General features: G+C 42.1%; 6 protein-coding genes across 6 annotated transcripts in view; 2 read left to right on the forward strand and 4 right to left on the reverse strand.

Annotated features, from left to right (window-relative positions):
• Positions 1 to 17040: 17040 nt before the first annotated feature.
• Positions 17041 to 338682, forward strand: Cpne4 (copine 4). The gene is made up of 15 exons (XM_035444565.1): positions 17041 to 17220; positions 179857 to 180036; positions 204106 to 204177; positions 205215 to 205289; positions 219794 to 219877; positions 224746 to 224835; positions 291127 to 291225; positions 294232 to 294318; positions 297072 to 297131; positions 311912 to 312045; positions 322456 to 322510; positions 323734 to 323785; positions 324678 to 324811; positions 331790 to 332026; positions 338548 to 338682. The coding sequence occupies exons 1-15, from the start codon at positions 17041 to 17043 to the stop codon at positions 338680 to 338682; spliced, it is 1674 nt and encodes a 557-aa protein (XP_035300456.1).
• Positions 338683 to 355427: 16745 nt separating this feature from the next.
• On the forward strand, positions 355428 to 378917 carry Mrpl3 (mitochondrial ribosomal protein L3). Its single transcript, XM_027414357.2, has 10 exons — positions 355428 to 355671; positions 356362 to 356546; positions 357624 to 357715; positions 358169 to 358267; positions 363580 to 363679; positions 365553 to 365613; positions 372956 to 373064; positions 374566 to 374643; positions 376373 to 376450; positions 378435 to 378917. The coding sequence occupies exons 1-10, from the start codon at positions 355580 to 355582 to the stop codon at positions 378585 to 378587; spliced, it is 1047 nt and encodes a 348-aa protein (XP_027270158.1). The 5' UTR covers positions 355428 to 355579; the 3' UTR covers positions 378588 to 378917.
• A 34370-nt stretch (positions 378918 to 413287) lies between these two features.
• LOC100764225 (PEST proteolytic signal-containing nuclear protein) lies at positions 413288 to 413798 on the reverse strand. Its single transcript, XM_027414761.2, has one exon. It carries the CDS (start codon positions 413777 to 413779, stop codon positions 413288 to 413290), a length of 492 nt encoding a protein of 163 aa, XP_027270562.1. The 5' UTR covers positions 413780 to 413798.
• A 5220-nt stretch (positions 413799 to 419018) lies between these two features.
• Positions 419019 to 420463, reverse strand: Nudt16 (nudix hydrolase 16). Its single transcript, XM_027414762.2, has 3 exons — positions 420326 to 420463; positions 419976 to 420245; positions 419019 to 419198 (listed from the first exon to the last, which is right to left on the reverse strand). Exons 1-3 carry the CDS (start codon positions 420461 to 420463, stop codon positions 419019 to 419021), a joined length of 588 nt encoding a protein of 195 aa, XP_027270563.1.
• A 14274-nt stretch (positions 420464 to 434737) lies between these two features.
• On the reverse strand, positions 434738 to 436223 carry LOC100769259 (U8 snoRNA-decapping enzyme). Its single transcript, XM_027414241.1, has 3 exons — positions 436083 to 436223; positions 435722 to 435991; positions 434738 to 434947 (listed from the first exon to the last, which is right to left on the reverse strand). The coding sequence occupies exons 1-3, from the start codon at positions 436221 to 436223 to the stop codon at positions 434738 to 434740; spliced, it is 621 nt and encodes a 206-aa protein (XP_027270042.1).
• Positions 436224 to 441662: 5439 nt separating this feature from the next.
• The window catches only part of Nek11 (NIMA related kinase 11), a 219897-nt gene continuing 84843 nt past the window's right edge, over positions 441663 to 576716 (reverse strand). Inside the window, 8 exon segments of the mRNA XM_035443911.1 lie at positions 441663 to 442161; positions 442163 to 442396; positions 474595 to 474691; positions 490390 to 490450; positions 506707 to 506867; positions 568276 to 568390; positions 574354 to 574447; positions 576059 to 576178. Of these exon segments, the coding sequence (XP_035299802.1) occupies positions 442131 to 442161; positions 442163 to 442396; positions 474595 to 474691; positions 490390 to 490450; positions 506707 to 506867; positions 568276 to 568390; positions 574354 to 574447; positions 576059 to 576178 (913 nt within the window). The 3' untranslated portion in view covers positions 441663 to 442130.

Below are 576716 nucleotides of genomic sequence, written 5' to 3' on the forward strand. Positions count from 1 at the left end.
CAAAATTAATATAATGTGATGCAATGGACATAATTGCTTTCTAGAAAAATCTCATCTGTATGACTCACTGCTAGAGCCAAAATTATAAGCCCAGAGTTTCCTGAGAGTATCAATACATCAGATTCCTTCTGCACATTTCCCCAAGAGTGCTGTTTTACAGGAAGTGGAATCTGCCTTTCTCTTTGGTCTCTGTTGCTTCTCACTAGAAAGTTCAGGAAATGGCTGAAAAAAATAATTTTCTCTACTTGAATCTTGTAGGCATAGGATATTTCGAAAAAAATTATACATGCACATTGCCAGTTTTGAATGCCCATAACAATTTTCATACTGTCAATTTGTGTACACATGCTCTCATGTTATCTATTGAAACCATATCCCTGTGTTAGTCACATGGCTTGTATGTCCCCGTTTCTTGAGTCTTGCAGCTTCTCCACTTGTGAGTTATCAAGTGCTTAGGATTTGGGATAATTGCAGCAGGAACACCAGATTTTCAGAGCACTTGATTTGTTGGAGTTACACTTCAAGTGGGATTGGATGATGACTTGAGCTGCTTTGAGACTGAATGGATAGAAGAAAAATGAATTTAAAATTTTAAATTCATTTTTATGCATATGGGTGTTTTGCCTGCATGTATATTTGTGTATTGTGTGCATTCAGTACCAGCAGAGGCTGGAAGAGGGCAGTGGATCCTCTGGAACTGGAGTTACTGACATTTGTTGGCTGCCACATACTTGCTGGGAATCAAACACAGGTCCTCTACAAGAGCAGCAGGTGAATGCTCCTAACCTGAGAAAAATACATTTTTAAGGACTGCTAGAACACAATGTCAGTCGTGCACATGTCACACCCTAAATATTTGCTAATACATAAATATGTCAATATAACAGCATCCTTTTATGACATAGAAAGAAATTGTTAGAAAAATGATTAGTCATTTTATGTAAAATTATTTTAAAAACACTGCAGGGTCCAGGGTCCACACTAGGCATGAGCTTAATTCATGGCTCTGGCAGGTGCCAGCTATGGTGATGGACTGGGAGTGAACCAATCATTGGTGACCCATTATTCACATCTGTAAAATAAGTTTGACAGCACCTATCTCAAAGGAGTGTGTCAATGACAAAATGAGATGATACTTACGTGGTTTATTACTGTTATCATTTATTATCAGCATAGTATATCATTTATGATTTATATAGTTAATAGTAGTAGTTAGAAAAACAAGATTTTTTCCCTTTAAGATAATTTATCATTGTATTTCAATGGAAAAATACTGGGTTTCATTCACACAGGCACATAGAGTCCTTTGATCTATCCCGCTTATCATCATCTCTTATTCCCCCAGGCTCCCTGTGACCCCTTCCTCTTTCACAGCTGTCTCTATTCTATCTACTTTACCTCTGACACTGAATCCCGCCTATGAGAGAAAACACCATGGTTTTCCTTCAAACTCTTTCTGAGTCTGGCTTATTTGACTTAATGTGACCGTGTCTAGTTCTTTGTGCCTAAATAATACTCAATTGTGTGTATAAACCACATCTTCTTTTATCTTTTGATAAACATCTAGGTTGGTCTCATAGCTTGGCTATGAGGAGCAGTTGTCACAATAAAATGGATATGCAGATATCTTTATTGTATGCTGACTTTGGGTTTGTACCAAGGGTGATATAGCTGCTGTATCTGTGGTTCTAATTTTAGCTTTCTTCCTTCCTTTCTTCTTTCCTTCCTTCATTTCTTCTTTCATTCGTTCATCCCTCCCTCCCTCCCTCCCTCCTTTCCTCCCTCCCTCCCTCACTTCCTCCCTCCCTCCCTTCCTTCCTTCCTTCCTTCCTTCCTTCCTTCCTTCCTTCCTTCCTTCCTTCCTTTTTCATCTCTCTTACTTTCAAAGCCTTCAAATTGATTTCCATAGTGGTTGTACTAATTTACATTCATACCAACAGTGTGTAAGCCTTCTTCCCCTACTTTCCTCTCCATGATAGCAACTGCAGTGAACCAGAATACCCATGTATTTCTGATTTGTATTTCCATGATGCCTTAATGTGTTGAACTTGTTTCCATGAATGTACTAGTTATTTGTTCTTGTTTTGAGAAGCAGTTGCTCAATTCCTTTTCCATTTGTTAATTGTATTACCTGTTTCTGTGCACTACATGCATGCCTGGTGCTGACAGAAGCTAGAAGAGGGTGTTCCATCGCTTGGAACTGGAGTTATGGATGGTTGTGAGCTGCCATGTGCCTACTGGGAATTGAACCCGAGTCCTCCAGGAAAGCAGCCAGTGCTCTTATCCCCGACCCTCAGCTCCAGATTATTAATTTTGACATATTTTGAAAGTTCTTTACACATTTTTTACATGAATACCCTGTCAGATGCTGTGTTTCTCCCATTTTGTAGGCTTTTTCTCCAATGTTATTTCCTTTCCTACACAGAGTATTTCAGTTGGATGCAACTCCATCTGTCAACTATTTCTGTTGCTTGCTAAATTCTTGGAGTTCTATTCAGGAAGTTATTGCCCCCTTCTGAATCCTGAAGTGATTCCCTTTAGTTATCTATAAGTTTCAGTGTTAACATACCTTTGGTCCATTTTTGAGTTGATTTCTGTATAAGGTAAGAATAAGGGTCTTAGACTTCCTAGGGGAGGCCTTACCATCTCTGTGGAGCAGATGGTAGGAGGGGATGTGTTGTGGGGAGGGAGGAGAGGAGGGAGGAGGAACTGGAATTGGAATTTTTACATTAAATTAATAAAAAAATTAAAAAAATAAGGGTCCCATTGCAGTCTTCTGTGTGCTGGTATCTAGAGTCTCTGCTTTTTCCAACATGTACATTTGGTATTTATGTCAAGAATTAAATGTTCGTAGTTTCTTGGGTTTGTTCCTTGGTTCACTCCACTTTCTCTTTCCATGTATGTCTGCTTTCAAACTACCAATTTCAATAGTTGGAATTCAATATTGTGGTGTCTCTAGCTTCTCTCTTTTTGCTCAGAAGTGTTTTAACTATTTGGTATCATTCCTGCTTTCGTGTAAATTTTAGGACTAACTTTTAGTTTTGTAAGGAAGGCCCTTGGTGTTTTGATAGGGATTAGATTGACTCTGTATATCACTTTGGCAAGCTGGTCATTTTAGCAATACTAACTCTGCAATCTGTGAGCATGGCAACTCTTTCTGGCAAATAGAGAAGCCTGCAATTTCTTTCCTTAGTGTTTTATATTTTCACCATGTAGCTCTTTCATGACCTTGGGTAGGTTTGTTCCTCAGCATTGATTCTTTTGGGGGTATTTATGAATGTGATTTAGTTACTGATTTCTTTCTCAGCAGGTTCATTATTGGTAAATAAAAAAGGTACTGGTTTTCATCTGCTGAGTTTGTATCTTGCTACTTGGCTGAAAATGTTTATCAAATCAAATCTAAAACTCTCTCTAAGTCTTTGGGGATTTAACCATAGGATCATGCCATGTGCAAATAGAAATGATTGGACTTTTTCCTTTGTCTGTATCACCTCTCTCTCTGCCTCCTTCTTCCCTTCCTTCCACCTTATCACCTGGCTACAAGTTTTATCAAGCATTATAAAGAATAAATGTGAACAGAATAAACATTCTCCATCTGCTGATTTTACAGGGAATTTTTAAGATTTTCCCCATCGAGTGTAATTTTGTCTATGAGTCTGGCATCTATACATTTTACTATGATAAAGTGTGATTCTTTTATAACAAGCTTCCTTGGGAATTTTATCAGGAAGTGATGTTGATTGTGACAAAGCTGTTTTCTTAATCTGTTAGATAATTCAGTGATTTTTTTTGTTCTTGAGTCTATTTACCTGGTATATTGTGGTTTTCATCTGTATATTTTGAACCCACACTTACATTCATAGAATGAAGCTAATGTGATGATGGTGCATCCATATTTCTTTGTGGTGTATCCTTATCTAGTCTTGGTATCAGAGTAATATTGATTCTGTAGCCTGGGTGTGTATGTGTTCCATGCCTTCTGTCTTTAATGGACTTGTTTGAGGAACAACAATGTTAGCTTGCCTCTAAGACCCTGGTAAAGTTCGTGAATGAACTGATTAGGTCCTTGGCTCTTCTTTTAGGAAGACTTTTTGTTCCTACAACAGTCTTACTACTTGCTATCCATCTCTTTATTTCAGTAGACTATGTATGTCTAGAAATTTATTTATTTGTTGTGGGGTGAAAGTTTTAAAAATAATTCCTATTTATCCTCTGGAATTAAGAGTATCTGTTATCACATTCCCCTTGTCACCTTCACCTCTTCAACTTGGGTTCTACTCTTTCCTTTGATTAGTTCTGTTTTTCAGTCTTGCTAATCATTTCAAAGAACCAACTTTGTTTAGTTGATCCATGGTGTTGTCTTTTAGGTGCTATTTTATTGATTTCAGTCTGGATATTTTTTATTTCTTTCCATGTATAATTTTTTTATTTGGATTATCACTGTCATTATAATACCTTGGATAGCTCTTTTTCCATTCTCTGATTTAAATATGTTTTTCAAGACAGGGTTTTTCTGTATATTTTGGAGCCTGTCCTGGAACTCGCTCTGTAGACCAGGCTGACCTCGAACTCACAGAGATCTGCCTGGATCTGTCTCCTGAGTGCTGGGATTAAGGCATGTGCCACCTTTAAAAGATTTATTTTTTATTTTATGTATGTGAGCATTTTTGCTTACATGTATGCCTGTATACCGTGTAAATACAGTGTCTAAAGAAGAAAGAAGAGGGCATTGGATCCCCTTACCTGGAGTTACAGACTATTGTGAGCTGTCATGAAGGTGTTAGGAATTGAACCTGGGTCCTCTGGAAAGGCAGCAAGTACTCTTAACTGCCATGCCATCTTCCTCAACCCTAAGTTTCTGATTTTTTAAGTTAGGCACCCACAGTTCTGCCTTAGAACTTCCTTTGATGTACCCCATAGATCTTCGATGTGTCATTTTTCCAAGAATTTGAAATTCTCCTCCATTTCTTTGATGATCTCCTGATCACTCAAACTATCTTGTTTAGTCTCCATGTGTTTCTAAAGTTTCTCTTGAAAATAATGACTTTAAGTTTTATTCCATCATGATCTGGTAGAAACCAAACAAACTATTTAAAATTTTCTGGTCTTGCTAAGACTGACTTTGTGGCCTAAAATTAATTTTTGAGAATGTTCTATGAATTACTAGCAAATGTGAATATTCTAAAGTTGTTGGTTTGAATAATTGGTATATCTCTATTAAGTCCATTTAGTGTGTATAATAATTTAATTTTTAATTTTTCACTGATTGATATTCATCTGGATAACCTATCTGTTTTTGAGGATAGGGTATTAAACTTATTGAATTCTATGGTATTTGGGCCCAGTGATTATTTATATTCAGTAATATCTGTTTTAAGAAATTGGGTATGATAATACTCAGTACATTTATATTTGTAGTTGTTATAGGTCGTTGATGTGCTTGCTAATATATAGTGACCTTATTAATCTCTTCAAGCTAATTTTGGTCTTCGTTGTAAAATATGACTACACCTACCCCTGCTTGTTTCAGTATTCTGTTTGCAATGGTATCATTTCCATCCTTTCTCTTTTTATCTGTGTATATCTGTGTTGTCTGAATATCTTCCAGAAGGCAAACAAGTAGATATTGTCTCTATTCTAGCAAGTTCTTTCCTATATTTAATTTAAAGACTTGAGACTATTTTATTCAAGGTTATAAATGAAAGAGTGATATAATGTCTGTCCTTTTATATATTTCTAATGTTTGATTCCTTCCTAAATTATCCTTTGTTCATCCAATGCTCCCCTGGGATCTTCGATTTCTTTCTCTCTTGTGGTTGTTTTGCCTCCCCCTCTATGGGTGTTACTCCTGCAATGTTGACTTAGTTGTCAAGGGTTGCTTTAGTTTATCCTCATCTTTGAAGATCTTTAATTTTTCCTCAATTTAAAAGAATAGTTTAGTTGGATATTGTAATTTGAACCTCATCATTCCATTGACCAAAGCCCTATGCCTTTGACCCATGCCTTAATGCCTTCTCCAGTACCCGTGGTATGCAAATTAGCCTTTTAATAATATTTCAGAGGTCTTTGCATGATAATCACATGTTTTATTTTCTTTATTAATGCACAAATTTTCTAATTTATCAACATTGTCTTCAATCCCCAGAAGTCTCTTTGATTGTATCTGATACATATATACATATGTATGTATACATATATACATACATTTAAAAACTGGAAGAGAAAGCATATATATCTATATATAATATATATGTATGTATATGTGCCATTTTATCACTTCTAACCTTTGGCATCAGTTGCTGGAGAATTGAGACTTTTGAGAGGCATCATAGTGTTGACAAGTTTATCATGTTTGCTGTGGTTCCATGGTGAGATTTACATGTCTGTTGGGTTCAGTGTTGATTATGCTTTTATGAAAGAACTTATTAGAGAGATAGTCTTTCCTTGACAGTGTATCCTAGGAAAGAAGATTGTTTTGAAGTTTAAGCACATCATCAGTTAAATGTTGTTGAGTATTCTTGCTTTTTTGGTGATCAGTGTATTTTGTCATAGTGCATATCATGATCTGAGGATCCACTGGTGTCACTAGACTGGGGTACCTTTCCTAGATCAAACAGATGTGTTGTGAACAGTGGACTACATGGGGTCCACCTTTTGTGACTTCTCCCCTAGCTGAAGCAATATATAGCCTGAAAGGGTTACTTAAAAGCTACTTAAAGTGTTTATTCTTTCCAACAGGAATGATGGGGGCAGAGGATATATAAAATAAAAAATGTTTTAAAAGATGATAAATGAAGAAAGAAATCAGGATGCAAAAACAAAATCTAGATTGTTAGAAACATAATTTAAAGTGAGTGAGAGGCAAGGCTGGGGATGTGTCTCTGTGGGTAAGACCACTTTCTTTCTAGGAATGAGGACCAGAGGACCTGAGTTCAAATCCCCAGCACCCAGCATTGGAGCCAGAGACAGGCACATCCTGACAACTATCTGGGTAGCAAGTGTAGCTAACCAGGTAAACTTCTGCTCCAGTGGAGACTGTCTTAAGGCAGTCATGTGGGGAACAATAAAGTAAGACAACTGATCTCTTTCTCTGGCCTCCACATGCATGCATACTGGCGCGCACACATGCACTCATGTGAATGCCCCACATAAAAACACAGAAGAGAGATGATAAAAGAGTTTGACTATTAGAATAAAAGAAAGAGTAATGACAGTATATATGTGTATGTGCACATATATATATTTATAAGAGGACTCTCTCTCTCTCTCTCTCTCTCCAACCAGAAAAAAACCAAAAGGAAAAGTTTTGTTTTAAAAAATTGTCTGCTTGGGGGTGATCATTTAGGCAAGTGTAGATATTCATTATTTCTGGCAATTTCCTTTTTTCCAGGGTCCTTTTTGAGCTTTGAAGAGAGCAAAGCTTAATGAGTATCTGCTCCTTGCTTTTTATTGTTACAGGACAGTTGATCAGAGAGAATGGCTGGTTGAATAGCTTTGTTTCTTTGCCTCTTCTATGGAACCATCACTCACTTAGCTGGAGTTTACTCTGGGCAGATTAGCTCCACATACTCCCAGGGTCCTATTGGCACCAAGATATAGAAGTATATGGGAAGCAGAGAGAAGAGACAGAGAGAGAAGAGGGGTAGATGACATATGACATTCGGGGACACTAAGTGAGTCAAGAATTTTGTGAGGTGTGTGATTTGAGTCTCCACTTATTTTTTGAAGAACCCTAAACAGTTAACCCCCCGAGAGGCCATAGAACCTGGGTTGAAGACCCAGACTCTGGCCCTGAACAGTTGCTGGGTTTATGTCTGTTTGATCTTGTTGCTTTGTGGCCAGGTAGCTGTGTGCAGGGTTTATCCTTTTCTAAACTGCATTGTCTTCCCTGGGCAATGGGCCTCCTACACAGAAAACCACTGCAGCATTATCCTGATGATCTGATGACTTAATTGCTAAATACTTGGCAAATATGTAAGGGTTTGATAAATGTTACATGGGCTTAGTGGTGTGATTAAAATCAACAGTAATCCTATTAAATATTAAAATATTCCCTATGGCCCAGGTACTCTGCTGAGAACTCTATGTGAATCCATTCATTAAATCCTGAAAACTACAAAGTGGAATTGCTATTACCTTCATCTAAAAGATGGCAAATCGGAGGCCCAGCTTCAAGTTAATTGCTCAGGGTCACACAGCCAGTGAACTATCTATCAAGCAGGGATTCAAACACTCATTCTCTAATGTTAGATCCGTGCTCACACCTGTGCGTGTGTGTGCCTCTTATGAGAGCATTGTATCTGAGGAGAAGCAACACTGGGGCACTTTGCTTTGTTGAATAGATGCATTGTTTGGAGAGAAGGAGATGGAATTAGTGGAGAAGAGAGAGAGGAGAAAGAAGAGAGGGAAAGGGAGACAAAGACATAAACAGAGAGAGAGAGGGAGAGAAACAGGGACAGAGATTTGTATGTGTGTGTGTGTGTGTGTGTGTGTGTGTGTGTGTGTGTGTGTGTGTTGACAAGTGCCTTCCTCAGTTTCTCTCCACCTTATTTTTTGAGACAAGGTTTCTCAATGAACCTGGAGTTTGCTGATAAAATTTCATTGGCTGGCCAGCAAACTCTAAGGATCCTCTTCTGTCCAGTTACTTTCTGCATGAGTTCTGTGGGATCACCTGAGGTTGTCATGCACTCACAGCAAACATTTTACTGAAAGAGCTATTGTCCAAACCCTTCAATTAAATATATATGTTTTGTTAAGTGTATATTTATTAAGTATATAATACACACATTATATATATATATATAATGTGTGTGTGTGTGTGTGTGTGTGTGTGTGTTTGTGTGTGTGTGTGTGTACAGTGTGTGTACATTAGCATGGGTGTGGGAACTCTGGGATTTGGAATTCTGTTCTCTCCTTCCATCATGTAGGGTTGGAGATCAAACTCCAATCAACAGGCATAGAGGCAATCACCTTTACCCACTGATGATCAGGTTAGGTCTAAGAATCATTGTTCAGAATGGAACCTTCAGACAGATGGACTGTTTTATCTTTTCTCCACCCCTTCCTCCTCCAGTGTCCTACAAGGTGCTTGCTTCTTACAGTTGAGAATAAATATATTATTGACTTGGCTGATCTCTGGGTAACTGCCCAGATGTTCCCAGTCTCCACTACCATCCATCATGACATCAGGCACCTAGAAGATGCTTCATAAGTTTCTTGAGTTGAAATTGAAAGGTTGCCTGGTGGAGACATCCAGCACTCCTGCCTTCCTTGGATTTGCTGAGATATTTAACAGGCTGAATAATGCCATGGCAAGCAGAACAGTGATTATGCACTTATTTTTAATGGTCTTGGGACAAGCTCTGCTCAATTGGTTCCCCTGTGAACTCAGCTGATTTCCTTCCCTCTTGAGCTCTCTATTGTCTTGGTGTTGTTTGCAACTCATTCAGAAACTAATTAAGTTTCAGGATCAGTCTGTCCTATAACAGAGTGTGGATATGCTGAAGTGGTATTTTTTTTATACCTTATATTATCTGAGTGAAAGGACAATTATAATTTACTTCTAAAATTGGCCAAAAGTCAGCTGTCATCAAAATAATTCTCAGAAGACATTAGTCTCTGTAAAACCTGGGTGTTGTATGAAAGGCAACAAAGAGGATTTAAATAGGCCATGGAAAATGTATTGATAATCTGGCCATATTAATCCCAGGCTCTAACAGAGTGTGAAATTACTTGTTTATTCCACTTATCCAGGGCCATAGGGGAAGCTGATCACTCGTTGACAGAGCTACACTTTGTGATCACCTTTCAGCCCTGAGCTTCAGTTGGGTCGAGGCCAAACAATCTGACTTTCCTGTATATGTCTCATCTCCAGAGTCAAGGTCATGGTTGCTGTTCCTTCTGAGCAGGCTTGGGTACTTGTGTATTCATGTGATCTGTTATATCTGCTCAAGGCTCTTATTTGAGCACACGCAGATAGATAAATCAGAGACTAAGTAGAACTATGAAAAGTTGGGACCTTTACCTTTAATATCCCCACATTTCTATCTTGCACCAGATATCCCAGGAAGAAGGTGAGGTAGAACACTACTAGGGATGCTGTAACTCCAAAAACTTTTGTGCACACTGTGTGTACATGCATATATACACGCATGAACATCCCAGAGGGCTTCACTAATATGTTCATATTTGTTGCTGCATAACAATATTACCAGAAACAGAGAGGGGTTATTGCTGAACACAGATAAGAGCCCTAGTCAGTTTGTAAAGGAAGCTGACACAATTCTCTTCAATGAGGTTTAGTAGAATGGGAAAGCTTCAAGGACACAACTGAAGAGGAGCTTCACTAAGAGTGTAAGTCAGGGATAGGGAGGTAGCCACCATATGTGGGATGACTGGGGAGGCCTGAGTAGCCTCACGCAGTCTGTATGAGGAATCGTGGACCAATCCCTAGGATAAAGGACCAGCCTGACTACATGTAACCTTTTAGAGTAGTATGAAATTTAATACTATGTGATTTAGTTCAGCATAGCATGTGTGACTAATAGCAGGGAGCATGGGGGAGCCAAGTACCATATATTGAGAGATGTCAAGTCACAGAACAGAATGCTTTTTAACTCTGTCCCAGAGAGAATTTGCAGTGTGTAGTGGCCTGATTCAGGCTGTGGGATCAGGCTTAATGGTACAAACTCATGTTCTAATAGTTATTGCTCTGACTGTCTACGGCTTAGGCCTATGGTCATGAGTGAGTTATAGTCACTGTTTCAGAGTCTCAGGAGACTACACCCGGGAAATCATCCAGGGCTACTGTCACATCTGAAATCTGATTTGTAATTGCTATGCTTTAATGCTCAGATTTTTTTTTTTTGCAAACTGCATGTCCTTGAGCCTATGTGACTCAGTTTCTTGTTGGCTGTCAGCTGAGGGCTACTTTTGGTTCTTTGTCTTCCTAACATGGCCACTTCCTCAATGCCAGTGAGGGATCAAAACTCTTAGTTATCAAGATGGTGTCACTAATGTAGAAAAATCATTAAACAGTTGTGCCGTTTACCTTGCCATATTTTAAAGGTGAAAAGCAAGCCATAGGTCCTACCCACACTCAAGGAGAGAAGGTGATGCAGTAAGCAAGTATCAGGAAGTGGGCATCTTAGCTTCTACTGTAATGATGAGAACAAGAGATAAAGATTAATCAGGTAGGGTAGTGGCAGTTCTGAGAACATCCTTGAAGACCAAGAATGCCAGAAGAGAATTCTGATCCTGTGTCTTTGTTATCTCCTAAACGGCACCTCCAGCAAAATGCTGAATGATAGTGACTGACTTGAGAGGTGGCATCTAGGCACTTTGTTTGGCTAACTGGTTGGCCAGCTCATCCTCCTCTCTATACCTCAAGCCAGATTTTGTTACAAGTCCTTTAAAAGTCTCTAGATCAGCATAGCTTCATCCCCCCTCCCCCCCTCTCTCTCATACACACACACACACTCCCACTTATGACTATAATCAACTTTTCTCTAAAACTCTGGAGGGGAAGAAAAGCTTAGTGGTTAAGAATTCATAATGCTCTTGTAGAGGACAGGAGTTAGATTTCTAGCACTTATATCAGATGGCTCACAACTACCTGTAATTCCAGCTCCAGGGAATCTGACACACCTCTGGTCTCTGCAGGCACATACACAGAATGCATGTACATACATACATAATAATAATAAAATAAATATTAAAACTTAACTCTCTGTGGCCCAAGAATTTCATGCTTTGTATATTTGTAATGTAAGAACTTGAAAACTTGGTTGGTTTTGGTTACTTTCAAGTTTCTGGTGACCTTCAATCTTCCCAAGAAAGATTCTGTAGTTCTCAAAGATACCTCAATATTTCCTTCCTTGTCAATATCATGCCTGTTTTTTTCCAGGTCTACTGCTTTAATGTAGTTCTTGTCTAAGAAGGAAATGGAACCATCTCTGTTTTAAGAGCTTTTACTGCAAAGAACATTTACAATGAGATGGCTAGAGTCAAGGGAACCAAATGGCAGGCCACCAGAGACCCACCTCTGTGGTGAAATAGACTCTGTGGATACTGTGCTTGAATCTCTTTGTCCAGTTAGTATACCCAGCCCCTGAAGTACTAAATGTTGCTTCTAGTGGCTCATAACTTCCCTTATTCTGGAAAATGCTTACTCTCTCTTCTCTGCTTGATTTACCAAGTGCACATGCATTTCTGTTCCCTATCGTGTTTCTATTGATTCAGACCTTAAGATTGATAAGAAACCATTCCTAACTCATGAACCTAAAAGAGCAAAGGGAATAATGACAGTGAGAGCCAAGGCCTTGGAGAGTTGCCTGATAGGAACTGTGTTCCTTAGTTTGAACTAAATTTCTACTATGGTTGCATGAAGTTTGAACTTAGTTTGCAGTGTTAGCAACAAGTCAGTCTTTTAGGACCCTGAGCATAAGGAAGGGGGATAACATGGTCTTTCTCTTCTACAGTACAGCCATCATTGGTCCCAGACTGATCTTTGGGGTATAAATCCTGCCATCTACTGCCTAGTTCCACATCATCCAGATAATTTCTGTTGCTGAAAAATGTGATCCATGAAACTCTGATTTAGATATTAATAAAAAAAATCTTCAGCCATGTACAATCAGGTTTATTCATTTAAAACTGCTTAAATTCACTATTGTTGGGCTTGGGGTTGTAGCTAAATTGATGAAGTGTTTTCATAGCGTTCATGGAGCCCTGGGTTCCATTCATGGTGGTAAACACAGCACTTTGGTAGAAGCAGGAGGATATAAGGAGTTCAGTGTCATCCATGGCTAAATAGAGAGTTCGAGGCCAGATTGGCCTGCATGAGACACCACTTAAATGAAATGATTAATAAACTCTTAAGATATACCATGTTGTATAACATTACCTGGGGAAATGCAACACATAAGTCTTATCCCAGGTAGGGAGCCCAATAGAGACCAAAGTCCAAGTTGGTGGATCAATGAGTTTTATAGGGGTTACTTATAGGAACATGGATAAGGGATTACTTATAGGAGCAGACGTGATTCAAAGTCAGCTGTCTTACCAAGGCCCACTCTAGCATGGTAACAGCTTACAAAACCTGGGAACCAGAGCACAGCCTGCAGACAGCTCAATGTGTTGGAGAGTATCATTTCCAGGTGGCTCAGTTGGCGTGAGCCTCTTCCAGGCAATTCAAATAGTATTTGTTTCTTTGAGGCAGTTTTGCTTCCTTTTCAGTTTGTCTTATCTGAGAGTGACTTGCAGCAATATTTTCTATCTATTTATTATTGGGAGGGAGGAGCCTAGTGAATTTCATCTGTTTTAGGGACTTCCTGAAGCTATTTTTGGCTGTTTCTTTCCTGTCTGAATGAACTTTTCTGGAAGATGGAAGGTATCAATTTTGGAGAAACTATTACACAATCACCATTAATTATCTTGAAGAAACCGTGATAATTTTCAGTTATTTTGGACAACTTTTGGCACATATGACTAGGTTGCTACTATTTTAGAATAGGTGATAAGACTGATGGGAACTTCATACCAGGATCAGGGATGTGTGTCACCTCTGACAACCCATGTGGTTTCTTATCTGCCTGACTGTATCACAATCAGAGGTTTCTTTTGCATTTATGGAGATTGGGTTGTTGAAACTATATGTTACCACTTGAAGCCCATTGGACAAGGTCCATATGGGAAAAAAAAACAGTATGGTAATATGCAAATAGGAAAATTTTGGAAGGTGAGACCTTGGGGCCATATGCACTGTAGAACTCAGACAGTTCCCACCAGATCCCTCATTCAGCATACAGGGCACATAGCCATCTGTCATAAGGACCAAGAGATGTCTTGTATTGAGCATGAGATGCCCAGGGAGCCAGATGCTGCTATAGAAAGAACACTGATGGAAGGATAAACAGCCCATCCTGAGAGGCTGAGGATGCAGCTCCACAAAATTAGCAGAGCAGACAACACTGTTTTCTCCCTGCTTTGGGAACCTGTGAGAAGTAACAGCTCATGCATGTGGCTTCCCTGGTGTACTGCTGGTTTGAGAAGTGGCTGCAAGCATTTAGAAGAAGTGGGCTTTAAAGGCAGAAGGACTTGACAGGAGTGAGTTTGAACTTTGCTTTTAAAGTAATATGGAGAAATCCCAGAGGTGTCTAGCTGGCAGTAGAATGATTTTTATCTTGCGATAAGCCAGACAATGGGAATAATAGCCACCAGTGTGATAGCATTTACTTATGTGCTTAACATTGTACAAACCACTTGACACACATTATTTCGTATATTCTTCTCAGCAGCTTTTTGTGGTGGGTGCTACTATCAGTCAGTTTGGGGGCCCTATTCAATGTTTCATAGTGAGTGGAGGAGCTAGGATTTAAGAAGTCACACCTAGAAGTACTTTTCTCTCTGACAGAGACTCTTGTGTTATGCATCACCATTAAGACAGGCATTAGAGGATATAGAAGGATGACCCCAGGGTTTAAGAGCATTTGCTGCTCTTTCAGAGGACCCGAGTTTGGTTCCTAGCACCTACATGGCAACTCACATCTGTCCCTAACTCTAGTTCCAGGAGACCTAGAGCTTCTTTTGGTCCCCATGAGCACTAGGCATACAGAGAGTTACATGAATGCAGGCAAAAGACTCATACCCATAAAATAAACACAAATAAATCTTAAATAAGAGACTGGCATTGGAAAAGATGCTCCACTCTCTAGGAAAGGATTGCTATTCTTTATGTAGACTGTGTATCTGGAAAAGGATGCATGTGAGCCTATGAAGAGACAGTGGGGCTGGCTCCCAGAGAGAGGAGAGGCTACCAGAATGACAGAAGAACACTGTGATTCCAAGAACCTATGAGTATCATCAGACGACACTGACTTATTAAAAGCAAAGTCCACTTCACACTCCCTAGCCTGTCTCTCCACATGCCACCTTCATCCTAGTCAATTCTCTCCTTCCTGTGCTTTGGCAGGGACTTCATTTCAGGCATACTTTGTCTCTTACATTGCTCACAACTTGCACAAATACAGGGACTGTAATCTATTAAGCCATGGATTTACAACCTTCTTGTTTCCTATATTTTAATAACAATTATTGTGGAGGCTGACACAAGTCGAGAATATTGGTCATTCCCACCATGCCTTGGTAGATTTGGGTGTTTCTACACTGAAGATTTTGCATGTTGTGGTCTGGGAGAGAGAAAGCCAGCAACGAAGCTTCAGCGCTGCCATTAGAATAATTATGTGACCTGGGAAAGCAGCCAATCCTCTCTGAGCTTAAATTTTCTAATATGTAAAAAACAAATACCCCCCAACTCTATTAATATTCAGTTGGTAGAAAGCAGCATCGCTCTCATTCTTGAACTAATTCCATAACACTTTTGTAAAAAAATAGGATGGTAGTTCTCCTCAATCACTAGTGCACCTTAACCTGACATTTTAGAGAGGAGTTGGCACATATTTACTGACTACATAGTAAATATTTCAGGCTTTGTTGGCTCTGCAATCTCTGTGCTGGCTACTCAGTTCAGCCACTGGGGAAAGACCAACCACAGATAATAATTAAATGCATATGTGTATGGGTCTGCATCTCATTCAAACTTTACTGGTGTGGATTTGTGTGCCCATGTCTCGGCATCAGTGTCTTTGTGTGCACACACATGTGTGTTTAAGGCCAAGGTACAGCCACCACCCTGCGGAAGGTGGCGCGTTGTGTTCATTTGAACTAGTATGGTGACAGCAATTGGGTGAAACTAAATACTTGTGGAAGGGAAAGAGACAGAGAAGAATTGCCCCCATTTTACAGGAGAGATTTTGCTGTCAGACAGAAAATCCACATGAAGATTATGGAGCCGTTGCTGGTCTCCCTGTTGAATCCAGAAGCATAGAGCATGCTGGGAGGATTATAATCCTGAGATCATCTTCCAGCATCTTCATAGGCTTGCCTGACTCAGAGGAGGAGCATGTGGGTAACCCCTGCCTGAGCAACGCTTGGGTAGCACGTGTATTAGCTATGCACAATTTTACTGTGAAAGGCATCAAGTTGAAATGGGCTGGGACCTGTTGTGCAGACCCATGTCTGATGTTTCCAGGAGTTCACAATCAGGAGTTTGTGGGGTTTTTTATTTTATTTTATTTGTCTCCTCATTTTCTCATTTTAATTTTAAGCTCCGATGTAACAACTGGGAGTGTAGAAGGCAGGGAGAGAGTGGACTTAGACACTTGATATAGAATAGCCCATACTGAGGTTTCCTTGGATGCTGGCTTGCCAAGGGCATCTTGGGAAATGGAGCCAGAGTTTAGAGGTAAGAAATTGGATTACTTTCAGAGACAAGACAATAGACTTATATGCTTCATTACATAGGAGGAGAGTTGGAGTTTTAGGAAATTATTAAAAAAATGGGGGGACCATCGAGATGGCTCAGTGGGTAATGTTTTTGCTGTGTAAGCCTGCTAATCTGTATTCTATTCCTGGAACCTATATAGATAGGAGAGAATCAGCTCCACAAAGTTGTTCTCTGCCCTCTACACATGGTGCATGGTGAACATGAACCTGTACTCACAGACGCACATAACTCATTAGGATAATAAATAAAAATAATAAATTAGACATGATAAAATCGATGAACCAAGAGATCAGTAAAAAAAAAAAAAAACAACATAAAGCTTATACTTACTATAAATCTGGATTGCAGTTTGCAGTCTATTTCACTAATTTCACAAAATAATAAAAATTTTATCTCATGGATTAAAATTTTTGCTGTACAAATCAAATGGGAAAATGGTGATCATAGCCAAGTGTGTCAGCATCTGTTTGGGAAGCTTTATTTTGGTGCAGGTGGGAGGGGCTGTTTGTTAACTGCTTCACTGAAACTGCTAGTCAGTTGGACAGTGAGATAATGAAGACTTTAAGCATTCCAGTCTGTGTGCTAAACAGTTTCCCAAATGGAGATCTGTTGTGGGGAGAGGATGGCTTCCACCTTTGAAAAATATTGCAATGAATGGCCCGTCACATTTTTTCTTTTCATTTCCCTAACGCAGAATGAAGAAGATGAGTAACATCTATGAGTCAGCGGCCAACACGCTGGGGATCTTTAACAGTCCCTGTTTGACCAAAGTTGAGCTTCGTGTGGCATGCAAAGGCATTTCTGACAGAGATGCTCTGTCCAAGCCGGACCCCTGCGTCATCCTCAAGATGCAGTCTCATGGGCAGTGGTTTGAGGTAGGCTTGCCCACAGAGACTGACAGAAACCTGGCTGGGTTGTCTGTTCAGTTTAAAAACAAAACCAAAACATTTCCTATTTGAGCTGGTTTATTCCAAAAAGATAGAAAGTTCCAGAAAATTTTAAATAGAATCATGTTTCTGTTTATCTCATGATGTTTTAATATGGCTGTTTTGATACTGTGATATTTTGACAATTTGTGAGCTTGAAATTTTCAGGATGTTTATGATAATTACTGGGAGATAACTATAACACACCCTGTCCTATACCAAATTATGGAGAAAATGTTAACAGGTCAGAAACACACCTGCATCCAGGACCCAGGCTGGGCTGGGGCAATAAGATGGATGCTGGAAAAACTGGTTCCAAAGAGCCAAGGCATAATCCATTAATTATTATATAACCATAAATGTTAGTAACTATACTCCTAGGAGTGATAGGAGGGAGGCTCCTTGTTCTGAGGGAACAAGTTTGGGAAGTTGAGAGAGAAGTAACCACTCAGATGGGTTTGGAACAGGGCATAAGGATTTTCTAGATTGAGAGAGGAGTTCAGGGTGACTGGCATGAGCAAACTAGTCCTGTGAAATCTCTGGACCCTGGCCCACAGTTTAAGTGCAAGCTCTGAACCTGAGAGCTGGGCTGGGGTCCAGGAATGTTGGTTATAATGAGCTACTAGTAGAGGCCAGTCTTCTGAAGAAGCTGTGAACAGGATGGCAAGAGAGAGGCTGACCTGGGTCACATCACAGGGAAGGATGGCACAGATTGTAAGGGGTGCTGTGGATCTCAGAACCAGGTGTCTGAGAGCCATGTGGCAACACACTGACAGTGATAGAATCCAGCCTCAAGGCCCAGAGCAATCATTACAAGTCTGTGGCACTGGGGTGCTATTTTGGATTATATAACCTTAATCTGAGTTGTCAGGGACTAGGGAAAGAGAAGCCCCCCCCCCCTCTCTGTGTAAATCCCGAGAAGATCTGGAAGTGGAGAGAGTCACTGGGATAGTGGATGTTGGGGGAAGAAGGAAGGAGCTGTGGGCTATTGTGTTCTTTAAGTTATGTTGGAAGGAAGTGAGCCATGAAAAACCCTAATAGAGTCCAGTGGCTCCTTGGGTAGTGGTGTGAATGAAATGGTATTGCTATAAATTAGTCTTTAAGAGTGGTGATTTCCAATTTGCCAAGAGATGACTTACTATTTTGTTGTTTGAGTTTCTTTCGAGCCTAGTTCCACAGCCACATTGCCCCAAATAAACACACAGATGCTATTTTAATTATAAAACTTTTGTCTGATGGCTAGGACTTCTTACTGGCTACTTCTCTCTTAATTATTAACCCATAACTATTAATCTATGTATTTTCACGTGGTCTTGGCTTACCAGAGAATGCCAGGACCTGTTAACTCCTTTGGTGGCTACATGGTGTTTCTTTTTGGCCTCTCTCTGCCTTCCTTCCCCAGAATTCTCCTCTTCTCATAGCCTCACCTATATTTCCTGTCTGGCTATTGGCCAATCAGTGTTTTATTCATCAACCAATAAGAGAGGCATATATACAGAAGAACATCTCCCATAAGTTTTTTTTATTTAATTTATCTGGGGGAAGGATTTAATCTTTTTGTTTATTTGTCCACTATTCTCTAGCCCATCAGTGACCCAAAGAAGAACAGCTGTGAGGGAATGTGGTGGCGTGGGGGGATCTTTGTATCCCCTGGATTGGCTTGGCTAGAAGCTATGCTGATAAATGTTCAGGTTGACATGATGTTACTTGGGGAAGAGCACAGATGACTGTCATATAGGCGTGCATCATACGATATATGTGGTTTTGAGCGAGACTTAAAATAATGTGAGTTACATTTTATCAGTGACTTATCAAAGGCTGTAAGTGACATGTAGTAATTCCAGGTTCAGAATGAAAAACAAAACAAAACAAAATTGACAGAAGGAGTATGTCTTTGTTAAATCTTGTTCTGCTTGTATATGCAAAAGACAAAATTTAAGCCCAGGCAGCTCCACAGCCCGAAGTTTTTATTGCTGTTTCAAACTTACTGAAAGAACTGGTATAGTCTTTGGTGTTTTGTTTGGAAATATTGCAGGTCAAATTCTACAGATGGTGGTTTGTTTTTTTTTGCTGTTGTTGCTTATTTATAAATCAAAATATTGCATCTAAGCACCTGTTTTAAGTAAGGATTTTTTCTTTATTGTTTTACTATTTTTTCAGTTAATGATAACAATAAGGGTGTCATTATGGCATTATATATATATATGTGTCTTGGTCAGGGTTCTATTGCTGTGAAGTGATGCCATGACTGTGGCATTTAAGTGGGGGCTTGCTTACATTTGGACGTTTAGTCCATTATTATCATGGTGGAAAGCATGTCAGCACTCAGGCAGACTTGGTGCTAGAGAAGTAGAGTAGACTTCTACATCCTCATTGGCAGGCAGCAGGAAGAGAGAAACACTGAGCCTGGCTTGAAACACTGGCCCCCAAACCTACCCCCAGTGACACATTCCTCCAATAAGGCGACACCTATTTCAACAAGGCCACACCTTCTAATCATTGTCAAGTAATGACTTTTCCTAATGACCAACCACTCGAATATATGAGTCTATGGGGGCTGTTCTTATTCAAACCACCACAACTTGTATTGTAGCTTGCCCTTATTAGTGCCCCACAAGGTTCTCTCCATTTCCTCTTCCTAAATTCTTATGGTTCCTTTCCTCCCCTAAATAGCTCTGAGTGGAGTGTGTGTGTGTGTGTGTGTGTGTGTGTGTGTGTGTGTGTGTGTGTGTGCATGCATGCGTGTTCAAGTATAATTTTGCACAAGAATAAAAACCATGCTGTACAAGTCAGGGTTCTCTAGAGAAACCAACAGGATGATTATATATTAAAAAGAGATTTTAGATTGGCTTACATGATATGTGTAATCTGGGCCATCCAACAATGGCTGTCTTCACATTGGAGGAAGGCTGAGAATCCAGGAGCTGTTTGACAGCCTCAGTTTTGGCAGTCACAATCTGATGCCAAAAGCCTGATTTTGGAGAGTCACTGGCCTTCTGTTCTCACGGGAAGACCAATGAGTCTGGGTTCTGGTGTCAGGGGAAGATGACAGCCACAGCAATAAAGCAGTGGCCCCAGGAGCAAGGTAAGCAGATTAAAAAAAAAAAAAAAAAAAAAAAAAACCTCCAAAAAACCCAGCCCCCTTTCCCCTCAGATCTCTTTCTTATATGGGCTGTTTTTAAAGGATGCTGCAGACCCTGTGGGAGGGACTTTCTCCCTTCCTCAGTTAATCCTTGTAGGAGATGCCTGCCCTGCACTGTGTGTCTTAGTCAATTCCAAATCAACCCATCTGCAATCTCTTAGGATCATCCTTGCATCCCCTCTCACCTGTTTAGGAGTAGGTAGGAGTGTCTGCAGTGGACAGTCTTCCCCTCCATGGTAAAAAGAAATAGCCGAAGATTGGAGAAGCAATATATTTACTCCTGTAAGCCTATGATGGCAACCACTTCTCTGAAAGGGAGTTTTGATGGCTGTTCATGAGCAGATGGGATTCAGCTGAGGCGAAGCATGCATGGAGAATGGATGCCAGTCAGATTGGAATCGTAGAAAGTCTTACATTGTGAATGTGAAACCTTCATTCAGCAAAGATCTTGTAGACCTTGTTGGTGAGGCAAAAAAACCAACAAACCAAAAACCCCCTTAACTAACTAAACTAAGTTAAATAGAATGAGTACAGTAGGGAAAGGTCACTTTTTGAAAATTAGAGATAAATTATTATCTAAAACACCCTTTATGCTATTTAACTATTGTCAACATATATATTGCTTTGAATTACATGACAATCCCAGTTCCCTTCTCCCTCCCTTCCTCCCCTACCACCCCCCAACTAAAACCCTACCTATCACATATCCTTTCTTCTAATCTACACCTGACTCAACCTTTCTGCTTCCTCATGACCTCTGCATCCTTCCTCTTCTTCCCTTCTCATTCTCGTAGCTCCCTCCCCACTCTTCCCATGCTCTCAATTTGCTCAGGGGATCATGAACCTTTCCCCTTCTCCAGGGGACAATGTTTGTCTCTTTTAGGGTCCTCCTTGTTTACTAGTTTCTCTGGCAGTGTGGATTGTAGGCTGGTAATCCTTTACTCTATGTCTAAAATCCACATATGAGTGAGTACATATCACGTTTGTCTTTTGTGATTAGATTACCTTGCTCAGAATGATTTCTTCTAGTTCCATCCATTTTCCTGCAAATTTCAAGATTCCATTGTTTTTTTTCTGCTGAGTAGTACTCCATTGTGTAAATGTACCACATTTTCTCTATCCATTCTTCGGTTGAGGGGCATCTAGGCTGTTTCCAGTTTCTGGCCATTACAAATAGTGCTGCTATGAATATCGTTGAACAGATGTCCTTGTTGTATGAATGCTGGCACATATATTTTAAAGCCTTTTTAAAAGTTTCATTTTTAATCTTTGTTTACTTAGTGTGTGTTGAGGATGAGAGCATATTTGTGCCACAGAACATGTGTGAGGGTCACAGGACAACTTGCAGAGATTGATTCTCACCTTGTACCTTGTGGGATCTTGTTATAAAAGTCAAGTTGTCCAGCGTGGTGACAAGTGCGTTTACCCTCTGGGCCATCTCACAGGCTCTATGTTGTTGTGATTCTTAGGCAGGTAAAATGTTCTTTTATGATTTTATTGCCTAGAAGTGTATGCCTTTTCCACATTACTACAGCTTTGATAAATGTAATTTTCAAGTTGCATAAAAACCTACCAAATAGATTTACTTAAACTGCTGTCCTATTTCTTAACTTTGAAACCGCCTTTTAAAATGCCTTCCTTTAAATAATGCCAGGCTGAACACCATTGTGCACAAACGTTTTCACTTATTTTTGGATGGGTTCCTAGAAGAGGTGCTGTCAAAATAGAACTGGTGGGATGGAGGCTAGGACGGTTTATTTTGTTTTAGTTTTCGAGAACTTCACAAATGGGTACTGCATTTGCATCACTCCTGCTCCTCCCATGTCTTCCCCTCCCTCCCCAATTCATAGCCTCTTCTTTATTGTTGTGTGTGTGTGTGTGTGTGTGTGTGTGTGTGTGTGTGTGTGTGTGTGTGTGCGTGTGTGTGTGTGTGTACAACCTACCTAGTCCATATAGCATTGCTCATATGTACATGTGTCCGGAGCTGGCCACCTGGGATTAGACAAACTATGACCAAGCTTGTTCCTGGCAGCAACTGATCCATCTTTTCTCAGCAATTATTGGCACCTGAATCTCTTCATCTAGGGGTAGGACCTTGTGGAATTTCCCCTCTTTCTGTTGACATGTTAACTGGTATTGTTCTTATGCTAGTCTAGTTCAGACAACCATATTGTTGCGATATTATGAGTGCATCTTTACCTCTCATGTTTAGGGGACACTATCTAGCAGGAGGCATCCTGGTCCTCTGGCTCTTTACTTTTATGCTCCCTCTTCCATTTTTTTCCTTGAAGCATAGGTGAACGGGTTGTGTCGTAGAAGTGTCCATTATGGTTGGGCACGCTCTAGTCACTTATTCTCCTCATTTTTGCCAGTTGTGATTTCTGTAACAGTCTCCATCTGTTGCAAAGATAAAAAGAGGCTTCTTTGATCAGGGATAAGAGCTACAATTAGTTGTGGGTATAAGGAAAATTAGCATACAGTCACAAATCACATTAATTTAAGAAAGTGGCAGTAGTAGGTACTTGTCTAGGGTTTGTGACCTCTCTGGCCACAGGTAGTTGGCTGGCTTTACAGTACCAGGTATGACTTCACTCCCATTGAGATGACTAAGAAAACAAACCCCATGCCAAGAAGCTGTCAGAAAGAATTTACTTTGAATGACTATGGATGAAGGAGTTGAAACTAAATAAAGGATGTGGAGTAACTCTGATCTGAGAACCAGGAAACTGGTACTTTGTTTAGGGCTGGAAAAGTTGAGTTTTAGGACAATCTTGCAAAGTTGGCTGAGATCCAGTTGTCAAATACTCAGAAACTGTTTGGGTCAATGTGTATTCATTGCATCAACAAAACCAAGACTCACTTACTAAAAAATGTGCCCTCCTACCGCTGGACAAGAGGAACAAAAGGAAGAGTTAAGAATTAAAGACCAACAGGTGCATCGCCTAGGAGAAGTTGGATCCATGGAGATGGGGTTAGGGAAGGACCTGCCTGCCTGAAGCTGGAGAGATAATGAAACAGAAAGGGCTGGAGTTAAAGTCAGTAGGGGAAACTTGTCATTTCCGTTTTTGTTGCTCTCCCGTCTCCCAGCAGTTTCTTCTATTTGACAAACTTGGCTGAAAGACTGCTAGCAAAGTTTGCAGGAAGAGAACATAAAATGTATTTTAGACCAAAGAAACAAGTAGACGACACATAGACCTTCCAACCACCCACTTGGAGAATCATTTGCAGTTACCAAGTGGTGAGCATTTATTTAGTGACACCACCTACTTTCTGATGCAAGTTCCAAAAGTGACTTTTGCATCCTCACATCTATGCTAGAAGAGAGGAGTGACGTGTTTAGTGAAGGCAAACAAGCATGAGCCATACTCAGTTGGGAGAGGTATTGAAGAGTGAACTTTTCTGTAGCCATCTCCAGGAGAGGACCTTGGTGGCCAGAGCGATTCCTATATACAGAATCACAGAATTGGGGGAAGGACTTCTACCCAAGGTTTAACACTGTTTAAGTTTCTTGGTATCTTCATCATGGGAAATCTGAGATGCTAAATATTGAAGAGATTGTTGAGGAGTTTGGGGGCAAGACTCAGAAAAACAAAGTAAACTTACTAACCTTTCTGTGAGAGCATTGGAGATTGGCAAATAAAGGGCTTCCTCATGAGTGTCCAACCTTTTGACATTTCAACACGAGGCTATGGTCTCCATATGTGTGGGATTACACCCATTGCTATCTGGGAACACAATTGGCCTGTGGGCTGCAGGTTGGACTTGCCCACTGGCATGCCGGGCAAAATTCCTGGCCAAGAGTGACATGGCATAGACCTGCTCTGTCCAGTGAGTGGCAACTGAACTCAGACTGTGGCTAACATAACTAAGAATTAACTTCTGGATTACTTAATTTTAACGAATGTTTCAAGTCATTGTAATTGTGATAAGCTAGTTCGTGGTATAAACATTCCTGGTGGGGAGGAGAGGAGCCTGAAGTAGAGTGTGAGTGATGAAATTAAAATATGTAAAATATGACCTTTTTTTTTTTACTGCTTCTGATTATTGTGGGTTATATATATATATATACATATATATATATATATGTATATATATATATATATGTGTGTGTGTGTGTGTGTGTGTGTGTGTGTGTGTGTGTGTGTGTCTGTTTTGCCAGCATGTAATGTATTATCTATGAACTTCATATATCTGGTGCCCAAGGAGGCCAAAAGAGGCCATAGGATCCCTTCTAGAACTGGAGTGAGATAGTTGTGAGCTGACATATGGGTACCAGGAGTCAAACTTGGATACTCCGGAAGAGCAGCTGTAGCTCTTAACCACAAAGTCATCTCTCCAGACTCTATTTTAAAGTGGAATCCCAACAGAGAAAACGTCCTGAGACACCGCAGTAAACACCTCAGGTTATTGCTATATCAGATCTAATTACTTTCAGTTTAGCTTTCCACATAAAGGGTGCACACTTAATGTTTTCATTGCCCTATTAGCAACGGAAGAGAACATTTGACCGTAATGGGGATTATAAAAGCCTAATGTTTAATCTCAAACAGACCTACACTCTGATCTTCTGTGCTGTTGAGTGTATTGGTGGTCAATGACAATGCGCCAAGGTGTCTTTGAAATATTGGGAATCAATTGTTCTGAAATGTACCATACTTGGCTGCTCTTGGTAGATCTGCCATGTTTGAGGTATTTGTCTAAGGGGTAAAAATCAGAAGCAATGCTGTTTCCCTTCTGAACACATGTACATGTGTGTGCACACCTGTGAATGTGTGTATGTGAGTGTGTGTAATCCTTCAATAAGTCTTTTATAGTGCCCATGTACTTTGCTGACATGACTTTACTGAAGGAACAGAAAACTTGCACCTTGGATGTACTTTCCAAACAGCAAGTTTCAGACTGCACTTCAATCCTTAATTTTGGTTCATACCTGTTATTAGAGTCTCTCATGAACTCTCTATTAACCACACCAAGATGAAAGTATATGGTCAATGAAAATGTAGGGTTTCTCAGCTTCTGATGAGGTGTGGGAATAATTCCTTCTTGTGTCTTGTGAGTGCTGATGCATTCATTAACTCCTGGAACTAGACATTTTAACCAGGTGTGATAAATGAAAGCTTCCCAGAGAACAGAGAGACAGACACTCGCGACCCACAGGCTTTCCCCCTGTTCACTGGAACATGGGCTCTCTTAGGCAGTGTTGGATGTTTTCCATGGAGCAGGGCCAAGCTGATGATTGTGTGGCTTTGGGCCCAGATCCTATGAATGGCAAGAACTTGTCCTCATGGGGAAACCCAAATTGCATTGCATACTTCGAAGATGTTGCTCCAATCACTGCTAATCCCACTTTTATACTTAATTCTAAGATGTGCTGAGCAACTCAGGACTAATCACCCTTGCGTGGATTCCATATGAAAATATGTTTCAGTGAATCTTGGGCTTTGACATCAGCCAGGAGTTGCAGTTAGTAATAATTAGCATTATTATATTTAACACATCATCAGTGAACTCTGATATAAGGTTATTATTAATGATGATATATGCATTGAGCCCTTTATATTCACGATCTCTGCTTACAGTATTTAACTTGCTTGTTGTACAAGCCTAATGGAAAGGCATAGACATTAAAATTACTCACAGTGTGTATTGAGCACCGTGAGGGAAGCTGGACTTGTCCAGCGGTACTCACTCTGTCTTAGAGACAGGGCTGGAGACTCAGACAGATCTTGAGAAAGAGTTCAAATAGTGATTGATTTAGATTTACTCTTATTCCTGAATGTGCAGTGGGCACGGCAGGGTGATACTACAAATTGACCAGAATCCTCCTGCTCTTTCAGATGAAGCAGGGATATAGACACATCGATAGGCACAGTCCTCTGACACAGCATTGGGAGTTGTTGTTCTTCAGAGACTTCTAAGGAAGCGATCCCGGGATTCTTGGCTTCAGCACAGAGAAGAATTTCAGGATGAGCCAGTATAACACACAGTTGGGAGTTTATTAAAAGGTATACACACAAGGGTTAAGAGAGAAGAAATGCTGGGAGAGGGGTAAGACACACCTAAATGAATGGCTGCAAGCTTCTCAAAGAAGAGTGATGCTTTGTTACCTTTATAGTAGCCATGTGTACAATTTCAATGGCTATTGAAGTTATTACCATCAAAGGCTAGTCAAGAAACCTAAACGAGAGCACAGGGTGGTTTGTGATGCACCCCTGACAGGACTATGATGGAAAAGGTCAAACTCTAGGGCACAGAGATCCAGGGCAGTAGTATATCATCACTGTAAGCAATGCTAATAGTCTTATTTGTGAGAATCCCAGAGAATATCTGGGAGAGGGAAAAAAGAACACTGTCTGTCTTGGCAACTTTCACAGCCTGTGTTAGTTAGGCTGCAATTCCTGATTCTCAGATGGTGAATCGCCTCAACCATACTCCTGGGGGAAGGGTTCGTGTCTCTCCCCATATCCATGTAATGTTTCCTGTCTTTTGAGCCTTCTTCCGCTCCACTATTTTCCATTTTTCTTTTCTCCCTGCATATTCCAACCTATCCGGATGCAGGCTCTGATCCCCTAATGCTGTAGCTTCCCTATAACTGACACAGAAGGGGGCATATGTGTCCATGTGTATCCCAGAGAAGTGGCTGATGAACACTTTAGCCATCTCTTCTTGGTTAGTTTGTGTAAAAAAGAACTCTGGAACATGGCTCTTACATGCTTAAATGATTATTAACTGTGGCCATTTTGTGATAGAGCTATGATGACAGATCCCAGAAGAGTAGCTTTGAGACCTAACTGGTTACAATCAACTTTAGTGAGACAATTTGCATATAAAATGCATCCCTTTTCAATGTTTTCCTGGATGAGTTTTGACAAATGTGTACACTCATGAAAATATTATCCCAACTAACATACAGAATATTTCCCAAGATATATCTTAATACATACAATGTTAATAAGTCAGACTTAATTTTCATTTTCAACTTTATTAAGGTCTAATTATTATATAAAACTGCATATACTCAATGTATATACTTTGATAAGTTTAGGCACACATGCTAATATCCCCATAATCCAGCTAATAAATATATCCATCACCTTGTTATGCTTCTATATGGTACTTTGGTTTTGTTTGCTGTTCATGATGGTTAAGACAATTAATGTGGGCTTAGAGGGTAAGAGCCCTGCCTGCTCTTCCAGCTGTCCTGAATTCAATTCCCAGCAACCACATAGTGGCTCACAACCATTTGTAATGAGATCTGGTGCCCTCTTCTGGTGTGTAGGCATACATGCAGGCAGAACACTATATAGGTAATAAATAAATCTTAAAAAATATATACTTAATGTGAGATTCATTTTCTTAACAATGTTTTATAGACACTATAACCACAGGCACTATGTTCTAGTGCTCACCTTTAGAACTTAATTTACTTTATACAGCTGTTACTTTACACAAACAAAAATCCATTGTATCTTCTCTGTGTCCCCTAGCAATAAGCATATTAATGTCCTTTTCTATACCTTTGACTACATTAGACCCTAGCATAAGAGGAAACATGCAGCGTTTGTTCTGTTACTGACTAATTTCATGTAGCCCAGGGCTGTCCAGGTCCATGTTGTCTGAGTCACAAATGGAAAAAATGCCTTTCCTTCTAAAGTTCAGTGACATTTCATTGTATTATGATATACTTTATATTTATTCATCTGTGAAAGTTTATATAGATGTTTCCATGCCTTGTATCATGAACAGACTGGAGTTAGCACAGGACTATAGATCTTTCCTGTGTCATCTGGTAGTTCTGTTTTGGGGTATACATATTCTTTTCTTCACTGACTGTTGCATTTTGCATCCCTAACAATAGCATAGAAAGACTCCACTTCTCTCCAACCTTAACAGCACCTTAATTTTTAAAAAACTAATAGCCACCCATCCAGGTATGATGTGATTGCTCACTGCAGTGCTGATCTGCATCCCCTCGTGATTATTAATATTGAATACCTTGTCACCTGTCCATTGACCATCTTTATATCTGTTTCCGAGAACTGTCAATTTCATGTACATTGTTTATTTTTAAAATCAGGTTATTTGTTTTCTGTTGTTGTTGTTTTTATTTAGCCACTAAATTTAGGAATCCCTAATATACCCTGGAAATTAATTCCTTGTCAGGTAAGTGGCATGACAATGTTTTTTCCCATTCTGTAAGTTGCCTTTCAACTCTTCTGACTGCTTCCTCTGCTGTATAGACACATTTTAGTTTGGTATAGTACCACTCATTTCATTTGCTTATGTGACTTGAGAAAGCCAAAACAAATCCTTGTCCAGGTTAATTTAAAAATGTTTCCTCCTAAATTTCTTCTAGAAACTTAGAATTTGGTGTCGTAATAGCTTATGAGTTGACTTTTGTTGTGGTGTGAGATAAGGATCCAATTTCGTTCTCCTGCTCTAGATGTCCAGTTTTCCCAACACCATTTGTTGACAGGGCTATTATTTCCCATTGTGTGTGGCTGGCCCCTTATCAAAGATGAGCTCACTAACACAAATGCTTGAATTTCACCATATTTGAAGCCACTGACTCTTAGATTGTGTGCCCATTAGGGCATTATAGTTAAATTATAGGAATTCTAGATTATTATTGCTAAAATATGTTGAATTATTAAGTGTAATGGGGTTTATAGAAAGTTTGGTTTAAAGGGAAGAGATACGGTTCCATTCTGAAATAGCATTAGAGAACTCCAGAAAGAACACCAGAGGAAAAAACCTAAACTCAGAGCTTATCTGTCTCACAAATTCAACTATTTATGGTGTGGGCCACCAGACTTCAACTCAATCTGTGTTATCTTTTTGGACAATTCAGAGAATTCTAGAAGCCTTGCTTGATCTGAGGGTAGTATGAAATGAGCAGAAATCCGCCACTGATTCATCATGTGACCATGGAAAAGTCCCCATCATCCCCGAGCTTCTTATGTGACCATATCTCTAAAAGGTTGTAACGAATGGGCTGGCAAGATAATGAAGTGATTGAAGATGCAGAGTCTGAATCAGATTGCTTCAGTTTTCCCTATGAGCTTATACACATTCACCAATTTCCCAGGACCTGCGTTTTTTTTTAATCATCCACACAATGATAAAATGGTACTATGAAGATGAAAGTTATAATACTTAAAAATTGCTTAATATACTACTTGGTGCACACTGAGTACTTAATAAATATCAGGTACTCCTCTGTTTAATGGAGATGATTCATGAAGACTGATACCACATGAAAATGTGGTAAAACTAATATCACAGATCAGTTGGCACTCAGTATGTATGTACGTTTGTATGTATGTAGGTGTATACTAATGTGTATGCATCTATATCTGTACAGATATATGAAAATACTTATCTTATAATGCTCACATCTTGATGTGTTTAAAGCCAGAGACAAGGTTTTGGTCTGTACCCAGCCCAAGAATTCTTGGTCCTATTGTGTCTCTGCAGTAAGAGACCTTTCTATAAGAAGATGTAACAGTTCTGTAAGTTTCCACCACATGTCTGAAAAAGCACCTGATTGATGCGTTTCCGCTCCCTGGTGGGGAATTATCTGACCCTCCTTATCCCCTCCACTTTCTGTACTCTAAGATGAATAGGCGTAGAGAGGGTTCATTCTGAGACTCTGTCTTCTCTAAGTCACAAGCTTGGATCTCAGGGAGGCCATGCTGATAACCTCCCTTCTCATTTCTGCTTCTTTGCCAACATGGGCCTCCACTGTCTGGCAGACTTACAAGTGACAAGAAAATTTCTTGCCTTCTGGAAGCTCCAGATGTTTTTGGGGTCAGTTTATAGGCTAATTAAATATTTTATCTTGACTGAAGCTTGAAAATCTTCAACTCCCTATCTTGGATCCTATTTTCAAATACTTGATTTTTTGAGAGCTCCCTCTCATCTGAGGACGTAGTAGTCCCAAATCTTTTCCTCCCTCTCATCTGAGGATGTAGTCCCAAATCGTTTCCTCTTGAGTACATAGGCAAGTTCTTGGTGAAAGATCACACCTTAGAACTGTGTATCAAAGGAGGATCGAACACCTTTTCCCCCATTTCGCTCAGCGTTAGCTTTTTCTAAACAATCTCTAAGCAAGGAGGTTATGGTGTATGGAATTTATTTTAGCCTTTATCTACTGAAGATTTCCTTCCTTAAGTTTCTTCCAGTTACTACCATTGTGCAGCAAGTACCCAGAATTGAAGCAGCTTAAATTGACTCATCGTTTCTCTGGGAGGAGGTCAGACAGAGCACAGTGTTATGGGTTTCTCCTGTTCCACAGTGTCTAGAACTGTGTCAGGGAAGACATGAAGGACTAGGCATGATTTAATGGCCAGTGTTTCAAATTAACTAAAGGTGCCTTCACCCACACCACAGACTAGCACTAATAGGTGGGAGCACTTACATGTGTACTTCCGTTCATGGCAGTCCCAAGATAAGGGTATGGACCCTATTTTTAATGGGAAATGCTAACTTTTCCCTCATAACGAAGCCCTGGAACATACCTGGTTGCATCAGCTGACTGAGGAATTCCTCTTATTACCATACGAAACACGATTGCTTTGAAGTGTGTGGGTATGAGGACTGTAGTTATACTTATGATCTCAATTCCTGTTGAGAGAACTCTCTGGGAACCTTGAATGAGACAGTATAGGGTTTGTGAAAGGAAGCACTTTCTACCCTGAATATTCAACTTAGACAATGAATAGCTTCAAGGAGTGTGAGAGGAAGGAAGTATGGATTACAGTCTCTTTCCTGCTTTTAAGAATATATGCACATATATTACCACGACTGCATAGAAGAAAAATGAAGTGATAAAACCAGTTCCTGGGTACCTCTTTCACATTCGTTTTGTTTCTCATCAATTCTGACCCATCAAGGCTAGTAATACAATTCCAGTTACTTTTTGTTTGTTTGTTTAACTTGGTAAACATTTATTGAGTTCCTGCTTTGCCCATGCACTTTTCTCAGGGATAGTGTATATACAATAGGAAACAGCATGGTCTCAGATTTTTTTTTTGGGAAAATAGAAGATATATAATAGATGTCCAATCTATTGTCAGAAAATGGGAAATGCTCTGATGAAAAGCTAAAGCAAGGAAGTGGATGGAGAAGGATCTGAAACTGATTTTAACACTGTAGCCAGGGAGGATTTCTTTGAAGAAGTAATTATCATACAGAAGCCTGGGGGACAAGGAGTCAGCGTTGTAGATACCAGGAATGATATTCTGATGGAAGTAAGGTCAGGGACCCCGTCACAGGCTGTCTGACTGTGTAAAGGGTGAATCTGAGGTTATGTCAGGTAGATCCACTGTGCACAACATAGAACTATGTACACCATATGTCCACTGTGCAACATTATGTCTAGAGTTAACATTACTGTCCTATGTACTTAAAAGTCAATTAAGAGGTCAGGCCTGAGGCCCGTTCTTCTCCTCACCTTCATCATTCTCATCCTCACCATTGCCAAACAATAAGGAGGCAAGGTGGCTGGAGGTCAATGAGATGAGAAAAATGACAGGAAATGGTCTTGGACTTGGCAACCATCAGATCATAGCAAACCTTGTAGACAATTTAAGAGATTTTGGAGAGTTTTATTCAGTATATAATGAGCAGCCATGTGCTATATGATTGCTTTTTCCTTGGGAAGACATGAACAAATATCTTTTCACCTCAGACAGGGCCACAGTGTGACAGGTCAAATAAAAACCTTCTGTCCAAGTCTTGTTTCATGAACCAGTGAGTGTATTGGATTTACCTATTGGAGGTAAGGTGATTCACAGGCAGAAGCACTATTGAAATGCCCACGCTAGGGAGTGTGCATTTATCTATTATCTATTATCTATTATCAACTTATCTATTGCTGTGAAGAGACACCACCACCGAAGCAACTTATAAGGGACAATGGGTGTTGGTCTCCCAATTTCAGAGGGTTAGAGCTCATAATTATATCAGGGCAGAGAACATTACAGCAGGCAGGCAGACATGGTGCTGGAGCAATAAGCTGATAGCTTATATCCTGTTCCACAGGCACGAGGCAGAAAGATGGAAAGAGATACTGGGAATGGCAGGAGTTTTTAAAATCCCAAAGCTCATCCCCAGTATCATACCTCCTTCACCAAGGCCACACCTCCAAAGTATTTCCATACAGTTCTATAAAGTGAGGACCAAGTATTCAAACATATGAGCCTATGGGGGCCATTCTCATCCAAACCATTACAATGGGTGGCAACTAACCAAAGCTACATCCCTGTAGGTCTCCACATGACTTGCAGACAGCCAATTGGCTGTACTGTCTCTTCTCCCAGCAATTGTTGCTGCTTGTACATCCTTGGACAGGGACCTTGTGAATCCTGTAAATTTCTTGTAACTTTCAGAAAGTAACTGTAGAGAAGTGGAGAGTAGCTGACAGTGAGCTTCATTTTAAAAACAACCCTTGTACTTTAAAGGATTGGATAAGAAAAGCTTAAGGGCTAATAGAGATTCTAGGGCTGTGGGGTTGAGTGAGTGAGAGAAACACTGGGTGGAGGAATGGGTCACTTCTGGGTTGGAGATGCATAAAAAAACTCTGCAGTGAATGTATTTTTAATGTTAGAAAAAATACAGCATACCAGTACAGTTCCACTCTGGCAGAGATGGTCTGTGTTTGAGCTCTAGAGCTATTATTTATTGCCTATGAGATCTTGTATAAATAAGTTACCTGCATTTCCTCATTCATAAATGGAGATAGTAAAATGACCTGTATCATATAGTTATGAATTGACTTACTATTATTAATACTTATGAGACTACATGATTCTTTGTGAAAAGTCATGTCAAAGTATATACTCATTTTTTAAACTTTAAAAATAATCAAAGTCCCTTTCTGAAGTGATTATAACAATATATGCCTGTCAGCAAAACTAGATGAAGGAGGGTAATTTAAAGAATACTTAAAGTATTTCCAGGGTAGCAGATACTTTTGCCCCAGACACAGTGTTTTTAATAACTTTTAAATTGCTGTGATCACATATCAATAGAAACATCAATGTGAGGGAAGAATTGTTGACTTTGGCTCATAGCTTCAGAAGGTACAGTCCACAATCATTGTCCTCCATGTCTCTGACCCCATTTGTGAAACAAAGCATCATGGTAGCAGGTGCTTATGGTGGAGGAACTTTTCCATGGCCAACTGCCAGCAGACAAAGGGGGGAAGTACAGGGAGGCGCCAGGGGAGATGAAGACCCAAGGACACACAGAGGGCGACCAAATTCCTCTATATAGGCCCCACTTTCTTTTACTATTTCCCAACACCAACACATTATGAATCTGTCAAGGGATTAATCTATTGTGTAAGTCAGGACTCTCATGATCTGCCTGTCTCTAAGCAGTGGCTCAGAAACACCTAGAGGTATGCTTTACTAACATAAAGGTGTTGTTCAGTTCAGTCAAGTTGACAGTTGAGATTAACTGTCACATTTTGTTTGGCATGATTTGAGCTCACTTTAGTGATTCTAACCAATTTCTGCCCCTTTTCTAAAATTGATTTTATGTCAAGAAGTATGCTAATTATTAATATAATATAATATGGCTGGTATTATAGTAAAATTCTTATATAATTAAAACCCAACTAATCCATTCACTGGTAATATACAATGTGTATGAGCTGACACGAACAGTGTGGGCTGGATATATGTGCGTGTTGGAGCTCAATGATGAATCCAAACATTTCTAAGTTGTCATCTTTAATTCTGAAGGATTGCTGTGCTTGATGCTGTGTGTTATTTAAAGAGAGGAAGAGAAATTGATTTAATAACCTGTCACATTATACAACACAAGAAGAAATTGAAAAGAAAAAGCACTCTGGTACTCTTAGTGGAAAGAAAAATATTGTGACAGCTCTACAGAGAAATCCTTGTGTAGGAACTGGTGGAAATCACGGTGATGCATGAGGATGGGGGGGGGATGTGTTGCTTCCATGGAATTCGTGGACATGGACCACTACGAGACAGAGCTCCACAAGCAAGAAGCTGCTTCTCTCTTGTGCAAGGAGAGTGAGGAAGTGGAAAGTTCAATTGTTCCAGAGTAAGGAAATGGAAAGTTCAATTGTTCCTTAAAATAATTTATTCTTTTTTTGTGTTGGCCAACCACTCCTGGCTATGGGTCCTGCCATGGAATGTGGTTGATATACCCCAGTAGCCCTCCATTGGGAAAAAAAAAAAAAACTATTTTCCCTCTTCCAGCAGGCAGGCCTTGGTTGCAAATAGGTTCTTGGTTAGGATTTTGGAGGAGTTGGGAAAGGAGAAAGAATATGATCAAAATACTTGGTATGAAAATAAGCTTTTAAATAACAACTACTACTAATAATTTTTCCATCATCATTTCTTCTGGGAATTTTTGTGGTACTCCATTGTTAGCTGAAGTGGGGCAGAAACATGACAAAATTATGCTAATACCTTTTCCAGTATTTCTTTCAAAGAATCTAATACCTATAGTATAAATTTTGGCTTTTAGTGCAATCTGTTTTCTCCCTGATTGAATGAAGTTGTTAAAGAATCCCCCCGATAGCATCCAGTGAACAACTATAAAATGTAATCCATTGTGGAATAAGTTGGATTTGTTGCTTGTTGGAAACTCAAGGTTTCTTAATAAGATAGTACAAAAGAGCTTACTGAATTATCAATGGGCACTTGGAAGAGGACTTCCATCGGGATAGCTGTATTCTAGATGGACTCTCAGAAAGGCAGGATAATTTTGAGAGTGCTCCTTAATAAATATTATCAAAGTAGGGAGAATAGATTATGGATGAAGGTAAAAAATAGATTTCACTCATCTTGTTAAGGTAAAGGAGATGTTGGATATGTTTGTGGGTTGGACAATGTTTGTGCTTTTGCTATAGGCATGGTTATGAAACCCTCACTTTTGCCCCATCATAAGCACAGAGTGACATTGTCTTATGTTAGTGTTTTGTGAAAATCTTTGTTTGATAGGAGAACATAGATGCTCATTTGTGGGTGCCAGGTCAGCTCCAGGCTCCTCCTGGCCAGGTAGGCAGAGCCATGTCAGGGCCTAGATATCAGAGGCCACCTTTCTCTCAGCCAGAATGAAGCTCAGATGTTACACAGCTACACTTCTAACATAACATTACCATGGACCAAATGTTAGCTAAGCATAAAAAGAGGAGGGGAATCAATCATAACAAGTGTTGTGTCCAAAGTGACCTTTTATTCCCAGCTTCTTTGTCATTAAAAGAATGGTTATGATGCTTAGAGCAATTATCATCTGTATGTTAATCTTTTATTTAATATCAGTCTTTTCCTCTGTTCTTTACTTTCCTGATAATACAAAAGGAAGATTCTCACAAATTCTTTAGAAGATGCTCAGGTCTCTTTTTATGTTTATTTTAGCTCTTTAAACTTAATTCTACCCTGCAAATGTAAAGAATACAGTCTAATTTTATATGTGGGGATGAGAAGGTAACTATGATGCGAGTTAATTAACACATCTCTGACATTACAGTTACCCCCTGCTTTTTTTGGTTTTGGCGATAAGAGTGTTAAAGTCTACATATTTCACACAAATTCCAAATACAGTATAATTTCACCACCTAAATTCCTTGCACTGTACTTTAATTAGAATTTTAGACTTATTTGTCCCATGTATTCATTCACTATTTTATATTCTTTGACCTAAAGAAAAAAAAAAGATAAGAGTGTGTACTTTTGCCAGGGATCTGGCAAGAATGGCTCACTTTTCCTTTGGGTGGGATAGATGGCTTCATTTCTGTCTCAGTTCTTAAGCTAGGTTCTGTTATTTGTGTTTTTTGTAAATGATCTCACTCTCATTTTAAAGTCTCAGCTGGTCACTGACGGTTACTGAACACCTCCCATATGCTGTGTACCCTCGTTGTCACTTTGTGTGAGAATGAACAGTTAGTTATGTCCCTCAGGAGACAGGGATGTCTGAACCAAAATGTTCTTTGTGAGCTTGAATGGGGGAGTGAGATAAAGGGACATCCTACGGTAGAGTAGAAAGATGAGCCAAGGAAGGCTTCATAGAGAAGATGTGACCCGAGCTTGAGCTTAAGTGGTGACCCAGGATGGAATAAAGTGCAGAAAATGACCCTGCTTTCAAAGGAAAACTGATGCTTCCTGAAAACATCTGACCCTGAGAGAGGGGGAACCCTAGTCGATAAGGTTTGTAACTCAATGATGAAGAGTTCTGACAAAACCTTATGCAGGGAGCAGCATCCTCTTGGCTAGGGCCTTAACCCCCAGAAAAGATGTCTTTTGCTATTTTTAAAGACTGAATGAGAAGAGGCCTGGGCATTCTAGGGCCCCTGCTGCTCTCGAGTCACCGTCCCTTCAGCACAGATGGTTTGCAGAAGCGCTCAGCTGGGGAGAGGAAGGGACTTCCCAGGAGGTTTTGCTGCTTTTGAGGGCTAAGTCCTTTGAATAGAGAATTGCCCTGATGTGCTTTCCAGCTTGTGTGAATTCACTCAGATGGAGTCCTTTCCTGTGAACCTAGCAAGAAGACAAGGTGTGGGCATGTCAGATATGGCAGCTGACTACTGCTCCATCTCCAGGTCTTGAGAAAGAGCGAGATATCTAGCAAGTTCTCAATGAAATCCACTTAGGTTAAAACAAATAAGTGATTCAGCATGTCACACATGACCTCACCTACATATCTGCAATACCTCCCATTGCACTCTACACTCATTTCATGAATGGCTTTGAATCCCACTTTGTCTTAGATGATCTCACACACACTGCAGACACCACTCCTGAAAAACTATAGCAAACACCCCATCTGCCTCCCCTTTTTCACACAACACACACACACACACACACACACACACACACACACACACATGCACACACGCATGCATGTGAGCACATACATGCATGCTTAATACATTGTTACATTTAGTACAGAGCTAACTTTTGGGGCTTATCAGATAAAAATCAACCCTCAAAGTCAAAGCTAGAACAAACTGTTTCAGTTATAATTTTGGTGGATTTTTCTAGAATAAACAAACCCATTTCTAAACTATTGTGAATTCAGGCAATAAGGACAGAGTACAGTAAACCCAAGGTTTACAATTTTGTTGTCCCTTCATCTTTTTTTTATCATTTTTTAAAATTTGAATTAGAAACAAGATTGTTTTACATAACAATCCCAGTTCCCTTCTCCCTCCTGTCCTCCCTTAACTCCCCTCCCAATTAAAACCCTACCTATCACATATCCTTTCTTCTATTCTTTACCTGACTCAACCTTTCTGCTCCCTCATGACCTCTGCATCCTTCCTCCCCTTCATCTGCTGATGGGTATCTAAGCTGGCTCCATTCGAATCATGGATGCACATCTATAATTAATGGAACATCTTATTTCTTAATGGCAAGGTGTGGCTTCTCATTGGGTCATCCAATCAACAAGACATTTTACCCAAATCTTCCTTTGGAGCAATGTTTTCTGATGAATATTTTTAGAGTCACTTTGTCTCATCTATCTTTACTAGGTAGCTAAATCCACTTTAAGGGAACACAACTGTAACACCAGTACCCAACCATGAAACATATCAACAGCTCCTCAGACATCACTCTTGGATCTTCCTTTAGCTTATTGCCCTCTGTCTGAGTGGAGTAACTGTCGTGTAGACTTCTAACAGTGTAGGTGGTTTGGATTGCATTTCACTTTTACATGGACATTTTTCATATACAATTCCATGTTTAGCTTGTGGTCTCTTTCAGTTAACATCTTTGTGCATTTACAGTACCTTATGGAGTCTAGTTGATTCATCCCTGTCTCTGCATACTGCTGTGTTGTGTGGCTATGATGCTCAGATTCATTCTATTGCTAATGAGCATTTGGATTATGGCTGGTTTAGAGCTACCAGGGATACTGTTGCTTGTGGACACTCCTACAGATAGACCATTTTCATAAATATATGGATTCAGTTCTTTATGTTACAGATATTTAGAAGTATGATGGCTGAATCATAGAATAAGAATATGCTACACTGTCATAGATACTTTGAAATAGTTTCCAGAAATATTTATACCAATATATACTCCTACCAGTAATGTGTGATAGGTATCATCATTCCTCCTGTTCCCCAACATTTGGTGTTGCCTCTTCTTTTCCTTATGTCTTTCTGTAGTGGCACTTCACTGGAGACCAAACCCAGGCCCTCATGCATGCTAGACAAGCTCTCTCCCATGAAACTGCATTCAGAGCCTCCTCTTACAAGAGGAATCTTAACATACATGTTCTTTAAGAATAAGAAGATAGATCGTGAATGGGTGATAGTGGCACACACTTTTAATCCTAGCACTCAGGAGACAGAGGCAAGCAAATCTCTGTGAGTTCAAGGTCAGCCTGGTTTACAGAATGAGTTCCAGGACAGCCACAGTGGTTACACAGAAAAACCCTGTCTTGAAACAAACAAACAAACCAATCAACAAAGAAACAAAAGATGGATCATCTCATACATCTATTGGACAATCGACTACATTAGTTTTGTTATTGATTTGTTTTTCATTTTTCTCAGACAGATAATTTATATCTGTGGCTGGCCTGGAGTCTTCAGTCTTGCCTTAGCCTTCTGAGTGTTGGGATTGCAAGCATGTACCAACATGCCTGAATATTCTATTTTTGATCTATATCTTTAAGATAAACATTTTACTTAAAGTTGCTTTTCAGTTGTATCCCAGTCTAAGTATATATATGTCCCTAACCCTAATTATTGTTCTCTTTCAAAAACTACTTCATCCATAAACCATTATCAGACTAATTATTCAGTGGATGTTTAAGTTTTTACTATTGTATTAATTTCCACTGCCATTCTCGTGTTGTGGAAATTTATACTATTGTATTTATTTTCTTTCCATTCAACTGTAAAATCAGTATGTTATTCTTGACACATATATATATTGTGATCATTTTCCATGTTGTATTATAGGTTTCATTGGAACCAAAGCTAAATCCATGTACCATTCAAAACACAAATGCAGTAGGAAAATGGGTTAGACAGTCATAAATAAGATTATGTTTTCTCATATAAAGAGACATTCTGGTATTTGCCCAGAGCCTCCCTTTTACTACAGAAATCCACATTGTTTTTCCTGTATTATTTTTACCATATTCTTAGAAAGCTAAGTCCTTCTCGTATCCATAGTTGTTCCCTGAAGACAAGATGGGGTTGAACTGCCAGATATCTTGTCTACATTCTAAACAGAAAAAAAAGTAAGTGAGCAAAAGGTTATAGCAATTCTGTTTGGGATTTCATCCCTGCTACTCTATCAGCTGCTTATATCTCTGGCTTTAATTTTTTATTATTTTTAAATAAATAATTTAATTTACATATCTATAAATAATAATCAATTATAATATAATAAATATGTATAATAAATGCATACAATTATATATAAACATATATTTGTTTTGTAAAATAAATACATGCTTTTGTAAGCATATGCTTCACATGTGTGAGTAACCATGGAGGCAAACAAGAGCATCAGATGCCTGAAGCAGGAGTTACAGGAGGTTGTGAGAGGCCAGGGGTGAGTCCTGGGAACAGGACTCAGGTTTCCTGCAAGAGCTGCAAGTTCTCTTGAAGGTTGAGCCATCTTTCTAGCCTGTTAGGTCTCCTTCTTGACCACTGAGCAATTGATTAGTACTGGCTTCTGGGGAGGCTGGGAAATTAGTGGTTGACTTTGAAACTCCTAAAGCACAAGAGAGAAGATGTTCGTTTTCTGTCAAGGCAGAATTAAAAATGACATCTGGTGTAAATACTGGAGAAAGACACCCCAAACAACAGGGCTTAGTCAACACCTCTTTAGTTCTGGCAACGAGGTCACTGGAATTGACTGCGCCCTCTGCTGGTACAGGTGCACCTTTGGCTTAGGGTGTACTCTCTGTGCCTTCTCAGGCTGTTCCTTCTGAGGGGTGAAGCTGTGCTCATGCCTCATTAGACTCAGCCACCTTTTCTTCCCTTACCACCGACTGACCTTTAGTAAAATAGATGATAACACACACCACTGCCCACACACTCGGTGGGAAATGGGTCGGTAATGCTTCACAATAAACAGCCCTCCTTCCTAATAAATGGCATGCCTTCCACTTGGTTAGGCTTGGAATTCTGTGTAAAACAGATAAATATTTGCTTTTGTTTTCTATTGTTAACAGGGAACCTTTTTTTCCCTCTGGCAAGGTAGCCATATCTATGTTTTAACTTGACTAACAAATAAATAAAATAAAAATACCAACCAAGAAGAAGCTAAGAGCAGCTTCACAAACCCAGTGAGATTTCTCATGGCAAAAGGCAGCTAGCAGACTAAAGGTGGGAAAGATAAGGGGGAAACCCAGACCTGAGCAATCACTAGGCAAGTCTGCTGCTTAGCGTCCCTGCCTCCCGTTTGTTTACATAATAAGGATAATGTCTAACTCATTGGTTTCCTGTGACAGGGAAGAGGTATCATATTTTCATGTCTCTTTAGTGAATGCCAAATAGCGAAGGCTTTCATGTCAGTTTAAAGATGATACAGTCATTATGCAGAGGGTTCAGGTTCAGCAATGGGTGTGAGAAATAGTCAACAATTCTAAACATGCAATCCCTGTCCCTCTTTCGGGTAAATTTGACTTTAAGTCAAATTCTTTCCAACTCTTCCATTGTAACAGGGAACACCAGATGTGAATTTTTAAATCGAATTATTTAACATAAAGTAGTCATTCAATCACTTCAGTGAAAAGGCTTTGCAGATTAAATGGGCACATTAAGGCTAACAAGGGAAATGAAGTAGGTCGTTCTCCTTTAAACTCATCCAATTTGCACGCCCTTCTTTCCTGAGCACAGCCATTCAATGTGCACAACAATCTTGCCACATTGGGATGTCCACCTTCATCTGCATTTGAAGACACCAGAGCTCAGAGACCTTGTGATTTGCCAAGGTTACACAAGCAACAAAAGGGGTCTTGGCGCCCCGGCTCTGATCAGAGCAGCCAGTTTGCAGGAGGAAAGCAAAGGGTGTATAGTGTTTTTTTTTTTTTTTTTTTTTCTTTTTTGGTTTGTTTGTTTGTTTGTTGGTTGGTTTTTAATATCCACTTATAAAAGCATCGTAGCATCGTAAGGGCTGAGACCTTTTCTCATTCCCCATTTTAGTTCCAGTGTTTGACCCAATGCCTAGTGGTAGCAGCTTAATATGCATTTGTCAAGTAAACACTAAATAGCTGGATAAGTGAGTCCTAAATCATAAGCCATTGAAGTGGTTTTCAGTCAAGATCAACTGGTCAGAGAGGACTTTCCACAGGACACAACCACCGTGCTACTGATTCCAGAACCTCAAGAGGCAGAGATGACTGAGAAGTGGGAGGAAGGTACTGTTATCTTCCTTGTCCACCATCTGTCTGATGGGCTTGCCTTTCCTTCAAGAGTGGACTGATGGATGAGAAGCAGACAGTGCAAAGGAAAGCTGAGGACCCAGGGAGAAGGCATCCAAGATTACCACCCCTTCAAACCACCCCCAGGGCCCACTGTGTCCCTTGCTGGGTTAGTTGAGATGATCTGTTTGTGAATCAATTGCTCTTTTTCTTTTTGAAAAATGATTGATTCTTGGCATGCATGATCGGATCACGTCATTACTAAATTCCTGCCATTTAGCCCCAGAGTCAGTGTTGCATAGATATTTGTGGACACGGGTGGAGACACTAGTGGGTTAGAAGAAATGTTTCCCATGCAGAGGTCTGACCTCTGCTAGTGAAGTGTCAGGAACAGCAAGTGCCTTGATGTGACCTCAAGTTCTTACTACAGAGCCAATAAGGCATAGCTTGATGTAAGAAGGTAAACACAGGCAGATAGATGTCCGTTCTAAGAAAGGAAGAAAGACTAAGGCACCCTGAAGATTCATTCATTACTCTACCTAAAGCGAGAACTGGGCTTTGCCAGAATAATCATTTCCATCTCTACCATATCAGCCAGCGTCTGGTCAGAAGACAGAAACTATACATTATCTTGAAAGGGAAAATCTCATCTGAAAAATTGATAAGTAGGAACTAAAGATGTGAGGTCAACAGGGAGTCAAAAAGACAGTAGCTGCAGGCAGGCAGCAGCTCTACCCACCTGCTGGGGCTGGGAGTAAAAGTAACAAAGTGTGGTGCTGTTAGCAAAACCCAGACTTCTGTCAATAAAGAGATGGTGTGTGGTTGGTATGGGGTGTTATCTTGCTGGGACTATGGAGTCACCTGGGAGATGTACCTTTGAACATGTCTGTGAGGGCTTTTCTAGGGGGGCTTAACTGAGCAAGGAAGACCTCCACTGAATGTAAATAGCATCATGGACAGAGCTTAGAGGAGAAGATGAACTGAGCATTGAATTCTCCTTTCAGTATTTGCTGGTTGGTACCATGGTCCAATTTATTCCCACTGCCATGCCTTCCCTCTCATGATGGACAAGCATTTCAATGAACTGTGAGCTACAACAAAATAAACCTTTCTTTCCTTAGCCTTTTTCTCGAGCACAGGAAGGTAACTAAACATGGCTCATTAAGGCTGGTCTCATGAGGGTTGGGAAACTGAAAAGCAAACTTAACAACTGCTAGGGAAAGAAAGTATAATCCGCAGACGAGGATCTATGTGTGGTTGGGGAAGGTTTCTAATGCTCAGGAAGAAAAAACAAGGTGGATGAGAGCTAGCCTCCATTTCTTGCTTCTCCAGCTTTGCAGTTCAAGCTTAATAACTACCACACCCCTCTATTGTCCCCAGATGGTCTGACAGCCACAGGCATGAGCTCTCTGTACTTATTCTACAAGTTGGCTAAACACCCCTGTTGACTATGACTGGCATTTAAGAAATTTAATGTTATCTGCATACTTCCAACTGTCCTAGATCAAGGAGGATAGGTTTCCCATTCCTGCCTGTCCTCTCTCAGGTGTCAGTCTGTGCTCTCTAATAAACTGAAAAGTATTGAACATGGGCTTTTTAACAGGCTCTGAGGTTTGAACCTTACCTTAAATGTTTAAGTATGTGTGTGTGTGTGTGGGGGGGGGGGTGTTACTTGAATGTGTGTGCGCATGTGTACATGTATGTGGAGGCCAGAGGTCAATGTCAGTGTCTTCCCCAGTCACTCTCCATCTTATTGTTTGATGCAAGGTCTCTCACTGACTCTGGAACTCACAGATTTATCTAGACCTGCTCGACCACTGAGCACCAGGAATCCACAGGGCTTGCTTTGTCAGCACTGGGGTTACAGCTCATGTTGTCATGCCTGGCTTTTTAAGTGGGTTTGAGATCTGAACTCAAGACCTCATATTTGTGTGGCAAACACTTTACCCAGCCAGTTATCTCCCTAACAGTCTTTGCCTTGACTATCCAGGCAACCGTCTACTGATCTCCTTCAATTTTATCAGTAAAAGGACCACCCTATACAAGTGGAGATGGTATGGACTCAAAATAAATTGATGCACAGTATAAGTAGAAGCTCACTAAATAGTAATTCTTATTAATCTATTGATTTCTTTCTTAGTGTGTGTGTGGGAAGGGATTCAGAGACCATGTAACCTCATGTAGCCCAGTCTGGCCTGGAACTTACTATGTAGCCATTGCTGACCTTGAACTTTTTTATATCTAAACACTACATCTTCTATTTTAAAAAATGTATAATATTCCCTTTGCCCTTCCCCACTCTAGATTTTGGAACATTCACCCTAGACTACTGAAATGACATAGTAATCGGTATATCTATCTAATGGCTGTCCCCATTCCTTCTACACTAAACATCAGAAGGACCTCTTCACAGAGGGCTGTGAACAATTGGCCCCCATGCTTCTCTAGCATGGCATTGATTGATGTCTCTTACTTGGAGTCAAGTGATTCCTAAATAGAAACCTTCTGGTATTACCATCATTAATTAGCATCCTTTCTCAGAACATCTAAAAGAAGCTTTTTGGGAGAACAATGTGCTCCCCACAAAGCTAATGAAGTCGAGAAGTTAGATGGTTTTAAAGAAAGAAAACATGGCATGCAGTGCCTGCTGCTTAATTTTTCACTCTTCTCTTCTTTTTGAATTCCTTTGACTATCCCTCTATCCTCATTTATTGCTGCCTTGTCCTTTCCTCTCAGGATTACTGTTGCTTGTAATTTATTGGTCACACTGTGTGCCATTTATGTCTTTTTATTGAGGCTGGAGGCAAGGACTGCCTTTACTCAAAAGACTAGTTGCTCACTGAAGGTCGTTATTGTGTCCTTTTCACACTTGAGTTCAACAGTTCTAGAATACATAGAGTAAGTGCTCAGAAAGTGTATCCTGGGTGAATGCATGAACAGATTATTACTAAGTGGTGGTGGCTTGTCTGTTTGGGGGTAAGGCAGCCGTGTGGACCTGCCTGAGATGGTATTCTGAAAGAAAATCACTGGAGTACTTAGGAAGAGTTGTCCATCCTGTTTCCTCTTTCCATCTTCATCAGGATAGCTCCTGCTCGTTATAGGTATCATTTCCTTGAGAAACCCCCTTTTAAGCCCTTTCTCCATGCTTTATTATCCCTTCCTTCCTACTGAGATAGAGAGACCATACCTGCTCTCTAACACCCCTTACATCACAGGAGGTGACATACCTTATGGTAGGTTCTGAATTATAGTCACTTTCAGGACACCAGCCTGTGAAAGAAAGGTGCTTCTTGATTTCACTGTACTTCAGATGTTGAACAGACTCCCTGGGCTGCTGCCGCTCTTGGGCAATACAAACAAAAGTATGTATGAGTAATTAATAAAAGCCAAATCCTTTCTTATGCATCTCAGAATAATCTTTTCCTTCTTCTCCCAAGATGCAAGAATAATTATGTATGTGGTTACGATGGTACCATAAAAAGATAAAGTCACAATAAAATACAGGATATATAATGTACTGTTCAAACACCCAGGAATATCTTTTATTTATGCCTTTGTCTAAAAATATTCCATTACTATGAAATATGCAGAAGTGGAGGATACATGACCGGCAGTTTTCCTCACATTATGAAAAGCTGAGTTAACTAATGGGTTCCCGTTGCCTCTGCTGTTCATTTTGAATGGGCTGTCCAAGCTATTTTGAGAGTTATCAGTGGTATTCATCTACTTCTTGGAGGAGACCATCATTATTGTGAGAAATATGGAAGAATTTTATCTAAAACTGACAAAAGAAATTAATAGTTCTAATATAACCCATTTCTGGAATAATATTCTCTGTTCTTTGTATTTCAGCTGTGATGAGCTTCAGAAAGCTGTATGGCAAGACCTACTGACAATGTGAAAGTTCTGGGTTCACTAAACACAATGAGAAACAATGCCAGCCTCACCCACCTTCCACCCTTTGTGGAAATTATACAATTTATCCTATCCAGATGTCTGTTTTTAAGGTTGGTGCTAGAAAAGAGGGGCTGAGGGAATGGGATTTTCTAAAATACCTTTGAGTCCTTGGTTTACATTACATTAGCCTTTAGAATGCATTTGTCATATGTGTGGGCTTTTCTGTCAATATCTGAGGCTATTTGTCATAGGAATATTTCTCCATGTGGAGGCAACCCCAGATGCTCTTGAGATGTGCCAGTCCTGTATTAGAAGATTATCTTTCATTTGACATGCACTAATGGTTGCTCTTATTTATTTATAGATAACCGGGAGATATGATGGTCCTAGTTGTTGAAATTGTTCAAATGCTAACCCTAAGGAAATTTCCAGCAATATTTTCTTAACATGAAATCAGTAATCCTTGTGTTTTTATGTGTTAGCATTCATTTAGGCTGGGCTGTGAGTTAAGCATGGAAAGTCCCCCATAGACTGAGGGTTTTGAACACTTGGTCCTGTTGTGGTAAAAGTTGTGAAAACTTTAGGAGAAAGGGTCTCACTAGAGAAAGTGAGTCACAGGAACAGGTCTTGGGGGTTTATAGCCTTGCCCAACTTCCTGTCCTTTTAGATTGTGAGAATGAAGAAAGAGGAAAGCAGTGTATGGCTAATTCTCTTCAAGGACACTGCTTCTTCCACAGGTTGGTTGTTGCCATACCTAACTGCAGTGTGAAGGTGGAAAGGAATGCTTCTACTCACATAGGCATGGAGGAAGACTGAAATTAGGAACTATTCCTCTGAAGACAAGAGGAGGTGTCTTTCTGGGAGATGCTTTGTGGGACTATATTTTGCTTACTTAAGTTTTTTCTCCTTGGCAGATTTGATTACTAAAATATTATCAGTAGTATTTTTATTAGTAGGGATCCAGAGGAAAAATAAAGGATAAAGGAATTGGGGTTGCCTACTTCTCAAAGGGCAATTATTAGGTAATGTTTTGTTCTGGAGAAGTACTGTTGAGATATATTTCATGAAGGAGTATTAGAAGGAAAACATATCCTTCATTATCCATTTACATGGAGGATGAGGGAGCCAAGAGACAGATGGTCTAGCTCTTTCATTGAGCAGATGAGGAAATGAGGTCTGGCAAATGAATGCTATTTTTCTGAAGTCTTCGAGCTGGTTAGTGGCAGAGCCAGAATTAAACTCGGGATCCCTGCCAGGACAGTCAGTGTCTTGTCCATGCAGAGGCCCTACCTCCCTCAAATAGAAATCAATTATAAAGTGAGGGGATGGATCTGAAACTTTCAAAGGAAGTTGTGGTCAAGAAGTTGCTAGAATTTTCTGAAAATGAGCAGAGCCACCATTTGCACAGAGGGCTGCATTAGTTGGAGTATATACGTGGTCCTAACCACCAGTATTCTTCGATGCTGTTAGTGAAAATTCACAATGACTCACTCAATATTTCTCTGTATCCTTTCTTTCCCAGCTGTAGAAATAACCGTGGCCATCTCACTGCCCTCTGACTCCATTCTCACTAACATTTTGCTTCTTCTTCATTGCTGCAGCATTATGACTTCAGAACTCTTACTTTATCAGTTCTTGGTGACTTTTTTAAAAATGGTACCTGCTCTTGTAACAGCTGTGCCAGGGAAGTGGTTGGTGGTAGGAGGGACTCGTTTCCTCTTCAGTATCACAGCTCTCTTTGCAGCTCCATCGTCACATCAAGGCAACCTATTTCTATCTTCAGAATGTGACCTTTAACTTCTTTTATGAACACTGGCAACTAGTTCCAAGCACATTCCCAGCATCACCAGCTGTCTTTCTGACTTCTCGCTTGAAGTTCTAAGGAGACTGGCATTCTAGTTGCTGACACCGTCATGCCTTGTGCTCCATGTTTGTTTTATTTTAATGTTAGGTGGTATCTTGTTCCTGTTTTGCCTTTTTCTTCACTAGTCGCTTCTTTGCCTCCTTGAGATGACTTTGACTCTTTGTCCTGACAATCTGTTTTTGCTGTGTTAGGCTCTTTTTCCATCTGTCTCTTCTAGTAGGTCTTGTTAATTCGTATAATTTTGTTTTGCTAAGTGGGAAAGAGTCACTTTACAAAATGATTATTTCATGTACCTGTAATTTCATTAGCTGTCACTTGTTATTCTTCCAACCTGGATTCCTAATTCTGCATTCGTGTGGCATAAATTTCTACTTCCTATATAATATTAATATTTCTTTTTCACAAACAGGGTTCTGCTCTGGGGACACTGCCTTGGGGAATGGCAGTTTACCCAGCTGTAGAAATCACAGCTTCCAACCTTCCTTGTATCTGGAGCCCTTGCCATGAGATAGTGTTCTCATCAGTAAAGTTTAGGGGGTTCTGGAAAAGTTTGGTTTTCTATGGCTGCCAGCACTGTCTTTGGTCTTTTCTCATTCTAGCTCCTGAGAGTCTGAATTCAGGGACTGAGGTTTCTATGACCACGAGAGTAAAGCCCAGAGAGCAGAGAGGCCTCAATCCTGGAGTTTAGACATTAAATAAATGCCAGCAATCGGCAGTTCCAGAATCCTTGTTAAAAGAAACGGGCCACTCATGAGTTCACACCAGTGTGATTGGGGGTGTTCCATTTTCTGATAACTGCAATCCCTAAGTCCATCTATTGCATTCATAACAATGTGAACCCAGCCGTGTGTGTTTGTGTGTGTGTGTGTGTGTGTGTGTGTGTGTGTGTGTGTTGTACTCAGCCACTTGATTCTGTGAAAGGAAAAGGTTGCTGGCACAATATTATCAAGTGAGCCTGGCACTCAGCACCTTCAGTGATCTCAGCTTCAAAAAGCCTGATCATACAAGATCATTCCCTTTCCTAGTGTCCCTCACTCAAGAAAGGATTTAGGAGCCTCATGTTGTGTTGTAAAATTTTCCTGGGGAGATACGAAACACACACACACACACACACACACACACACACACACACACACACACACACACACACTCACCCCAGATAGGGAGCCCTGGCAGATCAAAGAAGGGATACCACTAAAGCCCAACTTGGTGAAGCATGAGTTTTACTGGGGTTATTTACAGGAATATGAGCAAGGGGTTACTAACATGAGAAATGACTCAGGGACAGGTGCATCACCAAGGCCCACCCCAGCACGTGTGACAGTTGACAGAAGCTGGGAACTTGGAAGACCCTGCACAGTCTGCAGGCAGCTCAACAGCTTGAAGTGTCCTTTCTAAGTGACCGTGATGTAAACCTCCTCTCCCAGGCAGGCAAAAGCAAGACAAAGTCTTGAACATGAGGATTGAGAGGAGTCTTAACAGACATGACAGTGTTTAACATACAAAGTAGGAAAAAGGGGACAAAGAGGCATTTTAAACAGAAATTGAATGGATTTCTTTTTTAAGTGTGAGAACTTGAAAGGGCACAGGAAGATTGAAAGGGACAAATGATCTTCTGTCAGGAGAACTGAAAGCAGATGACAGGAGTTGTTAGATCTTTTGGAAGTCATTAGTCCCTTCTTTTTGGGATTAGAACTAAAGTTGTCTGAGCACTCTGAAGTTGCTGAAGTTACTTAAAATTACATTGGATAAACAGAGAGCCTATGTGGGTTCTAAAACCATGGAAGAACCCAGTGGGGACTATTGACAGAGACAAGATGTGATAGATTTAAGAAATTTGATAGGAAAGCTAATAGTCCCAGAGTCTAGCTTGGCATGTATAGTAAGAAAGAAGCAAGAGTTGAAGATGACTGAGAATTTTATCTGGGGAGATAGAATCTGCCTATTATCAAGAGTCAGACAAAGATATTGAGAGATGTGAGCTATCAAGGATGTCAGGAAAGCCCCAACTAGAATGCAGGCATCTCTGGGCCCCCTGTGCAGGTTTATAATGTACTGAAATGCTTCTTTGCTTGGAGCTCTATGCTTGTGTCCTGCTTTTCAAAGACAAGAATATAAACTACAAAAAATGCAAATCAAAGAATCCATGGGAAACGTCTGTGCCAAGTAAGACTTGAATAAATGCTGCCTAATCCTGTGTGGCACAATGATGCTGAAATATTAATGTCCTGACTTCTCTTCACTAGTGTGTGCTAAAACTTCCTTTGTTTCTGGTTCTAGCTTTATGGTTTATCTTTCTTCTGCTAGCCTAAACTCACCCATTTTCTGTGCCTGTGAATCTCCTTGATACTGCCTTTAAAAAGATGTTTCGGCAGGCTTGTTTTCAGATCCAATAACTCCAACTTAGTTTTCCTTTTCACAAGGTAGGATGTCTCAGACTGAGCCAGAAGATGAAGGGCTTGTGTAAAAAGCTGGAGTCATTTTGCAACACAAATCTTAAATTCTTGAAAAGGGATAATCTTCTACTGGAGGATAAGACTTAGTCTTTTATTTGTGGTTGAAATTCTGAAACAACAGCTTTTGGGCTGAAGGACAAATTGCAAGTGACCTTGAATTGAGCTTAATCAAACAGAACTGAACCATGTCCCTATAAATGTGTTCAGTAAATACCTGACAAAGAAACTTCAAAGAGTAATTTAGTTTAACTTATGGCTTCAGAGATTCACCCACAGTTCTTGGCTTCATTGATTCTGAGCCCATAGTGAGGCAAGATATAGTAAAGTCTCTTGGAAGAGGAAGCTGTTCACCTAGTGTCAGACAGGAAGCAGAGATGAAGGAAGGGACCAGGGATTGGATATGACCTTTAGGGGCATGCTGCCAGTGATCTACTTCTCCAGTTAGGCCCCACTCCAAAAGTTCCTAGCACCTTCCAAAATGCCACCATCAACTAGGGAGCAAGCATTTGACACATGGGCCTGGGGAGACATTACACAGTCAAACCATATTTTGTATATAATAAAGTCAAATGTGAGTATATTCGTGTTACAATAAGATTGAAATCCACAAATGTATCTGCATGTGAGTACAGTATACCATGTAGAAAAGAGAACAAGAAGAGTCTACATTCCAGGGGATGAAGAAGACTGGTCCAGGTAATAGACATGAGTTAGGAAAGAGGATATAAAACTAATTGTTTTTCTCATTTCTTGGTGGTGGATAAGTGTATAAAATTACATCTCATAGTGAAAGTGTAAAATCCAATGTGAACCATCATGGCTTCAGAATGGCTATTCTAGCTGCACAGAAGTTCTTTGAGATAGGTGGTCTGTCTAAACTACTTCCCTTCTTATATCCAATATTTATTTTATGTGTTTCATAAGAATAATAAAAATGGGCTCAAGGAAGATATGAGGTTATTGTTGCCTTGCCCCTCTTTTTCTTGGCTTCTACAGAACAGTAATTTTCAGTATCTAACCTATTTCTGGTACTTTATTGTAAGTTAGTGACATGTTGGCTTTTGTAGACTGTACAGTCTTAGGAGCTGTAGGCTCTGGTGTGTGGGTCTTCCTTGTGACCATCATTCTCGCGCAGGTGTACCTTCTGAGGCAGTAGCTGCTATGCTTGGCTGTGTGACACACCAGCATGGCTTTACAGGCTAACTTTAAAGGCTAACTGATGGTGAATAGGCAAAGATACAGGTGCCTTGGTATGTTGAAATAATGAACTTCTCATAGTTCTGTGCCAAGAGCAGCCAGATAGAAACTGGGAGAAGTATATTTGAGATCAGAGAAGAGGAATTGGGAGGCTGACTGAGAGAAAGTGTGGCATGGTGGAGCTGTTCTGCAAATAGATTTACATTGACCTTCTTTATCCTACTCATTTTTCATTTTATTCATTCTTGGCAACATTGTAATCTCTTTATGCTGATCAGTGTCTCCCTCTGCGTGTTTCTTCCGCTACATAGTCCCTTCCAGAATTTGATTCTTGAGAAATAAACAAGTCTAGGCACCAGCATATGCTTTGGCTGAATTCAGGTACCCTTGTAATCCAAATCAGTGATGCTTAATGGGATCTCCTGGATAATGCTGTTTCACAGTCTTGGATAAACATTCAAATTACTTAGAGACTCTTAAGATGCTGATGTGAGTCTTCTGCCCTGAGGGATTCTACTTTTATTAGCCTGGCCTGTGCCCTGACAGTTAGGTGTTAGGCTCAACCTCTACCCCCCTCAGCCTGTGTGTCTTTCTCTCTCCCTCTCTCTTTCCCTCTCTCCTTCTCTGTCTCTCTCTGTGTTTGTCTCTCTCCTGTATGTATGTGTAAGTACCTGTGCACCACACTTAAGTGTGGAGGCACAAAATGTCTTCTTCAATTGCTTCCCATTTTTTTGAGATAGGCTCTCTTACTGAAGAGGGCCATGAAATGGACCATATTGGCTATGCTGGCTGGTCAAGCAAGCCCTAGGAATCTTTCTCTGCATCCCTAGCACTGGGGTTACAGGTGCATGCCTGTAACCACACACAGTTTGTCACATGGCTGCTAGGAGTTTGAGCTCAGATTCTCATGGTTGTGTGGCATGCACTTTACTGTCAGAGTCATCTACTCAGCCCTCATAATTTAGTTTGAGCTGCACAGCAGAATCATTTGGAGAATTTTTTTTTTAAAGCCAAACACATCTGTTCATCCCCAAGAGATTCTGGCTTCTGCAGGTTGATTCCAGTTATAGCGATTCTCTTGAAACTTTCTAAGTGATGTTAATTTGCTACTCTGGTTGAGAATTGCTCCTTAAGGAGTGGGGGATATTTGCATTCCTTTTGTGGAGAGTTAATGATTGACCAATGACTGCATTATCAGATGATTCTGGTGGTTTGTAGGATGAGACCTATTGCTTCTGAGCCATAAGTTTTAGAAGTAATTTATCATCAAAACAGTGACCCATACATGATGGTTTAGGGACTCATGGTCTTTATATTGCCATCGCCCTGGGAAGAATTTGACAGTGGTGGTTTCTAAATGCTGTGATGGCATCCAAAAGAGAACATTTAACACAACTTTTAGTGTACTGTGACAGGGCTGCGGATGCCTCCTAGGCTCACTTGAAAAAGAGGCTCCAAGTGAAGGAAGTGTCCTACTTATGTGTTGCCACACACTGCCTCTTGGTGAGCATAACTACCCTCCCTGATCCAAGTTCTGTGTATAGCCCGGTTTCCCTAGTTGCATTTTCTCTTCATGGAGCTGCTTTTCTGTTAAGCAGTAGTTCACTGGCATCCATCAGAAAAAATCAAATAGACATGAGTAGAAATCCAGCTAAGAAGGCTGGGGGGTTGGCTCAGTGGTTAGAAGCACATGCTACTGTTTCAGAGGACGTGAGTTTGATTCCCATCACCCATGGTTGGCAGCTTACAATGACTTGCCATCCAGCACCAGGGGATCTGGTACTCTCTCCTGGCTTTTGTGATCATCTGGACGCATGTGGCTTACAGATAGCCAAAGACATACTCAGACATGTGTTGGGATATATTGTATATGAACTAATAAAGCTTGCCTGGAGAACAGAATGCAAAGCTAGCCAAAGCCATAGAGGCCAGGCAGTGGTGGCACATGCCTATAATCCCAGGACTCAGGAGACAGAGGCAGATGGGTCTCTGTGAGTCCAAAGCCACACAGGGCTACCTGAGAGGGAATCAGCCTAAAGGCGAAATAGAGCTCATGCTTTTAATCCCAGAACTTTGGAGGTATATAAGATAGGAGCAGAGTCTGGGATTCTGGCATACATTCTCCAGCCATGTTGAGGACAGGAAAACAATTTGTCTCTAGCCACATTGAGGACAGGAGCTCCCCAGCCTTGACAGTGGTAAGAGCCCTCTGGTGGCTTGGTTGCTTTGCTTTTCTGAACTTCAGTTTATACCCCAATATCTGTGTCTGGGTTTTTAATTATTCATTTTACACGCATAAATAAAAATAATAGTAGAAAGAAACCCAACTTACCTTTGCATTAATGGACCTGGTGATAGAGAGGGAGGAGAGAAGAGTATGAGGTTGGGTTTGAGGTTTGAACACATACTTTCATGGCTGAAGTGATAAAGGCATTTTGTTTTCCTAAATAACATCTTATATGGTCTAAGAACAAATAACCATAGTTAATCCTGCAATTTTCTTGACTTGGTGAGTTTGAAGGAAATTTGAAGTCACAAATGACCTCAGAAACCAAAATTATTGAAGATTTAAATTTAATAAAACATCCCTGAAGAAATGTGTTTCACTGTTCAGAAAAGTTGAGGTGTCAAGAAAAAAGAGACATATTTGCATAATTAGGAGAACTCACCACCACCCCCAACACCTGTGTGGTAGTATTTATATGGGCTACATCTGGGTAGGTTTTTTTTTTTTTCTGTTTTAATGTTTTTAACCACCTAACACCTGCTGGAAATTGCCATGCTGTAAGGAGAAATGAGGGTGGGATTCAGTTTCTCAGTGGATGCCACAGCATAATTAGCCCAGAAGTACTGATTGAACAGCAGAACACTGGGGAGGCATGGGTTTCCCTCTGCCTGACCTCAGAGTGTTTCTTTCAATGACCTTCCTCTGACACTGGGGGCCAGAAAGAAAAGAACATTTGGTTCTGAGGCCAGCTAGCAGTAGTTCTATAGAATAATAGGATGCAATAGCTGAGAACTTAGAGAATATCTGGACTTCCAAACCTTTTTCTAAAACGAAGATACTAAGACTCAGGGAGACTAAAAATGTTTCCCAAATCAAGTTAATCCAACTTACTGTTCCTTCACAGCACCCTAAAGTTCAGACAGACAGCTACCAATTTTAGCATTTCACTGACTTGTCTGCAAAATTTTGCAAATGAGGAAGCCTTTCCCACCTCCCATCTGCCATCCAGGGATTAAATGGTTGCTGGAGGACCAGCTCTCTTTTGCCCAATTCATATTGCAGGGTTCCTACTGAAATTTATAGCATGGAAGCACATGCCTTGGCTTTGCTACTAAAAATGTGTGATGCCTGTTAGCCTACAGGTCAAGTTCCTTCGGTGTGGTCTTGTGACCTTAGGGATCTATTACTGGGGTCAGCATGAGGGATGTTTCAGTGAGTTTTTGTTTAGATTGTATGTGAAGGAACAGGTGACTTTTTTATCTTTGTTCCTTTTATTCATCTGTCCTTGAGGCAGACAGTTGACATGTGATTGAAGGTGGTAGGTACATCTAGTCTACATCACAGGAAGCTGATATTTGTTATGTGAAACATCATGCTGGAAACAAATAATGAATAAGATTCCTACTCCTACTGAATGAACGCAGTCATAGGTCAGCTTGGAGAAGAACAAGGGTTCTTCACCCTGGCTGGGTTCAAATCTCAGGCTTGTCCTTAATGCTGGCACCAGGTGAGTTTTCAGTGCTTTGCCTTGTTCATGTGTAAAATGGAGACAGTAACAACCAACTGCTTTGTGGAGAGGACAGCTGCTTTAAGCACACAAACATTTGCTTTTATTCTATCTATTGTCTTAGGGTCTCACTTCTGGACACAATGACTACAACAACTCTTATAAAGAAAAACATTTAACTGGAGCAGGCTTCAGCTCAGAGGTTTAGTCTGTTACCATCATGCTACTGGCGGGAAGCATGGTAGAATGCAGGCAGACATAGTACTGGAGAGGTAGCTGAGAATTCTACATCCAGATCCGCAGACCGAAGTAAGATAGAAAGACACTGGGCTTGGCTTGAGCTTCTGAAGTCTCAAAGCTTCCCCTAGTGATAAACTTTATCCAACAAGGCCACATCTCCTAATAGGGCCACTCCCCATGAGCCTATGCCATTTTAATTCAAAGCACTCTATCTATCTATCTATCTATCTATCTATCTATCTATCTATCTATCTATCTATCTATCTGTGTTTATTTGTATATGTGTGTGTGTGGACATGCTGCAGCACAAACGTGGAGGTCAGAGGACAAATTGTAGGAGTTAGTTCTCTCCTTCTATCTTGTGGGTGTTTGGAATCAATCTCAAGTCATCAGATTTGGTGACAAGTGTCTTAATCTGCTGAGCCACCTCACTGGCCCCAAACCAGTTGATTTTAAATTTTCCTGTTTGGAAAGTTGTTTCATGGACAGACTTTCCAAGAATCATTACTTGGTATGCTTTGCTTTCTATCACCCAGGTTTTCCATCTACATGTATCTTCTTGCCTGCTTCCCTTAATCTTAGTGCAGAAATGGAATGTCACATCCCATCTTATAGACAAAGCACAGATTCATCAGGCTCTGTACGGGTACAGAGTGTTATGTTTTACACCCTAGTTTCCTGGCTCATTCACAGACATATTTTGGAAACACATTTTTCATGAAACTTATAAATTTTGAAAAAGTGAATATATGATCATTGTAAAGGAGATAGTTGTATAGGAATCACGCAGAGGAAACTGTGTTTCCTCCAGGCTCTACACAGTGGGTGTTCCACAAATGTACAATGACTTGAATGAACCTTCCAAACCAAGTTTCATGATGGTCATTTTCCTTTTAGCCCTGTCAGATAATAAAATAAAATGTTTCTGGCCTGTCTAGGAAGAATGCACAGTATTCCAGCAAATAGAATAACTACTCTAAGCATTAGTTTTCATCTCAAATACAGTTAGTGTTTTGTGGCTGTTCATCCAGGGAAGGACTCATAAAGGCAGATATATGAAACTGAGTGCAGGAAGAAACATATAACATACTTAATTTTATATGAACTCAGTATCTGTTTATTAGAGTTGGGCTTGATGGCAATAATAGTGATTGCAGATACAGCCAGATAAAAATTTACAGGTCTAGTTAAGTCCAGTCTGAAAATGGAGGTCTTTATAAGTGATTCTTCAAGTTGAAACAATTGAATTTCATAATATACACACACATTGCATGGACCCCCACACCTACATATTCAATCTCAAGGCACAACTAAGAGGACAGTTGAGAACTCAGATAAAAACAGAAACCAAGCCGGGAGTTGGTGGCACACACCTTTAATCCCAGCACTCGGGAGTCAGAGGCAGGCGGATCTCTGTGAGTTTGAGACCAGCCTGGTCTACAAGAGCTAGTTCCAGGACAGCCTCCAAAGCCACAGAGAAACTCTGTCTCGAAAAAGAAAGAAAGAAAGAAAGAAAGAAAGAAAGAAAGAAAGAAAGAAAGAAAGAAAGAAAGGAAAGGAAATTAACAATGGAAATGATTTTTTTAAACCAATCCAAGTTGTGAAATAGAGGGTGGAGTTACACAGTAGAGTGGACCTATTCAAGAGGAGCATCCTGTCTGAAACCTGACAGACACCCCTTTATGATCAGAATGCTGTGAATGATGGGGTAATTACTGAAAAGTAACAAGCCAAAGATATCTGCTTGTGCCCAGAAACTGTAGCTGAGCAGCCTCATAAATCTGTCCTCTGTGTGCTAACCTTAGTGGGCCCAAGCCATTGCTGCTGCCACAGTGAGGAACAAGTGTTGACCAAATCTACATTCCTCATCATAGGTCGGTCTTTGTCCAACCGGAACTTGTCAGTCATCAGAATTGTCTGGCCATGGAGGAGTGTGTATCTTGGGGTCCAGGAGAGGAAAATCCAATAACTTCAAGATGTATCAGTGAAGGTCAGGCCTACACCAGGCTTTATAGAATATTGACAGATCAAACTCAGAAAAGGGCTCATAAGAATCACACTAATAAAACATAGAAGTTGGTCTTTTCTCTTGACTCTGTTCTTTCATTCCTTTCACTAGACTCCTGTTTGAAGGCACCCTGTCTTGGTTGGCTCATGTTGGCAATGGGAAGAGATTTGATAGACATGTATTAGGCTGTGTATTACACTGTGGGCACACACAGTTTTAATTACTGAATCACATGAAAATGAATTCTCTTATATAACTTGTCCCAATTTTCTATGCATCCACAAAAGAAAGGAAGGGGAAATAAGGCAAAAGGTGGAGGCATGGAGAGAAGACACTGGGAGAGACAAAGGGAGGGAGAAAGAACTAATAGAAGAAACCAACAGATCTTTCTCTAATAATGTTGACTAGTTTTCATTTCAGTAATAGAATGGGAAAGTGTACATAGTTCATATAGGCTTGCACTGCAAAGTAGCATTCTGCAGCCCATTGTTATTGATAACATAGCTAGTTATCTTTCCTCAGCGGGGTTTGGTGAAGCATTATTCAGCCTATTTTAAAAAATATGTATGTCTTTTTATGACAGAGTTCTTGTGTAGCCAAGCCTGACTTTGACCTACTATGTAGCTGAGAATGGTCTCAAACTCCTGATCCTCCTGCTTCTGCCGTCCAAGAGCTACCACTCCTGGCTTCCTTTTACCCATTAAAACACATTCCCTGAGCACAGATCTATTTAGTCTGATAGCCAATGCATACTGTTTTCACACTTGTGTATACTTAGCAAAAATCATGTATAGACTAGATTCAGCTACCAGAAAGTGCTTCGGTGCCCTTTCCCTCTTCCAAGGTCATCCTCTCCAAGAAAACAGTCTACATTTAGAGTCCAGTCTTGCATGTATATTTTTTTAAATGTATAAACATGTTCTTTAAACTAGTTACTTCCTCTCTCAACATGATGTTGTAGAGATGTCTCTGGATTGTCTCGAGTGTTTATAGTTTATCCTAACTGTCCTTCATTTGAATATGAACTATTTTTACTTCTTCATCTGTTTTGGACATTTGTGCTTTACCACTTTTCAGCTATTAGAAATATTCTTACACAAGTATTTTAGCACATGGACATTTTTGATTCTCTTGTGCCAGTACATGAGCATGAAATTTCTAGGTTAAGTGGTAAATGTATGTTTAGCTTTCTATGAAAGTTTAAGTAGTCTTCCTAAGTGGTTATGTCATTTGTACTCTCAGTAGGAGTGAATGAGATTCCCCATTTGTTTTGTATCTATGCCAACATTTGATATTGTCAAACTTATTAATTTCAATATTTATTTATGTTAATATTTCAATATTGTGTTATATAGCCTGTCTTTTTGTTTCTTATCATGCTTCTAATAGGAAAAAACAAAATTTGATTAAATCTAAATATTTCATTGTCTATTGAAAATTAATCCTATCTAAGAAATCATTATCTTTGACAAAATTATTCCCTTCTAAAACTTACTATGAAAGTATAAATTGCATAGTCCTGGGTATCTTTATAAAAATGACCATATTTTAGAAATGGCATGGGAAGGACTTCATCTTTAGCAGTATTGCTTTACTTCCTTAGGTGGCTGGGAAAAGCTTATGGGTAGTTCTGTTATTACTGGTGCTATAATTATATAGAGATATCTATTTTTACATCAGAATAAAAAGACTATAGAGGTGATTGACACCATGTAACAAAGAGAATGCTGAAGCCCAGAGATGCTCAGGGACCTGTTTCTTCTTGCTGTGAGAAGAAGGAGTCTCTGCTCTGGGACAGATGTTTGTAACCTGCTGAATTTTGCTGACTCATACCTTCCAAATAAAATTGGATAAGAAAATTTTTTTAAAAAATCACCTTCTGTTTTCTCATAGATGGTTTAGATTTCTAGCTTTTACTTAAGCCTGTGATCCATGTCAAATTTATTTTTATTTTTAGAATGAGATAAGATTTGGGATTTTTTTAAAAAAAAATACACAGATGTCCATTTGTTCCAGTGGTATTTTTTTTTTCTTTCTAGAACTAAGAATAGGAATGAGGGCTTCACAAAGACTAGGCAAGTACTTCATATTCCTCAACCCTGCCATAGTTATTAAAATGTTTTAAACATTTTTTCCTCATGAATTTCTGTGATTCCTTTGTTGAAACTCACTTTAAAGTGCTTTGCAATATTAATTCTAGACTCCCTAGACCACATCCTCTTGGATTTGCCCATTTTCTTGTGTTTACATCAGTATCACCTTCTAAAATTATTATTATATTTTTAGGATAAATATTAAATTCATATCATCTAAGTCAGCCAACATTCTCATTTTTCAGGGTTACTTTTACTCTTTTACATCATGTAAATTTTTCTAGAAATTGTAAGTTCCGGAGAACAAGTTCTTTAGAAAATTCTACTGGCATTTTCATTGAGGTTTCTCTATCAACTTAGTGGAAATTGATATAGCAACTATACAGCTTAACATGATAAAGCTGAATCCAAAAACACTGTGAAATGAATGGAGAATGGTGCTGGTGAGATTGCTCAGTGGCTAAGACCACTAGCTGCTCTTGCGGAGAACCCCACTTTGGTTCCTAGCATCCACATGGTGGCTCACAACAGTCGGTAAGGCCAGTTACAGGGGATCGGATGCCTTCTTCTGACCTTCTGACCCAGGTACTCAGGTAGTGCACAGACATACAGGCAGGCAAAACATCCACACACATAAAAATTAAAAAGACTAAACATTGTTTTAAATATGCAGAAAGCAATAGAAGGGGACACTCAACACCTTCTGTGGCCTCTACAGACATACAAAGCTGCAACTTCCTTCACATACACAAATGTACACATATACCTGTTGTTGGTTGTTTTGTTTGTAACTCTTACTCTTTGGCATTCCACCACCCAGTTCCTGTATAAAACACACAGAGGCTTATTCTTTTTTATGAATGCCAGGCCTTAGCTTGGCTTGTTTCTTGACAGCTTTTCTTTTTTTATTATTTGTTTTTTATCTTATTTTTCTCCATTTTTAATTTAAATTAGAAACAATATTGTTTTACATGTCAATCCCAGTTCCCTTTCCCTCCTCTCCTCCCCTACCCACCACCCCCATCTAACAGCCTACCTATCCCATACCCTTTCTGCTCCCCAGGGAGGGTGAGGCCTCCCATAGAGAGGCCATCAGAGTCTGTGGTATCCTTTGGATAGGGTCTCCCCATTCCCCCCGTGTGTCTAGGCTCAGGGAGTATCCCTCTATGTGGAATGGGCTCCCAAAGTCTATTCCTTAAGTTGTAGGTACTGATCTATTACAAGAGGCCCCATTATCCCATCTACCTTTTCCCTCTGGGCTTTTATCTTTATTCTATATACCTTTCTTTACTCTGTGGCTTGCCGTGTAGCTGGGTGGCTGGTTCCAGGAGTCCTCTCCCCTTCTCTAACTCCTCAATCCTCATTCTTCCCAGATTTCTCCTCATATTTTATTTATTCTCTCAACTTATCAGCCTAGCCTATGTATTGACCACTCGGCTCTTTATTAGACCATCAGGTGTTATAGACAGGCAACGTGACACAGCTTCACAGAGTTAAACAAATGTAACATAAAAGAATGCAACACATCTTTGCATCATTAAATATTCCACAGCATAAACAAATGTAACACAACTTAAAATAATATTCCACAACATACACCACACACATGAGCCTCTCTCTCTCTCTCTCTCTCTCTCTCTCTCTCTCTCTCTCTCTCTCACACACACACACACACACACACACACATACACACACACACACACACACATCCTCACTCACAAATTGTAAAATGTATTTTTAACAAGTACTTTTAGAATTTTCACTATATAGGTTATACCAGTTTTGCTAAATTTATTCCTAAGCATCTTATTTCATGCTATCTTAAGTTGTTTTATTTTTGAGTTATTTATTATGTAAAATACAGTAATTTATATATTTGCATTGTATTATGTAACTTTTCTGATTCATTCAATTAGTCTGACATCTTTGTTTTTAAAATTACCTCTGATTTTCTGAGCCCTCAGTAATATTGTATCAGAAGTCTTGTGGATCTAAAGTTTTTTGTTTTGTTTTTTTCCTAGTGAGCTGTTGAGCAGATAATAGTGAGAATAGACATTTGCTTTATTCCTGATCTTGGGGAAAGGTGTTTAGTATTTCACCATTAAATATGGCACCAGCCCCAGGACAGTGGAAGATTTGCTCAGGAAGTTTCCATTTCCAGTGTTCTGAGAGCTTTTGGCATAAACAGGCTCTTAAATGTTGTCACATGGCTTTTCTGCATCTCTTGCTGCTAAGGACTTTTGCTCACTTGTTTGCTTGCTTGTTTTTTTTTTCCCTTAGTCATCTTGTTCTGAGAGGAGGAGACCTGGATAAATGCTTTAAGACTTAGCTGCATCTGTAGCCTGCTGTCTCTTATTTTTTCATGTTATGCATTAGATGGATTCCTGGTTGGATGTTATCCAGCCCCACATTCAGGGCTGAGCTCCACTTAGTCACAACTATATCTTCCTTTGTACAGTTTACTGGATATGGTTTTTGCCCTGGCCCATTTGATAATATTGCAAGAGCACACATCCCTCATTTGATTGAGCTCCTGAGAAGGGAATTTTTTTCTCATGTCAAAAAACCACCTTTCACTGAAACATATTCATAATGCCCAGCAAATGTGTAGAAAAGTTATTTTAAGGATAAAAGAATTCATGAACTAGCAGGCTAACAGGTATGAGTCTCTTCTCTGCTATCGCTTCTAGGAGTAGGTTTTGCTTGAAGGTTTTTCCCTTATGTAAGTATAAGCGCCCCGTACAGGTGCAGAGTGGACTGGTGCACTCTGGTTCTGTTTTCACGAAGAAATTGAGGCAATCCCATCAGAAATGCAGAGGACAGGAAAAGGCTAGGATCACAGCTTGGGATTTCCTGCTAGCAAGAGACTTCAGGCACCCACATCTCCTGCCCACAGCTGTATTTGCTCCTCTTTGTAAGAGCAAAGGTGGTAGTCTGCATGTTGCCTGTGGTGCATAGAATTCCATGCATGTGGTGCAGAGATTGGACTGTGGGAAAGCTTGGGGTGTGTTGAAAGCAGTTCAGGCCAAGCTGACTGTGTCTCCCACAAGATTGCTCTGTCGTCTGCTTTCCCACTCTTTCCTTCTGGTTGTTTAGAGGATCCTTGAAATCATTCCACACAGGGCTAACCATTCTTCTGTTCTTTTCTATCTCATGTAAGAGAGAGCATCTCGTAAAGATGCTGTAATGTGAGATCAGGAGACAAACCTTTATGTACTGAAACTTCCCAACTACTGCACAGTGGGTGGCAAGCTCAGAGAGTATCCTGTAAATCAAGTTTTTGAGTTTCTCACTGGATGTTTTGTTAGGAAAAACCTAGAAATATGAATTGCAATTGAGTGATAATATACAAATACAGTCTCATCTTTAGAGCTTTAAACATCATTGATAATGTCTAAATTCTTCTGAACCACAAATCTCCCACCCTGGACACCTTCTACATCATTTCCAGCTTTGGGGCTTTTTCTTATTCATTTGCAAATATACATACATGTACCTAAGGTGTCTAAACTATTATCCTAAGTAATAGCAAGTACGTGTGTTTCAATGCATTTCCTTGCTACTCTCTTTCTGTTGATCAGTATCACAAATTGCATATTATCTTGTACACAGGAGCAACTGAGCGACGGATGGTTAGAGCTGCTGCATCATAAAGCAGGCTCACATTGAAGTTAGCAGATAGTAGTGTAACAGGGGGCTGAGGGAAGGGGACTCTGATGCTGTACCACCCAAGTTTGAGTTCCTGCCTTGTTACTTATAGATGTGCAATTTGGGTCTTCTTTATGGTGCTACAGGATCACATAGACTGTTAAGAGGATTAAATATGTTTAGCACGAGTTAAACACTTAGAATATTAGTGCCCAGGGTGTCCTACACTTTAAGCTCACTGAAGCTCGGGTTTACTGTTGTGTATCAGTCAGCTGTTGCTTCCATGATGCTGGAGAACAAATACCCACAAAAGCTGCCACATAGGAATACAAGTGTCCTTTAAGGTGTCTGTGATGGGCTGGCAGCCAGATGGCTCGGGCTGGGCTCCTTTTTATTCCGTTTGGTGGAGAGCTCCTGTTGAGCTGATTTCTCATTTTCTTTTTGGGTTAGAGGATCATCCCATCCATATTTTATTTGTGGTGACAGCAAGAGTCCTAGGGAGAAAATCACACAGGCTTTTTACACCTGGGCTCAGTCCCGGCACACTGTCCCTTCTGTCTGTTCACAAAGGCAATGTGTGGGTAAATTCACAGTGCACTTCTGGTGAGGGAATCTCCATAGTTATTTGTCAGACAGTATGAATCTAGTGGGGGTGAAAATCGGGGCTGATACTGCGACCCAGACTGACTCTGGTCAGGATGCCCCTGTGACTTGCGCGCGCTCCTCTCATCTTGTTGACCAGGTAACACAATGAAGAGGAGGTGGGTGGTGTCTCTGTTGTCCTATACCAGCCTGCCCCCTTGGTACATTTGGAATCACCACTGTCATTCCACTAGTGAGGCTGTGACAGAAAATGCCTCCTCCAATCCTTCCTCTCCGATGGGCACATCAAGTGAAGAGTAATTTAAAACGAGCAAAGAGCAGACTACATGTAGGTTTTCCAGAACACCTGCATCTTATTTTAGCAGCAGTTGATGCTCTTGGCCTGGGTAGTGCTTGGGCAATTTGGAGTGATTAAAGAATTTTGCATTTCACAAGTGTTTCTATGTTCAAATGAGCCAAATAGGAGTTGGGCACAAATCTTCAGGGCCTTTTTTTAAAAATGCACTTTTAATTACTAATTGCCTAAAAAACATGGCAAAGATGTGAAGTTCCCAGTGTCCCAGTTTGAATTCACAGCAGAACAGATTTAGAAGCCTCCCTGGCAAGACTCATCAGCTTGGTACTTTCCCTTGTTTCCTTCCTCATATTTAACAACAAAAACTCCACGCCTCTGTGCTTGTCACTTTTGCTCACATGGTGTAGGCTTGAAGGAAGTCAGCTCAAAACCAATGTTCCCTTAAGTAACAATTATTCCTCATTGACGTGATGAAATGAAAGAGTGGGAAATGGAGGAGTAAGGCACCGAGGAAATGCACAATGAAGATATATCTGTCGTGACCCAGCATGTCTCAGCCTTAATCCATGAAATCCATGAGGTTCTACCTGAGTGTGGGTGTGTGGACCCGGAAACTCCTAGCAACCCAGGAGGCATATTACCCTGAGGCCATGGTAAACAATAGTAGCCTTACTGGCCTTAACAATACAATGGTGGGCCAGAGCTTTCCAGTGTTCCTGTTTAGTGAAACCCAAGGCTGGATCTCAAAATATTCCATAGCAGAATTATTTTGGTTCCCCACATATATCAGAATATATTAATATATTTTCTGTGTTTTCATTGGCTTGTGACCTCAATATTCTGGAAGGAGAGACCTTTGCCTTAAGGGAGATTGGGATTATTAAAGCCACAGACCAAGAAGAGAGTGTGCTTAATGGCCTTAAATGAAAGATCTTGAGATGCTAGTTCTACACTTCAAAGCAGGGGTTTTCAACCTGTGTGTCTCGACCCTCACAGGGGTTGAATATCAGCTATCCTGCACATCAGAGCTTTACATTATGATTCATAACAGTAGCAAAATTACAGTTATGAAGAAGCAATGAAATGGTTTTGTGGTTGGGGGTCACTGTAATATGAAGAACTGTATTAGAGGTTTGCAGCATGAGGAAGGTCAAGAACCACTGCTTCCAAGCAATACTCAAGCCTGATGGTGACCATAGAAACATTGCCTTAGATACCCAGACCATGAACACAAGGGAGATGCTGGCAAGGAACGGACTTGGATATCTTTTTTTTAAGGCAATAAAGGATAGTGTAGAAGTCTAAGGCACCACAAGTGATAATTATAGACTAAATATACAAGATGCTTGCTGCTAGCTGCCTGATCCTGAGGCAAATGAGCTTCCACAGCCTCGAGTTTTTCAGGAACCACAAAGAAACAAGACACAGGGACAGGTATCCCAACCCTGCTCTCAAGAGCATGTGAGCATTCCCTCTTCTCAGATACACTTACAGCAAAGTGGGAAATGGTTGGGGGGATGACCCAGTGGATAAAGTACCAGCTGTGTGAGCATGAGGACTGGAGTTTGGCTTCCCAGAACATGCATAAAAGCTGGGCTGGCACGGTGGCCTGTCTGTAATCTCAGCACTAGGAGGCAGAGACAGAGGAGTCTCAGAGAAAGCTGGCTAGATGAGCTGGGATTGGTCAGTGAGAGATGCTGCATCGATAAATGAAGCAGAGAACTATGAAGGAATATACCCAGCATCAACTTTGGGCATCTGCATTCACATACACACACATACATGCACACCTGCACACACACACATCATAGGAACCTGAACATGTATACCAAAGGGAGAGAGAGAGAGAGAGAGAGAGAGAGAGAGAGAGAGAGAGACAGAGAGAGAGACAGAGACAGAGACAGAGAAAATTTAAGATAATATAAAGAAATAACGGGGTACAGTGGCACCCCAGTAGTCCCAGCTATTTGGGGGCTGAAGTGGGAGGGGCATGCGAGTCTAGAAGTTTGAGATCAGCCTAGGTCAATTTGTGAAACCTTGTCATGTTTTTGTAATCTGATTTGAATGAATTCTCTTTCTGGCCTGTTCCCCTCAGCAGTCATGAATGCTCACATGTTTCCAAAAACTCTTAAAATGTGGAGGAATCTTGAGCAGTCCATAGTGTACAGAATTGGAGCCCCTGAACCTACGGGGCAGCCATAACCCAGCTAATATGTGAGTGACACTAGGAAGAAGGTATTTGAATAACTTTGAAGTGGCAGCTATTGTATTGGCATCTAATATATTATTTAAAATAACCTTTACTGAAAATCCTGTGAGTTAGGTGGTGGTATTTCAGTGTTCAGATGCAAAACCAGAGACACAGCAAAGCTTGCTTAGTGCAAAATGGCTAGTGAGTGACCCCACTGCCCTTCTAAGCCAGACTGAGCTCCGAAGTTAACACATTTTCATATTCCATAGTTGATACTCTCCCCAAATGCCTGTTTGCCTATCAAGAGTGAAACAGTATGCATTTCCCTTCCTTATTTCCTTTCTCTTCTAGGTCCCGTGTTTTTGCTGAGCCTTGCTTTGCTTCTCTGTCCAGAGTTATGTGGTTATTTGTCTGTACCTATCAGTGAATCTGCCCATGGATATCACAGGTCTTGTGCAGGGCTGATTCCTGTGGTTGACAGGCATTTGTCAGTCATTTTCATCCTTGGCAGGGGAGAGGCCTGTGGGTCCCACTGCTCACATGTGTCACCTCCAGAGATATGTAATGTTGCCTGCCACTTTTGACTGTTACCAGCACCTTGGCCACCCCTGTACCTCTGAAAAGTGGCAACTATGACATTTCCAGGATGCTACCATCAAGTTAGATGATCTGGACTTTGGTAATGCATAGCCTTTTAGCCACATTATCCCTAAGAACCATGAAACCTAAATCCCTTCTGGACTTTGGTGACTGTATTTACAGTCATTGTAGCCAGACAGATTCTACTGTTGGGAGCTAAGGAACTGTTTCTATTGATGCATCCCTCATCTAAGCATATTTTCTCCTGACTGTCTTGTTTCTCTATCCTGGAAGCTTATGTGGTAGGAAAATGTGAGAATTTGATGGTTAAAGAAAGTAGCTCTATAGTGTGATGCTTAAGTCTCAGCTGTCAAATTGATGAGATCTAGGACCATCTGGGAGATAAGCAGGCCTAGGGGATTATCTTTGCTAGGGTACCTGAAGTGGGAAGACTCGGTCACTGTATGTGGTACCATCCCCTGGGCCAGGTTCCTGGACTGTGTAAACAAAAGAAAGACAATTCCAGTCATCTGCTTTCATGTTGTTAGCTTTGGTGTATTCTCCCCTATTCACTGGCTTTATTTAATTGTCACATTATTTTTTATTTATTAGCTTTCTTCTGTGTTTGTGGTAGTGTGATTGTTTTCCCAAACATTTTTCTTCTGAAAACATTCAACAATTTAAACATATTGAAGAAGGATCATGGTGAACAGCTATGTATTTGTCACCAGGCTTTGTCACCAAGTTCCCATGACACTTGACTATGATGTTGATCTATTTACATATTTGAAAGTATGAAAAATAAATTACAGATGTAGTAACATAAGTTGTGGTGGTGGTGGTGGTGGTGGTGGTGGTGGTGTGTGTGTGTGTGTGTGTGTGTGTGTGTGTGTGTGTGTGTGTGTACAAGGAGATGTATGTATATGTTTATGTGTTGATATGCTTACCTGTAATAAGCTAAAAAATAGGTGTGGAGGTACATTCTTACAGTCTCAGTGCTGGGTAATGGGAAACAGTTAGATCCCTGGGGCTCACTGACCAACCAAGTTTTACAGAATCAGTGAGTTCTAGACTAATGAAAGACCCTGCCTCAGAAAACAAAGTGGGCATTCTGAAGAATGACACTGAGATTTTCCTCTGGCTACCCCACACATACATGCACACACATGCGTGTGTGCACGTACACACACACACACACACTGAAACACACACACACACACACACACACACACACACACACACAGACACATACATATAGAAGCACAGAAAGAGAGAGAGACAGACAGACAGACACATGCATACAGAAATACACACACAGTGGAATATGTAAGTCCCATTCATGTACTGTAGGGGAATCCAGGTGAGCTTATCTTAGGGTGATTCTACACATGCCCTGATCATCTCTGATTTTTTTCTCATTTTTTAATTTAAATTCTTTAATTACTACTCATATTTACACATCCATCCCCTCATTCCCTCCCCCTCTTATCCTCCCAAGCTCCCCACTAACCCCCCCAACCCATCCCCCAACTCGCCCCCAGGGAAAATGAGGTCCTCCACCAGGGACCTTCAAAGTCTGTCATATCATTTGGGGGAGGGCCTAGGCCCTCCTTGCTCTATCTGGGCTGCAATAGTATCCCTCCATAGGGAATGGGCTCCCAAAGTCCATTTGTGCTCTAGGGTTAAAGACTGGCTCCACTGTTAGAGGTCCCATAGACAGTCTTGGCCTCCTAGCTGGCACCCACATTCAGAGGGCTTGGTTCGGTCCAATGCTGTTTCCCCAGTTTTATGACTAGGGTCTCCATGCTCTCACAGTCAGGTCAACTGTTTCTGTGGGTTTCTACAGCAGTGTCTTGGCTCCTTTGCTCATCCCTTCTCCCTCTCTACAACTGGATTCCAGGAGTATGGTTCAGTGCTTAGATGTGGGTGCCTGTTTCTTGACTTACCACTGTGGTTAAACCAAGGGTGAAGACCAGAGACCCCTGGCAGACATTTCATGTGTTCTTCCGCTGCCCAGCCTCCCCTGGCCTCTTTCCATTGGAAAATCTGTAAAAGTTTTGGGGAGGAGACCATGGCCTCTTCTTTCCCATTAGTCTCAGGTTCCACAGATCTGTCAGGCCAGCACTAGATTTGGGGGCTAAATGAAACAGAGTGGACACAGAACTCTTTCTCTCTTGTGGCAGCTGCCACCAGGGCTGCAATTTCTTCACCAGAATTGGTTGAAAGGGGAGTCATTAGTCATTTTTCCTAGTTGTTTAGTTCTAAGGTTGGTTTCCAAGCCTCCTCAAAGATACAGTTGGTCTACTTAAAAAGATTTCAACAGCTACTTTTCTTTACATCCCCTCCTTCTTTCCCTTCTTGCCCACCCCTCTTTCCTTGTACAATTCAGAAATCCATGCTTCAAATATTATCATACCCTGCAAATGGATACAGATGCAAAAGATATGGATTCCACAGGCAATTTAAGCAGGCATCTAAATGCTTTATTAACACATAGAAGCGTTTGCTATATTCATAAGCAAGTAATTATTAATTTTGAAGGCATAAATTTTCAATTATCATAATTGCTTGGGATTTTTTAAAATTATAATATCCAGTATTGTTGAGAATGCCGGGAGGGATGCCCCTAGCTCTGATGACTGCCAGTGGAAAGAGGAACTCAGGAATGTGAACCTTATGTTTAGAGGCTGGAGCCTCACAATGCTATTTGTGATGGTGAACATATGAAAACAGTTGTCACAGACAACAATAGGGAAGTGGTTATATAAATTCTGTTCATATAACTCAATAGTATTCAACTGTTTACAATGAGCTTTGCAAGCAGGATTTAATCACACAGATCATGGGATAATGCTATTTAAAGAGAAAGATATGGGCATGAAGATAGGGCAGGGAGATCACTCAGGAAAGTGCTTGAAGATCTGAGTTCAATCCCCAGAAGTCACGGGGCAAGCTGGATGTGTTGGTGCATGCCAGCAATCCTTGTTGGGAAGGTGGAGGCAAGAGAATCCATGGAGCATTCTGGCTGCCTAGTCTATTGGAATCAGTGAGCTCTGAGTTTGGTGAGAGAGCCTGTCTCCAAAGCTAAGGTGAAGAATATAGGGGAGGATACATGAGGTCAGCCTCTGGTTTCTGTATGGCAGGCACATACCCTACACACACACATCTGCGTAAAAACATGAACATGTACACACGCACATGCCATGCAAACACACATATGCAAACAGCAGTAAAGAGGAAGATATTTAATTTTGGGAGTAATGTGATTTCATCTCAGTCAAAATTGTGCAGAGTACACACAGAACTACCTAGGGAAAAAATGTATGCCCTGTTGCCTCTGAGTCATGGACAAACAGGGATCTTTAATTTTCTTCTTTTTTTTCTAGCCAGTATGTTGCAAATTGCCTTAATAATCAAGACAGATTGCATGTTTAAGACAGTGGCGATCGCATTCTTCCTCACGACATGTCTTCTAACAGCTTGTCTCTTGCAGGAAACAGCTGTTTTTCACAGTCCATTGGATTCCTTTTGTACTCGCTTGAAAGTGACAGCCTTAAAATGAGGGAGTCTCTGAGGTGGACATGTAGCACACATGTTCTGTGCTGGCTCTTAACACACATTGTACCAACCCAAACAGATCCAGGCTATGTGGAGTTGGGACTCATATTGATGTGACACCTGATCAGCCACAGCCCTGGACTCTACTACGTCCCATCACCCACCCCATGCTTTCTTTCCAGCTCTGCCCCTAGTCGTGAAAGAAACAGATTTGCTCTAATATGCGGGGCTTTGCTCAATCACTTATGCCTGGAGATGCAGGAAGATACATTATTGAAAACATGGGTCTCTGGAACTAGTTATACCAATTATGACTCGATGTATTGAAATGAGGGGAGCTTGCTTAATTCTGGAGGAGTGATGAGGAGATGGGGTTGTGGGGGTAGGTTAAATTTAGACAAAGGCAATTGACAAAGATGAGCAAAACTAAGCAGAGGTGGGAAACTGGACTCAGGGCACAGCCACGGAGGACAACCGGAACCAACCTTAGGATTCCAGCATCCAGAAGGGGACTGGTGAAAATGCATGCTTGAGGAACCAAACATACAGATATTGTGTCTAGGAGGGATCATTAGACCAGTCTGGTGGAACCTATGGGCAAGGTGATGGGTTGTAAGAACACCCCTCTACTCGGATCTGCTCTGGCCGTATGACTTGACACTTTACTTTTCAAAGGTGTGGGGCTGGGGTAGGCTATGACTCATTCAATGAGGCACTTGGTAATCTCTCTCGAAAGAAATACAATCTTGCGGGTCGGTGGTGGCTCATGTCTTTAATCCCAGCACTCAGAAGGCAGAGGTAGGTGGATCTCTGTGAGTTTGAGACCAGCCTGGTCTACAAGAGCTAGTTCCATGACAGCCTCCAAAGCCACAGAGAAACCCTGTCTCAAAAAACAAAAAGAAGAAAGAAAAAAAGGAAATACAATCTCTAGGAGCTAGTGAAGACAGCTCCATTGGTAGAGTGTGTGCCTTGAAAGCATAAGGAACTGAGTTTGGGGGCTGGGGAGATGGCTCAGAGGTTCAGAGAACTGGATCCTTTTATAGATGACCTGGGTTTGATTCCCAGAACCTACACAGTGACTCACAATTGTCTGTAACTCTATTTCCAGAGAATCCAACACCATTTTCTGGCCTCTGTGAACACCAAGGATGCATATGGTGCATACAGATATATGCAGACAAACCACTTAAACACATATAAACAAACAGAAAAATGAAAAAGAACAAATATTTTTAAAGAACTGAGTTTGACCCCCAGAATCCACATGAACACATCCTGGCGTGGAGGCATGAACTTGTAATCCCAGCTCTTGTGAGGCAGGGATTCCTGGAATTCACTGGCCAGCCAGCCAGGCCTACTTGGAAAATTTCAGACTAACTAAAGACTGCTTAAAAAAAAGAAAGGTGAATAATGCCTGGGGAGCAAAACCATGATTGTCCTGTGGTTTCCACACACATTAATCACATCTGTATACCTCTGTATACACAGGAATACACACACACACACACACACACACACACACACACGAGGAGGAGAGAGAGAGAGAGGTACACTCCACATACGGAATGATAGCCTCTGACTGGGTTTGGGGGAATTCAGCCGCCATCCTGTGCAGGAGTCCTGTGGCCACATGGACAAACACAGAGAAGTCCTGCATCAGTTCAGTTTGAAGAAAAAAAAAAGCAGCCTGCCCCCTAAATCCATTTACTAGGGTGAAAAACTCAGGAAATGTTTTCCTGAGTCTAGCTCCCCAAACTGAGCATTCATCTCTTTTATGGTGTGAGTATTATTCATGAAGCAGCTAGTGTATTCTGTCTTTGTATAAACATCTCTAATAAGTGACCACCTATCTGGCTCCTAACCTTCTCTACCCCGATCAAAGCCCTTGCCTTAGCACCTCCCTGAATCTACTGAGATAACTCCCCATCAATGCACAAAGAGTGAGTGTACAGAGGAATCAGCTGTGCTGGGGAGTCTGGGCTGATACAGTAGGCTTTATTGATGCACTTTCTGATGATAGCATGTGGTGATAAAGGGGACAAGAAGAATCCATGTAGTTACCTATGCTGGACATCTGCTGTCTATTCCGTCAGAAGCATGGTGTGGGAGTTTAGTCAGTAGGGTGGGATGAAGAAAGCAACCCATTCCAGAGCATTGTGTAACACTAATAATGCCTCTCAGATCCTTGGTGTCACACTAGATATTCTTAAGGAATATATCCTTACCAAGTGCCAGAGAGGTTTCTAAGTTATTTACATGCTTTCTACCTTGTTAAATGATCTTCATGAACCAAGTATATAATTGTTACCATTTTACATATAAGAAGCAGGTTAATTATCTTGCCCCCAATTGCATAGATTATAGACATTAGAATTGAAGCAGTTTGGGCTGGGTATGGTGGTATATGCTTGTAACCCAGCCTTTAGAGGCTGAGGTAGGAGGATCTCAATTTCACAACTTGGTCTACAGAGTGAGTCTTAGACAAGTCTACAATTCACAGACAGTGTCTCATAAGACACACAAAAGAATCAAAGCAGTTTGACTTCCATCCCTCTGTTATTAGCCTAATGAGATCAGATTTGTGTACCTACTTTAATTCCAGTTAACTGGGTTCTTCATTAATTGGCATATATTTATTGTACAGCTGATACATTCCATAAAGACATCTTTCTCTAAGTGTATCATCAAAATGTGTACTTTGACTCCATTCACCCCAACTTCCCTTTCCTCCAATTATTCCCATTCATCTTCACGTACTACGTACATACACAATTTTATGTGTCTATAAAGTCTAGGACCCACAGATTAGAGAAAATGTGGTATTTATCTACTTGAGCCTCAATTATTTTGTTTAATGCAGTGGACTCCAGATGCATCATTTCCTTATGACCAACATAATTGTGTTCTCCACTATGGTTGAATACAACTCTATTGTGTGAATGTGCCTCATTGTCCTTTTCTGTCATTTACTGACAGGCACCTAGGTTGAGTTCATAACTTGAAACACAAATGTGTTAGGGTGATTTAGATTCCTCTGGAAATGTGCTCAGGAGCCTTGTGGCTGGGTCACATGGTACTTCTATTTTTAGTTTTGGAGAACATTCATTAATTTTCACAGTGGCTGAGCCAGTTTATATCCCCATCATCACTATGTAAAGGTTTATTTACCTTGTATCTTAGTCAACATTTGTTATTTGTTTTCTTACTGGTAGCCATTCTATCTGAGGTACCCAGTTAACTACTTAAAACTGAGAACAAAAAATGCAAACTGGAATGGTTTATCTTATTTCAGTAACAAAATAAAATAGATGCAAATAGAGTCCATGATTTATTGTAACCAAATTTTTACCACATTGCAAGGCATTAAGTAGCCTGGAGTTTAATGTCCTGAGACCAAAGTCAAGCTAGTGTACAGTTTGTGTTGTGTTCAATGCTACAGGTTAAACGAACAGCATTCACAGGGCCTCCGAGGGCAGAAAGGGTCTGAATATAGGCCAATGGTTTTAGTCCTGGTTAAATTGCTGTGTCACTGATTGTCCATTCATTCATTAATTCTTTCAATTAATTAGTCAATTACTCAACCTCACTGAATACCTATTATATTAAAAGTATACACAGAATCAGCAGAAATATATGCTTAGATACTTTTTGACTGTCTTGGGCCACATTTCATGTCTGTGCCTCTTGACTGTAGAATGTCAAAGGTATTCCGTGTTCCTCTAGTGGAGTGTCAGTGGGTCAGTGTATTAGAGTGGGTCAGAGTATTAGAACACTGTACTATAATTAAATGGACGAGCTGTGTAAATTTTGAAGTGTAGAGTTCTGTGGAACAGAACAGAAACTCTGGTTTCAGGTGGAACCAAGTTTGAGTCAAGGGTCTACTGCTCATATGTAACCTTGAGTGAAAGAATCATGTACTTGAAGCTTTTTCTCACTGTGGAGTGTTAATAATACTTCATAGAATTAGTGAGATAATATATTTAAATGGTTGGTCATGATACCTGTCATAGGACAGATATCTATTTCAAGTTCCCAAGGGTAAAATTGATGGTACAGTCCTATACAGTTTTCAGTCAATTTAATACAATTTTTAGTGACCCCCAATGCCTGGTGAATATACATAAATAGAACTAAAACTCTGAGTTTGTTTTCTTGTTCTTGGAGGTGCTTCCCCAAATCATCATTTTATTTCCCCTGATATTCAAATGTGGTGAGAGCAAACTAGGAAGGGAAGTGATTACCTACAGAGAAGGTACAAGCTGACAGCAGCAAACGAGATAAAACTCACAGTTCACAGGACCATGATTATTCAAGAGAGTGACTGGGGAGCATATAGACTATGCCTTAACTTCATGTGGGAACCAGTGCTGGGGAATAGTGGAAGAGAAAGAAAGCTGGAGATGATGGAAAAGATGCAAAATGGTTATGTAGGTTAGGTATTATGCTGGTCAGCTTTCTATCACTGTTGCAAAATACTGGAGGAAATCAATTTATACTATTTGACTCTATTTTTAGACATTTCGATTACTTAACCCAGTTTCTTTAGGGCCTAGGGTGAGTCAGAACACCGTGGCAAGAATGTGTAGTAGAGTCAGCTATTCACCACATAATATTCAGGAAAGAGGGGTGGCGGGAGGGATGGAGACTGGTGACTCACAGTCCCTATTAAGGGCACAACCCTCATGTCCCATAAGGCTCCATGTCCTAAACGTCTCTGTGACCTCCCAGTGCCCATCCAAAGACCAAGTACAAGGCATGTAGGGGACAGGACCAAGTACACGGGCATATCAGTGGATGTTCAAGATCAGGACTATGGTATTCAGCAAAAACATACTTTCCAATTTGAAATTAATTCACCAGAATGAACTGAGTATAAACTCAATGCCTGGTGTCACAAGGGACTCTGATGTAGAAAGAGCCAAAAAAACACAGTTCCTAAAAGCTCAGAGTCCCGGCCCAATGCTCTGTATTCAAACACTACTCTCTCCCTCGGAATCCCTGTGTATTCTTCAATGCCTGTATCTTTTGTGAGCCTCCATTAGCTACTGATAGCAATACCTAGGCCAGGAGCTGCAGTGATTTTTTTGTGAGTTGATATCCATTAAAACTGTCTGGGACTGAGAATAAAAACACTTGCTGTCAAGGCTGACAACCTGAGTTTGAACCCTGAGACATACCTAGTGGAAGGAGAGAACTAATTCTAGCAAGTACACACACACACACACACACACACACACACACACACTCACACACACACCCTGGGGCTGATAAATATAATTTTTTTTAAAAAAAACCTGTTTTGTGTAGATTAATGAAATAATATGTTGACAAGTTCTAATCTGATTTCAGGGAGGTCATGATGGTATATTTGATAAACGTGAAGTAAGCAATGACAACATGGCACACAGAGAACTTTCACAGATTCTTGGATTCATTGATAAAGAAAGGAGTTGCAGTTTTGTTGCTCTTCTAGCACTGGGTTTGAACTTAGGGTTTGCATACACTAGGCATATACTCTACCACAGAGCAGTGTTCTGAGCCCCTTTTATATTCTGTATGTTTCTCATGAGTCCTATTATGTTGCCTATGCCAGCCTTGGACTTGTTCTGTGAGCCAACAGTTCTATTTAAGTGACATTCCCTGGTACATGTTGAGGCCCCTGTTCAGAATCTGGTTAGTAGTGGAAACATTGCTATTTTAAAAGCTTCATGGAAAAATGTCCTTGGTTTCTTCCAGCAATACAAACCTGGAGCGACCAACAGAGGATCGATCACCTTTGACCAGGGGAGAGAAGTCAAAGACTGCACTGTGCCAACACCACCCTACAATAGCTTTATTTTTGTCAGTGTCTTATGTAGGGGACACTGTAGCCACACCTGCAGGGGCGTGGTCAAGGTGAGGTAGGGTTTGGCTTGCTGTACTTACTGCTGCCCCGCCGGCTGGCTAGGTCGCTCTGTAAGTAAGGCTTTTCCCTAATAAATTCCCCTGTAGTTTTACCTGGCTCCATATTGGTAATTCCCACAATAGTCTTATTATCCTTATAGCGCTTCTGAAGCAGAGTCTTGGCCTTCCCACATTACACATGAGAAAACTGACGTTCAAAAAGAGCAACTGCTGGAACTAATATTGAATTCTAAAACACAGGGTAGCCTGCAGAACATCTAGGACAGGGGCGTGGAGAATCGCTTCTGTTCACCATGGACGCAGCTTCGGCTTTTAAATGTGTATCTAAAATCTGTTGAATTGATTAATAACTACGCATACTTTTGGTGTAAACATTCCTTGTTTTTTCTGCATGCACCCTATCCCTCTGCCCTCTGTTTGAGCAGTGTACCCTGCAGTGTGTAAATAAGAGATGATGACTCCTAGAATGTGTGTGTGTGTGGGTGGAATGGGTTTGATAAAACAGAAGCATGCATAATTCAAATAACAAGCCCTGTCCCACTCCATTTTTGCATAAATAATTTGCAGACTCTTTGGGTCTCTGCCAGCAGCATACCCACCCCTCCCACCGCTGCCTTCCAGAAATCTCCCAGAGTCATGTCAGGCATGGTGTACCACTCTGAAGGTGCAAGAGATGAAGTTATTGTTTTCATTTAACATTTAAAAAATGCTTCATGAAGAATATGGTTGGGTTTTCACTTATGTTTCCCTGCAGGCAAGTGTAGATGCAGAGAGAGTTAAAGGGGGTTCAAGGTGCTGTTGTGGATCAGTGGCAGGAATGAAGTTGGGCCTGAGCCATACCTAGGTGACAGTCAGCCTCTGACTTGGTGTTTTCTTCAAACACACTTAATTTTCAATCCCCCCACCCCTGGTAAATGTTATTCTTGTCTCTGTTTCTTCCTATTATGGGACTTTTTGTTGATGGGTGTCTATTAGGGTTCATTGTTTCCTTTTAACTACATGTACATAGCTTCAATGCTTTGGTGACAACCTATATGTCAAAAGTGGGACCTGGTTTTTCTACCCAGGACCAAAACTTGCTTCCAGGTCATATTTGTAGTCGGTGGATGGTGATGGAGACACAAATTTGCCTGCTGGAAGACCCTAATTTGTCATCTCTGGTTTGCTGCAACCTCATCAAGATTTATACACTCATTCTGGTACAAATTGAGCATTTAAAAAAGGCATTTCATTTAAAATGCAGTTGTCTTACCCTTGTGGTCTCTCCCTTCAAGATGGCTCCTTTCCCCTCCTCTTTCCAATATGTCGTATAACCACATAACATTGGGAGGCATCCTTATTGCTACACCCACCAGATCCCTGTTGGTCGCCTCTGAATGGATGTCTGTGCCCAGGATTAAGTTCCTTTGTAAACTAAACCTCCTGGTCTGGAGTGGAGCTCTAAGATCTGTTAATGGCCATGTTCCCTGTCTTGTACCCTTGGTTCCAAATACAAGTTTCCTTTCCCTTATTGGCATGTTAGAAATCTCTGACAAACAGTCAGCCATTATAAACTGAGGGTGCTTCCTCAAGAAGATGGTCCCCTACTATGTGAGTTCTCCAGTCATAGGTGAATTGGTCCATCTGTTCTAGAAAAGTCAGGAGCACAAGCCCATTGAGGGTTTCTATCCCCTCTCTTCCAAAAGAAGGAGGCTGGAGTCTGGGCTCATGTCCCACACCCATTGTTCTTCATTCTTCACCGTGCTGCAGAACTTCTCAATTACTTCAAATATGGCTGAAAGCCACCTTCAATTTCCCATTGTGGTAGTACCTCCTTTTACTGGGTTGCTGCCCCAGGAGGCTGTCTGCTGACTGTGCCTCCATCTGCTCTGGGCGGTGAGCATGAAGGAAGCTCTGGGTGCTCATTTCTGTCTTTAGTAGCTCCGTGATTTTCCTCTAAGCATTGAGCTCTGGGATGCAGTTGTTTCATCCACTAAAAAGGGCATCATTTCTCCTTCTCAAGAAGGAGTGCTAGGTTGAGGAAAAACTGTGATAAGGAGAAATATGTGTGGGTGCAGTTAGGATCAATAGAGCAGAGAGATGTAAAGGTTAACAGAAACAACTCCACTCTTGGAGAAGGTTCCCCAAAGGTAACGTAGCAGGCAGCCCCATGGTCAGATGGCCCAACTCAAGACCCTGCTGAGATGTAGCAAATGTCTAAGTGTAAATGGAGGTCATTATTATCCAAAGCAGCTCCAAGTTCATTTTCTACTGAGTTTAGATTATGAAAAAGCCATAATTTTTGTTCTAGGAGCCCAGTAGGGAACTGGGGTGATGCAAAAGCAAGCAAGTAAATACCTCAAGAGACTTCCATAGTGGTGGCCAGTGACTGAAGGGGGCTTCTGAAGGTGTTCAGGAGCCCTGCCATCTGAAGTCAGCAATGGCAGCATCCATGCAAATGTTTGTCTTGCTGCTTCGACAGTTCTGATTAGAAACCCAGAGTTTGCCAGCTTGATATACCCCACACTCTGCTAAGTAGAAATTTAAATCAAACTGGAGAATTCAAATCCTGTTGATAAATATTTTGGCTGGCTGTTTCCTACTTGAGGCCGGCATTTAGCCAACATATTTGTTAACTGAGCTGCGATTTGTTCTTTTGGATTCCAATTCACCCGTTCCACGTTACCCTCTCACTGTTGACAGGGCTCAGCATAGAGCATAGAGGGAAGTGAAATAGAAACCAATAAGGATCCAAACAACTAATGGGGTAAGATGGGAAACCAATTGAGAAAATTATAGAGGAGAAAACGGAGAGCAACCAGGAGTGGGAGAGGTGAGGCTGGTAACACAAACTCTTTCATGGAAATGTTGCCATTAACCCCTAGATGTGAAGCCTCCCTTTGTAGGCCCAGCTCTTCATGGCACTCCCCTGTTCTCCCATGTGCCAAGGGAATTTATAATAATACTTGGTGATTTGTTCCTGACTAAGGGCCCTGAGATTAGGCTGCCTTAATCACCTTATGATTCATTGTACAGAGCCTCATACATGCGAGGTGCCTGCAGTGTATAATTAGAGTTAGGAAGCAACCATGGAGAAGACATGACCCCAGCCTCCATCCACTAGTGACAGAGTAGAAGTCATGGAGCAGAGGTAACACAGATGCCACAGGCCATGTCTCCAAGGTCTAAGCAAGTCTTTTGCTGATTATATTGTCATTGTAATAAAACTCATTCCACCTGGGACGACAGTATGCAGTAGAAAATTGTTGTTAGGGCTGGTGAGTGGCCCACAGAGTAAGGATACATGTCACAATGCCCTAAGACCTGAGCTTAATCCCCCAGACCCACATAATGGAAGTAAAAGGACTGATTTGTGCAGGTTAGTCTCTGTAGTCTGACTTTCACTCATCCCCATGGCATGCCTCTCCCACAAACAAATGTTTAAAAATCAAATATACTTGATCCAAGCATTGGTGGTCCATGCCTTTAATTCCAGCACTCAGGGGGCAGAGGCAGGTGGATCTCTGTGAGTTCAAGGCCAGCCTCGTCTACAGAGCATGTACCAGGAAGGCTCCAAAGCAATACAGAAAAGCCTCTGTGGATTAAAGGTGTCCACCACCACCACCACCATTACCAGGCTATCCCACTCAATGTTTATGTGGGCTCTGGGCACCAGACTCAGGTCCTCATGCTTACAAGGTAAGCACTTCACTAACCAAGACATCTCCCAACCCGATGCTTACAGTTTCCAGAATTTACGGCAGATCTTGCGTCATCATGCCTTGTCATCTTACTTGAGTTTGTTTGGGTTTTGTTCTGTGGAATTTTTATAATGCCTTTTGTTCCATTCGCATTGGCAGTGAGCCTGAGCCTCCAATGGCCAAGTCACCTCTCCCTCCCAGTGTTGTTTTCTCTGTGTCATAATTTTCTTCTAAAGCTCTTAAGAAACAAGTTACAACATTAATCCATATGATTATTGCTGTAATTCAATCTGACAGTGACATTTATTTATGTGTGCATTTGTATGTGTATAGGCATAGGCAGGGCAAAGCATACACATGAAGGTCATAGGAAAATCTGTGGTGGTTGGATCTCTCCTACCACAATGTGGGTCCCTAGGATTGAAATCAAGTCAACAAACTTTCTGGCAAGTGCCTTTACCTATTGAGCTGCTTCACTAGCCTTTAATTTGAATTTTAAATGCTATCTTAACTAGCTGCCTAATTTTCAAAATTCAAAAAGAGTTATCTTGATTACATTTGTTATTGTTATTATTATATGGGAGGGAAAACATGGCATAGTGAGCCTGTAAAGGTTAGCGGACAATTTATCCAGTCAATTCCTTCTTCCACCATGTACAGTCAAGAGATCAAATTCAGGTCCTCAGACCAAGTTGGCTTTGTTGGACTTTCAGGAATTATTGCTACTTCCTTTTAAAATATATTTTTCTTTATTATTTGAGAATTTCATAAATGTGATTTGATCATATTTACACCAAACTCCTTCCATATCCACTGTTTCCACTCTTACTTCCCTACTCACCCAACTTTGAGTTTTCTTCTCCCCAGTCCTCCGCATTGACATCACTTTATGTTACCCGATTGCTATTGGGTATGGTGCCTGCCTTGACCTGTGGTCTACCTTCCAGGGATCACTGTCTCTCTCCTTCCTAGCAACTATCAACTGCCAATAGTTGCTGAGCTAATGGTGGAATTGCATGCCCACTTCCTCCACCTCCATGCTGGGATTTTTGTCTGTCTTGAGCTTGCTTGGGGCTTGTTCAACATATCACAGTCACTGTGAGTTCGTATGTGCAGCTACCCCATTGTGCCCAGAAAATAGTTTCCACTGGCTCACAATCTCTCCACACCTTCTTCCTCAAGACTACAGAGCCTTGTGGGGAGTGTGTAATTCCTATGTACTCTACAGTCTCTCATTCTCTGAAGGCTGAGAGTCTCTGTGTTAATTGCCATCTATTGTAAGGGAAAGCTTCTCTAATTAGGGTTAAGAGATGCACTGATTTATGGATAAGGCAATAACATCATTAAGAATATTTTTAGAGCCAGGCGGTGGTGGCACATCCTTTAATCCCAGCACTCGGGAGGCAGAGGCAGGTGGATCTCTGTGAGTTTGAGACCAGCCTGATCTACAAGAGCTAGTTCCAGGACAGCCTCCAAAGCCACAGGGAAACCCTGTCTCGGAAAAAAAAAAGAAAAAAAAAAAAGAAAAAGAGAGAGAGAATATTTCAGTACTCACTCTGTAGACCAGGCTGTTCTCAAACTCAGAGAACCACCTGTCTCTATCTCCTAAGTTCTGGGATTAAAGGCATGCACCGCCACCTCCTGGTTTTATTAATTTAATTAAAAATAAAATTAATGTGATATTAATTTAATATGTTAAGAATATTCTTAATCCATTTAAGAGAATAATAGTATTAGGTTGTCTCCTAGTGCCTACATGACCTGTCTAGCTATAGACTCTTAGCCCTGATAACAGTGCCAGATGAGGGTTATATCTCATGGAGCAAACCCCAGATCCAACAAGAATGTGGTAGTTTACTTCCACAACATTAATAACGCTATTACATCAGTGGGCATAACTTGTCAGACCCACCATTATTGTAGCTTGCAGGGTTCACAGGTGAATAATATTGACTCCTAGATACCACACACTAGCAAATGAAAAATGACAGTACCAGGAATGAGTTAACCTCTTTTTGAGTTGTTGGCCAATGGGGTCCTAGAAATTCCCCCAAGTATTACAGGCTAATGCTTTGGATAGTGTTTCTTTGTCCCACCAATTATTTACCAATTAACCACATAGAGACTTTTTATTAATTATGAGAGCTCAGCTGATATCACAGGCTTGTTTCTAACTAGCTTTTATAACTTAAATTAACCCATTTCTATTAATTTACTTTCTTCCTGTGGCTTCGCATTTCCATAATGCCCATACTGCTCACTCTTGGTATGCCTGGAGACTCTACCCTTCTTCCCAGCATCTCTCTTCCCCCAAAATCCTGCCTAGCCTATTGGCCATTTAGCTTTTTGAGTGACACATCTTCACAGTATACAAAAAGGTTATTCCACAACACTTCCCCCTTTTGTCTACGTAAAAAGGAAAGATTTCAACTCTAACATAGTAAAACCATATAAAATATGAACAATTATTAGGTTTTGCCTAAATAGAAAGGAGAGCTATTAATTCTAACAAATGAAACTATACACAATAAGAACATAATCAAGCAAGAATCACATTCACAATGTCTGATCCATCTGTATTTGGCATATTTGGAGAAAATACTCCATTATCTATCATATATTGATGAATTCAAAGTTTTAGACCTCTTTTATCATAACTGAGGAAAACTATAACTATCTAGTCCTCAATTCCATCAGACCCCAGAAGTATATAATATTACCTGAGTAGACAGGAAATGCAGTACAAAGCCACTTCCAAAACTAAGAAATGCCAGAGACATATGGCTGCTTGGACAATCACCCCCCAAGTTTCCTCTGCAATGTTGGGACATTCTTTTTCATCTACATGCATAGAATATCTGACAGACTTTTCTGTAAAGCAGAAATTTTAAAAGACTCTCCCACCTTGTTTTGGAAAAGGTCAGCAATCATTTTTTTGTGTGTCCTACAGAATGTCTGGCAGACTTTTCTATGAAGCAGAAGTTTGAAGGACTGTCCTGTCTTGTCTTGGCAAAGTTCAGCAGTCACTTTAAATTTATAAAATAAATAATTTTATTTGCTGAAAAATTATTTACAAATGCTATCAATATATCTTTTTGATCAATTGTTCCTTTCACTTATAGGAAATGGCCTTCTTCACTTTTTATTATTAGAAAGAATATTATTTTACATGTCAATCCCAGGTCCTTCTCCCTCCCCTTATCTCCTGCCCTCCACCCCAAGCTAATGCCCTACTCATCCCATACCCTTTCTTCTCCTCATATGCCATCGTATAGCCTTCATCCAGAATCTGGTGGAAGTAGAAGCAGACACCCACAGCTAAACCTTGAACTGAACTGAAATCTAGATGCAGAGAAGGAGGACTGATGAGCAAAGGGGTCCATGCCAGGCTGGTGAAACCCACAGAAACATCTGACCTGAACAAGAGAAAACTCTTGGTCCCCAGACTGATAGCTGGGAAACCAGCATGGGACTGATCCAGAGCCCCTGAATGTGGGTGTCAGTGAGGAGACCTTGGAAATCTATGGGCCCTCTTGTAGTGGATCAGTACTTATTGGTACCATAGGAATGGACTTTAGGAGCCCATCCCACATGGAGAGATACTCCCTGAGCCAAGATACAAGGGTTGGCTTATCCCAAAGAATATGACAGACTTTTAAGACTCCCTAAGGAAGGCCTCACCCTCCCTGGGGAGCAATCTACCCTTTTATCCCATCATTTTTCTATTGTATCTCCATTTTCCCTTCAGAAAGAGATCCCTGAATCTATCTTCTTTGATCAGTTTCTTTTCTGACCATGCCCAATAAAAATTTTGTAGCCAATGCCCCAAAACAATCTATAGCATGCCGAATACCTCTTGTGAATGTGGTGTTGTGTTTTCTAGACCGATTCCTTCTGCCTGGGAGTGCTTGAATCTTTGGGGACCCTGATAAAATTCAGGTAATGGTCATGTCCTGGCTAGAATAGTCTGTCTGTAATACTGGACCATCTCAGGCAGCAGCCTTGAAGCTGTTCTGGGTACAGAACTCTGAGGAAACTGCAACAGAAGCACTCTGAGAGGCTGGATCACCAGGGCCACCCGTTTTCATTAGTGTCTGGTCCCCTTGCTCTGAAAATATATAAACATTCAAAGGTAATGTACGTATCTGCATTAATACAAGTACAGACTGTGAGTTGTATGCAAGCCAAACAAAGATGGGTTTTTTTATTTTATGTTTGAGCAGGTAAAATATATGTCACATGTCTTGTAGTTTTTCTAGGTTTATTTCTTTATATCTGTAGCCAGGATTTTCAGAGGGTCCCCCCCAATCAAACCTGATCCTTTTTAAACTTGAATGAATCCACAGCCTTTCATTTTCTGTTGAAACAAAAGCATAACCTCTTCTCCAATGCAACATATTTTTTGAATTCCCTTTTGAAGTGAAAACATTTTAAAAATATATAGGTTCATTTAATTTAGCACTTACCATAATCAATTGTCTCTCATTTGTTCATCAGCAACCAAAAACCTCAAAGATAACACAATAACGTACAGGATCTAGACTCCCTATGTATTTCTCATCACTACATGGCTTATTCTTTATTATTACTTTGTTCTTTCTTTAAAGACTTTACTATTTATTTATTTATTTAATCATTTATTTTTATGACTGTCTATGCTCCTTTTCTTTTCCTGAGTATATGCATGTTGTTGAACACACTGTAACCTGTTTAGAGGCTTTTCCCATCTGAATCTACTTTACTGTGTATATGTAACATTTTCTGTATGTATGAGCAAAATCTTAAACTGCCTTGCAGCTTAGCTCACAGTGTGCTGGTAGCTCAAGCCAGAAGACCGCAATGGGAAGACTCATCTCTGTATCATGAACAGCATGAGAGACTTCAGGACTAGGAAGCCATGTTTGGCTCTGTTTTTATGTGTTTGGAACACTTTTTAGAAGCTTTTTTCAGGCCTTATGTGGATATATGTGGCTAGACGTTAGTCACCATTTGTAGTGAGTCTTTGTCTGTCTGGCCAGCCAGCTCCCAAATTATGACACAGAGACTTCTTGTTAATTACAAAAACTCTACTGATAGCTTAGGCTTGTTTCCAACTAGCTCTCATAACTTAAATTAACCCATTTCTATTAATTTGCATTCTGCCTAGTAGCTTTATTACCTCATCTCCATAGTTCCTATACTGCTTGCTCTCTGTCTTTCTGGCATCTCTGCCCTTCTTCTTCCAAGCATCCTCTCTGCCCTGAAAATCCTGCCTAGCTATTGGCAATTCAGTTTTTTTTTTCTAAATCAGTCTGAGTGATATACCTCCATTGTGTACAAAAATATTGTCTCATAACATATTGCCAATACTTTTTTGACCCTCTGGATCTTGATGATAAGACCCTATTTACCAAGATGCTACATATTTACCTAACAGAACAGGAAGAAACAAAGTCGATCATCACTTGGAAGCATAACCTCTTCTACAGGTTAGCTTTTCATAGCACAGGAATCATTTTTTAAACACAATGTGTCATCTTCAGAAATGTTTCTTAATTCTGTCCTATACATTATTTAGTTCTTATTGGTCTCCTTGGGGTGGCTTTTTTCTTCTGCACTAAATTACTCTTGGATGATCTGTCCTGTTTCTAAGCACCAACCAACAAAAATATATTCTGGATTTCACCAATTGTGTTTTTTTCTTATGTAGGATGTAGTTGTGTCTTTAAAATATTCACATGCCTGGAGAGAGTCACCATGAATATTTGAAAACTTGTTAAATTTCTTAGTAAAATTAATTTTTAGGTCATACATTTAAACTTTTTATCTTTATAACACTTACATTGAAATAATTTCACACTAATGTGGAACTTGTGGTATGGAAAATTGGAAGTTGCATAACCATAGAGAATTTTTTTAAAAGCTGAAGGCTGAGCCTGAAGTTAGGAATGTGTAGGGTGCTACAAAGGAGCAGAGGTCTCTTCTGGAAGCCACAGAAGTGTTCAAAATGGTGGTGATGATTTTACTGTCTCTATACATTTGCTAAGACCATAAGTTGTATGCTTACAACGGATGCATTTATTATGTGTCTGTGTTACCTCAATAAACCACGTGTAAAAACCAGGATTTGTTTCACAGCATTGAGGGAGAAGAGGGACTTAAAAGTGTGACCCAGAGGATCCCTGTGTATAATTCTTCTTCCCCCATCACACACACCCTTTTCTCATTGATTTTCTTAAATACTTCACATGGTTTTTCAAGTTCTGGTTTCTGACAGTAATGCACATTTGTGGTTTTCTTCCACTGACTTTTATTTCTTTGTTTTTACATTTTTATTTTGAAAGTTTTGTATAATATATATACATATATACATATATATATATATATATATAATGTTGAGCATATTTTCCCCATAACTCACTCCTTCTCTTTATCTTCCTCCTCCTCCTGTTAATCTCTTTAGTCCCCACTGAATGTTTTAGCATGCATTAATTGCACAGAATAGTAGGTTTCAGTGTGGTATTTTCAATCATTAATATTTCCTTCTCTTCCCGAGGATGATATCATATGCAAATAACCTTAACGAAATTATCAAGGCTGAAATTTGACTTTCTATAAACATTGGTACCATAAGTATTTGGATTTCACTAAGTTGCCCATGTACTTTCCTCCTTGTTGTCTCTAAATTTCCTTTTCTTTTTTTGGTGTGAGAAGCAGTGTATAGTTTTATGAGCTTTATTACCTGAGTAGACCTGAACATCCAGCACTACAATCAGGACAGAGAGCTGTTCTGTCACTACCTGATCCAAAATAAAGTCCTCTCTTCCCTTTGCTATCCTGTAACAGTTATTTTCTCCTATACCACAACTCTGGCAACCAATAACCCATTCTCCATTTCTATAGCTTCCTCATTTGACCGTTATAAAGAGAGTGAAGTGAAATCAGTATGTAACCAGTTGAGACAGGTTTCTACCCCCCCCCCACACACACATACACACACCACAAAATAATTTGTCTCTCTTGAGAGCTATTCAAGTCATTGTGTATCAGAGTTTTATGTTCTTTTATTGCCATAAGATAATTTATGACTAGATGTCCAACAATTTATTCACCTTGTATGGAGGATTTTGGTTTGTTTTGTATTTGGCACTAGGAGCATTTGCATATACTGATCTTTTTATAAATGTTAAGTTTCCATTTCTCCAGCATGGACTCCTGCTCAGCAGTAAAGTGTTTTGGTTTACAAGAAATTACCACTTTGTATTCCAGAATGGCAGAGCCATTTTCCACTCCCATCAGCAGCAGGTGGGAGAACCCAGTGCTCAGCGGTCTCCCGGGTGCTTGTTATCAGTCAGTGTTAATGTTTTTTTTTTTTTTTTGCCTTTCTAGCAAGTGTGTGGTGTGTCTCCCTGTGGCTTTGATTCATGTGTCTCTAATGTCTAGTGATGCTGACTGTATCTAGTGACATTGACAATCTTTCCTTGTGCATCTTTCATGTCTGTATATCTTTGCTTAAGCATATATTTAAGTATTTTACTCATCTGAAATTGAGCAGCTCGGCTGTTTACTGTTGAGTTTGGAGACTTCTTTATACATTTTGGAAGCACGTACCTTGTTGGACACGTTGTTTACACACATTTCTTGCTGATCTTTTCATTCTGCTAACAGTGCCCTTAGCAAAGCAGGCATATTTCATTTCAACTAAACCCGAATCATCAATTCAACTTTTTTTCTATTGTGAATTGTGCTTTTGATGCCATGGCTACACTCTGATCATGATTCCCCCCCACACCCCCATTTTCTGAACTGCATTTCTTTTTTGTTTCAGTGTTGCATTGCTAGAACATACAGCTTCATAGACAAGGAGTACTCTTGCTTTGGCACTTAGTCTGTCACCATTGCCTGTGTTATTAATTATTGGTGATTCTATCAGTGTTCTTTATCACACTGAGGAAGTCCTCTTCTGCTGCTCCTTTGCTGAGAATATTTAGTCTGAATGGTGCTAAATTTTGTCGAAGGCTTTTCTATCTCAATGAACATGATCATGTGGGCTTCTTCCCTTTAGACTATTATGTATGAGACATTGGATTGATTTTCTGTGTGTGTCCTATGTGTATAGTATATGTATGTGTTCATCTGGTATGTGCATATGGGCACATGTGTGTGTGTTTCTGTCTGTGAGTGTCTGTGTTATGTGTATAGCATATGTATGTGTTCCTCGTGTGTGTGTGTGTGTGTGTGTGTGTGTGTGTGTGTGTGTGTGTGTGTGCAAGTGTTTACAGATATGTGGAGAACAGATTTCAGCACTGAGTATCTTCCTCTGCGTTCTCTCTCCACTTTTATTTTTTCATACAGGGTCTCTACTTGTGTCTGGAATTCAGCTAATTTGGTGAGACTAGCTGGCCTGTGGGCTTTTTGTTTTAGTTTCTCCAACATCGGGGTGCCCATCTTTTATGTGGGTTCTGGGGACCTTATCATGTTTGCACAGCAAGAACTCTACTGAGTGAGTGACCCTTCCCCTAGACTCACATTAATTTGTTTTTAACAATTAAACCAGCTTTGTATCCTAAGTTAAACCTCACTTGGTTATGGTATATTATTCTAGTTATGTATTGTGATAAATTTTTGTGTCTGTGAACATAAGGTATATGGCTCAAACATTACTTTGTTTTTAAATCCCTTAGAGTGCTCTTCTGCTCTTCTGGTATGCCCAACTTGTGTGCTGGGGCCTACCTCACACCTGGGTGGTATTTTATACTGTATTCAGGCTCTCACAGATCCCACTATTGTGGTGATGCTCAGATTCCAGCATGGGTCACATCAGGGTGAGTCTAGGACTTCATCTGCTGGTTGATCAAAGGCACCCTTCCTCCTGCTTCCTCTTCACTGGGTCCTCTCCCTACTCTTCCAGATTGAGGACAGAGAAGTAGAGAGATGCTGTCCATGTTTATATTGGGTTAATGAAGAACTAATTAGTCCCATACTGTTACACTCTACTGAATCTCCATAAAGTCAGCCCAACATAGGCACAGAGTAACCCATTTCCACTGTCACCTGCCCCAGCAGGAGAGAATGAGTTGACAATGATCCTTTGCATGAACTCTGTAGAGGAAAATCGCATTGAAGTGATGGAAAGTAACAGCATCACAGCACTATTTCACATAACACAGCTCTTTGGATGACAATTGAGAGAGACACCATTTCCTTTGGATGGTAATAGGGTAGGAATGGTGTGAAGGACCCTTCATGCAGAGCCTCCCTGTCTCTGTCCTCGGTAGAGGGAACTTGCTCTTCCTGGATCTTTTTCCTCATCTTTATCTCTAGCAGTAACTTAGAAACCACTTCTACTAAAATGCTATCACTCCTTACTTGGGCCAAGAGGTCCCTAAAGAAGGTTAAAAACAAAACAAAATAACAAACAAAAAACCCTGATGCCTCTACTTTCACTTTGTATCCATCTCCTTTACTTTGTGTCTTGTCTTTTACTCTGTTTGTTGACTGCTCAGCGAATGCCTGCTGAACAAGTATGGTAGCTGACCTAGTCACCTTTCTTCATGGCACAAGACACCAAGAGTAGCCGAGGCATCTTACTGTCCCTTTTTACAACGCCTTATTACAGACCATCCCAAAGTCAGTTTGAACTTCAGGAGTAACAGAGCTTTGCAGATCTCTCTCCCCATGATAAGCTCAGCATCTCAAGGGGACTGGCTTGCCATGAAAGTGATGACAGTGGTAACTTTGGAACCACCTTGGAAACCATTCCTGAGACACCGCTCAACCACCATGGCCGGGGACCAATGCTGCTTAGTTACATGCAGCTCTACCTCCTGCTCAATTTTCCCTCTGTGTAGACCTAATGCTCATGTTACTGCCTTGAAGATTGACTTAGGGGTCATTGAACCCCTTCATCTATTCTTCCCCAGTGTGCCATATTGACTTCTCCTCTCTCTGTTTCTCACCATTAAAATTTTCTTTAATGGGTGATTTGGGGTGGGTGGCTGAACCTAGCCTGATGCATTTTCAGAGCTAGGCTTTTGTTCTTCAATTCCTGCAACTTTCCCTTTAATGGTTCTGAGTTATAGTCTGCTCTGGCACCCAGATCAAGCTGAATGTGAGTCAAAAATATGGATGGGACTTACCCAGTCCTTCATCAAAGACTCAACTACCTTCTTTTTAAAAATTAATTAGCTAATTTCTCTATCTATCTATCTATCTATCTATCTATCTATCTATCTAATCTATCTATATTTATTCATTTATTTTGGTCTTTCAACAAATGGTTTCTCTGTGTAGTTCTAACTATCCTGGAATTTACTTTGTAGATCTTCCTGCCTCTGCCTCCCAAATACTGGGAGGTGTGAAATACCATTAAAAGTGGCTCAGAAAGTATATGTTTTAATTGAAGTAGAATTACATTGATTTTTCCCGTTTCCCTTCAGCCCTTCCTATGTCCCACCAGCCCCTCCTACACCCCCAACTCGCAAGTTGGTAGCATCATTTTCTTTGGATTATTAGTGGTATATATGTATGTATGTGTGTCGAGTCCCTTTTTGTTTATGTGTATATGGTTTCAGGCCTGACCACCCGGCATTGGACAACCAGTAAGGGAGCTTGTCCCTGGGGGAGACTAATTCTCCTTCTCCCTGCAGTTATATAGGCAAGACTAGAATAATAGCAACACCAATGAGCATGCTAGCATGGGAGGGGACAATTTCACAGTTGCCAACTTCTTAATCCCATCTTTCAGAAACATCTGCCATTGCCTTAGGTGGACCCAGGGTATTAGTTTGAATTGACAGAAGTCTGGGACATACTTGTGTCATCTCCAGGAATCACTTATGCTTTCATAATTTTTATTTCTTTTTTAACTTTGTTTTCACTGTTGGGCAAAATTCAAATGAGTTCTAAATGTTAATTAAGGTGAATATTTTCTATATTTCTGCATAGCTTGTCAAATGATTTCACTTGCCTTTCATTTTACAAATCTATAGGATCCCCCCTACTTTATATATCCTTAGATGAGATAAAGTTATTTCTTCCTCCACTTTGGTTTAAATTTAAATCATTGTCCACTTTGAATTTATTCCTATTTCATGGTGAGAAGTGGTCTGACTTTATTTTCTCCTCCAAATAATTGTCTCAGCAGCCTGTTTTAGGTGCTGAGCCCCCCCTCTCCTAACAAATATAATTACTGAAAGAATAACCCTTCTCTGTTCAAAGGATTTCTTTGCCACCCACACCCTTAAGCCTAGCAAACAAACTCTCTCTGAATTTAAATAAGAAAATAGAAATCTGACTTCTCCCATGAAAGGTGACATCACATTGCCTTGTCTTCCCTCATCTAATCCTCCTTCGTCAGTCCACATGCAAGAGAATAAATGAGCAAATGAAGCAAGCAAGGGAAGGAGGAGCCCGTGTAAAGGGAGATAATTAAGTCTGCCCATCCCATGATGCTCATAAAGGCAGAAAATGCAGGAGATGAGGATTATTATAAAATCAAAAGATAATTTAAACCTCAGGCTTTCATTGTAGTTTGCAGCTTTGTGTTTTTCTTCCTAGCTTTGAGAGAGAGGGAGGGAGGAGGGGGGAAGTTGTGAATATTTATTGTCTTTTCAAAATGTGGAATTAAATTTGATGTTTCATGAATAAGTGAAGTAACTGCATCTCTTTTGGTTGGCAGAGATTCCTTGTTTATCTGGTGAATTCTTTAAATTATTGAGATAGTTTTAACTGACTTCTTTAGTCGTTACTTGAGGACATATATTAATTAGCCTTCAGTTCTGCCCCAGCTTCTGTGAAGATGGGGAAATATATTCCCACATGTCAGTTTCCTCTCGCTGAAAAATATATGTCTCTCTCTGTAGAAGTAGAAACTATTGAAACTCAGAGCTGTGGGAACTAGTTGGAAACGTTGGTATTCTTGAGTTAGTGGAAACCTTCACTAAGTTCCAGGTCTGAACAAAGTTCCTGGTCTTGACAATTGAACCCAGCCAAGCAGCACACCTTGGTGCCTTTCCCCAGTCCTCCTCTGACACAGATGGGACTTTATAACTCAGCACCTAGCATTTACCATTACCCTCCATTTGAAACCACCCCTGGGGTTTTATGTGCAGTTAATGGTTGCTAAGGGAAGGGGAGATGGTTTCTTTGATGGTCTAGTTACTGGCAAACTCTTATCCATGCTTCTGTAAGAACCCCTAGTGAAAGTCATTGGATCATAAGAGAAAGAAAGAAAGAAAGAAAGAAAGAAAGGAAGAAAGAAAGAAAGGAAGAAAGGAAGAAAGAAGAGGGGTGACTGGTTGGAAAGAGGAAAAGGATCAGAGAAACTGGGTGGGGGACAAAGATGGTAATGAGAGGTGAATATGAACAAAATACATACATAAAATGTTACCCACTGGGTAGCAATGGCACATACCTTTGATTACAGCACTTGGGAGGCAGAGGCAGGCAGATCTCTGTGATTTCAAGGCCAGCCTGGCCTGCAGAACTAGTTCCAGCGCACTCAGGGCTATACAGAAAAACCCTGTCTCAAAACAAAACAAAACAAAACAAAACAAAACAAAACAAAACAGAAAACAACAGCAGCAACAAAAATCAAAGTCATAATAAACCCATTATGTATATAAATATATTTTCATAAAAGAAATCTTAAGAAACTGCCTAGGTTGTTGCCATAATCGGCACAGGGTGGTATAACAACAACAATAACAAAAATAACTAAATAAATGTTAGTTTATACACAAGAGAAATTTATTTCCCATAGCCAGGGAAATGGGAAGACAGAGGTCATGGCTTCACACTTCCACATGGGAGGAGCCACTCCCTGGCTTATGATAGCACCTGGCTGCTGTGTCTTCCCTTGGGTGAAGGAGGACAGAAGCCCTAGGGTTTCTTTCATGAGTCATTGACCTTACTCCTTACTGTCCCTTTCACTAATTACCCCCCAAAGGTTCCAGTTCCTAATTTCATCATCTTCTGGGGTTATGATGTCAACATATGCAGATGGAGAGGCCACAAACATCTAACCTCTTTCATTTTGTTCCTTCTCATCTCCACAAACTCACCTCCTTCTCCCAGGCACCGTACCATCATATGTCCTCGGAAGCCTTCACTCTTCCCTACTCCAAATCTAAGGGGGAGGAGTCTCACAATACAGTTCACCCTGACAGAAGTTTTACTCCAGTTCTGATTTTGTTAAATGCAAACAAAAACATGCACTTTTAAGATATGGTCAAGGGGCAGAACTAGAAAGGACAGAACTAGAAAAATAGTAATAAACCAAAAGTCGGGTCAAAGTACAAAGTGAAGTCCATGTGACCTAAGGTATTAGAATGGCCGTGTTGTATGATGAGTCTGCACTAATAACTATATGGCTCTAGTACACTCGGATGACTTCAAGAGACATCCAGACACACCGAGAATCACAGTGAGGCATTATCTCCTTAAACTTTGGATCCTGGTGACATTAAATGTGTGTTTGAGTTGTATTTTTTGCTCTCTCTTTTTGGTTATTTTATACATGATGTTGTGATTGTCACATCTCTCTGTGGTATGTCTGCTTGTGTCATAGACAAAGGAAGATAAACATTCTTAACATTTATGTTCTCTATTTTCCATAAGATGAGCCTCATACTCAGAGCATAGGGGGGCATCAGTATCTCACTGGAATTTAAGAATTTTAAAATTTATCCTGACATGCCATGTTAGTTTTCTCTACTCTGTATGGAAACAGACACAAGAGTTTTCCTTAGTAGTGATTCAAAGCTTAAGTGTTTAGATAGTTTCATCTTGTCAATTTAAAGAAAAAGTCACATCTTCATGCAAGCACTGGTAGATTGGGAAGATGGATGTGTGGGAAATACTTTGTTTTAGACTGGCAGCGATGGGAGAAGTTCCTGGAATGGGGTGAGGGTTTAGGAGCATGATGTGATTCATCTCCCTGGGTCTCTCAGCATCCACCCTGTGCCATAAACCACTGCTTCTGAGAAAGTGGTACCGTTGTAAGGCTCAGAATAGCTTATTTTTCCCAATTTCGAGTGATTTCTAACAATATTATATATTATTTGAACTATCTATGGTAACAGTCAATTTTCTTTCTTTAAAAGTCTTATTCTGCCACCTGCAGTGATGCTTGTCTGCAGTCCCAGCCACTGTGATGTGAAGGCATGATAATCTTGAGGCGTTCAACTCATCCTCAGCTACATGGTAATTCAAGGCTAGTCTAGGTCACATGAAATCCAGTCATGAGGGAAAAAAGACTACAATATAAAAATAACTACAAAAGCCAAAAGCTTTCTTCTACTTGCATGTGAGATGACTTTTACCTGGAGGGCTACATAGAATTCAACAACAGACCTGGTACAATAGTATCAACATCAGTGTTCAGTGTGTAGCCTCAATGTTCCATCCTGAAGCTGACTTCAAAGAAGACCTTCATTGCCAGAAACTTCTAATGCAAGGTTTTTCCTTTATTCAGCAAGCATTCATGCCTACTCTATGCTGAGAATTGGACATTTGGGAAAGATCAGTAAAACACACACACACACACACACACACACACACACACACACACACTTACAAATTTTGCCTTGGCAAAGCTAGTTGGAAAAGAGACCCAATAAAAATATCCAATCAAAGCTAGTGAGATGGCTCAATGGGGAAAGGTACTTGCCACCAAGCTTGATGACCTATGTTCTATTCCCAGAAGCCATATTGTGGAAATAGACAGTTTGTCCCCAGACTTTCATATACATACTATCGAATGTGTATACATGTACATAAGGAAATATGTGATAAAAGTATATATGTATGTAAGGAGAAGCCAGAAAATACTAGGAAGAATGAGGCCGATGCTTTGAGAGAGGAAGCAGTGAACTTCATGCTTTGTCACCAATGGTCAGAGCAGGCTTCTTGAGGAGTTGAACAAAGGTTCACAGAAGGGACATCTAGGACCGTCCCCAGGGGGCACTGTCCTGGTACATTCAGGAAGAGCAGGGAGACTGGAGTAGAGAATGTAAAGAAGTAGGGTGGTGGGATGCGGAGGAAAATAGAGCAACAATGATCTCTCTTTTCTCTTAAAAGAATCACCCTGTCAGCTGGGTTGAGAGCTGGATGAGAAGAATCTGGATGGCAGATAGACCTGCATTCTAAACACACACACACACACACACACACACACACACACACACACACACACACACACACACACACATGAGAAGATAGCCCGGGGCAGAGGGGGGCATGAGTGACGGTGTTCTAGACAATTTCTAGACAGGTTGCATACAGACCATGACTGTAATGGATTGTAAAATAGACCATGACTGTAATGGATTGTAATATAGACCATGACTGTAATGGAGTGTATATAGGTGATGGCAGAATTTATAAACAAGGGGAGAGTACACCGGAACAACATAGATTGGAATTTTTCCATTATATCTAGAATGTATGGAAAATACACAAAAAGTAGGAAGAGTACTACAGGCAAAAGGGAGGGATGGAGAGGGAAGAGGAACAATACAAGCTAAGTTTATCATATGCATGTCTGAGGGGGACACAATAGAATGGCTACTTCGGACAATCGGCACATGGGAATTAAAAGAAAAAAAGGTTAGTGCAGGATCAAACACTTAGGAAAGAATCACTGTAAAAAGCCATAAATCTGCTGTTGGTCTCTGGCCACAAGGCAGCTTCATTTTAATGAATTCTAAGCTCCAGACATACAATTAATTCAAGAGAAAAAAAAAACCTTGAAAAAACTTAGTTCATCTCTAGATAGTCAAGCAGACCTAATTGATGCCCATCTCTGCCTTTGAGAGTCTGGATAGCACTGGCAGGTGTGTGTGTGTGTGTGTGTGTGTGTGTGTGTGTGTGTGTGTGTGTGTGTGAGTGAGTGAGTGAGTGTTGGGGGATCTTGTTAATTCTCAGTCTGAAAAATTTTAAGTCATTGGCCTGATTGAAATGCACCCCATATTCTGTGGGTAAACAGCCCTGATGGCAAGGATATGAGTGAAGTTATTTCAACAACAGATGACGCGTAAATCCAGCTGATCGCTCCACATTTACTTGTAAAAAGTGTCACTTTGGATTTATTCCAACTTATTATCATCAACATTTGTCAAACCAAGTCACATTAGGCCCTTTACTCCTTGATTTGTTGGTAATTTTTAAGTGTTAGTACCATCTCACTTATAGGGCTGTATAGTTAATATTCTAGACATTTTCCCCTTGTATTTACTGTCTCACCCGGTCTACTTTGGAGCTGAATGTCAAAATCTGGACTGTTGTAATTTTACATCTTGTGCTGATGACATGGGGTTGTGGTTATCAGTGGGTACCTAAACAGTGAGATGTCAGTTTGATGTTCTGGCAACATTCATCTCAGGATCTGGCCATGTACCAGGCACAGGGTCTTCCACTGGAATGATGCCTACTTCTGTTTTAGAACCGCGGCATTGACAATGGATAAAGGGGGTGCATTTTAAAACTATATTATCTGTTTACATTAAAATAAAGATACTCTGTGTATATTCTCAAGAAGTGCACAATTTCTCAAGAAACACACTGTTAAGTTGAACATGATGGCTCATGCCTATAATTCCTATAATTCTAATATACAAGATGCTGAGGCAGGAGAATTACCATGAGTTCAAAGCCAGCCTAGTCCACATAGTCAGTTACAGCCAACCTGGGCCACAAAATTAGATTTTGTCTCCAGAAAATGATACTTGTGTGTCCATGCACATGTACCCATGGGTGGGTGTGTATGAAGACCGGAATTTAGACAGGAATTTAAGAATACAATGTGCAAATGCAGTATCCTTTCCTTCAAATTCATTGAAGAGAAAGAAATTTATCCACACAAGTTCTTCTAGAAGGAAGCTGGTTAACAGCTTTGTAAAAACCAAACTGGAAACAAGCCACATGGCTTTCAACTTGAGAATGAATTAACAAATAGCATTTTCATACAATGAAACAGTTCTTGGAGACCAAGAGAACAAGCTATAATAATGCATATAAATAAGATGGATATAGCTCATGGACATTTTTGATTAAAGGAAGTTAAATGCTAAAAAGTATATACTTTAAAGGACATTAAGTTGGGCGGAAAGGAGGGGGATAGATAGATTTTGGAGTAGTTGGAAACGGAGGTGAATGTGATCAAAACACATTGTTGAAAGCTCTTAAAGAATTTATTTTAGAAAAGTGCATACCTTTTATTCCATTTACATTAACCTGAAATGGACAAAATTAATTAAAGTGATAAAGGTTAGTAAGGAAATAAATTGGACTGGATGATGGAAATGCTCAAGTTTTGATTCTGTCTGCTGCCCTCTAATTGAGGAAATAAAACATCTTTCATTTCTCTAATAAGAATTCACTGTGATCTTCCTGGGTACCAAAGTTTGAAATGAGCTATAAAAAAATACTTACAGAGCCCTAAACTTGCCTTCTAGTTACAGTTTCATTATCACAGCAATATGCTTGCTTCTTTCCTCATTTTCATTTGTTTTATTTTATATAAATGTATGTATGTACGCACACACAGGTGCATGCATGTGCGTGTGATTGTAGCCATGTGAGGATACCATGATGTATGTGTGGTCAGAGGACAACTCTGAGCAGTCACTCAGCTCTCTCCTGCTGTTTTGTAGGATCCAAGGATCCAACTCAGGTTGTCAGGCTTGTGCCAAGTGCCTCTACCCACTGAGACATTTCACCAACGCTCTTTTAATTTAAACAAAAGAAGAAGTAATCTGGCTGTTTTTGCTCGATACCAGATTAGAAACAATAAAGAGTTTTGATACTTTTTAACTCTGAAACATGTGCTCATATTCAGACATGATTGCACTGTGACTGATGAAGGTCAGCTGCTCCTCCTGCTTAACCTTTCATGAGAGTGTGGTTGCCATATGATTTTTTTAACTTCAGAAAGTTTTGCATCTATTAAAACATCAGTGGTCATCGGAAGCTTCTCCTTTATCATTTGTCAATCCCAACCACAGTTCAGGTTCTGTTGGTACTGATGTAACACTCCCCAAAAGGCCAATTTCCAGTTTATAGCTTTGCCAAGCTTGCAGCTCGATAACTGGCCCTAGTGGAAGGCTGAGGGCACTGGGGTCAATGCAAAGCACAGCTCTGCTGCATGAAAGATGTGAGACTCCAGGCAGGTTATGACCCTCCAAACAGTTCAGAGAAAACAACCCAGTGTCCTCTGTCATCACTGGTGTGGCATCCTTTAAAAGTGCAATAAGGATAGAGAACTATAGAAAAGAACCAGCCAATGCAAGGGACAGAGTAGGCTTTCTTCTTCCCCTCTTTCCTAAATAAAAAGCTTGTGAGATGTATAAATAGAGTAATTATTTTGGAAATCCTTGTCTAAATGAAATATTATCTTACCTTCACCATTTGAAATGGGGGATGTTTTCAAAATGATGTCAGGTAGACGGATTTTTCCAGGACTTTGGGTGTAAGGCTGTGACCTGGGTTTGTGTTATAGCTCTGCAGCCTAAATGCCTGCTAACACTGAAATTGTGTTGGGGGAGGATTCGGTTCACTGTGTGGGGGCCCAAAGTCAGCCAACTCCCAAGAAGACAAGGACATTGGTTTTGATAACAGTAAATTTAGAAGCAAGATCTTTCTTCCTTACTAAATCAATGAATTCTGAGTCACATGGATATTTTGATGGGGTGGAGTTTTAGAGAGAGAACTGATAATTTTCTAAGCCCTTTCAAACCATCACTTTAGAAATCTATCTATTACTGCCATCCCTCTGGGCTGTTCTAAGGACCAGGGACACCAGCCTGAGGGACACACACACTCACAAACCCTCTTTGAGAGGTTTATAAAGAGCCAAATTCTGAATTCTACAGTGATGTTCAGATACAAATACTATAGAATGTACACCAGTACCTTTGCTATAGTCTGGCTAATGTCTAAAAATCTAAGGAATTTACTTTAGAAACTGAAAATAGTATCATTCTACATAACTCATCCAGGCACAGACCTGCTGACTTTTTAACTCTTTGTTGTAAATTGAGATTCTTCAGGTTGACTGAAATTGGGAATTAATTTGCTTCCCCCTGGTTACTAGGAATACATGTAAAATGCCAATTTCCTTATTATATTGGATTTGTACCTAGTCCTATTTCCTCTCTGGAAATAGTAGTTCAGACTGTGCCACTATTGGTGATGTGAACCAGACACCCTCTTCCTTCCCAGAGGGGCCTATCAGTGGGAAAAGTAAGGCCTCAGGGCTAGGGTAGAAGTCTGATAAATAGCACCCTGAAAGAATTGGGCAAACTATAGTTCGGAATCTTTTAAGGGGAGAAAACGTCCATTTGTTTCCATCTACAGTAGAAACCAAAGGATTCTGCTCTGTATCTTCCCTCTGGAACAGCCATGGGGAAACCTGATACAACTCTCCTCCAGACCATCTATCAGAAGGGGAAAAGGTGGACAAGACACATTTGTGAGTTACTTACTGCTCCAGATGCATCAACAAAACAGACAAAATAAATCTAAGCTTCTCCTGGTAAGAGGATTGCTGCCTTTTTGCTTGCTAGTCCTCTAGGGCAGTGGTTCTCAACCTTCCAAATGCTGTGTCCATTTAATACAGTTCCTCATGTTTAGTGCCTCCCCCACCCCCAACCATATAATTATTTTCATTGCTACTTTGCAGCTGTAATTTTGTTACTGCTTTGAATCTTAATGTGAAGATCCCTATTTTCTGATAGTCTTAGCTCATCCCCGTGAAAGGTTGGTGACCAGACACCAACTACTCTGGGGCCGGGTGGTCCTGCTAATTTCCAAGTCTAGCCACCTGGCCTTTTGTGGACTTCCTCAATTTACAACATTGTAAGTTAGCCAAATCTGGGTCCTATGCTTGCAACCCCAAATCTCTAAACATTATAGACTTTTTATCTAAGCTTGTCTCAAAATACAAAACCCCCATCAGTTACTATGGAGGATACTGGTAGAGGACCCTGGGGATGAAATGGATTCCGGGGGTCCTATAATCTAACCTCCCTAGTCTGAAGTTCTCTGTGGAGAAAGGGAGATGAGACAATTTAATTACATTTGGAACTGTGAGACTGTTAAAGCATAAAGATGAACGGAGTCACCTTTGTCAGCAGAAGGAAGGGAAGGGAGCAGTTCCCATGAGAGCACTGGTGTTTGGGGATGGATCAAGTTGATGAGACAAAGAGGCATGAGGTGACAAGTTGGAGCTTGCCAAGTAGGCTAGGCTAGCTGGCCAGTGAGTCTCAGGGCTCTGCCTGTCTCTATTCCCCCAAGTCTAGGATTGAACTCGGGTCCTCATACTTGTAAGGCAAATGCTTTACTGGCTGCACAATCTCCTCAGCCCTCAATGCTGCTTTAAAGAATAGAAATGGTTGTGCTTCTCATCATAATGGGCTATTTCTAGAAGCTAGAATCTCTACTAGTTGGACACGTTTGCAATGATTACGTATTTGAAGCAAAGAAAGCAAACACTATCCACATAGTATAAAATGAATACAGATAGATAGATAGTCAGCACTCAGACTCTTCCCCACCTCACCTTCCGAGGACCTTCATGGGCCAGCTGCAGAGAAAGCTGGCAGCTGGCAGCCCTTGCAAAGACTTTCTCCACTGCAGGTCCCTTCACCCAAGAGTCTGTCCTCCATGGAGAAGCTACACCTACTGAGTGGCTGGTTGTGGGATGAGAAACATTCTTAGCATTTTGTTCCATGCTTGGTCAGCTCTCTCGGGCTACATTAGCTCCAGAGATCCCCATGAGATCATCCCAGGCTATGGAGGGGACTTGGTCATGAACAACCTCTTCTGACCTGTCTTTCTTCTTTCTTTCCATTCAATTTTTGAGCTGTTTGGCTTTCAGGACATCCTGGCTCTTAAACTCAGAATGTGCTTTCAGAGGTACACAACCAACCACACTACACTTGGCATTCTGCATCAGGCAATTTTAAGAATATTACAAGTCACCTGACACCCCCCCACCCATTTTTTACAGGTAAGAGAATTGAGGCTCACAGAGGTAAGAACATTGCCTAAGTAAGACATTAAGTGACGGATCTGGGAGCAAACCCTAGTTCAGACGGGCTGCAGAGATGCAGTCTCTTGGGAAATTATTAACATCCCTCCTTCTGTCTTGAGCAATGACCTCACCCAGAGTGAGCAGCTGGTCTCTGTGCTTTGGTCCAGGTCAGATTTGCATGGTCCACATTGCCATTTGGGCTGGTTCACATCAGATTTTCTTCCCTTTTTCTTTACTTCCTGAGTGTCCATCTCTACTCCTGGAGGCACTGCCTATTGTTTTAACCTAAAAATAGAAGGCATCAGCTTTTACACATTTTCAAAAATTTCAATGTAATTATTTTTAAAATAGGCTCCGAAATTTTGTTTTCTCTCTATTGGCAACCGCGGTTGCCATGGAGTTCAAGTAATAGATTGTGATGTTTAACACTGAATTAATTACTACTTCTCACTCCTAGGGAACATCTAATTATACATATTCATGCCAGGCAGGATTTGATTTTAAGGAGAGAGAGAGAGAGAGAGAGAGAGAGAGAGAGAGAGAGAGAGAGAGAGAGAGAGAGCTTTTCCTGTATGAGACATGCAGGGGAAGGGAGTATAGACTTCAGAAGATGCACTTCCCATAATTCCCCCCTGTCATTATTTCTCCTGGATCTACATATGTGAAACCACGTTGTCTTTTATCATGAACGGACCCCCCCATCTGATAGTGATTCCTTTCTGTTGTTTTGAACAGTGAAAGGAGACTAAGTACAGTTATGTCCTGTAGGTCCTCCCTCAGCCTTGCCCTGGGGTCACATGTGTCATTAGGCTGTAAGGTATTACTAGAAATACCATCTACTTTATAGAATCAACTCCTGAGTGCGAATCCTGGCAAGTCAAGTCAGAATTAAGCCTCAACCACAGAATCAATAAATTGGAATAATGTTATCTATATGTAGAATTGACCCAAAGATCACATTAGGTGTCCTTGTAGGGGGGTTGCATGCACCTTAGTGTTCAGATGTGTTTGCCCAACCCCCAAATTCAGTGGTCAGAGGAGGATGCCTGGTGTCCTCTATCATTCTCTGCCTTATTACCTTGACACGGGGTTTCTCACTGAACCAGAAATGTGCCCTTTTGCCTAAGCTGATGGCCAGCAAACTCTGTCTCCAACCCCTACTTCTGGGGTTACAGGTTATGTAGCCACGCCTGACTTTTTATGTGAGCACTTAGAGTTTGAACTCAGTCCTCAGGTTTACAGAGCAAGCACTTTTATACAGTGAGCGGTCTCCTCAGATCCCATTAGGCTTGAAGTAAACTTGGTTGGCATTGTGCTTCTTTCTTATTCTTAGTGTAGAATATGGAGGTCTAATGAAAATAGAGATTCTAATTCAACTAGGTAGGGGCAGACACTCCCTCCCTCCTCAAATTAGGAATTAACTGACAACCTCTCAACTCAAGCAATTCTGCTGGTCTGTGGAATAATGAGAATTTAGAGAGAGAGAGAGAGAGAGAGAGAGAGAGAGAGAGAGAGAGAGAGAGAGAGAGAATGCGATGCATGTGAAGCTGTTAGTATCAGTCCGTAACTACACCTTACAGTGTACCCTGTGGACAGAATAGCACAAAACTTCACAACCATTAGCCATATAAGGAAACCGAGGCCCAGGAGAGCAGGCCCTGTGACAGGCCCCAGATGACTCTGCTGGGTTTCTCTGCTCCTAATGTAGACTCACCCAGTGAAGCTTCTGTTGTCTTCCTGTGTGGGCTGTTACAGTCCCCGCTGTTACTAATGGGAGTTACCCAAGCATGTGTTGGGGGAAAAGAACATAAATCCTGTAGTGTTTTTATAGACTCAACTAATAAAACAATTTCACGTTTTGCTGAAAAGCAGCTCCTTCTTGACAAGGACAGCATGACATGGAGAAATGTATGCTTTTTGATGCACTTATCAGATGACTACACTTTAAAAATTGAATTGGGCTTGTTCATTTGAAAAGGGAGCTGTGGCTCAGACACTTAGGAGACCTGAGTGGTTGAAAGTGTATAAAGGGACATGGTGCATTTTAAGATCAGGAGGTAGCCCCTAGCTGAAAAGAGCTAAGATTCTTACAAAACAGAAGCTGGCAACATTTCAGAGTGGGTAGGCGGTGTGTGTTTTATTTATACTCTTTTCATTTAGAGGTGGTGGGGAAATGCTTTCTATTGGAGAAAGGATGTTCCTGTATCCCTCGTGGATCAAGAAGAGTGCTTCTCTCTGCTGACTTCTGCATTAACAGCAGCAGCAGCACCATTTACCATCTTCCAAGCTTCCTGGCTTCTTTTCTGAAACGTCTAGGTTCTTCTGGCCTGCCCTTTCTAATTTCTTCCTTCTTTGCTGGTCTTTGGGCTCTATTGTTTTGGATCTTGGGCTAAGACTAGTATGTACTTGCCATTATTTCCTTAGCTGTTGACTTCTCTGGCTCTGGGCTCTGTTACTTGCACACCTCCCTGTGACATGCCAGAGAAACAATGTTAGTTCAGTCTTCCAATTATGCCCTGGCTCAAAACAGCTCTGCTGTCTTACAGCCCTTCTACTATCCCTCCCTCACTGATGGCACAGCTGTCACCAGGACCTTGCTGTGGCCTCTCTTTAAATGGATGGTCATTATGGTCTCTTTGTTAAAGAGTAAATTGGGATAACCTCAAGGGATGAGTGTGGACAATGGCCAAAGGGCTCATTGCAGATCCCAGAACTCTCATAGGATGGAGGTGGGCAGTGGCCAGAGAAACCTTTGTGCTGGTTTACAATTTTGTTAGGGTTTATACTGTTTTTTAAGCCTCTGGAACAGACAGCTTTCCTAAAAAGGGTTGTGTGTCCAGGTGATTGACACTTCCATTTGGATCTACTCTTTACGAGAGGGTAAAGAAGGTGACGGTAAGTCTTTGTTCTTTCTCTAAGAGGAAGATGTCTGTGAGACAAGAACCCCATAAAGTGTAGAGCTCTTGGAGCCAGGTATAGATGGTTATCAATTAATAACCTGCCTGAACGTTCAAGATGGCTTCTGAGGCCAGGGGTGTAACTTGGGTCCTATTCCTGTAGAATCTTGAGTTCCAGATGTTGGCTTTACAGGGCTGTCTTATACAAGGGAGGGGGTTGAGCCCTAAGTCCATCAAAGCTGGAAAACCTCTTGCTCTGAAGTGAAGTAGCCCTTGTTTCACCTCTGTATTGAGACAGGAATTAGAATCTGTTAATTCTGAAAACACACAGCTTTTCAGATTAAAGGGAAAAAAAAAAAACACCTTATGTATTCTTCTTGGAAAACATGCTAGGACCAAGTAAATGATAGAACACATCTCATGTTAATAAGTTTCGGAACATAAAAATAAAATATTTATTCCAGAGGCTTGTCATCTCCATGCTAGGATATCTAAGTTAACTTCTCTGTGGGTTCCTAGTCACTAGATTTTTTCCTCCTCCATAGTCTCAAGTATAAAGTAGCCCAGAGCGCTTTTCTGTCTTTCACTTTGTCCGCATGCTGTCAGTTTGTCCAGCTTTAGGATACCACAGGCCCCTTCTCCATAGCTCTCTCTGGATTGCCCAGTGATGCTTTCTGATTTTCATGCTAAATAAGTCTTCCTTCTGATCTTTCTATCTCTTGGATATTTTTAGATTGCAAGTGTGTCCACCTCCACCACCCACTGTGGCTCCCTACTGGGCCTGCTCAGACAAACTATGCATATTTAATTCTTCTAATCTTACTTTATCCGCCAGCCACACCAGTTTCTTAAAATTGTGTTGTTGTTCTTTAGACCTCCTCTTGATTGTTGATGCCCTGTGCTCCCACAGATAGAATTTCTGAAATGGCATCTGAAGGCATAGCCTGAGTCTCACCTCTGCGTTTTGTGCCTCAATTAAAGACAAGCAATGCAGAAGGATGGATGTCTATAGTAGTCACGACTGGTGTTTGCTACCCATTTCCAGTTCTGTCCTCTGGACATGGAGTATGACTGCATCCCCCAGGCCCTTATAGTTGATAGGGCTTCCATTGTGACTAATCCCAGCAAGTGAACAATGATTTAATGGGTCGCCTTTAAACTAGTGAAAGACTCTGGGGTGTCGGTTTTCTCTCTGGAACAGCAGCTGCTAATGTTTAAGGTAGTGGCTTCTGTGTATGTCTGAACCCTGAATGATGAACAGAAGAGGCCCTACCCAATCTGTGCTGCCCTTGTAGCCAGAGGGAGTATACCCTTAGGAGTCCACCCTTCTAAAAGTTGAGATTGGAACTCTATTTGTCATTGTAAAATAGATAATGTGTCAACAGAAGAGGATACTACTATACCTATACCTTAATATGAAAGGTAGATGTACCAGCTTCTGGACCGGTCTGTCCTGACACCCTGAGCCATTTTTGAAGCAGTAGCCTTCTCTAGCTATTGAGCACTCTGGTTTGTTTCCATTGGCCTCTGCACTATGGGGTAAGAACAGTGTGTTGCCCTGCCACCGATGTTGCTGGCAAAACTCAGACCCAAGCAAGTCACTCACAACCAAAATGTGTTTCGGAACAGAATGAATAAAAGATGGCACATGCTTTCAGGCGTCCACAGTCCCACAAGATATTTGCTATTTATTTTCAGGCCTGTGGGTCCCCAGGCAAAGCTCAGAGAAGCTTGAATTCTTTTGTTTTTATTTGAAGATGTAGAAAGTGTGCTTTGGGCTAATCAACAAAACAGCAGGCTTCTCTGCTTTTGGTTTTGCCCTTGAGGCTGGATCTCTGCTTTGATTGGATATTCACCTTGCTTTGCATCACATAAATACATACTGAATATTTATCTTTGACTTTCCCCCTTCCCTAGCATTTGTTTTACTCTGCCCCTTCCCTCTGGAAGTTAAATGTCTTTGCTATGCTTTCATCTCAATATCTCTAATTGTATATATTCTTTGGCTAGAACTGAACTTTCCAGGCTCCATGTTTTCCCTTCAGTTTGGCTATCTTAAATTTCATCTCCTTTATTTCCCCTTGGGAACCACAAACACCAGATCCTAATTGCAGTCCTTGGTGATTTAGACTCTAAGTTATGGCACAGGGATAAAAGTCTTTAATTTGTTCTTTATTGACTGGAAGACACCCAGGCAGGCAGCAAGCTGAAATTCCTAGGGAGTACAATTGATTTCCAAGCCATCCTTTATGGGCCTCTCACTCTCTCCCTCATATTTGAGTAGGAAGCAGTACCCTTCAACACTGTCTTTCTGAAAGTCATGTTCCTTCCTCGGTCAGTCAATAGCAATGTAACCTTGGGCAAGATGCTCAATCTCTTTGCGACTCCACCTTTTGGTGGACCTGCTTATAGCTATCACTGAGGTTGAATGCGATGATGCACTTAACATTTAAATGTTTTAGCCAGAAACAGACAGGGTACTGTTTCTTCTGGAGAAATAGCTGTGCTCTTTATATTTGAGCATGTGCATCTTGAAATTCACTATAATAATTGTTAGCGTGGGAAAAATCTACATGACAACATCCCTCTGGGACACTCAGGGGCATAAGAAATTTACATGGGGACTAATTTGAATAGCATTCTCGCAGAAAGGGTGAGAGTCAGGATTGGGACAGAAGGGAAACAGGAAAGATGGACCCTATAAAGGGAGCTTTGGATATAGCAAAAAGCTGAGCTTGTGCTAGGACATTCTCCTTCTGGGTGTGAAGCCATGGGCTGGCTTTTATTTCTCTTTCTATGTCCTAACCCAATATATTTATTTAGATTATTTCTAGGAATTAATATATGTATGCATGTACTTTTTGAAACACCACACACACACACAAATGCATGTGTTCAATGTATATCACTTGATAAATTAGGGGTAAACTATACAACCCAAGAGACCACCAGTCTCAAGGTCATTTGTATATACATTGCCCACCAAAGTATCCTTTATTCACCTTTATTGTTACTATGAAATTATGTGTATGTAGTAAGAACAGTGAGCATAAAATCTGCCTTTGAAGCCAACTGTAATTGTACACTATGGTATCATTGTCCAGAGGCCCTGTGCTGTCTGTCTAGCTGATACCTATACTTTATGATTTGTATAACTGCGATTTTATACCTTTATAGACCATCTATCACCTCTCCTCTGGCTCCCCCTCCTAACCCTGGCCACCAGCATTTTCTTCTTTCCTTTATTTCCCCTTAGGAACCACATTCTGGATTCCATGTGTGCAATCACACAGTTTTGTCTTTCTAGGTCTAGATGATTTCAGTTGACACAATGTGAATAACCCTGCACTAAATTCAGAGATACTGATTTTCCTGGAAGGTCCTGGTTTCAATTCTTTTGCAGAAGTTAACTTACTGAGTCAAAGACTTGATCCAGTTTTAAAAACTGTTTTGTGAAAACTCCATAGTTTTTCCATAACCAGGTTGTACATTCCCACCAACTGTGAATGTAGACCCCTTTCCTCTTTGCCCCCATGGGGACTTGTTATCTCTTGGAGTTTTGTTTTGCTTGTTTGTTTTCTTTTGCTAACAGCCATCCTCATAGGCGATGTCTCATGATTTCCTAAAAACTTATTTTTCTTTTTAAAGAAGTGTGTGTATATGTCTGGCTTTGTGCACAGGGGTGCAATGCCTATGGAGACCAGAAGAGGGCATCGGGTCCCGTGGAGCTAGTGTTACAGGCTATTATGGGCCACCAGATGTGGGTCCTCTGTAACAGCAACAGAAGCTCTCAACAGCCTAGCCATCTCTCCTGCCTACTTGTTTTGTCTTTGGTGTGTGTTTTCATAATGATTTGGTGAGCATATGTTCATAGGACTTTTGGCCTTTTTGTTTTGTTTTGTTTTGTTTTTTTGTTTTTTGAGACAGGGTTTCTCTGTGTAGCTTTGGAGCCTATCCTGGCACTCACTCTGGAGACCAGGCTGGCCTCAAACTCACAGAGATCCACCTGCCTCTGCCTCCTGAGTGCTGGGATTAAAGGCGTGCGCCACCAACACCCAGCTGTTTTTATATGTTCTTTAGAGATATGCTTTTTTGCCTGAGTTTTAATCAGATTTCATTCTTGTTTTTGTTTTGCTATTGAGTTACATGAGTTTAGTTACTTGTATATTTGAATAACTAACCTCTTTCTGTGTGTGTGTGTGGGGGGTGTGCACGCCACCTACAAATGTTTTCTCCCATGTTACCTTTTTTAAGTTCCTGACTCTCTGGTTTGCTGTGGTCTCCATTTGTTTCCCTTTTTTTGTCACTGCCTATGCTTTTAGTTTCCTATCCAAAGCAGCACGGTCAAGTTTGGTTTCCAGGAGCTCATCCTTCCTCTGGTCCGCCACACCCAGGAATTTATAATTTTACCCCTTACTTTTGACCCCCTTGTACACTGGTCTTCATCTCTTTCTCCTCCTCCCCCCTTCATTCCGCTGCCTTTTGCTTCTCCCCCCCCCGTCTTCCTTTGCTGCTCTACTTCTTCATTCTTCTCTGCTTTGACTCCTTTGCAATGTGTATGTGTGAGCGTGTGCGTGAGTGTGTGTGCATGTGTGTGAGCTGTGTGAGCATGTGTGAGTTGTGTGAGCACATGTGAGTGTGTGTGTGTGTGTGTGTGTGTGTGTGTGTGTGTGTGTGTGTGTGCATGTGTAAAGATTTTCGAAGCAAGCAAATGAAATCTAAAATACCAACTACCCTGCTCGAGCTAATCTGTTTGATGACTTCATAGCATAGTCCAGTTGAAGCTGTATTTCTGTATTAAAGTTCACAAATATCTATAATTTCTGCTGCATGACTGTGACCTGTTCTCACTTGCTCAAGTAAACACTGCCCGGTATTTGTCTGCTTTCAATTTCTTACTAGCACATGTTCTATTGGGTTTTCATTAACCCTGGTGTATTTTCATTTCAATCTTATTCAATTTCTGTGACCACACAGTTGTGGTGTGACCCTTTCTCTTCTGATATCTTTCTTGTCTCTAAGTATTTGTTGAAGTTTTGTAGATAAGGGGAGAGGTCATATTCATTTTATATTGCTATTTTATCAAATTATCACTAATTCAGTGGGCTTGTAACTATAGAAAACACCCCTTTGCCCTGAACAGCATGTTCACAGAATTCAGGACTTTATAAGGTTTCAGTGTTTTGTTGGGACAGAGAAACTTGCTCAATGTGTCTACCTCCTCCTACCTACACTTGCCATAGATATCTGCTCCCTAGTGATTTCCTGTGCGCCAGCTTCCTAGGGCACTGACATCATGGACACTAGTTCCTGACCTCTGAGATCTCCCAGGCCTCTGAATTTACCAGGAAGGCAGGTCTGATGCTTTGGTGGTATGCACACTTTTCTTTTTTGTCTTATCTCTTCTTTAAAATCTTGGAAAACCTCTAGTGTAGGCAAGAAGACCCTATATTCCATGCCTACAGCCTCTGTTTTGTGTGCAATGAATTTTGATAACCGTAAACTTTCTCATCCCCAGTCCATTCCCCTGAGTAGACATTACGGTTTGCGAGGTAAACTCAAGAAGACTCGCCTGCCATTCTTTCTCCCCTACCAGACCCTACTTCAGAGGGAAAGGGCATGGCTTAAACTATCTGCTGGACATCAGAGCAGGAAAATCACTGAAAAGCTCTGTAGTTTTATGACTTCTTGATTGCCTATGAGATTTAATTTTTTCCCTTCACCTGAGTCTTAATACCAGCTGATGAAGTTGACTGTGTTTTCATGCCTCAGGCTTACAACCATAAAATTACTGTGTTCTGATTAATATCTCAAGGTGAAGTTCATACTCTAAATTAAATGTCATTTAGTTGTATGTGGAAGGATGGCATCGGGCCAACAGAAAGGTTCTCATTAACTTCCAAGACGCTTTTAGAAGACCCAGATGAAATTTCAAGTATCTAATTATATTTGAGGCCTGCTTGGTTACTGCCACAGAATATTCAATGCCTAAGTTACCAGTTAGCATGATTCAAGATGCAAGTCCATAAAAGTGAAATTACTCTCAGTTTTATGACTTCCCATGATTTACTTGTACATCTGTCAGATTTTACTTTTCATAGCAGGCTATGATAATACCTTCTGCTCCATGTGTTCTTCTTAAAGCATGACCTTTCTGCATTGGTACATGTGAATGCTGGAGTCTTGTCCTCTTGTCTTGCATGTAGCCATCACTTTTGTGGGAACACCTCACTCAGTGCAGTGCAGGACTTCTGAAACAAAGAAAGGAAAGCAGCTTCTGTCTATCTCTTAGAACATGTGTTCTTGGTGCCAATTTATCACATAATGGTAAGTTCTGGGCCACGTGAAGACAACCAATTGTAGGTGTTCTGGCTGCTAGCCAGCAGCAAGCACCAGACACAGGAGTGAGGAAGGATTTAACAGGATGCTTACTGGCTACAACTTCAGGAGAGGCCCAAGTAAGAATCATCTAACCGAACCTCCCCCATGCCCAGAACTGCACTGCATTGGCTGATGGTTCTCTTTCCAATGGTGAGGATTGGAACCATGGCCTTGCACATGCTAGACAGGCACTCCCCTACTGAGATACATCCCCAACTAAATGATGGTTCTTTTTTTTTTAATGATGGTTCTTATACCATCATATTTGGAATGATACTTTTAGAGGAGAAGATGTGAAAAATTGGAAGAGCATATTGGTTCAGGGACAGAATCAACCTTGAACTAGAAGGTGTAAAATTTGTTAGAGTCCCTGCTCGTAGTTTTGCTGATGCTGATTTCTCTCACCTGTCTCTCTATCGTGCCAGGGCATTTTCACACATGCGTATTACTACACGCATCTACACGATATTTTCCTTCAAATTAGTTAATCACAATAATGTCTCTCCCCAGGGCACCAAGAAAAGCAAGCTGTGGACTTTCTAGATTGCACATTTCTCAGTTTTGCATGGTTCATCCCATTCATATGGGCATGAGGATAGAAAACTCACAGAATGGGTAACAAGAATTCTCCTGGATTATCCTCAAGGCAGATGAACATGAAAAGTCGTCAGGATTATGCTTGTTTGGAATCCAGACTGCTTGTAGATATCTTACTTCAATAGTACACCATCTAAAACACACTGGCTTAAATAGCTATTTTTATATCTCACTGATGGGGGATTCCTCTGTATGCTGTGACTATGTGTTCTCTTATTGATTGATGAATAATGCTGTTTCAGCCAATGGACAGGCAGATGTAGGTAGGCAGGAATTCCAAACAAAGAGGCAGGGAAAAGAAAGACAAGGACAGAAGCCATGTACCTGCCGGTGAGTCAAGAGACCTGGTCATCACCAGTAAGCTAAGGCCATGTGGTGATACATGGATTAATAGTAATGGATTAATAATTAAGTGAGAGATAACCAGTAAAAAGACTAAGCCAATGGTCAAACAATTATAAATATATATTAAGTCTCTGAGTGGTTATTTCATAAGCAGCTGTGGGGACAGGTGGGCACTGAGAAACCAGTCCGGTGGGACTGAGATAGATGGAGAAAGTCCACAATTACATCTCAATGTTTTGTGGGCCAACAGTTCATATTGTGCCCAGATGGGTTGTTCTTCTGGTCTCTTGTGGAATTTATCATGTATTGATGCTTAGTTGCAGGTAAAGCCTGGAAGATGACTGGAGAAGTGGGGATGACTAAGCCACATGCTTCTTAAACTTCATTGGATTAGCTTGGCCTTGATCATACAGGACTATAGTTAGGTATTTCTTTGGAGAATCTTCTTTTCTGTTTGGTTTTTGAGACAGAGTCTTGCTATGTAACACTGGCTGTCCTAGAACTCACTATGTATAATAAGTTGGCCTTAAACTCATAGAGATCTGCCTTCTGAGTGCTTGGATTTAAGATGTATACCACCAATGACATGAGTTGAAGGTCACATTGTGGAAGATCCTACACACAGAGAGTATTGAACAGTTCCTATTACATTCATTTATCTTTGGTCTTGATTGATCATGGTGTTAGTGTCTGTAGGTCAGATAAACATAGTGGGATGCTAGACATTTATCACAAGGCTGAAATCATCCTTAAGAGAGATATAACTATGTTTATGAGCACTTTCCAAACCACATATTTCATGGATATTTACAACTTGAATTGTTATGCTATGTCTCTATCCATTGTCATTAAAATCTCTCCTCCAATGCCCCAATGCCCCCATTATGTTTGGAATCTGTTGTTAGCAGCCAATTGAGTTTTATAAAGTATAAATTCTGCTAATAATAAAACTGAATTTGAGTGGATAGAGAAGTTATATGATTATTGGGACTTCTACTTGCTGACAGAAATCAAAAGTCATAAATCTCTAGTGCTGGCAGGGGACTTCAACTATCACTTCTAGGATGGGATAGACTGGTCAGTGTGTTAGAACTGGGGCAGAGACCTATGCTAGGCCAGTGGTCCTCAGCATTCCTAGTATTGTGACCCTTTAATACAGTTTCTCAAGTTGTGGTGACCCACAACTATAAAATTATTTTCATTGCTACTTCATAACTATAATTTTGCTACTGTTATGAATAATAATATAGACATCTGGTTTCTGATGGTCTTAGGCAACCTTTGTGAAAGAGTCCTTTGGCCACCAAAGGGGTCAAAACCCACAGGTAGAGAACCACTGCTATAAGCAGTGTGAGACATAGAAAGGATAAGAGGTAAAGTAAAAGAATTAAGATGTATTATGTCAAGAGTCAGATCTTATAAACTCAAGTTCTTAGAGGTGAAGAATTAGTACTTCAACTGCTTTAGTTTTGAAGGTACTGTGTAAATGTTCTGTCAGGAACCTGTGCTGCCTGTTTAAGAACAGATTCTTATTTATGTTGTCCATTCTCTTCATAGCCATCATCTTGGTATCTATATAATGACCCAGAAACTACAGGTACATGCCTAACTAACATTTTTTCTTGTTCAATACTGATGCTATGTGTCTTATTTCTTCTAACTAGAAACAGCACTTCAGTCAACATTTCCAAGCATAGTGTTGGGTTCTTACTACCTGTGTAGCTTCTAGAGGACAGCAAGTTATCTACCTATGTGTCTCCCATGCCAAGAATAGTGGCTGGCACAGAATAGGTGCCTAACTAGGTTTTGGTTTCTTAGTGGGGTTTTTGTTTGTTTTGTTTTGGCCTGGTAGAATGTTCTCATACTTCAAATTATTTACTAAAAAGAAATTGCCAGGCAGCCATTCTCTTATTCAAATAGAATATATAGCTTAGAAAATGTACCAACATATATAACCATTGTATCTTATTAGTGAATTTTTCCCTTTATTAATAAGTATTGCTCTCCATTATCCCTTCTGGCTAATTTTTGGTTTTAACTCTAATTTAGTAGATATAAGAATGGTTGTACCAGCTTTTTTCAGCACCTCCTTGCTTGATATATTGATTTCTTTTCTTTGGTTTTCAGTCTGTGGGTTCCTTTGCCAGTGGGATTCATTTCTTAAAGATAATAGATACTATGTCATGTTTTTCAACCCAGTCAGCTAGTCTACATCTCTATAGTGGTGAGTTGAGGCTATCTGCATTTAAGGTTATTATTGAGAGGGGCTTACTAATTCCGATAATTTTGTTGCTTGCTTTTCAAGTTGTCTGTATCACTGTTTGTCCACTTCTGACTTTCTTATTAGTATCATTAGTTCATCAATTTACCGTGTCAGACATGATTTGAGTTCTCATATTTTTCATCTTTTCTTCTCATGAGTTTATTCTTTCTTGTTCTGTCATGATTGAGATTGTCTTTCTCCTCCCTCCTTTGTCTATAATTCCTTAAATGTTTTCTATAGTGCCAGCTCAGTGTTGCAATGCTGTAGTTTCTGCCTGACCTGAAATGTTAAGATTAAATGTCATAATATCTTATCATCCACTCAATACCTGAATTGAGTAGATAGTTCTAAAAATAAGAAATACAAGTGCCCAATAAATATTTGAAAAAGCATTCAACATCCTTAGCTATCAGGGAAAAATGCACATTCAGTTTACACTGAGATTCTATTTCACACCAGTCAGCATGGCTATCATCAAGAATATCAATGACAACAAAGACTGCTGAGGGTGTGGGGAAGGAGAGATCATTGTATGCTGCTGAGAGGAATTCCGAAACTAACAGAACCAGCATGGGAATCAATGGAGAATTCCCTCAAAAAACTAGAATTACCATATGACCTGACTATATTACTTCTGGATATGTACCTGAAGAGCTGCAAGTCAGCATAGTATAGAGATATTATTATTATAAATGTTGGAAATCCCTACATTGGGTACCACATGGTACTGGGGAAACTAGGTCCCTTTCAGGGTTCTTAGTCTTATTAAATAAATGAATTTAAGAATGACCACAAAAGAAAGCTTGAAGACAATTTTACTACCATTTAAAAGAATAAAACCCACAGCAGGCAGCTGCACATTTCAGCAGCTGTCCAGAGGGGGAAAATGGAGAAGAGGAAGAAAGAGCCCCATCAGAGAAGCAGAGAAGAAGCCCAGAGTGCTGGGGGTGGGCATGCCCAGCTCAGGCATCCTTGGGTGTTGGAAAGGAAGAGGTAGAATAAAAGAAAAGGGGAAAGTTACACCTTTCTGTCTGAGGACTTGGAAAGGCAAGTTGAACAGAGCTTCATAGTGATCCCTTAGGAGCTATACTAGGAGTGGGTGTTCTGGAAAGAATAATAGTGCATTATTTCATTAAAGGAACAATCATTCCTCCCATCCTTTTAGCACGGCTTATGGTGAACCAGTCTTCAGAGGCCGGGCAATGGACTGATCCAACTGAACTAAGACTTCTTGAAACAATCATAGTTTATGTAGAACAACACATTTTCACATTAAATAACACCATCATAAAATTTGATATAATTTTAAATAGAAGGACAAAGAGAAATGTTTCAGGTTACAGAACCCCTCCTCTGACAACAATTTTGGGAAAAAGTCATTTTTCCCCTAAATGTGTCAGTTGGACAAATCATGTCTAATTGCTGGTCAATGGAATGAAAAGAAACCCTGACTTTCACAATCACTGGTTTTTGCTACTTCAATACCCAGCAAGTTGCTGGATTGACTTTTAGGGAGAGAACAATGGTGTCTCCACTCAGAGGTAGATCCCACTTTTCCACTTCCCAGCCAACCGCCCTTCCTCCCCTCTTGACTGGGAGGAAAGAGTTTTTCTTAAAGGGCCTTAGCAGAGCCCTAACCTTTATGGCACACAACCTTTATTGTAACAATACTTTGCTATCCATTTTTACTGCTGCACTATTCAAAATAGGTAAGATATGTAACCAGCCTAGATATCAATCTACAGTTGAATGGGTAAGGAAAAGAGAGAGTAATGGATACATCTCCGTGATAACTGGAGGTAGAACTATCTGTGAGGGGAGAAAGGGTGTAAGAGAAGGAAAGGGGATAGGAAATAAATTGGGATAAATTGTAATGACATATACATATGAAGATTCTGTCATGAAATCTTGTATGCTGTTCTGATTTGGTTGCAGTTGCTGTAATAAACACTATGACTAAAAGCAACTTGGGAAGGGAAAGGTTTATTTTAGATTATAGGTTACAGTCCATCATCAAGAGAAGCCAAGACAGGGGCTAGAAGTAGAAACCAACAGAGAGACACTACTTACTGGCTTGCTTCCAGCTTTCATGCTCAGCCAGCTTTCTTATATCAGCCAGGCCCATTTGTAAAGGGATGACACTGTTCAAAGTAGACTGGGCATGCCCACATTGATTATCAATAAAACCACAAAATGGCATAGATGTTCCACAGACATTTGCTGTACTAAGGTTTCCTCCACCCAGGTAACTCGTTTGAGCTGTTGACAATAAAAACTAACAAGTATATATACTAAGAAAAAAATTATAGTTCTGTATGCATCCACTCTAAAAAAAAATACTAAACCCAGGGCAGCTGCTTGAAGTTCATATCCAGAATGGTGGTCTCTAGGCTGCTGACCCTCGAGAGTTGTGTAGGCTTTGTGTTATCATGACCTGGTGGTCTTTATGGTTGTTAGCAAGCAGCATCTTCCTCATGTCCATCACATATCAGTGTGATTCAGTTCTGAACCTCAGACACCTTAAGAGCTTTGGGGGAGGTTCCAGGATTGCCCTTGGGTGAACAATTTGTGCCTTCCTGATGCTGCTAATGAGCGCAATTTAGATGTCTGCTCATGATGTCATTCACAGTCTTGCTGGGAGAAGCTCAGTATGTTGTGACTTAGGCCTTGACATTTAATAGCATCTGTCAGCATACTCTGGGGCTTCTCAGCAGAGTACAGCCCAGAGCCAGACTCTGATGGCCACCTCCCCACACTTCCATTTGGGATTGTAGAAAAAACAGCTGGGCAGATTGTCAACAATTTTTTTCTTTGCTAAACAGAAAAGTTTGTAATCATCTAAAGTTCTACACCCCAAACTAGAGATTGTGGACATTTGCATGGTAATTCCATTCTTCTTGACTATTCCTATCTTGATCACCCAGCATTTCTTTGCAATATTGTGCTATGGTAAAGGAAGCCTGCCTTGTTCATCACTTTGACCAACTGGTCAGAAATGGATTCTCACCAAAATCCTGCCGGGTTATTTTCTGTACGATTCTTTGTCTCTCTTATGTTGTATGCATCTATATTCTGATTTGAATTCAAACTGGTCTTCTTCCTGTTCTCCTCTAACCTCTCATCCTATTTTCTTGACATATTATTATTGCCATCTCATCTGTGCATCTTACTGACGCTCCCCTCTCTTGCTTGTCCTCTTTCCATTCTCAGTGACTTTTGAATTAGTTCTTTCAGATGTCTAGTACAGATTGGTGACGGTGTCACTAATAAATGTACCCAGGCTAAACATTAACCTGGAGCATTTCATGTATTTTTATCAGCCTTCAAAACCCAATAGAATGCCAGTTAGGTTTGCCATAGTTTGGCTGTGGAGTGTTCTACACTGTGATGCCCTGCATTGGAAAGAGCTAACTTGTGACTCAGTGGTCATCTTTGATGAGAGCAGAGAACCCAGAGCTCTTCAGGGTCCTAGCTTGGCCTCTGTTGATCCACGACTTTAGTGAAGACCTGTTGAGACACCAGAGTTTGATTCCATTTCTGTTTCTGTTTAGGGTCAAAAGGCAACTTTATTTAACCTTGATTTTATAGTTTCAGCTCTTCAGCAGTGGTATATGAGGTCTGCAGGAATTGGACAGGGATTCATTGGAAAATGAAGCTAAGTGCAAAAATAAACCTGACCCCATTTCAATCATGAAAGCAGCACGAGTTTTTTACAAAATCCCAGGCACTGCCTGGGTCCAGATTGATTGGCCTGCTGTGGCCATTACCAATAGAAACATTTCTCCAAGGCCCTTGGAACAAATGATGGAGGCTGTGTGCAATACGCATACCACTAGGGGAATTACATTCATGTAGCACAATTGAGTTCAGGGATCTGGATACTTATCTACTTGACTTAAGGCCCTGCTAGTATACTGAACTCTGACCCTTTCCCCATGTCTGTTTTCTTCTTTACAACTAAAGTGGGAACTCTCTGAGAACCTTTTTGGATGATTCTATACTATGAAGATCTGATAAGTACACTCTCCTACAAGAGCTCTCGAACCTACGTTCTTTCCTCTTTCCACTCTTACTGAAACTTCCATTCTTCTCATGGAAATTTATGTAGTTGCCTAGTAGGCAAGACTGCTTTTGGCCTGCTACCAGAGTACCTCCTCAATGTCCAGTCACACCAATGACTTCCTCACAGAATGTAAAATCTCCATGATGAGCCAGCTATGGTACCACATGCCCATAATCCCAGGAACTGGGAAGCAGATGTAGAGGATTTCTGTGAGCTTTAGGCCAGCTTTGGCCTTTCAGTAAGTTCCAGACCACCCTGAACTACATAGTGAAATCCCACCTTTAAAAGAATCTTAATTAATTAATTAATTAATTAATTAATTAATTAAAAGTTATAAAATTAATACCATATACTTGGGATAACATTCAAAGCATCATAAACCCAATGCACCCCTTTACTTTTGTCACATCCAGGGTTCCCAAACTTCCCAAACGTGGAGAATATCAGTGGGAAATACAGCAAGAAACCCTCACCCAGGCTGAGAGTGTCACAGAACATAGTGCCCTAAGTAGAACTGAAAACCAGCCCTATTTTCTCACTAGGCAATGGTATAAGCATTAGCTCAGATTCTTCCTAGCCATGATATTCTAGGCATCTATGGAATAAATATGTTGATATATTTAAGATCAGAATTCTGAATATTGATTCCTGTTTACTGGTAGCAACTTGATAGAATGTGCCTGAATAACCAGAGTCATCAGACTTACTTATACAAAGCAGGTTTTTTGTTCCCTACCATATTCCTTGTTAGTCTTCAATTCCACAATTGACACAAATTCTATCATTTATCCATCCTTCCAGTTATCTTTGAACAACCACTATGTGCTAGGTCTTTGCAAGGAACTGAAAAAGCTTGCTGTATAATGGAGCTAGAAATCTCTAAATAGACTGGCAACTGTTGGGTGTTATGAGAGCTGCAGGAACCATCATAATGGTTACATTGGGGTCATAAATTCTGGGAAAGTTTCTAGACAGAGTAAATTAATAAATATACACAGGAGCCAACAAGAGGTAGCACCTGTGTTGACTCACATCCAACACGGAAGGTTCTTAAATTCTAAACCTGCTCCGTCTCTAGCCTTTGCTTGAAGGTAGGGAAGAAGCAGGAACCTTAGCTGCTGGCACCAGTCACTTCTTACTAAGTCTTGGTAATCTGCATATGCCAATGGAGCTAGGCTACCATTGGAAATAGTGATTGTAGTAAGGAATGCTGAGAGTAGGAGAAACAGTCTTCCCCAGCGTAGAGCACCCCAGCTGGCTATCACCAACTGGCTAGCACATAACAAATGGTCAGCCTTCAAAGCATACGTACAAGGAGCATTATGAAGACTGAGCAGGTTGCACATAAGTGTAAGTGCATGTGTGAGCCCAATTAACTGTAGAGGATCCGTCTTGAGAACTGACTGAGGGACACGAGAGTTCATTGCTGAAGATGATTCAGGATGGTTTCATAATGAAAATCAGAGACTGAGAAGGAATGAGAAAACTTTATAAACAAAATTAAAACTAAAACCAAAACAGGATGCTAGAAATTATAGAATCTTTTCTAGCACAAAGCATGATTTTTTGTTGTTGTTGTTGTTTTTTGAGACAGGTTTCTCTTTGTAGCTTTGGCTTATCCTGGCACTCGTTCTGGAGACCAGGCTGACCTTGAACTGACAGAGATCCACCTGCCTCTGCCTCCTGAGTGCTGGGATTAAAGGCGTGTGCCACCACCGCCCGGACCGTGTTCTTACTTTTAAGCCCCAATTTTTTTTTTCTGTGTTCAGGTGGCCAAATCAACTACAGGACACTAGAGTTCACTTTTTTTGTTTGTTTGTTTGTTTGTTTGTTTGTTTTTCGAGACAGGGTTTCTCTGTGTAGCTTTCGAGCCTATCCTGGCAGTTGCTCTGGAGACCAGGCTGGCCTCGAACTCACAGAGATCCGCTTGCCTCTGCCTCCCGAGTGCTGGGATTAAAGGTGTGCGCCACCAACACCCGGCACAAAGCAAGATTTTTGTGGACAAGCCTTCACTAAAGGACAGGCTCAGTGAGACATAAAAGAATGTACTCTGACAAAATATGTGTGGGAATTCTATGTACAACCCAACTTTAGGGGGTGGGGGGTCACACATCCAATGTATTGCTATCATGGCCCACTTAGAATTACAGCTCTGTATTTTGTGTTGGCTCAAACACAGCATTAACTGTACATGAGTTTATCTTGACTTTGGGGAGAAGTCTTGTCTAGCCCTCTGCTTCTTTTCTAACTCAGTTTTATCCAGTCTTTCTCTTGAGAGAGAAGTGAAAAACACACCCATAGTAACATTCATGACATTTGCTCCTTGAGCAGCCAGTTTTCAAAACTCCACAAAGTGAGTAAGCACTTCTGAAGATCTCTCCACATGCCTTGACGGTAGAGCTCGGAGAAAAGTATCTTTAATTGACTGTGGGGCACACAAGTTCAATTTAAATCCTAAAGTGGAATTGAGTTAAACCTTGCACAATTCCACCTTATTGATTTTCTTTTGGATTTTGGCTTTAAAAATTAAAGAGCAGAAATGTTAACTACAAACAATGACATTGCTTTATGAAATCTGAGATGCAGTGCTTTCCTATTAATGTCTCATGACCAAATGTCACTGGTTTCCCACAATTCAGTGTTCATTGACATGTTTCAGATTCAGCTAATGACTTGATGAGGTTGAGGAGAGGATCAGAACTATCCTTTTGCTTTCAAACAGATGCCTCCTTTGCAATTGCCAGGTTCTCCATAAACTACCATATTAGATTCAACCAAAAGACAACATCTGCCTGGTATTATTCTCGCCAGCCCCATATGCCAGATCATATGATAGTCCTACTTGTGAATTTCACAACATCCCATACACATCGCTTACATTAGACCTGCACCGTGTGTGTGTGTGTGTGTGTGTGTGTGTGTGTGTGTGTGTGTGTGTGTGTTTGCAACCACCTGGTTTTATGTCTGTCTAGCTTTCATATGACATGCTTTGGGGTTGACAGCATGTCTAACTTATCTTTCCCTTGTCTAGAATAACCAGGCCATGAGTCAGTGTACGGTGGTCCTGGTGGTGACTGAACCAATGCTGTCCGCCTCTATGTAGCTACATCTTTGTTGGCACACTGTACAGTTCATACTTTTGAAATGTATCCATGACATAATTGCAGAAGTCCAGGGACAGAACAGCTAAGGTCGTATTTTCTGTAATTTTCCATTTACTGGGCATTGTGAGTCAACTGTCTATGTCTCCCCAAATTCATACATGGAAACCCTTAACTCAAATATGACTATGTTGGAAGATCATGTCTGTAGGTAGGTAGGTCATAAGACCAAACTCTTGATGTCATAATGTCCTTTCACTGGTGCCCTTGCAAGAGGAAAAGACAGTGTCTTAGGACCAAGTCCTTACAAGGAGCTGAATTACCTGATTGATGCCTTGTTGGAACTTCCAGGTACTAGAGCGTGAGAAAGTTTGCTTCTGATGCTGAAACCACCAAGTATGGTATTTTGTTTTAGCATCTGGAGCTGACTAGTGCTCTAAGCAATTTCATTTGCTTAGTGCACATGCAGTGGGTTTTGATGATAGAGGCATCATTGTGTCGCAGATGAACAGGATAATTACCTATCAAAAAACATCTATTCTAGCATTAATAAACAATGATCCTTCATTTCACTATTGGCAGCCAGGGTGCAATAATTAGTCTAGCTTCTTTACCTATTGATTCTGAGGGCTCCAGTAAAGTTTGCAACTAGAATCTCCCCATTGCTATGTTCCTTTCCTGTAGCACCAGATAAAACATGTAATAGGTGGACTTCATGGGTTCAGAAACTACTGAGACATACAGAAATACACATGGCAGACTTGCAAATGAATTAAAACTTTTCTAGCAGACTCTCTGGTGAACACTGTTGGATACACTCTGGGAGGTATGTCTCTGTGACAGAATGAACTACCAGGCTGGATTAGCCAGTGGCATGAAGCTAGGTTCATTCATGTTCAAGAGATCATGGGCTGGTCCTTAGAAAACCAGAGATATCCTGTCCTGCCTGACCTAGATGCCCTGTTTATTTATCTGAATTGGGGAGCCCTTGCTCAGGACATACAGAGTTAAATATAAACATTAAAAATTTTAGAAGCCCCCAAGCACTGCAGACGATGAAGACTGTAAGAGTCTGACTCTCAGTTTGTTTTTTCTTGGGAATGACATGCATGGGAATTAGGCTTGGTGGGGCTAGAATTTAGGTTCCGAATTCAGATTTCCATGAGTTAAGAATACTAAACCTACAGAGTTTAAGTTTTCGATGTGGAATGAAGTTGAGGTAAGACATGTCTAGAAGCTAAAGGTGATTGGCTCAAAAGGGAATTTGAAAGGGAACTTTCTTTCCAAAGAGAGCACAATCTTATGGTCAGAGGGGTAAGAGTTGTTACCTTTGCAAAGAAAGTTAGATTTACCCAGAATCATTAGATGAAAAGAACATATGTGTATTATTCTAACAAGAAAGGAATGGCATCCTGAGGAAGGCTCCTGTGGGCTGCTTCAGTGAGTCGCAGTGGCATGGATGCTCTTTGAGTGGGAGGTTTCTGTTCATTTGCAAATGCGATGACATTTTCAGCTTTTTGTACCATGTAACAGAAGCACCTTAGGAAGCCCAGGTTGAATGCCTTCTCCATAGAGAGCAGCAAATGAGGTTAATCCATTTATTGATGGAGGGTCTGGGCGTAGAGATAGGAGGATGCTGTGGGAAGGGGCTGAGTTCTGTGGCCATGACTAATGATTGACACAAAAATGTTTGCATTTGTGTCCTTCCTCCAACGTGATTATTCGCTCCACACACAAGAGACATAAGGCTTAGAGAACATACCCTCCCCTCTTTGTAGAAGGCTATGGGGTACTTGTGTCCTCTTGACCTGAGGGAGCAGGAACAGAATCAATGAATGTGCTTGTAACTAAACCCCTGGGGATAGAACATTTGACTTCAAGTTAGGGATTCAATTCAATGGAAAGTCTGATAAAGAAGGAAGTCACTGTGGTCAAATCACCCCCTTGTATAGTTGGTGAAGCTGAAGGGGATTCCAGAATACTTTAATGTGGCTGAAGTTGCCTCACAGAATGGCTTTTCTTCACATAACACTAGACAGCTGTGATGAGAGGAAAGGAAATTTTTTCTTACGAAGCCTCCAGCCTTTTCTCAAGCTAAGGAAACGGTTAATCCTGAGATTTGCAAGAGAAAGACCAATTCCACAATTCTGAGCCAAATTTGAAACAAGCTTTAATTAAATACTGGCCAGAATAATGGACAATGTCTAGGTCCACTCCTGGGTTCCCAAGAAATGGCCACAAGTCACATTTTGCAGAGGTTTAAAAGGCAAAACCACCCAGCCACCATCTTTCCTATCAGGTCCAATCAGGGCCAAGCATATATCTTGACTTATTTCCTACTAATGTACCTCCTGCCCATATCCACTCAAGCACATCTGGTGCAAACAAACTTGTTTGGGGACTGAAAATATGTGGCTTGTTATTTCCCAAGAACTACAACCCCCAACATTCCAGGAAGTTTTCTGTCTTTGGGCAAGTGGGGTTAGAGGTTGACTTTGGCTCTTAGAAAACTGGTGCTGAATCCCTGTGTGGGTCGACCAGCTCCCTGGCTTGGAACAGGGACTGGATTTCACTCCTCAAACTTACATTCCTTGTACACTCTTATAGCACATAAACTATAAATTCAAATAAAGGGACCTGGTGCCAGCCTTAATCACCCACAGAGTTAAGGAAGACCATAAAGAAGGACATCTAAGTAAGAAGAAGAAGTGGCTCAGTGGTTAAGAATACTTTGCTGCTGCTCTTCTAGGGATCTGAGTTCAATTTTTAGCACTCATATCAGATGACCAACAATAACTTGTAACTCCAGCTCCAGGGGATCAGAGGACCTATATTCATACACCCATCCACCCCCCACACACATATAAAAATAAGTCTTTTTGAAAAGGGTAGCTATTTGTAGGTGTATCCTTTGTCCATGCCAGTGGATATTAGAAATGATGGACCACAGAGAGATTCCTTTAGAGGAAATTTGTGTTGGAGCATCAGAGTGCAAGCTCCTTCTACCCAGTTTCACTTTTTAAGCCTTGTCAACTCTATTCCTAAAGGAATAGTGAATGGGATTTTCACTGAGCATGTTCTAGAGGAAAAGTAACTGAAGGATGATTTGAAGGGTCTATGTGTCAGGGCTTACCCAGGAGGAATGTCATTCCTCAGAGGCCATCAGAAGCAGTCTCTGCTTGTTGAGACTCTGATAATCCTAGTGCTTGTGGGGACAGATGCACACGGCCAGGAGATAGAATAGCAACTTGAGGGCAATAAACTCAACAATGGGACTGCAAATATTTGAGTGGCTAGTGAACTCCGGGCTTGAGGGTTCTTATCTCATGTGTGTAGATACGAAGACTGACAAATCTGTTGTCCTTCCCACAGCTCTCTTTGAAGATGTGGTATTTGAATTGAGTTCTGAAAGGCAACAGTGGCCAGCAATGTGGGCAGAAGCATCCCAGGAAAAAGAAATGGCTATTTCACAGGTCCTGGGCAGCCACAAGATTTTAACACACTCAAAAATCAACAAGAAACAAAATAAGTAAATCCGCATGTGTGGATTTTAATGACTGATATAGTAAATGCAAAAACAGGGCGGCGGTCGGAGGTCCGGACAGTGACGGGCAATTTCCATTGCATATAGAAATCCTCATGCAGCTAGCCTGAGGATGGAGCCTGCTTACTAATGGCTTGGGGTTTGTTGCTGTTGCTACTGCTCTCTCACTGTTATTTTAAGTTCTCCAGGTGATTCTAATTACAGATTAAAAATCACTGATGCAGTCCTATGAGCTAGGGAAGAACTTTGGGTTTTATTTTTAAGAACATTGGAAAACTAGCTGAATGTGGCTACTCACCCCTGTAATCCCAGCACTTGGGAATTAGGAACAAAAAAATCAGAAGTTTAAGGTCAACCTTAGCTACCTAGCAAGTTCAAGGCCAGGCTAGGCTACGTGAGACTCCCAAAATAGAAGGGGCAAGACTGAAAAGAACAGTAAGAAAGCACAAAGAATTCCAAAGAGGTTATGTGACTTGGCATCTGTGATTAAAATATCATACAGAATGGACGGAAAGATCAAGGAAGTCAAGGATGAGGGAAGCTACCTGCTGGCCATGGCAAGCATCCATGGAGTTATCTGGTGGACAGAAGTGGGAAAATACATAAAACAGTGTGAAGTTGTAGCCCCCCACCTAATCCCCACTGTTCACTAGCTGATCGTTTGGATTTGAGGATATGGTAAAAGATGGATGACTAATGGTGTTTTGATTGGAATAATTCTGAATATTGTGACAATTGTGGAAACTGAGGCTCTTAAGAAGTCAAGTATTTTTGTATGAGGAGGAGGAAATAAAAAATTCTGTTTTTTGCATGTTGTTTTTGAAATATGAGTGAGGTTTTAATGGGGGTGATAGAAGTTATCTTTGGGGCTGTAGAGTTCCTTCTCTGACACAAACAGAGAAGCAAACAACCAGGAAAGACAGAAGACCAAGCCACATGGAACTGGAAAGTAGCAGGTTTACATTTTCAATGTGGGTGAACCCTAAGCTAGCTTAAGCACTTACTTATAGGGTCCCTGGTTCCTCCCTTTTGCTTTATTGGTCCTGTTTAGATACCCTCCCCTTTGACTCCCTGCCTTTTCTCCTTGCAATGGTTTCTGAGAGCAAGAAGCTGCCCTATCAGGAAGCACACCTTTGCTTTAGTTGTCTATATATGTTATTTTTAACTCTGCTTCAAGATTTCCAACTTTAATAATCTGATCATCACATATACACTCACCTTGGGAATTTAGGAAATAGATCAAAACTATGCAGAAAATTTGTGAGTTTGGTATTTCAAGCCATGGACTGGGATTTCCTTAAGACCAAAAATGGACATATTTTGGGGGGTGGGGGACTGTTACCCTCTAGGAGATCCCAGACATACAGGTGTTTTTGAAAGAATTAAAATTGAGAATGGTGGCTCAATGTAGAACATCCTAGTATCAAAATACCTCTCATGAATTAAAAAAATAATCTGAAACAGGAGGAAATTGAACGAAATTTGTTGTATATAAACTGTAGTCAACTTATTTTCCTTTTAAGAAAGAAAAGGGATAGAAACAGATATGAGGTGTGCGGATAGGTAGGGGGCAAGAATAAAGACTTCAATAATGACCCCCCAGGATCTGTTTATGTTATGACAGTCAAAAGTAAACCTACCAGATAAGTCATTAGAATCAATTCCTGCCCCATGTCTCTTTTCAGGCCCGTCTCCTGCCCCCCAACCCCCATACACACACTGGAAATTCTTAGGTACTTTTGGTTCTTTGATGATTATCCCCCTAAGAAATTGCAAATTCAGTTACTGAATAATTACATTTCAATATTCTAAATATCAAAGAGCTATCTCTATCCGTGAAAATGATCCCTGTTGTTAGAGAAGTCATAGCCAAAATAAGGGGGAAAGCAAGGCCTGCCTGATGTTGATGCATGGGACATGAGATCTTCAGCAGCATGGCCACAGGGCACATGTGACACAGGAAAAAGCCTCTCCAGAGACTTTTCAATGAGCTTCTTCTACATTGCAAAAACGTATCAGTAATTTATGTCTCCAGTGGCCCATGAATTGGTTGACTTCAGGTAGCCATCTCGAGTCTTAGGAAAAGAATCCTGGGAAACTTGAAGATTCCCAAAGAATAAATGCAGGCTTGATTTGAAGACTGTCAAATTTCATCTGAACTAAAATCAGAATTTAAAATTCAAACTTCCTAAAATTGATCTGTCCAACAAAGTTCAGTTCTCCACTTTGTTTAAAAGGAAAATTTGTCAGACGTGGGATGCTGTCTATGGTACAATATCCCATGGTTAATAAACATCTTCCAAGTATTGAACAATGAGCCATTTAAGGTACTGTGGGTGTTGAGAAAGTAGATAACTCTTCCATCTCACTAATCAACAAATCTTTCTCCAAGTCATGGTCTCTAGTTGTTTTCTTTCCTCAAAACTTGAGGTGGACATAATTAATTTGTCACTTGCTTGATCGGTAAAAATAGCTTTGATGATAAATCACAATGAGGTCGTACACCATAATGTACAACTTGGAGGGAGTACAAAAGTTTGAGTGACACATTATTATGAAATTTTTTATGTCTATTTAGTCACAAGAAAAATGTGAGGGTAAATTTCATTTATTCTTGCAGTTGCTCCTGTTCATACACAAATACATGAAGCAATCATGAGAGGCAGTACCATTTATCTCATTAAGAGACATTTTGAACTAATAATGATTCATCAATTTTTTGTAATCTATTGTTTTGACCACTTTTGTACTCATAATGATTGCTCAGTCCAAATGATATGTTTCATACTTAGGCCGACAAAACTGTGCTTCAAAAGATTTGTATTTACAAATATGTTTGTTTCAGAGATATGAAAGACCAATCAATAAAACATTTTATGGTGTAAGATCATGCTTTTTCATTTGACTTCAATTTCATGAATAAAATAAAATGGAAATACAATTTGAAGGGGAAAATAAAGATTGCAAAAGTCATAAAAGAAGAGCTCATCTATGGTTTTTGTTTTCAGTCAAGGATAGCATAAAATCACTGTGGTGTAAATGGCCAATCTTTAAGCTTAAGTAGAAAACAGACAAGAGAGTAGAAATCAAATATGCTAAATATTATATTATTTGCAGCTGAAGAGACATGAGATGGACTGTTTTTGATGACAGCTTTGAAGTATTTGAACGACTCAGTGGCTTTATGGAATTCCCTAATGGAAATATAATTAAGAAAGCTAGAAGATGTCTCTTAGAGCATTTCACGGATACTCTGAATTGACCTTGCACTTCCTCTTCAGCCAAGGACACAACTCTGTATTCTAAACAAGTACTCTTGGGCCACTGAGCAATGGTATCCACAGATGGTGCTGGACACATGAAGTCTTTCAGCAACATGGCCCCAGGAAATAGTCCTGAGTAAGAGTAATTTGAAAATGACTACAAGGAATTAATATTTCATGTGTGTGTATTGCATATATGTAGAAAAGTGTATAACATCCCATCTTAGCCCTTTTACAGTGCACAGTTTGATTGCATTAAGAGCCTTCACCCTGTTGGACACCTACTGCTAACATGTAAATAAATATGTTTAAAATTATGTACGGCCACCAAAATTACCCTTGGTAAGTTTCATTTATTGATAATTTATTTTTTAGAGCAATCTAGGCAAAGAAAACCTGTCCCTTGTTTTCTATGTATCTCTGAGAGCTTTGTTTATTGTGTACTGCCCAATGGGATCCCATGTGAAAATATCCCTGGCATTCAAGTCCTAGAATTTGATTTTGAAAATGTAATTAGGGATTGGGCTTTTGGTGTTATTTTTAAGCTTGTAATAACTGTGTTACTTACCCAGTAAAATATAAGATGAGAAAGTACATTTTGACACATTTTCTCCATTAAGCAGTGAGCCATGAGCATTCTCAGCTTCCAGTCACTGAGGATCAATCTTTCACACATTAGAGACACAGGATTGTGACTGCTGCAAAGATAGTTTTACCCTAGAATGGCATCTGTTACTCTTACATTAACTCATCTATTTGGCCTATCTGAGAACTTCAGTTTTTCATTCACATATTCATCAAACATTGATTAAACACCAACTGTATACGAGGTCATCAGCATACTGGTGCTGGGCTACAGACAAATGGCATGATAACCACATTGAGGACCCCTGGCCTACTTGGCAAAGTTGACTTCCCTTGAGTGGTGTATGTGCAGATGAAAACTGAGCCAGGGAGAAAATTGAGGGCAAGTTTCAGAGAAGAGTTGTTCAGCATGTCATAGAAGACCAGTAGCAATCAGATAAAGAAGAATGGTATTTGTAGAAAGGGAAGCACCCCTCCACAAAGCACTCTCAATCCTGTTGAGAAACTTGAACTTTAAATTGGGTACCACTGAGAGGGTTAAGCCAGGGGTCAGTGACAACTGAATCTAGATGTATTGGGGTAAGGTGCAGTTGTCTTCTGAGACTTTAGAAAAGAGAGGAATCTTTGAGGTAAATGAGCTTTGCCTGGTGTTCCGATGTCTAGGTGTCCCTAAAACTTTGTGACAGCAAGACTTGGGTATTTACTTCTCTATGGGCATGGGGTGAACAGAGCTTCTCATGAAAGGGCAGAACATCTCAGGGAGAGAAGAACAGAATTCCCATGTCTGGGAGGCAGTAACTAAGAAAGGACATTGAACTTAAAAGTGTGTATGTGTGGATGCACGGTAGTGTGGTTATGCCAGGTTGCCTAAGATAGAAGGGAGAAACCAGAATTGGGAAGAAAAACACACTGGCCCCTTCCTCTCAGTTTTTTCCTGTTATTTCTTGTTGCTCTGTCACCACTTAAGTGATTGGTGAGCGCTGGTTAAAAGGAGAAGGGAATAGAGGAAGAGGGGTAGCTACTGCTATGCGAAGCAGGTTCCTACCAGGCTTATCTCCTTAGAACTGTGCTAGATGACAGCTTGCTTTTAGATCTGTGCAGAATGGCAACTTGATTTCCTCCATCCTTCTCAAATTGTTTTTCCATATGTGCATGCCTCCCCATCAAGACCAAGACTTTAGCAAAGGTGGAGGCCTTTCTGATATCCTGGACCTCTAACAGAGCTTGGCACGTAGCTGTCCTCGAGAGCTTGATTAACTGAATTGTCTGTCTATGACAAGTTTTGCACCAAGTGCCTCAACTGCATAATCACAGCAAATGCTAGCACAGCGTGCAGCTGGTCCTGGGATGGCTCTGAGTGCTTGTTAATCTTCAAAATGCTTTCAAAACCTGGCAAAGCGGGTGTTGTCATTATCTCTTACTCCATGACTCATCAGTCACAGAAAGGTTAAAAACTCGGCCATAATTCCAATTCTACAGTCAGTAGTAGAAAAGATAGGATTTCAAACAAGGCAGTCTGGTCCTGGATCTATGTGTTCCTATGTAAAGACAACTTGGTGGATGCTCATAACTTCATTTTACAAAGAGGAGGGTGAGTCTCAGAGTTCAAGGGTATAGCTGTTTAATCTGGGAGCTGGAATTAAGCATGGAAGTTTCCAGATCTGTACTCATTATACTGTAGAACGATTTGTACCTTCTCAGCACAGAAACAGTTAAGTATTTTGACTGAGAAAAATGAGAGGATTAGGGCATCCTTTAGTCAAGGATGTGGGATAAATAGCTTGAGATCAATGACCAGAGCAGGGGACAGAACTGTGATAAAGTTTCATCTATTCTTGGTGTCTTGTTCAAAAGCCTTGGGGGCTAGGAGGGAGAAGTTGGGGAGGAGAGAAGGTTTGGCTGATTTATCTTAATGCCAAAATAATATTTACAGAATATGAATATCTTGAAGTAAGAAAGAAATACAGAAAAGAATAATTATCATTCTGATATAGTGATTTAATTTCTATTCATCTAGGATGTGCAGATAAATATATTCGTAAATATGCTTTAATTTGCCTTGTTTATATTTGACTTTCTTCAACTTAATAGTATAACTTGATTTCAATCAATATTCTTCAACAGGGTGAATTTTAATATCTGCATAGTAAATGAATAAACTTATTTCCCTCTGATTCTTTCATTGCAAGGTATTTATCATTGTTTATATCTCGGATGACTTTTTTAGGAAAACTAATCAGAAGTAGCATAGTTGGCTCAAAAGCTTTTTATTAGTGTGACCAAAATGTCCTCAAGAAAATTGTTGAAATTGATTCCACCACCAAATCTCTATTAGATATAAATTCCATCTCCCTAACCTCTGCCAGTGGTATTATGCTCTCAAGATCTGCCACTTAGATACACGAGACTCTTTCTCTCCAGTTTTAACATTGAAACCCATTGGTTAGCAAAGGGGTTAACCCTTTCTTGTACCCATTACTCATTTGCTTCCTTTTTAAAGCTGTGCATCCATATCATGCCCCCTTTGTTCTCCATTAGGGGATTTTTTATTAGTCCAACCAATGTGTTTAAATTCTTCATGGGCTAATAAGCCTTCATCTGTTACAAATATTTTCCCAGCGGTTCACTTTTTTTTTAGTTTTTAAATGTTTTCTAAATTACGAAAATTTTCACAAGATAGAAACATTCTCAATAGACTTCTCCTTTGCTTCTAACATCCAAATACCTCAAAAATCAGAGTCATACCAATGTCTTCTGGGATTTATGATTTCAACTTTATATTTGTAATTTTAATATATCTGCTATGTGTGGGTACCAGTGAATAATGTTGCTTTTTCTCAGCTAAGTAATCATTTACAGTTGATACAAGGGGGCACCATTTTCCCTTCAAAATTTATAATAATTCCACTTCATTTTGTTTAATAAACATCTACTCTATCTTCATGATCCAAAGGATGCTGTGCTGTGTATTGTGGGGTCTATAGATACATAATTCCTAGCCCTCCAGGAAGTCATAAACAGGGTGGGGGGGTTGTTTACCAAAGTGACCAGAATACAGAGAACTCTTGAGGCAGAATACAAAGAGAAGGATACCAGCATCGTGAAGATCCTACCACTTCTGTTGGACTGATGAACTCACATGTGCACCACCTCCGTCACCAGAGCTCAATTAGACCCCTTCATGGAAGACTGACGCCCAGCTACAGGGAGAATGATGACCACATCATCATCCCGTGCCTGCACTGCCAGATGCCGCCCATGTGCACGTCTTCTCTGTGCCATCCGATAACTGAGAAATGTAAAGTGTAAAAGCCTCACCATGGGCGTCTAAGGCAGAGCAGCTCTGATCATATTTGCCCCAGATCCAAAAGCAGACTGGTTAAGAGTTTATTCTCCCTGCTCTTTTCTGGATCCTGCTCTGGCTCTCCTCTCACGGGCAACGATCCCCTCCCGCCCACCCCCAAAATACATCAGGATTCCCAAGTCCACTTCAACATCTGCTTCTACAGAGCCCATCTGCGACAGCTATTTCCTTCCTCCCCATGTAATGGTCTGGAACACAGTGGAAAAATCAGCTCTTCCTGGGTGTCTTCAGAGCAGTAATTACAAAGAGCTGTGGTATACTAAGGAGTGAGTAGGGGCGTGATGGGTGAATCAATTAGCAAGTCACTTGCATTTAAAATGTGTGAAGATACAAATAGAGAGGCAGAAGTTCGAGTCAGTAATAACTGATGTGCTCACAGAAGGTGTGCAGGGATGCTCCTGGCAGCCAGAGAGTGCAGGGACTCATGCACAGTGCTCAGAACTCAGAACTTAAAGACAGAGTGAGGCATCATCTCTTCATGTCCAAAGAGAGGGTTTTCTATTTTCCCTGAACAAAACAAGTGTGATTTCTACATGGGTGTTACATAATACCACCTAACAACTACAGGGTATCATCCAGCTACTTCCTAAATATACTGTATGGTAGTTTGAAAGAAAATAGCCCTCAAAGGCAGTGGCACTATTAGGAGGTGCAGCCTTGCTGGAGTCGGTGTGGTCTTGTTGGAGGAAGTGTGTCACTATGGAGGCAGGCTTTGAGGTCTCATATATGCTCAAGCCATGCCCAGTGAGACAGACCACTTCCTGTTGCCTGCAAGTCAAGGTATAGGACACTAAGCTCCCTCTACAGCACTATGTCTGCCTACATGCCACCATGTCACACCGTGACGATAATGGGATAAACCTCTGAACTGCACGCCATTCCCAGTTAAATGTTTTCTTTTATTAGAGTGGCTGTGGTCATGGAGACTCTTCACAGCAATAGAAAGCCTAACTAAGACATACTGTCATATTGAAAAAGATTAATTTTCACAATGCGCATTAGGGTTATGGAGCACTATTCTCTAGGTGCCTTGGCAACCAACCAGCTAAGTGGCTGAAGAAAGTTACTCTGACTTCAGTTTCTTCTTCTCTAAAATGGGCATACTAGTGTAAACATAATCCTTGCCTCTGTGCTTAAATTAAGTAATATGATATACAGCCCCTAAGATGTATTGGCCATAAAGTAAACTGTCTATTAATGTCAACTGCCCATATCACTATCTGTTGACACTGGTTGTTTCTTAGGATAGTAAAAGATAATTACTCTGGACAGTGGGATCCAGTTGCCTGGGAGATGCTCTGCAGAACTGTGTGGGATCCACTTCAGTATTTTTTTCCCAAAGACTGGTAGGCTGGAAGATTCACTCAGCAATTCCTGACTCACTGGTTAAGTGATCCCTTTAGGAACTGTAAACCACCCTGCTGGCCACTTTTATGTCAACCTGGCAGAAGCTGGAGTCATTTGAGAAGAAGGTCCCTCAACTGAGAAAATGATCGCACCAGACTGGCCTGTGAACAAGCCCGTGGGACATTAACTTGATTGAGGATTGATGTGGAAAGCCCAACTCACTGTGGGTTGTGACACCTTTGGGTTGGTGATATAAGATGGTAGAAAGAGGTTGAGCAAACCATGGGGAGCAAGCAGTAAATAGCAGTGATCTCTTTCCCCATCTCTATGTTTCTGCACCAAGTTCCTGTCCTGACTTCCGTGGATAATGGATTACAAACTGTAAGTTGAAACAAACCCTTTCCTCCCCAAGGAATGGACACCCACCTGCTATTAGATTGTCTTCTATGTGGATTTCTCTAATCCCAGAGAAAATTGAGAGGCCAAAAAGCAGCAGAATTAATCAGGGGCTTGATCTATGCACTACAATTATAATGGGAGTTGGAGGTGACAGGTCCAAGGGATGGAGGTGGTATTAGAAACCATTGTATCAAAAACATTTAGAATTAATTATAATCATTCAATTTTATATAAAACATCAGTGCTGAAACCAATGAGAAAGTACTGTGTGGGTATCTATATTAAATTAATAAAAATAAGGCTTGATTGGCAATAAGAATGAATAGAAAATGGAGCAAGTGGTTTATAAAGTAATATGCTTCCAACATAAAAAAATACTAGGCAGTAGACTCTTAGGATCTCAATAATGGTCAGGTGAATTACTTTGAAGGCCATTCCAGTCCTGAGAGTCTGTGTCCTTAAGTATTTCTTCAATCCACATTGCTTGTACTGAGATGTCAGCATTGATTTTGAAACTTAAAAACAACAAGACATTCTTGGATAGAAAATTTTCTCTGAGAAGTTTTGTTACTTTCTTGTGGTGTTGGTCAGCCTGAAGGAAACAGCCCTGTTTCCCCCCCCCCCTTGATTTATGAATGAGATAGGAGTGTTCTTGTCCTTTGGCTGGAATGGCTAGGAAACGAGTGGGAACCGAGAGGCAGTTCAGGGCTCCTAGAGCATAAGAATGAGAGTAGACAACCAGGGCTTTTCAGAAAGCATTGGTCCCCAGGAACAGACCTGATACTGAAGTTCAGATTTGAATCCTGACTCCAGAGTGGAGAGGAAGAACAAGCCAGCTCCCCTGTGCCAATGGTTTTTGAAGAATCACTGAGAATCAAGCTTCGGTCTTGCATAGAGGGCTTGGTTTGACAACAAGGTCAGACTCCCATGGGTCCACATGGGTTTGTTTGCTGAAGATAGAGCTTTGGGTTTCCCTCAAAGCACCATCAATCAGTGCCATCAGTACACTGATAACTGCAATAGAGGACAGCATTCCCTCCCAGAATGCTCAAGAAGAGCTTCCAGACGATTCCTTTCATCTTAACCCAGAACAGATGCCAAGTGCTTGCCATCTGTCTGTGTCCAAGGGCCAGCCTCTATCTCCAAGGTCTTAAAAGACTTCCAGCAATGTTGTTCTCTAGGTCTTGCTGCAAAGGGCAGGACAAATAGGACTCCATCATCTTGGTAGTAGATAGGAAGCCCCTGGACCACTAATGGTGATACATCTTCCCCTCAGAGGGAAGTTGCATATCTTCTGAGAATTACACATATGCAAAGTCTTCCCTTGGGGTCTCTGTTCTTACGTCTCCAGCTCCTGCAGCAGCACAACTCTTAACTAGCCCCTGCAAAGGTTATCTCTCCATTGTCCTACTTATAAAAAGCTTTATTTTTAACGTTCAAAATTCCTGGGCTATTTGACCTCAACTATGTAACTAACTATATATTAACTAACCAGCTAAGACAGTTACTTTTTCTGACTGCTGTGATAAAACACTAGTGACCAAGAAAACCTTTTTTATATAATTTTTAAAAGCATTTAGTTTGAGCTGAGCTATCTCTCCAGTCTTAGTGTATGTATTTTAGAATGCATGCTGATGGTGGCTATGCTGGTAAAGGTACTTCCCATGGAACCTGGCAACTTGAGTTCAAACTCCAGTATCCATTTGGTGGCAAGAACCAATTCCCAAAAGTTGTCCTGTGATCTCTATTCATGTGCATACACACTAAATAAATACAAACGCAATTGAAAACTGCATGTTGAATGAGGCAAAGTCTCCAGGCTTTGGAGAAAAACCAATGGCTGAATTTCTGAGGACAAGAGAAACATGCATTTCTAACCAAAAAAGATGAAAACATAGAAGCTTGTAGCCAGCTCTTCTGAGCTCCTAGGCGGTTGGAGTAGCTGATAGAAAACTCAAGTCATTATCCAGGCACTCCCTAACTCTAGACACGTATCTCAATATGTTTATTAACATGTACCAGGTCTTTCTAGATACCTGTATGGCAGGTGGAGGATGAAGATGGGGAGATATTTTCTCCATGTAGCAAGGCCTTTAATCAGCTGTCACTTCCTGATGAACAAGTCATTGTCGAACAAGATGCAATAGATGTGTTGTGTTACACGAGACAGTTCCATTTCCAATGGTTTTTCTAAACAGCTCTGGCTTTCAGAAACGCTGATTGCTTCTAGTCAAAGCATTTTTTGTTTGGGGGCCTTTCCCAAACTGGCATCTGCTTTATCTCCAGGGGAAGTTCTCTTGGCTTGGCTTTACTTCATCAATTTAAAGCTGACTGAAATGGTTTTTTGTCTGAAATGAAGTTCCCATTATCACAATCTCTTCCTATCTATTGTGGGTGGTGATAGGAAGCCGAAATAAATGTTCAATAAAGATGCTATCTGCCTCCTTCCTCTCTGCTTGCAGGGTCTGGGATCTTAGAGCCTGACAGCAGGACTTTGACAGTTCCTGGGGCCATAAAAGTAACACAGGTGGCTGGGTCCCCTATTGGAATACCAGTCTGCCCCTTGTTGCTTAAGGTTCTCAAGTCTTATGAAAAGAAAGACAAGGTCATCATAGGTTTGGGATACCATATCCCTGCGAAATACATTAGGAGACAATCAAATGAGATGTAGTGGCACAAAGAATCAGACATTCAAGGTCATCCTTGGTTACATAGCAAATTTAAAGTCAACCCAGAATACATGAGATCCTGTCTGGAAAGGAAAACAAGAAAAAACATGCAATCACCATCACCTGAGTAGAATGATTTATTGGTTTGGAAATTGTTTTCAGTGATAAGTAAGAATAAGGTGTTGAGCGTATCCGAGACCCTCCAGGGCAACCAGGGAGAAGAAATGCTTGTACATTATCCATTAATTGATTTCATTCATGCATGAGGCTTGAGGAAAGCCAACATACCATTTAGACTAGTGCTTGCTTGTGTTGTGGTGTGTGTGTGTGTGTGTGTGTGTGTGTGTGTGTGTGTGTGTGATGTGCATAGTCCACCAAGGCGCTCTTTCCTAGCACATTCTGGTCTAGATATAGAAAAGCCATCACATTGCATATCTTTCTTCCCCTTTTAGTTCTGAGACCTGAGATTGCAGGTTGAGGCAAATGGAGGAAAGAGGGGAAATGGAGAGCCCTGCATTTTCTTTGACTTTCAGGTAGAACATTTCTTAATTTTTCTGACTCATTCTGTATACCTGTGCATGTGGTCAGCAGCAAGCCTAACCCTCAGAAAACATGAAGATCAGATTTCTGCTACTGTTCCCAGCTGGACCTCTCTCTCTCTCTCTCTCTCTCTCTCTCTCTCTCTCTCTCTCGCTCTCGCTCTCGCTCTCGCTTTGCTGCATTCCAGCTGTAATTTAGAGAAGTCACGTTAAATTCTACCACACTTCCATATAAGAATGAATCTTTTGTGTGATGACTAACCTTGACTGTCAACTTGATTAGCTTGAGAAAGGTCTAGAGCAATGATTCTCAACCCATGGGTCTCAACCCATTCAGGGGTCAGATGACCCTTTCACAGGGGCAACCTAAGACCGTCGACTTGTCAGATATTTACATTATAATTCATAACAGTATGAAAATTACAGTTATGAGGTATCGATGAAATTAATTTTATGGGTGGGGGTTCGCCACAACATGATGAGGAACTGTATTAAGGGGTCAAAACATTAGGAAGGTTGAGAACCACTGGTTTAAAGAATTAGAAAAGTACACCTTGGAAAATGGATGTGAAGGACTTCAGAAACATAACTTTTGCTCTAACCTCATGGATGCTTTAGTTTGCTAATGGGGTCAAATTTTCGGTAGACTATTGGCCAGTGATAGAAGTGCATTTAGTAGACTCTACTTAGAGGAAGGATACCCAGGGCATGCCTGTAGGATCCGTAGCTTGTGCTGGCTCCTCCTTACTACCATTCCACTCTGCTTTCTGTCTGCCAAGACAAGAACAGCTATAGTCCACAGGGTACTCGCTGTCCAAATACATTGGCAGCCCTGAATCCATAAGCAAAATAATCCTTCCAGCCTGAAATTGATTATGTTTTGTCCTAACAATGAGATGCCTAAGAATGAACAATAGCACTTAAACTGATCAAAAGAGTGGTTACAATACTCCCTTCAATCTCTACCTCCTTTCTCCTTATCTCCCTAGTCTCATTCTCAACCACCTTCAAATGTTTACCATGTATAAACTGCTGGAGACACTTATTTTTTGTTTACTTGCTTTTGGAAAAACAACAAAAACTATCCTCAAATCCCGATACAAGAAGATTTGAAGGCCCAAAGGTCTAGTATTTTATTGGCCCGCCTCAAGGTCCTCACTCTCTTCCCTCCTCTGTAGGACCAAGGCCATTCCACTCTTCATCAGGGCTTTCCCTAGACATTAAAAACAATAAAGTAAAAGGCAAACACACACACACACACACACACACACACACACACACAAAACCCAATGATGGAAATGAACTGATTTAGCTATTTATTTTATGGCATCTAGGTAATAAAAAATAAAGACTAGGACAAGTAGCAATCAATAGCTGACCTGTCTCTGGGTTTCACCTTTCCCAACCCCCTATCAGCCAAAATAATTTCATGAACATTAGACTGAACCTTTAAAGACCTTAAGTAAAAGACACCTTTGGAGTTGGTCTTTAATACAAAGGTCTTCTAGATACAACAGGACCAATGTACATATGAACTCATGGAGACTGAGGCAGCAGGCACGGGTCTGTGCCAGATAGAGTTTTAGAGCTGAAAGGAGAAGTAGCCACATGTCCCCATCCCTGATCCAGAAGCTGTTTCTAATTGATGACTACTTGCAAATGAAAATATAGTTTTTTCCTAGGAAGTCTCGCCAGGGAAACAAACTATTCTTAATGGTAGGTTGCATGTCTAGCTGTAAATGGCCAACAGAAAATTAACTCAATGATACTTTTGGCGGTTCCTTGTCTCATAGTGTCATATCGGGGCTTTTTCTTTCTTATTTTTTAAATTTTGTCTGTTACTTCCTTTTACTTTTATACATTTTTCCCCTACAGATCCTTTGCATTTATATCATGGCTTCCCGTTTTGCATGTTTATAGGATTCCTGGGTGTGTGAATCAGTGGGTCTCTGAATCTCATCTTTTTCTTGTGCCTTTTCTTGGGCTCTTTTTCTTCTGTTTGTTTTGTCTGATTCAATTGTTTGTCTTTGTTTCATCTGACTATATTTGTATTAGGATCCTTGAGAAGTCCATTTATTTTCTAATGAGAGACAGAAAGTGGTTGTATCTGGAAGGAGGGGATATGAGGAGGAGCTAGGAGGAAGGGAAACCATAATCATAATAATTTATAATATATAATATATTGAAAAATCTATTTTCAATAAAAAACCACAAGTTTTTAAAAAGAGCAGTTTGTGGTTTTCTATTATTTTTAACCGGAAGTACTTGAAGAGTAGTCTCTAATCCTGAACCTCTGTGAGCAAAGGGAGGTATAGTAGGGTGTGGGCAAAGGGCTCTCTTCAGCCTACCTTCTCTTACTCTGTTTTTCAAAAGTTTTTTATTAATTCTTTGAGAATTTTATTCAATGTATTCCAATCTCATTCACCCCATCTCTTCCCCTTGACTCTTCCAATATCTGAATCCACCTTCCTACTATCCCCAAATCTATGTCCTTTTTTTTTAAAGCTAATAACCCATCCACTCTAACTTGTGCTGTCCATATACCCATGATTGTGGGGCTATCCACTGGAGTGAGGCCCACCTACCTGGAGCCACACCCTTAAAGAAAACTGACTCTCCCCAGAAGCCATCAAACATCCATTCCAAATATAGGATCATCTCTGAATCAATCACTGGCTGTAGAAAATGATATTATTTTGGGCTTTAGCCAATCACAATTCACTTCCACACAGGGTCTAACTTTTGTGATGTTAGAGCTAGAGATTTTTAGCCATCTCCACCCATAGCATCTCAGGTGGGGGAGGGGTTCCTGAGCTCTTCCCTGCTCCATGCTAAAGCGTTAACTGGCTTGATCTTGTGCAGATCTGTAAACAACCACAGCTATTGAGTTCATGAGTGCAGCAGTCCCATTACGTCCAGAACACACTGTTTTGTTCCTGTCTTTCCCCAGTGCTAGTTCTCATGATCTTTCTGTGCCCTCTTCAGTAGCAGTCCCTGAGCCTTGGGAAGGGGTTGTGTGACACAGCTGTCCCATTTGTGGCTGAGGCTGAGCACTCCACTGATACTTCCTTTCTGAGTCTTGAACAGTTGGGAGTTTCTACATTAACCACCATCTATAGCACAAGCATAAGATCTGATGGCATTCTCTCAAGCAGCACCTAAGAAGGGGGTCCTAGGGGACCACCAAACCACATTGCCTCGCTAATTTCATGGATCTAGTGGTCAGTCAGACTTGGGTTTAAATCTCATTTTGGTCATTGCACAAGATGAAATGCTTTTGACTGCAAGTAATAGAATATTCAACTCCTCATTAATTATTAATGTCCCTGTGAACAGGGGTGCTTTCATCCTTCCCCATCCAAAGCTTCCTGGCTTTCACATTGAGGCTGGTTCCACATTGAAATAAGATGGCAGCCAGAGCATGCAACATTTTGTTCGACTCTCCCTTGCCTGGTAGAAGAAGTGAAGCCTTTCTATTTGTTTTTCTCTTTAATGTTCAGGGCAGGAAATGCATTGCAGAATCTCTTCAACAGACTGCTCACCCCACTGTATTTTTCCTGGGACTTGATGAAGGCTGACCTCTGAGTCAGTCAGTGCCTGAAGAGAATGATATTACCAATTTGGATTTTAACCAATCATAATTCACTTTTTTTTTACATGATCAATGAATAATACTTCTATGGCCACTTTTTAAACCATGTGTTATTGAAAATGAAGAATCTTTTTGAAAATTTATGTTCCTCTCTACAGAGATAAACCATGACTTGTTCTTCTTTGCTACACCACCTCTTTTGGCAGGTTGTGAAAGCATGAATTGATAGTCCAGGATGTTTGCCTACATTGTATCCTATGGCAGTCAGTATTGCCCAGAGTTGTGTCTAAATATTCTGTCCATACATGATGCAGCTCTTACTTAGTTACCTAAGAAACTAAGGAGGTTTGAATTAGATTTTACATAAGGGAAAACTGGTTGGTCCTTAAGGGGGTATTGTCTCCAGTGGTTGTCTGTTAATGGAGTAGTTAGGAATGCCTGAGTCCAGGTTCATCTCCACTTTTAGTGAACAGCTCATGGGTCCCTCTGACTCTCGATTTCCTCATGCATATTGGTGATGTAGCCTGCAAATCACAAGTCCTGGGAAGGAACAAAATGCCAACAGGAGCACAAATGGGAGAAATGTGCTAATGCATTACACACAGTAAGATCTGGGATAAACATCCCTCCCCATGGCGTTCATTCTTTTCGACTGATGGGGCGATACCCAGCCATCTGTGATTCCCAAATGTGAGGAGAAAGACCAGGTGACATCACATCAATAATTTCAATCTCTTGAAGGAAATTATTGCGTTTGTGGCTATCTGAGGAGCCCATGACAGGAGGAGATGCAACCCATGGTTCTGATGCTGTCAAGTGAATTTCTTTGACCATGACTAATATGGAGATGTCACCTCATAGCTCACATGCTGTGGACCTCGACTGAATGAAGTTCTACAAATACATTTATTATGGCAAGACTGCTTTTAATTCCAGTCAATAAAATACATGTCATCCATCCATTTGTGTAACATACATTTGTTAAACTCTTACCACATGCTAGGTAGGAACTTAGTGGTGTGATGCATATATGGGCCAAATTGCCTGTTTGTTTTTTGTAAATTCTTCCTCTCAATAGAATTAAAGACAGTTCAGTCAATGCCTTGTGATGTTACCGTCTGCTGGGGCCCAACTTTTTTGGTAGAACAAGAAACTTGTTCTGAAAGATAAGAGCCCTGATAAAACTTCCCATGGCTTCTCTCTAGGAACTTGTACTCCACCTCTTTCCTGGTCATTTATGTATTGATGATGGAGAGTACTGGGAGAGGCTCAGAAAGGGATCCCAACTTTCTAAAAATAAATAGAAATCAAGGCCGAGGAAATGGTTCAATGATACACAAGTAGGAATACCTGAGTTCTGATCCCCAGAACCCACATAAAAAGCTGTGGGGCATGACTGTGCACATCTGTATACCTGTAATTCCAGTGCTGAGGCTAGAAGGTAGAAAATGGTTTTTCAGGCTTGGTGGCTACTGGCCTAGTCCAAAAATGGTAGGCTAAAGTTTAGTGAGAGACCCTTGTAGGGAGAGATCTGAGGTACCTGTGGTGCTGACCATGCCTGTTTGGGCATGGTCACAGGTGCATATGTGGTGTGTGGGGTAAAGTCCTGAGGAGAGCGGTGCTCATCCTATCACCAGGTTCTGGTTGGGTCTTGGAGAGCAGCTGAGACTGGATACTCTGAGTGATAACCTGGGTTATCAGTTTCACATGTGATTTCCCTTCAATAAATTAACCAATAATATCCATATCCCGTGTATGGTTATTTTCCTCTACAGACCCTGTTTCAAAGGAGAAAAACATAGAGAAACAGAGAATACCCAGAACCCCAACTCTGGCTTCCTCATGCATGCACCCATGTGTATGTATGTGTATATACCACATGGGTATACATAAACAATCAAAAGTATCAACCAAACTTAGTGTGGGTTCAAGAAGGGTCACATCCGAGAATGTGTATGCTGGGATGGAGACAAAGAAAAGAAAAGGCTAATTGTAATCTCCAAATAGGATCATCCTAGAAGCAGAATAGAATTTTTAAAAGTCAGTTAGAGGTCTGGAGAGATTGCTCAGCAGTTACTGATCTTAAAGAGATCACAAATTTGGTTCCCTGTATCCACATGGCAATTCACAACTATCCAGTACTAAGAGATCAATAACCTCTTCCGGATTTCCATGGGTACTGCACACATGCATACACAGAGGCAAAACACCCATACATGTAAACAATAATAATAATAATAATAATAATAATAATAATAATAATAATAAATCAATTAGATCCCATATACAAATTTCTTCATCCTTGTCAATAAATAAATATATCCACATGTCTTATAGTATGCACACATCCATTTGTAAAATTTTAAAGATCTATTTTATTTTCTAATGAGCATTTTATGTGTTCATTGGACACTGGGAATTGAGCCTAATGATAAAGAAATCAAACATACTTCTAGTTTTTGTAGAGTTTAAAACTTGGAGGGAGTAAAATATGAACAAAATGATACATAAGTAAGGAATTATAATAAAGGTAAAGGCTTTCTGGATCAGACATTACCTGAAGGTGGAGTTTAAATGAGTCTACCAGACCCAAGATAAATGATAAATAGGTATTTATTAGGGAAGCGCTTACACAGATGAGAGTAAATAACATGTGTGGTCTTTCTGCTCCAGAAGATGCAGTCTCTGCCCTTCTGATGCTCTCTGAAGCCCAAGAGAGCGCAAGCCAGGCCCTTCTCTACCTTATAATGGGTTATGTCTGCACCTAAAACCACACCCAAATGGTGTGGCCACTGCTACAAGTTCACTGGTAAGACATGATGACACTACAATTACCTTCATGTTTATAAATAGGTTTTTTATGTGTTCTGGTTTGGTTGATAAAATGAAATACCCACTTCTGAAAAGATACTCAATGCCTCTGTGCTTTTTTTCTTTACAATATGGGCAATTTATATGCACAGACAAGATGGCTAAGACATATGGACTGTTAGATTGAACACACCAGGGTAGACCCTCATTGACAGATGGCCACGTCTCACTGTTTGTCAGAAGTTAACTTGAGGTTTTTCATATCTTCCACAATCTTCCAGAACACCCACCAGCACTATCTCTGCATTTACACTTATATATTAAGTTCCTTTTAGAGTTTGCTATCCGATGACCTCACCCACTACTTGAGAATCTGCAAGCACTGGAAGGTTCCATAGGCAGCAGAGTGTGTGTTTGTGCCTGTGTGTGTGTGTGTGTGTGTGTGTGTGTGTGTGTGTGTGTGTGTGTGTGTATCTGATAACACCAATAGATGAACACAGCTAGGATGTGATCAATGCTTCCAATACTAAATGGAAATCCACTCCCTCAAGCCATGGTTTGAATATTATATTATGTTTATAATAATTTGTTCTTCCCTAGTCATCAGCAATATGAAATATTTGAAACCCCTCTTTCTATCAAGGAAAATGAGCTTAGCATTTTTCTCAAATTAGAAAATTGCTTTGAGAGTTTTGAAGGGTGACTTTCTCTTGAACTATTGCCTAGTTTGGAGCTTAAGTTCCATTCTGGGGTCTCATTCAGAATTCATGTTCAATCTGGTCACACCACAGGGAAGTTCGACATTGGATATCTAGAGCAAAGGATAAAAACAGCTATCCACAGTGGCAGAAGGAATCAATTCTATTTTCCAAACCTTTGGACAGTTGATCAGAGGGAGCCAATCCTGCCTTGCTTGGGATGAAGCTATTTAGTTGGCATCCCTCTGTACTTTCTGATAAATGCAGTTTTTGCATAGTTGTCCCAATTATGGACAGTTCAGGTATTTTAAGCCCCGTGGTTTTTTAAAATTGAGAGATTCCATTGGATAGCCCAATAGCATTGGATGGGAAGAAAAGATCAGCAAGAATGCCATTTACCCAAAGGAGGATTCCCGAGTCAACTCCACTCTGATGGTTGGAGTCCTTCTGGGCTCGGGATTTTACATTTATGATAGGATATTTGTCACATCTCCAGTTTGTCCCATTTAGAATGTCCAGGAGTCTGTTTTCACTTCTATCCCCTTACAAATGGAAAAGATCAAAATTCTTGGCCTCAGACAGAATCTATTTGTCTGGGCTTTCTTTATGATGTACGCCAGGTACCAGGAGTCTGACTGGCGCTGGACAGGGTACCACCTAAAATCAGCCCTTAGCATTCTGTAGGAATTGTGGGGGTAGGGAAACATTGAGACTTCTGGTATATGAACACTGGAGAAGCTTGATTACAACCACATACCTCATCCTTGTCTTCTACTAAATGTTGGATCTCTGATCCCGCAGCATTGGCTACATCAGAGGGGTTGGTTTTGTCTTATTTGTTTTTAATCTCTATGTTTGTCTTAACTATACTTGAATGAAAAAATGAGGTGTTGGAAAGGGTTGAGGGAGGAGAACTGTGATCAGAATATATTTTATGAAAAAATTATTCTCAGTAAAAATAAAATAAATCCTTTTAAATATTCCAAAAGTAAGTTTAGACATCACAATGAAAAACCCCTCTAAAACAAACAAGCAAAATGCCCGAGACCCCAGTGGTCTGAAAACTGGAATCCTGGGTTCTAGCTTGATTAGGATATAGGCTGTGTTTGCTGGAAGTTCTTGACTTTATGCATAAAACATCCAAAACCTGTTTGTCCTGAGGCACTTGCATATGTACACATGCATACACACAACCAACACATGAAATCTGAAGGTGAATATTGAGGGAGAAGGGATTCAGAGAAGTGGAAAGAAATCTCAGTAGCCCCAAGCTATCTTCTGGGTGACAGATTGGGACTGAAGCTGTTGTTTTGAAGAAATAGTTCACTGAGGTAACAGAGACAAAAATGTGGCTATGAATCTTTTCCTTTCAAGTTTGACAAAGCTTGAATGATGCCATTCTCCTTACCCAGTAGGGCAGTGGGGGAGGCACAGCTAGTCTCAGTCTCCTGCTTTGGTGCTCCAGTCAGCCTGAGGGGACCAACTGAGCTGCTGATAAAGAAATACCATTTTGAGGAGTTCACAGAGCCCAGCCATTTCTGCCAAACCCTTCTTGGTGTTTTGTTTTTTGCTTTTTCAATCTAAACTAGTTTTTCTTCAATCTTTTTTCTTAAAGGCACATCTCTAAATAAATGTTACAATGGTTTAACACACACACACATACCACACACACACACTTAAGATCTTCTGCTCTATTGACCTTACTACCACATAGTCAGAAAGTCACAGATAGATTATAGACCAAAGACTGAACAAACAAACAAACAAACAAACAAACAGATACATGAATGAATGAATGAATGAATGAATGAATGAATAAATAAATAAATAAATAAGGCTTTCTTTCCTTTCACATATGCCACAGTGCTCAGGTTTGGGTTCTAATTTCATGTTCTGATTTTGCTTTGTGATGCAGGCAGCCCTAACACTCTCATCACATGAGAGGGAAGTCCACAGACAGTCCTGACAACACGCAAACTGTTTTCTCTCTTCTCTGCTGCTTCACTCTCCCCTCGCCAAGGTCGGCACCATTTCATCTGCCATTCAGCCTTAGTTTGGGGACAGCACTGCTTGTGATGAACATCAATGATCAACAAAAGCTGAGAACAAAAAATGAAATGTGACATCAAGTCCAGCAGTCACTGTATCACCCATATTGAAATTAGCAAACCCCCGAGGACTGTGTTAGAATGGAGGGAACATATGACTTCTCATCTCATCATAGATTGGATTACTTGTTTTATCAGCATCACATAAGGCTGCGTTTAGGGTTGTTGTTGTTTTGAAATAAGGCCTCACCATACAGCCCTGTCTGTACTAGAACTCCCTCTGTGGACCCAGCTGACCTCAAACTCACAGTGATCCCCCTGCCTCTGCCTCCCAACTGCTGAGATTAAAGGTGTGTGTGTCCCCCAAATTTTGTGCTTATGGTTCTAATGTTTATTGCATCACATTGCATTATCAAGGGCCACCCTACTGACATTCACTTTACAAATATTTAAGAATCTTTCTGGTGATGCACGTGCCAGCTAGTACCAGCTCTTTCAAGTGAAGTATGCATATCTCTTTCCTCTCTGTGTGCAATCATTTCTGCATATCTCTTTCCTCTCTGTGTGCAGTCATTTCACAATGGAGAAGATATTTATGCCAGAAAAGTCAGCCAAAGTTATGAATTTTATTTATTTTAGAAATAAGCACACTTGCTTATTTTCCAAAATTTTGCTGTTATAGTAAATCCGAATTGCCAACTAGACTAGATGTAGATAATGATGGAAACATCTCTGGGTCTGTTGTTGAGAGTATTCCTGGAAAGGTCTGACTGAGGAGGGAATTCTATGGTTGAATGTGAGTGGCAGCGGGGCATGGGCTGGTACCTCAGACTGAATAAGAAGGAGACAAGCTGAGCACCAACCTTCATCCCCATTTGCTTCCTCACTGGGACACAATGTGGCCAGCTGCCTCGCCCTCCATCTCTGTCATGATGGAGACTCTATATTGTATATTACACTAGAATTTATACAGAATATTTACAAGAAGGTATAGAACCCTTCCTTCTTTATGTTGCTTCTTGTCAGGTATTTGGTCTCAATAATCAGGAAAACAACCAATATAACTATGATGAGTAACTTTGCCCAGGCCTCCCATTTTCCTCTTTTTCAGTACCTGGCAGGATCCCACCATAAGAAGGATAACAGTAAGTCATGACAGAATAGCACTGAAGCAAACACTCTGCAAAGGTACCTCATGATAGATCTGCTGGTATTGCAAATGAGTTATTATTTGTATTCATTTTACAGATAAGAATGGCTTTTGTGCCTGCCCAAAGTCTGGTGAGGTTTGCCCCAAGCCACACAGCCGATCACAGCAGAGCCAGGGTCTGAAGGCTGGGAGAGTCACCCCAGAGACTCTCCTTTGAGCCATAGTCCAGCCAGTAGCAATTCTAGAGCTTTAATTATGAGCCTCAGTTAATGGACTCCTGGGAGCCCGGGGCTATCAGGACCCACTCTTTCTTGTTCTAAGTCCAACAAGTCAAGTAGTTTTGACAAAACTGCCAATTCCCTTCTCGATGTTAGTTTTTCCATTACCACATTGGATACCTGAAGCAAGCTAACTTAGTAAAGAAAAGAGTTGTACTTAGCTGACAGGTTTGGAGCCTGCCTAATTACTTTCAGGGAAGTAAACACAAAATTCTACACCAAACATCAACCAACTAAATCTAATAAATATGAAAATACATATTTGATGATGTGGAAGGCATTATGACTACACTTACTTTAATGATGAAAGGGTGTTTAACATTTTCAGTGTTGTTTACAATATGACAATCGCTTGAAAGAGGAAAACAAATAACATGTACAACGGCTTTAAAAATAAGCATGAAAACTTGAGGCTGTGGTTCAGGCTCAGTGGTAGAGTGCCTGCCTAGCATGCATGAAGACATGTGTTCAATCCTCAACACCACATGGAAAGGCAGACATGCTTGTGATCCTAGCAGTTGGAAGAGTTGGAAGGGAGAGGCAAGAGAACCATGAAACTCATGGTCACCTTCTGCTACATAGTGAGTTTAAGCCCAATCTAAGCTACATGCTACTTTGTTTTCTTCCTTCTTTTCCTTCGTTCCTTCGTTCCTTCGTTCCTTCGTTTGTTCTTTCCTTCCTTCCTTCCTTCCTTCCTTCCTTCCTTCCTTCCTTCCTTCTTTCCTTCCAAGTACGGATACCCAACCTGTAAATGTCCAACATCATCTCCTACCCCTTCATGGAGGAGCCACCCTTCTAACACATGAGCCTTTGTGGTGGGTACCTTGTCTATACCACAGCCATGAGTGAGCTAGGAAGTTTCTCTGTCCCCAGCACTCCTCCTTCATAGTTCTATTGCTGTGCTAGCAATGGTGTGGCCATCCTTCCAGGCTGCTAGGTTTATCTCATCCTCAGCGATATCTCTGCCACCATTCTTTCTTAGTTTCTTCTTCCATTCCTTAGTCCAGGAAGGAACAAACTGTTGCCTCTCCAAAGACACCCAGGAAATCCAGCGATCAAACTTACTGACATGAGGCAGAATGTCTCTTGGCAGAGTCCTGGAGTGCTATCTTTAGGGTCTGGGATTTGTCATTTGTAGTCAGCCTGTGAGGACGGGGACTGCCTGGGATAGGAGAGAGTTCAAGATTCACATCCCTTTGGTTGGGTACAGTTGTTGATTCTTAACACGCAAGTCATTAGTCTTCATAAGTAAGCTGCTGTGCTTGTTCAGGATCACATCTTCCAATAAAAGTGTTCTAGAGTTGTTCAATGCCTTTTCTTTGCTCCAAAAGGAAAAAAAGAACAAGTGATTCTTGCTCCCACTATCATTTATCAAGATGGAAAAGCCTGGTATTTTTAGTTCTCTACTGAAGGGGCTTTCTCCACTAATTTTCATTGGCTCCCAAAGAGGAAATGCACAGTGGTTTCTCACAGTGTTCCTCATGTTACAACGCTTGGATTTGTAGCCTTTCCACCTCCTACAGATTGCATATTAGAAACGTCTATGCTAAGACCTTGACAGAAACAGCACAAGTCATCAAATTTAGGAGCTCTGCCTCTCACAAACCACTGGCATCCTGGGTTTAGATCTACTCTATGGTTTTCTAGGGCATCTCCTGGGATACCCAGCACATTGTCACAAGACCTTTGCTGAGCAGTCTTAGGGCTCTTGAATAAGTCTATTGGTCTTTCCTCATGGGTTTATTGGGGGGGCTATCCAAATCCTGGTAGCCAGTTCTCGGTGTTCTTCCAAGGCATGTAGTAATGGATTATTTTGTGTTGTGTTTCTTACTAAGAGCATGTGGCAATTCCTTCTTCTGAATTTTGATCACAGGCTCATTTCCAGCAGTAGAACTACAGGGTAACAGAAAAATGAACGTTTTCTTGGCTCTTGATTCATATTAACAGATAACTCCTTGTCAGGGAAGGGTTGAAAATATTTACCCTGCCAAGATTAACCCAGAAATATATCATTTCTACCAAAACATGACTAGCTTTAGATTTTAGATGTATACCAGTATGTGTATGTGCATACATACACATATGCAAATATGAATAACATAATTATATAATATATTTCTCCTATTAACGTTTCTACTATGACATTTGTGGTAGTTTGAAATAAAACACATAGTCCTTACAAAAATAATGAGAATGAAGACATTAGCATAAAGAAATTGAAGTACCAAAAATCCTACTGAAAATACCAGTTACTAGTTTGATATATCTGTTTATATACTGATATATTTCAATAGACTTATATTTTCCCTCAATAAGTTTATTTTATCCATAAATATAAGGGTGTACTGTTCAACCTATTTTATAACATACTTTTATTTTTTTACTACTCCTCTACATGTTTTAAACCTATTTCCACATCTCAGTGTGTCATGCCTTTGGTCAGACATCCTTGGCATTAATCCATTGGTTATGGCATTGAGACAGCAGAAACAGTGAAAGATCACTGACTGAAATCAAACTGTTGTCTTCACACCTGGTCAACCACCAGGTCAGCTACAGAGTGGCTGTGTGACTTGGGGTAGCTTATTAGATCTTCATGACTCATTTAACCATCTGTGAATCATAACAGCATTGCTCCTGAGGTTGTGTGTAGAATAAATAAATGGAAATATGAAATTCTTAGAGAGGCTTTCACATAGGACACACCTGGAAATACTTGCTACAGACAATAGTAGATCTACTACAATAATTTAAACAGGCCTGTGTTATTGGACTTTACTGTTCTTCCCTTTCCCCTCAATTATAGAAATGTTCTGAACATTCTAAGATAAATTTCTTAATATTAAGCTGAAGAACATATGATAGTTGAGGTTTCTATCACATGCTTCCTTCCAAAGAGAATATCCTGTGCTTGGTGTGGAATAGTGCTATTCTTTCCATGAGCTACAGCTCATTTCCTTCAGCCCCTTGATGCTTTAAAGATGTGAAGCCTGGGAAGTAAATATGATCTGATCACAGAGCCAGGGGCACAATTTCCTGTGGCCTCTTTGTCCTCATCATCATCATCTCCTCATTAGCTGGTCCAGGATGTCATCTACAATAGGGGACATTAGCCACTTAGACACTACTATGAAGGGAGAAAGCATAACGGGTAATATTGCATTTAGGGATGTCTCAGAGAGAGATGGAAGATCTGGAGAAAAAATAATCTAATTTATTAAAAGTAAACACAGGCAGGGTGATCCCAGGGCATGTTTATCAGAGCATGTACTTATGGATGTGTTTGTTACCCAGGTAATCATACAAGGCTGTGTGAATATGGCAATTGCAGTTCCTGATACCTCTGGAGAAACTCATTGTACAGTTGAATCAAATGACAACTGTTCTGTCATAAGCAAAGACACATGCAACAATCCAGAAACTTCTGGGTGAATCCATGTTAGTCTTTCTGAAGGCAATTCTAATTGGCGACATTGTGTATAGAAGCCTGTATTGCTTTCCAGAGGACACCACATATATGATCCCTCTTGTCTTTTCTCCTGTCCCATAGAAATCTCAGGGGATTGGCCAGGACTTTTCCCCCTCTCTTGACATGTATACGTTCTTTATTGTAATAATAAGATGGCCATAATGAACCTTTGACCTCACTGTAACTTGGTTGAGGGAAAAATAATGTGTAGTAGAAAGACATTTGATTTTCTTTTGTATTATCACCCTAACTTCCCTGCAAAGAGAATGAAATTGTACTTATCAAATCTTTTTTATTTGAAAGAAGGGTTCTCTGGTTCTGGCTTGATATTATTTAGAGGTCAGCTCTCTGCTATTCCAATTAACCCCTTTCAGGTCAGGTGCCCCTGAATTCCAAAGGGGAAAGAATATTGGAACATGGACCTCATCACACTGCCCTTTTAAGTTGCCTGAAAAGAAAAAACATTTTAAGAGAGAGAGTGGAGTTCTTGGCTCATAGGAGATCATTGCTTTCTTCTGTCCCTGATACGCTATCTCCCGAATGACACAGACAAGGACACACATGGAGACACAAAGAAGCAGTTGCAGTTGTACAGTAAACTTGCTTGCCATTTGTAATGTTCAAAGCTTGGGTTATGCATCTTTTTTATTATTCAAGAAACAAAGCTCTGGAACACTGCACTGAGTAAGGTCAGCAAGAGCAAGCATGAAACACAATGCTGGCACTCACTCACCTGCTGAGTGCCAACTACAGATGAGCCAATACAATTGAGCTACATGATAAATGATATATTTGGTATATATCAATGATTAATGAGTATGTGGTGAATCATTTAACCTCGACTCACAGCAGTGAGATAAGTATACATTCTGCAAGATTATTAATTATATCTTTGAGGGCTCAGAGTTGTTTTCCCGATAAGCCATCTCCAAGAGTATCACAGGACTCATTTGAGTCTTTAATTTGTTTATCCATGTTGCAGATATTCTAAAAGTGAATATAATACATGTAACTTACAGTCTACTTAGTGTTGCTTTCCCTCAAACACACACATCCACACAGACATACTTTAAACTGAATATTTGGTCTGATAATGTTTAAAACCTATGGATCCAGAATACCCAGGACTGATTTGAATATGAAATGTTGTGGTATTTAACAATAATGCCCCCCCAAGTGGTAAAAATGTTTGAATTCTGATGCATAAATATTTTTCTCTTTGGTTTCTACATAGACGTGCACATGCCCCCACACACTCACATTTTAATTCTTAAGTTGAAATAATTAGTTCCTAAATAAAACATTCACATACTACACCTTTGCTAGGAGAGGTGGCATCATGGGGAGTTGGTCCATATCTGGTTTACTCAGTGATTAAAGGTTCAGTCGTCAGTTGTGGCTGGCAGCCTGACTTGTGCCCTGGCTCTGCCATTTAGCTTTGAGTCTCTAGACATTTAATGATGTCACTGTGCATGTTGGCTTTACTCAACAGTGTATACTCTCTGCTGCCTTACAGGTTCTTTAGGTATAGGGGGAAGTATCTGTGATACCAGATCATTCCCTGAGTTTAATTTCCCCATGGTCATCAGTCATCTGACATTTTATATGCTAGTCCTTAGGATGTTTTGCAAGATCATGCATGAGGTTGCATGCATGGTTTATATGCCTGCTTTATATTTCTGAGTCTGTCACATACTGAGTCCCTTCACTGACTCCGGCCTATCCACAGTGGCCTCCTTGCCATTTGCTGAAGGCTTATAGTGCATTCCAGATCTCTAGGGAGGCTATTTCTTCTGCCTAGAATGCTTTGCTTAAAAGAGCTCACTCCCAACCAGGCACAGTGGAGTGTGCCTGTAGTTCTAGCTCCTCGAGAGAATCTCTTGAGCTTGAGTCCAGCTAGAGCAACAAAAGAGGCATCATAAATGTGGCTCACTCTTTATTCCTGTAGTATTACTCAAAGCTACCTCTGTTCCGAGGATCTGACACTGTGTAGTGACCTGCATCAAAAATCAGTGGTTTAGAGCTGGCAAAATGCTCAATGGATAAACATGCTTGCTGCCAAAGCTAACAACCTGAGTTTGATATACAGGACCCAGATGGTAGAAGGAAAGAAACAGCCCAAGCCAAATTGCCCTCAGATCTTCATATATGTGTGAGCTATATAGACTACCCCAACACTAAATGAATAAAAACCTTTTCAATCAGGATTTAATCAACGTATAACTCCACCTATGATCCAATGGACATTTCCAATTCAATGGGCATACAAACGGTCATGGTTAAACTAAATGGGTACAAAAAATGTCATGGACCTGGGAAAGGGACTTGTAGAAATGGGAGTAGTTGACAGAGTTGGGAGAGAGGGATGACTTTGAATATACTCTATGCATTGTGAATTGTCAGATAGCCAAATTAATCTACTGAAAATTTTCTGAAAAATTAATGATTTAAATATCAAGAAGTTATTATGATTATAGCTTATGATTCTGGGACAAAATGTCAGGCAAAGCACAGAGGGGATATGTTTCTTTCTCTCTCACTTTACAGAGGCCTTCTGGTGTTTAGCATTGACCTCATCACAGTGTTACTTCAGAGCTTCAAGACACAAAAATGGAAGTTTCTAGTCATCTTAAAGATAACACCAACAAACTTCAGAGCACAGCTTCCTGTCAAATGAAGACATCACCCCAAATTCAATGGGTGTAAATAGCCCCATCCTTTTGATGGGAGTTCCCAGAAAGTTGAAAGATGTTTTTCCTGCCATATGCCTTTCATATCCATATTATTGTCTTTCCTATCTATTGATTAACAATTATCCCATCCCTAATATTTCCCATCTCCTGATCATTTTTGTATATAAGGTAATACTTACTGTACTTTATATCTTACCTATTTATTTATTTCATATATTATATTTTATCTCATGTTTTGATCTCCAAGTACATGTAAATGCCACAAATCTAGGGACTTTGGATTTTCTTTACACTGTTGTCTTCTTAACAACAAGGATGATGGGTGGTACAATAGGCACCTGATAAATAGTTACTAGAAAGAATGTGAAAAAGGGATGAGGATAAGTTCATCATAATGACCTCCACTTCTTGTCAGAAAAATAAGAACAAAACCTTCCACTCTAGAGCTCTTGAGACTGAATGAATTTCAGAAAAGTCATAACGTAGTCATAGGCATGGTACCTCGTGCCTGTAATCCTCACACTTGGGGTTAGAAGGAAATGGATTCTATGTTAAAGCCATCATTATCCACATAGTGAGTTTGAAGCCTGTATGGACTGTGTGAGCCCCTGTCTCACAAACAAATGAACAAAACCATAAGGTTTCTATAGATGCTATCATTTGGGGCATAGTGTGATGTATGGCGGAAAGGGGCAACTGGGGCTTTTTACTTACGGTAACTGAACTTTACCGGAGGCCGAGGGAAAAAGAAGTGTAGGAATCATTTATCATTAAACTGAGTTTCCTTTTATTGTGGAGTTGGTAGAAAGACACTTATAGAGTCGGACGGATCACTGTTTGTATTTTACTATCACGGTATCCCTCTTCTAACTGCTCTCATGTTTATTTACTAATTGACTAGAAATAGCATCCAGACATTTGTTTCTACACAGAAGACATCCTAATGTGTTTGACTGAGCAGTGCAAGTATAGAGTTTTATTTCCCCTCAGCTGGCGAACCACCAGGCATCCTACCTGCTTCCATTTCTACCCTCTTCTCGGGCTTCTTTTTCTTCATGGTGTTTGTTGTTGAGAGTGAACCTAAAATTTCCTGGGAAAAATTCTAGCGATGTGAATCTAATGGGCCCAGACCAGCAAGGACACAGGGTCACAATGGCATTCCCTCAGGGTCTCCTTAGACATGGTTCACACCACTGGGAGCCTGTGGGAGCCTAGAGCTGTCCCTGCTCTCTGCCAAGTGACTCCATCCTTAGAAGGACACCTTCTGCAGCTTTGTCCCTGTGACCTCAATCTCTCTCCTGTATTAGCAGTGTCTGCATTTCCAGGCAACATACTAAGACCTATCATAAGAAAAACATTTCATTTTCTCTCTTATTTTGTAGCTTTGTTAACAAATTGACAATTGGGTGAGAAGTGTGCGAGAATCCTCTTCTAGTTCCACAAGCTATGCTCTGTTCTCCCATTTCCCCCACCTGGCTGTCCTTCATCCCCACCCCACCCTCCTTCTTAAGAAAGAAATAAACCTTACCTCAAGTTTCAGGGTAAATAGTTCCACCCTAATTCAATCTACAAAGCCTAGCCAGAGAGAAATTACCCAGAATTCTCTCATAAAGGACCCGTTTCTTCCTTCAGAGTAATCGATCCATCAACCAAGAAAATTAAATCGTCCAATTCTCCCTATCAGGAATTCACCAGTCACCTTGTGAAGACCCACACCATCTCTTCAGAGCAGAGGACGAAGGTCTTAGTAGACTTACCATATAGGGTTCTTATTTGGGAGAACAAAGCAATTAAGCCTCTCCCTTTCTTTCTTTCTTTCTTTCTTTCTTTCTTTCTTTCTTTCTTTCTTTCTTTCTTCTTCTTCCTTCCTTCCTTCCTTCCTTTCTTTCTTAAGAAAGAAATTTAAATTGTCTTATTAAGTCTCTTGTCTTTGCTTTAACCAATTACACACCCAAATCTTATTTGCTCCTCTTTTGACACAGTCACCATCCCAGAACATGAGGTTAGGGTGAAATGCATGTCTCCTTTTGTGAAAAGGGGCTACTGTTTTGTAACTTAAGAAACAAGCTGTCACATATTTAAGCTTTCTTTGGAATGATATATCTGGCTCTTCAGAATATAAGTGATAATGTCAAAAGCTTTGCTCATCAAAATTTCCTTGGAGGCAAAGTGATACATTTACCTCTTCCCATGAAATATGTATGTGGATATGTAGAGGGTAAATCAAGTGATTTGGGGAAACAAAAGGCATAAAGACCAGGATTTCTGCTGCATCTAATGCCCAGAGGGCTACCTCAACTGTAGCATAGGAGCTAACCTCACATTGGAGATGGGGTTAATGACAGTGACTGAGGAACTAGCATTGTGTTGCTTATTGGTTGGTCAATCTGTTGTTTTTGCAAACTACTTAGTGAAAAGGGGTCAGAATCTTAACACCCAATCTGCTGTTTGGTGGTCATGCAACCTTCAGTCAGTTCTAAACTCTTGTTGAGTTTCTTTCCTCACCCTAGAAGATCAGAGTGAGGATGCCCATTTCACATAGGTAATATGAAGGTGGTGAATATAAGTACATAATAAGGTCTCAACAAAAACCTTTGCATCATTCAGACAAGTCCATCATCATAACTGAGGTGGGGCTGATAGGCATGCATTTCCATTTTCAATAAAGTTGTTCTTAATAGCAACAGAGACAGTTCCACTATTGATGGAGCTGACCCTCATTTAAGAAATCTACACTGTTTGCACTTTGACAAAATGTATCAAAGACACCAGTAAGATTATTAGATAAGTGGGTATCATGGTACATCTTACTTCCCAGGGCACTTTTCTTATAACAAAGCACTATTTCAAAAGTGACAAAGCCATTTGGAGTTGGTTCTATAAAATGAGTGCTTGGTGATGTCATAATATTAATGACCTCCTGATCTTCATAGCACTTAAGGAACATTAAAGTGATGCCTTTTGGATGCCCTGTGGGGAGCCTACAGATTTATTTACATTTTCCAGAGAAATGGTCCTGAATTTTTTTCATTTCTCATTAATATTAATCATTTCTTCAGAACTTCCCTACAAGTATGCCATTTTGAAGCACTTCTAAACTTTTTAAAAGTAGTTATACAATCTTCTATTCATTATCCCATCAATAATGAAGCAGTTGGAATAGCTTGATAAATACAACAACCAAGACTGAATTGAGTACACAATTTCTACCCCATTGGACCTTTTCCTCCCCTTATATCTTCTTAGGTAGACAATCCATCATTTTTCTTGCTTGAGTTTCATACTGGGGACAGCTAAGATTTCTCAGTGGTTAACATTACTTTCTGCTCTTTCAGAAGACTGGACATTGGTTCTGGTACCCACATCAGGTGGTCCGTAACCACCTGTAATTTCCACCTCCAGGGGATTTGGCACCTTCTTCTAGCCTCCAAAGCCACCTTCATGAACACACATATACAAACACCCACATAAAAGTAATTAAAAAAAAACAAGAGTCTGGGATTGGAGCCCAGCAGAATCCTCATCAAAGATACAAGAGAGACTTCATCCAGCAACTGATGGATGCAGAGACCCACAGCCAAACATTGGGCAAAGCTCAGGGAATCCAGCAGAGGAGGGGGAAGAAGGAACAGAAGAACCAGAGGGATCTGGGACACCAAGAGCACATGGCCCACAGAATCAATTGTCTGGGACTCATGGGGGCTCGCAGAGACCAGGGAGCCTGTAGGGGTCTGACCTAGGTTCTCTGAATATATGTTATGGCTGAGTGCCTTGATGTTCTTGTGGGATTCCCAACAGTGGGAGCAGAGGCAGTTGCTGACTCTTTTACCTACTTGTGGGACCCTTTTCCTTCTACTGAGGTGCATCATCCAGTTTTGATTTGATAGTATGTGGCTGGTCTTATAGTAGCATATTTTGCTGTGTTTGGTTGATGTTCCTGGGAGGCCTGTTCTTTTCTGAGGCAAGACAGAGGTAGGGAGGATCTGGGGGAAAGAGGAGGTGCGGGGAGGAGATTGGGGGAAGAGGGGAAACTACAGTGGGGATGTACTATATGAGAGAATAAAAAAAAGAAGCAGCAACAAAAAATAGTAACTAAGAGTTCCATGCTTGCCCACTGGTCTAAGTGGCAAGGCAGGGATGGTTGGCTCTCTAGTTGGATGGATATTAAAATTCTACTTTATAAACTAGGAGTTGAGATTTGGTAGAGGAGAAGAAAATGATGCCTTGGTTTGGCTGTAGGAACTAAGAGGATGGAAGGTGCTCTCAAGGACTTACGACTCTTATGAGACCTATCTGTGGAGACTGGCCAACTTGCAAAGGGTTAGTGGCTATCAGGTCTACTCAGACATACAAGTTACCTAACAGTGGCTTCCAAACCAGCAGACCATCTTCAGGCTCCACCAAGCTTTTAGCATCCATCCAACTTATTCTCTGTTGCCCAGTGACTTGTGTTAAGACAATCAGTCCTGATTTATTTCTTCCTTCTTATTGGGCCTCTCCTACTTCTTGGCATTCCATTCTTATGACCAGAACTGACCAAATTCCAATTGGTAGCCAACACTATCCACTACCTCTTTGAGTTACGCATGTTTCAGTGGTTAACTCTGTGCCTCACACTCAGGACTTGCTAAACTTCTAAGAAGAATTACCAATAATCTAGAGGCAGATGGGATCCACTAAGGGTGACCCTTTTCACTGAGATGACCTTCTTTTGCCGTCTCCTATCCCAAACTGTCCAATGAGGCTGGCCAGCTGCCTTGTGTCATTTGCCTTTTCCACCCTAAGGCAGGGGATGGATGGATAATAGTGAAACTCACATTTCTAGGTGGAGGCATCTTTGTATGACGTGGTGCCACTGTGGTGGCAACGAAGAGAGGGCAGCACAGTGTTTTGGTAACCCTGGCAGATTCTGGTTCTACAGCGTGAGGTTTCCTTCTGAGCAGAGTGCTTCATGGAGATGCTGAACACTAAGGCTTTAAAATTCATGAAATAAAAATGAGAATCTCAACCCTGAATAAGATGGCACATGCCTGAACTCACAATACCTGGAACATGAAAGCAGGAGGATTATGAGTTCAAGGTCAACCTCAGCTACATATTGATTTTAAGGCATGCCCAAGCTACATAAGAACATGATGTGTGATCCTAATTTGTCATATCAATAAACCTGGAGACATATATAAGGGAGTGAAAGCTGAAAAATTAGAGAAGCAGAGCAGCCAGCCACTAGAGTTCTTACCTGTACAAAACCTCAGACCAAAAGGGTCAAGATCCTGTCTACGTTCTGTCTTTTCACTTCCTGTTTCCTGTCTGTACAGACCTCCAGATCTCTATGGTTAACTAGTGGCTAGCTCCACCCTCTGGTCTCCAGGCAAGCTTTATTTGTCAGAACACAAACAAACTATTTCAACAGAACCTGTCTCAAAAAAAAAAATAAAGAAATGAAAAAACTGAAGGAAAGGGGAGGGAAGAGGGAAGGGGAAGACAAGGACAAGGATCTTGAGCTAAAAACAAATGTCTTCAGGAAAACACAAGCTTTTCTCAGCCTAGGGTATAGGAACAGTGAGCAGGCGAAGCCTGGGCTATTAATGCTTTGAGTTCATTGAAGCCTAATAACCAAGACTCTATCAATACTCCTTGAGTTTGGCACTCAAGAGACCTAGTGTTTTGAATATCACAGCTTTTTGTCACTTTCTACCTCATCTATAGCTACCCATAATAGCTTGGCATAACACTTGGCAGACTGCACTGCCCTTGGGTGCCTGACTGGCAGTGAGATAATTGGATCAGGAAGATCTGGATGAGCACATTGGCACCTCTAAGAAGGGATGGAGGATCCACACAAGTGCAACATCCAGAATCACTCTTGACTGATGCAGGGAAGCTTTACATTTTGAAATTGGTTCAAGGGAATCTCCGTGAAAGATGCTTGAAAACCCTAGCAAACCTGCCAGTCTCTGTCCTGAGAATGACTAATACAATGGGACAGATGATCCTAATGAGACTAATTTAATGATAATATAATAAGATACCACAGGTGGCCTTTGTATGTGACTATCCCCATTACAAAACACACAAAGGAAGTAATCAACTCTAGAATGTGCAAATTCTGACAAGATCTGATGTCTGGCTTCTGAATATTAAGAAACTTGTCAAACTTACTGTGTCTCCTGGCAAAGCTGCTCTCAGATTTATGGCTCTGGAAAACCCCAGTGTAACAGTAATTGATTTGTAATTGTTTTGTTGTCTTTAATCCCTGCAGGTTATCATGGAGGCAGTGGATGGAATACCAATTACCTACTTGCAGCAAATAGGAATAAAGGTGTCAGTGGTACCTGTAGAACTTTAATTTTATTTTACGCGTAAAAGGGGGAGAGATTATTTCACTGTACCAAAGGCCACTGGGGCAGACCCATAGCTGTTTTCATAGTAGTTATAGCCATTGTCTCCTTTCCCGTGGGAGTCTGCATGGCTCTTTTACCCCTAAGTCACTTGCTCAGTTTGTGGCATTTTTTAGCAAATGACACTCTTGGCTCTCTTAGTTGCTCAGTGACTTTTCTCGTAAGAGCCTAGACTAAAAGAAATATCTAACTACTCCATTTATTAAGTAGTTGATAATAAATGGTCCTAAGTGCTGGCCAAGTCATTTATAAAATTTATACACAAAAATTTAAAGAAAATTTCATTTTACCCCTTCATAATTATATTCATTTAATATTTGAAAGTATGTGCTTGTGGGTCACTGTAGAACCTCTGCAACCCTGAAGTCAATCCTGAACCCGCCCCTAGCAGCCTCATTTCCTGTCCCACACTGAAGCAGGTACCAAATCTAATCCCACAGTGGTAGCATGCCAGTGAAATGAGTAGGGGGGATTTCAATGTACAAAAGTTCAAGGCCAGCCAGAGCTCTAATTCTGTTTATAGCCATACAGCCAAACAAGCCCAGTCTTATCTGAAAAATCTACCTTACTTCAAGCTAGCAGTTACCAGAGCATCATTAGACACCAAATTGTTGTCTTTTCTCTTCAAAATTTCTGCTGCTTCCCCAGGGTTCATTGTGAAAACCTGGAGTAGCTTCATGTCCATGTTGGGAGCCATGACACACAGGAGCAACTCACTTGGGAGAGCTTGCCTACCCACTTGCTGCTTCGAGCTGCTTTTGTCTCCAGTCACAGACTTATACGCACCATGGGCTCTAAGTGTCTAGAAAGTCATTTAGTTTTGCCTCCATATGAAGAATCAGAGTGGGAGAAGTTGGCGTTTTGGAGTTTGAGTGTGTTTGTATTTTGTGGTGACTTAAGATATGTATTTAATTTTTAGATTCCATTGTTTTTTTCCCAGCTGAGTAGTACTCTATTGTGTAAATGTACCACATTTTCTCTATCTATTCTTCAGTTGAGGGACATCTAGGTTGCTTCCAGGTTCTGGCTATTACAAATAATGCTGCTATGGACATAGTTGAACAGATGTCCTTGTTGTATGAATGTGCTTCTTTTGGGTATATGCCTAAGAGTGGAATTGCTGGATCTTGTGGTAGACTCATTCTCATTTTCCTGAGGAACCACCATATTGATTTCCAAAGTGGCTGTACAAGTCGGCACTCCCACCAGCAGTGGAGGAGTGTTCCTCTTTCTCCACAACCTCTCCAGCATAAACTATCATTGGTGTTTTTGATTTTAGACATTCTGACAGGAGTAAGATGGTATCTCAGAGTTGTTTTGATATGCCCTGATGGCTCAGGAAGTTGAGCACTTTCTTAAGTGTCTTTCAACCAGTTTAAATTCCTCCATTGGTAATTCTCTATTTAATTGTGTACCCCAGTTTTTAATTGGATTATTTGGTATTTTGGTGACTAGCTTCTTGAGTTCTTTATATATTTTGGAAATCAGCCCTCTATCTGATGTGGGGTTGGTGAATATCTTTTCCCATTCTGTGGGCTGCCGTTTTGTTTTGTTAACTGTGTACAACACATGCACGTGTGCGCGCGCGCGCGCACACACACACACACACACACACACACACACACACACACACACACACACACTGTGTGTACAAATATGTGAGTGACCCTATCCTCATGTATGTTAGGAACGCCCCCCACACACACACTTAATTAACTTGGTTCTATCTTGATCTTCTTGTCCCTCTCGATTCATATCCTCATTCCATAATGTAACCTAGAATATAACATTCCATATTTGTTCCATGTTCACATAAACCCATACAGATGTTGATATGCACAATATGAACATTGGTCAGTGATTCACATGACAAAGACACATACGTCATTCTGCAATTCAAGCGATGCATCTCTAACTCATTTCAAATGGTGGTATAGCAATGTGCTAAAACATGGCTTGGGCGAACACAGCCCATCCTCCTGTTGAACACCCTTGGTAATGGGCATCATGATACTTCTAGCTTATCTGGTACTGAAAATAATGGTGCTATTAGTACCAATACTTTCTTACATGCCAGTGGAATTTTTTTTTTTTTACCAGAGAGACACCCCCATATACAAAATCATAGGCTTCAGGGATATATTTACATGTAAATTTTTGTTGTTATTTTAAATTCTGTGTATGAATGTGTTGATGTGGAGGGGTGTGCACATAAGTACAGATGTTTTTGGAGGCCAGAGGTAGTTATCTTCTGTAGCTAGAGCTACAAGCCATTGCGGGCTGCCTGATGTGAGTGCCAGGAACTGAACTTTGATCCTCTGCAAAAGTTGTATGTTCTCTGAATCACGGAGCCATCTGTACAGCCACCATTTAAACTGTCTTAAATCGCTGCCATCGAAAATCATATCGCACCTACTTTCCTGACCAATACTGTGCATGTGTTTTTGGTCCCACATCTCAAATGAAGAGGTAATATCACTCTAAAATTGTAATGGATCTAGTGAAAATCAAATGATTTTGTTGTTGGTTGTGGTGGTTCAGTTCCTAGTTATCAAGCCCTAGTGGATTTGAGAATTCTTAAGTATGTTGAACATCAATTTTCATTCCTCTGAGTTACGTTCTTATTCCCATTATCCAATTTTCTGCAGGGTTAATTGCTTTCAACAATTTTCAAGTTTCCATTATGTTGCTGGCATTAACTTTTGCCATCTGAATCATGTGGCAACTAACTTTTCTAAATCTATTATTTGTTTATTGATTTTGGTTTTGTTATATGATTCTTTAAATATTGTATAATCGGGCTGGAGAGATTACTCAGCAGTTAAGTACAACTGATCTTTTAAAGAAGCCAAGTTCAGAATCCAACACCCATATTGGAGGGTTCACATTCACCTATAGCTTCAATTCTGGGGTATCTAACACCTCTGGTCTCTTATGGGTATCTGCACATATGCCCACATATACACATGCAATTTACAAATAACATAAATTGTTTAAAATATTTTGTACCATCAAATATGTATACTTGAAAGAAAGGATTGTTTTATTTTTAATTAGGGATACATGTCTGTGTGAGGGAGTGTGCATGTGACTGCATGTGCAGTAGAGACCAGAAAAAGACTTTGGATCCTCTGACCCTGAAGTTAAGGGCCATTGTGAACAGCAGGTCATGCGTGCTGAGGACTGAACTCAGGTACTCTGTAAGTGCAATATGTATGGACTCTTGCCTGTCACTGATCCATCTTCCTGCTCTAATATGCATATTTTTATACCATTAACTTTAATACAGTTTATTTTAATAGTATTTTGTCTTTTAAAATTGTAATATAATTCTATCATTTCTCCCCTTTTCCTCCCTTCAATCCCTCCCAATCGCCCACCTGCTCTCTCTCAAATTCATGACTTCTCTGAATTTAACTGTTGTTATACATACATACGTGTGTGTGTGTGTGTGTGTGTGTGTGTGTGTGTGTGTGTGTGTGTATGTAATGCATGTATTTGTAAGTACATAAGTACAATCTGTTCAGCCCAGGTCTTGTTTAGATAACCATGTTGCTGAGGCTCTGGGTATAGCTTCTGACATTTCTAGGAGACACAATCTAACAACAAACTTGTACCTCTGGCTCTCAGTTTTTCTACCCCTTTTTCACACAACAGTACCTGTGTACGATTCTTTAAACCTCTGTGTTTATACACTTAACTAAGAATGACTTTTTTCTACTAACTGAGACATGTGTATTTGCATTGACTTTCTTGCAGTAATCTTTTATTTTTTTTTATTATAGCTAGGTATTTAAATGTCTACAGGCATGCTTTTAAATTTTCATATAAAACTAGACAGGCTCCTTAAGTTATTAGACAGCTGAGAGTTTGAAACATAATACATTTCTCTCTACTGAAGTGGATTTTATCATGTGCAAATTCTTAATTTGAAAATTTTACTGACACCTTAATGATGTTATGTTAATCTATTTGCTAATTCCCACACTGAGACCTTGTTTGTTTGATCAATATGTTTCATTGTCTGGCAAAGAAATTTATCTCCTCACTGGTGTTTTGTATTCATGTTTTTCTTACATTGACCCAGGAATGACATAAAAATTTCTTATCCAAAAACTATAAATTCGCACAGTGGTGTGGACAAACCTTGCTCTTCTGATTAGGATCTACCATTTCCTTCATTGACACATTGCATTTTTTGTGTTCAAATTAGTTGGAAAAAAGCACTTCCACTCTAAAGATGGAACTAATGTACTTTGTCTTGTTTTTCCTCTAATTAAATAAAAAAGAAACCCTGAACTGTAAATATTAAGCAAACATAAAAAGACTTTAAAATTGGAAAGAATAAAACAATAAACAACATGACAAAATCCTATGACCTAGAAACAGTAAACAGTACAGATAAAGAGTAGTCAACAAAACCTACTCAGAGGACAAGGAGAGAGGCAGCAGGAAAATGTTTAAACCAAACATGCTAGATAAAATGTGGCTTTTATGCCAGACACCCCCTGTAGGCTGGTGTCAGAGAAGTCTAACTGGGGAACTGGAGTCTGCCCCTCCCTCTCCCCTTAACTGATACTAGCTTTCCAATCTGCTGTGGGATTGGAGACCACATGATAAATTCAGGTTTCCCCACTGCAGAGCAGGAAGCCTGTAGGCATCCATCCCCTTCCCACAGGATTTTATTGGAGGAAGCCTAGTTTCAGAGCTGTAACCATTGTCCACTGGACAATGAAGACGGGTGGAGATCCACAATGCCATTCCTGGACAGGAATCACAAGGAACCCCCTACAGAGCATTTACAGAAGCCAGTGGAAAACCTAGACTTCAGCTTCCACCCAGTAACAATGAGGCCATGATCCCTGTCTACGTAACAGAGCAATATCAGGGGGGAAAAGAAACAAAACCAAAAACCTGACTAAAACAAAGATTTTAAGCAAGATCTGGAGTCTTGTAACATAAAAATGCCTAAATTTGTCTTCCCCAAACCTGGAAAAACCTCAAACCAATTTTTTTTTTTAAAAAGGTAATTAATGGATGTCAACATTAAGATGACAGTGATGTTAAATTTATCTGACAAAGATTTAAAACAGCTGTAATTAAAATGCTTGAAAAAGCAATTATTCTTAAATGGAAAAACTGAAAGCCTAGGCAGAGAAAGAGGAGATATAATGAGGAACAAAATGGGAACTGCAGAGCTGGAAGACTTGATGGGAGAGATTTAAAAAACTCACCAGCAGGATGGGAGCCTGGGTGAAAGACTCAGCAAATGGGAAGGTGTAATAGAAATTTAATCAATCTGATCAATAAATAGGAAAACAGACTGGAAAAATAATGAATAGTGCTTCAGGAACACACGGATGTCTAACAGAGGTGTCACCATGATGTTACCAGTAAAAGGGGAGGAATCATTGGCAGAATTGAAAAATACATCTGACAATGTGACAGGAAGTTTTCAAAGTTTGGAGTGCTTGAAAACTACAAATTCTGAAGTTAGTAAATTCTAAACTCAGTAAACCACGAGAAAGCAGTGCCAAGAGACACAATTTATCTCTGGAAAGCAAGGAAAAAGAGAAAACAAATCTGACAACAGCTGAGGGGAAGGAGCTCTTTCCCAAAACCAATGTGAATGACAACAAACTTCCCATCAAATGTCATACAAGAGAGAATGAAATGACAATGGCGTTCAACTTCTAAAAGAAAAGACCTGCCAGCCTAGAATTCTATCCTTGGTTAAAAACAAGCGTCCTTCACACAAGAAGGGGGAATAAAGACACTCCCAGCTGAGGCAAAAGTCAAGACAGCATTGCCTGCAGAGTTATGCCAAGAGAAGAGATAAATATAGTTCTTAGATAGAAAGGTCATTACATTTTTTAATGTTTTAATTTATTTTCAAGAATTTCATGCCCATACAATGAAATATGATCATAGCTGAATCCCGTGTCCCCTCCAATTGCACTCAAGCACCTGCCCAGCACGACCCACTCTCAACTTCATATCTGTATTTTATAATCCACTAAGTCCAGCTACTGCTGCCCACATATGCATGGGTGGGGGGCCACTCACTAGAATATGGGATGCCTATGAGTCACCATATCCCCCCCAAAATGATTCTCCCTCCCCCAGTCGCTCTCTATGACCAATAGCTCCTTAGTAAGGGCTGGGACCTGGAGATCGTTGTCTGCCCCATCTGTGCTGGCCATTTGGCTGGCTTGATCTTGTATAGATCTTGTGCATATAACCACACTGCTATGAATCCACAGTTGCATTATCAATACTAGGTCCAGAAGACAGCATTTCACAGCACTCCTCTCATCCTCTGGTTCTTACATTCCTTCCATCCCCTCTTCCACAGTGTTTCTGGAGTCTTGGTGGTGGTGGTAGTGGTGGTGGTGGTGGTGGTGGTGGTGGTGGTGGTGGTGGTGGTGGTGGTGTGTGTGTGTGTGTGTGTGTGTGTGTATGTGTGTGTGTGTGTGTGCATGAGGGGGTGTTGTTAATATACATGTCCTGCTCAGGGCTGAGCACTGCGTCTCTTGTCAGTACTTTGACCAGTAATGCATGTCTCCAATGACTGCTACACACTGCCAAAAGAAGCTTTCCTGACCAAGGTTGACAGATGCTCAGGTATAAGGGTGTAAGTAAAAATACTTAGAAGGCACTTTGACACCATAACCATTTGGCAAAATAACAGTAATATGTTCTATCCCAGGACCTATAACCTCCAAAGCCATGGGCTTTGGACCAGGTTTACAATACCAAGCATGAAATTCCCTTCTGTGGAACAGATCTCAAATCTCCAATAAGAAAGTGCTTGTTTTCCCCATAACAGTCTGCAACTTTCATACCAGCAGGTTCATCTTGCCTGGTGTATTGCAACCTGTGGGGTCTTTTCCCAAGCAGCATGCATAGTACTTTTCAGGACTAAGATAGCTACCAAGCAGGGAGAAACTATCCTGCTTGTTATAAAACTGATTTTGATATATCCTGTAGGCACCGTGTGTAGAGTCTCCCCATGTTGTTATGGGGACTCGGTGACTAACCGAGTGGAAGGGCCATAGAGAAAGCAAGCTGGGTGTAGAAACTTACATATTTGTTCTCTCTCTACTCTTGACTATTGATATAATAGCTGCTGCAAATTCCTGCCTTGACTTCCCCACAGTGACAGGCTGTATTCTGGAATTGCTTGCCAGAGAACCCTTTTCTCCATTAAAGTTGCTACTGTGTAATTTTGTCACAGCATCAGAAATGAATGTAGAAAAGTGCATGTAGGAAACCTTTCCAATTAGCAAAAAGAAAGTATTACATAAAAAAAGTGCTATGCCAGAACCAAAGAAGATTTATTTCAGAGATGCAAGATTGGTTAAAAATGGAAAAAAAAATCCAATCAAACCATGACATGATATATTAGCATATTAAATGGCAAAGGAAGAAAAATCACAGGATCCCCAATTGCAACACCTATCCTGACTGGCCTGTCCCCCAAATCAGGAAAATCAAGATAGGAACTTGATGAAGAGCATGTCAGAAGTACTATAGCTAACATGGTGCTGTGTGGTGGGAGGCTGAGAACTTTCCCCAAAGATAAAAGCAGAGCAAAGCTGTCCATTCCCGCAGCCCGTATACGTCATGTGCTGAAGATCTGGCCAGGACAGCAAGGCAGGGGAATGACCAAAGTGATGAAGGAGGAAGTAAAGGTGTCCTATTTATAGAGAACAAGAATGTGTAAACGGTCGCAAGGAATCTGCAAAGAAATTCCTATAATTAAAGTGAGTTCATCAAAGCCTCAATGCTCAGTTGCATCTAACGGCAAATGTGTGGAAAGCAAAGCTCTGAGGGCAATATTAATTATGGTTCCTTAAAGAAGAAAAAATGCCAAGGCTGGAGAGAAATGGCTCAGTGGTTAGGAGCACTGGATGCTCTTCCAGAGGACCTGGGTTTTATTTCTCGAGCCCACATGGTGGCTCACAACTCCAGTCCCAAAGACCTGATGCCTATGACTTCCACAGGTACCAGACTCCCATGTGATGTATAGACACACATGTAGGCAAAACATCCATACATGGGAAAACAATTTTTAATTAAAATTTCAAAGCTCAATAGTAAACAGCAATCCAGCTAGAAAATGAGAAAACATGAAACATTTCACCAAAGATGTACAGATGGGAATTAAGCACATGAAAAAGTGTTGGCAATTAGGGAAATTGAAATAAAAAAGCACAAGGATATTGCTATCAGAATGGCTGAGCTGTGAAAACAAATTACGTAGGGGATTAGGGAAAAACTGGATCATGCAGACACTGCTGCTGGAAATACAAAGTGGGACAGACATTCTCAAAAACAATTTGTCAGTTTCTGCAAAAATTATCATGCAGCTACACATGACTCAGCAATTGCACTCCTGGGCATTTATCCCAGAGAAATTAAGATTTGCGCTCAAATGAAAACCTGCATACGAGAGTTTATAGCACATTATCCCTAATAGCTCCAAACTGAAAACAGATGTTCCTCAACAGGTGAATGGTTAAACTCTGCTATGTACATAGTGCTGTTCCTCACAACAAAGGACAAATTGCCAATAGGGACAACAGCCTGAGTATCTCTAGAGAATTGTGTGGTGTGAAGAAAGGCAGTCCCCAAAACTTCCACACTCTATGAGTCCATTTAAATAACATTTCTAATGGACAAAATTAAATAAGTGGCAAACAAACGAGTGGATGCCAGCAATTATAAAGAGGGTGAATGGGAGGGAGATACAGCCCATAAGGTGTTTGTCTTACAAGCATGAGGGTATGAGTTTGTTCCTCAGAACCTGTGTTTAAAGAGCCCGGTGCAGTGCAATGGGTTTTGCCATCCCAGTGGCTAAGGAGGTAGAGAGAGAAGGAACTCAGAGGCTTGATGGCCAGACAGCTTAGCCTAGTTGTTAAGGTGCAAGCTGGTGAAAGATACTGTCACAGGAAATAAGGTGGATGGTGCCCGAGGAAGAATGACACCCAAGTGTACGCACACAAACACCCACACCCACACCCCCCCATACACACACACACACACATGCATGCACACAGGCACACACGAGCTTGCAAGGTGGAGGTATGAAAAGAGTGGAAGTTGTTAGGGTCAATGAGAAGTCCCACAAAAAGACCACTAGGCCCGTATGCAATCAGCAAGAGCATTTATTTTTCGAGAACATCCATGCATGCAAGGGGTTAACCATTCAGCAAATGAGCAAGTGGCAACCCCCAGTGAAGCTCGCAGGCTCCTTCCTTTTAAGCAGGGTTAGGGGAATTCCAGGGCAGGCAAGTTAGTCTTTAAAATGATTTAAGGAGTGCTCCCAGGGATTCGGATTGGCTGCTGGTTTTAGTGGTTAGGGGCTTTCCAGCTGCAGGGTGGGAAGCAACTATCTTTAGTTTTCTTAAGCTTCTCAAGTCTGTAGGGCACCCCTGATTGTTTATCCCTGGATTGCTGCTTTCCCAAGAACTGCCCGCTCAGCTTGTTCATTTCCAGAGAACTAAAACTGAGGCCTGGTCTCTGGCACGGCCACTGGGATCCTGTCATGGCGTTAGTTTGGCTCTCAGAAGTGATTATAAAATGGCAATTGGAAGGCTTAGCAGTATTGAGTATCAAGCCATTACACTTTTTATGACAGTATACTATGATTTTACAGGGAGTTACTGTTGGGAGAAACTGGGTAAAGGGGATGGGATTTATTTTTTTATTCTTGCAATTTTTGAATTCAAATTTAATGTTAAATTTAAATTTAAAATATATTTTGAAATGAAAATTTTTTGATGTTAATAAATATGCTAGTATTCCCATGTCCATTTCTGGGGCCTTGCCAAACACTTTAATGGATCCTGACAGACTTATTGAGTATCTTGGCTCTTAATAGATGTACAGTCCTATAATCAGTAACAAGGAATCATTTCATCTCTATTTTTATAAGGGTCTCCCTATCTTAAAATTTTCTTGTCATACTGCTTTCAAATTATGGTCTAGACAGTAATAAGAATAATAATGAATGTTCCTACTAATTGTTTATTTGAATTGTAATAGTTGCATTGCTTTGATTATTTTGATGTGATTTGCCTCTGGTTATTTTATTTTAAGTGGTTTCCAGCCTGCCATATTTCACTCAGCATCATTTTCACAGCTATAGATATGGTTATTATAGATGGAACCACAGTTTCCCTTATTGGAACCCAGTTCCCTTTTACCACAGTTTTGCATAAATGTTCCCAATGGGACCGAGATATACTGAAAATAATTTCCTATTTTCTCCTGTTCTTTATCAAGTTTTGCTATTAAATTTTTGCTTGTGCCATGAAGTTAATTGGTGAGCTGCCTGGATTTCTCTCTGGCTCAGAACTGTTGGAGTAACATCATAATTACCCATCCCGTAAAGGTTAGATAAATCTCAGCTGTGAACCCATCTGGTCCTGGTGCCCTTTTCTGCAGTGGATCGAGTCACCTTCACAGGCTCATCTGTAGCTGCTGGTCTACTCAAGTTTTCTGCTTCCTCTTAGATACATTGAGGTAGTTTATATTTTGTTTAAAAAAGTCATTTCTCTGGGAAATGATTTATACATAATATTCTTTTTCATCTTTGAGGCATCTGTCACTGTTCTTTCTCTTTTATCTGTAATCAGACTGTGGAGTGTTGATCTAATTCATTTTGTTTTTCAAAGGACTTCCCTTGGGTTTCTTCTCTGTGTGAGGGTTGTATTTGTGTGTGTGATGCATGTGTATTTGTATATATGGTGTGTGTGTGTGTTTATAGTATGTGATGTGTGTGTGTGTGTGTGTGTGTGAGAGAGAGAGAGAGAGAGAGAGAGAGAGAGAGAGAGAGAGAGAGAGAGAGAGAGAGCGCTCGCACAAGCACTTGTGGTGTGGGGGGCATGTGTGTGCACTCACCTTGTGTATTCACAGGTTGAGGTCAGAAGTAAATTTTAGAATATTAGACATTTTCCTCTTTCACAGTCATCTTTATTTAAGACTAGATTTCTCTTGAATCTGGAGCTCACCAGTTGGCTGAACTGCTGACTGTCAAGAATTCATCAGTCACTCTCCCTGGTGCTAGATTTTCAGATACACACTGGCCCAGCTTCCTATTACATGGGCTCAAGAGATTTGAACTCAGGTCCTCATTATTGTATACCAAGAGCTCTTTATCCACCATACTATCACCCAAGATCTCTTTCTGGGTTTTTATATTTTCTTTGTTGTTTATTGTGTGTGGGTTTTGTTTGCAAATATTTTTAATAGAGTAATTCTGTGTAGCCTTGACTAATCTAGAATTTACTATGTAGCCCAGGCTCTTCTTGAACTTGTAGTGATCCTCATTCTCCTGAGTGCTGGGATTACAGGCATGCACTGCCACACCTGCCATTTCTTATTCTTTCTGTTTTTCTTCTCTTTTAAAAAGCTATGTCTTTATCTTTACTAAAATGTCCCCATCCTCTTTTGACTTGTTTACTGATCTAGTTCCTTACAGTGACCATTGTTTCTGAATTTTTAGTTTTTATTTTTCTGCATACATATATGTAAGGCTACTAAAATATAGCTGTTTTGAGTTCTGTGATTTTTATTAGATACATTCTTTCATTTGATTCCTAGACTCGTTGAGATTTTTGTTTTCATTTCTCTGTACCACAAGAATTATCAAGGAATTCTGTGTTGAGCTATTCTTAACTATTTACTTCTATTTTATTGAATTGTCTATAGAGCATGTACACTCTAGATTTTCCATTGTTTAACTTTATTAAGGTTTACCTATGTATAACTATTTTAACTAAGTTACATAAATATAGACATAAAGGAAAAAGAAAAGATGCCTCTTTAGTGAAGCTAAGATACATACATCTATACATGATTTGTGTGCTCTGTATATACACATACATGTCTTGGTACCTCTTGGACCAGAAGTAAAACAGAAAATTAACTATCACATCCCTTATGGTTGCAAGAGGATGGTTTCACCTTCAAACATAACATCCTCGTACAACAAAGGCAACATTCAAAGGAAGTAACTGAAAAATAATCTCTATTCATATGCATTTTTATCAAGGGACAGAATATACATTCTGAGAATCCCCCAATGGCTAACTTCTCCAATCCTGCTAGTCTGCGCAGGACAGGATTATAAAACCTGCTGGTCTGTTCAGGACAGGATTATAAAGCAGGATAGTATGTGGAGAATCTGACATTCTCACTCTTGGCAGTGGGAGGTAGGATCAACAGTAAAAAAGATGACAAGAAAGTAACTATTGGGTCTACAACAAAGAGTGTCTGCCAAACTTCAATCCTACTTTCTTAGTTAGGGTGTCTATTGCTGTGAGGAGACATCATGACCAGAGCAACTCTTATAAAGGAAAAATTTAATTGGGCCTGGCTTAGAGTTTCAGAAGTTCAGTCCATTATCCTCTTGGTGGGACATGGTGGGGTGCAGGCAGACACGGTGCTGGAAAAAGAGCTGAGAGTCCTTCATCTATATCTACAGGAAGCAGTCTGTCCTACTGGCCATGGCTTGAGCATATATCAGACCTCAAAGTCTGCCTTTACAGTGACACACTTCCTCCAACAAGGCCACACCTACTCCAATAAGGCTACACCTCCTAATAGTGCCACTCCCTTTGGCCAAACATTTAAATACATAAGTCTATAGGGGCCATACCTATTCATGGCACTACATTCTACTCCCTGGGCCCCATAGGCTTATAGCCATAGCATAGTGCAAAAATGCATTCTGTCTGACTTTAAAATCCCCTTAGTCTATAACAGTCTCAACCCTCTTTAACAGTCTAAAGTTCAAAATCTCTGCAGAGACTCATGGCAAACTCTGAACTGTTACTCCCTGTAAAATCAAAGTTAAAAAACAGATAACATGTTTCCAACATACAATGGCATTACCATTCCAAAAGGGAAGAAAGGGAGCATAGTGAGGAAACACTGGGCCAAAGCAAGACCAAAAAAACCAACTGAGCAAACTCTAAACTCTGCACCTCTTTGCCTGATGTCAAAGCACTCTTCAGATGTCATCTTTCAACTTTGTTGACTCTAAGAAAATTCTCTCTCTTAGGCTTGTTCTACTCCATGTTAATAGCTTTCCTTGGCTGGTGTCCCATTACTCCGGCATCTCTAACATCTTGAGTTTTCCAATTAAATACAGGTTTCACACAATGGCTTCACTGGGCCTCCATGCAGGGACACTCCAGACACATGCCTGGCCTCAGAGGTTTAGTCCGTTAGTCATAGTGGGAAGCATGGCAGTACACAGACAGGCATGGTGCTAGAGATATAGCTGAGCGTTCTATATCCATATCTGTGGACATCAGGAAGAGCAAAGTATGGGGCCCGGTTTGAGCATTTAAAATCTCAAAGTGATATCTTCCTCTAACAAGGCCACACTGCCTATAACAAGGTCATGCCTCCTAATAATGCCACTTTGTATGGCCAAGCACTCAAAAACATGAGTCAATGGGTGCCACACCTATTCAAACCATCACACCCCCCTTTCTACTCAGGCACACATCTCTATTATTTGATAAATTACAATTATCTTCTCATGCCAATATACCCTTCAGGTCACCTATTTCCTTAATAAGATTTTCTGAGAACATTCATTTATACTCTTCTTATTCACATGAAAATTGTGCAATAGTTTCCACCGCACTATCAGCATTTTCTATTAACTAATAGCTTTTTCTGCTATTATATTTGGTCTACTTCTTGTTGGATAGTTTTACTCTTTGCTCTTTGGGGGCCGGCCACCCAGCTCCCAAATAAACACACAGAGTCTTCTTCTTACTTATGAATGCCCAGCCTTAGCTTAAGAAGTTTCTCTCAGTGTGGCATGGAGCACAGGGGAGGTGAAGGAAGTGTTGTTATTCTTGAAATTCTGCCAGAATGGCAGCTAACAGGGCTTTAAATGTCATGGGGTGAGGGACAAATTTACTACATGGAGAGAGGAGGGAGCAAGCAAAATCTACCAGCCTGACTATTTCATTCGCTTCCAAAATTGTTGGACTGTCTTAGTGTAAAAAGTGTGGTACACACAGTAGGTCAAACACACACACACACACACACACACACACACACGCACGCACGCACGCACGCACGCACGCATGCACGCACGCACACACACGCACACACACACAGACACACGCACGCACGCACACACACACACACACACACACACACACACACACACACACACACGGCTTGTTTTGTACTCTCCACTTTGGAGCTTCCTCAACACAGCTGATAATAAGTTACTGGTTCTAAAACTTAACTACACATTGGAATCATCTAGGTAGATTTATGAACTGCTGGTGACTACATTTCACCCCTAGAGAATCTTAATTTAATTGGTCTAGAAATCCCCCCAAGTGGCTTTAAGATATAGCAAAGCTTGAGAATTACTGCCCTATATTGAAATCAGCTGGGAGTCGCCAGCCTCATTATGTGAGTGCATGCATATCGTACAGGCTTTCATTAAGCCACAGGGAGACAGAGCTGACACAAGCCAGAATGGAGCTGTCCACCCAGGAGTATTTAAATCTCAAATAATTACGTTCAGGTAAGTTTTAAAAATTAGCTCCTGTGTCCCACTGGCCACATTTCGAGTTTAAAAAGATGCATGTGGCTAGTTGCTGCCGTTTGAACCATATTGGAACATCCTGGAAAGTTCCATCTAGCAACTCTCAGACAGAGTGGCAGGACCTGGAAGATACCTGAGTAGAGGTGCAAGGCAATAAGGCTCAGAATATCAGTCAGAAAACTTGAGCCTCACAACTGAGCATCCATGAGGGGGGAGAAGATAACTGCAGAGGGCAGAGGTGTTGAGCAACTAAAGACATGGTTGAGGCCACATCATATGCCAGCCTACATGCACGGCTGGATGTTCCAAATGTATAGAGCCAGTAGCCTACAGGTCTGGTAAGAGAGGAAGTGGAAACCCGAGGCCCACTGCTGACACTGTAGACTTCTCTGAAGGCACCAGCCAAGTGACACTCATGTCACTGATTCTGAACCACACTTCCAGGCAAAGTGGTGCAATTCTGCTGGCTGCTTCTGATATCAGAGCCCCAGGGCATGTCCATTGTGACAGAAATGTCCAGCTCTGTGTTCAACAGCAGGTTGATTTCAGGGCCCTAAAACAGAACACCTCTAGTGCTCTAATTAATATTCAGAGCCGATGGAGTGCTCCACAGAGGACAGGATGGGAGGGCTCAATGAACTGCTAGTGGCAGGAAGCCCCTCAGCATCCTGCTCAGCCTGCACTACAGGGCTGGGAGGGTTTACCACATGGTAGATGAAGAGTGCCAGTTTGGAAAGGAATCTCTGAGAGGCACCTACCTGGATGTTTCTAGAAAGAAGGGTGCATTTGTTTTGTCAGGATGGCTTTCAGTAAGTGCCACTATGTGGGTGGCTTAAAGGAGACATGAATTCTCAAAGGTGCTGGGTGACAGCTGAGGTTCAGAGACAGAGCAGTGCTTTATCTGCTAGCCCAGCCATCTGTTTTATTATCAGAAGTTTATGTGGTTTAATATACCCTCTTGGAAGTTAATATGGTTTGAAAAATTGCCTGTAATAAATCCTTCCTTTCTTGCACATAAGCTTATCCTGTTCTTCATTCAGAGAAAATTAGTTTCTCTCCATCCACCCTAAATAAATATGGAAAAAAGAACTTAAAGAATATCAGTCGGAGGGAGTATCTACTTTTGAGCCTGCCCAGGGGCCCTGGTCAAGTCCTCTGGTCTATGATGTCATTCTTCACCAGTGTCTATTGGGAACATATTCTCCTGGAAACTCGAGAGTATTTTGACTGGCCTCAGTGGCAGGTGCCCACCTTTATCTCCTCCCCACTCATACTAGTGAATTTTTAAATTTATGTTTATTTATTTATTAGGGAGCACACATCACAGTGGGCATGCAGAGGCCAAAGGATAGCCTGGAAGTATCAGTTCTCTCCTTCTCCCATGTAGGTCCTAGGTCTAGAACTCAGGTCCTGAGGCTTGGTGGGATGACATTTATGAAGAAAAGCTTCAGGTTTGCAAGAGCAGTGGTTAACACAAACAAGGTTAAAAACACAAACTCCAGAGCTCAACTGCCTGGATTCACAACCACCTTTGTTTGTTTTACGCTTTGTATAAACAGGAACAGTTTTGGCTTTTTTTTTCTTCTATTGAGTATGGTTGTGGTATCATAAGGATGAATAGCCAAGTAACAGTTTGCCAAAGATTTAAATGGTTACTTCCAAGGTGGGTATTCAGATGGCAAATCACTTACGAAACAATTGCAAGCATCACTGGTTTAGGGAAAATGCAAATGAGACCCATACTAAAAGCATTGGCCACCTACTCAAACTTGAAAAGTTAAATACATCTCTTCCTCTCCTAGGCAGTTATCTACAAGAAAAACTGTATGTCCATGCAAAGGTTTGCACATAAAAGGACTTGCATGTTTATGTGTAATAATCAAAAACTGGAAACGCTCCACATGACCAATAGTGGAATACTACCCAGCAATAAAAAGATGAACCTATTTGTGTGATACATGTTTGTGGGTGTGTGCACCTGTATGATGATGCACATGCATGCATGTAAAGGCCAGAAGTCAGCCTTGTGCATTGCTCCCCAGGAGCCATTCTCCTTGTTTTTGAGACAGGATCTCTGATTGGACTGGAGGTTGTCTATTAGGCTAGGCTGGCCAGCAAGCCCAAGGAGCTGCCTGTTTCCACCTTCCCCACAGCACTTGCTTGCAAATGCATGTCCCCACACCCAGCTTTCTATGTGGGTTCTACGTAGCAAATTCAGCTCCTGATGCTTGAACAGTGAGAATTTTCCACCTGAGCCATCTTCAAGTCCCAGATGAACAATCTATATGACAACAATGGACAAAATTCAGAATAAATATGCTGGCTGAAAGAAAAAAAGATATGTGGTATGCACATGGTGATATGCATGTTATATATCATTTGTGTAATGGCCCAGGGGTTACAAACACTCTCCATAGAGAAAGCAAATGCCAGATTCTTAGGAATGGGGTAGGGAGCCGAGAGGAGAACACTTGGAGAAATGGGAATACTTCCATGGCCTTGACCATGGTCATAGTTTTACAGCATAAACATATATAAACACATTGAATTGCACACTTTTTAAAAAGGTGAATTCTTGGGGCTGGAGAGCTGGCTCAGTGGTTAAGAGCATTTGTCGTTCGTATAGAGGACTTGGGTTTGGTTCCCAGCACTCATAACCCCTGTAACTTCAGTTCTAGGCAGGGGCTCTTGCACCTTCTTTGGCTTCCCTAGGTACTGGCTGCATATAGTATACATACTCGAACACACACATAAAATAAACTTTATAAAAAATAGTACTGGCAGTGTTGGAATGAGTGTCTATGGTATAGAACACCTTCTGAAAGTATTATTCCAAAGTCATTGTATTAAAAAAAAACATTTGAGATGAACTATTTTCAAAGAGCATTGTATTAGCTGTGGTTATTCGAGGCTGGGTTCTCTCCCCATCTCCCCATTACCTAGTTATGCTTGCCTTTCCATAATGGATGTGCATAAACATGAAATAAGGGCCAGGTGATGCAGTCAGTCAGCAGGTTGAGTTCAAGATCCTACACTATCATCTAGCACCTTGCACATATGTCCAGGAATTGTCTCAGTGGAAAAGAGTTTAACACTATCCCACATGATTGCTGCATAAGTCAAAATTAACAGATGGATGTGAGTGAGGGCTGGGGAGGTGGCTCACTGGCCAAAGGCACCTGCTGCCAAGTTCAGTTCCCCCAATCCACATGATAGGAGGAGAGAACTGACTCCTGCAAAGTGTTCTCTGATCTCTGCACAAGTGCCCTCATGTGTAGGCACACGCACAAAAACAAATGACTGTGATAAATTATTTAAACGAATTTGAGCATGCCTTGAGAATTCTAAAGCAATATGAATAAATATACCAGTCATGATGACAGTGGAAGAGGGGGGCTAGATAAGCATTGATGTCTTTGCAAACTGCGTGACAGAGAGCAAATGAGGCTAAACCACATTTTAACAACACTGAGAACCTCATCTCATGGGGGATCAGCTTGTTTCACAAAGACTGGCAGGCCCACAGCACACTTGCCAAGGACATACAGAGAGGACATGCAAAGCGTAGTGGCACATACCTGCAAGCCCAACCCTCAGGAGGTATAGCACTACCTGGGATAGTTTTTAAGACTCTGGATTGCTGGGTAGTACCCTCTACTCATCCAATCAGAATCAGGCGCCGGGGTTTTAAGGAACATTCTTTCATGGGAGATGGAAGTAGCAGTTTCTTTAGAGACACTTGCCTTGAACTTGACAACCCTCATTGAGGAGCATATGCTGCTCAAGGCAATTGCTCTGGGGAACCTTGTCTTCAACATCCAGAAGAGATGATGCATCTCTCATAATGACTGGAGATGCAGATAACTTAAAACCATCACGAGAACTCTCCTCACTGCCTTCCATCTGCAACTGAACCCTGATGTTCTTGGGGTTCCAAGTGGCTGCGGATTGTTCTTGCAGATCGTAATCTTCATAAAGTAAATATGTATTACTTCATTTCTTTTCATTTTCTCATTTCCAGGGGATAGGGTTGCATATCGGTGGCTCATTTTGGATAGCTTCTCTGAGATGTGTAGCTTAATGACAATATGAACCATATTTCAATGTGTAAATTATACTTGAAAACTAAAAAGGTGACCCATTTGTGTCAACTGAATTGTCGAACACAACTAACAAAGACCAGAGTCTCCATCTCCTTTCTCCTATCATTTGAGCCTGTCCAAGATACTCTTTGTTCAGTCACAGGGAGAGAATATATTTATTCTCTGCCCTGAAGATGTCAAATGTACCTGTAGCCAATTTCTCTATCAAAAGATATCAAGCAAATATACTTAATCCTCTTGTGTTGCAATTCATTATTGTATGCATTTGGACCAGACATTAAACTAAAACAGGTTTCTCTGGGTCAAATGGAGCAATTCCATGTGGGGGAAGGGCCTGGAAGGACACATGCAGCCTGTGGAGTGGCTGCCCTCTCTTAGTGTGGAAGTCCCTGGCCATGCAGGAATGCAGGAAGGTTCGCTGCTCCAATTTCTATTTCCAAATGGAGAATAGAAATAGTCCTTTTCACATTGGAGATAAAGGGAAAAACACACTGAGTGAAGGAAAAGAACTATCTCCATGTCATCTTTAACTGGTGATCCACAAGCTTGTAACCGAAGACTTACACCTTTACTCGAAACAAGAAAAAAATCAGTCAAAAATTATGCCAGTAAGTTCTTGTACTGGCACAGTCAGTGTTAGAATCAGCCCTGCCCCCCAAATGAGTTTGTGTGTGTGTGTGTGTGTGTGTGTGTGTGTGTGTGTATACAAAATATATATATATATATATATATATATATATATATATATATATGCAAAATTCAGCTCAAATAGGAGCTGAATCTTCATGGGGTTTCAGAATAGTCAAAGAACTACCAATGTGAGCAACAACTTGTAACATTAAGCACTGTGGCTTTCTGATGCACAGCAACATGACAAGGTCTAAGTCTTCATTTTCCTTGAAACCTGGATTGTTCACTCACCTATGCACTCCAGGAGGTGTCCCTCACATAGAGTCCAGTATGAGAAGTCAGATGGCTAGAGCCAGGACCAAGGCATTGCACCAAGTGTTTAAGGGCAGACTGTACTCTGTTTGTGGAGCAACATGGCCATGGATGACAGAGTAGAGGACTTTTTCCTCTGGAAGGATATGACTTTTCCTCACCTATGCCAGAGCTTGGGGAGTGAGGGTATAATTTGTGCTAAGAACCAGTGCTTGAGGGGCAGTCAGCAGACTGTGTCTCTACTTGAGAGCCAATGTGCTGTATGAACAGCAGACTTCTACTGACTTGTGGAGTATAAAGAATCACTTCCTCCCATTGAAAGGTGCTGTATGGTCTGGAAGATTTTTTCAGTTTTCCAAGAATATAAATGTCTCATGGCATGTGAAACAGTAAATGCCCTTCATCTCCTACTCTTCTAATTGGCATTTTACTGATGAGAAAACTTGGGGCTATGGATTATGGTGAATGCCTACCTAATAAAGAACATACTCAACAACAAAAGCAGCTTGGTCTTCATTCTCATGACCTTCCTCTTCATTGTCCTGGGAATCTTATGTTGGAAACTCCTACTAGAGTAGACTTGACTAAAATGAGACAGCTAACCTATCATTTTCCATCACTGTGCTCAGCAGACATCACTAATTGATCACAGATGTCTTTCCTACTGAGCCCAGATGTTCTCTGGGACTCTGCTGCACTAAGGATGATCTCATCTTATTCTATCACCCAATCTCTATAACATGATTGAAAACTCCAAATGCAGGACCTCGGACTGTTTGTTATGTCAAGTAAAATTGTCTGCACCAATGCTTAGTTAATTCTCTGGAGTAACTGATAGGGTTTTAATCTGCCAGCCCTAGTGACTTCCAGGAGGGTATTTATAGTTTGGAACAAGGGGATGTACCACAAGATTAACTTGCTTGAAGGTTAATAATAAAAGTCCTAATCCTTGTGGGGTTTCTCTTTTTCCTTTCAGGTGGACAGGACAGAGGTGATCCGTACCTGCATAAACCCAGTATACTCGAAACTGTTTACAGTGGACTTTTACTTTGAAGAGGTTCAGCGTCTCCGGTTTGAGGTCCATGACATCAGCAGCAACCACAATGGGCTGAAGGAGGCTGATTTCCTGGGTGGCATGGAGTGCACACTTGGCCAGGTAGGCAGGAGATGTGCCTTGTACCTTCCCACCTGCAGGCCTTCCTTCCCTCATCTGACCTTTGCTCTTTTCCTACTTTAGTTTTCTTTAAAAACCAAACAAACTACTGTATTTTCCAGCATTTTCTAGCTACTGTTGTATCAATTATATTTACAAAAGGATGTTCATACAAATACGTGAAGTTACTTATTTTGCGGAGTTAATCGTCTTCCTTTCTGAATGTCCTTTATACAACACCTGTGTATTAGACACAGTACAGGGTGGGTGCCATGCTCTATTCTTGTATCTGTGAGAGCTGTTGTATCCTGTCCCTTTACAGTTTTCCCATTTCTCAACTGAACTGTAAGACTCACACACACAGTGTTCCTCATTCAAATTTATTCAAAGTCTCTGAAGACAAAAAAATAAAATAACCCAAGAAAAGAACTAAATGTTTGGTGATTAAACAGATACATTAATGTAATCCCAGTGGGAATGTGAAATAAACATCCTCATTATGTTCTTTTGATCAAACAAAAATCAGACTCAGATTGGTTAAGTGACCTGCTAGTGTTTCTCAACCTGTTGGTCATGACCCCTCTGGAGTCGCATATCAGATATCCTGCATGTCAGATATTTACATTACAATTCAAAACCAGAAAAATGATAGTTATGAAGTAGCAACAAGCTTTTAGGGTTGGCGGTCCCCACAAGATGAAGAACCGTGTTAAAGGGTCACAGCATCAGGAAGGTTGAGAACTACTGTGTTAAGGGCTCACCCTTGTAAGAGGCAGAGACAGCACTGGCTCCAAGCTCATCACCTTGCTTCTCCTGGCATCTCTTTGTATCTCCCTCCTTCTGCTGTACCCAGAGTATAGTGGAGTGTTCATAAGAAATAAATCAGTGGGGAAAAATTAAATAGACTCAGTTCAACCTCAAAATGCCAAGAGTTGACTTTTATCGGTCTAAGAGATTAGTGTCTGCAAACCTTGGGGCTTGGTACTAGTAATGGAGGATGCAGGAAAATGAGCCAGCTGTGCAGGGTCTGAAAATCAAGTGTGGCAGGGGGGGAGGGATGGGGAGGGCTTGGCTTCTCCTAGCTTTTCTGGATCAAACAATTTTTTTTTTCTGAAACTGCAGAGTGGGACATTAAGTCAGGATGTCTGATTTTGTGACCTCAAGGTCCCAGTGCATATGATGGGGGTTGGCTGATTTTGAGAATTTCATGGTGGCAGGTTTCTCAAAGCCTTGGGTCTGTTTGATGGCCCTGGTTTAGGGGTACAAGGTTTCCTTTAGTGCTGAGGAATCGAGGTGCAAAACCAGTTCTGACCCCCCAATAAAATGAGCAACATAAGTAGAGAAAATGTGATCCATGTACTCATATTTTGGACCCCTTTCCCAGTGCTGTGGGCCTCCACAATGAAAGGAAGGCCTTTGTACAAGAAAAGAATTAAAGAAGATTCTGTAGGACCAAACTCTGTGAGAAAACAAAAACAAAAAAACATGGTAAAGGGCTGACAAAAGAGGGAGGGAGACTCTTCCAGTAAGAAAGGTGTGTAAATAAGTCATGAAGGTCACATGAATGGTGAATGTACCAAGAGTATGGGGTATGAGGAGCCTGGTGTCAGATTTCGACTTTCTGTAAACTAGTAAAGATTAAACATCAGAGTCCTTTGCAGCTGGGGCCTCCTGCCAAGGCTGTGTGGTACACCATCATTTGTAGAGCTGCAGTTTTTCACAAAGGGACTTCAAATTCCAGTAGCCTAATGCCCCAGAAAACCTGCATTCATTCCCTGCCTCAGGAGAAGGCAAGTGTGTGTGTGTGTGTGTGTGTGTGTGTGTGTGTGTGTGTGTGTGTGTGCCCTTCTGCATGACACTTATCAGAAGAAATTTCTCCCAGGGGAGGAGAAGGCAACAAAGAATGTTCCCATTAGCCTTTTCCAGGAGTAGAGTGCTGGCCTTCACTGGGACATACCTATTCTCTTAAAGAAAACCAAAGAACCAAAGGCCAGATGAAGATGTTTGCCTAAGGGAGGCAGAGAGATAAACTGAGGACACAGAATATCCTCTTCCATTGATAGAATCACTCTCCTGACTTCTCAAGAGAGTCAATGAGGGTATTGCTGGGATATAGCAATGAATGACTTATAGGTTTAGTGTGGTGGTGTGGAAAATATTTAACTATGTAAAGATGCGTTACATTTGTTTGTGTTGCAGAATAATTGTTTGACTATGTAAAGATGTGTTGCTTTTGTTTTACCTTGCCTGCCTAAGGCACATGATTGGTCTAATAAAAAGCTGAAGGGCCAGTAGCTAGGCAGTAGAGGGCAGAGAGAATAAGTATGGAGGAATCTGGGCTCAAGAGAAAGTGAGGGAGAAAGAAAGGGAGACCAGATGCCACCAGCCAACCAGCTGACATAGTGCATAAGTGGAGCTTAATTCTATTAGGAACATTCTGGAAGCCAGTGCATAGCAAACATCAGAGTATGTTCCCTAGGGATGGAAAAACAAAATGGTGTCTAGACACTGTGGCTAACAACACTCTAGCCAGCCATTGGCTGAGGTCTGTTCATAGGCTGGGAACATCAGGTTCCCAGCATTCCTAGCTGACTTCCTGGGTAGCAAAGAAGGCTTTAAGGATTGGCAGAAGCTTCAAGTAAAGAAGTTCAGGGGCTGGTGGTTAGATATCCATAATGTGTGCTCATTGATTGAAGCAGGATGCTGACATGCTTGTTCTTTGTTTGCTCGTTGAGTGCCCAGTCACAATTCTCTTAGCAGTCATACCTTGATCACTTTAGCATCATTATTTTTTGCATGTGGTCATGTAAAAAACAATTCCATCCTAACTCAGAAGGGAATCCCGAATAAGCTCAGCCACATATCTCACCCCTCCACTTGCTAGAGTTTGGCTTAGGGCTATGCCTGTGGCCAGTACCAGCTAGTAAATCCTGAGAGTGTTATGTGAAAGCTCCTATAGAGATGCAGAGATCATTTACCTTTGCCTGAGATTCCTGAAACACTGTAGTGGTTTTGCAGCAAGGCTAGGAGTATGAATAATAACCCCACAGGGGGACAGAAGCTAAAGATAGTCATGGAGGCAAAGGCTTGACCTCTGCCTCTGAAGCCCAACTCCAGGTGACATGCTGGCCTCTGTCATTGATAATCACCTCATTCTGTTGGCCATGTAATTGGTAGGATTGGCTTTCCTCACACATTAGCATTCAATACTGCTTGGCTTCAGTCAATCAAAATGTTCCATTTTTTTAGGGCTAGAGTGATTGGTTTGCAGAAGGCAGTATTACATTCATTCATTTATTTGGTCATTCAACAAACATTTACCAGGTTCCCTGGTTATGCCAAATACCATGCTTGGTGCTAGTGATATAAAGACGAAGAAGATAGGGACTGTACCCCAGAAAAGCTGTAATTGGCTGGGTGACATCGACCTGTAGGTAAACAGTAAGTGCATGTAGTTAAATGCTACAATGGAAATGTGTTCCAGGAGTGGTAGGATCAAGGCTTACCTGCCCAAAGGGAATCGGAGAACTCATAGGAAAGATGACTCTGAACCTGGAACTTTAAGTTAATAGCAGTTCACCTGCTCAGAAAAACAAAAATGAAACTTCCCAAACAAAATGACCAGAACATACAAAGACACAGCGAGACAGTGTGTCTAGATGATGGCAGAGGGATCTGAAGAGACTGAACATAGCTGGATAGTCAAAGGAGGATGGGGAGAGGATAAAGATGCTGACATGAGAGGAAGAGCCAGGCCATGCAGCTTTAAGTGTTTTTTTTTTCTCTAAAACTGACAGAACTTAGTTTCAACACACCAAGGCCTTGGTAAACATGGAAGGACAATATTGGGTGCATTTATTAGAAAGGGCACTTTGGCTTGCTCACGAAGGATGCCCAGGAGCAGACAGGTGTGCAGGCAAGGAAAGCACTTAGGAGATTAGTGCAGTAGCAAAGGAGCAAGGGGGACCAGAGTGGAGGGGATCCAGAGGAGGATGCCCAGGGGAGAGCCTGCAGTCAGCAAGCCTGGGAGACTGGGAGAGAGGTGGGTCTGTCAGGTAACTAGAAAGTGCTTTGACAGTCCCTGAAGGTAATCATTCAAGGGAGGGGTGAGGAATTGAGTGTGATACCTACCTGCAATTAAGATCAGGATGTCTGCAAAACAAACAAAAGCAACAGAGAAGTTGCAGCCAGTGGCTGCTGCCCATGCCAGTATGGAATGGATGATGTAGCTTTAGGAAATAGTCCTGAAAAATGGTATTAGGTAGCATGGGAGGAAGTGGTTAGCAAGCGGGATGATGCATGTTTTCATTTGTGGAAGAAATCCATTGAACATGTCACATTTGAATGAATCAACTGATTCTTTAAAAGTTCACTGAATATTAAGACCATCTTTCTTCATTGTCTTTCAGATAAAGAGTGTGAACTTGATGTCTTAAAATTAACAACAGCCTTTCTTTGTTGAGGGTCCTCTGCATATAGAGAAACAATCCAGACAGGTGCATTTGTTCTGAGAGTTGTGGAGGGCAGGGGAATACCTTTACCCTTCACAGCTTAGAAATCGAAACACTAACATGAAGGGAAACTTTCCCTTTTTGTTTTGTCTTTTCTTGTTAGTTTTTTCTTTTTTTGCCGTTTTTCAAAATTGCTGCTCTGTGTTCCTTCTTGACACCTGCAGTGGTAAAAAGGATTTTTGTCTTGTGTAGCTAAGGCAGGCAAAGAATGGCTAGATGTCAACCCTGGGAGTGGCCCGTCCAGTGTCCCAGTTGTGGCTTCTGAAGGCTCAAGTATAAACTCTGTACTGTTTAATAACTTATTAATGTTCTCAGACAGATTCTAGCTCAGTGCTCCCAGCTTGTTGGTCAAAAGACAAATTCTTCACACTATTGAAGCCTCAGTTCTTCATTTACCAAGAGAGACACCATAGTGACACTACTTGGGGATACTGTGAGGACCAGGCAGGGAAGAGATAGCTCAGTCTATGCAAGCATGATGACCCGAGTTTGGGAGTATGGTCCTCAGAACCAATGAAGGAAAAGAATTTGAGTGTGAGGACATGAACTTGTAATTCTAGCCCTGGGGAACTGGAGGTCACTAGCCTGCCAACCTAGCCTAACTGGTGAGTTTCAGACCAATGAGAGACACTTTCTACAAGAAACAAAGGGACAGATGCCTGAGAAAATGGCATAGATGGCATATAATGTTGTCTGCTGGTCTCCATATCCATATGCATGGGCACACACACACACACACACACACACACACACACACACACACACACACACACACACACACTCTTGTACACATGAGCATGAATGTGAGTACCTATGCATGCACCTGCACACACAAACATCCACCTGTAGACATATATGCTCACACATGATTTCTTACACAATGAGTGAGACAATGTTTATAAAATGCTGGGCAGGGTCCCTGGCATAGAGAAAGCACTTGGGGTGTTGTTGGAAGCTGTGTGAGAGTCATTTTCATGTAGTGAGAATCTAGGGAAGGATGAGAAGGATTAGTATTGTCGGGGGAAGGAAGAACTATAAAGGATGAGTTGCAGTTGCAGTTGCAATATGGTGGGCAGCCACCATTATTGAGTGTATAATTTCATCTCGTTTCTATCTCATTCAGTCCAAAAATTTAAGGCACACACATGTGAATGCATGCCCTAGCATTTATTCTTCTAGGAATAGTTTATGTAAAAGAAAATTGTTTTAAGAGAGAATGTTAGAAAAATCTGGGCAGGTATTTCAACACTTGTCTTGCTACAACTAAGGCCTACCAACAGAGATTAAGTGAATTCACCAAGACACAGGGAGTCACATGTGTGGAGCCTGTCATCTCAGGCTCCCATGAGTACTTGGGGAGGTTGCTGAGTTTGCCACTTGCCTACTCTGCCGTGAGTAGCCTGACTTTTGGTTTAGGGAAGAAGAGCAGCAGTCCTCAGCAGGTTAGAAACTGGCATTGACTGTGCAGTTGGGTCCAAGCACAGCAAGTGACTCTGAGCAAACATGCCAAGGGAAGCAAAGGAAGGTTCTTGTCCTCAGAGCGGACACCAGACAGAGCTGTACATTCTCAGCAGATGGGAGACGGGGGCAAGTCATGAGGACACAGAGAGATCAGAGAGCTCTGCTTTCATTCTGAGGCGGCTTAGAAACCATCCTGCCCAACTAGACACACAGCTAAGCCTGTCTTCCACTCCACCTACAGGGGCTTCATCCGGAAAAACAGAATCTGTAACCACCTGGAAGAGCCAGCTGCTCTGTCCTTTGGCACTCTTTTCCTCTTCCATTGCTTATTAGCTCGTCCACCCATCCTTATGTGCCCATCTTTCTTCATTTACCAAAGACAATGGTCATAAGCAACAACAATGACTTCCCCAAGTTGCTGGGCTAGAGAGGTGCTACACTACACTTCACTTACTATCCCAGCACCCACCAGAGAGAGATGCTACCCACTACTGTCATTGTCTTTAAACAGTTGAGAAAACTAAGACCAGGTAACGCAGGTGTGTTGTCTAATGTCACATGGCTCTTCAGGGTTCTTTCCATTTATTCTAGTAGCTAGTTCATCTCTAACTAGTACAAATTAGTAAGCAGTATTAGTGCAAAGCCAAGTTGGAGTTGGCCTTGGAAGTGTTTGGTGGAATACTTTTTCCAGTTAAAATTGTTTTGTGATTTATACAGAAATAACACTTTTGCAAAAGCATGACATTCCATTATCATCCCTCAAGAAGGACATTTGCTTTAGAATTATAATACAGGGGCTGGAGACTCAGCAAGTAAGAGCACTAGCTGCTCTTGTAGAGGACCTGAGTTCATTTCCCAGCACTCATGGCGGCATCTCACAACCTCCTGTAACTCCATTTCCAGGGGCTCCAACATCCTGTTCTGTTATCCATGGGTACCTGAACCCAGTGGCACAGATATACACACATATACATAATTAAAAACAAAATAAATCTTAAAATTGAAAGACTGCAACCTGACTTCTTGAAAAGTGTTGGTGTGACTCCCAGTCTCCTAAAGCCAGAATCTTACAAAATCATCATCCCAGAGCATCCCCACCTGACCAGAATTCCTTCCTTGCCTAGCCGTGTTGAACACACTCATTGCCTAAGTTCTTGAAGGCATTTTCTCTTCTCCATGCTTCAGCAACATTTACGGCCATACCAATCCCTCTTCTTATTGCCATGCAGCTGCTCCTCAGTGTATTTTCCTCTCCAAAATAACTGAGAATTCTATGGGTAAGCCATTGAAGGGCATTGGACTTGGTGTCACAGGGCTCTTTGGCTTCTGTTATAACAGATGGATAGCAAACCACCTTCCCTGTATGTCTGTGCAACACATGAATGCCTGGTGCTTGTGCAGATCAGAAAGGGGCATCTGATCCCCAAGAACTGAAGTTACAGAGGGTTATGAGTCACCATGTGAGTGCTGGGAATCAAACCCCAGTCTTCTATAGGAATAGCCAGTGCTCTTAACCACTGCTCCATTTCTCTAGCCCTGAAACTTAGGAAAATGCAGACAGCTGGGCCTATCTCAGAGCACCCAGTTCAGAGGATCTAGTGTGGGGTCCCATAAGGAGAATTTCCAAGTTCCCCCAGTGATGTCCATTGTGATGGACCAGAGACTACACTCCAAGAACCCTGCACCTGCTAAAGGGCCAGACTCTGTCACTAGCTTTAGTGATGAAAGAAGCCAGTGATATAAGAAATTATCTAGAGAAAGTAATGACCAAGAAGCAAGGACAACAGTTCATCATAAAGTTTACATTTCTACAGCATGGCTCATGGGTTATGTTCTTGATAGGGGGAGAGAGAGAGAGAGAGAGAGAGAGAGAGAGAGAGAGAGAGAGAGAGAGAGGGAGGGAGAGAGAGAGAGAGAGAGATTGTATACAGGTGCATGCTGTGTACATGTGTGAATGTAGAGGGTAATCTCAGATATCATTCCTAGGGCACGATCTATCTTACTTTTTGAGATAACCTCCCTATTGCCCTGAAACTCATCAAGTTGGCCAGGTTGTCTTGCTAGTGAGTCAACCCCTGTTTTCTTTTCCTGGATTTAGGTTTACAAATGCAGGCTGTCTTTTCTTCCCCCATCTTTCTTTCATTTGTCATGTGTATATGTTTCTTTGCATGTGTATATAGGGGTATGGGCACCTTCATGCTCCTACATGTAGAGGCCCAGACAGTGATGTCAGAAGGCATCTTTACTGGCTCTTCCACCATATTCACTGAGTCAGAGTCTCTCAATAAAACGTGGAGCTCACCTATTTGGCTATTCTCCCAAGCCAGCTTGCTCATGGGTTGCCCTGTCTCTGCCTTCTAAAACTATAATTACAGGGTAGGGTGTCATGACCACCCCATATTTCCCTGGTTTTCTTATGATCTAAATTCTGGTGCATATGCTTGCATGTCGAGCTATTTAACCACTGAGCTATCTCTCAGTCCATCACTGCCTTTTAAAAATGTGGGTCCTAGGGTTGAACTAAGATCCTCAGGCTTGCAAGGCAAGCACTTTACCAACTGCACTGTCTATCCCATCAGCTCTTGATAGAGATCTTGGCTTCCACTGGTTTTTTTTTTCTGCTATCCATTAAATACAGTCAAATGGACCTATTATCCAGACAGTGGGTTTCCTTCCTGACACAGATAGATGTCCAGATTATATCAGCTCAATGACCCTCGAAAAGACCAATAGACCTCAAGTTGCCATGATCTATGGGAATTTGGTTTAGGGTCAGAATGGCCCCATTTGTGGATACCAAATGTGTCATCCAAACTCACTGTAATGCCCAGAGCAAGATTCCAAGGTCATCATTTTGTTCTATAATATCTAGTGCACAAAAATTCCTTAAAATTGATGCCTGGGGAGGTAAAATTTACATATACAAAACAACTTATTCCCCCTTTATTTCTCAGAGGAAAAGCATTTCCCCAATTTTGTAGAATCAGTGCAGCGGCACCTGCATAAGTGATGAATGATGTCACAGGTAAACAGTGTTATTTTAGCTCCCCAGACCAGCTCTGGAACCCCATAAAACAGTACTGCTCCCTACTGCTGACACTCTGCTCACAGACAGGCAGGACTCAGGGTGCCTGTGGGCAAGCAAGTCCCCATGTCTCCAAGGAAAAGAAAATCCTTTCTTGTTCTTTGCTAGTTCTTTCAGGCTAGTAACCTTCAATTCAGGCCCTAGGAAAGTCTCTGCTTACTCTGGAAGTCTGCTGTCACAGCTTTGCACCTCCTTTAGAGGGTCCACAATTGTAGTCAGGCATTCTAACTGGGGACTGCCATCAAGTCCCCATGGGACCTCTGACGAGTTGCTTAACATCTCTGTGTCATATGGGTCATAGACTTCATCTATCTTTATAGAAGGTTCTGGGTCGATTCCTTTCTAAGTTCCTTCACATTCCGAGTCAATGGCTGTCAATCATTTCTTACCTTTCATCTCTCAGAAATTAAGCATTCTTTTCTGTACTCATTCATTTAAAGAATGGTCTCCCAAGTCCCCACCACCTAGCCCACACACACGCCCTTCCTTCCATCTGTGACACACATTTCCCAGTTGCTGAGTATTAGATGCCATTGAGTAACAGATGGCATTGTTCTACCTTAGCAACCCCCCTTCCCCAGAGAAAGCAATCCTGTGCCCATTCAATTTCAAAGATACTATTAATTTAATAGTGGCAATTTAAATGGACTTGTGTTTATGGGTCCTATTTCACATCTATTCAGCTATTTGATATCTGTCTTAGCCTTATCTGATGCAGAGGAGGAGGTTAGGACAGCTGGGCCTGAATGACAATTTGCAGACCTCCACCTCTGTGTTAAAGACAGCTCTAGGCATTTGACCTGGTCATAGCCCTTTAATCCAGGCTAGCACAAGGCACTCAGCTCCCAGACCAGCATACCCAGACAAGGAGCCCCATGGTATACCTGAGACCTCCTCAGCTTCTGCTTTCTCATTCCTAGCCAGCTTTCCTTAGATTCTCAAATCTACCCAGCTCAGAAGTGGCAATCCATGCAGCCTGGCCCTGTCACCATGACACTTAGTGTATTCTTCCTTCCACCTGCCACTTTCCTTTCCTCTGAAAAGATAAGATTATCCTGTCCTTGTCCCGGCATGGAGCCACCTGACACTATATCACCATGAACGGAATCATCAATATGCCAAATTACTGATTGCCTGAACCTCAGATAGCAAAAAGTTAGTATCCTCTCAAACCATACTCAACAAAATCTTTCTACGTATTAAAATTAAATGTTTCACCCTATAAAGTTTAATACATTTATCTTAAAACTTGTGAATAGTTCTGATTTCCTTTTGAAACTATGTATGAAATTTAGTGTTGATGATGAACTTTTCTGAATATCAAACATAGTCGTAAGAGGACTAAATAGCCTCCCGTGTTTTCTTCCAAAGTGGGAAGAGAATACGATGAGAATCATTATGCTTTGCATTTCTTCAAAAGACAAAGACTTGGGAGGAGACATGTTTAAGTGCTAACAGTGATGGTGTCTAGGTTGTGGGATTATGGTCAATTTGTAGTGTCACAGCTGTATTTTCCTACAATGAATGTATATCATAATTACAATAAAATACAACCAAGGAACTCAGGACTCAGTATAGTGTTTGACACACAAGCATAAGGACTGGAATTGTGGTTCCTTGCACATACATAAAATCCAGGTTAACATACATAAAATCCAGGTATAGACTAAACAGACCTCTGAAGCTCACTGGTGGGCAAGCCCAACCCTACAGAGATCTCCAGGTTCTGGGAGAGACCCTGTCTCAAAAAAAGGTATAATGGGGACAAATTGAAGACACCTGACATCAACCTCTGGTTTCTACATACATGGGCACACACAGACATGCACCTGTATACACACATAAACACCCCCCCCCCATATACCGCACATATTCACACATACAAAGAAATGATGTGTATTAGTAGAAACATCATCATAAACACTCACAAATAAGCAAAGGGGAAGTAACATACATAATAAAGATTCTTAAACCCACCCCCCACAGGAATGTCCACATAAATGCAAACACACATGCAACACCACCACCACCACACACACACACACACTCACACACACACACACACACACACACACACACACACACACACACACACACACACGACTCTCAAACCACTGATGAACATTTACAGGATATGAAGGATTTCAGCCCAGGATGTCAGCAGGAAAAAGCCTTTGAATGAGGTATTTGTAAGATTTCTGAGAATTCATCATCAGATGCTTTTGAGGAAACCTTGGTCCCCAACCTTCTGCCCATGGGAAGCAGAAGTGGCCTGGCTAATCTGATTCTGATCTTTTCTAATATTACTTTTGGTTACTGAAGAGACCTGGAAGGGCCTGGGGCACTCATAACAAATAAGTTAAGGAACTGCCATTGGATCTGCAAAGAGATTGTGAGATTTTCCCGGAGTCGATTCAAGCCAAATTTGAGAAGCATAATATTTGTATTTTGAATTAATCCAATAAAATTTAGGGGGAGGAAAAAAATACCTGCTTGGTTTACAAAGTCACTTCCAAGAGTCTTAGATTCAGATCCAAGGACAAAATGAGGCCAGGTATGAATTAATTAGCTTTGTTTTGCATGGAGCATAGGCCTCTGGGGCTTCTCCATACACCAGTGCAGGTTAGCCAAGGTGCACACTCCTGAGTCCCAGCTCCCAGAGGACCAGAGTAAGCTGACTACAGCCCCATCTTCTGCTTCTGAAGCATCTGCCCACCTGGATGCTCAGGGCAGTGCTATTGACCTCACTAGTCAGAGGAACAAAGGAGCAGAAACCCTGCCAACTTCTATCCCCTCTATTAAAATTCAAAGCGAGAAATCTACTGTTACAGTGAATTTGCTGACAGGGCCCCAGTGGAATGAGACAGCTGAGAACTGAGGAGACAAAGCAGGGCTGGATTTAGTTCCAAAACAAAGCAGGCTTTCTCCTGCCCTGGTGTTCCTGGCCTCTCACTAACACTTCCGTGGAGGGAGACTGTACCCTTTCTCATGAGATATCCACATGCTGAGAGTGCAGACTGTGGTCCCATGTGCCCAGGCCATTCTGACTTAAACAATATTATTTTGTTTTAATTAATCACATCTCCTGAATTTCAAAAAATACCCCAATTTGCACAATTTTGTGGTCACTTCATAATAATAAATCACTTTCATAACTAGCCATTTCAAAGAGTTGATCTTAGGTGTGGCTGGCATTTATGAGCTTGGTGCTATGGATGATAGCATCATCACCATCTTCATCACCATCATCTTTATCACCATCACCACCATTAGTTATCATTATCATAATCACATCAGTGCCGTCACTGACATCAATAATTATCATTGCCATCACTTCGTTATCACCCCATCCCCGCTACCACAGCTACCACCGCCATTCATCATCATCACCACCAGTACCATAGTTGTCATCATTGACACCACTGCCATCATCACCATAAAGATCATACCATCATCGCTCCCTCCGCTACCTCCATAAACATCCTCATCACCATCGTCATTACTTGGGAAGGAATGAAAGCCTCCAAATTGGTACAGCAAAAAGTTAACATCAGACATTTGGATCCACAGAATTCTAAGCTGCTTCTCTCCTGCCCCTAAGCTGTATGACCTCTAGCCTCTTGTTTCACATCCTTAATAAGAAATTTAAAAATAAAAAAAATGCTTTAAAATTTTCTGGGTCTTCTCACTAGCTTCCTCTTAAGTGGTAAGTTGAAGAAAAAAAAAAAAGACCGATTTTCACGAATCCTTATTCTATCACAAAGTATTGAGTTAAATGAGAGCACCGTTGTCTCTAATTGATAAAGAGTCAGCCCCAGGAGCTTAGCTCCTTCACACAAGATCACACTGAAAGCAATTTGCATAGCTCCAGTCCAAAACTAAGCCAAGCTGATCACCACATGAGCCTTCAATCACACCACATCGCTTACCAAATGGAATGCAACTTCTACAACCATTTGGAAATATCCTTAGGTTTATTTATTTTAATTTATGTGTGTGATTGTTCTGTCTGCATGCATGTGTTTGCAGCAGGTGAATGCCTGTTGGAGCCTGTGGAACTGCAGTTCCAGATGCTTTTGAGTCTTCCAGTGGGTGCTGAGAATTGAACCTGGATCCTCTGAAGAGCATCAAGTGTTCTTAGCTGCTGAGTCAGCTCTCCAACCCAACCCTTTGTAAATTGGAAGCATAATATGCAGTTCTTCCTGAATACTGCCACTGTGGAAACTGGTCACAGAGGTCAAGCATGGGACATTCTTCACCACAAGTTGATAAACTGACTCCTGTGTCTGAAAAATGCCTTTCTCCCAGCTCAGTGAGCTCTTCGGCACTCCGTTTATGAGTATTTATCAGCAATACTCCAGGACCAGGGAATTTAAGCAACTTAGAGTATTTTTGCCCTATTTTGCCCATGGCAAGGATCTATTATTCTCATTCACTCATTTCATATTGGATAATACCCTGACTGAATTCTAAAGATAAATACTGAGAGGTGATACTGCTACTAGACTCTACGCTGAAATATTTGCACCAGTTACTTCATTAATCCCCGTAAGACTGCAGAAGACACCATTACTTCCCCATCTGTCTGCTACACACTGGTACCCCGAAGTAACTTGCTGTGCAAGTGCTGGGGCCGTGATTTTAGCCCAGGTTTTCTGACTCTTAGAGCAGATCTGTGTCTCAACCAAAGAGCAGTGCTGCATCTGACACAGAACATGTAAATTCCTGGGCAGCACTTTTAGTACAATCTCTAGAGATGAGCTGATCCCCAAGAAAGAACATCCACAAAGCCTATACAGCGTCTGTGGGTCCACAGGACAAGGTCATGAAATCTCCAGGTCCTTGAATGCATGGGACAGTGGACTATGACAATTTCTGAATCCTTTGTTCCCCAGGTCCATCCTCAGCTCTCTGTAAGGTTTGCAAGGGCTGATCCCCAGGCTCTTTCTACAAACACCCACGCTCTTCCAAGTGACATCTATGCAAGTCAAGAAAGACTACCTGTCTCTCAACTGCATTATTTGTAGAAAATGGATTTATTGTTTTACTGCATGTAAGGAATTACCTGCTCAAAACTCACCCTTCTTTTTACTACTGAGAGATAGTTCAAGTACTCTGATATACATTACAGATTTCCTTCCATGATGCAGGCACACACAATTCTTTTTCAAAATAAATACTTGGTCACTTACGAGTGCTTCTTATTCCTGTGTCTTCTTTTGTTTTATTGCTGTGTTTTGTTTCATTTTTATGGTTCTGGTTCTTTTTAATGGGGACTCATGTGACCCTGGCCAGCCCCAAACTCTCTATTCTGCAGATGATCCTGAACTTTGTAATGCTGAGGATTGAAACCTCTGTCACCTGAGACACATCCCTAGACTTCTTGCTTGACTTTTTGTGACAAATATACATCAAACATGTCAGTGTGAATGTGAATGCTTTTGCTTCATTTATTTTAAGAGATACATGACACAATTGATATAGCATGTTCTCTGTTATAGACATTAAACCTGCTTCCAGCCCTTTGTCATTCTGTAAGCATTTGGATGAACATCATATTCTATGGACTTTCAGCCCCCCCAGATACTCCTTTTCCTCTAGAACAAGTTGGCAGGGATGTTTGGGCACATATTTTAAGGCCATTGACACAAATTGCTGATGATCCACACAGAAACTGTGCAGCAACTTATACATACCCCTTCTTGGTGCACAAAGATTCCCTCTACTGCATCCTCAGTAACATCTCCAACTTATTTTTGGGTGAGTCTCTCTTCCAAGCTTTTATCACCACACAAATGAGAAGACAGCCCCTACCCTGAATCAAATGCTTCCCCTGCACACAGAGAGCCTTCTGCAGCCCCAGATGAGCAGGGAGAACAGAGGGCTGAATGCTACCCCTCAGCTACCCTTCAGTCACCCCATGGCCCTGGAGGTTAATTCCCCACTGATGGGTTTGTTTCAAGGTATTATGGCATAATCATTTTGTACACGATGAATGGGTGTCCCACCAAGGCACCTCTGATTGGTTTAATAAAGAGTTGAACGGCCAATAGTTAGGCAGGAGAGGATAGGCAGGGCTTCAGGGAAGAGATAGGAACTCTGGGAAGAAGAGAGATGTGGTTGACCAGCGAGACACACAGGAAATGGTATGCACAGTTCTAAGCAGAGGCAATGGAGCCATGTGGCCCAATGTGGATTAATACAAATGGGTTAATTTAAGTTCTAAGAGCTACTTGGGAAGAATCCTAAACTAAGGCCAAGGTTTCATAATTAATAAGTGTCTGTGTCATTACTTGGGAGCTGGCAGTCCAAAGAAAGTCCACCTACACAAGGGTTGAAAGTGTAGTGAATTATGGTGACATTGCTAAGGGCTCAGTCTAGAAGGCTGCCTCACTCATAGCCTGGTCTTATTTTTCTTTCATATACTCTCTATCTGCCCTGTCTTTTCCATTTGTTATTCACGCCAGGCAAGGACACCTCCTCAGATATCCAACAATAAAGATAATAACTGCACAGATGGCTCATAGACATCTGGAATTCAACAACTCAATCCAAACTCACTGTCTCCCCTTGCATTCTCCAGAGGCCCTTCCATCAATCTTTCCTTTAGAGAGGTCCAGGCAGTGAATGGTACCTTTATCCTCCCGGATGCTGGAGGAATGAAACCTAGCAGCCTTCCCTACCGCTCACCACCTACCTATCATTTGATCATGAGGCCTGATCAATCCAGTGTCCTCAGTGTTTCTATCAGCCTTCCTCCTCCAGGCCCCAGTCCAAGCCAATAGATGCTGTAATTATTTCTAGGTGGAGATTGATTGGATAGGACAGAAGGGAAGAAAAGAATTACGTTTTCTACGTACCTATTTCCTGGTTCTGGAATCTTGTTAATAGTCACTATGCACACAAGAAATCCATACCATAGATAATGTTATCACCAGTTTACAGATCAGGAAACTGAGGCACAACTGATGAAGCTGCCTAAGGCCCGACACCTGGACTGGCATCCAGAGACTTCTGTGTGATTCTTGGTATAGACTGTGTAGCGATACCATGTGGTCCTTAAAGGAGACATCTAAAGAGTGGGGCACAATCCACACCCAAAACCTGTTCTCACAGAGAGGGCCTTTCTCTTTTAAGCAGGAAAGAAAAGTTAAAGTGACTGCACTCTGACCCAGGCAGAAACAGCAGCAAATGACCTGGCAGGTGTAATTTTTAAGAAGAGAAAAAGGGGAGGTCTGTGCTAGAATGGGTTAGGGTTTGGTGGTACATTTTGATTGGACATGCTAATTAGGTGAACCACAGGGGAATTTTGATTGCTGAACTTTAATACTTTGGAAGCTGGACCTTGGTAGTCAGTCTCAGGAGGAGGAAGTGGCCAGATAAGGAAATAGACTTTGGTGGCTAGCTTTGGGAATGCAAGCTAAAGGGTATTTTTGTTTTGTTTGGCTTTTGCTTTTGTTTTTGCTTTTAGCAAGGCAGAGGGGATGGGGGAAAGAGCAAGGCCTGCCAGATCCATTCTTGCCACACTTGAGATGGCCAGAGTCCCTTTAGTCCTGCCTCTGTCATTCCTGGGAGTTTTAACAAACTACAGGAATGAACTCTGTAACTAAACTGTCTGGATTCAGATCCCAGATTACTTACTGGCTTCAAAACTCTGAGTGGGTTACCTTGTTGGCCTGGACTAAATGATAGCCCTCAAAAATTGTCCCCAAGTCCTCTGATCATGACCCCAATTAGCAAAAGCCTCTATAGTTGGAAGTGAACAAACTCAAGATGAGGCGGTCTTGGGTGAGCCAGGTGAGTTACATGTCCATTAACAAGTGCCCTGGTGAGAGAGACACAGAAGAGGGAAGGGCCATCTACAAGGAGACAGAGTGAAGCAGCCACAAGCAGAGGAACAGGGCAGCCACCAGAAGCTGAAGGATAAGATTCAAAATAGGCCCTGATTGTCTGAGGAATCACAGCCCTGCCAATCCCTTGGATTTTCAGAATTCTGCCCTCTGGAGCCCCAAGAGAGTAATTGTTTTTGCTTTAAGCTGCAAGTGTGCAGTTCTTTGTTCTCTTAGTCTTAGCAAACCACGGGCTCTCCACACGGTAGTTTTCTCCTCTGTTTGTGAGCATGTAGGAGTGCTTCATCGGCTGCTGGGAGAATCAAGCCCATCTGTACCCAGAGGCCCTCTATAGTAGCTGCTACCTCACAGAGCCTTCTGGGTTGTATTTATGATGACTCTTAGTGACCTTTAACTGGTAACAATAAGGACACTTAGTTTACCCCAAAGCTGGGTAATGTCTTTCATTTAAAAATGCAAAGGCCATAGAGTTTGGCTCTATGGACCACTGATGTTTGATTACCAGCCATGGGACAGACAAGCTACAACCTGCCAAAGGCAGCGGTTGCAAAGCTGTTGTGTGCCCTTGACCTGATAGAATGTTCTGGCCCAGGACACTGAGCTGGGCCAACAGCCCTTCGTTCTTTCTCCTGATTGCCTATGGTGTGGCAGGCAGGGCTGGCTGGGATGAGGGAGTAAGTGGCTGCTGAGTAGTTACTAAACTGAATCATTTGTGATGGCAATGTGGCCTTTACACAAGTGACAAGGCAAAGGTGAGTAATTAGTGCACAGAAGGACGTAAACCTTAAATCCCTCTCCAGCTATGAAACTCTCTCTCCTCTCCAGCTCTTACTAATGAAGTCAGAGAAAGGGTAAAAGCCTGTAATTACACTGAAGTAATTAGAATCCTACTTAATAAAAAGCTTAAGGCAGGAAGCCCAAGCCAATAGATCACCCATCGGGTCTACCACCTTCTCTACCCTTCTGAGTCGTTCTCCCCAGGATGGACCTTGGGTGGGCTCCACTTAACGGCTGGGACTGTACTTACTCTGTGTAAAATGTAAGCTCACGGGCACACTGCCACCCTGTCTCCTAAATTGCTCACAAAGCTTCAGAAGTGTGTCTGTCTAGCTTGGCCTTAGTGGTTCCAGCCTCTAATTACAATGCTTCTCAACCTTGGGGGTCAAACAACTCTTTCACAGGGGTCGTCTAAGATCATCAGAAAAAACAGATCTTTACATTATGATTAATAATAGCAGAAAAATTACAGTTATGAAGTAGCAACAAAATAATTTTATGGTTGGGGACCACCACAACTTGACAGACTGTATTAAAGGGTGGCAGCATTAGGAAGGTTGAGAAACACTGCTCTAATCCCAGCTACTCAGGAAACTGAGGCAAGAGATTCTCAAGTCCAAAGCCTGCTTGAGCTACAGAGTGAGTTCTAGGCCAAAATGGGTCGCTTACTGAGAACTTGTCCAAGATAAAAAGCTAAAATGGGGTAGAGAGATATAACTCAGTGATAAAGGCTTAGCTTTAATCCCCAGGACCTAAGATAGGGGAGGCAGGTTGAGCCTTTCTTAACTACTACAACTTTTTCTCCTTGGTGAACCTCCACCAGGACAAATTAATTTAAAACCCCCTTTACTTACATCTATAAAACCTGATCACTTTGTGCACTGAAGGTATTTGTTTGCCTGTGTTTTCACTTTCTACCTCACAGAAAGGGGGCTTCAGTGCTTATATACCAAAGTCCATCAATCCTTGGTTGATGGCTGCTCCCTAAAACTATTAGTTCTTCCCACTTGCTGTTTCCTGTGTCTGTGGATAGGAGGTGTGAGTACCACTCAAAGCATAGAGATGACCAATGTGGCTGGAGGAAGGTTGACCAGATCTCCAAGAGGAAAGTCCATGAGGTTCTTGGCAGGTTCCCTGTCTGCTTCAGGAAACTGTCAGGTGCTTTGTTTTGGTTGTGTTCTGTAGAAATTGTAGTAGCAAACATGTAAGAAGGTGACAAGCCGAACTAACAAATGACAGTGCCCAGTGATGGAGCCATAATTCAGTTGATGAAGTATTTCCTGCACAAACATGAGGCCCTGAATTCTACTGCTAGCACCCATATACTCAAAGCTGGGCACAGAACCACATGCCAGAAATCCCAGTGCTAGGGAGGCAGAGGAAAGTGGGTCCTTGGAGCAGACCAGCAAGCTAGTCTAGTGGAACCAATAAGCTCTGGCTTCAGTGAAGGATCCTGTCCCCCCCAAATGAGGTGAAGAGTGATGAAAGGAGACACCCAACACGGATCTCCCCCTCATCCCCCCAGAAATATGCACTGCTCCCCAGTATCCATGCTCTTTCCTCCTTGAACCTGTGTAGTGCTTTACAAGCAAAACAACATACATGCACATCCTCAATGACTCACAACTAACGCTCTGAGGTTTCCTGAGATTGACATGTTAAACCTGCTTTAGTTGGTGATTTCCAGTTGTATTTCACAAGTGTATTTACTATGCACTCACCTTTAAATAATGACAAGTTTTATGATACATGCCTTAGAGATTAATAGTCAGGCTAATAGGGAAGTGATTAAAAATATTATAAATATTTCCCCCTTCCATGTTCTGGTCTTGTTTGTGCAGCCATTTCTGGGAGAGACTGTTTCAAAGCAGACTTCTGCTATTCTGGCTCTTACAGTCTTTCCCTCTTTTCTGAGGTCTCCCCTGAGCCAGATGCAGGAGCTGCGATTCAGATGATTCCGATGGAGCTGGGATCCACACAACCTTGATCTCTGCCTTGTGAGCAGTTGTGGTTTTCTGTGACTGGTGTAAAGAGAAGCCTATCTGATGAGGGGTGGTAGCCACACTTACCTGTGGTATAAGGATGAGATTTAGGATGTGGTAAGGAATGATGCTGTTCTAGTCAAGTGTTGATCATAGATTCTAAGTTCCATGACCCTAGTTGCCCCAGTAATCTGGCTAGGTTTCCAGTACCAGACATGATTTCCCTCCTGGGAATAGATCTTGAGTTCAATTAGACAGCTGTTGATTGACGCTTACATGTGAGTACCACTTATTGTACCTTTATGTATATGGTGCTGGGCAAACTACAGTCAACTGATGACTGATGAGAGAAGGAGAATTATTTTCTCCCAGGGATGATCCCACTTAGTGGTTGTCCAATGCAGAGTGGTCAACCTTGCTTCCATATACACAAAAACTGAGTCAGCAGATTGTGTGTGTGTGTGTGTGTGTGTGTGTGTGTGTGTGTGATGTATATGTATATCTATATATACATGCATACAGTTTGCTGAGTATGTATATGTATATATATATGTATATATATACATACACATATATGGGTGTATACATATATACATATGCATATGCATATATACATACATACAAATATCAACACTATAACAATAATCAAATTAAAAAGAAAAGCTATCAACTTGAGTAGAGGACATAAGGGGAATTTGAGGGATGGTAGCTGGGAGGGGCTAGAGGAGAGAAAAAGTGTTCTATTTAAATTAAAATATCATAAATGTATTTTAGATGATTTCTCTACACTCTTGTAGCCTATGAGCCAATGTTTGACATGTAGAAGATATTCAATAAATATTTGCTACTGTTGCCATTTATAAAAAGAATCCTGAAACTATTTTCACTAAAAACAGCCTCATGACAAATGTGTGTCTAGTCACCAAATGACTGCTTTTGAAATATAACTGATAATACTCTTGCTACAATGTGGGCTTAAATGTTTATTTTCCTGGCCTTGTTCCTATTTGTTTAAATGAAACCCTGGGCTTTACTGAAAATGGAGATGTATACTGTTAGACAATGCTGCTGTCATCCTCACTAGAGGAGTCTGCTCTCCCCCTTGACCCAGGTGTGGATGCGGACAGATTCCTAGCGGTGCAAATGTCCCTCTGGTCCAGCTTTGCTAAGGGAGGTGGGGGGATGTCAGCTTCCATCTTCTCTCCATACTGCACCCTTTTGTTGTATGCTAAGGTCTGCAGCTGCGACCCTGCCACAGGGTGAAAAGAATCAAATTAGTGGACTTCTGGCAGGTACACCCCCTTTAGCCTTGAAGCCATGCAAACCTTATTATTTGTTGGCCTCAAATGTCAGCTGCAGCCAGGGCTAGTCCTTGTCATTCTGACTTCCTCATTCCAAAGCCTGACCTAAGGTGTCCTCCAGCCTGGTGCAGTTGTTTCAAAAGCAACAGAGCATGTGTGATAAGTGGGGTTTGCAGTGAACAGGACTCTCTGTAGATCGACACCCCAACTGGGCATCCCTACTATTTTTGCTCGAGAATGGCAACATCTGTGACAGCCTATTGCATGCCTATCATTGTTGCCATGAGAGCTTTGAAACTTTAATTATTACCCATTCTTTGAAGTCAAGTTGGAGGCCTGGAGACTATAAAGTAGGTTATTATTGCCTGTTTGGTTAGCTGCTTGCAACCCAAATGCCCACTTCCTACCTGAAGGCAGAAGTTACCACATAGTAACGGGCTATCCACACCCTGAACATGAAATGCTGGTATGTCTAGATAAGAGTGAAGATGACAAATGGGGCTGGAGAAAAGACAAACATGAGGATCTATGTTTTATCTCCAGAACCCATGTTAAGAAGATAAATGAATAAAAGCCAGGAATGGTAGTGTCCACTAATAATCCCAGTGCTGGAAAAAGAGAGACAGGCAGATCTCTAGGACTCACTGGCCAGTCAGCCCAGCTAAACTGGTATCCCAGGTGTAATGATAAATCTTTATGCCCAAGCCACCCAAGCCCTGCCACCTCATGGGCACTTTCTGCCAGGCCACCCGAGTTCCACCCACCACCACATTAATGTCCCAAGTAACACACAGAGACTGCTTGGCCAATGACTAGGATGACTTGGCCATCTACTAACTCAGTCTTAATCATCAACCATAATCATGAGACTTATCTTAAGCAGGATGCCGACAGAAGGCGTCCTGTCTTCCTGGGCTCACATGGCGGCTCCACAGAGAGGAGGAGGAAGAGCAAGAGAAAAAGAATGATGTCCTGTTTGTCTCTGCTTATATATGAGTCTGCCTGCAATGTCACTTCCTGCCTGGATCACAACACTTCTTTACTATATTTCCCAGAATCCTCCTCGACTCCTAGTCCCACCTACCTTGCTTCTTCATTGGCCAACAGTACTTTATTTAACAACCAATAAGAAGATAAACATACACAGAAGGACATTCCCCATCAACCAGGTCTGTGAGAAACCCTGTCTTAGAAACTGTCAGCCTAAGGTTGTTGGGGTCAACTGGAACCAAGGGTAGGTAACCAAGTCGATGGAGCACGGGGCAAATAGACAAAAACACCTCTTGATAACCAATTAACTTGGACAATGGAAAATGTTTTCAGTCAGATGCTGCCCCAGTTGCTGCGCACAGATCATAACTCCTCACCATCTTATTCATAATGTCATCCCCACTCTCTTGCTTCAAGATTCCTAGGAAGAAACGGTATGCGTTGTGAGGTCAGGTGTGACATCTATTTTTGTGTCTGTGTCTATTCACAAAGTCTCAAATGTATTGGGGACTGGCTAAATGTCTGCAGAGTTAAGGCATTGAACACAGTGATGTGCTCCTTAAATGGGAGAACTTCGTTGCAGCTGTCATTGAGATTGTCACAGTTACCATTGGTGTTACCAGCATCATCAGTGTGACCATCAGGTGGTTTTCTGTTGGGAATCCTCTCTCTGCTCTTCAGACCCCGGTGAGATGAACACCACAAGCATATATGGTCCTGATGGGTCTGTCACTCTTCTCAGCCTGGGAATGTCTCCTAGACTTCTTCCATCTCACCAGAATACTCTGTATTTTCACTACTCTAACCAAGAGACAGAAAACACTCAGTATGAGAAGTTCAGAGAATAGGTTTGTCTCCCCTGCCTCTTCACAGAGACTTCCTCTCCTGTCTTTCTGTGATTAGCAAAAAGAAAGCAATTCCCCCCAAATGTGGTAGCTTTAAAAACATAAAGGCATTTATTGCCTCACCACTTCTTGTTTCCAGAAGCAGGGCATGGCTTTTCTAGGTCTTCTAGACAAAAGTCCATCAAAAGTGTATTCAGGGTCCCTGGGCTCAGCTTGGGGGGAGGGTAGGGGTTATCTCCCAGACTCATGAGCACAGCAGTCAAAAAGGAGCCATCAGCTCTTTTCCATGTGAGGCTTTGTACAGGCCTAACTGACAATGTGGCTGTTTGCTGTCCCCCAGAATAACAAGAGAGATGGAAGTTCACAGGTACACATTAGAAACAGTCACTGTACCACCCCATACTCAAGAGAGGGGGTTAAACAATAGCACCACACCAGGAAGCTAGCATCACTGGGGATCATATTAGACAGAAGCTGCCCACCAAAAAGAGAGATGCCGTTTTCCTTAAATACAGGCACAGGATCACCTTGATTTTCTTCATTCTATCCCCCTCTGTGGTAGCCATCCCACCCACAATGCCTCACCAAGCTTACCAGTAACAATTTAAAAAAGGATGGGGAATCAGAGGCACAAGCAAGTTCTAAGAATAACTTCCAATATGATGATATAGCTGTCTCTGTGTGTACACACTGACACTGGGTCATGAAAAGCACCTCAGCTACCCCATGGGCTTGTCTGAGCAGTAGTTTCCTGATGAGACATATAGCTCCCCAACGAATATATTAAAAAAAAAAAGAATTCCAAAGGTTATGGACCCAGAAGTTACAGATTTACATGTTCCCGTTCCTGTGCCTACGTTGCAAAGATTTGATGCTAATTTCAGAAGATCTTGAAGCCTGCTTTCTGTTAGCTTGATGTACACATTCAACACTGCCCTCCTGATTCTGATATAAATGTCTCAGCAACAGTTACACTACCTCGCAAATGAGTTATCTAAACTCCTCACCTCCTTTCTTACAGCACACACGGAAGGAGGAAATGGGGGCCTAATTTGTATTCAGAGAGGCCCAGGGACAAAACTGACTCATGGACACACAAACACACACACACACACACACACACACACACACACACACACACACACACACACACACACACGTATATTTTTTTTTCAGGTGGAGCTGTCAATGAAGCTTTTTGGGGAGGAGAATGTTTTAAAATAGGTCTGTAGTTGCATACATAACATTTTCCTTTTGTTTCCTTTTGCAGATTGTATCCCAGAGAAAGCTTTCCAAGTCCTTGCTGAAGCATGGGAACACAGCTGGGAAATCCTCCATCACGGTAAGCTGACCCTGTGGTGGCAACAGTTATTAGACCCCTTGCACTCACTGATCCAAAAGAGATGCTAGGATGGTGAACTCTGCCTGTTGGGAGCTGGCTGAACTACCAGAGGCATCTCTGTCTCCCCACCCCCCATTTTTCTTTCTTGTTAAAACCATTTTGATCCTTCAACCCTTAGGGAAAATGGGAGGAAAGTAGATTTGGCAGTGGGGCCGCTCACTTCTGCAGAGAACTTATGCAATCACAGGAGAAATCACAAATAGAGTATGAAAAAGAAGATTGACTTCGTTGGATGAAGTAAGAATACAGAATTAGCTGGAGTTTTGGGGTTGGCAAAGTGCAGCCTCCCCTATCCCTAAATAAATTTGTTTTAAAAGCATTTAGCTCAAAGTTTGGATTGCTTTCCAAGGAGAGACCAACTTTAATACTCTTCATCGAGTAACAGATTAGAACTCTGATGCTTGGTTCCATAGACAATAGTTATTTAAGCAAATTTATTCTTTATTAAAAATGAAAAGGATGCCAAAATTCAGTTCCTTTGTGACATTAGCAATGAATTAATTGCTCAATAGTTAATGAGTCTAGAGACTTGTTAAAGAAAAGGCAGGTGCTTTAAAAAATATTTTTTGAGACAGGGTCTCCCTATGTAGCCCTGGCTGGCCTGGAACTTGTTATGTAGACCATGCTAGCCTCAAACTCACAGAGATTAGGTGACTTCTGCCTCCTAAATTCTGGGATTTAAAGTAGGTATCTCCACACCCAGAAAGGAAGCTTTTCTTAGTTGTTGCTCCTGATGCCTCTGCCTCCAGCCTGGGTCCCAGCACGTAAAAGCTAGTCAGTCACCCACTGCTGTGTATTCTAGTGAGCTCCCTTCCAGGGCTGAAAATGGTGCACCATCTGCATAAGGAGTATGGGGAGACTTCTTGCCCAATGTCTGCGTTTGTTCATTTTGAGGCCAAAACTACCCAAATGTGCTGCTAGGCTCCTGCACAGAGGGGCCCACCCTTCTCAGCAGCTGATGTGTGCTTTTCCCTTAGGTGATTGCTGAAGAATTATCAGGCAATGATGACTATGTGGAGCTTGCATTCAATGCACGGAAATTGGACGATAAGGTAAAACGTTTCTCGTTGACCTCATTGAAGGAAGTAATAAAGCTAAGACGAACAGTTTAATCAGATTCCTCCTCAAAGCTATTTTTCCCTTTCAACCCACATTATTAAACACATCAAAGACTTCAGAGAGGTCTGGAAGGCGAGGGGTTTTTCTTTCCCAAATGGAGAAGCATTTGGTAAGACAATTCGGTAATACTAAGTCATCATTTGTTTCCAAATGCCAGAGGTTGGCTGTGCCCAGGAATATATGCCATTCTGTCATCATTAGGGTCATTCTAAAGGAAAAGAGAAGCCATGAAGGGGAATGTCATGACACATCAGTAAGCGTCTGTGTTTGCCCAGTTCAGGGCTAAGAGCTTTGCATACACTCATTTGTCCAATTCCCATGTGGTAGGTAGTATTAATGCAGGTGAAGAAGGAGAATAAAAGATGCAATAGCTAGTTCAAGCTTCCTCCATGTCACAGTTTGCAGCTACTGAGTAACAGACACTAAGGCAGAATCAAAGACACAAGAAATGTGTCTACAGAAATGCCTGTGGGTTGCATAAGGGGAAAGCAGGGAGATTAGCAGGTAATGAGGAAATTCTGACTCCAAATGACAAGAGATGAATGTGTATGGGTAGAAGTCCCCTAGAATGCTACCCAGACCAAGAGAGGTTCAGCAAAAGCATTGGAAAGTTCCAGAGTCAAAGTCAGCCACTGAGAACTGTATCTCTCAGCCAAGAGCCTGCCTCAATGTCCCTTCTGTACTTAGTTACTAGACAGAGCAGTCCAAGGCAGTCTGGTCACAATGTAAATACATGGATGGACATCAGAGCTCAGAAGGTATAGCCCTTGCTCAGTTCCATTCCCTAGAGAAAGGGCGTGCAAGGTGTGTTTCCATGGCCACCACATCCTGATATTAAATGATAAAACTTAAGATCCAACCCCGTGTCAGTCTACCTTCCATCATGCTCTTTCCATGGTAACATCCTCCCAATCACCTAATTAGTCCTGAGTGTATGTGTGTGCGTGCATGCAAGCATGTGTGTGTATACGCATGTGTGTAGGCCCTACACATGACAAAGCTTAGACCCCAATTTCACCATATCATACCTATCATTTTCCTTCAAATACGTCCTTAAATCAAAAACCATGTCATGTTAGTAATTATTTACACTGGATTCCAACTTCCTGGAGTAAGAATCAATTTTTATGCCAACTCTCTTATTTGTTAATTTATTCCTTAATTCATCACTCATTTGGCAAACTGTGTTGGGTGTTTGTCAGCAACAAAGCACTAGGAAGAAGGCACACCACCCTCACACCACAGCCTGGACTTCGTCATCTAAATTAGATGTAAATCAAAAAGCCACATGGCATATAACAGAATAGTGATGTGCAGGGTATGATCATTGGTGTAGGAATAAGAGTGTCTGGGAAGGATGGCTGCTCATTCTGCCTGGCAATATCCAGGGAGACTTTAACCCTGATAAACTAAATGCGCGCGCGCGCGCGTGTGTGTGTGTGTGTGTGTGTGTGTGTGTGTGTCTTTCTGTGTCTGTCTGTCTGTCTGTCTGTCTGTCTGTCTCTCTCTCTCTCTCTCTCTCGTGTGTGTGTGTTTATGTGTCTGTCTGTCTGTCTGTCTGTCTGTCTGTCTCTCTCTCTCTCTGTGTGTGTGTGTGTGTGTGTTTCTGTGTCTGTCTGTCTGTCTCTCTTTCTGTGTGTGTGTTTCTCTCTCTCTCTCTCCCTCTCTCTCTCTCTCTGTGTGTGTCTTTCTGTGTCTGTCTGTCTGTCTGTCTCTCTCTCTCTCTCTGTGTGTGTGTGTGTGTGTGTGTCTTTCTGTGTCTGTCTGTCTGTCTGTCTATCTGTCTCTCTCTCTCTGTGTGTGTGTGTGTTTATGTGTCTGTCTGTCTGTCTGTCTGTCTCTCTCTCTCTCTCTCTCTCTCTCTCTCTGTGTGTGTTTCTGTGTCTGTCTGTCTGTCTGTCTGTCTGTCTCTCTTTCTGTGTGTGTGTGTTTCTGTCTCTCTCTCTCTCTCCCTCTCTCTCTCTCTCTCTCTTTCTCTCTCTCTTTCTCTCTGTGTGTGTGTGTGTGTGTGTGTCTTTCTGTGTCTGTCTGTCTGTCTGTCTGTCTCTCTCTCTCTCTCTCTCTCTCTCTCTCTCTCTCTCTCTCTCTCTCTCTGTGTGTGTGTGTGTGTGTGTGTATTTGAATATTGTTCCTCAGGAGCCATCCATCTTCTTTTTAAAAACAGGGTCTCTCACTGGGACTTAGAACATAGCAATTATGTTGAATTGGTTCGCCAGCAAACCCCAGGGATCTACACATTTCTGTGTCCCCAGTGTGGAGACTACAAACCTGTATTACCAAATATAGACACTTTGCTCCTATTTATTCTTTGAAAGTTTTGCACTAGTGTATCTTGATCATATCCCTTTGGGGCCCTAGCCAACACATTTCCCTCCCAACTTCATGGTTTTTTTTTAATTAAAAAATTATAACCCACTGAGTCCAATTAATGTTGCCTATATGCACACAGGTGTGGAGCTATCCACTGGGGCATGGACACTTATCAGTAACCAACCCCACACCTGCAAAATTGACACTTCCCCAAGAAGCTATCAATTGCCAACACTTCAGCTAGGAGTGAGGCCTGGGGACCCCTCCTCACCATAGAAAGTGGCATTTTTAACTGGCTTGATTTTGTGCGGGTCTTGGGAAGGTAACCACAGCCTCTGTAAGTTCACATGTACAACAACCATGTCATGTCCACAGGACAGAATTTCACAGTGTTCCTCCCCACCCTCCAGTTCCTACATTCTTTCTGTCTCACCGTCTACAAATTCTCTGAACACTGCAGGAAGGGTTGATCAAGATATCTCATCTATAGCTGGGCACACTCAGTCACTTATTCCCAACACTGACCAGTTTTGAGTCTCTGCATTACCCATCATGCACTGAAATAAGATGTTTCTGGTCAGGGCTGAGAGCAACACGAATCTACGGTTATAAGCACGAATGCTTACAAGGCAGTTTGACACCCATTTGGCAAAATAACATTGAGAGTTTTTCTCTTGGGGTTTTAACTTCAGTAGCCATGTGTATTAACCATATTTATAAAACCAGACATGAATTCTCTTTTGTGGAACAGCCCTCAGATCCAATCAAGAGAGCAGTTGGTTATCCCATAAGTAACTTTGCCACTGTTACATAAGTGGACCCATCTTGTCTAATAGACTGGTTTTGGAGCATTGAGGGTCCAATGCTAGATAAGACCATCCATGTCCTTCCCCCGCATCCAGTGGCCTGCACAGCACCTGTCAGCACTATGAAAAGTAGCTGTTGAGTAGAGAATTTTCTGGTCTGTTCATGACTGGAGTCAAAATAGGTGGTGTCTTCAGCAGTAGAATCTTTCCCTCTTGTTATCACACCTGGCTTTTTATACATGAATCTATAGACTGAACACAGTCTTCACACTTAGTAAGCCCTTTATCAACTGACCTAGCTCTTCAGCCCCACAAACTAAGTACCACTCAGTGTTTGTTGTTGTTTTGTTTTATGTCTTAAGTGGCTAATGTGAAACATTTACCAAAGGGTCTCTTGTTGGTGTTCAGAGCTGAGTGCAGGGTTTGCAGTTGCACCCAGTGGACTGGGGTATGGACTTGAAATCCTCGCCCTCTCACCAATATTAAGCTCCTCCTTTTCCAATGTCTTCCCCAGTCTCAGAAGAGTTTACAAAAATGCTTTGCAGTCTCTTTGCAGCAAGTGTAATAATTGGGGGTTGCTTGTTTAATAGCTTACAATGGTTTCTCTTCAGTCATTATCCTCTAAGTGCCTCTAGTTTGTTCTGCCAGTAACTAATGTAACAGTCCAGAGGCAGGGAGGCTTGAGGTTTGTTAGTGGCCCTGTTTTCTCTAAAGAACTTGAACAGTCGCTTTTGTCATCTGGACACTTGTGCATATGAAAGAGCCTCTGTCACATTTCACATGGTTCTGAAAGGTTGCTCATGCCTGGCACTTGGGCTGGCCAGACCCTGGGCTCAGCCAGGATAGTCAACAGAGTACCTACATAACAGATATCCTATAGCATACCTGGCTTCTCCCAGAAAGGCAATCTCAATAAGCAGGTAGGAACTTCAAACAATTTGCTGACTCAACATTTGAAGTCATTCACCAGACATAGGAGAGAGGAATCAAATCAGACTCCAGGTCTATAGGAAAATGGTAAAACCATGTTATAGAAAATATATGTACCCCAAATATTGTGGCAGCCATCTTTAGAAAATGTGAACTTCCATATTTTTTGCTAGATAAGAATAACACAACACAATTATTTTCTTTCACAAGTAGAAAAAAGTAGTTTCTGGAAATCCTCAAGAATATTCCTTTCCAGCTTTTTAGCTTTAAATAATTTTGTGACCACTTATGTAGTCAGCAGATACAGACACTGGCTAGAAATAAAAGAGTAAACGCTATTTTGATACAAATACGTTCTTGGGTTTTATTATATTAGTGAGTGATATTAAAGTGACTGATTTCTAAAAAAATTGCAGCATGAATATATGGGGGAAATGGACTGTATCCAATTCATACCTGTCACAAACATCTGATTCCCCAATCTCCTGGTTAGTATGATAACCTCCAAGTATTTAAATACCACAGGTTAAAAAAGAAAAATCATGGCTCTATCCATCGGCCTTCTTTTCTAGATGGCAAATTGAGATCCTGAGATGTGAAATGATTTACCTAAAGCCACATGTATACGCTCAAAACAGAAAACAAGAATCAGGTACAGAGAGTGACCCAGTGAGTCTCCTGACTCCCAGCCAAAGCTTGAATTGCTTCAGAGGAACAGGAAGTCAGGAGAGGGAAGGTGAGGGTATGCTGGAGGTCAGCAGTTGTCCAAAAGAGGTCTAGTATCTGAGAACCCTTCCATGGAAATCCCTAAAGTTAAACCTGTTTCCATAGCAACATCAAGACATCTTTTCTCTTTTGATTTTCATTCTCTCACTCATGAACAATGAAGTTTTCTCAAGGGTGAATAAACCCCACTGAGTACAGAAGCAAATATGAGAACCCAACTTTCTCTTCTTCCTGTTGAGGTCACTAAACTGTTGTGTACAAATGCCAAATAAAACTCTACTCACTGCCTTCTGGAATTTGGAAAATACATTTATTTTCCTGATGAAATGCTGTTTTATTATGGTGTAGGTTTTGTCACTTAAAAACTAACATACAAAATGAATGTTTTTAAATGTATAAGTTTTATGATGCATTAACTAACACAATCCACATAAAAAGTTTGGGAGGGTCCCCAACAATTTTTAAAAATGTAAAGGAATATTAAAACCAAAAGTCTAAGAACCATTGTTGTGGAACTCACCAGAGAGTGTTAAGTTCTTTTGCAAATCACGGTGATAAATAAATGTCTCCACTCTTCTTGGCAGGAAGTCACTGTTTTTTTTTGTTTTTGTTTTTGTTTTTGTTTTTTTGCTTGCTTTATCCTCTTCAGCAGACTAGCAGCCATCAACCCAAGGTGAACATCTTTGAAACCTGAAAAGCATTTGTCATTAAGAGCCAGAATATAAAATAAATTACATTTGTGAAGAGTAACTTATTTATCTAATGTTAATGCAACTCACTTAATGGAGAGAGCCTTTATAACTTCTTTTGTTATATTAGCATGCATTTATTATGTTAGTAGGCAGTTGGCAATTATCTCAACAGGTAGGCACACAGTAGTAACATGCGTGTAGTAACCACTTAGGAACATGAAAGCTAATAGAATGTTCCTTTTCCTCCCTTCCCTGAGAAAGGGTCCGTGCTGGTGTAGAGAAACTACTACTTCCCTTGTCCTCCATATCTGTAAAGGATGTCATTACAGACTGCATTTTAACAGCCCCATGAAGCTAGCTTGATGGAGTGACAGATGACTAAGCAGATCTGTCTCTAAAATAGAGGTTGTCAAACTTTTCCTGCGAGAGGCCAGATGGTAAGTATTGTAGGCATTGCAAGCCATATGGTCTTTGTTCCTATCACTCAGCTGTGTCTTGAGGCATGAAGACAGCCAGAAATGAAACAGAAATGAATGGGTGTGGCAGTGGTCCAATAAAACTTTATTCATAAAAACAATGGCCAAATTTGTCTCTCATGTTGCAGTTGACTGAATCCTGCTTTAAAGTGATATGAAACGTTACTCACTGTCCTGTGTTTCACTGTGTTTGTGTATGACTGTCTGGGAACTGTGGGCCAGTCTGCATGAATGATGGAAAAGTTATAGTTACTAAGCAGCCCCAAAGTCACAAAGCGAACTCACCATGGAGTCTGGATATGGCAGCCTCTTGCTTCTCTTTCCTCTACAAATCAGGGTTCCAGTTCAAAGACTGCCACGGGGGATATGCACTGCTCATTTTTCTCTTGGTTTCTTCATAGAAACTATACTTTAAATTTTTGTTTACTAAAGAACAAGTTTCCACGTGATTTTTTCATGCACGTTTGGTTTTGGCTGATTCTCCTCCCTCATGAGCACACAGTTTCCTACACCCCCTTTCTCCTCTGTGCCTTTTTAATCCCCACTGTCCCCCATCACACTTTGTTCTATTATCTTCCCCATGCCCTCCCATTTTCCATGGACTGTTTCTAGTTTCCTGGCCTTTATCCATGTTTATTCCCACCAAAATACACACATCTAACAGTCAAAGCTAAGAATTGGGTATGGAAGAGAATAGGTGGTATTTATCTATCTGAGCCGGGGTTGTTTGGGTTAATACGCTGCTTTCAGTTCCATCCAGTTTCCAGCACATTCCACAGCTTCACGTTTGTTCGTGGCTGAACGGAACTCCATTGTATAACTGTGCCTCATTTTCATTATCCTTCCAGTTGATACATCGGGGCTGATTTGATTTCCTAGCTATTGTGAAAAGAACAATAGAAATTCGATCGTTATATATCTCTGTTAAAGGATGTGGAGCATCTTGTTTTATTTTTAAAAGACAAATAACGGTATGCTAATCTGATATACATACTCAATGTGCAATGAGAGTATTATGGAAATTAGCATTTTCAACTCCTCAAACATTTGTTATTGTTATTTGTTAGGAACTCTTTCAATCTTCCTTTATAGCTCTTGAAAATACCTTAAACTTCCTAGTCACCCCGCATTGCTCTAGAACACCAGAGCTGGCCTTTTCTTATCGCTACCTCGTTCTGCATTTTCTTCTCGCTACCTCTTTCTACTCCCTCCTTCCCAGTCTTTAGTGGCCATTATTCTGCCCTCGCACTTAAACAAATGTCTTTCATACTGGATTACAGACCAAAGTAATGTGGCCTAAGGGATTTTAAGTAATTCACTGTAGCAGAACTTGAATAAAAGGCCTGATCCATTCACCTTATCCCAGCGAACTGTCCCAAAGGCTGCTTCAGTGAAAAGAAAGCTGAAGAGGCTAGATTAAGGTGACCAAGCAACTGTGCCCAGGGTTGTGATTTTGAAGAGAACGATTATCTACAGGGATACGTTTGAAATTGTTTTCAGTGGTTTTGTCTCCAGGAATCAAATGATGGTCATCATCTCCATGATTGGACAGTTCTTCACAGTGTCTGTGTAACCTCTCTCCCTCTGCTAAGTCCCAGAAGCTAGCATTCATGAGCGTAGCAGGTGACAGACACCAGATTCATGTGGACAGCTCTTCTACTTTCCCCACAACGCTATAGACCAAGAGTGATGCTCTCCTCACTGTGGATGGGACACTGAGACCATGAGACATTAAACCTGTTCCCAGGGTTATCCAGAGCCCATGTGGGAGAGTTTAGATTTGAGAGTAAAGCTAAAGCCACACATAGCATATTAGAACTTCACAATCATGAAGCTGGGGACTGCTTATAACTTCCTTTCACCCGCTGGTACCCTCACAGCATCTTTGTGCTAACCATTGTCAATTAAAGAAACAGTTCCCATATCATAGGGATGAAGGAGATGGTTGGTTTATTCTGGAGCCAAATATGAGGGACCATGACCTGGAACATGGATTTTGGTTTTCACACTAATACCATGCTTCAATGGGGGAGCCATTTCATCAACTTTTTATAGCAACAGAATTTAAATAGGCACGAAAGAAAAAAAAAAAAAAACTCTTCAACTCCGATGACAAGTACGTCAGGTAGGCAGTTATAGTAAAGCAAGGGAAACTCTGTCTCTGGCTTCCAATGCTGTCAGCAGTCTTAGCCCTTTGGTTGGTATAATCAGGTGTTCATACATTCCAAAGGCTTTACTTAATGCTCACAAAGGATGTTAGGTCATGTACAGAGAGAATGCTAAGCAGCTACTAAAGGATCAAAAGTTACCTCTAGGATAATTTGGCTCTGGTTTGCAAAATTCTAACCTTTCCACATCATTGAAGTTCTAATTAGTCAATCAGCCTTGGCAGACATAGCTTCCTTCCAGGAATTCTCATTCATAGCCTGAACAGTGTTTTTAAACAATGTCAAATCAGGGGCTGGAGAGATGGCTCAGCAGTTAAAGACATTGGCTACTCTCCCAGAGTCCTGAGTTCAATTCCAAGCAACACATATTGGCTCACAATCATCTATAGTGGAATCTGATACCTTCTTCTGGCATATATGCAGATAGAGCACTCATATACATAAAATAAATAAGCATTTTTTAAAATGTGAAATAAAATAGAACTTCTTAGCATGTGACCAAATGAAAAGTAAGAGAATACCGAGATGTACATGGAGTATATGTAGATTTACTAAAATACTGTTGATATTATGGAAAATTATAATATATTCATTTCAATAGAAAATGTCCAGAGCTCTTAAATTGGTTATTATCTTTTTATTCACTTTCTCCCTCTCCTCTTCTACCTCTCTCTGTGTACATAACTTTCAGGAGTCTGTTATCTCCTATATATTTTGGGTCCTAGAAACCGAGAAGTATTTAACTTGGTGACAGGCATTTCACCCACTGAGATACCTCACCTGTCCTTTAGTTCATTATTTTGAAGGAGGGGAATGGTGATGCAAGGAGAAGTTGTGGTTTTAGTTTTTGCCTCCCCTCTCAATCCTTCTCCTAATCTTACAAGGCTCCATCCTTTTCACAAAGCATCTCTTCTAAGACCCCTAATCCCCAGTGCCCCCACCTCTCTTCTATCACATAAACTGACTTACTGAAGAGTAATGTGTTTCTCTGAAAAGAAAATGCAGACACAGCCCCATGAGATCAAGCCGTGAATGACTTCCAAGAAGAGAAGTCCTCTAAAGCAAAGGGCCTGTCCTCAATCCAGTGAATCCCACCCATTGTCTCAGTGGAACCCTTCTATGTCCCCTAAGACCTTTATACCCTGTGTTGTGAGACACTGTTCCTCACACCATGTTGTGAGACATGGTGAAGCATCTGCTCATCTCAGATAAGGAACCATTACAAACCAAAGTCAGAATAAGACCAAAGTCTGACTTGGTGGACCAATGATTTTTGTCAGGGTTACTTAGAGGAATAGAGGGAAGGGTTATTTACAAGAAAAGAAATGACTCAAAGATATCTGCATCACCAAAGTCCACCCCAGCATCAGTGACAGCTCACAAAAGTTGGAAACCTGGAGGGCACATACTGTGCAAGCTGCAGGACGTTCAACAGGTTGGTTGGGTGTCCTTTCCAAGTGGATCCATTGGTCTGACTCTCGTCTAGACAGCTCTGCTAGTCTCTTCTTCTTCCAGACTGCTTTTCAGGCTTGAGCTTCTTCTCAGCATCTCAGTTTTCTGGGACTGTCTTTCAGCAAACATTAATACTTGTAAGTGCTCCTGGGAAGCGAGGGGCCTAGTGAATCTGGTCAGTTTCAGGAACTTCCTGAAGCAATTACAATTGTTTACTTCCGGATCTTAACAAACTTCCCTGAAAGATGAAATATTTCACCTCCCTTCAAACGCCTCTCGTTCCACCTCCCTGTAAACATCTTGTCTTAAAATATCCCACTGTTTCACCTCCCCTTTAACATCCAGTGTCATGTTGAGATTCCCTCCAAGATGGAAGGTTGTAATCCGGGAAGAAACATCTTTACAACACCTGGTACCACTGAGATAGATTTGAAACTCTGAAGTCTTGAATAAACCTGTTGCCTTCCACCAATTTGCTTTTTGTAATGTAATGCTTTTATTACTTCTAGGAGAATTTCACTCATGTATACAATGTATTTTTATCATGTTTACCCTCTAATTTCTCCTAGATCTACCCATCCCAATCCCTCCCAACTGTCTGTCTTTCTCTGTCTCTGTCTCTCTGTCTCTATTTCTCTCTTAAGTAATAACTGAGTCCAAATTGTGGGGCCATTTACTGGAACATGGGACCATACCCTTAAAGAAAACTGAATCTCTGCCCCCTGCTTCCTCAAGCCATCAACTGTCAATAGATCCTCAGCTCAGCATGAGAGCCCATAAGCACCATGCTGGAATGTTGACTGGTTTGAAGCTATGCAGGCTTTGTGTAGGCAACCACAGCTTCTGTGAGTTCTTGAGTGCAGAGGTCCTGCTGTGTCCAGACAATGTTTTTCACTCTGGTCTTCCCTGACCTCCAGTTCTTACCACCTTCCCTTCCACAATGGGCCCTGAGCCTTGTGGACAAGAGTAGGATACAGATGCCCCATTGATGGATGAGCACTCCACAACATTTATTCCCTGTACTCTGGCTAGTTAGGAATTCTGTATTAACCACCACCCACTGCAAAAAGAAACTTCTCTGACAATGTCTGAGAGCTACATAGTTCTATGAGGCAATCAACCAACTTCTGTCTTCTTGGTTTTCAGGAGAGAAATGAATAATACAAACTTCATATTCCAATCGCTAAATTATAGATGGGGGTTGTGCTTTTTTTCTCCATATTTCTATTTTTATCTTGTTTCTGTTCTACATTTTCCATTTTTACATAAAAATGATGATAAGAAAAGTTTTGGATTTTCAATAAAGAGGAAAAAGGAAAATAATTGATAGAGTTTTTCCACTGTGGTCAGCAATTTTTAAGTATAACTCATAAACATCCCCTGAGGGGCTAGTAATCTATTTATGGACACACAGGAAGAAGCTAATGTGGTCCATATCCATAAAGGAAGAGGGAAGAAAGGGTAACAACAATATTATTAGATGTATATAGAAACAGAAATAGGCTGAGATGCAAATGTCTTGACAGGTATATGCAAATCAGCTATGGTGTGTCTGAAAGACAAATGGGCCATTTGGGGATGAGGCAAGGTTTGGGGTTAGATTAATGAAGAAAGTAGACACTGGGTTTCTTGGTAAGAGGGAGGCCGTGGTACTCTCAAACATTCAGATATTGAATGAAAGGGCCAGTGTTTGAGTCTCAGGTTGAATAGGGAGGGATGCAGCAGAGAAGGGAGTTCCCCCACTGCCCATCTCTTCTCTTTCTAGGTTATTCTAGAAAGTTTCTAGGCTAATAGTCTTTTAAAAATATTTGTATTTAAATAATTTTTTCATAAAATGCATTTTGATCATTTTTTCATGCTCCTACTCTTCCCATATCCTTTCTACCTCTAAACCCACTAAAATTCATGTGTTTTTCTTTCTCAAAATAAATAAAACAAAACAAACATTGAAAATGAAAAATAAGACAAATCAAAAAGGTCAACATATGCTTAGACAAGATGAAATTATACATTTACACAAACACACACAACAACAACTATTTCATTTGTGTTGGACAACAACTCCTAGGCAACTAGTAGTCTGCCCCAGAATTTAGTTGGTCAGTATACCCAATGGCACTCCATTGGGAAAAAACTGATTGATTCTTCCATTTGCCAACAGGTATCAATTGCAAATGGCTTCTTGGTTGGGTGTGGGACCCTGTGTCTACTTGTCCCACTCAGTGTTGGGACCCCACCTGACTTGAACCTGTGTAGGTGTGGTGTATGCTTCCATAATCTCTATGTGTTTGTCTTACTTAGGGTTTCTACTGCTGTGAAGAGACACTATAACCATGACAACTCTTATGGAGGAAAACACTTAATTGGGTCTGGCTTACAGTTTTAGAGGCTTAGTGTAAGGATAAATCTTTCCACCACTGCCAAACATATACACAGAAGGACCTCCCCCATCAGCTTAGTCCATTATCATCATGGTAAGAAGCATGGCAACATGCAGGCAGACATGGTTCTGGAGAAGGAGCCAAGAGTTCCACATCTTGATCCACAGACAAGGAAATGAACTGTGTCCCATACTGGGTGCAGAGAGACATCAAAGCCTGCCTCCACAATGGCACACTTCCTCCAACAAGGCCACACCTACTCCAACAAATGGCAGGCCTCCTAATAGTGCCACTCCCTGTAGGCCAAGCATTCAAACACAGGAGTCTCTGGGGGCCATACCTACTCAAACCACCACAGTGTTCATATGTGCATCAGTCATTTAGACTGATATTCATGACAGATAATTGTGCTGTTTTCCTGCTCACTGTCCCTTGGTAGCTCTGTGCTTTCTTTCCAGGATAGCAAAGACCCAATGAGCATTGGTGGCCTTTACTATGGAGCCAACTTTGCCAGAGTTGTCTTCACCCACCAGTCCCATACACAGTTAAATTAAAATGCTTTCCCTGCTGCTCTCATGTTTATTCTTTCATAGTATTCCTGCTCTAGAAATAGAGCCTCTTCACAGTCCCTTTCTGCAGTCACACAGATCATATCCCTCCCCTCTAAAGACCCCCTGCATACTTATGCCTCCATTCTTTAGCGTAAGTCACATCAAGTCTCACATTTCTCACCAAACTTGATCATATTTAGAGAGTCCAACAAGGTACTAGTGTTCCTTTCATCAAAATATTAGCACAAAGGTATTATGGCCTTCACACACCCTGAAACCCCTTCACTGAGCTCAAAGTGAGGAAGAGTGCTAATGACATTGATAGAGAAGAGAATTTTGCAAGTAGAAGCCAATGGGAAATAAAATAATGTCAGATGACAGCTTGTTAACTTGATGACTGTTAGGGCTAATCTGGATTTAATTTTGTTTTGTTACAGAGTGTGTTAGTAAGGCTGTGGAATAGATGGCTTTCTATTCTATACCAAGAGATGTTCATTCATTCATTCAGTCATTCATTCATTTCTATATTCATTCATGCATTCATTTCTATATTCATTCATGCATATGCCCCTTCAATAAACACTAGGTACTACTAAAGTATATACACAGTAAAATACTGAGAAAGTGAACAGTAAACATTTAAGTGGAAACAAGGTTCCTCCTTTCTGAGAATTTGCCACCTACTGTATAAAAAAACACAAGGAGGATGTAATGTAAATTGTGTAGTTTCTAATGCCAGTAATGAAACACCTATTTGTATTGCCTCCTACTGGGGGCATCCATAAACATTAGAAAAGATAAAAGGAACATCTGTCTGTGGGGTCTCATACAGAGAAGGGACCTAGATGAAGGTGAAGGGATCCAGAACTGAGCAGAGAAGAAAGCCAGCAAGTTAATTCAGATATCCTGTGGAGTTTCCCAGGCAAGGGTGGTTCCTTAAATACATGGCTATAGAGACAACGAAAACTACCAGGAAGTATCTAGAAAAAAAAAACTGAGCACAGCTTTAATGGACTTATGTGATAGGGAAAGAAAAGCTGGAAGCTCAGGGTCACTAGAGAACAGGAATGCTTCAGAGGAGCACAGCAACGGGCTTTACCTCTCAAGGCCTTCACTAAAAACCTAACAAATAGAGAAAGTGAACACAAACCTAAAGCCCAAAATGGATAGTGACTAACACAGGCACAGGGAACCTTGAGTCCTCACTGAGAAGAACCTGCTCCATAAACACTCTGGCTTTCAGCGATATCACTCCAAGGACGGCACCCAAAGAGGGAAGGACTCAGAAATAGATGGATTGTTTTTATTAAAGACTTCTGAAGAAACCCAACCTTTGAATGGCTTAACCCTGATTAGATTCAAGGCACTGGCCTCATTCTAGCTCCTTTAGAGATACTGAGGATGAATCTAAAACCTTTGTAATCTTCCTCATGTGGTGGTGATTTCCTCAAAATTAACAAACATACAGAACCAAGAAACAGATAATGGAGACAGATGTATAAGTGATCCAGACATCCCAGCAGTCAGATACTGATTCTGCAATAATCATGATCTACATATTTGAGACAACAGATATGTCACTTCTCAGCACACTGGCATTTGAAGCCATCTATGAGGTGTCCTGCAGTGTCCAGCCTAGCAAACACTTTACAAAGAACTTGGAGTTCAGATGCAGCTAATTCCAGCCCAGGGAATGGATTAGAGGGACAAGAACACAGCAAGGATGGGTGGTGCCCACTGCCTGGGGGCAAGTGGGAGAAAGTAGTGATTTTGAGGCTGACCTTCCGAAAAGAAATCGCAAGCTGGCCTCCACTCCACAGGAAGTCAGAGGGTAGGTTATGATAATTAAGTCTACCAGTGCTCAGCACTAGATCAAGTTCAGAACTGAAAGAAAAGAAAAAAAAAAAAGAAAGTAAGAAACCCTAATTCTGTATGTCTATTTTAGGATTTCTTCAGTAAATCAGACCCATTTCTGGAAATTTTCAGAATGAATGATGACGCAACTCAGCAGCTTGTGCACCGGACAGAGGTAAGAAAGAAGCCTGTGGTCCACAGTCAGCCGAGAGATGCATCCATAGTCCTTTTCCTTTGTGTAAATACTTTTTAATTGTTTGACATGAAAATATAATTATACCACTTTCCCCTTCACTGGCCTCTCTCCAATGGCTCCCATGTACCCCTTTGCTCTCTCTCTCAAATTTATGACCTTTTTTCTTTAATTGGAGTTTGTGTGTGTGTATGTTTCTATATTATTCCTAAATATAAAAATACAGCCTGCTTAGTCCATAAAATGTTGCTTGTATGATTTCAGAGCTGACCACTTGGGATTGGAAAACCAATTGAGAGGCTCTTTTCTGGGAAAGACTATTTCTCCTGCTCTCACCATTCCCTTGTTGTCTATAGTTCTTTGTCTAGGGTTGGGGCCATAACATTTCCCCTTCCGTGTTCGCTTACTACCTGAAGACAAAGACCTGGGACCTCTCTTTCCTCAAGATGATCCTCTGCATTTTAGGGTTGGGCTTTTACTAAATGTTTTAATTTGTAAATTTTATAAGTTTGAAGGAAAGACCTCCCACCACCACCTTCTAGATCCATTTTCATGTAATTGACTTTCAACACAGCCAACCAACAGTTTATTTATAATAAATTAGGAATGCTAGGACCAGTGAGGTGGCTCAGTCTGGAGTCCTGAGTTTGAGCCCTAGAACCTACGTGTGAAAGGAAAAACCTGACCCCTGAAGATTTGTTTTCTGACCTTGGTCCATGCACTGCAATGGGTAGACAACCACACGTTCACATGCCTGTGTGCACGCACACACACACAAAGCATATGTAGAAGACATTAACTATGATATGAGATGACATTTAATGAGACACCTGGGAACGAAGCATCATCTGAAATGATTTTCATGCAGTATTTTATTTCTTATTCTTTGGTAGAAATACTGTTATCCCACTTTCCAGTTGAAGGAACTGGGCTTTGGGGCAGTTACACCATTTCCCATGTTTCACAGTTGGCAAAGCATGGGGCTGAGATTAACACAGAAGTTGTTTGAGTCAGCTTCACTTATTTTATAAGGAAATACGTTTTCACAGGGAAAGTACTTAGCCTGGGGCTGTCATGTGAGCTGCTGGCCTGCTACCACAGGGTCAAGCTGTGCTCCTTCTCACTCATTTTCTCTCCTCACAGTCCCCTGTCCACTGCTTTTATTATCACTGTGCCCAAATACCCGGCAGGAGCAGCATCAAGGCTAAGAGCTTTGTTTTTGCTCTTGCTGTCAAGGAATACAACCTACTGTGGGAGGGGAGGCCCAGTAGCTAAGGTGGCCCTTGTCCAAGGCACAGAAGCTGGCAATGGGGTTTAACTATGTCTTGGAGGATGAGGAAGCAGAGACAGGACCAGAAACAGGACCCTTCCTTGTGGTCAGTATCTCCCAGCTAGGCAGTATTTCCCAAAGTTTCCCCAGGCATCCAAAAGATGCCACCAACTAGGAACAAGTGTTCAAATATGTGTCTGCAGGAGACATTTCAGAGCCACAGTATAACAGGTCCTAACCCTTATCCTTTCTTACCCTAACCCCCTGATATGACTATCTCATATATATAAAACCAGTCCCTATGGTGGTTAACTTCCATTGTCAACTTGATAGGATTTAGCATCCTCTAGAGAAAACAACAACAACAACAAACAAACACCTATGGGGGTTGTCTTAGTTAGAGTTTCTAGTTCTGTTAAGAGACACCATGACCATGGCAACTTTTTATACAGGAAAACATTTAATTGAGGTGTCAGCTTACACTTTCAGAGGTTTAGTCCATTATCATCACGGCAGGGAGCCTGGTAGCATGTAGGCAGACATGGTGCTGGCTACATCGTTATCAGAAGGCAACAGGTGACAATCTGTGACACTGGGAAGTAACTTGAGCATAAGAGACCTCAAAGCCCGCCCTCACAGTGACACACTTCCTCCAACAAGGCCACACCTACTCCAACAAAGTCATACCTCCTAATAACGCCACTCCCTCTGGGGGCCATTTTCTTTCAGACCATCACAGAGGTATATGAGGGTGCTTCCAGGGAGGAAGAGTCATAGTGGATGTGAGCAGCACAGTCCTGTGGGCTGGAGCCTCAGAATGAGTAAAAAGGAGAAAGCAAGCAGAGTGCCAGTATTCTTCTCTCTCTGCTGTCTGCCTGTTCATACAGTGTGGCCTCACAGCCCTACTGCTATGTTCTCCCTGTTACAATGACAAAATAGACCCTTCCTATGTTAGTTGCTTTGGTCAGGCATAAGTAATTAATACAGAAACAGACTCTAATCTCTTATTTTACTAGTTGCAAGCTAGAGCATGCAGAATTCTCTAAGAAGGAAATATAATAGTTGTGCTGAATGACCTGGCACTCGGAGAAGAACCTGTATGTGTCAATGGCAAAGGAAAGGGAGCGAGGACACCCATGATTTTTATGAGGTGACAGTGGGGGCACCATATTCCTACCAAGTCACTTTGTCAATCTAATTCTATTTTCATGACACAGTAAAGGGGAGTTCTGTCCTTCTTAAGGTTGACAAGAATTAAGTAGTCTCAAATGAGCCAATAGTAGATAGATATGATCTGGCACCACAATATGTTCTTAATTAAAGTGTATAGAGTTGGCTATATAAACGGAATATGCTGAGGAGCAATGTGACTGGACTCCAGTTCCTGGAAAGTTGACTAACAGGTAGAAAGAACAGGCTCCTTGACTGCTCCCCTCTCATCATCACCAAATACTTTGCTGATATAAAGATTCCTATGGTCAAATCAACTTTGGGGAAGACAGAGTAGTGGTGTCCATTTATGCTTTGCTGTAGGCAGTGAACTGAAAAGGGAAGAGATAAAAAACAGTATATGGTTAGTTTCTTCTCTTCTGAGATCTTTTCCATGGTTCCTGTCAGGTGTTCTGCAACTGTTGATACTGGTAAATTTTTTTCTGTTTCCAAGAAACTATGCAATTTATGTCCCCTGTCCCAGTGCTGGGGAAATCTTGGAATCTCATAATATTATTGATTACAAAGTTTCCTAACAGATCAAACAACATAGCATCAATGGTTTCTCTTGCTTACTCAGTAGTTTCAAAATAAACACATGGTGTTATTCTCTTGGGGTACACACACACACACAAACACACACACACTCATGCATGCATAAATATTTAAACTTTTAGTTGAAATTTGATTTACTATTGAATTTTCTCCAAAATCTTCACTCTGACATTTTTATAAAAATGTTGTTAGTAAATGTGAGAAAATAAAATGAACACAGGCCATATTATCCAATTCTATCCTTCTCACAATAATTGATGATGTCCAAGATAATCAGGAGACAGGACAAAGTCAAAAAGGAACATTGCTTCTGTATTTTAACATGTTAAAATAAATTTAATAATGAATCTGTGATTTGATAAATAGTTCATAGTTATAGTAAGGAATTCAGTAGAAGTGGGAATTGTTTATAAAACAATTACATTATTTGGAGACAGAATTATTCTTTTAAAAAATCCACAGACATCTATCCACAAAGACATCTACCTAAAAATTTCATATGAAGAAAGAATAACATGGCAGAGTTAAATTTAACAAGTTAACTTTATTTCTATGTTCCCAAACCCAATAATTCTTAGGTTTCATTCATTGGATAACCTGGGAGACCTCCCTGAAAAGTATCTGTGTACAGGACTGGGTAGAATCCAGAATTTATGTTTGCATGAAGTCTCCAGTAGCATAGCACCTGCTAGTCCAGGAACCACAGTTTCATAGCCCCTGCCCTGGAATGTGCACCTGGTACTTATTCGCACTGAACCAGGCTGAATGGTTGGATCCATCAAAAGACAGGATAAGTATTATGGACCCTTGGGCAATATTCAGCCAAGGTCATGATCTGTACACTAGTTTTAAACAGATTTTACTGTATTACTGATTTAGTTTATAATCTAAAGAATTGCCATGTTATGTCTTGATAAATATTCTAATTTAGATGTGATCAGCTAATGTAAAACTACTGTTAGTATTCTTCAGCTAGACAATTCTTTGACTCGCCATCTGACATGACTCAAGGTCACAGATTACCAAATCCCTCCCATATATTTGTGTGTGTGTGTGTGTGTGTGTGTGTGTGTGTGTGTGTGTGTGTGTGACACATACATGTATATAGTGTATTTTAGTCATTTGTCACCCTTTACCTTCTCTTAATCTTCTTTCATCCCTAATCCATGCCTTCTGATCAACACATTTGCCTCCTACTTTGATGTCTTTTTCTGTGTTTGTGTGACCCACTGAGTTTAACCAGAACTGCTTTCATGAGCATCATTGTGGGGTTATTTACTGGGGCATGGACAACTCACCAAGGGCTATACCACAAGATTCAAAGACTCCCTGGCCACAGCAATCATGAACCACTCATAGCTCCTCAGCTAGAGGTGCTGATTGTATAACAGTTCCTCTCCACCCTGACCAAATACCTCTCCTCTGCTGACTCCAAGGGGAAAGAATTCATGCCATAAGATTGATGGTCCTATGGGGCTGGGAAATCCTTCATCAGTGGCCACAGGTAGCTTTGCCTCAACACCAGGCCTTTTGCCATAGAAGAGGTCATCTCCCATACCCATATGGAAGGCAATGTCACTGTCGATATTCATAAAACAACATCTGGGCCAGTCACCACAGGAGTTCTTCCCATAATGACATACTTTGTGGCCACTCTTAAAATACTCACTACTCTCAAGTTTGCATCAAGCTACATGCTTCAGACACTTGTCCTTTTCATAAGCACTGCTGTGGCTTCTCGAGTAGTTTTTATGTTGAAGTATGAAATGTCAAGCCTTCCCTCTTCAAGTCACTATTCATGCATTTCTCTTCCCAGGTTGTGATGAATAACTTGAGCCCAGCCTGGAAGTCGTTCAAAGTCTCGGTGAATTCTCTGTGCAGTGGAGATCCAGACCGCCGGCTGAAGGTTAGTTAGATCCATATTCGAGAGATGTAAATTTGAAAGCGCTCTGAATCCTCCCTCTTCTTTTCACATGAATGTTGGCACACAGGATTTCCTGTGTTGCTCTTTCCAACCCTCTCACTCTCTAGAATCTTAATGGAAGGAAGGCGGCTTTTTCTTCTGGCAGAGCTATCGATGCTCATACAACAGTCCAAAATAAATCCTAATGTATTACGTCAAAAGATAGAGCCTGGGGCTTCTCAGAAACAAAATGTGGTATTAACTTCAGAGTATAATTGGAAGTTTCTGGAAGGAAAGTATTTCTGCCTTAAGTATCTATGGTTATATAATGTGTTACTTCCCCCACACACCCACAGGCCACTGTGGTAGTTTGACATAGTAAACACGTTTAGCTTATAACTTTGTGCATTGGCAAACTGGGTTGGGCCAGTCTAGGTGGTTCTTAGACTGGGGTCTCTGTTAGGCATGTGTGTTCTGCTGCCCATGAACAGGTAATAACTTCTAGAGGTTGGCAGCCTGTCATACGCAGTGGGGAGGGGGAATGGAGGTTGAACCTTAGCCCTTATCATCATACACGCTATCTTACACCTTTATGTATAGTAAAAGAGGCCCAAATAGAAGCTGCAAGGCCTCTAAGTACAAAGCTAAGAACCCAATTGCTTCCTCCACAGCCTAGAAGCCAAAATATATAACATACCTACTCTGAATTCAAACACGACAGATTCTACCTCTCCATGGGAAGAATTGCAAAGTATTAGGACCATTTTTAAAATCTGTCACAAATGAGCTGGGCATTAGTGGCACAAGCCTTTAATCCCAGCACTCGGGAGGCAGAGGCAGGCGGATCTCAGTAGACCAGCCTGGCCTGCAAGAGCTAGTTCCAGGACAGGATCCAAAGCCACAGAAAAACCCTGTCTCGAAAAGCCAAAAAAAAAAATAGAAGAAGAAGAAGAAGAAGAAGAAGAAGAAGAAGAAGAAGAAGAAGAAGAAGAAGAAGAAGAAGAAGGAAAGAAAGAAAGAAAGAAAGAAAGAAAGAAAGAAAGAAAGAAAGAAAGAAGCATACACTATCACACCCTGGCTGTCTTAATGTGGGCACTAGGGATCAAATTCAAGTCCTCATATCTGATAAGCAAGCTCTTTGCAGCATGTGCTCTCACCAATTCTCAGTCTTCTGCAGTTGTCTGAAAGTATCTCTGTTTCCCCAGCTGATGTTGCTTTCCTACATAGAAACTATTTGTTCTCTGTACATCCAGAAACCTAGCACATCCAGGGCTTGCCTGGAGTTCATATGCAGTAACTGTTTCTGGCATTGACCTGTGAAAGAGTGAAGATGGCACAGAGAGGTTGGTGAGAAATGCCTGAGCCACATTTTGAGGAGCCCAACTCCCACTGACTTGCTGGCCCTCCAATGGCACTCACCGACTCATCCTAAAATAGGCTCTTCTAAAAGGCAGGATGGATTCTGAGCAGCCTTTTATTTATATTTAATGGTCATTTTGCTTCAAGAGAGGCTATGCCACTCTAACATGGCCTTCTCCAAAGATAGCAGTGCCATGCTGCTAGACAGGAGCTCTGATCATATGGGAGTTGTTCTCCCAACCAACCAAAATGAAAAGTAAATTTCTTAAACCACCTGTCAGGTTAGATTTTAAATCCTAGATTAATAATTAAGATTTTTGTCTCAATACATCATTTAAAGGCCTTTCTTATTTATGCAACATCATCAACATGAATATCAACTTTAAGTAACTGGCTTGTTTATCTGTTTGTTTGTTTATACGTTGGTTTATTTGGAACTCCTACCCATGACTAAAGGCAAAATAGTGACTAAATGACTTTTTCAAAACTTATTTATTTAATATTAAAGTATTTAAATGCACAGGCAGTTTTAAAAGTGCTGTGGCAACCCCCTCCTCATACCATCATACAGGTTCAGCAGTCATTGATCACAGCCAACTTTGTGTCATCCTCTCCCTGAAGTTCCCTGTACCCTGCATACCTCTGGGTCATTTAGGGACAAATCAAGCCCAGGGTCAATGCCTGTGAAGCCCAGTGAGTGCTCTTAGGGACACCTCACCCCCAATGTCTCTTATTTCTTTTTAAATTACCACAGAAAAGAATATTTCAAACTGCAGAAAATATTTATGTGTTTTACTACGTCATAAAATGATGATATTCTAAAGGTCCATGGGGATCTACTATGGAAAGCCATAAAGGAAAAGAGCCCAAGGCCAGGCAATACCATGCCACGGTCCTATCTCAGCCACCATATTTCCTGACCTAAAAATACTCCAGGATGTACTACTGAAGGATAGAGTTCCTTCCAATAAATACAACCACGAAACCATCTCCTGCCCAAGAATATTATCTGGAGGTATTTGATTCTATCAGATATCCTGTCACCTATGCATATCTGCCTCTCTCCTACTGATTTGCTAACTTATTGAATGAACAGTTGGATTTTCTGGGTTTTTTTGTGTGTGTGCATGTGTATGCATGCATGTTTTTGGTATGTTCGCATGTGTGTATGTACATATACCTCTGGGACTAGAGGAGAATGTGTGGGTGGATACCCTACTTTTGCACTTTCCACCTTGTTCCCTTGAGACAAAGTCTATAAATCTGGAGCTAGGCTGAAAGCCAGCAAGCCCCACTAATCCTTTCTCTGCTCCACCCACACAAATGCTGGGGTGATCAGAGTATACACATGAGGCCACACAGCTTTTTACATGAGTGCTGGGGATTTGAACTTATGCCTATGTAGCAAGCTCTCTTATCCACTGAGACATCTCACCAGCTCATTTTTCTGGTTTTATATTATACTTTAAACAAGACCCAGGATGCAGATGAGGCTCTTTTAATGAGCTAGTTTTTGTTCCCTCTTTGTATTTTTAGTTTTTTTCTCTGTGCAGTTTTCTTAAAGAAAACCCCAGGTTTCTCCTAAAGTGTTTCCTGCATTCTCTGTTGCCTATAAATGGGTCACTGGAGCCTGATCACACTCAAGTTCTGTTTCCAGATGAGAATGCCTTTGATATTATTAAGAATTCATGGATTTTCATATGAATGTTTCAGTCTATTTCAGCTATTATTAATCCTTTAGCATATTGTATCATTCCATTTATAAGCAAAGAAAATTTCTTTGAGTTGCCCCCCTTGAGTTCAACTAACACAAATCTCATACTTTGGTGCTTAACAGTTTCCTTGCTTTCTAGACCAAAGCATTGAAATCATGAATTTTAAGGTCTTATAATTTCTTTTTTCCTGATATATCTTTATGTGAATATCAAGTTGTTGAATATCTCTTGAACCCTTTCCTCCTGTATTTGATTTATTAAAAAATAATCACCACAATAAGCATACTTTTGGACTCAAACAAAATGCTTCATTTTCTGTTACTGTAACATTTTACAAGAAAAATGTCTACATGTGAGCTATTTTATGAGGTCTGAGACCCTGAATCACTTAACGTTCCATTAAGGGAAAAATACTCCCCGAAAAACAATTCAACGAAATGTAATATTCATCATCTCCTTTGATGTGACCAACACACTGCTCCTACACAAGTCCTAATTTTTTAGAGCCAGTGTGGTGTTCACCAAAGATTCTTCCAGATGGGGGACTCTTAGAGAAACACAGGGTTGGGAACCACCATCAGCAATCATTTAGTGACATAATAATGGTATTGAGAGCAATACCACATCAGAGCAATCTTGGCAAACTTCACAGCTCACACTGAGAGCTCTGAATCACCCACACTAAAGGCAGATTCTATCTGCTTTTCTAACATCCCAGTCACAAAGGCGGCTTGGAGACCCCCCTCTATAGAGTAAGTGTTGGTGGCATCTAGCCGCATTGAAGAGGGACTGAGAGGAGGAACTGTTGACTCCAGCTCCCATGCCTTAAGCAGGTAGGAGGCCCAGGTTGATAACTGAGGTCATGGTGAGGTGGACACAGACAAAACATAGGTAATTGGAGTATCAGAAAGGAAGACGTCAAAGCTAAAGCAGAAGCCAGATGAGGGAAAGGAAGCCCCAAACACAGATCAGAATCCACCCCCAAATGACACCTGTTGCCACCACCTATTTTGTTCTTCTTTCCGCTCTTCCTTTATGGCTGCCATGCTGATTGGCTGTAAGTAGTTATATTTGCAAGTTGCTACCTGACACTCCCAAAGTTGAACTTCTGCATGTTAGTTAGAGTGCTCTGTTAGGTCAAAATCCCAGATCAGAAAGGCTGGAGTCTTCCTTTTTAAAAATGTATACATCCTACTGGACCCAGCCGTTTGTGAAGCATGCACTAAAAGATACCACCTCCTTTCCACTGCCTCTGCAGCCTAGCTAACTTCCTGCTGGCCCCTCCCTTCCTCAGCACTCCAGCTGTTTTTCTGCCATCTTAACACAAAGCTAAATGTACATTTCTGTGTGTGTTCTGTTCTTGCCTCCCCATGGAGTCTTTTGCAGTTGTTCCTTTACTAATCCAGCTGTCTGTGTCTTCCCTTCCAGGTATGACTAAGCTGTCTTTAACAGAAACTGTTATTTTCTCCATAGTACATTATTTTGCTTTGAACTCTCTTGGCCTTGTACCTTTGCTTTTTAACCCCAGCCTCACATGGTTTTTAACATCTGGATCTCTGTACACCCATTATCTTTTATCTGTCTCCATCCTTTATACACACTTGTCTTCCTTATTGCTGACTTTGTCTAACAAACCCAATTTTACTATGTGGGAAGAATGATACCCCCAAGATCTCAGTCCTTGGGAGTGGCCCCCATTCAATTTCATAAAAGTCCAAATCTATAGCAAGAAGCTTCATCACTATACTCCCCATGGGCTATTTCAACATTTTCTGGGTTTGTTTGTTTGGCTTGTGTTTGTTTGTTTTGTTTTGGTACATGCAAACCACAGACAACTGGAATTGAAGAGGCCATTTCTATGCTTAAAATAATTGGGAATTGTAATTTAGAGCCTGGCATTATTGGGCAATTGAAAGCAACTTTACTTCCCTCTCTACTGTTTTGTAATTCTATGTGTTTATGTTGGGGGGGGGGCACTTGGATGTCCATAGTCCTATTACATTTTCTTTCCTTTCTTTTATTTAAATTAGAAACAAGCTTGTTTGACATATCAATCCAGTTCCCTCCTTCCCTCCTCCCCTCCTCCCCTGCCTCCAACAACCCCCTATCCCATCTCCTTTCTGCTCCCCAGGGAGGGTGTGGCCTTCCATGGGGGATCTTCAAAGTCTGTCATATCACTTGGAGCAGGCCCTAGACCCTCCCCCATGTGTCTAGGCTGAGAGAGTATCTCTCTATGTGGAATGGGCTCCCAAAGTCCATTTATCCATTTACTATGGATAAATACTGATCCACTACCAGAGGCCCCATAAATTGCCCAGACCTCCTAACTGACACCCATATTCAGGGGGTCTGGATCAGTCCTATGCTGGTTTTCCAGCTATCAGTCTGGGGTCCATGTGCTCCCCCTTGTTCATTTAGGTCAGCTGTTTCTGTGGGTTTTACCAGCCTGGTCTTGCCCTTTGCTCATCACCCCTCCCTCTCTGCAACTGGATTCCAGGAGTTTGGTTCAGTGTTTAGCTGTGGGTGTCTGCTTTTGCCTCCATCAGCTACTATATGAAGGCTCTAAATGACATATAAGGTAGTCATCCATCTCATTATTGGGGAAGGGCATTTAAATTCAAGTACTTTCCTCACCATGGCCTTCTGAGCTCAGGACTGCTGGTCTTGTGCCTGTTACTAATTCATTCTGACTAAATGTTCAGAAGTTTAAAGGAGGATTGAAGACTCATCCAAATCTCTCTTGATACAATTATCTGTGGTGTTTGAATTCTTGACTCCACTTGAGTAAATGGCACCCTGATCCCTGATCCCTGATCCTACCTGCGATCTACAATCAATACCACGATGTGGAAAGCAGTGTTAAATAATTCAGGAATCAGCTAGGCTGCTGAACCGAGATGGGGTCATGGCTTCTTCATCTTAATATTACTTCCTATTCATTAATATTGTCTTACTTCACAAATGAAGAATTAGAGATTCTGCTTTGTAGAAAATCATTTCAGATTACACAGCTAAATAAGCATAGTCTTAGCTTAAACCTGCATCTCTAATGCCCATTGTCTCTGCTAAAGAACAGATGTATTTATGGAATGCTTGCCAGGCTCCAAGAACTGTGCTAGGCACTTGGCTTACATTTTTCTCACTAAACTCTGTAATTATCTTAGCTTAAACAATCCAGCAGGGGCCTGGGGAGATGCCTCTGTGGAAAAGGTGCTTGCTGTGCAAATATGAGGGCCTGAGTTGGGGTCCCTAGCACCCATTAAAAGGCAGACACAACTGAATGCATGTGCAATCCCAACCCCATGGGCTACTACAGGAGAGACAATTATCCCCCAGCCCACTGGCTGGTTAGTCCAGCTGAATCAGCAGTGAGCTCCAGGCTCAGAGATAAACATTGTCTCAAAACATTAAGGAGAGAGCGATTCAAGACCACACTGGAATCTTCCACCAGTCTACACACACATGCACATACACAAGAAATAAAAAAGCAATCCTATATAACAGAGAGCCGCCAAGCAACTCAAGTTTATGTCTTGCTCATATCACAGGCACAGATAAAACATTCAAAACAATGCCTGCTTCTCCATGATCCAAGAACTCAGGCTTCTGCTGGATATGGTGGTGCATGCCTTTAATCCCATGACAAGGGAAGGTGGAGCTCTATGAGTCCGAGGCCAGCCTGGTCTACATAGCAAGTGCCAGACTAGCATAGGCTATATAATCATGCCCTGGAGAGAAGCCTGGGGGCTGGTGCTCGGATTCCTTCACTCTACCACTCATTTGCATCCAGGAAGCAGAAAAAAGAAATTTTGTGTCTCCACAGACATTTTAGCTGAAACCAATTACTAGAACTGAGTACATCCAACTGAGTAACTTACAGGTGTTCTGAAAGGAGGCAGTTTCCTCATATTGAAGCTAGTTCTATGTTGGGAAGTGACAGGTGACCAGCCTTGGGGGCGAAATCAGAAGAGAAATGACCCTGTTTAATTATGAAAGGAAACCATGATGTAATTTGAATCTAAAAAGCCCTCCACAGACTCATATTTGGGTAGCCGGGTTCCCCACTTGGAGTGCTAATTTGGAAGCTCTGGAGTCTTCCTTTGTGGGGTCAGGGCTTATCTGGTGTGTTTAGTTCACTGGAGGAAGGTTATTATATAGCCAGTTCTGATTCCAGTGTGTTTCCTGGTCAGCCAGTAGGTGAGGAGTCCCTACCACATACTCTCATACCATCACCTCCACAGACATAGCCCCCTGAAGCCATCAGCCCAGGCAAGCCTGCACTCTCTCAAGTTGTTTCTGCCAGGTGATTTATTATAGGTATGTGAAAAGTAGCTAGCGCAGAAGAGAATAGTCAGAGTAGGAACTCGGGAAATCCCTTGATACAGTTTTAGGATAATTCTAACTGGTGAGACTCGCTGTTCAGTTTAAATGATGCTGAGTGCTGGCCACAGTGCTTGCTCATTCCTAAGTTTATTTGTTAGTTGGGGGTTGGCTTCCTTGCTTGCTAATCTAAGCCACTGGCTCCATCCTTTATTGTACTACTCTGTTAACACTGAAACTGGAAAAGTTGCTTCCAAAGACTTTGGCATTTGTTTCTGCACGGTTGGAAATGTTTTAACCTGGCCTTGTCAACAGGAAGGTCAAAACGGGAGTTGACTTCCTGAGAGGCCTTTGCTCTGAGTCAGCTCTTCAGGCTAGGCTTGCAGCTCCACTCCCACAGCTTAAATGTTAAATAGCAATGTGGCAGGGGGCAGGGAATCACAGATTGCGGATATTCTATGAGGTTTTTCTCCAGAAAATATTTTCAATAGAATCTTCAAATAAACACTAAGAGAGTTGTCTCTAAGGAAGAGAGTCCCTGATGCCCAGGGAAGTGATTCCCATTCACTGGTATGCTCTAGCAGAACAATCCCAGTGGCCTCCTCCCCAGCTGGAGGAGGTAGCAGCTTCTCCTCACAGGACAGTGTTCCAAGATCTCACCTGCCTACAACAGGTTCGGTCATCAGAGTATCAGAGCAGGGCTGTAGAACATCAAGGCTATGCCATTTATGTGAACATGAAACAAATTCCTTAAACTGCATGTCAAGGAAGAAAACAAGAACTTTCTTACTAACCTTGCAAAGTAAGAAACTAATTATTTGCTCTCTGAGAACAAGGGGATTGCCTTCTTTTATGACTTTTTTTTTAATATCTAGAAAGGAACACAAATACTTTCTGACTATCCCAATAAAGAGAAGAAACAGATAAAATCGGGCACATTCAGGGTGGTACTAGCGGGATGGTGGCGCCATAAGCCTTTAATCCCAGTACTCCGGAGGCAGACCTCTGTGAGCTTGAGGCCAGACTAGTCTACAGAGCCAGTTTCAGGACAGCCAGAGCTATACAGAGAAACCCTGTCTCAAAAAAAAAACAAAACAAAACAAAATAAAAACAAAAACAAAAAACAAACAAACAAAAAACAGGGGCAGTATAAGAAAGAGACAGAGAGTACATTGGTCAGCCACACCTTTGCCTCATGCAGTTAGAAATAAATGAGGATGAAATGGAGAGATGCCTCCTCACATTGCCAAAGAGCTTCTCATGTCTGAAATTTCCAGCCAGACCCTGATGTAGACCCCATCTTCTTCAGTGAAAGGAATCTGAATTTTTCCAAATACTTGACAGGACCTGGAAGAATTGACTCACACAGAGGCAAATACGTAAGTCCAGAGGCCAAAATGCTAATTGATAAGAAATTAATAAAATTTTAATAATTGATTTGACAAAGCTATATTCCTCACACTCCATATAGACAGGGAACTTCTCTGGCATCTGAACACTGGTAACTGGAGGACCTGGCCTCGCAGGCTCTCTTTATGAAAGCTGGTGCTCTTTCTCAGGGATAACTGTCCTCCTGCCTTAGGTGATGATTCTGTTGCAGATGCTTTCCAGAGAGAAATGCCCAGGCTAGCCATAGATGGCGATTCCCCTCCTCCTCAGTAAAAACACATGCCTGTGCAGTGCTTATGTTGTAGGAGAGAGGCTGCCCACCTATTCATACCTTACAATGCCTCCTCTCAGGAAGCCAAGTCCACCTCTGAAGACCTTCCTATTGACAAGGTTAAGTTAAAAACATGTCTAACTGTGCAGAAATAAACACGACTTCTCTCAAGGCGAATTTCCAGACCTCTGACTCGGACTGCACTGCGATGACACTTTCTCCAACTGCAGTGTTGATAAAGTAAGAAAACGATATTCTCACTGGACTTCCAAATGAACATGTTCGCTACATTGTAGCCAGCTCATCAATTAACGAGAAACCAAAGAGATGTCAAGACTGAGGAATTCGGTTTACAGTGTCCTTTCCTCTGAGCAGGGCTAAGACTCAGAGTCCTCTTTCTCTCTTTGTTTATCCCATTTGTTTTTGGTATTGATTTCTGAGAATTGCATGGAAGCATGCAATGCATTCTTCTTACTCTCACCTCCCATCCACTTATCCTTTTCCCGCTTCTGCCTTCTCCCTTTCCCACAACCATGCATTTTTGCCTATTGATTTTAATTAGGACCATTTGTGCGATGATAGGTTTGGAATTGTCCATTGGAGCTTCCAGGGTGCCTTGGTGAATATATTCCCTCCTCCAGAATCCATCAATAGCCAGTAGTTCAGCAGAGAGAAGTAAGGTCCATGAGCCCCTCTCCAGTCTCCATCTGAGTGCTCACAGTGCAGGCAACCACAGATGCTATGAGGTCATGTGTCCCATAGCTGTGTCGGGCCCTGAAGAAAGTCTTTCGCAATCTCCCTCCCTATCTTCTCCCTCTCACATTCTTTCTGTTCCCTCTTCTGTGTTGCTCCCTATGTTTTAGATACTGTAGTATAAACGTTCCATTTAAAGCTGACAACTCCCACTCAGTTGTCACTTATTCTCAGCACCTTGAGCAGCCATGAGTCTCTGCGTTCACCACCACTCACAGCGAGGAGAAGCTTCTCTGTTTAAGACTGGGAGTAGCATTTGTCTTTGGGTATAACCATAAATATTAAAGGGAGTTTAGTGCCATGTCAGTTCCATCAATAGTAAGCCCCCCCCATCCCAGACTGAAATCTCCTCAGCAGTGGGTTTTTACTGGGGATATGGGGTGAGCCTCAAAGCTAATCCAAGAGTGGTTTGTTATCACCAACTATTGTGCCACTGTCCCGCCAATTGCGAGCTTTTGTGGCGTGTTGGCATTGTGATTCATAAGGATCACATCTGGATAAGCCCCATGATTCTTTTTCATCTCTAGCAGCAGCCATCGTGTCTTCAGGTATTCTGAAAACCAGCCAGCAGGAGGAAGCCTCTGGCTCAGGTCCAGATCCATTTCTCTATATCCCGACAACCAATGCATATGGTGTCTTCAGTAACAGAACCTCGTCATTTAGTGTGGGTAGGCAACCAAGTGAGATAGGCAAGAGCCTATCTCGTTTGGAGGTTCCCTGGGGCCTCCCTGACCAGTTACTCATAAGGAGCTAGCCCATACGTGATACTGGAATTTTTTAATACTTGGTAGCTTTTAGGAGTAACATTCTCCAGTCATACAGGAAACTACTCTCTGACTCATTTTATAAGCCCTCATTTTTAATTGGCTTGCAAAGTAGCAGGAATCCATACAGTTTTTCATACACCTTTCATTTGGTTAGCCCTCTCTCCCTGCCCCCTTGTCTCTCCTGTGCTCCACCCCTGCCACCTGTGTCCCACCCCATTCCTGCTTAAACCTTTCTGCCACCATCTATCCCCTCTTTGCTTCCATATCACCTATGAAGAACTAAGATTTCTACATAGAAATGAGTTAATGTCATTCAGGGAAACTGCCTAAAATGTCAGGGTTATCTTTGCTATTAGACACAGCTCATGACATCATACACTGCAATTACACACATGCATGCATACAATGGTACACACATGAATACAGTTTAACTTGTATTTACAGGGTCTGAGCCCTTAAAAGATAGTGGTAAGTAATGAAATCAAACAATGGCATGTTCTTGGAGGGAAATAAATTACCCTTGGAAGGGCCTGATAAACAAAGCTTACCTGTGACATTGAAAGGACATGTAGCTACATCTATGGCCTTAAGTCCATATTGTGCATAATATTCTTAACATATTCAAATAGGCCCTGTAAGTTCACGTTTATAAAGCCAGATATAAACCTGAAATCCTTATCTGTCCCTTACACACTTTTTAAAGTCCCTGTCTTTGAGTGGCTGGTGAATTCTTAACCTTCATGCATCAGTTTAGAATTCAACTACTCAGATGTAATCACACCTGACATCCATATTCCATTTGCCCCAATCTCCTCATCCTATTCATCTCCTTCAAGGCAGGTACCACCATCTGTAATCATCTTGCTCACTTATGTATGTGTTTATGGTTTGTCTTCTCTACTGAAACATAAGTGGCAAGGTCCAAGGGAAAGAAACTGGCTTCATCCATCTAAGCAGTGCTTGGCATGTATGTCATATAATCTTCATTAAGTATCTGCTTTATAGATGGAATGGTGGCCGGAAGGATGGACAGATGTCAAAGCCCATAGTTACATTTAGATAGAGTCTTTGAAAGATATCCCTGATAGGTTTTACTATTTGGTCTGCCCTTTTAAAATATCCCAGGAAAAAAGAAATACCCTTACCCTTGCATATATATTGATTCACTCATTACAAATATGTCCATTTTTTACTTTGGACCTGGGTCACATCCTATCACTTATGGCAGGTCTAAATTCAATATGGAAATGTGTGTGTGTGTGTGTGTGTGTGTGTGTGTGTGTGTGTGTGAGTGTGTGTGTATGTGTGTGTCTGTGTGTGTATGTGTGTGAGTGTGTCTGTGTGTCTGTGTGTGTCTGTGTGTGTGAGTGTGTGTGTGTGTGTGTGTGTGTATGTGTGAGTGTGTATGTGTGTCTGTGTGTGTATGTGTGTGTGTGTGTGTGTGAGTGTGTGTGTGTGTGTGTGTGTGTGTGTGTGTGTGTGTGTGTGTGTGTGTGTGTGTGTGTGTGTGTGTGTGTGTGTGTGTGTGTGTGTGTGTGTGTGTGTGAATAGCTTCCACTGAAGTATGCTACTACCATATTCTCTTCTAAGAGTTTCTATATTATCAGTTATTTCCCTCCACCAGCCCCAGGTTACAGAAAGGGAGGGGTCTGGATGGGAAGGCAGGCAAAGGGGAAGCATACCTTCAGGAATGAGGGGCTACAGGGAGAGTCCCACACAAAGAAGAAAGGTATTGTGGCCAGAGCTGGATCTCAGAGCACAGCTTTTGGAGGATATGGAGACTAAATTCTTCTCAGAAAAGAAGTGGGAACGAAAGCAACTTTGTGGATTTTCCAAATGTCAGGTCCCTTTCGTTTCAAAGCCATGTCTCATAGGTTAGTGCTTTGCTTCCTTTGAACAGTCTTGGAAATGGCATGAACCAAGTCTAGAGCTAAGAATGATAAATCCTGGCTTACCTTTAAGCCATGAGATTGTCAGTGGAATAAATTAGGAGGGGTGGGGTGGGTGAGACAAACCCAATTCAGTTAAAAGTCTTGAGGAGATGGAGAGAAGAAAGAGCCGTCCTCCGTGTGTTGATCCTCAGAACTTTTCTCTCACCCGCCCCTTTTCTTTCCCTTAGCAATGGCATCGTGATTGTTCCTACCCAGCATGCCTGATTGCACTGGCATTTAAAACACATTATGGCAGACATCCCATGAAAGAATAAAGTCACTAAATGGACTTGTCAGGAGGCATTACCTCCAGCTCATCTCCCCTGGAGACCAGCTAGCCCTTTTCATAAACTCCCTTTCAGCTCCCTCACCCCTGCTAATTCCGATAATGAAACCGACTCTTGACAGCCCATGATACACCAGAGTACAACAAACCTTCAGGTGGGGGTAGCCTGGGATCCCAAACAGTGCTGCCGATTCTAAGCAGTCTCAGAATCACCCAGAGCTTGTTAAAACACAGATTCCCGAGTTTCTGATGCAGCAGGGCTTGGGGCCTGAGCATGTGCATGGCAAATAGGCTCCCGGTGCTGCTGGTATTGCTGGCCGTTGACATTTAGAGAATTCATAATATAGAAGGAATGAGCCGCAACCATAATAATATATTCCCATCAAGTCCCCCCTTCCTACTCCCAAATTCTTTATGTCCACATCTTCCCAAAGCAGCCTTCATCAGCCCATTTTATTCCAGTTGTCCTCATAAGACTCTTCCCCCAGCCAAGAACTGACACAAGTATTCGAACACTAGAAGGAGGCGTTGGGGTTCTCTGTCAATCAGGACCTCTCAGCCTCCCCATGACCCACATCTTGGGCCACATAATTGTTTTGTGCATCTTAAGACATTAACTAACACCTTACCTTGCTCAGTAATTTACTGTGTAAGATAAGATTGTGACGTGTCTCTACTCAGTTGCTGAGGCTTCCCTCCAACCACTGCCAGATGCTCCCCAGGGCAGTGAGGACTGTCCCTGTTTGAGAACTATTATTCCAGTCCTTGTATATTTAATCTCTTCCTCTTTGTGGGGCAGATTTAAGACTGAAAATTCATTTCACCCCCCATATTGAATTTGGTCCAATTGAAAACTAAAGTTGTAACTCAGAAATGTGGCAATCAAAATGTCATTTTATTGTTGCTACAGATGGTCCCTGATGCCCAGGTAGGAAAGTCTCCTGGGGGACTTTGGGTTATGATTAACTGAGACACATACATAAGTAATCCCAGCTCTTCAGAGTTGGAAGCAGGAAGATGAGACATTCGAGGCTATCCTCTTGATACATGAGACCCTGTCTTGAAAAGAAAAACATAAGATCAGCAAATGAGAAAAGCCATGGTTAACTTTAGGATGGGAAGACAAGAGCTACATAAATGCCAAGTCCTCCCTTTGTGCATGGGTGTCCAGTAGCCTTCATAGTATAAATCAACCTTGGAAACGTATTATGATTACCTGGACAACTTAGAGAAAACATTGATTCCCGGGACCCCACATCAGAACAATTAAATGAAATTTCTGGGCAAAGAGCCAAGGTGTCAGAACTTCTTAGATGCTGCCAAAGCAAATCTAACATGCACAGTGAGGGTCCACTGCTTAAGTGAATAGGCTGAGAAATGTTCATCCCCTTTTGGGTTTATTTCACTGCTGAGGGCTGAACCCAGGGCTTCAAGCATGCACTCTATCAATGAGCTATGCCCACAGCCCTTTTAGTTTTCTTAGATTGAGTCCCACTATGTTGTATAGACTGGGCTCAAAACCACAGTCCTTCTGCCTCAGCCTCTTGGCAGTACAACAGGCTTATGCCACCATGCCTGACTTTTTTGCTCAGGGGGTGGGGGGAAGCTTTTTCTTAAAGTCAATGAGGAAAGCAACCACCCAGAGTCATACACATTGTCCAGAAAGCTTTCTGAGAGTGTTCCAGCCAATGAGTCATCGGGTGCTGCTGCGGAGTAAGTTACAAAGTAACTGGCAAGAACAACAGTGCTGTCTGTTTGCTCCAAAGGCTTCAGGGTTTCCTGGGAAAATGCAGCATCTATGGTTCTGTGTCCCAAAGGCCTAGGAGTTTGTAATGAAGAGGCTGGAGGCTATATTGGTTTAGTATGTTGCCAGAGGCCCCGAGAACAGTTAGGAAATTGCAAAGTTAGTAAATTAAACACAGCCCCGTGTTTCAGCTTAAGACATTTCAGATTTTATCCCAGGAAAGGAGAGGCAGTGGTTCTGTGTTGACTGGTGGGAAAATGCTGTTAGGAGTTCTTGAGTGGGAACTTAGAAGGAGAAAGGATAAGGTTGAGTGAGGTAGGTGGTCCAGTTAAAAGTCATGGCAATAGGAGATGATCAGAACTCAGCCACCAACTGCATGCTGGGTATAGGGAGAAGACAAGGAGAAACACTAACATTGGTCTCTGATTCCCCACATGCTCATGTGTGTGGAGAAGGGACCAAACTTCAATAAGAGACACCGGAAGAACAGGTTTGGGATGGGAAATAAGAGCTCAGGTTTGTAGTTGCTGAGTTTGAGGTGTCTCTGAGACTTTCCATAGACAGCCCAGAATCCTCCCAGTTTATCACTAGTAGTTACTAGGGTAGGAAGCCACAAAGTTACATTGTGCAGGAAGCAAACGGTCCTGAACAAACCAGGACAGCTGTGCATGACAGTTGGCTAAATGAATTTGACTCACAGAGAAAAGATCTAAGCTGGGGCATACACCTAAGGCCCAGTAAACACACACGCATGTGCTCATATATGTGTGTATGACTAGAAGAGAACACACCAAAAATGATAACTCTATATTTTGCAGTAGCTAAATTACAAAAAAGTAGGGTTTCTTTTTAATTTTCTACCTTAAAATGTGTTACATTTGCAGTAAGAAAAAGGAAAACACTTGTTTAAAATCTCCACACGTTTTTAATATACATGCCAACTTGTTATATTTACTTAGACCTTTTAAGTTCCTATTTAAAAATTCAAAATTGAAGTGACTATTTTTAAAGTCCCAGTGGGTTTTCCTGATGATGAGCAAATGCATCCTATTTTTGTATAGTGACATTATGCAAAGTTATCCAATTTTCCCTAATCTCCACTTAAAGTCAGTGACTGTAGAGACCCAAAGTAACATGCCAGTAAAATGACCAATACTGATATGAATGCAAGCAAGCAAAGGCTTCCATTTTTCAAAGTTTTGTTTGTTTCCAAAAATAAATTTGTTGTGTCGCACATTTCAGTCCTGATCATTGTGTAGCCACAACCAATACAGCTCAGTGATCAATAATCTGGGGGTCCTGGCTAAGCAATCAATAGTGCTTATTACTCTAGCAGAGGACCAGAATGTGGTCACCGGCACCCATGTCAGGTGACCCACACATGTACATACAAACACACATACACACACATACACAAATAAGAAATAAAGATCTTTTCAATCTACTTGGGGCTATAGCTTCTTTTCATAGCATGTGGCCATTGATGTCATTGACTATTCTTTAAAACAAGTGAATCAGAAATGGTAACACCAATCTTTACTGGAGAAAGCAGACAAAGTGTCCTCCCAGGTGGTTCTGAGAGGTGAAGTTTTAGATTCTGTAAATAAGCAGTAGGAGCCTTAAGATACCCCAACCATTGTATTATCCCAACAGCAAAAACCTTGAGAGTCTAGAAAAGAGCAATGGTTTGCAGTGAGCCATGTGGCTTACTACAAGAACAAACAAGACTTTAATATGCATTTATAGATGAAAAGGGCATTAATCCATTATGTGCTCTTGCTGCATGGCAGAAATGATGCTGGCACTTTCCCACATGCCATCAGTTTAATCCATACAACAAGCCTGCAGGGTTAACAAAGAAAGAAACTGGGCCTAGAGGGTGGAAACAAATCACAAACCTCTTAAAGCAGAACCTGAAGCCCAGGTTGGTTCATTCCCAAGTTCATTCTTTATCCTCTAAAGTGTCCCAAGACTTGGTAGTCCTTCTGTTTGGCCACACTGCCTTCCTCAGAGCTACCATTCTGATGCTAGGGTTAAACAGGGGAAGTGGGCGTGGGCGCATGCTCAATGTCTATCCTTAGGTAAGAGGGGGAAAGTGTCATATTTATGCATCAGTTGTGCTGAATGGTTGAAGGATGAGGGAGAGAAGTGACAGCCACCTTGCTGTAATTTGATGTCACCCGCCACAATTCAGGTGAAGGGTCCTTAGCAGCAAACAACCAGGAAACAGGAGCCTTAAGGGCTGCTCTAAGCTTTTTGTAAAACCCAAGGAGTCTGTGTGCGTGGGGGGCATTATGTAAGGAAGGCAGAGAGGAGGGGGTACCTTCAACATTCTTGTTTTTCTAAGATTCAAGAGCAAGAGCACTTCTCTCTGCTTATGTTGCACTAACTGTACCTACCTCTTTTCTAAGACTTCCCAGTATTTTCTCTTCAATGTGTCAGTTAATAGGTAGCTAGAAGAATTAAGATGCTCATTTTACAGGTGCAAAATAGGAAGACATGTTTGATTATTTGTACAAAATATCATGGACGATTATCCAAGATGGGAAGAGACTATGAGGGAGGAATCTGTTTACTAATTACACATCTCTGTTACTATGTGTGAATACTGTTATTGTGTGAATATTTTGTTAATTTCATCCAATAAGAGAATTTTTATGAAATAGAAAATATTATCATAGGTTCGAAGGCTAATATTTAATATTGTCTTTACCATGATCATGCTACGCATCCTCTAGGATTGTCATCACGATTCCTGTCTTCTGGCATCCATATCTATGCATAATCTCTTCCTCTTAAATGTGAACAGAGTCTGTTGCTTTCTAACCAATAGCTGTGACAATGATGAAATGCTATCCTTGTAGTCATGTCACATTATATGGCAAAGACGAAGGTAGCTAAGATCTCAAACAGTTGACTTTGACTTAATAAAAGAGGCTGGAGAGGTGGCTCAGTGGTTAAGAGCACTGCCTGATCTTCCAAAGGTCCTGAGTTCAATTCCCAGCAACCACATGGTGGCTCACAGCCATCTATAGTGAAATCTGGTGCCCTCTTCTGGCCTGCAGTCATACATGCAGTGAGAACACTGTGTACATAATAAATAAAAAATAAATAAATAAAAGAGCTGATTATGGAAGCCCTTTCAAAGAGAGCTCAGGTAATCCCAGATGCCATAAACTCCAAGCAAACAGAGTCTGCCTCTCCGTTGGTGGCTTCTAGAAAACCAGGAGCAATGAATATACAAAAATTCTGCCAACAGCCCCAGGGAAGCTAAAAAAGTGACACTTACCCAGTCAATCATCTAGGTGAAGATGCAGCCAGGCTAGTACCTACACCCCCAGCCTTGTTCAGGCCATGAATTGTGGAAGCAAATAAGATGAGTGGACTCTGGCACACAAAATTGTGAGGTAACAAAAGAGTATTCTTTTGTTGGAAATCATTACCCAACAGTACACAGTTAATGTTATACTATAAATGGTTGCCTGTTGTCTTTGATTAAGGAAGGTGACATTCAAGATAGATGGTTCAACATTCTGACACAATCTCCTGTAAGTAAGTCATTGACCCTAGGACTTTACATATTCTAGGAAGGTATTCCACCATAGAGTGACATTTTCAGCCTCATTTTATTTTATTTTTTGAGATAGGGTCTTACTTACTGTATTGTCCAGGCTAGTCTTGAATTCACTCTATAGACCAAGCATGTCTTCAACTTGAAACCCTACCTTCAGCCTGCCATGTAGCTGGAATGGAATGCCTCTGCCACCACACTCAGCTTGTATGCTTTATTTTCTAATGTAGGAATTTGATGATCTACAGTGAGTGGAGCACTCCCTCCAATCCTAGAAGGCTTGGTAGTTTTGTTCCTCTTTTGAGACTGAATAGCAATTGTTTCAAGGCCTCTCAGATGGACCTGAAAGGGAAGGGCTGTTGAACTCCAGTCTGGACCTGAGAATATAGTCAGTTCTATCTTTATTTTCTTTACAGTCAACTGGTCATGCAATATACCAGGACATAAAAGTAATCTCAACACACTTCCCTTCCTGTTAGTGACTCCTAACGTGGGACCAAACCTTTCTGTGAGTTTCAACTGGTGTCTTTCATATCCACACACTGATGCTGTCCCAAGACAGGTATATTTGAGGGCATCTCTTCAGGGATAGCAGTAGATTCTAGATGCAGTTGTTACACATGAGAAGGAGTCCATATAAGAACCACCTCTCAGCCAGTTGGTGGTGGTGCACGCCTTTAATCCCAGAACTAGAGAGGCAGAGACAGGAGGATCTCTGGGATCAAAGCCAGCCTGGTCTACAGAGTGAGTTCCAGAACAGCCAAGACTACTAAGACTACTAAGAGTTCCAACAGGGGAATGGCCCCATATGAACCAGCCAGCAGGGTGGTTTAATAATAGATTTCCCTTCACTCCACTGCAGCACAGTGTGCCAAAAGCTGCTGCCTTCTGCAAATCAACTTTTCATCCAGTTACAGTTATCTTAGCAGCTGTTTTCCACCTGTTTCGGTGTTTCCAGACTTGTTAGCCCATCTCTAATCAGACCCAGCAATATATTCAAAAGGGAAAATGCTGTGTTTCCTTTTTGGGTGGACTAGCTGTTGTATTGCTGCCATGAAAGGGATTTTAGAATTGTCTTCTGACTCAGCCACCTCCTGACAGGCAGATGGACCAACACACTGTACCATGCACCTTAAGCTTCAACTTATGCTTTAATCAGACAGAGACGCCAGTGTCTGCCCCTGTTTCTTAGGGCTGATTCACCCTTGATTCCACCAAACTTAAACTGCCTGCTGTATCCTGAGACAATTGATGATGTACTTGAAAGGATGGTGATCAAAGAGCAAAGGCAGAGTTTCACTTCCATCTCAGTTTCAAGTATTTAAACCATTTTTTTCAGAGCCAGTGAGATGGCTCAGCAGGCAAAAGTCCTTGCTGCCATACCTGATGACCTGAGGTGCACATGATAGAAGGGGAAAGACAACTCCCCCAAGTTGCCCTTGGGCTTACAGATGAATGTGTGTGTGTGTGTACCTGTGCTTGAGTGAGTGTGTGTGTGTGTGTGTGTGTGTGTGTGTGTGTGTGTGTGTGTGTGTGTACATGCATGTGTATGTATGGACATAAATAAAAATTAAAATGTTTGCAAAGTATTCATTCCCTAAAAATAATGATAATTCACAGAATATCTTTGAAACACAACCCTATGTCTTTTGAATTCATAAACATTCATTTAGCCCCATATAAAGCTCCACTGAAGACCTGCTCTCTGTGAAGCACTAGGCTGGGTTCTGGGTTTACAAAGATGATTGTCTCTTTATCAGAACAATTTAAATATTGTGAGGAAACATAATGCCCATTTATATGCAGATGTGTGATTTTAAGCTCAGAAATACACAGTGAGTGTATAGGAGCTATCTTGCTCTCGTTGTTCCCTATGAAGCTGTGCAACAATTTTAAGGCAGCTGTGAGTGGTGTAGAAAGCCCTCCTCCCCTGTCTTCTCTCTAAGACTCTGCTCCCCATATCTGGGAACTGATGGCTTTCATATCAGAAAAGTACCACCTGTGAACTACAGTTCTGCTTTAATGGTTTCCAAGGTAGCAAAGATGATCTCTGACTGTCCAGCCCATTCCTCATCCTGATACACCTATGCATGTGGTTTCCTTCAATGTATCTATTTAGTTTTTGCTCTAAGCTACTAAAATGTATTTGAGAGAGTAGTAATGGCCCCATATTGAGATGAGAACCTGATGCTGCAGCCTTTGGCTGCCTTGAAGAATATTTTCTTTCTGAACTTGTCCATAGCACCATGGAGACATGGGAGAGATTACAGTGAAGGTTCCTCAGGACAGAATTGGACCTTGTGAGCTTTGTGGAGACACTATATATGGTACTATACAGGAAAAAATAAATTTCCTGGTTTGGTAGCATATATCGATTTCAAAGAAAGTTATCACAAAAAAAGAAAACTCTGTTTTCCTAGTTGCTTCACTCTACAATAAGAAATACATTGATGCGAAGTGTGAAAAAACACTTTGGCCTGACTCTTGATACTTGGGGCATTGTGTGTTTTCAAAACAAGTATAAACAAAAGCCTTTAGTACTCTGGACTGATAAACTGAAGATTCCCTGTTTGTTTCCTTTGTTGTTTGTCACCTTCCTGCACAGACTTTGTGTCCTAAGGGAGTCATAAGTCAGGAAATTTGAAAGACTTTCTGCCCAAAGTAACCCTTGCATCAGAAACTGGACACCTTGGAGCTGTTAAAAAGAAATGCCTTTCCTGGGCAGGTTTCTGTTCAGGATGTGAGTTCTGCTCACAATTCAGAAACTCCTCTCTGAGCATCTCCTTCCTGTGCTTAAACAGCATGAATAAAACCGGGGATGCCTGCCCCTGCCCACTTGACATTATGTCAGCCAGTGATCGAGACTAAAAAGTACTTTGGATTTGTCCAAGGAAGCTACCAGTTTCAAAATACCTTCGTAGCAGTCAGAAATCCATAGGACAACTAGGCAGGTACAACACTGAGACCTCAAAGAATGAAAACCTGGCTCATTGGTAGCTTTACAAAGACGGTATACTTGAGATTTTGGATGCTTCTTAAATCTTGCTGAATCTAGTTAAAATATGTCTCTGTATCTCCATCATTAATAAAGTGAAAATATGATAATTCTTACACCTGCCTCATGGAGGTATAAAATTAACAGAGAAAAACCAGAAGCATAGGTGGTCAGGAAGTATGTGCTGATACTCATATTCCACATTGTGATGGATCTTTCACCAAGACTCTTTGTGGCCAGACATCAAATAAGCAAGTTCTCTAATTGACTATAGGGATGCCTGATGTACCAAACCATTATTGGTATCAGGATTGGGGGTGCTAACTCTAAAAGATTAAAAAGATATTCTCAAAAACTAGCAAGCAAGAGGTCTTCTGACTTGTCGGTCCCTGCACTGTTCTGAAGTCTAGTCTTTTTTAACCTGGGGTGATGTCCACTTGGACAACACAGATGAATAATGGCAATAGCACAAACATAATCTAATATATCATTGGTCCTTCCATTGTGGAGAACGTCTCTCCAGAATGATTTTACTCTTGTTTTCCTTTTCCTCCTTGAGGCAGCCATGGTTTGGGGCATCCAGAATCTCTCTTTGTAACCAATTTCCAGCCCTAGCTCCTCAGAGGTGTTTTGTTAGTGTGGCATTACTCTTGCTCTCTTCTTCCTCACCTGAAAACCAGTTTTTATTGAGCTGTAGTTGGATTATCTGAAAAGGTTGTGTGTCCTGTCTTTACTTCTACCCATTACTGTAAAGACACCATGGTAGCTTTGGATTGTACCCAGCCTTCCTTCACACTTCCTTGGCCGTGTCCTCTTACAAACCTGTCACTTTTCTCTGGCATCCACAGTACCCTTAGCCTTCTATATTCTTCTAGGCCCAGAAGACCTTCTATATTCTTCTAGGCCCAGAAGATGACACTGACTCCAGGATCTTTCATTTCCAGCCCACACAGTCCTTTCTCTCCAAAGGACAAATGTGGTTTACATCTAACCTGTGAACACAGGAAATGACCTAAGCTAAAAAGAATTGACAGTAATGACAAGAACTAGTGTTTCTCAAGGTGCAATCCTTTTACTAGCAAGCAGTATTGGTATCACCTTGAAGCATAGAAGAAATGTCCTATCTCAGGCTCTGCCCATATCTACCAATGCAGAAACTTAAGCCTGTTCAGTGATCCTGGAACATGTGTGCATTTGAGAATGGATGCTGCCTACTGTATTGTTCTGTAATGTCCTGTTCCACAGTGACAGCCGCCTTCCTAAATGCCACATTACCTTGTATACCATTGTTGTCTTTCTGGCTTCAGAAGAGTTTTGAGATTTTTTTCCTATCCGAAATGCCATTTAGTCTTCATGAAGTATGTTAGATACACCCTGGGTAAATGGGTCAATAGAATGTTTTATAATGTTTACAAACGTTCAGGGAATGTTCAGTAGTGATGCTGTAGGGTAAGTCTGAAACTGGTGTTGTTTAGTCCTAATGCAGCCAGTGGCAAGAAGAGAATAGTTTAAATTTCATTTAATTTTAATGAGTCTACATTTAAGTGGTGTTGGGCACATTTAGTGGTTGATATGTTCAACTAATATCTTACACCATCATTTATCAAATGGAAAGGTGATTGTTCATTTTTGAAGGGTACTTAGAAATCCTACACGTTTATAGTCTAGAATAGGCTATTTATGAAAACATTGATAGGATATAAAAGTGGAAGGGAAGGTGAGGAAGGAAAAGAAAGAGTAATGAGAGGGAAAATATGATCAAAGTACACTGTATATTATGTGGAGATAGACGTGTTACGATAAGTCTTTCTGCCACAGCCACCAGAATTCCTCCTGCCGCCACATTAAGGTCCCAAGTAACAGACAGAGACCTATATTAGGCACCAATGCTGCTTGGCCAATGACTAGGATTTCTCATCTGCTAGCTCAGTCTTAATTATCAGCCATAATCATAAGACTTATCTTATGGAGGACACAGGCGGAATGTGTCCTGTCTTCCTGGCCGTCACATGGCCACAGCAGAGCAGAGAGCAGGATGAAGAGCAAGAGAAAAAGGATGACTTCCTGTTTGTCCCTGCTTGTATATGAGTCTGCCTGCTATGTCACTTCCTGCCTGTATCACAAGACTCCTTTGTACTACATTCCACAGAATCTTCCTCAAGTCCTAGTCCCGCCTAACTTGCTGCCTCATTGGCCAAACAGTACTTTATTCAACAAGATAAACATACACAGAAGGAGATTCCCCATCAGAGATGTCATAATGAAGCCCCTTGTACAATTAACATAGGTTGATTAAATGCCAAAACACTTGAGCTGGAATGGTGAATCACAGAGTAAATTACTTGCTGAGCAAGCATGAAGATCTGAGTTCAATTCACTAGAGCCCACAGAGGAGCTGTGACAGGGTGCAGCTGTAACCACAGCACTGGAAGATGAAGATAAGTGGATCTAGAGGGCTTGCTAGCAGCCAGCTTACCCAATGGAAAGCTCTCTAGGTTTAATGAGACCTCATGTCAAAAAAAAAAAAAGATGAAGTGTTAAGGAAGCCATCCCAACATCAACCTTTGACCTCCTTAAGTGTCTATATAAGGTTGCATTTGTGCACTCACACACACAAAATTAAAATACTTAATGAGGTACCTTTGGATCCCATTAAAAGTGTTTATGTCTAAATCCAAAACTAGAGTGGTTTGGCAAAATTAAGAGCCTTCCATCCATAATGGGTAACAATTCATCCTAGGATTAGTAGGTTTTCTGTGACTTTTCATGACATCAGCTCTTGGATAATCTATCTGAAATGGGAAAAGGTCACTGAATACAAATTGGGAAATAATGGAATCTGCAAACAACAGTTCTTTAGCAGAGTCACAGAAATCAAAATTCACTTTTGATCTTTGTGACTGAGCAATGAGTCACCCACTAAAGAATCATCTTAAGCGAGTGTTTCAAAAGGATAAATTTACTGGGAAAGAATATGAGCCTTAAAAGCTCATATGTAACTGTGCTGATGAGCACCCTGTGTGTTGTGTCCAGCCACTCTCTAAGACAGGAAAAAGGAAACCAGTGTCACCTGTGTTTCACTCAGGATGATTTCAGGTGTGTGTGTGTGTGTGTGTGTGTGTGTGTGTGTGTGTGTGTGTGTTGTGTGTGTGTGTGTGTGTGTGTGTGTGTGTGTGTGTGTGTGTCTGTGTGTGTGTGTGTGTTTGCCTGTGTGTGTGTGTGTGTGTGTCTGTGTGTGTGTTTGCCTGTGTTTGCCTGTGTGTGTGTGTGTGTGTGTGTGTGTGTGTACCTGTGCATGTGTATATGAATACATACGTGTTTATGCATGTGTATCTGTATATGCAATGGACATAAGTGTTCAAGAAACTATTTATGTTTGTGCAAGTAGACATACACATGTGTGTACATGTATATGGGGACGAGTGATCAGCCTTGGATATCATTCCTCAGATGCTGTCCCCATTGTATTTTGAGACATATTCTATCATTGGCCTAGAATTTACTGATTAGGCTAGACTGGATGGCCAGTTAGCTGGCCTCAGAGATCTCTCTGCCTCTACTCCCCCCAAACTGGTATTGCAAGCATGTGCCACCAAGTCTGGCTCTTTCACCTAGGTTCTGGGGATTGAACTCAGGTCTTCATACTTGCCCAGCCTGAGCTTTACCCAATGAGCCATTTCCTCAGCTGTGCTTTCAGCTTTTGATGTAATAACACAAAACTGGACCATAGTCTCTCCTAAACCATGGTTCAAGACTCTTTAAGCTCAACAGTTTCTCATGGGGAATTAGAAAGAGCACTGATCCACCTTTGCCTTCTGATTGCTTCCCTCTCCAGTTAAAGTATATTATTAGGATCAAGATGAACATTATTGTAGGCTAAATACTTAACACAGAAGTGATCACATTTACTCAATCTAAAACACTACCTCAAGAATGGAGATAAGCAAATAAGAAGTGACTATGAGATTTTTGGATATTACTGGCCCCTTAACTGGAGACCCAGGCTTAAGCATCCTTAGGATTGTTTTACTGGCCAGAAGTCTGAAAAGGTGGATTGTAATATAAGACAGTTTGATTACTTACTTTCTTCATTGATTCTGACAGCTACACCTGGGGAAATGATTCCAAATAAAGAAGTCCTTCCCCCTAGATTTCATATTGCTCAAGCTTTGACAAATTGTTTTGCCACTCTTGGTATCCCTAGATTCTAAGCTCAGTCAGTTAATGAGTGCTCAGAGTATGAAACGTTCACATTATTAAATCAGTTCCAGTATCTGAGAGGTGAGTATGTGAATCAGTCATGAGGATACGTTGGTATACCACACACAGGGCAAGATCAGGAACAAGGGCAGGTGTAGCCATAACTTCAGCATGCAGCTAAATAAGTGTGGCTACATGTCCCAGTCCCCAAGCAGAGTAAAGGCCTGAAGCATGGGGGCACTCTGGGTCTCGTAATTCTATTTTTAATTTTTTCATGAGATTAATTGTGGACTTAACAGTTAGAAATGCCTGGCATGGGTGAATAGTAACTTCAACAGTGGAAATATAGCCAATATGATCTTTAAATATAATGATCTTGATGGACAAATGGAAGAGAAAGACCCAAACTCACCCTCTTTTTTTCTGCTAGTCTACATTTTGGGGGATTATTCTTTTTAAAATCAATTTGAATATTTGTCATCAGCTTTACTCTTTGTTACTAATATAAACATTTAAGACATATTTAACTGAAGGATTATTTAAACAATATCATGTAAATTCTAGTATTTGTACCTTTTATTTCCAAGCAGATCCAAATGGTTTTTAGTATTCATTATTATCTCCCTTTTATATACGCCTGTTTTAATCTATAAATTCAAAGATTGTGGACTTTATAAGAAAATATTTAGAGAAACAGAGATGGCTCAGTGGGTAAGGGTATCCACCACCAAGCCCTGCAGTCTGAGTATGGTTCCCAGGAACCACGTGGTGGAAGGAGAGAACCAACTCTTGCAAGTTGTCCTTTGGCATACACATACATGCTGTGGTATGCGAACACCAAACCACAATAAAAAATACAGATAGTCTATTAAAGAGAAGGAAGTGGTCGACCTCCTCAAATGTCTCAGAGAGACAAACCAGATAAGGTCTGAAAACTTCCCACAGGACTTTTCATCACTGAGTCATTGGTAAGAACATCATCACTGTGACAAGAGCAATTCCAGAAAGTGGTGTTGGATGACCCATTGCTTGCTGAAGACTGACTTTTGGCAAGATACTTACTTAGCCTCTGTGGGGTTTAAAAGATAAAAATATACTTCACAAAGTTGCTCAGGAGAATCTGAACAATTAATGCAAAGCCTCTAACACAGAATTGGTGCATAGCCAGTATTCAATAATTACCTAAGGTCTCCATCCACACCTCTGCCACTTCCTGCCTCCTGAAAACCCATCCCACCTCAACCCCCCCAAAAACTGCTGTTTCAATATTTTGTCCCCTTCTAGCAATTATTTATCGTTACATGAGGTGATTCTTTCATTAAAATTCACTTCATGATAGTACCATTCTCAAATTACTCCTTGTTATGAACCAAAGCAAAAAAAAGTGTTAGTAATTTTCATTTTCTGCATAGATGATTAAAAATATATAGTCACCCAGTAATTTCTTATGAAGTTAAATATTCCATTATTAAATTGAACTATGTATTAAGTCTTTTCACAGTTTTAAAACCATGTTTAAGTCAAACCTGGGCCATATCTAGGCCTAGTGTAGCTCCATATAGTGTAGCTCCATATAATTCCCTACAGAAAACTGCTATATTCCAAAATCTCAATCATAAAAAATCATCTGAGATACATGTCAAAGAATGAGGCTGGGTGAGAACAAGGCATACAGAAAATTGCCTTTAAAACACTTTGCTTTGGAATCTCCTGTTGGTTCTGTATTCTGTTGGGACTCGGAAAATGATTTCATTACTCTAATGATTACACAGTAATGTTATAAAAATGAATTTAATTTCAAAAGGTTAAAGGTAGCCACATTGTGGGGAGAAAGATATCCAAAAATGTGTCATTCTACATTCAGTTCTAATTTCCACAGAACAAGGGGCCTAGAAGGTCATCCGGGTAATGAGATTTCTGTGCTAATTCCCCAGTTAGTCACACACAGTATATTCAGCCCATGTGGCTCCTGACAGCTCTGGTCTCTCTCAGAAGGCTCTCAGAGGAAGAATTCATGGCTCAGAGCCTGTGCATGCCTCCACTCAGATCTAAGAAACTCTCCCGCCTGATTCTCACACCTGATTCTCACGCCTGATTCTCACACCTGATTCTCACGCCTGATTCTCACGCCTGCTGCATCCCCGGGCATTATTGTCTCTTCACTTAACATCCGCTGCTCCACTGAGTCTAAGGCACATGCATTGTTTGCACTTTTGAATCTCAAAGATAAAGCAATATATTGTAGTCAATATGACCATTGCTGTTGGTGGTGACATTCAAAAGGACAATTTCTGATGTTCGTCTTTTTTAAAATTGTGATTTTATTTATTATTTGAAAATTGCATACATATACATACAATATATCCTGATCATATCCACCCCTCACTGCCTCCTTCCAAATCCCCCCTGCACCCATCCACCCATCTCACTTCCAATTCCATGTTCTTGTTTTAAATTATTATCATTAACAACTCCCTGAAAACCTATCCGTTTTGACCATATGCTCATGGGTATGAGACTCCACAGGGGCATGGGCAACCTACCAATAGCCACATTCCCCAGTGAAAAGTGATTCTGCCTCCCTCAGGAGCCATCGTCAGCCAATAATTCCTCCAGAATGTATGGGGCCTCAGAGCCCTTCACCCATCCATGGTGGAATTTTTAACTGGCTAGGTATTGTGTGGGCAATTACACCTGCTGTGAGTTGATGTGCAGTTTTAAGGGTATCTCTAGGATTAAAGGGAATATTTGATATCAGCTTTATGCATGATAATAGATGTATTCTGCTATCACCCCACTGTTGGAAAGCTATTTAAGGGGATGCTTGAATAAACCATGTCATGTTTAAAGCATGGAATTTCACAGATCTTCTTAACCTCTGCCTCTTACATGCTTTCTGGTCCCTCTTCCATGACATTCCCTGAGCCTTGGGTTGGGAGGGTTGATATAGATGACCTTTAGATGACCAGCTGGGTACTCTCAGTCACTTAATCTCAGCACTTTGACCAGCTAGGAGTCTCTGCATTAACCACCACCCAGAGAAGGAAGCTTCTCTGACTAAGGCTGAGGATAGCACAAATCTATAGGTATAAACATAAATAATTGGATGGTAATTTGATGAATGACCATTTAGTAAAACACCTCTCTGGGGCCTATGATTTCTCCAGTCATGGACTTTTGACCAGGTTTACAGCACCAGAACTGATTTTCAAAAAGTTCTTCTCTGACTTCTACGTACATATCATAAAGCATGCATGTCTGCACACATGCATGGAGACACATACACAATAACTAAAGAAACAAAATCATTCATTTTTTATGGTAGAGGAGAAATCTTTTGAACTCACCATGTACATGCTTTTATTTTCATATTGAAACCCCAAATCACAGAGCTTCCTTTAGTCAATAATGATGCGAATACGGTTGTCTGTCTTATCTATGGGAATTACTACTATGATGAAACACCACAACAAAAATTAATTGGCAGGGGAGGCTTATTTTTACTTTCACTTCTAGATGAGTCCATCACTGCAGGAAGTCAGGACAGGAACGCAAGCAGGGGCAAGGACCTGGAGGAAGAAACTGACACAGGACCATGGAGGAGTGCTGCTTACTGGCTTGCTCCTCATGGTTTGCTTGGCCTGTTTTCTTATAAAACCCAAGACTACCAGCCCAGAGGTGGCCCCACCTACAGTGACCTGTGCTCTCACCCATCAATCACTAACTTAGGAAATGCCCTGCAGACCTGCCTGCAGCCCACTTTTATGGAGGCATTTTCCCAATTGAGGTTCCCCATCTCTGATGGCATAAAAACTGGCCAACACAATGGAGATATGGTTTCTGCTACATAATAGAAGTTTGATAAACATTTTAGTGAAAGCATGAGAAGAGAGTGAAGGGCTCTAGTGTTTGAGGGCTCTAGGTGCATTGTTAACTTCTGCTTGACTGGAAGAAACAAAGGATTAATAGAATATATATGTATGTAGGTATGTAGGTAGGTAGGTATGTATATGATCATGGGAAGAAAGATAAAAAGTACAGGTAATTGCAGCAGGCTTCCTTTTGGGCCAACAACCAACTCCCAAATCAAGACATGGAAACTTATTACTAGTTATGACTGCTCAGCCTTGACTTATGCTTGTCTCACTAGCTCTTTTAACTTAATTTAACATGTTTCTTTTCATCTACATTTTGTCTTGGGGCCTTGCTACCTTTCTTTCCTTCTGTATGTCCTACTTTTCTGCATCTCCTGGATGGATGGATGGCAGCTGGTTGGCTGGTTGGCTGGCCCCCAGAAATCTCCCTCTCTTTTTCCCTCATTCTTTCTTCTCATGTTCGCTCGAGCCTAGATTCCTCCTGCTACTTATTCTCTCTGATTGCCAGCCCTGCCTATCTCTCTACTACCTAGCTATTGGCCATTCAACTTTTTATTAGACCAATTAGGTGCCTTAGACAGGCAAGGTAAAACAGTAACACATCTTTACATAGTTAAACAAATGCAGCATAAACAAATGTAATATACTTTCACATAGTTAAAATAATATTCCACAACATAAACAAATATGACACATCTTTATGTAGTTAACGCAATACTCCATAATAGGTAATTAAAGCAGAATCTTGACTGGAATAGAGATATGTTGGTATAGAGTATAGACTATAAGGACCTATTTTGAGTGTGGTTCTAGAGTCCTGGTAACAAGGACACACTACTGAAATGTCACAGAATCTATCTATCTATCTATCTACCTGTCTGCCTATCTGTCTGCCTGCATGTGTCTGTCTGTCTGCCTGCCTGCCTGCCTGTCTGCATGTGTCTGTCTGTCTATCTATCTATCATCTATATTTCTGTGTATATGTATATGCAACATGTTCACACATGTATGCAGGTATCTCTGTCCATATGCGCACAAATGTGTAGAGAAAAGGAGGGATGTCAGATATATAGAACTGGGATTGGAATGGAAAATATGTTTGTTTTTAATTTTTAAAATGTAAAATATAAAAAATACTCCACAGGAAGATATATAGTTTCTACTGTAATTTCTTAACTTTATTTAAACCTGCTTAGAGTTGGGAATCCATTAAATGTATAGCAAGTTCTGTGAGTGATTAAGACAATAGGGGGAATAAGGGATGTTAGCAGCCTTTCTAGAAAAACAGCTTTTTGTTCCCCTAATTGAAATTCATTGCTATTCAACTAAAAAAAGGAGCTGAGGAGATGGCTGCATCAGTGACATGCCTGGAGCACAAGCATGAAGACCTTAGTTCAGATGCTTAGCACCCACTAGATGTGGCCATGTCTGCAATCCCATTGCTGGGGAGGCTGAGACAGGAGAATGCCTGGCATAGTCAAATCAGTGAGTGCCAGGTTCAGTGAAATATTCTGACTTAAAGAATAAAGTAGGGGTAACTGAAGAAGACACTGTCATCAGTCACTTGCCTCCATACGCACAAACATATGTAGCACACACACAAGGAGAGAGAGAGAGAGAGAGAGAGAGAGAGAGAGAGAGAGAGAGAGAGAGTTAAGTTGGAAATGTGCAGAAACAAACTGAGGAAGGAGCTGTTCTGTGTGGTAAGAAAGAGACGTATTGTTTTCTTCAAGGTCAGATTATTTCTCCCCAGGGAATGACTTTGGCAGTTGCTAGAAGTCACAATTTGCTGAAACCTTGGTAGCAGCCAGGACCAGAAATGCTCTCTCCTTTCTAACACCAGAAAGGTGTGCTCTGAGGGAGGTGAGGAGCACCTGAGCCTCAGGGAGGAGAAGCCAGCACCTGAGCAGCCTCTACGGTGAGCTGTGAAGCAACAACAATGGTCAGGAACATTCTGAAACTATATGATTCATAGAAGAACCAAAAGGGAGGAATATCTGAAATAACAGGCAAAACTCAGAAAGATGTGTGATGAAGCAAAGCCGGGTACCCTAAGTTAAGAAAAGTAATGAGGAAGGGGAGGTTTGACAGAGTGAAAGAGTAAAATGAGTTGGTAGATGCATACCATGACAAAAAGAAAATTATCTAAACCAGCTTTGTCTTTTATTCATATGGCTGGGGACAGAGCCACTGCAAGGGAGATGATTAATGCTTATTTCTAAATGAACAGGGCCAGCAAACACATCTAGGATACTTAAAATGAGCCTCCAGTTCGGCCAACAGCTTAATGCATTGCTTCTCAATGTACATGCACATTATTGGGGAAGGACCTCTTTTAATGAAAATCTGGTCCCATAGGATAGGCCTGGGGTGGGGACTGAGCTCAAATTTCTGACTTCCTTGTGATGACAGTGCTATTAATCTGTGGTCACACCGGTCCACACCACCCTCTAAGCATCCATGGCCTTGACCCAGCATACTGTACTACTTATGAAAAGGCAATAATCTATTTCAGAGAGAACACTGAAGGGAGAACTTCAGGTGTTCTAAAGAACTCAGAGAGCTATAAAACGTCCCAGAGAAAGAATGCAAGCTCTCAAGAGGCACAATTGGAGAAATTTTCTCTATTGACAGTCCCGAGCCCAGCAAGGGGAGATTTGGTAACTGAAACCACACACGCAATTTGGAAATGGGGAGAAGATTTTGTTACATTGCTATTCACCACAGCCCTCACAACTTTTCACTTTTGTGTTTTTAATTTTGTTTAGTGTCTTTGTGTGTGGTATGTGTGTCAGGTGTGCTCTTCAGTTGTCACCCAGCTAAGCTGGCTTGCCCAATGGTCTGCTGTCCCAGGCTTCCAAGTACTGGGGTTGCAGTCAGGCTGCCATACCTTCCTGGCTTTTGTGTAGGTGCCGGATATTCAAACTCAGGTCCTCAAGCTTACACAAAAGGCACTTTACCCACTGAGCCACATACCAAACCTGCCGTCACAACTCTTCATAACCTGAGTGAAAACCATCACCCAGGGATGAGTTTCTTCTCTGCACACCCCATCTTGTTGAATATAAGGAAGTTCAGGTTTGCCTTTTTTTTGAAGTATATCACTACAGTAGATTTTAGTGACATAAAAAGGTGGTTTAAAAATAGAGTTGATTATGTGGCAAAAGTGTAGAAATAGGAATTCTATAGACACTGCAGAAAAAAAAATTAACTGTGTTAACTCTTTATAGTCATCCATTAAATACCTGGCTCTATCTTTGTACCTATTGACCTCTGTGAAGGTCAGAAAGTGATCTAGACTTAAGAAAAATTTAGAATATATCCCAGTCTTCTCTATACATCTTTCAGTGTGGCTACCAACCAAAACACCAAGCAGTGGTAGCCTAAGGTGGGATTGTGTGAGCTGGAACACTTCAGCACCAAGGACAGAAGCTCACCTCTGTGAAGACAGATCCATTGTTCCAAAGTAGGCTGCACTCCAGAGGTTACTGAGCAGGGGACAGTCATTTATGACATATTGTGTAAGGTGCCCACCCTCTCTAGACAAAGAAATCTCTCTTGGTTGTGTTACATAACCATTCCCTGCTGTGATTATGTATACAAACCAACATGCTTCCCATGGGCCAGAATCGCCATTTTGTTGTTGTTGCTGTTTTTAGAATTAAAGATCTATGTATGAAAGAAGTTATGAAGGATGTATCTCCACTTTTTAGACTTTTGCACTGGTCAACCTCCCTGACATGGTACCTCCATCTTAGCTATTGTCTATCAGCTCATGTCTGTAGGTCTAGGAATTAGCTTCCATGGCTTTCAAATGAGTTTCACTTTTGGGCTTGATGCATGATAGGCTACTTCATGGAAGTGCAATCATTAGAGCATGTGCCGGTGGTCAGTGCTCTCATTCATTTACCAACTGAGCAAACTCCCGAGCTGCCACTCTTCCTGGTGTGGAGCACAAGTAAATTGCCTTCATGGTCGTACGCTGACTATACTCTCTAAAGCAAAAACTGAGGAAAGAAATAAGGTTAAAGGAGACTTTAGTAATGGAACCAAAACAGAAACTATAACCAGACCAATGCCTACACATGTACGATTTGCCTCTCTGAGGTGCAGAGAGTCACAAGGCATGCACCTCAGCATAGGAAGCCATTTGGTTGTCATCTGAAAAGCACAGTTGGCATATGAGCCACAGACACATGCCACTAATTTGTGCTGATTTTCCATAAGATCCACAAGCTAGAGCAATCGGTGATGAAGTGTCTCTGAAGCTCACCATGAAAGTGCTATTTGCTAGACATGATAGCTTAAAAGACACTCGGGGTGCTACCCTTGAGATAAGTACAGACAAGGCCACAGGAGAGACAGTGAGATGTACCTTTGTTGTCTGTTATTGTAAGAAACACAAACTACAGCTCTCACACTCCAGGGAAGAACTTAGCATACATGCTCTCAGTGTTCATCCTAAGTGATGATTGCTGCCATCAAACCTGACCCTGGATCCCACTGGATCATGAACGCCCTCCTTCTTAGAATATGAATAACACAGAAGCCATGGGTGATGGGATATTGTTTTCCTATTGCTTCTGTAGCAAATTACGCGAAGTTGGTTCTTCAAAACAACACAATGTTCTGTCTTGCAGCTCTGCTGGTAAGAATCCAAACTGAGTCTAGGCTAAAGTAAGTGCCTGTACAGTTTCTTTCCATGTGGTAGCTGTGGGAGAACCAGCTGATTTCCAGGCTGGGGGAATTGTCCTTGTTTTCTGACTACCCCATCTATCATTCACATCAGTTGACCTCAGTTTCTCCATCTCTGGTTCTATCCCACCTTCCTCCACCTAAAGGATTCTTTTGGTTACATTGGGCTCACTTAAATAATCCAGATAATCTTCCTATCCAAGAACATCAGCCATGTAAGGCAACAAATCACATGTTGCAATTCCAGGGATTAGGATGTGAGTATATTTAAGGAGCTACACCATAGGTGGTATCTTCACTGAAGATTTAAAGAAAGAAGAAGGGGGAAGCACACATCTGCCCTAGAAGAGGCAAGTAGCTGAGAGCCTAAAGAGCTCAGGAAAAGTAACTCACTGTGCAAAGAGAAACCAGATTGATCCTACTACAATTTTGTCAATTTGAGGCCTTTAAAAACTCTGACATAATTTCTTATTCCGAGAAGCTCTCATAAAATCATATCCATCATCATCATTATTATGTTTTAATCAGCTAAACAATTACAGTAATTTCTGTGTTCTCAAAACAGGGACATGCTAGTTGGCTGCTCTCCCGGGAACCCTTCTGCATTTCTTTTCACCTATGAATATGAGGAAAAATCGTCTTCTACAAATTATGTAACCAGAGCAGAACAACTACATGCAGCTGGGCCCTAGCAAAAGCTCTCTCAGGTTCTCAAACCCAAGGGAACATGGCATAGTGGCCATTCACCGCTTTCGCCTACAAGAGAACTTTGCTGTGAGGCTGTAGTTTACAACCTACAGAAGTTTAGACAGAAACACTACTATGAAACTAAAAGCTACCTCCCCCATAACCACAGATTTCAAGTCCACTTCCTCAATCTCTGCATCCCTCCTACCTGTTTCTCCATCTCCTGCTACCCTTCAAGACAATGGTGTGTATTTCGTGGTCCCCCAAAATGAACAAAGAAGAGTCACCTTGAGTGTGTATTCAGCAGGCAGGTCCTCAGGCTCCTCACTTGGAAGCGCTAATTTCCTCAGTCTTGGCAGGGATCTTGTTATCTACTTGACTAACAAAACACTTAATGATTCTTATTATCAGACAAGGATGAGTAAGACTGGCAGGTGAAACAAGAAGGGTTTAGAGAGTCTTGGAAATGAGGCACATCTTTGAATACATTTCAAGTTGATGGGGGCTGACAAGTTGCTCAGGTACTCTGAGCCTAGACAATGAAAATGTATAGGTTGTTGGAGAACTGAATAAGACAATGTATACATTGGCTGTATATAAAGGATCCACAGTTTATCATTTTTAATTTTCAGTGTTCACTCTCCCTCTCCACCTCCCTCCCTCCGTGTCTCTTCCTATGATACCTGCCATGTTGTGACTTTCACAGCAAAGGATGTCTACTGACTCTGTAAATGTCACACAATGACAACCAGCAACATGCAGTTCATTCTTCTGCCAGGCCCTTTCCCATCCTCTGGTTGTCAACTTCATCATTGAAATACATGGCCCCTCAGCCTTCGCTTTTCCACATAGCTCCCTTGTATTCAAAGGAATTGTTCACAAAGGTTCTCCTTTTGTAGAGGCCCCAGCTGCACAAAGAAAGCTAATCTTCTGGCACAGCTGTGGCAGCCATTGTTTCAGGAAGTGTCCAGCCACTGATTGCCTTTTATTCTGTAGTGGAAAAAAAAGCAAGCCAGGTTTGTTTCCCAACCAGGTTAGGTTACAAATAGATTTTGGAGTCCCTGTCACCACATGCAAGGTCTTGTGTCTACCAGCAGCAGGCTCACCACAGGAATCATGTGATATATTCAATCTCGATTTGCATTTTGCATTTGCTGGGACACTGGAGAGATTTTTAAAGACCACTTTCCTAGGCCTTTTGGAAGCTTTAGGCTTGACAAGAATTAGAAAGTCATTCTGTTCTTAGTAACTACAAAGAACCTTGAGACCTTGAGAGTATTTCACGTGTGTGTGTGTGTGTGTGTGTGTGTGTGTGTGTGTGTGTGTGTGTGTGTCCTCTTCTTAAAGTGGCAGGTTCACAGTGACTCTCTCCTCTCTCTTCCTCCATTCCTGACATTATAGGTAAGTGTCATATGTTCTCCCCAGACCACCAGAAGGACCTAAAGAATTGTAAGAAATGCAGAGCCCAGGGCCAGTCTCAGACATACTGAATCAGAAATTCTAGGAATGAACTTATTTAAGGAAGTGTGTGTGGTTTGGGAGGGCAGAGGCAACATTGATCACCATGAAGATGCATGAGTTATTTTCTAAAACTTGTTTCTAATTGAAAAATAATAATTGTATATATTCACAAGATACAATGTGAGAGATGATCTACATATTCATTGTAGAAAGAGTCAATCTGAATAATTAGCATATTCACCATCTTATGCATAAGAGTTTTTTGTGTTGAGAATTAAGAAAAGAATCTTTTCTTCCTACGATATAAAATATTCTGTGTATTATTACTAGTCACTAATTTCCTTGCTTATTACAACATTTCCTTTAGAAAACTATTGGTCCTCCAATTGTTCACCTATGTGCTCTACCATGTCTGGGGTTTCTAAGAGCATTTCCAAGATTTTCTTGGCAAGATGGTGTAGTTGGGATAGTAGGGATATTCCTGTGAAACTTATGGCTAGGCAGCAGTACTCTAGGCTAGCAGCACATTGTGAGTTTACTTTTAGGAGATGGCTAATAGACTGGGGATGGCTATAGTGCAGAAGATCTCAAACCAATACGTGTCTGGATATTTTAAAGCTTTTAGAGATTATTTCTTTTATTTCTTGAGTTTATAATAGAAATCATCATCACTCTTCCTTTTCCTCTATCAAAATCCTCCCACCTACTTCGCCTTGCTTTCTTTCAAATTCATGACCTCTTTTTTCATTAATCATTGGTGTGTGTGTGTGTGTGTGTGTGTGTGTGTGTGTGTGTGTGTGTGTGTATGCCAATGAGTAAGTGAATGACTTCATGGTTATGCGCAAATGCTGACATCAAAGAGAAACCTTTGGACTTTGTGTGGTGGTCCATGCCATTTATCCCAGCACTTGGGAGGCAGAGGCAGAGGCAGGTGAATCTCTGTGAGTTTGACCCTAGTTCAATCTTCATAATGAGCTGTAGAACTCCTACCTCCTTGTCTCTAAAAAAAAAAAAGGAGGTAGTTCTACCACCAGTATCTGCTTCCAGAGCTGTTCTAAATATTTGGAGTGGGAATGCCATCACTGTTTAATTCCCAAGACAGAACTTGTTAGTGAGTTTGTCCACCACCTGGTCCTCATATGCTGATCTGTGCCTCAGAGAAAACAAGGGACATCTAGGACATGAATACCAGTGATGTAGGGACATCAAGGGCACAAATACCCCTTGATGTATGGACAGAGCACTGCTATCTTGAAGTTATGTTACTTTCTATAATCAGTACCATGTATTCAGATTGATGGAGCTTTCTCTAGTTGTGAAACTTAGATCTGTGCAGGTATAGGACCTTGAATACATAGGACCTTGAATACATAGGATCTCGAATACTGAGCTCCCTTTTCAGACTAGGGTCAGCACTGTTTATAACAACTTGCTCCTATATCTTGCAGATTCTAGACCTTTTGTAGAGTCTAGACTTCCTGGCTGTGGATTTCAGTACAGTTTCCTTTAAATTTGCTCTCAATTTGTCTTTTCATTTCTCTCACTGCATTTGTGATAATGGGGCAGAACTTCCTTTCCCAAAATTAGAGAGTTGGTTAAAAATACCAGCAACCTGCAAGGAAGGGAATATTTTGATGGTGAGAGAGAACTTAGAGACCTTCTGGAGGCAGCAACAGCTCTTGGAATCGTTCAGAATTCCATTCAAATCCCCCTTTCACTAAGCACAATCAGCTCCAAGTTAGCTTGCCTCTATCTACCCATCTTATTCATTGCAAAGGTCAGAATGATATTTGTGATAATCAGTTTTGATTTTCAGCTTGATTTAATTAAAAGATGCCTAGACAGGGAGCCTTAGTGAAGCCCAGCATTGATTGTGACTGTGGGGAACCTGGAGAGGATAACTAAAGAAATAAGACATGCCATGGATGTGGGTGGCATCATACCATTGGCTGAATGAAAAGGGGAAAAGGTCCAGGACTAAATGAAAAAGGGGGAAGGAGAAAACCAGCCAAGGGCTGGTGTTCTGCTTTTGTTTCCTAATCAAGTAAGATGTCAACAAGCAGACACCTGCTACCATGGACAGGTCCCACATCCAGGCCTTGAAATTAAGGACTGTATCCCTTCCCTGGTGAACCATCTCCTCCTTAATGGGATTCCTATCAGGAAGTTGGCCACAGCACACTGTAGATTCTCCTCTTCCTACCCCACCCCCTTGAGTTCATCAACAGCAGCAGACTGTGAATTACGATGGCAATCAGGGTGGAGAGATGAAAGTCTTAGGCCCTTCCTTCTAGATGCAAGAGACAGGTGGACAGATAAAGAGCCTTCATCCAGTAGCTGATGGAAGCAGAAGCAGAGATTCACAGCTAAGCACTGAGCCAAACTTCTGGAGTCCAATTGTAGAGAGGGAGGAGTGATGAATAAAGGGGTCAAGACTATGCTGGAGAAACGCACAGAAACAGCTGACCTGAACAAGGGGGAGCTCATGGACCCCAGTCTGACAGCTGAGAAACCTGCATAAGACCAAACCAGGTCCCCTGAACGTGGGTGTCAGTTGTGGGGCTTGGGAAGTCTGTGGGGCTGCTGGTAGTATTTATCTAGTATTTATCCCTAGTGCTCAAATGGGCTTTGGGAACCCATTCCCTATGGAGGGATAATCTCTCAGCCTAGATACATGGGTAGGGCCTTAGTCCTGTCTCAAATGATGTGACAGACTTTGATGATCCCTCGTGGGAGGCCTCACCCTCTCTGAGGAGTGGATGGGGGTGAGATGGGGAGATGGTGGGCGGAGTTGGAGGAAGGGAGGGAGAGGGAACTGGGATTGGTATGTAAAATAAGATTGTTTCTGATTTAAATTTAAAAATGGAACAAAAAGAGAATCACACAAAGTGCAAATGCTAAAAATGGAAACCACAGGTTGTTTGAGAATCTTTACTATGGACAGTCTGGAAAGGCATCCTTCTGAGATCGAATAAGAAAATAGCACCTGGTAAATGGCATATGCAAGTAAAACACTACTTTACTTCATTTACACAGAAGAACAAATGACTAATATCAGAGCCTCTCTAAGCACAACGTGAGGACAGAGCAGGAGAGCATCCGATGTCTGAAGGGACAACTAGATTAAGCAAGCATACTTTCTCCTTGGTTTAGTCTACACGACAACCTTCCTGCACAGAACTGGAATGTAATTTGTCCATCTGAGTCCTTTGCCTTAAGATTGTGTGCCTCAGAGATGCTTATGAACCTTGAAAAGGTCTCTTTGGGATCTTGTGCTGTTCCACAGTGAATACCTCAAAAGATGAGACACTTGAGGTGTGTAATAACAGTGAGAGCCTCAAAAGAGGAGGATTAGGATGCTGAGACTCAAGAACAGATCTTGGGGAGCACAAATTCAAGTTCCCATGTAGTATTTGATGTTAGCTGGCTATGAGACATGGATTGCGCAGGACCTCTAAACTCTCTGGGTCTCAGCCTTCATCTGCAACATGATTGGTTTGCATTGTAGGAATAATAAACATTACTCTATACCCTTAGAAACTTGCAACGCCCAAAGAAGAACTTGCTAAATTTCAGATTTCTAGTTTGAGTGGAGCAAAGAGTCGCACTTGATGTAAACACATTGCCAGTTTGGGTGCCTGTGTTTGCTGGATGGAAGTTCCTGGAGTCTATGGTATGAGATATGATGGCAGGAGTGACCATTATATTCTGCTTACACTCACAAAGTCTTCAGTTTAATAAAAAGCCTAATCTTAGACAGAAAACAACATTCACAGACCATCTTGAGTCCTTCGTAATTGTTCAGTGGACCAAAGCTGTAATTGGGCAAATGGTATTTTATTTTTTTGCAGATTTTTTAAATTTGAATTAGAAACGAGATTGTTTTACATAACAATCCCAGTTTCCATCTCCCTCCTGTCCTCCCCTACCACCCCTCCAACTAAAACCCTACCTATCACATATCCTTTCTGTTCCCCTGGATGGTGAGGCCTTCCATAGGGTCTCATCAGAGTCTATCGTATCGTTTGGGATAGGGCCTAGGCCCACCCCCGTGTGTCTTGGCTCAGGGAGTATCCCTCTATGTGGAATGGGCTCCCAAAGTCCACACCTATGCTAGGGATAAGTACTGAACTACTACAGGAGGTCCCGTAGATTTCCGAGGTTTCTTCACTGAAACCCATGTTCCTGGGGTCTGGACCAGTCCCATGCTGATATTCCAGCTATCAGTTTAGGAAGCAAGAGTTCCCCGATGTTCAGGTCAGCTATTTCTGTGGGTTTCACCAGCCTGGTCTGGACCCCTTGGGTGAATGGTATTTTAAAATGTTTACTCATCAAAGCCAGACTAAGAGTTATCCTAGAGTGAAGGGCTGTGGGGTGTTGACTTTATCAGGTTAGGTCACACATGGTTTGGGGGGATTGTAGGCATGCTATGGGCTATTTCATAGTGAGTGTGTCACTCTGGGAATCTTTCTTGGAGATTTATGACCCTGGGAGAGTTGGCTAGTTCAGATAATTGTCAAGTGTTCCAAAATGCCTTTGCAACTTCATACTTGAGTGCTCCTTTGGAAGATTGAAACTCCCATGGCTGCATGAGCAGAGCAAGGAGACATACTTTGTCCATCTTCATTACCAGTCACTGTGCCCTGGCTCAGACTGTGCAGCTGTCTTCTACCAAGTTTATAGGTATAAGGCCAATCTGAGAATCTAGGATTTGATCTGAGACCTGACAGATGGCTGGACTGTTGTCCCATGTAAATACAATTCCTCGACAGCATAGAGGTATTGAAGAATAACGAACAATCCAGTTGATTGCTGGGGTACAGACACACCATTTTGAGCATCTGATGAAACACTGTTATTTTTTCTGTACCACATGGCCTGTTTTATGCACCACTATGTTTTCATTGAGGATCTGCTATGCTTTATGTAACTTTTGAGGGCATTCTTACATGCTAATTGAGCCAGGTTCTGGGAACTGAACTCTGGTCCTTGGTAAGAGCATTAAACTCTCTTAACTGCTGAGCCATCCCTTCATGTATTTTACTTACATTCTTATGATGTCAATCCATCCCAGTATTTGCCAAGTGATGGAGTATTCTATGGAATTCCTTGTTGGATTATCTGTGTGTCAACAATTTAGATAGCAAAAACATTTGAAATAGACGAGTAACGTATTAAGATAACAAATTTAGAAAGTTAATTCTTTCTGTTAAATGCAGAATGAAAAGGGGGTTTCAGGGAATAGAAACCCAGGGAGGACTTGGGGTAAATATATGACCCCCAAAGGACTATGAAAGGACCAAGGGAGTGGAATGTAGAGGTCTCAATATCTAAGTAAGTGTTGGGACAGTGGGGGGAAAAAAGAAGAAGAAAGAAGAAATTGAAGGTTGTCCTCAAACAACTAGCTTGGCTAACTGAGTGTACCATTTACAAAATGAGATTCCACAGAGAACAGACTGAGGACTCAAGGGTAGTTTAGCATTTGGTCACAGAGAGCCCGCACTCTTGACCTCTAATAAACACAATGATTCTTGGATCCAATGACAGGTAATCATTGTTCTTTCTAGCAAAATGCCCGTGTCTCTGACTCTAAATGAGCCATGCTGTGGAAAGTTTATTGATTGCTATAATTTGATGCCTGGAGACAACCTCCTGTTGGGTCCCTGAAGGGGGAAAGGCACTATAAGACAGAGAAAGAACAGATGACTTCATTTGTATGGTTTAATCAGTCTGGAAACCACAAGCTGGCAATGCGGCATTCCCCAACAGCCAGGAAGAAATCTTGGCACAGTCAAGCAACTTGATTACTGTGTCTTTCTAACATATGCTCATTTATTCACTTCTCTTGTTTAATCAGTGCCAATGCAACTGCCATAGGTATTGAGAATTGGAGGTTCTCAATAAAGGGGGGGGAAATAGATCCTAAAAGCATAGAAAATTTACTAGTCCTATCCAATCACACAAAATGACCACACAGAACAGTGCTGTAAGGACCATGGCCAAACCAAGAATGAATGCCTAAGTAAGACTGACCACCCATCCGTCAGATGATACAAAGAAAACTAAGGCATTCCACTTAGATTCATAAAAATTGTTGTAGACCTTATTTTATTAATGCTACTTAACTTAATCCCTGCCAAGGCCTAGTATTTATAATTGTAATTTAAGAAAAGAGGCACTTACACATAGAGCAAAGTATTACCAGCCTACAGTCCATACCACCAGAAAAGCTAGGAAACAAGGAGGACCCTAAGAGAGACATACATGGTCCCCTGGAGAAGGGGAAAGGGACAAGATCTCCTGAGCAAATTGGGAACATGGGGGAGGGGAAAAGGAGCTAGGAGAATGAGAAGGGGAGAATAGGAGGGGTGATGAGGACATAAAAGAGCAGGAAGTTTGTGTAGGGGAAGGATAGAGGAGAGAAAAATAAGAGATACCATCAGAGAGGGAGCCAGTATAGGTTTAAAAAGAAATCAGGCACTGGGGAAATGTCCAGAGATCTACAAGAATGACACCAACTAACCATCTAAACAACAGTAGAGAGGCTGCCTTAAATGGCCTCCCCTGATAATGAGATTGATGACTAACTTATATGCCATCCTAGAGCCTTCATCCAGCAGCTGATGGAAGTAGAAGCAGATACCCACAGCTACTACCCACTGAACTGAACTGGAATCCAGTTGCAGAGAAGGACGAGTGATGAGCAAAGGGCTCAAGACCAGGCTGGTGAAACCCACAGAAACAGCTGACCTGAACAAGTGGGAGCTCTTGGCCCCCAGTCTGATAACTGAGAAACTAGCATGGGACTGATCCAGACCCCATGAACGTGGGTGTCAGTGAGGAGACCTTGGAAATCTATGAGGCCTCTTGTAGTAGATCAGTACTTATCCCTAGCATAGGAATGGACTTTGGGAGCCCACCTCACATAGAGGGATACTCCCTCAGCCTAGACACATGGGGGAGGGCCTAGGCCCTATCCCAAAGGATATGACAGACTCTGAAGACCCCCTATGGATGGCCTCACCCTCCCTGGGGAGCAGAAAGGGTATGGGATAGGTAAGGTGTTAGTGCGGGGTAGGGGAGGAGGGGAGGGAGAGGGAACTGGGATTGACATGTAAAACAATCTTGTTTCTAATTTAAATATAAAATGGAGAAAAAATAAAAGAGGCGCTCAAGAGAAAGACACCATGAGACAGGATTCAAGCAGAGGGGATTTTTAATAGGTAAAGGGATAATAAAAAGGGGAATGGGGAGAGGGAAACTGGCCTCTAGGGACAGGTGCAGCAGGAGAGAGGAAAGAGGAGCAGAGAGAGAGAGAGAGGAACAGATAGACAGAGGGAGAGAGAGGAAGAAAGGGAGAGAGAGAGAGAGAGAGAGAGAGAGAGAGAGAGAGAGAGAGAGAGGATATGAGGTAGGCAGAGCCCTTTTAAAAGGGAACATAGTGAATGTGCACAGGTGGTGCTCTTAGTGGCTGCAGCTGAGAGCACACATACTCTGTCAGAGCCCCAAGGACAGGCCAGTGCAGATGCCCGAATACTAACAATAATGATTGAACTGCACATCTTATTAATCAGCAAGAATAATAGCACTAAACCCTTGATGCCCAGGACTTTCAGGGCTCAATTAGCCTTTGGAATTCTCTCACTTGTGATTTTTTTTTAGAATAGCAACCATATCTGATCAGATCTGAATCCTTAGGTCTAACTGAGAATGATTGAATGGGGCTTTGTGTGGGCTTACTCCAGCCACTCTCTAAATAATAGAAAACAAAATCTGGGGTAATCCAGTAATACTTTTGTGGCAGGCTATATGCACATACATGGGTGTTCATTTTTATGTAGATGAACTTGTGTGCATGTGTTTGTGACTGCATGAATGTGGAGGCAAGAGTCAGCCTCAGCTGCTGTCCTTCAGAAACTGTCCATTCTTATTTTGAGACAGGGATCTCATAGATCTGAAGCTCACCAAGTAGGTTTGGCTGGCTGGTCAGCAAGCCTCAGAGACCTACCTGTGCTGACATGAGTGCACAACATCACACCTGGCTGGATTTTTGTTTGTTTGGTTTTGTTTGGTTTGGTTTTGTCTCTCTTTAATGTAGATTCTGCAGATTGAATTCTGGTTTCCATGTTTGCCACACAACTACTTTACAAAATTATCTCCCTAGATCATAATATTCTTTTTAAAGAAAATTTTGTTCATTTATTGAGATGGTGTCTTTTTATCCCACAGCCTTCCTGTCTGTATCCAGCCATTCATGGGCAATTTCCCTGAATTATGGTTCTTCCTTAGCTTGTGTATGTGTATAAGACAGTTTAGAAGTGCTGGACAACATGAGAAAACAAAAAATTTATACTCAGTTGTTGAGCCTGAAACTTCTACCAGGGACTCTCTATCTATCCAAAAGAATCAATTCTCCTCTTATCACAAGAAGACTCTGAAGAACACTTCCCTAAGAGGTGGGATTTTATTCCATGAACTAGCCAGGAAGACATCCATTCCTTCCACCCAGATAAAGTCAGACATGTATTTGTAAGATGGACATGTGAAGAACAAGCTTTTGACAGTGTTAAGTGGGGTCACTGACCTGTTTCATCAGGCTGTTACCCCAGTAATTGAGCTTTTCTTCTCATTCAATTCCTATTACTGGACACACCAATAGCTTTATTTGTCTTTAGGATATATAACACATCGCATTTGCCCAGAGGTGAAAACCCATCTATTCACCAATGGGAATGACCTTCCCTGTATCTCTTCCTCTTTTTTATAATTTATTTCTTTTTTCCATTTTTATTTCAATTAGAAGCAAGATTGTTTTACATGTCAATCCCAGTTCCCACTCCCTCTCCTCCTCCACTGTCCCCCCAACTAAAACCCTACCTATCACATACCCTTTCTGCTCCCCAGGGAGGGTGAGGCCTTCCATAGGGGGTCTTCAGATTCTATCATATCCTTTGAAATAGGGCCTAGGCCCACCCCCGTGTGTCTTGGTCCAGGGAGTATTTCTCTGTGTGGGATGAGCTACCAAAGTTCACACCTATGCTAGAGATAAGTACTGAACTACTACAGGAGGCCCCATGGATTTCCCAGGTCTCCTCACTGATACCCATGCTCCTGGGGGTCTGGATCAGTCAGTCCCATGCTGGTTTCCCATCGATTAGTCTGGGGGCCAATAGCTCCCACTTGCTCAGGTCAGCTGTTTCTGTGGGTTTCACCAGCCTGATCTGGACCCCTTTGCTCATCACTCGTCCTTCTCTGCAGCTGGATTCCAGTTCAGTTCAGTGATTAGCTGTGGGTGTCTGCTTCTATTTCCACCAGCAGCTGGATGAAGGCTATAAATGGCATATAAATCAGTCATCAATCTCATTATCAGGAGAGGGCATTTAAGGTAGCCTCTCCTGTGCTGCTTAGATTGTTAGTTGCTGTCATCTTTGTAGATCTCCAGACATTTCCCTAATGTCTGATTTCTCTGTAAACCTAAAATGTCTCCCTCTATTATGGTATCTCTTGTCTTGTTTTCCTCTATTCTTTCCCCAACTCATCCTTCCTGTTCCCTCATGTCCTCCTCTCCCCTCCTCTTCTCCCCTCCTCATTCTCCTAGTTCCGTCTCCCCTCCCACCATGCTCCCAATTTGCTCAGGAGATCTTGTCCCTTTCCCCTTCTCCAGGGGACCATGTATGTCTCCCTTAGGGTCTTCCTTGGTTCCTAGCTTCTCTGGCAGTGTGGATAGTGGGCTGGTAATCCTTCGCTCTATGTCTAAAATCCATATGTGAGGGAGTACATACCCTGTTTGTCTTTTTGTGATTGGTTTGCCTCGCTCAGAATGATTTCTTCTAGTTCCATCCATTTGCTTGCAAATTTCAAGATTCCATTGTTTCTTTTTTTCTGCTGAGTAGTACTCCATTGTGTAAATGTACCACATTTTCTCTATCCATTCTTCAGTTGAGGGGCATCTAGGATGCTTCTAGGTTCTGGCTATTACAAATAATGCTGCTATGAACATAGTTGAACAGATGTACTTGTTGTATGAATGTGCTTCTTTTGGGTATATGCCTAGGAGTGGAATTGCTGGATCTTGTGGTAGACTGATTCCCATTTTCCTAAGGAGTCCCCATACTGATTTCCAAAGTGGCTGTACAAGTTGGCACTCCCACCAGCAGTGGAGGAGTGTTCCCCTTTCTCCACATCCTCTCCAGCATAAACTGTCATTGGTGTTTTTGATTTTAGCCATTCTGACAGGAGTAAGATGGTATCTCAGAGTTGTTTTGATTTGCATTTCCCTGATGGCTAAGGATGTTGAACACTTTCTTATGGTCTTTCAGGCATTTTAGATTCCTCTATTGAGAATTGTCTATTTAGTTCTGTACCCCACTTTTTAATTAGATTGTTTGGTGTTTTGGAAACTAGCTTCTTGATTTCTTTGTATATTTTGGATATCAGCCCTCTGTCGTATGTGGGATTGGTGAATATATTTTCCCAATCTGTGGGCTGCCATTTTGTCTTGCTGACTGTGTCCTTGGCCTTACAGAAGCTTCTCAGGTTCAGGAGGTCCCATTTATCAATTGTTGATCTCAATGTTTGTTCTACTGGTGTAATGTTCAGGAAGGGTCTCCTGTACCAATTAATTCAAGGGTATTTCCCACTTTGTCTTCTAGTAAGTTCAGTGTGGCTGGGTTTATATTGAAGTCTTTGATCCATTTGGACTTAAATTTTATGCATGGCAATGGACATGGATCTATCTGCAGTCTTCTACATGCCAGCATCCAGTTATGCCAGCACCATTTGTTGAAAATACTTTCTTTATTCTATCATATAAATTTAGCTTCTTTGTCAAAAATCAGGTGTTCATAGGTGTGTCAGTTGATATCAGGGTTTTCAACTCCATTCCATTGGTCTACCTGTCTGTTTTTGTGCCAATACCAAGCTGTTTTCAGGGCTATAGCTCTGTAATAGAGCTTGAAGTCAGGGATGGTAATGCCTCCAGAAGTTCCTTTATTGTACAGGGTTATTTTGGCTATCCTGGGTCTTTTGTTTGTTCACATAAAGTTGAGAATTGTTCTTTCTAGGTCTGTGAAGAATTGTGCTGAGATTTTGATGGGGATTGCATTGGAAGAGTCAAATTTCCACTATTTGCAGATAATATGACAGTTTATATAAGTGACTCGAAAAACTCTACCAGCAAACTCCTACTGCTGGTAAACACCTTCAGCAAAGTGGCTGTATACAAGATTAACTCAAAAACATCAGTTTCCCTACTATATATAGATGATACATTTGCGGAGAAAGAAATCAGAGAAAAAAATCACCCTTTACAATTGCCACAAACAACATAAAATACATTGGGGTTATGCTAAACAAAAAAGTGAAAGACTTGTCCCATAAGAATTTTGAGTCTCTAAAAAAGAAATTAAAGAAGATACCAGAAAATGGAAGGATCTCCCATGTTCTTGGATAGGTAGGGTCAACATAGTAAAAATGGCAGTCTTGCCAAAAGCAATCTACAGATTCAATGTATCTCTTCCTTTAATAACAACTTTGGGAGGCCAGCAAAAGTATGGAAACTTAATTAGACACTTCCCTGGCTGTCATAACATTCAGTGTGTTGTCAAAGGTAGTTTGAGAAATGGACCCACGTTCCATCAAAAACCCATTCTCTACATCAAGGCTACTATTTGCAAATGTAAAAAAATAAAAATTCATTCATTTATATAGCAGCAATGCATTTTAAATTTTATTTCACAGGGCACCAATTCTATGGGAGGTTAATAGGTATTAATAACCAAAAGGACTATATCTTCACATATATCTGGGTTGCCTTAGGACAGAAGTCAAACCATTTTGACTCTTGCAGGAACTCAGAGTTTTGTCATGTAAATGTGCCTAGTGTATTCACAGGATGGGTTATCCCAGCTGCCAAGTTAAGTAGCAATTCATTCTCAGGATGCAGTAAGTATGGGATGGCCACATGCAGGAAACTGAGGGCAACTGTTTCCTTCAGATTCTCACCCTGCTTATCTGTTTGCTTTACTCTGGCGAGGTCTAACTAAAGTACCCTATGAATAATTTTTGAGTTTGGGGCAAAATAATACATGGTTTTCCCATGCATTGTTTAGCCAAGGACCTTAAATATGTATATTTGCATTTAGATGAAACTGGCCATCAGATTGTCTTGTGTAAAGGATTTTGAGGAATTAACTTTTTTGCTTATTCAATTAATACTATTGAATGTCTGCTATGTAAAAAAAAATTACATGTATAGGGTTATGAAAGAAGTGAAAGAACTTTCTTTCAACTAACACAGCTGAGCAAAGCATACAATCTAATAAGTTCCATGCCAGAGTGTGTGTTTCCCAGAGTACTGTGGGACTGCAATCGACACCATCTGGGTCATCCGGGAGTCTGAGGAAAGAAAGTGACGTGTTTATAACAGAGCTGTGTTGCTTTGTCTTTGGCGTAGTGGCTGCACCTTAATCTACTGTGTTTCAGCCAGCAATTGCAGCCCCACAGTTACTAGCCTGCTTCTTTGGCAGCAGTTCAGTCACTCAGGCTGCAGCCTGTGGGGAATTCTGTTCCCCCGGGGAATCTGCACTGCTTTAACTAAATCTCTATTGTTCTATTTATAAATAAGACTCGAGGTTCAAAGACTGGAGTGAAAACATGCTAGCTCAGAGAAATTGAGTAGCAACTAGCTAACCTTCTCTCTTTGCTGGCATCTCCCAAAAAGCCTGTACTGCTCTGCCAAAATACAAAAGATGCACCACACAAAATCCCTTCTTTACTACCTCTGGTGTGTCTCTTTACTCTTCCAGATGCCCTCTGATGCTCCATGATTACTTTCTAACTATTTACTAACTCAGCCTCCTAACCCAAGGTTAATTTTATTTAGTGAATGCAAATGCTAATTCCGGGCTCCTGGTGTGATTGAATATCCCCCAACAGAGCTGATTAGGAAAGATCAATTTAGGATAAAGATTACAATGAGGCCTGAACTATGAAAGGATGATAGAGCTTCCAGGCACAAGGAACAGCAAGTGTGTGCTTTGTGCAATAAGGTGTGAAGATCCAATATGCCTAACAACCTACACAGTATTGCTCATGGTGCCTGAGCTAGCCAGGAAAGACAAATATGTCATTGAGACAAACTATCACTAAATTGACCATAACTAAGGTTCACCATAAAGGGGAATAGAAGACATGAATTTTGTAAAATTCGTACATATATGTCAATACCCTTCATAGATCAATATGTACCCATTCTATACAGGACACAAACAATAAGAAATCCCTGGGGCAGTGACTAAGATATTCCCTCGGCGGCTCATAGACTCTTCTTCTTGAGACTACAACCAGACAGGCATTTTCCACACCACTCTTGTGTCTCAGTTCTTTCTGTTCCTACTACCTGATGTGTTTCCCTCTCTACACTTTGTAGATATGTCTCCTCAAATCCTAGATATCTGGTCACATGCCCCTTCTAGTTCTAGCTAGTTCTAGCTTGTTACAAAATTTCTTCTCTCTCTGAATTTTTCCTTCAATGTATATTTTGGATTACAAATTTCCAGAATTGCTTGATGAATTCCTATCTCCTTTGAAAACATGGTTAGTTCCACGAGGCAGCAACCACTTCCATTTCATCCATCATTTTGTGTAACAGCTAATACAAAATTTTATGTATCTTGGGTGCTTAATAATTTAATTTTGTTTTGTTTTAAAACAGGGTCTCTCTCACTTAGCGCAGGCTGGCCTTTAACTCACTAACTGAAAATTACTTTTAATTCTTGATCTTGTTGCCTCTGCCTCCTGATTGATAGTAAATACTTATTGAATAGTAGAGTTGTTAGCTATTCAATAGCATTTACACTCTTTCTCTGTAGTGTAGGGTTGTTCTTAGGAAGCAGACCTCAAATTCAGTCAGACAACAGTCGGTGACTTCTGTTAAGAGTCATGCCATTGTGCAACAATGGGTGCTAAACCAATATTATCTAGTCTTGCAAGGGATCTGCCTTCAAACTCTCTTTTCTGTTTTTAAATTGAGTTACTAAACAGATTTCCAAGAGACTTATTTATACTCAACTCATTTTAATTAATCCTCTGCCCCATGTCTTCACACATGCACCCTATTCTCCCTATTTGAGTTTTCACAGATATTTTTTGAAGACTATGAAGACTAACCATGGGCCAGGTATTAGTTTTGCCACTGATGATAAATGATGAATAAAACATGGTTTATGCCATGATAAGACTTACAATCTTGGGAAAAAGAGATAATTAACTAAGCAGTTATAAAACAGCATGACAAATTTTATTATAGAGCATTTTCAAGTGCTAGTAGAGTATTTTCCGGGTCAGTGAGGTGGATATTCTCAACATGCCTCACCCATGTCACCCTTGGTTACTTTAGTATCCAGTGGCACACTTGTCCCTCCATTCTTTCTGTTTTAACACTTAGTACCAATATCTCAGTTGAAGGATGTCCTAAGGCTGCCAAAACAACCTCATTGCATACACTGAAGTAAAATGCTTGGAGCAGCCCTTTTTCAGTGACTGACACACAGGGGGGCTTAAGTGTCCAATCCTGAGTTAGAACTGGTGTGTCATACCTGTAATCCTAGCACTGAGTGGTTGAAGCAGGAAGATTGTGGTAATTTTGTGGCCAGCTTGGCTCTAGAGTGAGACCATGTTTCTTTCCACTCCCCATAAAAAGTTCAAATTGAAGGTGAGAATTCACAATTTTGGGGTACACCTGAGAGATGGAGTCAAAACTTCTTTTTAAAGATTTGTTTGTCTCCTCTCTTGCTCTGACTCAAATCTCCATTCCCAGGGAAGTTGTTTCCAGAAACACCTTCATATGTATCATTGTCTTGGGTTGTCCTCTGGAGGACTCAGAACAATACAGGTGCCTCGCCGAGTCCAGGAGCCTGGGAAGGCTTCTCAGAAGATACATTTGGACAGATGAGTGGTTACCCAGGTGCTTTGAGAGTGTGGAGATAAGAGTACTTCAGGACTGGCAGGCCAGATATATGGTATCCTTTTGGGGAGACCACAGTTGGGTCCAATTGACCATCAACATCCATCTTCTCTTCCCATTTTCAAGCTTTCCAATGAGCCCACATTTCTTTTAGGCCATATCTTTGTGCTATAAAATCCATATTGTTTCATGATCAGCACTTATAAAAAGATTAAGGAAAATCAAACAACATTTATTTCTCCTTTATTGGCAGATTCATTGCCTATGTCAGTGTGAATAATTAGTCAGCAAGAAGGGGAATGGGGCATCCAGTATGCTCAGTGAGATAAATTACCCTTGATGTGGAAGGTCCATACTGATACATCAATGCTGATGTGGTCATGTTGTCAAATTAATAGTGTTGTCGAATTAATGGCTAAATGCTAAGGACCATTACATTTAGCACTGTTTGCCATACCATCGAATATAATAATGCTCAAGAATAATGTGCAATTAACTCTGTGGCTGACTGACAAGGCAAAATGCAGGGTATTTAATCATATTGTATAAGCACATGTCACTGGGTACATGTGGGAGGCAAAGAGTGACTTGAGATGTTTCAACGCTTTCTGCCTAGATCATGGCTCTAAGCTTTTGTGAGGCCAGTAGTCACAGAGACTCTCTTTATAGGTCTAAGCTGATTGCAGCATCTTGGAATCCAGTCTGCCTTGCTGTTTATCTTGATCTCTTATTTATGTCTTCTGTGGGGGTAACAAAGAAGAGATCCCCAGTTCCTCTTTGTCTAGAATGACTTTCTCAGTGGGTTTTCATGATTCATGAGTTTTTCTCCAGCCACCAGGCCCTGATTTCACTTAATCTTATTTCTGTGGTTTGCTCTGAACATTAGCAGTTATCATTCCCACTCCTCTATGTGTATAAGGCTTCTCTTGTAAGTAATGAGGAATGGTAAATGCTTCTTAATGATTTTTACCATGAGCAAGGGTGAATGAGACCAGTCCAGACCTTTTCTCTCCTGGGCTGTTCTGTAAAATTACAGTGGCCTGGAAGGATCATCTGCTTTGCCCAGGATAGCTATCTCTATCTTCAGAGTCATCCATGTGCCATCCTTCACAATGAAGGCTGAGACAATGGCTGTAATTCATTTGAGAGAGAAAAATCATTTCCTTAGTAGTATGAGACCCTTCTATGAGGCAGCTATCCAATATTCTCACATATTGGATCCCTTTGGGGTGTGTGTGTGTGTGTGTGTGTGTGTGTGTGTGTGTGTGTGTGTGTGTGTGTGTGTGTTTTCTTTGAAGTAAGGAGAAATTATTTTACTTACCCTCATGAAAGAGAAACCAAGTCCCCAGAGCTGAAAGAAGCTGTGCATCTCTCTGGCTCAGCATCTCTGAACTAGGTTTAGCTATAATGTAAATTGCATTGTAGAATTATTGCTACTCCGCTTCCACACACTTCCTCCTGCCCATTCTCTTACCTTCTCCTCTGAGGATGCTACCAATCAAGCATATCCTTTCCTCGGTGATAAATCAACTCTACAGCTCCTCAATTCAGAGTCCTAGTCAGGCATTACCTACTGATCAGAGTTGTAATAAAAGATAAAAGCATCTTTCTCTTGCTGATCTCAAGTCTGATGAGTTGAGATGCCTGCATGTCACAGACACACTGACAGTAGGATGGGCACTAAGAAGGAAGGAGCCTGCATGGCATCACCTTATACACTGTTGCAGAACTGTAAGGATGGAGAATGAGCCTCCCTTGTAAATCAGGTCGTCTTAGCTTTGTGCTAGTCTTGGGTTGAGTTTGCCCTTGTCCTCTCTGGTGGTTTTGTGGTTTGTGTTTCCACGTCCGGTCTGTTATAGCTGGGCCATAGAATAGCAGCAGAGTGTATAGTTGGGTCAGCTACCTGGAGAGCTGGGTTACTATGAAAATAAAACACACCTGAGGCTGCTAATTAGCAGGTCTAGGTCCCACAGTTCAGTAACTTTCTCTCATTCTCTTAGAGCCTTTCTCCTACTTACAAGTTATCCACCTTGGGTGTTCTTTCATTAAAGATGGTGACTTTCCTTTTATATGCCTAGCTGAGACTGTCAAGAATTCATAATTAGACAGCAAGAAACTACTTTCTTTACAGAATTGCCCTGCTGGCTCTCTTCCTCTCACTTCCTTTTTTCTTTTCTTTCAACAAAGTCATGCGTTTTCTATAGCAAGTTCTTCTAGTCTTATATATTACTAAAGCTAGATGATTAGGAGGCAGATACCAAGGTCTTCCCATGATGAAGACCCCCACACCCCACGTCTCAATTGTCTCAGTGTAAGTTTCTAAAAATCCATGGAGATCTTCCTTCTATTTCTGTCTTTATCTAGAAGCATAACTTTAAAGAAATGTTTTAATATAGGATCCTTCATGATAGACCAAGCTGGACTTGAACTCATGATTCTCCTGCCTAAACCATACAAGTGCTGGTTTGTTTACAGTCATGTACCATCTTGCCTAGCTAGCAGTTCTCCTTTTCGGGTGGTTCTCTGGGTCTGAGTGAAATAGTTTATTTCTGTACACCACATTTGGAAACCTGAACTAGGATGATCATGAGTTTGAGGTGAGTTCCAGACTAGCTTGGGTTACAGAAAAGAGAAAGGAAGAAAGGAAGGAAAGAAGGAAGGAAGGAAGAAAGGAAGAAAGAAAGAAAAGAAGGGCTCTCTGGATCTTTAATCTGTGGAAAGGAACCTTACATGAACCTTGCATAGCATTGTGAGTATTTTCAAAGTCACTTCCCTGGGCAGGGATACGGTCTGTAAACTAAGTATTGCTTTGATTGCTTTGGTTTTCAACTCACAAAAGAATTTGTAAGTAACCCTAGGTAGCTGCTTTGTGAAAATGTATTATAATTTGGAATATAATCTAGTTCAGCCCAAAGATTTCAGAACACAATCATTGCTAAACAGACTATCACTCTCCTCTGGGTCTCTCTTGCCATGCACAGATCATTTATTTGGCAGGTTCTTTGTAACTCCATGAATTGAGGTCCTGAGTCAGCATTCCATGAAATGTAACAGTCCAAACTTCATCATAAACAAAGGCACTAAGGTCCACTAAGATTTATGTTTAACTAGAAATCTAACTACCAGAAATTCCACTGTGGGTATATAACTAAAGAAAACCAATTCCATGTGTTAAAGAGTGATGTGCATTCAAATGTCTATTGCAGCACTACCTATGGTTACCAAGATATGGAAGCAACCTAGGTGTCCATCAAAGATGGATCATAAGGAAGACACATTATATGTTGTAATGGTTTAGAACAGAAGTGTGTCCCCCTGCCAAAGATCACATGTTAAAGATGTGGTACTCAGACAATGGTGTCTTGGGGAGGCAGTGGGTGGGGCCAGATTGAAGGAAGGACGTCACTGAGGGCATGCTCTTGAAGGTGATTTTAGAATCCCAGCTCCTTCCTTGCTTTTTCTTCCCTTTCTTTGCTTCCTGGGCAACATGTAGTGAGCCTTCATCCCCCAACCCCATATGCTTCTGCTGCACCGTGCTGTCTTCCCACAGACTTAAAGCCCAAGTGACCATGGACTGAAACCATGAGCCAAAATAACTATTTACTACCTTTAAGCATATTTTCTAAGGTATTTTACCATGATGTCATCAAAGATGCTGCTACTGGGTGGTAAGAAGAATCCTGGAACAAAATTCCATTCATTTTCAATTTTTAAATGATGATATTCCAGGTGTTTCTTTTGTTAACAGTTCCATGTCCTCAGGATATTCTTTTATTTTTCTGGATGTGACAATATTGTAAATAGGGGTTTAGATCTCCAGTTTATCATATAAGCTCAGGCCAGCTGAAATATACTCAAAGCTCTCAGTACTATAATAAATACTCACAGAAAGATTAATACTATGACAATATTACTAGCTAAACAAAATGCAATCTTGAAATCGTGTCTTCATTCTGTCCATCAGATGATCCTTAGAACTGATACAACTACTAAGCTATGAGAGAGTGGGCTGTGTTCTTCTGCTGTCCTCCATCTACAGTCTTTCCTCCCCCTCTTCTGACATGTGCTCACAGAGACTAACAGGGCAAGTGTGGGGCCTGCATGGGTCTGCACCAGGTCCTCTTTGCATATATGTTACAGCTATTAGCTTGGTGTTTTGTGGGACTCCTAACAGTGGCTTTTTTGCCTGCTCTTGAGATTCCTTTCCTTCTATTGTGTTGCTTGCCCAGCCTCGATAGAAGGGCTTTTGCCTTATCCTATTGTATCTTGTTTTTTCATGTTTGCCTGCTATCTCTTGGAGCCTGGAGGAAATGGTAGGGGAGAGGGGAGGTGGGATTGCTGGGAGGAGTGGAGGGAGGTGAAACTGTGGTTGGGATGTATTATATGAGAAAAGAATCTGTTTTCAATAAAAATTTAAAAAGAGAAATTTTGTTGTCTTCTAACACATCAGGAACTCCATTAAAAGCACTTAACCAAAGAATAGTAAAATAATATAGGATGGATTAGAAAGAATGAAATGGTATATAAAGGAACTCTTGAAACCTTTACTTAGGTGATTTGGAGGTATAATTTATTTTCATTGATTGTAGTTTTCTACAGGAAAGCAGTTTTATTTTAATTGACATCTCAGGCTCTGCTAGGGTATTGACTTTGCATCCTTTGCTGGACAGATGGGGTTTCTGAACACTTGTTATTCACAGCTCCCTTTCAAAGCATTTCCTATTTGAAAGTTAGCGTTGGTGTCTCATTCTCATGCTCCTTGAGAACAGATAAAAGGACAGGATATGGCTGTGGTTGCCTGCACAAGACCTCCACTAAATCAAGCCTATCAGAATTCCAGCATGGATAGAATTAGGGGCTTTTGAGGCCCCATTCCTAGTAGAGGATCTATTGGCAGTTGATGGCTAGTGAGGGAAGGAGGGTCAGTTTTCTTTAGGGGTGCAGTCCCTGGTAGGTTGCTCATACTACAGTGGATAGCTTCATATCCATGGACATGTGGTCTGCACTAATTGGATTTAGGGAGTAATAATAATAATAATAATAATAATAATAATAATAATAATAAATTTTTAAATGACATGAAGTTGGAAGAGTGATGGACTAGGAGCCCCTGGGGGAAGTTACGGAGAGGTAGTATAAGACCCCCGGAAGCTCAGGCCTCCAGGATCTCAGACCAGGACCACGGCCACCCCAATCACCATGCGGAGGCGGAAACTTGATGCAAACTGCATGAGGCTTTATTGTTGTTTAACGAGCTAACCCCATGTTAGCTCAGTCTTTCATCCATCCACCATGGCAGATGGCTAGAAAAGACCTTTCAAAGCGGCTGCATAGAGATCTTATAGGGCAGCATAAGGGGAGTGTCTAGGGGTACGCACAGGCTCAGGATTGGTGTGCCTCCAGGCTTGGAGGGTTTGCCCTGTGTTGATTGGTCAACTGGTTGTTATGGCCCATAGGCCCTCCCAGGGTGGTTGCTATGCTCTGCACGTCATTGCTGTGCGCTTGTCCATAAAGCACACCCAGAGCCATAAAGCATAGCGCCACCAGCTAACTTCTGATTGGTTCCTTGCACGAGGCAAGTATCTGACTTTCTAGTGACTAGGACAAGGTCAGACAAGATGTGTTCAGCTGTTATGGCTGCCGAAATGGGGAGCCAGTCCCTTCAGTAGTATATGGTGCATATGATCAAAATACATTGCATACAAAAATGAAATTTTCAATTAATAAATACATATTATATTTTATTTAAAAAACATAAGAAATGGGCAATTTAGCTTAGGATAGCCAAGATGGAAGGTTGGCCAGGAGAGTATGTAGTGACTTGGTATAGAACATCATTCATCATGAATAATAGAGGTTATCTGGAAACAAATAAAGTAATTGGTTATAAGAGTGGGAATTGAAGAGCACATGGTAACAGGGTGACTAGATGACTTGTCATAATAGCAGAACAGTAGAATAATTGTGAGTCCTTGCTGCTTAGGGGGTTGACCAGATGACCCACTTGCTAGGGATTCTCTGAATTCTAATTTGTTCTTATGTACTTCATAAGCTCTACTAATGCTTGACCTATTCAACTGTTCCTGGAACCTAAGAAATGTGGCAAAATTCCCATCTTCGCCATTTTTCTCCAGGTGATTTTTTTTACCTAAATTTCCTGAACACAAATTTATTGGAATAAAAATAACTTAACCAATATAAACCCCTTAGAAAAGGACCCAGCAGCAGATTGGGCAGGGGATGGACAGCTCACTATCTTTCTTCTCCCATATTTACATTGGATCTCTGGGCTCAGATTCCTTGTGGGCAACATTGGGATAGTATTTCTCTCCTTACCCTCACAACTGATGGGCCAGTCAGGTAAAATCTGCACAGCTTTGAATTCATCAGAACAAACGGTGCATAAAACTTCAAGGAATTAGGGATTGGAGAGAGCATAGAAGAGAAAGGAGAGTGAGAGTCTGGGATCAGCCCTCACTATAAAGTATTCAATGAGCTATATAAATAAACAATTAGCCTGTAAGCTTTGTCCAGTTGTTTAGGTCTACCAGGGATAATGAGGGCTACAGAGATGCTATGTTGCTAACATAGTCAACTGTAACACAGACCAGAGGACAAGGTACTTCCCATACCATGTTCTTTTGTGATACAGATTTATAGAAAGTAGGCACTATTCATGGGAATTCCCCAAGAAATCTGTTTATCAATAGAATACAAAGACAATTTTGCATGAAGTTTTTAGTATCTTATAGTCAGTCCTAATTTGTGAATCATTTCACTCTGAATTTCTAATTTTAAAAATAAGGGAATCAAAAGTGTGAGAGGAAAATCACTTAAACCAACAGCACAGAATGTAGTCATAACATTGATTCTTCTCTTAGCTCAGAGACATCTTACTGAGTGTGGAAACCCACAAAATTGACTCCATTTCATTTTGACTTAAGGTTAGAGAGTTTTTCCTTGCCATTGTTCCTTCAAGGTCAAACTGCGGAATTTTTGATCTAAGATGTGGCTATTATGAATCTTACCTTAACAATAAAATGTCTGGCCTAACATGTGACTGCAACAGGATGCTTGACATAGGATGTGGTTGCTGCATGTTCTACCTGAACAATAGAATAATAACTCAAGTGATAGTTACTTGATGTTTTGGGTATTGAGAAGGTAATTAATCTTGCTTATCCTTTGTGTTTTGGTAAGGAAGTCTTTTGCCTTCTCCCCCTCTTTTGATGGGGGTATAAAAAGACTGCACAATAAACATGGATGGGTCCGTATTCACTGGATCCCTCCGCCCTGACTCTATCTCTTGTCTCATGTCTATTCCTTTCCTCAATCCACACTCCCTGTCTCAGGTACAAACATGGGCAATGACAACTGACCTGGCTAATTACTTCTTTTGGGCAGTCATTTATAGTCATTCAGTGCTGCCACATGTCTTGTCTAATTTGATGCTCTCAGCAACTCTATCTGAAAAATCCAGGCAGATGGGCAAAAGCATCTGCTTTCCATGAAGATGCTAAAGCCCAGAGAGGTGATGCCACTGTTGTTTTCTGATTTGTTGCTGCTTTTGTTTATTTATTTTTCTATTGTTGTGAATGAGTTCCTCTCTTAGGAAATGAACCATTTATGAGATACCTGGTTGGCAAATATTCCTCCATCCCACAGGTCACCTTCTCCTTCATTAATGATTCCCTTTGCTGTATAGGTCTTTAGTTTGCTGTATTTCTTTCTGTCTGCTTTTGCTTTTATTGGCATACTTCTGGTATAATACCCAAGAAACCATTGCTGAGACCAGTGTCCCAAAACTTTTTCTGTTTTCTTCTTGGGATGAGTCCAGCTTCATCTTTCAACATTGGGTTGGAGAACAGAGTATAAGTTCTGATGATTATGATATGCTCATAACAGTGAATAACATATAGTAACCATTTTATACTTTGTAATTGTGAAAACTTTGCTCTTTGTGTCCATATTGATGAAATCAGTGAGGTTCTAGAAGAACTGAGTTTTGATCCCTGCAGCACTGAATAGATTTGTAGAAGCCATGTCTAGACCATTGTGACTGTTGGATTTGTCAACTTGACAAAAAAACTAGACTCACTTGAAAAACAGTCTTCTTGGCATGCTTGTAGGGTGTTACCATGATTGTGTTAACTTGGATGGGAAGTCCCACTTCTACAATTTTTGGTTGGGGTCCTGGTCTGCAAAAGTGAAGAAAAGGACCCAAGCAGCATGCATCCGCTTCTATTTCCTGACTGTGGATATGATGTGACTAGCTACTTCAAGTTCCTCCCCTAGGACTTTGCCACCATATTGGACTGTACCCTTGAACTATGAGCCAAAAGAAACCTTTTCTCCCTTAGGCTGCTTTTCTCTGAGTATTTTATCACAGCAGCAGAAAAAGAAACTAATGCTCTCATTAATTTCCTTGTCTGTAAAAAGAGTATTGATCAGACCATCTGCCAAGCTTATGTGTTCTCAGATTCTAACCCCAGCTCCTTTGGGAGCAGATAACTTTGCAAGGCTGAGCTCTCCCAGGTGTGCCAAGACTGCCTCACTGAGTCACACCAAGGCATCTCACCTCTGTCTCAGTTTTTCTGTTCGCTTTCACCAAGATGCATTTCCTTCTCACTGCATTCAGTGGCAGGAAGTAAGCAACAACAGGACTTATTTTTTCTTTTTTTAAATTTAAATTAGAAACAAGCTTGTTTTACATGTCAGTCTCAGTTCCCTCTCCCTCACCTCCTCCCCTGCCCCCCACTGACCCCTATCCCATTACCTTTCTGCTCTCCAGGGAGGGTGAGACCTTCCATGGAAGATCTTCAAAGTCTGCCATATCATTTGGAGCAGGGCCTAGGCCCTCCCCAGTGTGTCTAGGCTGAGAGAGTATCCCTCTATGTGGAGAGGGATCCCAAAGACCATTCATGTACTAGGGATAAATACTGAACCACCACCAGAGGCCCCATAGATTAACCTGAATTCACATTCAGGGGGTCTGGAACAGGACTTTTTTTTAATGTATCTGCCTCAGTGTCTTCCTTCCTTTGGGACACCTTCTGAGAATGTTCAAAACAAAATTTCATAACTGCTACATTAAGTGAAACTTGCTACCTTAAACAGCAGGACCAAGCCAGGCACTGGTGGTGCATGCCTTTAATTCCAGCAGCACTTGGGAGCCAGTGGCAGACTCTGAGTTTGGTGTCAGCCTGATCTACATAGAAAGTTCCAGGATAACCAGGGCTACACAGTGAAACCTTATCTCATAAAATAAAACACACACACACACACACACACACACACACACACACACACAAAGAAAGGTAGGGATGGAAGAACAAAGGGAGGGAAGGAAGGAGGGAAGAAGGAAGGAAGAAAGGATGGGAGGGAGGAGGTGAGGGAGGGAGGGAGAGTAGAAAGAAGCAAGGAAGGAAGGACAGAAGAGGGTCACATGAAAGGCTGTGTGCCTGCTTCCGGAGACCCTGACAAGAAGTCTCTCAAGCATCACTCATCCTCCCTAGGAGGGTTCAGTGGTTCTCTCTTCACTGGGTAGAGAGCACTTTACAGACATCTGGGATGCTGTGATTGACAGGTGAAGGAGGGGTACTAACCCAAACTTGATGTGAAATCAAAGTAATATATCTGTGCCACTTCCACTAAAGAAGGTGACTCCGGTTCTCTTTGCCTGTGCAAGAAAATACTTAAAAGGTTCCTATATTCCCCTTCTCTTGTCTGCATCCTTCTTCTGTGCTTATTAATGAGCTCCTCCCAAAGGCAGAAAGTAAGTCTCTGAGGGTCAGATTCAGACATCAGGTGGGACAAAGTTGTTATAAGCCTTGAGCAGAAGTTCCAGGAATTCGTCTTCATTTATGTAAAGGCCCAGTAAGCTTTTTCCTGGTTCTTGCTCCATGTAATAAGTGATTGTCACTTAGGAGGGACTGGCAAAGACAGACAGACAAAGGGAGGGGGATGAAAGTGATAGGGAGATCTCATTAATATTATTATAACAGATCAATCCACGGCATTGTGCAATGTCATGATCCCAATCTTTATCCGAAGCTATTTTTTGCAAATGACTGAATCATTGAGCTTTTCCCCACTGTCTACTGGAAGAATTAAAAAGTGATTCTCACAATTCTCCCAAAGCTATATTGCATTGCTTAAAGTCCTACTTTGCTAAGATAAACACCATGACCAAAAGCAACTCGGGGAGAAAAAGGTTTATTTGGCTTACATGTCTTGATCTCAGTCATTCAGGAGGAAACTAAGTAAGTTCTTTGGCAAACAAGAACTGAAGCAGAGGCTATGGAGAAATGCTGCTTACTGGTTTGCTCCCCTTGGCTCACAGCCTGGCTTTCTATACAACCCATGGCCACAGGAGTGTCATAGCCCATAGTGAGCTGGGCCCTCCCACACCGATCATTCATCAAGAAAATGACTACAGGCCAATCGTATGACACAAACTGTTCAGCACACTTAGCATTTCAGCCAAAAATGAGCAAAGCCTTCTGTTGACTTCATTTTGCACCCCGCAACAAGAACTAACCTTGCCATGCTTGAAAGGTTCAGGCCCTGCCCCCTGACAACGGTCAGGGAATGCATAAGAAAATGTGCTACTTCATTGCCATGTCACCCATCACCCTGGGCATGCATGGAACTTCAGTGCGCACGCGCAGTCTTCCCTTTAAAAGTTCCAACTTTCCTGCCTCACTCTCTCTCTACTCTCTGTTTCTTCTTGGCTCTCTCTCAGCCTGTCTCTATGGCGACTGGCCATGGCAGTCAGCCATTACCCCTGTTCCTCTTCTTAGTCTCCCTACTCTGCCGGCCCTTATAATAAACTTATAGTCAACATGTCTCATGTCTTAGCATTTCTCTTTTCTTCTTTTTAAACAAAAGAATAACATTGCTCAAGTTAGATGACAGCTCAAAGACATCCCCAAAGTCCCTCATTGCTTCCTCCCCCCTTTTAGGTTTTCCCCACTGGGTCCTGTATGTGGAATCCACCCTAGACACACACACACACACACACACACACACACACACACACACAGAGAGAGAGAGAGAGAGAGAGAGAGAGAGAGAGAGAGAGAGAGAGAGAGACTTACTTCTGCTTGGACATCCCTAGCAATGAAACAGACTCCTGTTTATTATTTGGGTTTTGAGCCAATTTAATTATTAGTAAGCATTTGTTTGTTTCCTTCTTTTCAGACATCTGTTTTTCCTACTTTTGGAGTCACAATCAGTTATGAGACCTTTTCCTATGGCCATTCTCTAAGGGGTTCTTAGCAGACTGTGCACTAATCTCAGAGGCCAAGAGCAGCAGAGATCTGTTTCCTGTGTGCATCTATCTCTACCATGTATGACCAGGGAGCTAGGTTGAGAAACCCTCAGTGAGGGAGGGTCTCAGGTCAATGGGACAGCTACCATGGACAGCTACCAAGCACAGACAGAAATAAAACATGAAAAAACTCTGGTCCTCCATGCTTCCTTCTGAAAATTCTCAGAGCTTTCCCTTGCAGTTCATCACCCAGGGCTGGTCCTATGGCCACTTCCAACCCCAGGGACAGAGAAATGTAGCCTTACTCTGTGATTGGGAGGGAAAGCAGGTAGACTCACAGCACTAGAGGCAAACTTCATAAATGGGAGGGTTATTCTTTTTTCTTTAATTAAGAAAATTTTCAACTTCCTATGGTAGTAATTTACTTTTTGCATTTGTCAACTAAGGAAACCAAAAGACCAAAACATTAGTGTAAATTTTTTAAAAATGTTTTTTATCAGAACTTCACTTCTCATTGTGGGGACCTATTTTTGTTGTGGTGGTGGTTTTTGTTTTGCAGCAGAATGGTGGTTTATTTAATAAAGAGAAGAAAGGCACTCAAAGAAAGATTAAAGCACAAAGAGAGCATGGATGTGGGCTTCTCAAAGAACAATCACACTTAACTGTTTATAACAGTCATGTATAAGATTTAGATAATTTCTAAATGTTTTTATTTTATAGCATATATTAATTATGAATAACTATGGATTTTATTATAATATCTTACATGCACATATGTTTCAATAATAAACTCTAAGTAAACAAAATTGAGGGGCTGAGTCAATAAAGTAGCTACTATATAAGCATGCGGACCCAAGCTTGATCCTAGCAGCCATGTACATACAGTTGGTTGTGGCAATATGAGTTTAAAATCCCAGTTGGCCAGCCAGTATAGCCAAATTGACCAGCCCTGAGTCCACTGAGAGCCTGAGCCTCCCTCAATTAAAGGAGAAAGTTTTTGGAAGATACCCAGAGTTGATCTCTGGCCTACATGCATGCATGCATGCATGCCCACACCCAAATCTATGTAACATATATAGAAATGTGTACACACACACACACACACACACACACACACACACACACACACACTGTGATACACTCAAGAACTGGAATCCACATCACTACACACAAACACACAGTGATACACTCAACCCACATCCCTACACAAGCCTCTATAGTGTAGAGCCTCCTGTGGTGCTCCCCTCCTCAGACTCACCTGCCAGACCCAGCTTCACACTCCTGATTTCCACTCAGTGCTCAGTCACTGCTTTCTGGTATGTCCCCTTCTATCTCATTCTGCTTTCTGGTATGACCCCCGGAACATGAATATGGCACTCTGTCTTTATTCTACAAGTAACCATCAACACAATGCTGTGGGGGCAGAACTCTGGCAGAAGTCCCAGAGTTGACAGGAGACAGGACCTGGTGACAGCACTAGGGGATCGAATCAGACATCCATGTTTTCAAAGCTATGTGGATTTCTGTTGTTTGTTTGTTTTACCTCCTCCCACCTTATTTGCTGGCTCTGTATGTTAGTCAGTATTTCTGTCACTATGACAGAAATACCTGAGATGATCAACTCTACAAGAGGACAGATTTCTTTTGGCCTGCAGTTATGGGAGCTGCAGTGCATGGCTTTTGGGCCCAAGGCAAAATGTCATGAGAGCATATGACCTAGAAGACCTGCTCCTCTCAAGATGGCTGGGAAACAAAAAGAGGAAGAAGAGGGCCCGGGTTTTGTATTTGTTTGAATTAAAAAAGGTTTCCCATAGATTCACATATTTGAATACTTGGTCTCCAATTGGTAACACTATTTAGGGAGGATGTGGAATTTTTAGACATCAGAGTCTTGCCAGAGGAATTATATCACTGGGGAACAGCTTTAATAGTATATGGCCTTGTCCCGGTTTCAGTTTGCCCTATTTCCTGTGTATGGAGAAATATATGATCTCTCAGCTTCCTGTTCCAACATCCATGCCATCGGCTGTCATGTCTCCTCACTGTTATAGACTCTCCTTCTGGAACTATAAGCTAAAATAAACTCTTCCATGAGTCACTTTGGGTCATGGTGTTTTATCAGAGCCACAAAATGAACTAATACAGGTCCTGACAGCTCCACCGTGTTCTGATAGTGATACAGGATGGAGGCCAAGCATGGGTCTTGAATACATGGGTCTCTGAACACATCTAAGACCGGCACAGCTGCCGGTCTTCAGTCTTCTGATGGAAACTACTCAGTTACTCTCAGCCCTCACCCCTGGGTCTCCAGTTTTCAAAGAGAAATTAAGGTTGTCCTTACTGGTTCAGCAAAGCAATTCAGTTCCCTTTGTCCTCACCTCTGCCATTCTGATTTGTGGTGATGCATTCTTTCTTCACAGAAAATATTATTAATGTTTTCCAAGCAAGGGGATTAGTTAACAAAATCCTCCATGCTTAAGGAGAAAGAAGCAGAGAAATTAGTTTTTTCAAGATGCCTCAAACAGAAAAATTAAAGTCTTAGCAAAACCAGTGTTTTACATTCCCACCCACCTCACTTTTTATTTTACAAATTGTTTTTAAAATATTGTAAGCATGGATTATAGGAAATTTGAAAATACTGATGGCAATAAGATCATGGAAAATCTTGGAAAATCTATTGCCAGATACTCATTTTATTCAAATCAGGTAATTAACATAATTAATAGATCATGAGGGTAGATAAATACAGGGGAGGGCCAGGAGGTCACCTGGGTGGCTATTGTAGTAACAGATTAAGAAGAAGTATGGCACAGAAAAGGAGTGGAGTCAAGCAATGTGTAGCAGACAGCGTGGAGAGAACCAGTGTGTGACTTGTGAGCATAAAGATAAATGCTAGGGATGGTGTCCATTTTCAGTTGTAGTAACTACATGGATGTAGGTGCAATTTATTGTAACAAAATATTAAATATGCAAGGATGTATCTGGTGGTGGTGTATATTTATTTGTACATGTGTGGGGCATTCCACATGATCTAGGAAGAAGAAAGCAATTGGGTTTCTCGGGCAGAATGGAGATGAAGATATCTGAAGCCTGAGGGAAGACAGGGATAGTTGTGGGGGACACTGTGTTTTTTAAAGCATCTCTGAGTAAAAGTCCCTCTTGCTTTCTTGACCAAATTTAAGGTTTAAAACTCTTTGTGGTGCCCCATTGCCTTAAAATGCAAATACACCATTGTTTCTAAAGACCATGGTCTAATCTTCACTGTAGAAAAAAATCAGGACCTTCCTCTTTACCTGGTCATGTAGCCAATCAGAGAGCTTATTGTTGATTTAATCTAGTCATAGAGGAAATATTGATAGAATATTCAGAATCTAGCCATAACAGTGGCAGATGGATCTCTCTTGCTAGATATGAATAGCCACAGCTGGGTGATGGATGTGTGATATTTACCAGGGTGGTTTATTGGTCACTGTCATCCATCCATTTCTCTTAAAGGTACCATGAAATCTTTCACTTTTTAACCTTTTCATTTGCTTTTGTTGGCATTTACTTTTGTCATCAGGCAAATAGAAAAAATAAGAATAATATCATTCAATCAAAATCACTAATAGGCTACTGCTCTGAAAGCTACAAATTCATGAACTCAGATAACTTCTCAACCTATAAACCAGAGACTATCTGTGATGTTTTTTTTTAATTAAAAATTAGAACTTGAGAGAAAAAGCATCAGAATCAGAGGCAGGACAACCACCTTCAAAACTCAGGCTGTCATTCACTAGATGGCCCTTCTAGCCAGTCCCACCTTTCTCCTCTGGTTCTCACTGGCTTCTTCTGCAAACACTTATATGTCACAGGGATGTTTGGAGGTTGTAGCTAATAAAGCCAAGTGAAAAGCTATAGAAACCAAAAGGGATATTACATCCAGCTTTTGTTATAGACCAAACATCTTTCATATGCTCTTCCTTATAAAGTTCACAGTGCCTATAGCTTCTGTGATTAAAAACCTTGGGGGAAACCAATCATCCTTTTGTCTTGCAGTGCATAGTGTGGGACTGGGACTCCAATGGCAAGCATGACTTTATTGGAGAATTCACCTCCACCTTCAAGGAGATGAGAGGAGCCATGGAAGGGAAACAGGTAGGTGGAGTTATCCCAGCACTCTTTAGGATGCACCTTGAGCTAGAAATGGAAGTGCTAAAGGCAAATCTACCATGTATGGTTGAGTCTGATGGGAAGGGAGGGTTGTAGGATTTGATTTTAGAACAATCCTAGCAAAAGCCACTCTGTGACCTTGTCAAGACATCACCCTGAAATAGAAGTTTCTCAATGGGAAAAACAGAGTGGTTCAACGCATTTATGTCTCATTTCCTTTACCTATGTAATCTTGGGAAAGTAGTATTACTTTCCCAAGGGCCACAATTAAAGTCAACACTAAATAATAATCAGTCACTCCATGGATAATAAGGAACACACTGCTGCTGTATTAAATGCAGAGACAGGCCAGTTTACTGACACTACCTGCCGCAACTCTGAAGTGTCTCATACACTTGCATCTTCCTCCTCTATAAACAGAAATAGTCAGGTCAGTAGATTGGGGCAACATTTCATCTTTGGGTTCCTAAGAGGCCATTAAAGGTAGGATTATAACATCCATCATAACTGAAGACCACCAAGGCTAGAAGCTCCCAGATAAACAGAGATAAATCTGTAATTTACACTGAAGCCATGAAATGCACCCTGCTGTACTTCTCTGTATCTGTGAGATACCAGGAGAACTTAGTTGCACAACAAGGCCCTGTGCTGACACATTCATGTGGTGGGTGCAATCTCTTTGATGATTTGACATCTATTGTGCCTGGCTGGCTCTGGGTGTGCAGTCACCAGCCATGCCAACATTGTCTCTGCTCTCCTGAAGCTAACAGACTGATGGGAGCCAAAGTAGAATCTGAACATGAACAAAACAAACAAAAACCTAAAAGACAATTACAACTTGTGACAAATGTTATTTAAAAAAGAAAGGCGGGATGGAGAAGATGGCTCCTCTGGTAAAAGCACTTGCTTCAAAGCCTGATGGCATGAGCTTGATTCCAGGGATCCAAAAAGTAGGAGAGAACTAACTCCTTCAAGCTGTCCTCTAACTTCCACACATGTGCATGGGTCATTCACATGTGCATACATACATCACACACACACACACACACACACACACACACACACACACACACACACACACACACACACACACGAGAGAGAGAGAGAGAGAGAGAGAGAGAGAGAGAGAGAAAGAGAGAGAGAGAGAGAGAGAGAGAGAGAGAGAGAGAGAGAGAGAGAGAATGCTTTGAATGCTTTGGCTAGTATGTAACCATTTACAGAGAAAAGAGGAAGTGCCTGGCCAATCTGTTAAGCAGCCACAACCATAGTGGGACAAGATGAGACAACCACCCAGATTAATGGCAATGGACAGAGACAAAGTAGTGAAAATTAAGGTATGTTGGAAATGAGAACTGTAAGATTTATTGGGAGATTAGAGAATGGGAGGGAGGAAGGGCATGATACAAAGATCCTGAGATGGGGAAATTTTGAGGAAAGGAGGCCCAGTTTGTGAAGAAAGCTGGAGAACTGGGTTTTAGACAAACCGCCATAGAGGGCTGCCTACATGAAAAGGATTGTTAGGCACCATGGAAAGAAAGGGTTAAAACTGAGTGAAGATGTGAATAAAGGAGGAGAGCTGGCAGACAGCCAGGCAGGAGCCTTGAACCTGAGGACCCAGCATACCACACCAGAGGGAAAAGAGGATCCCCATTGTTCACTTCCCACTTCCCTGCCTGAGTCAGGATGCTGCTGACAGAACAGGGTAATTTCTTAACTAATCTTCATTCATTCTTTAGTGTCTCATAAGCATCTTTAGTTTGAGATGATCAAGGGAAAGTTTCACAATACTAACTAGAAGGGCCCACTCCAGGACACTCTTGGAAGTAGTCATTGTGGTCGCCAGACAGGATCTGGAGTAATACTGATGTGTGAGTCTCAGCATCACCAAGGAAGTGGCTCAGTCACTTCTGGGGCCTCCTGGGGGGGGTGAGACTACTGTTAGCCGCTGCTGAGTAACAAATTGTCTACTAATTTCCTACCTGAAAACAGCCATGATTACTTGACATTTTCTTGGTTGGCAATTTTGCCTGGTTCACCCAGGATAGCTCCCCTCTGCCCTTTATGATGCCATGAAACTCTCAGGCTTTTGCGCATAAGCAGCAGAGATGCCTGGTGAAGCTCTCCATATGTGTTTTTTGTTGTTGTTGTTGTTGTTGTTGTGGTGGTGGTGGTGGTGGTGGTGGTGGTGGTGGTGGTGGTGGTAATAGAGGTGATGGTTTTATCCTCCAATGTATATTTTTTTTACAAAATGGCAAAATAAAACTTAGAAGCAAAAAGGCAGTTTCAGAACACTGGTGTTTTTCTAGCTTCTATTCTCACAAAAATTTTAATGTCCCATTGGCCAAAACAAGTCACATAACTAATGCATGGGCACTGAGGTTATAGGAGGCCACTGAAGTGTCAGTCTAGCCTGCTCATGTTTGCCTCCCAAGCTGCTTCTTTTTGATTGTCAGGAATAAACTTTTCTGCCCTGAGTGGAAGCCTCAGAGTCCAGCTCCTTCAGGATCATGAGCAGAAATGTCCAGTGAATGTTGGGTATCTGACTCTCAGTTGCTTCTGCCTCATGAAATCTGTGGTCTGGAAGAGCTAGAAATTGTTCTAGATGGCTACCAGTTAATCCCTCAGTTCTCAGTCCTTACCAAGGCTCCAATCCTGTCCTTCATGGAGTACCCTCTGAGATCACAGCCAAGAGAAGGGCCAAGACCTGAGGAATCATGAGCTCAGTTATACAGAAGAGAAATTCAAGGCACAGGGGAGTCAAGCAGCTTAGCATAGGACACATAGCTGGGAAATGAAGGCATGGAATATGAACCAGGCAGTCCATTGTCTCCATCAATCACTCTCCCTTACCATTCTCCTAGATGCTAGCGTTACCACCTAGAGACCATTTTTCCAGCTATCCAGTTCCATGTGTGTGTTCCCTGAAGCTTGGCCTCATTTAAAGACTTGACTTCTTCTCGAAGACACTCACATTTGACCCTTTTTGTGTAGGTACAGTGGGAATGCATCAACCCCAAGTACAAGGCCAAGAAGAAGAATTACAAGAACTCAGGCATGGTGATTCTGAATCAGTGTAAGGTATGTGTAATCCTCTCTCTACCAGGAACACAATGCTGGAGCTGCTTTGGGGGAGAAGTTCAAGTCAAGTGATCAAGCGGGAAGAGTTTTTTTTTTATAAGAGAATGGACTTCTCTAAGACAAAATTTATAAAATCAATATAGCACCAGACAAAGGAAATGAAATATGATTATGAATGGACTAAAAGCTGTGACAGCCCAATGCTACCTTCCCCTTCCCAGGGACTTGACTCCAAAGTTCAGGAAGTACAGGTCATGGCTCAGACACTTCTATGCACAGGGCAGTTCTTGAGGAAGATACTCAAGTAATGTGGGGAGAGGGTGACTAAATATGAGGCATTCCTTATTCTGAAATAGTAATGAGTCTTGAAAATGTGGTCTATGTCTCAGCCCAAAGGCATTTGTCAATTAAAGCAATATATAAACTCAAATAAAGGTGAACAGAGGGTCGGAATCTGCAGATGTCCTAGTCCTATCTTCAATGTTGAAGACACCCACAGATCTGTCCTTTTCTGTCCTTTTCCTTGGCTTAGCAGATATCTTAGTTAGGTTTCTATTGCTGTGAAGTGACACCATGACCACAGCAATTCTTATAAAGGAAAACATTTAATTGGGACTGACTTACAGTTTCAGAGGTTAGTTCTTTATGACAGTGTTCAGGGAGACACGGTACTGGAGAAGGAGCTGAGATTTCTATCTCTTGATCTGTAGACAACAGGAAGTGAACTGTGTTCCTCACTGGGCATAGCTTGAGCATATGAGACCTCAAAGCTGGCCCCAACAGTGACATACTTCCTCCAACAAGGTCACACCTCCTAATAGTGCCACTTCTTATGGGCCAAGCATTCAAACACCTGAGTCTATGGGGGTCATACCTATTCAAACCACCACATTATACTCACTGGCTCCCATAGGCTTATAGCCATAGCATAGTGCAGAGATTCATTCAGTGCAACTTCAAAAGTCCCCATGGTCTGCAATAGTCTCAAACTTGTTTAAAAGTCAAAAGTTCAAAGTCTCTCCTGGGATTCATGTAATCTTTTAACTGTAATCTGCTGTAAAATCAAAAAGCATATCACAACAAAGCTGAAAGGATTTGGAGATCTGAACAGAGTTTTGACATTAGACATGGAGATGCAGAGTTTGGAGTTTGCCCAGCTGGTTGATGTTCAGCTTTGTTGACTATAATATACTTCTTTCTGTTGAGCTGGTTCCAATCCCTGTTAACAACTCTCATTGGCAAGTATCCCATAGCTCTGGCATCTCTAATGTATTGGCATCTTCAAAGCAATCTAGGCTTCATATTCACAGTTTCACACAATGGCCTCTCTGGGCTTCAATACAGAGATACCCTTGATACAAGCCTGGCCTCAGCAACTTTCCTTAGTTACAGAGGGAGATTCTATAATCCCTTTCTTGTATCCTTGACTCTAAAGCCAGAACCATGTGAATGAAGCTGCTAAGTTCTGCTGTTTGCTGGGACTGGAACATGGCCCCCTTGTTCAATTACATCTTTACCAGTATTTTGTTTTTGATGGCTTCCTTCACTGCCTAAGCTTGGCTGTCCTGGAACTTGCTCTGTAGACCACATTAGCCTTGAATTCAGAAATCTGCCTGCCCTGTCTCCTGAGTGCTGGGATTAAAGGCATGTGCCAACATAACTGTACCTAAGTTGTTCTTCAATTCCTTTTCACAAGTTGGAAGCTTAGCTGAGTGGGGTCTTGCCCTGAGGTCCCCACTCCCTTTGTCCCATTTAACATTGGGCTTTCCTTTAGTCTGTTCATTTCCTTGAACAGAATTTAGTTCCTTTCTACTTCCTGGTACCCCCTTTCTCCTCAAATTGTACATCTTGTATTTTTCCTTTCTCAGCTTACTCATTTTCATTATAGATCTTCATAAGAGTGAATACTAATAACCTCAGGACACAGTCAATACTAGACTATTTTGAGATTTCCTCTGCCAATGGAATTAGGAAAACTCTTCACTTTAGCCTCAGGCAAATTCTTTGGAAAAGGGCAAAAGTAGCCATATTCTTCACCAAAATATCACAAGAACAATCTTAAGGCAACATACTAAAATTTTTCTCCTCGTAAACCTCTTGAGACAGTATACCACAGTTCAAATCAGTCTTAGTAGCACTATCCTCCATGCTCCTACTAATATAATACATTAAGCAGTTCTTAAAGTATTCTACTGCTTTCCTAACACAAAGTCTCAAAATCCAAATTCTTCCAAACAAAAGCATGGTCTTGCCTATCCCAGCAACACCCCAGTCACTGGTATCAACTTCTGTCATAGTTAGAATTTCTATTGCTGTGAAGAGACACAATGACCACAGAAACTCTTACAAAGGAAAACATCTAATTGGGGCTGGCTTACAGTTTCAGAAGTTTAGTTCATTATCTTCATGGTGGTATGTAGGCAGACATGGTGCTAGAGAAGGAGCTGAGAGTTCTACATCTTGATCTGTAGGCAACAGGAAGTGAACTATGTCCCACAATGGGCACAGCTTGAGCATATGAGACTTCAAAACCTACCTCCACAGTGACACACTTCTTCCAACAAGGTCACATCTACTCCAATGAGGCCACACCTCTTAATAGTGTCACTCCCTATAGGCCAAACATTCAAACTTGAATCAATGGGGCTCATACTTATTCAAGTCACCACAGCAACCTATTCCTGAAGTGTAGGCCTTCAGTCTTCAGGGAAAGCAGATTGTGCTATTACTAATCCAGGCCATCTCCCTTGCAGATCCACAAGATGCATTCCTTCTTGGACTACATCATGGGTGGCTGCCAAATCCAGTTTACAGTAAGTTGTTTTTGTGTTTGTCCTTATTTGAGGAATGAGGAATGGTAATGGTGTTAGGTTTGGGGGCTTGTAGATACAAAGAGTTTCTCAAAATCTCAGGCAAGCTTTTAAGCACTATTGCTGGAGTGTGGCATGGGACCCTGTTTTTAAAATGAGTTTGTATTTCCTGCTACTTCTGGTGAGTATGATCCCTAATCCCCAACCACAAATTGTTTAGAAAGCCCTCCATGTGTTTCCCTTTTTTGAAGTAACTACATGAGGTATATCATGCAAGGCAGGCTGTAGATTGCCAGACCCCATGGCTGGGCAGAAAGATGTAAAGGAAGTGAGCCTTGCTGTTCTATTCCACTGAGCTAAGACAGATGCCTTAGCTGTGTTCGTGTAACAAGAATACAGACATCAATGTCATACCCACTGATCAGAAGCAAGGGAAAGTTTTCCAAATTCTTTCTCAAGCAACAAAAAGGGAATCTCAAAGACTGGAGTACCAAGTTAAATCAGGTTGAGAGAGAGTGAGTATCTTGTCTCAGAAGATGAATTGAGGATCATCTTCTATATGTAATCTATGGTCTTGTGGGATTTAGACAGTACTGATATGTGTTTGGTTGAGATGGTTGATTTTCTTTTAAATACCAATGAAGGAGACTGCAATATGACTCAATGGATGAAGGAATTTGCTTTGAAGTTTCAGATGTGCAAGTCAGGACCACTGTTACTCTTTCTTCCTGTGGCTTGCCAATCGGGATGTAGAAGTCTCAGCTACATCTCCAGTACCATGTCTTCCTACATGCCACCACGCTTCTATCCATGACAGTAATGGACTAAACTTCTGAACCTGTATTCCAGCCCCAGTTAAATGTTTTATTCTTTATGAGAGTTGTCATGTCCATGGTGTCACTTCACAGCAATAGAATACAAAGACAACTTCTTTCTGTCTTGTTTTTTTTGTTGTTGTTGTTGTTGTTGTTTGGTTGGTTGGGTTTTTTTTTTTTGGTTTTTTTGAGACAGGGTTTCTCTGTGTAGCTTTGGAGTCTATCCTGGCACTCACTCTGTAGACCACGCTGGCCTCGAACTCACAGAGATCCACCTGCCTCTGCCTCCCGAGTGCTGGGATTAAAGGCGTGTGCCACCAACGCCCGGCCTTCTTTCTGTTTTAATGTCAGAAAAGTCAACCCACACCTAACTCAGCATTACTCATTTACTTTTGAATGCTTACAGGAGCTGGTCACTGCTATAAAGTCTAAGATTCTCCAGATGGAGCCACCTGCCCTCCTATATGCACTCTGGTATATAATGAAGGCAACAAGTACGTGTGCTGTGGGCACACACCCCCAACACTACCTGTGTGGTGAGCTTATTGCTGATGCAGGTCTATCTACAGAGCAGTAGTTAAGCAAGAAAATTTGTCAAGGAGAGCTACTGAAATGGTTTCCAAAGATATTAGGCAAAGGAGTGATGTCAGAAAACTATTTATAGGTTTCCAAGGGAAAGCTCTATTGATTTCAGTTTGTTTTAGATTTTGTAGATCCTAGGCTTGTGAACAACCCCTTATGCAACCTTCACAGGCTTGCTTTGCCCTTGGGGCTGTGCTGAAGAGCATCAGCTATCCCACAGGCTTCCCAGACCACATTCTGAGTCATTTCATTAGTTCTTTGAGGATAGCACACAGTGTGTTTTGATCATATTTACCCTTCTTCCTTAACTCCTCCCAAATTCAACTCATTTCCCTCCCCATTCAACTTTATGTCTCCTTCCCCCATCAAAGCCAATTTGTGCTCCCCAGTTATTATGAATGTGGGACCTTCCATTGGTTGGCTTACCAGGGTCTACACTCTTGGATAGGCCTGCAGCTGCTTACCTTTGGAAGGTTGCCTTTCATGCTCTGTTTTCCTCAATTCTTCCAATTTATTAACCTTACCCAGCTGGGTAGAGGCTACCTCAGTGTTTGTCATCAACAGCACCCCAGGTCCTAGTTTCTCACCTTCTCCAGTGCCAACTGACAGACCTGTGGGGAACATGAGTGGGATAGCAGTCAGGACAAAAACTGAGAGAGGAGGATATAAGATAGTGCTGAGAAGAGGGTAGGCCATTAAGGGTTCCATCACAAAGCCCTTCCTTCTATAGACCTCAGGTTAGACTCGAAGGAAAGTGAGAGTTCTGTGTGCTTGTCCAAGAAAAAGCATCAATTGCTCCAATGGCATTGAAGGCATTGAAGCTTCCAAAATGAAGCCAGTTTTCTCATTATAAAGTTCTTTCTCATTATAAGTTTTTACAATGTAACCTAACATAAATTTTAAGCTGTAATGCAGGTAATTAAAAATAGCATTGATTTAAATTCGGTTGAATAGAGCTTATATTCCACCCAGTACCTTCATTGCATCATGGAAGGGGATAGCGGAGACCTGAGAAGTGAGAGAGGAGGACTTCCTGGCATGGAGATGGCAGGGAAGACACAAAAGGGAGGAAAGTAATTCTAGGCCTGTATCACCCAGAGGCAAAGATTCTCATTGACTCATGATGCAGCCATGGCTGCTGAGCAAGACCAGTAGCTTTAGGCATAAGAAAGAGTAAAGAGTGATATTCAGGGGTCAGAGGTGACACAGGGTTCTAGGTGTTCTCCACTTCATCCTGCAGACACACTCTTTCTCCCCCACCCCCATCTGAATCCCAAGCACCTATGCTAGCCAGGTCCTGCTGCTTTTAGCAATTGCTTGGGTTTGTCCATTGATGGGCACCATCCAGAGAGCAAAAGGCAAAAGCAATGCTGAAGACTTTTTTTCTAGATATCTGCTTTCCAGACTAGAAACACAGTGACCTTTTTTATCCATAGAAGGTCCATTCCTACCACATGCCCTGTCCTTCATACTCTTCTTGCTGAGGTCTAGGAACAGTCCTTCCTACCCTTTGTGATTGGTTTTATATAACATTTTCCACACATTTGTGGGCTGTCCCTTTATTAGCCCCACCCCCAGCCACCTCTTTTGAATGAGCTGTTTCCTGGAGAGACTCTAAGTACCTGGCATGCCATGCAAGGGCTGAGAGAAGCCTTCATGTATTCCGTGGGGCTTCTGGTTCAAGCTAACAGTGTTAAAGCGGCTTTAACACTCCCTACACCAGGCTGCTTGAAATACTGTTACTTAACTCTAAACTTTAAAAAAAAATACCAGTGTTAGCTGAAAGAGCAATGGCCCTTGGGATTTGGTTTGAAAAAACACCCCATGAACTAAGTATTTATGTACATGAATTCAAATGATAAATGTTAGAAACTTACTTGTGTAAGCAGGGTGTATTTAGGTATGCATGCTGAGAGGTATCTTTGGGTCAGAAGTTGAGATGGTCTAAGTGTTGAGGTAATTTTGTACGTAATGGAATGTTCAGATGGGTCAAGAACAGGACAGGAAGCAATAACGATGTGTTTCAGAGGAGTGAATCTGAAGGTGTTTACCAAATACTATTGTCAAAAGCATCTGATGGTAGTGGAGGAGCACAGAAAATGGAACACAAGATGAAATCAGATGCAACAGAGTTAATGGAAGGTGATGAGAGGGTGACTTGGTGTGGCAGCAAGAAAAAGGGCTGTGTGGAAAGAAAGGCAATGAGCCAGGGTCTTGGAAGCAAGAGGTTTTGGAAGCAAATGAGTGTAGGATGACTTGGACTTGGTGCCTGACTAACAAAGCATAGCAGTGTTGTTCATGGAGAAATGCAAGATGCCTACAAACAAAAGGATGAAATTGCTTTGGGGTATATTGGAAGTATGCTTGAGTATCCCAGTGGATAGCACCTACACATTCAAGTATCAGTTCCAAGAAACAGATGTAATTCCATGCATCTTGAGATGGACGGGATGAACAAAGAGAAGAACAAAGACAGGGGACCCAAATGATGGGAAGTCATAGAAGACCTTCCTGGGCAAGAAAGGAAACAGCAAAGGAGTTTGAGGTCTAGAAACTCAAATGGCCAGGGGTTGGGGAAGTTACAAGACCACAGCAACAATCCCAAGTGCTAAAGAAAAGCAGGAAAGTGAATAAGCAGGGACTGAGGGAAGTGATGTGTCATCTTCAAAACAAGTTTCAGCAGAATAAGTTAAGCAAGAGCCTGGTTTAGTGTATACACAGATGAGAAAGAAAGAGCATCACAGGTGTGAACTCAGGAACACCAACAACAAAGAGAAGACAAGAGAGCAAATGAGTATGGCAATTTGAGGCTTAGAGGCAGTGTTGGGCTAGAGTCAGGCAATAATCAGAGAAGTGAAACAAGACAAAGATACCCAATGGAGCTGTGGTATGGCTCAGAGATGAGTATTTTCCTAGAATGCCAAGGCCCTGGGTTCAATCCCCAGCATCGTGATACTTGGTCAACGACTCCTTTTTGGTCATTGGAACATCTGAGAACTTGATACATGACCTATATTATTTCAGTATAAAATGTGCACACTTGATTTTGCACACAACCATGGAAAATTGAGAGCACCCCTGAGGACAAGCTTCATATATGCCTCATGAGAATCCTGGAGACATGTAAACCAAGATCAACTATGGTGTCTCAGTCTTGGAGGAGGTGAATGGAGGTGAAACAGATGACAGAGAGAGGCATGTGGTTTGACACATGGCACGGTGACTAAAAATAAAGCCAGATACTAGAACTTCATAGACAAAATACAATTATAGACAGTGGAGAAGAGGCAGGTGCTGTGCAGTGTTTGGAAAGGAGATGGTGGAAGAATTAAATGCTTCCTTTGAAAGCTGTGGCTTTCATAGATGCATAAAAATGTTAATTGCAACATAGATTTTCATAGACAGCAACTTCTACAGCTTAAATGTCCATCAGTAAAATAACAACTGTGTAAATAAACTACAGTACTTCATCTAAATGGACTATAATGTAGCTGTGTTAAATTATAACTACAAGGACTAGGTAATCACATGAAGGCATGTCTATGATAGCACTGAGTGATTCTGTGAGTATAACTATGTAAAAGATTTCACCATATAACATGCCTCTATGGGTGGTATATGTAATGCATATGCATATACATACACATATATTATAGTTTGAGTGTGCCCCTGTCAAGCATGTTGAATCCCAAAGCAAAAGAATTAGGAAGTGAGCTCTAGGATCTGTCTGGAGGTTAATAGGTCATAAAGGTTTTAGCCTCTTGGTGAATTATAATATAGTATAATTATAATACAAATTATAAAGGGGAATGCATTTGTGTTCACCCTCAGTCATGCTCTTCTGCCTTCCACAATGGGATGAGGCAGTAAAATAAACCTGGCCAATTTCCAGCAGTGAGCTCTTGGATATCCCAGCCTCTGCAACCACGATCCAGCTCCATCTCTATTATCTGTAAATTACCCAGGCTATAGTATTCTGGTATAGCAGCACAAAATGGATGGAGGAAATAATGAAAAAAATTTTAAAAGACGACCAGAAAATAAAGCTTAAAAAAAGTCACTTACTAAGCTGTAGAATCCTGAGCAGTAATCTTTATTGATATTTTTGCATGGCTGCTTGTGTGATTTGTGCTGGTAAAAATTAAAGATGCCATTTTCCACTTCCCTCTGATTTTATGGTGTGTGCAGTAATATGGTATCGTATATGAAGCTGAATGTGAATTCTCTCACCCTGACCATCAAATCTAAACCCTGGATTATCTATTCAGCACCCCTCAGAAAACCTTTTCTTACTGTAGCACATTTAGCATGGCTTATGGTGACTGAGTATCCTGACTTAACTTCCTAAACCTTTATGATAGACCCCAGGTTAAATACTAGTGGACTCTGCCTGCTGAACTCCTATACATGGCCAGGGAAAATGGGCAGAGGTGGCAAATGTTTTACCATATTCAAGAAATGGACCAAGCTGTTTAAGGGAAATGGAAATTCTTTTTAAATTTCATGACCACATTTTGGAATTTTGTGGAAAACAGAGAACAAGTGTTTAGTTTATCTCTTTAAAAATGACCAAAGTCCACATCTCCTATTGTAGGGCAAAGTCTGTAGTCTGAATTGCATCTAATTTTTATTGTTGGGGGGCGGTGAGACAGGGTTTCTCTGCGGCTTTAGAGGCTGTCCTGGAACTAACTCTTGCAGATCAGGCTGGTCTCGAACTCACAGGGACCTGCCTGCCTCTGCCTCCTGAGTGCTGGGATTAAAGGCGTGCGCCACCACTACCTGAAGCATCTAATTTTTCTAGAGCTGCCTCAGAATGTGACAGTATACATGTGGGCTCTAGGAAATAAGTGATTCAGAAAGTAACTAAATTCTGCTCCTCAGTGGCTTGTGACCAACAGATTCCCACAAATGGCTAGTTAGTCCAGGGATAGGCAGGTGTCTGAAGAATAGGGTTGTTTAATTTAAAAATAAAAAAAAAAAAACTAAGCATCCAAAGATGCTTTCAATCTTCACATCTACCCCTTTCCCAGAGACTTGGCAGCATCCAGGGAGCGCTTGGCATTGCGTCTATGCCCCATTTTCACAGTCTTTCCACACATCTGCTTCAAAATGTGAGGAGCTTCCCAGGAGCCTGCTCTCAGCTGCCCGCTGAGAAGATTGGAGCACACGCTAGAAGACCAGATTTTCTTAAGTGCCTTCCATCAGAAAATGAAAACTCGGCAGTTCTGCTAGCTTGCTGGCACTCAAGAATCCGGTGTCTGCAGCCACCTCCACAGACTGGCATTTTCAGTCATTTTTTGGCTTTTATTTCTCAACTTAATCCCATCTTTCACTGCCCCCGCCCCTGTTGCTTTCTAAAATAAATCTAACCTTACATTGCATTCTCCCCCCCCATCTTTAAAGAGCACAGAACTCCTGGTGGAAGGCCCCCTCCTGAAGATGGGTATTTTATTCTGGAGGACATTTTAGAAATCATTGCTTGGCAGGAAAAAAAAAAAGAGCATGAGAAAATACCTTTATGGCAACTGCAGGAAATGCTAGGTAGTACAGGTCTGTGGTTTATTTCCTTCTTCACTAGTTAATATTTTAAAGCCTGTCCTAGTACTTCCTGAGTTGGTACAGCCTCTTTGAACATAGACAGATACAGATACTAATTCTATGGGAAATGAAGAAACCCCAAAGACTGTCCTCAGGTCTCCAAACCCAAGTAGCCCAATTCTAATCTTCTAACCCTGGCCTTCATATTATTCTTCCCAGTGGGCATATTACCTTCTCTAGCCACAAATAAGTCTGCTTCTTCCTTGGACATCCAACTCCATAATAACTATGTCACTAACTCCTATTGAGTTTCCACCCCAAATGTGTTTGGTAACAATCCCCTTCTCACCACTATCTCTGTTCTACCCTCGTTGTTTAAAAAATAGTAAGGCTCTTCCCAGCTTGAGGATGAAGGATTCATAGAAATGGCCTAACAGGGTTCTTGGGGTTCACAATATAGGTCCATCTTTTGTGCACCCCAGTTCAGGTCTAAGATTCATTAAAATCAGTCTTAAATGTATTATTGCTAAAATTGTGTCTACTCATTCCAGTGTGGTACATACACAGTTCTCTGAAAATCATGAAATCAGAGAACACACCCAGGCTCAGACACTAGCCATTGGTAGCTGCATGGCCAGACCATCTTACCTGCCTGGGGAGAACATGGGGGACACCTCTGTCTCTTTAGTTGCTGCTTTTCTTTATAGGGTTTTCTCCATCCACTTTGCCTGATTTCATCTCCTAGTTTCATATCAAGCCACCAATATATGTTTGCTGTCACTTAATACCCTTGACATTTCAGGATTTTCAGTTGGGTTATGAAGACCTGAGATGGACTGTCAACATGAGTTGATAGGATGCCTTCAATCGAGAAGAGTACAGTGATGAGGATATCATGAACAGAAGTTAGGTAGCTTAGCAGGCATAAGACCTTGGTTCAATCTCCAGCAATATTAAAAATATAACAAAAAAACCTGTCAATATTTCCCAGTGACTTATTTTTTTCAGATAATGTATAATGGTGGTAATAGTCATATGTCATAATAGTCTCCAGAATTTCCTAAAGGGATTGTTGGTGGGCTTTTGGCTTTCATTTGACAAGGTCTCACTATATAGCCCAGGCTGTCCTAAAACTCATAATCCTTCTGCTCCAGTCTTCTCAGCACTGAAATTACAGTTGTATGTCATCACACCAAGCTCAGGGGTTTCCAAGAGGTTTTAAATGCTTGTCTCAGGAGGAAAGAGAGCTGACATCACACTTGGCTGTCTTAGCCCTGACTTACCTTTTGAACACAGTTGTATAGGCAAGATGCTGTTATCTCTGAAACTGAGAGGAAAAGGCTAAGAATGGTGGGTCTCTGCGCTGAACTTAGTTAAACCCAGGGGTCTGCCCTGGTATGATAAATGCCATCTCTTGCTCTGTAGCCCAGGCTGGCCTTGTTTTGCATCCCTCAAGAATCTGCTTGCCTTCCCAAGTGCTATAGTTAACAGCATGTACCACCGAGTCCAGTCTGAGCACCTCATTCATGTTCCTGTTAGAGATATTTTTCTAGAGTTTTCTGTATAGATTTTGACCATATTTGTCAGACAAGAACCTCATGAGTGGATCCCAGGGTGCTTCCTGTCTCCTGCTCAGAATTTATGGAGGTTTCGGTTATCACTGGCTTGCAGCCCAGTGCTTGATTGAAGGGAGCTTTGTCCATTTCCTTCTCTGTCTTTATGAAGAGTCGTTCCCACTTTCAGGATGAGGCCTATCTCAGAAGACAGCATTCCAGGGCCCTTTGGTGCCACCTCCACCCATCCTCAGTAAAATGTCTTCCCACCCTTAACCATCTGCCACACACATTTGGATTGTCCTTTCCGCACCCCGAGACACACACAACAGTTTAGTTACAGAGAACTGATTGATTCAAGACCACTTCCCCTGATTTGTCACAGCTGCATTCTGCCTCCAACTGGCAGTCACTCTACCTCTGGACATTTTTTTTAATGGGAACTGTTATACCCCATTAGAGATTTTAGGATCCTTTAAAAAAGTTACTGTTGTATATTTATTGTACATAGTGATAGGTTTTATAAAGACATTTTCATTCATCCATAGTGTGTATTTTGACAAAATCAATAGCCAGACTTCCTCTCTCTCTCTTCCCCAACAGCCATCTTCCTTTGCCAAGACAGTCTCACTTCAATTCCTTTGTCAGCTGTGTATATGAGTCTATTTATCTATCTAAAATCTAGGATTCACAGACAAGAGAAAATATGCAACTTTCTGAGTCTGAGTTATTTTGTTTAACATGATGATCAGGATCCCAGTTCCATCCATTTTTCTGCAGACAATATAATTTCTTCTTCATGGCTGGGAAGGACTCCATCGTATATGTGTATACTTTTTTTAAAATGAATGTCATTTTTTAAAGATTTTGTTTATTATGTATACAACATTCTGCTTCCATGTATATCTGAACACCAGAAGAGAGCACCAGATCTCACTACGGATAGTTGTAAGCCACCATGTGGTTGCTGGGAATTGAACTCAGGACCTCTTGCTCTTTTAGGTGTGTAATAGTGTAATAACAAAGCATTGTTTTTGGAGGTGCATAGACATAGCTTTAAACACAGCTCCACCCTATGGTACCTATTGCTATGCCCAGTCCACAATACCTCCAGAGAGACCACCAAGGAGCCAACTCCTTGAATGCAAGCACAAAGTTTCTTTATTCAAGACTAGGCAGGGACCTCTTCCCACAGTCTAATACAGCATCTGTAGGAGAAGGCCCAGAGCCTCCTAAGCAAGGGGCTTATAAAGTCTAAAATCTCAGGATAGGATGATGGGTACGGGTTCAAAGCTGATTGGCTGGAGTTTCTAGAGGAATTTGGGGAATTTCCATAGATTAATTTTTGGTGCAACACATGTCTATAAAAGTTGACTAACCAGGGTATCTGTTCTTCCTGCTGGAGTCAGGGCCATGTGTGGTTGTCTGTTCTTCCTGACAGTCTGCTTTTCTTGGAACTGGGTGGGTATTGTGAGCCAGTCTGCACAGGTTTTGAGGTGAAGATCCCATATTCTGTTTCTGACCCTCTTTTCTAAAATAGCCTTGGTTTTGGTCTCTCACTATGTGACCTTCAACATCATGGTTATTAATAAAGAAGCAATAAAGAAACAAACCATTTCTACCTTATAGTTCCATGGAAGGGAACAATGCCAATAGAGCTGTTTGTACAGAGAAAAGTTTTACCAGAAGTTATTCCTCTCTTTTCATGATTGTTCAAGTCAGGATGCCTTGGTATGGTAAGTTCCCTTTCCAGGATCTTCCTTATCACACACTTTCTACTTTCGTCAGTAGATATAACTTGTCAAAAATGAACAGGTATTCTAAAAATTACATTGAATCCTTCCTAAATTAATTTTTAACTAAGTTCTGTAGAGAGGTAAGGAAGAAATGGGGGAAATAGCTTCATAAAAGAAAGAAAAGTTCTGAATAAATAACTTGGTCATTGGTTGTAATAGAATTTTCCAAATAAAACACAAACAATTCTTTTCTCATAGTCCCCAAGATCATATGAGAAAAACAGAGCTTTCTTGTTGTTAGGAAACCAGGGAGCACATTCTATTATAGTGTGGACAGAAAGAAAAGATAATGCAACATGAACATTTCACTCTCTCCGATGACTTCTATTTTGTCCCTGCCCCACCCTAAGCTAAACAGTCTTTGAGAGATCTTTGCTGGATGGATTATTTTGGTGGTGGTGCTGTTGCAAATCTGAGATGTTTCTTCTCATTTTAACAACCTTGGCTTTAAGTATTCATTGCTATTGTTTGTTGTTAAGAAGTATTTGATAAAGATCAATACAGCAACTCCATCAAAAAGTTGGCCCTTTCTTTCATGGCTAGAAGGGTGGCTCGGTGGTTAAGAAAACTGGCTTTTCTTCCAGGGGACCTGGGTTCAGTTCTGAGCACTTACCTGGTGGCTCACAACCATCTGTAATCCCAGTTCTAAGAGATCCATAAACAGCACAGAAGAAGTCATAGAAAGATCTCTCAACAAAGAAAAGCCCAGGACCAGATAGGATTCACTGCCAGACTCTACAAGCTCTCTAAAGGAGAGCCAAAACAAATGCTTCTCAAATGGTTCTCTGAAAGAGCAGGCAAAGGTCACTACCAACTCATTCTAAAAGGCCAGTATCATCCTGATGCCACACTGGACATGCTCACAGGAAATCAACTACATATAACTACCCTGATGAATATTGCTGCAAAAGTTCTCAAAATTTTTTGACAAATAAACCCAAGAGCACATTAAGAAGAGCACACACAATGACCAAGCTGGTTCCAAGCCAGGGAAACAATGCTGGTTTGACAAGCACAAATCAGTAAGTGTGAATGATTTCAGAAAATGAATAGACTAGAGGGTAGAAATCACATAATCAACTCAATGCCAAAAAGCCTTGACAAACCCAGCATCCCTTAATGATAAAAGTACTGAGAAACTAGGAATGGAAAGAATATAATTCCACATAATGAAGGCTATTATAAAGCAAACCTTTAACCAATATTATAATAAATGGATTAAAAACTGAGACCATTTCTTTTAGAGACAGGATGCCTACTCTTCTTTAATACAGTGCTCAAAACCTTAACTGGAGCAATAAGACAAGAAAAATCAATGAAGGGGATACAAATAGGAAGGGAAGACAAATTTTTCCATTTATAGATGACATGGTCCTGTACTTAGCTTAGAGACCCTAAGTACTCCACCAGAAAACTCTTAGGCCTGGTGAACTCTTTCAGAAAAATAACAGGATACAAAAATCAATGCACAGAAAACAGTAACTTTTCTATACTTCACTACAAAGAATCAGGGGTGGGGTGGATACCATTCATAGTAGGCTAAAAATAAGTACAATAACTAAGAAAAACCTAACAAAGGAGTGAAAGAGCTCTCAGAAATAGAAGACAGTAGAATTTGGAAATACCCCCCCAGGCTAATAGATTGTCAGAATTAATGTGGTTAATGGGAAGACAAAGCTCTATAAAGCCAATGCAATAAAAATCCCAATAGCCTTTTTCCTCACAGAAGTAGGAAAAAATATTAAACTTCATATGGAAAGACAAAGCATCCCAAAGGTGACCATCCTTAATTGGAAGAATAATGCTAGAGGAGCCACAATCACTGGTTTCAAATTACACTACAAAGCTAAGATAGGAAAACAGCACCAACAACATGGCCCTGGCACACACACAACAAAACAAAAAACAAGTAGGCCAGTCAAAGAGAATAGAGGACCCAGAAATATGCCCACATTGTTACAGTCACCTAATGTTTGACAGAGCTGTCAAAAAACATCCATTGGAAAGAAGACAGCCTCTTTAACAATGGCACTGGAACAACTTGATCCCACATGCAGACAAACAAAACTTGTCACTTACCCTACACAAAAAATAAATTCCAAAGGGATCAAAGAACTTAATGTGAGACCTGAAGCTTAAAACTGCTAGAGGAAAACACAGAGAAAACACTTCAAGATGTAACCATAGCCAAGAACTTTCTGAAAAGGACTCTAGTGGCACAGAAACTAAGCCCAAGAATTGACAAGTTTAGTTACATGAAATTAAAAGATTTCTGCACAGCAGAGGAAACCATCACCAGACGGAAGAGACAACCTAGAAAAAATGGGAAGATGGTCTTTCCCAACAATACATCAGACAAGGGATTAAACTAAAGAACTGCAAAAATGAAATGCCAAAGACTGTATCATCTGATAAGTAAATGGGCTAATGAACTAACTTGATAGTTCTCAAGAGAAGAAAGTCAGGAGCTGGAGAAATAGCTCAGTGTGTCCTCACATGTGTGAGGACCATAACTGAGATCCCAGTATCTATGTAAAATCTAAATGGGTGTAGCTGTGACCCTACTGTGTAGAAGGCAGATATGGAATCCCCAGAGCAAGCAACTAGCCAGACTAACCAAACAGCAAGCTCTGGCTTTAGCAAAAGACATTGCCTCAATATATAAGATGCAGAATGATCAAGAAAGGTGTCCAGTGTTGCCCTTGGGCCAAGATACACATGGATATACAACCACATGCGTGTGTCATACAACATACAGAAAAGATGAATACAAGAAGTCAATAAGCACTTGAAATTATCCAGCATCTTTATCCAACATCTTTAAAATGCTTTGAGATTCCATTTCAATGGCCACAAAGAAAACAAATAACAGATGTGGATGAGGGTGTGGGCAGAGAGGGACCCTTATTCACTATTGGTGGGGAATGTAAACCTGTGTAGCCACTATGGAAACCAGTATGGAGGCTCATCCTAAAACCGAAAGCAGAACCACCATACGACCAAGCTACAGCACTCTTGGGAATATAACTGAAGAACTGTAAATCAACATTCCACAGAGATGTTGCACCCCATATCTATAGTTGACCTACTTACAGTAACTTGGCAATAGAGCCAGATGCTCCCCCCCCAACAGATCAATGGATAAAAAAAATGGGATACATAACAGAATTTTTATTCAACCATAAAGAAAAGCAGAATGATAACACTAGTGGGATGCAAACTGGAAATCATTACATGAAGTGAAATAACCAAACTTAGAAAGACAAATATCATGTTATCTCTTACATATGGAATTTAGTTTTAAAATTGTGTGTGTGTGAAAGAGAGAGAGAGCGAAAGAGAGAGAGAGAGAGAGAGAGAGAGAGAGAGATGAAACTAGAAAAGAGACCATGAGAGGAAGAATAAATCTTAAGGGATAAGGGGACAAAGAGGGTAATAGGATAAAAATGATAAGCAAGCAGAGGGGGCTGTCTGGGGGAAGGATGAAACCAGCCAGGAGGAGGGCACAAGGCATGGGCAGAAGAAGGATAATTAATAATAAAATATTATGACATTTATGTACTAAAATCCCATAAAGAAACTCATTGCTTTTTATGCTGACCTAGAATATAAATGTTTAAAAATTTGAGTTGGTTGCCGGGCATTGGTGGCACACGCCTTTAATCCCAGCACTCAGGAGGCAGACGCAGGAGGATCTCTGTGAGTTCAAGGGCAGCCTAGTCTCCAGAGCGAGTGCCAGGATAGGCTCCAAAGCTACACAGAGAAACCCTGTCTCGAAAAAACAAAACAAAAAAAAAAAAAATTGAGTTGGGAGTCAGAATAACTCAGAAGTTAAAAGAGTAAAGACTATTTGGTAATCAGACAGAGGCTTTCATTCCGTAGTTCCCACTTGAAATGACAAGTTACCCAGGTGTGTTCCTTGTAGCAGGCAGGAGGTCTCCCATGAACGGAAAGAATGCTTTACCATAAAAGACAGGGTTACTTCTGGAGACAATGTGTTAAAAACCACTCTAATACATATCGGTGCCACAGACCACTCACGGAAATACAACAATGCCTTTCTCGGGGAGACAGCATTCTCTACACAGAATTTGGCCATAAGGGTTCTTGACTGACCTTCATAGATGGAGCTGTTCTACCCATGGAACACAGAAGCCTTTTCTTAGTGGATTGTGAAACTGGAGACAGATACTCTGCCTTTCCCTCACTGTCTGAAGATGTGTGGATCAATGAGACTGGGCTTTCTCAACCATAATCTAAAGTTCCACTTGGTCAGGAAGAGAAAGGGACTACAAAAGACAGCAGAACTGCCTTCAGTCAAATTAATAACTACTTTTACAAGCAATTAATTAACTTCTCTCAATTTTCTAATGAGCCAGATATGTCGTGTACTCCTTATTTTTCTCTGTCTGAGGCCATGCCTCTCTCCAGATTAGAAAAGTTTTCTAAACAATGCATTTGACTTAACTCCATCTATTCTTCTGTTTTGCCCCTTCCAGGTAGCTATAGATTTCACTGCCTCTAATGGAGACCCCAGGAACAGCTGTTCCCTGCACTACATCCACCCGTACCAGCCCAATGAGTACCTAAAGGCGTTGGTGGCTGTAGGAGAGATTTGCCAAGACTACGACAGGTAAGAGGCTTCAGGCATCAGCTGTGGTCTTATCTCTCAAATAGGGTCCCACGGCTGTTGAATGACTCGTGGCAAAAGAGTGGCAGTCAATTCCAGCAGCTCCTCATGTAGAGGCTTGAGAAAGAAAGGAATAAAAACCTTGTGCCGGACATTTCATTCTGTACCTAGAGAAAGTGAGTTGGTTGCACATTCACTTCCGTGAGGCGACAATTTCCTCCCAGCTTTCTGCTCTATCAGGACTGTGAAGTCACTAGGTAGCACCCTAACTTCCATTGTGTGGACTCAGTGTGAAGCTATCCTTGCTACTCACGCTTTGTTCAAGAACCGGCATCATCCCTGACCTGCTGAACCAGAGTTACAGCCCAAGAGTTCTCAGACATCTGAGTTTTAGAAGCATGGCTTTATTGGATGTTGCTGTGTTCATTCTCTATACTTTAGACCTCTTTACATAAGAGCCATCACTTTTAAAAGAATAAAGCTAAGTCATATATCATCACACAGATGGAGGTGTTTATTTGAACGACAATCTACCTCACTCTACACATTGAGTTCAACATCAGTGTTTTAGATGGTGTGTGTGTGTGTGTGTGTGTGTGTGTGTGTGTGTGTGTGTGTTTACATGTATTTAGAGATGATCTCAAGATTCAATCAGTAGTATTTATTTCTCCTTGATGATAAATGCTGGTCTTTCCCACCAAAGTGTCTCCCTGAGAGAAGTGATCAACATAACTGCATTAATGCTGGATTTGGGCTGTCACTGCCAAGTCACAGGATAGAGGGAAGGAGTGCAGACATTTGCTTAAGGCTTTTGGGGGTGGAACCAATGTAAACATAAATGTACACATCTCAGAGGACCCCCTGGTGTGATTGTGAAACAAGGCTACTCGGTAATGAGCTGGAAACAGCTGACCTTTAATCCAAGAAAATAAACAAAGCAACTCTATCCTCTGGGTTTAGAGAAATTTCAACACATAATGTGATTTCTGTTCTTCCTGAGTTTATTATTGGTAACAACCACACAAAACAAAACAAAACAAAAATTAATAAAACTGCCACAGCACAGCAAAGGGCACACCCTTGTGAAACCCAGAGCATGTGTTGTAAGAAAGGTCCAATCAGTCTCCCACATGCTGAGGTCTCTGTATTAGGCCTGGTCAGCAAAATTACCCCAACATGCCACGTAGGACACTTGGTGAGGAGTTCAGAGGGTTCTGTGAGATGAGCTAGCAATAAACATGCACAAAATTCTTTTCCAGTGTCTCTTGCTGCACCCCTAAATCATACCTCAAAAGTCATTTTCAATTACCTTGTTGAAGTGTGTGATGATGGCTATTATTAGTTGCTTACTTGGCTATATCTAGAATTGACTAAAACCTAGCAGCTGGGCACACCTGTGAGGAATTTTTTTTTTAATTAAATCATTTAAAGTGGGAAAACCCACTTTTAATCTGGATCTTTTGAGGCAGGGGGATGCACCTTTAATGTGGCCCACATCTTCTGGTGGAAGCCTATATAGAGCACATGGAAGAAGGGAGGGAGCTTTTGTTCTTTGCCTGTGGCTTTCACTGGCAGCTCCTTTCCTTCACTGGCATTAGAGGCTACTTCTTCAGAATTCCTGTGTATACTGAAGACCAGCCTTGTGGACTGAACAACCACTGGATTCTTGGACTCTCCATTGGTAGACAGCCATTGTTCAACTAGCTGGACCACAGCCTGTAAGCCATTCTAATAAATCTCCTGAGTACGGAGATAAGGCATTTCAGCTCTGGTTTCCTCAGGCTCCAATTCAGGGACAATTTCTAGAGGGGTTTGTATCAGGTGGAAATCCTTACTAGACAGGAAAGGGTCTGGGGCACTGCAGCTCTGCTGTATTGGAGACTTCTTCAAACTTCCCCAAGACATGGGAATGGGAATCCTATGCTTTCCTTCACTCACATACAAGCTTATTAATAATCCAGTGTAATGTTGTGTGTACACACAATGAGATAAGAAGGAAGGCAGGTGATGTTTTCAGGAGCCCTAATGTTTGGACCTTGAGATGCATATAATAGAAGGTAGTTTTCCCAGTAGAGTGCTAGGTAGGCACTGTGCTCAAGCTCAACCTAAGCAACATAGTAAGATCAGCCCCCACGTAAAATAAATAAGTGGGTAAAAACTGAATATATGGAATGTATTATAAGAACTATGAGCCTGCAGGGAAGAAGGCATCCGATACTGACTTCCAAAGAGTGGAGTGGTCAGTTGTTAAGAAAAAGAGATGCTGAGACCTAGAGTCTTCATCTTGGTCCTGTATCACCTTCATTTGCTGGTCCAGACACTCACCCATCATCAAGGAAGCTTTTATTGCTAATCCCTACAGTGTGTCTTCATTTCCTGGTTGCCTCACATGCAGAATGCCAACACCATTGTCAGAGTGACTGGACATCTCTTAAAGACTTTATCCCTTTAGAATGTAAACCAGACAAAAGTTGACAGATATTTTGTATTCCCTCAAAAGCACAGGTTTTATATAAACATAAGATATGCCACCTTAGTAGTTACATGAGGAGTCATTAGAAATGATTCCTTTTAAATTTTAATAGGGTAAGTCTGATGTCACCATGCCCAGCTATACAAGAAAAACAACTTTGGGCAGCCCAGCAGAGCAGCATTTCATTTGTGTTTAAAGAAGGCAGCTCTACGTTAAAACCAGCAAATTCTAAAGAAGAAAAAGGGTTTGAAAAAAAAAAAAAACATGCTCTTTTCAGAGACTCCCTGGGAGAGCTTGGAATGCAAGCTGCTCCCTTGAAAGCTGACAAGGTTCGGCAGTTTCTCTTTTGTGTGGGTGGATAGACAGTAGACAGGCAGAGTCGGGAAATTTCAAGTCAGGGCCCTGGAATTAATTTATTCTTACATCAAAGTCAGGAAGGTTGGCGCTTAAAAAGAAACACTCGCATAAAAACTGACAGAAGGCATCACCCCCCCTCCCGCAACCACACATGGGTTTTTAGATCCTGTGAGCCTTAGCAATCCCTCTACCTCTGACAGACAACGGTGTTCTCTCTGCCTTGTACAGTCATCACTACTGGACTATTAGCAGGTGACCCATTGAGTAGAACAGCTTGAGGGGTACAAAAATCTCTTCTCCAGGTGGCTCTCACAACCACAAATAGCTGTCCCCAAATCCAGAAGATAATGTTGCTGGCCTGTGCTATCTCTCACCCTCTTGCAAGGACAACCCCAGCCCATGTGCCTCAACTGCCCATGCGGATGAGTATGTGCACACATGTGCACAAAGACATACATGCATGCATGCACATGCTTACATACAGCCCTGGGCACACACATGTACACATCCCCTGCTGCAGCACACTTTCAGTAAGCACTGTCAAGGCAAACACCAGAGCTCCCATCTTGAAGGGAATGAGAGACAGTTTGCTCTGGAGCCATTTTGAATGACCGCAACCTGAGAACACAGATTTAGGTTACCCCAAGTGTCAGGTTTCAATGTGGAAACAATCTCATGAAGTTTTATAGTTTCACAGACAAGGCAAGTTTTAAATACATTAGTGAGTACATCAGCAAGGTGGTTACAGCAAGATTGGGGAGGCTTTCCTAAAGACCCAAGTTGCTATCTGGTAATATTCTTAGCTTTCGGATTGCTGGAAGCCAGTGAGTGGGTCTGCTAAGCCAATAGATTCCAAGGATTTTTAATCTGTTAGTCAAAGGATGGTAGTTCCAACTTAGAGGTGGGCAAGGAATGGCTATCCCAGGAGCTAAAGATAAGACAATTATCCCCAGGATCTGAGCATTCCAATGTCTCCACAGTATTGAAATTCTGATCAGTTAGTCTCTGCAGACACAGCTTCAAGAATTCTCATTCATAGCATCCACTCTTCTTACACACCTCTGTAGATGACTTTCTTTTCCATCACCAGCCCCAAATAAGAACACAGAGACTTCTTATTAATTATGGAAACTCTGCCTTAGCTTAGGCTTGTCCCACTAGGTCTTATAACTTGAATAAACCCATTTAAAAAATAATATCTCTCTCTCTCTCTCTCTCTCTCTCTCTTTCTCTCTCTCTCTCTAGAAATCCCACCTATAACTTCTGCCTAGCTATTGGCCATTCAGCTCTTTATTAAACCAATCACAGCAATATGTCTTCACACAGTATACAAATATCCCAGAACACACCTCAGTGTCAAAGTGGCATGCTTTTCTTGAAGTCAGGCATTTAGACATGCAGAACACTGGGCTGGTCATCGGGACTCATCTTTGTCTGCAAACCAGAAAACACTCACCCAGGAAGCTCCAAACATGCTGATACTTGGTTCTCCTCCAACAGACTGATTTCACTGTCTCCTATACACCTAGAAACAGGGATTTTGTTGATGTTGCTCTAATGGTTCTCCAGGATTGAAACCACCACTAAGTGAGGAGTGCTGGCTCAGTTAGAAAGCCAACATCCCCGCTGCAACTCCTGGATACCATTCCCCTTGGGTGGGCATCAAAAACAAAGAGCAACATGGTAGAATTTTCCACATGTAGCTCAGTCTGGTAGAACGCAGAGGTGTGTCAAAAAGCCACAGTGTTGTGGCTCATACCTAGAATCCTGGCACTAGCAAGGCTGAGGCTGAAGGACCACAGGAGTTCAAGGCCAGCCTGAGTTACATGGAGAAACTGTATCTTAAACAAAAACAAACATAGTCCCAGGCCAGCATGGCCCAGAAAAGCCTCCTGTGTAAGGATGGAGAGTGTGTAAAAGAAGGAAGGGCCCATTGCACCCTGCTGGAAGAAGGGTGGAGAAAGAAAAAATCTTGACAGTGGTCACTGGGCTAATCAGTATTCTGACACACACGACACACATACCCTTTGTTCCAAGAACACAGATGGAGTTCTTATTCGGCATCATTAGGACCAGACCAGCCTCTTGTGGAGAACAGAGTCAACAAGGGTGGTAGAACAGTGTGATGACATACCCTTAAAGGGACCTAATGACAGGTGGACCTGGGTTCACACCCAGCTCTGTACCTCTGTTCTCATGAGATTTGTGTCTTTGACTACAAATTAGAGGTACACCTAGTTTCCTTTGCAGAGCCCATGTAGCTCTGCCTGTGGCAAACAGTCATTGGTGGAGGGTGTGATCTTAAAGACTCAAAATTCAATCTTTAAAAATGAACTGAACATGAAAGGATTATAGTGTAATATCTAAAGGTCATGTTGGACAAATGACCTTCAGGGGCTTGGTTCCTTTGTTTGTTTTGCTCATTTGCCTCTGAAAGGGGTCTATAAAAATATGAAGCCCTCACACAGTATTTTATTGAAAACATCTTTCTTTGTTGTAGGTTTTAGATAGTGATAAGAATAGAAACTTCTGAAGTGTTACAAATATGGACATGTAAAAATAAACTCTCATGTAACTCTTGTAACTGCACAATAGAATCTAAATGTTATGCAGATTGGATATTGACAATCATCTTTTTTTTTTTTACAAAAACTACCTGAACCAGCTCTTCAGTTTCAAATGAGAATTTTGTTTCTTCGTCAACTCCTTTTCTATTTCCCTCCTCCATAGAATTTGCTTCCAGTGTATCATTTTTAAAACCAACACAGTTTTGATTTAGTGTTTGGGAGCATCAAGCCCAGAGCTTTTCGAATGCCAGACACTCTACCTTCTGAATCTCTTCTCTAGTCCTCAGTGTATCAGTATAAATTTAGTTTGATGTCATTTTGATGGTCATTGCATTGCAAATGTCTATAAGGAAAACAAGGATATTATATTCATGTAATTTTTAATTTCTAAAATGATTCATTATGAAGAGATTAAAACTATTCTAAAAATATCTCTGGGTTGAATTTTTACTACAGTTCTAATTTGAATATTATTGATCTAAAAAGCATATATATATTAATTTCAGGCTTAATTATTATATATAAGAAGTATAAAGGTTTTATAAATCAGTTGTCAACAAAACAGTGTGCGTAGAGGTGTGTATGGGGGGTCCAGTTTGTTTATATATCTATGAAGAAGGGCTACCTATTGCTCACAATGCAGAACCTAGCATCAATTCTAACCCATTTTGCCTCTCTCTCTCTCTCTCTCTCTCTCTATATATATATATATATATATATATATATATATATATTTGCCCTAAGAAAACCAAATATGTGAAGTGGGTTTTAACCTTCAGTACTGTTAATTCTTTCAATGACATAACCACACCCCAAATTCCCATGATAGTTTATAATCATAACCTATTTAGGGGATAGGGTCTGGAGAGATGGTTCAGCAATTACAAACACAAACTGCTCTTGCAGAGGACCTAAGTTTGGTTCTCAGAACTCCATCAGGAGTTTCAAGGTACCAGCAACTCTAGCTCCAGGAGATCTCCCTCTCCTGGCCTCCCCCGGGCCCTCCACTCATATCACATGCCCATAGACAAACAAACACACATTAAAAAGAGAATAAATCTTTAAAAACTATTTCCTATATTCTTGCCATGGCACACATGTGGAGGTCAGAGGACAGCTTTCAGGTGTTGGTTCTCTGCTTCTATCAAGTGTGTCCCAGGAGTAGATCAAGCTTGGGTTCTCAGGATCAGCAGTGTCAATCACCTTTACCCACTGAACTATCTTGCCAGATCCCTAAAAATTATTTTAATGACTTAGCAACTGATAACAACACATCCTAAATTCTTTCTTCTACACAGTTCTAGAGATTGAACCCAAAGTTTTCTATGTGATGGGTAGCTGTTCTACAACTTAGCAATTTTATTTTTTTAGTTTTTCAAAATGGGTTCTCTGTGTAGACCAGGATGACCTGGAGCTTGCTATGTAGACTAGGCTGGCCTCAAACTCACAAAGATCCACCTGCCTCTGCCTCCTGGGTGCTGGGATTAAAGGCATATGTCACCACCATCCAGCCCCAAGAAAATTTTAAAGCAAAATTGACAATGACCTTAGCTGCAGAAGATTTGGTTCCTACTGAACTTTGTAGAAATTTCCCTTTACTTGATGTTTGAATCTTGCATTTGGTAATTGAATCTTGATACTCGTTACTTAGTACTTGAAATCTGTGGAATAGTTCCTTTACTTGATACATCCGTTTTTTGTTCTCTGAAGCAATACAGCATGGCAGTTGAGACTTGGACAAGGTAAATAAAGAGGAATTGTGTAGGGAAAGGTGTGAGTGTGACCAACCCTCACCATCACAGATGCTCCCAGAAGATCAACTTCCGGGGAGGAAATGTATGGAAGTAGAAGAATTGAATGCTGCCTTCCCTTTTTTAAAAAGAAAGCCACACTCTCATGTCCCCAGAATACTGTTGCATTTCTAGCTATGGACTTCAGTTTTAAGATAACTGTGGAAAATGGCCTTAATCAAACCGCCAAGTGCTCTGAAAGGCCACCTCGTTTGCATTGACCTCCGTTGGCATGTACATTGGCATGTAAAATGCCCCCTTTGTGTGTATTAACATCTTGCTTTAGCTCAGTGTTTCCCTAATGGAGCCAGTGCAAATGTGCTTAAAATCAAATTTCCCATCTGGAGACATGTGGACTTTGGGCGTGGCCATTTCCTACAAAACTAAGGATAGATAATACGTGACTATGGAAGGACATGAACCCTTTTGTTGTATTTTTTGCTTTACTCTGACAGTAAGAAATGTAGCCTTTACCAGTGTGGCAATAGACTTCTGAAATTTCCAGGTGGGCAGGGTTGCCTGTGTTTTTCTCCCAACAGTTGCTAATGGCCCTTTTGCTCAGTGCCAGGTAGATCCCGTTCTGCCTTCTTTGAAGTGTTATCATATTAAAGCTTCCTTTTGTTCAAGTCCCCTCCCTTAGTCATTGCATAAGACTCCTTTCTGACTGCTTTTATTTTTAAACAGGAGGAATGGACTTTAAATGTATTGTGCTAGGCTTGGAGGTTTTTTTTTTTTTCTTCAGTATGTTTATTAAGTGGAAGCTTTATGGTGGCTGACTTCAGAGAGCTCAGCCCTTCTGGAGCATTAATTATTCTCCTTGTAGGTGAGGCGTTTTCCCTACCATCCTACTCTCCAAACTCAGTTACATAACAGTGCATGAAACTCAGCAAACTTCAAATCCCCAAGGGTGGTTTAGCAGGTATAAAAGGAATATCATTAAAGCACTGGGTACTGGGTTAGTGATTGGAAGCAGATATATATATATATATATATATATATATATATATATATATATATATATATCATACCCCTCCCAAAAATGAGAAAAAGAAAACTCATTAAAAGAAAGTAAAGGATATGACACTTCCCAGGCTTCCTGGTTCTAACCCCTGAGGCATTGCCGCTGTGGGAGATCCAGGACCCATGCTCCAACCAGGAAAGTCTTCTAACTTAGCCAGCAAGACTCTCCCTTGCCTATCACTGGTTTTTGGCTAAGGAGGAAGGGCTGAGGCTAAGTCTTCCAATCTTTCCAAGAACCGGGAGTATTTTCTTTTTCTTCTTAGAGCTGTGACTAATCCTCTATAAGCTACGGCAAGTCTCTTCATTATCAGCAATGATACTTTCTTGAACATGCATAGATGTCATGGACAACAGAGCCTGGCTTGACACAGCTATGAGGAGACGAGAGAGTTGGTGGTTTTATGGAGGATTCCAATTCCATGTAGTATCAACTGTGTGTTGGAAGGTTTTTGTCAAAACTGTCGTGGGTTGCTAACAACTTCTAAATCAGGAAGGGATGGGGGAGAATCTGGCTTTGTAACTTTGATTTTCTTGAGGTCACTCAGAAAGTGGGGCTTGAGCCAGGCTAAATGTCCTCTTTTCTACAGTGGATGAGGTGAGCCCTAAATCAATTCCTTCTTTACCCTAGACTAACTGAAAAATGTAAGAAAAAATCTCAGTTGTGTTCTTTCTAGGAGAGAAGACAAACAAAGGTACACGGCATGAGAAGGACATGCCTTCTCCCAGGACCAATATTTCAGATCACTACTACAGCACACAATTTGCTTAAGAACGGTCTTGTTTGTTGCCTACTCCGGGACCTAGGTCCTGGAATTGCTAGTAGATGTTTAATACTACATGTAGTATGTGTGTGTGTATGTGTGTGTGTGGTAATTAGAAAATCATGGGTTGGGGAATCTCATAATCCTTTCTGGTGATAATGTTTACTCCATCTTCCTAAGAATAGATAGAGTAAGTTGAACTCCCAAGGTTGCATGTAAATATTTACAGCACCTGGGATAGTGCTAGCCAATTGTGTGTGTTAATAAATGTTAATACTTCCATTCCCTATCCTCTTAACTAGAGTGCAGTACAGTTAGGGTTAAGATACAACACACATGAACACACGAATTAGAAGATGAATTCTAGTGATCACAAAAGAGACCAGGACAAACAAAGGGTAGGTGTGACTCTCGTGGATCTTAATCAGAATTATGCTGCATATAGGCATGTCGTATTGACTCAAATGGGTAGATTATCTATCACTGGCAACTTATGGAGCACTGACTTAAATGGGTAGATTGTCTATCACTGGCTACTTATGGAGCAGACATTCAATGAAAATTACAATGATGAAAGTGAGGGTATAGGACAGTCAGGGCCAAATAGCAGTAGAAATGTAAAATATTAATACACCTGGGCTCTATGGCACATGTCCACAATCCCGGCACTTAGAAGGCTGAGCTAGAGGACTGCCATGTGTTAGAAGCTAGCTAGATAGACTACCTCGCCATTTCTACACCAGTCTGGGCTATAGAGTGAGTCCCTGCCTAAGAAATATAAACAAACAAGAAAAAAAATCTTAACACAAAACACAGGATCCCTTTGAGTTTAGAAAGTACGAAAAGACATGCAAACAATTTGTTGTTGCGTATGTATATGCTTAATGTGGAGGGCACAGTGAATTCTATGAAGGAAACCATGATTTGCCAGGTAGCAGCCTACCAAACTTCCTTGTGCCTTTTGATACCTCCTGAGATGCTGCGTTGCCTGAGTTTGAACCCTGGCTCTAGTCAGCAATGTCATCTTGAGAGGTACTTCTGTTCAAGTCTCCAAAACAACAACAAAAAAGGGAATAATCATCTCTTGCTTTAAAAATGTTTAAATTACGTATATGAAAGAGCCTAATTCAGCCAATTCCTATTCCAACATCACTCACTATTCCAAGGAAACAGAAAATCAGAATGAGGCGTGTGGGAATGTGCAAATTCTTGGTCCATTTTACTCTTGGCTATCAAATTTAGTTTAAAAAAAAAAGCCTTAAGGGAAGAGGCTTTATGCTAATAAGTAATGAACGGTAAGGACTGTCTCTTAATTCTGGTTATCCATGTTATTGCATGGGTCAGCGCTTTGCTTGGCAACCTGTCCTAGTGAGGTTGAGCAGGCTCGTGTTTCTCTTCCTTCTTAGATGAATAAATGAAGCGGCTTCTTTTTTATTTAATTCTAGTGACAAAATGTTCCCGGCTTTTGGGTTTGGTGCCAGGATACCCCCAGAGTACACGGTGAGTGAGCAGAGGTTGGATCCTGTACTGCACTGTGGAAACTCATCTCAGCAAACACTGTGGTGGTCCAAGAGAGCCCTTGACCAAAAAAAAAAAAAAAAAAAAAAGTTTCTTGGTGTTCTTGGTATGTATTTGAATGGTTCAGTTAAAGGGTTCTTTGGTTTAACTCACAGTCATTATGGTGAGAGACAGAGAAAACACCCAAAACAATTGAATTCCAGGGATCCAAACTGTATCTATTCAAGTCTCCCTAAGGAGTGCCAATGGCAATGTGTATCGTATATAATTTGGATAGACAAGGAAGATCTTGCTGGCTAAAGAAAAACTTGAGATAAATAAGCCAAGCAGGGCATCTGGCAGTCAGCACTCTTGCCTGGAATTTGCAGAGGATAAAGGGACAGTGGGCACACACCACCTGCTTCACCTGTGACCTCCCACTAAGAAAAGAGGTATCTATCTTTTAATGAGGTGACCTATTTTTTTAGTACCCAAGAGACTCAATGGTTAGAAATACCTTTGAAATGGAATTTTCCATGAAATTCCAAGTGATTTAATAAAACTGTCCAGATGTCAGAATATCCCATTTCTTTTTATCAGATTTTAGGGGGAAGGAAATAGCAAACAGTGTATCATCTAACCTTCCGCTTAGGCACTGCCAGGCAGGGAAGTTTGTGATGGAAGATTACAGGCTAGCTAACTTTATTCGGATTCTTTTTCAGAAGTAGAAGGCACTCTATTTCACCTGTGTGCACATGAAGATCCCCCATGCACTGTAATTCTGTTTTGTCAGAATTATCCTTAAATGTCAACAGATTAGCCAGTGCCTCTGTAAGCAATACCACGTCTATCAGTCAGCTTGAGTTAATTTTTTAAATAGGTGGGTACATGTAAGAGCTCATTCACCTTTAACCCTTCAGTTTGTGGCCAGTTGAATCTAGAAACGATCTGTAGTTCTCGTTTTTCTTTTCTCTTTTTCTTTAATATGCTTTTATTTTCCCTCCTACCAGCGTTTATCTGATTCTGGAAAATCTTCCTGTCACCTCAGCTCCCCAGGGAGCTGAGTATTCAGCCTCCATCTCAGATTGATTGTATAATGGCTAAAAATGGTACCTGCTGCTTAACTCACAAAGGGTTTGCAAACCCTTAAGCCCCCAGTGCCTCCTTACTGGGTTCAAGTTGTAATTTTCCTTTCTTCCTCTTTTACAATTTTAATGGGTGCCTAGGTCTCTCATGACTTCGCAATCAACTTTAATGAAGACAACCCAGAGTGTGCAGGTAAGTCACAACAGGAAAGAAAGCCAGTGTCTCAGAGCCTGACCTGTTCATCTCTCCAGGTTCAGTTTCTACTGGTGCAGCAGCTCAGTTGTGAGTGTTCACAGCACAGAAACAGAGCCGCACTGCTCCCCAGGGAACTGAAGACTACCCAGACCCTAAAACCAACTTACTTAATGGTTCTTTCAACTCAAAGACCTGGATTTATACACTGAGTCTGTGACTCACTTTTTCTGGGACCTGGAGCCCATTGTGTAACCTCTCTAAGCCTCTACTTTTTCACCTATAAAATGGGTGCAGCTTCTGCCTCTTTAAACTATGGTGATCTAATGAAGGCTTAAGTGAAGCAAACTTTGTGAAAACAGTTGCTTTTGACTTGAGTCATTGTGATTTGATTCAATGGGGGAGGGGAGGCAACAATATACTGATCTAGTATTCCCTTTTGCCTTAAAAACCTACATGTGCCTCCACCCTGTGCCTGTTAGCTTGGGGTTTTGTGGGGTGGGGTGTCTCTGACTCTTTTGCCTTTTCCTGGATCCCTTTCCTCATACCAGGTTGCCTCATCCAGCCTCAATATAAGGGTTTGTGTCTAGTCTCATTGCATCTTGCTATGGCATTCTTGGTTGATGACTGGGAGGCCTGCTCTTTTCTGAAGGGACATGGAGGAGAAGTGGACCTAGGGGAAAGCGAACAGGGTGGGGAGAGAACTGGAAGGAGTGGAAGGAAGAGAGACTACAGTTGGGGTATACTGTGGAAGAGAAGAATAAATAAAAAGAAAACTCTGTGTGTGGCACAGATAAGGACTATTTGTACAAAGTTAATGTTTTATTTTCGGGAGTATGTAAATCCATTTGGAAGGGCTATGGAAGTGTTGATTTTTCAAATCTCACTTCAGGAATTCAAGGAGTCGTGGAAGCCTATCAGAGCTGCCTTCCCAAGCTCCAGCTGTATGGTCCCACCAACATCGCTCCCATCATTCAGAAGGTTGCCAAGTCAGCTTCAGAGGAGACCAACACCAAAGAGGCATCGGTAAGGAGAGAACAAGCCACTCATAGCAGGGGTTTACCCTGCCTCGTTCTGATAATGGCCATACCACCCATTCTAGTCTGACCATCAATTCTAGGTTTTTTTGTTTTGTTTTTTAATTAATTTATTATTTATTTTTATTGTTTTATTATTTTTGTTAATTAATTTATTTACTTTGCTTCAGCTGCATTTGAATATTGGAATCTTATTGTCCCTGGACAGCTGGTTTCTGGTTCTGTTAGTGATTGTGTTCTTACAATGGTGTTTAGGCATCTGGATTTGAGATGGTTATAGTTTCTGGTGTTGATGCCTGCTTTTGTCTTTGTCGGGTGGGTGTTTTGTTCCTTGATTTCTGTTTCCTCTCTGGTCTTCTGGCCTAAGTGGTCAATAGCTCTGGTGACTGGCAAGTCTTCAGGTCCAGTAGGGTATCTTCACTGGAGTTTTGGGGGCCTTGGGTCCCTAGAACTAGCCTGGCCACCAGTAAATTGTGCTTCCTCAGAAATTGTAGACCAGAATAGAGAGCCCAGAAGAAGGGTTGCAGTCTAGGAGTGTTGAGTGGGCTTTAAGGAATGCTATCAGGCAGTGGGTAGTGACTTACCTGGGGTCCCTAGCACCATCCTGACCTCCAGTAAAGCCTAAGTCTTCTTCCAAAGTTGTAGGCCAGAATATGGAGCCCAGGGGAGGGGTGCAGTCTGGGCTTGTTGGGTAGTCTCCAAGGAGTGTGGGCAGGTAGTGGGAGACCAGCCTGGCCTCCAGTAGAGCTGCTGGGGCTGTGGGCAAGGGGGAGGGCCATGGAATGTGCCCTGAGGATCAGGGTCTGGGGAATGGGACAGCTCAGCTGGGAGGAAGGTCACTCACCCATTCTTCCAATTTGTGGGGATTGTACCTGAGCCAATGGAGTCTGCTGGCGTTGTGGGGGAGGGCTGGCTGCTGACATGGAAGGGGTTGGGCAGCAGAGTGGTTCTTGAGGGAACAGAATCCAGGGGGTGGGAGCAGTCCAGCTGGCAGGCAGATCACCACTGGTAAGGACTGCACCTGAGTAGTGGAATTCCACTCGAGTTGCAATTCTAGTTTTTTGAAATGGCTTAACTTCTCCATCTTCAATCTCTTCATCTGAGAAACAGAGGAGTTGATTAAACCCAACTCTGCCAGGATATGGAACTCAGGGTTGACACAATTACCTGACCCTTTGCCTGAACACAGACACTCAATAATGGAAGCCACTGTGTTCAGAGTTGTACCACACTCACTTCCTGTCCTAGGGAAGAAAACAAGTCCAAAACTAAGCTTGTTTTCCAATATATCCAGACTACAGATAGAAGCAGTGTGACACATAAGTAAATGAGTAGTTAAAGGGCGGTGAAAGAGTGCTTGCTATGTAACCACGAGAAAGTGAATTTGAACCCACAGCACATATACAAAAATCCAAGCATGCTTCTGCATGCCTACAAACCCAGCATTCACTTGCGGGTGGAGACATGCTGATACCTAGAGTTTTCTGGCCAGTAAGCCTAGCTGAAACCTTGAACTTCCCGGTCAGTGAGCGATTCTCTCTCAAAACAAGAGTGTAGAGTGAGAGGAGAAGATACCCAATATCCTGCTCTGACCTCCATCCATATGTGTAAACGTGAGTGCATGCACACTCAAACTCCAGTGAAACACAACACACACCCACACACACCACAAAACACAAAACAAAGATGATTCTCATGGTGATGAAGAATATTATACAAACTACCGTGACAAACATTTGTTTCAAATTGTTTGTTTTTTGTTTTTTAGGAAAGATGCAAATGACAGCTACAAATCTAAAACAAAATTGGAGCCTTTCCTTTGACATTTTGGAAGTAAATCTGTCACCACAATGCCTTTCCTGTGTGTTATTTAATGATGTCAGCATGTTTCTGTCTATGGTTACGATGTTTTCCAGATGGAGTAGGCATTACAGCTGTCTAAAAACTCTGTGTAACTTGAACCTGGTTTCCAGGATGCCACATTTGCATAAAGAAGATAACATTATACCCTTGCAATAACTCCCCTGACCTGCTTGCACTGCCCCTGTGTTCCCTTGTGTTAGGCTGGATTGAGGACCTTCTACCAAATGTCAGTCACTACTTTGGGGCACTGGAACACATCCTCTCTCAGTTATCCAGAGACTGAAGCATTTCCCTCCCTCCCTCCCTCCCTCCCTCCCTCTCTCCCTCCCTCCCTCCCTCATGTAGACACTCCTGTAGTATCTCCCATTTAATCCAAAGCTGTGCCTCCTTGGCTCTATTTTGCCCTTTAGCACCTGTCTCTAGCATTGTAACCCCATGCAGCAAATTCATTGAAAGTAAGCTGCTATGCTTGTCTCCATCTCTCCTCCCACTAACCTGTGGGAGTTCCTTCATCAGCATCCCTCTGAAGACTCCACTTGTCAAAGTTAGACATCCCATCATATTGTCTCACTTACCACTCTCTATTTCTGCCTCCTCTTCTTCCTCCCTTCTCCTCCTCCTCATTTGTCCATGCTATAACCCCTCTGCTCTCTGTCTGGGGTTATCGTGTTTATTGTCATGACCTCATATACCTCTTGAATTCTATTACTGTCAAAAAGGAATCATTAACCCAACTTGCCTTTGAACTTCAAATTCATCATTCAAATGTTATCAATATCTTCATCTGGATGTTGAATAGCACTAATGAAGAGTCTGAAACAGAGTCCTTGGTCATCTCTATGAACTAGCTTTGTCCCTCAAACTCTCCTCCTACCAGTTCCTCCCCACAATCCTGATGGCCTTACTTCCCAGCATCCCTGTCTTCTCCATCTCTGCACTACCATCATGCAGCTAGTTGCTTAGAATACAACCTTGAAGTAATCTGGGTTCCTTGGCTTACCTCATGTCTTTTCTTTTCCTCATTTCCTGTTGCTGAAAGACAGACAGCCTTAACCAAGGTAAAACCACAAGAAACATTCATTACCTCCACATTTTCTATGGATCAGAGATGCCAACACAGCTGTCCTGTATGGCCCTGGGTTAGGTCTCCCAAGGTAGCAGTTAAGATACTGGCCAGGGATGAGGAGAGTGGCTTGAGGCTAAAAAGTCTGCTACTAAGATGGCTTGGTCAAATGCCTGCCATGTACTTGCTGGTTTCTGGTCAGAAACCTCATTTCTTCATTGCTCAGAAGAACTACTAAAGCTTCCTATAGCATTGCAGCTGGCTCCACCCGAGTGATCCAAGAGAAGACAAAGGAGCAACTGTGTTTCATAACTTAGCACAGAAGTCTTGCTCTGTCATCTCATAATGCCCTGCTGATTACATGGACCATTCCAATTCAGCATGGGAAAAGACAACACAAGACAATTAACTCAGAAAGTGAGGGTGGTTGGATGCCATCTTGAAATCCTGCTAACACCCCCCCATCCAATTCATCAACAAGTTATGACAATAGTCTATCTTCAAACTATATCCCAAGTGTTACCACCTCTTAGTACCTTTGCAGCTACTGTCTGTTCTGGACCAACAACTGTTTTCACTTAGACCAAAACAAATCCTAAGTGGACTCTATGTCTTTCCCTAGGGCAGTTATGCTTCATGTAGGAAGCAGACTGATCTTTTGAAAACATAATTGCAAGAATGGCAATGTAACTCAGTGGTCAGAGTGCTTAGCTAGCACACACAGAGCCCTGACTCAATCACCAGTACCACATAAAATAGGTCTGGTGGAGGACACCCATAATATTCAGGAAGTGGAGACAGGAGGATTACAAATTTAAGGTCATCGTCAGCTACATAGTCTGTTCACAGATATCCTGAGATACATAAGTTCTGTCTCTCCAGCCCCTAAAATAGAGTTTTAAGAAAATGAAATTAAAAGCATATTCTTGGCAAAGCTGGACAAGGGGAACTAAGAAAGCCTATCTCCTTTCCGTTGTTGACAAGAGTATCTGAGAAATCTCTGGAAATTCCTGCAGCTTGATTTTAAGAGTAGATGCTTTCACTCCCCCTGGGGTATCGGGGCCTACAAAAGTAAAGGGACAACTGCATAGAGACAGGTGTGGATTTTGTGTTAATACAAGCCAACATAAGGTTGTGGCCATCACTCACATCCCAGGGGCCAGGTTAGTCCGTTCTTGAAGAGACTGAGATAGTCAAAACATGTAAGAAGTGTTTACGAATAAAAAGCCAGATAAATGGCCCCTCTTTGATATGTTTGTAATTTATCCATTCTCTAGAGGTCTCTCCTGAGGTTGGACACTGTGGCCTGGGGTCTCTTGTTATTACTCCCAAGGGGCACAAGCTTAAGTCCCTCAGACAGACTGTGTCAGGGGATCTTGCAATAGGATTTTTCTCTTTGATATTATAGAATTCTCCTAGGGGTAAAAATGTCCCTCCATAGGCCTCAGGCATAATCATAGATGATAATAGTTCACACATGTGCATATTCCTGGCCTGACTTTGGAATGAACTATTGTGACAATTTTATTTGAAAATTTCCATCTGGTTCAATACAGTAGTCTGTAGCTTATTAAGGTTCGTATATTAAACCCGGAAGAAACGGATTCTAAAATATTCACACTCTCTTGACTCCAAAGAGTCCTTAGCTTTTGTTGTTGTTGTGAGATGAAAATAAGATCACTCTTATTCATGTACGAGGACCAAAGCCAGGGCTTCACATGCCTGACAAGTGCTCCACCACCAAGCTCATGTCTCTGCCTAGACTGTCTTAGCCTCTCTCCCTTCCTTCCTTCAATGATCAGGAGTATTGTAGGGACTGAGGGAAGTTCTCTTGTGTTTGGCCTGTGTTTCATCTCCCTAAACCTCCTTCTCCCCATCTCACAGTGAAGCTAGCACAGAATGATGGGCAACATTGCCACTCACTTCCAGTGGGTGATCCTGCACTGACAGGTACAGAGTCTTCGCTGGGATCCCCATCTCACCTGAGCCCTGTGGCAGGGAACAGGGAGGCTGCAAACCAAGGGCCAGGATGCCTTTCACATGTGAACCAGGAGAACCATCACATTGACATTTGACCAGCCCTGCCCCTCTCTAGCAGAGCTTTCCACCATCATAGACCAAGGGAAATACAGTACAAGTCCTAGATACAATTTTAAATGCTGTAGTAAACACACTTAAAAAGTAAAAAGAAACAAGGATATGCATTGTAATATCCTTTATGAATAACAAAATCCCAACTAACCAATATATTGTCATTTTAGTATCTGATTCATATAAAATTATGAATGAAATACTTTGGGTATTTTGTACCAAGACTTTAAAATATTTATGTATTTTACATTTAATGGCATCTCTATCTGGGTGCTGAGTTACCACAAACACTTGATCGTTATTTAGATATTATAAGTTGATGGATGAAAAAATCAATTCTTTGATTTGTTCTAAGCATTCTTAAAAAGTGTTCAATAACTGAGTTGAGTATCTGTTTTTTAATTTAAAATTCAGCTCTTCCCTTACTCTGGTCACATTTGAAAGGCTCTGTATTTTGTCAAGTTGGTAACCACCATGCTGGACAGTGCAACTGTACATTTTCAAAGACCCTCAAGCTTAAGGAGACCATAAATAATGATCTTATTCTTCTTGGCTTTTGAGAAATAAAGAAGCTGAGACCAAGGCATATAGAATATTCCAGGTCTCACAGAATAAGGCTTGGAAGGCAGCTCTCCTGACTCCCAGTCTCCTGCTTTCTACCTATCCTAGCTTTGTAACAATCAGTAAGATTATTATAATTAAGCTACAATCACTGTGCTTCATGACCTTAAGCCTTCAGGGCTACTCTGCAGATTGAGAGGCTCAAAATTTGTCCGTTGTTGAACTGAAGCCCAGATCAGATAGGTATTAACTGAGAACCTGAAAAGATGAGGAGCCAACAACCTTTTGAGGTCTCTCAAAAGTCAATGGAAAGATAGAGGGAGAACAGACAGGCTGGAGGAGGTGGACCCCTGGAAGACACAATGTCCTAAGTGGAGTGGTGATGAATGATGACGAGCTCTGGTTTGCCTGTGAGCAGGGTAACTAAAGTGAAGTTGATGTGAGGGTTAGCAGATGTCGGATGCTCAGGATTTGACAGTCTAGGAGTGGAGACATAACTGTCGAGCAGAGCCAAAACCACCGGCCTACTTGGGATAGTCACCAAACTGATAGATACAAGTAAATAAATATTAAAGGAGACAGAACTTTGGGTACTGGTGGAGGGTAGCTTGGAATCTGCTTTGGGGAGCCCCTGAGTAAGGAATCCTGCACTTTGAAATGTGGGTCATCAGGGAATGAACTCCTGTGTTTTTTGAGATCACAGGTTTTAGTTTAGGGCAGAAATTAAAACCAAATGAAGAAGCTTTGTGTACAGAAAACAGAAATAGCCTGTTTTTTATCCAATGATATGGATTATAAATTTTAGTCTCATGTATAGGATATTGTTTTTATTAGTAAAATTTTATCTTTGTGCATATTTTATGAAAGTGCTATAATATATGGAATATGCTTCAAAATACACTTACAAAGTAGGTAAATGTGGACGATAAATCAAGCAAGATTGGCCATATGCTGATAATTGTTGATGCCCAGTAATGAGCCCACAGAGGTGGTCAGGTTATTTTGTTTTTCCATCTGGTTTTTCTTAATAAAAAGTTTAAACAAACCAAAAAAAAATTACCCCACTTCTGGTAGATGTACTTTTAGCCAGGCATTGGTGGCGCACGCCTCTAATCCCAGCACTTGGGAGGCAGAGGCAGGTGGATCTCCGTGAGTTCAGGACCCGCCTAGTCTACAAGAGCTAATTCCAGGACAGCCTCCAAAGCCACAGAGAAACCCTGTCTTGAAAAAACAAAAAGAAAAAAGAAAAAAATGTCTGTTGTCCCTCCTGCTATGGTCACTCTGCAAGGAGGCCACCTAGATACAGATATCTAACGAGTACTGTGTTGTCATTTTATCCCCCACCTGGTTCCTCATCGTCACCTGTTGTCTGATTCCTGGTTCCTGAAGCAATACTTCATCCTGCTGATCCTGACAGACGGTGTCATCACAGACATGGCTGATACCCGAGAGGCCATCGTCCATGCCTCCCACCTCCCCATGTCAGTCATCATCGTGGGAGTGGGGAATGCCGACTTCAGTGACATGCAGATGCTGGACGGCGATGATGGAATTCTAAGGTCACCCAAGGGAGAGCCTGTCCTTCGAGACATCGTCCAGTTTGTGCCCTTCCGGAACTTCAAACACGTATGCATAGAGATCTCCCTCGTGCCCCCAATGTTGAGAGTGGCCTGTTATTCTTGAAGCAGTATCAGCAGACCCCGTCTAGGCTGAACAAATCCTATAGGAAGGATACACAGATCACAACTATTTGAGGAAAGGAGCTTATTCTAAGTTATAAATAAGAAGTCATGGTGACTATAGTTGACAAAAGTTTGCAAATGTTTGTCTTCACTCATGAAGTTTAGGACCTCTGGTGCCTTCAGGGTTGCCATAGACAGCTTAGCAGCTTGCTCAGGGATACCTGAAAAGGGGAGCAAAGATAAATTCAGCCTGACCTATCATAAGATAACCTGTTTGCAGAATGATAGACACTCTGTGTAGTGAACAGCATTGGCAATTTCGTCTGCTCACTCAGGAGCAAGATGATCAAGCTGTTAATAATAAATATGAAGGTAGTTTAGTGTGGTCAGTGAGGGGAGAAAATACTGGAATAATCTTGTCAAAGCAGTCTGGCTCATGATCAAGAGCATACAAGCACATAGCTTTTGAATCACTTCTCTGCTAGACAGAAGTTAGCCATATCCTTGGTTTATACAGTTGCGGGACGTTGTCCATAGTGAACAGCAAAACAGAAGTGTGTTCCCCAATTGGCTGGGGCAAACCGTCTATATCAGTACTTCTCAACTTTCCTAATGCTGTAACACTTTAGTATAGTTCTTCATGTGGTGACCCCCAAACACAACATTTTCTTCATTGCTACTTCATAACTGTAATTTTGTTACTGTTATGAATCATAATGTAAATATCTGTTTTTTCTGATGATGGTCTTAGCGGACCCCTGTGAAAGGGTTGTTTGACCCCCCACCCAGGGGTCACAACCCACAGTTTGAGAACCATTGATCTAGATAATGCCCTAGCATGATGTTGAGAAAGTTTTCATAACACTCTACCCACACCTCCAATTTAGGGGTAATTATCAAGTCCATGGAGACAGAAATACATTGAAATTTCTACAAACCCCACCCCTAAGGAAGCTGAGAGTGTGGACATTAAAAATTTCTTGGGTTCATAAAAGGCCCTTTCAGAGATACCCAAACTGTGTCTGGGAGACCATAGGAGTATTGTAGGTGGCCACAGAGACTCTCCAGTATCCTTTAATTTGTAGGCCCTTGTAAACATTGTCCAATAACAGAGCCTGTCCCCAGGCTCTGCTATCCTCTACAGCCCTGGATTCTGCTCTGCTGCGGCTGCCACCATTCCAAAGGGAGGGGCTGGACTTGAGCTCCTGGCAGGAGGAAATACCCTGTGTCCTCCGTGTCCTTTACAGTTTCTCCTCTGTCACCTGTGCCATGAATGCACAGGTGGGTGGGTGTCCTTTCTGGAAACACTCCTGTTAGCTTTTACAGCAGCCCTCCCCTATGTGGGGCTCCATTGCTACTGAAGTCAGAGAGAAGGAGGCACAGTGCCGAACCACCCAGCATAGGCTCTCTCCCACTGGACACTTATGTGGCAAAGCTCCAAAGACTCCCACTCAAATGAGTTTCCAACATTCTTCACAGCCAGCTTCTCAGCTGTGTCCAAGCACATCAAATACAATTTGGGCTCGCTCTGAGACCCCAGTCACACTCGTATTGGCAATCTCAGCGGCAGAGATATTGTGCTCTCCAGGCATGACTGCCTGCACCGGTCTTTCTGTGACAGGCTTTCCAGAAGTCATTTAGATCATCAAGGATCTGCCACACAGCCTCAGCTGAACCTTAGATTCCATTACCTGTCTACCTCTACGGGAAGGCACTGTACGCTCCAGGGCTCCCTGAGTCTGTCCATCACCATTCTGCTGCGTGATCACTCTTCTCTCTTTAAAGAGGGCCACAGTGTAATTAAAATCATTAAGCAGGCAGAAATCAATCCCCTGCTGCAGAGCTGAGTGTCGAGGACATTTTCAAGTTGCAGCAAAAGCTGATCTCACCACAAGATCTTGGGTCAGTGCTGCAGGGAAAGAGTAACTGCCCAGCACCCATCCCATCTTCTGCTTTCCCATGGAGGTTCTTTCCCATGGAAAAAGCACCTGAGGTTCTGCAAGCTCTCAAGCTGTCTGCTATGGACAGCACAGTGTGGCATCAGGAAGACCTAGCATTGTCCTCATGGATGGGTGTGCTGGGGCCGGCTCAATTTGCTGCAGCTGTGTCACGTGACACTCTGCTTCCTAATGCCTCGGAGATAGAGGGAAGGCTGTCCTTACAGACTTTACTGGCCTTCCATCACCCAGGTCAAATAAAAGTAGATGTGCCACCACCAAGTTGACATTTAAAACTAACCACCGTGCTCACCATCGTGTAGCACACACAAGAGCAATGCCATCCAGCCACAAAAGGTGCTAACCTCTCCTGAGCCTCCTACTAGTCCTCAGGTTCGTGGAGTATTTACTGCATGAGGCATACACCTGACACACTGCTTCCTCATCCAGCGTGGCTCCCAGAGAGGCCTGACTGGGGTAGCAAGGGAATGAAGAAAAGATAGATATACAGACAGACACACAGACACACAGACACACAGAGAAGTTGGGGTGGGTTAGACTTGGTTCTCTGGTGGAAGCCACAGTACCTCAGAAGCAAATGAACACGGAGATAGATTAAGGTAATCAAGGTAGGGGCAGCGCTGTAGGGTTCAGACTTCAGACTATAAATATGATGGGGGGCTGTGATGCTCATTTTTTGTACACACTATGAACATCCTTATTCATACCCAAGGAAGCTTTGCCATCCCTCTGAGCCACACCCAGGGAAAGCTTTGCTATTCTCATGAGTCTGAAGCATTGGGACCCTTTACACAGCCAGACCCATGTCAACAATGCACATTGACTCAGGACTTTCCACACTCAGGGTTCCTCTGCTCCCCACACACTGGGACCCCAGTGAGCTAATAAAGCATGAGTCCAGGCTTCAGAGAATTTTCTAGAGACTTGCATATTTAGGACAAGGATATCAGCAGAAAACACATATGTTAAGCAGCCCGTGGGTGGATCGGGATAACTTAGAGCTGTGCCCAGTGTGTGTGTGTGGTGTATGTATATATGTGTACATGCATACACACACACACACACACACACACATATATATATATATGTATATATATATATATATATATATATATATATATATATATATATATGCATGTACACATAAGTAGGTATGTATGTGTATATGGAGGCCAGGCATTGACATCAGGGGTCTTCCTTGACCACTTAACCACCTTCTTTTTGAGACAGAGTCTCTGACTGAACACAAGCTCAATGACCTCACTGGCCAATGAACCCCAAGGACCTGCCTGTCTCCCTCCCAACCCCACCATACCAGAGCCCCAGCACTTCAATGACAAGTGCTCAGGCATATATACCCAGGTGTTCGTTCACACGAGTGCTGGGGACCCAAATTCAGGTCCCCACACTTGCATAGCGAGCACTTTACTGACTGAACCACCTGCCCAGCTGTCCAACATTCTAACATCTCATCATGACATTGTGATCAACATTTAATGACTGAGACCCATGCCGTTGAATTCCAAAAACAACTGCAAAGAAAAACCCTCCCAATTTTAAAGTCAGTTTGTTATTTTATGTGGATCGCCCTGTCCTCAGCTGCATGAAGCTACTCCTGGCCCGAAGCTCACAAGTCTTACACCCTTCAAATGACTTCAGAGCTGAAACAGGCTCGAGGGGATAGCCTTCCAGCTTAAGCTAAGCATTGGCATGAAAAATGGAGGATTGTTGACGGGAACTGGAAACAAGGGAATTGTCTCATGAGAGAATTGCCCCAAGCAGGACGAGGACATGGTGTCCCTCATGTCCTCTGTGCTGTGGATTTCCAGCCTCTCGGGGGTGACATGGGCAGAGCACTGGGAGCATTTCCACCTACCTTATCTTCATGGATTTCAAATTAGATTTTAAAAAGCATTTCATTATCCAAACTAATCTACTCAAAATTCAATAAGCCACAAATAAAGGGAGGCAAGGAGCTGATATTTCACACACACACACGCACGCACGCACGCACGCACGCACGCACGCACGCGCACACCAGTAAGCCATGTGTTGCCTCCCTTGCTGCTCTGTATGGTAACACGGCCCTTTAAAGTACACAGGCACAGGCTTTGAGCTATGTGGCTCTGGGGAAATTGTTTAACCTCTCAGTGACACAGCCTTTCAGTAAGATACGGCAAATGCTACAGACGCCTTGGATGATAGAAGGTAGAGTTTGTGTATGATGCCCGGTCCATGGAAGTGGTTAGTGTATATTCTCCATATTACTGCTGTTACCAACTGACTGTGACTTTTGGCTTTTTCCCATCCAACTCTTGTTCCTACTGCTATGAGTGTACACCAGCACAGATATGCAAGGAGAGGGGGCTCTCTCAGGACCAGGGCTTTCTCATGCACAAGTGCCACTAGCCAAGGGTTGATAGCTACATTCAGATTCATTAGCATTGGGGCTGGAGAAATGATTCAGTCCATAGAGTGCTGGCATGGCAGACATTAGGACCTGAGTTCAGTGTCTACCACCCATTTATATGTATTCAGGGCCAACCACAAGGGGTTCAGTAACCTCCTGAGGAGCTCATCCCTGGAAAAGACTGGTTGTCCTCTCAACAGTGATTAATTGTCTGTAGTTCTTCATCTAGGGACAGGGTCTTCTGAGATCCCACCTGTTCACATTCAGCTCTTGTTTAGATGACCATATTGTTGATATTTAAGTAATACAGTACCCCTCTCATATATAAAAGACACTGGCCCACTCATTCTTATAATCTTCCCAACCCCTCTTCCAAGACATTCCTTCGAATCTGGATGTAGGGATTGTGTTGCAATTATATGAACTGAGGCTGGGCACCCATTGCCGTTTGCTCAGTATGACTTCCTATAACTGAAGGCTGCAGGAAGGAACTTCTTTGACGAGAAGTGAGCAGCTTCTTCTTAGGTAACTAGATGTTAGGGACTATGGCTCAGACAACTCCTTTCTTGATTGATTTAGTAGTGTGAAAGTCAGCCCTTGATGGTTCCTCGTGATGATAAAAGGGAGGTTACCAGGAGTCATAGTCTCATTCAAGGGAAAAGGAAGAGGAAAATGGAGCCAGCTAGGTCTGCCCCCTGCAAGAAGGAAATAATGAGTTCTAAAAATTCAGCTAGGAAATTTCCACTTATATCTCAGAGCAAAACTGGGTCACCTGGCCATTCCTAGATTCGGGGGAGGGGCAGGGAGCTGGCAAATCAAATGGTTTTTGGCCTTCTAAACTTTTTAACCAGGGGGAGATTGTTCTGCCACCGTGTGTACATGGACCATGGTCTAAGACCAACCAAACATTTGAAATGTGAAGGTGTCTGAAGGTGGTGCAGCTTGTGGCAAAACTCTTCCTGATGTTTCTGGATTTTTCAGATGTCTTAATTATTTTCACATTCTGTTAGACAGAGTGGCTTCTGTCTCCTTATTTTGCTTCTGAAATTGGGGCTTAGTGTTGAGTGGTTTGAGAAAGAGATTAGAAACATGGTCCCATGGTCCTCAGGGCAGCTCTCCTTCCTTGGGAATCTCAAGTATTTGTTAACTGATCAACCATCCAATTCTTTTGATAGCAATTATTGAGGCTAAGACTATTGAAACTGCTTGCCTAAGGCTTATGCACTCAGTACTCAAGATCAAACCCAGGAGTCACATCAAGGTCTCTATGACTCCAGGGTCCAGCCATGCTCTTGACATCAACAATTCTCTGCTGCATCCAGTACTATAGTACTGGGGCTTTCAAGATCCCGACACCAGGCTCCCACCACCATCTATGCACAACACACACACACACACACACACACACACACACACACACACACACACACACACAATGAGCATGAACTCTTTCTTCAACTCCATCAGATGCCTTGCTGTCTCTAGAATCATTGAATGCCACGCCCCTCTCCCTTCCCTGAATGTTAAATATATGCCCAAGTTAAATATTGTTTCCTCTTGGAGATGTGCTGCCAGAGCTAAGATGTCTTGGAGGTGTGCTTCTAAGATAACTTTGTTTCACGGTGTTTGTGACTTTCTATAACAGGACACCTCAGATTTCAGTAGGAATCACCAGGGCATTGTGTGAAAATGCAGGTCCCCATTCAGGAGCTCCAGCTTTATTCTAAGCAGTTATTCGGACAGGCAGCATCGGTGTAGTGCGGTGTCTATCCCTAGTGGGTAGCACTGACAGCATGTTACCTCAGAAGAAGCGTTCAGTGTGGCCATGCCTAGTCCCCACACATGATTCCTACATTTTCCATAGTTCCACTGCTCCTGGCATGTTTAAAACCAAATGACAATTTAAAGGAAACAAAAACCTACAGGAAAATTCATCTTCAGATGTGACTTTACATTTGCAGACACAGAACAAGGACACTGAGTGGACGGATGGCTGGGTGACTGAGTGAGTGGGACTAGCTGCTAAGAGCAGGGCTCAGATATGGGAGTCAGAGTCTGCATCTGCTTTAAGTCATGGTCCTTTCTTCTTCCCCGCAGGCATCGCCAGCTGCCCTTGCAAAGAGTGTGTTGGCTGAAGTCCCAAATCAAGTCGTGGACTATTACAATGGTAAAGGAATTAAACCAAAGTGTTCATCGGAAGTGTATGAGTCTTCCAGGACACTGGCACCATGAACTCCTCATTTTTGCAGAGTTCTGAAGCACTGTTCACTAAGATTTACTACTTCTATTCCTGTACTTAAAAAAAAAAATAATGACAATATACATTTAAAGATAGCACGTTTAGGTGATTTTTAACTGATTTTTTTTTTTGCATGTGTAACCCCAAGGCCTGATCTGTATTGTTAAAGACTTTTTACAATGAAATACAGTCATAACATACTCTTTACAGCATGTCGCCTTGAAATAAAATGGTATATGTATTCATTTTTATACCGGTTTGTTGAAATTTTGCTAAATTTCTTATTATCTTTACACTGTAAAGCATTTTGAAACATTTCTCGAATGTTGATAGCCAAAAAGGATTTGGCTTAATCTCCTATAGGAAGAGAGACTTTTCCAAATGGCAGATGCATGGACTGTATTTTGCATGTTTAAAAATAATAAAAAAAATAACCTTACACTGTTTTTGCAGTTGTTATCTATAATCCCTTCCTGCTGAGAATGGCCTCTTTACTAAATAAATTTACTTACCTAGAGGTAGTCTTTTTGAAGTGGATCTGGGCCATTTAGCCCAGTACCCATGTTTACATACTACCATATACACGAAATTCCCCCAGAACCTTGTTCTAATGGAGCTTTTTAATGCAGGGCCCAAGGTTCTGCATGTCTCACCAGGTCCTCTGTGATGCTAATACATTCCTTTCACTTCCTGAGGACCAGTGAGGTTCTGAACTTGAGGGTTTCACAGTAGAGATCATCTCAAACAGGGCAGCTCCTAGCCTGCTTGCCAATGGCACCTCTTCCCTGCTAGTAGCATAGAGGGCGGGCCCATCTCGGAGGTGAGACTAGAAAGCGATGAGCCTGACTCCAGAAGCTGCACACCTCACGTCAGTCAGTCTCACTGCTTTATAGTCACACCTCTCCCTCCACCCAGACTGAGGAGCGCACCCTCTGGCTTGCTCCTGTTTGACGAAAAGAGGCCCCATGGCTCCCTGCGTGGATGGTTCCAGTTCCTAGAAATTAATTCCTTGGATCTTGAATGGAATCTTGTCCATGCCAAATAGCAACATGGCTCCCCAGGTTTCCGCTTGACTCACTCGATCTTTGAGCTCACTGTAGGGGCATCTTTGGCCTTGTTTACCACTCCTGAGTGCAACCTCCACAAGCAGAAATGACTGTAGGGTAGGGGTGTTTTGTCCAAGTCTAAGGTAGTCTTGAACCAAAACAATGACTTATTTTTGCTTTATGATCTTCTCTCAGAGAAATGAACAAATGTTTTATAAGCTACAAAAGGTACAAAGTGAAACTTAGTTTTGGTCAGAAAAATGGTGACGTGTACCCAAAGCAAAAGAAATGTGTTGTTGGGGTAGGTTTTGGGGGGAGGGGTGGGGGAGGGGACAGTAATAATTAAGCAAATCAAATGTCTTGTACAATTTCCAGAGTTATGATTATAGATCCTAATCTTGCAAATACATGTCAACCAAATGCATAACATTTTGGGAATGATGGTTTAAAAAATGTAAGACTGAAAAAAGTCATAAATGTTTAAATTGTATTGTTTTCTGAATAAATTGGGTACTTACAGAATTTTTTTCTAAGAGTTGTGGTCTTGTTCGTCTTTTCAAAGTCACCTGCCAGTGAGGTGTGTATTTCAAGTGCTTGAGGGCACTTCAGAGGAAGCCTGGCGCTTCCATTATAAGATTCTAAATTGAAATAGTTAAGTTCTGTATTACAGAAATACCATTTCTAACCCCAAACCAGTGTATGAATGCCACGTCTATGGAGCTGGCACGTGGGAAGCACTCAGTAGATGTTTTATCCTTGCAGAGGTGAACAATAAAATAAGTGAATAAACAAATAGCTTTGTCACTGTGGCCTCTGATAGGTCTCTGCCCTGCAGTAGACTGAATAGGTAAGGTTGAACGTTTGTGAACGCCATGTCCATGAGCACCGTGATACTCTGTACCATGCCATGCTGCAATATCTGTGGGGATGTTTTCACTCGATGCAGACTCCATGGAATTCTGAGTTGGTAAGGACAGAGCCTAATTTGCCTGGCAAAACTTGTAGGTAGTTTCCTTCCCTTTTCATAGCCAGACTCAAGTTCAGCTCCAAAAAATAATAAAAATATTGCCTAACAAGCATTTAAGGATATCTTGGGTTGCTATAACAAGATACCATAAACACAGCAGCTTAAATAGCAGATTTTTTTCTCATGGTTTTGTAGTCTAGGGAGTCGTATCAGGATGCCAGACATTTGGACCCGCTCTTTCTAATTCACAGTTAGATATCATCTAGCTTTACCCTCTGTGATACAGAACAAAGAATTCTCTGGTCTATTCTTACAAGGACACTAATTGCAACACAAGAACCCCATCCTCATTACCCAGCCCCCTCTCAAAGTCTTTGCTAATAGCATCATAGTGGGCACAGAAGGGCACAAACACCCTGTCTGCAATAAGAAGCAACTGTAGTAGACACTGTTCTATGTCCTTGTCACGTATAATCTCATTCAATCTCTCCAATATCCTGAGACAGGTAGTATCAGGCTCTCTATGAAGACTGGAAAATGTATTTTATCCATTCCTGCCACCCATCTCCCAATACAGGTTTTTAAGGATATATCTTCTAAATGGAAAACTCACAAGCGGACCCTCTACTGAAACTAGGTGGGACAGAGTCATCTCTTCAGGCCCTGGTGACAATTTGGCTAAATATCATCTGCTGGAATGAGAGTACAGAGCTGTTATCTTTCATGAAAGTGGTCCAAAATCAGATATAAAACCTCTCCAGTGATGTCCCCCTGACTCTCTTCTTAAACCTTGAATTTTTGAACGCAGTGTCCTTTTTTATGATGAGTGTTATCAGGCAAAAAGAAGCAAAGGAATATACATATATGTGTATATGATATAGGTTAAATTTACACATATTTTACACACGCATTTATGTACTTGGGGATGGGAGAAAGAGGGCATGCACATCTAAGTCATCACATGACCCCAAAAGATGTTGGCATTGGCAACATGTGTACAGCCAGAACAGACAGGGCACACATTCAATGCTTGATATACCTTAATAATTTGTTTGGCATAGGTGAATCTCACCCCTGGACTCTGCCCTTGTCAGATAAGCAAGCTGATGGTAATTAAAGCCCCACCCCTTTTTAACTGAAATGAGCTGGCTGCTGCCAGGCACCATGTTTCTGGCCACCCGGAAAGGAAACTTTGGCTTTAAGGCAAAGGTGGAAATAAAGGATTTCCAGTGATGGTGTGAAATACACAAACAGAGTCAAAGGAAGAAACCCAGCAAGGAAGTGTGCTGTCAGCAGGGCTGAGGCAGCACAGACCCCTCTGCATTTGGTGCCCACTCGGTTTCCAGTAGAGCGTGTCCCAAAGCATGTTTCTGTGGCTGACGGGCACAGTGCATTGCTGAAAAACTTTAGTGAAATCAAACAGTCAAAGGAAGAATGAGCAAGAAGTCAGGGAAACAAGGTTTTGGAAAACTTAGCTTAAAACAGAAGGATGCTGTCACCAGACAGGAAATGTCATTGGCTGTCCTTAGCAAAGCCAGAATTTGAACAATGGATACTCTAAACCTGGAACCCAAGCCCCCATCTCTGCCCACTTGGCACTGTACTCATTCATGGCTACATTAATAGCAGATTAGGAAATCTGCAAACAAAGTGAGAAAAGTGCTTGCCACCTGAGCAAGGGCCTGAGTTTAAATCCACAGAACCTACCTAAAGTCAGACTTGGCAGTTTGTATCTGTAATCGCCACACTTCTGCTGTGAGATCAGAGGCAGAGATGGGAGAATCCTGGTCGCTCACAGGCTGGCTACCATGCTGTGCACATCAACAAACAACAGAAGACTTTGTCTCAGAGTGGACAGTGAAGATTGACACCCAAAGTTGCCTTCCAACACTGTGCACACACCTGCATTCGCAGATATGAACATACATACATGCATGTGCACATGTCAGACACACAGAGGTTTTTTGTTTTGTTTTTGTTTTTGTTTTTGTTGTTGTTGTTTTAAGAAAACAGACCGTTGCCGAAAATTTGGAAATACCTCTCTAATCTGAGGATGTCATCTTCCCCCTATAGGAATCCCACCCTGTGAGAGGGGGCAATAGATCCTCAGGATACTACCAGCTCTTCCAACCATTTACCCACTAAGGATACAGTATAGATCAGATACATTTGTGGATGCTTCCAGGAGCTGAGCAATCCCCATGAGTAATGCTTGACCCGAAGAGCACAGGGTAAGAATGGAGGGCAATGGGAAAGCGTGTGTCCAGAAGGGGGCAGCCACTACACAGCTCTAGGGACCAAGCAGAAATGTGGAGCTAGTGCAGATTGTCCATCCTGAAACCGTTTTAGAATTACATATTAAAACACATGCTAGTTTAACAGTTTTCAAAACAACACAGGAGTCAAAAATGAAGACAAAACACTGTTTAATTTGGCTCTGGGGAACTGATTTGGCGACACAGAGTCATCTGGTTTCCTCCCCTTCGGGTCTCACAACTCTGGAGGAACATCAGGGTTTGTTTTGTTTTCCTTTTTTTTTGTTTTTCTGAGTTCCTGTCTGTGATATTTGTTGTATTCAAAGTTGAAACTGGAGTCAAACATGGTGGTACCCGCCTGTGTAACCAGCAGTCAAGAGACAGACCCATGAAGATCAAGAGTTCTAGGCTATTGAGCAGGTTCAAGGCCAATCTGAGTTACATGTCCCAAAAAAAGAAGGAAGTTGATAGTGAAAACGTAATAAGTAGCAGTAGTCAGCTCATTATGTGTTAACATCAGTAAACGTTTAAAGGGCTGGAGAGATAGCTCAGTGGCTAAAGAGCATAACAAGTGCCATGCAAGTCTGAGGAGCAGAGTTCAGATCCCCAGAACCAACATCAATGCCAGGCAGCTACGGAAGCCCACCTATAAATCAACCCTCTGAAAGTGGAAATGGGGGGTTCCCATAGCAAGCTATATAAGACTAGCCCTATTTAGTTTGATTGAGAAACTCTGCCTCAAAGAATAAGGTGGAAGAGCTATCAAGAGTGATTCCTAGCCAGACAATGGTGGCACACGACTTTAATCCCAGCACTCAGGAGGCAGAGGCAGGTAGATCTTTATGAGTTTGAGGCCAGTGTGATCTACAGAGTGAGTTCCAGGACACCCAAGACTACACAGAGAAACCCTGTCTCAAAAGAGAGAGAGAGAGAGAGAGAGAGAGAGAGAGAGAGAGAGAAAGAAAGAAAGAAAGAAAGAAAGAAAGAAAGAAAGAAAGAAAGAAAGAAAGAAAGACTAACCTCAGATTTCCACACAGTCAGGTCCACACACATATGCACATTACACAAACACACACAGAGAGAGAGAGAGGGGGGGGGAGAATAAATAAAAATTATATTTTTATTAAAAACTATTTTCAAAAGAAAATAGAACAATGCTGATAGTCTTCCAATTTTTCAAATCTTTGGTATTTCTCTCATATCTTATCAATTTTTTTCTTTTATTTTTATAAGCACATGGTAGTGGAACATATTCATGTGGGGCACAGTGATGTTTCAATACATTGTAGAATGACTAAATCATGGCAATGAACATATCCATCACTTTGAATATTTATTCTATACTGGAATAGTGTGCAGTCAAAATATTAAATTCTGTGAATTTGGAGGACGCTATGTCAGTTGACATAAGCCAGACACAGAAAGACAAATGCAACGCGATCTAGTTGACTGTAGAATCTAACACCAGAGGTCTCTCAGAAGGAAAGAGTAGAAAGTGGTCGCCTGAAGCTGGGGATGGTGGAAAAGTGGGGTAGGTGGGTCAGTCAGCCAGGGAAACAATGTTCTGACGGGAGTACAGCACTGGAAATCACAAACCACCTGTGCCTTAGTTTCTGTTGCTGTGCTAGAACACCATGACCAGGCCCCTGGCTGTGCTAGAACACCATGACCAAGCACCTGGCTGTGCTAGAACACCATGACCAAGCACCTGGGGGCAGAAAGGGTTTATTCCAGACTATAACTCTCAAGTCACACTCCATCACTGACAGAAGTTGGTATGGGGACTTCTGACAGGAACTGAAGTAGAGACCATGCAGGAGCACTGCTTTCTGGCTTGCTCGTCATGGCTGGCTCAGCCTGGTTTCTTATACAACCCAGAACCATCTGTCCAGGGGTGGCACTGTCCCAAGACCTGCCCTTATCAATCATTAACCAAGTAAATACTCCCAAAGATTTGCCTACAGGCCAAGCTGATGAAGGTTATTTCTTAAGTTGATGTCCCTGTTTTTAACGTTTGGTTTTAATCATTTTATTTTTCCATCTCATTCAAATTCAACCCATGGTCGTGTTTGTAAATACAGAACGTGAAATTATAGTAATAAAACTCGTCTGGCACTTGTCAATAGCTTCTTTGCATATGAAGGATTTTGTAATGTCATGCATTGGTCATGTAGAATATGTTTGTTCACTCAGATGTAGTAGTCTAAATGCTTACACAGTTGGTTTAACAACAACAAAACATCACATGATTGCTCTGTAATATTACTTGATCTCATCAAAGAGTATTGAGAATCTGTCAAATTATGGCAGCAGATTCAGTTTTTTAAATCTCAGTCTTTGCTAGAAAGCTCAAATGTTATCACTGGCAATAAACCCTGCCAGATGTTCTTCTTGGAGTGACAGGCTCACTTCACTCAACTTCAAGAAAAATATCTTCAAACATTCATGTATGAATAACTGTATCTGTCAGTCATTTTTAAATGTTTTTTGGAAGAATGATGTTCTGTGGGGGAAAGCCACTATCCCACTCCAAATACAATGACAGGCTTACTCTTCCTTGGGGGAGGCATTTTAGATGGAAATAAAGTGAAAGTACTTTATGGGTGTTTTGAAATTTGTCACCAAGCATATTAAAAGAATGTGGACTCGGAAAGATCAAAATTTAAGAAAATTGTTGTGTGACAAATTTTTTCCTGGGGAGATGCTACACACATCTACTCACCACTGATATGGAGCCCATGAGAGACCAAAGTTCAGATACCACCAAGGTCTAATTTGATGGACCCATGAGTTTCATTGGGGTTACTTACATGACTCAAAGACAGCTACATTACAAGGTCCATTATAATGGGTGACTGCTCACAAAAACTGGGAACCCAGAGCACACTGCACAGTCTGCAGGCAGCTCAACAAACCAAAAGTCACCTTTCCAAGTGACTATGGAAATGTCTTCCGGGCAGCTCTTGGGTGTGTGCCCCACCTACCCCTTGAGCGTAAGTGTCACAGCCAGCAGGGGAATGATCAATCCACGGGAGGGAAGGAGGGAACTCGGTTCTGACCAACTTAATTGGGCTGGTTCAAACTTCTGGAGTCCTACACTGGGACTCGAACCTGCATCCTCCGAAAACACAAGTGCTTTTACCTGCAGAGCTATCTCTCCAGCCCCCTGAGTGTGAACTTGTACAGAAAGTTTTGTTAGTTCCTGTCTCAGTCTCCTTGGAGAGCCTGCCTGGGCTGCCAGAGTAGTTATGTCATCAAGTGCCGCCAGGTGCCTTTTCACCCTCAGCTATGTGACCCGGGCACCTTTCTAAAGTGTCTATCACTCTTGCCTCTCTAGCTTCTTCTTGTTCCTCTGTTGCCTGTTCTCTCTGTGTGTCTGTATGTGTGTAAGTATGTCTGCCTCTTCCATGTCCCCACTCCTGAGAGGGTCTTTTGCTCTTCCATTCTCCCCCTCCCCCTATAAACCTCTTGCACTAACTCTGTTACCTTGGTGGGGCAGCCGAAGGTATCCACTTCACCGCGTTTTTAGAGATCCCCTTTTGGAATTCTTAGCCTCATTAATCAAACATTTTAAGCGTGGGCACAAACTGAAACTCAAGGACAATTTTATTAGAGTTTAAAAGAAATACCCCAGGGCAGACCAGCTGTAAAACTCAGCAGCTACCTGGAGCAAAAGAATGAAGGAGAGAAGCAAAAAACACTGCACCATTTTAAGCTGGAGTGGAGCTCAGACACACAGACACAGTAGTTCGATTATGGGACTAGTTATTCTGCCAACATCTTTAGCATGGTGAGTCCTCCCTTGGTCGAGTGAATGACCTGGCCCCGCTGGAATGTTAGGTCTCCAATTCGGATCTGAATTGTACTCTGTTGACCAGATTTTTACTCTAATAATCTTAAGCCTTCTGTATTTAAGCAGATCACACACACACACACACACACACACACACACACACACACACACACACACACACACACACACGTTGAAATGTGTAACTGTATTCCCATCCTTACTTTGGTGGCGGTCTTTCGAATGGGTAACGTAATTCTGAACCTCACCCAGGTTCACCGAGGTTTCCTGAGCGCATGCTACTTAGATAAACGTGTGGTCCTTTAAGTGTTATGATAAAGCGTGTGAAGAACCTCCGGCCAATTCCATGGCAGGTGAGAGTGACAGAGGTGGGGAGGGGGGACGGACAAACACAACAGGCAGACAGAAGCTTAAATGAGAAGTTTTATTGGAAAGGGGAGGGAAGGGAAGGAAAGAGAAAAGAGGTAAAGACACACAGAGACCATAGAGACACAGAGAGGACAGAAAAGAAGAGAGAGACAGAAAGAGACCGAGAAAGAGAGGAGCCACAAAGAGAAGAGAGTATAAGTGGGAGGGGATCTTCCTTTTCAAAGGGTCCTTTGCACCTGTGTGCAGACTACTCAACCATGGAACCCTGTGCTGACCAGGGTACTGCCTGAGTGCATTCTGCTGGGTGACAGGGGCAGGCCAGCATAATGCCTGAATCCTTACACTAAGCTTTACTTCATTTTTACTTATGTGTACATGTCTTTGTGAACATACGCCGTGTGGGTGGGGTTGTGCCCTCAGAGGCCACCTAGAGTTGTGACCTGCCTAATGGGGATGATGAGAACTGAACTCAGGTCCTCTGGAAAGTCAGCAAACACGCTTACCCACTAAGCCATTTCTCCAGCTCCCTCACAGTGGTTTGTAACTTTAAAACTCCAGCTTAAATTCACAGACAAGCATGAGGCTACAGTCTGACGCAGCTATTTGATATCTGAGACCAGAGTTGGGTGCTGAGGCTGTAACCTCCCCGAGGGAACAAAAAGAAAGAAATCCTTCAAGTTCTGGAATCATCGCTCAGCTCTTGCCTGGAATTTATGAAGGGAGAGAGGAGGATTTTTAAAAATGCATCTGCAGGTTTTGTCTAGCATACAAGGTCCTCTTCGTATGTATATATGCACATATATTTACTGGTCTTTGCTTTTGTGAAGGTGAAGGCAGAACTAGGTTTGGAAGGGTTCCCTTTAGGATGGACAGACAGGCCAGCTCCCTCATCATCGCTCCCATCTAGATGGTCAGGATAAGGTTTCTAAAAAAGAAATTTATCTTCCTGGTGATTAAAAGACTTAGTACATTTCAAAAGGAAGATATTTTCGCCCCTCTTGTGTTTTGAATGATCCCCCCCTGATGCCAAATAACATAAAAATGCTTAAAAGGACTTCCTGCATATATTTACAACACAAAGGTAAATCCTTGGCAACACCAGGATCCCCTGGGATCTCAATCCTTCCATCGTGGAAAGCAATCAGAATGCCAAATGTCAAATACAGGTGAACTGGAGTGTGGAATATTAAAACTATGTATGCCCACAGGGACTGAATTAGGTTGAGAAAATAATTTCATAATCTCTCAGATTAGTTTATAATTAATTTACAGTTTAATATGAAGCAAATGAATTGAAAGTGACTAAAAATGTCATTGAACAAAGCTGCAGCTCCGCCGGTCTCTTTGTTTAATATCTTTGGATCAACAAGAGCTTAGCTGAGCTGGAGCTCTCCAGATTCCAGGTTGTTCTCCGAAGTGCATTGATTCATTCTGGAAGAGCGGATAGCAAGCTGGCCTGACCTTCCCAAAGAGCAGAACCATTATGGTTACCAAGGAGGCTCACCTGTGCATACACTCTCACATAGACATACACATACATACATAATTGAGGTCAGGCAGACCCCTCCCCCAGCTAGTTATCCACTCTGACCCTCAGGCTCCTCATCTGTGAAATGGCGACATACAGGAAGGCATTATGAATCACTATTTATAAGAAAATGGGCTACCATTGTTCTTACAAGGATTAGCCTTGGAGACTACTGAGGATGGATCTTCTCTTGTGGTCAACATTGGACCTCACCTCACATTTCCCTGGAGAGATGGCTCAGTGGTTAAGAGAACTTGCTGTTCTTGTGGACCCTTCACGGTGGTTTACAATCATCCATATCTCCAGTTCCAGAGAATCTGGTGCCTTCTCTGGGCTCCTTGGGCACAGGCACGTGGGTGACACACACACATGCAGGCAAAACACTCATACAAACACAATTTTAAAAGGAGTTTATGCTTCCCAGGCATCATCTCCCTCCTGTTGAGTGTGGCTTAAGTCCACCATTGGTTGCTACCATTGGTACTTCTTGCACCATTACACATATCTTGCCGTGCTGGTAATTCCTGTGGCTCATACGTGTTACAGCTGTCTAGCATTGTTTAATTGCTTCCTTCCCTTGAAAGCTTGCATAGTATTTTCTGGAACCATGAAAGCTAAACTTCAGGAGAGAGCTTTTCAAGGCAGATCTACTCATCCGAGTCTTGGGTCCTAAGTGTGTGGTGTCTTCAGCAATACGGGCCCAAGCGCAAACCCTGAGAGGCAACCAAGGGCTACATCAATAATCTGTATTGCTTGGGGGGCCACTTGGACTTCCCTGACCAACCATTTGAAAGGAGGGTTCTTGTGGAAGATGGGGCAGGAAGAGTAAAAGCCAAAATACCAGGAAGTCTGCTGGGGAAGTTTCTTCTAGAAATGGTGACATAAACAAAGCTACAAGAGCAGTATCAGGGGACATGCTAGCCAGGAAAAGGGTGATTAAAGGGTGATTTTCCCAGGGTTCTACCTCTAGACAAAGGACTACAGGCAACTGTTGACTTCTGGGAGGAGGGGAACTAGTCTCTTTCATGGATAAGCCCTTTATGTGTTGTTCAGTGCAGAATGTCAGCCCTGACACCAAATACACACAAACAAAAATGGACTCAGCAAGTTGTATTTGTGTGTGTGTGTGTGTGTGTGTGTGTGTGTGTGTGTGTGTGTAGTAAACATTGTCAAAGAAAAAGCTGTTATCAACTTGAGAGTGAGAGAGAGAGGGGAGGGCTTCAAAGGAGGGTAACTGAGGGAGCTGGAGGGGGAGAAGGAAAGGAGGAAACCCTGTAATTCTATTTCAGTTTAAAACATTGTTTTAAATGAACTCATCATCTTCAGTGGTGGACACCTGTATGGTGTGGTCCAGACCCACAGGACTGGGCAAACCCTCAGGAAAACCTGTGCATCAGCTGATGATCATGTGACCGTGTAAGGTCACTGACTGTCAGAGGTATGTGAGTATTGTGTGGGATAATGATGGTGGAGAAAGAGAAAGGCTGGGAAGCCTTACAGCTTTCTGGGTGAACTTTGGCTTTGTGTGGTGATATATTATTTATGATTTACTAAAACAAGAGGCAACAGTTTTATTGAGAGGAGATGGTTTAGAAACTGAAGTCTTCTCACTATTAAAGGGTGACGCAGCCATGGAAGGACAGGCGTACACACATGGTAAATGTTAACAGAGGAGAGGAATTAATAGCCAGGGTTATCAGTCACAAGAGCGCTCATGCAGGGAGCCACAGCTGAGGGAAAATTGGAGGGGAGGCATGAGCAAGGAGGGCCACCAGATGCAAGGAACTGTCAGGCTAAATGACCTAAGTGTTAAACTCTTGTTTAGCATAACTACTTTCCCTGCAGAGGGACTGCTGAGACTTCAGTAGGATATAGAAAAGAGATTAGATGAAGCCCAGTGATTTCAGATGGAGACTGTCTGTTCTATTTGGAGGCAATTTATGTAATAGTGGCCAGCAACTCTCAGAACTTAGGTGTGATATTCATTGGCGTCAGTGGGATGTGTGCTTTGTGCAGTGGGGACAGCGACATTCTTGCGGTAAAAAAGTCATTTTGTTCCATTTTGATATAAAGTGAGAGTGAAAGGCAGGCCCCATGATGCTACATGGCTAATAAAACTGCAAAGGCATTTCAGCCTGGGCATAAAAGATTATTTTAAGCATCATCTCCCAGCTCCTCCGTTACTAAGGGAATCCTGTCTCAGCTCAGCGGTGTAGATGGGCAAGTTGCCATGACAATGCTTCTGGGCCTGATTGGAGTCTAAATGCCACAGATGGAGAAACCACTGTCACCACATGACTCCCGAGCAGCTTGGCAGCCCTCTCCCCATCCTTTGTAGTTGGCTCACTCCCCCTGGACGCACCTCAGCTGCTTGCCACGGGAGCATGCAGAGACAGAGGAAAGGACCCTAAGATCAGGAGCCCGCCCTGTCTGATAGATTCCCTTTTGTCCTGGACTCAGTTGCTCATGCCGGCTCATTGATTGTCTTGTTCTCCCACCCTTTGGACTAACACACTCTTTTGGCCTTGCCTTTGTCTCTCTAAATGGAAGAGGTACTAGATCTATATCTAGAAACTTCTCTAGAGCCAAGAAAAATAGGGAACAAATCATATTGTCTCTCTTGCAAACCATCTGGACTTAGTCTGAAAGTATTCACTGGCTCACTCAGTCATAGCAGTCAGCCATCAATTGGACCCTACAAGAACGGAAAACCAACCCTACTCATCCTCCTGGGCCTATGGTGCCTGTGTCACTGAAGATGCTCACAGTGTCTTCCAGCCCATGAGCTCTTGCTATCGTGTGCCTTTGCCATGTTTCCACTCAGAGTGACCATTCTCCTGGAATTTGGACCAGCATGTGGTGGCAGTAAAGTCACAATATGCGTCTCACAAGGCTAGGTGAAACTGGATTACACAATCTATGTGTGTCCACTTGTAAGGCTTGCTCTTGGAAGGCAAACAACATATGTGAGGAAGCCAAGCAGAGAGCAGACACAGGTTTCAGCCACGAAAGTAGTGATTACCCATCTACCACAACTTAAGGAGTAAATGAGCCTAAAAGATTGTTTTGGCCCCCAGCTGACATCATGCCACATCTTTGTTATGGCCAACACCTGAGAAACTACGGGAGAAACAAGCTCTCCTTACTGTGTCCTTTCTACAACCCTGGCAAAGAGAATACACTCAGTGGTTGTTCTGTGCTCAAAGGCTCAGGCTGGTTTATTGTTTTGCAGGAATTGTGTTCCCTGTATTTATAATACCCTTTCTCTACTCCTGGAAAACTGTCCTCTTCCCCCAAGGAATAATTCACATTGCCTCCTCTATAGGAATCCTTTACTCTACTTGGACAAGCACTTTTTTGTCTGTTTGCTTCCCCCTCTTCCCTGCTGTGAGCTCCTCTTGAACTGATATTTTTATCCCAGTGTTTAAGAGTAGAAGATAAGTGGAAAAGTTCTTAGTCAAGGGAGAAAGTTACCTCTTCCTTGGGTACCAAGCAATTACAAATATACATAGAGATCATTGCAATCATGGCCTGGCACCAGGAAGGAGACAAGCCAGATGGCCTCGACTGAAGGCATGTGGTTCCCTGGTATGTGATGTTCTGTTTTCTGTCGCTAACATATTTATAACAATAATTTTTTAAAGAAATGCACATTGGCATAATTACATTAAATCTCACAACCACACTAAAAACAACAGAAGGGGACAAGATTCTGGGAAACTTTAAAAACATGCCATGCATGTTTTTAGATCCACGTTGGTGATGGCTTCCTCTAGCTGTTGCTGTTCTTCTCATCCTTCCTTTCTCCTGCTCCACCCTCATCTTTTGTGTCTTCTTCTTCCTCTTCTGCTTCCATTCCTTTCCCTCTTACTCTCTTCACTTTGTCATTTTTCTTTCTTCAAACCAATTTCCATTTGCTAGTTTCTTGAAACCCTAATCCAGTAAAAATAAAAATTCTATCCAGAAAGTATTCTGGTGAAATTGCAAATGTGACTTGATCTTTCTGGGGAGCATAGACACGAAGTTCATTTGCTTGGTGGATAAGCATCAGGGGATTTTACACTATGGATTTGTAGGCTTTTGATCCCAGTCAGCAAAGATATCTCCAAGTTCAAAAATGTTTAAAGTGAATTTTGTCTATTCCATTACTAGAGATGTGATCCATCTTCATAAAATCTCTAATAATTTGTAAATATTCTAATTCTCTACAACTTAAAAAAACAGTCTTGGATAATTTAATTAAATGGGTAAAGCTAATTTGTTGAAGGTTTTAAATTCCAAGTATAAAGGTATGTTATTAAATAATGAATAAATGACTACTAAAATATAATTGCCTGATAATGAAATTGTCATTATTTTGCAATAAGCCAACCACCCAGAACACATCACAAATATTGTTAAGACTTCATGCCAGAACCAAATGGTAGGAACACACAGGAACAGTATATCTAATGAAGCTTTGCTTTGAAATGACTCCTATGGTGGTTCTCATTTCTGGGCATGGATATAGTAATTCTGAATTGGAGATACATTAATTCTTGCTTTAATAAGCAGAAAGCTTCTTTTTCATCAGCTCTCTGAATTAGTGGGGTAAGATCCTCAGAACTGTCATAATAAAAAGAGATTGGGCAGGTTTTCTCTGCTCCAGTGAGAAAATGAAGTCTTACTGAGGCACAGTGGCCTGGGGTCCAGGCATCTAGGCAATTTCTTAGGAATAGCACAAGTTATGGGACACTTGAGATCAATACATGCATTCCCTAAGGAAATCTGTGCTGGGTCTCCTGGGACCTGGACTGTCACTTAGAAGCACACATCAGTGACTAAATCAATAATAATGACAACTCCTAGCTCCAGTAAATTACTGGAACAGTAAATTACGGTTTTGCTTTGATTCACTTCAGCAGCAGTACCTATCACCAGTGTCATAGACACAGTGTCCCCATTCTGGATCAGGTAAAACTTGTTGCTGGAAACAAAGGTCAACATGAATTCTCCCTCATCCTGGGCCATGGCGTGTAATACACTGACTCATTTTCCTCTCTACCCTTAGAGGAGTTCTAAGGCAAGGAGAATAACACAGATGCTACCTGGAAACAAATAAAATGTCTAGGAAAATGCCTCTATGGTGACACTGCCACAAAATGGACCTTGGCTTTATCACTTATTAGTGGGGTAATGTTAGTTATTTAAGTTCTGCAGTCTCCCCTTGCCTACAGTTGCCATAAGGATGGTATCACCACATGAGGTTATCATATTATAAAGATTAAGTGGGAAATATATATGGAGAGAATGAAATGAGCCCTTTTACCACCCATACTGTTGTGTCTACAACAGAAAATCATTAGGCATTTCTAATGTCAATCATTCTTGATGTCCAATTTGGTCTTCCTATTTCCAGAACAAAGATTAAGAAGCCTAATTGCTGAACTGTCTAATTCTTCATAGCATCCATTTGAAAATAAGTTCAATTCCTTGATAGTGCCTTAAAAACACCCAGTGTAAGCCTAAATCTTATAATAAGCCTCTTCTAACTCTCTCCTACACTGACATCCCCAGACATGTGGTCCTTTTTGCTGCATTAAGCTAATTAAACTTAACTTCCTAAGAGTTTATTGTCCTTCTGTTATCATTGACTTATGGACAGTCAGGTACAATACTAAGCACACATTGTTGTACAGTATAGGCATGCAAAATACTAGGTATTGGTGATAGTGGGGAATTTTCCTTATTATCATCTATAGTATATGTAAAGACTAAATGAAAGTGCCTATCTTAAGTATCTGTGAAGCCAGGCAGCTAGGATGAAGTGATGCACTCTTTTATCTAAGGATCAACATATTATTGAGACATGGCCAAGGTACCTACAACAGTGCTTAGCGGGGATGTAAGAACAAGTAAAGATTTTGAGTGTGCAAGTCCAAGCAGTAGACAGGTCCTTCCCTGAACCTTCAAAGTCAAGCTACCCAGATTTTTAATAAAAAAGCAAAAGGAGCAAAAAGAGAGAGAGAGAGAGAGAGAGAGAGAGAGAGAGAGAGAGAGAGAGAGAGAGAGAGAGAGAGAGGAGAGGGGGACACTCATCTGTCCGGGAAAGGGACTTCTGAAGTAGGGAAATGAATCTCCATGGCATACATGGTGGACCGGACACATCAGTAGCAGCATCACAACCCCTCTGAAACTTTGTGATAATACCATTCTTTTCATCAGTCGCACCTGATCTCAAATCCATCCATGAATCGCCTCTCTGGATGATTCAAGCTCAAGATCTTTCACGAGTTGAAGAACTGCCTAGTACTATTTATGCCCAGTCCTGAAAGTTGCATGCCGTTCTCTTGGTTTTGTTCCCATTCTATTGTTAACACACTCCAACCTTATTTCAGTGTTAACTCTACCCATCTGTTTTTGGCATGAACATGAATTTTAAGTCTATGTTCCCTCGTTTATAATATAGAAATAACTTCTCTTCGGGGCTGTTCTTAGGATTAACCAATATAAAATTGCCGACGTGTTGCTTAACAAGGTGAGTTATCCCACAGTGGCAATTTTTGGAGGTGGCTTCTCTTTCCTTACTTCCTAAGAAAATTTGATCCCTTCCTGCCTTGTTCTTCTAAAGTTTAAGTCCAAATACTTTCTTTCCCACCTCAAAGAGGAGTCAATCATGGCATCCTTTGGTAAAGTAGGACCATTTGGCGCCGGAACCATAGTTAAGAGGATTGAGTCTCTGCCCGGAACGCATTGAGAAACGGACCGGAGGTGGCTTGGCTGTTCTCTTCCTCCGCGGAGGGCATTGGGGATCCGGCGCTGTGACTGCTGTCCCGGGGCTCCTTCGAGCGCGTGGTGCTTGCGCCGGGGACTCGCTGAAAGCTCTGCAGCGGCGCGCGGCAGGTGTCGCGAGCCGAGCCGTGGCCGGCCACTCCATGCCGGGTTGGAGGCTGCTGGCACGGGCTGGCGCCCAGGTGCTGGGCTGTGGCGCCACAGGCCTAGGTGCTGCCCCGGGCTTAGGGAGTAGGTGGGTACCGGCAAGAGAGAGGGTGGAGGGGTGCGCTGCCCACACCACTGTGTCCTTGGACAGAGGCTTGTCCCTGTGCGGAAGGTGTGTTAGAAGCGGAAGGGGTCATGTGTCCAGGGGTGTAACACAGATTATGAAAGCATCCTTTAAAGGCTCGAAGGGGTGTTTTAATGTTTAAGAAATTAGTTGCTAGCTGCGACTGTTAGCAGCAGCAATGATATCTTCCAGCCAGCGTGTACTGTACTAGACTGTTTAAGTGTCACATTAGGCGTGTGTCCTCTAGCCAGCCCCCTGTGAGCAGACCACTATCACAACAGAGTTTCAGATAAAACTGAAACTAAAGGGAAACGGGTTGTCCAAAGTCACTCAGCTAAAAAGTAGAAAATCACTCTCGATTCTAAGTTGGAACTTTCTGACAACCAACCAAAGTAGACCTCACAAAGGTTTATTTAGGTTCTGCCCACTCCGTGCAAGAATTACACACACTTCGTCCCTTGCCTCAAACCTGCTGAGATTTTTCTTGGTGCTTGATCAGCTCAGAGTTCGAGCTTTTCATGAGTTTTAGTTTAAGAAATGTTAGGGGAAATACACAATCCACACCATATCCTGAGGCTTTTTGTACATTGTCTAACACTGCGGACTCCCCTACATTAAAAGGAAATAATGATTTGGTTTTGTTATTGTTTTCAGAACAAACATCTGGTTCTTTGTTAGAAATCAACACAGCAAGAGTAGTACTTGGTGGGATGAGCATCTTTCTGAAGAAAATGTCTCCTTTGTTAAGCAACTGGTCCAGGACGAAAATAAAGCCCAATTATCAAGCAAACTGAATCCCCTGAAAGATGAACCGTGGCCTTTACATCCTTGGGAACCAGGTGATTTGGTGGGAGCGGAGACATGACCTCTTAATTACAGTATGGCTGAGTGCATGAAAATGGTGACAACTTTGTAAATTTGACACCTTAAATTTTCATTTCTTGAGTGTATCTTCTGTTTCATTCTGCTTTGGTTTGCCCGCTTACTTCTAAACTCCTCATCTGCTGATAGTAAAAGACCTTCTCAGGAAGGGTGGTGGTGGGGCACGCCTTTAGTCCCAGTGCTCAGGAGGCAGAGGCAGGTGGAACTCTGTGAGTTCAAGGCCAGCCTCCAAAGGTACACAGAGGAACCCTGTCTCGAAAAACAAACCAAAAAAGGAAGGTGTTTTATAGGTGAGAGGTATATCTGTTCTGGAGATACGAATGTAAAAGAGTATAAAATGAAAGGGAAAAGCCAGGAAGGAGAGGTAGGAAACATCCAGTGTAAAATGTCCTGTGTTAACACAGCTGTTTTCTGCTGGAATGCTTGTGTACTGTTTTGGGCAAGCATAGTCCCACAATCAGTAAACTAAACCCATGTGTGACCAGACCAAGCAGGGTGGAGCCTTTCCTGTTGAACATGTGGTCTCTGAAGTGATTTGAGACACTTAAGTTGTTTAGTGACAAAAGTTTAAGTTTAGCCTGGCTTGAGCTCTCACTGTAGTCAAGGGTGGCCTTGAACTCCTCATTTTCCAGCCTCTACCTCCTGAATACTTGGTTATAGACATATACCCTCAGACCTGGCATATGTAGTTGATGAGATCAAACTCAGGTCCTTATCCATGTTAGGCAGGCACTCTGCCAACTGGGGCTACATTCCCAGCCCCAACATAGAGAACATTTCAATAGGACAAGCTGTGGCATCTACATAGTATAATACTATCTGATACCTTATTTGAGTAGATGTTTTCTGATTGATAATGCTGGACAGGACCTGAACCTAGGAAAGAGTAATGCTCTGTGTTAATGCTGTTGAAACTGAATGTTAGAATTATTTTGCATTTGCTCATTTTATAAACGTTTATTAACCACCATTATATGTGCCTGAAGATACTTAACATCTGTAAATAGTCCTAAATATATTGTATTTATTGCCAGGTTCTTCCAGAGTCGGCCTTATCGCCCTTAAGCTGGGCATGATGCCTTTATGGACCAAGGATGGTCAAAAGCATGTAGCCACATTACTTCAGGTAAGAAAACATAGAATATGTAAGAATACCTGTGTGTGTGCCAAGTTCTGTGTACATAGCTGTAATGGTTGAAAAGTGTATTCCAGACAGAAAACTGTGTGGTAAAGGAAAGCATGGCAGATAACAGTAAAGAACTCTGCTTCAGATGGTTCTGGCAAGTGAAGTCTGGCCTAAGCCAGTCTTCCCATAGTAGGATTAGGAGACCTGAAGCAGTACCCTGGCGGGGAGGGGTAACATAGATCCTCACTCATCTGCCACTTAATTCAAAGCCCATCACTTTCACGTACAATTCTTTTAGTCCCTGATTGTAACTGCGATCTCGATGCCGACTGTCAGAGTGGATAACCGTTAAGTAACTCTGAAGTCCTGATTGTCCTAGGCCCTCATGGCTAGTGGATCACATTACAAGCTTAGGTTTTGTGGGTTTTGTTTGTTGTTTGTTTGTCTTTTCAGGTACAAGACTGCCATGTGTTAAAATATACTCCCAAGGAAGACTATAATGGAAAAACATCAGCCCTCACTGTGGGTGGGAAAACCGTGTCACGCTTCTATGTAAGTATACATTTCCATTCCTCAGATAGTACATTTTATTAGTTTCAGCTCTGCATGCTTCCAAGTTTGAAGAATGTTCTATAGTCATAAACAGTGACTTCCCTGAGATCTTTGTCTGGGGAGAGGCAGGCTAGCAGAGGCATCTGGAGTCTCGAGGAGAGAGAGACTCTGGGTTTGTTCTCCTGCCTCCGCCTCCATCTGCAAGCCTATTTGCTCTCACTGAGATGTGTTTTTACATGGAGACTGAAGGTACCACTCACATCATGGGCTTGTCACAAGGACTAAATGAGGTTCTCTAATGTGCCTGGACTGTCATAGATGCTCAGTAGATCTTGACTTTGTTTGTTTGATTTTGGCCTTTTAATTTGAAACAGGGTTTTTATGTCTAGAAAAGCATATATTATACATTTTCCCCTTTTTTCTTCCATGAAAATCAATCCAACACTTAAAACCAAAAGCCCATTAAAAGTATTGTGTATTTTAGAAGGAACTTTCAGTGCTTTGGGGTGCATATGAACCCACATCATATATATATATATATATATATATATATATATATATATATATATCTTTTTAACAAAGCATTATTTCCTAAGTAGAGTGTTGACAGAATTCTGAATGTGTAGCTTTTTAGAAAAATGCACCCAGTTAATACCCGCTGCTAGTCTTCCAGACTGAACCCTAGAAATCTTGATGGCTGTCATCAGTAAGTGACTAGAACACAGCACTTATCTCCAAACAAATTATTTTTTCATTGTTTATGAAGTAAACATGGACAAAGTCAGGATGTAACCATACTATCTGTCACAAGTAGCAGATATTTCTTGTATGCTCTTGTGTGATTTTTCCTGCAGAGACACAAACATACATCTAGTCATTGCAAGTAGGAAACCCACAACAGACCAAGAAACAAAACAAGGCCCAGCTTGGCAAACTAGTGACTTCATTGGGCTTACTTAGAGGCATATTAATGAAGGGTTGCATACAGGAGCATGGACAGCCCAATCCAGCCTAGGCTGGGTAACAGCTTATAAAGTCTACAAGCCTGGAGCTCCCTCCACAGGGTGTGGACAGCTCCAGGCTGAGAAAATCTCCTTCAGGCAGTTGGGCTGACCAGTGCTACCTCAGGCAGTTGTCTGCTGATTCTGTGGCCTTCAGGAAGGAGTTGTGAATCCTCATGAATACAGTTTGGCTTTGAGGAAATTGTGAGGTTTGTTTACTCCTGAGTCTCATGAGTGTCCCCCTCCTTCCTGGAAGGAATATGTCATTCAGAGGAAATTGCTACACAGCATGTATGTGCTTGTCACAGTTAACTTCTTTGGAGTGCTTACTACATAGCAGTAACATGGCTTGAAGGCTTTCATTCATTATTGTGAGTAACATGTTAGCCTCTGGGATACAGGAGTGAAGTCACTGGTCAGGACTGATTGACCACTGGTAAAAGCAGGGCTGACGAGGGTTCTGGCAGGAAGCTTACAGCAGGCAGGAAGGGCTTAGCTAAAAAGGTCTGAGGGAGAATGAATCTGTTCATGCACATAGCATTCTTCTCAAGGCTCTTTATTCTTCAAAAAGAGTTCTTCCTAAAGTTGTTTAAGTTTCTCTCGAAAAGTTCTCTCTAAAATTTTTTCCTCTAAAAGCCCTCTTAAAATTCTCGTTAGAAGTTCTCCTAGATCTCATTCCAGTTTATATACCCACAGATACAATTAGCAAGTCTCTGGCCATAGCAAGGATACCAGGCATGCATCTCTCTCAGCGCCAGGAAGGCAGATTGGGTCTTGACAAACATGAGGAGACATGACTTGTAAAATGTCCAAGCAAACCGAGGTCTCAGAGGGGATGTGACTGTGTAAGACATGTGGGCGACTTAAGAGGTGGGGGAGGGTAAAATGGAGGGAGGGGCTGCATGAGGTCCAGGGGCTGCAGCTCTTACCACTGACAACCTGAGGAGAAGGAATTTCCTTTCTCTGGGGCCTTTTTGAGAACATAAAACACCCAGTATATATTCTGTGTATCAAGATTATACAGCCAAACTCATAGCAGCACATGTTCTGGAGTCTATTTCTTGCAGACTTTGCAAGGCAAGTTTTCTCCATCAGAAGTTAATTCTGGTGGGCTGATACCTAGAATATTAATTGCTACTTCTGTGATAAATGATAAAGACTCCCAGCACAGGGCAGACTCCACGGCCTCTCATACTTACATGTTTCTTGATATTAACCTCCTGGGACCCCTCAAGCTGGTAAGAGGGATGAGTAAGGTAGCCTTCCCATAAATCAGCATAAATCAAGCAGCCACAGAATTGGAGACAGCCAGTCCTCCTTGGAAGGAAACAAGGTAGTTGTTCATAGGGAGAAAACAAAAAGAGAACAATGGGTATTAAAGAATGCTTGTGGGAGCATATATATATATATAGTCTTTTTTATTTTCATTATTTTGTAAACCCTTGACCTTATGTTCTTGATATCTATAAATTAAGCATCATATTAGGACAGTTTATACTGCCCCAAAAGATATATGAATGGTGATGGTGATTCCTCAGACATAGCAGATAACAGGACTGGAGAGATGGCTCAGTGGTTAAGAACACTAGTTGCTCTTGCAAAGGACTCAGATCCTGTTCCCAGAACTACATGACAATTAACAACCATCCGTGACTCCTAATTCCATTGCATCTGATGTGATGCCCTCCTCTGTCCTACGTAGTCACTGGGCATGTATGTGGTACACATACAGATACATGTAGGCAAAACACTCATACATATATAAAAAATGAATCAACTTTTAAAAAAATAAATAGAAGGTGATGGGGAACGCAGGCATGCAGGCCGAGTTCTGATCCCAGGTGCTACCATTAGTTCCTCTTCCCCTGCCTTCTCATATCCTCACCCCCACCCCTCCATCCCGCCACCAAACATGCTCATAAAAGTAGGATTTGGAGGTCTCTGAATTCTGTTCCAATTCTGAAATTCAAATTATTCTCTGAATCCTTTAGTGCTCAAAGAAAATATACTTGGGAGCACAATTTAATATATTCTCTTTTACTTAATAGTAAATACTACCAATATTTGCAAAGAAGCATAGTATTTACTAATATATTTTTTTCAGAAATGATAGCACTCACTCTTACATTCAAGGCAGCTGTCCCCTTCCCCTCTCTTCCCATCATTTATCTGCAGCACAGGGGGGATTTGGACATTCAAGTGCTTTTTCTTACACTGTGGTCAATGCTGGCCATTCAGCTACATGAACAAGCTATTTACTTCTCAAAAGTCTGTTAGAGGAAGAGAAGTGGGGTGGAGATGGGGCAAAGGGTAAGAGGTCAGTGAGGAGGGAGATGATCCGAATATTGCTGTGTGTATGTGGAATTGTCACAGTGAAACCCTTTACTCTGTGTCATTAATCCACACTAATATGAAGAAAAAGGAAAAGTTGCTTTGCCAGTGTGGGAAGCTCTCAACATTTCTAAGTGTTTTTGTTTAAAAAGAAAAGAGATTTTTCCAAACTAAAAACATCCTGGCTACTTAGATATTTTAGCCCTCAGGGAACCTGCAAATAGACTTGACTGTATAGAGGAGTCTTGTTTTATCATTTGGTTTGCTTGTTTTTTACAAGACTATGAATAGAAAATATTGAATAGTTTGGCAGTCAAAATAAGTTGACTAAAATGGTTTTATTTGTAATAGGGCTAGAACTTTGTTTAATCTGCAAAGTTTACGCCTCTAAGAAACTAGACTAGTTTGTTTTTGCTGTTTTTGTGTCTTATAAATAAAAATTGATGTGGTGCATATTGTTTCTTGTAAGAACATTAAGTGGCCCTACAAGTTGATTAAATCAATTCATCTTGGGAGCAGAACAGTGCTTTCACTGTAGGAAAGATAATTGCTGAGGAATTCTGCAGCGGGAAGACCACTTCTGGATGGGGTTACCCACGTGGGACACTGCTGTCAGCCTCCAGATTGCTTTTTTTAAATCATTTACTTGGAAGTTTAGAGGAGAAGCGGGTGGGGCCAGCCAGACTATTACAATGCATCTGGTCTCAGCTTAATTTGAACGTTTGGTTTTTTTCATGACTAAGACATAGTTTTCTTTTCTTCCTTTTTGAAAAAAAAATCTTTTTTGAATTTTATATTGATTCTTTGGGAACCCCACACCATGCACCCAAATCCCACTTATCTCCCAGTCCCCCCCCATCTGCCCCCCAGTACCCCCTCAGCAAAGCTAAAAAAGAATAAAAAATAAGATAAAAATAAACGATAAGGAAAAAAAGAAAAACACTTTGCTCCTCCATCCTTAGACCTAGTTTTATAATATTGTGATTTTAGTTGACACAATTATTCAATTCTAGTGGAATTGAAGAATAATTAAGATGTATATGTTATCTTAGTCCTTTTTATGCTTGAGTCTATTGTTAATGTTGGCTGTGATGTTCTTTTTATCATTTTGTACCAATCGTAAGGGTTTTCTTGGCACACTCCAAATTCACTATTAATAAAATAATATTATGCTTTATAAATCAACTGAACTATGTGGATGTCAGAAACAAATTTGAAACCTTTTAAATGAAGTACATTTGAATTTGGAATACCAGGAAAATAATTTCAAGGAAGCAGACTTATAAAGAAAGCTTCAGTGTTTGCTCTTACAGAAGTCAGTGTGACTGAGGTGAGGGGGGCTTTGGTATTTTCAGCAAGAGGGAAGGAAAGAACAGAGTGAGCAGACAATCTGTCCTTTGGAGGGAGCGATAACTTCTCAAGGGAACAGTATTCACTGCACAGCCCATTAGAACAGCAGTGTCTTCCATGATCAGGATACAGTCCATTGAGCTCAGGTAGGATGATTAAGCAATTAAAACAAAAAAGAAGTGTATCATGATGGACTTGGATAAATGGTCTAAGAAATAAGAAAAATAATAGGCTGAGGAGTTGGCAAGTAACAAAAAGTGGTTCTGTTTTAGACATTGATTCAGGAGGCTTGAGTAATGAAGAGGGCAAGTCATCCAAAAGTTTGTTGGGAAGGTCCTAGTGTAGACCAAGGACCCGAGGCCAGTGCCGGATGCGCTTTCAGACCAGCAGGGCATATATTCTATCTGCCTGGCTGGATCCTAAGCAGTAAGGTTATTTTCTTAGATGGGTAATGGGTTATACCTATAATCTCACCTCCTTAAAGAGTGGGAATTAGATGGCTGTTGGTTCAGTAGAGAAATGGAGTGTGCTTTGATCTTTCTGGGTTTTTATAACTTCCTTTGGGTCTCTACATTCAAGTCCACTTGTACTGATTAATGTGTTACTTATATATGCTCCTTTTCCCTCCAGAAACCTGATTCTATATTGGAATTTTACCGAGAACTTGGATTGCCACCAAAACAGACAATTAAAATCTTTCATGTGACAGATAATGCTGTAATTAAGCCAGGTAATCTGAGGTCGGGAGAGGAGGGAATTAAAAATACCCAAATATGTGATTTGTTTAATGTCAGCCCTTTCAATAAAGCTAAACAAAATACAACGTCCCAAACTCTTATTTTTAAATATAAAACTATCTGATTTAATCACTGGGAACAAACAAGTCTTTGTCTCTGATAAGTGGGAAAAGCTGTAGGATCCTCTTTGTTTTCCCTGAGAGGGAGGAACTCTTGTTTGTAAATGTGAAGTGTCACATTTTTTTTTTTTTTAAAGCCTCTCCAAGTAAGTGTTCCAGCTTTAAAATGTGTTCATGTTGTGCAAGCTAGGCCTCTGCTAGAAATAGTACATTCCCCTGGAGAGTGAGAAAATACAGCCGCCAAAGGAGAACAGCCAAACATAGCCCCTGGGGTAAAGATTATCCTACCTATGGAATGTCAAATTAAGGTTTGACATGTGATTATACTAATTCATGTGGTTACTAAAGCATGACATTTTGGTGTGTTTTGACCATCAAGAGAGCCCCCCAGTTTTTGAACTTGAATTGGCAACAAGAAGATAGTGAAATTTTTTTAACTTTAAATTTTTAATTTTAAGGCAAAATAAATTGAATTACAAAAAGACTTGTATTATTGGCTATTGGTCTGATTTACAATGGGCATATATCCCACTTTAAATATTAGGGATTTGTTCTGAAGCAAATTTTAAGTATCCACTTTGATATTAACATATCTAATTTGTCTAAGCCTTCTTGTAAAAGTCATGCCCACCTTAATTTTTGATGTAGCACAAACCATATTAAATTACATTTTTGTGAGTCAGTAATGGTCAAATAGCAGTTTGAGTTGTTCAGCCTGGCAAAGATGAGTTCCCTTGTAATCCTTTTAATTTTTCCATTTTAGAGTAATGTTTTTGATTGACAAATCATTTGTATTCATTTATAGAGTATAATGTGGTATTTTAGCATATATAGAATGAAGTTCCTTTTTAAGGTTTTTGCTTTTCCCTTAATAAACCTAGATTTATCTTAAAGAAACTGCCCTCTTAAATACCCTGGCCCTCACTCTTAAACAAACTAAAACTGGCTTTCAATTTCATTCTCAGCTACATTGGTTTCTCATTTTTTTTTTCATTTCTTAAAATTTAAATAGGCTCTTAATTGATGGTATAGTGTTGACTCTTAACCGAAATGACACATTTTTTTGGTCAGGGCTGTGACTCACACATGTTTCTAATATAGAATTAGGAGCATCTATAAGGACAGGTTGTGTCTAATCCAAAGACCTAGGCCTTTACTCATGTGTGCCTAGAACAGAAATAATTTGGCAGGACAGGTGCTGTGTGAATATCCCACAGAGATCAGTACCCAGCAAAGGAGAGGTTGAGTCCTGAAGTACATTTCCTAGTCCACTGGATGACGAAAGATTACATCAAAATCTGGTGTGGTTAGTTCTTCTCTTGGCTTCTTTTTTTCCCTTATGTGAAATGGATAATATGTTTTAATTCCGAATGCTTATTCAGTGAAACAGCTGGTAATCATTAAAATTGTTTGCCAGAAGGAGCACTGGATTACCACAGGACTCCTTCATTTTGACCAGTACCATATAAGCCCCATGAAGGTACTGGCCACTCAGTCAGTCAGTCAGTCAGGTGTGGTCTGGTGGCTCACTCTAGCACATGCAGCTTTAAAGGGCCCCATTATTCTTCAGCCTTCTCATTGATAACTAGAATGCTGTTTGTGGATGGCTCCATTATTTGGGTATTTCTAAGGTTCCTAAATGTACAGGCATTTGAAAGCACAGCTGGGAGCTCTGTGGAGGAATGTCTGCAAGTGAAGTCAGTCGTGTGCTGACAGATAACATGGATTTCTCATTTGCTTTTTAAAGGGACCCCTCTTTATGCTGCTCACTTTCGCCCTGGACAGTACGTGGATGTCACAGCCAAAACGTAGGTCTCCAGCATTTCTCCTTTGCTTTGCTTTTCTTCATGTGCTAAAGAGCAGAGTGGGTGAAGGTACAGTCATTTGAGTCAGTGAATAAAAACAAATGCTATCATAATTCTATATGTACAGTCACAGCCTGTTAGTTTTAAAGTTGCACTGGATTAGTTTCATGCAAAGGGTTTACATCAGATGAATTGAGATGTGTGCTTCCAGAAATGGGACTTAGTGGAAGGTCCCATGAATTAAGTGCTTTCCCAGTTAAGTCTGTTTTGAAGACCAAGACAATACACACTTTGATTGTGAAACACATTGGAGCAATGCTGATGACTTGTCTTGTGACCACGGTGTAGATTAATTGAGGGTGCTCTTTCCACTTACTAGGAGTGATAAGATTTTATACTATTTGTGAAAGTGGTTGTCGTGTCTCATTGTAACTGGGAAGCATGTTTCAGAAACTAGAAGAAATTCCACACTTGGGTCTCCCGACTATTGGTGTTAAATGGTGAGACTCTGCTGTGTGCCTGCCGCTCTAATAGAAGTGCTGCCTTTGATCCAGTCTGAGCTACTATTTCTGATTTTTTAACCATTTCTGCCATGGTGTAGTGTCTATCATTCTAGGAACTCTCTAGATTTAAAGAGTTACTGATGTGGTAACTTGGTAACAGGGTATCCAAGTTCATGTGGATGTTTGGAAACTGGTTCCTGCTGGCTGTGGGAACTCACTCGACCTAGAACAGCCAAAATTGCTGGGCACCAGTTGTCAATTCTTGTTGTCATTGTGGATTCTAACTTCAGTCCTTTGTGTCTGTTCACTCTTCTTAGTCACATGACTGCCTACAAGGACATTGTTACCAAGAGCCCGTTGACAGATAAATGTCTCCTAGACTCTGGGAGAGTGCAGTTTGTTTGCATTTGTTTTTGTGATAGTGATGACCAAACAGCAACTTTTATCCAAGGAAACCTGATGAGTGTTGACCTATGTGGCCATAAAACAAAATCTGATGATCGCTGGGCTTAGTTTCCTTAACCAGATAAATTCATTTCCACACCATGGCCTCCTCATGTCAAACATAGGCCACTTCAGAAGCTGCTAGATGCCTTTCCCTTTGCCCAGCTTTGTAGAAATGGCATGGATAGATCAGCAGTAAGAAGAATCTTTCAGATTCTAAACCTGTCCCTTTTGTTTTCCCCTAGTTACTGAAGCCAGTAAGATCACCGACTTGTCTCTTAGCTTCCCTCCTTTGGTTTGGATAGGCAGTGAAGACTTCTGGCTTATAAAGCAGATTATTTTACTTTCAAGTTTATTACAAGTCATAAGATACCATGCACTTCTCCTGTGAACTTACATAAGTGCTGTGTGAATTCCATTACATAACTTGCAGGCCATATGGGACAGCCTGAGAAGACTTGCAGAGTCAGGTGCCATGGTCAGCAGCTGTCTTGTGGCCAGACTTGTGACGAGCTTGGTGTGTAGCTTTTCAAATGTCTGTGCTCAGTGGAGTCTTTCAGTTCAAATGCTACCATTTGAGTGTCTTGGGCTTTTCTTTTTTTTTTTCCTTTTGGTAACTCCAGGCTTCTGGTATATTGAGTAAAGGTGGGAGAATGTTTCTTCTGTAAGGTCCTATTTCCAGAAGACAAGATTATTTGAAATGATATGGCAGCCTCAAGACTAGATTGCGGATAAGAGCTGGAGGGACAGATAGCCTTAGGGTTGAAGCAGTGGTGGTCAGCTCTAGACCTTGCTGCTGCATGGCTGCAGCTCAGTGTCTCTTTCATTTCTGTATGGGAAGTGGGTTACCCCCATGGAAGCAACTGCATTCTGGTCCGTGTATCTTTACGTAGACTGCCTTACCTGAGGTCAGCTCCAGTTAAGTGTACAGTCCAGAGACTGACTGTACCACTTCTGGCCAACACGTTACTGCATTTCTCTGGAGCTTTAAACTGATTGGCTGCTCACATGCAACTTGATGGAACTTCTGAGTGCAGTGTTGGCTCCTTAGCTGGGTGATTGATTCATCCTCACTGCTTCCTGCCTCCCTAACTGACTTCCTGGGCTGTGGGGTGTCTGGGCAGCCCACGGCCATTTGCATTCACTTGTTTTCCTTTTAAGTTCTTTGGTGCACTTCCCTCAGTACTTCTCATTTGGAAAGCAATTTCCCTGTCCAGAATTTAAGGCCTCCAGAGCCCATGAGTGTTGTTTTTGCCATTAACCATGAATGGAGACCTGGCCTTCTGAGTACAGGCTCCATGTCCTCTCAGTTCCCTCGTCCTGTGACTGATATGAGGGCAGACTTTTCTACTCTCCTCCATTTCCAGTCTGTTCTGAATAACTTGACTTACTAGCTGCTCAGAGCAGTAAGTTTACAGACATCAGTGAAACAGTGAGTAACATTATAAAGAGAGTCTCTCAGAAATCACCCTAAGTCAAGGTGGATGTTTGAGATGAAGGCTAGAGTTTGGGAGGAACTGTTTCAGGGTTGTCTCTTGAGTTGCTGTTTAAAAGTATTTTAGAGGTTATCTATGTATCTCATCGCTTTCCTAACGTAAATCCACTGAGCAGCAGAAACCAAGGTCAGCAAGGCAATAAATAACAGGTGGACAAGGTCATAGCCTCAGTAGCTCTGTGACAAAGTCAAGTTCCCTGATCTCTTACTGCTTCATCTTTAACATGAGTGCGTCTCGCACGGTGGTTCTCAACTTTCCTAATGCCGCAACCCTTTAATACAGTCCCTTGTGTTGGCTCCGAACCATAAAGTTATTTTTGTTGCAACTTCATAACTGTAATTTTGCTACTGTTATGAATCGTAATGTAAATGTGTGTGTTTTCTGATGGACTTAGGCTGCCCCTGTGAAAGGGCCATTTGATTCCCAGGGGATACGACCCACAGGTTGAGAACCACTGTTGTAGCATTTGGCTCAAGCTCGGTACTGAGTCCTACCTGCTCAGAAGCATTGGCTACCTGAATCACCATGCCATCACTGCTCTTTGTTTAGTTTAAAAGGAAAGCTCCACCTCAGTAAGAAAGACTTGAAAAGTGAATAGAAAGCACAAAATCATTAAGAATTCAATTCTGATAACATCTAATACATCAGATGTCTTTCGACATAATAGTTCTAAAACAGAGACATAGTCAGCATGTAAATGAATTTGCATTTCTATGCCCCCAATAAAACTTTATTTACAAAACCAGGTGGCCAGTGTAAGCTAACATATGCCAATCTGTGACTTAAACCATAGTGAGAAGAGAATCAGAAGCAGAATGCTCAGACTGCCTTTTCATGAGGCATTAGGGAGAAAGGGCATCTCAAAGATTAAGGAAGCCACAAAGTGAACATGGATGGCACCAGGGTGGGGAGACACCAGAGAAGGGCAGAGGACAGCCCTGTAAAAAGAGGGCAGAGCCTTCTGAACACTGGCTGCATGTGTGATATTCAGGAGACATTCACTTTTGAGACTGGGGTAACCGTATTATGGTTTTGTAGTTTAAAAGTGTCCTTAGTTTTCCATGCTGCAATACTTGTGATGCCAATGATGAGATTGCTTTTAAGGAACCTGCTGGGATTACAGAGCAAGAGAAACAGATGGCAAGCCTGGAGTCAGTAATTGTCAGTGAGTGATGGATGCCTCAGATTTCTTTACAGTCTCTGTTCTTCAGTAGGTGCGATGATTTCATAATAATTATTTTACAAAACAATTTTTGTGGTTTTGGATTAGATTAATCTCAGAGTGATTTCCAGAAACTAATTGAAGAGGAAAATAGATTGCAGAGATGTGAATGGTGAATTTGAGGAGAAAAGAGAAGAAAGAAAAGGAGATAGACGTGACAGAAGCCGATGGCAAGGAACAGCCTCGGGGTTGGGACTATAGAGGGTCTTTAGAAAACTGGGCACAGATAGTTCAGACTATCAAAGTAGATACGTAAGTCTCTCCTCGCCTCAGACGTGCTTGCCCCAGGTACAGGTATTAGAAACATGTGGAGAAATACCTGTTGTATAGGTTTTAAAACTGTTTGTTGTCAGTATTTGGGTATTTGTCATGATATGGCCAGAGGATGAAATTCCCATAGTATGGAGATAATAGGATAAGTTGGGGAACAGTAAATTATGCATTACCCTCTGGAAGGGCTTATGGTTACTCAGATAGGCCTCTAACCCTGTTTTCTTTTCTTCCCACAACAATAGCGGTAACAGTGATGTCATTAGGCTCAATCTAGGCTGGACACTGGGTTAAGTAAGATGTTATCTCTGGCTTGTTTGCAGCCCATGTGGGGGACGTGGACCAAGGAATGGGGGCTGTGGTCTTCTAAACTTAATGAAACCTCTGAGGTGTTTCTTGTTTTTAAATGAATTTTTAAATGGTGTAAATATCCTAAATAAATTCAGTTTTGTTTTCACATAAGCCTCACTAAAATTGGAAGGTCTAAAATTGTATTCTCCCTGATTTGATTTATTTCTGCTGCCATTAGTTAAGAACTACACTGGGGAGCTGGGTGGTGGTGGTGCATGCCTTTAATCCCAGCACTTGGAAGGCAGAGTCAGGCGGATGTCTGTGAGTTTGAGGCCAGCCTGGTCTACAGAACAATGTCCAGGACAGCCAGGGCTACACAGAGAAACCCTGTCTCAAAAAAAAAAGAAGGAAGGAAGGAAAGAAGAAAAAGAAGGACATTGGATAGCTAGGAAGAGTGGTGGTGCACACCCAGCCCTGTTGGAGACAGGAGGATTGCATCAGTTCTGAGCCAGCATGAATTGGATGGTGAGCTCCAGGCTGGCCGGAGCCACAGTTTGAGACCCTGTCTTAGACAAACAAGCTGACAAAGCCCCACAGTGGGTGGAGGGTGAGGGAGATAGGCATCTGTTTTATATATGAATTTCTGTGCAGGTTTTTCTTCTGTGACTTACAAAAGTATTACATTTGAAGCACACCAGGGTGTGCTAAGTAAAGATTAGTTCATTCCTCGCTTTTGTTTTACTTTTGTTCTCAAATTGTATAGCAATTGGGAGAAGCCAGAGGCTTGCTACCTGTACCTCCCATGGATCAACAGGTGCACCCTATTCTCTGCATCCCAAATTAAGCCAATAATTGTCGTGTCACTTGTGTTTTTGCCTTTTGTTTAAAGGTTATTTACTGAAGAGGTTCCTGTTGTACACAGTAGAACTCATGAAGTGTTCCAGACCAGACTAAAAAACAATCTGCAATTAGCTGACACATAATTAGCACTTGGAGGGTACCACTTTCATCTTGTAATCATTTACTCTAAAATGAGCTCAATTATCTTCTGTAATTTACCTGCTTGCGTTTTACTGGTGCGTGCACTCAAGCTGTCTTTTTAAGGCAGATAATCAGTTTGAGAACTCTGGAGGCAGTAGAGAACGTCTGCAAAGGCAGCCTCTTGCCAGTGTGGTATTTTTAAAGCATGTTCCTTTATGACAAGCATTGCTGGTCGCTCTCCTCTGCTGCTCTTAGGTGCTACTTGCTAAATGATAGGATACTTCCAAGTTACTCTTCACTTCTCTACACTTTTAAATTGCTCAGCTTTTTGCCTTACTTTACAAGTATGTCCTGAAATTCACTGTTAAGTGGAAATATTAATATCTGAGGCATAACTTCAGTATTTGATGCTCAAAGCTTCTCTTTAGTGGTCTTCTCTATAAAATTATGCAGTAAGCTTTCCATTGAATAGATGTTACATTTCCATCTTAGCTTTTTGTCAGGGCTACTTATTTTTGTAGTTACTGAGGGAAGAGAGAGTAGTATATGCAGTCAGGAAGAGGTGTAAGCTACCTTTAATTCATTTCTAAAGAAGTCTTGATGTGTGATTTGAGAGTGCATGCCTGTTGGGCTCTGTTTATAACTTCTAACTTTTTTTTCTTTTTTCTAATTGTTTTTGTGTTTTATCTAAAACTGTTGTTCAAGGGGCTTTGGTCAGTCCATCCTGTCTGATAGTTCTTTGTTAATAAATAGGTAGCAAAGTCATTGTGGAAACAGTGTGGTTTTCATGCTGTTTTGTCATTGGTGAGCAGTGAATGTCTAATCATAACTAGTTTTGTTGAAACTATACAATATTACATTAAAATATGTTACCACTGTCTGGTGAAAGGTGAAGAAAAGCTCCACCTTAAGAGCATATAGATGATGTCTGTAGTAGACTTCCAAATTCCTCAGACCTGCATAGTATCATTTGTAGGGTTGTACTTGGCATTCAGAGGTGAAACTTAGTAACCTTGTTGGATTAGCTTGTTTGTTTAGCTAATAGACTTTACACTAAAGTGTTTTCACTTAAAAATAATATTTAGGTTATTAAGAAACTGTCATTCTCTACTTTTGCTTTTCCACTAGCTCCCTATTCAACACAGATACAGAGCCAAGTGGTGTCCTTTGAAATACTTGTCCAGCATCTGGAGCAGTGGTTCTCAGCCTGCGGGTCATGACCCCTTTGGGGTGGCGTATCAGATGTTTATTTACATTGTGACTCATGACAGTAGCAATGAAATAATGTTGTGGTTGGGGGTCACCACAACATGAGGAACCGTATTACAGGGTCGCAGCGTTAGGAAGGTTGATAACCACTGGCTAAAGGCTCAAACCAGTCTAGAGGTTTATATATTTATTTAGTGCTCCATTCTGTGCTTCCTGGCTCGTTGCCCTCACAGTTGTTTAAGTAAACCTCTAACTTCAGTGTCTGGGTTAGAAATTCAGCGTACCTTGCCTGGCTGTATGTGGCTCAGAGTCTCTCACAAAGCTACAGTGGCATGGTTGTTCACATCAGCTGTTGACTGGAACCACCCTTGCTACATTCTGCTCCATAGGAGTGCTTATATAGTGCTGGGTGCCTCTTGCAGAACCTAGGAAGCTTAGGAGAGAGTACCAGAAGAGTCTCTTGTAACCAGACCTCGGACTGACGGCTCATCTCTTAGCATAGTTTTTCTATTAGACTGAACCAGTCCCAGGTTCCTTGGAAGAGGATTAAGTATAGCATGAATACTAAGAGATGGGTCTTTGAGATCCATCCTAATGGCTGCCTGCTATGTCTGTTCGGTGACTGAAACTTCTCAAACTTTGCTATGGTATCACAAGTTTATGAGGGCAAACCTTTCCTAGGTAAATTCCCCCTGCTTAGCTTGCTATTGTCTCATAGTCTTGACATAACATTTTACACAGAGTTAGACTCCAGGGGGAGGTGCAAACCAAGACAGATGAAGGAACGTTCATTTACAGTTCGGCTGGAATGGCCTTTTCTGGTTATTTAGATAAGAAGTCTTGTTAGAACTCCTAGGTGCTGTCAAGAAAGTACAGTCAGAAATATCTTATACTCCACTCATTATGTAAATTCTAACTTTTTTTTCCAGTATTGGTAAAGGTTTTCAGGGTGTCATGAAAAGATGGGGATTTAAAGGCCAACCTGCTACTCACGGTCAAACGAAGACCCACAGGAGACCTGGAGCTATTTCTACTGGAGTGAGTATAGAGATCCTCGCTGAGGGAGGTGGGAGCTAGGCAGGGTCTCACTCTGTCTCCCAGGCTTGCCCAGAACTTGCTGTACTTGTCTAGCCTCAGCCTCTGGTGTTCTTGCATCAGGCAAGTGTTCAACCTCTGCACACAGTGCTCACTGTTTGTCATCTCAAGCCAGAGAGGTGACTTTAACCTGACTTCATTGGGTCATAGTAGTTATCACTCTTTCATAGGCAGGCCTCACCCATTTTTCTAGTGCATAAATACCATGGGCAGCATTCTGTGTTCCTCTCTGTCCTAGTGTCCTCTCTAAAATACTATGGCAACTGCAGGTAGGGTCTTTGCTAGGTCACACACTTGTTTGTGAGATTGTCAAGAATAGTATTATAGTGGGGGGGGGTGTGCATTGAGATAAATGGAGAAATAAGTAATCGTGGTATAAGAAATGAAGAAAAGACCCATTGTTTTGCTAATTCAGTGTTTCTTTCCAGAGGTAGAGCAGAGACTGCCTAGGGAGCTTTTGAATAAGACCTTTGGAACCTCAGTAAATGCAAAGCCCCCCCCCCCCCTAATTTTTTTTTTTGGTAGTTGGTAACATATTCTACTTCCTTCACCATAAGAAACAGACTATAGTTTCCTTTGGTACTAAGTTCTCACCTAACAAACAGATTGTATTACCAAGAAGCTGAATTTAGAGAAATCTGTTCACAATACCACCAGGAAATAGGAATCAAAGTCAGTGTTGGGAATACAATGAAGGGGAACAGACAGAACCTTGGTAAAACTATATATGTGTGCCTTGACACAGCAAAGCTTCTGGAATTTTCCGTGAGGGTGTTCTCCCCATGCACTGGAACAAATCAGTCCTGCAGTGCTATTTGTAATTAGCAAGGATGGAGACACACACTGGAGTTGGGTGGATAAAACTTCCGTATGTCTACGTAGAGAAAACAGTGCTGCTCCAGTGCTACGTAGAGAAAACAAAATGAGTGAGACCTCTATGAAACAGTGGTAATTTGCTGCATGCAGACTAAGATGTGTGTGTTTTCCGTTTGTCCTTGCCAGTAGAAGGGTCAGAAGATGAAATGGGATCTAGTGAGAGTGCGTCCGCCAAATGATGGGTGGAGCAAGGTGGGGAGGCTTAGGAGTGGTAGATACTCTTTCATGCTGTTTACTTTTTACTCCTGGAACCTTGCTCATGTTTTGCATATTCAAAATAAAAACTTTGAGGGGGTAAATACATGAACTATAATCAGAAAATGAGCTTCAGTGTCTCAGATGAGGAACAGCCACACTGAAGAGTGAGGAAAACTGACTTAGCAGTTTAACATAGTTGCCTGGTAAGATACTGAGAGTCTCAATTGAAAATGCATTCTTTGTGCTGGAGATGGCTCAGCAGTTAAGAATAGAACTTAATTATTCCTGTTTCTGGTGTCTACTGTGATTTAGTCAATACTGCTCAAAATCAAAAGCACTCAAAGTGTGACCTTTGTTTTTTGTTATTCAGGATGTTGCCAGAGTCTGGCCTGGAACTAAAATGCCTGGGCGGATGGGAAATCAGAGCAGGACTGTGTACGGACTGAAAGTAAGTCTATAAAGTACTGTTTCTAAGCATGCATGCAAAGGCCTAGAGCATTCGTCTTGTAGGGATGGAATTAGACTCATTCAAAGGAGATGACATTGAGTTGTGCTGTAAGGGGACTGCATAATTATATTCCACATCTACGCCATGAAATGAATAGTTGTTACAAAGAAGAAAATAGTGGCCTACTATTTGAACTGGAATATTTTCACAAGATATTGCAGGGAGAACAGGATTCCAGGCATTAGATGTAATACTCTCCTTTATAAAGAGAACAAGCTCCCTGCACGTTATGTTTCTGTATATTATGTCATCACAGAGAAGTTGAAGGCTCTATGCTGAGCTGTCTTGGATCATATGTCAAAAGTGTGAGTGAAGTAGATGTAAGGGAAGGAGGGGACAATCCCAGCAGAGGGGGAAAGCACTTCTTTGTGGAGCCTGCATTTTCAGAGAGAGAGAGAATGTATGTGTTAAAAGAGGAGTTAGTATTTCCTCTACTAATCAGAGAATCTTCATTAGCTGAGTGCAAACAATTTGTACTGTAATGGATGTTATATGCTTATACTTTTATTAAAACAACAAATATGTATATACTTGTATGTATATGGCTCAAAGCATAGAAAGAACAAAATAAGCCACCCTTAGCAACAACGCCCAGAAATAGTTGCTGTTGCAGTTTGTGTGTGCTCTTCCCATATTAATTCTATATGCATTTAATGTAGAGATTGGGTATAATGTTATATAGTTATGTCAGGCTTCTCCAGAGCAGATGACTTTGGATGCTTGACTAGATAATCTGATAGGTAAATGAAGGGATATTTTTAGGATTCCCTTCTATGATTGTTATATGAAGGCTGGGGAGTCACACTGTAGGCTACCTACAGGCTGGAGTCACTGGAATGCCTGTAGCCCTGCCTCAGTCCAAAACCTCAGCCAGGAAACCCAGTGATGAATTCTTAGTCTGAAGCAGAAGTCCTGAGAATGAGGCAGGGGCATGAATGGGCACTGAATCTGAGAGCCTGGGAGTTCAGATTACTTGGGACAGGGTTTCCAGTACTTCTCTTGCCTCTTTCATTCATTCTGGCCCCAGCTGATGGGATGGTGTTTACCCACTGAGTGTGAGTACACACACAGACTCACAGACACACCAGAAGTAATGCCTAATGCCTGCCATTACTATTTTACATTTAGTACAGACCATCTACTTGTCACAGTTTTCTGTGTGGTATTAAATACCTTGATGTCCCCTTCTTTTCTTACTGTTTTTTGTTGTTGTTTTTGTTTTGTTTTTTGTTTTTTTTTGGATCATTGTGTATGTGTGTGTGTTTGTTTTTTGATTTTTTTTTCCTCCATGTTGAGTTTTTTTTTTTTTTTTCAAAGGCATTCTATTCTGCTTGCCTGGCTTATTTTAAAGATTACATTCAGTGAGTTTTGAATTCCCAGTTGCTAATTGTAGAAAAGTAATAGTAACCAAACAGAACTGGATTTCCTCGTGTCTTGGTGTCAGCAGACTCCATGGAGTTGCAGTAGTCACCAGCAGCCACCCTCCTAAGGTGAGGCACACTAATGACCTTACAAATCACTAACTAGAACGCAAAGCTTTTCAACCTTGGCTTGTCCTTCAGTTGCTGGTGTGGTCATGACTTTGTAGAGTGCTTTCTCTGCTTTTAGTAACACGCTTACTAGTGGCTGGAGCCTTCGTCTCTCACAAATTGTTGACTTCATGTTGTAGGTGTGGAGAGTGAACACCAAGCACAACATTATCTACGTAAATGGCTCTGTACCTGGACATAAAAATTGCTTAGTAAAGGTATGTACAACTATTTAATTTCTACCACTCATTAATATGGCTATATTTCCTAAATTCTCTTTTGACCTGAATATGTAGCTTCTAAAGAAGCTATTCTTCTGTTCCATGCTCTCTGCCCCATTTTCCTTGTGGTAGCACCTCAGTGAAAAGAAGGGACATGCTATAAAATAAGCCACACAGTAGAGATGTGGATTCAAGAGCTTGCGGGAGAGAGGACTTCAGGGAAAGAAAGGAGCTGGTGCTGAAATGTCAGTATTCCTTTGTCCTTCCAGAAATAGATGAGTTTTGCTTTGGGCAAAAGAACCGGAAGTATTGAGGTGGGAATCATGGCCCAGAAAGGTGACCAGGGCCGGGTCTCAGCGTCAGCGCCACTCTGCCACCCCTGCCGTCCCAGACACCTGCCGTCCTTTGCAAAATTTAAAAAGGAAAAAAGTATATATAACTAACATGCTGACCACATAGATTGAAGCAGAGCCTGGAAACTTCCAAAGACTCATTTCTATCCCCTAAAACCCACAAAGCAGACTTTGCTGAGCCGTGGTGGTGCAGGGTAGACCAGATACTGCTGGGCCATGGTGGTGCAGGGTAGACCAGATACTGCTGGGCCATGGTGGTGCAGGGTAGACCAGATACTGCTGAGCCGTGGTGGTGCAGGGTAGACCAGATACTGCTGGGCCATGGTGGTGCAGGGTAGACCAGATACTGCTGGGCCATGGTGGTGCAGGGTAGACCAGGCCACTGCTTCTGAGTGTGAGAAAGTTCATGGTTAACATCAATTGATTTCCTAAAAAAAAAAAAAAAAACAAAGGGAAATCTGAGTTTTAGCTGTTGCATTATAAATATTCACATAGACTGGAAACGTCACCAATGCTGTTGTTATTGGAAACCCTCAGGTACAGTAGATACACAAAAGTGTAAATGTAGCTGAGCGGTCACTACCTGGACCCTTTGTAACAATTTTTATCAAGCTAGCACATAGTTTTGGGTGCTTTCCTGATTTAGCTTGAGTCTAAGATTAGTGAATTGGAAAAAACTGAACATGATGGTTTCCTTCTGGGCAACATCCTGATCATTTCTTGAAACAACTGTAATGAGGGCATTAAAATAGAACTGCTTTTAGATACTTAGTTGTTCCTAGCAGCTGTCGTTTTGACTAAATTATTCATTTCTCATTGCTAAAATGAATATGCCCTATTTTACTGTGTATAAGTGTATTTTTCCCTCACTGAATGAGGCTGTATCATTTCTGAGGAACCCAGTAATATCCAAAATTAAAGTACAGCATTTTAGATCATATCAGTATCTCTGTTCAAGTATATCAGCCATGAATCCGTACATGATTTGAAATATTTTAGACCATAAAATGTTCTCAGAGCTACTGTAAATGCTTTCTTTCTGTTGCTGTTATCATTCTGTCTTTAACATCTCAGTAAAAATGCTCCTTGCCAAATATAAGCTAATTTCTTTAATAAAAGTGGTGTTTCCCCTTTTGTGCTCTTAGAATTAACACTAACAAAAATGAATTCCATGTTTTTAAGCCTCACCTCCAAAATTTGGTTCTAAGTATAGGAAACAAAGTAACAAAAACATACAAAAAGAGTAGGTAATAAAATGAATAATTATTAGGAATTAAATTCTTATTTCGTATCAGATCTTCATATTTGAAAAATAAATGTGGATATAAAAGGTAATTGAGATGTGATTTTAAAATACCCATCCTGTTGGACAGTTAAATGCATACTTACAGTAAGTATAAAGTGTAATTGGCAGTTTTATTCCTGTGAGGTATCTGATTCAATTGAGGAAAATTGGTTAATGAAACATACTAGAATACAAAGAAAAGCAGCAGTGAGCAATGTCTCACCTGTATGGAATAGTTGCATTTCTGCTCAAACACACAGGAACAGATATTCTTTATTAGTGGTGACTTTAAATACCATAATGGAATCGCTTATGAGTAAGACTGTTTCCTGTATTCCCTCAGGTAAAAGACTCTATACTGCCTGCATATAAGGATCATTGTAAAAGCCTGCCATTCCCTACTTATTTTCCTGATGGAGATGAAGAAGAACTTGCAGAAGACTTGTATGATGAGGACGTGTTGCAACCCAGTGCACCTTCTGTTACGTTTGTCTGATGTCACTGGCACGGCATAACTTCCTGTGCCCTGTGCACTGGATGAACCAGAACAGTGGTAGAACCAGGAATGGTAACCCTCTGCTTAGTTGTGATGCTGCCGCCTTGTCTGTATCAAAGGACATAAATGCATCACTTCCCTTACTTAAATCTGATTAGCAAACTTACTACATTAAATAAACCAGTCACGTGGATTGGATTTGTTAAGATTGACAGTTTGCAAAGAACAAAATGTTGCCATTTGGAGGCATCATTCTTTAGACACGTTTCCTTTTATCTTAAGGTTTTTTTAAAAAAATATATATATAAACAACTTTTATTTAAAAAATTATCTCTTGAAGTGTGGTTGTGAAACATAGAACCTGGGGGGAACCACATTGCTGCCTGTTGGATCAAAGAAATCTTTTCTTTAAAAGCGTGTCATTCTTTTGGAGTTTAGAAATGTGAAGGGGGGGATTTTTTTTTTTTTTCTTTAATCTTAAGTTACAGAAACCTTTGTTAAAACGAGGACTGGGTGGGCACATAGTCCTAGCATGGCCTGCTCTCTGTGAGCGAGTCATTTCTCAGAATTCCTTGGCTTCTGATTTGAGTTTGAACCTGACATGCCATTTCAGAGTTTTGTCTTGAAATTAGGGATCATTTTTTGTTGCCAAACTACATTCCAATTAGCCATTCATACCAGCATTTGTGCTGGTTATAATCAGTAAACTAGGGATAGTACTAAGCCTTGAGTAATTCCATAAGCCTCGGGAGGACCATCTGCTAACCAGAGTGGCACACACCTTAATCCCAGCTCGGGCATGAGCTGAGGGCTAGCTAGAGCTACACAGCTAGACTGTCTGATACCAAAAGGAAGCCAACTGGTCAAGGATACCAGCTTCATTAGACTAAGGATGAGCCATCGCTTTTTAGACTTGTAGGACCTTTAGCCTCCCTGCTAAGGCAGCCAAAGCTGAAATCTAATGTGGATCACCCTGTCTCCATGGTGGCCCTGGCTTGGGTAATTGGATGATGCCAGTTGTCATGACCCGAACAGTCTGAGAACATTTCTTACATGGGACAGGTAAGGGGATGGAACTTACCTGTCAGTAGTAGCTGACTCTAAGGCCTTTAATACTGAGGTGCACACAAGGGGTGGCATATGGCAATGACCTACACAGCTGTCCACAGGTCAGCTTGAACGGATCTATGTCTCCATATATGATGGGAATACTGATGGAGCTATGGCCAGATGTTTTCTTTGGTGTGAGGAGCTTTATGATTTACAGTCTCACACAGACAAGCCAAGTCAGCACTGAGGTTGTCATTGCAGGACAAACTCCACCAGTCTGGCTGGTCTAAAGAATCCCTTTAAAAAAGGATGTCAATCCCAAGGATAGCATTGTTGCTTGTAGTGATGTTGCACCTTCCATGTAAACCCCTCCCTGCAGAGGCACTGCCAGCCATATCAGCAAAAGCCAGTGTGGGAGGAGAAAGCTGCTCTGGGGTGCTCAGGTTACTGATGACATCATTGTTTGAACCTCTGAGATGATCCTGTGAAAGCCTTCAAACACATGACTCCTCCCTGTAGAGTAGAAGTACAGCATCAGCTCAGTAGCATTGAGTCTCGTCTCCTAAAGCATGAGGCCATGGTACCACCTCGTTGGCTTTTCCCTGGTGGAGTACTTTCCCTCAGAAGGATGGCGTGAATCTAAAAATGTGCATTGCCATCTGCTTTGCTGGAGTATCGCCAATCTGGATAACTACTCAGACAGGAAATGTGTCAGGAAGAATGGACTTGCATTGCCTGTCCTGTGTAGTGAAATACCCCTGTGAAGAGGGGGCATGTTGCTGTTACCTGATGGGCTGAACTGCTGAACTACGAAAGCTTTTGGGGACACAAAAGTAGGTCACACTGCTGTGAGGCTGAAGCAAGCAGTCCTCTTCAGAGACTCGATACGGATGTGTCCTCACGGTATTACCTGTTTTCTATGTACAGAGTCTCCTTCATGAGAGACTCCCTAGTAACAGATTAAGTTGCTCCATTCATTCTCTTCACCCTAACAACAGATAGCTGTTCAGTTTCGGTGCTGTTGTGTCTGCTGTGAGGTGAGGCCTCTCGCACTATCAGACCAATAAATGACAGTGGTTTCTCAGTGTGTGCTGCCCAGACAGATGGTAGTGCCATTCAGATTCTGCCCCTACAGCTGCCTAGGGCTCCCTGAACGGAAAGGACTCAAAGTGTCCTTGCTCTCCTAGCTGAGTCCTAGCCTTCATTTTCCATTTCCCAGTTGTAAGTGTGGTGTGAAAGGCCATTGACAGCCTGTGCCACATGTTTCTCCTTGTAGATTAATGAGGTGGTCTGTTCATGGTAGATGAGCCAAATTAATCATAATGAATGAGTCCATAGCACAATAAAAGGTAATAAATGAACTCAGCTGGCCACAGTGCCCTGGCATGGGGGGTGGGGGGAGCATGATTGCTCGTGTTGGCATTGATGAGAATTCCAGTGACAGTCGTAATCTTGATTTCTCCCAGCAAAAGCAGCCTTCATATGCATACGAGATATGTTTAGACATTTAGACAGTTTGTTGTTTTAAGGAGAAAGAGTGAAAGCATCCATGGGTTCTGCCATGGCAGTGCTTTGTCTGCAGAGTAGCTAACTAAACACTGTGTCCTAACCCTGGTAGAGACTCGCCATGGCTGTGTCAGAAATGAATGGTAATAAATGGCTTTTGCAAGCGTCTAGCATAAATCCCCTTATCTAAAATGGTGTCCTCTTTAAATGATGACGCTGAGATGGCATCAGGGGTCCTGGGTGACTGTCCATGTCTCCAGCCAGTTACAAAAGCATTAACTGGGGTGCTCCCTCCACTGGGCAAGGTGCTCCCTCACTGGTATGCTCACCCTGCCTCCCTCAGGAAGTGTGACAAGGTGCGAATAGCAGCCTGACTGCTGCTAAAATAACACCATCAGGGAAGGACAAAGGTGAGGATACCAACAGAGGAGATGGATGTTTAGGAAAACAAACCAAAGCTGAGGGAATGTGCAAAGAAAAGCTACTATTCTGGGGGAAAAAAAGGAAAAGAGCCATTATATAAAAACTTCAGACTTCCTACAGTGCAGTAGGCTGCATTTCCCTGCTTGTGTGGTTCATTTCACTAGCCACATAACTACATAGTTAGGGTACCTCTGCTGTCACACAGTTGATTTAATGGTTCAAGACCCCTTTTAGATACCTTTCTCCCAGAGAGAAGCAAAGGATGGTTCCATGGCCCACAGCCATTGAGGTTCAAGATGAAAGCAAGACGTCCCAGGAGGGGACCGAGGGCAGTTCCCCACTCTGGCCCCAAGTTAAAACTTGAGCTTTGAAAACTCAGTTCATATTTCCAGATTCTTAGTGGGAGAGGAGAAGCCTAAACACTGCTTTTAAAAACTTCCCTGAATTACACCATTTTACAGCCAAAGGCACTGACCTACAACATGCTTTAAAGATAAGCCATGATTTGTAGAACACAGATAGGCCAGTTAATTGGGAGATTTGGCTTAAGTAAATGCACCTAGAGAAACCCTCATGAAATGTAACAATCACAGTGTTTTATGTATATGTGGCATTGTATACTTTGAAGGTATGTGTTCATGTGAGAGCACTCTGGGAAAGCAGCTCTCAGAACCCCAAGTGTTGGTATCATCAGCCACAAAGCAAGCAGAGCCAGAGGACTGGGCTCACTGCTCACTAAACAGGTGGTCTGGATTGAATCAAGAGTGAGGCTTGCCTGTCTGCACACCCACCAGGCTTGAGTCCCTGAAAGAACACTATAAGGTTCCACACACTTGATTTAGTCTAGGAAGAACTGTAATTGTGTCTCACAAAAATAGTTGTTTTGATACACTTCAATATCTCAGATCCATGATAAAGTGAAACTGGGTGTCAGTTTTATAGACTTTTGTCCCATGCTTACACCAAGTATGTAAAATAAAGGAAAAAATAAAAAAGGAAAAAGAAATTGAAAAAAGTTCCCTTTCACTTTACAGTGCCTGTAAACATGCTTAGCAAAGTTGTCTGGGAGGCAGGCTCTCCCACATGTCTGAAAGAGAAGAGGTGTGTGTCATGCCAATATAAGTCTTTAACCTCTCACCTCCTCTCATCAAAGAAAGGGATGGGCCCTTGATTTGATTAGAATTGAAGACCCAGACATAAATCCACACAAATACGGACACCTGATTTTTTTTGACAGAGAAGCCAAAATTATACAATGGAAAAAAGAAAGCATCTTCAACAAATGATATTGGCATGTAGGAGAATGCAATTAGGTTGATATCTATCACAAAACTCAAGTCCAAGTGGATCAAATACTTCAACATAAATACAGTTATACCGAAACTGGTAGAAGAGACAGTGGGAAATAGCTTTAATGCATTGGCACAGGAGACAACTCTCTGAATAGAACACCAGTAGCACAGATACTAAACTCGGCAATTAATAAATAGGACCTCCTGAAACTGAAAAGCTTCTGTAAGGCAAAGGACACCATCAATAAGACAAAATGGCAGCCTACAGAATGAGAAAAATTCTTCACCAACCCACATCCAACAGAGGGCAGATCTCCAAAATACAAAAAGAACTCAAGATAGTAGACATAAAAAAAATAATCCAATTAAAAAATGGGGTAAAGACCTAAACAGAGAATCTCAAATGGCAGGGAGCAGTTTAAAGAAATGTTCAGCATCCTTAGCTGCTGTGGAACAATCCTTTTCCTCATTTTGAATATGTATTTCTCTTACTGGTTAATAAAAACTGACAGGCCAGTAGTTGGATAGGAAGTTAGGTGGGAAAGCCAAACTGAGCATGATGGGAAGAAAGAGCGCAGAGTGAGGAGACACCAGCCAGTCACCCAGGGAGCAAGACAAGTGAGAGGACAGGTAAAGTCATGGGCCATGTGGCAATAAACAGATTAATAGAAATGGGTTAATTAAAATGTAAGCATTAGCTAGTAACAAGCCTGAGCTATCAGCCAAGTACTTATAATTAATATAGGCCTCTGAGTGATTATTTGAGAGAGGCCGTGGGACAGGGCAACTACCATTTACACTTAGCCATCAGGGAAATGCAAATCAAAACAACTCTGAGATTCCATCTTAACACCTAACATGGGCAAGGCTTTCATTCAGCCCCCAGTACTAGGATGGATGGATGCATGGATGCATGGATGCATGGAAGCATGGATGTACCAGGAGTACTAAAGTTGAGAAGTTGAACCCTGTTACTAACTTTGTTACCATTTTGCAGCCATCATGGTGAAGAACCATCCAGACCAAGAATTATCAGGGGATACCAAATTAAGAGGAAGGGACAGACCAATTTGTTGGTGATTAGGATATTTATTTCTATCCTCTTAAAGTGTCTCCCCATTGATTACTTATTAGTTATAACTCAAAATATTAAAAGTAATATGATCTGTGAGGGGCAGATGACCAACATAGTTCACTGAATATGACCCACTGAAGACAGAACATCATTCATGTGATAGTCCATTTGGGATACCTAACTAAAATCTACTAAGAAATGTAGTCTCCCAAAAGAAAAGAAACGTGTCCTTCCAAAATTCCAATTGCTGTGCTTGCTTTGGCAGCAGTATATTAACTAAATAGTAAATAATAATAATAATAATAATAATAATAATAATATAATTGAAACGATACAGAAAATTCCAATTATCAAAAGCATAAAATTTCTATCTTCTAGAATAACAGACTATCATAGATGTTGAATGAGATAAATAAAACTATGGATTTCATTCAACATAGCAAGAAATTACTAAATAAAACCACCCAGAAAGGGAATGGGAATTGGTTATTATGAGAAACTATTATAAATTTAGAATATCTACTACAAACTTTAGATGATCATCTTAGTTTCTTCTTCTGTTGCTGTGATAAAATACTGGGCTTTTTCTCACAGTTCCAGATTACAGTCCATCACGGGAGGGAAGTCATAGCAGCAAAAACATGAGAGAACTGGTCACATTACATCCACAGGCAAGAGAAGAAAGCAATTAATACATCCATGGCAGTACTCAGCTTGCCTTCTCCATTTCACACAGTCCTGGATCCCAAGATGGGTCTTCCCATGTCAATTAGTAACCAAGACTATCCCTCACAGACATTCTCAAAGATTAACCTTAATCTAAATAGGTGTACCCAGATGTTTGTCTCCTCAGTGTTGGGTTGACAATTCTAACCATCACAATTAAAGCCATGCAGATTACATCAAATGTAAGTGGATTAGAATTACTTATAAAATATAGAGATTAGGAGATTAGATAAGAATCTAGTTACATCTCATTGACGACAGATCTCTTAAAACCATAAAGGTCTGAAGTCTTTTGAATGGAAAAAAAAAATGTGTGCCAGCATATTAGCAAAAAGAAAGCTATATAAACACCATTTATATCAGACAAAGCAGCACTCAAAGCAAAAACTATCATTAGGGATAACGGGAAGCAGTGAATGATAAAAGTCATCATGAAACGGTGTGCATCTATAATTTAACTGCAAAACACATGAAGTGCACAGACAGAGTTGCAGAAGGAAAGCACAAAACCGGGAGCACAGTAAGAAAATGTAACATTTCTATCACATTGGTTAAGCTAACAGAAGACTCAGAAACCAATAAAAGAATTAATGAATGCAATTTACGGGTTGGATGGAGATTTATTGTACATCTACTTCCTTGAAGCACAACACTCCCTCTGGACTCTTCTAGGAATTAATTAGTATTTGATTCTGTTCTGGAAGATTCATTCCAGAACTATCCCAGGATGAGACTCTTATCATTTCTTCCTTTATTGTAGCAGTGACAATCATAAAGGCTAAGATTTATTGAACCAGGCCAACAGATAATTAGCTGTTTCTCAATTCAGTCTCCAAACACTTCTCTAAGGTTGTTTTTTCCAATATGGCAGCTACTAGCCACACGGTCTGCTTTGACCAGATGGGTTTCCGGGCCTTTCTTTTGCCAACTCATTTGTTCCCTAGGCTGATTTTGCAAGTATTGAACAAGGATATTAGGATCCCTCTCTCTCTCTCTCTCTCTCTCTCTCTCTCTCTCTCTCTCTCTCTCTCTCTCTCTCTCTCTCCTCCCTCTCTGTCTCCCTCTCTGTCTCCCTCTTTCTCTGTTTCCCCCCACACTCCTCTCTGTGTCCCCCTCTCCTGCCTTGGTCTTGAGGACATAAACCTGAATTATCCAGGGGTCCAACCTTATAGGCAACCCTCTGTTTCCTGCTACAAGGAACAGAGAGAACCGATAGATGAAAATGCAACATCTATCGGGGAAGGAAGGAAGATTGGAAGCTGGAAGAAGCAAGGTATAGATTCTTCCCTGAGAGAATTCCAGAGGAAGCAGCCCTCTGCGAATCCTTTGCTTAGACCTTCTGTGCCCGTAGACCTGACAGGACAAATGTATAATTTGTTTACTGCAGCTCTAAAAAAATAGCCAGGGGAAGCTCCCACCTTTCTTTCTCACCAATACCTGTTCAATGGGTCGAAAGACTGAAGGAGTCCGGCGCGCAGACTCCTGGGAGTCCTGACACATAAAGACAAGCATCCATGTGGAGCAGGAAGGCGGATTGCAGCCATCCTGCCACCATTCCCGCACCTCCTCTCTGGCCTGGTCCTTGGTGACAAGGGGTTCCTTTCCCACAGAAAGCAGCAAGTTCCCGTAAATTCTGAACCCTAACTACAAAACAGCATCTCCTTAGATGGGGGCAGGGTTCACTCTTGGAGTCTTCGAGGTTCTCAGGGAACGCCTTTGACTAGCAATCTTTCCTGAAATGTCATGGCCCACTGCAAACTTCCTCAGGCAAACATCACAGCCTGGGGCTGAAGCAGAGGGAGCCCAGGGGATTTTGACTCTGGAAGGATTGTTTGTTCTGGGTGCCTGGAAACACCAGGGGCTAAAACTTTTTCAGAAGTCATTTTCTGATATGATCTGAGTTCCCCGAACTCCTGTGCTGTCCAGCAGCACAGTGGCCAGGAATCCAAGCTTTCAAATGAATAAACACATTTTTGGTCTCTAAGGCCTGCCTCTTCTCTATGTTAGTGTTAGTGGAAAGGAAACAACAAAACCAAACTAAAACCTCTTCCAGAGTGTGGGAGCCATGCTCAGCCTCTTAAACCAATAGTTCTTCATGTTTTAAAAGTTTCAATAGAAACTGTCTCATAATATTTGCTTATACTGTAAAGATGTTTCTTTGCAAGGCACCTTCTGATTGGTTTAATAAAGAACTGAATGGCCAATAGCTAGGCAAGATGAATTTAGGTGGACCTTCCAGAGACAGAGAGGACTCTGGGAATAAGAAAGACAGAGTTGCCAGACAGACACAAAGAGGAAACAGGAGGTACAAGATGGAAGAGAGGTAATGCCAGGTGACAGAACATAGATTTAAAACTGTGGGTTAATTTAAGGTATAAAAGCTAATTGAGACAAGCCTAAGCTAAAGGTCAAGACTTCATAATTAATAATAACGCTCCAGGTCATTATTTGTGGGCGGGTGGTCCAAAGATAACCTGACAAGAAAGCTTGCTACAAAAAAAAAAAAAAAAAAAAAAAAAAAAAAAAAAAAAAAAACCCTCCTGTTTTAGCTCATAAAATTTGAAAATAATCTCAGCTAAGAAAAGCACCATTGGAAAAGATTATAAAAAGAGCCACTAAAAGGTATCTGGAGGGGTCACTGGCTCTCTGCCTTTTTTCCAATGGAGCCACACTGAATACATTTCTCTTCTCTGCTTTCTAGATTTTTTAAAAAAGTCATTACTCCTATTTTGAGAACATATGAAAAATCATTTTTGACCTTTGTTAAAGTTTACTTAGCAAAAGTTCAATATGAAAAATACACAGCCCAATTCTAAAATCACAGTGAAATGAGCCCTCTAGGATGGGATGCAAGTTTCTTGAGGAGAAGCTGTTATTTAAATTCATCCCCTGGCCTCTAACTCAGTGATAGTGCTTCCTGGTATGGCCAGCATTTCAACATTTTTCCATTACCCCGAGCTGTCATCTCCACACATTCATCAGCCATATGATTAATTTAACAATTAAATCCCAATCAGACTAATTGGCTATGTCTACCATCCTTTAATCCCATTGATAACTTTTTCTCCATGACTTTCTTCAGCTGGGTAGGGTGGGCTTGCTCATATCATCTAGTGGACTCTGTGATTTTGAATGGCTCTAGAGGCTTCCCTCTCTCCTCTTCATCTTTTTTATTGCCATTATTCATAATTAAAATATATAAGAATATTACAGGGGCTGGAAAGTTGGTTCAGTGGTTAAGAACACTTGATGTTCTTGCAACGGACCTGAGTTTAGTTCCCAATACCACAAAGCAACTCAAAGCTCCTTACAGCTTCCCCTACATTCCAGGGGATCCAATGCCTTCTTTGGGCTTCTCCAAGCAACAGCACACACATACATTCATTCAGACAAATATTCACATACATAAAATAAAAATAAACCTTTAAATATATAATGATAATGAAAAATATATAAAATAAAGACTGTCATGAAAGGGGGCAAGTCACACAGTCATTGCTTCAATGTATCTATCCACTGTAAGACTTCAGTCTTCCTGTCACACTGTTTTTTTTTTTTCCTGTTAGAAAGCTGAGGTCAGCAAAGGCCATGGTTCTTAGCTATCCCTCCCAAGAGCTACCCACTCTAAAAGGACCCATCTTTGTGGCTGTTTATTGCTGCAAGCAGATTTTGTTTTCATTAGGTAGCGTCTCACTAATGTGTTTGGATATCGTTTCCTTGTGGATGAAATGTCCCTTTATATCAGCTCCAGGAGAAAGCTGGTGTTAGGCCCACTGCCAGCCTAGAAGTCACACAGCAATTGTGCTCCAAGGGAGCAAGGCTATATCTTGAGCTGGCAGCAAAATTTGGCAGCAGCATCCCCCATGGTATTGGCTTATATTTGTGAAAGATGGAGAAGAGGGTGGGGGGGGCATGAAGACTCAGATTCCCTGCAAACAGCCCCTTAAAGCCTGCATGAAGCTGTAAAGGTGAAGCCTGAGTTGTAGTGTAGACCACAGGATGTTGGAGATGTCAGAGACATGGGTAATCTATCTGCTAAGGAGAATCACAGGCAAGTTCACTCTGTCATGTGTTACAGAAATCAGAGTTAGAGGGGCTGATGCTGCCCAAGTGCTTGGAAACCCAGACAACTCTATCAGGAACCTCCAAGAGGATCAAAATTAAGAAAATTAGAGACCAAAAGGGAGGCATTATAACAGACACCAAGCAAGTGCAGAGAACCATGAGGACTGAAGGGTTATCTAGTGACCCTAAGTATAAACAGGCTTTGTTGAGACTCACAGAAGTGTGTGTGTGTGTGTGTGTGTGTGTGTGTGTGTGTGTGTGTGTGTGTGTGTGTGAGAGAGAGAGAGAGAGAGAGAGAGAGACAGAGACAGAGACAGAGACAGAGACAGAGACAGAGAGAAACAGAGGGGGGACTATAAAACTCAGTTGTTTGGGGACTAGAAAGAGTTGACTCTAGCATTTATTCCAATATGACCTGATTCCCAGGCTGTAACTTTGAGTAACTTTGAGTAAGATTATGTGAATCTTTAGCTTTAGTTTTTGAGATATTTTTGTTAATAACCCAGGTTAATGTTAAAACTTGTGATCCTCCAGCCTCAACCTCCTGAGTAGATTACATCTCTGAATGATAGGTAATAATCTTCCCTTTAGAAAATTACTATATGAATTAAAGTGTAAAGTACCTAACTATACAATGGAATATGCATTAAATAATATAGTAACCATTCCTTTAGCAAATTATCTCATTGCCTACTCTGCCTCACACAGTAATCCACACAAAAGAACTATCTATCAAATACTTAAGCATAAAAAGCTGAGAATTATACACATTTTTCCATTTAAACTCCATGGGAGGCTATAAGGTGGTTGTCACTATCAATCTTAGTGTGTGCGTGGGGGGGGGGTGTTGTATCCATGCATGTGGAGACAAGAATATAACATTTGGGGAATCTTCCTCCATAGCTTTTCACCTTACTTTTTGAGATGGGTTTCTAATTCTGGCTGGATCCCACCAATTCAGGTAGACTGCCTGGCCAGCAGGCCCCAGGGATCCCCCTGTCTCTGCCTCCCCTGTACCAAGACTACAGGCATGCCCCATAGTGCCTCGGGTTTGTGTGATGTTTGGGGGATCAAACTCAGGTCCTTACACTTCCTAGCAAGCACTCTAGCAACTCATCCACCTCTCCAGCCCCCACCCCTGTTTTCATTTTTCAAATAAGAAAATTAAAACCCCAAGGTTAAATAATTTACCAAAGGCCACACTGGGAGCAAGCATTGGCACCTACACTCAAGTCTGGGTCTCTGTGTGACCCAAAGGCAAAAGCTTAGCCGTGTTTTCTGGGCTTTTTCCACAAAATTGGAGAAAGCATGACTAGAGAAATGAGAATCCCCATCCCAAATGCCGGAGGCCAGGAGTAGAGACAAATGATGATGCTAAATCAGACAGAGTGGGCGGGCTCTGCTTTGTGACCTCCGTCCCTGCACTGGTGGGCTAAGGCTCAAACCTCACAGGACCTGGCCTTCCTCCTACTTAGTCAAGCAATGAATCCTATTGGAGGGAGAGCCCTGCCCCATCCTAGTTACCTGACAGGGTGTGTGTGCGTGCGTGTGTGTGTGTGTGTTATGGGTGTGGTGTAGCTGTATCCTCCAGGTGTCATATGAGTGTCACCATTATCAAACAGAACAACTGTAGTGACCTCCAAGAGGTCAGTCCTGGCAATGAAAAACAAAACTCTAGAGCAGGTACTAGGTATGTAGTTTGGAGGTTGTTAGCGTTCCCTCCTGGAGAAGGGGAGGGAGGGTTCCCTACCCTCTCCTAAGAGTATAGGCACCATTCTCTCTGCCTTAGCTGTACAGAATCTTGGAAACGTGAAGCATAAAGGTAAAATTATTATTGAGGATAGCTCTTTTCAATGGGTACCCACATTCCTGTAAGTAACCCCAAGAAACTCATTAATTCAGTGGGGTGGAGCCCACAGAATCTTTCTTCTGTTTCTTCTCAATTAGGGGTAGGTAGATGTTTGCTTTTACCCTCCCAGGAAAGTTGAGTGTGTGTGTGTGTGTGTGTGTGTGTGTGTGTGTGTGTGTGTGTGTGTGTAGTATGTGAGTTGAATGTGTGTGCAGTGTGTGTAGTGTATGTGTGTGTGGTGTGAGTATGTGAGAGTATGGAGTGTGTGAGTGTGTACGGGTATAATGTGTGTGAGTGTGTAGTATATATGGGTGTGAATAGTATGAGTGTGTGTGTGGTATGAGTGTGTGTATGTGTAGTGTGAGTGAATTGTGAATGTGTGTATATGTGTAATGTGAGTGTGTGGTATGAGTGAGTGTATGTATAAATGTAGTGTGTGTGTGTAAGTGTGTGAGTGTGTGTATATATGTAGTGTGTGTGAGTGTGTGTAAGTGTGTGAGTGTGTGTGTGTGAGTGTGTGTGTATATGTAGTGTGTGTGTAAGTGTGTGAGTGTGTGTATGTGTGTGAATGTGTGTATATATGTAGTGTGTGAGTGTGTGTATATATGTAGTGTGTGAGTGTGTGTATATATGTAGTGTGTGTGTGTGTAAGTATGTGTGTGAGTGTATGTATATATGGAGTGTGTGTGTGTGAGTGTGTGTATGTGTGTGGTGTGAGTGTGTGTATTTATGTAGTGTGTGTGTGTAAGTGTGTGAGTGTGTGTATATATGTAGTGTGTGAGTGTGTGTAAGTGTGTGAATGTGTGTATGTGTGTGGTGTGAGTGTGTGTATATATGTAGTGTGTGTGAGTGTGTGTGTGTGAGTGTGTGTAAGTGTGTGAGTGTGTGTGTATATGTAGTGTGTGTGTGTGAGTGTGTGAGTGTGTGTATGTGTGTGAATGTGTGTATATATATAGTGTGTGTGTGTCTAAGTGTGTGAGTGTGGGTATATATGTAGTGTGTGAGTGTGTATATATATGTAGTGTGTGAGTGTGTGTATATATGTAGTGTGTGTGTGTGTAACTATGTGTGTGAGTGTATGTATATATGGAGTGTGTGTGTGTGTGTGTGGTGTGAGTGTATGTATATATGTAGTGTGTGTGTGTAAGTGTGTGAGTGTGTGTATATATGTAGTGTGTGTGTAAGTGTGTGAGTATGTGTAAGTGTGTGAGTGTGTGTATATATGTAGTGTGTGTGTGTGAGTGTATGTATATATGTAGTGTGTGAGTGTGTGTATATATGTAGTGTGTGTGTGAGTGTGTGTAAGTGTGTGAGTGTGTGTATATATGTAGTGTGTGTGTGTGAGTGTGTGAGTGTGTGTATGTGTGTGGTGTGAGTGTGTGTATATATGTAGTGTGTGTGTATGTATGTGAGTGTATGTATATATGTAGTGTGTGTGTGTAAGTGTGTGAGTGTGTGTATATATGTAGTGTGTGTGTAAGTGTGTGAGTATGTGTAAGTGTGTGTGTGTATATATGTAGTGTGTGTGTAAGTGTGTGAGTGTATGTATATATGTAGTGTGTGAGTGTGTGTATATATGTAGTGTGTGTGTGAGTGTGTGTATGTGTGTGAGTGTGTGTATATATGTAGTGTGTGTGTGTGTAAGTGTGTGAGTGTGTGTGTATATGTAGTGTGTGTGTCTAAGTGTGTGAGTGTGTGTATATATGTAGTGTGTGAGTGTGTGTATATATGTAGTGTGTGTGTGTATATATGTAGTGTGTGTGTGTAAGTGTGTGAGTGTGTGTATGTGTGTGAATGTGTGTATATATGTAGTGTGTGTGTGTGTGTGTGTGTGGTGTGAGTGTATGTATATATGTAGTGTGTGTGTGTAAGTGTGTGAGTGTGTGTATATATGTAGTGTGTGTGTAAGTATGTGAGTATGTGTAAGTGTGTGAGTGTGTGTATATATGTAGTGTGTGTGTGAGTGTGTGTAAGTGTGTGAGTGTGTGTATATATGTAGTGTGTGTGTGAGTGTGTGAGTGTGTGTATGTGTGTGGTGTGAGTGTGTGTATATATGTAGTGTGTGTGTATGTATGTGAGTGTATGTATATATGTAGTGTGTGTGTGTAAGTGTGTGAGTGTGTGTATATATGTAGTGTGTGTGTAAGTGTGTGAGTGTGTGTATGTGTGTGAATGTGTGTATATATGTAGTGTGTGTGTGTAAGTGTGTGAGTGTATGTATATATGTAGTGTGTGAGTGTGTGTATATATGTAGTGTGTGTGTGTGTGTGTAAGTGTGTGAGTGTGTGTATATATGTAGTGTGTGTGTAAGTATGTGAGTATGTGTAAGTGTGTGAGTGTGTGTATATATGTAGTGTGTGTGTGAGTGTGTGTAAGTGTGTGAGTGTGTGTATATATGTAGTGTGTGTGTGAGTGTGTGAGTGTGTGTATGTGTGTGGTGTGAGTGTGTGTATATATGTAGTGTGTGTGTATGTATGTGAGTGTATGTATATATGTAGTGTGTGTGTGTAAGTGTGTGAGTGTGTGTATATATGTAGTGTGTGTGTAAGTGTGTGAGTATGTGTAAGTGTGTGTGTGTATATATGTAGTGTGTGTGTAAGTGTGTGAGTGTATGTATATATGTAGTGTGTGAGTGTGTGTATATATGTAGTGTGTGTGTGAGTGTGTGTATGTGTGTGAGTGTGTGTATATATGTAGTGTGTGTGTGTGTGTAAGTGTGTGAGTGTGTGTGTATATGTAGTGTGTGTGTCTAAGTGTGTGAGTGTGTGTATATATGTAGTGTGTGAGTGTGTGTATATATGTAGTGTGTGTGTGTATATATGTAGTGTGTGTGTGTAAGTGTGTGAGTGTGTGTATGTGTGTGAATGTGTGTATATATGTAGTGTGTGTGTGTGTGTGTGTGTGGTGTGAGTGTATGTATATATGTAGTGTGTGTGTGTAAGTGTGTGAGTGTGTGTATATATGTAGTGTGTGTGTAAGTGTGTGAGTATGTGTAAGTGTGTGAGTGTGTGTATATATGTAGTGTGTGTGTGAGTGTGTGTAAGTGTGTGAGTGTGTGTATATATGTAGTGTGTGTGTGAGTGTGTGAGTGTGTGTATGTGTGTGGTGTGAGTGTGTGTATATATGTAGTGTGTGTGTATGTATGTGAGTGTATGTATATATGTAGTGTGTGTGTGTAAGTGTGTGAGTGTGTGTATATATGTAGTGTGTGTGTAAGTGTGTGAGTATGTGTAAGTGTGTGTGTGTATATATGTAGTGTGTGTGTAAGTGTGTGAGTGTATGTATATATGTAGTGTGTGAGTGTGTGTATATATGTAGTGTGTGTGTGAGTGTGTGTATGTGTGTGAGTGTGTGTATATATGTAGTGTGTGTGTGTGTGTAAGTGTGTGAGTGTGTGTGTATATGTAGTGTGTGTGTCTAAGTGTGTGAGTGTGTGTATATATGTAGTGTGTGAGTGTGTGTATATATGTAGTGTGTGTGTGTATATATGTAGTGTGTGTGTGTAAGTGTGTGAGTGTGTGTATGTGTGTGAATGTGTGTATATATGTAGTGTGTGTGTGTAAGTGTGTGAGTGTATGTATATATGTAGTGTGTGAGTGTGTGTATATATGTAGTGTGTGTGTGAGTGTGTAAGTGTGTGAGTGTGTGTATATATGTAGTGTGTGTGAGTGTGTAAGTGTGTGAGTGTGTGTATATATGTAGTGTGTGTGTGAGTGTGTGTAAGTGTGTGAGTGTGTGTATATATGTAGTGTGTGTGTGTGTAAGTGTGTGAGTGTGTGTATGTGTGCGGTGTGAGGAGAAGTCAGGGAGAAGACTGTTCAGGTAGGCACTGGATAGCTCTTCTTTCCTTCCTCTGAAGCCCAGCTCCCCTTGTTCCCCCAGGACTGAAGAACCCTGGAAAGGATTTCTGGGGTTGGGGAGTCTCCAGTGGCTCTTCAAGGAGCTGCCCCTTTCCTTCCTCCCACTGCAGTAAAAGCCAATGTGTCAGCATCAGTTCTTGCTGAGATTAGACCCTGCATGCCAATGAAAACCTCAGCTAAGAAGCCACCACCCAGGGAGAAGCTGTCAACCAGTGAGATGGGATCCCACCACCCCGAGGCCTTGCTGGCTGGCAGAGACCCTCACAGGAGTGGGGAGGGGGAAGGATCGTGAAGTTGTGGGCGTAATGATTTCACTAGACCCAAGATAAATGCTAAATGGATGTTTGTTGGAGAACACTTACACAGATAATAATAAAGAACCCCCACAGTGTTTCTCTGCCCTTCTTATCGGATCCGCAACACAAGAGAAAGAGACCATGTGAGAGAGCCTCACACTTTCCTCTTTCTACTTCTGTCCCCACCTGAAGCCACACCCGAAGGGGTGTGGCCACCGTTTCAGGCTCACAGGCAAGACACCATACCATACAGGAGCCTCACCAAGACAGAGCCACCGACCCAACTCTCTCCCACAACCCCTGTTGGTGGGAGAGAAGCATCTAAGAGGCCCTATAATGAGACTGACGACTACTTTATATGCCATCCTAGAGCCCTCACCCAGTGGCTGATGGGAGCAGAGGCAGACACCCACAGCTATACACTGAACTGAACTCGGAACCCAGGTGCAGAGAGGGAGGAATGAAGATCAAGGGGGTGGGGACCAGGCTGGTGAATCCCACAGAAACAGCTGACCTGAGCAAGGGGAGCACATGGCCCCCAGTCTGCTGTCTGGGAGGCCAACACCGGACTGATCCAGACCCCTGAAAGTGGATGTCAATGAGGAGGCCTTGGCACTCTACGGGGCCTCGGTAGTGGATCAGTATTTCTCCCTGGTGTAAGGAGGTATCGGCCTGGACACATGGGGGAGGGCCTAGGCCCGGCCCAGGATGATGATGTGGAATCTGGGGAGCCCCCGAGGAGGGCCCTACCCTCTATGGGGAGCAGAGGGGAGAGGGGACTGGTAGGTGGTTGGGAGGAGGGGGAGAGGGAGAAGGGATTGACATGTGAAATTATAATTGTTGTAAAAATAAAAAAAAATTTTAAAAAAGAGACCCCTTGAAACTTTTCCCAGTGAACACTAGCCTAACCCAGTTTCTAATTGTGTCCTCTGAGGGGAAAGTGGACGCTTCAGGTAACCAGAGGGCAAGACAACCTGGAGTTCCAAGCGCGTGCGCGCACACACACATGCACACAGCTGTTGCCTGCCCAATGAAAGGGGTGTGTGTGTGTGTGTGTGTGTGTGTGTGTGTGTGTGTGTGTGTGTGTGTGTGTGTGTGTGTGTGTGAGACAGGATCTCACTGTGTAGCTCCAGCTGTCCTGAAACTCACTTTGTGGACCAGGCCGTCCTCCATCTCACAGAGACCCCCTTGGCTCTGCCTCCAGAGGACTGGGATTAAAGGTGCGCGCCACCATTGCCAGGCTGAGAGGTTTTTGACAACAGCAGTGTTCTGGAGCCTGTTTCCCTCCAGTCCTGTGCTCACTGGAGATTTCTCTAGAAGGAAATCAGAAACGAATGTGCCTAGAGCAGAGTGGGCACTTAGCCGATGAGCGCTGCCGTGTGCTGTCCACGGCTCACAGCCCTTCCTGTTCTCTTCAGCCTGAACACAGAGGAAGCTGTAAGCCTCCATTTCTCAAAGCCATCAGCAGACCTTGCTGACAGGAAGTGTCAGAGAGAAGGTCAGGGTTCACTACCAGGGATGATCTCATTCAGCAAGATCTGACATTCAGAAAGATGGCACCGGACACTCACAGACTGATTTATTCAACCTACCCACTAAGTACCACGCTATTCATAAGCAGAGATGAGGTAAATGTGGCCGCCCACGTGGGCTAGATACAGAAAGTTGAAATAAATGATGTGAGGTCACTGCTTATCATTATCCTGAACCTAGAAAATGAGAGTTGAAATTTTAAGGGCCTTATTTTTCTTAAATGTGTGTGTGGTTTTTTTTTTTTTTAATAGCAAGTTTAAAGCTCATCAATCCATTAACTAAAAGCGTTGCTGTCCCAAACATAGCAATTTCCTAAATACCAAATCAATGATTTCCAGCATAAATGAGGCAATCAGGGAGACGAAAATAGAAGCTCCCAGCAAGTTTACATCTAAGGGACAAGGAAAGCTTCCTCCAGCCAAACTGTGACTCAAAACAAGCTTCGAATAAGCAGGAGATGATCGCTTCTCTCTGAAACATGTGGTTCACTCTGCTGTTTCCCATGAGGTGGGAATGTGTACAGCTGGGGTACAGGTTTTTTGTTTTGTTTTAGTTTGGTTTGGTTTTTTTGAGGCATGGTTTCTCTGTAGCATGGAGCCTGTCCTGGAACTCAATTTATAGACCAGGCTGGCCTCGCACTCACAGAGAGATCTGCCTGTCTCTGCCTCCCTAGTGCTGGGATTAAAGACATTTGCCACCACCACCCAGTGGAGCCTACAGTTTTGTTTTATTTATAATAGACTTGCAGAGAAAAGTCTTACAACAGTTACTTCTAAATATATCTCCCAAAGTTCCTAGCTCACCGTGTGCTTAGTACATGGCTAAGAACTCTTGATGATAAGACAAAACTCCCAGCCAGAGACAGTGGAACTCACACTAAGTGGCTAGCTGTCAGTGTGCCTGGGGAAGGTGGGAAAGGCACCTACAGCCTGTGCTACTTTGGAACTCCCAGCTCAATAACTCTGTGTATTTCCTTCAGGAAAGAGACATGCTCACTCTCCTGTGGCCTCTCTAAGTGTCTAAAGCTCCCCCACCCCATCACATTCTAAAGCCACAGGGTCCCATTATAACCTTAGATTTAGCGTTATGATTTTGGAATATATTAAAGGGTTTCATGAGTCTAGGCGTAGTAATTTTTAGCCATAAAGGAGACGAGATGTCTGCAATTTTTTTTATTAAGATTGTATAACATCTCAATTACAAGCAATATGAGGTTGACTGGGATTCCAGTTCAATTTGACACCGCTACTTCTCCATGCATTAAATGTTCTCCCTTGGCTCTAGTTAGCATGCAGGTACAGTGCTCCAGAGAGCAGAGGAAGGGGAAAGGCGAATGACGGAAAGCAGAAACGTTCTTGATATAAGATATCCTACATGCAAACGAGGGAGGGGCTCGTACCCTCAGAATGGGGAGCTTCAATGGAGCCCAGAATACAGCCTTGGAAGCCCAGGGAGCCATGACAAATTCCAACCATGGACAGAGCCTAACTAGCTGTGTCAGGATTTCTTAAACCTAGTGTGCGGTGTTCATGAACTTCTTGGGACTAATAGCACAGCCCTGGAAGTAGAGAGCTGGGAACCAGCAAGGTAAAGAAGAATCTAGATTCTGTAACCAGGTTGCTTTGGTCCACATGCTAGCTGGATGACATTGGGAGAACTGCCACCAGTAGCGTATGGCAGCGGCTTGTCTGTCTCCTGAGAGCCAATTCCACGTGCAAAGATACTCGGCTGCTAGCTTGAACTCAGCTACAGTGTCATGAAAACCAGCCAAGATCTGGACTCCCAGCTTCCTCCATACCACCCTCACCTCACCTGCACACCCCAAGAGCTGCTCATTAAACACCTACCAGCATGCCACTGCTCTCCTGTAACGTATATGGTGCTCAGAGTAAGAATATAAATACAGAGTAAGAATATAAATAATTTTTAAATGCTTTCTGTGTAGGGGTAAAGATGTGATCAGTCAGCTTCCTTCCCCTGCTGGCATGCCATGGCTTCATGAAACAGTAACTCAAACTCTTTCTTCTCCCAGTTGCCTTTGGTCATGCTATTTCATCCCAGCAATAATATTAACTAAAACATGTCTTATTTTTCTAATAAAAATTAAAAATGGTCTTGTCATCACAAGGGGTGGAAAGTAAGATGACTTCCAAGGGGTGCCAGGTTGGGCGTCTTTGTCTAGATCTGGCATTTCTAATGTAGTCAAATGCTTTTGCAGTCCCTCCCTCCTGTGGATGTATTTAGCAGCTTTTCTTTATACCATTTGTGGAGGCTTAGTTTTGTTTTATCATTTGTTAGTGTATATACATATATAATTTACCTTTGAAGAATGCCAGAGCGATCCTCTGAAGTCAGTCACTGTGTAAACTGCCATTTGGCATGAGCGTGGATCTGACAATGAAGTCCCATTGGACGACAACCAGTTTCAACAATCCCTCTGGCTTGCTCCTTCCTTGTCACAGTAGTGCTCTGGGATCCTGTTGCAGTCACCTATTGCTGGGTAACAAAGAGCCCATACTTTGAGCTGTAAACACCAATTATCTTTTTTTAAATTTTTTCTCTCTATTTTTTATTTAAATTAGAAACAAGATTATTTTACATGTCAATTCCAGTTCCTTCTGCCTCCCCTCCTCCCCTGCCCCCTCAACTAACACCCTACCTATCCCATACCCTTTCTGCTCCCCAGGGAGGGTGAGGCCTTCCATAGGGGATCTTCAGAGTCTGTCATATCCTTTGAGATAGGGTCTAGGTCCTGCCCCATGTGTCTAGGCTGAGAGAGTATCCCTCTATGTGAAATGGGCTCCCAAAGTCCATTCCTATGTTAGGGATAAGTACTGATATACTACAAGAGGCCCCATAGATTTCCAAGGCCTCCTCACTGACATCCACAAACTCTGAGTAAGCAACTTCTATTTGTTTTCATTACTGTGGCCCTCATTGATTCCCCACAAACCTGAGTGTCTCCCCTATGAGAGGACACCAGAAGTAAGCCTCCAGAGACAAGACAGTGGAGCTAATGCAGCAGCAAGGGAGCAGGTGAGGGGTAGAGATCGAAAGGAAGATGTAGGAGTAGCTGGGGGATCCAGTGATGGAGATACAAGGAGAAAGAACACCAAGTTTGGGGCCTCAAGCCACCACTTTCTAGGATCATAAGGGCCAGTTCGGTTTGCTTTAAATGTTATGAGATTAGAGCCGATGGTTTTTGTTGGAGGGTCACTGACTGTAAGATGGGGCCTAAAGTCACAGCCCTAGATTAGCTCACAGTGGGCGAACACTGTGCATTCATTAATATAGATTGAGCACCTTCTCTGTGCCAGGTTATGTCATGTTCTTTATGTGTTCCATGGGAGGAAGCATAGACATTCCCCATCATTCAGGAGCATGAGTTAGCAGTATTGTAGTATGAGAAAAAGTCGTATGAGCTACTATGTGGTAGAGGACCCTGAGCTGAGGCCTACGTGATAACTCACTGCCAGCTAGTGAACTGGGAAGAGAGAATCATTCTAGGCAGAGAAAGAGCAAGGTCCTGTGGAGGAGGGATCTGCTGTGAGAGGCAGGCAAGGGACCATTTTGGTTATGAAGGGTGGAAAGGCAGTCTAATGGTAGGTTACCAGTCAAGGTCAGCCAAGGAAATACACAGTGTTGACCCCCCACTTCTCTAGATTGAATGAAAATCTTGGGTAGACTTTAAGTGTGGAGGACATAAAATCCGACTAGATTAAATATATTGGTTCTCAAAACCTAGCTGTCTTAGGGTTTCTATTGCTGTGAAGGGACACCATGATCACAGCAAGTATTATAAAGGAAAACATTTGATTGGGACTTCCAGGTTCAGAGGTTTGGTTCATTCTCATAATGGTGGGAAGCATCATAGCAGGCAGGCAGACATGGTGCTGGAGAAGGAGTTGAGAGTTCTACATCGGGATCATCAGGCAGCAGGAAGAGAGAATGAGTCACTGGGCCTGGCTTGAGCTTCCAAAATCTCAAAGTCCATCCCCAGTGACATACTTCCTCCAACAAGGCCACACCTTCTAATAGTGCCTCGCCCTATGAACCTATGGAGGCCATTTCCATTCAAACCACCATGCTAGCCTAGAAAGTTCTGACTCAGTCAGCCAATTAGACCTAAGTTGTGCATTTTCAGCAAAACCACTTGGACCTGTTGTCAATAAATTAACATAAAAATAAATAAATGAGGGGGCAATGAGGGAGAGAGCCTCATACGCTTATGCCTGATACCAAGAACTATCATCAAAATTCTGCCATATATAAAGCCAGTCAACCTTGTACAAAAACATGGAAAATCCCAGTCTAGAAACACTGCCAGATGCTGGGCTAACCCAGTCCTTTTTACTGATCTCTTTCATCGAGGATATTTGACCCCAGATTATGTAATGCTCTTCACTTCTGCCCGAACTACTCCTTGCCTAGATGTAATAATGTCTCTGAATACTCTTATAATTTATTATATTGTTCACATTTTCAAATGCACTCATTATCTTTGACTACTGTTATATAGCCTTTCCATCTGTTATATAGGTTCATAACCCTGGCTCTAGGAAGCATAGGGCACAACCATGCTGTGCAGGTTGCTAAGGACACGATGATGCTAAAGAGACTTGGAGTTTGTCAGAATTTGCCTCAGATCATGCCATCTTCAGGTTTTATCAAGGCCATGTGGTGCCTGAATAGCAGGAATAGAGAAAATGCCTAGAGAGTATTGTGTTACCTTGCAAGGGCACAAGGCAGGGACTCTTGTCAGCCTGCTAATCAAGTATGTATTCCCAGGGAAGCCCCACTTGCACAGATCTTTCCACTCTGTGGTGCGTAAATCCAGAACTGATTTTCCATAAGCTGGAATTTGAAACTACAAGTTCACGATTCCCCAGTCAGTGTTGGCTTCCCAACAGACTGCAGCACCTTGTTCAGGTCTATCAGCTCTAAACACTAAGTAAGACCTGCTGAGAGCCTCTTCATCACCCCTGATGCTCACACTGTCTCTTCTGTAATGAGAAGTCAGTGACAGCAACTTCACTACTCCCTGTCCCGTCACTGTCACTCAGCCTAACCGGCCCTCCCCACCTTCTCTACAATGATTTGTCTGCATTCCCATTGAATTCCCCAACTCACAAACAGCCACCACCAAAAGCAGTGAGAAATCGTGAATCCACTGCTTCTCAAGTTCAAGGGTTTATTCAAAAAAAAGAACACAATCTAAGAAAATAAGGAACCACACAGTATTTCAGTGACATTTGTTGATTCAAAGGTCTGGGCAGATGGCAGTAATTTGACAATGGAGACAGACAGAAGTGAGTTCTGGAAACATTGGCCGGTGGAGTGACAGCAATTTCATCATTAGTTTTTTGTTTGTTTGTTTTGCTTTTATCTTCCCCCCCCCTAGATTGCAAAACAGTTCTCAGATCATAACTGAGACTTTTCACAGTCAGAGAGATGCAGGGTGTTCTCCCAGAGGACAGAGTTCCTCAGCCCCTTGCCAAGTTTTAGTACCAACCCTGAGGTCATTGTGTACATGGGAGTCTCCAGTCCAGAGATGGACCTGGCCTAGTGAGAAGTGAATGCAGAAAGAAGGTATAGATGGAGGCAGACTGCAACAGCTGGCCGGTACCCGGATGGTGGTATAGATGGAGCGGACCACATCAGCTAGCAGGTACCGGGATGGTGGTGTAGATGGAGATGGACAGCAACAGCTAGTGGGTACCTGGATGGTTGTGTAAATGGAGGTGGACAGCAACAATCCAGGTGGTGTAGTACATCTGGAATGGCAGGATCTGTGGGCTAAAGAGCCTGGGAGGAAATAGCATCACCAGCCCATCCTCTGCATCCACATGGCAAGATGGCCCACTCTTTCTGGAGTCCAGTGTTTTCTAGGAGAGGCCAGGAATGTGAGATTGTTTTCTAAAGCATGAGCACTCTCAATTTGTATACAATGGAAATTAATTTAAACTGAAAAAAAATGTTTGTAGGGGGTGTGGTTAAGGATCCACCAGTCAAACTTTCCAGTGATTTAAAAACTTCTAGCCTAGAATGTTCAAATGCTATCTTATTTAACACTTGCCTTGATTCTCCATGTTTAAGGATGGTGTTCTTGTTCTGGGAAAGAGAAAACCTAGGCACAGCGAGCATCAGGCCTTTTCTGTATTAGTCTGAATTTCTGTATCAATAATATGAGCAAGGAAAGACTCCCAAGCCCCCTGAAGTTGAGTAGAAAGGTTGGGGTAAGTGGAAATATTCATTTTTCTAAAAAAAATCAATACACTTAATCTTATTTTTAAAGATATCCCTGATCAGAATATCACCCCAGGGAAAAGAATAAATTCTAGAAGTTAGGCAAGTGGTTAGTGAACAGGAGAAGACTCAGCCTCTGTCATGGGGAAATGCTAGGCAAAGCAAGGCACTTGTCTCAGATGAAGCCACACATGTCTACGTGGGGACAGAGGAGGTGTAAGTGGCTCATAAAATCAGTCATGGTCTGTTACGATAAATCTTTCCACCAAAAGCCGCCTGAGCCCCACCGCCACGTGTGAGCTTTACGCCAGCCGTCCACCCGAGTTAGGCCCAAATGAATACACAGAAACTTGTATTAGGTTCAATGCTGCTTGGCCAATGACTAGGATTCTCATCTGTTAGCTCAGTCTTAACTATCATAAACCTATATATTTTATAAGACTTATCTTATCGGACACCTTATTGGTGTCCCTCCTTGCCGGTGGATCACATTGTGCCGCTGGAGCAGGAGCAGAGGGGAAAAGAGGGACGCTTCCTGTTTCTCCTTCTTTAAATGAGTCTCCTTGCTATGTCACTTCCTGCCTGGATCACCACTTCTCTACTACATTTCCCAGAATCCTCTTTGACTCCTAATCCCGTCTAACTTGCCGTTTCATTGGCCAAACAGTATTTTATTCAATAACCAACAAGATAAACATACAAAGAAGTACATTCCCCATCAATGGTCCTTGTATGCCAACCTTCAAGGCACTGTTACAAAGCTCAGTGCTTCAAGAGGGCATCGATGGAGGCCTTTTCCAGCTAAGTTAGATGCTGTGATGCAGGCTTGTAAGCCCAACACGCTGAAGGCAAAATAGGAGGATGAGGAGTTCAAGACTACCCTTAGCAAATTCATTGAACACAGCACACAGCCAGGTTCAGGCAGGCAGGTGAGAACACACTTGGTTCTGTCATGTAGGATGTAGAAAAGGGTTTGGCATCAGGCTGAAACATGGATACTTACATGCATTTAGAACCTCAGAGCTTTCTGTGTAACAATACATCACTGCAAATTATCATCTATGTAACAGTACATTGCTGCAAACTATCATCTCTGAGATGCACCCAAGCAGTTAGTTCAAGAATCAGTTTATGAGGTTTGCAGACACTGGGCTGAGAAAAGAGAAGGAAACAGTACTTTATTTTAAGAAGCTTAATTAAAGTCTTTAGATACTCGTCTGCTTACTGCTGCATTCTAAGGTGGCTTTGTAATACCCAATTGCTTTGGCAGGGCGTAGAGAAATGCAGTTATTAACTGCTATTAGAACCACCTCACCAAGCTGTTGCTGCACAGATCTTCACCCTTACTTCCTGGGAGACAAAGTTTCACACCGTCATTCTTCAAAGGGGAACAACTTCAGAAGAAGATATTCAAACGAATCATTAAGAGCTATTATTAAATCCATCTCAGGGCATCTGAGTCATCTAAAAGAAGATTTAGATTTGGCTTAATTTAAGGAGAAAATAAAGGGATATATATATATATTCTTCAAATAATATCCCTGGTCCAGGACCAAGCTTCCTTGTGTATGGTCCTCCCACACCTCGGAGAAAGGTGTACTGATCTTCTGTTCTGAGAAGCATAAAGAGGTGGTTACAACCATGTGTGGTAGTTCATGCCTGTAATTCTAGTACTTAGAAAGCTGAGGCAGGAAAATCAGGAGTTTTGTGCCAACCTAGGTCACAGAGTGAGACTCTGTCTTAAAGAAACAAAAAGAACTTGTCTTGGGGCTTGGGGAGATGGCTCAGCTGCTAATGTGCCTGAAAGCATGTGTGCCTGAGTTTGATCTTCAGCACTCACATAAATGCTGGGTGTCTAGGTATGTACTTCTAATGCCAGCACTGGTTGGGAGTGGGGGGTCAGGTGGATCTCTGGAGTTCATTGCTAAGCCATTCTAGCCAAATCAATGACAGGCCATGTTCTAAAATATAAGAGTGATCTTTGACATTGGTCTTTGGTCCATGAACTCACCCACACAGAGAGAGAAGGGGGGAGGTTTGCACTTCTTCCTAGCTCTGTCAAATGGTGGACTGCTGGCTCCCTTCCTGAGGTCTACCCTAGAAAAACTATAGGAGCAGATCCAAGCATACATCTGTGGTGATATATTGTTTATGATTTATTAAAGTCACTGGAGATCAAAATAGCAAAGAAGCCATACTAGTTAGTCATAGAAGCCAGGCAGTAGTGGTATACACCTTTAATCCCAGGACTCAGGAGATAAAGGCAGATGGATCTCTCTGAGTACAAGGCTACATGAGATTGAATCAGGCTAAGAGAATAATAGAGCTCACACCTTTAATCCCAGGACTCATGAGAGGCATTTAAGACAGGAACAGGGTCTCAGAATAGCATTCTTCCTCTAGTCACATTGAGGATGGGAAGGCATTCATTCTCCAGTCACACTGAGGAGAGGCAGCAGTCAGAGGTTTGGAGGTGAGCTCATGGAGACAGGATCAACCCTTTCAGTGTGAGCTAGAGGTAAGAGCTAGTGGCTGACTGCTTTGCTTCTCTGATCTTCAGCTTGAAGCTTGAGCTCCAATACCAGTCTCTGGGTTTCTATTTTTCATGTTACATGCATTTAAAACATTACCAGCCATATGTCAAAGTGTAAGAACCCCCTGGGGAGAGAGAAGTCTGTCTAGAGTGGGGAAAGTGGTGCCCCAGAAGACAACTGGAAGGCAGAGTACACAAAAAAGACAGGTTGAGGAAGGTCTTGAAATGCCACCCTTACCTCTTGGCTGTCTGACTTTGAATAGATCCATTGGAATGTGACAGCAAGCCTTAATTGTCAAGTTGAGTGCCTGTAAGATCACCTAGGATATGGAGACATACTTCTCTGAGTGTTTTGAGGGTGGTCCCAGAGGACTCACCAAGGGAAGAGATCCTCCCTCGATCATGGGCAATACTATCCCAGGATCTAGGGGCCCTGATAAAATAAAATGGGGAACAGGGAGCAATCCACTCCAGTGTCTTCATTCCTTAGCTTCTGCTTCTTGACCAGCCATGATGTGAAGAGCTCTTCTACCACACACTCCTGTCATCATGACATTGTATTCAAACATGTGGGGCCAAACAACTAGGGACTAAATCTTCTAAAACAATGAGTCAAAAAAGCCTTCCTTGTCTCACTTCTGGGGGTCTCTTGCCAGAGACAGATAACTAATAGATGCAGATAGCATCAGCACAGGGGATAAAGGCGGCCAGAGATCGGCAAACCGCCCTGTAGGGTGAAGGTGATGAAGTGACAGGACTGGCTGGGTGACACTTTTCCCTAGTCAAACTCCAAGAAGAGCAACATGTAGTGTAAAGATTACTCCAGACAGGGTGGTGTAACACAGGAACATTCTTTCCTTGGATAAATGGTTCTCAACATAGCAAGTGGTGAATGGAACTTGTGAAGCAGCCAACAAAACACAACCGATAGTACATAAGGCTGGGTCTGGTGGCTCATGCCTATAGCCTCAGTCCTTGGGAGGCTGATGTAGGAGAATGGCAAACTCAAAGCCTGCTTGGGCAATTTAGTGAGACTATTCATAGTGCCACACACCTGTAATCCCAGAACTTGAGTATAGTGGAAAATTACCAATACGGAGTCAGGTAGAAGTATAAGGGTATTTAATAGGGAAAAGCCTTACTTACAGAGCCACCTAGCCAGCCGGTGTGGCAGCGGTCTGTACAGCAAGAAGCAAAGTGAAACCGAAAGCGCAAACGCAGTCACACTACGTCACTCTGACCACGCCCTCACAAGCGTGGTCAGGCACACCTGTAGCCAGCCCCTAAGTAGGCATGGCTACAGCTTCCCCTACACTTGCGAGTCAAAAGCAGGAGGATTAGGAATGTAAAGGTTATGATGAGTTTGAGGCCCTGTCTCAAAAAACAAGTGAGATATAAACCAGTGGTAGAGAGTTGCCTAGCGCACATGAAGTCCTGGATTCCATCACCAGAAATAAAAAAGAAAGGGGGGGGCGGGGATAGAAAAAGCAAAGTATTGTGGTGAGATTGCTATCAGGTAATATCAGGGAAAAGACAGAGTCCAAATACTTTCAAGAGTTGTAAAGAAATTCCACAAGGGACTAGCAATCAATAAGAAAGCAGATGTCCTAACAGCGATACTGAATTCAACAGACTCTTAATTATACAGAGAAGTACTTTGCATCTAGATTTTTTTATAGCTGATTAAAATGTCTTTTAAATGTGAGAGTGCAATAAAAATTTTCTTAGATAAACAGGTGCTCATATTTGCCACTCAGACAGGGACTGTTAAAAATAAAAATAAAATCCAAAAGGGTGCATCAAGAAATAAAGGAGTTAGTAGCAACTCAGATATTGTAGTAAGGTCTACTGTCAAAAAAATACCAATAAGGTAAATGAAGAGAGAGAGATAAAACTAAGTCAATGTATTTGTCTTCTTAGGAGAAAGATGGTCATATGATAGAGTGAAGATAGTTAGACAGATATATGATTATAAATAATAGGTAAATAGGTAGCTATATAGATAACAAGTAGCTATATTAATGTATATGATAAATTATATATTATATATTAATATATATACATATATATTAATTTCCATACAGGCATATGAACATGAGTATGGCTTTAGATTAACTGTGGATATTAAGTTGCATAATATTTAACAAACACAATATTATATATTATAGATCACTGAATCATATACAAGCAAGAAAATAAGAGATAAGAAGAAAATAAAGTAGATGGGGAAAATTATAAAACATACATATTTGCAAAATATAGTTATTTAGGTAAACTATCTTGCACACAATAGACTTTTAATTGTTTCTTCATAGTGAGCACATATGGTAAGTATGGTCAGACATAAACATATACATATATGCACACATATACATTCATAAGATATATGTACACATCTATCTATCTATCTATATACACACATGTGCATGTCCGTATATATGCAGGCGTATATACACACGTGTACACACACATTCATGCATGCACATATATACACATGCACACAGATATATAGACGTGCACACACACATGCACATACAATGACACTGGATTCTAAAGTGAGTGTGTTCATGAACAGTGCTCCCAGGCCCCTGAGTACAAGCAAGGCTCTTTTTCAGTTGTAAAAGTCTTGATGACTGGCTGGTTTTAAGGATGTTGCAAATCAATGCAAAAACATCTTGGCCTAGTGCAGCCTGTGAGATAAATTCAAAGACCACACTACAGCATTAACTTGATCCTAACCACATTACTAATTTTATAGTCACTTAAGCAAATAAACGCTTTAAAACATCCTTGGAAAACAGCCTAATCTGGTTTTTCAATTGACTAAGATCTGGGTGTAGAGGCTTGGATGTTGATCTCTGGCACTGAGCAAGCCCAGCAGGGTCGACAGGGATGAGGTCATTTGTCTTTTGCATCTCAGTCCAAGCATTTTAAACAGCAATGGACACGCTGTTAGCCATGTGATCAGTTACCATGGTATGGGACCAGGGAATCCTTTCTGATTTCAGGCTCTTATTAAATGCAGGCAGGGGCAGGGAGGGGTCTGCCAAGGAGGACAGTGATCTCAAATAAATTCTTTAATTCCGGGGAATTGTTTGAAATCAGGCAGAACAATACAAATTTCACTTTGTGCCTTTTACGCTTCAATTGACAAGAAATAATCATGTTTACTTCAGAAACAATCTCATGGCACAGTTACTGTTGATTTGAATGTTGCAGTTTTGTGGCCTCCTCATGGAAGAGCAAGCATGAGAAACACACAGAACAACCCAGCCCGGAACAGCTAACCCTGGTGGACTGCAGGCTGAAGACACAGGACTGAAATGCACGCGTATACTGCACATTGCTGTTTATACATGAAAACACAGCTCTCACCGTAGAGTAAAAGAGTTTATTCTGGAGGCAAATATGAGTGACTAGGTAATAGTTTCATAGCAAGAGAATAAAAAAGTCATAAGCCAAAATACCTTTCAAATACAACTTTGGGTACCTCAGCTACAGCAGTGGAGAGCCTTTACTGCAGGCCCTGTATGCTATCTGATGACATTCTTAGCCTTTGTGTGGGTGGAAGTGAGGTGTCTGTTATTCTAGAAGGCTTTACCTGGTTCTCACCAAGATGTTAGGTCCCAAACAGAAATGGACAATAAGTGCTGTTTTAAAAAGTGAAAACAGCAGAAGATGAATTATAATTAGGCTCTGGACCTGCAAACTTCAACTGCCCACAATCACTGAAATTCTAATTCATCAATCAGCCTTGCAGAATGTTCTTTGGGGGAACTTCAGTACACATTGCTGAGATGGTGAGTTTGTTACATGGTGGCAGGTGATCATTGTTAATTAGTTAGGAATTAATTACTGGTACATTGACTCAGGTTGCTTAATCTGAATCAATCTGCCCAGAGCCTCCTTCCTGCCTTACAGACTGGTTCAAAGATGACCTGATCACCAAAGTGCAAAGGACGATATGATGGCCAGCTTTGGCTTGGAGTTGTCCTTGGATATGTTAGATTCCAATGAGAGACAATGGACTCAATGAGCCTGACCTAATAATCCCAAATTCTGTCTACCTCTGAGAATCTCAGGTATGAACCTAATAAAAGGTTGAAATTTGGTCTTGTGTTGTTGATGAATCATACACATCCACCAGCAAATGGAAACATATTTGCAGTTCCAAAATAATGTCTGAGTGTGTACATTTCCCGAGAGGAGGGAGGCACACAGTGTTCTGCTGTGGCTTGCAGAATAAAGGAGATGGCTCACTTAAGCAAAAATTGTTTCTCCTTCATATTTGAAACAGAATGCAACTCCTTGATTTGAAACTTAACTTGGACATTTGAATTAAGGAATTTTAGGAACTTTGGCTGCCAAGAGCAGGGAAAAGGAGAGAATGGGATAGTGAGAAGAACGAGAGGAAGAAGAGGGGGAAGCAGTTACATCCCTGAAGTAATACAGAACAAGAATGAGGTCCTATACCTGCCTTAGTGGCAGGGCACATCAGGGGCACAATCATCAAGCTCTGTGTGTTAACACCTAGAAAGCCAACAAATGGGTTAGTAGAAACTAAATCTGCACTGGGTTACCCTCGAAAAGCCAAGATCTCTTTCTTATTTGTCATTTTAGTGGAGGTAGCAGTGAATGGGAGACCCTGTCCTGAATGGTCCAGCACAAATGGGCTTCGGTGCTCATGTGTGAGTTAAATTCATGCTTGTGCTGAGTTACAGGCTGTAACCTCACAGCATCATTGTAATCATGGTCATCTAAGTGCTAATGGAATCAAGGATGCCACTGTGCTTCCTTAGACACATCTAAAAGTCTTTCCTCTTCCTTCTCCTCTTCTTCCTCCCTCTCTTCTTGCTCTTCCTGCTCTCTTACACTCTCCCTCTCCTCGCTCTAGTAATTACAAAGAATGGACTCTACATCTAAGTGAAGATGAGTCCCTTGTCTTCCCCTTAAGAGTTAATCCAGTGGAGCAGGTAAGGGGTCTGGCTAGGTAAGTAACACTAGGAAGGAGGACTCACCTTAAGAAAATGTGCTTTTCTTTGCGGGGAATCAGGGGTGGATGTTGAGACAGGATCTCACTATGTAGCCCTGGCTGTCCTGGAACTTACTATGCAGACCAAGCTGACCTAGAACTCACAGAGATCGGTCTGCGCCGGCTTCTTCAGTCCTGGGATTAAAAGTATACACCACACACCTGACTAGGATAATGTGCTTTTCTTTCCTGTAATTCCTACCCCTCTGGTGCAGTCCCTAGGAGCTGCCATGAGGATCAGCTGGGCTGGGAGATAATTCTTTTCTTCTCTTCTATTTCATTCAGATGCTGTCTAGAGCCCAAGCACGTTTTAAAGTCCTGAAGCAAGGCTTTGGGCTCATTTGCCCTTTTTCTAAACTTTCTTCACACTGTGTGGACATCTACACCTGGTGTCTGAATGCTAGGTTATCCTTGGGCAGCATGGCTTTTGTTTTGCTCCATTCTCCAACTTTCCAGGCAGCTGGGAGATTGCAGGCTCCCTGTCCTGGGGGTTTGTCTTTTAAATTCTAATAAATTGTCCTCAAACTTCTGTTTGAGTCTTGATCTTTGTCCTGGAACTTCTGCCTGTGACTGTTTTTAAATTCTTTAATTGGTAAAGAAAAAAAATCCATTCCTGCATCCCTGATGGCATCAATTAGCAATCCTAGCCACCACAACCAGAGTCACCTAGCCACCATAATCAGAGTCACCTAGCCAATACAACCAGAGTCACCTCGCCAACACAACTGGAATCACCTAGCCACCATGACCAGAGTAAGACAAACTGTCAGCTGATGCTAGTGGAGCTGACCAGTGACTTAATAAGTCAATTACCTTAAAATGATACCTCCAAATTGAAACAACCTGACCCTTTCAATTAGCCCATGTTAGCTTTAAAAGCTCTATATAAACAGTGCAGAAAGATACTTGTATTTGGCAAAAATGAAAATCATAGAGGCACTATTTTGTTAAAGGACATAAGGTTTTAATTCTAAGAGAATGAATTATAGAGGCTTTCACACTGTCTTAGCTAGGGTTTCTACTGCTGTGAAGAGACACCATGACCACAACAACTTTTATAAAGGAAAACATTTAATTGGCTGGGGCTGGCTTACAGTTTCAGAGGTTCAGCCCATTATCATTAATGGTGAGACATGGCAGTGTGCAGGCAGACATGGTGCTGGAGCTGACAGTCCTTACATCTTGACACAGAGGCAACAGGAAGTAGTCTCTCTATCACCCTGAGCAAAGCTTGAGCAAAAGAGACCTCAAAGGCCACTCCCACATTCAGCAAGCATTTAACTGAGTACTCATTAAGACTACATTTGGAGCAATGTAAGAGATGCCAAAGACATAAAGCCATTTTCTTCTAGGGCCTGAAGAAATTTGAAGACAAGATCCTGGGTAGTCACTGTGTTCTACTGAAGAGGCATGCTTAGGTTGCCATGGTAGCCCATGAATCAATTGGCATCCTTCTACATGCCGACATCCAGTTTGACATGCACCGTTTGCTGAAGATGCTGTCTTTTTACAGTGTGTATTTCTGGCTTCTTTATCAAAAATCAGGTGTTCATTGTTGTGCAGATTTACATCTGGGTCTTCCATTTAATTCCATTGATCAAACTGTCTCCTTTGATGCCAAATCCACTCAGTTTTTATTACTGTAGCCCGTTATTACAACTTGAAATCAGGGATGGTGGTATCTCCAGCAGTTCTTTTATGCTTCAGAATTGTTTTAGCTATCCTGTGTTTTCTCTTTTTCCATGTGAAGTTTAGAGTTGTCCTTTCAAGATCTGTGAAGAATTGTGTTGCAATTTTGACAGGGATTGCATTGAATCTCTAGATTGCGTTTGGTGAGATGACCATATTTACCATGTTAATCCTACAAATCCATGAGCGTGGGAGTTCTTCCCATCTTCTGATACCTTCTTCAGTTTCTTTCTTCAAAGACTTGAACTTCTTGTCACACAGGACTTTTAGTTGCTTAGAGTTACCCCAATATAATTATACTATTTGGTGCTATTGTGCAAGGTGGTGTTACCCTGAATTTTTATTCAGTCCATTTGTTATTTGCATATAGAAAGGATACTAATTTTCCTTTTTTAGTTAATCTTGTATCCAGACACTTTTGTGAAAGTGTTTGTCAGCTATAGGAGTTCCCTGGTAGAATTTTCAGGGTCACTTATGTGGGGTCATATCATCTGCAAATAATGAGACTTGGACTTCTTACTTTCCAATTTGCACCCCTTTGATCTCCTTAAGCTGTGTTATTGCTCTAGCTAAAACCTCAAGTACTATACTAAAGAGGTACGGAGTGAGTAGACAGCCTTGTCTTATTCCTGATTTCAGTGGAGTTTTGCCTTGACTTTCTCTCCATTTAATTTGATGTTGGCTATAGACTTGCTATAAATTGCTTTTATTGTATTTAGGTTTCCCCATTGTCGAGGTCTTTCCTCAAGTTTCCCTGCACCACACTAGGAAGCTTTCCAGAGAGCTCATGGTGCTACCCATGCTCTTGCACATGAACTTGGTGTACACAGATGTGATGTTCCATTTTTTTCAGTGTCATCTTTTATCCAGCCAAACTGTAGGTGTGGGATCTTTGTGTTTAGGAAGATTATTTTTCTCCCTCAAATACTGTTTCTTTTCCAGATGGCCCGTCTGCTAACATGTCCACTGGCCAACCAACAGTCATCAGTTTCTACTGTCTGGTCTCAATTCCACCACATTCTATGGTCACTGCCTTGTTTGTGGTTTTTTCCTTAGTATTTTAGGGCATTCACTCTCCCATCTGCACCTGAGGGACTTCTTCCTGGGTTGAGGATGCTCTTTGTTCTTCTGGGGCTCTATGAAGTTTCATTCATTCATTCATTCATTCTTTCTTTCTTTCTTTCTTTTTTAAGAAAGGTACTACTTCTGATTTCTTTATTATCTGTAACCTTTGGAAACTAATCACATGAAACTACAAAATTAGCAAATGTCTTGAAATCTGTATATAAAACATAAATTACCTCTAATTTCAAACTGTCATCTATTAGTGTACCACTCAATCTTTAAAAAAAAAAAAAGGAAAAGAAAAAGAAAAAGAAAAGAAAAAAAAAAAAAAAAACGGCTCCAAAGCTAGTTCTTTACAAATGGAGACTGTTCCTTCTAACTGTACCCACCCATACCCAATCTCCAAACACTTCATTTAATTGTCTTGATCATGTACATTTCCAAGATGAAATTTTATATTTCACTCCCACAGCTTCTGATTGTCGGAAAAGCCATGCTTTCCTTTATTAAAGGAGTTTGGTCCAGCTGATGTTGGTGTGTCCCTTCCAATATTCTTCATCCTCATCTTAGCTTCTGGAGGCATTTCTTCTGGTTCACCGTCTTCATCTTCATTGAAAGCTGCTGCTACTGAAAGGGTTTTTGGAGCAAGGGTTGGAACCGTTTCCTTAGGCTTACTTGATCCAAGTTTAATGGATATGGCTGATGCTTTCTTTGTCGTCTGACTACCTATGGCAAATCCAAACTTGGAGATCTTTGTAGGCTTTGTGGGGAGGTCCACAGCTTCCTCGTCAGCTGATCGCTTTTCAGCGCTGCAACTGGAACCTTCCCCTCCATTACTGGAAGAAACAGTCTTAGTTTTCACAGGTTTTTCTGCTTCTTCTTCAGGTCCTCCGGCGGCTCCGGCTCTCTGCGGCTTCTCCGGCTTCTCCTCTCCCGCCTTCCCTTCCGCCATCTTCCCCGCCGCGGCCTCCCCTGCAGCATGGGCCCTTTCTTTCTTTTTAATAGATCGATTTCCTTAAACTCCTCCTTTGGAGTTGCCGGCACGCCTCACCTCTTCTTCTGCTTCCAAATTCCATGCTTTCCTCAGATCCCCCGAGTAACTGCTGTTTCTGTGACAAGATCTAGCTGGTTCTTCACTCTTTCCATAATTCACGGCCCTTTCCTTGTAGCAATACGGGACAGCCGGATGTTGTCACATCCCATTTCCCAAAGCTGACTAGAGTTAGTTCTTCCACTCTGTAGCTCTCAAACATCTCAACCGTCCTCCCCCTGTTCAAAAGACTTTTGCCTCCATCCACACCCTGGAACTATCCCTGGATGTCAGAATGTCCTAAATCTGTGAGGTGTGACCTTCAGTAGCCTGAGAGAGTGGAGACAGTGATGGTGAATCCTGCCTGGGGCCTCTTATTCAACGGGACACAGCATGTGCAGAGTGAGGGGGTTGTGACACACCCCCACATGCATGGAATTCACACCGATCATATTCACCCCTGCTGCGACGCTTTCTTATATAATCACATCTTCCGTCTCTCATCCCCCTTTCCTGGTCTTTCCCAGTATTCTACTTTTACATCCAGGTCCCACCACACCCATTTCTACATACAAAAGAAACAGGACATTCGTAGTTAGGAGTCTTCTTGGTTTCACTTAAGGTGCATGATGAGGCTTGTCACTCTGGTGAAGATATCCATCTGAAGGGACCTGTTACGATAAATCTTTCTGCCAAAAGCCGCTGAGCCCCACTGCCACGTGTAAGCTTTATGCCAGCCGCCTGCCCAAGTTAGGCCCAAATGAATACACAGAGAGACTTGTATTAGTTACAATGCTGCTTGGCCAATGACTAGGATTCTCATCTGTTAGCTCAGTCTCAATTATCATACATCTATATATTTTATAAGACTTATCTTATCAGACGCCTTATTGGCGTCCCTCCTAGCTGCTGGATCACATCGTGCCGCTGGAGCAGGAGCCGAGGGGAAAGAGAGCGACACTTCCTTTTTCCTCTTCTTAAAAATGAGTCTCCTTGCTATGTCACTTCCTGTCTGGAACACCATTTCTCTACTACATTTCCCAGAATCCTCTTTGACTCCTAGTCCAGCCTAACCTGCTGTCTCATTGGCCAAGCAAGTACTTTATTTATAAACATACACAGAAGTATTTTCCCCATCAGGGACCAGCTTCCCTTTTGGCAGCCATAATGGCCAAACATGTGCTTCTATGACCTTGCCCTAGACACTAGAAAGTCAGATGCCTGCCTCGTGACAAGGAACCAATCAGAAGTTAGCTGGTGGTGCTATGCTTTACGACCTTGGGTGTGCTTTATGGACAAGTGCACAGCAATGACGCACAAAGCATAGCAACCACCCTGGGAGGGCCTATGGGCCATAACAACCAGTTGACCAATCAACACAGGGCAAGCCCTCCAAGCCTGGAGGCACACCAATCCTGGACCTGTGCATACCCCTAGACATTCCCCTTACGCTGCCCTATAAAGATCTGTATGCAGCGGCTTCGAACAGTCTTTGCTAGCCATCCGCCATGGTGGGTGGGTCAAAGACCTGAGCTAACATGGGGTTAGCTCGTTAAACTACAATAAAGCCTCATGCAATTTGCATCAAGCTTTCGCCTCCATTCTGTGATTGGGGTGGCCGAGATCCTGGGCTAAGATCCTGGAAGCCTGAGCTTTCCAAGGGTCTTACACATCAGTATTGAACCAGGGGCTATGCCCAAAGATAGAAAGAAAATCAAGATGGAGTCTTCAGGGTCTGGATTTCCCAGTGTGCTTTAGGGAGAGCCGAGAACTCTGGGGAAGAGTCTAGAGTACAGATTCCCTTCAGCTAAGAAGAGGTTAACTAGGAGCTGCCTGCGGTCACTCACTGTTGTCATTTTGCTGGTATGACAGCAAGGATGAGGGTGGGGCCTGTGTGTGGTTTCACCTCTGACCGTGGGAATTTTTGCCAGGAGGTGTCCATTACAGCAGAGAGACTGCCAAACCCACTGGGAAGATGGAATCTGGGGGACTTGGAGAAAGACCACAGTTTTCTCTTTGGAGGGGATTTTAAGGTCTAAAAGTAGACTCTTCCTTTATCTTGCCCATAGCCTCTTTGGTAGTGGCTGCGTTTTAGGGGAACAATCCGCTTCTTGATTTTGTTCTCTGGAGGGGACAACTGCTGAGCATGATTCCAACTCTAATGTCACCTGCCAATTTCATCAGAGGTGACATGTTCTCACCATTTACCTGTGTGAATTGGGGGACAGAATGTTTGCTGTGCCATAAACCTCCCTTCCCACTAGCCCCATCACGTAGCCCCCCTCAGCGCTCAAGTTCACTGACAGGAGACCACCCTCCTTCCCTTCATGGTCCTGTCAGGAAACAGCAGCTTTGCCTCACACCTGCCAACTGACAAGGACTTGGACTCAGGACCAAATGAGGTCTGAACGTGATTTCTGAGAACAGGGAAAATGCAAGGTCGAGAAGTAGAAACTTGTCGCTGATTCTGCTGAGAGAGGCAACAATGTGTGTTGGGGAGAAGGGAGGGTTGACCAGGGCCCCTCTCCTCCCTAGGAAGGAGCAGCAGCAGCCTTTGCTGACACAGTGCTGGCTGATCTGCCCAAAGTTAATGCCAAGTGCTCCCTCCATTAACCCTCTCCCCAGGAATCACAACCCCAAGCTTGAGATAAGGAAGTCCAGTGCTCAGCTGAAGGTCCTTGCTGCTGGGAGCAGGGGTGGAGGTTGCAGGAGCTCCCAGCTTCTTCCCTCCCCAGAGGACTGTGCTTAAAGGGGCACAGGGATTCCTGTGTGCTTTCCATCCTGGCTGACCATCCCACAGCAGGATGGGAGTGGGCAAGAGGAGACTTTGCACAATCTAGCCTGCATCTCTCCCTCCTGCCAGGCAGGTAGGTACCTCCAGGACCAGGCCGTGGAAGTGTGTGGTGGCTGATGGTGAAGGACTCCACTGCCTGGGAGCGGGGGCTTCTTAGATAGGGCAGGGGAACTGTCTCGGTTTCTTTTTTGGTTCCCATGATAAAATACCCCAATATCTTCAACTTATGTGGGGACATGGTTTATTTTGCTTACAGTTTTCCGGTACAGTTCATCAAGGCAGGGAAGTGGAGGCATTAGGAGCTTAAAGCAGCTGCCCACACTCTATCTGTAGTCATGGATACATGCTGGTGATTAGGTCCAAGATCCCAAGCCCAGGAAAAGTGCCATTCACAAGGGGGTAGGCATAGGGGCCAGTGCAGGAGTCGTCCCACACCTGTTAACATGATTAAACTAATCCCTCACAGAGCCCAACATAGTAAAACCCTGTGAGGGAGGAGGAGGGGGAGGGAAGAGAGAAGAGGGAAGAGGGAAGAGGGAAGAGGGAAGAGGGAGAAGGAGAAGGAGAAGGAGAAGGAGAAGGAGAAGGAGAAGGAGAAGGAGAAGAAGAAGAAGAAGAAGAAGAAGAAGAAGAAGAAGAAGAAGAAGAAGAAGAAGAAGAAGAAGAAGAAGAAGAAGAAGAAGAAGAAGAAGAAGAAGAAATTCATGAATCATAGACTGGTCTTGAACTACATAGCCAAGAATAAATTTCTGATCCTCCTGCCTCAGCACTAGGGTTACAGGTGTTATTTATGCAATGCCAGGGTTTAGACTTGAAGTCTCATGCATGCTAGGCAAAGCTACATGAGCTACATCCCCAGCGCCCACTGAGAATTTTCAAAGATCCACATCAGTCACAGGAACAGTCTTGGAATAAATAAGTTACTTAACTATAAGATACATCCCAAGATCGGGGTTAAGCAGTACCTCCTGGGGATTAAATAAGGCACTTGACTATAAGATACATCCCAAGATTGGGGTTAAGCAGTACTTCCTGGGGATTAAATAAGGCACTTGACTATAAGACACATCCCAAGATCAGGATTAAGCAGTACATCCAGGGGATGTTCTGACAAGATTCTTCCTACCTCAGGGCCTTCACACACGCCCCTTTACACATGTCTTTCCACACTCCTTTGTGATTACCCTTCTCTTCTTTCTGCTTAAATGCTCTTTACCAGGGACATCCCAGACCAACCCAAGTCAAAGAATGCCAACAGAACCATATCCATTGCTTCATTTATTCCCTTGTAAACACATACACATACCACACCACAAACAGTAACCTAGCTTTCCCTGTAGGTCAGTCACCAAGAAACTATGGTCCAGAAATCCCGCTTTTCCATTAGTGTTTTTTGGCACACAACAACACAAACTATGTATCATGCAGGTAAGTTTGACATGACAGTTAAAGGGTTCCTGAACCCCACATGGCTGACAAAAGCTCACAGTATTTACTAAATAGTGCTATTTATTTATGATGTGGTGTGCCTACTCCTCACTCAGAAGTCTGGAGACAAAGGTAATGGGCCTCTACTTCTGTTACCTACCATACCTGCCACTGAGCAGCTATTAACCCGTATCTGTTGAAAGAACTGGAGAGCTTAGAGCCCCAGGTATCAGCCTGCCTTCCTGGATGACTCTAAAAAGGCAGGGCAGTCTAGACAGAGACAAATGGAGCTCAGAGATGAACATTCTGGAAGAGTGGCATCAGGACTGAAGTCTCCGGTCTTAGGTTCAGCCCAAGAAGCCCTTGACACATTGCAACCCTCAGCGGTTGGGGAAGAAAGGAGTGCAGGCCTGATTAGGGTCTTACCCAACTTTCTGAAACCCACAGTTTTGCTCAAGCCTCAGGTAACCTAGGGCCATCCTCAGGAAGAAACCCCCTCCTCTGTTTCCCTAACAACAATGGTCTGGGCTGGACCCTGGCCGGCAGCCGTGGAGCAGATGGGAAAGAACCCCACCACCATTCAGCAGGAAGGAGTGGGATGTTCCTGGTGCCATATCATGGTTAAACTGGGCAGAGGAGAGTGTGCCAAGCTGTGTTCGATCACAGATTGCACATATGCATACCAGGGGCTTCAGGCTGTTGATCCACGTGTAGGGAGTGGGGGGTGCGACTTTGAGATACAACCACAGCCTTTTATCCCCAGTGCCATCACACAAGGTCCTCTATTGAAAACACACTGCATGTACACCTGTCTTTAATCTTGTATCAATTATCACTTCTCAGCCCCTGAAGACAAAGCATTTGCCCATGCCTCCCGCCATCCTTCCCTTATACCAAAGCCCTCATCTTGTGTTTCCATGGGTCCATAGTGGGCTGACTCTACTTAGAAGCTGGGATCTTGAGGTTTGCCATAATGCCAGGATCCAGAAGTTCCAAATCCTGAAGGGCTTCTAGTAGCTGCTCCCGGGCAACACCAATGAAGGAATTCTCCAGGAAAGTGGGCAAGCCCCCCACACCATCACGAAGGATGTATAGAGGCACCCGCACCAGGCCCAGCACCTATGAAAAGCAGACAGGTGACACATGGGACTTCAAGTATCTCAATACATTACCTTACCTACCTTGGTACAGAGCTCTCCAGAGTAGAGATCTAACCTAACAACCAGGCAAAACAGGGCCAGTTAATCACACCCCAGGAAAGCTTACAAATGACCCCTGCTGGGTATCCAGCTCCATCCATGCTAATCTTTCTCCATCTTTCCCTTCATCCTCATTGGCTACTGCCTGCAGAGGCAGGCATGGCTGTAGCAGCATTTCCAATCACAGAATTTACACAACTGTATAGGTATCACTTTGGTGATCAAGCAAAATGCAAATGCCCAAGTCTTCCTCTGACCTCCTCACCCAGCCAGTGACGGATTCCGATAGACGGTTCAGTCTACACTGCAGAAGTGTGCACAGTAGTCAGTTTCAATATGATCCTCACCCTCAGTTGGAGAGTCACCTCCACACGTGTCCCTACCACTATTATCATTGTCACACTTTCTGCTTAAGGAACATTTGGGCCCAAAATCAAGGGTTTAGAGTGTCATGAGTATTAATTAGCATAGGCAGCAGGAAAGAGCCTTGCATGTGTATTCCTAGCAATCTCTGCAAAAGCTACCAAAGGACACCAAGTTGGTGGTGATATCCAGCCTGGAAATGACCGATATGCCAACTAGTTCATGCCACTTGAAAGAATACAATGTCAAACTCTCCTCCACTCAGTGGCTTTCTTAGGTGAGACACATGGGAGAGGGCAGACAGGACATGGAGTGGGTCGCTGGCTGGCCCCACCTCCAGCCCGTGGTCCTTGGCTTGAGGTGCCCTGGCTTCCACAGCCTGCAGCTGCTCCGGCGTCAGACGCTTGGCATAGAAATGGGCCACCACGCGTTGTTTGGCCGCGAGGTGTGAGCTGCGGTAGTCGGAGCGCTCCACGCGGAAGGCAGACACCGCGTCGCCCAGCTCCTCGAGCAGCTCACGGTTCAGCCCGTCCTCCAGGCTGCTGTCCTGCGAGTCCACGAAGCCACCGGGGAAGCCTAGGCGCCCGTCGAAGCGCATCTGCATCTGGGGGAGGAGGGGGACGATGATTGGCCGGGGAGCGCGGGCGCCGGGGCGGGGAGCGACCCGGCATGCCGCGTCCTCACCAGCACTGCGAAGCGCATCGGGATGCGGCCGAACAGCTTGCGGGGGTCGGGCGCGTAGAGCAGTGCGTGGCAGGCGTGGCGCCAGCCCGGCTCCAGCGCCAGGGCCTCGCTGAGCTCCACTTTCCGATCCCCTGCCATCTCCAGGCTCGCACTTCCGGGTTCCAGCGCGCACAGGACCTCGGGGGCGGAGCTTCGCGAGCTCCGCAGCAGCCAATCAGGATGGGGCTCTCAAGCTGAGCCGAGAAGATACTGAAAGTTTCCTCAGGATTGGCCCTTAGGCGAGGGCTGAAGCTGAGCCTGTGGTGCTGAATCTCGGTAGGCCCAGGCTCAGGTGGAACCTGGAAGGCTAGGAGGAGCAGGCTTTGGAGCCCCAGCAGCATTTTCCTGCTCAGGAGTCCTGGCAGTGGATGGAACGACGCAGCGTCCAGGAAACTGCGCTCGGGTTGTTCCGGATCATATGCAGAGCAAGGAGACTAGGGATAGGAGGAAGGCAGTCCGGCTTCTGAGACTATGCCTACCCTAGGGCGATGGGGGAAAGAGGGATGGATGTAACCAGTGTTGAGTGGTGGAAATGTGGGGACTGGCTGAATATAAGGGGAGCAGGGGTCAGTGCCAGGACAGCTTATGGCCTGGGTGATAACATTTTGGAGAAAGGGAAGTGATGGACAAGGCCAATGATAGGGGTGGTTACAATGAGCAGCCCACATTGACTGTGGGCTCTAGGCAGTGGTGTGGAGCCTGGTACATGGAAAGTGACATATGGAAATGTCACAGGTCACAGTAAGGTTGGAGGGTGGCAGGCTATGGGTATGACTAAAACACAAAGAGGAGAGTGGGGAGGAGTCAGAGATAGGGTAGCCGACTCCCCCCCCCCCGACACACACACCACCGAAGTTTGGCAATAAGTTCAAATACCCTCAGATTTTTAAATTCTATAGAAGAATGGGAAAGTAGGGGACACGTAGAACCCAGTGCTGAAAACCTGGGATCCGGGACTCTTGACTTCAGCTGGGTGGCTCCTCCTGAAGATTAGTGCATATACCAAGAACCGTCTGTATTTAAGGAAGGCAAGAGGTGAGTCTTGACGAGGCTCTGAGTTTCAAGTCATAGCCTGGAACTGACAGTTCATTGTAGAGCTCAAAACTCACCCAGACACAGGCTTGCGACTTTAATAGAAGTCACTCAGGTTCCCAGTTACCAATCTGTGAAATAGAGATGGTACCAGCCTAGGATGGGGAGATGGAAAGTCCTCCAGACAAAGTAAATCCAGCCATTCTTGGAGTTGAGGGTAGAGGCTCAGTGCTGTGTCTTATGTCAAAGGTTAAGGCCAGCATCCCAAGAAGAGGAGCACCAGTGAAGATTCCTGGGGACATCTTTCCTCAGTCTCATGAGCAGCAGGGCAGAGGTGCCCATTTACTGAGACAGTCGTAGCATGGTGAGGTGATAAGTGTGATATTATTGCCATTATCTGGATAAAGTTCAAGGGACTGGCAAATAGTCCTGGTTAAACATTAGGGTCAGCTTACAAAAAGCTTATAAAGCCCCCTTTGATACCTTCCAATTCCAGGGTTCCACCCTAGATCCACTGTAAGAAAATTTTCATGGGGTAGTAAGGGACATGGCGGATTTTGTTGTTGTTGTGTGGATACGTGTGGTGTATGTATGTGTACACATTTGTGTGTATGCATAGACATGCAGGTACATGTTCACATGTGCACGGAAGCCAGAGGTCAGCACTGTGTCTTCCTCTACTGCACCCTCTCTTAATTTCTGAGAAAGTGTCTAATATTGAGCCCTGAGCTCACTATCTAGAAAGGCTAGTCAGAAAACCCTGGGATCCCCTGTCTCCCATGCCTCCCACACCAGTGCTAGGGGTACAGAACGCCCCCCCCCAGCTTTTGTGTGGGTTTTGGCAATCCAGGCTCAGTCCATTGTGGTTGTGAGATGGGCATTTTATTGACTGGGTCATCTTCCCAAACTGGCTTTTAAAAACACATCATTTGAGAAACCACCAAGACCAAGAACCAACACTGTCACCCTCCATGTTTTTTCCCAGAGTTCCTGCCCCTGACTTCTCTCAGTGGTGTATTGTGACCTGGGAGCATATAACCCAAGCAAGCCCTTCCCTCCTCAAGCTGCTTTTGATTAGAGCATTTTATCACAGCAACAGAAAAGCAAAATAGGGCACCATGTCTTTCAGATAATGCTTTGTGTCTGTCCTGTCCCTGCATCCTCATCCCCTACCCTGCCACACAGAAGCAGGTTACCCAGTAGTCAGGGACGGAGGGAGGGAGACAGAGCTGTATGCTTAGAGCCATTCCATGTGGATAATGACCCATTGAGACAAAAAGTAACTCAATGGCTATCCTTGGATGATGCTTGGGGGCCCAAATGATTATTTTTCATAAGACTGAGAAATAAATTACACGTTTCCCCCTTCACTTAAAAAGAAAATAGGCTCATCCCAGGGCTACAATATTGTAGGGACTTAACCCAGAGCCTCATGAAAGCGAAGTGTTAAAAAACTATGGTGTTCAAGATTCTGTGCACCAGGCTTATGATTATTAGCACTACTATAAAAGGGAGTGTGAATCTTGGTCCAATCTATAAAAGCTACAAAGGACCACCTCCAAAACATCCCGGAGATAGTATGATGAGTATATTTTCTGTAGCAACAGGCTGAAGCATGATATAGATTTGTGAATTCATGTTGGCCTCTGTAGACCTATAGCCATCTTCATATAGAAGCATTTGTGGGTATGCCTACACTCAAGGGTTAGTAAACACCTTACTGTGTCGTTGTTCTGTGAGTTGTGAGGACCACAGAGGCAATGACTCCTGAGGATACCAACTCACTTAGAGCCCAGATGTGGCTTGTCCCAACCAAAGAAAACAATGCTTCTTAGAAAAAAATTCATAGCTAGGCAGGAAAGAGTCCCAACCAGTGTACAGTGAACATCAACCGTATTGTAATGTCAAGAAAGAAGCTCACCCCCTCTCCAAAGAAAAAGACAAGTCAAAGAGCAAAAAATAAAAAGAAACCCCACACTGTTGTCATATAAGAGAAAGTCACAGGCCACTACTGAAAGGGTTTCAAAGCAGAAACAATTTGAGGAACAAATGAAAGCAGCTTTACTTTTGATTTGTTTATAATGCAAAATAGAAAATAAGTATCCATATATCTGCACTGATATGGATTACAGATGCATGTGGAATTTACTGCTGCTTGTAGGCAAAGACTCCTCCCTGTGGAGGAGAACTGTACTGGAGATCAGTACTGAAGCTATTTTTGATCTCTGGTAGAGCATTGCTCAATAGTGACTTCCTTCCCAAGAGCAAACAGTATAAAAATAAGAGAGACACAGAGCAACTTGGTAGCTTTGGGGAGAGCTTGACAAGCAGTAGCCTGACAACCAAGACCAGCACCAGCATTGGTGTGTCACATTGACAGAGGGTAACTGATGTGATGTGATGATCATGGTTCTTTGCCTGAGGCCTTCCTCACCAAAAGAGAGAGTTCTGGTCAAAGTTTTGAGGAAAGCACTGAGCCAGTCTCAGCAGAGAGACATCATAATGTAGTTGACCAGCAAACTCAAAACTGTCAAGGCTTTTTCTTCATTCTTTGGAGTGGCTGGATCAAAATGGCCTAGACTGGATGGCTTAGAGACAACTAGATTTTATTTCTCACATTTCTGGAGACGTGGAAGTCTAAGATGAAGGCACTGGCAGATTAGGTGTTTAGTGAGGTTCCATTTCTTGATTCCCAGACCAACTTGTATTTGAAACCTCAGAAGGTTCTGGGGAGTCCTCTGGGTCTCCTAGAAGGTCACTAATGCTAGTCATGAAGGCAAGGCACCCGCTATCGTGGTCTAGTGCCCTCCCAAAGGACCCCACCTCCAAACACCAACACAGGGTTGGAATTTCAGCATGGGAACTGAAGGGGAGATGTAGGGGACATAAATATTCAACGTATAGCAGTCCTAATAGAGATGGAAATTTCCACTGCTTATGGACTAGGGAAGAGCCTGAGACGATGTGACTCAAATGAAATCTGAAACCCTGGAGCAAGGATGAAGGCATTAGATAACAGAAAAGGGAATCCGAATAAAACTTTGGTGAATAATAATGCTTCAAAACCGGCTCATTATTTTAAAAACTATGCTATACTAATTTAAGATATTATTAGGGAAACTGAATGACCTACAGGAATGCCCTGTAATAGTCTCCCAATTTTTCTGTGTATATAAATTGCCTAAAATTAAGTTTACTTTGAGAAACTGGGAGGGCACATGCAGAAGACACCAGTCAAGGGAAGCTTACAGGACAATCGACCTAGTTTCTGCCATAATTGAATTACAACGAAGAATCTGACACGGAGGCAGATCTCACCATGAACGAAATTGAGTAGACATATCAACTAAAGCCAGTAAGGGAAAAATGATGAGAGTCCCTAAATTTAGTAATAAGACCTGAGGATGGAAGGGGGCAGAGATGAGAGAAGCTAGACAATTTACAGCCTTGGGCCAACAAGCAAATACACTCTTTATCCTAAAATTACATTGAAATCCTTGACTTAAGCCCCAGAATGATGACTATGCAGGTGCTGTTGCAGGGTACAAGTCCAAGAGGGTAGCCTCTTGGGGGAGGGGGTATAGAAGGCGTAGAATCAATGGCTAGCTCAGACTCAGGGAGTCAGGTGAAAAGCAAAAGCCAATTCCTATATTTAGAGTAAGGGGGATGCCTCTTTTTTTTTAACTTCCCAATTATTTTTATTTGGTAAGTGTGGTGGTTTGAATGAGCATGGCCACCATAAGTTTGAATTGCTTGGGAGGATTAGGAAGTGTGGACTTGTTGGAGGAGGCATGCCACAGGCATGGGCTTTGAGGCTTCAAAAGTCTCATGGCAACCTCTGTGCTCTTGGTTTCCTGCCTGTGGTTTGAAATGTGAGTTTTTAGCTAACCACAAGACCAATTAAATATTTTCTTTTATAAGTTGCATTGGTCATGGTGTTTTGTCATATCAATAGAAAAGTAACTAAAATAATAATTGACATAGCCAGGAAGGGATTTCTTGTCCTTTGTAACTAACTGAAAGATCTGAGGTAAGCCACCAATACTGTCACCATTGTCTGTGGCCTCAGACAAACTTTAACTGTCAATATGGCATATTTCTCTGCTTAAGATACCTATTTCAGTTACTTCATGAAGTTTTTGCAAGAATTCAGTGAGACAGCACTAGTAGAAACACTTCACAAAAGGGGGTATGACTCAAGCAGTTACAGCTGGCAATAGCAGCCAGTAACTGTTATAATTAAAAAAAAAAGTGACTGGAGAGAAAAAGACACCATGCAACAGAATTCAAGTAGAGGGGTTTTTACTAAGGGAATAGTGGAAAGGAGAGGGGGAGGTCAGCCTCTTGGGACAGGAACCAGAGGGAGAGAGGAAAGAGTGGCAAAGAGAAAGAAAGGCAGAGAGGAATGAGAGAGAGAGAGAGAGAGAGAGAGAGAGAGAGAGAAAGAGACAGAGACAGAGAGAGAGAGACAGAGAGAGAGAGAACAAAGAGAGAACGAGAGAGAGAGAGATGCAAGGTGGGCAGGGCCTTTTTTAAAAAACGGGAACATAATGAGTAGGCACAGGTGGTGCTCTTAGTAGCAGCAGCTGAGAGTGTATCTTGTCAGAACTCCAAATGCAGGCCAATACAATAGTGACAATAGAAGCATTCTCAGAAGGCACGTGGAATGAAGAGACTACAGATTTGAAATGGGGATGCCTCTTATACCCCTTCCCAGGACCCAGGGGTGGAGCCAATCTAGAATGCTGTGTTGTCTCTTTCTCATTGGCCTAGGTCATCATGACATCAGCGGTCTCTGGGCCTCACAGCGGACTTCTGATTGGGCCATAGGGAAGTTACTAATGCGTATGCTCAACTAAACCCCAAGCCAGCTGTTTGGATCCTCCTACAAGGTGATGTAACTATTTGCTTACACCCCAACCAAGTAGCAGCCTAGAGAATCTGCTATCCCAATGTTTTCCAAGAGGATCCTGTCTGTCTATGTGAAGTTTCAATGCAAGCAGACCTTTCTTTTTCCAGTGTTAATTTCAAAATGCGGAGTTCTAATTCTAGTTTACCTTGCCAACTGTTACCTGGTAACTCTGCTGTTAGATGTTCTGAGAACCTATTCCAAGACTAACATCTGTATATCATGCACCCGATCCATACTTATAGAAACAAAAATAACATTTCCAGTTTTAACAATCGAGCTATGATCATTTGGAGCCCAAGCCCCAATGGCCTATGTCTCACACAGCTATCTGGAGCCTAACCCATAACAATTCCGAGAGCCTTAACCAACTAATGCCCCATGTTACTCAACAAGACAAGGAGAGGTCCCTCTGGCCACAGGGACTTGGGATCTTGGCAGGAGGCCCATGAGGATAAGGCCAAGTAACTCCCCCCTCAACAACTGAACAAATAAGATTTATTTTCCTCGTCCTGGAGACTGGGAAGTCTCTAGTGTCATGCTTCTGTGTACTATAAAAGAATTTCTAGGCCCTTTTATCAAGACACCTCCTGGTCCTGAGCAGTTGGGTTTTAGCAAAGCAACTGGGCTTGGGTGACATTTGGGTTCAAAACTAAACAAAAACTAATAATGAGAACTATGTGGATACTACTGTGAGAAATGTCACACAGAAGATTGGTGGCATGGGTGGTAAAAGAATTCACCAAGACACCAACAGACAAAGTAAGAATTTATTGAAATACATTGGGGTTGGGGGGAAGCAACCAGTGAATGCCTAGAGGGAAGCCTGCTGCTGAGAGGCTTTTTGGTTTTGTTTTTTATAACAGTTGAGAAGGCTGTGTTTGGGGGCGGGGAGTTACTCTGCCTTGTCTTCATTGCTTCTGTGATAGCTAAAGCCATGTTTTAAGTTTAAGTTACTATGCTTAAGAGATCTACAAAACAAAAATGCCTCTAACCTGTAAGCCCCACTTGTCCAACGACGGATAACTTCCTGGAATGTTGGGGACTGTTGTTCACGTAAGATAACAAGTGAGCTAATTGGGAGCATGAGGGTAGAGGAGAGGGTGCTGCCACAATAAGAGCATGAGAAGAGGAGTAAAGGAGAGGAAATGGAGGAGCAGAGATATTGAGTAAGGGGAAGAATAGAGGAGAGAGAGCAGGATGAAAGATACCATAATAGAAGGAGCCACTATAGGTCTGAGAAGAGATCTGGAACTAGGGAGATCTCCAGAGACCTACAAGGACGACACGATCTGACAATCCAGGCAATGGTGGAGAGGATAACCTAAAAGCCCTTCCCCTAAAATGAGATTGATGACTACTCTTTATGACAGCCTAGAGCCCTTATCCAGTGGCTGATGGAAGCAGAGACAGACATCCACAGAAATACACTGAGCTGAAATCTGGAATTCAGTTGAAGAGAGGGAGGAATGAAGATCGAAGGGGTCGGTACCAGGTTGGAGAAACCCACAGGAGCAGTTGACCTGAACAAGGGAGAGCACATCGACCCCAGATGCTGTCGGAGAGGCCAGTACAGGACTGATCCAGACCCCTGAACATGGATGTCAATAAGGAGGCCTCTGCACTCCAGGGAGCCTCTGGTGGTGGATTAGTATTTTTCCCTGGTGCAAGAAGGGACTTTGAGAGCCCATCCCACGTGAAGGGTTACACTCTGGCCCTGGACACATGGGGAAGGGCCCAGGACCAGCACAGGAAGATTTGGTGGACTTTGCAGAGCCCCCGTTGAGGGCCCTACCCTGCCTGGGGAGTGGTGGGTGGATGGTGTGGGGGTAGGTTGGGGGTGGGGGAGGAGGGATGGGGGTGAGGGGAGGGAGAGGGAGAAGGGACTTACATGTGAAACAAACTTGTTCCCTAACTTGAACTAATAAATAAAAAAGATAACAAGTCATGTAACTTCTGTAAACAAGCTTGATTGTTGCAACTTCACAGGATGTGTGATTGGTCACATGTAGGCAGGGGGTGAGTAGGCAGGGAGTGCATCAAGATGTTAGCTTGCCCCTGATTGGACAAAGGTGGGAAGTACGTAGCCTTGTGGATTTTGCCTTGATAAGCCCCTGACTAGTGTAATCCACCACCATTCTCTGGAATCCAGTTATGATTCTGGCCAGTGTTTAACGGAGCTTCCTTCCCATTTGGCTCTGCAATGGCCCTTTTCTCATCCAGTGGGATTGACAGCCTCGAGTCTGAACCATATCCCAGGGGGCAGACGGAGCTCCCATCGATCTTGTTGAGTAACAAGGTTCACATATTAGTTTTCTTGAGACCCACCACTTGTGCAAGGTTCTCCGAGTTGGTAGGGCTTAGGCTCCGTATACCTATGTCATCATGGGTCACCGAGGGTCAGGTTCCAGAAGGTCAAGACCTAGTTGTTCAAATGTGAGAATGTTGCTTTCATTCATTCACTGCAAAAACATTTCATTCTGCATCAATGCATAGAGATCAGGTACTTGATGACAGGAATAACATTTATTTGAGGTAGGTTAGTAATGTGGTTCCATTTTTAAGAATTCCTTGCCTTTTACAGCTACATACTGAAATATGTATGAGCCAACGCTAAAAATAATCCTCTGAGAGACTGAGGCTGAGGGAATGAATACAATTTTAGAAGCTGGGTTTCTGGGGACCATTAAGGGCTTATTATGTTCTTTTTTATTATTTTTTATAGAATAGTTTGATGTTTCCTATAGTAAAAAGTTAAAAGAAAAAAATCTTTGGCTTCTCCTGAAGTTGAAGGCAAAGGTTAAATTTACATTTGAATGAAGTGTTTGCATTTCACAAAACCCTTTACCAGACAGGCTCCCTCCTGGTCAAGGAACAGGAAGGGGAAAGGAGGCTCCAGTATCATCTCATAAAGCACCAAGACCTATTCTAGAAGATGAAGGTGGCCTAAAATGGCTGATACCTGCCATTTTCCTTCACGTGTCAAACCAACTCACATAGTCTGCACTGGGTTTTCCCATGTGATTTAACAAAAAGCCAGTGTTGCAAAGTATAGAGTTAAAAACAAAACAAATATGAGGAGACTGGAGGGTGCTGCCAGAGAGAGAGCTAGTAGGGGCCTATAGTGTGTGTGTGTGTGTGTGTGTGTGTGTGTGTGTGTGTGTGTGTGTACATAAGGGTACGTGTGTGGGTATGCATGCACATGTGTGTGTTCTTGTGAAGAAGCCAGAAAACATTCTTGGGTGTTATTCCTTAATCACTGCCCATTTTCCTTTGAAGACAGAGTCTCTCACTGGTCAGAAACTTGCCAAGTAGACTAAGTTGGTTAGCCAGGTAGCCTCCAGGACTCACCTGTCTCCATCTCCCAAGGCTGGGTTGACAGGTATGTGCCACCATGCCCAGCTTTTCCACCTGACCTTTGGGAATAGAACTCAGGCCCTTGTGTTTGCAAGGCAACACTGTGACTGAACTAGCCCTCACCCCTGGAGGTACATTGTGATTGTTTTCAGTTTGGCCATGGTGGCAGAGATGGGACTTCCACTTGCTGGAGCTGACCTGGCTACAGCTGCTGCTAAGTGCTATGTCAATAGCAGAGGCTAACACTGAGCCCCAGATATGGCACCATTCTCCAGAATGGCCAGTCACTAACCTAACAGGTTGACTGCACTGGGCCACTTCCTTCACAGAAAGGACAATGCTTTGTCCTTACTGGAATAGGCACTTATTTTGTTATGGATTTTCATTTTCTGCATGTAATGATTCTTCCCAAACTTCCATCCATGGACTTACAGAATGTCTCATCTGTAAGTCACGGCACTCCACACAGCATTGCTTCTGATCAACAACCTCACTTCATGCCACAGAAGAGCAAGAGTGGGCCCACAGGCAAGGAATCCACTGGACTTACCATGTTCCTCAATTCCAGTATCAATGGCTGGGTCCCAAGGGCACACATATAATGGGAAGCAGAACACCGAAGTCTAGGAACCAGAAGTAAACTTTATTCCAATCACAGCAGGGCACAAAAAACTTCCAGCTCGCTGGAGCCACACAGGTCAGAGTTTGGGCTTCTGAGACTGTGGTAATGAGGCAGGTTTTGAGCCTCTTCTTATAGTAAAAATCAAGCACCAGGTGTGTGTCAAAGAGCATTTACAATCTTAAGGTCACATTGCATTTTAAGATTTACAACTTTTGATTACAGGGTGCTAACTTAAGATATTTGTGGTGGCTATCTTGACATAGTTGCTTTTTATGTCCCTGAAAGAATGCAAGGCAGGGGGCCACATAGGAGGAAAGTTAAAAGTTACGGGACTGTAACACAGAGTCACACAGAAGCAACTGTTAGAAGCTAACCTTTGTCCACTGTAACTGCTTGGCAGGCAGGAAGCAATTTAGAGGTTAATCTTTGGACATTGTAGCTGCCTGCCTATAAGGCAGGAGACAGTTGTTAAAAGTTTACTCCCTACACAGTAACTGCTAGGCTGTCTGCTGTAAGGCAGAAGCTGTTGTTAAAAGTTAATGTGGCTGTCAGCTTCAATTTCCCCAGAATATGTTTAGGCTTACAATTTATAATCTTCACTCATTTTTGTCTTTACTAGGATTTCTATTGATGTGATGAAACACTATGACCAAAAACAACTTGGGGAGGAAGGATTGATTTGGCTTACATATCCTGAATCACAGTCCATGAGGGAAACCAAGGCAGGAACTCAAATTGGATGGGAACCTGAAGGCAGGAGCTGACACAGAGGCCATGGAGGGGTGCTGCTTACTGGCTTGCTCCTAATGGCTTGTAAGCCTGCTTTCTTATGGAATTCATAACCAGCAGGCCAGGTTTGGCACCACCTCCAATGTGCTGGGCACACCTACATCAATCAGTGATTTGGAAATGCTCTACAGGCTTGCCTATGGCCCAGTCTTACTAGGAAGTTACTTGTTTCAGGCTCTCTCCCTTCAGTTGGCTATCTCTACCTTGTATCAAGTTGACAAAACAGCTAGTACAAGTCTATTTATTATAGAGGATACAAATAGCCTAAGTCTCCCATGAAAGCTAGGAGCAAGCTGATATTCCCTCTCTGTCCCTTCATGCCAAAATGGAGGCTAATGATGAATCAGCTAATCGGATGCCCTCACCTTGGACATTTTGTGGGTGGAAGCAGTTCGCATGCACGTTCAGGAATTGCACAGGAATGTGCTTCTAGTGACTGGGCATGCTCCCCTTGTCTCGCAAACCATATCATTCAGGGGCCTTTCTCTCCTATTCAATAGACTTTGTCTCCATCCACACCCTGGAACTATCTATGGGTAACTGGATGTTGTAAATCTATCAGGTGGGGCCGTTAGAAGCCCGAGAAGGAGGAGAATGTGAGGGTCAGAAGAGCGTTGCTGCCTAGAGCCTCCTGTTTGCATTTATATTTCCTGCTTATACCATTGAGCTCCATGTAGAGTTTGCCACCCTGAGCACAAGACAAGATATTCACCAGAATCCGTGGAGAAGGGTTGAGGATTGGTCTGGATGGCCCTGGTTTTGCTTGAGTTATCAGGGTGAATGCTTTACTTGGGGGTGAGTCTGGAATGTAGATCTCCTGCAGCCCAGGTGCTTGTATCTTTCATGTCCCGAGTGCCCCTCATTGCTTCCAGTTTCTGAGTCTGAAAGTGAAGGAAGGCTCACACACAGCAGGGTCACATTGGTAGTCTTAATCCTCCAATGGTGTCCCTGACAGACTATGCCCACTACTTCAAGGATGTGCACTGCTTTATGGATTAAGCCTGGCAGAGGGGATCTGAGGAGAGGGTTCTTTCTCTTTGGTAGACATTCTGTGGCCTGAAGGCCACATGTGGCACAGACCCCTGTCTCTGCACTGCCAACACCCCTCTACCTCAGTTGTGTTAAAGAGGATACCCCACCTTTTTCTTCCCTTCCTCTCCAAGCACAGCGTCTTCCACATGGCTCAAACTCTAATACTCTCAGCAAATGGTATTGAAAGACCCCCAGACCCCTAAGGGCCTCAGGATCCCGAGGAGCCCCCAAGACTCAGAAAGCAGACCAAGAGCTGCAAAAGCAAGAGGGTTTATTGAACAAATGCGCATTCAGGTGTCAGCAATATCGGGGAAGCTGCACACCCCAGCATGGGGTGCAAGCTCCTTATATAGGAAAAAACCATAGATCAGCATACAGGCAAGGAGCACAAAGTGATTGATTACAAAGTATGATCTCATGTTAAGAGTGGTCACCCAGGTGTGGCCTGCTTTTTTACAAAGGAAAAAACCACAGAACATACCCTGGAAAGTCCTTGATTGTCTGTTGGCCAGCCAGGTGTGACCCAAAGAGGGTTGTCTTGGCGATTGTCCCGTCTAAACCATAGGATGTGCCCGGGGTTGGGGGCAGCTTCCTTGTAATGGGCCAAGGCCTGTGGTAAACTTTTTCTCTCTGTGAACTAAAATCTTTCAAAACTTTTTCTCTCAGCAAACTAAACTCTTTCAGTATCGAGGGTGGTGTTCCTATCCACATTTTCTTTTCTGTTCACCGGAATATTTGGGGTACAGGATTTAAATAATTTCTGTGCAATAAACCTTCATACTTCACTCCCACTAGCCCTGTCTGTTTCACGTAGCCCCCCTCAGTGCCCAAGTTCACTGACAGGAAACCACCCTCCTTTGCCTCACACCTGCCAAATGACAAGGACTTGGACTCAGGACAAAATGAGGTCTGAACGTGATTTCTGAGAACAGGGAAAATGCAAGGTCGAGAAGTAGAAACTTGTCACTGATTCTGCTGAGAGAGGCAACAATGTGTGTTGGGGAGAAGGGAGGGTTGACCAGGGCCCCTCTCCTCCCTAGGAAGGAGCAGCAGCAGCCTTTGCTGACACAGTGCTGGCTGATCTGCCCAAAGTTAATGCCAAGTGCTCCCTCCATTAACCCTCTCCCCAGGAATCACAACCCCAAGCTTGAGATAAGGAAGTCCAGTGCTCAGCTGAAGGTCCTTGCTGCTGGGAGCAGGGGTGGAGGTTGCAGGAGCTCCCAGCTTCTTCCCTCCCCAGAGGACTGTGCTTAAAGGGGCACAGGGATTCCTGTGTGCTTTCCATCCAGGCTGACCATCCCCCAGCAGGATGGGAGTGGGCAAGAGGAGACTTTGCACAATCTAGCCTGCATCTCTCCCTCCTGCCAGGCAGGTAGGTTACCTCCAGGACCAGGCCGTGGAAGTGTGTGGTGGCTGATGGTGAAGGACCCCACTGCCTGGGAGCGGGGGCTTCTTAGATAGGGCAGCGGCCATATAGACACCTGCCCCTCCACAATACCAGAGAGCTCAGAAACTGTCAGTGTCACACAAATAAGACGTGGAACTGAAACCTCCCGAGGAGGTTTCACAGGGAGGGAGCACAGTTACTGCAACATTTAAGCCTACCACAGTGGAGCATCATGAGAGCCGGAAAATCAGCACTGTCAGCCTCCAAGATGGGTTCCGGATTCAGTGTTCCTTGTAGCACCAGAACCTGAGCTGACGGACAGATAGTGGTTTCATGTCCCTTGCCCAAGGATCCTCACCTCCTTTTCAGAAGTGATGGAGGTCCTGTAGCATCAACCTAAATGCAGTTGGCACAGGTTGGGGCCCTGGAGGGACACACAGACACACAAACATACACACACACACACACAGACACACAGACACACAGACACACAGACACAGACACAGACACACACACACACACACACACACACACACACACACACACACACACGTGTACACACACACACACATGTACACACACACAGACACACACACGTACACACACACACGCACACTTACACATACACACACACACACGTACACACACACGTACACACACGTACACACACACAGACACACACACGTACACACACACACTTACACATACACACACACACACGTACACACACGCACACACATGTACACACACACACACACACACACACACACACACACACACACACGTCACTTCCCTCTAGCTAGCGCCACCTGAGAGTTTCCAGATGACATGTAACCCTTAGAAGCCGTTTGCAAGGGGAAACCCCCTGCCTCTGCTCCTCTGGGGAACATGGAGCTGGGCACTAGAAGGCAGCTTTATAAGAAAGCTTAGCAAGGAGAGGAGGGGATATGGTTCCTGGTTAAAGTAGACATGAGGGCAAATGTGCCAGGCCTGTGTCACCACAGATTGTACATGTACAAGCCTGGGGTTCCCTGGGTCTGTGTGCTCATGCATCGGGAGGGACTTAAAATGGCCAGGCCCCTGCAAAGGGCTGTGGATTTTGTCTCTGATGTCACAGGGCAAGGTCTTCTGTTCAAAACACATTGCATTTCACTTCTGCCTTTTAATCTGGTAATGGCTGTTATCTCTCAGGCCCAGACAACATTCCCCTTCTCCCCAGTGCTCCTACTACCAAGGTCCCTCATCTCAGGTCTCCATCAACCTTAAGGGAAGCTTATGTTTAGCAATTCGTTCCTTGAGGTTTGAGACAGTTTGGGGATCCAGAATCTCCAAGTTCTGGAGGGTTTCCAGTAGCTGGTTCCTGGTGGCGCCAATGAAGGAATTCTCCAGAAAGGCAGGCAGGCCTCCCACACCATCGTGCAAAGTATACAGTGGCACCCGCACCAGGCCCAAGACCTGTGAAGGGGAGGAGACAGGATGAGACACAATTCTCACTACAGTGAGCTTGCTAGAGCAGATAGCACTGCAGAACAAAGTCCCAAGGCTTCATACTTCAGTGAGGCCCAGCGGGCCTAACCCTGTACAGGCAAAGGACCCCAAGACATGCTGTGTCCTACTCCATGTGAATCCTTCCCACAGCACTTTCCTGTGGCCTGAATCCAGACACAGCAGATGCAGGCACAACCCTGAACATCAGCAGCTCTATTCCAGCCGGGGAACTCAAGAGAATTGCAAATTCATAGGCCTTCATAAGGAGGGTTGACGGAGGGAAGTCTAGAAGTTGCTTTCTCACTAGGGAACTGCCAGTGTGAACACAGGGGTCACTTTCCTACACCTCTCCTCTCCCTGAGTTTGGCACTTGCCAGAATTAGAGCATCTCTTCCATGTACCCACCCAGTCCCCTGCTCCCCTGGGCCCAAAGTCAAACTGCTATTGTGGTGTCATGCCTGACCATTATCATACTTGGGTGAGTGTGTTCTAGAAAAGCCTCTGCCGAGGCCAGTCGTGTGTGTGTGTGTGTGTGTGTGTGTGTGTGTGTGTGTGTGTGTGTGTGTGTCTGTGTCTGTGTAGACGATATTATTGATCAGCCTGAACATGTTCAGGGTTTGACTAGTCCTAGACACTGGGAAGGGCACAATGTCTGACGACCAAGACCTCCCAAGGGGCCTTTCTTTGCAAAGGGACCACAGAGAAGGAAGGTAGGGGTAAGAGTTCCCAGGCTGGCCCCACCTCCAGCCCGTATTCCTTGGCTAGTGGTGCTTTGGTTTCTACGGCCTGGAGCTGCTCTAGTGTCAGACACTTGACATAGAAGTGGGCCACCACTTTCGCTCTGGCATCGCTGAGGGAGCTTCGGTAGTCGGTGGTTGCCATACTGAAAGTGGACACACCTTCACCCAACTTCCTCAGCAGTTCCTTGTTCAGCCCGTCCTCCAGGCTGGGGCTGTGGTCATCCACAAAACCACCTGGGAAGCCCAGTCGCCCATCAAAGCGCATGTACATCTGAGGGAGGAGAAGAGAGTATTAGCTGGGAGATGGAGAGGTGACCCCAAGGAAGGACACAGAACTAGGGCAGCGAGTGGCTATTCCTTACCAGCACAGCATAGCGTAATGGGATGCGGCCACCGAAGAGCGCCTGTGGGCTGGGAGCATATAGCATCGCGTAACAAAGATGCCGCCAGGGGGGCCCCAGGGCTAGCGCTTCCGCCAATTCCACCTTATTGGACGTGGCCATGGATCTTTGCTTTCCTCCACACACGTGGTTTGGCAGGAGATTCTCATACCAGACCACCAATGCCTGCAGGGTCCAGGCGCAGAATGAAATACCAGCGCAGGCTTTGCTAGAGGAACAGCAGCCAATCAGGCTAGGGCTTTTAGGCCAGGCAGTGGAGAAGGCCTAAAGGCCTAAGGAAGCTGGAAGTTTCTGCAGGATTGGGCCCTGGACCAGGGCGTGGCTAAAGGTGTGGCTGGTGTCCTAAGTCATAGTTAGGAGGGTGGCAAAGCTTAGAGTCTCAGGTTGTCTCTCTTGGGCAAGATCAGGTTACCAAGGAATTCTGATAGCTGAAGGAACAGGATGTTGAGAGAGCCACCTCAGGTTTGGTTTTGATAGAACTAGAAAACGTGGGTTGGAGTTGGGAAGAATGAGTAGGATTTGTGACCTTATAAAAGAGACCCAGAGTCCCCTCCTGCCTCTTCTGATGTGTCAACAACACAATAGGCCAGGACCTGGGCCCTCATCAGACAAACCTTCTGCCCCTTGATCTTGGACTTGCCAATCCTCAGAGTATGAGAAAACAGTCATGGTAGTTGGCTCTTCCCAGTCTCAAGCCATTGTGCTGCAGCAGTGGTGATGGACTAAGATAACAACCGTCAGGACTTAGGCCCTGCTAGATACCCTGCTTTGAAGGTATTCATATGGTCCTGTGTTAACATGCCAGGGTGACACAGCAGATTTGCTAGGGTCTCTCTCTCCCCTCTCCCCTTTTCCCTTTCCTCTCCTTCCCCTCCCCCTCTCTCACACACACACGCACAGGGGGGCATAGACACAGACACAGACACAGACACACAGACACAGACACACACACACACACACACACACACACACACACACGGGTTCTACCTTTTGCCCCTTCCCAGGTTTCTGCAGGTGTAAAATGGCAATTTAGTGCAAGTGCCTGGGACCAGGGATCATATCTCGAGAAGCCTTCTCCACAGCCTGTTTGGATTTGTGTCTACAAGTATCCAGTGCTAGTGAAGGTAGATCGGGCTGTTACAGGTCATGCCACAAAGGAGATCTAACTTCTCTAGATACAAGTGGAAAGCTCTTCTGTGACCGCAGGCTCAATGTTGCTGTACTTTGTCATTCACTGGATCAGTCCATCCACAGGCTTCCTTTGTTCTCCCATTAACCTAATTCCTCGGCTCCTGTGGCTGCTGTCCCTCCCTTCTCCTCAACTCTTGTGCCCAACCAGCTACACCATGCTCTCTCTTCCTTACTTCATCATGCTATTTCCTATCAGAGGGCTGTTGGTTCTTACTAGGAAACTGTGCTGGACACCAAGATTGTCTAGATAGAATGTGACTGTGTTGTAAGCTCTAGGTCCCCCTCATCTGGGAGAAGAAGGGATTATGTGTGTTCAGTGACCCTGATCTCTCCCACCTCCTTCTCTATATGTAAATATTTTCATGTGTAAGCATCTGCACCTATATTAATCGGAACAGAATTTCACACTAATGTTTCCAGCTCTGATCCACCACAATGTAGACCATCCTGGTCTCTCCCCTGCCTTGCAAATATATTCATTTGTATTTCTTTTCTTTTTTTGTTTTTGGTTTTTTTCGAGACAGGGATTCACTGTGGCTTTGGAGCCTATCCTGGCACTTGCTCTGTAGACTAGGCTGGCCTCAAACTCACAGAGATCCGCCTGCCTCTGCCTCCCGAGTGCTGGGATTAAAGGTGTGCGCCACCAAATAAGCCCGGCTCATTTGTGTTGCTTAAAAATGGGAAGATTATAATTTAGCTTCAATGTTTTAGCATTCTCAGCTCTTAGTCACATACTTTATTTAGTTCTGTTATTTGCTTGGGATCCTTTACAGACTAAGCTTCTTTGTAGCTGTTCTATCCAAAGGGAAATCATCAAACTCCAGTGTTGTCTTCAGCAGTGGTCACTGCTAAAGAGCCTTTATTCAACTTTAAAAGTAGCAAAGCCACAAGTGGTAGTTCAAACCCACAATACAGGACTTGGGAGCCCGAGGCAGGACGACTGCTAAAAGTTTGAGGTCAGCCTGGACATGGAGCATCCCAGGGCAATATGGACTACAGAGTGGGAGTCTCTCCATGACACACACATTAATGCATGCCTAAACTTAGCACCTAGTATAAGGTGTAAACTCAATGTGTATTCAGCTGGAATACAAAGAAGCAGACCCCATCTGTGGAAGACATGGCTCCAGTAGATTCCACTTCCTCTCTTGTGATATGAAAGCCACAAAGACGGGCCTCACACTTTGCCTGGGCTCTTCTGAAGAGGAGCATCTGGTTTTTTTTGTAAGAAGCCACAGTCTATTTGAGACACCCCTCTTAATTTGTAATAATCAATGCCCCTGCCTCAGATAAAGCCTGGAGATTTGAGTGTCAGGGAAAAGACAGAATGCCACAAGGTTAGTTTATTGCCATGGTGATATGTGAGGATCAAGCTCAAACCCTGAGTAGCATACAGTGATAAACATCGGTTTCTTGCTCAGGAGTTTGTGGATTGTATGAATGGTTGTACTTTATTGTACAGAGGCTGGCCTGTGTCAGGAGGACTCTGCTCCAAGTCCCATGCTCGTGTGTCACATAATAGGTGGACAGGCTGGAGATGACAGCATGTTGACAGACCATATTCAGGCTCCATGGCAAAACTCAGAGCCAAAGCACTGAGAAACAGTCTTAAAGTTACAAGGCTACAGCCAGGGAGTATAGGGAGGGGTCAACCAGACAACTCCATCGATCAGAGTGGTAAAAAAGTCACATTTCTGATCAACGAAAATGTTTCTAGCTGTTGAAGGACTGCCTGCCAGACTAATTTGGAGTCCATTTGTCCATTCTGCAGGTCTTAGTCTGTCTCCTCTTGTTATAACAGACAGTATTAGTATCCACAGACCAGATCATTTACAAAGAACAAAGAATTGCTCACACTACAGTTCTAGAGACTGGAAGGTCAAAGGTTAAGGGGGGCAGATCTAGTGATCTTGATCACCTTCTTGCTGGTGGAGACTCTGAAGAATCCCCAGGTGGCACAGTCATCACATGGCCAGAGGAGCCATGTTTTATAACAGAAAGATCACCCATGAACTAATGACTGCATCCTCCAGGCAGGCAGAAAATTTTGACCCAATCACCTCTTAAAGGTCTGCCCAGTCTCACTTTTTACATCTCACAAGGATTAAATTTCAACAGGTTTTGCTGCAGTCCTACCTAAATTCTAATGGCCACTGTATTCCCAGTAAATAGTTACCAATACAGTAATTATTTGTTGAGCCATATTTATGAACTATTTTCTGAAATTGGGGAAGAACTGAGGTGCCCCCACCCAGGATGATTGTTTTGAGGCTATCCTGGCAGCTTATCAAGGTGAAGTGGGTGGGAAGGGAAAGCTGGTCCTAGGAGCCAGCCATTCACTCTTATCTGCAGGGCAGCCATCATGGAAATGGGAGAACCTTAGAACTGAAGGGATGCTCGTGCATGCAGGCTCAATGACAGAAGTTCAAGTAGGCTAAGCACACAGTCAGTGGTTCTTCTCTTCCTTCAACACCAAGAACCTTTGCGGCCATCGGAAGTACTGCTACACACCATGATGGCAATTTCCCATGATTCCACCAATCAGCTGCATTCTCCTCAGTGGTAGTCAGAGGTAGCAAGAAACAGATTTGGAGGAAATGATTCGCTGTAGGTCACAATGATGGCAGAAGGTCTAGGAGCCACACCATCTGGTGTTCACCTTCTCCCTCACACAGATTATGGCAGGCAGACCTATTTTCAAACATTGCTTCTTTACTGTGAATCTAACCCTGTTTCACCAACACACACACACACACACACACACACACACACACACACACACACACACACCTGTTCCCTCTCTTTGCTTCATTTTCTCTTTTACTCTCCCAGCAGCCTGGTCTTCCATTCTTCTGACACCCTAGTTAATGTCTCATCTGAAGGAAGACTGCAATCTCTTCACCCATGCGCTATAGTTTAATGTGTGGGCATCTTTTATGCTGAGCCCAGGGCAATGGCTGGATTCTTATAAGACCTAGGACATTTTTTTTCCAGCTCCAGCCTTGAAGCCATTAAATAATTAACTTTCATCCCTCTTCTTCTGTATATGTTGAAGGCAGAATGTATGTGACAGAGAGAGAGAGAGAGAGAGAGAGAGAGAGAGAGAGAGAGAGAAGCTCTCTCTGTGGCTGCTTCATATCTGTCATCTTTCATTGATTATTATTATTAGTTATTCACACTGAAGTAACCCCAAATTAAGACTGTATTGCTGAAGAAGAAAGATGTAATGACAGACACTCTTTTTCAAGTCAGGTCAAATCTTGCCCCTCACTCCTACACCAGTGAGCTAAAGGGAAGGAAAACTCCAGTGATCTTTAAGGGGCTATGCTCCCAACCCCCATTACTCTGGCTCTCTTTTCTTCCAAGGCTGGTGTGTCAAAAACACAAATCTCCAGAGAGTAGGATATTATCCCTCTGCACCCATCTTCTTAGAAACATGTTCTAAAATGTAAGACACTGTTCTCTGGGCGCATTTTGAATGCCTCTCAGACCCAGCAACTCACACAAGCATTTTCCTGTTTTGATATGATAATGACCATCAGCAAGGAGAATAGACACACTCATAACCTGGCTTCTTTTACAGCCCCTCCTCTTCTGACCAGTTTGTCATCTGGTAGGTGATCCAAGGACCTGGTGTATCCAGAGAATTCTTCCTGAGGGGAGGTCTCTTCCTTGCTACCATACAAACTGTCCTCTCCTCTGAGTAAAAATTATGACCAACACAAAAAATAAGGACATGGAGTTTGGAGAGTGATGGGGTGGGGTGCTCAAGGAGGAGTTGGAGAGAGGTAGTGGGGGTGATGTTGTTTTAGTTAGGGTAAAACCAAACTCAACTTGGGGAGGAATGGGTTTATTTCAGCTTACAGTTCCACAGCATACATACATGCAGAAAAAACATTCAAATATATAAAATAAAAATAAATAAGTCTTTAAAACACCAACTAATACCTCATCCATGTGTAAATTTTTAAATGTTATTAGTAGCAACAAATAGCAAACAAAACAAAGTAAACATTACCTTTACATAGATGTGTTACATTTGACAATATATTGTTGTAAGGGGCTGGAGAGATGGCTCAGAGGTTAAGGGCACTGACTGCTCTTCCAGAGGTCCTGAGTTCAATTCCCAGTACCCACATGGTGGCTCACAACCATCTGTAGTGAGATCTGGTGCCCTCTTCTGGCCTGCAAATATACATGCAGAGCACTCATACATAAAAATATGTAAGTAAATAAAAAAAGAAAAGACAAAATAGGTGATTTGTTTTATAATAATGAAATTCATTATTAATAAAAGCCTTTATTGCTCCACGAGTGAGTTTTGGGAATAAATCATAGAATGGAGTCACTTCTGGGATTTTCATTCCAAGCCATTATTTATATACTGCTTGCATGTCAGTGATAGAAAGAAAAAAAATATGTTGATCAAAAATCCATCACTGGAGATTAGCAGGTCAATGTCCAGGTCGGTGTCCTGTGTCCATCACAAGCAGGTTGGCCATAGTTTCTGGAGATCGTGGTGGTTGGGCATAGAGCATGCCCTGAATGGACACAGTCCAGAGCTCCTGTGTCGTCAGAGTGCTTTTCCTCCTCTGGATACCCAGAGGGAGGGCTGAAGGCAGGGAGGCAAGCCTTTCAGGATGCCAGACTTCATCTATGACCTGGACCTGTGTCTTCAGGCACCATCAGCCAGCTGAGTGCACAGACACAGACATAGATATCTCCATAAACATCCTAACTTCTGACCAGGAGCTGGAGGTAAAGATGGAAGCTCCAGCTGTGCACTTGTTTCCCACAGTGCAGTCCAGAGTGTAAAGCTCATGGATTGTCACAGAAATGTATGTGCTTCTTTGTGGGCAGCATCACAGCGAAGGTTCTGGAGAGTGGACTCTTTTCCCTCTGTGGTCAGCAGCTGTTCCTCAAAGTAGAGGAGCTGGTCAACTTCAAAGCAGTCACTGGCCCGAGGAACCACCGTCTCCAGGTGCTCCCGGACCTCTGCTTCACAGGCCTTCTGATGCCTTGCTCTCCTGAGGTAATCGTAGACCTCCTCAAACACTTCCGTTCCGAGCTTCTGCATGGCTGATCTGCCAAAAAAGGTAGGAAAGATTACAAGTCGCACAAAGAGACCACCTGCAGGAAAATCACTTTAAAATTTGTGGCTATACAAACAATGTAACCCTGGCACTCAGGGGGGGGGGAAAGAAGCTAACATAGAGCATCTCACCCTCAGCATTCCACAATGGTCACCAAGTAACGCTTGAGTGTTCAGGCTGATTGCATCCCAAATACTCTTTCAGAAACTTGAACACAGCAGAAAACACATGAGGCATATTCTTGCCTTCATCCGTGTGTGTGTGTGTGTGTGTGTGTGTGTGTGGTGTGTGCGTGCGCACAATGGATCTGTTGGTGTTTCGTTGGGATGATAACCCACAAAAGGCTGCTTATGTTGAAAAGGCAGATTATATAGTTCATAGACTGGAAGTCTAAAATCCAAGCAGCATAGCACAGCTGCTCTCCATCGACACTTTCTCCTTGGCCTGAACTGTACCAGTGAAAATGTATGAGTATACAGGCAGCAATGTGACTAGGCAGGCTACATGCCCATCCTTGGTTTTGACACTATTTAAAATATATCTTTTATCTTCTCCAGAAAAATTGCTTTTGGTGGGTAAAGACACAAAGAGGCCAATAAGTGGTAAAAATATGTAATTTCATAGAAGTTATAATGCAGTCTAAGAAAAAAATAGAGAGGACACACAGGCTATTCTTCAGGCATAGTATAAGGAACCCTTTACATGCATATAGGAAAAACATTCATACACACTTTTTAAAAGCCCTAGAAGTGACTTATGGACTGTAAGGCATCCTGAATATCAGTCATTGAGTCACACAGACACAGAATGTTACACGTTCTGTAGCAATAACATCTGGACTCATCTGGGGATGACAACCATCAGGAGTTGTTAGGAATGAGTAAGACCTGTCTTTTGCTGCTCTAGTATCTCAAGTAGCTGTCTATGCACAGGGCTGGGGTAAAGACAGAAGAGCTCCATACAAACAGGCATGCAGTTCAGGAGCACGAAACTTCCCCCACGGGACAAGTGACCTTAGGGTCCCTCCCTCCACACACACATGCATCCTTTCTGCTCTATCAGGTAGATTCTTGAATGCAGCTGTTGGCATGGTGCCCTGTTGAGGCTAATATTCCTTACAGAGTTATCTTATTTGTGACTGTAATTCCATCTTTTATTCTAATCACAGTAAAAGTAGAAAGATTAGACCAACTACAGAGTAAGAACTACAGAGTAAGAGCTAGGAACTGCAAGAGACACACCTAAAACATAAATTTTGAAACATAAGGGACTAAAGGAAACACCAATAAGATTCTCACCAAATGAAATCTGAGGTAGCCATATTGACATAAGCCAGATTTTAAGTTAGAAAAATAGTCACTGAAGGTGGGTGGGGTTAAGAGCAGTTGCTGAACAATCATGTGAGAAACACAGTTTGGATTTCAGTACCCAAGTAAGAAGCTGGGTGCACCAGCCCCAGGAGGTTAAAGACAGTAAGATCACTGTGACATGGTGGCTTTGAGTTTAGGGAGAGATCTTGCCTCAAAGGGATAGGTGAGGAACCATAGAGGAGAACATCTGGTGCCCTCTCCTAGCCTCCTGGCCTCCATGAGCACATACAGGTGTGCACAAATATATGCAGACCGTCACATACAAATGAATAAAGTCCTTTAAATGTAATGCAAGCTTTCTGTCCAGGCTGGTCCCATAACCCTTGAGCCCCAAATGAACACACAAGACTTATATTAGTTATAAAGTTGTTGGCAGATGGCTTGAGCTTCTATTAGCTAGCTCTGTCTTAATTATTAAGCCATTTCTATTCATCTAAATATTTCCATGTGGTCTTATCTTACTGGCGTATGCAAGACCTGCAACTCCTTTGTCTGCTACATGATGGCTGCTCAGCGTCACTGCAGAGAAGAGAGCGATTTCCTGTTTGTCCCTGCTTATATCCTGATTCTGCCCAGCTACAGCCATTCCCCATCATCTAAAAGTCCATTATTAGGGATAAGGAGTTATTACCTGATGATAAAACTTCAAATCTCAAGGAAAAATAAAAGTTTTCCTAGTATGCAGCTACGAACTAGAAGTATAAGAAGCGCTACAAAGTTAAACCACTGGCTATGTCTTCTTAGCATGGGATTTAAATATAGCTTGCTCCATCATTGGTAAGTGGCAAATTTAAAGTTTTCGTAATGGGGCCAGAGGGATAGTTCAGTTGCTAAGAGCATGGCTGCTCTTCCAGAGGATGTAGATTTGATTCCCAGTACCCACAAGGTATCTCTCAAGCTTCATTAACTCTATTTCTAGAGGATCTGATGTCCTCTTCTGGCCTCCACAGGCAATGCATACACGTGGTGCACAGACATTTACACAGCAAAACACTTGTACACAAAATAAAAATAAAAATTTAAGACAAGATGTTAGCAATGGCACAGAAGACCTGAAGAGCATGCTTACTGACATAGACACACTCAGAGGCCAGCCCTCACTGCCACGAGGGGACACGGATTCTTCTCTGACTCTTAGGAAATTGTAACATGATAAATAAAAGACCCAGAGACTGATATTGGGGTTCAAACTTAGAGCTGTTGATCAGAAAAGCAAAGCAGCTGGCCACTATCTCTCACCTCTATCTCAGGCTGAAAGGGCTAATCCACTAGCTCTTCACCAAGCCTCAGACCACTGCCTCTCCTCAGCGTGGCTGCAGAATGAATGCCCCCTACTTAATACTGAAGACCCTGCTTCTATCTTTTATACCCCTCTAGTGTTGAGATTAAAGGTGTGATCTGTTACTCTTTCAGATGAATTCAGTCTCATGTATCAGGAGTGGCCTTAAACTCAGGGAGATCTGCCTATCTCTTAATCCTGAGTCCTAAGATTATAGGCATGTATCACCACCTCCTAGCTTCTGGTTGCTGGGATTAACGGTGTATATCACCACTTCCTGATCTGTGTAGCTTGAGGCTGCCTTGCTTTTTTGAATCTTCAGGCAAGCTTTAATAAATAATAAATAATATATCACTGTGGAAATGTTTGCAAAAAGGAATCAGCTAGTAGACAACTGAGGTTTCAACAACATTTATACATGTAAGTCAATTTAAATCATTTTCTAAATTATAGGTCAAAGAAATAATCAGCCATGCCATAAACTCAGGTGAGGCCAGGAGGAAGTCGGCAGGCAGGGGCTCCCACACTGCATCACTGTGGTGATGTCTGCTTAGACTTGGAGAACACGTTGATATTTCTATAACGATGCATTGGATGTTCAAGAGCCATAAAATAGAAACTTCTATTTAAGGGGATGGCCTTGCTGTTATTTGTGACTGGAGAAAGGAGGGCAGCATTCTTTATACTGTTCATGTTAAAATGACTGTCTTCTTAAAGGAGAAGGGGGGTTTGGCTGGTGGAACGCTATCACTTACCACTAGTCAGAGCTCTCAAATAGAAAGAACTTCCAATTTAATTTCCCATCCTTTTTATGTCCCACTTCCATTACTTAAAAAAAAAAAGGTCAAAAGTCTTTAAAGTTGCTTTGGGGACTCTTCCATATCAGTTATTGCCCCAATGCTTCATTTACAGCTTGTTTGAACAGCCCAAGGTTGGGCAGGCAGTTGGGGACAACCTAGGACTAGATACTCAGTTACCAGGCTTATCAGGCAATAATTCCACAGGCTGGAAATGGCACCCGAACACTGAGACCAGCAGCAAGTCTGCCCAGTTTCCAAAGCCTAAACCAGGGCAAATCCGACCTGTGCATTTGGCTGTCTCAGACTGGAAACTCCTTAAACTCCCAGCAAGCACTTCCTCTCTCCTTGCCCCACCTCCAAATCCAATTTCCCTTCTCCATCTGGGTAAAGACCCAAGGAAAGATGCTCTTTCCCCACATCCTCTCCTGCATTTATTGATAACACCATTCTGACCGGATGATGTGATCGCTCAGGGTAGTCTTAGTGTGTTTTCTCAGTGACAAGGGAGGTTGGGCACTTTTTAAATACTTAGTATTCAGCCATTTATGTTTCTTCCTTTGAGAATAGAGAACCCAGAAAAAAAAACTGACAAAGCTATGGCCACCTAATTTTGTCAAAGGTGCTATCTTAGTTAGGGTTTCTATTGCTGTGTTGCTGTGAAGAGACACCATGATCATGGCAACTTTTATAAAGGAAATCATTTAATTGGGTCTGGCTCGCAGTTTCAGGGGTTTAGTCCATTATCATCACGGCAGGAAGCATAGCAACATGCAGACACAATGCTGGAGAAGCAGCTGAGCACTGTACATCTTCATCTACAGGCAACTGGAAGTGAACTGTCCCACTGGGTGTGGCTTGAGCATACAATGAGATCTCAAAGCCCACTTCTGTAGTGACACACTTCCTCCAACAAGGCCATACCTACTCCAACAAGGCTATACCTCCTGATAGTACCATTTCCTATAGGCCAAGCATTCAAACACACGGGTCTAAACACACCTAATCACCACAGGTGCCAAAAACATGCAGTGGGAAAATGGCAGCCTATAAAACAAACGGTGCTGGCAAAATGGGTATCCACCTGCAGGAGTAAAATTAGATCTCTATCTTTTACCCTGTATAAAAATGAACTCGATATGCATTAAATACCTTGGTTTTAAGACCTGAAATGCTGAAACTGCTAGAAGAAAACATGGAGATGTGCTTCAGGACACAGGCGAGATGGGATCTTTCTGAACAGAATCCAACTGTGCAGGTACTAGCCTCAGGGATCAGCATATGGGACTACAAAAGATTTAAAATGTTTCTGTACAGAAAAAGAAACCATCAAAAGGAAACAGCCCACAGAAGGGGACAGAAGCTTTATCAGCTACACTTCAGACAAGGGGACAAACAGAGAGAATTTATAAAGAGCTGGAAAAGTTAAACTCATATGCGTTTTCAATAATGTTCTCCCTTCTCTTGGGGTGAAAACTAAAATAGGGTCTGGCAGTAACAAGAGGAGCATCCTGTATCTAGGTACCTAACTAACGCCGCCACCACACAGCTCTCCTCCTCCTGTGCTGACAAATAGAGAAAGGAAGCATTTCCTCACAAAAACCCATCATTAGAGGTCACACCCAGAGCAGAGAGACAACTTCTCCAAGCAGTTACTAGCGTCTTAGGACAGGGTGCGGGGACTGAAGTCTCCTCTGAAGCTTTATGTGCTGGTTGGGATCCTACTGCCAACTCCCTGTATGTCTCTGAGTGTGTGACTTCTTTAATTCCAGCACTCAGAAGGCAGAGGCTGGTGTATGCCTGAGTTTGGGGCTAGCCTGGTCTACAGAGCGAGTTCAAGGACAGTCAAGTAAAGATAACAATCAAAATCAGAAAGTTGGTGAAGATGTAATTGAACCAGGGGGCCATGTTCCAGCTCCAGCAAGCAGCAGAACGTGGCAGCTTCAGCCACATGGTTCTAGCTTTAGACTTAAGATAGAAGAAATGGGTTATGGAATTTGCCTCATAGCCTAAGGAAAGCTGCTGAGGCCAGGCATGTGTCAGGGGTTTCCCTGAATGGAGGAATGGAAAGGTCATTGTGTGAAACTGTGAAGTTGAAGCCTAGGTTACACTGGAGAACTCAAGATGCTAGAGATGCCAGATTCGTGGGATACCTGCCGAGGAGAGCTGCTCACCAGCCCGAGAGAAAGGAGTGTGTTGCAGTCAACAAAGCTGAAAGGAGTTAGAGATCTGAAGAGTGCTTTGACATTAGACATGGAGCAGAGTTTGGAGTTTGCCAGGTTGGTTTTTGGTCTTGCTTTGGCCCGGTATTTCCTCACTATGCACCCTTCCTTCCATTTTGGAATGCTAATATATATCCGGTGTCATTAATGTTGGAAATATGTTGTTTTTTTGGTTTATTTTATAGGAGATTACACTTAAAAGGTTGCATAAATCTCAGAAGAGACTTTGAACTTTGGACTTTAAAACATTACTGGGAGTGCGATAGACAATGGGGGCTTTTGAAGTTGAATTAAATGCATTTTGCATTATGATACTGTTACAGGCTTATGGGGCCCAGAGTGTGGAATGTGGTAGTTTGAATGTTTTTGGTCTCCATAATCTCATAGGAAGTGGTATCATTTGGAGATGTGGCTTTGTTGGAATTGGTATGGTCTTGCTAGAGGAAGTGTGTCACTGTGGGGACAGGCTTGGAGGTAAATAATGAGAGTAATCCCACATCCGATAGCCACCCTCCCCCTGCAGCAATGTGGCAATCTGGAAGTTTTTGTTTTTTCTGCTCTGTGGATTGGCAATATTATAATTGTGCAGTAGGTAGCCAGTGTTTAAGTCAACCTTAGCCTTTGTCACTACAAAGTGGTGGCACTTCAGGGAGCCTGTGCTTCTAATAGGCAGACTAATGTACATGGTCTTTCCATGGCCATCCCAACTTCAGCATGAGGACATTTAAGACATACTATAGTGTAGAGTATGATACCATGGATGCATGTCTAAATCCCTTCAGAGAGGAAGCATTATCAGAGACAAATGAAGCCTCTTCCTCAACCATAACTCCTCCCAGTTCTCAGACATAACCTCTAACCTCTAAATACATCAAGTATTTAAAAATAACTATATACATGTGGTGCATATCCCTTAGAAATAAGCGTTACTGTTTTGTGTATTTCTACACTTCTAGTAGGTGGTATTAAATTTCCTTGTCTATTTTCTCCCTCAAAATTGTTAACACCTAGTCCCCTTTGATTCAGCAGCTCATTGATTTTCACTACTCATTCTCCTGCTGGTACATCTTCGGCTGTTTCCACCACTCTCTGGCACGCGTGTGCAGCCTGCCAAACACATGCACTTTTAATAGGTGTTGTGACCATTCTTGCACACATCTCCCTGGAAGCAATTATCTTAAAACAAGAAAAATAAGCCCACAGAAAAATCTAGCTTTTCAGACAAGTTCCACATTAACTCATTATTTTCAGATTGATTTGCTGTCATGTTCATCCAACCTTTCCTAATGACCTCCAGATGGACATTTTCACAATACCATGAGCCAGAGTAGAGTAGACAAACTGTAAACCTCGGGATTTCAGGCCGGGGGTGTAGTTCAGTGGTAAAGTGCATGCCTAGTGTGATGCCTTGGCCAATCCTCAGTATCCCAGAAAAATCAGGAACTGGAGAGATGGCTGGGTGGGTAAAGTGCCTGTTGAACAAACGCAAGGACCAGACCCCTGAAGCCCACATGAAAGCTGGGCATGGTTCTGTAAGTGTGTAATCCCAACGCTTCGGCAACAGCAGAGCTGGATGGATTCCTGGGCTCAGTCGCCATCCACCCTAGCTCAAAGGCAAGCTCCAGGTTCAGTGAGAGAGCCTATCTCAAAAAGAAAAAAAAGCTGGAGAGTGATTGAGAAGGATCCTTAGCATTAACCTCTGGACTCTACTCACCTACAGGGGAAAGCAGCCCCCGTGCATACACACATACCACACATACCACATATACCACACACACACACACACACACACACACACACACACACACACACACACACACGCTCCTCAAAAGTTCTATAAACTAACTAATAATACCACCTAATAGAATACCTTCATGTTCTAGGTTATATAGACAAGGTGTAGGCAAGAGGCTGCTTGACATCGGCAAAGTGGTTCCCAGAGGTCAGCGGCTCCTTCACAGAGCCCTGCTGATGATGGATGGCTATGTGAAGTACACAGCCCATCCCTATGTCTTCCTTGTGTGCTCTGAAGCCCACTAAACAATGAGCCACAAGTCAAGGGCCATGCAAAGTCCTCCTTGGTTGAATTGCAATTGTGCTTCATCAATTAAACCCCTCGAGGTTTTGTTTTCAAAAAACCAATGTCATCCAGCTTTCCAGAAACAAAAACAAGGATCAGAAGATAAAACAGATTTCCTAATAAAACAAAATGAGGTTTGCAAAGCAAAGTTTAAAAAAAATGTCAGGGTAAAGACATTTAAAATTTAGAACATATTATCTTTGGAAGACATGGATACAATTTGGAGATTTTGGTGTTCTGCCCCCCCTCTCTCTCCCTCCTCTCTCTCTCCTCTCTCTCTAAGGGTGCCCTCGCCTGTGCAGGCATGTGTGAAGGCCATCAGTTGATGTCGGAATGTCTTCCTCAATTACTCTCTCAGCTTGTTTTCTGACACAGTTCTCATCGGATGCACGCACCTCCTCACCCCTCAGTGTTGGAGTTACAGGAGTGCACCACCACTCGTGGCTTTAACATGGGTGCTGAGATCCCAGCTCAGTTCCTCATGCTTGTACAGAAAGAACTTTAGCACTTCATCACTTCCCCAGCCTCCCCCCGCCCAATCCCATGGAGTTTTGCTATGTGGTCCAGGTTGACCTCAAGATCACAAAGCTCCTGCTTTAGCCCTCTGAATGCTGAGATCACATGTGTGCACTGCCATGCCCTGCTAAGGATAAGTCCTTGTGACTGGAAACTGGACATGGCTGATTTAAAGCTGCCTTGCATTTGGTAAGATCTGTCAAGGATCTCCTCCCTGACCAAACTTTAATTGGCTCCACTTGCTCAGCCCAGCTTGACAAAACCTCTCCACCCCTGATCCCAACCAAGTTCTTTTTAAGCAATTTTCCAATCCAAAGTCCTTATGTCATTTCTGTTGTTGTGATAAAATACCTTGACTGAAAGCAATTTAGGGGAGACAAGGTTTATTTGAGCTCAGTTCCAGTTCCAGTTAGTTCGTAAAGGCAGGCAAGTCAATGTAGAACTTGAGGTAGTTAGTCACATCGGTCAAGGGTAGAGAGAAATAAATGCTTAACTCAGGGAGCGTTTCCTACTCTCTTATACAGTCCAGGGTCCACTTAGAGGCTGGCTCTTCGCACATAAGACAAGCAAAACAACTCCCTGATAGGCCCCCCTGATCTAGAAAGCTCCTCACTGAGACTCTTCCAGGTGATTCTAGGCCAGGTCAAGTTGACAATTAAAATTATCCACTACAACCCATCCCCTCAATGGGTTCACTAGCCGTAAGTCCCATCTGTCCCCGCCTCACTGGGTTTATGTACCTGCTTCCTATTGCTCCAAAGCAGCTGCCCTTGCCTCTCTCGTGGGTTGTGTTTATTCTTTGGCAGATGGGCTTCTCACTGTGCTTCACATCACAAACCACCTGGAACTGGAATGGCTCTGCATGTGGGCTAACCTGGACTAGCCCCAGTGCATGCCAGCTTCGGGGGCAGTCATGAGTGACTATCTGTCCTATTTATTCTAAATGTTCTGCATGTGAATCACGTGCACTCACTTGCATTGTGGGATTCACTGGCTAGAGGTGTTCATAGCTGATGACCTGCTCAAGGCTGGAGAGATGGATCAGTGCTTATGAGAACTGGCTGCTCTTCCAGAGGACCCAGGTTCAATTCCCAGCATCCACATGGTGGCTCAAACAGCTGTAACTCCAATCCCAATGCCTTCCTGTCTTCAGTGTGGGTGGAGAATGAATGCCAGCTCTGAGACCCTGTTCCTGTCTTAAATACCTCTCATGAGTCCTGGTATTAAAGGCATGTGATCCCAAGTGCTGGGGTCAAAGGCTTGAGATCTGTTACTCTTCACTCTTGTGTAGGCCATGGTGGCCTTGAACAGAGAGATCCATCTACCTCTACCTCCCAAGTGGTGGGATTAAAGGTGAGCTCCACCACTGCCTGGCTTCTATAGCTTGTGGCTGACTTTGCTTTTTGAATCCTTAAACGAGCTTTAATAAATCATAAAAAATATATCTCCACAGATCTAATGCCCAGTTTTGACTTCCCTGGGCACTAGGCACACACTTTTTGCATAGACATACATGCAGGAAGAACACACATAGACAAAATGAAAAAGAAGTTTTTTGTTTTTGTTGTTGTTTGTCTTTTAAGAAAACCTGCTGAACTTTAAACACAGTTCTACTCAAGATCATGAAGAGAATCCCAGGACCATCTGTTTTTGCCATGAGCAAGAAAGCTGTGGTTTCCATTCCCGGCTCTCTCAAACACACCCACATGACACTTTGTAGGTAAACCTCTGCTTTGGTCAGGTAGGTTTATTCTCAATACTTGCTAGAAATAGGACAAGGGGGTATGGGAGACACAGACAGGACGAAGGGGGAGGGGGATGTGGAGGGAGGGGGAGTAACCTGGATTAGGGACTGGCTGCCTCCTCCTCGAGTGAATTCCACTAAAGGACTGAGACAATTCACAAGAGGACAGCTGGAGCTGGTACCTGCTCTGACAGGAGGAGGTGACAGGAGACTGAGCTGGCCTTAGAACCCACCTCGGGGAGAGGACCAAACAGGAGAATTGCTAGTTTCCTGTTTCTGATTTTCTTCTGTGGCTAAAGGAGAGAGACTTCATGGAGGTGGGGTTTCCTGGGTGAATCTGAGCTATGGGATTTGTAGCTACTGTGATGTAGGGGAACATTGCCCAATGTCAACCAACCTCTGGCCACTAGATGTACTCCCAGACACACCTGTATACACATGTATGAATGCACACACACACACACACACACACACACACACACCAATCCACACTATGAACGAACTATGGCAGAGAATGCTAATGCTTTCAGAGAGTAGGCAGCTTGCTGGGCTCAGAGACTGTTGCCCACTGCCAGCCTCCTCTGCCAAAGCACTCAGCCTACACTTTCATAACTATCTGATTTGGGCTGATTCAAACCCCTTCCCACCCCTTTTCCTCTGGTGCCTGCAGAGTTTTATTTACTAATAATTTCAGGAAACAGTAAACTGAATGATGGGTCTGCCTATGACCCTGATCTAGTCATTAAACATTGTGCACATGTACTGAAATGTTACATTATACTCTATCAGTGTTCAGTACCAGTAAGTACCAGGTAAAAATAAAGCGATAAAGAGGTAAAAGCATTATTTGATCCATAACTCATTGGTTTCAAACAGGTTTGAGGTCAGTATCTAAGGAGAACTTCAGCCTGGAGTGAGCTAGATAGTGGATTACAGCTTGTTTGGTAGGACCCTGGGTCTGGGGCCACATGGACTCCTACATTTGTGTGCTGTACGGAGTAGAACTTTCTCTGCTGCTGACTAAGCAGCGAACCTTTCCCACTTCAAGCCTGGAAATACTGCCTTCTAATTTCATTTTCCTGATGATCTGACTGGAAGGTGTCAAACAAGCACAAGCCTGTGCTAATGACGTTTTTTTCTTCTTTTATTTGTGTCTGGGCAAATATTGCAGAAATCATTTGGTGTGAAACCAAGTTTTGATTAGATATGTCATATAGATAGTCTTGGGAAGAAATGAGAAGAATTGAATTACGGGTTTTATATTGAACCATATGGAATTATTTTTAGAGGTTCAAAACAATACAATATTGGCAGCTTGAATATAATCAGTGTGGTAGGAGTTCCTAAAATATATATTTCATAAATATATTATATATGTATATGAGAGTAAGGGTTGGGAAGATAGTTTAGTAAAGTGCTTGCTTTGTAAGCAGGAGGACCTGAATTCTATCCCAGAATCCATGTTTTGTTATTGTTGTTGTTGTTGTTTTGTTTTTTAAAGCCAGTCATGGTGGCTCATGCTTAAAATTCCAATAGGAGGCAGAGATGGGAGGATCCCTGGAGCTCACTGGTCAGTTAGCTCCAGTTATCTCTAGACTAAGAGATAATCTTCAGGCTAGAGAGAGACCCTGTTCCAAAAGCAAGGTGGAAGATGGTATCCTGAGATTGACTTCTGTGCTCCTCATGCATGCACACACACACACACACACACACACACACACACACACACACACACAAGAAAGGAGAAGAAAAACAGAGTATAGACTGATATCCTTGGCAGCTGATGTTTTACTTTTCCTTGAAGATTTGCATTTCCAGGTTGGAGGAAAGGCTTTCAGCATCTTGGTATCCATCTTCTAATCTATGCAGTGAGGGTGCTGGGAAACCAGGCCTGGTTACAGATTCAAGATGAGTGTGTGTGTCCCTGGTAAAAAGCTTATTTTTGGATCTGTGAAAGGAACACATAAATGGTGCCAGACCTCCACAATACACTAGGATACATGTCGAAGTTTCTTTTTCTATGGCTGTGTTAAAATATTCTGACAAAAGCAATTTAAGAGGTAAAAGGTTCACACTGGTTCACAGTTCAAAGCATCATGGCGGGGCAGTCAAAGAGGCTGATCTTGAAGTAGCTGCTCACATTGCACCCAGACTCAGTCAGCAGAGAGAGATGAATGCATCCTTCTGGCCTCTCTTCATCTATATATACAGTCTAAGATCCTTCCTGCTCCCCAGGGAATAACACTGCCAAGTGGATTGGTCTTCTCAACTCAATATGAAAAAGATAATCACCATAGGCAGTTTCTATGTGTCTGGGTAGCCACTCCCAAATAATTTTTATTTATATTTATTATTTACAAATTTTGGCTGATAGTTCAGGCTTGTTACTAGCTAACTCTTACATTTTAAATTAACCCATATTTCTTATCTGCCACATGGGTAGTACCTTCTTTCAACACGGCATGTTCATCTTGCTTCCCTCTATGTCTGCTTGAGACTCCTCAGACCGCACCCTTCTTCTTCCCAGCACTCTCTCTGCCCTGCAAATGCTGCCTAGCTATTGGCCAATCAGCTTTTTATTAACAAGGAAAGCAACACAGTGTACAGGAGGATTATTCCATAGCAATCTCCCAGGCACAGTCCCCCACGAGATAATATCACATTGCTGATAGCTAACACTAACCGCCACAGTGAATTTCACTTCTTTATCCCCGTCAGGTACAGTTCATACTTGACCACTGATGGGATAAGAGCAGGTCGTTCCCATGCAGACGTGCCCCAAGTTAACACCACCATTGGGAAGTGGGAGAGGATGATCCGACGAAAAGTGTATTATCTAGCCATCTGGTGCATCACCACAATTATGCTGTCTGTGTGCTGAATCCCCACTGCACTCTGTCATAACCCTATCAGCTCGCAGCATACTGAAATTTGCTTCTAAATATCTGTTTCTCTAATGTCAGGCTGAGGTAACAAAGTGAGCAGTAAGGTAGGAATTGTGCTGGGCAGTAATGGTATGTTTAGAGCCTTTAAGGAACCTGGGCATTAGTACCAAAAGGCATTAATAACTGTTTTATTTCAAATTTAAAAGTTTGTTGAATAAATTATAACTTTAAAAATAACTAAGACTAGTAGAGAAATTTGAAGCATCACATAAATCTTTGTGGATTATGGAAACCAATTTGGCAGAATACATCAAGGGTCGCACCTTATGAATCAGTAATTATAATAAAAGGTCACCTTTTCGAAACCAGTAATTAGAAGACATTTATCAAAGGAAAAAGCCTGAATCTGAAAATAACATTCGGTTTAAAAAAGTTTATGTCAACATTATATATGAGTGGGAAAAGCTGAAAACAACCCATAAGGATATTACATTATAGAGAAATTAATTATATTCTTGAAACATTTAATAACTTTTGAAAATACTCAAGAAAGGTGAGCAAGAAACCAATATTCTGCTTGCAAAAAGGTTTGCATTGTATCTTAAGAATGTTCCAAGTTATACAAAGCGTATCCAAGATCTTCAGAATGGCTATGAATGGTTTCATAATTGACTATTCCACTGGCTATGTTATAAATTACCACTGTTTTGAAAATAACATAGATGAGCTCACAGCACAGCTACTCCTCTGAAGTTTTCTTTGTTCAGGCAATGGAGTTGCCTAGAGAGTTCGTCACACAAGTACACACGAGTCCCTCCCTCTTCTTGCCACGATAATGTCTCTTTGCAGATAAATATGGTTTTTTTCATAATATTTATATCATTAGCATATTTAGTGCTTCTTGCTCTTGAAACAGTCCTACAGTCTGGCTGTAATGGTGTGTGCCTGTAGTGCCAGCTACTCAAGAGGCAGAGGCAGGGGACTACTTTGAGCCCAGGGAAGAGTTCAAGGCCATCCTGTGAGATAATGAGACAATGCCTCAAACATCAAGAATAGCAAACAAACCACAAGTCATTCTTGTGAGAGCCACATGTGATATCTTTCTTGCACAAATAAAGCCTGTCTGGGGATCAGAGAATGGAGCTTGCCACTAGCTAATCATAGAGGTCTGGAGGTCTGTACAGGCAGGCAGGAAGTGACCTACTGGGCAGAAACAGGATATAAGCAGGGAGAAACAGGAAATTGCTCTTTTCTCTGCTGAGATGCTTAAGAGGTAAGGTGTGCTGTGGCTTGCTCCGTCTCTCTGATCTCTCAGCATTTCCCTCTATCTGACTTTGTCCTTTTATTATCTAGACCAATTAAGAACTCCTTTTACATACTGGTGCCCAATGTGAGGCAGGAACCTATGACCCTGAGATTAAGAGTCTCATGCTCTATACCAGCTGAGCTAGCTGGGCAGAGCATGGTCATTGCATTCATGAACTAACCACACTGCCGTTACCTGCATGGGACAGGATTTGCAAACATTTCATCATAGACCTGACCACTCTCTGAGGATCTATTAGCAATTAATAGGTGCCGGGCATGGGGTTGGGGGGAGCAGTGCCATTTTCTTCAGCAGTACAGCTGCTGGCAAATTGCCATGCTCCTGAAAATACCCTCCTACCAACACTATGCAAGAAACTCTAATTAAACTCAGGTAGTCACACTGCGTTTAATGGAAAATAGGAGAGAGACCTCTTGTGAAGAAGTCAGATTTCAGAGAAGAGAATGGGGGGGGTGAGGATGACTAAAATTCATCATATACACAGGAAAACTGTCAAAGAAAAAAATAAACTTTAAAAAATGAAGGGAAGGGAGTTGGATCGCCAATGCAGTTGTGAGACATCCTTTTTGCTTTCTTTTGTGCCCATCTCCATCTCTTCTTCCTCTCCAACTCCTTTTTTCTTTATTTTATTTTCCTTTGTTCCCCTCTTCTATTCTACCTTAGTATTGTATCCAGTGAGAGTAGGCGTCCACAGAGAGGGTGCAGGTACCTGTAGAAGGTACATGGCCTTCACCAGGAGACAGATGAGCTCACACTGTCGAGCCTCAATGCAAGTGGGGAAGGTGACAAGTGTCACTCCTCGGGACCAAGAATGCTTCTTGCAAATGTGATTTAAAAAAAAAAAGACAAAACAAAGACTAGTGTATCTTCAGAACTTTCTCAGCCAGCAAAGATGTTGAAGGCACCTCTGATTATGCCCAGAGAAGGTGTTTGCATTTCAGAAATAGGTCCAGTGTGAGTGATTCTCTGAAACCAAGGAGAATGTATGGGGCTGGCTTTATGCGCGATAGAGACAAATGTAAGATCCATACAAAAAACATTCTAATATGCTTGTATTTGCTTTAAATTTTACTCTAATTATGCATCACTTGAAAATATGGTGATTAGCAATTAGGTTGTTTTTAATGTTTGATTTGGACCTTCAGTTGCAGTAAGAAGTTTTATTTGAGTAGAAAATAAGAGGGGCATAACATTTCTCTCCTTTTTCAGGAAACCAGGCTGTTTAAATGGTCTGTTTATAACAATCACAGAATGTCTGTCTACCTGATTATGTGACAAAGGAAAGTCTTTTGAGAACTGCTTTTGCATATATGTGCCCACTTATTAAAATTGTCAATGTCTTAACACCTTTGTGTTGAGAAGAAAACAAACAAACAAACAAACAAAAAACATGAGAGGGACAAGATATGGGACAACCCAAATGTTTATTATCATGTGAGTTAATAAAGAAAAGGTGGTATGTGTATATGTGTTTATAGATGTATAGAATATTATACAGACTTAAGAGAGGAGAACCTTCCATTTGCAATGACAGCGATATCTAGTAGAATTATGCTAGGTGAAATAATCTAGACACACATAAATTCCATATGATCTCACTATATAAACAAGGCAAATATATAGAAACAGAGTGGCTGGTGCCATGGAAAATTAAAATTAAAGACAACTGAGTTATAGTTATATAAAAAGAGTCAGTTTTCTATCTTATACAGATCATGGCTCAGCCTAGGGAATGCACCACCCATATTGGACTATGCTAATTAACCATCAAGAAAATATCCCACAGCCATGCCCACAGGCCAATCTTATATCTAGTTAATTCATCATCTGGGGCTCTCTTCCCAGGTAATGATAGGGTGTGTCAAGTTGACAGTTAAAATCTAACCCACACAACTCTGAAGCCTTCCTATGACTTGTCTGCCTCTGCTGCCTTTGGTCCTTGGCTTTCCTGTTCAATTACTCTGAACTAGATACGGTGGGCATGTTAGAGGTCCTGAGAGGCTGGCTGAATTATTCTTGCCTCACTCCAGATTAGAGCAAAAGTTTGGGTGCTGCAAACTATGCAGACATGCAACAGCATGCTGTTATGCAACTTCTGTCTTTCCCTCTGCTTGTCATTGTTTTGTACAGATATAGACTGTACAAATTCTTCCTACAGATGTTCAGAGGCAGCCCCAAGCACCCCCATTGCAGCTGGCACTCAGAAAGTGTGAATCCCAGCACCTCTGGCACCACTTTTCACTCTGAGATATGTGCTATGTACAAAGTAAGAGGAAATGGCAGGGGGAGGAAAAACTGAGATTCAAGAGATTTTTAAAAATAAGACTGCCAGAAGATAATATCTAAGCTGTCAATTACTGAGATTGTCTACAAACCCCTGACTAGTTGAGAACTAGCCTAGCCTTTACTCAGAATCTTTTTAGGATAACCAAACATATGTCCCATTGCCACAGATAACTGAATGACCTTTTTGAAACCCACGAGTGCAATAAAGAAAATAACCTGTTTTTATGTGATCCCATATACTACACATTTGCCCATTCACTCACATGTGGGCTGTTTACAGAACATCTTATCTGTGTGCTGAAGACCCAGTGAAAAGCCAGAAGAGATGTCTGCCTAAACTCTACCAACGTCTCCTTCCCTTTGGAAAAAAAAGCAGCAAAGTAATCATGTCATATTCCTCTAGAAATAGGTCACATTCCTGAACAAAAGGGGTGTTGTTCATTGCACAAGCCAGCCTCTCACTGGACAGCCTCACCAGATAGTCTTCCATTTAGGCAGATAATGGAGTAGCTGATCCAGACCCCATTGTTACTGAGGAGATGCTGACAGTGGGTAATTGCTGGTTCAGGGAAAACCATTCATTTTTGAGCATGCGACCACTGGTAGGTTTCCCATGTTCAAGCACATGGCCCCACATCCACACACATATACACAGCACTAAGTGAACTTTGTGGGCTGTTGAAAGTAACACAAGTTGGAGGGAGGCATGTCAGAACAACATGAAGAGAGCTTGAGGTGGGGGATGGGGAATGGATATGATCTGATTTTGTTGTATACATGCACATGATTCTCAAAAATAAAGAAAAGGTTTTGAAAGAAAAACAAAATTGGAAAGCTTCTTTTACTTATAAGCCCCAGACCATGAAGATCTTGATGTGATCATGGAGCAAAGGGAGCAGAGGGGACAGAACCTCACCATCTGGAGGTTGCAGTCCACAAGGACAGCTTCCCAAGTCTTACAGGCAGTGGAGAGGAGGCTGGCTTACAATATCCAGGCTTCTGACAATGAATGACCCATCTAAGTGTAGGCCCAACACATTGTTTTTATGTCAATTATTGTCAATAATCAAATAATAACTTGAGAGTCTAATTAGTATAGGTTTGTGTTTTCCCCAAAAGATCAGTTAAGAGAGTATACACACCAATGAGTCCCTCAATACTGTGGTGGACATATACTCATAGGGAGAATAGGAGTTCCAACATTAGAGAAATCTACAGGCCAAGTAAAGAGCAATGCTGCAGGATAAAGTATCTCCTGGTACCTTGCCCGGTTTGTTTAGCCAGTAGAGTTTATTTGCATATTTTTGTATTCACAAATTGTTTTTATGATGCAGTGTAAAGTTGATTAGTCACAACAAATCCTTGACATGTTCCAGACAGCTGAGTTAGATCTTTCCATGCTTCATTACTTTAAGACTTCCCTGGTCACTGCAAGAATGGACAATGCAACACAGCAGTGTACTCGAGGAGTGATGACTCTCCAGTGTTATCTCACACCCTTCCTTTTTTAGAACAGCAGCAGTAATAGCCATACCTTCATATTCTTTGATTGGGACATGACCATACAAATAGAAAGTCAGGCGGTGGTGGCGCACGCCTTTAATCCAAGTACTGAGAGGAAGAGGCAGGTGAATCTCTGATTTCGAGGCCAGCCTGGTCTACAGAGTGAGTTCCAGGATGGCAAGGACCCAGAGAAACCATGTTTTGGAAAAAAAATTAGAAAGTCAAAATGTTCCTAAGAATTAATGCCTGAGAGTAGAAAATATGGGGGTCAAAGTGTTGTGGGAATTCATTCAGCCAGTAGCTTTTGGGGTATTGGCCCCTTCTGGGTGTGGTCTCGGGTGCCACATGTGGACTGATAAGCAAGGAGAAGAGGCACGCTTTCTCTCCTGGGTAGTGGTCAGAGATCAGATTGCAGCTTCCAGTGCCCCTGGGGCAGAAGACCACAGTGGTTCTCTACCTTATTTGTCATTCATTAGTGACTCCTCAATAAATATCTTGTATCCCTTTATTTGGGGATCTCATGAACCCTCTTACCATCCTCTTTTACACTGGAGAGCTGCTCTGCTAGTGGACCCAGGTTCAATTCCCACATGGTAGTTAACAAATAATCTATAACTCTAGTCCTAGGGCATCTGACACCCTCTTCTGACTTCCATAGGTACCAGGGTATTCATGTAGTTCATATACATACTGCAGGTAAAACACCCATAAACACACATAAAATAAATCTATAGTAGAGAAGATAGCCATCCAATCAGCCAAGAACACCCCAACACTTATTCTCCTCAAAATTTAAATCCAACTCAGCCTTCAGTTTTGTGCCTATCTCTTCTTCAAGGGTTACATAATTTTAATCTGAGAACTGAGAAGCAAACATACATAGCTAAGACCCCCAAATAATGCATAGCTTAGTTCATTATTGGGTGGCTTTTCATCAACAATGAGCCACTTTTATGAAATTCCCAAGTATGTTTCCTGTGAAACCACCCAGGCTCGTATTTCAGTCAACATGCTCTACATCAAACACGGTGTGAAAAGCTTGGTCCTGCTTGAAGAACTGCTAATGTGTTGGCATTCTTGATAATGAGTGCTATACCGTCTTGATGCCCGTTCGACCTGGCTTTGTAGAAACTCAGAACCAAGCTACGCACACAGCCAGGCAACGATAGCACCTGGCTTCCTAAATGTCTCTTTCATCATCTACTTCCTTTATGTTATTCAACTAGGTTTATCGTCTTTTGCCGATGATAACACAGACTAAAAAATTGTCTCAGGTGTTAAGTCTAGATCAGCAAAATATGCTATTCAGATGTGAATCATTTTGAAAAATGATCCTGATGAAGTATTAGAAAATAAATATATCCTTAAATGAGGTCAGCTTTTAGTCCTTCAAAGGCAAACATTGCATCTCTTATTTCTCTATGCTCCCTATAGTAGTAAGCACTAGTTTCTACAAACAGTAGGGGGTCAATGAATGCTACCGAATTAAACAAGAGGTAACACTTGCTGGATTGCTGTTTCCCATTACTCTATAAAGTATTTGAGGTTATGCAGTTTATGAAGGGAAAAGGGTTGCTGAGTGTACCGTTCAAGAGTTCAAGAGGCTCAAGAGCATGGCATCAGCTTCTGCTTGACTGTGGGGAAAGCCTGTGCTTCCATATGGACTTGGGAATACCAAGACCCTAATATTCTTCCCATTTCCTAAGGTATGTTCATTATTCTGGACTAGACTGAGAGCACTTACAGATACTCCACACCCTCAGGGGCCTGATGAAGGAAAGCTCTAACGCCATGACTCTACCCCATATCATCAGTAACCCAAAATAATGTGGATTTGGAGAGGGGTGCTTTTTTACCAGTATCTACATACCTCACTGTCTGGGAGAAGCTGCCAGCCTCTTTCCCAAGGTCCCATGAACTAGGAGCCCAGCTGTGGCAAGTTAGAAACTGTTAGTTAGAACTCAGTGAATAGAGCCACAAGAGGCTTTCTTCTCCTTATGAGGTGCCTGGTTTAGGGGTCTAAGCATCAAACAGACGTAAGTATTTCAGATAATATTGAAACAACTATATCAATTTATTGCAATTTTATAGTAGTTATGATTAGCCATCTCAAAATGGTACTTATTGCTCCCAGATGTGAAAATAAGAAGAAAAGAAAAACCCACATGAATTTAAATATGAATAAGCAGGGAACACTAGTATGGCTGCCAGCTTTTCTCTGCTTTCCACCCTGTACCTCTGTCTAGAAGCTGATCCCAACTGTAGGGCCTCCTTGGGTATTTTCTGCTTGATTTTAAACTTGAATAGTGAAAAAATGAAGTGTCTACAGTTAGCTATCCACTTATAAACCCATGTGCTGATGAATGGTAACTGCAAAGGTCAAGCAACAAGTGAGAGCAGGGGACCTCCTGCATTTCCTGGGGGCCTTCTCCATGTTACACAGAGTACAATTGAACACTTAGATACTGAGTGTTCCTCCTTCTCAAAGGGGAAGAATGGAGGCTCCGGGAGGCATAGGGATCTGTCTAAACCCACAGTGGGAAGAGCCCAGCTAGAGAGCTGTTAAGTTCCTGAAACCCACATTCTTCTCACAGCAGTGCCCAAGAGGCTCCTAGCATTTAGACAGAAAATGTGGAATTATGGTGTGAAGGCATGTGGCTTCAGGTGGCACATGTGTAGCTTTATCTAGGGGAAAAAATTTCCTAAAGAAGACTTTAAAGAATAAAGTGGGAGACAGAGGCCCCAAGTAGGAGGTGTGTGTCTACAGAAGAAACGGTGCAGGAGATGCCAGCCAGAATCCTGGGTGGAGAGCACCCTTCAGGATGAAGAAGTCTCATTCTCAAGCAGTTCAAAGTGACACTGGCTGGCAGCCCACAGCCATCAGGCCTCTTGGGAAATTGTCCTCCGCTCTGCCCAAGGCCTCAGTCTGTACCCATCCTGCATGCTGAAGTCAGTGACTGGTGTCTACTGTGCTCTAAGATCAGTCCCACACGTCATTGTGAGGCAAATGCAAGCCCATCCAAGATTCAGTGGCTTTATGCTGAGGACCAGGCCTTCCTGAGGTTGTACCACAGCCCACTTTGCCCTTAGCCATTCCTGCTTCCTTCCCTGGTCCTAGGTATGAATCCAGAGACACAGCCTTCCCAGAAAAGGCTCTTTGGGTGCGCTATTTCATGCCTGGCATCCTGGTGAGCCTCCCAACTACTGCAGAGTTAAAGAGCAAAGGGATCAGTCTGAATCTGCTTACATCCTTAGAATACAGCTCTCAGTTTTCTGAAGAGATAACTGGCCTTGTTGATGATTTGTTTGAACTGTAGATATAGATGTTAGAGTCTCACACTAAATGATTGTGTTATAGAATAGGGGCAAAACAGACAGAAGCCCAGAGGATGAGATCTTCATAACATGTAGGAATCTAAGCTTTAAATGACCATAGACATGGGCCGAGGTTCAAACTGAAGTTACCTACACGTGGAATGGTAGGGACTAGTTGTATGTGCTAATCCTTGCCTTTGTAGGAAAGATGAAGTCATTCCTGAACAGGGAAAATAGACACAGCAGATAGTACATAGATATGTCCATCTCCTTGGAAGAGATGGGCCCCTTCTCTGAATTTCAGGAGCACTGGCACAACTCACAGGCATATGGCATTCATTTCTGATCTGTGTGTGTGTATGTATGTGTGTATGGCCAATGTGCATATATGTGCACATGTGTTTGTGTTCTCTCTATATATATGTGTGTGCGTGCACATGAGGATATGTTCTATGTGTTTACATGTACATGTGTGTGTTCTATGTATGTGTGTGTGTGTGTGTGTGTGTGTGTGTGTGTGTGTGTGTGTGTGTTCATACCTTAACTTTGGATGCCATTCCTCAGGTGCCATTCACCTTTTTTTTTTTTCTTTAAGACAGTCTTTCTCACTGGCCTGTAACTCACCAAGTAGACTAGGCTAGTTGACCAATGAGCTCTAGGGATCTTCCCATGGCTACTTCTCCAGCACTGGGATTGTAAGGATATGCCACCAGGCTCACCTTTTAAAACAACATCAAGAAAAAAAAGATTTTTTTTTTTTTACCAAGCTACCTCTCCAACCTTTTGCCATCTCTTGAAACACTTTCAATTATCCAGTTGCCCTCATAAGATCATAAGTCGTTTGTTGTTTGTCCATAGCTAATGCCTCACACCCAACAAACTCTTGAGAAAAGAGTAATTAATTGATCCCAGCCCTTAAGACAATAGACGGAGAAGTCTGATAGGCTCCGGGATGGGTCTATTACTCCACACATGCATGTTCAGCACTGCTCTCTTCGAACAAGGAGCCCTCGTTTGCTGGTTGCAAAGTGCTCTGCATAAGCTTGCTGTTTCAATATTGAAGTGCTAGTTTCAATAAGTTGTCCCCTCAGTTGCTCCATGATACTTGGCTTTTATTAAAGAAAGGGAATGCTGGAGATATATAGAAAATCCTGTGAAAAGAACCATAGCTTCATCTGTTTCTCCACTGAAGGGTTACTTCAATAAGTAAGACAGAATTGGCTTTATTCATAAGGCACTGGAAATGCTGAAATAGTAAGTTCTTCAGAGAAAGAGACAGAGAGGGACAGAGAGAGAGAGAGAGAGAGAGAGAGGGGAGAGAGAGAGAGGAGGGAGGGAGAGAGAAGGATGGGTAGGGAAGGAGGGAGGAAGGGAAGGAGGGAGGGAGGGAGGGAGGAATGGAGAGGGAGAGAGGGAGGGAGGGAGAGAGCAAGCCTGGCCTGAACAAATGAGGCACTATGGAATTCTGTACTGACATGGGAAAGCATGTGTGAGGGGACAGTGTGAAAGCTCTGCCTTCCAGATGTAGAGTGATGTTCCACTCACCCTTTCCTTAGAACCAATCCAGTGGGGTTGCCATGTGCTAACAACTACCAAGTCAGAGTGACCAGGCTCCAGAGCAAGCTTCCAGGTACATAAAATTCCCATGGCAAAAGCAAGGCTCCCCTAGAATTCCTGATGGGCCTCACCCTCCGTGTCATCCTCAGTTCTCTTCCCATCTCCCCTTGTCAGTGCTTACCGGCATTGGGTTTAAACCAGATTTAAGCAGATTCTCAGGCTCTCAGACATCTTGATATGTTGCCTGCCACTTCTGAGTTGTCAGGCAGTGGGAAAGCTTTAGAACTTAGCAAATATCACCTAATTACTGATAAGACAGGGTGGCCTGGCCACCTCAGACAGATAAGGCATGAGCATCACGCAATGGCAGATGCCTGGCTTACTCTACTCCCTGCACAGGAACATGCCAAGAGCAAGCCTCATTCCACATTACACTGCCACAGCTTCGGTTTGCCTCCCAACCTGAACTGACACTAGTACAACCTTTGTGTCCTCCTTCGGGTAAACATTTTCTTAACAAGTGTCCTTCTCAACCGTGATGCTTATAAGCCACTGTCACCGCACCAGGACAGTAAAGGCCATGGTCTTTTCACCTTGGGTGTGACCTTCCTCTGTTAAGGTCTTATTGTGACTGAAAGTGAAGGAACAATTTTAACAACATGGGAATCAGCTACTGAATGCTGATCCGATTGCTGCACTTGACCTCAGTGTTGCTTATGGAACCTTCTCATGCCTTCTACAGCCTCTAAAGAGTTGACTTCAGCCCTCTCTGCCAGGACTGTTTTCTGACATTGGTAAGATACCTCAAACAGCTGACAGGCAAGTTCAACAATGAAACCACCAGAAATTTATTCATATTTTCTCCCTTCCTCTCTCCCATGTGTCCTCACACAGCACTGAGGGGAGGCTCTAAAGACCTACTGCCATCTGGTGATGACACAGGAGAGGAAGATGACCCAGTGTGGAGCACTGGGAAGTACACACACTGCTCCGGCTGTGCTTGTGAGGGTACATTGACTCATGCAGTCCATTCCACATACCAGAGTTCGAGGCAGCCTCTCATCTTAACAAAGACCATATATGAGGCACTGAGGAGATGGCTCAGTTGGTAAAGTGCTTGCTGTGCAAGCATGGGGAACTGGGTTCTGATCCCAGCACGGATGTAAAAAGTTACTTGCAAATCCAGTCCTGGGGAGGCAGAGACATGGTGAGCCCTAGAGCTTTCTGGCCATCCAGGCTAGATATATTGGTGAGCTCCAGATTCAGTGAGAGACCTTATCTCAGAAAACAAGGTGGTCTCCACCTAGCTCAGACCTTCAGGTCTTCTCCATGGCTTCCCATTATCAGGCTGAGTCTTGGTAGAGTAGATCTAATCCCTAGAAATCTCATTTGCATGGCAGTGGAGGCTACTTCTATTGTGCCTAGGCATTAAGAGTGCTCGACAACTCTATGAACCTGACAGATCTCCAGCAGTAAAACCAGAAGTTTAGCATCAGAATTTCCTAGGTGGCAAGTCCCTTTAACAAAACACTCAGGACTAGACACGTTAGGAACAAATGCTAGGGGGATGCCAGGCACCGATTCAAAGTCAGATCCTTCCATCGTATCCTGTCCCTGGAGGCCTCCATCTGCTGTGTCTGCATTTCCTTTTCTAAAATATCATGTAGGTGGAGTTACCATTGCATCATAGACTGAGACTAGGACAGTGGGTAGGGATCTAGATGAAGAATTCAGCATGTACCGGATCCTATGCTTCTGAATTCCTTTTTTCTTCTATGAATTATCATAAGGAGAGGCAGACTTTGAGGAGAGAATCTGGGAGAAGAACACAGTTTCATAATCTTGATTGTGCTGCCAAAACTGATGGAACCATGGACTTAAACATATGAATGGCAGTGGAATTTTATATGTTACATAAAAGCAGTGATATTGCCAAAACTCATAGAGCTGTAATGTTAAAAGGGGCCAGAGGTTTCACTGCATATGATTTATACATCCTCCTTATTAAAACAAATGCAATGCAATTATATTTTAAGTCCTAAGATTCGAGTTTTATTACAAATATATTACTATGAATATATTTTAAGTGTCATTTGACTGGTATTATGATTTGTCATAATGCCTCCCCATGGTGTAAGTGTTGGGCCAGTGCTTCTCCATCTTTGAAGTGACATGACTCTCCAGACCATTTGTTACAAGGCATGTTTCATTCAGGAGTGGCAATTCCACACAGCCTGCATTTGTCACAGTCCCCAGGCAATGCTTGTGCTGTTATAAGGTCTGAGACACTAATGAGACCATTGGATGTGGAAGGCTGAGCCTAAGAGAACAGCCTATTCAGGTGGAATGAGCCCTTCTTGCTGTAGCCTATGGGAGCCAAAGGAGCCATCTGTTAGTGACAGTATGTCACTCTCCTCAGGGGTGAATGCTGCCCAGCTGTCATTGCACAGGGTCTTCTTTACCTCCAGAACACAGCCTAAACCCAGGCATGAACTGAATCTAGCTTACAGTTGTAAAAAGGGTCTCTCAATGAACATTTAGAAAGCTCGCCCTAGCATAAAGGATTTAGGAGAATATATATATATATATATATATATATATATATATATATATATCCATAAATAACAATATCTTTTGATGTACATGGAAACTGCTCAGCAAAAGGAAGTCCATACTGATTTCTTGTCATTCTTCCAACATTCCAATGGCTTTAAGGGTACCAGTTAACAACTGTGGAGAGCTGCATACTGCCTGTGCCCAGGACACTCATTTTTGGAGTGATCCCGCCTACAGGAGTTAAAAAGTGGCCATGGAAGAAAGCATGGTGTTGGAGATGAAAAATGGCTGGGTTATACAGCCAATGACTTCCTGATATTTTTTAATACACTGGTATTAATGCTTTGTTTAAAGATATATGTGCCTTTACATATAGCTTCTTCACTGACAGATGCCCTCGGGCTAAAAACATCTCCCAGCAGACCAACCCTTGACTTAGGTACTTAGCTTGAGGCTTTCCAATAGGAAGCAAATGCACATGCATCAGGAGTTCATTCCAAGCTGCCAAGAGCTGTTAAAGGTTTGTGAAATTCCATAAACCATGGGGACGACCTGAGTGAATGTGTGCTGTTGATTCGACACAGCCATGCCAAGGCCCTATCCTCAGACCCATGGATGAATGGCAAAGTCTTTCTCACAGGGCAAGGCTCAAGGAATGGCAAAGCATTCCTTGGGGATCCAAGTATGGGTGTTGATAGTATGTCTAGAAGATGTCCACCATAACTCTCTCCTCCAGGGTATTTATGGTGAAGACTGTCCCTACAGACTGCTTCTACCCAGATGAGCAAACCTAGCTAGCTCCTTGTTGCAGCTGTGCTACAATCTATGCAACTACCATGCTGAGCATCCAAGGTACTGCAGTTTCTCCATCAGAGAGCCCAGACCACCAGGCCCAGCATTTCTGTGTGTCTGTGCTTTTTGTCTTTTCTTCATCTGCTCGATGTCTCAGTCAGGTCCAACCCTGGAGCTGAGCCGAACATGACAATAAACTAACTATGTTATGCATTGCCATGCTATTTCAAAGCACCTTAAAAACAAGCCTGTGGGGAAGTATTATTTGCAGGAGAGAAATCTGAGGCAAAGAGATGCTGTGTGACCTTTCCAAGGTCACATGGTGATCATTGGTGTCATCATTTGCCTTCTACTGCTGTGATCAAACAGTCTGACTTAAAGCAACTTAGGACAGGAAAGGGTTTTTTGGCTTAAACGTGTAGGTCACAGTCCATCACTGAGGAAAGTCAGGACAGGAAGTAAAGCAGAACTTGAAGTAGAAACCACAGACGATGCTGCTTGCTGGTTTGCTCACACACTCAGCTCATGCTAAGCTAACTTTCTTACACACCCCAGGACCACCTGCTCTGGGAATGGTGCTACCCACAGTGGGCCCTTATACATTTAATAATAGTCCAGGCAATCCCTTCAGGCAAATCCGAATTTGCACCATCCCTCAGCCGAGACTCAAGTTGACAGTAAAGATAACTAGGACAGTGGTAAGCAGAATTATGAACCAATCACCAAGTCCCCTCACCCTCCCTTGACTACTATCTAGGGACGACTTTGTGCTGAACACTGAATATGCTACCTCAGTCCAGGATCCCACATCTGAGAATTTGAAGGTTGGCTTCAAATTCCCACATGTTTTGCTATTCAGCATCCTCAGAGAGCTTTGCACGGTCACAACAGATGATGGCATCACCACCACAGGCCTTTAGAGGCACCGATGACTGCACTAGAAGCTGCCTTGCTATGAACCTAGATCTTTCCTAGGATGGAGGCAAGGAAATTGAGTTGAGTTTTGAACATCTAGAATTTGAGATGTTTAATGGGCATGAGAAAATGTTGAAGAATGTTAATTTTTATATATTTGCTGAAATAATAATGAATAAAAATATAATGAATAAAAGTCATAAAAACCTTTAATGCAACATGGAAGAATTGTTGAAATACAGAAACACAAAATTGGTCATGAGTTGCCAATCCCTGCACAGGTTGATGGGTCTTGGTGAAGGGGTTGATTCTTTTTTGTTGTTGTTTTTCAAGACTGGGTTTCTCTGTGTTGCTTTGGAGCTTGTCCTAGAACTCTCTCTGTATACCAAGCTGGCTTTGAACTCACAGAGATCTGCCTGCCTCTGCCTCCGGAGTGCTGGGATTAAAGGCATGCACCACCAACGCCCAGCTTGAAGGGGTTGATTATACTGGATATTTTTATATAGTCTTCAATTTTCCAGAATTAAAAAATAAATTTCACATGGGCACACAGAATAAAGTATATAGGATGCCACCAAAATGTCTAGCATGAATCAAATAATAAGGAAAAACAAGACAAATGAGGGGCATCTTACAAATTGTTTTATATACTTTAAAAATGCCAATGTCATGAGGACAAAGAATGAGTGGAGAAGAGCTCCATTATAAATGTCAGTAGTGACAACTGAATGCCAAGTGTGGTGCTGGTTGTTGTTCCAAGTCAGCAGGAAGCCATGAGCTGGGAAGATGATGGCTCAGTGGGTAAAAGTGTTTGCTGTACATACTGGAGGCCTGAATGACTCCAAGAACCCAGGTATAAAGCTGGATGTGGCACACCTGTCACCCAGCAGCCCTATAGAGAGATAGGAGGCAGAGACGGGAGAACCATCTGGAAGCTTGCAGGCCAGCTTACCTTAAATACAAAGCTTGTCAGAAACAACAAAGCCCTTGCCTCAACAATGTGGAAGACAAGAACTCACCTCTGAAAGTTGTCCCTTGATCCCCACAGACAAAAGGTGACACCTGTGGACCCGCACTCACACAAAATTTGCTCGTGTGTGTGTGTGTGTGTGTGTGTGTGTGTGTGTGTGTGTGTGTGTGTGAGAGAGAGAGAGAGAGAGAGAGAGAGTGTGAGTGTGTTTGCCTGTGTGTGTGTGTGTGGTGTGTGTGTGTGTGTGTGTGTGTGTGTGTGTGTGTGTGTGTGTGTGTGTGTGTGAGTGTGTGTGAGTGTATGTGTGTCCTCCAAATCTGACCTGTTTACTTCTCTTTTTAAAGTACACATGTCCATCTCAAGAGCACACCCCCCAAAACCCTGTCATTCAGGAGATGGAAGCAGGAGGATAGTGAGTTTCAGGCCAACCTGGGCTGATGTGAGAGCCTGTCTCAAAACAAAGCCAAACCAAACAAAGCAAAGAAAGAAACTCACTCAGCAAAGTTTGGGAAACCACCTATTTTAGTAAAGCCAAGGACTTTCGTGAAAACTGGCTCATTGGCGGCTTTCCTCCCTTCTCCTCACCTCTCCAAATCCCACTCCTCTGTGAAAGCCGGGGCAGGTTTCCACGTCTCTCAGCAGCCTCCCAACCTTCCTTTCTGACCATGGTATCAGTATCTGCTCTTGGTTCCACCAGACTGCTCTCAACCATTGCCTGTGTAATACAACCCCGTGTGCCATCCAGCCTTTGACATGACGCCTGGCACTCTATAAACACTATAACCTCCCTGGGGACATATGTCGTTCTTTGTTCTTTTCTGGGTTTTCACTGTCGACACCTCTATGATGAGCATGTGCGTCACTGCACTGTGAAGGGGCAGCCGATTCCCCTTTTCTGACTGGGTCCCAAGTCTGAAAATCTGGGTAAATACAACATTGTCAGAAGATGCACTGCTCTGCAGCCTCAATTTCTATTCTATTCTATTCTATTCTATTCTATTCTATTCTATTCTATTCTATTCTATTCTATTCTATCCTATTTCATTTCTTCCTTCCTTCCTTTCACCTTCTTTCTTTTCTTCTTTCTGTCTTCCTTTTTTCTAGAATGGTATAGGGCTTTATGAGCTGGATAATAAGGAGGTCGTAGGTTTTTTCCTTCAAAGGAGCAGCTCCATCCAAGTGGTAGATGCTTTCACTGCACTGGTCCATATTAAAAAGCAAGCTGCAAATTTTCTAGCCATATATAGTCAAGAACTAAGGAAGACAAAATCCCGGCACAGAGAAGGAGAAGTGCTCACAAAGTCCTACCTTCAACCAAGGCACCATTTGCCAATGATACCTGCTAGGTGTCAAAAAAGAATGATGCCTGGTGAACATTTCCAGGGGGAGCTATGAGAAAAGCTCCAGGAAACAAGGCAGAGGGCCTTTTACCTCATGTGCATTTTGTTCCCTGGATTGTCCTTGGACATTATTTCGTGCCTCCTGTACAAACATTTGCATTCAATTTATAAGACATGTTTATTCTTGTTGGATGTCAGAACAGTAATAGGGCCATCTGCCTTGCTTTCATGCTTTCCCAGATTAATCTATACTATGTGCCAGGCAACAACGTTTAAATTGGTCTGAGAAAGTTCTGGGAAAGGGCTGCTCTGTCAATATTTAGAGAGTGTTGACTAGAGTTTATTTACATGTTTTTCTAATCATGTTTTTCTGAACTCCAAAAGCCTTTCTTGGATCACGCTTTCTTTGTTACATCCATGTATAAGGGCCACTGAAACTGAAGTAAAGTTGTCTGCAGCATTCAACTGTAGTCTGCTCCATTGTTCTAGGTCTTCAAATCCCAGGTCTCCCAGACAGATCTGCATAGGGTGATGAAGGTCAACACTGGGAAATGAAAAATCACTTTTCTCCAGTGGAGTGTCGCTGGGCATATTAGCCACATCCCACGGTAGACCCCATGCCCAGGAGTGGCTGACCAACACAAAACAGACTCCATGGCTGGTATCTCAGTCTTAGACTTCCACACTTGAAGTAAATCTGTGTTTACAAATGACCAAGCTTCAGGTATTTTTTTATTAGAATCACAAGAGGACTGAGATAGAATCTGTTTCCTAGATGTGTCAGGTAACAGCTATCTAATAAGCATGTGGATGTAGCTTTGGGATAGGGTAATGGGTAGAGGCTAGACTGTAAAGTGCTATTCTGATGCATGCCCAGAGAAGGAAGCTGTAGAGAGCCTCAGGCTTCTCGAAGATTGTCTAAGTGGTCACGGACAGAGCGCCGAGTGTGAGATGAATAGTCAGGATTGCTCTGATGCCAACCTGGAAGGAAGCTGCTATTAGAAACTAGAGGAGACGCTGCCCTCTTTGTTAAGCGGCAAAACCCTTGGCTGAATTGCATCCATGTTCAAATTCATTAGAAGGAAGAACTTTGGCTGGTGATGACCAAGCATATTTGGAAGAAGAAATCTCTAAACAAAGGTGATGATAGAAGGGGCATGCTTTCTCATGATTGCTTACAGGAAAATGTGAGAAAAGTGAATTAAAAATGCCATTTCTCAGCCTGATCACATAAACAATAAAAAAGTATGTTTGGGAGAGAATGCCAATGGTACATCCAAACAAATATTTGGTTAAGATTTGTTTGAATACAAAGAAGCTGAATGTTATTCACCGAAACAATCGAAGAATCATCCCAAAGGCATCACAGAGACCTTCCAAGGTCCATCTCCATCCCAGGGTACCAGGGCCTTGAGAGGATAATAGTTTCATAGCAGAAGCTCAGACAGACCTCATGGAACTTCAGACCTGCTGCCCAGCACTGACTCAAGTTTCTGCTTCGTGTATTTAGGCACAGTATTTCTTGGCTCATGCGGATCCAGCTGTAACATAGGCCACTGCTCTGATAGGAACACACTATAACATCTGGCAGGGTCATGCAATGCTAACTCTTTAGGTACACAGAGTCTATGTACCTGTCTATGGAGAGGAGACATAGCTACCTCCACCTAGATTCAAAGTGTGCTCTGGAGAGCTATCAAGTCCAGGCAGAGAATTGTTTCAGGGAAAGGCTGCAACAAGTGGTACCCACTGAGACAGTATCTAGTGGCACTGTGGAACTAAGGTCACTCTACGACTACCAGCATGTGAAAGCAGTCTGAGAAAGGTGGAGGTTTGAGACTCCAGCTTCTGAGAGCTATAGCATAGGTCTTTCCATCCTGCTGTGTCTGTAAGCTAGGACTTGAAGTTATAGACTATCTTAAGTCTTAAGATTACTTTTATTGGACTGGGAAATGGCCCAGTTAGTCAGCAGATTACTTGCAAGTCTAAAACCCCAACGCCCCAGCACACACATTAAATAATCCAGGTGTGATACAGGGGTTTTCAATCCCAGCATTGGGGAGGTGGAGACAGGGGGATCCCTGGGACTTGATGTTCAACTAGATTAGTCCACAGAGTGAGCTCCAAGCCAAGGAGATCCTACCTCAAAAATATGGCAGATGGTGCTTGAGGAGGACACAAACACACACACACACACACACACACACACACACACTTTACGTTATGGTCCAGTTGGACTTGTGACTTACTTGGGGCCAGTTACCCTGTCCTCTTTGGCATTCTTTCCTTTTGAGATGGGGCAGTCTCTCATAGGCCTGCTGCACCACTGTTTTGGAAACACTTAACACCTTTGCTTTCACAGTGCCAGCCAGAGCTGGAAGGGAAAGGGCCATTGGGGTTCCTGTGGTGAATTAGATTAAGGTCTTTATAAGAGATGCACACATAGTACTTCTGCCCTTCTGCCTATCGCCAGGAGAAGGCAAAGGGACAAGGAATCATCTTGGAAGCAGAGATGTCCAATCACCAGACAAGGGAAACTGCTAGGACCTTGATCTTTGGCCTCCCAGTCCCCACATTTAATGAGAAATAACTTTGTACTGTTTGTAAATTACCCAGTTTCAGGCATTTTGTTATAACACCCAAAGGAACTAAGACAACATCACACAGCTGGATCACATAGTTGGTTGTTGTGCTTCAGCACCACGTCCTCTGGGGACAGGCAGCCCATGACTTACTCCTTCATGTGTTTCATCTTGGTCCTGGCCACTGCGATGTTGAAAACTGATGGTCCGTGGGACATGTCTGCAGCCACACTGGTAATGGTCCTTGTGTCTGAAAAATCAATGCACACCCCTTATTGATTTCATCAGCACTCCTATAAACTCAAGGTGACAGTCAAGGGCAATTAGAGAGAAGCTAATCCACCTTTGCCACAGGTAATGCTACATTAATTAGAGAGTAATTCAATTATCATATCACATTAATGAGATTTATTCCAAATGATAGGAGTTTTTACAGTTCTGAGGCACACCAAGATTTCAACCACCAACCCTCTCTCAGAAAATGATCCAAACACAGTATGGTTAGGTAAAAGATGAGTTTTTATGTTAGAAGACCCGGGAGCTATCCATGGAGCCAAAATTCTGGGGAGTTGTGGGCCAGTCTCTCTCAACAGTGTGTTATCTGCTTAACTAACAAGGATGTCTGCTAATAACACACGTTCTCACCCCCATGCTTGGCCATAAGCCCTTTGTTGGAATGAGGAGCAGAACACTGATGGGGTCAACTGTAGTCCTGAGTCCAGCCGCATGGAGGAGGCCAGAGCTGGTTCAGTGGTGAAGTACTGTGAAGGAAAGGTGAGATACGGCAAACTCTGCTGGGACACTTCTTCCCGAGAGACCCGAGAGACCCATACAAAACACCTTAGAACGGAGAGACCCTGGAACAGCACAGCCTCCCATGGAGAAGCCGAACCTGGACTGGGAAGTGGGTGAGAGCCCTGGCTGCTCTTACAGAGGACTAAGCTCAATCCCAGCATCCACTTGGAAGCTCACAACAATCCATGCGTGGCTCCAATTCCAGGGAATCAAACATCCTCTTCTGGCATCTATGGGCATGAAGGCATGAAAGTGGGGCACACATACCCATGGCAGGCAAAAACACCCACACACATAAAATAAAATAGAAATTGAAAGTTGAGGAGCTGGGCGTGGCTCATGGGCAAGGGCTCTGTACGTCCATAGAACGGGGCTCCCCAGTCAGCCCCTCTGCTTTGTTTCCATGGGGCTTGGGGGAAACTCTGTTTCCTTAGGATTATATCTATTGCCGCCCATCCATTGGCACAACTCTGTGTACTCATACTCATTCACCAGTTACAGCCATGTAAAGACACACACTGCGAAATTTCTGCTCTTTTCTCAGTGAGCCTCGCGTAAATATGACCGATTTGAGGGCAACTCAGTGAAGCAAGGACCAATTGCTGTTTTACATAGTAGTAAAGCTATTTTCCTTCATATTTTAAAATATATAAAAAAATGTAAGTGCAAACCCTAGTTTCTTTCCACATATACCCTCCTTTTGGGTAGACCCTGAGGGTATGGGCTCTGCTCTGAACATCTTGTTCTTATAGATTTTGTAGAGAAGACGTTTATCCTGCTCTGCTCTGGGCACAAAATTATTGCATCTCCAGGCACGAATTTTGAAGAGGGCACATTCCAATTAATGAAACAGCCTGTCTGTCCTTCCTGCTTCCTGACCACATGCCTTCATGTTACAGTCACAAGTAATGACAACTGGTTGCTGCCCCTCTCTTATTCCTGCGCTGTGGCAGCTTCCTGCCAGCTGTCATCTTGCCACCAGCCCTGGCCAGGAGGAGATCCCTGTCCCCAGGCAAAACCAGGGATGGGAAAGAGGAAGGCTTAGGGGCTCACTTCACAAAAGCATAGGTCCTGCTTGAACCTGCAAAGTAACTAAACATGTCACCAGTATGTTCCCTGTGAGCTCAAAAATCAGTTCTGCCGAGAGTGAGCAGTAAGCTCCTTCCCCTCTTCAGGAGAGGGCTGGCAAGTCCTCAAGGCTTATGTAGCTAAAGGTCAAAGCAATTTCCAGGAGTGCTCCGGGTTCTTTCAAGCTGACCACTCTCCTCATTGCTGGCTCTCAGGTCCTGAGGTAGAGAAGGGGGCAAAATGAGTTGAAGCTGCAGAGCCGGCAATGCACGGTGCTTAGTAAACAAGTCCTTCTCCATGCTTCCTTCCTCTCCAGTCCTGGATTCCAAATGCTAATTCGATGTACCTTGCCCAGAGCTCCCATTTAAAATGTACATTTGTAAGGAAGGGGTATGGACAGGGCTGGGGATTCCACATTTCTAGTAAGTATCCATGTGGCATTAATGCTACTGGCCATTGGGGTGCAGTTTGAGTAGCAAGGCCCTTAGACCAAGCTACATGATGCGGGGTCAAGTCCAACACAGCAACACAGAACTCCTTATTCAGAAAGCAAACGAGAGCTGTTTTCTCCATCCTGCAGCACTCTCTGGACTCATCATTGTGTTTGTTTATTTTTCTATTAAAGTTTTCTTTTACTCTCTTTTAGCTAAATATTTGATGTACTTTTCCCTTAGGAATTAGTGACATTCACAAAAGTCTGGGATTCCCTCTGGTCCCTGATTCTACCCCATCCACACCCAAGACCTCTGAAGATGGTGACAGATTTCACTCACAAAACACACATCCAAAGATAAAATGTCATTAAATCCTGAATGTGTGGCTGTCACCTAAACCTCGGGTCCTATGTAACTGCATGGGCCACGCACACGCTCAGAGGCCCTAAGCCCGGAGTTCATTCTTAATTTTTTTTAAATGGAAGAATCTCTATTGTCTATGTTGGGTTTTAAATTAATTTTCTCTTAATACATTTAAAGAGAAGTTTCATACAAATAGAAAATAGCATGTGTGAGACATACACAAGTGTCAGAAGCAGTTGCAATATCAAGAGTCTCTTAGGGGAGCTGGAATCTCTCCCTGCTCCCAGGGGTCTTGCATCATTGAGCAGGAATAACATCCTTACTTACTTTAGACTGACCTTTGTCTTGGCTTCCCCTCCATCATTTCCCTAAAGTACAAATGCTTGTATATAACATATACAGCACTGTAAGGCATGGGGGATGCAGAGAAATATGACGAGGGTCATGGGATAAGTGCTCATCTGTAAGGACCAAGCTACTGTCCCAGCTCTACTCTCACCAAATGCTAATTTGATGCGCTGCCCCTAGGCCACCTCCCTGAGGTCCAGCTTTCTAACTTTAGAGTCAAGTGGTTTCATTAGCTGAGAGCCTTCTCTCACGTCTGCGAACAGGTGTAGGACTTGTGTGCAGGACACGGAGTTTATTACAGAAGAGCCTCTCCTCCCTAACACAGATAATGAGCAGCAGCAGGAACCAGTGCTCAGAGACAAGTGACTGGGAGAAACAAGTGTCCCGGGTATTACATGACTGGAGGCAAGAGCACTGTGAAGTCTCTTTGCTCTCCAGCGAAACACAGAATGATGAGGATTATAACAGCTGCCACACCCCATGGAGATGTTTTGACAAGAAGGTGAAGCCGCGATGGTAGAGGGCGGCACTGAGCACGCAGAAGCTGTGCTCACAGAGCTCCTCTCATAACAATATTATCAGGGTTCCTCCCACTCCTGGTAACTCTCCTAGGCAGAGAGCTCTTCCCTGTAGAGGTGACAGCTTGATGGTGCAGACGTTTTACCAGGAGAGAGAGAGAGAGAGAGAGAGAGAGAGAGAGAGAGAGAGAGAGAGAGAGAGATTCTCCTCTCATTTCTTCCTTGTAAGAGATTTCCCTCTCCTCATTTCAGTAGCCGGACAGGTGACCTTGATCATAAAACCAAAGCCTGTGCCTCCCCCTCCCCCACTAAGCACCCTGCATGTGCGCAGGAAGGAGCTGATGCAGGCACTGCAGGGGGTGGGTATTTTGGCTGTGATGTCACCTAAGCACCCAGGACATTGCTTACTCAGGAATCCTTGAAGACACTGCCTTGGTGTGCTGGTCTCTTAGAACACATCTCCCCAACTGCCCTTAACCCTCTCCTCTTGCCCTTAAGTTCCCAAGGCACATCCAGACATTAGCAGTTGCTTGACACACATCAACTTTTTGTCCAAATAATTGTGAAAGCATGTCCCCATGGCCCCTATTTCTTCTCTTTTTTGGAATGGGAAATGATGAAATATTCACAGACCAGTGGTCTTTATTTCTGCCATATTTGTTCAACTCTATTGTTCTAGCATGAATTCAGCCATAGGTACAAGTATGAGAATGAACATGGCTATGTTCTAGTGAAATTTACTCACAAGAACAGGTAGTGGGCTAGGTTTGGTCTGCTGGCCACAGTTTTCTGACCCCTGACCTCAGTGATGGAGAATCATCATTGTGGTAGCTATAGAACCCCTCAAGACAAACACTTCTGTAGGGAGAAACCATGGTCAGCAGTACCTGTGACCAGACCCAAGTGGGCGTGGTGAGTATCCCCGCCTGTCACTCGGGAGACCGGGGTTCAATTCCCCGATGGGGAGCCAGTGACCAGGTTTGCACCTGAGCAGGACAGACCCAGAAAAGCTTCCCAGTCAGCTCAGCCAGGCGAAAGAGAGCCGTGTATGCAACTCCCTCCTTCTTAAACCCTTGTTACTTAACTCTGACCAAGCAGGTGTGGTCAGTGGTACCTTTAATCAGGGTTTCTCCCTACACAATTCATTTTATCATTGGGGAGACTGAGGTAAGGAGAACCTGACTTGCCCAAAGTTGCGGAGTCAGAAGCGAAAAAGTTTGGGCTAGAACCAGTTGTCAGATCCCACAAGAGTAGTCTTTCCAATCCCCCACATATGGATTTTGATGTATGGATTTAAACAAAGTCAGATTATTTGACAAAAACCCTCCCCCAAAGGCTGAAACATCTGCCACCTCACTCCTGCCCTCCCTGGTGACAAGCCAAGAGCTTCCCACCAGAAGGCCCACATGTCAGCGGGACACCATGAAAGCTGTTCCACTCTGCTAAGAGGATTAGCTGACACAATCTTTGCAAAGGTTTTTTTTTTTTTTTCTTGAGCTTTTCCCGTGATGATAGTGAATTTAGGATAGCAATAGAATTGCCTAAAATGTGCAAAGTAGGCTTTTGCCTACCTTTGCTATGTCACCCCAACACCCCAAAGAGGGAATGCATTGTTCAGAGCTGCCTCAAGGAAGAATGGGATGTGCTACCTCGGCTGTAGACAGCCTCCAACTGTGCTCCTTTTTAAACAGCATAGAGATACCCCTCTCAAGCTGAGCCCTTCCGGGAGCTCGGCATTTAATGACTGACCACAGGAGAAACAGAAAATTGGCCCCTAGGTCTTTTAGGATAAGTGGGGCTCTGAGTGCCCCACAAGACTAGATAGGTTTTGTCAGGGTTGTAGCAATGCTTAGCTTCCCATCTGCCTCATCTAGTGTCCTTTCCTCTTGTGATTCTAAGGACCAAAGACACTTACACATAAATGTCCTACACACTCTACTTTGTGTCTGAGGTTGTTTCCTGCAGAAACTAGCCCCCTAAGTATGGCAACTTGGGTTGAAGGAGGCAGGGCTTTGGGGAATGAAGACACTGTCTTGAGATTAAAAGCAATAGTAGAGAGCATGGCATCATTCCTACCACCCTGTACCCATCCCAGCTCTTTCAGAGAATGATGTGTATTGACACAGAATAGAAGCCACCAAAAAAGCCCTGGTACAGCAACTGTGTCAAAGCCAAGCCACATTAGGACTCTGGGGGAGAAAAGACAACAGGAGGGAAGGGGAAAAGACAATCTAGGTGACAACAATCCCCAGCGCCGCCTTCTACTAGAAGAGACCTGGAAATAACAGAGGAGTTTGTGAGTGGGATCAGATAACTGGGGTTTGAGTCCTGGCTCTGTGACTTGGTTTCCTCATCTATGCAAATAAAGATACCTGTTAGGATTGTGACAAAAATTAAACAAAATTCTCTCTTTGTGTGTACATATGTGTGCATTATTGTTAATAAAGGCCAAAGAAAAATTTCCACCCCTTCCCTCATCCCTAGGGTACCCCATCCCTGGGCACCTTCTTAAAAACAAATAGCACCCCAGTGTCTATACCAACAACAAGTTGTTGGGGGGAAAGTAGGTCAGCTTGGAAAAGTAAACTTGCCGTCATCTCACAGGGGTGATGGTAAATACCAGAAGACAGAAAATGCATAAGCTCCTGCCTAGTTTTTACATGGATGTTTCCCACTTTAAACTTTCAACTGAATCTTACAGAAGATGGAAAAGAAAAACAGCACTAGATAGGGCTTTGGAAAATTTCCTTTCCTCTTGAAAATAGTAGAAGTGGCTTCTAAGATGAGCCTGTATCAATAAAAAGAGAAAAGACAAATCCCTGGTTTTGGATTAACATCTTGTAATCAAATGTGGGCACCAGTCAGGGAGAGATGAGGAAGCCAGACTGTAGCTTCTCCCTCAGACAACAGCTAATGTGTGAGAGCTCAGGATTCTATTCTGCCAATGTGGAGACACTTAACTTTGAAAACAAGCCCGGCTTTTCTGGAGCATTGGATTAAGTTAGCTTGAAGACCAGCACAAAAAAATCATGTTATTATCTCTCTCTTTTGAGTTGAATCACTGAAGTCACCCATGTTCACTAAAGACAAGTTGGAAAACACAGAGAAGGGAAAACATCCACAGAGAAAAAATAACCCTTCATTATTTTATTTCTAGGGTGCTCATGTGCACATTTGTGTGCTTGTATCAAATATGGCTTTGCATAGTCATTATTGGAATGACAACTTTCTTACCAATGAGTGTGCAGCTACAACAACATTCTGCACAGAACTTTGGTTGAAGGTGTATTAGCCACAGTTGCTAAGCATTTATTGTGACCCCAGTTCCCCACTACCATATGTAACACTGTGGTAAGTGTGCTTGTGTGTCTTTTTACACATGACTCTGAGATAAATTTAAGATACGTTTTTAAACAAAGGTTTTCTAGGTCAAAATATTTAAGTCTTTCAAGTTAGTATGATGCATATGTGGAAAGAGAAATATTTCTTTCTAGGTTGTGAAGATCAAAATTTGAACGTGTGACACACTTATTAAAACATTGTTCAATTTACCAAAATGTATCCAATACAAGTGTTTTTGAAGGTCTTAGCAAGCAACAGCAGCATGTTTGTCCCTGGATTTTAATCCTGGTGGTTCCTGGACTAGCATCCCCAGGACTAGTTAATAATATAGTCTCCTGGGCTCCTACTGAGTCAGAACCTCTCAGGGGGGAGAGGGTCGGAAGCTCTCAGCAGCTCGATAAACACACCAGCACATCCTATCTCATGGTGTCTTTGTTCTACCTTGTTTGCGTATGCTAACATATCCACCCATCTGGAAGCTCCCTGGAAACCTGGGCATCAGACACATCCAATACTCCCCTATGCACCCTAGAATGATTCTGTGCCAACAGACAGTCCAAACATGCTTCAGAATTAAGTTATTTTTAGTCAAGAGTGGCTTTATGCATATTTCTTACTTTTCAAACTAAACAATTTAACCCTGTGGTGGTTAATCTCAATAGTCAGTTTGGCTGAATTGAGAGAGGCTAAGAGGATCAGTAAGCACACCTCTAGGTGTGTCTGGCATGGTGTTTCTAGAAAGGACCAGTAAGTGAGAGAGCAAGGCCATCTAGGTTGAGCAGCGTCATCCATCAGGCTGGGAACCCACCTGGTTGGAATGAACTGAAAAGTGTATCCACCAGCAATACAAGCTCCACTCTTCCGGAACAAGAAACGTTCTGCCGTTGCTGCTACCACAAGTGCAGACTCCAGCTTCTCCAGCTTTTCCATACAGATGCACACCAACAACCCCCAAGGTGCTTTCTGGCCTTCACTTCAGACTGGTGCTATGTTATCGCCCAACAGCCCTTATTCCGAGTCTTCTGGTTTCTTGGAATGAGAAACTACTGGGTTCTCACTAGATAGCCATTGTTCAACTATCCAGCCTCTAGTTGTGTAAATCAATCCAATAAAGCCATGTATATATGTATATATGTATGCTTGTATGTGTGTATTTTTTATTTGTTCCATTCTTTTAGAAGACCCTAGTGCATAGTACTTTTAAGTAACTGGATACATCTGCTTTACTGACTGAACCACAGGTGGTCTCAAGAAAAAAAAGCAATTGGCCTGACTCATTACTACTAGAAAGAAGAGCTTCCTAGTTTCCCCTGGAGAGCCAGCAGCCTCCAAAGTTCAAATGGCCAGGTTAACCAGCTGACTCACGAGGCTAACTGTGAGTCGGTAACTGCCACAGTTGGGTAATGACACAGAGCATTACTGGACCACCTCTGGGGCTGAGATGGATGCCAGGCAATCTGCACTCCTGCCTCCTCCCGTAAGATGGATGCTGTTTAAGTCCAGTCTCAGCCTAGCACTTAGCAGGACAGACCCCGTGGCCAGGGCTTTGGTTCTGTTGGCAGGCACTCCATATTGGGCATGGCCCTGCCACTCTATGTGAGTGAGAACACAGCATGGACACTCACTTCACTGTGTGTCAATCCGTGATTACTGTATGAAGCACCTGCTCCCTCTACAGTCAGCAGCCTGGAAGGTAAAGGAGAAACTACCTCACACCACATAGTCCTTAGGTTCTGCAGAAGCCAGAAGAGGACAGGCTGCCACAAGACACGGCAAGGCATCTCTGAGTCTTCCTACCTAAATTCTTTGGCGTTTACATTCTCTATTGGCAACAACAAAAGTCTTTACCATAGCAAATGTTTGACAGTTTTGGCTTCATGTTATTCCCTTTCTGTGGCTTAGGGAAGGAAGACATTAATTATTTCTTCAGGGAATAAATGAAGCTAATTCAGCAAGATGCTCAAAGGGTGAAGGTGCTATCTGCCACACAAGCCTGGGGACATGAGTTTGATCCTCAGAACCCATGTAAAGGGGGGGGGGGTTCTCCACAAAATTACCCTCCGTCTCCACATGTGCTCTGTGGCGTGTGCCCATCCATACAACAGCAATCAATACATTCTTTAAAGAATAAAACTTATCTACCTAGATTGCCATCATAATTACAGGCTTGATGATCACCAAGACACTATTCTCTGATTGTGACAAAGGCTGCCTGTCCCCGGTCCCTGAGCCATCTAGATGGGGACTGTGCTTCCCCCATTACTCTGTGGCTTCACACACAGTTATTGTGATGAAGTTCACAAGCATTTGTAGCACACACATTCCAACTGTGGAAGTTTGTTTTTGGTTTTTGGTTGTTTCTTTTTTTTAAGTAATTGCGCTTGAGAAACTGGTCACTGTCTATGCTTGGATCGTGTCTCATTTTCTGCCCTTTCTGTTTCCCTTTCTCTTTCCTAATCCCACCTAGACCCACATAATCTCCAGGTCACAGATGAGACTTGCTTCCCTTTCCCATGGAAAAAACAGAGGACAATCTGGGCCCAGATAATTCATCCTCCATGTCTGAAGAAACACTGGTGTTCCATGTAAGAAGGGCCTGCTGGGTGCCCTCTGGTATTGCTATAAGGTTTGTACTGTTCCAAATTGTCCCAAATCTACTGTGTTATACAGTCCTTGAACCTACTAGGCCTCCTGATGTCTGGTTTAGAGAATTAAGCAGAAATTCAATGCAGATTCAAGGAAGATTTCTGTATATTACATGAGGAGATGTTAGAAAAACGAGTCCATGGTTATACACTAGACCCGTGTTAGAAGTCCTCAAAATGATTCGAATACATGCTCCAGTGTGGAAGTGTAGTAACACAAACCTCCAGTCAACACAGACATTGACTGCCTTACCAAGCCATTCCCCGGTGATGCAGAAAGGGGAAATCTGCTTAACCCTGCTCTGAGTCACGGAAAAAGTGAGAGCTGGAGTGCAGTCAAAGCAGCACCTTGCACCCTTTCAGGGCTGTGCAGTGACAACTTGCTAAGCAACCCTCAGAGAACATCTCTGTTGTTCTTTCTTGTAGATGACAAAGAGATGCTCTTAAGGGGTTTGTGGAAGATACTTAATGTCCTAACACTCACTGGGCACCTGGGCACTTCCAAAATGTATGAGTTGATAACCATAGGAGAAGAACCATTTCGATTCACAGAAGTTTTGTGGGGATTTTTGTCTGTTTGTTTTTTTGTTTTTGTGACAAGGTTCATATTCTCACACCTCTAAATTTAAATTATCTCTTGGATTACAGTGACATTCTGATATGTATTAGTGACCACGGTGACTAATGTACTCTATTATAATAGACAATGAGCTGTAGTAGTCAGAGCAAAACAAATATCAACAACCCGAGCAATCTTGGGTTCTCACCCCCTACAAGACTAAAGAAGAAACTGCTTTCCTTGTTTCTATAGCAACAGAGAAGTGTCTAAAGTCCCGAAAGTAGCCAGTTTCTTACATGTAACTAGGGTCATCCCCCGAATTCCCTCTGTGGACTGGTTATTTTAGAATCACATGTTCCCATCATCTGGGTGCCTACAGCTATAACTCAAAGCCCCCTCCCGTATGAGTAATAGCCACTGATCAACAGACTAAGGTGTGGGGTAGAGAAATTCCTCAGTGCATATGAGTGCTTATTGTGTAAGCATGAAGACCTGGGGTCAGATCCTGGCCCCACATGAACACATGCCTATAACCCCACAGCTGCAGAGGGAAGAGATGGAAGAATTGTTGAGGGCTCACTGGTTGCCAGCCTAGATCGAGATTTAGCGAGAGACCCTGGCTCGAAGGAATAGGGCAGAGGAGGATAGCACAAGGCACCTGACATCCTTCTTTGACCTCACACACATGTGTATTCATATACCACACACACACACACACACACACACACACACACACACACACTGTGCCAGATAATCTCCACTGTCAGCCTGACACATCCAGGAAAAAGGAAACCCAACTGAGAAAATGCCTGTGTCAGACTGGCTTGTAGGCATATCTGTGTAGCATTACCTTGATTGTTGATTGATGTGGGCAGTGCCACCTGGAGCAGAGAGTCCTGGAGGAATGATTGTGAGACCAGAGGACTGGAAAGTCTAGAATGTCTCATAAAGATGACCGGGAAGCTACATCTCTAATACCCATATATCTGACTAAACAAGACCTGAACAATGACAACATCAATAGATATGATGACATGGAAGGGGCTTACTTCACTACACCCCTAATTGGTTACCCAATACCAGGTGGCCTGACTTAAAACCACATACATACAAGCAACTCTAAGCAGACTCAGCAGATTGTATTTACATACTTACATGTTTATATGTATGTAGCTAACAACTAAAGAAAAAAAGGCCATGACTTTGAGGGAGAGAGAGAGTGGGTAAAGAGGAAGAAAAGAGGGGAAATTATGTAATCACATTTTAATTACTTTTTTATTATAAAAAGAGAAAGATAGATGACCATGAACATGGAGTCTATCCAATAAATAGCTTTTCTCCATGGTTCCCACTTGTTCTTGCTTGGGTTCCTGTTCGGGTTCCCTCAATGGTGGACTATGATCAGGACCTATAACCCAAATAAACCCTTTTCTCTCCAGGTTGTTTTAGTCAGTGTTGTATCACAACAGCGGAGACACATCATAAGCAAACACACATGCACAGACACACAAGGAAGCTGCCAGTGATGAGAAGCCATTTTAGGCAGCAAGCAATTTTAGCAGTTTATTTGTGGCTGACCCCTAAATGCTTTATAAGCACTCTGTGTGGGTGCCAGGGCAGAGACATCTAACACAGGATCATGCAGCCTTGATGCCTTTGCTCAGTCTTGTAATTGGAGAACTTGGAAATGGGCTATTAGAACTTTATAGTGTATGAAGTTTTTTTTTTGATAATCTAACCTAAACAAAACATTAGATGATCCCTGTAAGTTCCAAGCTTGCCTGCTCCTCTACATAGCAAATTACAGGACAACCAGGGCTACACAGACAGACCCTATCTCAAACAAACAAACAAACAAACAAACAAACAAACATCTAAGTTTACTATAATCTTCGTAATCAAAGTGTCCAAATGTCTTATTCCAGGCTTAAGAGTAGGTTCACTAGAGGAAAGAAACAGAATTGGTTTCTACTTTCCAACTGATGATGATTTTAATTGTACGTGTTTATGTAAATTACTATAGATGTTATGGGGAATAGTAAGAAAAGTACCTCAAAAAACTAAAAATGGTTATGATCCAGCTATTTCGCTTCTGGGTGTATAATCAAAGAAACGTAATCAGTGTGTCAAAGGAATACCTGCAGGCTCATGCTTATTCCTATGTCCACTTTAAAAAGTGCCATAAGCTGGAGAGCACTGACTGCTCCTGCAGAGACCAGGGTTTGATTCCCAGCAGACACATGGCTGCTCACACCATCCCTAACTCTACCTCTGGGTGATCCGACACCCTTTCTCACCTCGGCAGACACCAGACAAACACATAGTACATGGACATACATGCAGGCCAAATACCCATATACATAAAATAATTAAAAATTTAAAAGTTAACTTACATGAATTCATGTACACAGTACTTTTTAAAGTCAAAATCAACAATTTGAAGAAAATAAAATGTTTCCTAACTGTTCCCTTCCCCAAATCAACTACATTCAACATCTTTGCTATCTTTTTTTTTCTATTTGCTCTTTTTTCTATATCACATGTTTATACAACTATATTTTACACTATGACCATCTTGGGACATTTGAATTTTGTTTTTTTCTTTCCTGTATTTTGCTCTCTCTCTCTCTCCTCCCTTCTTCTCTTTTCTTTCTTTCCTCTACCTTGCCAATATAGTTATATTACAAATTTTAAATAATCTAATCTTTAAATTATTATAATCAAAAAATGTCATACACATAATGTATATAGGCTACATTTCCTTTCTAAGCTTTTGATTTTCCAGGAGTTAATAATTGCCTTGGTGTTTTTCGTTGCTTTTTTTCTGGTTGTTTCTCTCTAATCCATCCCTAAAGTTTCTGAAGGAACTCTAATCCATCTCCAAACTCGCACAATAGCCAGATTCAGTGGGTTATCATTAGTTCCACGTCTCTTTGCCATATCCCCATTCAGCCTGAAAGTCCCTTGGCCCAGCCCACTTTGAATGGATTGTTCTCCAGGCCTGTTGTTTGGTTGCTGTTTGGAGACCTTCTTTAACTATCACCCCCTAAACCTTTATCTTCTTTTGTGTTTGCTCGCATCACCTGTAGCCCCCATCTTACTCTTTCTTGATAAACTGCTATATTTTCATATAGTGTGATTTCTAGGAACTTCCTAAGAAAAGTCATGAGACATAGATATTTTTGAGACATACTTTTTGAAGTTGTATGTTTGAAAGTGGCTCTATTTCCTCTCTCATGTTTGATGGCATTGGTTTGGATAGATTTTTTTTTAAGATCTATACTTGATTCATGGTTGAGAAGATAAGAAAAAAATCTAGGTTCAAATTTTATTATCTTCTAGCCTCTGGTATTATTGAAAAACTAAGAAACCATTATTTTTCCTGATATTTTATACATGTTCTGTCTTATTCTCTCTAGACCTATCAATTTCTTCTTCTCTGTTCCTCCTGAAGTTTCTTTAATTAGATTCCAAGTCACCTTGATTGATTTTTTTCTTATTGCTTATTTCATTCTGGATAGTATTCTTAATTCTAGTGAATTTTCCATCATGCTTTTAAATTATAATTTTCATAGCTTTTTATTATTTTATGGATAGTCCTTTTCATTTGTTTCTGTAAAATTCTCTAACATATTTTAAGAATTTAGTGATAGGATAATTTTCCTTTCTTCCTTACATTGTGTTTCCTGAGGCTTTTACATCTTTCTATCTTGATTCTTCTTCTGTTTGTTAGACCTGAGGAACATTACACACATGTGGTATGAGGGACATACATATCCATCCAGATATGTGTTCAAATCTAATTGTTAAACATTACAAGCCATGTTGAGCCCTTTCTGTAAATTTGGTATTATCAACTGGCAGGTCCAGTCTTTGCCATTTTTGTTGGGAGGATATCCACATTCATAAACCTTATTCTGGTAAGTGGTCTGGGTGATGTCCTCTGAATGGATCCATGCTGCTCTGCCAGTGTTTGGAAGGAGTAGGTAAGTGAAGTGGCGTTTGGGGTTCTTATTAATTGACATTGAGCTTCCTTCTGTTTTCATCACATCTGTGATGTGGGTAAACGATTCATGTCTTTGTGTCCCTAAATCCAGAGCCTCTGTCACTTAATGCCTCCCCATGAAATCTCATGCTCTGTGTCTCACTGTGGAAAGGGGTTTCCTGGCAGTGTGAGTGGGGAGAAAAGGCTGTGGGCGGAGTCATTGTTCTTTATTCACGCTAGCAACCATTCCTTCTCCTCACCCACATCCTGCTCTCAGAGTCACTGAACCTTAAACCCCGAGTGTTCCTTGGGTTCTGTGGGACAGTTGGCTTGCTTCTCCACACTAAAGGTGTATCCCCTACACACACACACACACACACACACACACACACCATCTCACAAGGTTAACTTTCAGACTTCCAGAACCCCTGCTTTCTCAATCAGTCACCATTCATCCATCTAACTTCTCAAATTCACCCCTTTTTCCTGTAGGTTTATATCACCTTTATGACTGTCGCTTTACTAGGACTCCAGGCAGAGATCAATGTGTGTTTTTCTTACACACTTCCCATGCTTGTTTCTATAAAATTATACATCCCAGAGGCAGGACTAGATGTCACCTACACAACCTAGGTTACTTTTTTTGTAGAAGGGTCTATCTTTTTCAAGACACAATTTTAGGCAGAAAAGCCAATTAGTAACACGGACGAGAGTGAAATTATTTTGGTTGCAGCTGGTACACTAACAAGGTTTGCATTGGGTTGCTCCTAGCATAACTAAAAATGCCTGTTAGGGGCTTTTTCTTCACCAGACACAGTATGAGTTTCTGGAAAAACACAGGAGAAATGCAGCTTCTGACCCATGCTGCTCAGTGCACACCTCTGTGCTAAAACCTGCCCGAGAAGTCTGTGTCGAAGATTTCTCATCTAATTGAGACACAGAAGAAAAATGACTTGGCCAAGGGAAGCATTCCGTGCTTTCTAGACCATCCCTGGGAGTGAGGTGCCCTTAACAGGTATATGCAGAAAATCAGATCACAGGGTGATGGCCAGGAGGGAAAAGTCAAAGAGCTATTGGTAACTATGGCTTTGTGCATGGAGATGTGACAAAGGCTAGGAAATGGCTATATATTATGCAGAAAGCTCCTAACAAATAGTGGCGACTGTTTCCCCTACAGAAAAATGCCACCATTGATCTCTATATTCTTGCCGTCTCCCTTGAAGATACTGCTTTTGTTTTTATAATTAAAATTCCTAAAATGCTCACTCAAAATTTGAAAGAAATAAAACTCAGTCATTTTCATCTAGGATCTTTAAGAACTCTGTGTGAAAAATCTATTGTGGAATGCTGAAAGTTATCACAGCTGGGCTTTTTGGATTAAAAAAAGAAGAAGCAAAAAAAAAAATAGGGCTTTATCATTGAAGCACAGCAATCCCATTTATCGGGACTGACAATGCTAAAGACATTTCAGCTTTGTTTTTCAGACCAAATCTCTTCCAATAACTGACTGACCTTCAGAGTGGCAGGCCTATAGCTTCGCTGAGCACAATCTGCTTTGGTAGGACCTGTTGGACAGGGAGATTGCTTTTCCAGGGACTCTAAGCCTACGTGCACTGCCCCCTACCATTTTGATCAGAAAGGTCTACCAAGCACCATTTTCTTCATCCTTGGAGACTGGGAGTTGCTTGTAATAATAATAAAGTTTTCTGCCTTGAGTGTCCTAGCTGTTACATCAGATCCTTCATCTCTATTGGCCTCGGCCTCCTCCTCTGCAAAATGCAGAATGTGGACCAGAATATCTGTGAGGTTCCTGCAAAGGTTTCCACTTCTTGGCTATTCTAGTAGAAACAAAAAGATCACTACAGTTTGGAATCTGAAGAAGCTGACTTACCTAGAGAGGTGCAATCCAGGACATTTTCCAAACACCCAACCAGGGCTTCAATATCACTGTCCTGTCAATAAAAGAAGAATGTTTAGTGACAGAAACATGTTTATGCAACATTTAGACACAGCACATACATAGAATCATTTACAAAATTGTTATACAAGGTTGCTTTACTTTACTTTTTTAAAGAAAGCCATCTATCTATAACACACACAAACACACACACACACACACACACAGAGAGAGAGAGAGAGAGAGAGAGAGAGAGAGAGAGAGAGAGAGAAAGAGAAAGAGAAAGAGAGAGAGAGATATCTGTAAATGTGTGCTTCCAATCTGCAGATTGCCTGCTCATTCTCTCTGATGGGAAGGGTGGAGCTAACAATGTTAACAGTGGCCTTAGTGTGTTTGGTTTTGGGGGGAGCAGGGAAAGTGCTCTGCACTGAGCCCATCCCTCAACCTTACAAGTGATTTCAACCAAAATACAAGTACCTGAGGGCTCTGGTTTCATCTTTTGTTTGTTGCTTTCCAAACTCTCCTTAATAATCAAATATTATTTTAATTTTCAAATACACTAAATGCTATAATAATAAAAACCAAGATGTATTAATCAATAGTACAGCAGGAATCAAGAGAAGATTTTTTTCTACATCTTTGGAAATCTGTGACCTTCAAGGAGTCATAAATAAAATAATTATCCTCGTCATTTACCTCAGTCCTCAAAGAAAGCCAGCTATTTCCCATGGGGGCCGGGGAGATTTCAGAACTATACTAGATAACAAATACTGTCTTTGATGCAAAATAAATATCTGTTCTCCACCCAGCAGGCTGCAAATAATCCAAAATAGCATCCTAACAATCTGGGAAAATGGAACCTCTTAATTATTTTCAGGTTTATGGCTACATTGAGAGGGATTCATCATTTATGGATCACATACTCCATTTCAAGTCAAGCAAACATTTCCCATTGCAGCAGCTGTCTGCAGGGCTTAGGAGAAGCCGCAAGAGTGTGACAGGCTACTCTAACACATTCCATAAACATGTTGGATTTCATTTTCCAACATTCTCTGAAGTGTGAGCAGCTGCTTTTCATGCATGTTGTAAAATTGAGCATCATCTCATGCTTAGAATACACAGAAGAGACAGTGATGAGGAGGGCTTGCCTAGTTAGTGCTGGTCAGTGCAGTCAAATACCAAACAGAAATCCTTGATGACTGGCCCAGGAATAGGGAGGCAGTTACCAGGGAGGCACAGTAATCAAAGAAGGCCAACAGACTCTTCTTTCTGTACCAGCGTGGAGTCATGGACTCTCCAGAGAGGCACCCTCCACTAGAGGGGGCACCATAGGCCTATGACATATGCCATCTGCTGATGGCACCAACCAAGGGAGGTCAGGTTCTAAGCCTGGCTCCTCTGCCAGGTGTACTGGCCCTGGACAGCAGCTTAACTTCCCAGCGCTTAGCTTATTTGTCTTAAATGTGTATGAGTGTTTTACCTGCACATGTGTGTCTGGTGCCCGAGGCCAGTGGATCCCAAGACTGGAGTTACATACTGTTGTAGCCATAAGTGAGTGCTGGACCATTTGGGCTCTCTCTCTCTCTCTCTCTCTCTCTCTCTCTCTCTCTCTCTGTGTGTGTGTGTGTGTGTGTGTGTGTGTGTGTGTGTGTGTGTGTGTGTGTAGACCAGGAAATTCAATCATGGCACTGGTGTATTTGATTGCTAGAGTCCTCCCAATTTCTGGTACATAGAAAATACCTTGAGTGTTCACATGAAGGGATAGAATTTTCTTGGGTTTACTTTATAAGGTCAAAGTCCATTTATGAGGGCAGAACCCTCATGACATAATCAACCTCTAAGGCTAATACTTCGAACCATCTCCTTGGTGATCCTATCTGAGGGATACCCGAACATGCAGACCACAGTCGGAATCACCTGACAGTCAAGGAGCCTCCCAGCTCGAAACCCCTGCTCTTCTGACTGAAGATGGACAGTGAGGGGGATAGGCCATTCTACAAACGTTGCTACAGCAGTCCCTCTATTCCAGTGTTCACACACCATTCCTCACATCAACAGGTGGAGTCTTTTTCCCTGTCTCTGGATCTGAATTGGACCCGTAGTTTGCTCTTCCCCATAGTACATAACAGAAGTGGTGATGGATGACAGGACTAGACCTTGAGAAACCACACTGCCTTGATTTCTTACTCCATAGAAAGGCAGGAATAAGGCTCTCCTATTGGAGAGATTGCACAGCTAGAGGTCCCAGAGTATGAAACAACAGCCCCAGCCAATAGCTGTAACCAACAGCAAGAATTGTGAGCCATACTCTCATGGACCAGCTAAGCTCCCAGCTGGCAGAAACAATGTGGGTGACTGGACAGCACATGGAGTAGAACTACTCAATGAACACAGAAGATACACAAAATCAATCTGGGGAGACGTCTCAGAGGGAAAGTGCTTGCAACATAAATACGAGGACCTGAATTTGGAGCCTTGGCATCCATATAGAAAACCCAAGTGCAGCAGTGTGCATCTGTAATCTCAGTGCTAGGGATGCAGAAACAAGGAGATGCCTGGGCTGCTGTCCATCCATCTAATCTTGCTGAATTGGTGAGCTTCAGGTTCAGGAAGAGACTTTATCTCAAAAAAAATGAGGTGGAAAGTACGAGGAAGAAACTCTGTCAATATCTGGCCTCCACAAGAACATGTACACACACACAAACACACACACACACACACACACACACACACACACACACACACACACACACACACACCTTGAGAGATAGTAAGCCATTGTTTTAACCCACTAATTTTTGGTGTTGCTATTTTACACAGAAAAGAATCATTGACATGCCAAACAACTGAGGTTAACTAGCCAAGTGTTTTACATTTTTAAATCCCTAAAACGTATCACAACTTCTGGCTCATGAGAACTACCAACTGCACATCAGTGCAATTCTCTTCCTGTTTCTGTGATGCACAAGGAAGTGAATGACATCAACTCCATGGGTAGATATCTATCTCCAGTTAGGTACCAGGACTCCCCTGCCACTCCAAGTCTACTGCTGCTGGGTAGAAACATACTGAACCCATTTTTATGTGGCTGTGATGTACATGTGTTTAGGACTTATCCTTGAGTAAGACTGACTTCCTCCTCTCAGCAGCCATTGATTGTATTTCAGACTTATAGAAGAGTTTCAAAGTCTCCATGAAAACACCCATGCATCCTCTGTCCCAGTGTCAGTATTTTCTTATATGTACTTTATCATCTATGGACTCACAGACATTTCTCAAGCTTAGTACTATTTATATTTTGGACCAGATAACTCTAATACATTGTACGATGTTCAGCAGCACCTATGGCCTCAAACCAACAAATGTTAGAATTTTGTCATAATACCTCCCCCACCCAAGTTGTGAAGACCCAGAATAGCATGAGACACTGCCAAACTTCCTCCATAGGAGGTTGTTTGAGGTCTATTATTCAGTTAATTGACCAACCAATTATTCATTTAATTGACCTACCTATCTATATTCTGACATAAACAGCTCTTTTCCTCCCTGCTGGCCAAATGTCAAATAATGAGGACCAGTAAAAACACAGCACCATCCTCCAAGCCAAAGGACCACCATCTTCATGAGTTGGTCTGTGCCTGGTTGCAAAAGCTCCTCACAGTTGGGTTTCTTTACTGTTGACATTCCCTCACAGGGGTGGGGAAGGGTCTGGGGATCCTCACTGGAGTGATGTAACTGTCTCAGTCAAGTTTCTGTTGCTGTGACAAACACCATAACCAAAAGCAACTTATGGAGAAAAGAGTTTATTTCAGCTTACAATTTAAAGTCCACCACTGAAGCTAGGCAGGAATCTAGAGGCAGGAACTGAAGTAGACCACTGAAGAACTCTGCTTATTGGCTTGCTCTCCATGGCCTGCTCAGCCTGCCTTATTATATACCCTGGGCCATTTTCCTAGGGGCATCACTGCCCAAAGTGAGCTGGGCCTTCCCACATCAATCATTAACAACATCATCATCATCATCATCAACAACAACAACAACAACAACAATAATAAATGTCCGACAGACTTGACTATAGGCAATCTAGTGACAGCACTCCCTCAATAAAGTTCCCCTTTCCAAATGACTCTAGTTTGTATCAACTTTACAAAAAAAATTAATGACACCAACCACTCCTCCCAACCAGTTTTATGCAATTCTGCCCTAATTGAATGTAGCTTTGGGACCTTGAGGCAGGGCTAGAGTATATAGGCTGGGATGACTAGGGGAAAGGGACTTCATGAAGAAGCCACCATCTATGCTGGGTTTCTACTTTGAGTGTGGCTGCTTTAGAGACACCCCTATTCCTGCCCCAAATGACCCCTCACCCATTCTCTGTAAGTAAACCCAAAAAACTTACTGGTTCCCTAGGAGTAGCTTTGGTGGAACTGAACTTTTATTTGTCATTGGGACCTTAGAAGGAGAGGGCTGACATTGCTTAGTCTCCCTCAAAGGGAGAAAAGTCTTGCAATAGATGTCAATTGTACTTGTTCTCACCAACATCATACTTTTATTAATTATTTGTAAATTTTGTATAATGCACCCCGATCACATTTGCTTCCTATTTCCCCTAGGTCTACCTTCCCACTTTTGTGCCCCCACCAAAGAAAAATACACCAAGTCCAATTGTGTTGCCCAAACAATGGAGCATGGTCAAACTCCCGGCGTCTAGCCTTTCCCATCCCCATCCCATATCTGCCAGAAGCCATTAACTGGGAAGAACTACACTTCAGCATCTTTATCTCAACTTTTAAGGACTCTCTTCAGTAGAGAAAAAGAAACAATCCTTCTAAATGTACTTTTTATAGTTATCTTAAACTTTCTCTATTTTCAAAATTAGATAATTTACAAAATCAGTACCTACATTTTTGTAATAAATAAAAATTAGGGAAAGGCAAACATCTCATTCCAATGATTCCAGAAATTATCACTTATTTGAACATAACCGGTTCTGGGAGAAGTACATGGAAGTGAATGCCAAGGCTTCACACAAGCAGAGACATGGTCACACAAAATATCTGTTAGGCTTATGCAATGTGGAGATTGGCTGTTTGAAGATGATGTTTACAATTCCTTACTGTTTCACAATTTATTGAATTTTGGTGAATTTAAGTGGCCCGAGAGAACAACTGCATCTCAACAGATGACAAATTATACTGTCACTAGCCTTTAATCACGTGGGCCAAGTACTTGGAAGACAGATTTTCTAATGTTCTGGAAATGGTAAAAGTGACTCTGTTTTAAATCAATTTTTATGCTTTTCAAGTCTCCATTTCCAGAGCCATTGACCTCTCCATAAACAGGAAGTGCCTTCAAGGCATGAAGAACAACCCCCCCCCATGCTCAGTTATGAAAACTGCCTTGTGCACTCAAATTCAAAATCAAATAAACAGATTTTCTGTATCTGCTACTCATATACTCTACAGAAGGTTTGATCTCCCCCACTCCAAATCTGTGTGATCCACAGTCACTATAACCCACTGTAGCCATGGAATCTTAAAGCTCTCATGTAAAACTCAACAAATGAGGGCCAGCTTTTGAAAAGAGGTGTGTCTCTAGAGGGAGAGCAGGACTTCCCAGACAGTTTATGACAACAGTTCTATCAAAGTAAGGTCCATTTTGGATGACCATGTTACATCATATCTGTTTGTGGAGTTGTCTTGGAAAACAGTCTCGTGATGGAACATCAGAGTTTTAAGTCTTCATGGCTACTGTGGGTTATAGTGACTGTGGACCACCACAGATTTGACTGGGGGGCAGTCAAATCTTCTGTGGGGGGTATCTGAGTAGCAGATACACTTTCGTGTTTCAAGAAATGTGTGCTCTTTGGCCCTAATGCTCCCTGCTTCAAGGTCCAATCCTAGTAGCACTGAGGTTATTCCCTTAGACCCTGTGACCCTTTAGAACTGGATCCTTTGCTGTGCCAGTCATAGGTTTTGCTGTGGCCTCAGATAACAACTATTTATCATCAACTCAATATGTAAAACTGTCCCAACTGCTACTTCCTGTTGAACAACATGAGCCAGAATTTACCAAGATATCCAAAAAGAACATGTCTAAGGGATTTTTAAGGATGTGTGAGGATGTTCTGTATACACTACATACTACACCTGGGAGATGAATAATGCCCACACGCATATTGGAAGTGCCAAGACTTCTTTATTCTAGAAAAGAAAGATCAAATTCACTTAACATTTCCCAAATCTAACTGTCTAGAAACCTAGACCACCATGTGAATGTCCTGGGAATACTGAGAAATTATCTCATGGAAAAATATATTAACAGAGCTTAGCTTATACTTTGTAGAATTCCTAGTTGAAATCAGTAGACTGGTTTCTATAAATTCTACAAGTTAGGCTGTATTATCGAGAGAGAGAGGGAGAAAGAGAGAGAGAGAGAGAGAGAGAGAGAGAGAGAGAGAGAGAGAGAGAGAGAGATGTGATTATGGTGAGTTCCAGGGATCTCTAAGATGAGTCTGCAAAATAAGAGACACAGGAAATCATTGTGTAGTTTCAGTATAAAGGCAGAAAAATTCTAATTTAAAGGCAAAATACACTCTTTGTTACTCAAGAGAAGGCTGCCTTTGTTCTGCTCAGACATTCAGCTAATTGTTTAAGGTCCAACCATAACTAGAGAGGGCAACAGGATTATTCACACTGCTCAATTAAATGTTAATCTCATCCAAAATACCTCTTTAGAAACACCCACACTAATATTTGACCAACTATCTGGGCACGGTGTGGTTCAGTCAAGTTGACACTAAAATTAACATTTACATATTTATTTTCTTCTTCATTAAGTATAATTTCAGTGTATTTAACAATTCAAAGTTACATTCACAAGGAATCTAATACAGACCCTAACAAACGTTTTTAATGATCAAGACATGGGTATTTCACCATCTCTTGTGTCTACAAGAAGATTCCCATTCTTTGCTAAGCTTTACTTTTAAAATAGTGTCAAGAGTCTGGCATATGTGTGTGTGGTGTTTGACACATGTGTGTACATGTGTGTGTGCTTGGGGTTAGGGAGATGGTTAACTGGGTAGAGTCTGTCACCTCAGTGTGAAAACATGATTTCAAACTCCCAGAAACCATGTAAGGCTGGGCACAGCAGTGTGTGTCTCCAATTCCAGCACTTCAACAGTGAGATGGGAGTCAGAGACAAGAGAGTGCCTTGACACTTGCAGTTCATCTAGCCTTCCATACACAGCAGCAAACAGCAAAAAGAGAGATTCTGTCTCAAAAGAGGTGGAAGGCAAGGACCAACCCCCAGAGTTACCCCTGACCTCCATATTGGCACTGTGGCAAAGTGCACTTCTATTCATATACACATATATGCACACACACATATATGTTCTTATACACATATTAACACATACACACACACATATATAGAGAGAGAATTTCTATAAATGGTAGGGGGCTTATAACTATATGATGTACATTGGCACCCTGGATATTAACAATATATACTATATAATACTACATCTTATATTAATAATATAAATTATGTAATATATAAGTAATTTATAATATATTTTAAGTGATAGCAAAGCCTTCCCTTGTTCCTTTATAAACTGTAGTGTTAGAAGCATGTGGCAAATTAAAAGTGACAAAATGCAATAAAACCGATCACATTTCCCTTGAAGTCTTCTGGGTCAGTCACTGTGGTGTTGTGAAACCTGCACACACTGAAAATGAAAAGTTGAGCCTGAATACTGGCTTTGAATCAGTACTTTACTAATTCTTTGAAACCTCTATTTGGTGGGTTTTTAAAAACCGTGTATGGCCAAGCATTTTAATGGTTTTCCTTGTCAGCTTATTATTGATACCACTAGAGAACTCAGATTTCTGAAAAGCACAAAATCCTCCTGAATAGGGCAGTCTCACTGATGCAAGAAACAGTGTCTAACCCAAGAATTTTTTCTCTGAGCATTACTGTTGGAAGACAGCCCTCCTACAGATATGATGGTTCAGATTCCCAAGAATACTCAAATGAAGATGCCAAAAAGCACACATGGGTATTAAAATGCAGCCACCAAACCATATGCAGTTGTGTCCAGACAGCTACCCGACATCATAAATTTCATCTTTTGTTCTGGCCAGGCTCTTTGCTTATTTGTTTGAAGCAGGGTCTCACTCTGTAGTCCAGGCTGTCTAACCACTTACCAGGCAGACCTCTAGAGTGCTGAGGTTACAGGTACAAGCCCACTACTTACAGATAAGCTCCACATATAGCCATCTAGGCATATTTTAAGCATTGTTTCAGTCAAATTTACAGTTGAACATGGACAAGACAGTGGTTTGAAATGACTGTCCAACAATCATGGAGTAATATTGCTATATATAATATTTCTTCTAGGATACATAATTTTATTTAGTTTCTAGGTCAAATTAGACACTTTCAGCTATGTGTAACCAGAAATAAGCTTGAGCAAATATTTTTACTACATTATTTTTCAAGCATTCCCACTGCCCCTTCTTTCCCAAGAAATCATGTCCTGTCACTTTCTGGCTAGAACCATATATTGTTCATAAACAAACCCCCTGGGAGATGTAATATGAGAGCCAGCCTGCATAGGATGGATTGATTTTCCTCCAGACTTCAAGAAAAAGGTGAGCATGGGCACAAAACTGGAATTCAGACAAATGATACCAAGACTAGAGAGAGCATCAACTTTGAAGCCAGCCTGCTTGAGTTTAAATCCCACCTTGCTGTTTTCAGTCTTGTGTTCTGAGCAAATTTCTTAATGTATTCATGCCTCCATTCCCCTATCTGTAAAATAGCTTTGAGAAGACTCAGATATAGTAGCATTTATAAAGTCCATAGGCCCATACCTGCTTTACACGGACTATAATATATGTTTGTTAAAATGTTTAAAAATGACTGCTGAGTACAAAGTCATCACTGCAGCATCTAGAAGAGAACCCAGCCCAGATTTCTGCTCAAAGTGATGGAATAGGTAAGTGCAACTGAAGAAATGTCATTCCAAGGCAGTCTGCTTCCCAAGCTGTTGCTTACCCAAGAGACTCTGTTCATGGTTGATCCATTCAAGCTACAACTGAACCTCAGTGAAAAAGGTGAAGTGATGAAGGAAAAGAGATTTTTTTCCACACCTATTACAAAACAAAGCAATATGAAGCCACTCGTAGGAGAACTAAGGACCAAAAGGTTTATCTGGTCATGCCCGATGTCGTCAGTATATGTGTGGATGAAGATGCAGAAGAATCAATAAAGGAAGATAAGTGTATGTGCCTAGGATGTCCTGCTTCCCCTCTGTCACCTTTCCCAAAGAACTCCCTCCTCTTGCTAAATGGATGAAAGGAGAACTCACCTGTAGGCTGCCTGATGTTCATGTGGTGAAGAAGAATGTTGAGCAAGTTTAAAACTTAAGAGTCAGATGATAGGATAAGGGAAGAAGTTTTATTTTAAAAACTAGGTAAATAAAAACAATTAATACAGTTCTTGTTGAAGCTGAATATATGGGTGAATAAGGGAGGGATGTAGGCATTGCGTTTTGTAAAATGGTAACTATGTACAATACTGTATCTTGTGCCAACTAAAGGGGTATTTGAGTGAATGAATGAAGAGAATCCAGCTGCCATAAGAATTCAGTCTAGGATGAGGGTTTCTCGGGCTGACTCCAACGGTCCCTCGGAGGTTGTGTATCTATCTTTAGATGCTCTTAAGAGCCTCCTGGAGGGTTACTGTGCTCACTTATCCTTTACCTGGAGGCAGTGAAACTCAACCATCTGTCTATATGCAGCATCTCTACACTCATGGCTGGTTGGCTATGCCAACTCCCAAAGGCATATCCATCCAGAGAAGGCTTGTAGCTTGTAGCTATGCACACACACACACACACACACACACACACACACACACACACACACACACACACACACACAGCTTTGCAGTTACAGAAGTTTCTTATCTGAGAGCTGCTCAGAAGGCTGTGTGGATGCCTTTGCTGTACGACACCAGGCATGGCACCATATCCTCCATCTGTTGAACACCCCAAGCCAACTCAGATCTGTAGAGCTATGCACAAAACAGATATACCTTCCATGATGGCTCCATCTTTGGGAGACACTGGCATGTTGTCATACCCTCTGGTCCTTGATGTCAGTGGGTATGCAGGATGTCAGGAACTGGTGTCTTTTACCTGTTACCTGTCCACTCAGAGTCCATCCCACCCGGGGAAACCAATCCACAGTCCTCTTTCCTACTAAGCCAATGCCATTATGGACCCATCTCTTCCAGAGAGACCACATCTGCCTGGCCCGTTGCAGCCAGGAAGCAGTGAGGATAGATGTAGCTCACTATTATGAATGCCATGGTCCAGCTCCAGTTCTAGATCCCCTCTTAAGGGCAGAGCTGAATCAGAGCTGCTTTCAATGAGACAAGCTCAGCAGAGATGGAGGCACACAGATCTCAAGTGTGCAGTGATGACTTCTCAAGAATGGATATGCCTGGACAGACACCAGTCAACCAAAGTGAAGATTCCTCTTGCCCTTCACCCAGTCCTTTTAGCATCCTTCCAGCTACTCCTTTACCACTGTCATTGATTTCTGTTACCACAGATTTTTCTCTCTCCTTCTCCCTGCCTCTCCTTTTCTCCTTGCCTTCCCTTCCTTTCCTTTTTCACGCACCAGGTCCTCCTTTTGTAGTGGTGGGACTCAAACAGAAGATCTTACTCACACTAGGCACATGCTCTAACCCTAAGCCACACTCAGGCTCAGTTCAGACACACCTCAAGGCTTTCAGTTACTCATTAGTGAACTGGACTCTCACTTAAAATCCACTCTCTTCTTCCAGAGTTCAGGAGGCCCTCATGGTACAAGCTATGGCCTCCTCATCACCTGGGGCTTCTGATACATGAGTTGCTCTCTCTGGTATTCACCACTCTCTCCCCCTACCCCTCTCCCTCTCCTCATTTCAAGGGGTAGGCACATTTCCATCCCCTGAAAGCTCCTCCTTGACTCTTCTTAGCATCCCTCTGCACAATGCCCAATACCCAAGTTATGCTCCTCGGTTTCACTTATTTCATTTATGTGTTTGTGTGTGGATTTCCTGGATGCTTGCACAACTAGATTCCAACCTGCAGGTATTCATTCATTTCTTTCTTCATTCATGCATACAGTCCCCAAAATCTACCATGGATTTACTCTGTGGCAAAATATTATTAAAAGGTACGGTGACTACAATACTTACTTTCTATTTCCTTCTAGCATGTAACTAGCAAGTACTAGTAGCTCAGATGCTGAACAGACCATAGAGAAAAACAAAGCAGGAAGGTAGAAGAGTGAGTGAGTGCCCCAGCTAGTGAGGGGTATTTTACTTAATTTAGCAAAGTCCTCTGCAGTAAGATGATACAGCAAAGACCTGAAGACAGATGGGTATAATATTATCAGTGCATCTTGTGGGAAGGACATTACAGGCTTCTAAAGACAGACTCATGTCTGGTGTTCTCCAGAAACAGGAAAGACACAAGTGTGATTGGACTGGCATAGTGAGAGGGCCCTCAGGGAGAAGAGATGGGGTGCCTCAGTGAGGGGACGGTGATGAGGATGGAGGAGGTGAGGGAGGGCCTGTGTACAGAATCTGAGTGAGATGCAAAAGTGGGGAGAGAGAGAGAGAGAGAGAGAGAGAGAGAGAGAGAGAGAGAGAGAGAGAGAGAGCACACCCAGAAGCTCTTGTGAAACTCTCCAGCAGAAGTTCTGGTGGATTTGGTTACAAGGGTAGAGATACTGAGATGTGATCACATGATGTGTTATGAAATGAAAGAAAAGTGAATAGATTTTGCCGATGGACTGGCTGTGAGTGTGAGCAGAAGAGGGTGAGTGCAGACGGGGTGAGGAGCTGCACTTGGAGTGAGGAGCTCACTTTCAGACATGCTAATTTCAGCATCTCTATGAGAGGTCCATACAACTTTGACCTCTAGTTTTGGCTATATGACTAGGTACACAGGACCAAGCTTCTAGGAAGACAGAAATGATGACTGGAAGACCTATAAAGGCACAATGGATCACAGACAGTATTCAAACACCTGAGACCCAAATGTGCACAAGGCAGGGCTGTGTTTGCTGGCTCTCTACCATGTATCTTGTACCGATGCCACTGAGCATGTAATATGTAGGTGGATGTACAATTAATAACCCACTTATTTTCTTTCCTGTCAGTTGTATTACTAAGCAATTGTCTACTTCTGCAAACCATATCCACAATAGCACCAAGTCACAAAACCCTAAACTACATGGTGGCTTCCTCTTTCTGCACACTCAGATGTGCCTTTTACACCTGGGTTGGGTTTGACTAGCAGCCAGGCCCTAGATCCATTCCTGACTCGCTGGAAGGCAGAGGGTGCTGCTACCCAGAGCCAGAGGACAGGGTTGGTGGCACTTCTGAGGGGCTGTCATGGCATCAGGAGGCTGAGATCACAGCTCCTAGCTCACTGCTGAGGTCGCCTTCTTCCCTAATGTATGTAGTGACAGGTACACAGAGATACATCTTTGAAACTCAAACTGCAAACTGGCCCTCCTGGCTCCCACAACACTAAATTCCTCCTCTGAATTCAGAACCTAAGAGGTGTCCCATAGCCTGAGGATTTTCCCACCTACTCCACAGGGATTTCCCTTGCACTTCTTACCCTGCCGTACCATCTCTCCCAGACGCCCCAGGCTAGCCCAGAATATAAAGTACTGACCATCCTTGGAACATCCCAAGAATGTGAACTGTTACCACCATAACAAGCACCAACTGATTAACCCACAGGCTCTCCCTGTGCAGAAGCTTGTGATACCAACCCTCAGGACAGCCTGGCCCGTGTCCTCAGAGGACCCTCGGGCCTTACCACCCCACTTCTAAGTATTCCAGCACATCTGCTTTTCCCAGTGCCACTGCTTGCTAGGAGAATTTCAAACCTGGGAAGACTGGAGAACTTCCATATTAGCTGGAGGCCTCTGCAAGCTCTTGTCTCAGGAAGAGAACAGGAGAGGCCTGAGGAGCCTCTTAAGGGAATCTTCAGCGAGAGCCTTGGTTAAACAGAGTCTTTCCTGAAAGAGCTGTGGGTCGAGTCATTATCTTCTCTCTAGTGTGCTTTTGCCAGTGTCCTGGGCCATTTGTTAGTCTTGGAGAGGGAATGACAGTCCAGGCAATAGGGGACATGTGGAATTAATGACAACACACACCAGCCTGAAGCCCTTAGGCATGCCTGTGAGAGCACACGGGCTACTGCTCTGTGACAGGCCCCACAACTGCTGTAGAGAACCTGTTGTGATGACAGCTGTAAACGCCACTCTCCAGAGATCTAAGAGGATGGTTCCAATTTGGTGGCCACAGACTTCACAGAGGAGCTATGAGCACTGTAATGGCTTGTGATAAAGGCATTATTGATGCTTTTCTTAGCACTGTAGAGAAACAACAGTAATTAGGTGTTTCATTAAACTGCTTTGGAGGCAATACTGCCTAAAGAGCAGCAGGCTTGGCTCAAAGGACTTGTCAATGAAGCCTGTGGCCAGTTTTCTTTCAGAAAGCACTTCCTCCATCAAAATATAACAGAGGAATCAGCTTGGATCTGGTTATGTACAGACCATGGGTATGTTGCTACTTTGGCAGACCCTAGCATATTCAGGCAAGGCCAGGAGGAAAAGAGGCAATTCCAGAGACGGCTGCAAGCTTCATGCACTTCACACATTGCTGGGGTACCAGCACGGAACTCAGAAGTGCACCTTGTGCACTGCTGACACAAGGGTCCCACAGGAACGGGAGGGTGTCCAACACAGCCACACTCACCACCTCTGGAGAAAGAGAACCCATAGCAAATTAATAGATTAATAGATTAATAGATTAATCTGCAGCTGTGATTATCTGTCCCTATCAAGGTGACCATACTATAACCCCCACTTCCATCTCTGTCAGACCATGTTAATCTGCCTTGCAGAGTAGGAAAAGTGTTAACCCGAGACTGTGACCACTCTGACTCTGAATCACAATGCCAATCCCTCCCTATCTGTGTCAGTGTGGGTGAGCTACTTTTAGAAACTCAGGTTCTTCACCTGAATAAGACAATGTGACTCTGAGGGACAAAATACTACGCAAGTGAAGTGTCATAGCATCTTGCCACAAGAGATTTAAAATCAAACACAACTGGTCATACAACACGTGGCAGACACACACGCCCAGAGAGCAAAATCCCTGTCCTTATATTTATCATGTGCATTGAGAAAGAAGAAAGGATTTTTTTTGTAAATATTGCAACTGTAACAGCTCACTTTAACATTAAAGACTTTAGGCAGTGCATTAAAGAGGGGAAGACAACCAGGTAATTTTTATAATAGTGGCTAAATTATTAAGTATCTATTAAGTGTATAGTTGAGATCGGATGTCTGATCTGATGTGATAAGATCTGAACTGGGTATGATTTGAAATGCTTTAAGAAGATCACTCCATGTACACTTCTATGGAGAGGAACCATTTTCCCCCATTGTACAGATTAGGACACTGAAGCACAGTGGAGTTCAGTAATTGTACAACAAGTGGCAAGGCCTAGGCTTATTTATAGGCAATCTGACTTCCCATCACACATTCTAATAAAAACTGGCCAGAGATGGGGCCTCTAGGACTGGCAAAGTTCTATTTCTTGACTTGGAGGTGGTAATTGTAACAGATTTTATCCATGTCTGTTTCTGAACTGGCTTTGTTTCATTTAGAACTATTTAAAATTATAATACTAGTAAATCAAAGTTTGCCATTTGATGATCTGAGTAAAGATGAGTTATGTGTTTTGTATGTCACATTTTCCAACCACAGGCACGGGGTGAAGTTAATGTAGTATTATGACAATATTTGTTTCTACTGTTTGTAGCAGTGGTTCAGAGGCAAGTGGGAAATTATATTTTTAACTTGCAAGTGGGAAATTATATTTTTAACTTGCAGTAGTAGGTACCGTTTCCCCATGGTCCCCTAGGGAGAAAGAGGAGCGGGTATAAGGAACATGTTTATTTAGGCATTTGGGATCCCACCTCTCTTCTGTCCTGCCTTTTTGCTAATGGTTATTAGTCCCTCTCCTCCTGTGTTTGTCATTTACATTCTCCCATGCTTTCTTTTTCTCTTGACTTTTCCTTTGTTTGACTCTACTCTTCAAAAGAATTTACTTTATATTTATTTTATATGTGTTTTAATATAATATAAAATAAAAAAGAATTTATTTTATATGTGTTTTTCCCCTGGGTGTTGGTGCTGGGAACCAAACCCAGGTCCTCTCAAGGGCAACAAGCACTCTTAACCCCTAAGCCATCTCTCCAGTCCCCTGTTGACTCTACTCTTACACTCTCCTGTTTGCCATCGCCCTCCCTCCTCCTGGTCTACAGAACTTGGGAGACATTTCTCATGGGTTACATTTAATATTATGGTAGATTGCTTAGTGTTTATTAAGAATGTCTCTGGGGTTGTCCATGGTGGCACATTCCTAAAATTCTAGCACTGGGAAAGTAAGTCAGAAAGTTAAAAGTTCAATCCTAGGCTGGGCTACACAGTGAGAAACCGTTTCAATAAAAAGGCTTAGTGGCTTTGTACAACTTCCTTTCCACTCCAAAAAATCAAAAGAAAAAGGCACAAGCCAGGGTCATTTCTTAACCTATCACCTATACCAGCTCAGTCTTTCTAATCAAGAAGTACTACTACCAGAACATCTATGCAGAGAGACCCAGTGCTGTATGAAAAAATGGTCTCTTGGAGGCTGCATTGCAAGAAGCTAGAATGAATGTATTCCAAATTCAAAGTCTCCAAGTTTTAACTCCAAAATGGAATATATATATATATATATATATATATATATATATATATATATATGCATTAAATTTGTAAAACCACACTAATATATGATTACAGGCAAGAACATGATAAAATATCCACGTCCCTGTGAAGGAGATACCTGAAACACTTCCAGGGCAGTGGGCAGATGTATAGAGGAAGTTCTCAGTAGGCAGACACTGCAGTGTGCATCAGGGCCTGACCTCCTATAGTGAGTCTGCTAGCCCCTCCCATCTCAACAGGGTCCTGATGGGAGTCTGCTCATTTCATGGGGTCTACCTGCCCCAACCCCTTGAAAGTAAAGACTTATTGCACAGAGCCACTAGAGACTTCCTAGAACTCCTGGGTTTCCTGACTTGATCAACTCCAGGTTCAAGACTTCCTCGACTGTTTCTCAGCCCAAGTCCAGTCAGAACCTCGGACAGCGACATCTCCTCTGGTCAGAGCAGGAGGTACCTGTTGGTTTGCTCTATAAGCAGGTGGAGTTCCCTTGTCCCTCATTTCTCCCTCTGCCTCCAAGAACACTGTTTCTTCCTCCAGCTCCTCACTCTCCTCCGAACAGGAATCAAATACATCAGCATAATACTCTTCAGCAACAAGTGGGTCTTCTGGGATCCCTGAAATAGAGAATAAGCAACAATTGCTGTTATTGAAATCATAACGGGGTGAGCTGGGACGCTGTGTATCCCCAGAGATCATCACCGACAAAGCTTCCTCGGAGCACAGTGCTGACTCTTGGCTTCCTGAAAGTGTCTGCTTGATATAGTCAGCACTTGGCAAAACTAAGCCAGTAGAAAAAGGGACAGTCACCTTTGAAGTTAGGAGAACAGAACCACGGGACAGAAGCAAATGATCTCTTTTGTAGCTTTTGCATGCGCCCTGATTAAAAATGAAGGGAGCCAGGAGAAAAATAAAGATGAGATGCCACATCAAGGCCTTGTTATGCAACACACAAAACTTTATAGCTGAGACAGTGGGAAGAGAGTGTGTTAGTATTCTTCTGGAAGTTTCTTTTAAGGAAGGAAGGAAGGGACGCTGGGTCAGTAGTGAGACAAAGTAAGATGGGTAAGATATTTACAATGACATTTGGCCAAACTGAGGAGGGTATTTCAACTCTTTACTAACAGGCTATGGATTCCCGCTTTTCAAGTGGAGTTTGCTATGTGGGCTATATTCACACCCACATAGGGCATTTATTTAAAAGAAAAAAAGAAAAGGGAAGATTATCCATGTAAGCTTATGGCAATAACCCAAGTTACTTGGCACAGTACCACTAGTGACTAAAACACAGTTGGTGCCTATAAGAATAACAACAAAGAAAGGCCAAGAGTGGGTTACAGGGAGCATGGCATTGTAAATTTTAATTTACCAATGGGGACTAGCAATAGAGAAATAACTCTGGGAGGGAGAGGAGAAAATTACATAATGATACTCTAGCGCAAGATGGGTTAGGCTCTGCAGAACTCTGACTTATAAACAGAATTATCGTTCTTGCTTGCAACGCAGAGCACTGTTTTTAATCCATTGTTACTATTTCCTATCTGGTAGGGAAGTGTGGCATCCAGGATCAGAGGACTGGGGAAGTGTGGCATTCAGGGTCAGAAAATTGCAGTCTGCTCAACCTCTGCCTACTTACATATAAAACTCTTGGAAGGCCAAACTCATGGAACCAAGTCAAAGAGAGGGAAGAGGGAATATATGAGTGAGGGAAGTCAAGATCATGAAGGGGAAATCTACAGAGACAGCTCTGAAACCTCCACAGGACCGAGTAAGGCCATCTGCATGTGGGAGATAGTTATGTAGCTTGGTCTATCTGAAGGGTGCCTGGCAGTAGGACCAGGTTCTATTCCTGAGGCATAAGCTAGCTTGTTGGAATCCATTCCCTATGGTGGGAAGCCATGCTCAACCTTAATGCAGGGCGGGCTTGATCCTACCTCAACTTAATGTGCTAGGCTTTGTTGACTCCCATGGGAAGCCTTACCCTTTGGGAGGAGTGGATGAGGGGTAAGCTGGGAGAGAGGTGAGGGGGGGCAGGAGGAGGGGGGAAGAATGTAAAATGAAATTTAAAAACATAAATTAAATAACAACAAAAGAAAAAAGAAAACCTCTGTGTAAGATGCTTACATTTACAGAGCTCAGGTTTCTGCGGTAACATTAATATAAGGTTCTCTAGTCATGCAACTTGCAGACCCCATAATAAGCTGTTTATGAAAACATCTGTATACAGAAAAATGTAACAGAATTTCCACCAAATTTCTATATCTGTAAAAACAATGGGATTTTCATCAACTAACTCCAGGATCCTTTGAAATAGAACACTAGCTGTAGACTTATTCAGCAAATGAAGACTTAAAATTTCAAAATTACACTTCATCTTTTGGGGATGGTTGGCATGCTGCTGTGTGCATGGGGAGGTAAGAGGACAATGTTTGGGAGTCTCTTGCCCCTGTGGGGCCTGGGCATCAAAGCCCATCTTCAGGCTCCCCTGCTGAGCCATCAGGCCAGACCCCAAAGGAACATCTTATAATTTTCTCCTTATCTATACTCTCCTGAAAAAAAAAAAAAAAACAAGAGGCCATCTCAATCTCTCATGTTCCCACCCCTCATCCCCTCCCTTCTACCCCACCTCCCAGTTTACCCAGACTTTTAACTATTTCCCCTTCCTGAGGCCCTCCTTGTGTGTTCCTCTTAGAGTTCCCCCTTTTACCTAGCTTCTCTGGGGTTGTGGATTGGTTACCCTTTGCTTTACATCCAATATCCACCTATGAGTGAGTACATACTGTGTTTGTCTTTCTGGGTCTGAGTTACCTCACTCAGTATGGTGTTTCTAGTTCCACCCATTTGCCTGCAAATTTCAAAATATTTTTTTTTTACTGCTGAGTAATACTCCATCGTATAAATGTACATTTTCTTTATCCATTCTTCGGTTGAGGGGCATCTAGGTTGTTTCCAGGTTCTGGCTATTATGAATAATGCTGCTATAAACATAGTTGAGCAAATGTCCTTGTGGTATGAGTGTGGATTCTTTGGGTATATGCTCAAAAGTGGTATTGCTGGATCTTAAGGTAGGTTGATTCCAGATTTTCTGAGAAACTGCCTTACTGATTTCCAAAGTAGTTGTATAAGCTTGCACTCCCACCAGAAATGGAGGAGTGTTTTCCTTACTCCACATCCTTTCCAGCATAAGCTGTCATCAGTGTTTTTGATCTTAGCCATTCTCATAGGTGTAAGAAAGCATCTCAGAGTGGTTTGATTTGCATTTTCCCTTATGATTAAGGATGCTGGGCATTTCTTTAAAATGTCTTTTGGTCATTTGAAATCCTTCTGTTGAGAATTCTCTGTTTAGGACTGTACTCTGTTTTTAAATTAGATTATCTGATATTTTGATGTCTAGTTTCTTGAGTTCTTTAAGTTGGGGAAGGAATTGAGAGGGAGAGCAATGAAAGAGATATTGTGATCCAGGGAGGGAGATATTATGGGGTTAGGGAGAAACCTGGTGCTAGGGAAACTCCTAGGAATCCACAAGGATGACCCCAGCTAAGACTCCTAGCAACAGTGGAGGGGATGCCGGAATTAGCCTTCCCCTGTAATCAAATTAGTGGGCATCCTAACTCCCATCATAGAATTGACTTCCAGTAACTGATGGGAGGAGATACAGTGGTCCACAGCCAAGCACTGGGCTTAGTTCCTGGAGTTTAATTGAAGAGAGGGAGGAGTGATCATATGAGCAAGAGGGGTTAAGATCATAATTGAGAAAACCACAGAGACAGCTGAACCGAGCTAGCAGTAGCTCACAGGCTCTGGACTGACACTTGGGCAACCTGCATGGGACTGAACTAGGCCCTCTGAATGTGGGTGATTGTTATGGGGCTTGATCTGTTTGGGGGTGGGGGCTGGCAGTGGGACCAGGACTTATCCTGGGTACATGAACTGACTTTTTGGAGCCCATTACTATGGTGGGATACCTTGCCCAGCCTGACTGGGGGGCTGGCAGCTTGGTCCTGCCTCAACTTGGTATCTCAGACTTTGGTGACTCCCCAGGGGAGGTCTTATCCCCTCTGAGGAGGAGATGGGAGGGTATATGGGGAGGTGGGGAGGAGGTTAAAGGGGAACTGGGAATGGAATGTAAAAATAATAAAAAATAAAATATAAATTTAAAAAAGAAGAAGAAACCAAAAGGCTACACAGTGGGATCAAAATTAGCTCAATGACAAAAATTGCATATATTCCCAAAAGTCTTTGACAGTTCTTAGGATAGGACTTATACACTGTCATTTTAACCCAGGTGGGAAGAGCTGGGATGAGCTGGGATGAGCTGTGCCACAGCATGAGACATACCTGCGAACCAAAATCTGCTCAGGATCTCTGGCCTCACCACCAAGTAGGAGCTTGTGCTGAGAGGTCTGGTAGACAGCTGAAGGCTTCCTACATAACTCCCCATTTGTCCCTTCCCCCACCACACCCTGAACCCTCATCTCTCTGTCAGAATTGTCTGTTCTCTCAATGCCCTCTCCTTCCCCTCCTTCCCAAGTCTCTCCACCTCTTTTAGTCATTCACTTTTTTGTGTTTTCCCCTTCTGCTCTCTCCCTGTCATCTCCTCTTCCTCTCCTTTGCTTTCAGACTTGATTATGACCCAGTAACATCACTGTCCAATCAGCAGTAGCGTGCTCATGGGTGTGCACACTTAAAATCTTTAGAACTAAAACTGAGTTTTCAGGAATAAAGACTTATCCATTCAAACTACATGTGACACTTTGGTATTTTCCCTTCTAGTCAGTATTTCAAAAGTGCTGTTTGCAACTCACAAAAAGTGACTTCTCAGTTCACAGGCTGACACACACTGGTTTAGGATGTTGCCTTCTGCGTCAGAAAGATCCACATGGATATCAAGACCAACAGTGGCTCCCCAGCACTGGTACCAGGTTAACTTTGTGCATTTGGTTGTCTATTAAACACAGCTGATTATCCGCCTCTGGGATGGTTATGAACAATCAATAGTATAAGAGAAACAAGGTATTATGCACCGTGTTATGGGACTCTACTCACTAACATCTGCTGCTACTGGGAGCTGTACAGAGTGGCAAACATCTTGGTTTTGCCCATTAACACCCTACATCAGGAAGATATGTCAGACAATCATAATTATATACCAAATGTGAAGTGCTCCTTATTACATTCAGGCTGTGTGGATTTTTCAGGGCTGACTCAAAGGCCCAGTAAGGAGTGATGTCCCATTGTTTGTTTGTTTTTCCTGCTGGCCTCCACAGGGACACAAGGGCACTTTATTCTCTCCCATCATTTGCCTGGTCCACAAGGGCACTAAGTTCTCTTCAAACAGCTTAGGAAGACATAGGATTCAATAGTGAAAGGTTAGCTAGTCAAATCATTGGCTTCATAGGTTTTATGGCTTTTATTGTAGTTATTTGACTACTTTGAAGATAATCAATATTCAAATGAAGACTGTGGCTGTGTTTCAATAAACCTGGCCAGGTCATATCTGTACCACCCAGACATTTTCCTCTTGAAAAAACAAACAAAAAACAAAACAAAACAAAAAAAAAAAACAAACTAAAAATCTCCCTCTTCCCATAACAGGGCTCACTGTGCACAAAGAGATGTAGTTCCTTGCCCTCTTAAACCTAAGATCTCTTCAAAAAGACAAGAATCATCATGGGGCAGGATTTGTTTCCTGTGTGTGACTCTGGGCAGACTGGGATGACTCCATTTACAGTGTCTTCTGAGTACGCCGCACTCTTGGTGCTGCTTAGAAATGGAATTGTTTTCAAAAGAGAAAATCAAAACAAATGTAAGCCTGCTCAAACTGTGTTTGTCAAGCTGCGTGTTTTTTTGTAGTGAGCCCAATTTGAAGCCTTGTTCAGCTAAGGCTCATTTCTCCTGTCACTGGAAGAAAAACAGACTGTGATAAATAGCTTTAATTTCCTCACACCCTGAAGTCAGCCTCATCAGGGATGCAACTGGGATAGCATTCCAGATTTCTTCTATGCTAGGTGTGCAGTAACAGGGCAAACTCATGAACGAGTCCAGTAATGGCTACCCATGCTTGGACACCAGTGTTGCAAATGCATGCTGTAGGGAAAGAGAAGTTATCACATAGTTCCACAAAAAGGGTGGCCTTTGTCACCTTTCAGTCAAGACCTAGATAAATCCCTTCTAAGATGACTGAGTACTGGAGTCACCTATAGGACTTGCTAATTAACACAAAGCACGAGGTCCCAAACCCCCAAAATGCTGATTTGGTAGTTCTGGGTAGCACCTGAAAGTGCTTATTTACTTATTCAGTGTGTGTGTGTGTGTGTGTGTGTGTGTGTGTGTGTGTGTGTGTGTGTGTGTGTTCGAGCAGTTAATTTCCAGGCCAGAAGCTACTTGATGCCTTGGAGCAGGAGCTAATGGTTGTGAGTCACACAACATGGGTGTTAGGAACTGATCTCTGGTCCTCTGTAAGATCAACAAGTGCTCTTAACCACTGAGCCATCTCTCCAGCCCCACAATTTCTTACATTTCTAAGAAGCTCCAAGCTGATAGGGGATGCTTCTGGTCTAGAGCCTACACCCAAAAACCTCCACTCAAATAAAAGTCCTATCTTATGCTGCAAGGATCACTTTAATAAAGACCTGTAATCCTACACTAGCTCTATATCGCCTGATCTTTGTATGTTAAAGACAAAGCATGAATGGAAACGAACTACTTTTGAAGAGCTAAAACTAGGCTATCAGTCGCCTCAATTGCTTCCAATCTCTATGGCAATATAAACAATGACACAGTTGCTACTTGTTAACAGGGACACAGAATGGAAAGGTGAGCAGGCCAGAGTTAGTCTTTATGTCAAACACTATGAGATTTTAAAGGCAAACTCACAACTATTACTGTTTGATCATTGCATCAAGTCATCTCATTAGACCAAAATGCTGCTTTTTTGACCATTGCTCAGATAAGGAAAGTGAGGGCTCAGACAGGTAAATAACCAGAGAAAGGTCACACATATGTATGCACCGTGGACATGAAACTAGAATGCAAACCACCTAAATCCTATTTCTGGACTACTGCCACTTTAGAGTGAATAAGCAATTTTCATCTTTGCTGCTAAAACCGCTTTAAAATCATGACTGTCTCCCAGAAACTTAAATACAGTAAGGTGTGTGGTTTGGGCTTGAGAGGACAAACCTGACTCTTACTTATTACTTAGGTCAGCAGGCCGTTGTTTCGCTGTAGTGAAGAAGAGTACCTATTGGGATATCATTCAGACTCAACCCAGCTCTCACTTCTCTGTCTCAGATGAGCTCAGATTGGCCTGTGCATCAGAACCATCCAGAGATCTTGTGAAAACAGCCCTCCCCCCAAGCATTCCCAATTCATCGGGCCTGGGGTAAGGCCTAAGAGTCTGCACTTCTGATGATGCTGCCAACACAGAGAAGAAAGACTATCTCACTGGGCTCTGGAGGAGGAAGTAGCGCAGAGGTGATGTGTTAAATAAAAGCCTCTGTTGTCTATTATTAGACCAGATCTTTACGCTTCTAAAGTGATCAGATAAACATTATAGCCATGGTTATCAATCTTCCTAATGCTGTGACCCTTTAATACACTTCTTCATGCTGTGGTGACCCCCCAACCATAGAATTATTTTGTTGCTACTTCATAACTGTAATTTTGCTACTGCTATGAATCATAACGTAAATGTCTGTGTTTTCCAATGGTCTTTGGGGGTCATGACCCACAGGTTGAGAATCACTGCATAATAGAATTTTCCTTAAAGAGTCAGTTTTCCTGAATGTTGTTTCAGGCTAAATCAAGGAAGGATATTCTTAAAAGCTTGGTTGTGCGCTTGCGCACATGCTCGGTGCACACATGCACACATGAGCATTCACACATGCGTGTGCATGCACATATTGTGCAGGTGCACGTGGAAGCAAAGGGCTGGATTCAGTTGGCTTCCTCGATCGTGCTCTGCTTTCTTTCTGAGGTGGAGTCTACTGCTGAGCCTGGAGCTGACTGACTCAGCTAGTCTAGCTCTAGCTAGCTTGTCACAGGGATCGTTCGGCCTCCACTTCTAGAACCCTGGGATTACAAGCAGGGCATCATGCCTGCTTGGCTTTTATGTGGGTGCTGGAGATCCAAATTCCAATCCTCACACTTGCAAAGCAAACACTTTACCCTCTGAGCCATCGCACCAGCCCAGGCATAGATATTTACAAGGACAATCTCTGCCTCCCCACCCCTCATTATCTTGTGACTTCAGCCACCAATATGCCCTCTACGAATGTGTGTGGCAAACTTTCCAAAGTGGCTCTCAAAGAGTAGGTCCTAGAATAGTACCAATAGCATCACTTTGGCTCTTAACAGAAATACAACGTAACCTATTGAATTAGGACAATGTATACTGGGGATATAGCTCAATGGTACAGCATTTACCTACCATGTGCAGAGCTCTGGGTTCAATCCCCCTCCCCAATAAAAATAATGTATTTTAACACCTCCCAGGTGAGACTAATGTACACTAATTCAACACAAACTGTCACATAATGTTTACTCAAATGAAAGTTATTTCCCTAAAATTTCATGAGCCCAGAAAGGCAGAATCCATGCCTGTCTATGGCAACTCCAACACATGGCTCAAGGAAGACCTCCAAAATTTCTTACATAAAGGAGTCCGTAGATCTGTAAAGGTCTGGGCTTATGAACTACATTGTAGCATCCCATTAAAAGGCTTCCAGAATCTTTGTTGGGGCAGAGGGAGGAGGAAGAAAGTGCTAGAGCCCCACACCCACTCCTTTTCTTCCGAATGCTCTGAATCTATCTGCCAGATGTTAACAGTTTGCATATTGAAGGTCCCTCAAAGTTTCATGTGTTGGGGGCTTTGTCCTCAGCCCATAAAACTAACGAGAAGCAATGTATTTTTTAATATGCAGGACCCTGTGACAGGTCTTGGATCATTGGAGGCATATTCCCAAAGGACATACTGGCTCCACGGTCTCTTCCTTCCTCTCTCATTTCCTTGTCATAGCTTTGTCCTGTCCCATGCTCCTAATATGATTTCTGACTCACCATGGGTCCCAGACCACAACAGGCACAAATGTGAGCCAAACTAAAGAGATAAGTCCTGTGACTTGACCATCTCAAGTGTTTGGGGCAACAACAGTGTGATAATTTGAATAGAAATGGTATCAACAGGCTCATATACTTAAAGGTGTGGTTTTAAGGGAGAGGCACTACTTGACAGGGATTAGGTGGTGTGGCCTTGCAGCAGGTGTGGCCTTGCTGTAAGAAGTGTGTCACCGAGGGTAGGCTTTGTGGTTTCAAATGCTTAAACCAGGCCCAGTGTCTTTCTCTTCCTGCTGCCCACTGATCAGGACGTTGAACACTCAGCTATGTCTCCAGCACCATGCCTGACTGCATGCTGCCATGTTTTCTGCCATGACTAATGGACTAAACCTCTGAAACAGTATGCCAGCCCAGTTAAATGTCTTCCTTTACAAGAGTTGTGTGGTCATGGTTCTCTTTACAGCAACAGAACTCTGACTAAGACAAACAGAGAGCTGCTAAGCACACTTCTTTCTAAACTTCCTACCCCCATCCCAAAGGACCACCAAGTTCAAGGCCTCGGAAAAGTTACCCAAAAAGTGTGAGTCCACTCACAGTAGACTGTGGGTTTCTCCCAGGGGAAGGTGTCTAGCTGATGTGTGGGCTTAGTCATTATCAGTGGAGAATAGCACTGACAGAAAGAAAGGCCACCACAGCTAGAAACAAGCATTCCCCAGGCAGAAGTAACCTGTCTGGTGGACTCCGTCATAGTTAAAATGTGCCCCAAACCCTCACCTTTCAGTCTTGCCATACCCAATGGGGCCCTCAGTGTCCCAACCCCTGAGAGTGCACAGCTCCCCTCACCCCATACATCCTAAAGAAAGAAAAAAGAAAAAAGAAAAAAAAAGCCTCACTGATTTACTGGATGTATTTTTATCAGTTTCTAGACTTCACAGCAATGCTGGTTTATTTTTCCTTTTCAATTTTTGTAAACCATCTCTCCCCTGCTGTGAACCATGAGATGGTTCATCTAGGCTATTTGGTGAGTCATCAGCTGGGCCTAGGACTCTATTCTCAGGTGTCTGGTTCCTGATAGCAGCCATTAGGATTACTCATGGGGCTCAGAAGCCACAGAGAATGAAGGGCCCACTGTAATAAAGCCAGGCAGCATTGCTTCTCTTGGTGAGCCTGCCTTTTACTGACACCATGGGTCCACTGTGTATGTCCCAGAGAGGCAGTTACTCCATACTCCAAATGGCTGCTGCCTCTGTATTTCATTACAAAGAGCCCTTTTCTGGGCCTGTGGGAAGGGACTGCAATTTTCAATCACCATAACATTTAGCAGGCCTGGTGCTTTCAGCAGCACATTTGCTAAGGAACAATTTAGACTGATGTACAGTCCAGTGGAGAATGTGGGTAGCCTCCAGTGAAACCAATACATTCATTTGCTGAGGGAGAAAGGGACACTCCATATGCCTTCTAACACCCAGCCCTGTAGAGCCCCCCACTCCCACCTCCAGGATCTTTCACAGTGGCCTGCAAATCTTGCCAAAACATCAGCTCTTCAATGCCCCCCCCCTTGCCAATAGAGCTCAGTACAGACATTTCAGTTTAGCCTTTCTGTCATCAGGTGGCAACCTGCTTTCCCTGTCTGACCTCCTATTGAAGAATCTAACAGTTCTCCTTTACACAGTGAAAAGGACCTTTGTTGGTTGGCCCTGGGTCCAGGCAGAGGTATGTATGTAGGTAGGTGTGTGTGTGTGTGTGTGTGTGTGTGTGTGTGTGTGTGTGTGTGTGTGTGTGTGTGTGGAGGGGTCATGCTCTAACACTGAGTTGCATGTCCAGCATGATTTATTCTTCTAGTGCCTTGCAGACACTTCCCACATACACCTTGCCTTTGTAATCTGAACTGAACCCTCTGTGGTTTTTTTCTGCACTCATCTTGTGCTGTCCAAATCTCCGCCTTAAATGTGCTACTCCTTCTAGAACATTCCTATCAGAATGGTAGCCACCAGTCAATGTGGCTACTTAAACTACAATTACTAAAGTTAAGTGACCGATCAGTCACATCTACATTGCATGTTCTCAGTGGTCCCTGGGGCAGGATTTTAAAGTATCACCACCAATGCTGTGGGTAATTCTCTGGACAGCACTGCTGTAGTGTCCAGTCTCTACTGCTCCCCCTGCTGGTCAACAGCCCTTAGTTTTAGCACTGGGGTGTGTTTACTCTGCCTTTCACATCCTCTGGTTCTCCCAGGCCAGCACACCCACCCACCCGCACCGTTCCCACTCCCCACAGAGAAAACTGAAAGTCCAGGCCCAGCACTGAACCTGCTAAGAGGGAGATGGTGGCTCCATCCCATGCCAGCCAGCCCTGGGCCAGAGCCACACTGAAGAAGTCACCATGTGGACCTCTCGAGCCTATGAGATGCTTGTTTACCTCCTTTTCAGAGTATCTACACAGAGATCTTTAGTGGACGGTCAGTCCCACCCTCCAGCTCAGGTCGCTGGAGGCAACCTGTCACATGGCAAAGCAGCGATGGAGTGCACCTTGTCAAACTCCCAGCAACCGCACACAGTTCTAACCATCAAATACAGACAGCTGGGTTCCAGTGTTGGGGGTGGAGCCGGGTGTGCTAACAGCTGCTTGGTTTCGAATCTCTTCCATGCTTTCTTCCCCCACATGACGAGCTATAGGTGAGTACCCTGACCTTTTCTAAAATAAACCCTCAAAACTAGGGCTAAAATTAACTACACTGATTAGCTTAGCCTACAGCATCACACATGAGACTGTGAAAAGAAAGGATTTTCTTAGCCAAAATGCATATTCATGACCCTTTCAGTATGGAGGGCTAAATTAAGTAAGTATAGTACCTTTTATATACATATGGAACAACAGGTTCTACCATTTTATTCAAAGGGACAGCTCTATATTTGATCGAGTTCACTGAGGGCTTTTCATTCTCTCTCAACACACAGGAAGGATGGGAAGGATGGGAGGGAGGAGGAGACAAAGAGAGGGAAAGGGAGGGGGCTTCCTGATCTCTTTGGAAACAGGTTTCCCTTAAGCTCTGGAGTCTGATGTTTCTCTTCTGTGTCAAGCTGATTCTCCCTCAGGCAAAACTATAACACTTCTCTGAAATTTTCTTTTTGCTTTGGAGAGCGAAAGTCAAAATAACTGGGTCAAATTTGTCATTTCTCCACCTGATTCAGAGAAAGGAACAAGAGCTGGGATAGCCACTCTCCCAAGGGGAAATACAGGAGATTCCTCAGTGGCCCGGAAGGAGTAGGCACAACGGCAGTGTGCCATTTGCTGGCACATGACACATCCTTCTGAGACTCTGAGCAACCAATTTAAGTTCCCTGGGCCTTAGATAGCTCATCTATAACATGGGGCTCTGCAGCCTGAACCTTGAGTCTGAACTAGATAATCAAAGGGCATTCTTCTGCTCTGAGGTGCAATAATTCGTGGCTGGAGGAATGGGTAAATTGACATTGTGGTCCCCCTGGGCTTGTATAGCAGAGCACTGTAGCTTAAACTACAGAAATAATTACTTGTCAAACCCTGGAGCCCAGGAAATCTAAGATTCAGGTGCTGACAGTCTGGTGTCTGGTGAGGGTAGTTTTTATTGTAGACAGTCCTCTCATATTCTCACATGATCAGGAGCAAAGAGATAGAAAGCAAGCTATCTTGTGTATCTATTTACAGAGGTACTAATATCATCAAGAGGGCTCCTGTCTTATGACCGCCTCTTAAAGCTCTACCTCTGAACAGAACCCACTGAGGAATGGAAGCATGTATGCATCTTATTTCAAACAATATGCAGAAAGTCACCTGGGACTTGGTGAGATATGGATTCATGCATCTCCAACATACCTGGGGTGATGGAGATGCTGCTACCACAACCAACCGCAAGTGGGTAGCAAACAAACCGCTGCTTTCTACTCCTGGACAACAAACATTTGTCTGGAAACAGGATTATACCTGATACTGGCTCTATGTCTAAAATCCATATGTGAGTGAGTACACACCATTTTTGTCTTTTTGTGAATGGATTACCTCACTCAGGATTGTTACGATAAATCTTTCCATCAAAAGCCACCTGAGCCCCACCACCGTGTGTACACTTTACGCAAACCTCCAGCCCAAGTTAGACCCAAATGAATACATAGAAACTTGTATTAGGTACAAAGCTTCTTGGCCAATGACTGGGATTCTCATCTGCTAGCTCAGTCTTAACTATCATAAACCTATATATGTTATAAGACTTATCTTATCAGACACCTTATTGGCGTCCCTCCTTGCTGTGGATCACATCGTGCCACTGGAGCAGGAGCGGAGGGGAAAAAAGAGAACTTCCTGTTTTCTCGCTTAGATATCAGACTCTTTGCTATGTCACTTAACCACTTCTCTACTACATTTCCCAGAATCCTCTTTGACTCCTAGTTCCGTCTAACTTGCTGTCTCATTGACCAAACAGTATTTTATTTAGCGATCAATAAGATAAACATACACAGTACATTTCCCATCACAGGATGGTTTCTTCTAATTCCATATATTTTTCCTGAGGATTTCAAGATTCCATTGTTTTTTTTTCCGCTGAGTAGTACTCCATTGTGTAAATGTACCACATTTTCTCCATCCATTCTTCAGTTGAGGGGCATGTAGGTTTCTTCCAGGTTCTGGATATTAGAAATAATGCTGCTATGAACATGATTGAACAGATGTACTTATTGTAGGAATGTTCTTCTTTTGGGTATATGCCTAAGAGTGGAATTGCTGGAACTTGTGGTAGACTGATTCCCATTTTCCTGAGGAACTGCCACTTTGATTTCCAAAGTGGCTGTATGAGATGGCACTACCATCAGCAGTGGAGGAGTGTTCCCCTTTCTCCACATCCTCTCCAGCATAAGCTGTCATTGGTGTTTTTGGTTTTAGCCATTCTGACAGGAGTAAGATGTTGTTTTGATCTGCATTTCTCTAATGGCTAAGAATGTTGAGCACTTTCTTAAGTGTCTTTCAACCATTTTAGATTCCTCTATTGAGAATTCTCTATTTAGCTCTGTACCCCACATTTTAATTGGATTACTTGGTGTTTTGGTATAATTTGGAAACCAGCCCTCTGTCAGATGTAGGCTTGGTGAATATCTTTTCCCATTCTGTGATCTGCCATTTTGTCTTGTTGACTGTGTCCTTTGCCTTACAAAAGCTTCTCAGTTTTAGGAGGTCCCATTTATTAATTGTCGATCTCAGTGCTTGTGCTACTAGTGTTATGTTCAGGAAGTAGTCTCCTGTACAAATTCGTTCCAGGGTACCAGCTACTTTCTCTTCTAAGAGACTCAGTGTGGCTGGATTTATGTTGAGATCTTTGACCCATTTGGACTTAAGTTTTGTGAAAGGTGACAAATATGGATCTATTTGCAATCTTCTATGTGTCTGCATCCAGCACCATTTGCTGAAGATGCTTTCTTTTTTCCATTGTATAACTTTAGCTTCTTTGTCAAAAATCAGAGGAGTACCAGTCTACAATCCACACTGTCAGAGAAGCTAGGAAATAAGGAGGACCCTAAGAGAAACATACATGGTCCCCAGGAGAAAGGGGAAAGGGACAAGATCTCCTGAGCTAATTGGGAGCATGGGGGAGGGGAGAGGGAGCTAGAAGAAAGAGAAGGGGAGGAGGGGATGAGAGAGCACGAAGATTGAGTCAGGGGAAGAATAGAGGAGAGCAAGAAAAGAGATACCATAATAGAGGGAGCCATTATAGGTTTCAAGAAAATTCTGGCACTAGGAAAATGTCCAGAGATCTACAAGGTTGATCCCAAATAACAATCTAAGCAATAGTGGAAAGGCTACCTTAAATGCCCTTCTCCGATGATGAGATTGATGACTAGCTTATATGCCATCCTAGAGCCTTCATCCAGTAGCTGATGGAAGCAGAAGCAGATACCCACAGCAAAACACTGAGCTGAACTCTGGAATCCAGTTGCAGAGAGGGAGGAGTGATAAGCAAAGGGGTCCAGACCAGGCTGGAGAAACCAACAGAAACAGCTTACCTGAACAAGGGTTTGCTCATGGACCCCAGACTGATAGCTGGGAAACCAGCATAGGACTGTTCCAGACCCCCTGATTGTGGATGTCATTTTGAAAGTCTGGGCAATCTATAGGGCCTTTGGTAGTGAATCAGTTATTTATCCCTAGTACACAAACGGACTTTGGGAGCCCACTCTACATAGATGGATACTCTCTAAGCCTAGATGCATGGGGGAGGGTCTAGGCCCTGCTCCAAATGATATGACAGACTCTGAACATCCCCCATGGAAGGCCTCACCCTCCCTGGAGAGCAGAAAGGGGTTAGGAGCAGGGGAAGAGGGGAGGGAGAGGGAACTGGGATTGACATGTAAAAGAGGCTTGATTCTAATTTAAAATTGGTCTAATTACAATTATAAAAATAAAAAATAAATTTTTACAAAAAAGAGAAATACATGCAAACATAAAAAAATAACTTATACCTGCACAAAGTTTAACATTCTGCATTGTTACAGACTAAAGCTTCCCCCTCTTATTTTGCTAGTAACAGTTTCTTTCACATGCCTGAAGTGTGTTTGGCAACTTGCTGGTTGAATAGAGACAGCAGCTTCTTGAACCAGCCAAGCTTCTCGTTGTGATGAAACTCTGGGTCCATACTCTCTCTTTTCTTCTTGTTTCCTGGAAAACTTGTCTCCACTGCCAGCTCCTCTACTAACTCACCAGCTGGAGGCAGAAAGAAACTGCTGGTGTAGGACATCCTCAGTTCACCCATACAAAAACTTAACATACAAGATGAGCAAGGACCACAAAGGAGTCCACAGGGGGAGCCTGCTGCAAGGAGAGTGTGGGGATGGTGCTCTGGAAAATTCTCAATTAAGGCACACATTTCTGACTGAATTTAGAACTCCCTGTCATAAGCCTGGTTCTTGCCTTTTTGCAGCCTGGTGAAATGTTGATTGGTTCATAGGGATTAAAGGAGAGGAAATATTTCATTGCTATGAAATCTGGAAACCGTTGCATTTTTACATTCTCAGAGAATAAACAGGAGTTAAGTGTATATCACATGATTTATAAACCAATGACAGATAGATATATGACAGAAGAGAGGGGAAGGAGGAGAGGAAGAGATGACAGAGCAAAGGGGGCAAAGATAGAGTTTCAGCATTGCCTCACATTGTCACAAATATGGAAGCTGACAAGTCCAGAAGTCTACAGGATAGACCATGAGTCAGGCAGCAAGCAGTAGGCTGGAGACTCACGGAAGGGTAAGCTCTGTACTTGGAAATCCAACAGGAGTCTGGGGCTGAATTCTTCCTCTTTGGCTAAGACTCACTCACGTTATGATTTATGCAAATCTTCTGATTTAAATTTCATTGAATAAACATATTCACAGCAACATATAAAAATGGGTGTTTGAGGAAACCTGGTAATCCCAGTCTTGCCAGCTGAACTTGTAACAAACCATCCCAGGATATACTGGAGTCAACTTGGGGTCTGACCTAGAAAATAGGGTTGCTGGAGAACTCAGACCACCCTCTCAGACTGAAGAAGTCCAGATTACTTCCAGTACTGAGGAGCACCTTGGAGCTACTGATCATGTAGGCAAGGGTGATTACTCAGTTCTTAAACAAACATCTACCTACTGTCAGAACCAGTCTGTTGTCTTGTAAACCTTTCTCTGGAAGTGTTCATAGGGAACTGTCCACAACCCTCTGGCACAGTTCTCTTTTGCATTTGTTCTCAGAAAATTCTTGTGTTCTTCACTCTGTCTGGAGTTTTCAAACTTCACTAGTGAGCATGTTTCAGGTTGAGATTCAATGACTACCATAGGCAGAACAAGGTAAACAGGCTTCCTTACAGGTGCCTGGAGACTGGTTGTGGAAGGTGGGATATCCTGGGCTGTGTCATGCCAGTGAGAAAGTGTTGGCACAAAATCTTGGTCAAAAATCACTTTGGGGAGGCTGGAGAGATGGCACAGTGGTTAACAAGCACTTGATGCTTTGCAGAGGACCTGGGTTCAGTTCTCAGCACCCACATGGCAGCTCACAACCCTCTATAACTCCAGTTCCAATGGATCAGATGCCCTTTTTTGGCATCTGTGGGCTCCATGCACACATGTGGTATACAGACACACATGCAGGCAAAACACCCATACACATAAAGTAACAAGATAAAAATAGTTTTAAAAATCACATTGCTTATTGATCATTGAGGTAGTGATAGGTATCCCATGGCGAACAGCACACCAATAAAATGACTAAAGACAAAACAAAAAACTCTTAAGCCTCCTTCCAGAAGATCTCTTACAATAGCCTGAAATTACTTCCAAGTTTTGGAAAAGCTAAGTGTCTTGGATGAGGCTCTCTAGAAAATGTTTCTGAGAAGATTTTTAGGAGAGTTGCATATCTGAAAGGCTCACAAACCCACCCTCATGGATCTCTAGGGACAATATCTGGGAAGCAGTGAATGGAGATGGCCTCTGTGGTCTAGGGACAGGGGAAGGAGGGCTTTTTACAGGCAGTCCCCTCTCCTTAAGTACTGGCAAAGCAGTCTCTGGTGGCTCGAGAATGTCCTCTTCCCACAGAGGCAATGCTGAGAGACTGAGCACAAGGACGTGGTAAAGGGATCAAATAGGGTTGGGTCAGGCAGGGGCTTGTGGGACTGCTGTCCCAGGGGAAATTTTCCCCTGACATTTGACTCCGATCAATCCAGCCTTGTTGGATTGCTCCTATGTGGCTTCTCAACTCTGACACACTGTTACACACCCACCCCCACCAAGAACAGATAAAGGGCACAGTGCACCTTGCCCTCTTCCCTAGGGTGCCTCAACTTCTCACCCAGAACCATATCTCCACCTCCTCCTTGCTCTTGACTCTTGGACTAACTCTCTCATGGCTTGTTTATCATTCACATCTTTGTTTTCCCAATGGATTTTAACCCAGTCCCAGTTCTGAGCTCAGATTAATCTTCAGTTCACTTTTCATGAAGCCCATCCAGCCCAGATCTTGGTAAGCTCAGCATAGTGAATGCCCACCATCCCTCCGTCTGTTCTCTCATCTTTCTTACTTGGGCCCAACTCTTCACATATTGACTTGCTCAGCCAGTGTTAACTGAATCTTAGTTCATGTTTAGCTGATAATTTTCCACCAAAAAAAACCCCAGAACCCACAATTGGAAAAAATGTTGATATGCTAGACTCTAGAGCCCTCCCCATTGGTATTCTACCCCTCAATCCCTCAGAGTATTTGTGCACTGCCATGACTGCATGTAACCAAGAAGAAAGCCTAGGGCATGCCTACTGATTTGCATCAAATTCTATCTGCAAACAGTGATGCTAAGTCATCCCACTAGAAAATTAATTTTACCCTCATTAATAAGTAAGGAGAAATAGATATGGCATACATTTGCATGCTAATAGTGCTAAAGGGTGTTATTTCAGTGGAGTTGAAGCCAATTTAAAAAGGGAAAGGAGAACATCTTGGAAGTAAATGTCTTTCCTCATTTACATTTTCCAGGGCTGTCAGTGCATTTACCACAGCCTGCGGGTCACATCTGTACCCCACACTTCTGCACACATCATCTGTGGAAATCAACCACAGCCTGTGTCATCTACTGCTGCTTTCTCTCACCATCCAGAAGGGCAAAGCACCACTGAGTGGCTGTGAAAGAGGTGTACATCACAGAGCCCAATGTTTATTACCCACTACTTAAGGAAGCTTGCCAACCTCACACAACAAATAGCTACTGATGTGCAGTACTTTCTGTGTATAAACCACAGAGTTGGAAGCAGCCTTTTGTTTGAGCCCTGGCTGTTTCCATATCATCCATCCACAGTAATATTGGAAATACCATAGCATTTTGTCAGCTGAAGTTCGTTCACCACTCTGTGGTGACTGGATCATTAGAACTTCCATAGTTGTAAAGAGATGGGGTGCTGCAGGTCCAGAGATGAATTATATTGGGCTGCTTAATCCCCCTAAATGGTTATTGATAGCCTGTCCCTATGTGGGACCTAACATCCTTGGAACTATTTGGTAAATCCTTTTGGGATGTAGAAACAGATCCTTTAGCTTCTACCAACACCAAGACTACCAGATACCATCTGAGGCCAAAGCAGGGACTTCCCTGCAGTGTTCTAACTTGCCTACCAAATGTGTAATTTTAAAATGCCTTGATTTATAATGCTATTAGTCCTGTTGCCATTAAAAGCTTCATGAAATTTCTACCACATTAGAACATGGCATGTGGGATAACTTAAATCTGTGCTCTCAGGCCTCAGTCAGCTCACATCCAGCCCCAGAATAAATTCTCACTATTGCTTTGAGGTGAGAGCTGTGTTTCCACATCAACAACTTCATGGCCAGTGAAGTTAAACTCCTCATCACGAAGTGGAGACCCTTCTCCCCTGAGAAAAGCTTAACTCCCTCTGGATCCAAAGAGCAAACTCAAGAAGAAGGATAACACTTTTAGTATCCAACCTCAGCTTAACAAGGTAAGTCCTGCTCAAGATATTTCCCATTGTCAGACCCCTCCCTGAAGCCATGCATGGATGGGACAAAATCCTGTCTAGCTGGACCCTGTGACCTGAGACAAAATCCTGTGTGAGGCTAGCTGGACCCTGTGACCAGGTGACAAGTCTTCATCCACTGATCCACAGGGATGTAAGAAAGCTTTCTTTTCACCTAAGGTCTTGAGTAGGAAAAGACAAAACTCCAAATGTGAACTGTGCTCAACATCTTATTTTATACCCCATATGTATACCCCTTACAGTAGGACTGGAGCAGTTACTTGACAGGATGCTTGGCAGAAAGGAAGGAGGAGTGGTTCCGGAAACCTGCCTTTAGCATCTGTTGAGGGAGAGCTCTCTTCTCCAAACAATGGTGCAGTGGGCACATGGGTGCACATCTGCAAAGGCACAGGCATGTTCTCTTAATGTGGATGTATGATAAGGAAAGCGTCACAAGGGAATGTTGCTGATGTTAACATGAGTGTACTTACACAGACTATAATGGTCTCAGTGTAGCATCATTTTATGGACCACCATCACATACATGGTCTGTACATGGCAGAGGACAGTTCTCTGCAGGATAAGCTACTACAGTGGGTCTAGACATTTGGTCATAAGAACTCTCTCCCAGCTAAGTACATAGCCTGTGCTCCTGTTTACTTTCCACCAAAGAGCTAATCCCTGAACTAAACCTTGTGTGTGTGACCAGAAGTCCATCACATCTGCTCCTTGTCAACCTGATGAATGCATCTCCTTAAACCATAACACACTGTCCATGACCTCCCAAGCTTCATGTCACTTCATACTATAAAATATCTCCAAGAGTGCCCTTGGAGCTCCAACAATGTTAGAAATCCAAGTTTACAACCTTCCTCGATACATGAACAAACTCTTAAATGAGAGGCACTATAAAAGTAAAAGTAAAGTTACATACTTCCGAAGTACAATTACTCAGAGTAAAAATCCCATTCAAAAGAGGGGGAATCGATGATTTTAAATAAAGGAAGAATGAGATCAAAGTAAAACAGAAACCACACAGAAAAAACACTGACTCCTATAGCTTCATATCCAGCACTGAGAGTACACAGTAAAGTGATGTGAGCTCCAGAGGGTCTAGGTAGCCCTTCCCTTGTTTTGCTCCCTACAACTCACATGACCAGATCTTTGGGCCAAAGTCTTCTTGGGCAGACATTGCACACGCTGGCATCTCCATCTTATCTGGGACTTCACTGTGGCCTTGGATGCACTACCACAACTCTTTTCAGAGACATCCTGTCATGATTCTGGCACCCATTCCTTGGCCTGTGCAACCTCCATGACCTCATATATTTTGCATTCTGTATTTCTGAAAACAGAGTCATGTGGACGACGCTAAGGTCTACTGCAGGCTTGGATAGTTGCCAGACACTCTTAGACCATAGCTTCTTTGGCTTCTGAGTGCTGGAGTGGATGAACATGGAATAATAAAATCTGGATTGAATTTTTAGGCAGTCCTGTGAAAGCAAGGTGCCTTGGACAGCCTCTGCTCTCAAGGTGGCATCTTTCAAGTAAGTTTTCTCATTCATATTCTTGAACCTGCAGTTGGAATCTGACCAATTTCTGACCAAGCTGATGAAAAGATTTGGCTTCGTAGTAATGGCTTTAATCTGCACCTTCCTCTGCATTAATTTTAAGGGTGCTCCTTTTCTGGCAAAATGTCACAGTCTTCAAAATTTCTGCTCTGCCTTTTGCTCCAAATTCTTACTGTAAACCTGGCTACAAGTATTTTGCAATACTCATATGACAGGCTACATGGTAGCTGCCTCAGATTCTCCTCTACCAGATAAGTTAGTGTAGGTGGAGTTTTTCTGTGCCCTAGCAGTCACTCCCAAATAACCACAAGAGACTTAATATTAATTATAAATGGTTGGCTAATAGCTTGGGCTTGTTCCAGCTAGCTCCAACAACTCAAATTCTATTCATCTATGTGCTGCCCCAAGGTTCATTTACCTCTTCTATGAACTTTCCATGTTGTTTCTTTCGTATCTGGTTTGAGACTCCTCTAACTCTGCCCTCCTTCTTCCCAGCGTTCTCTCTGCCCTGAAAATCAGCCAATCAGCTTTTATTAACATGAGACAATACATTTTTCACAGGGTGCAAAAGGATTATTCCACAGCAAGTTAGTCCATCACTTTAAAATCCAGCTTCTACAGCCTTTGGACTTAGATTTAAAAAAGCAAATTATTCATCAGAATGCAGCCTCCAAGGCTGCAAGTCCAACTCCTAAGAGAAAGCTCACTTCCAACTGATGCTCTATGAGCACAGTCGTTGCTGCCTGCACCCCTGTCAGCTTTCTGGCTTTGGAGCTTCAACAAAATCAGCCATTAAGCTCTGTGTACAGCATTCCAGCAATTTCTGGCACACATCTCCAAACTCTTCCAAATTCCTACCACAAATTAGTTCCAAAAGTCTCTGAACCTCCCCACCATGAACAGTCACATCGATGACTCTACATTCCTAGGATCAGCTCTCTACAGTAGCTTTTCCATCACTGTGGTGAATAAGAAAAACAACTCATGAGGATTTATTTTGGGTTTATGGTTTCTAAGCTCTCAGTGGTAGCAGTAGGGTAAGGAGTGCAAAAGTGTAGCTACTGTGATGGTGGCCATGAAATATAGGATAGAGAAAGAGGCAGGAGAAACAGTGAGAGAGAGAAAGGAGGGACAAAGAGGGAGGAAAGGATGCAAAGATAAAGATAGATATAGAGAAATAGATTATAGATGATAGATGGATAGATGGATGGATGGATGGATGGATAGATAGATAGATAGACAGACAGACAGACAGACAGACAGACAGCAATATTCCTATGTTCCCTCAGCCTTTTTCTTTTTCCCTATTATTCCATCTGGGTTCCACATGTATTGGATGGTCCTGTAACTCCCCTGAGTTACTCCTTAGTTAATGCCCTCTGGAAATGTCCTGACATACCTAGATTTATGCCTTTCAATCTAATGAGTTAATAGTCAAGGTTAACCAACAACTATTCTAACATTTTATTTATATTTTTAATAAACACTCACATTGTTTTGGGGGCCATTGCAGCCTTCTGTGTACACTCATGCACATATGCTTCCAAGGAATATATTCTGGGGCTAAATTGTGGAGCTGTGACACATGATGCCAGGAGCTAGTTCACAAAGACTACACACCGGTTTATACTCTTGCCAGACAAGGAAGCATTGTTCTTACAGTTTTGTGCCCCCAAAAAGAGTTGGTACTCTCTGGATTTCAGATTTTTGTCCATTTTTTTTGTAATTCTATATTGGTGTCTCAAGGCACATTTTAATTTTCAGTGCCCTGGTTTGCTCTCTGTGGATTGCAGGTTGGAGGCTTCTTCCCACACACTGGAGATGCCTCACTATGTCAATATGGGTCAGCGGCTGGCTTGGTACTCCTCTGAAAATCATTTATTGTTTTTCTCTCTGGGTTCTCTTAAGAATATAGGCATCAGAGCCTGTCCTGGCATTCGATCTGTCGACCAGGCTGGCCTTGAACTCACAAAGATCCACCCGCCTCTGCCTCCCGAGTGCTGGAATTAAAGGCGTATGCCACCAACGCCCTAAACTTAACTTCTGAAAACATAAACTGTAACATCTTATAATAGATTAGCAGCTTTTATAAAACAAGAACTTTACATTGTCAGGCTTTGCTTAAAAATGATTTTAAATTGAAGCTCTTTAACTACAAACATTAATTAAAAATTAAAAAAACAAACATTTCAAAGACTGGTTTTGAAAAGAAATTTAAATTCCCTTAATGTCTTTCTGTAATATATAGAAGCATTAACATTTTAAATCTTAATGGAAAAAACTTGTTTCTAAGATGGTACCTCTAATTTCCATGTGGTCTTTAGTCAAGATGGCGGTTTAAGTATCTTTTTTTCAACTTTCGATAAATGGCTACCAGTCAGCCATGTGACCAGCTTGCCCTGTGGCTGGCTACAAAATGGACTGCTAGATCCTGACAGTGACCTAAAGTCTCCAAAGAAGATTATGAGGCACCCCAGTTCCTGCACCTGGACCAGTGAGTGAGATGCTCAGATGTGATACCTGCTGCCTGCCAGGATCTGGCCGAGACTGTGGACAAAGCTGCTGGACACTGGAAAATTGATTGCACCCCTTTGTCTAGACAAAACAAGGTCAGTCTTTTCCATGTCCCTCTTCCACAGAGAGAAAAAATACTCTCACCTTATAGACCTGGCGAAGATTGCTGTTCTTTGATACTTCTGCCTCCAGTGCTAATGGGTATGGCTAACCGTATATGGACTGGCTTCTAACTGGCTTCTGTCACTTTTTAATTGATTCAGAAACTGTATAAAATATACCCTTCTCAGATCTCTGAAATATTAATGGCTGTCAGCTTGTTAGCTGATAAAGTAGTGACTATCTACAGTTCAGGCACAAGCTCAAGGTTTTTAGGTTTATTTTGGTTGTCATCTAAGTATAAACTTAAAGGGCTTTTCATCAGGCCAAAGGCACCTCTGTCCAATCCATACCTGGCTCTCTGGACAGAAGAAAAATGTACCTGCTTCTATCCCAAATCTCTAGTTTTTTCTAGGACTCAAAATTATAAATATGTTCCTGCTGTTTGAACAAATATCCAGATATCTGCTTTTATCTGCACTGTGGGCTTCAGTAAATAAGTTTTAACTTCTGTTCCTAGTTTAAACAGGTTTCTATTCTGGCAGACACATCTGAGTATCAGTTGCCGACTACAGGCTGTTCTAAGTAGACTGCAAGCCCTGGACTTGCTGTGGATGTGAACCAGTCCAGCTGATGTGGACATCCCCTGTCTTTGCATCAGAGTCTGCTAACCAGAAGCTCCTGATGGATTCCCCATTGCCTAAATTCCCATTTTTGCTTTTGACTAGCATTTCAGCCTTCTTGGGTCCCTAACTTCGTCCCAAAGTCAGCAAGAAGTAACATGGGAAAGAATATGTCGCCCATTTTCCCTGGTTAAAATGCTAAGTCAAAAGGAACTCCCTTGCATGGGGATGCCAATATCTCTCACTCCCTGATGGGGGCGCTAGAGAGACAGCAATTCCATGATTAGAATCTCCAAAAAATGGGGGAATGAAGGGACCAGCTCCCCATTTCAGCAGCCATGACAGTAACACGTGCTTGCTGTGACCTTGTCTTGGTCACTAGGAGATCAGATGCCTGCCTCGTGGCAAGTAACCAATCAGAAGTTAGCTGGTGGTGCTATGCTTTACGGCTCTGGGTGTGTTTTACGGACAAGCGCACAGCAATGACACGCAGAGCATAGCAACCACCCTGGGAAGGCCTATGGGCCATAACAACCAGTTGGCCAATCAACACAGGGCAAGCCCTCCAAGTCTGGAGCCACACCAACCCTGAGCCTGTGCGTACTCCTAGACACTCCCCTTATGCTGCCCTATAAGATCTCTATGCAGACACTTCGAGCCGTCTTTCTAGCCATCTCCCACGGAGGGTGGATGGAAGGCCGGAGCTAACATGGGCTTAGCATGGTAAACAACTACAATAAAGCCTCATGCTGTTTGTATCAAAAAAAAAATATAGGCATCTTTGCTAGTCTAAAGTTTAATATGATTAACAATCTGTATCTTTCTTTGATTTATTTTCTCCACTTGGCATTTGTACATCTCTTAAATCCATATAACGTTATCCATCATCAATTCTAGACATTTTCATTTATTCCCTCTTCAAACACTGTCTTCTCAAGGCTCCATCAATCATTCACATTTCACTATACCCTTCATGCATGCTGCCCTTTCCTTTGTAATTCTCATGTATTGCCTCTACACATTTTTATCCCCCAGTTCATTTCTTCTTGCTTCCACTATATTTAACCTGCTATGAAATTCATTAATGAGGTTGTAAATTTCAGTGCACTGCACTTTAATGCCTTTATGCTTTATAATTCTGATATGTGGTGTCCTCATAGACTTTTCCTTTCTAAAAATGCACTCCAGTACTTGCTTATTTAAACATAAGCAACACTATTGCTTTACAGGTTCTATCAGTCTCAATGTGTGGGAGCTGCGTAACCTGGCTGCAACATAGTCCAATCTGGTGGAAGCCTGCTGCATCCCCCAGCCTACACTATCAGAAAGACTCCACTTTGTTTTATAAGATGCCATCTTTAATTTACATTTACTTTTTCTTATTAATCCTCCCACTCATGCTCTATAATGCTGCATTCCATATGGGACAGGGTTTTTTTTTTTTAAATCACTATGTCTGCAACAAACACAATAGCACTCTATATATGATCCTTTAGGAACCATTATTAAGAAGGAACCAACCCACTATTCAGTATTCCAGGAAGAACACTTCCATGTGGTACTCAGCCAAATACAATAGTGAAGACAACACAAAGCAGCTGCATGGAAAAGGAAGGCATTCAATAAAAATATTAATTATTTTGAAATGAAGATATTTCCTTAAAATTATGTCATTTTGCAACCATGTATAAGTAATCCTGTTTTCCTCCACACTTTGGCAAACAATGTATAAGTCTTATAAATATCTGTTGTTTTATAAAATGTGACATATCAAAATGTGCAAAATTTCTATTGCTTAAATAATTAGCAAGGTCAACCCACTATTAGTCTTTTGTGGTAATTCTTCATGAAACTGGTGATTTTCTTTGCCCATATTTTTTCTGTTGGGTTGTTTTAAATTTTCTTTTTAGTTATGGAAATATATATGAAGTATTACATTTATATATTACAAAGTATAATGATAAGAATTAAAAAATAATTTTCCTAACTTGATATGTCTCATTTTATTATCTTTTACTTTATAGATATAATAAAGAACTTTTGTATCTATATACACAATTCTGCATGTCTTTTATATTTTATGGGTTTGTGTCACAAAATAAATTTTATTATAAAACTTACAAATCAAAAAACATCACATAGCAAAATTAACTGGACCCAAAGCATATATAACTCAATGAATGTCTACACAATTAGAGTAGGCATTCTGAGTGGGAGATATAGAGATTCATATTAAATTTTACACTTTCAATACTGAATATATTTTATGTATCCACCACCAAAATCAAAAAACTCCATGACAGAATTAGAACTAGGGAAACAATCAGTCTTCTACCCTTTCAAAACTCATATCTTTCTTGTTCTCTTTTCTTCATGTTATACTACAACCACATGTACATTTGTTTACACATAAACATACATTATTGGCTAGATTTCACATATGAAGGAGAACATTCAATATTATACATTCTAAATCCATCCATTTTCCTGCAGATTTTTATACTTTAATTTTGCTCTAGGATATATATATCCTAGAGGTTGACTCCAAGTCTTTGCTCTAGTGAATAAAGCAGCAATAAACATGGGGTTGCAGGTATCTCTATGAAAGGGCGTGGAGACTTCTGGGTATATATGTTCAGGAGATAAAGAGTATGGTCATGTGCTAGCTTTACTTATAATTTTTGAGAAATATAGAAACAGATTTTTCACAATGGCTGTATTAATTTGCACTCCCACAAACAGTGAGTAAGTGTTCCTTCCTCTCCAACACTTGTCAAATTTGTTGATAATAGTTATTCTGATTGGGGTAAGGTGGTATCTCAAAGTACTTTTAATTTGCATTTCACTGATGACTAGGGATATTGAACACTTTTAAAAATAGTTATTGTCCAGTTGTATTTCTCTTTCTTTTTGAAAACTGACTATTAAGTTCATTTGCTTATTTGCTGATTGGCAGTTTTATTCCCTTGGCATTTAGTTTCAGTGTCATAATTATAAAGAAATTTCACATTCCAAGATTAGAAAATTACTCTCCAAAACATGACTTCATTATTGAATGTTTTATACTTTCACATTTTTAACTTACTATAACTTATGCATTTATGTAGGAAGCTACCCTTTTTCAAAGGGAGTTTCTCCAACATCATTTACTTAAATACATCTTCTTTTACTAAATGAAATAATGTGTTTTTCTATAATAAAATTCACATGCACACTGGGCAAGTGTTTGGGTTCCTCATTTATTACCATACCTTCCTGGAGAGTCTTGTGATATTTAAAAACACTTAAGAGTTTTATATCCCAGTAGAATCTAGACATATTTTCAATCATTCTGTTCCTATTTTAGTCATCACTATAAAGATATAGTTATTATCATCATTTTAACTTGCAAAGGGCTTCCAATACTTATCATACATAAGTCACCAAATACATATGAAACGTCTGTTTTCACACATTCATTAGCATAAATTCATTTGCTGGCACACAGGCAACAAATCACTAATTGTGCATGTTAGTAGGATCAAATCACAGACTCACATGAAGCCAATGGGCTAGATAAAACTTCCTAAATATATACATGTATATTTTAAATATATAGTGCCTGTATTGGAATGGCTGGACTCAACCTCAGATTTCACGCTTATGTAATGAGCCTCACTATATATACTGCATAGCATTCTTTGCTTGTTTACAATATTAAAAAGAAAAACAGTAAAACCCCTGAGGCTGGGTAGATGCATGCAACTGTATGATAGGTAGAATCAAAGTTACTTAAGGAAATAAAAAGGGAAACATTTTTATACAAATACTATGGCTTCTTCTATTTAAACTATTTTGAAATTCTACTTAAAAGATAAGCAAAAATCAGTTAAGATGGTGTGATAGTTACTATTATAATGTTACTGGAAAGGTAAATGCTAGGGCTAGGGATATGGCTCAGTCAGTTAAATGCCTGTCCTGCAAGCACAAGGACCCTGGTTCAATCCTCAGAATCCTCATTTTAAAAAGCCTTATACACCGAGGAGGCATAGAGAGGCAGATCCTCGTGGCTCACAGGCCAGCCAGCCTAGTCCTCATTGGTAGCCAGCCAGCCAGCCTAGTTGTCATTGGTGGCCAGCCAGCCTAGCACTCATTGGTGGCCAGTCAGCCTAGCACTCATTGGTGGCCAGCCAGCCTAGCTCTCATTGGTAGGCAGCCAGCCTACCACTCATTGGTGGCCAGTCAGCCTAGTTCTCATTGGTAGGCAGCCAGCCTACCACTCATTGGTGGCCAGCCAGCCTAGCTCTCATTGGTAGGCGGCCAGCCTAGCTCTCATTGGTGGGCTGCAGGCTCATGGGAGATCTTGTCCTCAGGAATGGCACCAGGAGCTGTTCATGTACATATAGTACATAGTGTCGCACACAAAAGGTAAATGTATAAAACTGGGTGCAAATGACATTAATATAATTAAATTGAGATCAATGAAAATGGGAATGGACATGCTGGCATGGCATGCTTAAGGCCCTGGGTTTAATCCTAATCACAGCAAACACAAGCAAGTACATAAATCACAAATAATATATAAGAAAATGACTTAAGAATAATGGGGAAGAGAATTAATAGCAACAGTATATTAAGAAGGTGTCAGTCACTTTAGATCGCAGTGTCTGGATTAGGCAGGTTCTAGCAAGGGAGCCCTAGGAGACTCTGTAGGAGCTAATACATCTAGACAAAGGAGGGTCAGAGAGGAATAGCAAGAAATATAAGTTTCAGATCACTGGTATTTTTGTTGTGCACTCAATGAGAATTGGGCTTATTCCATCTGCAAATTAAATGTATTTGCCCAAATGCACCTAATTTTTCATAAGATATTCAACTAAAAATAATTTTCATACCTTCCCAAGAGAAAATCAAATAAAATGGGAATGCATTTATTTAAGGCTATTATTGGATTAGCCAAAATAGAGACAGCTGCATTTAATTCATCAATGCTGGCGTAGAACAAGGCATCTAAAGATACTCTCTGAAATATCACCAGGGACAGACTCAAGTCACCATGACTGCCACCACTCCCAGTGTCTGAAGGGTTCATCTCCACAACGAGAAAAGCTGAAAACAAACTGGCTATGATGTGTTGGTTGCACTTGCTGATGCTATGTCTCTCCAAGGTTGCTTACTTGAGAATTTGAACAGTACAAAATACATTATCAGCTAGTTTGTATCTGGGATTCCTTGAGGATGAAAAAGTGCTATGCCTAGCAATGGTTGGAGCTGGACATTTGGGCAGTTGATTTAGAAACTTCTAAAACTCTTTTGGAGAGAGAGATAAGTCAAGGAACTATTTCACTACATAATTATCCCTGTAGGAGACCCCCTCAAACAATTTCAAGATCTTGAAGCTACCTACTTAGCACATACAATGAAGTCAATGAGGACATAAAGTGCACCATCACAGTAAGACTGCATTTTCATGACCATTACAATAACATCAGCAACATTAATTCTGCTTATTAATGATTCCACACCCATGAAATTTAAATAAGCCGAGCTTTTACGTTAGAACACTCTGTTCAGAAAATGGGCTCCTACTGCCCCATTATCCTTTGGATTATTAAAAATTGTTTAACAGAGCAGTATGAGAGGACAAATTATTCATGACCTCCTGGAATATTTAATACCCCCTCTTTTAGTGTCTCCACTTTGTGCCTAGAGAAGCAGTTCTCAAAGAGTGGTCCAGGAACCCCTGGGAGTTCCTGAGATGCTTTGAGCAGGGCATCCAAACCTTTAATATTTCATAGCATCTGCCCTTTTCAAGCTTTTAGAGTAGAGATTCCCAGAGACTATACCACATGTAATCTGACAAAGGCCCAAATACAATAGCTGCCTTCTTCTATTAGAGTAGCTATTAAGAACTGTAAATGTATAAAATGTCAATTCTTAATTCATTTTTAATTTTGGAAAACACACTTGATTTTAATAAGAAGTATGCTTCCTCTGTTAATACACAATATGTTTACTGCTCTTACTTTAAAATGACTGTTTTGCATGTGCATGAGTGTTGCACATGTATGTTGGTGTGCAGGCTCATTTATGCACGTGGAGACCAGAGCTCTACATCAGATGTTATTTTCAATCACTTTCCACTTTATTTTCTGAGACAGGGTCTCTCACTGAACCTGGAGCTCCCTGGTTCAGGTAGTCTGGCTAGTCAACAAGCTTCAGGGCTCTGCCTGTCTCCATTCTCCCAGTGCTCTCCACTCACCTCAGTGCTGGGGTTACAGATGCCTACCACCATGTCCAGCATTGCACTTGGAGCTAGAGATATGAACTCTGGTCCTCATGCTTGAGGCAAGCAAGCTCTGAATGACTATTTGGTTTTTTGTTGTTGTTTTGTTTTTTTTTTTTTTTTTTTTGAGGTCTCGATTCCCTATCTGGCCCAGTACATATCTATATTAGAAGGAGGAGGTGGAGGAAGAAGTTCAGTAGTGCTCTGAATAAATTTTCAAGAGTGTAAAGATGTCCTGGGACCAAAATGCTAAACCTAGAGATCATTCAACAGCCAGGAACAAGGAAATCACCTTGTTCAAGAGCCCAGGTCAACATCAGTAGCAAAAGAGCCCATGAACACACCTAATGTCCCACATGACACTCAATGTCAGATCCATGGTCATCTTACCACAAGACATAACCTCAGTCTAATTATGAGACAATGCCTTACAGAGAATTTACAAAATATGTGCTGCGTTCCCACTCAAAATGCCAAGGTCACCAAAGATAATGAGGGAATGCCGTGGATTAGAACAGACCACAGGAATAAACTAAAAACAATGAGAAATCTTCAACTGGACCCAAGAATACCAGACTTGGAGTGTGGTGGGAAGGTGAAATAAAATCTAACTATCATTGTACTTGAGTTGTTTGTATCAGTTTGGTGTTATGGTTGGTTTCAGGATTCAATGTTGGACTGTGCCTATGTAGATGTAAACATGGGAGGAAAATGGAGACATAAAGAAAAATGCTGTTCCTTTTAACAAGTTTTTGAAGTCTAAAATTTCAGAGTGAAAAAGTACATCTCTCAGCCCTAATCAGAGAAGCTTCTTTTTGTAGTAGATGGCAATCCACACAGAGAGCTACAACTGGTCAACATACAGGGAATAAGAGACAGTAGCTGGGAGTTTTAAACCACCTGTAGATAGTCACAACTGAATTATAAAGGACCATTATTCTAGACAAATGCCTTCTAGTGTCTACTCTTTCAGTCTGCATCGCCAGCAGACTGTGTGATGATTAATCCCCACTGTCAACTTGATGAAATCTACATCACTTGAGAGACAGGACTCTGGGCATGCCTATGGGGATTATTTGGATCTGGTTAAGTGAGATGGGAAGACCTGCCCACTGTAGGCAGTGTCCTAGACTGGTCCTAAACTTTATAAATAGGAGGAAGGAGCTGAGAAGCAGCATCCATCTCTCTGTTCCAGACTGTGGGTGGGACATAACAAGTTGCCTCAGGCTCTTACTCTCCTGACTTCCCCACAAGGATGGACTGAACCCTTGAACTGTGGACAGAATCAACCCTTTCTCCCTTAAGTTGCTCCTGTAAGACTATTTTATCATATTATCCAGAAAAGAAACTAAGACACTAGAGAATCAGTTAGAAATGCAAATTCTCAGGCTTTATCTAGACCACCTGGGTCAGAAAGTCTAGGGGACAAGGCTCTGCCAGGGGCATGCTGGTAGATGTTGAAACTATGACAGATAGCCTCTGACATGCCATGGCTGATTTCAAGTCACTCATGTAATATCACTTAACACAAGATTGAAAAGAGAAGAATCCACCAGGACATGCCAGTGTCTGCATATCACTTGCACACCAATGGGCTTCAGCGAGCCTCCAAGACAGTTCTCTCTATGCACAGGATAGAACCAGGGTCTAAGGTACCAGATGCCATGATGATTGTGCAAGCCTCCACAAGAGGTTTCGGTAAGTATCCCTGTTAGAAAACCTGTGCTCAAACAAATAAACCAGGCTGCCCAGGTACCAGATTCAGGGCGGTTAAGATTGTTTTACTCTGGGAAATAAGACTGTGCCTCAGACTTAAGGTAGAGGGCCACATCTAGCCTGAATTCCTTTAGAGCAGCAATTTCATACCTTCTATCTTGATAAGATGAATGCTGTCACAGTCCTGACCCACTCCATGGGCAGTCCAAAATACAAGCAACACCAGCATTCTAACCACAATTCTATCCCTTTCTCTCCCACCTAAGGAGTGGGGGTTATGTTATTATAGTTAAAATAATCTAGAACTGGCTATAATTATCTTAAAGAAAATCTCTAGTCGACATTCCAGCATGGATGGAAGGTACAGCAGCCCCCACACCTACAGCAGACAAGCTATTGACAGCTTATGATTAGTAGAAGGGGGAGTTAGTATTCTTTATGGGCATGGGCCCTGGTACATTGATCCTGCTCTAGAGGGTATCCCTATATCCACTAAGTGTTGCACACAGGCATCACTTGATAGATTCAGTGGGTTATTATTTTTTTACAAAGGACATGAAGTTATGGGGAAGATATGGGAGTATTCAGGAGGAGTTGTAATGGGGAGAGGGATATGTATATGATCAAAATAATCAAATGCCCAAAGAATTAAACAAAGCATCTAAATATACTATATAACTTTGTGACACACAGTAACAAAAAGTACCATTTCAAACATGTTTTCATCCATTCTAGGGTGTGCCCTTCTTTCATATTAATCTGATTTGTCTATCTCAATAGATTGTGATATGAATCAAATGTGAAAACTATGCATATGAAATCACTTCTAGAATATTCTAATACCAGTTACATTTGCAAAGGAAGCAAAATCCCATCCTCATTTGAATGGAGCATCAACTTTTCCCTATCTTAGAAATCTATAGTGTGGGAAAGGAGATTCCTGAAATCTCTTCAGTCTTTAATAAAGGAGAAAATAATAGAAGAGATTCCAAGATGCCTAGCTGAAGACAGGGGGCACATGGCCTCTGAGGTGGAGAACATATTTCAAGGTATTGACAAACCACCCAACTTCATTATAAACCCAGAGCAGAGAGTTCCATCAAAATAACTGCATGAATTAACAGAATATTCCCACAGCAAAGAGCCTACCAAGTTCTGCATTTTTTATCTGATAGATTTGCCCTAAATCCAAAATGAGACTCCAGCAGGAAGACTGATGTGCATTCTTGCTCTTATTATACTCCTTAGCACAAAATACATTTGCATCTATAATGTATTTAGAGAAAGTAGCTGAATTTTTATCTGCTGGTGTATGGACTCCAGATGGCTGGTTGGCAAGGCACGTCCTTTGAAGATCTCTGTTCCAAGTTTTGCACGGGGCAGAATGAGGGCATCACTGACCCTCCAGTAGGAGCACACTCTATAAACAAGCTTTCCTGGCTTGGATTACTGTGCTGCCAGCTCTGCCCATACACCTGCAGGACTTGGTGGGAATCCTGGGCTCTGTCCAAGGTTCTGACAAAGAAAATACTTTTTCTTGGTGCTAAACTAATTGGCCCAAATGGACATCTTTATGTCCACAATTTGACAAGGGGAACTAACCAGGCCAAGAAAGTTTCTATTTTTTAGAAGTGAAAAAAATCAGATAAAGTATTTTGTAAGAGATTACACTTAACTCACAAATGAAGATGTTAATGAGTTATTAAACAGATTTCTGGGTGATTAAAAGTATCCACGACAATCTCAAATGTTTTATGTGGAACTTGAGAAAACATGAGTCTTGCCTTTACATTGATTACACTTCTTTCCTGGAAGGTTACCGAGTGCTTTCTATGACTCAAGCCCTGTGCTAAGCTTACGATCCTCATCAACCCCCTAAAAATTGACATTATTATTATTCCCACCATACAGAAGAGAACACTTAGCCTTGAAAACTTTTTCCCCATGTTCCACATAGCTTGTACATGGTAAAATGAAAAATACAAAATGAGAAAAAATGTCTGGCTTCCAACCTCCTTTAAGTATACTAACGGCTTTTGGTCTGGGGTGGGATGCATGTGAAATCTCTATGGATAGTCTAGATTTTAGGACTTCTCATTTTGAACATATTGAAGGTAATTTGGAGGAAATAACTGCACTGAACTGGAGTTTTAGCAAAACACCACCCTATACATGTCAAGCACAAGAATGATTCAGAAGGGACAACTGCAGTATCTATGAAGATGCCTCTCGGATTTCCTTCCTACAATTTGCTAGTTATCTCAGTATACACAAGCCAAGAGCCTACATCTGCAGTGTACTGGTGATCAATTGAGCAGTTGAGCTTTTACTGGAGGCCAGGCCACAGAATTTCAGTCTTGTAGAGCATTATTTTGTGGCAAATCATTGGCCAGGAGCTGACTGACACTGAGAGCGCCAGTGTAGCCTGTGACTCGTTCTCCCCAGTCCTCCTCCCTCTCTACTCCCCTTTCACAGTGTTAAACTGGCCCCATGGTCTGAGGTCTCTCTGCAGACCACAGGCGCTATGGTTCTTCTTTCCACTGACAATACTCTTTCAATACTTCCCCTGGCTTCTAACTCTGTCTTACATGCTCACAAAAGCATACTAAGAATTATTTTCAGAGTGGTCCGTATAAGTCTATTACTTTAATGAATAAAGAGTAATTTGCCATGCAGTATTTGCTCATATCCTGCCATGGAAACTCTTATGGATTCCACAGGAGACAAATGTGCACCTAAGACACATCATTTCCATAAGCCCCCTTACCACCTTTCATTCCTGGTGAAAAATGCACTTAAGAGGTCAGGGAAATAGTAAGGTGTGACCATTCTAACAAAAGCACACATTTTTTGTGCTGTTGCTGGCCTGTAAGATATTATTTGAATGTACCTGTATCTGTAAAGAAAGAAGCACTGGCCAGTGAACCCAGGAGGGTATGAATGAAGGACCATGTTCCCCAGTCTCAGGCTTTCTGGTATATACCTTAGACATGTATATAAATTAGACAATGATCTTCTCAAGAAGAAAGAGAAATATATTCAGGAGATACCCAAGCACACACATTCCACCAACCGTTTGAAGGTTTGTCTAACCAAATTAATCCTTACATATGCTGACATATAATTTGTAACAAAAACTAGTACTCCTTATAGCACCCAGATTTAGCCTTTTATTCAATAAATTCTGAGCAAGGATCATTTCATAGCTAGTCATTGTGAAGGGATGTATGGCCACAAGACAGACACCATAATAGGGTAGAGTCCAGCTTGGTGCCTTTCTGACCCTGTAATATGAATGCAAACCACTGGAATTCTGTTTAAAATGTATCATCTGGTCTGTCAGTCAAGGTTCTCTATTTCTAACAAGCTCTCAGGATGCCAGCAATGCTCTGGGGATGCCAGAGATGCTCTTCTAGAGATAACATGTTAGCAGCAAAGGACCAGCTGACAGCTGTCATCTGGTATGCTATGCCAGGCTCCCTTCTCTGAGACCTGCTCACGAGCACCATCTCTGAGGATGGAAACCAACAGATATTGCTGGCATAAAAACCAACAGATACTGTTAATGCAATGGGAGGTATATGATTTTACGATGATGGGTTGTTGGAAGAATTCTGAACTTAGAACACAGTGGTTGTAGGAGTATGAAGCATGCAGTGACATCATGGTAGCTTCAAAAAAAAAGGAGTTCTCAGGGACAAGTAAGAATGCAGCCTGTAAACATGCCAGCAGTCAGGACATTAGCTTACTCTTCTCATTAGATACAGACGGATGGGCCCTTCCTTCCTTCCTTCCTCCCTCCCCTCTAGACAGTGTCTCACTATGTATCCCCAGACTGGCGTTGAATTCCCAATCCTCAGCCCAGAAAGTGCTGGGATTTCAGCTGAGTGTCACCACTCCCAGCCAAGTAAAACATTTAAAAGAAATGTTTAGTCCCGACAAGGCTGCCTCTAAATTTTCTCATTCTAAGTGCTGTGAACACACAAAGGCTGCTCTTACTCAAAACTGTAATCTCAGAAATAAAAGGATGCTAAACACGTAGCTAAAGACCATATGTTCACAGGCATCTGCTTGTATAAGCTGTCAAACTATATCTGAGGGTGAAGCTGTGGGGGGTGGGGGCAGGGGAAGGGGATTCTGACTATTTGAAACCAGAAAAACAGGTCACGTTGAAGTCATCTGGCAGAGAGGTTGGGTTCCTTCGCTCTTCCTAAGCTAATAGGAGAAACTCAATACAGGCCATAAAAGGGGTAAACTGTCTGGATCTACAAGCCCAAAGACCTAGGTGAAAAATGCAATAGAAGACTGTAGGCAACTTAAACAAATCTAAGATATTTGCTTTGCAGGCCAGTCTTTAATAGTAATAACCTCAATAAAAATTTAAAGTATGAGTCAATGGGTTAGGAGGAAGGAAAGGTGAAAGTTACCACAGTGTTGGACATGTATATTCACAATAAATTGATATAAGTGTATTGAAATATATGAACCCCAATACCTCCAGAACAACAAGATGGGGTTATGAATGTGCAATCTTGCAAGCTCAGGAACCAAGCCATGGGTGAGCTACCAATTCAGGCAACCTCACAGGTGTGCTGTCCTGAAGTTAACAGACAAAAACTTGATAGACTTTAGAAAATCTCAAGTTCATTATGCTGTCCACACATAGGCTGCCCCTGTGGAATTTGAAAATTATTTCAGATCCTTTTGAAAGCTTTTAATTTTTATGCTTTGATAGTTATTTTAGAAACGAGAGGAAAAGGAGAAGTTGGTGGAAAGTGATGTCAGTCCTAGGTGACGAAGGCATTAGATGCTAGCTACCCCATGGTGCTTTGCCAAAACTGCTTTGCTTTGGTAAAAACTGTTCTATTTCACTCCAAAAAAACATGATTTTGACAGATGATCAATAAAGGAAGCATTCCTACCCACAACATTAGTATTAGTTGTAGTATCTGGTATGATGGGGCCCTCAACTCTAATAAAACAAAACAGAAAAATCACTTTATATGGGTTGGGAGGCCAAATTTTTTAATGTCTATCAGAAACATGTAGATTAATGCCTGACCTAAAAACAAAGCAAAATACTTCAATCACTTCAATCACTACACACACACACACAGAGAAAGAGAGAGAGAGAGAGAGAGAGAGAGAGAGAGAGAGAGAGGGAGAGGGAGGGAGGGAGGAGGGAGGGAGAGAAGAGAGAGAGAGAGAGGAGAGAGAGAGAGAGAGGAGAGAGAGAGAGAGAGAGAGAGAGAGAGAAGAGAGCATACAAAGCAATACCATGGCTATTTGGCTGGAAGCAGATATAATCTAGTACAGCTGTATTCGTTTTTTCACAAGTTACCAAAATTTTAGTGACTTACAAAATAATTCAAACCTGTCACCTCACATTTGACACAGATCTCTGAGTAAGGATACTTCCTTGCTTGAGGTTGCACATGAAAGTCCATTTCATCCTCATCTTCTTCTTTTGAGATGTTACCTTTCCCTGTATCTTTAAAAGCAACAATGGGGGCTAAGTCCTCCCATGCTACCTCTCTGATCTTCTTCCTCTTTGCCTTCTTCTCCCATTAAAACATTTAAGATCTATTTTTATTTTATGGGTATGCACATGGAGCAGTACCTGCCGAGGCCAGAACAGGGTGTTGGGTCTCAAGGAAGTAGAATTACAGAGGCCGTGAGCTACCATGTGGGTGTTAGGAATGGAACCCTGGTCTTCTGGTAGAGCAGCCAGTGATCTCAACTATTGAGTGATCTCTCCAGCTCTCCTTTTCCTGTCTAAGGACTCTTGTGACTACACAGAGGCTGTTCAAAGAATCAGAACAATCTCTCACCTTGAACTTAGCTGATTCAAAACCTTGGTTCCATTTTCAACATCAATTCACAGTCTTTGCCATATAACCTAATATTTATAGATCCATCAATGGGAGTCCCACTTTATTGCCTACCATAACAGCTTTTTAACTAATGGAAAGGGAGACTTAAGTTTAGATTATAAATATTTCCCTTACAAGTATAACTTTATCCACCAGCAGTTTTGGCAAAGCTCTGTATGGACAAAAAGTAGAAAATTTTACATGTCAAGGAATGAATTAAGAGATGTAAGGGCTTTCTTAAATTCTTCACATCTAGTGACAAGTTTTGCTTTTCAGGCTTAATAAGACAATCTAAAAGACTAAAAAGATATGGCGTTTTTGTCAGCAGGCTTGTTAGATCCAGTCACGAAAAGAAGTCAGACCATTTTACTCTACAATAACATCATTGAAAAACAGGCCTTATATGACAGAACCATGTGCATGAATTTTGTTACTTATACTGTAATTCGGTCTAGCCATAATGCTGTACATTTTTTTTCTGGCATGCATGAAGAAATGTCTATTTGCCCCAACTAGAGAAGACAAAGACACACCAAGTAACAACTCCAGCCAGGTGTGGGTTGGTGAACCAGTGAGTTTATAGGTGTGACTTAGAGGAGCACGGGTGACTCTGACAGTGTCATCTCTGCAAGGCCCACCCCAATGTGGGTGACAACTTCTAAGCTATATCACTGAGTTCTCTGCACAGCTGGCAGACAGCTACAGCTCCTGGGCTCTAGCAGTTTTTTTCTGCTCTTGTAGCATTGGGAAGGGTGAGGGACCACCAGTGCCTTCTGAGTTTCATGAGCCATGCCAATTGGGAGGAAACAGCTACCTAATACATAGGGAAACTTCACTCCCATTCTCTAATAAGAATATTACATGTGAACATCAACTATTAGCAATATAAATTAAACAGATAAATGCCTGAGTGCAATATCCATTGCTAATTTGATAAATTTAAAATCCTGTTCCTACACTGTATAATGAAATACATTTAGAGGCAACGCTGTGTTTTCTCTCTGGAATGTCATGAGACTCAACCATTGAAATGCCTCACATGGGCACAGACATAACATAGATCTGAGGCCTGTTCCATAGGAGGGAATTTCACGTCCAGTGCTTGAATACTGGGAGAACCCTGTGGTTAAGGAGGCCATAGACCCTAGGTAGGACCTGAGATTGCTATTTTGCTAACTGACCATGCTACCGAATTGCCTTCTAAACATTTGTGTTTCCTTCCATAGACCCAGGCTGCTCTCAACAGTGATCACAGGGGCTTCTTTTTGCAGGGGTAGCAGTCAATGACAAGATACACAACTGGTCAAACACATCTTTCTCACCACTCCTACACCGAGGCTCAGGGACCATCATGGAAAGGGAACAGATACACGAGGGGAGAGGAGCTATTGTTGACATCCTGGCCTCTCCCTCTCCCCAGGTCCTGAACAACCTGGCCCTGTCCCTGCTCCCAGCTCCTTCTCCTGCCCCACTAGTTTCTCTTCAGCACCTGCTTGTCACTCTGTGCCAGCCCTCTCCTGGGCCTGTGTCTTCTCCTTAGGGAACCTTTCCTAGTTGTGGGGTCTCTCTAATATTCTCCCTGCCTGCCCTGGGATATCTCGGCCCTGGGATCTATCTTGGACAGGTGATTGCTCCTCACTGACAGCTCAAAGGCTGCCAGAGGTTGCATGGCTATGTTGTGCATATGTTAAGTGGCTGCATAAGGACTCTGCGTGCAGAGCCCACTTGGAGCTGGGCCAACGGCAGCTCCATGACTCCAGGTTCAACAGCCCAACTTCTGAGCCTCATTCTGAGCCCGTTCCCTTTTTAAGCAAGTGCCTCCTCCACTTCTGCTCCCACTTGGTTAACACCCACTCCTCCCTTCACTCCCTTTACCAATCAACTCCATGTGGGTCTGTTGAGTTTGGTGGATCGTGTTTCATCACCCGAAGCTGCAGCAAAGAACAACAGCTATGGCATGTGAACTACTGGACATGACATGACTATCACACACATGAACTCACAGCAGCCAGGGTTACTTGCACAACACCAGGCCAGCCAAATTTCTGTCATAGATGAGGGAGGTGCTCTATAGCCCTTCCCCCATCCCTTCCTGAGGAGTAACTGACAGTTGACAGCAGTTTATATAAATGTGTGGGCACCAGTACATTTCACATGCTATAGTGGATGGTCCTGTACATATATGGGAAGTATTGATTGGGACTTAATAGGAGATTGGAGGGGATGAGGGGGATGAGGGGATGAGGGAGATGGAGGGGTTGAGGGGGACAGAGGGGATGAGGGGGATGAGGGGGATGAGGGAGATGGAGGGGGATGAGGGAGATGAGGGGATGAGGGGATGAGGGAGAGGGATGATGGAGGGGTTGAGGGGACAGAGGGGATGAGGGGATGGAGGGGGATGGAGGGGGATGGAGGGGGATGAGGGAGATGGAGGGGGATGAGGGGGATGGAGGGGATGAGGGGATGGTGGGGATGAGGGGGATGAGGGGGATGAGGAGGATGAAGGGATGAGGGGGATGAGGGGATGGAGGGGATGGGGGGATGGAGGGGGATGGGGGATGGAGGGGATGAGGGGGATGAAGGGATGAGGGGATGAGGGGATGAGGAGGATGAGGGGGATGAGGGGGATGGAGGGATGAGGGGATGGAGGGGGATGAGGGAATGGAGGGGATGAGGGGATGGAGGGGGATGAGGGGGATGGAGGGGGATGGGGGGATGGAGGGGGATGGGGGATGGAGGGGGATGAGGGATGGATGGATGAGGGGATGAGGGGATGAGTGGGGGATGGGGGGATGGTGGGGATGAGGGGGAGGGGGATGAGGGGGATGAGGAGGATGAAGGGAGAGGGGGATGGAGGGGGATGGGGGGATGGATGGAGGGGATGGGGGGATGAGGGATGAGGGATGAAGGGATGAGGGGATGAGGGGGATGAGGAGGATGAGGGGGATGAGGGGATGAGGGGATGAGGGGATGGAGGGGATGAGGGAGATGGAGGGGGATGAGGGGGATGGAGGGGATGAGGGGATGGAGGGGATGGGGGGCGGGGGATGGAGGGGGATGAGGGAGATGGAGGGGATGGGGGGGTGAGGGGATGGAGGGGTTGAGGGGGATGAGGGGATTAGGGGGGAGGGGGGGATGAGGGGGAGGGGATGGAGGGGATGAGGGGATGGAGGGGATGAGGGGGATGGAGGGGGATGAGGGAGATGGAGGGGGATGAGGGGGATGAGGGAGATGGGGGAGATGGAAGGGATGAGGGGGGTGGGAATAGATACGATCCTATTTCACTGTATACATGTGTCAAGCACAATAACAAAGAAAAATACAAAGATGACACCAGCTAATTATCTCAGCAACAGAGGAGAGGCTGCCTTGGCTTCCTTAAATGCCCTCCCCTGATTATGAGATTGATGACTGACTTATATGTCAGTCATCCAGCAGCTGGTGGAAGTAGAAGCAGACACCCACAACTACTCACTGAACTGAACTGGAATCCAGATGCAGAGAAGGACTAGTGAAGAGCAAAGGGGTCCAGACCAGGCTGGTGAAACCCTCAGAAACAGCTGACCTGAACATCGGGGAACTCTTGCTCCCCAGACTGATAGCTGGAATACCAGCATGGGACTGATCCAGACCCCAGGAACATGGGCTTCTGTGAGGAAACCTCAGAAATCTATGGGACCTCCTGTAGAAGCCCAGTATTTATCCCTAGCATGGGTGTGGACTTTGGGAGCCCATTCCATATAGAGGAATACTCCCTGAGCCAAGACACACGGGGGTGGACCTAGACCCTACCCCAAAGGAAACGAAAGACTCTGATGACACCCTATGGAAGGCCTCACCATCCAGGGGGAGCAGAGAAGATATGTGACAGATAAGGTTTCAGTTGGAGGGGGGGTAGGGGAGGATGGGTGGGAGAAGGGAACTGGGATTGTCATGTAAAACAATCCTGTTTCTAATTCAAATAAAAAAAGTTGGAAAAAATTTTTAAAAAAGTAAAATGCAAGTTTTTAATTAACATATAATGAAATTTACATCCTTAAGAAGCAATTTTCAAAAGGCCTGTTAGTAACAATATCCTAGCTTGAGAACTCAGGTTAGGGCATGACTCAGGAACATACTCACAGTACTCCAAAGTAGCACAAAGCAAACAAAACCATCGACAACAGTCAAGGAGTCCCAGTGGAAGGCATCAGAGTAGGTTAAAGCAACAGGAAGTCTTTGAGCCAGGACTCAGGACTGGTTGAATTCCAACAGGCAGTCATGAGGCAGTAAATACCCTCTAGCTAGTCTGTCTATCTGGGTAAAAACAGTCCCTATTCAACTGAATCAGGGACTGGAAGTGCATTTAGTGCATCCCATCTCATTTAATAGTCATAGTGGCATCACTAATTCCACTGCAATGATTTATAAAAACTATAATTAGAGTCGCCATCTTATCCAAAATCAGAGTGCTAGCACATAGGAAGTCAAGACTCAAACACAAGTCTAAATTGGTCTCTTTCCTGAGACTCATGGCAACTTAGGTAGTGCTAAGCATCGTAATATATTCTCCAAGTAGTCATTACTTGAACCCAGAGCACAGCTGTAGAATATAAATGCATGGGGAGTGAATGCATCCACTGAAGAACGCTGTGTTCTGTCCAGACCACTGTAATGCAGGTTACATAAGATTTTACCATCTAACCTTAAGCAGCAATGGATATTGTTTCATTTTCTGCTTAACTGGTTCATTCCAATCTTGAACCATGATGGGCCAGGTGAGGTAACTAAGTGTGCGTTCTACTCTAGCAGTTTGGCCTTTAGTTTAATGACTGTGTTTTATTCTTATTTTGCTAGGAGGAAGATCACAGTCTTCTCAGATGGGCAACTGCACTCAGAAGTCCACGAGTGCCCCTTCCCTCTGAATGCTGATATTTCTGTGACTCTTCCTTAGGCTATTACTGCAAAGTGGCTGGCTAGGGAAGTGTCAGTCTGTACCCACTTTAATTTTTCAAATTGGATATAATTTTTAAATTTTAGTTAGAGACCAATCATGTAGAAGAAACACTATAAATTATTAAATATGCTTCAGGGTGGAGAATACACATTTTTAAATTCAATATTATATTCATTCTAATTATCCTCTAGAATGCAGAGAATCAGTGAATGACTGCAGGGGCCTTTATTTCTGGGGATCAATTATTACGGTCAGAAGAAAGCCAGAACAAAACAGATGCATAACTCAGTTAGGTAGGTGGCAAATATTAATAAAACTACCATCAATGTCCTAAATCATGCTTGAAAAGAGAAAAACTTTAGAATAATAAGGAAAACCTAGGAATACCTAAGTGCTTGGTATTTTTTTTCTGAGCCAGCATCTCCCTGGCTTCTCTGTCATGAGCTGGGTTTGCAATCTGGTCCCCCCCCCCTTTGCGGAGACAGGGTCTCACGTAACTCAGTCTCCCCTCAAACTCAATACATAGTCCAGACTGCCCTTCAGCTCCTGGTCTCCTACCTACACCTGAGGCCTGAGATTACAGGCCTGCCCCACCACACCCAGCACAGAGCTTTTGTTGGTTGCTCTGTTATAACTGGTGTCTTAGTTAGGTTTAAATTGCCTCGACGAAACTCTGTGACCAAGAAGTAATTTGGGGAGGAAAGGGTTTGGTTGGCTTACACTTCCATATCACACTGTTCCTCATCAAAGAAAGTCAGGACAGGAACACAAACAAGGCAAGGACCTAGAGCAGTAACTGATGTAGAGGCAAAGGAGGGGTGCTTTTTACTGGATTGCTCAGGACTGTGGACTAATGGCTGGGGAACCTGCATGGAACTGAATTAAGCCCTCTGAATGTGGGTGACAGTTATGGGGCTTGATCTATTGTGGGGGACACCCTGGCAGTGGCACCATGACCTATTTCAGGTACATGAACTGGCTTTTTGACAGTCTTTGTTGACTCCCCAAGGAAGGCCTTACTCCCCCTAAAGAGTGGGGGGACGTTGGGGAGGGAGGGAGATGGGGGTTAGGAGAAGGGGAGGGAAGGGGAACTTGGATTGGTATGTAAAATGAAATATTTTTTAAATAAAAAAGAGCCTAAAAAAAGAAAACAACAATAAAAAATTTTGAAATGTTGGTTAAAGGTGCATTTGCTTCCTTACAAATTCAAAAGGCTACCGTGGTAGTCACCTCTCTTAGAGAAGTAAATCATGGATCCCTAATACTTGGATGGCAGGATATTTTTAAGTGTGCTAGCATATTTAGGCAGTGTGCACTCGATGTCAAGCTGCTACTACTAACAGAATAAGTACACCATCATCAGACTGAAGAGGACCTTTTTGTGTTTGAGATTACTAAGTGGGTATCATTAACGAAAGTTAACATGTTCTTGTTTTGTTTGCTAATAATACTTCATAAAATGACTGACAATAACCTGAAAATACATTTTAGTATTTGTGATAATGTATTATTTTGTTAGAGATAGAACCAGATGTATCAAATATTTCTACTTTGGTCTACACCATGAATCTCCCTGGCAATTTTCACAAAATAGGTTGTAAACATCACCCCCAAACCCTGAACACAGTTTAACAGTCTATAAGCCTTTGGGTGTATGTGTATGTCCAGATACTTTTCTTTAAGGATCAAAGTTCCTCTAGTGTTTTTATGCCATTATTCTAACGCATTTTGTTGGTATGGAACTAAAGTCGATATCACCAATGGGTACAGAGAGTGGAATCGGAGGTCCCACTTCAATGTGAGTCTGGGAGCCCCATGCAAGTGCCCCACTTTAAGGATGCATCAGAATTGCTATTCCTGTATTTGTAAACTAAGGGCAATTTAGGATATCAATGGATTTTTTAGAAACTAAAAGGACTGGTCCTTGTTACCAAGTGAATTCCCAATAGTAGTTTTTAATGCAGGAAGTCAATTCAAGTTCTCAGGTTTAATTATGGAACAAAGTATATTCTAATTTTTAACACTAAGGCAGTGTAGACTCAGAAGTGGAAAAACCATTAACTACACAGTCTGTCCCTACATCTTTATGAGTCTTTCAAATCTTATACACTTCTTAAAACAACCAAGTCAACATGCTTTCTTAATGAATGCAGGAACACCAGCCCAGGGATCGCACCACCCAAAAGGGGCTGGGCCCACTCCCATTAATCACTAGTTAAGAAAATGCTCTATCGGCTTTCATACAGCCCAATCTTGTGGAGTAATTTTTTTAATGGAGGTTCCCTCTTCTCAGATGACTTTAGCTTGTGGCAAGTTGGCACAACATTATCCAGCACACCTGGGCTGCTTTAGTGGGCACTAGACCCTTCTACATCTGCCTCCAGGGTTGGCTATCACTCCAGTAAAACCCTCCTGCAGCAGAGGCTGAAGGCAGAAGCATCAAAGGACCTCTACCTCCTCTCTAAATGGCCATTCCTCCTCCTAAGACTCCCAGCTCTGTCGATGTTTCTTGTGGATGAGAATAACTCAACAAACACTAGAATCAATATGAGGATTTCTTGCTTCCTTTATTTTTCTATGCATCTCAACAGTTTTTTTTTCTATTAGTCTTACTAAGGTCTACTGTATCAGTAAGAAAGTGTACTCATTTAAAGTATAGAGTTGGGTTACTTTTGAAGAATACTTAACTCTGGCTAGAATACATTTCTATTACCATAAAAGGTTCCTTGGTGTCCTTTTAAGGCTAGTCTCCTTCTCTACCATCAGGACTCCAGGTTGCCAGGAGCCCCATTTCTGTCACCAGTGACATCTGCTGGTTCTAGATATCTGTGAGAAATGAAGCATACCCATGAAACTCTGCTGCCATACCCATTTAACATAGACCTGAAAGGCTATGGGGAAAATATTCATGCTGTAAACAGTTTTCCAGGAACTGTCTTGGGGGTCCAGCATATTCTCCTTTATTTTTTGCAATGTGTTGAGGGAACTGCTCACTGGGACCTGCATGCTATTATGGGACCTGCATTCTTTATGAAAAGAATGCTGCCACTTGACTACCAGAGTTTGCCAGCTCTTTCCCAAACACAAGTGATAATGGGCCTTTTTATTCCATAATTTACATAGACTCCTCTGTCTTAGTTCAGAGGGAAAGAAATCAAATTTCTTTTTTCTTTGGATACCACAGGGGCCATCCTGGTCTTCACAGGTGTCACGGATTGAAATTATCATTTTTGTATTGCTCACAATTGAAACCTTTTTGTTTGGAGAATTGTCTCCTTGGGGTTTAGCTTTGATGGAAATGGAGCCTTTCATTCTAAACTTTCTAGTGGGGTGTCTTCACTTAGAATATTGTTTTTTGTATTTACCCACAATTTCTGTTTTGGTAGATGCTTTTTTTTCACTTCCAAGGATACGTCCCTGGCTGTGTGATGCTATACCTGTTTGTATTTCTAATGCTTATGAGTAAATACTGAAAACATTAGGTTTAAGTTCAAATCAGCTGGTTTCCACCTGGATATTTAAAAGAAAAAGATGACACCAAGAGTCATAAAGAACTCCATGGCTGGGCATTGGTGGCACACACCTTTAATCCCAGCACTCGGGAGGCAGAGGCAGGCGGATCTCTGTGAGATCGGGCCAGCCTCGTCTCCTGAGCGAGTGCCAGGATAGGCTCCAAAGATACACAAAGAAACCCTGCCTCAAAAAACCAAAAAAAAAAAAAAAAAAAAACCTCCACGAAGGAATTAAAGATGTCCTATCCCAAAATATAGCAACACATTTTATAATCTCAAATTGAAATAATCTGAGACACCATAAACACAGGAAGAGCCACTTGGCCTGTCTTTCCACAAATGACTGGAAAATGGCCTTGACCACTGGCTGCTATAACCATGGCTGCAATGAACCTAAGCTAACAAACTCTATCAGGGGTCAGCAGAGTCCAGCTCTACTTACTCCCCACCAAGGTTTAGGTAAATTGCCTCAGCGTAGCCAAAGAGCTTAGAAATTTTCCTATCTTAAGAGGTAACAGAATGAGCTAACACATGTGCTGTTCTGTTGAATTATGTACTTTATTCTTCCCTTGTGCTGCAGTCCTGGCTTATATACACAGGTTACACTTGCCCAAATCTGCTTTGGGTGAATTTGAGACACCCAGTCTTCTTACAAGGAAGGACTATGAATCAAACAAGCTTGGACATGCCATACCCCTATCTTTTAAGGTCCCAAATGTGATCTATTTGAAAGACTCCTCTCCTGACTAAATGTCCTGCCAAATAAAACATAATTGCAGGGAGATGACGTCTAAGTTTTATCTCGGGGAATGGAGGGGAGATTTGGCTGTGGGAACCAAGGTTTTTGACCATGTGACTAAATTTTCTCACCAAGGGTCCCACAGAATCATCCAATAAGCAAAAGAACAAGGCAAACTTTTAAGTTTCCACAGTCCTTGTGGGACAAATAGATCCAGTTATGAAGCATGCCCCAGTATATATTCTATATATCAAAACTATATAACTAAATGAGAAATTATCTTCCTGACCATCCATGGATACATGTGTCCATAAGACTGAGATGCAACCATGAGATTACATATACACATCACATGAGATTACACACTACAGTGTAGGTATTAGGGAGATGCCAAGATGCTTCAGCAAAAGTGAGCAACAGTTTCCAGAGTTGATGGTCCTGTGGGCTTTGTCTGGACAGTATTAACCTCCATCAGAGAATCACTCCTCTGATGGGTTGACATCTGAACACTAGTTGTCACCTGCTGTAACTCTCATGGCCCCTGCCAAAACTCTACAAAGTACCCCTATAAAAACCCACAACCTGTCTGTGTTCATGACCCACTTCCTCCAACAAGGTTCTACCTCTCAAGGGGTCCAGTTACCTGCTGGAGACCAAGTATCCAAACACACGAGCCTGTGGGAACATTGGACATTCAAACCACAACAGAGCAGGCCTCTCTCCCCTCTTATGCTCAAAAGAGGAAGGGCATGAGGATTTCCTACAGAAAGCAGAGCAGCACATTGGGATCTGCTGAAGGAGTGACTGGAAATGAAATAAACATGTTGCATTTGGTTAGACCTCAGATGGGCAGCCTCCACAGATCAGATTGCCCTGGGTGAACCCAGGCTCATGAGTCAGGCTATTCCAATTCCCAAGAAACACTGTTCTGAAATTCAGCTGTTAGTTGCAGAAAAACAAGGCTAGTGTGCAGGGAAGAGTCTGGCAGAAATCAATGGGCACATTAGCATGGTTATTTGTGTCATACAGGTCACATTTAGGCAGCCATGTTGATGAGACTTAGTGGGTGTAGCTTTTAACATTTCTAGAAGGCATGGGAAGGGAAAAGCTCATGGGGCTGAGGCCTCAACCCTAGGCAAAAATCTATGTGCAACTAAGACATGCTGAGAGTGAGGAATAGTCTTCCCCAGGGAAGAGCACACAAACTGCTTATCCAACATCAAATGGTCAGCCCCGGAAACATTAAAGTGACATACAGACTGGGCAGGTTGTATTTGCATATTTAGGAACACATGCATATGTATGCAGACACAAGTACATGTGTGCTTGCACAGACACACACACACACACACACACACACACACACCACCACCACCACCACCACCACCACCACCAACAACAACAACAACAACTTTTTTTAAAAGAGGCCATGAATTTAAAAGAGAACAAGGGGTGAGTAGTATATATGAGGATTTGGAGGAAAGAAAGGGAAGAGGGAAATGTAATTATAATCTCCAAAAAAAACATTTTAAAAATTAATGTGTAAGAAGTCATTAGTGCCACAACGAAGGAATTAAATAGGGATAAACTCCTTAACATTCCAGCTGTGTTTTCTCATTTGATTATAATGGTAATCCATGACTAGCTAGATTAAATCAGCTCTGTCCAAATAAATGCATATCAAATGTAACTAATATCTTACCCTGTCTTCATTTTCTACAGCTAACTCCATACTTCCCAGGGGAATTTTCCAGTTCATTATCAAAAACTGATTAAATAATTGGGGAAAGAGCTTTAAAAATGACTGCATAAGTTTATATGTACATGCTAGACAAATAATGTTCCTCTGGGTGCTGAATTTAAAAGAAAATAAAACTAAGGACTTTAAGTAAAATAATTATCCACTTCAGGGTTTATCAACAAATTAAAGTATCCAATTTCAAAATTTCACGGTTATCTAATATCCTCACCAATAATATCAATCTCCGTCACTTACCACTCTAATGAACTGTCAACCCCAAATGTTACATAATTCTAAGTTTTGTTTTCAATGTAATGTTTATGAGAAAATCACACTTAATAAAATATGGATTTATAGAAAAATAAAGGAAATTTCAAAGTATTTTATAAGGCATCTGACCCATGTAAGCTACTGTGTGTTTGATTTTTAATTTTATAGCTTATGATGGAGGCTAAGCATGAAGCAGGTGGATCAGGCGTAGGGGTAGCTAGTTGCAGTTGGACTGATCAATCAGTACATTGGCTACCACAGTGAAACAAATCAAACATGAGCATCCCCACTCCATAGCAGGAGCTCTGTGGTCAGAGCTAGGAGTAATTTAGTTTCCTTGGCTTTAGCACAGAGACCCACAGTAAAGAAAGGCTCTGCCTTATGTAAGTTTTATTCACTCTCCACACTTGATTGATTCTTAGAAGTGTAATGCAGCCTGGGAGAGACTGAAGAGATGTTGCTCTGGAATGAAGTCACCTGCTCCTTAAGCAAAGCCTTCATGCCTTTGGTATCTCTTCTCAGAAACATTTAAAGATGTTGTTTCCTCTTTGAAATCAGAACAGACTCTGATTTCTCTATCTCAGACGATAGTTTATTAGCCTATCCGGGGCCCTATTCATATCAATGACTCTGTCATCCAGCATACATCACCGACATCAGTGGCTACGAAAGATCTAACTTTCACAGCTTCCTACTTATGGAAAGACCCTTGGAACGGTTGATCTTTCCACTTTCCTCAAGTGGAAACAAATAATATAGTAGAAAATACCTCTAAAGTACCTGATATAAACATTTCCTTGTCACCATGTCTACTATATGATGGCCTCCACATCATCACTTTGAACTTGGCAACTTGGCAATTGGCAGCTTAGAGTTTTTTTTTCAGATTTTTTTTAATTTTAATTAGAAACAAGATAGTTTTACATGACAATCTCAGTTCCCTGTCCCTTCCCTCCTCCCCTACAACCCCCCCAACTAAAACCCAAACCTATCATATATCCTTCTGCTCCCTCTGGAAGGTGAGGCTTCCATAGGGTGTCATCAGAGTCTATCATGTCCTTTGGGATAGGACCTAGGCCCACCCCCGTGTGTCTTGGCTCAGGGAGTATTCCTCTATGAGGAATGGGCTCCCAAAGTCCACACCTGTGCTACGAATAAGTACTGAACAACTACAGGAGGTCCCATAGATTTCTAAGGTTTCCTCACTGAAACCCATGTTCCTGGGGTCTGAATCAGTCCCATGCTGGTATCCCAGCTATCAGTCTGGGGAGCAAGAGTTCCCCGATGTTTTGGTCAGCTGTTTCTGTGGGTTTCACCAGCCTGGTGTGGACCCCTTTGCTCTTCATTCATCCTTCTCTGCAACTGGATTCCAGTTGTGGGTGTCTGCTTCTACTTCCGCCAGCTGCTGGATGAGGGCTATCTATCGGGTAGCATATAAGTCAGTCATCAATCTCATTATCAGGGGAGGGAATTTAAGGTAGCCTCTCCTCTGTTGCTTAGATTGTTAGCTGGTGTCATCTTTGTAGATCTCCAGACATTTCCCTAGTGCCTGATTTCTCTGTAAACCTAAAATGTCTCCCTCTATTATGGTATCTCCATTCTTGTTATCTTCTATTCTTCCCCTGACTCAACCTTTCTGCTCCCTCATGTCCTCTGCATCCCTCCTCTTCTCCCCTTCCCATTCTCCAAGCTCCCTCCCCTCTCTTCCTGTGCTCCCAATTTGCTCAGGGGATCTTGACCCTTTCCCCTTCTTCAGGGGACCATGTATGTCTCTCTTAGGGTCCTCCTTGTTTCCTAGCTTCTCTGGCAGTGTGGATTTTAGGCTGGTAATCTTTTAGTCTATGTCTAAAACCCACATATGAGTGAGTACATATCATGTTTGTCTTTTTGTGATTGGGTTACCTCGCTCAGAATGGTTTCTTCTAGTTTCATCCATTTTCCTGCAAATTTCAAGAATCCATTGTTTTGTTTTGTTTTGTTTTTCCTCTGAGTAGTACTCTATTGTGTAAATGTACCACATTTTCTCTATCCATTCTTCAGTTGAGGGGCATCTAGGCTGCTTCCAGTTTCTGGCTATAACAAATAGTGCTACTATGAACATCGTTGAACAGATGTCCTTGTTGTATGAATGTGCTTCTTTTGGGTATATGCCTAAGAGTGGAATTGCTAGACTGATCCCCATTTTCCTGAGGAACTGTCATACTGATTTCCAAAGTGGCTGTACAAGTTGGCACTCCCACCAGCAGTGGAGAAGTGTTCCCCTTTCTCCACATCCTCTCCAACATAAACTGTCATCGGTGTTTTTGATTTTGGCCATTCTGACAGGAGTAAGATGGTATCTCAGAGTTGTTTTGATTTGCATTTCCCTAATGGCTGGGGATGTTGAACACTTTCTTATATGTCTTTCAGCCATTTTAGAATCCTCTATTGTGAACTGTCTATTTAGTTCTGTACCCAACTTTTTAATCGGATTGTTTGGTGTTTTGGAAACTAGCTTCTTGAGTTCTTTGTATATTTTGGAAATCAGCTCTCTGTCAGATGTGGGTTGGTGAATATCTTTTCCCATTCCATGGGCTGCCATTTTGTCTTAATGACTGTGTCCTTTGCCTTACAGAAGCTTCTCAGTTTCAGGAGGTCCCATTTATCAATTGTTGATCTCAATGTCTGTGCTACTGGTGCAATGTTCAGGAAATGGTCTCCTGTACCAATTAATTCAAGGGTATTTCCCACTTTGTCTTCTAATAGTTTCAGTGTGGCTGGATTTATGTTGAGGTCTTTGATCCATCTGGACTTAAGTTTTGTGCATGGCATTAAACATGGATCTATCTGCAGTCTTCTACATGCCAGCATCCAGTAATGCCAGCACCATTTGTTGAAGATGCTTTCTTTATTCCATCATATAAATTTAGCTTTTTGTCAAAAATCAAGTGTTCATAGCTGTGTGAGTTGATATCAGGGTTTTCAACTCGATTCCATTGGTCTACCTGTCTATTTTTGTGCCAATACCAAGCTGTTTTCAGGACTATAGCACTGTAATAGAGCTTGAAGTCAGAGATGGTGATGCCTCCAGAAGTTCCTTTATTGTACAGGGTTGTTTTGGCTATCCTGAGGCTTTTGTTTCTCCATATAAAGTTGAGAATTGTTCTTTCAAGGTCTGTGAAGAATTTTGTTGGGATTTTGATGGGGATTGCATTGAATCTGTAGATTGCATTTGGCAAGATTGCCATTTTTAATATGTTGACCCTACCTATCCAAGAGCATGGGAGATCTTTCCATTTTCTGGTATCTTCTTTAATTTCTTTCTTCAGAGATTCAAAATTCTTATGATACAGGTCTTTCACTTTGTTGGTTAGTGTTACTCCAAGGTATTTTATGTTGTTTGTGGCAATTGTAAAGTTGATGTTTCTCTGATTTCTTTCTCCACCCAATGTGTCATTGGTATATAGTAGGGCTACAGATTTTTTTGAGTTAATCTTGTATCCAGCTACTTTGCTGAAGGAGTTTGTCAGCTGTAGGAGTTCCCTGGTAGAGTTTTTCGGGTCACTTATGTAGACTATCATATCATCTGCAAACAGTGAGAGTTTGACTACTTCCTTTCCGATTTGTATTTCCTTGATCTCCTTTTGTTGTCTTACTGCTCTAGCTAGAACTTCAAGGACAATATTAAAGAGGTATGGAGAGAGTGGACAGCCTTGTCTTGTCCCTGATTTTAGAGGAAGTGCATTGAGTTTCTCTCCATTTAATTTGATGTTGGCTATCAGCTTGCTGTATATTGCTTTTATTATGTTGAGGTATGTTTCTGCTATCCCTGATTTCTCCAAGACCTTTATCATGAAGGGATGTTGGATTTTGTCAAAGGCTTTTTCAGCATCTAGTGAGATGATCATGTGTTTTTTTTCCTCAGTCTGTTTATATGGTGGATTACATTGATGGATTTTCGCATGTTGAACCATCATTGCATCCCTGGGATGAAACCTACTTGATCGTGGTGGCTGATTTCTCTGATGTGTTCTTGGATTCAATTTGCCAGTATTTTATTGAGAATTTTTGCATCAATGTTCATGAGGGGTATTGGTCTGTAGTTTTCTTTCTTAGTTGTGTCTTTGTGTGTCTTGGGTATCTAGGTTATTGAAGCCTCATAAAAAGAGTTTGGCAATGACCCTTCTGCTTCTATTGTGTGAAATACGTTGAGGAGAATTGGTATTAGCTGTACTTTGAATTTCTGGTAGAATTCTGCACTGAAGCCATCTGGCCCTGGGCTTTTTTGGGTTGGGAGACTTCTGATGACTGCTTCAATTTCATTAGGGGTTATAGGTCTATTTAACTTGCTTATCTGTTCTTGATTTAATTTTTGTAAGTGAAATCTGTCCAGAAAATTGTCCATTTCCTTTAGATTTTTGAATTTTGAGGAATATAGGTTTTTGAAGTATGACCTGATGATTCTCTGGATTTCCTGTGTCTGTTGTTATGTCCCCCTTTTCATTCCTGATTTTATTGATTTGCATGCTCACTCTCTGCTATTTGGTAAGTTTGGATAAAGGTTTGTGTATCTTGTTGATTTTCTCAAAGAACCAACTCTTTGTTATATTGATTCTTTGTATTGTTCTCCTAGTTTCCATTTTATTGATTTCAGCCCTCAATTTGATTATTTCCTGCCATCTGTTCCTCTGGGGTGTATTGCCTTCTTTGTTGTCTAAAGCTTTCAGTTGTGCTGTTAATTCTCCAGTGTGATTATTCTCCTGTTTCTTCATATGGGCAATTAGCGCTATGAACTTTCCTCTTAGCACTGCTTTCAAAGTGTCCCTTAGGTTTGGGTATGTTGTGTCCACATTATCATTGAATTCTAGGAAATCTTTAATTTCTTTTTTTATTTCTTCCTCGACCTAGGAATTGTGCAATTGGGTGTTACTTAATTTCCATGAGTTTGTAGGTTTTCTGTAATTCTTGTTGTTGTTGAATTCTAACTTTAAAGCATAGTGGTCTAATAAGATACAGGGGTTATTTCATTTTTCGTACCTGTTGAGGTTTGCTATGTTGCCAAGTATGTGGTCGATTTTAGAGAAGGTTCCATGTGGCACTGAGAAGAAGGTAAATTGTTTTGTATTTGGATGGAATGTTCTATAGATATCTGTTAGGTCCAATTGTGTCATAACTTCTATTAGTTCTTTTGTTTCTTTGTTAAGATTCTGTCTGGTGTTCCTGTCCAGTAGTGAGAGTGGGGTGTTGAAGTCTCCCACTATAAGTGTGTGCAGTTTTATGTGTGATTTGAGTTTTAGTAATGTTTCTTTTACAAACGTGGATGCCTTTGTATTTGGGGCATAAATGTTCAGAATTGAGACTTCATCCTGATGGATTTCTCCTGTGATGAGTTGGAAGTGACCTCCTTCATCTATTTTGATTGGTTTTAGTTTAAAGTTCAATTTGTTGGATTTTAGATTGCTACTCCCACTTGTTTCTTGGGTCCATTTGATTGGAAAATCTTTTCCCAATATTTAATTCTTAGGTACCATCAGTCTTTGAAGTTGAGGTGTGTTTCTTGTATGCAGCAGAAGGATTGATTCTGCATTCTTATCCATTCTGCTAATCTGTGTCTTTTTATAGGGAAGTTAGGACCACTAATGTTGAGGGATATTAATGACCATTGATTGTTCATTCTTGTTTGTTTTTGATTTAGTGATGGTGGTGAAATTATGTGAGGGATTCTATCCCTTTTTTCTTTTGGTTGTTGGTAAAGTGGAATTATCTATTGCCTATATTTTTTTGGTTGTAGTTAACTTCCTTGGGTTGCAGTTTTCCTTCCAGAACTTTCTGTAGGGCAGGATTGGTGGGTGTGTATTGTTTGAATCTTGTTTTGTCATGGAATATCTTATTTTCTCCATCTATATTGATTGAAAGTTTTGCTGGGTATAGTAGTGTGGGCTGGCATCCCTGGTCTCTTAGTGTAGGTAGAATATCTATCCAGGACCTTCTGGCTTCAGAGTTTCCATAGAAAAGTCAGGTGTAATTCTGATAGGTTTGTCTTTATATGTTACTTGACCTTTTTCCTTTGCTGCTCTTAATATTTTCTCTTTATTCTGTATGTTTGGTGTTTTGATTATTATGTGGTAAGGAGACCTTTTTTTGGTTCAGTCTATTTGGTGTTCTGTAGGCTTCTTATGTTTTCATTGGCATGTCTTTCTTTAGGTTGGGAAAGTTTTCTTCTATGATTTTGTTGAATATGTTTTCTGTGCCTTTGAGTTGGATTTCTTCACCTTCTTTTATACCTATTATTCTTAGGTTTGGTCTTTTCATGGTATCCAATATTTTCTGGATATTTTATTTTAGGGATTTGCTGGACTTAAGATTTTCTTTGCTTGATGAATCTATTTCCGCTAGTGTGTCTTCAACTCCTGAGATTCTCTCTTCCATCTCTTGTATTCTGTTGGTTATGCTTGTGTCTGTACTTCCTGATCATTTATCCAGCTTTTCTATTTCCAGCATTCCCTCAGATTGTGCTTTCTTTATTGTCTCTGTTTCAGTTTTTAGGTCTTAAACTGTTTCCTTAAGATATTTGTTGATATCTTGTATTTTTTGGTTTGTTTTTTTCTTCCATTTCTTTAAGGGATTTTTTCATGTCCTCTTTGAGGTCCTCTATCATTTTCCCGAAGATGTTTTTAAGGTCATTCTCTTCTGCTTCATCTGCATTGTGATGTGCTTGTGTATGGTTCCTAGTCTCTGGTGGTGTCATATTGGGTTTTCTGTTGTTGAATGTGCTTTTACACTGTCCTCTTCTCATCCTTTCTTCTGGTGGGTTTAGCAGGAGTTTCTTCCTCTCCTGGTGGGTAGGGAACCAAGGTTCCCTTCTGGTAGATGCAAACAGATCCAACACTCTGATGTCTGTCCTCTTCTTGTGGATGAATGTGGCACTGTTACTGGGATCTTGGCAGTGTCTTGGTGTGTTGGATCCTGCTGCCAAGTTCAGATCTGGTGAGCAGACCCCTGGCGTCAGGTGTTCCCTGAGCAGGGCCGAAGAACTGGAACCAGAAACAGCCCCTGGCCTACCTGGGCCAGTGGATGGAAGCAGAACTGCTACCGGGGCCTCAGCAGTGACAGAATGTGTTGGTTCCAGCTGCCAAGTTGGGATCCAGTGAGCAGACCCCTGGCATCAGATGTTTCCAACCAGCTTAAAGAGTTTTAGGTGCAAGTCTCCATATAGCTGAAGGAGGTGACTAGTACAGGAGACCTCCAGTGCAAATTTGGGCTGAGATGAGGACACAATCCAAGTTTCACTTCTTTAATGTTCAATTAGTGAAAAGAGTTTACATGTAGTACCTCTAGTTTCCCTACTGTCAAAGAGTTTGCAACATTGCACCTCAGGCATTAATAACATTACCATGTTATTATGTGCTAGAAGGAGAAGCATGGCCGACTCAGCTACAGGGAGTGCAAGTGACAGAGTGACTCAGCTGCTGTGCTTGGAACCATCCTGCATTCTCTCAGAAGCTACCACTACTGCTAGTAAAGGCTGCTGATATACAATAGTCATACAAGGGCAGGCACCCAACAGCTGACCTTCTCAAGACTTCCTGAGTAGAACAATGCTTCTTATGTGCAATAAGATTTGGAATGTGGTCCACTAGCTCTCCCCCCTTTCCTAGCCTTTTCCTTTCATGCAAGTATGAAAAAAGTTACATATTTTAGTCTTGTCTTGCTATTTGCTTCTTAAAGGTCTAAACTAATATATCATGTTCGGGTCCACTCTGCCTGTAGTGGACCCACCCTGACACGACGGACCACCTGGAGTCTGGCCACACCTCAGTCTTGACCCCCCTCTGCCCTCTGCCCTCTGCCCTCTGCCCTCTGCTCCACACCCTCCACTTGAGTGAGGAGAACACCAGGAAAGGCCAGACCATCCAGAGTTGCCGACATTGAAGTCTTGGCCCACCTATGCTCACCAGGAGACAAGAGGAGAGGGAGAGACCCCACCTGCACCCACTCGAAGAAAGGATGGTAAGACGGCAGTATAAGAACGCACTCAACAACAGAAAGACCAATATGACACCACCAGAATCTAGGGACTCTATACCAGCAAGACCTGAACATCCCAACACAGATGAAGCAGAAGAGAAGGACCTCATAAAAAAATTTATGAAGATGATAGAAACCCTCAAAAAGGAAATGAGAAAATCCCTTAAAGAAATGGAGGAAAAGACAAACCAAAAAATTCAAGAAATAAACAAATATCTTAAAGAATGCAAAGAAAGCTGAGAAAAACAACCAAACAAGTGAAGGAAATAATTCAAACAGTTCAAGGCTTGAAAGTGAAAATAGAAACAATAAAGAAAAATACAGAATGAGGGAATACTGGAAATAGAAAAGCTGGATAAATGATCAGGAACTACAGCTGTAAGTATAACCAATAGAATACAAGGGTTGGAAGAGAGAATCTCAGGTGTTGAAGACTCACTAGAGGAAATACAGTTATTGACCAAAGAAAATCTCAAGTCCAACAAATCCCTAACACTAAATATCCAAGAAATATGGGACACCATGAAAAGGCCAAATGTAAGAATAATAGGTATAGAAGAAGGTAAAGAAATATAGAAAACACATTCAACAAAATCATAGAAGAAAACTTCCCCAACCTAAAGAAAGGCATGCCTATGAAAGTGCAAGAAGCTTACAGAACACCAAAAAGACTGGACCACAAAAAGAAGTCCCCTTGACATATAATAAAACATGTTTTTTTTACATGTTTTACTTGTAAACTTACAAGTAATAAAGAATAAAGAAATTTATTTCTTACAGAATAAAGAAAAATATTAAGAGCAGCAAAGGAAAAAGGCCAACTAACATATAAAGCAGACCTATCAGAATTATACCTGACTTCTCAATGGAAACTCTGAAAGCCAGAAGGTCCTATATAGATGTTCTACAAACGCTAAGGAAATATGGATGCCAGCACAGACTATTATACCCAGCAAAGCTTTCAATCACTACAGATGGAGAAAACAAGATATTCCATGAAAAAACAGAATTAAACAATACATATCCACAAATCCAACCTTACAGAAAGTACTAAAAGGAAAACTCCAACCCAAGAAAGATAACTACACTCACAAAAACATAGGCAATAGATAATCCCACTTTGCCAAACACCAAAAGGAAAAAGGGGGGACCCCCAAACAATACCAACAGCAACAACAATTCAAAAACAAACAAGAATTAACAATCAATGGTCATCAATATCTCTCAATGTCAATGGTCTTAAGTTGTCTATAAAAAGACACAGACTAACAGAATGGATACAAGGACAGAATCCATTCTTCTGCTGCATACAAAAAACACATCTCAACATCAAAGACAGACGTTACCTCAGAGTAAAGGATTAGGAAAAGATTTTCCAATCAAATGGATCCAAGATACAAGCTAGTGTAGCAATCCTAATATCTAACAAATTAGACTTCAAACTAAAATCAGTCAAAAGAAATGAAGAAAGTCATTTCAAATTCATCACAGGAAAAGTCCATCAAAATGAAGTCTCAATTCTGAACATCTATGCCCCGAATACAAAGGCACACACATACGTAAAAGAAACATTAATACAGCTCAAATAACACATAAAACCTCACACACAGTGGGAGACTTCAACACCCTACTCTCACCAGTGGACAGAACCACCAGACAGAAACTTAACAAAGAAATTAACAGAAGTTATGACCCAATTGTGATTAACAGACATATGTAGAACATTCCATCCAAACACAAAAGAATATACCTTCTTTTCAGTGCCACATGGAACCTTCTCTAAAATTGACCACATACTTGGCAAAAGAACAAACAACAAATACAAAAAATTTGGAATAACCCCTGTTTCCTATCAGATCGCCATGGTTTAAAGTTGGAATTCAACAACAACACAACTTACAGAAACCCTACATCTCATGGAATTTGAGTAATGTGCAATTGCACCATTCCTGGGTCAAGGAAGAAATAAAAAAAGAAACTAAAGACTTCCTAGAATAAAATAAGAATGAAGACATAACATACCCAAACTTATGGGACACTTTGAAAGCAGTACTAGGTGGAAAAGTTCATAGTACTAAGTGCCCACATGAAGAAACTGGAGAATACTCACACTAGAGAATTAACAGCACAACTGAAAACTCTAGAACAAAAGAAATAAACTCACCCCGGAGGAGTAGGTACCAGGAAATAATCAAATTGAGGCTGAAATCAATAAATCCCAGTGAAACAAAGAGTTGGTTCTTTGAGAAAAATCAACAAGATAGACAAACCTTTTCCAAACTAACCAAAAGCAGAGAGAGCATGGTCATTAACAAAATCAGAAATGAAAAGGGGGACATAACAACAGACACTGAAGAAATCCAGACAATCATCAGGTCATACTTTGAAAACCTGTACTCCACATAAAATTCAAAAATTTAAAGAAATTCAACAATTTTCTGGATAGATATCACTTACCAAAATTAAATCAAGAACAGATAAGCAATTTAAATAGACTTATAACCCCTAATGAATTAGAAGCAGTCATCAAAAGTCTCCCAACCAAAAAAAAAAAAAAAACCGCCAGGGCCAGATGGTTTCAGTGCAGGCAGAATTCTGCCAGAAATGCAAAAAAAAGCTAATACCAGTATTCCTCAAACTGTTCGACACAATAGAAGCAGAAGGGTCATTGCCAAACTCTTTTTACAAGGCTACAATTACCTTGGTACCCAAACCACACAAAGACACAACTAAGAAAGAAAACTAGAGGCCAATATCCCTCATGAACATTCATGTAAAAATTCTCAATAAAATACTGGTAAATTGAATCCAAGAACACATCAGAAAAATCATCCACCATGATCAAGTAGGTTTCATCCCAGGGATGCAGGGATGGCTCAACATACGAAAATCCATCAGTGTAATCCACCATATAAATAGACTGAAAAATAAACATATGGTCTCCAAAGAAGGGGAAAGGGACAAGAACCCTTGAGCAAATTGGGAGCATGTGGGGGGAGGTAGGAAAAAGAGAAGGGGAGAAGAGGAGAGGGAGGAGAACAAGAGGGATCAGGAAGACTGAGACAGAGGAGGAATAGAGGAGAGCAACCAAAGAGATACCTTCACAGAGGGAGCCAGTATAGGTTTAAAGAGAAATCCGGCACTAGGGAAATGTTCAGAGATAAACAAGGATGACACCAACTAAGAATCTAGCCTATAATGAGATTGATGACTATCTTATATGCCATCCTAGAGCCTTCATCCAGTAGTTGATGGAAGCAGAAGCAGTCACCCACAGCTAAGCGCTGAACCATACTCGAGGAATATAGTTGTAGAGAGGGAGGAGGGATAAGCAAAGGAGCCAAGAAAATGCTGGAGAAACCCACACAAACAGCTGCCCTAACCAAGTGAGAGCAGAGGGATCTCAGTGGTAAAGCTGGGGAACCAGCATTGGACCGAACCAAGCCCTCTGAATGTGGGTGCCAAGGAGGCCTGGACAGTCCCATAGGGCAGCCCTCTAACAGTGGAGCCAGTGTTTATCCCTAGAGCACAAATGGACTTTGGGAGCCCACTCCCTATGGAGGGGTACTATTGCAGCCCAGATACACAAAAGAGGGCCTAGGCCCCCAAATGATAGGCCTTACTATCCTTGGGGGGGTGGGCTGGGAGGTGGGTGGGGGCATGGGAGGATAGGGGGGCAAGGGAGTGGGGGATTGTTATGTAGAATAAGATTGTTTCTCATCTCTCATTGTTCCACTTATTCATCTACTCATCAATTAATAAATTCACTCCTTCAAGAAATACTGAGTATGATGTTCCTGGTGTATTATTCTTGGTAAGAGAGATACTGCGACTTAGTAGATGTCCTATGGGAGGCCTTACCCTCTCCATGGAACAGACAGGAGGAGGAGGGAATGGAGGGTGTGGGAGGAAAAGAGGGAGGGGGAACTGGGATTGGAATGTTAGAAATAAATTAATAAAAAGAGGGATACTGTGAACAAGACCAAGAAAACTCCTGCATTCAAGAGTATCCTTCAAAGTGTTAGAACTGCTCCTTTCTTCAGCTCTTACTATGCTAGGCACTAAGCTAAGAGAACGTCTGTGCCCAATCTTGGTTTCTCTGGATAATAACCATGAAAGAGGAATACATATTCCTGTTCAGTGGATAAGGTAGCACAGACCCAGGAAGACCAGGGAGCCAGGGCTTTCCTTTCTAGATGGCCTGTAGCCACTCCAGCTGTGTAACAGCTCCGAACACTCTTACTTTCTGGAAATGTTTGCACATCTCAGTAGTGGATCTTGCAAAGTGTGGTTCATGCCTTCAGTTTAAGTGTAGCAGAGGAGCAGAGGAGCCACTCATGAAAGACAGAAGGAGAGCTTTGGGGAATTCTTCATCAGGTTAGTGACAATATTGCTTAATCCAGTCAGAAGTCTCTCACCAGAAGGGAGTTTCTAACTCATCTTCACTATTGCCATGAAGACAGAGGGGACAAAATGCCTGGTGCATCACAGCCCAGCCCTGAGCAGCGATGGCAGGCAGCCATATACATCCAGGGCTTCTCTCAGAGACTAGACAAGCACCCTGCTGACAGGTGACACAAACACATACCATAATGTCCAAGGCCAAATATGGTGTCCTCTAAATTTGTCTCAACTTCATCGAGGCCCAGGGAAGGAAGGCACTGAGGTTCAGGTAGGTTCTCCGAAGTTCTTTCATCTAATTCCTTGTGGAAGGGAATCAACAAGTCATGAGAAGAAGGCAGAAGGAAAAGGCCCTGCCACAAATGAAGCACACTCTTCTCCCTTAAGCCCGATAGCATTTTCAAACTTTGGGTTGGTAACTTGGGATAAGAGTCCTGAACCTACCAGAGACCTTGGACAAAGCATTCAGCCTCTGCAGGAACCAGTTTCTAGGCCACAACTAGTCAAGTCAAGCAAGATACCCAGGGAGCTAAGTCAAAGGTTCGGGCAAGTATAGGCCTGAACCATCAGCATCTAGAAGCAAGTATTTATCTCCAACGTGCAACCACAGTATCTCAGCTAACATCCCCAGATCATCCATTCTCAGTTTCATTTCAAAACTAAAAGTGTTGACTTGAATGACTTCCACATCTCATCTGGACTTACAAGTCCTGAGAGTCTAAGAATTTCAATTTCCTAAAAGACAGATATGTAAGAAATGATGAAGGAATTCATGCTTCAAAAACATAAAAGGTAAGGTTGGGAATGTGTATTAGCTGGTAGAATGCTTCCCTGGCATAAAAGAAACCCTGCACTCAATCTCCAGCACTGTGTAAACACATGCCTATAACTCCAGCCGGAGAAGCTGTCTTAACTACTGGCCTATTGCTTGGAAAGACACCATGACCAAGGCAACTCTATTTTTAAAAGCATTTAATTAGGGGCTTGCTTACAGTTTTAGAGGGTTAGTCCATGATCATCATATCATGGCAGGAAGCAGATAGGCATGACAATGGAGCAGTAGCTGAGGGCTTTACATCTTGATCTGCAGGCAGCAAACTGGGGGTGGGGAGCGGCTGGGAGACTGGTCCAGACATGGGTTTTTGAAACCTCAGAGCCCACTCACTCAAAGACACAGTTCCTCCAATAAGGTCACTCCTACTCCAATAAGGCCACACCTCCTAATGCCAATCTTCCCCAGACTGTTCCACTTTCTGGTGACTAAAGCATTCATTCAAATTCAAATATATATATATATATTCAAAGAGCCTACGGTGGCGGGGCATTTTCATTCAAACCGCCACAGAGGTAGAGCATTAAGTAATCCTGGACTAAAGGGCAGGTTTGAAGAGAGCCTGTGCATCATGAGAAACTGTCTCAACAAAACAAAACTAAAACTAACTAACTAAACAGAGGTTAAAGCCCAAATATATTAATGGGAATTTGAACAGGCCATTTGTGTGTGTGTGTGTGTGTGTGTGTGTGTGTGTGTGTGTGTGTGTGTGTGTGTGTGTGTGTGTTGCAAACTAAATGTAATACTGAATTGCCCTATTTTCTCTGATAAGCAGCTTTCGTGGTGGGGGTGGTGGGAGACTATTCCAAGAATGCCTTTTGTTAAGAAAAAACATTTAAAGGCAAGTCCAAAGTAGTATTAACTGAGTAAGTCAGATGAAGCCATGCCCCAGCGCAGCAAGGCACTTGTGAGAATGTACTCAGGAAGCATAGCTGAGAAGTCTGCCTCCTGTACCATCTGATGATTGTTTAAGGAGGCATAGCTGGGTCCAGATCACAAAGGTCCACTGCTGGGACACACGGAGAACCCAAAGAACAAGGAAGCTGCAGGATACAATCGCTGCATGCACTTCACAAGGTATCTGAAAATAAGCACCTGGGCGCTCACAACTGACTGTGACTCACTGAGGTTCTTTTTGAGGAGGACAGGATTGCTATAGCTGCCTCTCTCAGAAAGAGAAGCACTGGTCTGATCTTTGACACCCTGTTCCCCAACTCACACTGGAGTCCTGGTCTACTAGGTGCTTTTCACAGAAGCCTGGTTCTAGCACCAGTACAACTGCACATGTCACAGGGAAAGGGGCAGGCTGGGCTTGCCTTTTTTTATTACAGTGTGGTTTTTATGTGTTTGTCTCTTTTGTTTTTTAAGCTACCATCGTCTTAAGAAGTAGAGTCAAATGTGATTCCACACTCAATTGTGCTTCAAGATTGCACAATGCAAATTCAGCCAAGCAGAAAATGCTGGCCAAAATGAAGATACTGTCAATTAAAGTCTGAAAACAAATCAAGCCACTTTCCTAAATGCCTCAAGGGATTTTCAGAACATATGGCATACTTGGTCCATTCACTCTCCCTCCTACAACTGCTTCTGAAATGTATGAAGGGGTTCTGGAGGCATGGCTCAGTTGGTAAAGTGCTTGCTATGCAAGCATGAGGACCTGAATTCAGATTCCTAGCATCAGTATTCAAAAAATAAAAATAAAATGAAGACGTTAATCACAAAGCTGGAGCGGCAGAGACAGTAAGATCCCCAGGGCTTGCTGGCCAGCCAGCAGAGCATGATTAATGGACTCTAGGTTGATTGAGAGACATTATCTCATAGATTAAGATGAAAAGGATTAGAGAGGGAACCCAATATTCATCTCTGGTCTTCACATGCATGCACACACACACAAACATGCACATACAGCCAATGAGCACATGCTCCACAATGAAGCACAGAGGAGTTTGCTCCAGCCTGGCAAGTGAGAAAGAGGAAGGAATTGAGAGGAGAGCCTCAATGAGGTCAGGGGAAAATGAAGCCATCACAGTGTAGGGAAGGGGCAAGGAAGTGCATTCAAAGACAGGTGCTTTCTTCCTTTATCCAAGTTTCCGTCAGCCTCTTGCATCTGATTAATCCAGTTTCTGTCATACTTTATTTCATCTTTTTTAACTCAACAATGCCTTTCCCTGAGATGATGAAAACCCTTTGGGCCTCTGCAAAGTGTTTAGCTTCTTCCTTTGTTCTGTGACTATCATTAAGCCTGTCTGTCTCCCTCTTGTGCCTGTGACTATGATTAAACCTGCCTCTTTCCTGCCTGGCTGCACCATTCCCTCCTCATGGGGTGAACAAGAAAGTCTTTCCCTCAGGTCGAGCCTCCTTTTCTTCCATCCCCATTAACTGATTCTTTTCCTCTAAAGAGATAAGAAATCTGTTCACTGGTGTCATTTTCAGCTCTTCCTTCATCCAGAGGGGGTTGGTCATGTTCAGGAGCCCCACTTTCTATCACTGGCTAGTAGGATGCAGTTCTTGGTTAGCAGCATCAGAAGCAAAGCTGAGCTGACTAGAAATCTGACAGCCCAAGCCCTACCCCAGACCAGAATCAGAATCAAGATAGCACAGGATACTCTGGCATGTTCTCAGGTTTGAGAAGTGTCCTGTAAGTCACAGAATTTAAAAGAGAGACAGCTGGCTGTGGACCTGAGCAGTCAGAAGGTTTTCTGGAAGACAAAAGGGTCCCTGAAAGGAGAAGGACACTAACCATGGATCACCTATTGTTCCTGTGCTGCCATGCTAACAATGCTCCTATCCATATTCAAACTTGGGAAACCCTTCTGAGAAGTTCAGGACCAGAGACAGCGGTACTTCACCTCAGAAAACTCAAAGAATAAACCAAAATCTTTAGCCAGCACAGGATTTTGAGTGTGTGCACATACACACACTTAAGTGTGTATACATACACATTCACGCTCATGCACAGGCACACACACACACACACACACACACACACACACACACACACACACACACACACACAACTTGCTGGGAGACAGGCATGATGGTCAATCTTGTCCATTGGGCAAGATTTAGAATCACTGTGGAAACACATTTCTGGGTGTGTCTATGCAGTGTTTGCAGAAAGGCTGAGTCGAAGAAGGAAGACCTTCTCAGAATGTAGGAAGGATCAGCCCACAGGCTGGGTCCTAATCTAAAAGAAAGGATAAAGCCAGCTAGGTAATGACTGTCATCACTCCCTGCTTCCTGAGTACAGATACAATGTCCTTGCCATCACAACTTCTCAGCCACTATAGATTATACTTTCAAATTATGAGTTCACCCAAAACTTCCCCCCAAAACAAACCCTTCCTTAAGTTGTTTTTGTTGGGTGTTTTGTCACAGCATCTAGGAAACTAGTACAGGAAGTCACTGGGGTGTATGTTGGCAACAACAGGATCTTTGTACAACCTCTTTTTAAGATTTTATTTATATATTTTGTATACAATGTTCTGCATATATGCTTACACACAGAAGAAGGCACCAGATCTCATCTTAGATGGTTGTGAGCCACTGTGTGGTTGCTGAGATATGAACTCAGGACCCCTGGAAGAGCAGTCAATGTTCTTAACCACTGAGCCATCACTCCAACCCCACAACCTGTTTCTTAATCTGAGCTGGCTCCATGTTCTGTGTGATAACATATGGATAACAAAATCTATCTAGCTTGGTGTGGCTTTGCATGCCTGTAATCTCAGTACTTGAGAGGCAGAGGCAGGAGGTTCATGAGTTTAGGCCAGTCTGGGGCATATAGTAAGACCCTGCCTGGAAGGAAGGAAAGAAGGAAAGGAGGGGGAAAGGGAGGAGGAAGCAGGGAGGCAGGTAATTTAAGCATCATAATACAAAAAAAGACCATATCTGGCTCTCAAGCTCCAGTCATAGCAAAGAAATGTCTCTGATCTCAAGGGTCCCTGGCATTCTAGTTTATTTTGGTGATTGAGCAGGGAGTTTGCACACATTAATCCTCATAATCCTGTCAACTTCCTTGTGTAGATCTTTGGGAATCCCTGGTTTTCAGTCTTGTATGAACAAAGCAGAGCCAGGGACAAAGACCTACTGCCATAGGCCATCTTCACAGTGCCTAGGCATGTCTGAGGTGCAGAAGCAAGGTGCTCAGTTTTCTTGAGGGCATGGTTTTTCCCAAACTGGTAGCATGAAGACTTTACTCTTGGTGGACACCTGATCCTGTTGCTGACCCCATATCCTTTCAACAGCAGTTCTCTTACCAGAATCCACAAGCAGGAAGGACCTCCATCACAGTTTCCCAAGTCTCTGAGACCAGGGGCAGATGCCACAAATGGCTTCACTGTCAATGGCAGTGCCAGAAAGTAGAATACTAAGTAGGACTGAGCACTTTTCAGCAGCACTCTTCTGGTGTCTGCTGACCAGCTCCACAAGCAGGAGACCCGTAAAGTCATAGAGTCTAGATCTACTGTGGGATCCAACTTTGGACTATCTGATCCTCTACTTGAGGGTGACAGATGAGCATTGTCTTGATCAGAGAGGGACAGAAAACAGGTGTTCCTAGGCCTTGCTCTTCTAAGAGAAAGATTTGCTCAGGTTTCTGCATGATCCGGGGTTTGGAAGCCTGTAGTGACTAATCTAAGTCACAGAATTTACGACACTGAGGTTCAGGGCATTCTTCCACAGTCTCAAGGGTTGGTTCTCTCTGTTCAAGGACAGCATCTCAGATGCAAAAATCTCCTCTGAGTAAACATATTACAGCTTTTCTACGCTAATGTGCTTTTATGAGAAGAGCTATGAGGTTGGTGTTGATGTCAACTGCCCCAAATGAAGCCTCACATAGACTCCCTTAGTATGAGATCCTACCACCAAGGCCCAGAGAGATCATCGCAAACATGAATGAAAATAGTATTTGCCACTCAGAGATTTCAAATGCAGAAGAACAGGAGGAGGGTTCCTACAACTCTATTCATTCATTATCAGATATCCGTGGAGTTCTTCAGTTTGAGTAAAGTGGATGATACGGATAGGAGACAGAACATAAAATGTTAAAAGGAAAAATATGACAAAAAAAGAGATTGGCAGACTAGAAAGGCAAAACACAAAGGATAGGAGTGAAAGTCAGATATGTGCACATTTGTTCTATTAATTAATCATCTTAACCATAATCTCTGCAATTGATGACAATTCAGTTATCTTGTAAATAGTAGCCACTTGCTACATAATGGCTGAATAACTGGTCCGTTTGCATATGTAAGCTGCTTTGATTATGGGTTGCCAACAGCTGTTGGCTTACTTGTAGAACCCTCCCTGGAAGTGGGCTGAGTTGGTCTGGGTGTTTTCTTTTCTATCCTTTTCCTCGGCATTTAGCCTAATGAATCTGAGGGACCCAAAGCAAGGAAACATCCCATGAAAACATGAAATAGGGGTGCTTACATGAGGGATATCGACACTCAGAAGTTCAAAGTTCTGGAATCTGGTTTCTTGCATCTGTTTGTTATTTTCTTTATATCTTTCTTCCACAATCTTTCTGTAAATTCAACGAAAAAAATATAAAAATCAGTACAAAATGTTTAGGTAATATCTGCAGTATACAAACAAGCATGATTGCTGTTTTAACATGCAGACAGAGTTTTCAGGACGCCAGACTATCAGGTTTGTCCCTCAGGGTATAGTTCCTGAAGTGATTCCTTTCAAAATTTCAAGTGATTCTCTTCCAAAGCACACACACACACTAGGGAAGTTATGGCTCCTTAGTCAACTCTGGAACCCCTGGAATATCAGGATAACAGTCATCCCTGAGCATCATGACTGTGAAGACGCTGCTACCCCAATGGCTGAGATTCATTGTACTTCATGATGACCAAGCCCAAACATAAGGACAATGCAAGTACATATCAAGCAATGTGTGAGCACTGTGGTGGAGACTAAGTGGCAATAGATCTACTGTCTAAGACGCTGTCAACTGTCCAGTTCCTTATTAGTCACCAAGAAGCATGACAGACTTCTAGGACTTGGGATTCCTTTTGTCTAACATACCCACCTCTGTCTAGAAGCCACTATTCTATTCTTTACTTCCCCAAGCTTCATTTTTCAGAATACATATCAATGAGACTATGCACAGTTGGAATTTCTCAGTGACATTAACTAAAAATGCACAGCCCCACTTGAATCCCAGAAACAATGACCAAAATTCTAATTCAATTAATTTATAAAATCAAAACCAAATTGGAGCAATATTAGTATATCATGAGGAATAGTTATGCTATTCTTTTGCCCATAAATAGTTTTAATCTGAATAATAATTTTAATATGCATGCAAAGTATTACATTTGCATTTTTTATGTCTTCCTTTCAGATGGAACCCCCATTTTTATTCAACCAACAAAAGGAATTATGCTACCTTGGAGACATTAACATTACTTGCATTTAGACAGGTTTGGAGGCTGTGAATTGGTGTAATGACTCCAGTAATGTAAGGGCATATATTTCCCCAGGTAAACCCACAATCAGTGGTTTATAGGAACCAGCATGGACAGGATGCACATGTATCTTCCCAGCCGAACAATCCATAACATCATCTGGTAGCCTGAACCTGGCCATGACTAGAGCATTTACAACAGAGACCAGCAAACAAACGAGCCACCTCCCAACCCAAGATGCTCACTACCCATTCTTCAACACCACACTGCCTGTGACTTCACTGTGATGGACTGTACCCTCAAACAGTGAGCCAAAGCAGGCCCTTTATCCCATGAGTTGCTTTTGTCAGGACACTTTATCACAGCAATGGGGAAAGTAACTAATACAGAGAAAATACCGAAGCTCTCTGTTCAGTTTCTTGATGGGCTAGGTCCAAGTGTCAGCAGCAATGAGGTTTCCCTTAGAGCCTGACGACATTTTCATCACTAGTAACCTCCCTGCCTTTCAATCTTTGCCTTCACACAGGACTGAAAATCTGATGTAAATAGCGTCTGACATCCAATCTATGGCCCAGTAATCTTGTTTGGGGAGAATAGGTGAATGAATACACAGTGATTGTGTGTGCTTAGGTTTTGGCTTTTGCTTTCCTTGCGTGAGTTCTCTGACAGCACCATTAGGCAGTGCAGGGCGTGGGGCCCCCAAAGGGAAGGCAGCTTACTTCAGCTTCCTGGCTTCCTCATCAGTTGCCCGAAGCTTCCTCAGCCGCATTCTTTCTCTCGGAGTCATTTTCTGCACTTGAGACACGGCTTGGAGCGACTGCAGGTGAATCTTTTTCTGCCTACAAGTAATAAACCTTCTCCAACATGCAACTCATACCAAACATGCTCAGAAAAAAAATTAAACAAATATGTTTACAGAAGTATCACTACTCTATGGAGAGAGCAGCAGCGTCTCGAGGCAGGCCAGGAAAATCTAATAAACTCCGAGTGGGTAATGAGCCAACAAGGACTAGAGTTAATCAGCATTATTTTTCAAATTACATTTCTGCTTAAAAGCAAATTGTGTACTTTCTAAATTCCTGCTCATTCCGTTGCCTGTGGCTGGTTTTTATAATGTAAGACAAATTGGGATTTTGGCCGTTACAGAGTAAATAAGACACAAGATGAACTCATCTATGTGTACTATCAGGCCATGGTCTTTAGAAAAGCAGTGAATTCTACCTCCATCGCCCATTCTCTCTGTAGCCAAGGGCCCAAAAGTGAATCCAGGTTTCCTCCTCTGTAAAGAGTGGGCTACAGTGAGTCTCACATGACATAATGTATGCACACTGTCCAGTGGTGGCACTATAACAACTGTATTTTCTTAAATGGCTTATA

This window comes from Cricetulus griseus, chromosome 4 (genome assembly GCF_003668045.3).
Source record: "Cricetulus griseus strain 17A/GY chromosome 4, alternate assembly CriGri-PICRH-1.0, whole genome shotgun sequence".
NCBI lineage: Eukaryota > Metazoa > Chordata > Mammalia > Rodentia > Cricetidae > Cricetulus > Cricetulus griseus.

Coding starts and splice junctions, on each gene's coding strand:
- Cpne4 (XM_035444565.1), top strand. CDS start 17,041: ATGAAGAAGATGAGTAACATCTATGAGTCAGCGGCCAACACGCTGGGG. Junction 291,226..294,231: donor GAGCCATGGAAGGGAAACAG/GTAGGTGGAGTT, acceptor CTTTTTGTGTAG/GTACAGTGGGAATGCATCAA. Junction 332,027..338,547: donor CCTTCCGGAACTTCAAACAC/GTATGCATAGAG, acceptor TCTTCCCCGCAG/GCATCGCCAGCTGCCCTTGC.
- Mrpl3 (XM_027414357.2), top strand. CDS start 355,580: ATGCCGGGTTGGAGGCTGCTGGCACGGGCTGGCGCCCAGGTGCTGGGC. Junction 355,672..356,361: donor GCCCCGGGCTTAGGGAGTAG/GTGGGTACCGGC, acceptor TATTGTTTTCAG/AACAAACATCTGGTTCTTTG. Junction 373,065..374,565: donor CTGGAGCTATTTCTACTGGA/GTGAGTATAGAG, acceptor TTTGTTATTCAG/GATGTTGCCAGAGTCTGGCC.
- LOC100764225 (XM_027414761.2), bottom strand. CDS start 413,779: ATGGCGGAAGGGAAGGCGGGAGAGGAGAAGCCGGAGAAGCCGCAGAGA.
- Nudt16 (XM_027414762.2), bottom strand. CDS start 420,463: ATGGCAGGGGATCGGAAAGTGGAGCTCAGCGAGGCCCTGGCGCTGGAG. Junction 420,246..420,325: donor CGATGCGCTTCGCAGTGCTG/GTGAGGACGCGG, acceptor CTCCTCCCCCAG/ATGCAGATGCGCTTCGACGG. Junction 419,199..419,975: donor CCAAGGACCACGGGCTGGAG/GTGGGGCCAGCC, acceptor TGCTTTTCATAG/GTGCTGGGCCTGGTGCGGGT.
- LOC100769259 (XM_027414241.1), bottom strand. CDS start 436,223: ATGGCCACGTCCAATAAGGTGGAATTGGCGGAAGCGCTAGCCCTGGGG. Junction 435,992..436,082: donor CATTACGCTATGCTGTGCTG/GTAAGGAATAGC, acceptor CTCCTCCCTCAG/ATGTACATGCGCTTTGATGG. Junction 434,948..435,721: donor CCAAGGAATACGGGCTGGAG/GTGGGGCCAGCC, acceptor TCCCCTTCACAG/GTCTTGGGCCTGGTGCGGGT.